Source organism: Phascolarctos cinereus, unplaced genomic scaffold (assembly GCF_003287225.1).
Source record: "Phascolarctos cinereus isolate Bilbo 61053 unplaced genomic scaffold, phaCin_HiC Scaffold_2;HRSCAF=192, whole genome shotgun sequence".
NCBI lineage: Eukaryota > Metazoa > Chordata > Mammalia > Diprotodontia > Phascolarctidae > Phascolarctos > Phascolarctos cinereus.
The window spans coordinates 371,107,009-371,683,724 of NW_027555625.1; the positions used below are offsets into that span (position 1 = coordinate 371,107,009).

At 39.5% G+C, this 576,716-nt stretch overlaps 3 protein-coding genes, 1 long non-coding RNA gene, 1 other non-coding gene and 1 pseudogene across 9 annotated transcripts; 4 read left to right on the plus strand and 2 right to left on the minus strand.

Annotated features, from left to right (window-relative positions):
- The first annotated feature begins 4,258 nt into the window (after positions 1–4,258).
- LOC110220833 (argininosuccinate synthase-like) lies at positions 4,259–5,245 on the plus strand (annotated as a pseudogene).
- Positions 5,246–18,657: 13,412 nt separating this feature from the next.
- On the plus strand, positions 18,658–172,912 carry CTNNA1 (catenin alpha 1). The gene is made up of 18 exons (XM_021005074.2): positions 18,658–18,818; positions 43,022–43,128; positions 45,461–45,656; positions 62,176–62,342; positions 62,871–62,990; positions 66,118–66,387; positions 72,584–72,787; positions 124,546–124,626; positions 126,372–126,524; positions 134,323–134,415; positions 155,014–155,170; positions 163,072–163,272; positions 163,566–163,717; positions 166,627–166,737; positions 168,118–168,299; positions 168,659–168,764; positions 169,399–169,533; positions 171,509–172,912. The coding sequence occupies exons 2-18, from the start codon at positions 43,024–43,026 to the stop codon at positions 171,794–171,796; spliced, it is 2,721 nt and encodes a 906-aa protein (XP_020860733.1). The 5' UTR covers positions 18,658–18,818; positions 43,022–43,023; the 3' UTR covers positions 171,797–172,912.
- On the minus strand, positions 102,796–105,826 carry LRRTM2 (leucine rich repeat transmembrane neuronal 2). The gene is made up of 2 exons (XM_021005075.2): positions 105,419–105,826; positions 102,796–105,095 (listed from the first exon to the last, which is right to left on the minus strand). The coding sequence occupies exons 1-2, from the start codon at positions 105,420–105,422 to the stop codon at positions 103,549–103,551; spliced, it is 1,551 nt and encodes a 516-aa protein (XP_020860734.1). The 5' UTR covers positions 105,423–105,826; the 3' UTR covers positions 102,796–103,548.
- Positions 172,913–179,557: 6,645 nt separating the features above from the next.
- On the minus strand, positions 179,558–444,154 carry SIL1 (SIL1 nucleotide exchange factor). Of its 5 annotated transcripts, XM_021005078.2 has the most exons (13): positions 444,042–444,154; positions 400,271–400,400; positions 396,075–396,232; positions 386,725–386,758; positions 364,097–364,211; positions 358,223–358,358; positions 274,672–274,792; positions 260,211–260,304; positions 256,603–256,794; positions 243,029–243,150; positions 183,025–183,121; positions 182,556–182,720; positions 179,558–180,051 (listed from the first exon to the last, which is right to left on the minus strand). In XM_021005078.2, the coding sequence occupies exons 5-13, from the start codon at positions 364,199–364,201 to the stop codon at positions 179,698–179,700; spliced, it is 1,386 nt and encodes a 461-aa protein (XP_020860737.1). In that variant the 5' UTR covers positions 364,202–364,211; positions 386,725–386,758; positions 396,075–396,232; positions 400,271–400,400; positions 444,042–444,154; the 3' UTR covers positions 179,558–179,697. The 5 variants fall into 5 exon arrangements, with proteins under 5 accessions (XP_020860737.1, XP_020860735.1, XP_020860736.1 ...); XM_021005076.2 differs by lacking the exon at positions 386,725–386,758 and having other exon boundaries at positions 444,042–444,153; XM_021005077.2 differs by lacking the exons at positions 386,725–386,758; positions 400,271–400,400 and having other exon boundaries at positions 444,042–444,153.
- Positions 444,155–554,830: 110,676 nt separating this feature from the next.
- LOC110220943 (uncharacterized) lies at positions 554,831–557,660 on the plus strand. The gene is made up of 3 exons (XR_002327988.2): positions 554,831–554,939; positions 556,303–556,354; positions 557,259–557,660. It is a non-coding gene; the product is annotated as an uncharacterized LOC110220943 (long non-coding RNA).
- Positions 556,520–556,722, plus strand: LOC144456043 (small nucleolar RNA SNORA74). Its single transcript, XR_013484949.1, has one exon. It is a non-coding gene; the product is annotated as a small nucleolar RNA SNORA74 (small nucleolar RNA).
- Positions 557,661–576,716: the final 19,056 nt, after the last annotated feature.

Here is a 576,716-nt window from a genome sequence, read left to right on the forward strand (position 1 = left end):
CTTGCCCAGGGTCACACAGCTAGTAAGTGTCAAGTGTGTGAGCTCACATCTGAACTCAGGTGCTCCTGACTTCAGGGCCAGTGCTCTACCTACTGTGCCACCTAGCTGCCCCCTAGTCCTCTTATTTTTTAAGCATGGGCATCAATCAAGACTTTGTTCTAAACTTTCTTCTCTAAGTTCTCTTCTTTGGTTATCTCGTCCATTGATATGTCCTTAATTTCCACTTTGATGTGAACCATTCTCTAATTCTATCTATTCAGCTATGCTCTCTTCTTTGAGTTCCAATCTTGCATTTTGAACTACATATAGGGCATTCCCCTGGGCAGCTAGGTGATAAAGTCAGGAAGACTCATCTTCATGCATTCAAATCTGGTCTCAGATACACATTAGCTGTTGTGTGACCCTGGGCAAGTCACCTAACCCCGTTTGCCTCAGTTCCTCATCTGTAAAATGAAACACTGGGGAGAGACTCTTAGAGAAGTACTCGGATTGGGACTTGGGGGTGGCGGTGGAGAGAATGGGAGGGGAACTTTTGGAGAAGCGTGTAAAGTGAGATGGGGTGAGGGAGGGGATGGGGGAAGTGTTGAGGGGTAGGTGAAATGGGAGGTGGAAGGGTGGGGGGGAAAAGATAAGGTAACAGGGATAGGATAAAAAGAAAGGCTGAGAAAGAAAATAGTAAGAATAAGATGGAGGGAAATTCACAAATAGTCGTTATAACTTTGAATGTGAATGGGATGTTTATAGAAGCTCTCTTTGTGGTGGCAAAGAACCGGAAATTGCAGGGATCCTCATCAACTGGGGAATGGCTGAATGGGTTGCGGTATATGATTGTGATAGAATACTATTGTGCTATAAGAAATGATGAACTCAATGATCTTAGAAAGGCATGGAAAGACTTGCACAAAATGATGAAGAGCAAAGTGAGTAAAACCAAGAGAACAATGCATACAGTAACAGCAATATTGTTTTAAGAATGATGAAGTCATTTTGACTATTATAAATACACAAATTAAAAATAAAGGACATATAAAGAGAGACACTATCTGCATCCAGAGAAAGAACTGATAAATAGAAGTATGTATAAAATAGTTTTACATATATATCTACATATCTACATATATATACCCATTTGTGTCTAATGGTAGCCATTTCTAGGGTGGGGGGGAGGGAAGAAAAAAAGGAAAAAAAATAAATTTACATGATAACTGCTGTATATTTGGAGGGAATAGCAAGTTGTATGTGGTAGATTTGCAGTTTCACATGCAATCATCTTTTTTTATTATACTGTGTTATGGAAATACTGTTTTGTTCCTTGAATTGAAAAATAAAATAATGTCTTTTGAAAAAGAAAAAAAATGGACGAGAGAAGGAAATGGGAAGCCTCTCCAGTATCTTGGCCAAGCAAACCCCAAATGGGGCCATGAAGAGGCAGGCAGGACTAAGCAACAACACAGGGCATCCCTGCCTCGCTGTCCTGCTGGCGCTTTGGGCTCCACAAACCCAGAAGGGAATTCCATCAGCCCTACAACACCTTCCTCTTCCCACCGCCTGCCCAGCCTCGTTACCTCAGAGTTGCTTTGGACTCTTTCCTCTCCCTCACCTTCTGCATTCAATCAAGTCCCATGTACTGCCAGTACTACCTCCAAAATATCTTTACCATCTGTCCTCCTTCTTCCCGTTACCTCTGCTACCTCCCTAGTTATGTCCCTTATTAATCTTTTTCCTGCACTTTTTAAATAGTTTCCTTCCTGGCCTCTCTGATTCCAGTCTTTCCTCTTTACAATACATCATTCACACCTATGCCAAATTAATCTTCCTGTGGCACGTGTCTGATCACATCATTTTCTTATTCAAAAAGTCCAGTATTAATCAGTAAGACAGACTAAGACTAGCAGCCTTGGTTTATCTTCTGAAAGTTCTGAGTTATTAAACCAGCTCTCTATACAATTTCACATCCTGTTGTTGTCCCAGCATATCTGCTTATTGCCTATAGGATAAAATAGAAACTTCTTACTGCCCCTTTGACTTGGGAGGAGAGTGGGGCTGATGACTTCGAGCAGCTCTGCCTCACTTACATCCAATTCACTGGCAAATCAAAACATCACCCTCGTGATATTATTGGTCCCCTTTTCAAATGAAGGTCCAACAATAGCGGTCCTCCACAATCTATAGCTAACTTGCTTTCAAGTCAATTCAATTCAATAAGCATTTGTTTTTTAAATGTTCTCATCGATATATTTTGTTTTTTAACATCAGCAGTTTCCATCCCATATAACACATAGTATTTTCTTTTTGTTAAAATTTTTAAAATATTTTAATTAATTAGTTTTTAGTTTTCAACATTCACTTCCATAAGATTTTGAATTCTAAATTTTCTCCCCTCCTTCCCCTCCCCCAGACTTCGATCTGATATAGGTTCTACATATACATTCATATTAAACATAACAAATGGTATTTTCTAAGATAAAAAATAAAAAGTGAAAAAAATTAGTATGACTGATTAATACGCAGAAAAAGTCTAAAAATATGTACAATGTACAACACTTGTGGATCTCCCACCCGCCTCTCCAAAGTGGTGGAATGGGAATGTCTTCTCATATTTCTTCTTTCTAGTTATGCTTTAACAAACATTTATTAAGCACACATTCCGTGCCAGGAACTTTGCTAAAAACTTAAATAGTTTCTGTCCTCAAGGAGCTTACATCCTATTTGACAGAAAACAATATATACACAGACAAGTAAATACAATGTAATTACAAGAGAGGCATTGCACATAAACAAGTGGGAATCACCTGCCAGGAAGGGGCCTTGGTCACATGTGTCCCATTAATAGGTATGGACAGTATGTGGCCCTTAAATTGCTATTTGAAGGGCAAGAAGTATTTTGAGAGGAAAGGGGGAAGAACGAGTACATTTCAACTATGGAAGACAACCTATCCAAAGACATAGAAGTAGAGTACAGAAAGCCACATATGGGGTATAGCCAGGCGGCCAGTTTGTCTACATTTCATCCATACCAACTAGTTTCCTCTTTTAAATGAAATTTACATCAGAGAAGACTGCAATAGACAACTCAGTTATCTGACTGATTTTGTTTCCCTTATATTATAGTTATTTATGTATGTGTCACATTCTCCTATTTTTTTTTAAGGCCAATAAAGTAGGAGCCTATCTTATTTATCCTTGTTTCCTGCCTTAGGATCCAGATCTAGGATCTCCAGATAGTAGGCGTTTAATGAGTGTCTATTAAATGACTCAGTTTTTAAGGAACTTCCAAATGCCATTCCTTGAGAAAACAGAAGCACAACATTTCTGCAACTAGTCAGCAGGCATTATCCATGAATTGGTCTAGAGAAATTTTGGGTGGGCAGACAGAGAAGAATATAGCTGGACATGTGCTAATCAAAGTACTATACCACATACATTCTATTTGCTTTAATACAATAAAGATAGGTATCAATTGGCTCAGCTTTAGAGAACACATAATGTGGATAGAATTGAGTCATTTCCAGGATTCTGTATACAGTATTTTAGAGGAAACATCACTACTATGGTGAATAAACTGGAGCCTTATTAATGACACCAAAATGGTCAAATCTATGAGATACAAATATTTTAATCAATCATATAAATAAGCTTTAAAAGGAAGAGATACATCTGCTGGGGAGGGAAGGGGGAGGGATATGTAAGAAATGGTGGTTATTAAAACAAAAGATATCAATCATTTTTTTTTTTGGCAATTGGGGTTAAGTGACTTGCCCAGGGTCACACAGGTAGTAAGTGTGAAGTGTTTGATCTGAGGCCAGATTTGAACTCAGGTTCTCCTGACTTCAGGGTTGGTGCTCTATCTACTGCACCACCTAGCTGCCCCTATAAAATTTTGGTTTTTGAAGCAATTGGGGTTAAGTGACTTGCCCAGAGCCACACAGCTAGTAAGTGTTATATGTCTGAGGCTGGATTTGAACTCAGGTCCTTCTGACTCCAAGGCCAGAGCTCTATATACTGAGCCACCTAGCTGCCCCAAAGCATTCATTTATTTATTTGTTTGTTTATCTATCCATCTATCTATCTATCTATCTATCTATCTATCTATCTATCTATTGGCTAGGCAATGGGGATAAGTCACTTGCCCAAGGTCACACAGCTAGTAAATGTAAAGTGTTTCAGGGTGGACCCTATAAAATTTTTTAAAGGAATAAGAGAACAAACACACAAAAAAAGAATACAGTTCAGCTTCTTCAACTTTATAGTCAGTCTGATGCCTCCAGCTTCACGAAGCATCAATAAGATGTCAAGTAAGGACACTGTGGTTCTTGCCTACAGTGGAGGTCTGGACATATCCTTTATCCTGTTGTGGCTGAAGGAGCAAGGCTATGAAGCAGATACCTGCCTAGCCAACACTGGACAGAAGGAGGACGTTGAAGAGGCCAGGAAGAAGGCACTGAAGCTTGGGGTCAAACAAGGTTTTTATTGAAGATATAAGTAAGGAATTATTTTTGGAGGCAATTGAAGTTAAGTGACTTGCTCAAGGTCACAAAGCTAGTAAGTGTCTGAGGCCAGATTTGAATTCAGGCCCACCCGACTCCTAGACTAGTGCTCTATCCATGTAGCTGTCCCATAAGTAAAGAATTTGTGGAAGAGTTCATCTGGCCAGCTATCCAGTCCAGTGCTCAGTAAGAGGATTGTTACCTCCTGTGCATCTCCCTTGCTAGATCCTGCGTTGCTCACAAACAAGTGGAAACTGCCTGCCAGAAAGGGGCCTTGAGTATGTGTCCCATGGAGCTACAGGAATGGGGAATGACTAGATTTGGTTTGAGCTTATCTACTACCCTTTGGCCTCTCAGGTTAAGGTCATTCCCTCCTGGAGGATGCCTAAATACTATAACAAGCTCAAAGGAGGTAATAACAATGGAGTATGCCAAGTAACATGGAATCTCAGTCCTAGTTACCCCAAGAGACCATGGAGTATGGATGAAAACCTTATGTTAACAGCTACAGTGGCTGGAATGCTAGAGAACTCCAAGAACTAGGCACTGTCTGGCCTTTACAAAAAGACACAAAGGTTCCCAGAAGCACAGATACCTCAGAGATTCAACTCCATAAAGGTGTACAAGGTCAAAGATAATAATTCCCACTCATGTCCTTGGACTTCTTTCTCTGCCTCAATAGAATTGTGAGCAAACATGAGGTCGGCTTGATTAACACTGGTGTCTATGAGATCTCAGCAGGAATGATCCTCTACTAGGCTCGTTTAGTCATTGAGGCTTCCACTATAGATGGGGAAGTATGTAAAAATCAAACAGAATTTAGGTTTGAAATTCTTTGAATTGGTGTACAAGTTCCTGGCACAGCCCAGAGTATGAGTTTATCCACCAGTATATTGTTAAATCTCAGTCTTTAGTATATTGTTATACTAATATATTATGTACTAATATAGTATATTGTTAAATCTAAATCTTTAAGGCCAGGAATACAAGAGTCAAGAGCCTTCCCAGTCACTGTACAATGAAGAGCTGGTGAGCATGAGCATGGAGAGAGATCACCAGCCTTCTGATACCACTGGCTTCATCAATATCAACTCCCTCAAGCTAAAGAAATATCATCGTCTGGAAATATAAAAAGGTCATTGCCAAATACACTAAGCAGCTGTCAATAGTGTGGTGCCTGATTTCCCTAAGTAACTGCACTGAATGTCATGGCATTTTGAGAATGTCCCTCGTTCTTCTGAGTTGCAGCTCAGCCAGGCATTGTTTTATAACCCTGTCACAAGCAGAAGTGGCCAGCAAAGGGAGTAGAAATTACTGCAGTTAGTCAGTAGACATCACCGATGAGTTGGTTCAGAGAAATTTTGGGTGGGCAGCAGAGAAGAATATAGTTGGACACATACCAATCAAGGTAGTATACCACATACATTCTATTTGCCTTAATAGAAAAAAGATAGTTATCAATTGGCTCAGAAATTATAGGAACAACAACAATAATAATTATGATAAAAGGCTACCTTGGAAATGGTGTATTGCCTGGGGGAAAATATAAAACATTTTTAAGGGACATATAATGTTCAGACTTCCATTCTGAGTCCCAAGTCACATATGAAATATGTGGATAAAAAACAGCTCCTAAGAGCACTTTGTGATCATAACTAATTCATCAGATAATGGACACATGGTCATCACATATCTAGTTGATGACAGCAGCAGAAAAAAAAAACCCTGGCTCTTCATTACAGACTTTATATTTTTAATTCATTCAACAAACATTTATAGAATGTTTATGTGCAAAGTGATGTGAAAGATATAATGACTAATACGATTCAGTCTTTACCCTTGAAGGGTTTACAATCTAACAGGGAAGATACATAACTATAACTATAATTCAGTAATAAATACTGTGAGTATATCATGGCCCTTGAGGGGCAGTAGAGATGATTTGCAAATCTGAGGCTCTCAGGGAAGACTTCATAGAGATAATGTGAACCTGAACTGTTCCCTGAATGATGAGGGGAAGGGGCAAGAGAGAATTCCAGACAGAGGGATCAACCAGAGTACAGAGGGTATTGGAAATAATAATAGCAGCAGCCCATACATTAATACAGACTTTTAAGGTTCACCAAGAACTTGCAATAACCACATAAGAGGCAATATGGTATAGTGAATAGACTGCAGAATTTGAAATCATGAAGATCTCAGGATCTTGCTTCAGCTGTGTGATCCTGGGCAATCTCTGTTAGCCTCAGTGTTCTCATTTGTAAAATGGGTATAATTACAGCATCTACTTCATAGGGTTGTTGTGAAGATTGAATGAAATAACCTATGTAAAGTACCTGGTACATAATAATTGCTTAATAAATGTTTATTGACTGACTGACTGATTGGTCATGACTCTCCTCTACTCAAATATAATTTATAGGTCCCCAGTACATATTCAGTGCAACAAGTCTAATATCTACCCAGCATTTTTCGATCACTTAGATTAGTCCCATCCCTCCTTTTTCCCTCCTTCTGCATGGATTAGCTTTCTTTAAAGGGAAACAAAGTAGTCCCAGGACTTGATTTTACCTGAGTTTCTTTCCTTATATCCCTACCATGAGGTATGGCCAGGCCTTTCCTCTTTCCCTCCTGTGACCTGGACTGGCTATCCCTAAAAGGCAACAAAGCTGTACACAGGACCTGATTGGCCCCACGTTTTCTTTTCTTTTCTTTTTTAAAATTTTATTAATTTATTTTGATTTATCGACAATCACTTCCATACACTTTTGAGTTTAAAATTTTTCTCCCCCTTCCTCCCCACTACCCTTCCCCAGATGGCACACAATCTGACATAGGCTATACATTTACATTGCTATTAAACATATTATCACATTAGTGAAGTTGTAAGTAAAAATTAAAACCAATAGGAGGAACCATCAGAAAGAGGAAACAAAACTCAATAGAAGAGAAAAAAAAAGATAGTGATTCAACTTTCACAGTTATGATTACTATCTGTGTCTTTTTCTCCATCCTTTCCCCTGTTTATGCTTTTCTTTCTCCTTTCTCCTTTCCCCCACTAGTGTTTTGCTTTTGACCACCCTCCTTCAGTCTCTCCTCCCTTCTATTATCCCTTTCCCTTTTCTTCCCCTTTGCACTTACTGCTTCTTCCCTCCCTTCTATCCTCCCTCCCTTTTCTTTCCCCTTTTCCCTCCTACTGCCTATAGGGCAAGTTAGATTTCCATACCTAACTGATTATGTTATTCCCTTCTTGAGCCAAATCTGATGAGAGCAAGGTTCAAACAATGCTCACCCCCTTCCTTCTTTCCCTCTGCTGTAATAGGATTTTCTGTCTTTTCCTGTAATGTAATTTACCCTTGTCTGCCTCCTCCTTTCTCAGTACATTTTCTAAGATCAGACTAATCCACTTACTTGGATCCATTTAACCCACTTGATTAGATTTTTTTTATCATTACATCAAAGTCAACTAATATCCACCCCCTTTATGTATACTCCTTTAACATGGTGTAATAACAATACAGTTCTCAAGAGTTGCAAGTGTCATCTTCCCTTGTAGGGATGTAAACAGTCCGCCCTTATTAACAACATTTTGTATCTTTCTGTCCCATTTACCTTTTTATATCTTTCTTGAATCTTGTACTTGAAGATCAAATTTTTTGTTGAGCTCTGGTCTTTTTATCAGGAAGGTTTGGAAGTCCCCTATTTCATTGAATATCCATCTCCTCCCTTGAAAAATCATGCTCATTTTTGCAGGGTAGTTGATCCTTGGCTGCAATCCAAGCTCCTTTGCCTTAGGAATATCATGTTCCATGCTGTGGTCTTTTAATGTAGAAGCTGCAAGGTCCTGTGTAATCCTGACTGTGGTTCCATGATATTTAAATTGTTTCTTTCTGGCTGCTTGCAGCACCTTCTCTTTCATCTGGTAATTTTGGAATTTTGCTATTATATTCCTTGGCATTGTCAATTTGGGATCTCTTTCAGGTGGTGAGTGGTATTCTTTCTATGGTTATTTTACCTTCTGGTTCTAGGACTTCAGGGCAGTTTTCCTTTATGATTTCCTGAAAGATACTGTCCAGGCTCTTTTTTTCATCATGATTTTCAGGTAGTCCAATGATTTTTAAATTGTCTCTCCTGGATCGATTTTCCAGGTCGGTTGTTTTACCGATGAGGTATTTTATGTTTTCATCTATTTTTTCATTTTTTTTTCTGTTTGACTGATTCTTGCTCTCTCATAGAGTCATTAGTTTCCATTTGTCCAATTCTAGTTTTTAACAGATTGTTTTCTTCTGTTAGTTTTTGTACTTCCTTCTTCAATTGGCCAATTGTATTTTTAAGGGATTTGTTTTCTTCAGTGTACTTTTTTTCCAATTGGCCAATTGTATTTTTAAAGGACTCTTCTACCTCTCTCATTAGACTTTTAAAATCCTTCTTGAGCTCTTCTAAGAAGGCTTTTTGGGCTTCAGACCAGTTCATATTCCTTTTGCATGTTGCAGATGTGGGTTTGTTGACATTGTTGTCCTCTTCAGAATTTCTGTCTTGATCTTCACTCTTCTCATAATATGAATCTATGGTACTTTCTTTTTACTCATGGTTTTCTTTATTCCCTGGCCTTTAAAGAGATTGAGCTCTCCTGCTGGGGAACAGAGGGCACTGACCCAAGCTTCTTGTGTTGGGAGCCTAGGTCTTGGTCACTGGCTTTGTGTGCTGGGGCCTCTTATGTTGGCAATTGGAGGCTGTAGGTTTTGGCAGCTTACCTTGTGTTGGGCTGGAATCAGCAAGGCTGGAACTTTCAGGCAATTCTAGGTTGCCTGCTTTTCCTTTCCTTTAGCTTTCTTCAGCTCCTTTTAGATGGGTGCTGCAGGGTGTTTATCTGCCTGGGGCCCTTGCAATGCTGCCTCCCTCGTTTCTGCTAATGCACTGGGAGATTCCTTTGCGGTAGAGTGCTGAGGCAGCTGGTGGTTTTCTGAGCTGGTTTCCACTGGTTCCCCCTGCCCTCACTGAGGCACTCGGAGGTCCACGTGTTGCTGTTTGCCTGCTCTACCACCTGGGCTTCAGGATCTCCTCCTGGTTGACAGTTGGAGGCTGTAGGGTTCTGACAGCTTACCTGGTGTTGGGTTGGAATCAGCAAGGCTGGGACTTTAGGAAGACTCTAGGTTGCTTTCTTCAGCTCCTTTCAGATGAATGCTGCAGGGTGCTTATCCGCCTGGGGCCCTTTGTAGTTCTGCTTCCCTTATTGTTGCTGAGGCACTGGGAGACCTGTTTGCTGGGCTGCTGCACTGCTGTTCCCCATCTTTCTTCTAGTTCAGCTGTTCCAGGGTTTTTTTTTTTCTGGGGTGATATTTTCTGGGTTTTCAGAGGTTGAACGGCTCCACGTTTTGATGCAGCTTCCTAGTCACCTACTACTTTAAAAAGTCCCAGACACGTGGAGTTGGATCCCTTCCAACTTGGTAAATTTTTTTTTTTGACTAGGCAATGTGGTTAAGTGACTTACCCAGGGTCACACAGCTAGTAAGTGTTATATGTCTGAGGCCAGATTTGAACTCAAGTCCTCCTGAATCCAGGGCTGGTGCTCTATCCACTGCGTCACCTAGCTGCCCCCCCAACTTAGTAGATTTTTGAAGGCCTGTGAGTCACCATGTCTTTCACACTCTCCTGCCCTGATAACCAGACTTGTTTCAATATAGAGAGGAGGGGGCCCGTCCAGAGATGTGAAATGCCACTGCGGCCTTGTTGCATTTCTTTGCTGTGCTAGGCAAAGTAAACCTCCTTCTGTTAACTCTTTAATGACTCGCAAATGCTTCATTTCATCCCAACATTGAACCTGAACCATGAGTTTTGGCATTTGAATCAACTTCAGTATTGGGTATGGTTCCAACTCCTTTGTCTCACATTGAAGAGCATTCATAGTCTGTTACCACCCTACCTTTCTAACTTTACCTCATATTACTCTCTCTTTTTTGTACAAAGTTGTAGACATTATTTACAGCTTGTATTTTTAAAAACTATGTAACAAATTCAATATATTATTTCCAAAGCTATCCTGCTTATTTGTCTTCATTCTGTTCTCTTCTGTATATTTTAAAAAATATTTCTGTAGGGTATATCTGTTATCCGTGTAAGTTATGTTTATATCGACATGTCTTTGAACTAAATGTGGCTTTCAGGGAGGTATGAATAGATATCCATGGAATCTTGCCCCCCCATCTCCAGGACAAACTTTGATTCCTGCCTGGATGGGAGCAAGACAAGGGGGCCACAAGGGTAGCCTCTCAGCTCTCCTCAGAGAGAGGGGTACCAGACTAGAATTATATATTTCTACCACCCACTCCCTAAATATTATTAGTCTAGGGCAGGGGTGGGGAACCTTTGGCCTTGAGGCCATATGTGGCCTTCTAGATCATCAAGTGCAGCCATTTGACCGAATCCAAATTTTACAGAACAAATTAAATTTGGATTCGGTCAGAAGGCTACACTTAAGGATCTAGAAGGCCACAGGCTCCCCACCCCTGGTCTAGGGATTTTTAGGTTGAAGTTTCCTATTGGAAGCAAGATATCTCAGTTCAATTGAGAGGGAGTCACAGATCTAATCCAAGAGGAAATTCCTCAAAGTCTCCAGGGAAGCAACTTGGAAACCAAAGACATGTTGGTGGGGAGGAATCCTTCCAAAATCTGTTCACTTTTTCTCTGAATGTCTTCCAGAAGAGGGTCTTGTGTCCCCTCTTGAAACAGGAAGAATATCTGTCATCCTCTCAAGCTTTCAACCCTACTTTACCCTTCACACATGCATACAACATTGAGTAATCATTCCCTCTACCAATAAGGATAGTTCTATGCAAATGCACCAGGGTTAAACCTCAAGTTACATTCCATTGACATTACTCTCTCTCTCTCTCTCTCTCTCTCTCTCTCTCTTTCCCTCTCTCTCTCTCCCTCCCCATTCTCTCTCAGTCTCTCTCTCACTCTCTCTCTCTCTCTCTCTCTCTCTCTCTCTCTCTCTCTCTCTCTCTCTCTTTTTAACCTTTTTAGGTATCACTATCACTACCTTCCTTTCTCCCAACCCCCAACCACAAGCTTTTGCTTGTCACAAATAAGCATAGTCAAGCAAAACAAAACTACAGATGGGCCGTGTCTGAAAATTTATTTAGTCCATCACTTCTCTTTCAAAAGGAGGGAAGCATGCTTCTTCATTAGTCCTATGGAGTGAATGGTCATTTAGAGTTCTTAAGTTTTTCCAAGTTGTTTTTCCTTACAATGTTGTAGTCACTGTATAAACTTTTCCTGGTTCTGCTCACTTCACTCAGCAGTAGTTTTTACAAGACTTATCAGGTTTCTCTAAATCCATCCCTTTTATCATTTATTAGAATAATATTAAATTACATTCACAGTGTACCAGTAAGTGCCCAGCCAGTCCACAATAGAGCAGCACCTTTTAGTGTCCAGTTTTCTGATATAGCAAAAAGTGTTTATACATATTTTTTATATGCATGAGACCCTTACTCCTTCCTTTGAACCATTGACTCTCTTGCTTTCTGGCTATCTCCACAACCTCAATAATTGCCTAGTCCCTAAAACGAGGCTTTAACCCTTTCACCTCTGGAACCTTTTCCTTGCCTCACCCTTTTCCCCCTTCCCTTTTGTTAACTGTTTCTCTCTTTCTACTATATCAAGAAAATACCAGCCATGCTTCATTTTACTCTCCACTTTCCAGTCATTCCACAGCCCTTTCCTCTTTTTCCAGGCCTGGAATCATGAGCAAATAAACTCTGTAATTGTTCTTGGATGATGTGGCAAGTAACTCCCCTATGACCGACTCACCATTGCTATAACTTTCAGAACTAAAATTCCCCTCCCAGGCCACCACTCCCATTATACACAGGTCATAAGTGCTTGTGGTCCTGTAATTGATCTTTCCCCTCTTAGCCTGCTGAAATACTGCCCAGACTTTAAAAGTGCGATTCAATTATCATGTTCTCCATGAAGCCTTCCCTAAAAACTTCTCAAAGATGACTCCCCCTCTTACTCCCTCGGACCTCAAATAACACTTTGCTTTGCATCCTTCACGATTTTGGGGGTATTGTAGTTGATACTAGTAACATATATGCATATATATTATATAATACATTCAATGAGACTGTAAACTCCTTGACATCTGAGACAGCATCTTATCCAAACTTTGTTTTTCCCGGCCCCTAATCCTGGTCTGCACACAGTGGGATATTAACCAATTTTTGTTGTGTTAAGTTGGAATATTTATGCCTCTCCAAGATATTCCTTATACCTTAGAAACTGGATTGGTCACCAGGAGTTTTCTTGTGCCTATCAAGAAAAACCATAGTATACTTATCCTTTTCATATTTTTGGGGGGAGGTCTTGTGCCTGCACACAGAGGTGTTAGGGGTATGGTGCCCCTGTGATCTGGAAAATTCCCATAAAATGTTTGGGCTTCCCTTTGAACCAGAGAAGTCCGAATTTTTTCTTTTTCTTCTATGGGGTGTTTACAGTACCTTACTGTAAAATTTGGGTTGATATTATATAGTCCTATACATATATTTTATATATTTCTGAGTTTTTAAACTTTTTCAATGTCATCTGTAGCTGCCACAAAACTCCCCCCCTAATTCCCAATTATTTCCATATCCCAACCCGTGATATAGTGAAACTGTGATGGTAAAAGTCGTGATGTGGAAGGAATAACTATATAATAGTAGGAAAAGTGGACTTGCAATCAGTAGAGGGGGGTTTCAGTGCTGTCTCTACTGATGAGTATGACCTTGGATAAATCTCTTAACCTCTCAGGGCTTCCACCCTTCATTTCCTCATTTATACTGTGAGAAGTTTGGACCAGATCAGGGTTTTAACCAGGGGTCCATGATTTTTTTGTGTTCTTTTTTTTTTTTAAGATAGGCAATAGGGTTAAGTGACTTGCCCAAGGTCACACAGCTAGTAAGTGTTATGTATCTGGGGCCGGATTTGAACTCAGGTACTCCTGAATCCAGGGCCGGTGCTCTATCCACTGTACCACCTAGCTGCCCCTGAGTGTTCTGATAACTGTATTTCAATATAATTTAAATGTTATAAATTCCTTTGTAATCCTATGTATTATATTTTATGCATTTAAAAGCATCATTGTGAGAAGGGGTCCATAGGTTTCACTAGACTGCCACAGGAGTCCATGAAACAAAAAAAGGTTAAAAAAAAAACCCTGGGCTAGATGAAACCCCTTTCAGTTTTAACTACTGTGAAAGATTCTCTTCTGTAAAGGGGGTTGGACAGTCTTGAGGGACATTTCATCTTGGTTGTGATAATCTAGATAATTGTCCTTGGTCCACCACAGAATGAACTTTTTCAGCCATCAGAATATTTATATCCACCAGATACAAATGTGTAGTCTCCCTTCTTTAGACAGTGCTGGAGACACACTGACACATTTCTATTCTTTGGATTTCTCTTTTTTAGACTCCAAGAAGACCATTAACTGCCTTCACCCTGCCACACACACCTTTTCAATAACAACATTACTTTGGACATGCTACACTACAGCTGAGTACGTTATAGCTTTCTTTATTCTCTGTTTCACTTCAGAAATGTATCTTCCTAAGGCCAAGACACAATCTGGTGGGATCAACATTATCCATTTACCTCTAGAGCTGATCAATCTAACTTTCAATGGGAAGAGGACTGGATCTGGACTCAGTGAACCTGAATTCCAGCCTTGCAACTTAATGGCTATGTGATCTGGACAAACCAGGTCATCTTTCTAGGCCTCAGTTTCCTTATCTTTAAAATGGTTAGTTCTTTGAGGTCCCTTTTAGCTCTAAAGAATTTAGGCAAAGTACTGAAAATTATAAGGCAGCAGAATAGAAGGTACTTTTGGTAGATAAATTTAACCTTAAGGGAAGAAAACACTTTAAAAAAAACTTTTATTGATGCCTTTAAAAAAAAATCAGTCATTTCTGGTATCCTCCCTCCAATATCTCATAAGCCCTCGCTTGTAACAAAGAAAAACCGTTACGAAAACAAATAGCCACGGTGGGTATATGTAATATTCTGCATCATTTCATAACTGTTGTCTCAGACCTCTTTACCCAAAGGAAGAGTATTCAGTACTTAATTTCTACTCTTCAAGGGAAAAAAAAAAAAAGATTTTCAGAATTTAAAGACCTTTTCAAATCAGTAGGGGTTCTTAGCATATTGTTTAATCTAAATGCAATAGGAAGTCAATTTGTAGCAGGAGACTCCATTGCTGGGGTCATTTTCAAGGAACATTTGCTTTAGATTATATTTCCAGCATGTCCCATGGTTCCAAGTGCATAGTAGGTGCTTAGTAAGTGCTTGTTAACTGACTGACTGAAATGATGGCATTTGATATTACAATATGGCAGTAGTACATTTATGGAAAGAATAATGGATTTGGAACCTGGGAAGAACTAGAATCAAATCCTTCCTCCAACAACTGCTCACTATGGGCAAGTCATTGGATTCCCCTGAGCCTCGGTTTCCTCATGTGTAAGGTGGGGTGAATGATATTAGTAGTTCCTACCTCATAGGGTTGTTTTAAGGATCAACTCTGAGAATATTTTGTCTTTAAGGTGCTGTCCTGAGCCTTCTCTCTCTTTCCTATTACACTTGGTGGTCTCATCAACTTTCATGGTTTCACTGATCACTTCTATGCTGATGACTCTCAAATCTACTTGTCTAGCCCTGACCTTCTCAGAATTCTAGACTACTTCCTTCAACTGCCTTTCAGATATCTCAAAATGGACGTCCCACAGACATTGTGAACTCAGATGTCCAAAACTGAATCCAAATGTCCAAATCTGAAAATTCACTCCCCCTACTCTCACTCCAATCTGCTCCTATTCCTATTTCCCTATTACTGTCCAGACCACCACCATCCTCACAGTCACTCAGGCTTGCAGCCAAGGTATCATCCACAATTCTTCTCTCTCACTCTTTGTATGCAATCATTTGTCACGCCCTGTCATTTCTACCTTTGCAACATCTCTCAAATATACACTGTTTTCTTGCCAGACACCACAACTGTCCTGACCCAGGCCATTATTACCTCACACCTGACAGCAGCCAGCTGGTTGGTCTCCCAGGCTGAAACCTCTCCTCTATTCAATCCATCTTCCACTCAGCTTTCAAATCAACCTTCTAGGTGTGACCACATCCTGATTTACTTTATCTCCTTTTTAATCAAACCAATGACTCCCTGTTACCTCCAGGATCAAAAATGAAATCCTATGTTTGGCTTTCAAAGCCCTTCGTAACCTGGTCCCCTTTTGCCTTTCAGTCTTCTTATACCTCATCCTCTTCCATTTATTGTAAGATCTAGTGGCATTAGTATCCTTGCTGTTTCTCCCACAAAACAACTCTGAAATCAGAGTTTTCACTGGCTATCTTGAATGTCCAGGACTCTTTCCCTCCTCATCTCCACTTCCTAACTTCCTTCAAATCTCAGCTAAAATCTCACCTTCTGCCAAGAAGGCCTTCCCGGTCCTTCTTAATATTTACGCCTTCCCTTGGAGATCACCCCCAACCTATACTGCTGTGGTACATAGTTTTTGGCATGTTGTCTTTCCCATTAGACTTAGCTCTTTGAGAGTAGCAACTGCTTGTTTATTTTGCTTTTCTTTGTTTACCAGTGCTTAGCATAGAGTCTGACACATAGAAGGCATTTAATAAATGTTAGTTGACTGATTGACTTTCTATGGGTTAGTGGAAAGAGTGCTAGATTTGATGTAAGAGAGGTTGTTTTTGTTTGGTTGTGTCCAACTCTTCGTGACTCCATATGGGGTTTTCTTGGCAAAGATAATGGAGTGGTTTGCCATTGCCATATCCAGTTCATTTTACAGATGAGGAAACTGAGGCCAACAGGGTTAAGTGACTTGTCCAGGGTCACATAGGTAGTAAGTGTCTGAGGCTGGATTTGAACTCAGGAAGATGAGTCTTCCTAACTCCAGGCCCAGCACTCTATCCATTTTGCCACCTAATTGCCCGTATAAGAGAGGACCTGGGTTCAAATCCTGATGAGATTTACTATCTGTTTGAGCTTGGACAAGTTATTTAACCTAACTTCTTGGGGCCCCAATTTTCTCATTTCTAAAGTGAGAGGGCTGCTCTACATCTATAATTCTAAAATAAACTCTAAGCTTACTTTGAGCCCTAAGTCTATGATCCTACCCCCTAATTTTTAGTTTGCAATGGGACAAACTTGCTGGCCAATATCATGCTTAATTTAAAAAGATAATTTTCATTGATTTTTATTTTATTTTATTTCATTGATCCCCCAGGATCCTTCCTTATTCAGATTCCCAGAGAGCCATCTCTTATTACAATACTTTTTTTAAAAGAGAAGAAAAATTCATTAAAACCAATGAACACATCAAACAAGATCTGTCATTATGTGCAATGTTCTACTTTATGTACCTCCTTTCACCCCAATCTCTACAAAAGAGGAGGGGAGATGAAGATATGTTCCCATATCTCATTTTTGGGATCATAATCATTCTTTATAATTTCACAACATTCAATTTCAGTTGTTTCATGGTGATCTTTCTTTACACTGACAATGTTGTAGTCCTAGATAATTATTTTACTGGCTCTGATTGTTTCACTTTGTATCAGCTCATTCACATCTTTCTATGTTTATGTTTATCATGTATGTCTTTTTTTTTTTAACATACATTGTTGTTCAGTTGTATCTGACTCTTTGTGACCCTATTTGGGGTTTTCTTGGCAAAGATACTAGAGTGATTCGCCATTTCCTTTTCCAGCTTATTTGACAGATGAGGAACTGAGGCAAACAGAGTTAAGTGACTTACCCAGGGTCACACAGCTAGTAAGTGTGTGAGCTCAAATTTGAACTCAGATCTTCCTGACTATGGTGCCATGTAGCTGTAATAAATTTATTTGGCCATTCCTGAACTGATGGCCATCTACTTTGTTTTCAGGTCTTTGCTACCATAAAGTGCTAATATAAATATTTCGGTGCATATGGAGATGTTTAACTCTCAGAGTTGTAGTGCATCATTATATAATGAGGTACCTTGCATTCAAGTGGTGGATCAAATAAGAGAAATGACGGGACTCCCACTACAACCCCTTCATACCTCCACAGAGGTAGCTAAAGCTAGGGCACACAGTAGGTTAAGCTCTCCTCCCACCAAACCTAAATTGGGAAGACCTTAGGCAAAATGCTAAGTGAAATACAGTTTTCTTCAAGGGAATCTTTTGTTATTACTTGGCAATAGACCAATAACACCAAACTCTCCCTGAATCTAAAAGACAATTCTGCCCAACTGTCGGTTATCTGATCAGTCTGGTAGGCTAGTACCAATCATTTTGGTTATTCTGAAACGCAGGAGGCAGAATTTCACATTTAGTGCTTAACATTTTAAGATCTGCTATCAGTTTTAGGGCATATCAAGAAGTGTGGGGCCACTGATTCCAGATTTGCCACTCCTTGCCCTGACCCATGCTGTGAGAGATTTTTTTTTTCTCTTAACTTACGGGGCAATATAAATGTGAGTTCTTACCTCAAGACTCAGCATTACTTTTCAGAAGGATTCACTTTGGGAACAGAATAAGCCTAAAGTGTCCCATGGAGGCATCTCTTCCAGCTGTTTAACACAGTGCCTGGAACATACTAGGCGCTTGATAAACTTGAATTGGGATAGTCTGGCTCAGTTGCAGGAAAGGAAGGTTATCTGGGCTCCAACCCTGTACCTGGCACAGAGCTCCTTAAGTCTCAGGCTAAGGGGCGGAGCCTGCGCAGAAGCCCCACCCTGAGACTCACCTGAGCCGGGGAGCCAGATGACTCACTTTCCCTACCTCCCATCCCCCTCTCTCAGCTCTTCCAGTGATTATCTTCTCCTCCCCTTTCCCCTTTAATCTTTTCCTCCCCACTCCCCCACTCCAGGGGACTTTTCCACCCAGGGACTGCGGTTCAGGGCTCGGGGAATTTATCTCAGGGGAGCACCCCACCGAGTCGCCCACGCCTCCCAGGGAAACGTGAATAGTTCTCTTGCTCCCAGGGAAAAGTCAGGGAGAGGGCGCGGGGCGGGAATGGCCGGGAGCGGCCGCGGGGGGAGGGGCCGGGAAGAGCTGCGAGGCGGGGCGGCCGCGGAGGGCGGTGCCGGGAAGAGCCCGGCGCGGGGCGGGGGGCCGGTGAGGGGCCAGGGCGGAGGCGCGGGCCACGGCCCATTTCCTCCTCGGGAGTCGGGACGGGAGACAAAGCGGCGGCGGCGGCGGCGGCGGCAGCGCTCGGCGTAGGGGCCTTGGGATCCTCCTCCTCTTCCTCCCGCGCTCGCACCCCTCTCACCGCAGGTAACTCCCGGCGCTCCCTCGGCTCCAGGCCGGGGTCCCTCCGAGCGACCCTCCTCCCCCGCCATCCCCTCCCGGCGCCCCACCCCGGCCCGCGCCCCTCCTGCGGCTTCCCCTGAACTTTCCGAGGCGCGCCGAGTGGCGCCCCCCCTGCCCGGGGAAGTGCGGGGACCTTAGCGGCGGGGCGCCCCTTGCCCCGCCACGCCCCGGGGGGGGGAGTTCGGCCGGGGAGCTGGGGGGGGCGGGGAGAGGGTACCGGGCCCGGCCCGGCCCAGCCGGGCACTTCTGTGGGCAAGTTTCGGGCACTGAGTCCCAGGGCTGCCCCCGCACGGGCCAAGTTTCCCAAGGTGTCCGAACTAACTTAGCTAAGTTGTTGGGCCCCCCCTGCGCCCTACCCCCGCGGAGGGGGAGGGGGCGCCGCTCCGGGCCTCCAGTCCAGTCACTTCCCTTGTGAATAATTCGCATTTTATTCCCGGGGCGGGGCGGTGGTCAGCTTGCATTGATTGGATTACTTTCCAAAGGGTTGGATTGTTCTATTTTTTTTTTCCGGTGGTTTCTCTTTCCTCTCTCCCTCCCCCACCCCGAAATATCTCACATCTCGGTGGCGGAACTCAGATTCCACTTCCCCGAGCCATTTCACCAGTGAAAGCGATTAATTAAAAAAAAAAAATTCCTGGCCCTCTTTAAAATTTGAGAGTCTGATCCATTCATGTTTTTTTTTTAATTACGTAGCCTTGTAAATAAAATGTACCACACCCATGTGGACTTTAACTTGGATTGTAAAAGTACTCCCAACTTTTTATGCTAATTAAGAGGACAGCGTTTAAATCTCTCTTTTTAATCTTGGTGTGGAGAGCCACTAATGGATAATTGATAATTTTGTAGTTGGATGATTAAAGTTTGCCTGTAGTCTTTCAGACAAAAATGAGTTTCTTCAGCTAAATACTTATATAAATTATGTTGTCCCCCAACTTTTAAACTTTTTTTTCTGTGTTGGATTTTCAACATTGCAGCTAAATAATCTGAGTTGAAAACTTTTGTCGAAATGGTCACATCCTATTGGGAAGCAGTTTTGATGGGGAGTGGGGAGGAATAGGGATTCCATTAAAAAAAATACAGTACTGATTTAAAAACCTGCCCATACAGGTTTGCCTCACTTTAAGAAAATTCCATATTAAAAAGTATATAAATGTAAGTTATTAAAATAGTGAATATTGAGCACCTATTATGTGCCAGTAATAATATTTGTTTATTGCTTTATGGTTTCCAAAGTGCTTTCTTCACAGTCCTATGAATTAGAAAGTGAAGGTGAATTATTCCTGTTTTACAGATGAGAAAAAAGGGAAAGTTACCTGCTTGTATCTGAGTCCCAATGAAAATCTAGGTCATCTGTCTCTAAGTCCAGTTTGCTAATCCAGTGTGCCGTGCTGCCCAGCACTTAGACTGAATGCTGTTGGGGATATAAAAGAAATATAAAATGTCATCTTTACCCTTGGAGATAGTCCTGTTATTGCCTCTGGACTAGTCTAAAACAAACCTTATCAAATCACTTCCTGTTCAGAAACTTTCATTGCCTATCATTGACTACAAAGTGAAGGAAAAATTCCCTAGGCTGGCATTCAGAATTCTCCATAATAGGACATACTTCCTCCTCCCTTTAAACCTTTTCTTTTTACGGGCCACTTGTACCATCTATTCCAACCATGTGGAATCCTTGTCATTCACAGTTCAGAGTTGTGGTGTATTTGAAAGAGAGGCTTAACAAGTAGAAAACCTGGGTTCAAGTTCTGACTCTGCTTAGCCTTGTGATAGGCAAGTTCCTTTGTCTTGGTGAGACTCACTTTAAAATGGGAATAATAATTGCAATACCTGATTTACCTGGTTATTCTGGAGAAGATTCTTAGTAAACCTTAAAGCTCATTATCAAAGTATGAACTACACCCTTTATACCTTTTTGGCTTTTCTCTGTGTAGAATGCCATTTTTTCTTATCTCTTTCTGCCTGATGAAACTCTGCCCATCTTTCAAGAGCTAACTCAAATGTAGACATTTATATGAAGTCTTCTTAACTTGAATTGGAAGTAGTCCCTGAAGTGCCAGGATACTTTACTCCTCATGGCATTTTTAAAAATGATAATTTGTGTACTTGTCTTATCTCCCATACATAAACTCCTTGAGGTCAAGGACTGTTCATGTCTGTCTTTGTCTCTGTCACATAGCTTTGCACATAGGCATTCTCTAAATATTTTAATGAAAAAATATAAAGTCTGTAACAAGGATGTTTTTGTTCCTGCTGCTGTCATTGACTGGACATGTGATGGGTTGTCTATTATCTGATGGATTGCTTATGATCATAAAGTTCTTTTAGAAATTGTTTTTATTACATGAGAAAACTTTTTCATGAACTTCACAAACACTGCTAGTAAAAAAGTGTCTGAGGCTGGATTTGACTTGGGGACTGGCTGACTTCTAGTTCAGTGCTTTTACCAGCTGTTGAGGTGCATTGTGGACATTCTTTTCCTTGTTTCGATCACTATCTCTCTTCCTTAGAACAAACAGGACTAGTTTAACAGAAATAGATTTGTATTTGTGTTGGTTGTTCACCTAAATGAAAACTTTGGGACTCAGATTGGGAGTCTGAACATTGTATTTTATTTTATAAGGTCATGCAATTGACGGTATCTATTCATACTTTTATTTTTAGGTGTGATGAATGAGCTCCAGTTCATTCCTCTTACTGTTGTCTCAGCCTCTGGACCATAGAGAATTCTTGCTAGGATACGTTTTGGTCCTCAGTATGCATTCATAAGATTGTGGATTTAGAGCTGTGAGGTGATCTTCAAGTCTGTTGAGTCCAATCTCTTCATTTTACAGATGACAAAATAGGCCCAGAGAAAGGGAAAGGTAGCCAGAGCTGAGAAACTCTAGTTGCTAGTCTAACACTCTTTTCTATAGCACCACTCTCTAAAGCAAAACCAGTGAACAACTTGAACATTTAACTACCTTTATGTAGTCTATTAAAACAGATAGAAATCTGGTATGGATTTTATATAGTACCTTTGTTAACTTATGTTCAGATATTTTCATTAATGTCCACAAACACCCGATAACACTGTACAAATTTACAGGTTATTTACCTAAACCAGTTGCAGAAATGCTATGCTGCTTCTCTTTTGTAAAAAGTTCCCTAAAACTGAAACATTTAATTCAGCATGTATTTATTAAACAACTTTTATTTGCAGAAATCTGTGCCAGGTTCTGGGGAAGATAACAATGATTAAATAAGATGGGTTACTACTTTATTGGACCTTAATAGCTACTAGGAGTATATAACACATGAATAATGAAAAAAAGAAAGTAGAACATGACATAAGTGGTAGAAAGAACTGGGAAGAGGCTTCATGGAGGAAGTGGCATGGGGCAGGTTAATTTTTAAAATTTTAAGAGGGAATGCTACTTGAGTACTTACTGGGGGGGAGGAAGAGATATATAAAATTTTTTTGTGCTTTCAGTGTTAGTTGAGAACTGTTATCTAAACTACTGACACTCAGAAAACAAAAAAAAAGATACTTGGTCACAAATAAAAACTAAGATGCTTTAAACTGTTTTTGTCAATTTGAGATTGATTTTAATGTTTTACTTTCTATAGTAATAAATTCTTCCATTTATATAATGCTTTATAAATTTCAAAGGATTTGAACGTGTCTTTTTTAAACTTTAAAACAGCTGTGTGTTGGAGGCACAGGGAAGGTACTGTTGTCCCTTTCCTACAGATTAAAAATGTTAGAACGTGATAGGGGAACCTGGTTTCCAGTCCCTGTTCTTCAGCTAATTAACCAGCTTTGTGACTTTGGCAAAGGAGGCTTGGGACATTAGTTTCCCTACCTGTAAAATAAGAAGATTGTACTAACTGATCTCTGATGCCTTTTCTGGGTCTAAAAAGTCTCGTCTGTGGCTCAACCAAGGTTATCAGGTAGTTATTTATTGCTAGAGCTGGGAATAGGCCCTTAACTCTTGGACCTGTGTTCTTTTCTTATCACATAAAATTGGAAAGAAAGTCAACTCAATTGTAAACCTCATGTGGGAGGGGGGTGTGGGTGACAAGGTTACTAGTCTCATGTATAAGCTTTGATATGGAATACTGAGAAGGGTGCACCATTCACTATGTATGTGTTAGGGTTGGTGGTTGTAGGATCTAATCTGCAGCTTAACTGCATCTGGTGTAGCCAAGCCTTTTACTTTAAAGATCTACACCTGTAATTATTTGCAACCATAGAGGCAGTGACAAAGGACTGAACATAAGGCAGAATTTAAAGGTGTATTACATATATACACACGTACGCACATAAACACACAGAGTCCCAAAAGTCTTAGTGCCTTTAATAGAAGTTTACTAACTGAAGTGTCATCCTTAAGTCTCCTGTGGCATTCTGTCTCCCAACTCTGTCAGACTTTGCCTCACAATCCATGAAAAAAATTAAACCAAGTGCTCGTGTAGCTCCCCTTTTCTTCATCTCATATCACTCAGATGTCTTCTCTGCTAGCTTCTCTTTCATCCTAAGATTCAACATGAAGAAGGGGGCCTTTTCTAGGCCAAGGCAAATGGCTTTACATTCACCTTTGATCCCTTTTCCTCTCATATTATCCAATAAATTGCCTGGTTTCAGTCCTAATCTTCATTAATCTTTAATGCCTCCTTGTCTTTTGGCTGTTCCTTGTTGCTCACAAACAAGCCCTTGTCTCAAAACTTTCACTTGGTCTGAGCATCTCTGCTAACTGTTGGCCTGTATCTCAACTCTTTTCTGGCTTAACTTGAGAAATCCATTTACATTTAGTGCTTTCACTTTCTCTCCTTTCACTTGATTCTAAACTCTGCAGTCTGGCATCCAACCTCATCATTTCAATGGACACTTTTCTCTCTAAAATTACTAGTATTCTCTTAATTGTTAAATCTAATGGCCTTTCCTCCATTATTATTCTTGATATTTCTGTAGCCCTTTTCCTTGATCCTTTCTAGGCTTTCAATGCCGTGTTCTCTCCTGTTTTGTATGCATTCCTACCTATCTGACTGCTCCTCATTCCCCTTTGCTAGATCTTCTTCCATGTCATAACCATTAAATTCCTGAACGGTCTGTCCAGGTGGATACAGCTAGGCCTGGAATCATGAAGAGCTGAGTTCAAATTCAGCTTCAGACAGTAGCTTAGTGATCCAGGGCAGTCACTTACCTCTGCTTCAGTTCCCTAGGCTGTAAAATGGAGATAACAATAGCACCTTCTTGACAGGGCTGTTTGTGAAGATCAGGTGATAGTATTTGTAACTTGTTTAGTAAAGCGCCTGGCACTTAGGAGGTAAATACATGTCTGCTCCCTGTCTTCTCCCTCTGTCTCAGTTGGTGATCTCATCAGCTCCCATGAGTTTGGTTATTTCTAATGCAGATACTTCCCAAAACTATATCCAGCTCTGATATATTTCCTGAGCTACAGTTTTGCATTACTAACTAACTCTTGGACTTAAAATCAATATAACCAAAACAACTTATTGTTTCTCCTCCCTCCCTTCTTCCCAGCCTTTCACTCCTCCTCCTAACCTTCTGTTACTGTTTAGGGTACCACCATCCTCCCAGCCCCCTAGACTCATAACCTTAGTTTCATCCTTGGCTTCTCACTCTCACTCAACCCACATATCTGATCTTCGCTAAATCTTGTCCTTTCTATTTTCACAGCATCTCATATATGTCCCCTTTTCTTCACTCACAGGGCCACCACCCTGGTGCAGGCACTCAAAATTTCATGCCTAGACTTCTGATGCTTTTTGGATGTCTCAAGTCTCTATTCACTTCAGTTCTTTTTCCATTCATTTGCCAAGTGTTCTTCCACAGGTCTGACCCCGTCACCTTCCCCTCCTCTAGTGGATCCCTGTTACCTCCAGGATCTAATATAAAATCCTCTGTTTAGCTTTTAAAGTATTTTATGACTGGACCCCTTCCTACCTTTCCAGTCTTTTTTTTTTTTAAGTAAATTTTTATTGACGCCTTTTGTTTCTTACACAAGCATAGTTGTTTTCGGTATCCCTTCACTTCCCCCTCTGGGAGAAGCCATCCAATATATAGGTTTGTGTTTTTTTTTTTTTTAAAGAAAAAAAATGTCAACACAACTGATTGATACATTGGAAAAAGTCCACAATGTGTAACACCTGTGGACCTCTCACCTCCACAGAGGGATAGATTGCAGATGTCTTGTCATAACTCTTCATTTGAGCCCTACTTGATCTACATAATTTTATTACATTCACTTTTGAGTTTTTCCATCTGTGGTTGTTCTTTCCATTTACATTGTTCTAGTTCTTGTGTATACTGTGTTCTTGGATCAGCTTGTTTAATTGTATAATTATGTGTATATAATGTATGTATATACAGTTGATATATCTTCAATATCAAACCCTTATCAGAGAAATCTGATACAAAATTTTCCCATTTGACCACTTCTCTTATCCTAGATGTAATGTATTAATGCATATTAATACAGTGCAGAAGCTTTTCAGTTGCATGTAATAATCAAAGTTATCAATTTTATTTTTTATAATTGCTTCTATTGGTTAAGAATTCATCTCCTTTCTAAAGCTGTGAGAAGTATATGATCTGCTTCTCTTCTAATTTTTTTATTGTGTTATCTTTAATGTTAAGGGTCTGAGTTTTTTTAGAATGAATTGTGGGATATAGTATAAAGTGTTGGTCTAAGCCTGATTTCTGCCAGACTGCTATCTAGTTTCCCAGTAGTTTTTAATCAGAGTTTTTTCCTAGGTATTTTGTTTTCCATTTTATCAGAGAATGGGTTATTCATTTCCACTGTTTCTGATTCTCCTTTGTCTAGTTTGCTCCATTGATCTATATTTTTTAACCAAGACCAGGTAGTTTTTGATTGACTGCTGATTTAAAATATAGTTTGAGGTCTGGAAGTATTGTTCCCCTTCCATTGCTGATCCTTCTCATCATTTCCTTGACATTCTAGTTTTTGTTTTTCCCGAATGAATTTTGTTAATTTATCGAGTTGGATAAAGTATCTTCTTGGTAATTTGATTGGTGTAGCATTAAAAGTGTAAATTAACTTTGGTAGTATTGTCATTTTTATTATATTGGCATGGCCTGCCCATGAGCACTGAATATTCTTTCAGCTATTTAAGTTATTCTTTATTTCTTTAAGGAGCACTTTGTAATTGAACTTACACAAATCTTTTTGTGCTCCTTTTGAGTCTTCTTACACTTTATTCCTCCCCATATGCTCTACAGTCCAGTGATAATTTTCTTTCTGGAACATGACACTCCATCCCCCCATTCCATGCCCCTTTATTGACTTTCCCCCATGCCTGGAATTCTCTCCCTCATCTCTGCCGCATGGCTTCCTTTAATAGTTATGTCATATTCCTTCTTCAGGAGGTCTTTCTTTTCCCTCCAGCTCCTCCCCCACAACTGCAAGTGGCTGCTTTCTGAGATTCTCTTCTATTTTTGTACATAGTTATTTGTGTATTATCTCCTCCATTAGAATGGTTTTTGTCTTTTTATGTATCCCCAGGGCTTAGTGTAATCCCCAAGCCCATTGTAAGAGATTAATAAAGGCTTGTTGATTGACTGATACCTTATTTTTGTCTTGGCCTTTCCTTCTCTGCTATAGAGGAATGAAATGCCACCATTCCCAATCTTATCTACTCTCCTAGTGTCAGTGAATTAACAAGTGTTTATAAGTATCTACTGTGGCCAGGCTGTGTGCTAAATAGACCCTCTTCTTCTGCAGCTCACTTTCTATCTGGGAAGAGAGAGACAATTTGTGCATAATTCAGTGTATACACAGTAAATGTGAGGTAATTTTGGAGGAAGATATGGCAGTTCAGGGCTGTTAGGAAAGACTTTCATACTGGAGGTGTTTCAATTAAGCTTTGAAGGAAGCTGGGAATTCTGACATGGAGGTGAGGAAAGAGTGCCATTCCAGGCATGGGGACAGATAGTTTTTGCTGTTACAGAGATAAGAGATGGAATGTCATGGGGGAGAAACAGCAAGGCGATCAGTTTGGCTGAACTGAAGAATGTGTGAAGGTGAGTAGTGTTGACTAAGCCTTGGAAAGCTAGGTTGGGGCCAGGTGGGCAGGGGTTTTAAATATCAAAGGAATTTGCATTTGATTCTAGGGGGAATTGGAAGCCATTGAGTTTCTTGAGCAGGAGAGTGATATGGTCAAACCTTTAGAAATATCAGTTGGACAGGTGTTGAGGATGAATTGGAGGGGGGAATATACTTGAGGCAGGGAACCCAATAAGGTGGTTGTTGGAGTTAGTGATAGTGTGAGCAGAAAGAAGGGACCAAATGCAAGGGATAATAGGGATGTAGAATCCATAAAACTTGGCAGTTGGTTGGGTATGTATGGTGATAGTGAGGAGTTGGTGATGCTTCCAAGGTTGTAAATCTCAGTCACTGGAAGCATGGTAGTGCCCTTCAAAGAAATAGGGAAGAGGGTTGGGTTATAAGGGAAAGTCAGACATCTAGTTTGAAATGTCCCATGAGGCCGCTGGATGTGTGTGTGTGTGTGTGTGTGTAATGTATAATGTTTCATGGTATCATGGAAAAAGCACTTGTTTTTGGACTCAGGATTGAAGTTCAAATCAAATCCATTCTGTCAGTTCAGATCTCATCTGTGCCACTCACTAAACATGCTACCTTGCACAAGTCACTTAATTTCTGTGGGCTTCAGTTTCCTCATTTGTAAAATTGATGGTGATATTGGGGTTGTTCCAGATGGCCTCTAAAGCTCCTTCCACTCCTAAATCTGTGATCCTGAGATCATGATAATTGAAACCAAGGGAACTGATAGGTCAACATCAAAGTGTAGAAAGAGGAGAAGGTCTAGGGCAGAGCTTTGTGGTCTGAATAAACCACTTTCTTTTAATGCATGGATATTATTTGTGAGGCTGTTTTTTGAAGTCATCAGCAAGGACTTTTAGTGAATATATAGTGGTAAATTTTAGGAAGATTATTAACAAGTTGGAAAAATGCAGAGGATGGTGACCCAAAATGGTAAAAGATGCCTTTGTGCTTTAGAAGAGTGAGTTGAAAGAACTGGGAATACTTGATCTGGAGAGAAGACTTAAGAGGGGAACAGATTATTTGAAGGGTTTAGGCTGGTTTTCTGCTTGGCCCCAGAAATAGAAATAACAGGTGGGGTGCAGAGAAAATATCCTGAAGTGGAATGGGCTGCCTCTTGAAGTCGTAGGTTTTCTCCCACAATGATTCTTCAGCTGAAGGGTAGATGGATGTTGGGACTTCTTTATGGTTCCCATTTGGACCAAATGACTTATAAGGTCCCTTCCAACTCTGAGATGGAATGGAGGGGTATAAAATAATTAAGTATATAGTACTTAGGATTGCCTTAAACAACCTTTTTTCAGTAGCATTGTTAATATACTATAGCTAAACCCTTTTACAGAGTAGGAAATTTCATTCATATTTTGCAGAATCAATTCATGACGTTAAGTGGGATATACTTGTGCATTTGGGAAAGTTTCCTTGAGGCATTAATTCAAGAAATATGTTGTGATATCACAGCATTTATTTTCAGTCTTAGATCTTGTAAAATGTGAAGCTTTTAGGTCTTCTGTATCCATAATGTTGCAGGCTAGGATTGATTGCGGCCCACTGACAGAACTGTTTGCAGAAAAGCTTGTGTAGTTCTGGTTTCTGCTATGCTTTCTGCTATGCTTGACTTGTTCTGTTGTATGCTATTCACTTAACGTGAGTTTTGAGCTCATTCCTAATCTGAAGTCTAAACTGTGCAGAAAAACTCACTACAAAACAAGTACTTAAGCATTGCTATTTCTCTTCAGGAACACTTAAATGTTCATTATTTTCTTTGTTTCTGCTTTTCACAAATATTGAGACATTTCCCCCTTTTGTGCAAATGGCTCCCTAACCCCATTTCTAATGGAGCTTGAAATTAACATGGTGTTTCTATTTACTTGTTGATGTACTATCATCTGTCAGAAGTGTTCAATTGGGATTTAATTTATGCTTATTCTGTGACTGCAAGTTACTTATACAATATGTAGTAAATACAATTGTACTGGACACAGTAGTTGTTATACACCAAGTTCCAATATAATTAATTTTAACAACCTGTTACAAAGGGTTTATGGATGGTTTTTGTTTTTAAGTTTGTCACCTTTTTTAGTCTTTCTGGTTTAATTAAATGTGGTTTGGGGAGGAGTGGATTTACTGATGGAGAAATTATTTTCACATCTAGACCTGAAACATTTTTTCCAGGTTTTGAAAAAGTATAAAGCTGTGTTAAGCTTTTTATCCTAAAATTTGGAGATGTGAAATTTTATCGAAGATAATATGTAGCTCAGAAATTCTATGTTTTGACCTTTTATTAAATACATGGTCTTGTTTAAATGTTAAATGAAAGGTGAATTCTCCGAGATTGTTTCAGAGTAGGATTAACAGGTTAGTTTTGGTTTTACAGGAAAAAATCCTATTATAATAAATATTAATGAACTGCTTGTTCTATTACTAAACTAGAATTCATCAAATACTTTACAAAATTGTTGTTTCTAGAGCTTGTAAATATTTTGTTGTGATGGTGTTTTTGTTGTGATTTAACCTATATAAACTGCAGACTTTGCTGGCTTCTTTATCCATAATAGTTTGCTGTCCTGAAGGTCTTCTACTTCACTATTAAAATTTTGACTGTAGTTTGTGCTTACACTTAAAAGTGCTACTATGGATAGAACTCTGAAAATACTTTGAATGTGGCCCGTTTAAAGTACCAGAAACTATTCATATGCATTGGTAATGAGTTGTTCCACCTCATTTCTAAAGAGAAGAGGTATAGTACTCCTGATATTTTTACATTTGGCATGTTGAATATTTAAATATTAATTATCTCTATTTTCTTCTTTTTCTTTTTTTTTGGGTAGGCAGTGGAGTTAAGTGACTTGCCCAGGGTCACACAGCTAGTAAGTGTTATTTGTCTGAGGCCGAATTTGAACTTAGGTCCTTCTGAATCCAGGGCCCGTGCTCTATCCACTGCCCCACCTCTCTGCCCCAATTATCTCTAATTATTAAACTTAAAAGAATGGTAGTATACAGTTAGGTAATGGGTGAAAATTGAAAAGTTGAAAATGTTGTTTAATTATTGGTATGCTTTTCCTGGAGTTCCCTGTTCATGGGACAGACTAGAATGTATTCCCACAAATGTTGATGACCTATTATAGTCATCATTTATGTTTAGTTAGGTCACTGTAGTTCCTAGACAAAAGGGACTATTTTTAGCTTAGAACCACATCATTTTGTAAATGTTCCTTTGAGGGGGGAGAAAATCTAAACTGGTTAACTAGAATGCTAGCTTGAGCACTAGAGTAGGGATGTTGCCTATTCATCATTGTTCCTTCAAAGTTATGTTAAATATTTGTATTTAAATGTTTGTTGAATTGAAGAAGGACATTAGAGGCAAAGTTTGAAAGAAATCGAAGTTCAGATGGAATCTTTAGAATGAGTAAAAAGAAATGTTCCTATGTTTTCTAGGTAACTGAATTTAAGTGTGGTATTTATATGGACTTCAGTACCCAGTTCTCTTTTGTTCTTTCTCTTCATTCCATTTTCTTTTGAGACAAGCATTTATGTTGATGAATATTAACATTATCATATCTCTTAATACTCAGTTCCTCAATCTGTTTTGTTGAAAGATTTTTTCCATCTTATTTCAGCTGTACATAGGTAAGGTCATACCTACAGTAGATACTTCACTATTTCAATATGTTTAAAAAGTGGAACCAAGAAAAGTTTGTATGTGAAACTGGAAATACCTGTTACATATAGTTTATTAGAAGTAATCTTTCCCCAGAATCTCATTTAAGCTATTTTCTTTGACTTGCTCTGTGCATTTAACAATTTTCTTCTTGCGTGACTTTTTTTGTGTACATGTCATTCAGTTTCCCCTATTCTCAAAACCTTGATGTTACCTTTGTCTCCCTTCCTCCTTTTTCGTAACTAGTTACCTTGAAAGAAACTAATCAAGACAATTAGCAAGCATTTATTAAGGATGTACTACTATATGCCACCCACTGTTCTCTGGGGATACAAAGATAGGCAAAAACCAGTCCCTGTTATTGCTTCAGTAAATATTAGTAGACAGAATAAATCCACAAAATAATCATTTCTTTATATTACTAACAAAAACAAGGAAAACATAGAGAAAATATGTTCAGAACAGCTTCAAAATATATAAGATATGAGCGGTAATCTACCAAGACACATAGAGGATTTATAATATAACTACAAAACAGACTTCAGAAATGTTAATGGTTGGGCAAAGCCTAATATAATGAAAATTGTGATGTTGCCTAAATTAGTCTAGAGATTTAGTGCTATAGTAAATTACCAAGGGGTTACTTTAGGCAGCAATTGTTAGGTAACAATAATAAAATTCATTTGGAAGCAGAACAGGTCAGGAAATGAGAAGTGAAAAGCAAAAAAAAAATTGAGAGCCTAGTATTATAAGACATCAAATTATATTATAAAGCAGTAATTATCAAACTTATTTGATGCTGTTTAAGTAGAAAGGTAGATTAAAGACTTGATAATCAATAATAGAAACAAATAGATGAAGCCACTAGGTGTTTGATAAACCTGAGAACTTAAATTACTGGGGAGGAATTCCTTATTGGGCAAGAATTCCCATGGAAACTAGAAAGCATTTTGGTAGAAAATAGGTTTAGAATAACATCATAAACCAAGGAAAACAGTTTCCAAAAGGAAAAACCACAGTTGGTTTTAGCCATTCTCAGGTAATGGGCATCTACTTTGTTTCCAGGTCTTTGCTATCACATTAAGTGCTGTTATAAGTACGTTGGTGTATATGGGGACTTTCTTCTTATCATCACCTCTTTGGGGTGCAAGCATAGTAGTGGAATCTCCAGGTCATAGGGTGTGGATGGGCAAATGGTTTTCTGAAATCATTACCAATTCATAACTCCGCCAGCAATGCACTACTGTGTCTGTCTTCTCACAGCCCCTCAAGCTATTCCCAATTTTTATCATCTTTGCCAGTTTGCCAAGTTTAGAATAAACCTTCAAGATTGTTTTGATTTGCATTTCTTTTATCAATGATTAGGAGTGTTCTGTCATGTGTTTTATTGTTTGCAATTCTTTTGAGAACTGAGTCATGCTGATATTTGACAGCTGATTGGATATGTGGTGTGAGTAAGGAGTAAAGGTTGCAAGCCTATGTGACTGGGAACATAATGTTGCCCAACAGTAAAATAAAAGTTGAGAAGAGGAGGGGTCTAGAAGGAGAAGAGGAATAAAAGATTCTGTTTTGGATTGGTTGAATTTGGGATGCCCTAAAACCACACCGGGTGAGAGAATCCAAAAGGTAGTTGGTAATGTGGGACTGGAGCTCAGGGTTGGATATACAGATGTGGGAATTATCTGCATAAAGATGATTATTGGATCCACAGGAAATCCCCAGGTAACATAATTAAGAAAGAAATGAAATAAGAACAGGGCCCAGGACTAACTTCAGATATAGATAGATGTAATAGTACAGGAGCAGAGAACCTGTTGGCTTCACTGCAGGTTCCTTACCCTTGTTAAATAGTACTTCACATTTACATGGACCTTTTAAGGTTTGAAAAGCACTTTACTTTAAATTCTTTGATTTCCCTGTGAGGTTGGTGAATGAAGAAACTGAGGCTCAAAGACCTTTCCCATCGCCCCTCTATTGTTAGTGCTGACCTTCTGAAATAATCTTCTGTTTATGCTGGAACCATTTATACTACGCGGAACCATGTTTTTGTTTTTCTTTGTGTCCACAGCACTTAGGATATATAGTAAGTACTTTAATAAATGCTTGTTGATTCATTGACTGACTCAGAGTTAGTGAATGTGACCTGTATAAAGATCCAGAAAAGGAAACTGAGAAGGAGTGGGAGTACGTGAGGTGGAGACAGGGACGGGGATGACAATGTCATGAGAAACCAAGGAATATCTAAAGCTGCAGGAGTCAAGAAGGATGGGTGGGGACTAAGAAAGAGGCCATTAAATTTGGCATTTAAGACACTTGATGTTTTTTAAAAGAGCAACATCATTTGAAGGCTAAGATGTCTTTGGGCCATTTGTCTATCATTCAGCACGAGCAGGGTTGAAAGAGCTTAATTTTAAAATACATGCCCATAAAAATAAAAGGCCTTGCCTTAGTATAAGTCATACCCTCTGATTTACAATTACATTGAACCCTTCTGGCATAACTAGGTAATTTTGAAAGCCTTCACTATTTTTAGTCAAACTGACTCCATAACCTAATGAGGTTATTGTCCAGCGTTAATTAATGAGTAATAGTAATCAAAGCATTCTGTAGGAGGAGGAGTCATACAGAAGTCTATTTCTGCCTTACTTACACAAATTAAAACGGGGCAATGCCAGGCAAGTATAAGTGTCCAGGGAAGTGGAAGAAGAGAAAAAGATTGTAGAAGGATAAAGGAATGGGGAGGGGCGGAAGTGTCAATTCACTGTATCAAAGGATCTGATTATGGCAAAGTATCTCAATTCATGCATCAAACTACATTCCTTCCTAAACACATTAAACATTAATTTACAAAGGAATAGTCACATCACTCTTAAAATGTCTGCTACTAAAACTTCATTCCACCTCTACTATGCTACTAAATTTTTTTTAAATCAAGGTTAAGTTAATGCAATGTTAATATTGTTCATTTAAATGCACATCAGGAAATTTAGAAATTAAAGTTTCCAAAGCAATGTTAACTGCTACATTGTACAAGATACACTATTTTGGAGTATTCTGAGCCATCATGAATACTAGATTACACGAACATTAAATGGAATTAACACAGCTGTGGGTTCATCCTTGAATCTAACTGCCAAAAACACAACTTAAATATTTTAAAGTATATGAATATGTATACGTACATATGCCTTAGAAGTCTTGCTTTTGATCAGTTCCTTTGTAGTTCCCCAAACTTGCCACTTTTTCAAACTCAGATCTCCAGGGACACAAAATGCTCCCCTACCCCCAAAGTGTAATTGACTTTGTTGACCAAAGCTACTGTTTCCTCTCCCACCCCCCAGCGCCCAAAGATTTGAATTAATAGCTTATGTTCAAAGGTTCAAACACTGATCAAAACTAATTTCAGAATAATAAACTTTCCACCTATTCAGGTATTTTCCTAGCTCATGCAAATATGAGACGTTTACATAGAATATGTGGTAGATGATCTCCTAATTGGTTCAATTGATAAGGTATCTTTTGTTATTATTGGTGCTGGGACATGGTACATTAAAAGAGAAAAGGAAATGGTTACATTTTTAAAACTTTAAATGAGGCTGTTTTGCTTTCTCCTATTTTTGATCACTCCTCATTTCTTGTTTCTTTTTGAGGGACAGCAGATGGAACAGAAATGCTGGAAATGGTTAACATCTGAAAAACGTATTGGTTACTGAAAGTACTAAGCAACAGACAGAAAATGGCTCAGAAAGGAGCATTTTCAGCCAACAAAGCTCCATAGTTTAGTGAATGGAAAAAATTCTGGACATGGAGCCAGAGAGCCTGTGCTCAAATTGGAGCTCTGTTAAGTCACAGCCTCTCTGGGTCAGTGTCTTCATCTATTAAGATAAGGGGAGGTCAGACCCCTTCCAGATCTATGGCTTTGATCTCATGAAATAAAAGACATGCTGATGTTATGAGATGAAACCACTTTCCCTTTGCATGTAGAGAGGAAAAAGGAAGTTGTATACAATTATATCTATTGCCTTCACTCATGCCTTTTATTTTTTCAGTGCAAGGGCCTAGCACAAGGTGAGACAATGGGGGAAAATGTAGGATTTGTAGTCTAAGGACCTAGGTTCATATCCCAGATTTACCATTTGCTGCATGTGTGACCTTGAGAACCATTTAGCACTCTGGAGCCTCAGTTTCTTTATTTGTTAAGTGAAGATATTTGAATGACTAGTAAGGTTTACCAGTTTTAGATTTATATTCCTATAATACCCGTTAGTTGGGAATGACTAAACCAATTGTGGTACATGAATATAAGGGAATATTACTGTGCCATAAGAACTGATGAATGTAATGAATAAAGAGAAGCATAGATAGGTTTACATGCAGAATGGAGGAGAGCCCAAGAAAACATACATGATTACTATAGATGCTGTAAATGGAAAGACTGACAACCACAGAAAAGTCAAAAGTGAGTGTTGCAAAATGACAAAAAACAAGCATGGCCCCAAAGAAGAGAGATGATAAGATACTCCCATGCCATTCCTTTGTCAGAAATAGGAGGGCCATGGATGTGGTGCATTGTATATATATTTTCAGACTTTTTCAATGCTGTTTTTTGTTTGTTTTTGTTTTAAAATATTATTTGTTACATGGAATAGCTCTGTGGGAGAGGGATGGACATTGGGAGAAATTCTGGTGGGGTAAAAAACCCTAAACATATTAAGAAAAATTTGCTTTAAAAAATCAATAGCCTAGAGAATATAGAATTCCTTGGATATGTAGAGGCAGGTTGTTGAATGAATAAATGGAGAATGGTGATTGGTTGTTGGAACACTGGGGGATAATGTTTTTGACACAAGCCTGGAAATTGTGGGACTGGAGAAGACTTTTGAGAGTTCCTTGAACATCAAGGAGATCAAGTCATTCAGTACTTAAAGAAATTAATTCATACTATTCATTGGAAGGAGAAATACCAAATCTGAAGCTTAAATACTTTGGCCCCATAAAGAGAAGATGGGACTCATTGAAAAAGACCCTGATGTTGGGAAAGATTGAAGGCAAAGGAGAAAGGGATGGCAGCGGATGGGATGAATAGATAGTGTCATGGAAGTAAGGAGCATGAGGTCAGATAGACTTGAGACAGTGGAGGATAGAAGTGGCTGGTGTGTTATATAGTCCATGGAGTCATGAAGAGTCAGACCCGACTGAACAATAATACACAAGCTTGGGACTTTTTTAGTGGCTATTGAATAGAATAAGCCGTTCTTGTCATAGGGGTAAATTTATGTAGTGGCTTTTTTTTGTTTTTTACCAGATAATTTACTTTACTATACTTGTGTAGAAATTTTTGGTCTGTTGCACAAACTGGTTTTTATCAGTGTTTGTTGGGAGTGTGAGAAGTTGGTTAAATGCTTACTGAAAAATTTACACAAGCAGCACAAAACGTGTAGGGTGTCAAGAAGCATAAGAAAGTTGTTGGTCTTAAAGAGTATTGGGGAAGCAAGAAACAAGTATGAGAAAAGCCGGTATCAGATCAGTACAGCAATTTAAGATGTCATAACTCTGAAAACATCCAAAATTAGAGGCTCTTAGGAATTGGTAGGCATCTTAGAAGTCCTAGGTCTAGTGTAGTGGATAGAGCACTTACTTTCAAATCAGAAGGCCTGTGTTTGAATCCCAGTTCTGGATCTTATGTGGGATTGGACAAATCACTTCACCGTTAATTAGTTTTCTTATTTGTAAAATGAGAGGGTTGTAGTAGACAATTTCTGAAGTTTCTCTGAACTCTAAAATTCTAGGATTTATGTTCTTTTAACCTAAACCAGTTCCCATATTTTAAAAGGTGGATAAACTGAGGTGAAGCATTTGTACAAGTTCACGTTGCTAGTGACCAGTTGAACTCAAACCCCAGGTCTCCTGACTCCCAGTCCCATCTTGTTTGCCATGCTGCCCCTAGGTTTAAAGTTATTATTATTGTAATCTTTTTTGGATTAGGGTCATGTCAAGCGTAACTCTTCTGTTTAGGTAAAATAATGTTGGGCTTTACTCCTAGCTGGGCTTTTGATTAAGGATTTGAGGTGAGGCAGTCTCCTTCAATCAAGAATATTGAAAGACTTGAAAGTAAATGGCCTCAATATTTTTAAGTGTCCAGCATATTAGCTTATATTCCCTTTCCCCATTTTCTGTAAATTTGATAAGTGTGTGCTCAGTCCCATGTCATGAAATGCATTTTGAATATCTTGAACAGGATCCTGTAAGCATCTCAAACTCAATTTGCCCCAAACTGGTTGTCATCTTCTGTCAATAGCATGAAGTCTCCAAATTAAGATTATTCATCAAATAATGTTATTTTTCAAGTCATGAAATCTATCAAATCATGGATCCATTTTCAGGAATTTCATCTGATTTTTTTTTTTCTCAGAAAAAGAAAGAAGTAGAAGAAAATGTCCAGTTGCTAGAAGACTGGGAACTCCTCTCTCTGATTGCCATATGCTTCTACTTTAAAAAAAATTGTAATTTTCTGTTCCTAGAGGGGAGGGTGAGAGAAGTCCCCTCCAAATATGCCTTGTGCACTAGGGTTCAGAAGACAAGGCAAGAGGAGTGCACATTAAAAGGGGTGAGCTATCTTTATATAACGACCATGTGGAAGGGAGAGCTCTTATACAGAGTTCCATCCCATCTGATTCTGTCACCAGTCATATTGGAAGTAGCCCAAATCACTGGGAACTAATGTGAGCAGTTACCTAATGTTCTCAGCCACATGTAGGGTTCATATACTTCTCTGGGAGGTGCCGTGCCCTGAAATCACAACTGACGAAGGCCTCATCAGTTTGATCAGCAGTACTCTTATAGATGTACTGGGTCCAAATACTTGTGAGGAAAGCACAGTAATTTGAGTTTTAAAATTTTGGGTCCTACATTATATATTTTAGCACTTATGCCTTTTAAAAATATTTATGTCTATTGTTTTTAGGTCACCTACCTTTTCCATCATATCTGCCTTCCCCACCCAGAAACCATCTCTTATAATAGTTAAAAAGAGGAAGAAGAAATTAGCTACCCAACATAGTGAAAAAGCCTGTGTTACACGTAGAGTTCTGCACTCATTGCATACAGCCTCTGCAAAGAAGCAGGGCAAATGTCTTCTCATATCTCTTCTTTGGGACCAGCCTTGGCCATTAAAATTTCACAGCATTTATTTTCATGTTTTTTTTTTCTTGCTAGTCTCTTCATTTACACTGCTGCAGTCAACGTATGTTGTTTTTCTGATTCTTTTTCACTTTGTCTTGGTTCATATAAGTGTTACATTGTTCCTGTTTCATCGTACTCATAATTTCTTACATAATTGTAATAATCTGTTCATGTGCTCCAATTTTGTTTAGCCATTCTCCAAAAGATAGCTAATTTGTTTCCAGTTCTTACTACATGCTGTATAATGGGGCCATTTTGCTATAGATTCCCTCTGAGGTATGTACTTAGCAGTGGACTCTCTTTGTCGAAGCATAGAGACATCTTCAAATAGTTCCAGATTGTTTTTGATAATAATTGGACCAACTCACAGCTCCACAAATAGTGCATTAATGTCTTTTCTTTCCACAATCCCTTCAACATTGGTTGTTCTCAGCTTTTGTTATCTTTGTCAGTTTATTGGGCATGAGGTGAAATTTCAGAGTTGTTTTGAATTGCATTCATTTTTAGTGATTGAGAGCATTCTTTCATATGGTTTGTTCCTGTACTTTTCACCATTGATTTTTAGGGAATGGCCTTCAGAGGCAGTGTGATGTATTGAATAGATGCCTGCCCTCAGACCCAGGAAGACCTGGGTTCAACTTTTGCTTCTGATACATACTGGTTGTTTAATCCTGAATAAGTCACTTAACCTCATTTTTTAAAAGGCAGCTCTTTTAAGACTGTAAATGGCAGACAAGGTGGTAACCTGCATTGATAGAAGGAGTTCTCTGGTTTAATGAAACCTCGTGTTTAGACACTTTACCTATCGTTCTATTTGTTGTCCACATATTTTAGATATTAGGCCGTAATCAGAAAGATTTCATGCAAAATTTTTTTCTTGGTTGACTACTTCCTTATTCCTAGTTGCATTAATTTTGCAAAAGCTTTTTTTTTCAATTTTATATGGTTAAAACCATCTATTTAGTTTTTTTGTGATCCTCCCTAACTCACCCTTTTTTGGTTAAGAAATTCGCAACCTAATCATACTGCAGAATATATTAGAAGTAAGTTTACCAATGTACTCTGTATAATACCTGTATAGATAGTTAAAAAATTCTTCTAAAAGAAATAAAGAACAATTTAGGTACTTGGAATGATATTCAGTGTTTTTGGAAGGGCTATGCCAATAGCATAAAAATGACAATGGTATGAAAATTAATTTACAGATCTTATGTAACAATCAGCCCACCAAAAGATACTTTGCAGAGCTGGAAAAAAATAATAAAATTAATTTTAAGGAAAAAAGATCCAAAATATCAAAGGAAATAATAAAAAAAGGTAGGAATGAAGGGAGAGTACCACCTGCAGATCTGAAATTATGTTATAAAGCAATAATTATCAAATGTATTTGGTACTAGTTAGAAAAAAATAGAATCAAAGGAGCAGACTAGATGAGGAAAAAACTAGAAATAATTGAATTCAACCCAATGTTCAGTAAACCCTCAAAGGAGCAGACTAGATGAGGAAAAAACTAGAAATAATTGAATTCAACCCAATGTTCAGTAAACCCCAAAACATAAATTACCGAAGAAAGAAGTCCCTATTTGACAAGAGTTGATGGGAAAATAGAAGAGTTGGCAGAAACTTAGACTTAACATTTTATAGCATATGCTAAAATAAGTTCAGAATGGATATGTGACCTGAATATTAAGATAAGAAGATCATACCATAAAAAATTAGACAAAGAGTAGATCATAATACCTTTTAATCACCTTTTAATTTTTTTTCCTTTTATGCCACAATCATTTCTCATTATATTCATCCTCCTACCCCCATACAGAATTCTGCCTATTAACAAAGAGGAATAGTTAAGCAAACTAACCAACAAAACACATGCATCTCCTGCTAAGCTTCCTGACAATTTGGTTCTAGATTTTTGCTCTTTTGTGAAGCATTACTACTTATGATCTTCTTCCATAATCCTCCACAGGTTTAATTTTTTTTTTTTTACATAAATTAGTTTGTATTCCAAAGTGGTGTTGACTTTGCCCACCCAGTCTCTCTGTGTTGAGTAGTGAAGTGGTTTCTAGGCTTCTTGGGCTTGGGGTTCTTTTGATTTAGTTGTGGCAAATGTATTTGGTAGTTTTTGTCTCTTTCTGCTTCCTAGTTTTTGGCATCAGTAGTTTGGTTAAATAGATCATGTTGAATCTTTGGAAATTTTTCACAGAAATTTTCATTTTTTATCATTTTTATCCTTCCAATTTAAAGATAATTTTGACTTTTGCTTTAACTAGTTAACTGTATCCAGACATCTTATTTTGACTTTCTTCTGGATGAAAGTATTAATAATTTATAACTGTGACACATCTGAGTAGTCAAATCATTTTTCCCTTCAAAACTGAGACCTACTATGTAACATTTTTTGCTATCCTTCCCTCTATCTATCTTTGCATGGAAGTGACCAAGTGTCAAACTATATATTGATTTGTTTTGTAGGGTTTTCACTTATCCTTCTTAGATTTTTCTCACCTTTTTAATCTTCTACAACAGATGTTAATACACATACCTCACTTATGTTTATGGTGATCTGTTTGCTTATACTTCTCATAAGTGTAGTAAAACAAGATGATCAATGTCCTATGAAATTTCTTTTTTTAAAAAAATTTTATTAATTTATTTTGATTTATCAACAATCACTTCCATATGCTTTTGAGTTGAAAGTTTTTGTTCCCCTTCCTCCCCCCCACCCTCCCCAGGACGGCACACAGGCTGATATAGGCTTTACATTTACATACCCATTAAACATATTTTCACATTAGTGAAGATGTAAGTAAAAATTAAAACCAATAGGAGGAACCATCAGAAAGATGAAACAAAACTCAACAGAAGGTAAAAATAAGTGATAGCGATTACTTCCATAGTTCTTTCTTTGGATGTGGACAGCATTTTCCATCCCGAGGCCTCTGGAGATGTCTTAGATCCTTGTAATGCTGAGAAGGGTTCAGTTTAACAATATTAGTCATCGCATAACGTGGCTGTTATTGTATACAAAGTCCTCTTGGTTCTGCTCACTTCACTCAGCATCAGACCATATAAGTCTTTCCAGGTTTTTCTGAAGTCAGCCTGTTCATCATTTCTTATAGCACAATAGTATTCCATTACATTCATATACCACAACTTGCTCAGCCATTCCCCAGTTGATGGGCATCCTCTCAATTTCCAATTCTTTGCCACCACAAAAAGAGCTGCTATGAATATTTTTGTACATGTGGGTCCTTTTCCCATTTGTTTGATCTCTTTGGGATATAGCCCTAGAAGTGCTATTGCTGGATCAAAGGGTATGCACATTTTTGTAGCCCTTTGGGCATAGTTCCAAATTGTTCTCCAAAATGGTTGGATCATTTCACAACTCCACCAACAATGTATTAGTGTTCCAATTTTCCCACATCTTCTCCAACATTTATCATTTTCCTGTTTTGTCATGTTGGCCAATGTGGTGGATTGTGTACCTCAGAGTTGTTTTGATTTGCATTTCTCTAATCAATAACATTTAGAGCATTTTTTCATATGACTATAGATGGCTTTAATTTCTTCATCTGAGAACTGTCTGTTCATATCCTTTGACCATTTATCAATTGGGAATGGCTTGTGTTCTTATAAATTTGTCTTAATTCTCTATATATTTTAGAAATGAGGCCTTTATCAGAGAGACTGGTTGTAAAAATTCTTTCCCAATTTTCTACCTTCCTTCTAATCTTAGTTGCATTGGCTTTGTTTGTGCAAAAACTTTTCAATTTAATGTAATCAAAATTATCCATTTTGCTTTTCATAATGTTCTCTATCTCCTGTTTGGTCATGAATTCTTCTGTTCTCCATAGATCTGATAGGTAAACTATTCCTTGTTCTCCCAGTTTACTTATGGTATCAGCCTTTATATCTAAGTCATGAACCCATTTTGACTTTATTTTGGTATATGGTGTGAGATTTGGGTCTATGCCTAGTTTCTGCCATACTCTTTTCCAGTTTTCCCAGCAGTTTTTTTCAAAGAGTGGGTTCTTATCCCAGAAGCTGGGGTCTTTGGGTTTATCAAATAATAGATTACTATAGTCATTGACTACTGTGTCTTGCATATTTAACCTATTCCACTGATCCACCTCCCTATTTCTTAGCCAGTACCAAGCAGTTTTGATGATTGCTGCTTTATAATACAATTTAAGATCTGGAATTGCTAGGCCACCTTCCCCTGCATTTCTTTTCATTAGTTCCTTTGATATTCTGGACCTTTTGTTTTTCCAAATGAATCTTGTTGTTATTTTTTCTAACTCTATAAAATAATTTTTTGGTAGTTTGATTGGTATGGCACTGAATAAGTAAATTAGCTTAGGTAGGATTGTCATTTTTATTATATTAGCTCGGCCTACCCACGAGCAACTGATGTTTTTCCAATTATTTAGATCTGATTTTATTTGTGTGAAAAGTGTTTTGTAATTGTGTTCATAGAGTTCCTGGGTTTGTTTCGGGAGGTAGACTCCTAAATATTTTATAATGTCTGCAGTAAGTTTAAATGGGATTTCTCTTTCTGTCTCTTGCTGTTGGGCTTTGTTTGTACTATATGGAAATGCTGATGATTTATGTGGGTTTATTTTATAGCCTGCATGTTTATGCTAAAGTTGTTTATTATTTCAAATAGTTTTTTACTTGATTCTCTAGGATTCTCTAAGTATATCATCATGTCATCTGCAAAGAGTGATAGCTTTGTTTCTTCTTTGCCTATTCTAATGCCTTCAATGTCTTTTTCTTCTCTTATTGCTAAAGCTAAGGTTTCCAGTACAATATTGAATAACAGTGGTGATAATGGACATCCTTGTTTCACCCCCTCCGCCATGAAATTTCTTAATGCCTTTGAATGTATTATGAAACCTGTCTCTGACTACTCCTTTGTTTGCCTTTGTAAGGTGAACTTGTGAGTCATCAAGCTGCAGCTGTCTTTATATCTTATGGTTTTGTTTATCATGAGAATATGAATGTTGAGATATTGATCTGGTTGGGAGAGAGACATATATTGTGGCCCAGTTTGCAGTCATAGAATTCTCTTCAGGTCTGCCTTGGATGGTTTTCATTTATGTAGTCTCTAGAAAAGTACTTAAAATGAGAGTTTATTTTGACATGAAACTTAGTGATGTTTTGTAAATTTGTGTCTACTATGCTTGCCAGACTTTGACTGTTGTGGGTTTTTGGGGGGTTTTTTTGGTTTCCAGAAATGACTGCTGTACATGCAGGTAACATAAACTTCAAATGGGACCCCAAAAGCCTGGAGATAAGGACTCTGGCAGTTGAAAGACTTTTGGAGCCTCTTGTTACTCAGGTAAGAATTTACACATCTGTCTTGCAGCTTTATAGTTAGTGTCATTTGAGAAGGTTTCCATGTTGAGTCATGTTTTTTGAAGACCCACAGAATTTTAGAATTAGAAGGACCTTTATAACTCATGTAAACCAACCTACTTTTTTCTGTAGATGAGGAAACATAAGCCATGTAGGGAAAAGGATTTACTACAGGTAGTAGCGGAACTAGGATCAGAAACTAGGTTTTTTTGCTTCATACTCCATTATTATAAATAGACTGATGGTTAGCTATTGTAAGTAATAATAGAAATTAAGAAGTGTCAGAGGTGGTACTTTTGTACCATTTATGAGAACCACTTTTACGATAACTTTATTCACTATCTTCAAGATGCCAGTACTGTTGTTTTCAGATTTATTTACAGGTAGTGGTATCTCCATTTGGTAAGTGAGACAGTTGTAACTTGTTCATGGCTACTCAGCTGAGAAATGTCAGGACCGGGATTTGACAGGTCAGGACCAGGTTTCATGACTGAGATCAGCATTCTTTTCACTAGAACACATTATGTCCCTTTTACACAAAGTTCTGAAAGGTTGACCACCACCTACGTAGCTTATGCCTTTTTTGTGTGTAAATATCAAATATTGGAAGGTACTTAACTCATTAGAAGTGGTAGTTTTGATAAGTCAGTCAGTAAGTAGTAAGTGCCAGGCATTGTGCTAAGCACTGGAGAAACAAAGAAAGGCAAAAGACAGTCCCTCTTGTCACAAGGACTGTAGCTCACTGCCTAATAGGGGAGACAGCATGGAAACAAGATAGAAACAGGTTAAATGGAGGTGATCAATAGAGGGAAGGCACCAGTATAAACGGGTATCAGGAAAGGTTTCTTGTTACAGCTAGGATTTAAAGGAAGCCAAGAGGTGGAGATAAAAGAGGGAGAGTATTCCAGGAATGGGGAATAGCCAGTGAAAATTCCAGGAGTCTAGCCATGGAGTATTTGTGTGAGAAATAGTAAGGGTCACAAATTATGTGGGGAAGTGGGAGTTGGGATGGGGAAGTAAGGTATAAGAGGTATAAGAAGCTTGGAAAGGTAGTAGGGGGTCAAGTTGTGTAGGACTTTGAATGCCAAACAGGATTTTGTATTTGGTTCTAGAAGTGATGGGGGCGTCTTGAATCAGGAGGTGGGTGACATGGTCAGACCTGAGCTGTAGGAAGATTACTTTGACAGCTGAGTGAAGGATGATGGACTGAAGCGGGGAGAGACTTGAGGCAGGAAGACCCATCAGTAGTCTGTTGTAAAAATCTAGGAGTGAGGTGGAAATGTTAGAGTAGAGCGTGTATGTGAGAAATGTTTCTTTCTAATTATAATTTGCATTTTCTGATTATCATAATTTGATTATTTTAATCTGTTACACTTATAGATACCATCATGAATGAAAGACATTTAACTGAGAATTAATAACTAACTAGCTTTGGTTAGATTATAAGGAATGCAGGCATAACTCCCTAGATTATGTTAATATGAGATTGAATAGCTTGGGCCATTTTTCCCCTCTCCAATTCCATCTCATTAATATAAATTAGTATTTATACATATGAATGTAGTAGGAATTGGGAAGGAGATTTATAGCCTATGAACCCATTTACTGCGGTACTCTAGTTCAGTTCTTTCCATTTTTAACTATAACAAGTCTTTAAGCATCTTATGCAAAAGATAAAATAGCTGTTCACTGTGTTACTCAGATGATTAGTATTCAGAGATTTAAAACTTAACATTTTTTATTTCTTTGGGCAGTAGTGTGTGTCTTTTTAAAGGACTCTTGACTAAAGAGTCGTTACTAAAGTAATTCATGTGAATAAACTATGAAAAGAAATTTGTCTTCAGAAGCAAATTTTTAAGGATTAAAAACAACCCCAAGTGCTTTTGAAAACTTGGCTCCATCATACCCTCATAAAGTCACATTCTGCTTTCTGGATCTTCTGCTTAATGATGCATGGGAGAGATGATGGATTTGACCCTTAAAACTTTTTTCTTGTCATAATGTAAACTTTTAAAACCTTTCCTGGAATGTGTCATTTCTGCTTCATCACTTCATCTGCTGTGTTTTTTGCCTAAACACTCAGTTAGCCTAGTTCCTGTGGAAACTACAGTTTATAACCACTTATTTGAATTAGGAATACCGCTTTTAAATAGGATTGTTTTCTTATTTTGTGTGAGTGACTAATGCCTGCCAGGAGTTCATAAATGTTAGGTTATGATGTTTTGCTGCTAGCTGACTATGACCTGGATGTTTGTCTTCCTAGAATTTTCATCTAAAAGTCTGCAATTTATTCTTTAAATGTAAAACTGTTTTAGGTTACAACTTTGGTAACCACCAGTAACAAAGGCCCCTCCAACAAGAAACGAGGTCGCTCTAAGAAGGCCCATGTTTTGGCTGCATCAGTTGAACAAGCAACTGAGAATTTCTTGGAGAAGGGAGACAAAATTGCCAAGGAGAGTCAGTTTCTTAAGGAGGAACTTGTGGCTGCTGTAGAAGATGTTCGCAAACAAGGTGAGTGATGTTAATCTTTGAAAGGTAGAGAAATAGACTTTTGGAAAACCTTTGGTTTGCCTTCCTTTCTGGGTTAGCTACTTGAAATTAATTTGCTTGAGTTTTTTAGAATTTTGAGCAGCAGAAATAACTTAAATGCTAATATCTGTTTTATAGATACTTGGATTCAGTTCTCTTTGGTCTTTGATGTAATAGATAAATGAAAATTATGTGACTTAGTAAAAATGGAGATTGAGTGTATCTGGGATTTACCTTTACCTTAATGTTTATGTTGTAGAACTTCCAACTGGTATTTTGTGGGATTGCTAGAATGGAGCAGCTGTCATAAGAGTGTAGAGATTATATGAGTGCATCTGCAGAGTTATGTGTTGATTTAGTCATACAAATGAACACTAGGTTAAGGTTTGACATAAATTAATTTGGGACTTAAATTATCCGTTGAGAGACAGAGAGTTTTACAAAAACTGAAATTTTGATTGACACACTAGTCCGATACAGATTCAGAAATCTTGATTGACTCTGCTAGCCAATTTATTAGCTCCATGGTAATATGAAGTATGGAAAGGAGGGCTGCCATAAATTTGGCGAGTTATGTTTTAGAAGCTGGAATTTTATGGTAAGTATTTGATAGTATAATCTTGCACACATTTTAGAAATGGTCTTAGGTTCTATCATCCTAAAGTAATTGAGGGAAGAGTGTATGATTGTCCTAACCCACAAAAGATTATATGGGTGGCACTGTCCAGAGAAGTAACCAAAAGATTAAATATGGAAAACATTTTTTTCCATTATTTTAACCTTTCCCTAAGTTTGAAAGCTCTTTTAAGTTAAAACTTTGATATAAAAATCTAAGAATTGTGGGACATTGTAAGCTGAGTTAATTACTATGTCTAGTATGTATAGTAACAAAAATACTTGTTGAGGATTTGAATGTTTATTTTAAACACTCTCAGAAGCATAGTTTAAATCTTCTGAGTCCTATGTGGGTGTTAGTCTTCATTTTGTTCACCTTTAAATGCTCTTCTAAGTTGCTTGCAGTGTGTTACTTGCTTTGTCGTTCCTGACTTAGGGGGGCTTGCAGGTCCAGGGCCTCATCTACCATAAGTCCTGAATACGCAAGCAGGAGAAGAATTGTAAACTTGGTTCTCAGAGCCTTCAGGGCTCTGGAGCTGAAGACATAACCCATGGGCCAGGTTATCTTTAATCAGAGTCTTGGGACCCAGTTACCAGGTATTGCTGACTCACATACCCAGACTGGTCTCTCTTTTTTCCCCTATTTTTTAAGAAAGAATGATCTGATAATTTTCTCCATCAGAAAACTCTTTTTTTAAAAATTAATTTATTTTGAATTATTAACAATCACTTATAAGCTTTTGAGTTTAAAATTTTTCTCCCCCTCCCTCCCTACCTCTCTTCCCCAAGAAGGCGTGCAATCTATACATATACATATAGGCTATACATATACATTCCTATTAAACATATTTCCACATTAGTGATGTTGTAAGGAAGAATTAGAACCAATAGGAGGAACCGCCAGAAAGACGAAACAAAATGCAAAAGAAGAAAAAAAAATAGCAAATAGTATGCTTCGATCTGCATTCAAACTCCATAGTTCTTTCTTTGGATGTGGATAGCATTTTCCATCATGAGGCCTTTGGAGATGTCTTAGATCCTTGTATTGCTGAGAAGGGTTAAGTCTATCAATATTAGTTATCGCACAACGTGGCTGTTACTGTGTACAGTGTTCTGCTGGTTCTGCTCACTTCACTCAGCATCAGACCATATGAATCTTTCCAGGTTTTTCTGAAGTCTGCCTGCTCATCATTTCTTATAGCATAATACTATTCCATTACGTTCATACACCACAGCTTGTTCAGCCATTCCCCAATTGATGGGTATCCTCTCAATTTCCAGTTCTTTGCCACCATAAAAAAAGCTGTTATAAATATTTTTTTTTACACGTGGATCCTTTTTCCATTTGTATGATCTCTCTGGGATATGGCCCAAAAGTGCTATTGCTGGGTCAAAGGGTATGCACATTTTAATAGCCCTTTGGGCATAGTTCCAAAATGGTTGAGTCAGAGGACTCTTGGGTATGGGAGCCTAAGGCAAATGCTGCTTTGTTATCCTATGGACAGCACACTCCTTTTTGCCCTTCTTGTGATTCAGGGGCACTGGCTGATGAGGCAGAAACTCATTTTTTCTGTTACCCTTTTTGAGCCCCTGTTCCTTCATCAAGTCCTCTGGGACTCCCACTGTATGGTTAAACTTTTCTTTAAATTTGTCTTAGACCTAATCCTTCAACTCTATGTCCATCTTATACTTGGTAGCTGGGTGGCTTCGGCTTGGAGTCAGGAAGAGCTGAATTCACATAATGTCTCAGATACTATCAGCATGACTTTGAGTAAACTACTTAACTCTTGTCTGCCTCAGTTTCCTCATCTGTAAATTGGGGATAATAATAACACCTGCCTCCTGGGGTTGTTGTGAAGATTGAAAGAGAAAATATTAGTAAAGTGCTTTTGCAAACCTTAGATCTCTGTAGGAATGCCATTGTTATCATTGTCATCACATCACCACCACCACCAAATCACTCACTGAACCCCACACACCTCCAGAAGTCACTATATCCCCTGGGTGACCCTTCTCTCAGTTTCCATGAGTTGAATGATTAAGTTACCACCTTTATGAAGATGAATTTCAAATCTGCTTCTCTAGCCCTAACCTCTCTGCTGACCTTCAGTCTCACATCTCCAACCGCCTATTGGGCATCTTGAACTGGTTGTTTTTTATATTGCTTAAATATCCTTATCCCCTAAAACAAGAATTTTTTTGAAGAAAAAACAAGATTCAATACATTAAAAAAACAAAAACACCTAACTATGCAGTTTTCCACACCTGTGGACCTCTTCTCTCTGCACTGGAGTTGGGGGGAGGTGTCTTCTCATGTCTCTTCTTTGGGACCATCTTGTTTTTTGTGATTTAGCAACATTAATTTTTTTATTTTGTTTTGGTTCTTTCACATTGTTATTGTCATTGTGTATATTGTTTTCTTGCTTCTACTTCATTTTGCATCAATTCATGTAAGTCTGTGCTTTCCTCTGAATTCGTTATGTTATTTTACTTCTTACAGCACAGTAAGATTCTATTACATTCACATACCATAATTTGTTTAGCCGTTCCTCGATTTTTCATGATCAGGTATTTTATTTCCAATTTCTGTCACAAAAAGTGGTGCTGTAAATATTTTGGTGAATATAGAGTCTTACTTTTTATCAATCCTGCGACTCAGACATTATCCCTTTCGTGTATTATGGCAGAAGTCATTCATTCTGAATAATGAACACTGGCAGCTAGGTGGTATAGTGGGTAGAGCATTGGACCAGGAGTTGGGAAAACCAGAGTTCAAATTTGGCCTCATACACTTATTAGCTGTGTGACCCAAGGCAAGTCACTTAACCTCTGTTTGCTTCAATTTCCTCAACTTTAAAATGGAAATAACAGTGGTACCTACCTCTCAGGGTTGTTGTAAGGCTCAGATGAGATAATATTTGTAAAGCACTTAGCCTACTGCTGGGCACCTAGTAGATTCTACATAAGTGCTTATTCCCTCCACTTTCTACTATGTATTCTGGTGCTGTGAACTATTGAATTTTGGCACTACTACATTGTTAGTAGCCACAAGGATTGTTGCATGAAATCACAGGGGTTTTGCTTTGTTGATGTCCTGTTGGGTTTTTGATAATTGAGCATGGGCTTTCCACTTTAGACCTGAGTTAATTATTAAATTTTCCTTCAGTAAGCTATTGACAAGACAGAGATGGCAACCATATGGGAACAGTCATTAAATTATAGGGCATGTACTTGTGTTTTGTTTTCTTTTTTTTATAATTTTTGACATCTTTTGTTTTTACATTGCCTATTTTTCTCCCTTGCTCCTATTTTCTCCGACAGCCATCTCATGTAAAATAATTTTTGAAAGAAAAAAGAGAAAGTGAAATAAAATAAACTTACTTTATTTTTAATGGTAGAACATGATTTCTAGTGGTTAGGGGAAAATTTCTGGAAAACAGAAGTCATAGTTTATCTCTAAAGATATTCTTCAAATAGACTGAAAAGCTTCATGAGAGCAGGGGCTCTATATTACCTAAATTTCCTCCAGTGCCTCCATATAGTGCCTCCACACACTGAGATTTAATGTTGGCTGAATTAAACAGAATTAGCTGTAGATTGTGGATGGGGAGCAGAGGACCAGGAGTCACTCCCACCCCATGGGCTAGGTGCATAGCCTATGTGCCTGACACACTAAAAAGCTATCTGGCTGCTAATCCAAAGGATGGTTGGTCACAGGAACATACATTTAGAATTGGAAGCAACATTAGTGACCATCTAGTCCAGTCTCTTCATTTTATAGATGAGGATACTGAGGCCATGGAGTTGCAATGACTTGCCCAAGCTGAAACATGTGGAAAGCATCTGAGGCAAAGGCAGAAGTTTGGCCTTGTGGGCCTCCCAGTTTGGAGCCTGGGAGAGCTTAGGTTTTTCTGTAGTATTGGAAAAATATCTTGTTACTGCCCTTTTTGGGTGTGTGGCTCAGTGGCAAGGCTGTAGCATGTCAGGGATGTCTGTCTCTGTGAAGGACGATGTTAGAATTTATTCTTTAAATTCTTTTCCGTAGACCAAATAACAGAAGAAGAAGTGTGAAATATTTTATTTTTCCCTCCTCTTTCAAAGCCATTGATACTCAGTTAAGTGAGTATCTTAAGATTTCTTTGGAGCTTTTCTGCTCCGCTATTTGAGCTTTCATATCATTGACTCACTCAAGGACAATGTTTCCAGTCAATCAAATTCTAAGTCCAAATCTTAGTTTCTTTATTTTTTTAAACTTACTGTGAGTAATTTGTTGATTCAGTATTGTAATACACCAAAACTTGTTAAAAAGTGTCTTATTACTATTTTTTTTATCTGGAGAGAGATGAGATAGGTGTGTGGGGGGGTACTTCTTAATCTTAAAGAATAGACTTTTAGTCTGTACCAGTTTTAGTTTATTAGCAACTGTGGTTGAATTAATTAGTTATAGTTGATCTAGTAACTGTTAATGTGTCTTCTGGCAGTATTCAAAATGCCTTTAAATATTTGGAGTACAAAATAATCTAGTAGGATGAAATTATAATCTCTTAAGATATTATCACAAAGTTGTGGGTGTGCCTGCTCTTTTACTAAGTTGTTTTTTGACTAAGAATCTTAAATTCTTTTGGTTATGCAAATCTTTTAATGGTGAGATTAAGAATCTAAACCCCAAGAATAGACTAAATGATTTATGTGGGAAGAGTTACTAAAATTTTCCCCTATTGGTAAATCTGGAGTAGGTAATTTAAAGAAATGTAGCAGGACACATCAGGGGGGAAAAAAAAGAGAATATATTGATCACATACTGTCAAGAGAAGAAGGTTTTGCCTCTGCATGCATTTTTTCCTGTAGTAACTGACTTGAGGACCAAGTCAAATCAAAGAGTGGAAAAGATGTGAAAATGAATGGCTTATCCAGTAGAGATATAGACAACACAAGACTGATACTACATGTAGTGTAGGCAGCCTGGAAGATGGGCTGTTGAAAAGAAACCATATTATATTCAAAATAACTGTTTGAGAGGTAGATACTGAAGGAGCTGGGCCTAGGTATGTGGAATTCTTGGAATGGGAGCTTTAAAAGAGAAAACAGGCTAGTGATCCTGTTTTAATGTCTTATTTAGTTATTTAAATTATGATGCCAGTGAGGTTGGGTTAAAAAGGTTGATCTCTTCCCACCCCTCAGCCCCCATGAGCCTGTAAGAGTTATACATTCATACAAAAGAAAGAGAGAAAGAAATGAATCATAGAACTTTTCTATAGCTTTCTGCCCCACCAACCTAGCAACAAACTGGGCTAACACTTATTTATCATTGCAAACTCAATATCAGTGCGGAGAAGAGGAATAACATAAAATCTAAAACTTGTTTCCTTAATTAGATTTCAACATTATAGCCTAATCATCTTCTGCATTATACCTAATGAGAAATCGGTTGATTTCTTCAAATTCATGTTCTTCCTTTGAGTTTTTTTTTTTTTATCAGTTTCTTTCCTCTTTGTATGACCTTTTTAGACAACTGTTTCAGTCTCTTTTCTGGTATATGTGGCACTTGTCTGATTCTCCTTAAACCTGCATCTGCCCTTGCGTGCTCTTTGACAATTTCCACCTCTCGCCTGGAACTCTTCTATTTCCTGATATTTCTTACCATTTCAAAGCACAGAAAGGATTTTTATTATTCTTATTCCCCCAACATTCCCCGGTTCTTTCTTTTTTTCTGGTAACTGTGTTCAGAGTGGGAGAATAGGAAAAGCAAAAAGTAAATTCCGAAGAAACATTAACAAGTTGTCAGTTGAATTTTTATGTCTTAGAGTTGTGTCTGTGACTTAAGACTCTAGAGTAGAGGCTGTATTTTTTTTGTCTTAAATTGTGCCAAGAATACTGTCTTCTTTCAAGTCACCAGGCTGTTATAAGCATATGCTGCTTTACAAAGCTTCATTTTTGAGGTGAGCAAATTGGAAATAGGGGAGGAAAAGGGAAATTATTAAATTCTGATGCCTCCTGTCATCTTGAAATTGCTTTAAATTTATCCTACACATCTTAAACTCACAAATGAATAATTGTAATTAGGATACTAACTTCATAAACTTAAATGAACCAGGTTACCTTGGTGATCTTAGCTGAACAGTGCCCCCTCTTAATATATAGATATACACTATACACACATACTTTTATTTATATATATGTGTGTGTGTGTGTGTGTGTGTGTGTGTGTGTATATATATATATATATATATATATGTATATATTCATTGTGACTGAAGAGTTCCCTTGGGAACCATAATTTTTACTTTGGCACGTAGAATTTCAACCATGACACTATTAACATAGTTTCCACTGGTTAATTTTCTTTAAAGGGTGATTGCAAATCAGAATACATGTTGTGCATGTATTTGAATGTAAAATCATTAAAGTATCTTTCTTTAGAATGTGTCTGAGTAGCAGCAGGGCACCCATGAATGAATAAGGAAAATGAGAACATGAATATATGTAGTATTGTATTTTCATTTTTTCTTCCACATTGCCTTGTCAACAAGAATGAACTGAAATGTCACTGGTGTCTTGCGGGTTGAGAGGTAGATTGTATGGTCCACTGTTTATTTACAGTGTCTACTCTAATTCATAAGGTCCTTTCAGAAATTTAAAAAAAATTTTTTGTAGGTTAGAGAATGTGTCAGACAGATTATGTGCAGGACTGTTTTAAAAACCAGGAATTCAGTGTGTTTTGTTGTGAAATCTACATTTGCTATAATACTTTTTCACATATGTAATTGCTTTTCATCTAGGGATCTGTGATTTGCAGGTGACAAGGATGTTTCTTTGGCAAATAAAAAGAATAAGGTAGAAAAAAATGTTGACCAGAATAAAGCATTTTAGTCAGATTCTTTATTTAGGAGACTCTCAAAATATAAGTTCTGAGGACTTTGAAGGATAAATATGCAGTCTTGCTTGCCCTGCCTGATGGAACTGATTATGTTGTTCTGGGCCTGAACAGTCTTGGAAATGCAATAAATTTAGCTTTGAAGTCATCGTGTTTGAAAATACGTCGTTTTCATGCTAAATTCTGTAAAATCAGTCTACGATACTTTCATGTGGAGTCAGTGTTAACTATATTTTTAAAGAGTTGTGAATTAAAAATCATTGCTCTGAGGCAGTATGCACAGTACAAACAGTGAAGAGGGATGCTTGGACTTGAAGTTAGGATCTTGGTTCAAACTGAGCTCTGCCACTCAGCCACTGTGTACCTCACTTTTGTCATTGTCAATCAACCAATGAACAAACACTTAGGAAGCACACCTACTATGTGCCAGGCAGCATTGATTTATATAAATAAATAAATATATGAGTAAATTATTGTAAAATGAATCTATTAAGCTTTAGTCATTTCTTCTCTTGGCTTTGCTCACCTTCAAAAATTGAAGTATTAGGATGGAGTAATTTTTCAGAATACTTTCATGTTATTATCATGTTAGTTTTTGTATAACTTGCTAGTAAGTAGATTCTTCACAGGTGATCAAGTTGTGATTTTTAAAAAAAAATAATGGAAATTCTTTTGTCCAGTTTCGGAGTATTTATCTAGAGCTGAGATATCCCCTCAAGAAAAAGCTTTCAGGAATCAGGAATTGTAGAATAAGGACGTTTTGGCCATCCTTTTCATGGAGCAAAAAGGTGCTCAGTTGTTCGGCCCAAGATTTTTTGCAAGAGGTTTGTTATACCTTGATGTTTGAGTGCTTTATTCCTTCCCTGTCTTTTAGTTTTAACAACTCTTTAGTCATTTTCTAAAGCAGCCTGATGTTAGGAAATAGAGAAGAAAGATTCATTGATTAAGAAGTTTTTCTTTTGGATACTAAAATTTAACATCTCTCTTATGCATTGATGATCTTTGCTTTATTCATCTTACCGGGGGTAGGGAGCCTGTGGCTTTGTAGGTCCTCAATGGTGGCCCTTTGACTGAATCCAAACTTCACAGAACAAATCCTCTTAATAAAAGGATTTGTTCTGTAAAACTTGGACTCAGTCAAAAGACCCTAGAGGGCACATGTGGCTTCTAGGCCGCAGGTTTCTTATCCCTGTTTTACAACCTGTAGTAATAAGTCAGTTTTCCAATTTTAGGTCTTGGGTTTAGAACTTCATCTACTGATGCATCGTAACAACTTCTGCCGTTATCCACGGACTAGAGTAAGACCATCTATTCGTTCATGTTCAATGCTGCCTGTTATCCTCATCACCACCCCTATGGCAGAGGCTGTGTGATCATAAGATATGTTCAGCTCCATGACCCTGAACAGGTCATTTAATTTCTCTTAATGGCTTTGTGATCTGGGCACTTCACTAAGCCTCTCAGGATTATAGGCAGTTTTCAAAGACTACATAATTTTCAAAGAAGGTGCTCACCAGCATTGGTAGAGGAGAGTTTTCTCATTTAGGAATTTCCTATGCCAGTGTCCACTCCCTGTCACTAAGAGCTCACATTTCTACATTTATGTAGTGCTTAAAGGTTTACAAAGCACTTTGCTCATAAGTAGCTTTGTGAAATAGGCAATATAGATATAATTCCCATTTCATGGATAAGGGAACTGAGATGCAGGGAAGAGAAATGAATTGCCCATGGCCATACAGCTGTCAGTAAATGCATTTATTCATTACAGACCATATGCCAGATCCTGTGCTAAGTGCTGGAGTTTAGGCCATCTGACTTGAAGATGTTGCTTTCTGACACTGTTTTTCCCACATCTATTTCATTGTGACTTGTTTACTACTTCCTATGTACTGTTGCTTTCCAGGCTTCAGAATTTCTATAGCAGTTTACCTTGACTTTCCTGTCCCCTTTCAGTTAAATGAGCCTAATGGTGAACTGTACAAGCTTTTCATTATGTTTACTTTATTTTGTCCTTTTTTGAATGTTGAATACATTTTATAACTATTGCCAGTCTTGAAGTCCTGATAGCTTAAGCAAGTTGTAAATACTTTTCATGTTCTTAGGCCTTGCTCTTGAGGAGCTGTCATGTTGACACACAGTTCTTATCTCCTAGCCTCCAAAAACTTAATCAGAAGGATGTCTTAATGTTTTCTTCAGTACATTAAATAAAACCAGTAAGGACCTACTAGATGAGAGTCGGCATAATATAGTGGATGGAAAGTTGGCCTTGGTTCAGTTTCTGCCTCTGACACATAACAGAGCTCTGTGACCTTGGGGCAAGTCAAGACACTTAACCTCTCAGTACCTTCAGTAAATCTCTAAAAGGATAGGTTGCATAGCTATTACCAACCCACATTGGAAAGGGAATTTCATCACCTGAAGTTGCCTATACTAATTATAACAGATTCAATTATTTTTAAAAAATGTGCAAGGCACTATGCTAGTTTTGGTAGTTAAACACATTCAGGATAGTTTTAAAAATACCAAATTTGGATGGTTTCTCTTTGAATTCTCAGTGTAACAAGTTTAAAAAAAACCCCAAAGACATTGAGCTTTTTGATTGTCCCCTTTTTAGTGCCTAGCTTAAGTCCATTTTACACAGTTTGAGAAGGAACTTAATTAACAAGATTCTCCTTTAGAGTTAGAGGTCTGTATTAATTTCTTTTAAAAATTTATTTATGGCTTTTGTTCTTATCACACGTAGATTTCTGAATATAACACCTCCTTTCATATTCAGCAAGCCATTTCTTGTAATAAAAGAGAAGGGAAAAAAGCATGTCAGCAAAATTAACCAACATATTACCGGAGTTTGACAGTATACAGTGTTCTACATCCATAGTCCCTGACCTCCAAAAAGAAGGTAGGGAGATAGAGTTTTCTTATCTTTTTGGAGGGCCAACTTGGCCATTATAATTTGAGAACAATTGGAGTTTCTTTTTCCATTCATTTATATTTCAGTATTCACTGTGTTTTTTGTCTGCCTGCTTCTGTTCTGCATCAGTTGGTATGTCTTCTAGGTTTCTTTGAAATCTTCATATTCATCTTTTCAGTAATATTCTGTTACATTTACATACCACCAAATTATCTTTGTGATAATGACATGATGTTTTACAGAGAATCATCAGAGAAACTAATTGAGACAACTAATAGTTCCAGTTATACTATTTCTCAGAAGTAGAACTTAGCATCTATTTTCTTGGTCTGTAGAGCCATCAGATTTTGAGACTTTGAAAAGTAAGTGATGTCTTACACTTTTAGGATATACTTCTCTTTGAAACCTTGAGATATAAATACAACATGAAAGAGAAGTATTTTTAAAAGTATTTCTTCAGTTTTTACAGTTAGGAAAAGCCAATTTTTCCATTTCCATGATTATAAAGACCCAGATGGTGTCATTAATGAGATTTGTTAAAATGGAGTTAAAAGCAGCAAAATAATTTTCATTGTTTATATTATTTTGGTTAGGAAACTTTGTTTTTACATATATTAGCAAATCACTTTGATGTTTTAAAAAAATATGTTAAAACTTCTTTATTTGTTTAGACTGGACAACCAGAGCTTGTGGAGAACTATTTTATTTCTCCCCACCCCATTGAGAGGGAAAAAGAAAAAACCCTTATAAGAAATGTGTCTAGTCAAGCAAAACAATTGCCCATGTTGGCTATGTCCAAAAAATTGTATGTCTCATTCTGCATCTTAGGTCCATTACCCCTTGTTTGGTGGTAGGTAGCAGTCTTCATCACTGGTCCTCCAGAATCATGACTGGTCATTTCATTGATCAGAATTCTTAAAGTTGTTTGTTCCGACAATTTTGTTGGTACTGTATAACTTTTTGGAGAGTGGTTTTGAAGAGCTTGGATCCTGAGTCCATCTAACATGTTTGCCACCCAGTCAGTCACCATAACTACATATACTACATAGTATAAATGACTGGGATATTGTAGTGTGGGCTTTCTCATCCCTAACAGAACTTTTGGGTGTGTTGTAGGGGAAACTCAGTTTCTAAGAGGTTTACAGACCAAGTGAGTGAGAATTTTAGGGCATGAAGAAATGTCAGAGCCTAATCCTTTTGGTTTTGTATGCAAAAAAAACCCAAACCCACCAAGGTCGAGATACAAGGCATGAAGCAAGTATTACAGAAAATTTTTGTTGCTTTGACTGGTCTTGAATACTCTTTTCTGTGAAAAGGTATGGTGAGCCTAGTTGAACACTCACCCATTGTATATAGTTTCCCATTAATGGCATTAAACTATCTGGTCTGTACCCTTTTATTTTGTCTAATCCCTTTCCTTAATCCTTTATGAAATAGGTCAAATGGTTCAGTCATTGGACAGGTAAGAAATAGTGTTGGAATGTGAGCGGTAGCTTTAAGGGTAAGAAGGGACAGCAGACAAGTAGCAAGTATACATTACTATGTGAAAGATTAATCTCTTGCATAAAAATGGGAAAAATTATTTTTTTTCCTGCTTCTCAGGCATGGTTTCTTTTATGCTTTATTTCTTCTATAATATGGTTTTTAAAAGGTTGAAATAGGGGTTTCAGCTAATGTCTCAGAAGAAATGTCATCTTTTTGCTTTAGTGGAAAAAGTGCTGGATTTGAAGCCAAGAGAACCTGGGCTCAAATCTTGGCTCTGCTAATTATTACGTGGGTGACTTTGGGCAGATCACTTAATTTCTGGTCTCATTTTCTTCTCTCTAAAATGAGGATGTTGGACTCAGTGACCTGTAAGGTCACTCTCAACTAGAATTATATGATCTGATGAGAATAATAGACTCCTCAAATCTTAAACTTCTTGGAAGGGACCTTGAAGATTGAGTAGAAACTCAGTGCTCATTTTAAAGATGAGAAAACATGAATAGTGCAGAGCAGAGTCAAGACTCCAACCCAAATCTTTCTGCTAAGCTCACAATAGTGCCCCCTTTAAGAAATCATTCATCCCCACTCTGATCTAAAGCCTGAATCTCTTCAACAGTGTCCTTGATGAATAAATGATCAGCCAGCCCAGCAATCTCCAGTGTAAAGAAACTTACTACTTCTTGAAGCAACTTATTTCCATTTTTGGATTTCATACTTTAGGAAGGTCTTCCTTAATGAGCTGAAATCTGCCTACTTATGGCTTATCCAGTACTACAACAGCTGTGAAGTGGTTTCCTCCCCCCCCATGTCTTTTACTGTTTTATCTTGTCCTTGATTTGAACTCCCAAAATTTTTAACTTTTAGTGAAGGGAAAGCCCTGAGGAAAGGGAGTGTTGACAGTTGTAATTTCACTGCAGGTACTGAAGCCCTGAGAGCTTTGTTATTTATTTGTTTGTTTGTTTGTTTCGTGCTTATTGTTCAAATGAAAGTAGATACAGAATAGAATTGGGCTACTTTTCAGTCCTTGCCACTGACTGTAATGTGGGCTGACTTGTGTGCCCTAGTTTTCCAAGTAATATGTATATAGGTTCATATTTTGACACTTTAGGAGGAAATGTATTTTATAAAAGAGGTGAGAGCCACCATCATCATTTCAGACTCTTCCCTGTATAATATCATAGAATTTTTTTTCTTAAACCATTGAATACCCCTAAAAATCAATTGTATTAATCTGTGTCAATAATCCTCTTATAATGGGGGAAGGTGTTAGGGACAAGCATTTATTAAGCATGTTTAATCCTAGCTTAGAGAATAGAGCAAATGATATGGGATTGTTTAACCCCTCATCCAATGGCTGTCTTTCTTTACTTTTTCTTTTTACTGCTAATATCATAAACCTGAGACATCAGGGGAGTGGGGTATTGTGGGAGCTGTCTTCAAAGTCAAGAAGACCTGGTTCAAGTTGTGCCTCTGATACATACAGGCTGTGTAGCTGTGGGCAAATGACTTAACCTCTCAGTATTCTAGGGACTCCCTAAAACTAAAGAAAATGCTTATCTACATTGGTAGAGGAAGTTTCCTTTCCTGGGAGTTCCATATACCAGTGAAATCACAGGACTGTCTCTGTACCTAATACCGTCTGTCAGCAATGAAAATAAAATACGAATTCCTGTTGTACCCAGGAGCTTAAGAAAATGAGAGCAAGACAAAATTTTCATTCATTCTGCTATGTTCTTCTATTCTCATTTGGACTCAGTTTCCATTAAAGGGTTAATTTGGAGGGTTAACAAGGGGAACAGGAGAAGCTAAAAGGGGGATTGAGGAGATGAAGCCAGTCAATTTTGGGGCGGAATGACTGCATCTGTAAAGTTTTCAAATAAATGCCCTTTTATAAGTTACTATGTGTGATCTCATTTCTCCCCCTTCCCTTTCCAGAGGACACTACCACCCTTAACCCAGGTTTGCAATCCTGAAATTATCCTTAGTTCTTCTTAACCTACCCCTCCTATGTAGTGGGTTGTTGAGTATTGTCAGTTCTATGTCAAAAACCTCTCTCATGTTGGTCCTTATCACCTCACACCCAGACTATCACAGTAGCCTCTCGTCTCCCTGCTTCTGCTACTTCTCTCCAGTGTTTCTTTTATGTCTCTGGAAATAATAATAAATAAATGGAAATAATAATAAAATTAATAAATAATAAAAACAAACTTTCTTAAACACAGACTTGACCATGTCAGTCCCTTACTCAAAAATCTTCAGTATCTATTATTTCTATAATTAAATAGGGACTTCTTAGCCTAGCATTTTAAAACCTGCACAATTTAGCTCCTAGCCATTATTCCAGATCTTTTTCATTTCCCTTCATACATTTTGTGTTCTAACTAAATTGGACTTCTCCCTGTGCCCTAAACTTGACATACCATGTGTGTACCTTTGCACAGGCTTTCCTTTACCTAGAATTCACTTTCTCCTCTACCCTTTCTTCTTTTAGGGCTTAACTCAACTCAACTGGTTACCTCATAAAGGGAGCCTTTCCTGATATCCATCTCCTTCCTGAAATTATTTTGTGTATTTTTTTGGGTGGGGTATACATGTTTCATTGTTCCCTTTCCCAACCCTAGTGGAATGTAAATCATGTAAGGATAAGGCCTTTACCATTTCCTTTTTGTCCGGTGTTCACAGCACCCAACACAATGTCTTGTACGTAATTTATTTTTGAATTGAATTGAATTGAATTACATTAGGTCCCAGGGAGGTTAAAAGCCTTGGCTAAGGTCATACAGCTAGTAGGTGGGATTCAACACAGGTCCTTTGATCCAAATCCATTCATTCCTACCACTATTTAGGCTTATTTCTTAACTACTAAACGTCCTTAGAAGAGAACTGATTGATTTGAAGCTAGTAAAGATGGTTTTTTCTTCCCTTTTTAAAAATCTTATTTATTTTGAACTTAAGAAATAAAATGAGAGTATTTCCATAACATAGTAGGATAGGAAGAAAAACGATTATATATGAAACTGCAAGTCTATTATGTACAACTTGCTGTTCCTTTTAAATATATAATAAAGTTAACATGTAACTTTTTTTCCTTCCCCGTCCCACCCATGGCTACCATTAGAGAGAGAGATGTGTATGTACACACACACACACACACACACACACACACACACACACACACACACACACAGAGATATAGATATAAAACCCCTCTATACATACTTTTATTTATCAGTTCTTTCTCTGGATGTGGATAGTATCTTCCTTCATATATAAATATGGGTATTTGTAATATTTTTTTCACCATCCCTAGTGCTACTCAGAATGCCAAGCAGATGTTGTCTTTGTGTACATCTACAGTAACATGGATGTGTTCAAATTGACCTTTATCCCAACCCTGATGTGAACCATGTTAACTTATGAATGAAGGAATGAATAAATGAAAGGCACTTATTAAGTTCCTGCTTTTGCCCTACAAATGAAGTAGATAAGAGTCCTTAGTGAAAGATAATCAGATTCTTTTATTAAAACTGAAATATTTTTGCACTTAAGGATACTGGGATAGGATTTGTTCTAACTGGAAAGCCTTTTGAGGTGAGTGTTGGGTAACTACAAAGCATTTATAAATGAGTTAATTTAATCCTAGCAAATAATAATTCTACAAAAAGTTAATATGTGAACCCAGAGGGGTAACATTTTGCTTTGTATGGATGTTGTACAACTGAATTTGATGGCCTGCATTAAAGTTTTCCTCCATTTAGCTCTGAACCTAAGAACTACCTAAGAACTCTTTCCTAAATTTGTGTTATTGCTGAGTTGAACAATAGGGATTCATTTGGAGGTAGCCAGAAAGGGAGAGGAAGAAGAGAAGGGGTAGTAAAACCATGGTTTTCCAAGTGTATGATATATGTGGTTCACCATCTAAGGTTACATTGTATCTACTCATTTATTCAGCAAGCATTTACTAAGCAGCTGCTTTGTGCTAAGCTTAGGAGAATTGTGTACAAAAACAAAACAGTACCTTGCCTAGAGGGTAGGGATTGGGAAAGTACAACAGGTACACGGTTCTTTGGGGGAAAGCCTCAGTAGGCTCTGGGGATTAGCAAAGGCTAAATATCTGTAGCCCTGGTTCTCCAACATTCTGGGATGAACTTTGTGAACTTGGGTTAGTTTTTTAACAGCCTACAGTTTGTTCCCTAGCCTGAAAAAAGCTTTGGATTATGTGAGAAAACCTACGTTCAAATCCCATTTTTGTGATTTGTGCCAGCTCTGTGGCCTTGGTCGAACCGTACCTGGGCTTTAATTTTCTTTTCTGTAGAGTGACAGGGTTAGACTAGATGACCATAGAGGCCCTTCTGATGCTAAATCAAATGCCAGTTTTGCTGGTGAGAATGACTTGATATAGGCCAACAAGAGGAAATGGATAGAGAGTAGATAGATGGAGAGATACAGTCAGCAGTCCTGAGCTGTAGGTTGCAGAGGCTGGACAACTCTAGAATCCTCATTCAAATATGCTAGCTTATTATGGAAATTTTTTATTTAGAATTGAAGTTTTAAAAAAGTTTTTGTTATCCAAATCTACTGTACTTAAATGTTTACTTTTCTGACTCTTACAATAGGTGACTTGATGAAGAGTGCCTCTGGAGAATTTGCAGATGACCCCTGTTCTTCAGTGAAGCGTGGCAACATGGTGCGAGCTGCCCGTTCCTTGCTCTCCGCTGTTACCCGGTTGCTTATTTTGGCCGACATGGCAGATGTCTACAAGTTACTTGTTCAGCTGAAAGTTGTAAGTGCAATGCAACTTTTTGTAGTGTAATATAGTATTAAAGCTGTCGGCTCAGCAGAGGAGGAGAAAAAGTGCATTTCATCATCTCTTACCCATTTGGTTAGTTCTTACCACATTCTAGCCTGGAATGGGTTTTCATTTCCAATTCATCCTGTACTCCAAATCTATCACTTTATGATTTTTCTGCTTTAGTATTTAACTCAGTAGTGTTATAGTACAAATGAAATGACCAACATAATATTTGAGGTTCTTCCTCTTTCACAGATAGGATTTCATTCACATCTTATTCCTGGAACTGAAAAATCTCAAAGTCAAATTTCATGTGTTTGGGTAGAGGGAAAATAAAGCATTTTCTCTGGGAAAAACCTAAAGTTTATTGTCTTGCACATAGTAGGTGCTTTATAAATATTGGATTGTAGCAGCAAAAACCTGGACTAGACTTTGTATAGCTGTTCATTTTGAGAGCTATTAAAAGCAATCTGAAAATTTTTTTCAACTGCTAACTGGAACTGTTTGCATGTTTTGAAGGTGGAAGATGGTATCTTGAAACTTAGAAATGCAGGCACAGAGCAAGATTTAGGCATACAGTATAAAGCCCTAAAACCTGAAGTGGACAAGTTGAACATTATGGCAGCCAAAAGGCAACAGGTAAAATGATTGTGTGTGTATTGAAAATTATTTTGTTATTAGCCAGTGGGAAGCAACAATTTTGCCTTGTTTTCTAAAGGTGTCATGACTAGTAAGCATATTTAGTGAATATTCTTTCAGTACTGTGTTAGTAGTAGAGCTGTAGTTAAGTCTAATTTGTTTTATGCTACTGTGATATAATTTATTTATTTAGGTCAATTTCACTTTAATGTCCCAACAATTTGAGACAAAGAATGTGACTAGAGGTGGAGCAATAGTAGGAATTGAGGCATACTCAATTAGTAATTCATCTGAATAGATATTGGGTTGTGATTGAAATTGGTCATATGGGGATATCAGCAAAATAATTGCTTGTTTCTGAGGGAAAATGTTTTGTTACTTTTGAAGTACACTTCTTGTCAATAGATCATTTGTGATGCACTGTAAGCAGAACATGAGCATATATTTCTATTTCTCAAACCAGGCCCTAAGGGCTTTATAGCATTTGGAGTTTTGCTTCTTTTTCTTTTCTGTGTCCTTACTGTCAGATGTTAGGCATTTGATATTTGTGTCTTATGGGGTGAATGTGCATAATACTCTCAACATGCATGAATCCTAGCTAATTTCTGGTTAGAGATTTTGTCAACTTGAATGGTTATAGTAATAGTATTTGCCCTTTCCCTTATTTCTTAGAGAAAGCAGCTGGTTATTTTAAATTTTTATGAGGCAGTAAGTTTGAGATTCTCTCTTCTCCCCACAGCAAATATAACTTAGTAGTATGTTTGTCAATGAGTAACAGACAAGTTACAGTGTTAACTTGTAGCATTTTTTAATGCTACAAAACAGGGTTACATCTGACCTGTACTGATCACATATCATGGAACCTGATTTATTTAGGTTCAACAAATTGCTCAGCTAATAGAGTTAAGGTCTATGTGCTTTATCTTGAGTTCCTCTGCTGTTCTTGCCTTAAAAATGTTAAGTACACTTTCTATTTGTTCAGTCTGGTTGATCCTCAGAAGAAATTTCATTTTAGTTATGTGATAAAGCCAGTGCATGTGTGCGACTGGTGGAGTTGTCATTTTAATCCTTTAAGTTAGGTGCTGAATCCTTTTGATGTCATGACTCATGAATAAGTGGGAGAAATGTCAATTACATTATAAAAGTAAAGATTGGTGGGGATAGTTTTACTATTGTAAAATATATGGTCTGGTCTTTTTGGTGAATTAGGAAGTCTTGCTACTGTTTGGTTAAAGAAAAAACTAGAATGTTACTTGCTATCATGCTTTTTATGAAATTGTATAATATATAAGTCACTTGAGGGAAAAATAAAAATGGCCAAATATCTTATGTTATTTGAAAACTTGAATGTAAAGTGTTTTGGTTTACTTAGAGTGGCCAACCTTGTACCAAGAAAAATTTCAACTTTTCCTATGTTAGAAAACATGGTGGCAAACTTCTCAGAAAGTCTTTTAATAGTATAAACTTTTAAAAAAAAATGTAAAACTCATTCAGTTACCTAAGGACCAGGCATAACCGCTTGTAATGATTTTTGACTTGAAATGATTACCAAATTCTATAAATCTTATTATTTACAAAAATCACGACATACTGTTAAGTATTTAAGCCATATATTTTCCTGTAGGGCATTTGGAATGCTTTAAGCTACTAAGTGCAAACTAAAATGCCAAATAAGTAAGGTGTTTTTGAGGGAAATACTAAGTTGATACACTGAATAAGCTAGGAGATCTGCACAAGTTCTTGAAATAGGGAAACAGTGTCATGTGATGACTTTCAGAAGAAGGATCTTATTTAGAGATATTAACCATTAATTAATCAGATTAGACTTATAATTGAATGGATTTGGCTTTGTAAAATCTGGCTTTTTTCTTTTCTTTTCCTCTTCCTTTTTTTTTCTTATTCTTTTTAACTATTTACTTGTATAAAGGTTATGATAAAAGCTTTAAATTTGTACCCTTGGAGTTACTTGGTGGATATTGACAATATATTTGAATCTTAGAAACTAATTCAACTTCCCATTCTTTTTGTTTCACCTGTGAATTATTATTCTTAGTAGGGGCCATATTTGTTACAAATTTTGTTTCATTAAGGAACTGTTGAAACATATAGGCATACAAAATTGCCTCCTTGGATATATTTTTAAAATTATTCTTACAGGTTTTTTTTTTTCCCTCAAGGCCCAGCTCATAGAACTTGTTGGTTGTAGAGAGATCTCAGAGGTCATCTTGTCCAGCCTTCTACAATAGCTGTAGTCAGTCAGTCACTAAACATTATTAAGTGCCTACTAGGTTCCAGGAACTGTCTTAAACAATGGGTATACAAAGAAAGGCCATTCCCTCCCCTCAATGAGCTCACAATCATAAAATGAAGCTTGAAGAAGGCTTTAGATAGGGTATGATGAAGTTCAGGAGTGCAGCCAGGTGGGGAATGATGAGGTGGGTTCTCTAGGCCCTCTCCTTAGAGAATTTGGGACTCTCTGTGCTCTTCTGTCAGGGGAAAGTTAGGTCCTTCTTTCTTAGTGCCAGTACTTTCTCTCTTGAACTCTTAGAATGCGCCATATACTTTTTCATGTAATTGTTTATCTTTATACTTACGTTCAATTAGATTATAAGATACCCAAGTACAGGGATTTGTAGTATCTTTTAAACTTTGCATTTACAGCACTTAATGTAGTTCTCTGCACATTGTAGTCACTTAGTATTAAGTGTTTTCAATGAAAGGGCAGTAATTTAAATCATTTAAACTCTTAACCACAATTGTAGAACGTGGGTAGTTGGAGAAAAAAAGTCAATTTGACTTTAGATACACCTAGAGTGTGTTGCTAAGTGTGTCTTTATGATGGGAAGTAGAATTTTGAGAAGGATCATTTTGGTGCATGAAAGTTTCAGTTGCATGTACTTAGTGACCATTTTTGTTTTTTTGCTAATTGAAGTACCAGTTTGGCTTGTTTGTGGAGTAAAAGTGGCTCCCCGAAGTGACTTATTGATTTAATCCATATGCCCCCTCATTTTCAAGCTCAGCTCACAATGAATACTGTTATTTTACATCAAATTAATAAATGGTGCTTAGGAACAAAATGTGTATAAATAGATAGTAACTGTCCATTTTAAAAAATCCACTCTTGCAGGAACTGAAAGATGTGGGCCATCGGGATCAAATGGCTGCAGCCAGAGGAATCCTACAGAAAAACATTCCAATATTGTATACAGCTGCCCAGGCTTGCCTTCAGCACCCCGATGTAGCTGCTTATAAAGCTAACAGGGACTTGATATACAAACAGTTGCAACAAGCTGTTACTGGAATCTCCAATGCAGCCCAGGCCACAGCTTCTGATGATGCCTCCCAGCAACAGGGTGGAGGAGGAGGAGAACTGGCGTATGCACTCAATAACTTTGATGTAAGTTTCATTATAAAAAGGGGAATTAGGATTGCTGCTGCTCAAATAAACTTTCTTTTCGATAGGGAAACTAGCAGGCATTCTAGGGTCATATGATAGAGATATTCATGAATGTAATTGTAATCTTAAATAGAAAGAAATGCTTATGAAAATCAGTTTACTTCATTCCGCCTTAGCCTGTTAGTTCAAAAATCTTTATTTTTTAAAATTCTTATGAATTAAAACTGATTCCATTTATCTAAGTTTGTATTTCCTGTGAGGTCAGCTCATATTTAGGAGAACAAGATGAGTTATTTGTAAGTTAATCTGCCTAGAAAAATTTATCCTCTTAGTGACAAGATCAGAATATCACATCATCTGACGTGTTAAACAAGTAGGAGCAGAAATCAGGGGTCAAAATACTCTTGGTGCAGTGTTTCAAAGCAGTATTTTTAAAATGCTGCTTCACATACCTTGTGGTAGGACACTTGAATAGGCGCCATTAGGGTTAGTTTTTTGTGCTCCTCTCCTACCATCTCTCTCTCCCTCTCTCTCTCTCTCTCTCTTCTCTCTCTCTTTCTCTCTCTCTCTCTCTCTCTCTCTCTCTCTCTCTCTCTCTCTCTCTCTCTCTGCTAGGCAATTGGGGTTAAGTGACTTGCCTAGGGTCACACAGCTAGTAAGTGTCAAGTGTCTGAGGCCAAATTTGAACTCAGGTCCTCCTGACTCCAGGGCTGGTGCTCTATCCATTGCTCCACCTAGCTGTCCCTTTCCTACCATCTCTTGAAGCAGCAGATAGGTTCCAAAAAAAATCTGTTACCATTTTCCCATCATATATATACCAAAGCATGAGCATTGGTGAATAATTATTTCTGTAGCACTTTCCTGACAGTGACCTTAAGAGGTAGACTGTGCAAATGTTATCTCCATTTTACACGTGAGGAGCCTGAGGCTCAGAAATCAAGGGAAGGATCAGACATCAGAATCACGCCAGAGTCCCCTGATTCTGTTAAGACACACCTGCCTGCCTGGTTTTGTTTCTATGACCGTTAGCTTGCCTTGAAGATGTATGGCCTTATGGGAGTCACTTTACTCATTTTTCTTTTTCTGGGTCTCATTTTTCTTGTTAGTTTTTTATGGGAACTGGGCTAAGATTATGTCTAAATTCCCTTTTAAGTCAGTTCAGTGCCAAAATCTGAGGAGTGGGGAGAATTTTTACTTTTTATTGGCATTTTTTTCTTCCCTGTAGCAGAGATTCTTTTTTTGTTTCAAATCCCCATCCCAGGGTTTGGGAGGAGGAAGATGGGTTCTTGCTAGTTTGCATGGGTGCTTGCTTACTTATTGTAAGTCACACACTGTAACCCTAAAATATTAAATAATTACTCTTGTGTTATTGCAAGAGGACCTTAAATATTAAATAACTTTAATCATTGAAAATTGTTACGATACATTCTGTGTGTCAGCTGACACTGTTGTCAGCTTCTCATAGGATCAAACATCATAGAAATTAGATTTAGAAGGAACCTTAATGGCCACTTACCTCAAATCCCTTATATTATCCAGGAGGAAACTGAGACCCAGAGGCGTTCAGTTACTTGGCCAGAGTCATGGAAGTACTGTGTAGCAGAAGCAGCATTTGAGGCCAGCACCCCTGACTCTGAATCCTTCATTCTTCCCACTGCACTAAATCAGCTCTCTTGATGTAATTGTAAGCTTGTATTCCACTTTAACATGAAAATATATCGTTCTTCTTTGCAGTAAAAATAGCCTGCTGCTTCAAGTAAATAATACCCATCAACAAGTTCTTCAGTGTTCTGGGCCTCAGTTTCCTTACCTATAAAATAACAGAGTTCTAATGATGTTGATCTGTAGTGCTGTAGCCGTGAGGCTATTAATTCTATTACTGCTTGAATTCCAGAGGCGTATCATATTGACTGCCACTTATCCTAATACAGTTTTGTTTGGACTGATTCCATAGTAACCTCATCTGTTAAGAAAAAAATGGCCAGATAAATTGTAGAGTTAAATAAACTATAAAGAGTCTGCCTTTCAGTTTTTAAATTGTAGAACCATTTGACTGAAGAGAAGTGGGAAAGGTGTCCATAATGGAAAACAGAAAAATGTTTTGAGCATTTTATCTGACTAAAACAATTGAAGTTGCCTGGGATAATTTTGTCAAAGGTCATGGCCCTTTCAGTTAAGAATTTAAGCAAATATTTGCATAATCATATAAGCATGTTTATATGTAATTATATAAACATTATGGGTGGAAAGGTATAGCTATTATTGTTTGCCCATCTGAAGATATTATTAGTAGGTGCTCTGTACCTGACTGTATGGTCCCCTGACTAGATCTCAGGAAGTCTCTTCTGACTTGCCATTAATCTTATTGCTGATGATTTGGTCCTTAGATTGTGCTACATTTACTTTGAGGAGGGCAAAGGGAATTTTGCTGCATGTGATTTATTATGACAAATGAAACAGTAATTATACTTCCCTGGACTGGTACATTGGCAAGATTTATTCCCTGATATTATGAATTGTCTGAGAAGTCCTACTCTGATTGCTACCTGTGATGTAGAGGTGATTTTGGGTTCATGACGGTTATGCCAGTGGACCATGAACTCTTGGAAGTATGGTCCCAGGAAAAAGCTGATTCTATTTTCTGAGGGTCAGCCTAGCTTAGGTACAGGGAAACTTCTCACCAGTAGGCTAGCCACTTGTTGATGAATTATTTGGTTGCTGCAACCCATAAAATACAAAATAAACCCCAGTTTTATGTAGCCTTCTTCTACTTTTGCAGTGATAGTAACTGAGTGGTGGAAAAGGGGGATGAAGGGCTCTAGAAATCAGTTTTTAGACCACCTATAAACTTTGAGTTGGTACTCTAAATGTGAGAACTGTGTTCAATGACCAGTAAGTGAAAATAACATTAAAGAGTTGTAACTTATCAATCTTGTCTATAAACAAAACAATCCTGTCTGTAAACAGCTAAATGGAAAGATAGCTCACAGGTATTCCTTGTAGAGGCAAAGGAAAGAACTGGAAGAATTTGTTTCATCCTACGCAGAAAGAGCCATAATTTTATGAGGTATTTTGTAGTTATTGCCATGCTCATAAGTATTTGCAAAAACACCTATGAAAATAAGTTAGAAGTTAAAATTCTCCATAATAAATTGACATCCACTTGACAACACTGGTTGACTTCATTGCAATAGTGAGAATAGCTAAGGATGGTAACAAGTGTCTGAACGCATGGGTCAGAGAAAAAGAGCAGCATAATGCTTAGGTCAGGATTCTAGAAATTTCATGTCTTTATGATATTATTAGATGCTGTAAATGGCAAGAATTGAATGACTTTTAAAAGTAAAGTTGATTATATTTTAACAGATAATAAAAGACTTGTTTTGATATTAGAGTCACTCTCAAATCATGTTTCTGTGTACAGACACACTACTACTTATTTAAGGAAACATCAGAATTAGTAAGCAGCTAGAATGTAAAATAATGAGAGAAAAAAATGGCATGTAATTATAGCATCTTAATCCTGAACTATTTTTGAACGGGTAATTAATAATGAAAAATGGATAACATACAATACGGCAGAAATAACATCAACACTGATTACAATACTTTTATACAAAAATTTAACTAATAAAAACCAAAAGCTCTTTGGGAAGGACTTGGCAAGCAGTGAGAGATGATGGCCAAAGTCAATATTGGTTTAAAGTAATTTATAAATCTTGTGAAGGAAGATGATTGATGTTTATGAACAATGTTGCTTTATAAAGAAGAGAGAAGCAGTAGAGGGTAAAAACAAATTTGTTTATTTGTTTTTGGGTGAGGCAGTTGGGGTTAAGTGACAGGCCTAGAGTCGTACAGCTAGTATTATGTGTCTGAGGCTGGATTTGAACTCAGGTCCTCCTGACTCCAGGGCCGGTGGTAAAAACAAATTTGAAAAAAGCTTGGTGAGAGACACAAATAAGTAAAGTAATCCTGAGGGGCATTTAAAGATTAAGATGGAAGTAGGGCAGCAAACAGAAGAAAAATGGAGATCTACAAAATTTTTTGTAAGAAACTGTTTTTGCCCTCTAGACTCTAAAATTAAAGTCTTGATAGACAAGGTAGAAATGACAGAGTTTGGGAAAGCAGGTACATTGGACCCAAGTCAACATAGAGGAGATCTCTGCTAGAGGTAATTAAATTTTGAGAGTATTAAAGGATCAATCTCAAGACTTTGGAAGAGAGGAAGATACCAAGGGCTTATTTACCCACTATTCCAACTGTGCAGAATCTTTCAGACTCATCTAGACATGAGTCATCTGCATACATGTCAAAGGACATTATTGTAAGGACAATATCTTTACCATGTCACAATTGACTGATAGATGTGGAGAATGTAACATCACACTGTGCTTATTGTTTGTTGTTATTGTGAAAAGGCGTTTGACAACAGTGGAGCAGTTTCTGTCTTAAACCACTCTTTCTACAAGGTGCCTTCTATCCATAGCTTCAGAATTCCTATAAAGATACAGTCTGGAATATTAGTCTCTTGGAAGAGATCTATAACCATTTGGAAGTTTGGCCCGACTATGCACACAGGAAAAATCAAATGTATGAAGTATCTCTTGCTCAGATTGGGACATGGAGATGTATGGATACCCTTTGCCATCAATATACATATGTTGTACAAACAGCAAGATGGACGGTGAATTGAGCCCACAGTTAAGCAGGAGGAAGAGAGAGGGCTGAATTGCCTCCAGAAAATTACAAAGCTCTTTTAATGATCCCAAAAGACTCATCTTTTTAAAAATGGTATTCTGTTAGTGGCGTAGTATGACTGTGAGGTATCAAATATAAATCTCTGAAGAATTGAAGATGAATATAACTTGAAAGGCAGTGGAGAAGTGTGTGATGAATGTGAGCATACTGCAACATATAATCAATGAAGACTTTCAAAGAACAAGAACAGATAATATCAGTGGGCTAATAAATAATAGGAAAAAGAAGCTGGGGTGGTCACGTAATGCATGATGACAGGAAGATAGCCTTCGTTTTCTCCTGGTTTCCACAATGTGCTTGTTGGATCCCGTGGCAGACTCACCAGAGTGCATGACTGGATTGTAATCTGCATTGTTGGAGGGAACATTCAGATTGATGAACTCACAGGATCATTTGAATAGTATTCAGTCAGCCAGTGCTGACTGTGTGCTAGGCACTGGGCTATGTTCTGAGGCCATGAAGAAATGCTTTTCAAGCAGATCAGATTGGAATGGAAGAAACAATATGTAAAACAAGTCTGTCCATGTAAGTAAGACATGTATAGGACAAATTACAGGTAATCTCAGCAAAGGCATTAGCATTAAGGGGAAAGGCTTTTCGTGAAGGGTGGGCTTTTAGCTGAGACTTGAACCTAGAGAGGAAATTCAGGTTAGCTGAAACTTGCAAGGTATTTTCCAAATTTTTTATAAACAGGTTTCCTGCCCTTGAAGTACTTAAAATATAATCATACAAAAGAACTACACTAGGAGCGGAAATTAAAAGCTAGAAGGAATTCTAAGGAGCAGGGAGATGTCTGGACTAGGATAGAGGTGGGACTGAGACCAAATTTGAGACGGGCTTCAAAGCTCTTTATTATTAAGCTATCAATACATTAACCATGAAGTAAATTAATTTTATTCTGAAACTGCCTGTTGAGTCAGTGAGATTTGGGGGAATGATTATTTGAAAAATAAGTTCATCTGATGTTGCATAGCCAAGCTTGCTATGTATAGTCTATACCATGGCACTTTGGCAGGTTCAAGAGAAAACCAACCCACTTCCCTTGTTTGCTTACGATGAGGTAATTACATTGGACAACTTTAATAGTTAGCATTGTACAGATGGACTTGTAGTTAACTCAAGAGTTCAGTAGTTTGAATTGGATTTAGGCTGACATATTTGCATCTGTTTTTTCTCTACCGTGCCTCATGGAGGCCAAGTTTTGCTAAGTTGTTGGTTTGCAGTACTTTGAAAAAATGAACTGCCAGTTGAACACAGCTCATCATTATGTGGGATTATCCCTGGAAATGTTACCTTCAATCTGTCACGAAGTATAAATTTCTTCCATATGTTTGACTATTTGTATGCTTATCGAATTGTAATCAAAGTTTTTCTTATTTTATCTTGGAAAAAATCAAGGTAATGGCATAGTTATAGATAATAGTGTTTTCTTTTCCAGAAACAAATAATCGTTGACCCTCTGAGCTTCAGTGAAGAGCGTTTCAGACCTTCTCTTGAGGAGCGCCTAGAGAGTATCATCAGTGGAGCAGCCCTGATGGCGGATTCGTCTTGTACTCGTGATGATCGGCGGGAACGTATTGTGGCAGAGTGCAATGCAGTTCGACAGGCCTTACAGGATCTACTTTCTGAATATATGGGGAATGTAAGTGTGAGGGTTTGAGTTGTTGTTATGGCTTTTTACTAATTTAAAAGATTCCTTTTATTAATCCCATTAATGATAGCAGGCTATTGGGTAATTTATGGAATTAACTTTTTTTTTTACTAAAATATTGATTACTTGAGTATTTTTCAGTATTTAGGGTGCTAACTTCAGGTGTTATTAGCTTAATTGCAAAATACAAATACTTTCTTTGGAGTCATATTGTTTTCATCATATTTCTCAACATTGAGAGGCTGTAGGCAAAAGACTTTTGAGAAGCTGCCACTTTTAATAATAAAATACAGTTTTAGATCTAATTGTGTGAGGATATGCATGCCATACAGATTTTTATCTCTTCATAATTGTCATTTCTAAATTGCTTTTCAACCAGATGGACAAAAATTAGAATAGGGCATTGATTCAAACATTTCCCTAATAGAAAATTATTGGGCTGAATTCAGAATATTTTTGAACTTAGAATTCTGCCACCACAGAGCTTGTGGTTGTGAATCTTTTTACTCAAGAGAATACTTATACTTATGTATTTTGTCCAAAGGTCATTTTCCCCCTCTACATTTTTATTTTAATTTTTAAAAAATATTTTCACCCTCATGATCAAAATATTGGGATAAGAAACAATCGATTAACATTTATTCAATGCCATCTATGTACTATGCATGGTGCTAAGCACTGGAAGTATAAGAGAAAGAGCTCACAGTCTAATCAGAGGGGACAATATGCAAACAAATATGTACAAAAAAGATACAGAGAGGCTAAATTGGGGGCCTAGTCTTAGAATGAAGACACCAAAATGAAGGAGAACTGGGAAAGGCTTTTTGTAGAAGGTAAGATTTTAGGTGGGACTTTATGAAGGTCAAAGAAACCAGGACAGGAAGGTGTTCCAGGCACGGGGTCATCCAGTGATAATGCACAGTGAGGAATCCGAGGCCAGCATTATTGGATAACAGACTACTTGGAGGGGAGTGAAGTGTAACAAGGTAGAAAGGGTCCAGATTATGAAGTTTAAAAGCCAGGCCAGATTTATATTTGATCCTGGAGGAAATAGGGAGTCATTGGACTTTTTTGAATTGGGGGGGGAGGAGGAGGAGGAGGGAGAGGTGTGATATTGTCAGATCTGGACTTTAGGAAGATCAGTTTGACGGCTGAGCAGATTATCAATTGGAGAGACTTGAAGCAGAGGAATGAACCAAAAGGCTTTTGTTACCAGCCAGGTGTTAGGTCATGAGAGCCTGAGCCAGGGTCACAGTACTGTCAGAGAAGAGAAGGCAGTTTATGGGAGAGTTTTTACAAAGGTAGAAATGGCAAGTCTTGACAACTTGGTTGGATATAGAGAGTGAGAGAGTAAGGAGAGTAAGGTTTCAAGACTGGGAGGATAGTGGTGTCCTCAACAATAATAGGGAAATTAGAAAGAAAGGAGCATTTTGGGGAAGATAATAATAATTCTGTTCTGAACGCACTGAGTTGGATATGTCTGTGGGACAACCAGAAGTTGAATATGGTGAAAGTAAAAGTTAGAAGAGAGGTTAGGACGGGACAAGTAAATCAGAGTTATCTGCATAGAGATGATCATTGAAACCATGGGAGCTGATGAGATCATCAAGTGAGATATATGTATTTCACTTATATATTGTTATACAATATTATATTTCTATATAAGTATAGATCTAGAGAGCCTAGAAGAGAGTGATATCTGTGGTTAGCAGATATGACCTGAATGAAGTTTATCAAAGGAGAGATAAGAAGATAGATAAGATAAGAAGACAGATAAGAGGAGAAATAGGAGAAAGCAATATCTCAAAATCTGAGAGAGCTCGAGAAGAGGGTGATCAACAGTGTTGGACAGTGCAGAGAGGTGAAGGATGGGGATTAAGAAAATGCCGTTAGATCACTTATAATTTTGGAGAGGCCAGTTTATGTCGAGTGATGAGGTCAGAAGCCAGACCCGAGAAAAGATTGAGGAAAGGAAATGTTGCTATCTTTTGTGGGACCACCTTCTGGAAGAGTTAAGCTACAAAAGATGGGAGTGAAGTAGGACAGTAGCTAATGGGGATGGACAGATCAAGTGAATGAATTGTCTAAAATCAGTTTGTTTTAAAAAAAAGATGAAAATTTGGATTGTCCCTAGAATATTAATATTCAACATTTTTTCATGAAAATTTTTTTTGTCCTTTCTCCGTATTCCTTCCTTGCTATGAAGCTTAATTTGTTCAGTTTGACATATGCAGTAAATGCTATTGGTGACTTATGAATGTAGATTATTTGAGTGAAGCTGAATGTATTCCCTTGTTTAGCTTGTTTTCTACCACATTGTAAAATTAGTAGAGCATATTGAATTTTTTAAAGCCATTGCTATGTTGTGATTGTAGCCAGTCTACCTCAGAAAAATGAGATTAGAGGCTCAGTTAAATCAAGTGGAAAAAACAGTTGATAAGCCACGGTGAAAATGTGGGACACATCTAAAAATCCTTATTTAAGCTTGAAGTTTTCAGAAGTGGTTAGGTTGAAGCATGAATTACACTGGTAGAGTCTTAAATAGGGAATCAAAAGATGGTGATACATAAATAGATCAAAGGTATGTGCTAAATTTGAGCTGAGGAGAGTAGTGCAAAAGTCCCTCAATATGGGTTATGCTAAAGAAAAGCCAAAAAATGCTTCAATACTTAAGTACATGGGGTAATGAATCAGCACCAAGTGCATTGTAGTGAGGACAGAGTGACTAAGGGATTAACAGTGGAATAACTTGTACTGCATAGGCAAACATTATGAGAGGTGAAAACTGTGGTGTAGATTAAATGCTAAATGGTATAGTTGAAAAGAGCACTAAAATTTGAATCCTGGCTCATTTACTTTCTACTAGTGTTCATTTCATCCCTCTGGGCCTCAGTTTCCTCAGTTGCAGAATGATAGGGTTCATCTTCAAAAAAGGCTTAAGCTAGGAATCTTGAATAGAAATTAGCATTTTACTTTATGTACATATATATGTATATATATGTATATATGTGTGTGTGTGTGTGTATATATATATATATATATATATATATATATATATATATATATATATATCTCTTTTGATAGATATTCTTTATGTTAGAAAAGTATTTTAGTCCTGTATGGAGCATAGAGGGGTAGGTATTTTGTGGCCTTTACTGTATTTTTCTTGGGGAAAAAGTTGAGAGTTGATTGTTTTGGGGTTAAAAGGTTCATCAATGAGAACAACCAGGCACAATGTTTCCTATTGCTTGTACACAAACTAACACATGCAGAACCTCTCATAGCTAGCCAAGGGCTAATCAGCCAATGCCCTCTGTTTATGAATTTCAGGCCTAGATCTGCCATAATGCAACTGTCAGTCTTTGACAATTTTCCTGGGAAATGAATGAGAATATATATATATGTTACATTGAAACTGTAGACAACTTGGACTAATAAAACGTGACCTATAGTGTGACATTTTATTAGCAAGACTTCATTATTCAGTTTTTGGGTTGCTAGGATTCCTATTCATTGTGAAACCAAATACTTTCATACCAGATGAAAATGCTTTAGTTTGTCATCCAGTGTTGTCACATAACGTGAAAAAAGATCAAGGAAACTCTTTAAATTCCTTGCCATGCACTATTTCTTGGTGCCCAAATATTACAGAAATTGTATATAATTGTGCATCGTCTATGCTATATAAGGGACTAAGTTTATTGTAAAATTTGCTGTAAATTTAAGCTTCATTAAAATCCTGGGGTGTCCTCCAGTATTTCTCAATCAAATTTCCATTCTGCGAATAGACAGGTGTATTTTCAGGTACTTTTATTGACTTTCCAGTTTGAGCTTTTATAAGAGAGTTCCCAAGGGACAGAGGCTATGTATTTATAGTTGGAGATGTTTAGATATTAATTTTGCACTCAGTGAAAATTTAAGTAAATACAGGATTAACTTTTTGATGTAATATGAGAACTGTAACTGTTGTCAGTGAAAAGACATTTTTATGGTCTAAACTAGTGGTGTCAGACTGAAATTTGAAATGGGGGCTGTGTGTTTGACACCTGTTCTAAAGTGATGGTCAAGTGTGGGCTTTTTCAAAAATTACCTTAATGTATCAAACCACAATTTAGCTTCAAAACAAACAGGTTTGAGAAGCATTTTGTGTATGTGGCTTGGCAGTTAGAAAGTACGTGATCTTTTATGGTCATAAAATGCCATGTTCATTTATTAAATAGAATGGTACATGCTTAATGAAGCAATAGTAAAGTTGCCTTTTGAAGGCAAGATGATAGATCAGAGATTTGGAAGCATGATCAATATCTTGGCCTGCAGGTGAGTAGGATTTTAGTATGTCAGAATTGATCTTAGACTGTTGTGGTATTTTTATCTTCTAACACATTAGAGAAACATAGGAGACTTTTGTAGAGCTAGAAACTCTTTACTGAGTTGTGAGGGTTGGTTGTTTTAAACAAATGAAAACCTTAATCCTTTTAGCTTCTTGAGGTTTTTTAGTTGAAATTTTAATGTCTCAGATCATTACACTTTATATTAATTTCTGACACACCATCAATCCAAATAATGAGCTTCTCGTTATAGGAAGAACTCCAAAGACAGTCTCAACTAAACATTATCTGTAAGGTTTCCATCTCTGTGTTGTTGCTTTACAGTAACTACAGTAAGCTACTTACCCAAATTATTTTGGTTACCCAAAGAAGCACAGATTGCCTTTGAGAATGGATAGTGAGGTCACACTTATGAAACCAAGTTTTTGGAAGTTATAAGGTAAATCATTATCTTTAAGGTTATTCTTTCAGGTCAAAAATTTTTTTAGTCCACTGTGATTTGGACTAATAAGTCAGATGTCTATAGAGTTTTATGGCTCCTGTTTTAAATGTGGCTGAAAAACAGAAGGGATTTCATAGATATTCAAAAGCATAATACTTCTTTATTGATATTTGAATGAGGTCTGTAGGTTTTTTCCATTTTAGAAATGTGTAAGTGCTCATTAATAGTAGTGTGAAGCTGGAAGTTTATTAGTCTTAGTTTGTATCAAACGACTTGCTATAGAGTTAGATATAATTAGACATTTAACCGTAAGTGTAGCTTCATTTTTTTTTAACTAATCCTTACATTTTATCACTTTTCATTTTACTTCTAAACTTTGGTATTTTTGTTGTTGTTGTTTTTTAGTGAGGCAATTGGGGTTAAGAGCCTTGCCCAGGGTCACACAGCTAGTAAGTGTCAAGTGTTTGGTCTAAGGCTGCATTTGAACTCAGGTCTTCCTGACTTCAGGGCCGGTGCTCTATCCACTGCACCACCTAGCTGCCCCCGAACTTTGGTATTTTCAGTTGAAATGTTGCTCCTAGTCAGCAAGCCAATTTCTGGCATAGTTATTTTATAAAATGTTGAATATTGAACTTCAGAACAACCTTTTGTCACAGGTGGGGAATCTTTCAGGGTCCCATTCTTTACTGGAGCAAAATGTTTTCTTCTTCCTCTGAAGTATTTCTTCCTTAGATGCTCCTCAGTCTTGTTTTACAGGAAGCTGTAACCTCAGCATCTCTCCTGGTCATAAAACAGACTTTGTGAGGAGATCCCACGAAACAAAACTTTCCCCTCTGAGTCAGTCTTTATTCAGGTTTCTGCTTATTTTATTTTAAATAAGGTGCTTGTGACTCTGTGTTGCAATGTTTTAGTCATCATCTCCAGTCAGCAAGTCTGCAAAATGGAATATTGGCTATTAACAGCCTAGTGTTTATATGGGAAAACAAGTTCTTTCGTCATGATAGTTTGCGTTAGGAGTGGATTGAAATTTAAGGAGGGAAAAGGGAATCTTCTCTCCCTTTTTCCTTATATTTTTGTATCTAAAAAGCTCAGGAAAACTGCTTTAGAAGTAAAGTTGTTAAGATCGTCAGAAATAGCAAAGTATTACAGTTTAATATTAGGTTTAGTTTAAAAAACCCTGTGTAGATTAACTTCTAGTTACCTTTGAGACCACTTGTTAATAATCATCTTCAAATTTAGCTCTGTAGGGCAGTTATCTGGGGAAATCCCTTTTCCCACTCTGAGAGGATGCATAGATTTGATTTGTAAAGCAAAAACTCATATTTTCTATTGTTTCCACCCCCCCAATCTGTTTAATTAAAGTAATATAATATGTCCAAAAGCCAAATGGACTGAAATAATTAGAAGTCATGCCACAAATATTTGAGTAATAATGTTAATTCAGCTAAACAGTTTTGAAAACTAATACATATAAACAGATATTGTTGACCATTGGGCTGCCGGGGAACTGAACACTGACCTATCTTGCAGATCCTTAAGAACACCTGTGTAAAGCCAATGCCACGTGCATTAGGAAAAATCAGTATTGTTTTTCTTCAAAGTAATGATGCAGTGTGATAAAATGCAATTTTATTCTGTCTATGAGATCAGTAAAATTCTATTATTAAGGGAACAGATTGAATTCATCAGTTCAACAGTTTTTTCTTTTTCTCCAAAGGAAGATTGTTATATTTTCAGAACTATTAGACTTTAAGAATAGGTAAAATTAAATTTCAATTTAACTTAAGTTGGATTCAAGTTGATAGCTAAGATTGCAGTAATTGCACAAGTTGTCGATTGCTGTCTATCTTGTTTAGATCAACTCTTGTCTTGTACAGTACAGTGTAATGAAGTGTATAGATTAATACAGTACTGTCTCTTTATGGTACTGTTTTAAAGCCAATTCAAAATGAGATAAACTGTTTTTCTAATCCTTTTGGTATTGATGTTATTTTTATTTCACTTACATATTGCATAAATGTTTGAGAATTAAAATTTACAGATTTGTAGGAATATAGGTATAAAACTGAAAAAGAAGCTTGGTTGGTTTCATACGACAGGGGCAGAGAATCTAAAGCTGTAAGGGACCTCACAGAATATCTAGTCCAATCCCTTTATTTTCCAGATGAATAAGATTGAGAGAATAAGTGGGTGAACTAGGATTTGAACCCGAGCCTCTTTCTACTATGCACTGATGAAAGCTTACTCTGATGGACATGGGTCTTGAGCTAGGCCTAAAACAACCTAGTTTCCTACTAATTCTCTTCTGTGCTTCATCCAAACTAAACTATTTGCTGTCTTCTTTAAACATCCGTTTTCTTCTTTTGTGTCATTGCTTATAAGCCTGGAGTGCCTCAGCTTCACAATCTACCTCCAGCCCCACAACATTATAGAGCTAGAACTGGAAAAAGATGAGTAATCATGTGACCCAGAGGGGTGAAGTGGTAGATGAGTAAGAAGTTGGATTTGAACCCAGGTCCTTTTGATTCTAGGGCCAGTATTCTTTTACTGCAAATCTTTGCTTCTCTTCTTTGATATTGTTGGTGAATGACACATGAGTTTACTGACTCCACCAGTACTCCCAAAATGCCTCAGATTTTGCATATATCTAGATAGAAGAAGACTAAAGGTCAGACAATCTGCCACCTTCTGCCTTTAAGTAAATGTTATTTCAGTATTTGTAAGATTGATAGAGATTATTATTGGGTAAAATCTTTTGAAAGAAGAGAGAGAAATGGCTTATTGAACTTGGTGTTCTGTGGTTAAGATAAATAGTCCTAAAGCATTAAGAGAATATTGAACAAACATTAAGCTCCTACTGGATGCAAGGCACTAGGCTAGGTCCTAAAAAAGTTATTTAGCTGTCATAAAGAAGCTTACAATGTATATACAGCCTTAAGATGTATTATACAAAATAGTGCTGTAGGAAAATATGAGGAGAAACCAAACATTGTCACCCAAAGGGAGTCAAGGTATGTGTCCCAGAGGAACATCTGAGCTGCACCTTAAAAGAAAATATCTCTAAAGTTTAGCTGGTTGATAGCAGGTCTGTCATCACTAGAAATAGAAAAGTTCTGAAAAGAGGTGATTTTATGGGAGAAGATAAATTTTGGATGTGGCAAATTTGATGTGCTTGCAACAGTTCATCCATTTGGAGAGATGTTTTTTTGCAGATGAAGCACTGGAATTCCAAGGACAGATTCTGGCAATATCTAGATTTGGAAATCATTTGTTTAGAAGTGATCATTGAACCTGTGTTCAGTGTTCAAAAGAGAAGATCGTGAGAGAGAGAGAGAGAGAGAGAGAGAGAGAGAGCGAGAGCGTGTGAGCGAGCGCACGGTCACGGAGTCTGATTTTTAAAGCACCATTGTGCTTTAGCCAACCACTTATTTTACTTCTGCTTATCTTCTACAATGTACCGTTTATCTTTTGGTGTCCTCAGCTTGTCTCTTCGGATAGATTTTTAACATTATGCTTCAATTCTGCACAATTTTATTGGGAACTTGTCTTCTGTAGGTTCCTGTTATTTGGGGTAGTTACTACATGTCAGATAGAATAAGGAATTGTGTTTTGGAGGGTCTCTGTCATTTAATCATCCTTGAGCTTAGTTGCCCATCTCTGGTTATGTACAGATAATGATTCACTTACCACAGGAAGATGGTTTTTTGGTTATAAGCCTATTTTAAAGAGACTTTCATCTCTTTCCTGATTTTGTATTTCCAAAATACAAATCATCCCTTCCATTCTTTAGACCATTTCTATTCAGTTTAAGCAAGTATTAGCAGGATTGCTGTGGGCATCTGTACTCCCACCACTTCAGAATGTTGTACTAGGCTTGCTTGGAGTATGCCTGGGAATTAGAAGATATAAATTTAACTTTAGAGATAAGCACACATATGAATTAATTTCAGAATAATTATAAATCAAGATGTTAATGGGTATAAAATAACATTTCTAATAATAACAACTTTAATACAGAATAGCTCATTGGACAGAAAGTAAAGGAAGAGTTTATGAAGATTGCATGATCTGGAGAAGTGTCTGTCCTCGAGGGGGAGGGAATATTTGGTACTAAATCTTTAAATGTAGCTCAGTATGTCTTGGCATTTTTCAGAAAGAAGAGGGAGAAAGTGATATGTGAAGGGGAAGGATTTAATAAGTAGCATGTACTGGATGACAAGCAGATTTGGCTTGATATAATCAAAAGCAAATCTTAACCATTATACAAAGTGAGGTCCTCAACACAAACTGCCCTCTTCCTTCTTCTTCCTAAACCTTCCAATTGTCATTGCCCTGAGCTTACTGAGTGAGAGGCCTGTATGTAACCTGAATAAATAGTCTCATAATAATAATTTGCTTTGAAGATCTGTGTTTTGATATCTTACAATTTAAAGCCTTAATGATGAGATTGGCAGCTTTCTAAGGGTGTTTAGCCTTTTAGTATATTTCCTTATGATTTAGAAAATGAATTTTAAAACAAAAATGAATGAAATCTGCTTTCTCTAGCCTCTAGACAGAGACACATTAAGGACTAATGGCTGTCAAAAGGAAATGTCAAATCTAAGCCATTCTGTTTCTGGCAGCTGAAGATCCAGTGAATCAACAGTGTTAGGATGTGTGTCTGTTTAGAGTAGGTAGAAGAAAGAGTACTTAAAATTCTCCATGTCCTAGACAGGTGTATCTTATTTGATCTGGAACCAATTTTTATACCTTTAAAAGCCTGAAATAGGAACGAAGTCAAAATAGGATTTTACTTGTAGTGATTCTTACTATATTTTATTTCTAGCAAAGCATGTTTTAGAAGTGAAATGTTTTAAAAAGTGTTTTAGAGATGTTTGGGACCCTTCCCTCCAAAAAAGATTTGTTTGGAATGTTGGAAGGATTTGATTGCCCTGTAGCTGAAAGGTATCAAACATGTGGTCCAACCAGATTAAAATGTAATTGGGAAATATTGAACAAAATAAATAAAAATACAATAAAGTGTAGACGCATTAGCCCTACTTCCAGCCTGGAGCCGGGCAGAGGTGATTGAAGTAGGAATGGGGACCAGAGCCTTGATCTGGTGTCCTGAGATGATTGGGCTTGGATTCCCTGGCTGTGCTCACAGCTGGAAAAGTTCATCTTCACCAAAAAGAAGAAAGAGAGTAAAGATCTAAACTTTATGGCTCAAAAAAACCGTAGATAACATCACATTTGAAAACTAAATGAGAGATCCTTGTGTATGTTTTATCAGTCCCTGTTTCTATTTGAGTTTGACACCTCTGCTGTATCTTAGTGTACAGGTAAGAGTAACTTAGAAATTTCTTTGAGAGTGAAATGGTAAAATGCATGAATTTTTTTTCCTCCTTTTAGGAAGAAGTTGTGTAAGAGTTACATTAAATTTAAAAATCGAGGAAGAAAAAAGTCTACATCTTGGTAGATAAGCTTTCCAGTGTGTGGAAAATTATGACCTTAGTGTTTATAGTTTAGAATTTTGTTTCAACTGGTTTATGGAGTGTTTAGAACAGATCGTTCGAGAAGAGCTTTTAACAGCAAACTTTAAAGCAGCTGCAGCTCATTTAGGATTTCTTCCTGACCATGTTGGACTGGCCTGTCAGAATATTTTTCTTGTCAGATTGAAACCTGTGATGTAGTAGGAACAGTCATCTTCAAGTGGCTCCTCTACAGAAGACTTTTGGAAACATCTTAAGGGTCGAGCGCATATCAGTGCACATCCGTGCGTTTCTCTGCTCTGTGCTGGTCTTTCCCCCTGCAGTGTGGCGCTTTCTTTCTGTTGATTATCTCCAGCTTACCCTGAGTGCGTTTTGTCTGCTCTTGCTTGTTTGGATGTTGTTCCCTCCTTGAGGGCAGGTTGGTCTTTAGGCTTTCTTTGTGTCCCTAGTGATTAGTGCAGATTATACACAGGAGGTATACAAGAAATGTGAATTGACTAACATACTGTTGTGTATTTTTATGGTTTGGGATATTCATGTGTGTTGGCCATTGATAATTAAATGGGGAATTTTGGAGATTTTTGGCATACTGTGGAAAATCACAGGAAATTTATTTATTTATGTTAAATTTTGTCAAACATTTCAGACTACACACCCCTCTTTGTTTCTGTACCATCCATACTCAGTCATGTGATTGTTTTTTCCCCAGTGAAATCTTTATATCTTACGCTTTTCATTGGAGAAGGAAACCTGTGAAATAGTTGCTACAGCTATACCATGGCCCTGAAGACTTGTAAAGTATGGGAGATACTAATCTGTCTTCAGTAGAAACTGCAACTTTTTTAAGGGTACAGTGTGTTGTTTGACTTGTTTTTTGTGTGTTAAATATGATTAGAATTATTAAAAATAAAGGTTTGAGGGGCAGTTAGGGATATAGTAGGTAGAGCACCAGCCCTGGATTCGGAGGACCTGAGTTAAAATGCCGCTTCAGATGCTTAATACTAGCATGTAACCCTGGGCAAGTCACTTAACTCGGATTGCCTCCCCCAGAAATAAACGAATAAAGGTTTGGGATGGAGCCTAGAGTTATTTGTAATTTTTCACATTCATGGGGGTCCTGTACCCCTAGCCCCCATGAATGTCAAAGGACTATCATTATAACTTGTTGGGTGATTTTTTAGATCGTGTTAACCTGTAGGTTATAATTTATCATCCATTTTGCTATGTTCCACATTGAATTGAAGCGTTGTTAATAAATTAAGATGACATGAGTATGTTAAAAGTTGTCCTCCAAGCTGATCCTTTTAGCCCCCTAGCTTTGTGTTTTGCTGACTAATGTTGAGTTTGAGTTTCTCTTTGAAAACTTCTTAAAACCCTCAACATAGAATTGAATAGTAGAGAAAATCTAGTAATTTTGCTCTTTCTTTATTTTTTATCATTTCCATAAAAAGGACCTCAGTTGGGGTGGGGAGATGGTAGATTGAGTACAAGAAATAATAAAAAAAAAGGTGAGTTTCTGGTCTTTATGCTATTTCCTATTTAAAGCACATAGACCTAGACCCTTGTTTGACTGTACAATGTTATCACTTCTGGCTTTGCTCCTGTCTTAACCTCTAGAACTACAGCACTGAAATCCCATATGGGTTTTCTTTTCTTCATAGCTGTGGGAGTTAGAGGAAGAGAAAAAAATCTAGAACAAGATGAATAATTTTTGTTGAAGTTATGGAGTTTGTCTATATGTGCTAGGTAATTCCTCTTTGTCACAACTACCTCACTTAATTCAAGCATTACATATTCTGTACTTATTTAAGCTTGTAAGATTGGCACAGAGTAAGCAATAACTGCTTGTTGACTAGTTGGTTCTAAGAGGTATTAGTTATTTTGTTTCAGTACAATAGATTTTACATTTGTTTTCATATGTAATAATTGAGGTGCCTCAAGCAAGTAGGTTTGTTATGAAGGGGGGTGTGTGTGTGTATGTATGGAACAAATTGGAGTGACTGTTGAAATACCTTGGAAAAGAGAATGTAGTTTACCCCTCCACGGAGGGAGGGAGGGAGAGTTGTTATTTCACAGCCCCTTAGTTACTGAATGGAATGGTTTATTGTTGCCCTGGAGTCAGAACCTGGTGGAAATGTATAGGATAGATTTCACAAAGTTGATTTTTGTATATTGAGGTTTGGTATGAAAGATGTGAATGGTAGGGGTGGCAGTGATTGTATAGGTGAGTATATCCCTAGGAAACTGTGAGTAACGTGGATGGGCAGTAGAACACACTTATTATTATCACCCCATAGTCATTGCAGCAAATGAAATTGCTGTTGTGTTCTTTCACAATTTCCATATGCCCACCTGGGATGAAAGTGATCTTGCTTCTTGGGTAATAAAACCTATTTCATTTGGGAGCTTAGTTACTTTGGAGACTTTTACTATGGCCTAAAAGTTGTCTGATAGTTCCAGTTTGTTTATATTTATATCATTCCCTAGTCACACAGTTTTCTTTCTCTTAGAAGACAATATTCCGTGACTTCTTTACACATGCCACCAGCTGTGCTCATCATGCATATTTGGGATGGTTCTGGGGTTATGAGGTCTTAGCTGTTTGTTACCTTGGGTGGTCAGCCATGTTTTGCTTTCCAGACTTTTAGAGCCTTTGGTAGCTCCATTTGCAGTTTTGCTGAGAGAAAGCAGTTCATTTTCCTCTCTCTCTCTCTACCTTCCTCCCCTTCAGCTATAGTCAAATTTGGAGAGTTGTGACTCTTTTTTTAATGTGCATTCTGGTAGTAATGAGTAAAGACTATATTAATTTCCTTTTGCTTAGCAAGTGTGTCCCTTCTGACTGTGTTGCAGGGGTTGTTTTATTACTATCCATTTGTCTGAGCTGTCTAGCCTGAAGTTGGTGGCCTTATTCCCAGATTCATAATATGTTCTCTTTATGACTAAAATACACATTTTGCTTGGGTCTGGCTCACTTCTTTTTAGTTAATTCCATGTGGCATGGGGGAGGGTATTCTCTGAGAGTCAATTCTAATTCTGCCAATTTAGTTCTTGGATTAGATAGCTCTGTAGTATATTTTTATTGCTTTTTTCCTCCTCAGTTTTAGACGTCTTTGATTATTGCTTTTGATGCCGGCTTTTTACTTGAGTCCTGTAACCAACAGTGTACTTTGTGATTTCTCATTTATTTTATGGAAGTCATATTTATTGCCTTCCCTTTTTCCTTGAAAATAGTAGGTATAGAAGACTATATTACAATGCTATGATATAGCCTATTTTTGGCCTTTCTTGTAAACATACAGGCTCATTGTATAGCAGAATATGTATACTATTTGCTAAAAATAGTAACTCTTCCATTACTTCTGTGGTATAAAAATGATAGTGTATGATGATAGTATTTACTCTAAAACATGGATTCTGAGCCTTTTTTGTGTTATTGACCTCTTTCACAGTCTGGTACAGCCTGGAGACCCCTTCTCAGAATAAGGTTTTTAAATATGTAAAACAAAATACATTGAATTACAAAAGAAACCAATTTGGAAAATAATTTGCAGAATATTAAAAAACAGGTTCAAGTTCTTTCAGCCTGACACGTTCTAATCAGTCTATCCCTTCAGATCATTAGTATGGTTGATATTGTGGTGGTGGACTGTCCTGTGGTGGTGTGGATTTTTAAATGTTAGTTAAATTAAATAGGGCAAGTATGCTAGCCAGTATCATCCACTGATGGAGATGCAAACAGTATTTACATATTATGAACCTGCTCTTTGCATTTATATGAGTTCACTAAACATTTGTTAAGTGCCTACTATGGCCCTAGGACACAAAGACAAAAATAAAAATACCTATCTTCAAGAAGCTTACACTCTTCTGAAGAGAAAACATTAGGTACTTATCTGTGTTGCTTAATGGTGAGTAGTGTCACCCTAATGTGAAAAAGCTCTAATTTGGTGACCACTCTCCACTCTTCGCTGTTTCAACAGCCTGTTTTTGAGAACACCTGAGGAGTTGAAATCTGACCCCAAAGATCAGGGAACATCAACTTTATTGAGTTTTAAGTGTTTTTATGTTAGTCCTAGGAGACAAGTGCATCTGCTGTCCATTGTTGGCCCTGCTTGATTATTAAATTTTGTCTTGATCATTGTCACTATTTACGGGGCATTTTGGATAAGTCCTTTCCCCAAGCCTTGTGTTTTTTATTGGTCCTTTGAATCTCATCTCACTATTTATTCCTTTCCACTTCTGCATTGTCTTGTGCACTCCTGAAAATTCTCTTACCATGGTGATTAATATCACGTCTCTTTGTTTTTCTGTATTTTTACCCCCAGACATTTAATAGTTGATGTCATTATTTTCACATCGCTGGAATCAGCTAATGATAGTTCTTTATTGCAGTAAAACCTGTATATCTCACAAGTCTGAAATATAATCATTATGTCTTGTCTTTTATGTTGAAATTGTTTTTTCTAACTGTCTTTGATAGGAAAGCCTTAGGCTAGGTCCTCTGTTAGAATCTGTTTTGTGTCATGGTAAGGACACTTTCATTCAAGAATTAATTAATTAGCATATGAGTGTTACACTGTGGCTATTAGATATTTGTTGTCTTTTCTTTTTCCAAACATTGTTCCTGTGAGCTTTTGGACCTCCCTTCATCGTCAACCACCATAAGGATTTCCTATTTAAGCTTTGTAAGCACTTTCCTTACAAACAGCCCAGTGCAATTGATAGTTAGAGTAGTAGTTTTCCCTCTAATCTTGAGTGGTTCAACTCAAATTCATTTTAACAACTTTGAGGGTTTTGTTATTGATTACTGTACAAGCATGTCCTTTCCTATGCAGCAACTCCTGTGGTCTGAACTCCTATTTCTCTGTATCTTTAGAAAGCCCAAATTTATTTTCTATGAACTGTCCAGGTACATGCTTTCTAGTTTTGGAGCCCTATTGAGATTTGCTAATGTAGGTTTACCATAAGGGCTTCCTGCTCAAAATAACTGCATAGCCAAACCTGTTTTGGTGGCAATGAGAGTGTATAGTTCATAAGTTTTAGACCACTTTGTATGCATAAATAAATAGATAAATAAATATATGTGTGTGTGTGTGTGTGTGTGTGTGTGTGTGTGTGTGTGTGTGTGTGTGTGTGTGTGTATGTCAGTGTCATTGTGAAGACCTCTAATTTTTTTTAGGTCTACTCTTAAAATAGATAAAAGAACAATAAATAAGCAGAAGGCTTTTGTTATAGTTTTCTCCTAGCTTTGATCCAAGAACATTGCCTCTAATTATAGAACTATAAATTTTTATGCCACCTGCAAAGCAGGTCCCAAAGTGTTTGGCAGATTTTGGTGAGGTTGGGTTTGGGGTCAGAGAGAATTTTCTCATCTGTGTTACTTTGGCCTTCCTTTTGTGGAATCTTTTTGCTTCTTCCCCCTACTGTTTCCCTTCCAACTGAGAATACTGGCCAGGAACAACAGCAGAACCACAGGAATATTATAAAATGTGGGGAAACCTAGAGGAATCAGTGCGGACAGCTCTGGCAAAGAAACTGAGAACAACTGTCACTTAGCTTGATTTCTTTACAGGATTCAGGAGACCTACTGACCCTGATGATGAAAACTTGAGTTAACTATGTTAGCTAAAGAACTGGGCCAGTTCTACTGTCTCAAAGGGACGTAAAGTGATGCAATGTTGAAAGAACTCTACTACTATTGATTTAAGGCACATGCATAATTTCAGTTGTCCCCTTTCTTCTCGCTTTAATCAATTCATTGAGGTAATCAGTGTCCAGACTGGAAGGTCAGGAGTAATGTTCTGCACTACAATTGGAGGCAGCTTAATGGTGCAGTGAGTAAGGTACCAGGCCTGGAATCAGGAAGACTCATCTGCCTGAATTCAAACCTGGCCTCAGACAGGTACTGACTGTGTGACCCTGGGCAAGTTACTTAACCCGGTTTGCCTCAGTTTCCTCACCTGTAAAATGAGCTAGAGAAGGAAATGGCAAACCACTCCAGTATCTTTGCCAAGAAAACCTTAAATGGAGTCATGAAGAGTCAGACCTGACTGAAATGACTTAACAACAACAGAAGATGGTGCAGTGGACAGAGTACAGGGCCAGGAGTCAGGAAGCCCTGAATTCAAATTCAGACTCAGACATTTACTAGCTGTGTGAGTTTGGGCAAGTTACTTAACACCGTGTTTGCCTCAGTTTCCACATGTATAAAATAGGGGTAATAATAGCACCTACCCTCTCCTTCCCCCTAAACACACACTTATTGTGAGAATAAAATGAGATATTTGTAATCCTCTTTTCAAATTTAGATAATGCTAACTGTTGTTCTTTTTTCTTTCTTCTTCAACTATCTTCTATGTATGTAAAGATTGTCATATTTGTTTTCCTCTTGCTATTTAAAGATTTTAAAGAACTGTGTAGGCCCCTTCCTATGGTCTCTTTTGTCTCCCTCTCTGTTATAAATTTAAGTAAGGCCTTGATATATTTAAAATTGCTTTCAACCTAGTTGAATTTCAGTACTATAGGATTTAGTTTTTCTTTTGATACTTGAGCTGGCTAATCATAAATAAGATGTAATTTCTTGCATTGGGTATCAAATTATATTAAACTAGTTATATAATAAGAAATTAACTGGAGCTAATAGTTGCTGCTTTGGGTCAGTAGAATGCTCTCTCTTTTTTTTTTTTTGTCTTTGTGTCTCCTGCTGCTTGCAGGTTTTAATCCATTTGCAAAATTGAATTGTCTAAATGATTCAGTAAGTACTTAGAAAGAATAAGCAATATACTGTATACAAAGAACTAAGCCGAACTTAAGCTAGTAAACTGCACTAGTGTTGTTGAGGTAGCCTAGGCACGAAGATCTTAGGAATCAGGAGACCAGAGTACTTAAAGGGGACAGTGTATGGAGCAGAAAAATGTGAGCAAGGTGCTAAACTTACTGGGGGGCAGGGAAGGAGAGGAGTGACTTGGAAGTCTGTAAATGACCATAATAAGGATTTAGACCTGATGGAATGAACCTTAACGGGAAGGTAGAGGCTTATTGCCTAATGCTGGAAAAAGAAGAGACTGAAAATTGCAGTGAAGGAGCAAGAAGGATGCCATGAAATGTGATGTCTTTAATAGAAAGGCACTTTCCCTTCAGTGAGAGAGAGAGGGAGAGAGAGGATGAAGGGGTGTGTGGTCACAGTAGAAGAAATTGCTGAAGGCACAGTTGGAAGGGAGGGTAGAAGAGAGTATAGAGTAGGTATAACTGAAAGACTCAGCTGCTGGATGGCAAAGGAGAGAGGGTAGACTCAAGGACAGGCTGTGTACTTGGGTGTCAAGAATGATGGTGGTACCCTCAGAAATGCAAAGATTTAGAGGAGGAGTGGATTTGATAGCAAAGATGGTGAATCACATATAGGTTGAGTTTTAATTGTGACATCCATTTGGCTCTATAGGTGTAGAGATCATCATCTGCAGAGAGATCATTGTTACACTCTGGGAGTAATAAGATCACCCAGACTGAGAACTAGTGAGATAACTAGAAGAGAACAGAGACAAGTGAGCATCGCGAAAATGCGTGGAGGAAAGGGGAGTCACGTTCAGACTGAAATAAAGAAAGCTCTTTAGATTTGGTCTCAGAAAGAACAGCCTCCGTGGAGCTGTTTGCTGGTTCACAAAGATTATAGTATAGCAGGGAACACAACACATACGAATAAAATAGAATGTAAAATAACACGCAGGAGAGATGCAGGCAAAGTGTTTTTGAGGTCTGTGGGGAAGTTCTGGAAACTTCCCATGTGGAAATAAGGAAGTTGGGAAGTGAGCCAGTTTTCAGGCCCCAGGCAGAGAATTGGAAAGTCATTTGCTAATTTATTAGGATGGACTACTACCCTGTCTCTCCATTCCTTTCCTCTCATGGGGATGGTCCCATCCTTTGCAGAGAACTTTGGAGGAACTTGTGGTTTCCAGAGATTGGGAAAAGGACAGCAGAAGTGTATGAAGGTGGGGGGGGGTGTTTAGATACTTGTTTCCTAAATTGTTACAAAGTAATTCATGTTTCAGGCCCCTACCTACGCTGACTGAATGTATGGGAAAATGATATGAAAAATGAGTTTGCAATTATTTTTCATTGTGAAGAAAACATGGAAATATTGGATGCATGTTGGGTATTTGTTTTTGTTTTTTTGGTTTTGTTTTATTTCCCTTTAAAGAGACTTTCTAATCGAAGATAAAGTATTACATTATGAGAGTGATTTATTCTAGGGCATGGAGTGTTTGTGATGTTTTGTGAAAGTCATCAAAATGTAACCTGTAAGATGCTATTTTTCATTCCTTCCACCTCCTATTATTAAAATATTAGGTAGTTGTAGCTTTTGGATTTCAATTAAAATTGTATTTGGCAGCCACGTTATGTAGCTTTTAACAGAAACACAGCAGTTCTACTCAAGTTTCAAACAGTGAAGCCATTAATTAATCTCTTACACAGAAAAGTAACAAATTAAACCTTGTAATAAGGTCCTTTTGTTGTATGTAAGTGAATAAAATTAACAGGCTGTCACTACTCTGTACTATTGCATCAAGGAGCCATAAATTATTAAAGTTGAAGAACTTTCCCCCCTAATATTTGGGGGGGCATATGTTTAAAGCAAAAAGATACAGTTGATCTTGAAAAGTTCATTATTGTATGCACCAATTATTTCATCTCTAGGAAGCCTATTGGATTGAATGGGAGCAAGAGCTTCCCTTTTTGGACTCTCCTCTTCAACCTTTTATATACCTCTTATATTTGATAAAAGTGAACTCAGCTTTCCTTAATGATGATTTTACATGCCATAGTAAATAAGATTAAATATTAGAGGGAACTTGGTTACTCTTCAAGTACCCAGGCACTTTGGAAAGTGATGGAAAATGCACATAGTAAGTACTTAAATCAAGCTTTTATTGGTTGATTTTATTGTTACTCAAACTGGAGATTTCTAATACTTTGTATCCATTTTTTTCTGGTGTGTTTATTCTCTGTCATTTCCTCTTCTTCTCCCCCTGTTGTGGGGTATGATTTTTCTCTGATGTTTTGTGAGAATCATCCAAGCGTAACTCTTAGGATGCTTTTTTCACCTTTCCTGCCTCCTGTTATTTTAAAATGCGAAGTAGTAACTCTTCTTATGAGCTATTTTCTCTTCCTAGTTCCCTCTTGTCATTAAAAGATTTGCTAGTTTTTGCTTCTTACTCTCCTCAAATTGCACTTCCCCCGAAAGCATTTTTCTGTTGGTGAGAATCAGTAGTAGTTATCTATTTTGTTATGTAAAACTCGGAAAGCTGCCAGACTAATCTTCCTAAAACTCAGCTTTCATACTACATCTTTTTTACCCATGTGTTACTCCTTGTTTTGAACGACATTGAAGGGAAACTTTTTTTTGATTTAGAAGACCTTTCACACTCTGACTCCTCTTTAGCCATCCTGCTTATTTCTTTCTTACTCCACAATAAGTTGTTCTTTCTTTCTTCCTCAGGTAGCTGGTGCTACAGTGGATAGAGCTCTACCTGGGGTCAGGAAGACCTGAGTTCAAATATAGTCTAAGACAGTTAATAGGTTTGTGACCTTAGGCAAGTCATTTAACCTCTGTAGGCTTCCTTTCCCTTATATGTAAAATCAGGGTAACAATAGTACCTACCCCTAGGATTGTTGGGAATAACCTGTTATGATGCTGGTAAAGTACTCAGCAAACCTTCTTTGTATTATCATTATCATTCTTGGTATGTTCTGTCTAAATCCTACCTATCTTTTTTTAAGGCAATTGGGGTTAAGTGACTTGTCCAGGGTCACACAGTTAGTAAGTGTCAAGTATTTGGTCTGAGGTCACATTTGAACTCGAGTCCTCCTGACTTCAGGGCTGGCTCTCTATCCACTGTGCCACCTAGCTGCCTCTCTACTTATCCTTTAAGAGCCACCCCAAATTCTTTGATCTATTGCTCTTCTCAAATTCAATAGCAATATTCAGTACCACACTGTTTAGTATTTCCTCATATGTGATTTTGTATTTGATAGTTGTTGCAGGTATATCAATTCCATCTCGTATTGTAATGTCCTTGGGAGCAGGGAACAAGTCTTCATTCCTTAAAAAAGTTTTTTTTCCTTAGCACCCAGGACAGTACTAAATACACAGTAGATCAACAGACCTTGTTGATTCATTGAAAAACATTGAAATTATAAATAATATTTGCATTGTACCTGAAAACCAATTTGTCTGATATTGGAAGTACAATGTACTTTTAGTGATTGTGGATTCTTTTTGCAGACCTGTTAGCTTTTTGTCCTAGCACATGGACAGCATGTTTTTCCTTTTCAGCTTAATCACCCTCTTCTCTGCCAGTTGCTAGTGTGGGTGGTATACTGATAATCACTTTGTAGCAGTTAGCATTATATTTCTTAAATCGGGGTGCGTATGGGAATACTTTTATTGTCACATTCTTTTAAATTGGTATTCAGACCCTTTTATTGGTAGTATCTCAATAAAGGAATGTTTTAAAATTAATCCTCAAATGCCTGATATGTCTAATTCTTACATTCTTAGTAGCAGTTTTGATAAGCCGTTTGATAAATATTGTTCATGGTATTTAAATCTGGTCCAGAAAAAAAATATATAGGGGCAGCTAGGTGGCGCAGTGGATAGAGCACTGACCATGGAGTCAGGAGGAGCAAATTCAGATGTGGCCTCAGACACATAACACTAGCTGTGTGACTCTGGGCAAGTCACTTAACCCCAGTTGCCTCACCAAGAAGACAAAGAGCCAGAAAAAAAAGTAATGTCTATCCAAGGGTGGCTGGGCGCCTCCCCCCCCCCCCGGGCAGTATTGTTGATGAGTCAGCAAAAATTTTAAATTGGATTTCAGTTAAATTTAAAGTGATTATGTTTTTCTTTAGAGCAGAACAGAATCTTATTTCAGATTATCAAAGTCAACAAGTTAGTACTCTATAAGATTACTAATTTCATGTGTTGGCTTTTTATATATTGGCAACCCAAAATTTGAAAAGGGGTTAAATGTTATATCCTTCCATGTGTAAGAACCTGGCAATAACCAGTCCTCTTGACTGTGTGTGTGTGTGTGTGTGTGTGTGTGTGTGTGTGTGTGTGAGAGAGAGAGAGAGAGAGAGAGAGAGAGAGAGAGAGAGAGAGTGAAGATTGAACATGCTGTAGGAAGAAAGATAAAAGGTCTAAGTGTTTGTGGTGGGGAAGTACAAGCTCTACTTTTGCATGTTTTTTTTTAAAACATGTTAGGATACTTAATTATTTGAAAGGGTAAAGTAGATCTTAGGCAATCCTTGAAATAATTTGTCTTGTTCTTTACAATCTATATATAGTATCATTCACATCTAAACCTGAGCATAAATTGTTTGTATGGTAGTTTTTATCATTCACTGTGATGTTTGCCAACTCTTAAGAATGCTACATCTACTGGAAAGAAGTTGGAACTATTTGCTATTAAACCTTTAGTTACAGTAATGTATAAATCTTAGGCTGGAAGTTTTAACATAATAAGAAAACAGGCCCTAGATGTCGGACCTTGGAGCGTGCTTTTGGGAAGCAGCGTGTGATGCATGTTGGCCTGGAGAGAATATCTATAAGGAAAAGTGGTGTTCTTTTACTTCACAAATTGGAGGAAAACCAAATTTGTTACTGCATTTTCCCTTTTTTTTTTAAATCAAGAGAAAATAAGCATGTTAATTAGAGGAAAAAAACAAAATTGCATTGTGACAAGGAACATTCATGGTACAATGGAAAGACTGAGCCAGGGGCTTTAAAGGCAGAGGACCAGGTTCCATTCCTGATAGCTCATACACTACCTGTGCCACCTCATTCAAGTCATTTAACATCTCTGGGCCTGTGTTTCTTTTTCTGTAATATGAGTTGGCTTGATTATATGACTTCTGAAATCTCTCTCTTCTTTGGATATATGATTCTGTGATCACTCCTGATTTGTTATTTGTTTTTCTGTTGCCTGAAACATAAGCAGCTCCCTGTCCCCACCCCCACGAATGGTTATTGTTCATGATGCATGTAGGTTCCTTTCATCAATTTGGGAACCAAATGAAGGTTAAATATAGTGTTATGTAAAAATCTAGCCTAGTTCTCTACAGATGTTTACTAAGACAAGGCCAAAGCATTTCAAGGTAGAGAATGGCCTACAAATAATTCTGGAAAGCTACATACCCTTGGCTGAATCCTCTGTGAATTAAGAACTAATCTTCTTGGGATATTCACTAATATGTATTTTTCATGTGATTGTAGTTTTCCCATTCTTTATGGGTTTGTGGGGTTCAGAGAAACTTGATTTCCTGTTCTTGGATTGTACCCTGGCATACAAGTTCTTACACAGGAGAACATTACAACAATTTGCTAATTATTTATTGTAGCCTTTTTGAGGAGTTGATAGCACAGTGCCTTTTATTTATTTTTTTTAATCTACAAAGAGGGTTGGCCAAAGAGTATCTGATTTTGCCGAAGTGATTCTACTTTGGTTGTGATGGAATGGATTAATTCCCATATGATCTGCATTTTCACCAGAAGTTTGGGAACATAATTTGTTTTAACTTGTATTTCTTTTGAAGGCGAGTGTTCATTGATCAAACTCCTTTAGTCTATTACCGAATTCTTCCACCAGTAATAATAGTTCTTATGTGTGACTTTAGGGCACATAAAGAGATAGGGAAAACAGGTGCCTAAGTAGGTTTTTTTTTGGGGGGGGGAGAATGCAAGAGTAGGAGATTTGATGTTTCCATGAAGCAGGAGGTAAAAAAAACCCAAAAGAACCCAAGCTTTTTTTTTGAGTGGTCCACAAAATAGCATGCCTAAAGATTTTCTTGCTTTAAGTTTTTCATATTCCAACCCCACCCTACCCTTCCTCCCTTGAAAAAAGTTTTCTGTTTTAGATGCTAGATAGAATGTATAATTTTATATGATTTATATTCGACAGGGAAAGCATATTTCCTAATTTTGAGTGAATCACTCTAGAGGATTTTAAGAGTAGTGATTCTGAACATCAAAAAATTTAGCCTGGACTCTTAGAATTGAACCAGAATAATGACACTTATTAAATAAAATACATTCTTTTAAAAGCAAATTACTTGACTGCCAGATAATATAGCGAGCATTATATGAGTAGTAGATGTAAAAAGTAAAGCCAGCCTGTCAAGGCCCACTTAGAGCTCTGGATAATGAAATCTGCATTATGGATACTACTGTGTTCACTTGGTTAGAGAAGAGCAACTAAAAAGTGGGGAACATACTTAGAAGCAACAAAGTGGCTTTTAGATGTTTATAGTGACTCACATTTACATCATGCTTAAAGGTTTGCAAAATACTTTCCTCACAACAGCCTTGTAAGGTACAGCTACTACAAGTGTTACTGTCTCTGTTTTGCTGATGAGAAAATGGCAGCTTTGAACAATTAAATGACTTGCCCATAATCACACAGCTAATAATTGTCTGAGGTGAAAATTGAAACCATGTCTCTTAAATCTAGGTATGATTCTCTTTTCTACTATGTTGCTATATCTCAGGTGAATAAGATTCTCAAATTCTAAAGATTATTAAAATTACATTACTTCATTTTTTCCACATCTTCCTTCAGTAGATGTTTGTGTATTTTTTTTCTAATTCTTTGTGTAATGAGGGATGTCATTTGATTTCACAACTTCAATCTCTGTCAGCAGTTTAAACCCAATGGCTAAATCAGTAATCATTTCCTTTGGGTGGTCTACACTAATGTACTCTTTCTTGAATTACCATAATTTTTTAGGTCCTGGTCAAATTTGTTAAAAATCATTTAGGAATAGTATGGGTATTGCTGGAGATGATGCCTAGGACACTTTAAAATTTGTCCATTAAGTAGTGAGAGACCTTTTAGAAATATAAATTATTTTCCATCTTGTTCTCCATATCCAAGGAGGACAAAACAAGAGGAAATTAGTCTTAAGATAAATCAGATTCTGATTGACCATAGAACGAGCTAAAGTGTTAACACGAGTTGCTTCAAGAAGAGACTAGGTAACCTCCTTCCTTGTTAAAATTGGAAGATGGGAGCCTGGGCCCTTTCATCTTTTCAAAGTCCTTAACAATTCACATAAAATAGAATCAAAGGATTGTATGGTAATATAATGCAGCCTGGACTGTTTGTGACATTTTTGAGGGCAGACATTGCCTTTTGACTTTCTTTATATGCCCAATGCTTAGGGCCTGGCACATAGAGTTACTTGGAAAGGATTGTGATTTTTTTATTTATGTATTTTCTGTGTTCTATAGTTCCACGAAGTTTGTCTCAATAGATGCTGTTGGATCTTAATAACATGAATTTCTAGTAAATTGGCAGACCTATGAAGAGTTTGTAGTAGAAATAAAATTTTAAAAACATTGACCTCTAAGAAGTTGTGCATGCGTGCGTGTGTGTGTGTGTGTGTGTGTGTGTGTGTGTGTGTGTGTATGTTTTCCAATTACATAGCTCGCTTTAGGGATAAAACATAACAATTCTCCATTTGTGAATAGGGTACAGAATACATTATTAGGACCAGGACATTTTCATTTTTCCATATGTTCTTGATGAATTTTCCTACTTGGTGCCATATCTGAGTGTAATCCTTAATTTTGTTTTGTTTGTTTTAAGTTGTAAAACCTGTAGTTTGGAGGGGAAAGCAAATAGGAAAACATTAGGTGTATGCTGGTAAAGATTTAGCAACTGGCCGTCCAGGGCAGGGGAGAACATAGGCATGATACATTACTCTGCATTAACATTTTCTCTATCACAATCAGCAAAATGCTAAATCAAGCCCTGATTTGTAGCCTTTGCTGATTTCTGAGAAGTAAATGCTCACAATGAAAATTTAACAACCAGATAGTTTGAGTTGGCTCTAGCACACACTTGGAAAACACTTAGGTGTAAGTTAGGTGTAAGTTTGAATTAGATTTTATGAGTGAGTGAGGGATGCAAGTTCTTGGGGGAGGGTACTGATTCAAGGTACTCACTGAAGACTGTGTCCTGTGAGTCCTCTTAGTCTGCCCTGCGCATCAAGGTGGGGGGGCAAGGAGGAAGCTGCAGAAATGTCATGAGTTGAGGGTTGGAGTCTTCTGTTCCCTGCACTGACGGGGACAGTTGGGGTGAGATTTTACAGTTATTTCCATTTATAGAGGGTGGTTCAGGCAATTAATTTGAGGCCCTTGCTCTTTTATTTCTTCTTTCCCTTTAGATGGTTTCACAGCTCTTTAACACCTACTTCAGGAAGGGGAAAGAATTATGAAATTTCAGTTAATCAATTACTGCTGCTATCCCTTAGCAGTGTTTATAGTGGATGGTCATGTGAAGCAGGAAGATGAAACCATTGCTTCAGAGACATTATAGGCCATCTGATTTTTCATTTATGGTTTTTTAAAATCTCTTTTATAAAGATAATTGTAGTACATTTTGTCTCTGTAAGGGAGGATTGAGTACCCAGCTGGTTAGATATATTTAAGGAAAGAAAGGAAAATCACTCTTAAGCAAGCCTGGTAGAGATTTTTTATAAATTTGAGTGGGAACCTGAGAATGCTGCAGTATCCTGGCAAATTAATTAAAGTAAGAGATAAAGAAGTCAGATGTAGTTATTACATAGGATTTTTCAAGATTAAACTGATTGTAGTAGATAAAATGAATTATTTTCTAATAAGCTTTAATATTAATTTTCTAAAGTGGAATGCTTTTGAGACTTTCTTCCCCTTTATGATTAACTTAAAAATAGAAAATAAATTAACATAGCCTGTTGTATGTCTTGTTGCTGTCTGCACCGATAGAGCTGTTGCTCCTGTCCCTGAAATGGAAACTCTATCTCATTATCATTAGCCTGTCAGTATCATCACCAGCTCAAAAAAGCCCCTTTATCTGGTCCTTAATGCTACTAAATGAAAAGCAAGCATGCCTTTTTTCTCTCTATTTGGCCAGTCCTAGCATGTGAGAACAGGGCATGTTGTATGACAGGCATAAGGTCACTTCAGTTTTAGGCTGAGTCTCTGCTGTTTTAAAAAGGTGTAATAAAAATAAACCACCAGTATATAACATATATAGCAACTAACCATTCATGAGAATCTTGCCTGGACTTTCTTGTCATTGTAACTTCCTGTGTTGGGTAAAGGCTGTTCAGCTCATGCCTTTTGCTACCACTCTTAGTCATCCACTTAATTGTCAAAGCTTGAATAGTCTATGAAGATTGGGCAAATTTTTGTTGTTCTTCTTGCCAGTTCAATTATAACAGCATAATGGTAATTTGCCCTCTTTCTCTATGTAGTCTTCTAGCTCTTAGTTCTAGAGGTGTTTAAAATTAGTGTAGCTACTTAATTTTTTTATCAAATGGACCCCTTATCAGGATCAAGAACATCACAAAACAACTCTTTATATTATGGTAACTCAAAACTTGTTCCTTAGGTCATGATTGATATATTGGAAAGGAAAGGTTAAAAAAAAAGAGGCGTTCACTCTTACAGTATACACAATTTTAATAGCAAAACTTTCCTGTACACTGTACTTTATTGTTCCCTTACTCCCCAAGCCCTCCCTTCCCCTGCTCCCTCACCCCAGGTTATGTCCCTCCTCTCCCACCCGTTTCCCCAAAATGGCTCTCAAAGGTGATTTGAACACAATGCATTTGGGCTGCACTTTTGAGTCTCCAGGTTCATTGTTGAAAAAAAAAATGACTATAGCATTCCTTACATGTGAATTTTTATCACTAAGGGAAAAAAGAGTAGTTGAAAAGGGTAGCAGATAGAGCTTTTTAGATGTTTGCATCTTCAATATGAAAGCTCAAACAGTCCTTTTTGTATTTGTTTTGGCCTTATTAGATCATGAATTTGCCTCAGGTTAGGTAGATGTGAATTATTGTTTGTCCAGCTTTCTATGCCTTACCTCTCAAGAAGTTGTTTAGTGAATTAAGATATGAAAACTAGCCCAAAGTAGATTCTCCAGAATGACCTTTAATTGTATTGCTATGTTAGGAAAATGATAATAGTAAGGAGCCTTACACTTTATATAGGTTCAGGGGTGTAGTAAAGCTTTTGTGATTACTATTCTTAGTCTCAGAAAGTAAGCGTTAAAAATTGTGTTCTCAGTAGTTTTAAATTTTAGGTTTAAGACCTCAGTGCTTCAGCAGGGAGGTCTTTTTATTGGAAAGATCAAGGAAAGATTCAAAAAGCCTAAGGCCTACATGGCCTTAGAGTAAGCAGATGGGTTTCCATAATTATTGAAATTGAGAGGTTTAATCAATTTTCTATTCATTAAACTGGCGCAAAAATTAACTTAGACACAGTAGGAAATTATGAATGTTAGTGTAGATTTCTGGCTTAAAAAACAAGTATCGTTGCTTTCAATTGTTGGCAGTGGGTGCTCTCTCTAGCTCAGCTTTATGAATTTATAAATTTACTGGCTTTTTTTCCTTTTCAATAAAGTGATTGAAATCCCATGCAAGCTCAAACTCTCACAAGCTTAAACAATGTATATAAATGATTGTAAACTAGCTCCTGTTATTAGGTGGGTATAACATCCTATCATGAATTTGATTCTGTTTTCAGTGACTATGTAGTAAAAATGATATAAAACTTTTTGTGTGGGAGAAATTAACATAAAAATTTTCATTTGACTTCAGTTAACGAAATACAGAGTTTTGTTGTTTGACAGTAGCCAGTTTGTGAAGAGAGAGAGAGAGAGAGAGAGAGAGCACAGATGAATAACAACCTAATCCTGGTGCTGAAGCATAAAGAGATCAAAATTAAATAGATTCATGCCTTCTGTGGGTCACAGGAAAAGAAAGGCGCCTCATTAGTGAAAAAGGAAAATAGGTATTTGGTTTGGTTATTCACATTCTCTCCATGCACTACAAAAGGCAAAGGAGATCAATAATTTTTATCTTTTTAAGATCCACTTGAAAAGTCTCTCTTGGTGGTCTTTGCAAATCCTATTCCTCAGAGGCCACAGAACCAGTTTTTCCTATTCAGTTCTCAGAATTTTACCTGTGGATAGCTCATTTGCTTTCTGTGTCTTGTGGGATGTCTACGCTGTTTCTTGAGAAAAAATCAGTTTAAACTAACTAATTTGTGATCAAAATTATTACAAATATTCCTGTTATTCATCGCCATACAAGAAACCTTCATTATGCCTAGAGCAACTCTTGTCATGATCAAAAACAACAAAACAACCATATTTGCCCCTTAGGTGTTATTTTATCAGTCAGGTTCTGATCCTGCTTTTTGGGACCAGTGTTTCCTTGTAAAATCAGTTTCTGCCCTTGCACACGCACAGTGTATAGTTTAGGAAGAAATGAGGGTGATGTCTGCCTGCTGCACATCAGTTGAGCAGGATGGAAGCTTAGGAGAGTAAAAAAAAATATGGCTTTACCATATTAATGTAACTTTCCAAAAGGCAATTGTATTGTACCGTAATTTATAATCTTCTTGTTCCTTTAGTGACTTAGAAAAAAATTGTAAGGGAGGGGGAAAAGGAGAGAGGTATACAAGCCTATCTTGCTCCAAAAGACTATAATGGTTAAACATACTACAATTGCATGGGATGGTATAGTCTGACATTCTATTTTCCTGATAGGATAGACCGTCCTTATTGAAGAATATTATGCCTATGGACAATTTAATTGAAGAATAAAAAGGAAAGTTTTGAGGGGGTTAGGGGGAGAGGATCTGGACATCTATGCATAAACCATTTCCCAGGCAGCAAATGCCAGTGGTTTAAAAAAAAAAAAACCCAAACAAACCACACTTTCAAATCAGGTCAGTGATTTGATCCTGCAGTTGCGTGTGATTATAGATACATCATATCTTGTTTACAAGAAAATGTTAAAATGTGAATTTGGAATTGGCCTCTGAAACCCAAATTTCCTACCAATTGTTTTTTTTTTAATCAAAACTGAAGTTAAAACAACAATAGTTAGGTAAGCCTTTTCTCTGTGAAAAGTTTGACACCATTAGCTCCCAGTAATCATTAAATTGTTTAAAACTATATTAACACTCTAAATTATTGGGTTATTCTTTTTAAAAACAATTTAGCTGTGTGTATGGCAACCTAATGTTCAGATACTATTGAATCTAACACACCAGTGTATGTTGGTACATATAACTGTCCATATCCACCTTACTTTTGCCTGTTTTTGTTAACTTTAATTAACCTGGTTTGTTTTGAGTCATTCAAATTCTGTAATGTTTGAATTTTCATTGCCTTGTACCATTGGTACCATGGTGTTACTGTGTGGACACATAGGCATATGTATTTTTCCTGACTGACAGGTTATTTTTAAGTAACACACTTGCCTTTATTTTCAGAATGCTTTGTTGTTAAATTAATATTTTTTTTTGGTTTTCATTCTTGAACATAAAACTCAGTATTTTAAAGAAGTGATTTTTGATAGTCGATTTGTATTCTAACACATCTTGCTAGCCAGTTATTTAAAATGTTCTTTAAAGACTGAAAAACAGACAAAAAGAAGGGTATAGAGTTTAAACCCCTCTCTTGGGACAAGTGGTCATTATGTGAATTAGCCTTCTGGCTAGATTAAGAATGTCATGGGATTATGGCATTGACTCATTTGTGGATTCCTCCTTGTTATACCTCCCTCCCCCTAGTTAACCTTGGTTTTTCATTTACACTTAAATGTAAGATTGAGTATATTAGTGTTGAAATGCCACTTTACCACTCCATTTTAAGTAACTGTCTAAATTTCACAAAAAGATTTGTAAAAGTAAAACCAGAGACCTTAATGATTTAATGTAATTATTTAGTATGGATTTAACTGTAATGAGACCATTTGGTCATCAGTTGAATTCTTTGTTTAAGCATCTGAACCAAGCCCATTCAAATGATATAAAGTGTTCTGAATTTGTAATGTGAGCTCTGGCATATACCCACTAACCTAGGCAATGACTGTGGATAGACTTGGGCAAAAAGGCTTTTAAATGGGCCATATCTCATTAGACGCAGAATTCCACTTACATGTGACTGTTGATTATATATCTGAGTCAATATCAAATTATAATCACATATGAAATCTTTCATTAAGTCTTCCTTTATAGTTAGTGAGCCAGCTGTAATCCATGAGATCAGATAGCCACAGTGGAACAGATTATGATCTGTATTCTTTCATGCTCACTTCTTTTCAGACCGTTTTCAGTAGAAAAAAGTAGCACATTGGAGACTTTAGTATAAATGTTTACACATGATGGTATGATTACATAACATGTAACATCTTACATTATTTTGAAGTGAGTATTTTTAGATTTCCAAATAGGAGTGCAAAGTAATGTAATCATTGCTTCTTTTAACACTTAAAATATGGTTCCATTTAAAAAATAAAAATAAAAAATACTTCACCACTTCAAAAACTATGTCTCCACTTGTTTTGGAAAATTAGGCTTAATGTCACCATTTGTAAAAATTAGTTATGTATTTAGCCCCCTACAATTTAAAATAGGTTACTTATCTGATGTAATTTTTGATGACTTGTAGGTTATTATACTTCACATTCTTTATATGGCAGCTGCTGACACTTGCACTGTCCATAACCATTAATGATGATGAAGGGTCCTTCATGGGTGGGTTCATATTCATTATATGGTCCTTGGTCTGACATATTTGACATATGGAGTCGTGTTTGGGATCGGAGTTGCCTGTGGTTCTGAATCATTGAGCACTGCCTAATTCTTCTTAAAGTAGGAGGGCAGCATTTCCTGGAGATGAACACTATAAAAATAATAAAAAAGAAAGAAAACAATAAAGCCATTGTTCCTGTAATTACTCGCTGAGTGAAGATGGCATTGTCTGGTTCAGGAAAGTGTTCATCAGTAGTAACTGCTATGCCTGCAGTAGTTGGGATTTCTTTGTCTCCCACATGGTAACTTGATGAGCTTATTCTTTTTGTGTATTCAGTGGTTGGATCTTTGTAACTTGTAGCCATGGCAGTGACAGTAGTTGATAAATTCCAGCAAAGCTGAAATCCATAAACTGCATCTAGAATATCCTCTCCCTGGGTGTGGTCTGGGCTGTGGCACAGTATTGAGTGCTCCCACCGACCTTGGAAACCACTCAGCCATGTGGCCAGTGCACAGATTTTGGGGCTGCATTCCCACAGATTGCCAGAGAGGCCAACTGTAGTTAAGGATCTGAGAGAATTTAAGATCTTGGAATCCAGGCTGTGGAGCTTGTTGTTATCCATTAGAAGTACTTTAAGATTAGGCATGGTCTCAAACACTGTAATGTCGATGGCTTTGATTTCATTTCCAGTCAAATCAAGCTTTTCTATGGTGCCCCAGGTCCACTCCATCCCACATGTCAAGTTGCTAATTTTATTCCACTGTAAGAAGAGCGTGTGCAGACTGCTTAGCCGTAGGAAATGAGCAAAATTAATCTTTGTCAGCTGGTTGTGCTCTAGGTGAAGCTCTCTCAGTTTGATTAATCCTGCAAATCCATTGCGTGCCAAACTTCGCAAACGATTTGTGCTCAAATCCAGAAACTCCAGACTACGACAGTCCCAGAAAAGGCGAACAGGGATGGTCCGCAGGGAATTGGAGCGCAAATGTAAGGTTTGCAGCTTCCGAAGGCCATAGAACAATTCTGGATGCAGAGATGATAACTGATTAAAAGACAGGTCCAAATTTTGCAGGTTAAGCAGTTGACTAAAAGTTGTGTTTGGCAAGTAAGATATTTTGTTGGAACTTAGGATTAATTCCTTAAGTTTATAGAGTCCTTGAAAAGAATCTTCTTTAACTGTTGAAATTTGATTATGGTCTAAGTGGAGCCAAGTAAGTTGACTGAAGCTTGCAAATTGATCCCTTTCAAGTTCAGAAATGTGATTGTGCCTCAGTGACAAACCTAGAGAGCCCTTGTCAGTGTTGTTTGGCACTGAGTGAAACCCCTGAGAGTCACAGTAAAAGAGCAGCTTCTCGCAGCGGCATTTTGGTGGACAAGCCATGCCCAAGGCAGGCAGCATTTTTAAAACCACACTCATTGCATATAGCGCTGCCAGCATAGGAGCCCCTAATGGCCACTTGAAATGTAAGCCTGCAGAATATAATTTAAGGAAACAACAAGATAGGATATTTTTTATCAGATCATATGGACCAAAAAAGATAAGCACAACATCATGGTGAAAGCATATAACTTACTGTTCATGCACTGCAGAACATCTAATCCTCATAGTCTAAAACGAAACTTATCCTTTTTAAAAAAATGGCTAAGGTAGCCCCTGTACTCACTCAGCCTTGCTATTTGAAAATAGCAAATCCAAAAATATATTCGAATGGTTTCATTTTTTAAATTTTAACTCCCTGGCTTTTTAAAAAAAGAATGCTCACTGCTTAAGATTTATAAATGCATAAACTTACCCATTCTTTTGAGCACATTGGAGGTTGCATTCAGTCGTAGACTCAAAGCAGTGAGTCTGAAAAAGGCTTGAACATTCAGTCGCCTTTGAATAATTTACTCTTTTTCAGTATCTTAGGATATCAGGGTAAAATTGAATCCACCAGGCTTTTTTTCCCCCTTAGGATATTCCTTTTGAATTCATTGGCTTGATTTTCTGTGACAGCTCTGTAATTCTTGAATCAGTACTGAATATAAGTTTTATTTTTCTCCTTCTGCGTCTGTTCGGCTGTTTAATTGAAGCTTTGGTCTTTCTTTTGCACAGCTGTTAGTTCTCTTAGTCTTAACTTGTTGATGGCAGATGGGTAGCTTATTGCAGCGAGAAGCTCCTGTAGTAGCATGAGTGCATTTACTGAAAAGCTTTTCCGAGAAACGGTACAAGAATGGATTTGCTTATGTGCTGCGACCACACAGAACTGTATATAGGCTGACGTCACATGGTGACGTCTCTTTTGTTTGGGTTTTCCAGAATCTTTACAGTTATAAAGCATTGTGCTGCATATTGTGATCGTGCAAGATCCCTAATAAATTTTTTTATTTTAAAGAAAGAATGGTTGGGGGGTAGGGTGGGATGGTGGTGGGGAATACCCCCAGCAGAAAAATATGTTGTATTCCTTTAGTATAGGAAATAGGAATGAGTCTTATGATAAAGGCAGCATTCATGAAGGCCACATAGCTGTGAGCTGGAATAACAAAGTGAGGATTTTTAATGCTTGCTAAAGCCAGTATTAGATAGCATCCTCTGCATAAAAAGATAGCTTTAATGGGAATGAGCCTACACAATTTGTGTAGTAATATGGAGAAATTCAGACCATTCAAGGTGGTAGCTGCTGTTTTATTCTTCTCAATCTCAATTCTGTTGTCATACTTTAAAATGAAAAGTATAAAAATAATTTGTCTTGATAGATACTGTTAGTAAGTTAAGTAGTCAGAGTCCTTCAAATCTTAAAAATCCTAATCTAAGAATAAAGGATAGCAAAAGCAGTTTGCTAAAAATGAGACATTTAATCACTTTGATACTTGAGATTTGGGAGATAACTTTTCCTTTAGCAAAGCATATTTTTCTGCTTCCCCCTCCATCCTTTCTAACAATAACATGCTGGGCTTTAATGAAAAATACTGCTAAATTTATCCTTTATTTGATGTGGTGGTGGGAGGAAAGGGGTGGGTTGACTCAGTAGTTTTAATACCATAGACCCTCACATTTTTAGAGCGGAACAGAACTGTTTAGGACAAATAAAAGGACTTAACTTAGTTTTATCTTAGTCATTTGTGTTTACCCCAGAATCTTACAAATTATTTAAAATGGTGATCTCAAGGGATGGGGGAGGAGGGGAGGGGGAATATAGCGCTGGAATAATAGGGCATTTGCACATTTAATAGCTCCCACTGGCAGAATTCTACAGATGGAAGAGCTTACAGAACTGTCTTTGTGCTTAATACTGGCTGTTGTTGGAATCTCTAATGAACATAAGGGAGTACCCACATTTAGAGAGAATTTTTTAATGTGGCAGTTTTTCCTTAATGTAAGCCATTTTGGCTTGTCCATTTGTTTCTCTCTATTATTGAATAATGATAATTATACATATTTATATGGCACTTTAATGTTGGGGTTCTTTTTCCATAATTAATGAGGTAGTCATGTATTATCCCCATTTTAGAGATAAGGAGACTGAGGCTGAGAGAGGTAAAGTGACTTGTTTGCTGTAGATGATAGAGCCAAGGCACAAACTCAGGTCTCTTGATTGAGTCCACTTTTTTCTCTCATGAACTGTATCTTTTCATTGGCTAGACCTTAGTTTTTTAAGAAGGCATAAATGCAAATACTATTTCAAGGACAAATAATGTGTTTCTTGCTCCACTTAATCCTCCCTGCTTGCTTCCCCTGTACCTCCGCTGTTTTTTAAAAAAGGATTAACAATGTTTTTTGTCTTGGCCCTGGAAAGGAAATTGTAAGTTTAGGATTTCAAAAACCAAACTATTTATATATGGGACTCTGATTTTATTCAACTGGAGTTAGTGGAAATGAATTTAGGAATCAAGGTACTTGGGTTCTGTCCCAAACAAGCTATATAACACTGGGCAAAGTCATTTTATCTCTTGGGGGATTAGAGCTGGTGATCTGTGTTATTCTGTGACTATAGGCAAACATAGCGATGATGCCTTCTGATGAGTGTTTTTCTAGGTAGTGTTAATACAAAATCCACCACTTTCTTTCTTTTTCTAATCTTATTTTTCTGGTAATTTTTTGTTTTTATGTCACTTTGATTTCTCAGTATATCCCTCCATGCAAAAGCTGTCCCTATAACAAAGATTAAACAATAAAATCAATTCCGTTTAACCAGCTAAAACTTCTCCTACAATGTATGCAGTCTTCTATATCCATAGTCCTGCATATCTAAAAAGATTGGGGAGGGAGATGCATTTTCTCAAGAGCTAAGCTTGGTAGTTATAATTAAACAATCAATGTTCGGTTTCTTTCTCCTTCCCTCTTTTCTTTCTACTTTGTTTTAGGTACTGTATATATTGCTTTCTTCTTTCTGTGTTGTTTTATATAAATCTTGCCGTGCTTCTCTCAGTTATCCATATTTACAATTTCATAATTTATAATTTATAGTTTTTTATGGTATAGTACTATTCTGTGGTACATCTGCATACCAGAATTTGTTTAGCCATTCCCCCAATTGATAGGCATCTACTTTTTTTCTTGTTTTTCCTGCCACAGAAGTATTTTTTGTGAGTGTTTCAATGCGTTTGCTTTTAATGAGACAACAAACATTTGATAAATATTGCTTATTGAAATTGAATCTATGAGTCCTTTCTCTGAACCATATAGAACCTTCTATCCAAAAGTCTAGATAGATTATACTTGGCTTTGCTCTTCATTCTCCAAGAACGGATAATTTTTCTAAAAGTTCCCTTCCTGCTTTAGGAAGCAGTTTTTCCTGTTTCTCTTGTCAGAAGACAGGAGAAACCTGCTTCTTTCTCTACCTTCTGAAGAATGAAGTTCTTAAAGCTAAGGCAAGATTTTATCAGCTATGCTGCTTTTTGGTAGAGTGAGCACTCCAATAGCTGTTCAGATAATGGAAGTCCTCAATTACTACTTTATCATCATGGTGCCAGGATTCTAGAATTTCTTATCTAATTACTCCTATGTAGGCTGTCTCTTTTTTATACTTTTATGACACTTCTACTTCTCTTTCCAATCATCCTCATACAAATTATTGTTTTCATGTTTTCCCTTTCTGATTTTTGGAGTCCCTCCCTCATCATGAGGGAATTCCCTTACCTTAATATATAGTATTTTACCACCCCCTTTTTTCTACATACCTTTCCAGAGCCATGAACTCCATTTTACAAAGCTTTAGTGATACTTGTTAACTTGAATGTTCCTCCTTGTATTAGGCTCTCTTAAGTTCACCCATACTGTGTGTCCTTGTGTTTAGACATCTGAGGTGGGGTTTTTTTGTTTTTGTTATTTGTCTTTTTATTTACTGGGCTTTTGAACTGATAATCTTCCTGGTTTGTACTTGTCATTTGTATGATGGCGAGTTAAATGATGGCTTCACATGTGCACTTACGCTCACGTGTGCAAACGCATATACACATACACACTTTATTGAGAGAAGTTGAAAGAGACTCATGGTGAATTTTCTCCCTGTCTCTTTTCAGTATAAAACGTACTTAGGTTCTCAGGACTGAGAAAACATTTCTTACCAACTCTTATTAATTTGTATTCCATCTTTGGGTAAATTAGTCCATCATTTCCCTATTTTAAGGATTGCACAGAGATCCAAATCCTGTTCTTAGATACTTTCTTACTGGAATGTTTTATTTTTCAGCTTCTCCTTTCCCTTCAGTAAATAGCAGTTATGAAAATATTCTCTGTGCCTCTGAAGATCTTTAGCTTCTTGTGCAGGACTTCATAATCCTGAGCATTGGTTTTAGATTTATCTATCTAGCTATCACTGGCCCTACATGGATCACCAGTTAGGGGTAGCATTTGTCAGGTTTGACAAGTCTTCTGAAGGTACCTGCCACTTCCTGTACATATGCCCTAGGAAGACAGCAGACCTCTCTTTTTCATGTATCTCAGTAATAAGTCACCAACCAACTACTACCACTCATCATTTCCATCCCCTGACCATTACTGGATAACCTTTTTCAGGGTGCTACCTGTGGAGCCATGCCACCTTTCATTGGATCCATCTTCTGAGCAGATCTAGAGACTGCCATCTAAAGCAGTAGTGCTCAGACTTCATTCAGAGTGTCTTTCTTTCTTCCCATCTGTGTCTTTCTTCTACTGTTTGACACTCTGACATCAGTTGGTATTCTCTTCCTTCATATGCTTTTTCTTATTCTCTCTCTCTCTCTCTCTCTCTCTCTCTCTCTCTCTCTCTCTCTCTCTCTCTCTCTCTCTCTCTCTCTCTCTCTCTCTCTCTCTCCCCCCCTCCTCCCTCCCCCCCCCTTGTGAGGCAATTTGGAGTTAAGTGACTTGCCCAGGGTCACACAACTAGTAAGTGTCATGTGTATGGTCAGAGGCCAGATTTGAACTCATGTTCTCCTGACTCTAGGCCGGGTGCTCTATCTACTGTGCCACCTAGCTGCCGCCTTATATTCTCTTAAAAGTATTTCTGCTCCTTCAAGGACCAGGTCATTCTTCCTTATCTCCAGAGAGTCTGGAGTGTAGGAGAGGCGGCTTCAGTTTCTGTACCAGGAAGGAGATCAACTTTGCACTTTGTACGTAGATAGTGGCTAATTGGCAGTGACAAATCACAGTGATAATAACTCTCTGCAAGTCACTGCAAAATTCTCTTGCCTACATAATTGATGGAAACAGAGGGTTATTTTTATTGGGGACAGCCTTCTCCAAGTTGGAGCCATTGAGTTAAAAATGCCAGCTTTGCCACTGAAGTACCTGTGGGACCTTGGGCAAGTCACTTAAACTTCAGATGTTTCAGTTACTTCATCTGTAAAATCAGAAGTTGGATGAAATGGTCAATAAGATCCCTTCTAACTCTAAATCTGTGAACTTTTTTCTGCTTTTTTGTTTGACTGGCAAGTAGCAGATTTCTGATGGGCCCTAGTGCAAACAGATGTTTTCCTCATTTGTACTCTGACAAGGTCTCAAGCAGTAATAAAAGCTATGTTATCAATATTGGACTTCTAGACACAAAAACTTGGATGCGAGTCCTGCCTTAGACACTTAGAAGCTTTCTGGCCATGGGCAAGTCTCTTAACCTCTCTGCACCCTAGTTTCCTCATTTGGAAAACAGGGATAATAATAGCATCCGCTTCACAGGGTTCTTGTAATGGTCAAATGAAATAAATCATATAAGGCACATTGCAGATTGTAAAGTGCTCCTTAAATGTTAGCTATAATGTTTATATTATTATTATTATTATTATCATTGCAATTATATTATAAAATTATCATATTATTAATTATATTATTAATATAATAGTAATAACACCAGTGTACCGAGAATAATGATTTGTTTACCTTGTTCACTGGAATAAAAATATTGGCATTTTTTATCTTTAATGATCTATGGACTAGTACATAGGTGAATTAGCTGATTTTGACAAAGCAGTATAAAGTCCTTTTTTGTAACTGGCAAAATGTGTTTCTAATTTTTGTATCATATGATACTGGAACATAGATATCCATGACTTCAATCTGTTTCGTTTAAATTTTGGCTTGCCTGCTTTAGTGGTCAGTGCCACCTGCATTTCCAGCAGTTAGGGTATGAATATTTCTGATTTGTTCCTCTATATCGTGCTTCTTTATGGTGCCAGGATACAATGGCGCACAATTTGCCCTGCTGTCTTCAATGTCAAGTTGGTCACCACAGTGGTTTCAGATAGGGTCAGCTTATAACCCTGTGCCACCTCATCTATTTCTTAGATTCATAGGAACTATTTCATCACACTGATTGGAGTGCTAACCCAATCAGTGGTATTGCCAGAACATAATTGGCAGCTATTTTGAGGTTCCTGCAAATCTGCATCATAACTACAATAGCAGCATCAAGTGCCATGAGTTGTTGTTGTGGTACATCCCTTTGCCTGGCTTTCCCTTACTTTGCTGTTGTTCCCACCCCCTATTTGATGCATTATATTATTGTCAGTAGGGAGAAGCAACATGGTATAGTGCAGAGGTACTTAACCTTTTCTGTCATGGACCAGACTTTGCCAGTCTGAAGCCAATGAGGATCTTTTCTCAGAATAATGCTTTTTTTAACATAAAACAAAATGTATAGGATTACAAAGGAAACCAGTTTTCCTGAAATAAGGTTATCAAAAATTTTTTTTACAAGTTTACAAACCCCAGGTTAAGAATCCTAGAGAGTCCATCTAAGGTGGAGTCCAAGTGACCTTCTGATTGCCCTGACACATGCTGGCTTTGTGGCCTGAGCAAATCACTTAGCTCTCAGTGCTTCCTGAAATTCTCTAAATCTAGGTTGCAGCACAGATACTGATCTGCATTGCTTAGAGGGAGTTTCTTTACCAGGAATTGCCAGTGAAGTGAAATCTTCACAAGTCTAGTGAACAAACATAACAGATACACATGGAATGGGTTAGAGAACAATAAATTATTGTTTTGCTAGAAGTTATATTTTATTATTGTTTCAATAGAAATAATAGTTTGGATTTTAAGGTTTCATTCAGTAACTTTCATGTTGTGTTCATATTTGTTGAGGCTGAAGTTGAAGCTTAAATACTTTGGCCACATAATGAGAGACAGGACTCATTAGAAAAGCACTGATGTTGAGAAAGATTGAAATAAAAAGAAAAGGGGCCGGCAGACAGTGAGATGGGTATAGTATTATGGAAACGATGAACGTGAGCTTGGACAGAGGACAAGAGATTCGTGGAGGATATAAGGGCCTAGTGTGCTGTGGTCCATGGGATCACCAAGGGTCAGATACAACTAACCAACAACAATAAAATTTGAGACATGTTGATGTGCGTAAGCTCGATCTTCTGCTCACTGAACCTGAGATAACTAGTTCCATATAGTGAAGATATGCTGAAGAGTAAATTGTTTTAAAGGCACTGGAAATAGATATGGGTTTGTGAAAACCTGGAAGGGTATGAGGTTCTTATTCTCTCCCTTTTTTCACTCCCTCCTGATTATCTCACTTCTTTTGTATTGGAATAAATTAAAACTATGTTAAGTTATATTGTCATAGTGCTATTTAAAATAATTTTTGTAGATAGGAGATACTGCCCAATACAGTTATTTTTTCACACATCCAGGGAAGTTTGTAGCACTCACAGTGGCATCACAGTATGCAAAGCTTCTCCTCTTTCAACCAGTAGTTACTTGGATAGCCTCACTTCTCTCGGTTTCAGATTGAAAACACATTTTGAACAACTTTGCTATTGGCTTCTCTTTCTCCTGTTGATGAGGATTATTTTAGTAGATAATTTCTAAGGTCCTTATTCATGAATTGTGAACTGAGTTCTGTCCTCATCAGAGTCAGCAGAATAAGATGTCATCTAAAGTTTAGGGGCAGTGGAGTAGATGGGGGCTCAGCTCAACTCTGCTTATATGCAACCATTGCTCAAAGTGATAACACTTTCAAATGATCATAATATGATGTTGTGGACACTAACAATATACTTATTCTAGAATTGCTTCCTGTTGAGGTAACATAAGCAAAATTTAGTTTTCAATTTCTAAAGAGACATGGAAGAGTTTAAAATGGTTACACAACTTGAAAGTAGAAAACTGTTGGTAACATAATTGTATAATACTCTGAATGATGGTATTTTCATAAAAAAGCAAAGAAACAGTTCAATAGTTTTACTTAATGTAAGAGTCTAATTCATTATAATAGTAGTACTACCATTAAGTAATGAAAAGCTTGCCACATTCCTTACTTAACCTACGAAATAAATACTGACCTACACCTGTGTCAGAAACTGCCTCAGGGAGTTTTTCCGTAGAGGAATACATTATCCCTGCTTCTGGTAGTGTTGGTCTTTAAGCAATCCTCTTGTGACAACTGCAGAACTTTTTCCCAAAAAATTTGCTATGTGGCAGCATTAGTTAGTAGAGTAGGGAGTGACCCTGGATCAGAGCAAGGAATTTACAAAGATACCCAGAACTGGCATCTATGTGTGATTCTCAGGGGCATGCTTAGTTTTCTTCAATGTTAGAACCTGTGTTACTGAGGAAAAGATACCATGGCAGCATCCAAAATCACTTCGTCTGACTTAACGTGTTCTGAAGAAAAGATGTCCCTCTTTGTTTCAGTATCTGATTATCTATTCAACAAGTTGGAAGTCACCTTAGTGATATAAGATGTTCAGTGTAGGTTACATGTTCTAAGTATGGACTATCTCCCTAACCTATCAGATGGGTGGCCTGCTCGTATTTTAAAAATGCACTTAGAAAAGATGAAAATGTTTTAAAAAAAATCAGAGTTCTTCAGTCTAGTCAGAGATGAATGTGTGAAAAAGGATGTAGGAGCTTTGACTTTGTTGTCTTCTTCTGGTTGTATATTTTGATCTTCTTTGTCACCAAAGTAAGATAACATAGTCTGACTCTTTTTGCGCTGCTTGCTCATGATCCTGGCCAATTACTTGAGTTTTAAACTCTTTGTTAAGGTAAGAGTCTGCTTCCAATGTGGAGAATGTACTGTCCCAAGCTTCAGGGGTTTGTACAGCTGTTTTCAGAGATACTTGTAGGGACCTGTAAATTTTCAGTTCTTGCAAGGTGGTATGATAAGGGGCGCGAGGTGTTTACTCCTTTCCTGGCCTGTGACCACTAGTACTCCTTTCTGTCCTGTAGCTGTGAGGAGGGTTTCCTCTCCACAGCCACTACAAACTCCTCCATGCCAGCGCTCTTCCTCACCCCAGTACCGCCACCCAGAACTGCGACCCAGATCCAAACACGGGCAAAGCAAGAGATTCCTGCCTCCACACTGGCAAAGAGATCCCTGCAATCCCTCTCTGATCAGCCACGGATTCCCCCTCAGTGTGTGGACCAGAAGCTTGGGGAGCAGCAGCCCCCCCTCTCCCCCCCTTGGGGAATGAAGCTGAGACCCCCTCCTTCCTGTCTCAGCACCGACAGAAACAGATTTTCCCCCTGACCTTTCAAGTTGTCTTTGGCATTAGTGGATTGAGGAGTCTGGAAACCTCCACAGCTGCCCGAGATTCAGTCCTCTGAGGCCTGCTCCAGGTTCGCTGTGCTGCGTTCCCAGCCCGGCGCGATACACCTTTCTGATCAATCATCCAGGTTGTCTTGGGCTGGAAATTTGTTTCACTCTGTCTTTTTGTGGGCTCTGCTGCTTCAGAATTTGTTTAGAGCCATTTTTTAAGAGTATTTAGAGGTGTTTGGAGGAGAGCTCAAGCAAGTCACTGCTTTCACTCTGCCATCTTGGCTCTGCCCCTCCTTACTATTACTTGTGGTTGACATTTGGTCTCCCAACTCCAGAGACCCTTCTCCTTTGTCATCTCTGCCCCCTGCCTTCGATGGCTTCCTTCATGTCTCAGCTAGTGTCACTTTATACAAGACACCTTTCGTAGTCTTTCTTTTCTTTTCTTTTCTTTTAATTTTTTAGTCATATTTTCTGTTTCTTACATCACCGTAGTTATTCCAATATTCCTCTCCCTTCCAGAGAGCCGTCCTATACAACATAGTGTTTTTTGTTAGAGGGAGAAAAAAAGTCAGCACAAGTGATTGATACATTGAAAAAGACTGAAAACATGCAATGTGTAACAATCTGAGGACCTCCAACCTTGAAGGCCTATGTGAAATCACAGCAAAACTGGAAGAAATAAAAAATAATAATCAGAACATATTATGTACAGTGATAGGCTAACAAAACCAAGAACACAAAAGATATAGAGGAATACTTTCAAAACTATAAAATAACCCTATATATAATAATCTCAAAATATTAAATGACCCAATCAAAGAAAAGGAAATAGATCTAGGTGTAAAGAAACTACCAAAGGAAAAAACTCTTGATCCTGACAGTTTCACAGGAGAATTCTACTGAACTTTTAAAGAGCAATAGTGTCTATAGTTCTCAAATTATTCTCAAAAATTGAGAAACAAAGAACCCTACCCCCATCCTTTTGTTAGACAGATATAGTTTTAAACCCTAAACCAGGGAAAGATAAAACACAGAAAGAAAGCTATAGGCCAATATCATTAATGAACATTTTAAAATTTTTAAACAAAATCCTATTAAACAGACTATAGCAGTTTATCTTTTTTTTTTTTAATAGTTTAAGAAATCATCCATTATGTTGAAGTGGAATTTATACTGGGGATGCAAGCATGGCTCAGGATTAAGAAAATGACATAATGAATCCCATTCAAAACCCAAACCGCAAGATCATTTCAGTAGACGCAGAAAGAGAGCCCTTGAGAAAAGAGCCTCACTTACACTGTGGTGGAAGAATAGGCGCGCCAGTACATTGTTAGTGGAGCTGTGAAATGGTACAGCCATTTGGAAAGCAAATAAAGCGAACAAAATGTCTGTGTCCTTTGAACCAGAAACTCCATTACTGGGCTCTATACACTATACTTTGTCTGTACTTTGTACATGGTTGTTTACATGCTGTTTTTCCCAGTAAACTGAGCTCTCCTGGAAGTATTTGCTTTTTTGGCATTCCCAGTATTTCACACCGTGCCTGGCACAAAGTGAGCATTTAATAAATACCTTTTGGGGGCTGAGGGGAGAGGATCATATGTAAGGAGCACCTTAAAGAGGAGTGCAGTCATTGAAATAAAGCAGTGCCCTTTCGGGGGTGGGGAGAGTGGGCCTGAAGCAGAAACTTCCTCTGGAACAGTGGCTAGCTCTCAATATGAAAAAACTTCTCCAGAAACATCTCTAAAAACCTCTTCAGAACAATTAGAAGAGGCAGAAAGGTGGTAATTATGGTCATTAAGCTGCATGGAATACTGTAGGCGCCGCCGCGCGCCCCCCCCCCGAATTATAATGGAGTTTGAGTTTCCCTCCTACCTGTCTTTTGGTACCTTTATACATGAGATCATGTTATAAGCTTTCAACTTTGTGGTGTTGCTTTAAGTATTTTAGTGTAATAAATGATTGTTAACCATTAAGGAATGTGAGAGATGATCTCTTAGAAGTGAAGCCTCCTCAGGGGATCAGTGGTTCTTGTTAATAGTTCTTGATTGTTGCTTTCAAAACCCTCCCCTGCTCAGACCCTGGTTTTTTTTTAAGCTTACTTTCTTCTCTTTCTTTCTTTCTTTTTTTTTTAATTTTTAGGCAATTGGGGTTAAGTGACTTGCCCAAGGTCACACAGCTAGTAAGTGTCAAGTGTTTGGTCTGAGGCCGGATTTGAACTCCTGTCCTCTTGACTTCAGGGCCAGTGCTTTATCCACTGCACCACCTAGCTTCCCCTCAGACACTGTTTTTAAGTACTTAGCAGAAAGAATAGCCCTACCTCAACTGCTTGCCCTTGAAAAGCTTCCTGCCTTTTCTTGTCTCTGGGCAAACTTGTGTCTCTGTGAATAGATTGTATCCCCTGAAAGCCCAGTCAGTGGGATAAGGGGAAGGGGGGGGGGTTAGGAAGGAGGAGCTTGGTTAGGGTATACATAAGCCTTTACTTCCATAAGGAACTCGTACTCTCCTGGCCCGCAGTAGTGACTAGGAGAGGTACCCTTGCTCATGAGAAAGCAATAAACTCCTTTCCATTTTCGAGGTATCTAAGTCTATGTTTTTGTTTTTGAGTAAGTGGTCTCCATCCCACACAGGAATGATACTGGTGCTGATACTTCTTAGACATTTGCTTGATATTAGTAATGGGTAAGTTAGTGGTGAATATGGTGTTTTATAATGCAGCCATCCCATAGTCTGGATTCTTTATAACTTGGTTAAACATGGCATTTATTCAGGATGTATGCCACTGTATCCTATAGCCACCATGTAATTAGGCTTTTTTGTTGTTGTTTTTGTTTTGGTTTGGTTTTTGGTGAGCCATTGGTGAAGGAGTACCAAAAAAGTAGGGAAGGGGTAGAAATGGTTTCTTAGTAGAGAAAATGGTGTCATGAAATTCCTTTCTGGGCGCTGTGGAACATTCGATTTATAGCCTGATTTGTGAGAAGAGAGCTCAGAAGATCATCAAGTAATACTTTTAAATGTCACTTTCTAAAACTGTAAAGGGGTAAGGGTGGTAGGAATAGTGTATATATGGCATTACTCACGTGTAGACTGGGATTTCTGAATTTTAAGGATACAGCCTGGTGATAGCAACGTTTTAACTTTAAGATTTACTGAGCCTACAGTATTCATGCAGCTTAATGACCATAATTACCACCTTTTTGCCTCTTCTAATTGTTCTGAAGAGGTTTTTAGAGATGTTTCTGGAGAAGTTTTTTCATATTGAGAGCTAGCCACTGTTCCAGAGGAAGTTTCTGCTTCAGGCCCACTCTCCCCACCCCGGAAAGGGCACTGCTTTATTTCAATGACTGCACTCCTCTTTAAGATGCTCCTTCCATGTGATCCTCTCCCCCCAGCCCCCAAAAGGTATTTATTAAATGCTCACTTTGTGCCAGGTACTGTGTGAAATACTGGGAATGCCAAGACAAAGGCAAAAGGGCTTCTTGCCCTCAGGAAGCTTAAATTCAAATAGGATACAAAATGTGCGAAATAGTTATATACCAGACAGATCAAATACAATTATTGACCTTGGGGAAGAGTGGGCCTTCGCTGTTGTCTTCTTCTTTTCCTCCCTCCCCCCTTTAAGTGTGAAGCTCAATGCCATCCACCTGTTTCACTGTAATTGGTGGCAGAAGATGCATCTAAATTGTCTCTGAAGCACTTTCTGACTCTTGAGCATAGCCAGGCTTTGTGTACTTAACTCTTTTATATTTATTTTCTTTTTAATGGCTGATGCAATGTGTTTAATTAGATTTTCCTGTTAAATTAATTAGAACTTGTATTTTCTTTTAATCAACCTCTTCCTTAACTAAAACAAGCTTATTTAAACACGGCTGTCCAGGGTCAAAACACTTCTCTTCTCCATTTTCCTTACTTTGGATACAAATTAACTTTCTATTCATTGAAATAAGAATTCTAAGAAGTATTTTAACATTTAGAAAAGTTCTTCATACCACTGATACAAGCGTGTGGATGAAAGTTTTAAGCGCTGGATATAAATCATATGCCCAGAACTTGTGTAGCTGATAGGCTATTAAGGACATATGGTACAGATATAACACAAGCTAGTATGATTGGGTAAAATAAAACGTTGTGAGTTGGGAGGGCCAGGGGAAGGTAGCTTCTTGATTTGGGAAAATTTCATCCCACTCATTGTAGTCAGTGGAAAGAGTGCTGGTTTGGGAGGATATGTATGTATTCAATTGAAATCCTCCTTCTGCTTACTAGCTATTTAGGCAGCTGGGTGACTTAGTGGATAGAGTACTGGGCCGGAAGTCAGTTCAGCCTCAGCTGTGTACTAGCTGTGTGACTCTGGGCAGGTCACTTAACCTCTGCCTCTCCATTCCCTATTCTTTAAAATGGGGATAAGAAAGCATCTACCTTTCATGTTTGTTGTGAGGATCAAAGGAGATAATTGTTAAATGCCTAGCCTGATGTCTGGGACATATTAAATGCTATATAAATGTTAGCTATTATCACCACCACCCATTTGACTTTTTATTAAGTTTTTAAACCTGTAAGTTTCCTCAGATGTTAAATTGAGGGAGTTAGATGACGTAAGTCTGTGATCCTGTGAAAGCAGAGATGGGCTAGGGACAGTAATTAATTCTGGGCCTGGTTTGAGACCCACCTCCCATCAGTAAGCTTTATGAGGAAAATGGGCTAGACTTGGTTATTAGGAGGCTTAGGTTCAAATCTCAACTCACAGACTCTCTCAACCTTCAGTTTATTCCTTTGTCAAATGAAGGGATAGATATTCTGTGATATCCCTTTCAACTTTAGATCTTTTGCCCTATTGTAACTCTCTTCTTTTCTCAGAATTTCCAAAGTTTTTTTGCCCTAAACTGACTATACAGTTCAAAAATGAATTATATGCTATTTTGTGTTTTCATTTGTCAGTGAAATCACTATAGCTAGTTTGTAAAAAAATCTTTGGAAGTAGCTGTGCCTTAGCTCTTTTCTTTCTTTTAAAAAATTCATTTTATTATAATATAAATCTAGATAAAATAGCAAATTTGCTTTGTCACCTCTTCTGGGCTCTTTTCCATCTGTATGCTTATAAAGTTTTTGTTTTTGCTCTTTGTTATGAGAGTTAAGTCAATGTATGTTTTCCTAATTATGCTAGTCCTACTTTGCATCATTTCCCTCCTGACCTTGACACACTATGCAGTGATAGATAGGTGTACTTAAAAAAAAAAATTCTAGGGGGCAGCTAGGTGGCGCAGTGGATAGAGCACCAGTCCTTGGATTCAGGAGGACCTGAGTTCAAATCTGCCCTCAGACGCATAACACCTACTAGCTGTGTGACCCTGGGCAAGTCATTTAACTTCCGCTGCCCAACACCCCCCCCATTCTATTTATCATCATCCCAGAATTTATGTAAATCTGTTTTGTATTAGTATTTTGTGTGAATTAATAAGAATGATTTTAGCCACTGCTTAATTTGGCGCACCCCCCCCCCCCAACTTGGCCCAAACTTCTCTCAGTAATCACAAAGTTTTGGAGGCTTAGCATTCTGAACTGAACATTGAACGTGATTTCTTGTTTCCCAGCCCAATTTGATTCCTGTGAAGAAGCTTGGTATTGATGTGCCAATAGTCAAGTTGTAGATAAGTCCTCTATAAAGAGAAATTTCTGAGCTTGTCTGCATTTGAAATATGCCTCATGCCTCCTTGATCAAAGGAATGGAACTTCCAATTGACTTAGAAAAGAGTGACCACTAAGTAAGATTGTACCTGAGCAAGAATTTGCTAACATGTGTAACAAGGAGGGATCCCTTCTTTGAAGGCCTTCAATAATGATAAGGTTATTACCTCCTAAAGTAGTCCCAGTCTACTTTTGAATAGCTTTTTTTTTTTTTCCAGATATCAAGTCAAAATCTGCCTTTCTTTAAAAAGATCACATTTGTGTGTTATAGAATGGGCCTTGCTACTTTGAATGCTAATTATTTGTTGCAGAACATCTCTAAAAAGTTACACATTCAGTAACTTGAATTTGGCCCATAAAACAAGTAAATAATAATAAAGAGATCACAGTTTTATGTTCGATCCATTCACAGAAGCCTTTATCCTCCTTTCCCCCCTTTGGGCTTTCATCTTAGATCAGTTTAAGTGGTATTGGTTGCAGGGTAATTTATTAAATGAATTGAAACCCCAAATTTGACATTTGGTCTTCATTTTTATAAGTGATGAGACTTCAATTTAAAAAGCAATCTGTCTGCTATAATATAAAAGTTTCAGTAAATAACTGCTACAGAATTGCCCCCCTCCTGATTAATGAGGCATAAACCTCTATTTCCCATGGTAACAAGAAAGACAAATTGATTTTTAGGGTGGTTTGAGTAAGACAGGAATTAACAGATTCGTGGTGTGGGTTGCATCTTGAAGTGTATCTTGTTATGTGACTGTAATTCACAGGAATATTGTTGTTAAAATGCCTAGGTTGTAGTTTCCTCATAGCTTGAATTTCTTGACAGAAATTTTCAGTTGGAAGAAATAACTTTATGAAATTTAGGAATATTACTGTCTAGAAATGCATGTAGTGAAATACTCATGCTTTAAATGATAACCTCTTTAGAAGGCAAGAGCATTGTCTCAATTTCCTATGTGGGTTCCCATGTGTGAAGTTTTTAGCACATAGAAGGCTCCTAATAGTCATTAACTTGATTTAGTAAATTTTTATAGTTATCTGAACAAGTTTCATTGTCCAGTTTACAAACCACAAAGTACATTCTTCACAACAACCATTTGGTGTAGACATACTGTGTAGAAGTTAAGCCCATTTTACAGAAGTAGAAACTTGGATATAAACATGGTAAATTTGATGGTCACACAGTAGGTGTATATGAAATCAGAGTCTCCTTTGAGAAAATAACATTTGAAGGGCTCCTCATGACCCCTTTAAAGATTGGCTCCTTTAGGAGCCGTTCAGATTTTAAAAAGCAAAAAACTGCTATTTTTGCCGATCTGCATGTCATGTAGCAAAACTTTAGGGTTATTTTCTTTTGCATTTCTCTTACTATTATTGGTTTGGAGTATTTTTTCCAGTGGTTGTGAATACTTTGCTCTGTTTGTTCATATCCTTTGACCGTTTATTAGTTGGAGAATGATTATTAATTGTAGATAGGTTGATAGACAGACACATGTATATATAATGTATGTGTATTTCTTTCTTGCTCCCTCTTTCCCCTCCTCTTGGATACCAAACCCTTATCAGAGAAATTGAAATGTGATAAAAAGATGATTTCCCAGTCAGCTACTTCCTTTCTTATCCTAGATGGATTAATGTTATCTGTGTAGAAGTTTTTGTTTCATGTAATAATCAAAATTATCTTTGTTATCTTTTGTAATTGCCTCTATCTCTTGTTTGGTTAAGAATGCATCTCTTATCCGTAGCTGAGAGAGGCATATAATCTATTTCTCTTCTAATTTTTTTTATAGTGTATTCTTTAGTATTAAGGTAGCAGTAATTTAGAATGTGCTGTAAAGTATAGTGTCTGGTGTTGGTCTAAGCCTAGTTTCTGCCAGAGTGCTTTCCAGTTTTCACAGCAGTTTTTATCCAATAGGGAGTTTTCTCCTAGGTAATTTATGTTATCTACCTTCTCAAACAGTGGGTTGTTGAGTTCTCTTGTTTCTGAATTTTGCTTGTCTAGTCTGTTTCATTGATCTATCTCTCTATTCTTTAACCAATACCAGCTGGGTTTTGATGACTCCTTATTTTATAATATAGTTTGAGCTCTGGAAGTGCTATTCTCCCTTTGTCCTTTTCATCATTTCCCTTGATATTCTAGATCTTCTGTTTTTCCATATGAATTTTGTTGTTTTATTAAGTTTTATAAAGTATCTCCTTGTTAATTTGATTAATATTGCATTACAAGTGTGATTTAATTTTGGTAGCATTGTCATTTATATTACATTGGCACAGCCTAGCCATGAGCACTGAATATTTCTTCTAGCTGTTTAGGTTACTCTTTATTTCTTTAAGCAGCACTTCGTAATTATATCTAGCCACATGTTCTCTATACTCCAGGTATTTTATGCACTGTGTACTTATTTGAAATGGAAGAACTAGATAAGAGTCTGGTAGAAATTTATCCTTCATACAACATACCAAATGTGTATGTGATATATATGTAAGTCACATCATTAGCAAATTATAGGAGGAAGAAAGAAATTATCTATTGGATTCATGGATAGGGAAAGATTTTATAATTTTAAAAAATGTTATAGAGTTATTACCCAAGATGAAATTGGCAATTTTGATTATGTAAAACTGCAACGTCTTTTCACAAACGAATGTAATCTAAAAATCAGAAGGGAAATGGATACTTGGGAGAATATTTGGTATAAAGCTGTCAACAGTCATATAAAAATAAGTTAATGCAAGTGTGAGGTTCTGCTTTGTACCTATCAATCAGACTGGCAAGGTGGATAAAAGAAGACAGTGTTGGAGGGGGTATATAGGTGCATTTTTGGTGGAGCTATGAATTGGTCCAGTCATCCTGTGATGCAGTTTGGGTCTATATGCAGTATATCTTGTGTATCTTTTGACCTAGCTATATCACTTCATGGCCTTTATCCTAAAGAAATTTAAAAAAAGAGATCTGCATGTAAAAAATATTTATAGCAGCTCGCAGTAACTAAAAATTGGAAATTAAGGGGTTATCCTATTGGGGAGTGGTTAAACAAATTGTGTTATATGAAAATAATGTAATATTATTATGCCATGAGAAATTATAAAATAGAAATTTTCAGAGGGAAGTTGGAGGACCTTTATAAGCTGATACATATCCAAGTTAGGAGAACATTTTATGTAATATGCATATAGAGAAAAACAAGTTTGAAAGAGCTCTGACCTGCACAATGTCGAACCACTAGTCCAAAAGAATTAAAATGAAACAAAAATATTGACTTCATGACAGAAGTGATGAAGTTTAATGCAGAAAGAGACATGTTTTCAGACATAACTAATGTGGGAATTGTTTTGCTGGACTGTGTAGATATGTATTGCAAAATTTGCCTTTTGTTTTTTTAATTTGATAAATTGGAAATTGGGTACTGATAATGACAAATTGATATTTGAAATATTCATTATGTGAAATTTTATTGTTAATTTTAAAAGGTAAGTAAAATTTCTAAACTGGGAAGCAATGGTATTTTATGGTAATGATATTTTTACTTCTTTGTTTTATTGACTAAGATATCTAATGTCTTAACTGATTTTTTTCCCTTCATAATTAACCAACATTAATGCCTTTTGTCCCATTCCTTCCATCTACATTTTGAAATCCAAGTCTTTATTCTGCTTGGAATGATACCTGGCCGAAGCTCAAATCAGCTTATCCTCTGGAGAAATAATGATTTACATACCTTCTATTTAATAGTGGCTAATGTGTTCTTCTCTCTGTAGTACAATTACATTAAGCTTAGTCTAGAACTTTAAAAACATGATCCAAGTGGTATTACAAAGCTTTTATATTCTAACTGCATACTATACACTATTAACGGCCTGACTGACTCATGGCACTCCTTATGTTTAAATTCATTGTTTCAGTGCCAAATGCCATCTGTCATATCTTGAAAAACTTAAGATCTTGGAGTTCATCAAAATTAGCTCTAACCTTTTTGTTATTTGTAGGATCAAGACAGTTGGTTCATTAATGATGGTAGTGTGACTGGACCTTTAAAGCCAAATCTTGAGCAAAATCTTTTGTCATTTCATATTTTCACAGAATTGCACAATATCCAATTATCAGCTGATGTTCTGTCTAAGGACATATCAGATCTAGATGTTTGTTATGAACTTTTCCCCCAATTTTTCCAGTTTTAATTTAGAAAACACTGTATTTCTTTAACTTTGTGTTTATGTCACCATTGGCTCTTTAATATCATTATTCTTTGTAAAATGCAAAAGTATGTAACAGGGTATTTTTTATTTTACAGGCTGGACGTAAAGAAAGAAGTGATGCCCTTAATTCTGCAATAGACAAAATGACAAAAAAGACCAGAGATTTACGAAGACAGGTATGCTAGAGAAAGATGTTACATTTTCTTCTGTGGGATCAAGCTAGTGTTAAATGATTAATTTTTTAAATGTTGAGTGTTATAATTTTACGGTGGGGAAGTATGGATTTTAATATAAAAAGTGGCTTCTGTTGATATCAACCAGGGACTGGTGGGTTAATAAATTTCTCTGAATTTGGTGTAGAAAATGTTACTGCAGAGGGGCAAAACATAAGTGCAAATGCCACCTGCTACCCTATCCCTGGGGTGATTGGTCTGCTTCTCGCATTCTGGTCCAGAAAATATCCTTGCCCTCACCTCTTCCCCCCAACCCCAATCCAGTATTTCAAAAAAAAGTATACCGTATTGTATATACTTTGTTTAAATCTTGCTTGGATCCCAGAATTGATAGAGATTGGACCCAAGCTGTTATGATGATTTTCCAAGCTGTTACCACAGATATCTGTGGGATATCTAAGTCACTTTGATCATGGGTCAGTTCATTTCTTCTCCACTGAAGGGGAAAGAGCAGCTGGCTTTCTTGCTAACCTATCCAGTTATGTGTAGACCTTGGTTTACATAAATGAGCCACACACACGCACACACACACGACATACACACATGCACACACACCCCAAAACTATTCGGTAATTTTCTAGTACCCTTTAGTCCTCTAACCATTTTTCACTAATGAGTTTCTAAGTGACTAATCAAACCCCATGAGGATCCAGGCTAATTCTGTCACACTGGGACTAACAGAAAATTAGCTACAACGTGAACAAGAACCAACCAAATGTAACAGAATTCATTTAAAGTAATTTAATAGCACGTGAGATGACCATGAAGAATCTCTTAAATGTAAATCCATTTATGGCAGAGAGATTAGTTGCTTACTTTTCCTTTAGCATTTGATCAAAAAGCTGGCTCTTTTATGTTGAAGATAACATAAATGTGATATGCTATTTTGGAATAATACATTTTGATAAAATTTAACTTGTTCGATTTTTTGGTGGTGGTCTCAGACTAGATTAGACTAGATACTACCTTCTAATGATTTTATGCCAAGTAATACAGATTGTCTCCATTGTGGAACAATAATAGTAATGACTTTGCATACTGATTGGAGTGCCATTCTATTGCATAAGACCCCAGAAAGCAAGTTTAAAAAGACAATCACTAAATCTTTTCCGTTTCCACCTAATGAAGCTGTGTCAGAGAATGTAATAAAAGGCAGCATTTCAGTATGGAAGTCCTGTTTGCATAAACTGGAAAAATTGCCAATTTTCATATGTTGTTCACTTTTGTTAACTGTCACTAAAGTTAAATAACACAGCCTTAGTTACCTTCTTCCTTTCTTAAGGATTATCTAAAAAACATTTATTAAAGCTTGCCCTCATGGGGCTCACAATCTAATGAATATTCATCCTTGTGTAACATTGTACTTATACTCTTTGACATTACCCCAGAAGTTTGGCACCATCAAAGGAAAAGATATGGCCTTGGGAAGCTAGAATGGCTTGTCAAATGTTATCGTTCAAATATAATATTTATATTTGTTCTAAAATGGATTTTTGCTGCTATAGTTGATTATACCATGTTAATTTTGAAATTCTGCCCTTAGTGATCTTGTTTTAACCCTGTTTAAAGGAGCAACCTCATTTTTCTTCAGTACAATCAAGCCTACCGTGTGTTCCCATTAGATGGAAACTTTAAGAAGTCTAGTTTCTGACAGAAATAAAATTAAATTTTTGAAATTTAATTATTAGCTCCGGAAAGCTGTCATGGACCATGTTTCAGATTCATTCTTGGAAACTAACGTACCACTTTTGGTATTGATCGAGGCCGCAAAGAATGGAAACGAGAAAGAAGTTAAAGAGTATGCTCAAGTTTTCCGAGAACATGCTAACAAACTAATTGAGGTAAGTAAGCCATGTTTTTCCCACATGCTATTTCATCAACGTGCTTTTTTTCCCAGGGGAAAGGAAAACTGCTGTGTTTTGAAATGGGACTGGTTACTTTGTGTGTAATTTTGTATAAGATGTAGAGCATCTTTAATCGTAATTTAATATTCATCATACATCACAAATGTTGTCAAATAGTGTTTATTGTTTGTACATGCGTAAATATAAATGGTTTCTGTCTTAGCATACAGCCTGAACTGAGCAGTGATGCACAAGAGTGCATAGAAATAACACTTTCAAAAATACGTAGTATAGTAACTAGTAGGTAAATATGTATCTTAACCTCAGTATTTCTTACCTACAAGCATTGGAGATCATATGGTATAATTTTGTTTTTGGGCCAATACTTTCTCCCATTTATCTGTCTATTAAATTAGACTATGGATTAGAAGACCATTGAGGTCCTTTCTAGTTATAAGTTGACCCTGTGATCATTGCTCTAATATTCTATAATTCTGTAATAATAGCAGTTTATATGAAGATATGAAAATAAAGGATGGATCCCTAATGGGAAATTAGGGGGAGAGAGCAAGAGAGAAAAATTTTTTGTATTTTAAGGAAATAGTTTTTTATACATGTTGTAATTTTGTAGTAGTAATAACATATTAAAAAAGGTTAAAACTGGCATTTTGTAGAACAATATATATGCATGGATAGCAAATGCTCTAGAATATGTATCTTGTACATTTAGATCTCTAACCATATTATTAGACTAAATAATAACATATTAAACTAGATTTAAAGTGTGAAAATATTTAGTGGGAAATATTAACAATGATTAATTTTAAACCTGGCTTCCAAGAACATTATCAGGCTGACCAGAATTCACTGTGTACTAAATACACAGGTCAATCCTCAATTCAGATGAATGATTTTGACAATTAATGTTAAATATCAATTAAACAACAAATTGTAAGTGTCCATTATGTATCCAGCCATTGCTCTGAAGAAGAGCCAAAACAGTCCACTGATGAAATTTCAAGTTCTTTTTGTACCTTCCTTAAGAATAGTTCAGTAATGCTTCTCTTATGTGGCAGTGGTCATGTGACACAGGGCTTTATAAAGCAGAAGTATACAAAGACTGATTGCACAACTGTAGTGCTCACTAATTCCTCATACACTGGAAATGCCTAAAGCAGTAGATAAAGCACTTTTAGTTCCATAATGTGTCATTAGGCAAAATGGCCTGGTGCTTGGATTAAGTTTCAGGGAGTAGCAGGTCTGCATTTGAGTAACGTAAACAGCGCTTTCTGTGCTTGTCACCCTCAGATAGTGGGGTTTGTTTTGCTTTGTGTCAGAGTTGATCAGATCAATGTATGTCACTTGGATATATTTTTCTGTGTTTGTGCTTATTTTTTCCATCCTAAATTTTACCACCAAATATTTTTGGTTATGACTAGTTTTGCTATCTTAAATTTCTTGTTTCCCATCACAGTTCATTTTGGCCCCTTTTCTCACCTCTCCCCTCCTCCACACTCTATTTGGTATGCCTTAAACATTGCCTTTTACTGTATGAGACAGAACCACAGGCTATGTCCTACCATTTTGCAAACAGTTAAATCATATCAGTGGTAATATAGATACTTGGGTATATAATTGCATTTGTGCATGAAAAGGGAATGACTTTTCAAAATGCTGTACAAGCCTTAATATCACATCTCTAGGCAATACCTTTTTCTTCTGGTTAAGTTACGTGATGCCTTTAACTAATAAGAAGTTTATCTTTAGTAAAGGTGAAATGTTTCACTGTTGTGCTGCTGGTCTGCCTTTGTCTACACTTACTTCCTTGAATCTTTTTGTCTCCTTCCTTTTTCATGTTAGTGTTATATTTATTAGAGCAGGTTTCCATTTCAGGGCCCTCAGTTACAACCTAGATTTCAAGGAAATAATGGGCAGTTCTCTACATGCTGTGCAAAATTCAAGGATGATAACTTTTAGTGAAGGCTGCAGTTCACATTTTTTTTTTTGTCCAGGGTATTCCCAGTAATGTAGAGGCATGGAATAGCTACACAAGATCCTACCCAATTGGATATAAAATCACAGTTGCACAGAGATAGAGACTTAGCATATTTCTGTTGAGCATACACTCATCCCCCTAATTACTCAGGTGTGCCCCCTTGTCCTGTTGTCCTCCGTTCCCTGTTTTGCCTTCCATCTAGTTGGAGCTACTTGTGTGTCTCCAAGTCTTGTGGAGTCTGCTTCACTTTCCTTTTCTTTATTATGATAGCCACTGTGCCAATTTAAATCTTCATCAACTCTTAGTGGTGCTATCATAGTAGTCTCCTATTTGCTCTCCCTATGTCCAGTCATTTCCCTCTCTGATCCATTCTTCACAGAGGTGACAAATTGGTATTTCTAGACCATGACCTAAACTTCTTAGTCTCCTGCTGAGGAATCTCTAGAGGCTCTGTGTGGCTTCTAGGATAAAATAGAAAGTCTTATGTTTGGCATTTAAAATTCTTCATACCTTATTCCCTTTTATGCACTCTCTACTCCAGCCAAGCTGGCTTATGTAATATTTTCTTTATGACATTTTGTCATCCACTTCCATCTTATTACATAAATTTCAATGACTCTCTGTTGCTTGTAATAAAATACAGATTTTTTGGCTTGGCCTTGAAAGAATCTGATTCCTCCTACCTGCTCTTAACTAGACTTACTTCTTAGTTGTCCCCTTCACATATTCTTTGTTCAAGCTTACTCACTCTTTACCAGACTCAGTGTTCCATCTCCTTCCTCCATGCCTTCCAAACAGGGTTGTACTCCATGTTTCAAATCACTCCCTTTTCCCACCAACCTCTTAGAAATCCCTAGCTTCCTTCAAGTCTTAGCTGCCGTCTCCTACCAGAAGTTTTCAGTACTCCTGAGTTTTCTGTATCTTCAAATTAGCTTGTTTTTACTTTGCTGTGTATATGTTGTATCTATCCAACAGAATGTTAGCTTCTAGAGAAAAGGAACAGGTTTTGTTTTGTTTTGTTTTAATGAGGCAATTTAATGAGACTTGCCCAGGGTCACACAGCTAGTAAGTGTCAAGTATCTGGTTTGAGACTGGATTTGAACTCAGCTCCTCCTGGCTCCAGGGCTGGTGCTCTATCCACTGTGTCACCTAGCTGCCCCGAAAAGGAACAGTTTTGATTTTTTCTTTGTGTTGGCAACCACTTGTACTTTCGAGGTTCTTACTAAATGGATGTGGAATTCAGTTGAAATGAAAGAAAAATAATAAAACAGAATCACTTCATTATCTGTTCGATGCTGGGCTTGGCCTTCATCCTTCCCTGAATGGGTGGGAAGAGAAGTGGAATTACCTTAGTCACTAGGACTCCAGGAAATTACCTTTTTCAGATAAATAAAATATAAAGAGAGAGAGAGAGTGTGTGTATATAGACAGGAGTGTCTCCCCTACAGAAACAAATCTTCTCTTTCTTTCCAATGAATTATGGCCATCCCCTCATACTTAGAAGGATTATATCCTTTTCCTCAAGTAGATTTTTTTTTCATATGTTCATTTTGAAAATCGGTGGCAAATTCACAGCATCCATAATGAAGTTTTGTTTAATAAGTCACCTTTGGGCTCTTACACCAATTTTGGGCATGCTGTTTTTGAAGTAAATATATAGGGGCTGACAAGATAATCTTGTAAACATGACATTTTACCCTGCTGTGTGTTTGACTCATTGAGAAGAATCTCCCCTACCTTCAAGTTTTCGTTAAGTAAGATTCTTATAATCAGACAATTCTGAAACGTTTTATTCTTACGTGCAATGGTGTAATTCATTGGCTATTAGAAAAACGTACTGTTGAGAACGAAAATGAAGCTAACCACTCAAGTCCTCTGATGCCAAGTCCCTCAGAATTTCTATTGTACCATACTGCCGTCCACCCAAAGGATTCAAAATGTGTGTCCACCGTGAAAAAAAGTTCTTGAAGCTGTAGAACTTTGTAATAGTTATCTGTGCCACCAACTTTTTTGAAATGAAAGCTGAGCAAAGAGCTAGCTATTCTTTCATAAACGTTTTGATGCATTACCAAAATAAAATCTGAGCAGATGTGTTGGCTCTTACCAACTTAGTTTTTGGAAGTCTTATGCATATCTTTAATTGAAAAAAAAACACCACTTTTTTCTTAGAACACATGAAATAGGGAAATCATCTGTTCTTTTATGTGTATTTATTTACATACTGTTTTGAAATTTAGATCTAAATTTAAGTAATTTCTATAGTAATCACCTTCTGATCCTGCCCCCATAGTGCCATCTATATGTGTGTGTGAGTGTATTATATATAGGTATACATATTGGTATTCATGTATATAATATATAACCAATAGTTAAGCAGAGCTATCCAATGACAATTACTTAACACAGTATATAACATCTACCACTTGTAGTCCACCACCTCAACTGAGAGAAAGGAAGTAGCTTCCAACATCAGCCATCTTGGAATCAATATTGGTCATTGCATTTTATTTGAATCCTGTTGACTTTTAGTGTCACATTCATTTACATTGTCATAGTTACTTACTATGTGATTCTTCACTCAACATCATTTCATACAAGTCTTGGACAAAATTTTCTGAATTTCTCATATTCAGTATCTTCTATTTTCCATAATAATATTCCAGTACATTTGTATATCATAGTTTTTCAACCATTTCCTCAGTTGAAGGCACTTACCTTATTTCTTTTTCTTTTTGGGGGCTATAAAATGTACTTTATTTTTCAGTTCCATATAAAGTTACTTTGGGCAGGTAGGTGGCTCAATGGATAGAATGCCAGGTCTGGAGTCAGGAAGACTTACCTTCTTGAATTCAAATCTGGCCCCAGAACCTTACTAGTTGTGTGACTCTGGGCAAGCCACTTAACCCTGTTTGCTTGTCTCAGTTTCCTCCTATGTCAAACAAACTGGAGAAGGAAATAGCAAACCACTCTAGTATTTTTGCCAAGAAAACCCCAAATGGGGTCATAAAGAGTCACACACAACTGAACAACAAAAAAGTTGTTTCAACCTTGCCTGTAGGCTGCAGAACTAACACCCTGACTTATGACCCTCGAATTAGAAATTGTTTCCTTGTTTCTCCCTCTTAAATGCAGCTCTGCTATATGGTGTACCTGAATTACTGTTAGTAAGTTTTTGTTTTTGTTTTGTTTTCACATCTTTTAAATTCACATCAAACAAAGAATTATTTACAGTGAAGTTTTTTTTCCTTTTCTTTTTTTGCTTTTTTGGTGAGGCAGTCAGGGGTAAGTGACTTGCACACAGCTAGTAAGTGTCAAGTGTCTGCAGCTGAATTTGAACTCTAGTACTCCTAACTCAGAGGCCGTAGCTCTATGTGCTGCACCACCTACCTGCCCCAGTGAGATGTCTTTTTCAGCTTGTATATCATTTATTTAGTCATTATTATAATATTTGCCCAAGGACTCAGAATTTTGACTACCTCATATGAGCAAAATGAACCAACTCCATATGAAAGAATGTACTGATCCAAAGATTTCAGAACTTTTTTTTCTTCCAATTTCGCTTGTTGGTAAGGTATTTTAAATGCCTGCTGAAGATTCCTTTTCAATAACAGTTCTCCATACTTCAGTGAAACACTTCAGGGCCTTTTGCTTACTGCTTTTATAAAATATTCTAATTGTATGGATTGTCTTCAACATAACAATAACACCTTTTACATGTTACTGTTTAATTCATATCAAGTTAATTTTTTAAGCTGAGCTTCAAATTCCATCAATATTAACTTCTTTATCAATAATACACCCATGTGTACTTTTCAGTCATCTAATTTTCTTTGGCCACCTTTGGCATTGAGCAGTTGAGTAACTAAAATATACTTGCTATCTCTAATTTTGCTGTCTGCAAAATCCTTTTAAAATGAGAATACAAAATAGGGAAATGGCGTTTATATAAGACCAGACTATTATTTAGTCTGGCCCTGAGAGCATTCTCCATTAAAATGCCTCCCTTATTCTAAAGAAAGAGATATTTCGTCTCTTTTTTTGTGAGTTTAAAAAAAAAACAGAGCCAAATGAAACTGGGTGTTTTTGGATTTTTTTTATCTGCCATTAAATTATCTCATCTAGACACGCCCCATGTTATACTGTTTAAGCTGTAAAATTTTAAACTACACTAAGATTATTGGGACACCATATATAATTTGAGAAATTAAGTGGCTTGCCTAAGATCACTCAGGGTAGCAAGCAGCAGAGCTGGGCTTCAACCCAGGTCCTCATATTCCAAATTAAATGTTCCTTCAACTATACATTAACATAATCTTTATTTTTTAATGTTTAATAACTATGATTGTTGTTTTGAAATATGTATCTGAACTGTTGGTTGCATCATCCTTATTATAACCTTCAGATTACATGCATTTGTAGTTTGTGAAAGTCAGAATGTGAATTAAACACTGACCTTCTCCAGACTACAATCATGATTTCTTAGTTATTCTTTAAGTGCCTCTACATGATACTTTAGGCAGGAAACTTTGCGGTTCGTAAAATTGAGCCTCTATTTTCTTGAGCTGCAGGGTAAAGAATTTCTGTTAAAGTAAATAAGTGTCCTTGGGGAAAGTTGAAGCCTTGCATTACAGTGCTTTTCTCTGTAAAACACATTGAGCTTGATTCTCTTCCATTTTCAAGCACCAGGTGTGTTGGGTCATAGAGAGCAAAAGTCATTTTCTTACATTTATACCTTTTCCATTCACAAAATTTGCCAGAGCTAATATAAAACCTATTTAGAATATAGGAGGATTGAACATAACTAATAATTGTTTTCCTGATCTTTATCTTCATAGTGATGTTGAAGTCTGTCATATTTTAAACAAAAAAAAATCGTAAGCAAAACAACCTAGTATTCAAAACAGAGAGGTGAATTGTTGTAGAATTTTAAGTGACATGTATTAGGAAACTTTTGCTTGGATTCCACAGCTATAAGATTCCATGAGGTTCCACAACTTATACAAGTATAAGATCATCTGACACTGCCCACTCTGAGAGTGTTTGAAGGGGAAATGGAAACGTCTTTCAAGTTAAATTCCCACATTGTGTTTTGTCTTACAGTTGTGCACACTGAACTGGGCAAAGATCTATTTTTCCCTCTTATGATATGCTTTCAAGATTTTGTTAAATAATAACTTCACATAAAAACAGATCAGAGAGTAACTAACTGCCTAAATAGAGCTGTCGGTTAACTATCAGTGGTTTTAAACATTTTAATAAATTGAGCATTAAAACCTCAAGCAACCAAGTATGTTAAATAATTACTACACTCTGTAGACATCTTGTCTTCTAGTCTTACAGGTACAGGCCATCTGATGTCTTATGGAGGAAAAAGATAGGTTTATTTTTATTTAGCTCCCCTTTCACCTAGAAGATCAGCAAAATTATTAAAAATGTTGTTTGAAAAAAAACTGGCTAAAGTTAAATGATATTGAGACATACTTTTAGCTCTGATCATTTTCAGTTAGTCTTCAAATAGTCAGGGAAATAGTTTAAAAATTATATGTAGGAATAGCATTTAATAATCAGCATTAAACAGAATTTTCTTTGCACTAGTCAGAAAGAATTTGTGTACCTATGTGTTGTCATGTTCGCAGCTAATGAAGGTTAAATCATGTTGGTGGAATGTTTCCTGAGGTCTAGACTATTCAGATTTTCTTAGCGAGCAATAATGCAGGCTTGGAAAATATTGTTGTTTTTTTCTCAGAGCAACAAAATAAGTATTTCTTTTTCTTTTTTTTTTTCCTTTTCCTCATTTAGGTGGCTAACTTAGCCTGTTCTATTTCAAACAATGAAGAAGGTGTGAAGCTGGTTCGAATGTCAGCAAGCCAACTGGAAGCCCTCTGTCCTCAGGTAAAGTACCAATTACAATAATTTAGGCATATTATTTCAAGAGATTATTTCCCAGTCCTATTGTAAATAGAAGTTGGTTGGTTTTATGTTTGTTCTGTGAAAAGAATTGGCATAGAGGAGTGGTCACTGGCTTTGATGGATTTTCAATTTGAGTGAACTAGCATGGTTCACACTCGACTTAGCTCAGATTTTTATCTCTTCTGAACAGAAAGTATTCTATCTTTATAACGTGTTGAAGTTGTACTTTGTGTCCCATTTGCTGGAAAATTATGTGAATGTGAGTGACAATATTACCGCATTTACAGCCCTCAATGAATGGCAGGACTTTTAAGGAGGACCACCAGTTAAATATCATTGATAACTGTGAAAGGCTTTGAATATTTGAAACCATAAGCAAAAATGAAGCTGCAAGTTTAAAAAGAACGATTTCCGACATCTTACAGTCTGTACAGCATAGGAGCCAACAAGAGTAACTTTTTCTGGGTCATTGAGAAAGAGACCAAATTAGAAAGCCTGTATATGGCTTCTCTCAGGTTATAACTTAGCTTCGTTTGCATTTTTAAACACCCTTATGATATAAATATCAATATCAGACTAGTGCTAGTGAATTCAAGATAATGCCAGCCTCAATTTGTGATGGCTTCTCAGACAATTAGACTGATTAATGTTGATTCAGAAGTCAGGACTCCCAGATAAAATAAACAGTGTACATAGATTTTGTGTTCTATTCTCTTTTATTGTAGTCTGTGACAAATTTTGGCATATGTGTGTTTGTCCCTTTCCAACCCCACAGTTGATTATTTTTATGTATGGATGAGAAGAAAGCAGCATTTTTAGGTCAGCAGGGAGAAAGGGGAAATCACGAGCAACGATTTCATGATTCAGAACTGAATTCAATTTGGAATGCATATTCTCCCAATGCTTTAGCCATAGCACATGTCATCCAGTATTACTGCTCCCTTATTTTCACAGGTCTGGTGAACTCAGTTGATATTGATAAAAAAATTTTGAACCCTACAATTATTGGATACTTCACAAGAAATTACAACTTGGAAGACAGTTTATATGAATTCCCTGCATTGCCATTGAACGTGGACCTAAAATTATAAAATACATAGCTTGTGTTTCCTGCTATTTGAGAAGAAACCGTATGTAACTCCTTCTATACCTGCTGCCAAATGGCAGAGCTGCCTGAGGAAGGGAAGAAGAAATGGAAGGCAGTTTTCATGCTTTGAGGTCACAGTCACTGAAAGAGAGTGTCTTATTAACTGTCTTTGGAGTAGAATTTGTGAGTCTCTTTGGCTGATTTATATGTCATGTTGTACACAGTTTTAGGTCATTAAGACAAGGAACTAAAATTGACCCATCTTGATTGTTAACCAATCATCTTCACTAAAATCAAAAGGCATTTTATTAGCAGCCCATTGTGTGCACAGCCCCTTCTCTATGGTACTTCCAGAAATCCATGGATTGAAGGAGGGATAAACCCTTGTCCTACGTGGAGTTTTCGCTCTGGGAGTTTATGTAAACATCAATAACTAAATAACATAAGATACATGCATAAGAGAAGAGCAAGGAAAATGCTATGTAAGATGCAGTCGTGCAGGGGCAGATATTGAGAGAGGCTTTATGAAGGAGATGGTATTTCAGCCAGAACTTGGCATAGAAGAGCAGTGGTTGTGTGTGGGAGAGCAGGGCATTCATTCTAGGAAGAAGGAATAAGATGAGAAAAAGCAAGATAGGTCCAAATGCACACAATAGTCCAGAATATGGAAAGGACAGAAAAATAGGGCAGCCCCAAGCTGGGGTGGCATTACAGGACAGGCTAACAGACCTAGAAGCTTATTGTACAATAGGAAAACTATTGAAGGATTCAAGTACAGCAATGAAAGTCTGTGCATAAGAAAGATCAATCACTATGAAGATGTTTTGGGGCAGCTTCTTTCAGAGCCCTGAGCCCCAAGGAAATTTACCAGCATCTCATCCTTCCCAAGAGGAGCACCAGGCCCTGCTGATGCTGCCCTCCCTGAGGGATGAAATTGGCTTTTCCCAAGTGGCACTGAGACCTGCTTCCAGATTAGACATCCTGTAACAATATAGCCTTGTGGGAGACTGGTGATTAGTGACCACAGAGGAGGTGGAGGTCTAAGAAATCAGAAGTTTGGTCAGCCTGTGACATCGTTAGCCATTGAACTGAAGAATAGAGAGAACTGGGGCAGGGTGCCAGTGTTTGGAGTGCTACACCAGGCCAGAAGTAAAGGAGACTAGAATCTAGCTGGAACCAGCTCTGTTCTCACTGAAGTCACTTGGTGTAGGCACTGAGGCTGGTGAAAAGTGATTTCTCCAGTGTGGTGTGGAAAGAGGCAGAGACACCTTTGGTTCTAACATTCAAGGGATCTGCCATCAAAAGAAAAGGAATCAGAAACTGAATGATAGGGGAATAAAAGAAAAAAAGACTGACGTTACCAAAGATTCCAGAAGAGAATTCTATTTAAAACTTGAGTGCAATCAGACAAATCAACAGGTTAGCTATTAGTAACAGAAGAGAAGATGGCCTCTAAACTAACCTAGAAATCTCTGAGTAAATACAAGACAAAGGAATATGAAGCATCACGTGATGAGGCAGCAAAAACTATGGATTCTCAAGAGAGTGTGGAGTCATTGCAGGATGTTCCCGAATGGTACAAGAGAGAAATAAGAACCTTCAAAGCAGAATGTGTGGCTCATAAAGGAGAAATAATTGACAGAATTGAAAAACTTGAATCTGCCTTAGCAAATCTTTCCAAAGAAGCAAAAGAGAAAAAGCTTTAATTCTATGAAGAACACAGACTAAAGAAGAAATATTTATAAGAACCATGAATGAAAGAATAAAAATTTAGAATAGACAGAAAAGAGAATTAATGAAGATAACAAAATAGAGAAATCCTTTTTAGAAAAAGACACAGATTATTTAAAAACCTAACAAGTTAAAGGAGAGAAGAGGAAGGGAGGATTTTAATCACCTAATGGAGAAAGAAAAAAGAGAAGGAGAATTAAATTATGTAAACTGGAAGAATGCAAAAAGAATAAGAACTCCAAAAAGTAGAGGAAAGGATGACAAGCAGAGGAGGTAGGAAGAATGGGGAAATATTTATTTATGCATAGCATTCCTTTTTTCTTTTTTTTTTTGAGTTCCACTCTTCCCCCCCCCCCCCATTGAGGAGGCAAGCAATATAATAACCATTATACCTGTAAAGTCATTCAAAACATTTCTGTATTAGCCATGTTGGGGATAGGGGGAGGCAAAAAATAATGAATATGAAAAACAATATTCTTCCACCTGCACTCAGTTTATTAATTTTCTCTCCAGAGGTGAATAGCATTTTTTTTTTATCATGAGTCTTTTGGAATTGTCTTGGATCGTTGTTTTGATCAGAGTCTGTCATAGTTGACCATCATTATAGTGTTGCTGGTTCTGTGTGCAGTGTTCTGATTCTGCTTACTTCACTTTGCATCAGTTTGCATATGTCTTCCCAGGTTTTTCTAAAAGAAAGACAGGAATTAAGGCTTACATTTAAGTGGTGGCAATGGAAAAAACAAAACTGATGTGAGAGATAATATGGAGGTAGAAGCAAAAGGGATTGTTTGAATGGATGGGATTGGTGAGGAAGAAGGAGACTGAGATAGACCACAACCCATTATTGAACTTGGGCATTTAGCTATATGGTGCTATTGCTCAAAGAAATAGGGAAATCAAAAGAAGGAAGAGGTTTGTGGGGAGCAGTCAAGAGTTTGAAGTGCTGGTGTGACACATAGGCACGACAGCCGTAGATAAGGCAGCTTTTGTACCAACTCCCTTCCCGCTAAAGTTCTGGGGAGTTTTTTTATTTTAATCTGAATCTAAACTAAAAGGGAAAATTTCCAATCACACAGCAGAACACAAAAAAGAATTCTCTATGAAACTGTAAAGCTCCATTCCACACTGCTTGCTTTTTACAAGTAGATAGTAAATGGCTACATTTTTTTTTCGAAACTGTTCTATTTTTCTCTACTTCGTTCTAAACTTCCTTGTGTTCTTTTCTGTGCCTTTAAAAAAAAATCTTCAGTGGCCCTCTTAACTTGAAAACCAAGACAAAGCGGGGTAGAGGGGAGGCGAAGTACCTATGTAACGAAAAAGCATAGTCAAATGAGATAGAGTTAGAGTTGCTATGTCTAGAAATTTAAGTTGTTTTCTGTTTCTCTCTTAGAGGGGTAAGTGGGAGACATTCTTGGTCACTACTTTGATCAGACTTTTCAAGTCTTACAAAAATTCTTTTTCTTTACACTGTGGCTGTCCTGTATAATTTGTTTTCCTGGTTCTGCTTCATTCTGCATCATGCTACCCATGATTCTTTGAAATTGTCTCCTTCTACATTTTTTAGGGCACAATAATTGTTTGTTACATTTGTTCATCTGCTCCTCAGTTAATGGACAGTCTCACACACACACACACACACACACACACACCCCAACAGCACCCGTACACGCGCCCCCCCCCCCATACCCCATCTTTTTTGTAGCAGCACCAGCATTTCCATAACTTCTTCTCCCCCATATGAAACATTGGGAAGTTTTACCTAAAAGCAGACAAAGCTAACCCTGGGATGTGATTGGCCTTAGCTTCCCTGATTTATGCAGCTTCTTTCCTGCACAGTACTGCTGTGCATGTATGTGTTTTGTTCTATCTTCCATCCATCTCAGAAAAGAATGAGGTTCGTGTGCTATACATTGCTCCCCACTGCTCCCTACATATTTTTGCATTCTCTTCTTCTCATGCTGCATTTATGAGAAATAGCAAGTTGATCTCCTTCCTTTCTGTGTGAATGTGTTCCTTTTGCCTTGCCTCTTTTAAGCTTTAAAACACAACTAATATACCTGGGGTCCTTTTTTTCTTCTTCTTATTTTATTTAATCCCCTTTGATGACATTAAAGTTCTGAAGGAATACCTGTTTCTTCTCTCCCATTGATATGTGTTACCATTCTATCAATTTGTTCAAGTAAATTTACCTTTCTGGTTTCTTAACTCTTATTTGAGCATTTCAGATTCCTACTCATCTCTGGTCTTTTCATCAGAAATACTTGATAGGCTTCTATTTTGTTAAATGTCTGCTTTTCCCCCCATAAGATTATACTCACCTTTGTATGGTAAGTTATTCTTGACTGTAAGCCTCTATCTTAGGCCTTTTGGAATACTGCATTCAAAGTTACCGTTGCCTTTTTGGTAGCAGCTGCCAGGTCTTGTGTGGTACGCTGACTTCAATTCCTTTGTACTTAAGTTGCTTCTTCCTAGATGCTTGCAATAGTTTTTCTTTGATGTGAGAACACTGGGTTTTGGCATTTCTGGTTTCTTACAGGAGGTGATCAATGGATAATACCTATCTTCACTTTGCCCTCTGGTTCTGATAGATCTGGGGAGTTTTCATTTATAATTTATAGAAATATTGTGTCCAAACTTTGTTTTAAAAAGTTGATGTTTTCAGGGAGTCCAATGATTCTTCAATTATCTCTCCATTACCTATTTCTAAGGTCACTTTTTTTATATCAGCTTACATTTTCCTTTATATTTTTCCTTATCTTGTTTGAATATTTTTTGCTGTCTCATAGAGTCATGATTCTGTTTGATCTGTTCCAGTGTTTTGGGAATCCATTGCTTGAGTCAGACTTTCTACTTTCTCTTCAAAGTTATTCCCATTGCACTTCTTTCCTACAGAGCTGTTGTTTCTGTCTTTATGTCTTGCTCCATTGCTTGTAGGTATTCATGTAGTCCTCGTAGAAAATCTGTTTTTTTTCCATTGAGTCTCTGGAAACTGTGGCTATGGAGGCGCTCTCTGCTTTTCAGGGATATGTTTTGGAGTGGGTTGTTTGGGGCCTTTTTTTTTTAATACAGGTAGATTCTTCCCCCCTCCCCCCCCGGATTTATTCATTTTTCCAACCTCAGTTCTTGAGTTCAGGCTTTGAGCCAGGGTCGTGCGCTTGTGAATGGGGTGTTTGTTCCTGCTTGGTCTCACCCTGGGTTCCTGAGCTGTCCTGTCCTTTCTAGAGTTTCCCTGGATCTTTGAAATTCAGAGATCTTTAGAACTTCTAGTATGTCAGCGCAGAGTGCTAGAGACCTCAAAGCACGTTCCCCCTTACTCCAGGGCCTTTTCAGTATATTGCTCTCTGCTCTGTAGACTACATTTGTCTCTATCCTGGGAGTAGAGGTGGGGGATGATTGGGAAGGGGCGGTGCTTTCCTTTTCACCTTCAGGTCTCTGACCTCTTATGTACTTCTGGGGTGGGAGAAGTCACTAACTGTAATTTCTAATGGGATTTCTTAATTACTATTTGATCTCACACAAATATAAGGATTTTCTTTAGCATGTATGTGGCAGCTGGGTTGTCGGCCTCCCAGTCAGGCAGCTACCTAATAGGAAATTTTCCCCTCCTACAAAAATCTAATCACTAATTTGTCAGTGAACAAACATTAAATAAATGCCATGTGCCAGGCACTGTACTAGGAACTGGGGATAAAAGACAGAAAAATGAAACAATCTTTGCTCTCTTGGAACTTAGGTTCAAGGGCTTCAATAAGTACATAGATAAGTATACACAGACTACATATAAAGGAGTGGGGCTGGTCATGGGAAGGGAAGAGGGTTAGGAAAGGCCTCATGGAGAAGGTAGTGCGTTAGCTGGGTTTAAAAAGGTTTGAGAGATTCTATGAAGTTAAGATGAGAAGGGAGTGCATCCCAGGCACCTGGAACAGTCAGTAAAAAGACCTTGAAATAGAAGAGAAGAGTGCCATGTGTGAGAAAGAAAGGGAAATGATATAAAATAAGACTGGAATGGTAGACTGGGGCCAGGTTAGCAAAGATTTTGTTTTATCCTATAGGTAATAAGGATACACTGGAGTTTATTGCGTAAGAGAGTGACATCATCAGCCCTAGGTTCAAGATGTAACAGTGTGAAGGATCAATTGCAGTAGGGATAGACGTGAGACTGAGACCATTTAGGTGGCCATTGCAGTAGCCCAGTGGAGAAAGGATGAAGGTCTGAACCAGAATGGTAGCTTTGTGAATAGAGGAAAAGGGGCAAGGGGTGTTGTAGAAGTAGAAAAGGTTAATTGGATACATGGTATCAATAGTCCAGATAGAGGCAGATGGCAGAGTCCAGGCTGGGACCCAGCTGAAGTCTCCCACCACTCCCCTCCAAATCAAATCAAATTTGGAGCAGCAGAGCCAAGAAAAGGTCAGAAGGAGACATTTATCCAGGCTGAAACAACTGAAGGGGTCCATTGGAGAGGTCTAGAACACCAGGTTGGTCACAGGCCCAGAGCACAGAAGGATCTCCAGAGGTGGGCCTCGGAAGCGGCCATAGGACAGCACCTGTGGCTTTGGGAGCTCTTTGCCCAGAGGTGTTAAGAGGGTAGGACCACTGGTCAGAAAGAGATTATAGGAGACCCTTTGCTGGCACTGGGCAGCTGGTGCTGATTGGCAACTCCGTTGCCCACGAACAGTTCTGGGTCACAGTTCCCAGGGGAAGAGAAGCACTTAAGCCTGGTCACAGTTCTAGGGCTAAGAGGAGCACTAGCACTTTGTAGCTGCTGTGAGAGCAGAGGAAACGGGGTACCTTAACTTGGAGAAGAGAATAGACGAGGAGAGCAGTGACCACAAGTCTCCCAGGATAACAACAGCTTGGAAGCACTGAAAATAGCTATTTAAAAAGCAGCATGAAAAAGCCAAATCTTGGAACCGTGCCTCTTGCACCTTCAGGTGAACAGAGCCCAACTTTAACATACAGTTCAAAGTGAAGAAATGGGCTGGGAAAATGAGTAAAGAACAAGAAAAGAATTTGACTGTAAAAGGTTCGTATGGTAGCAGGGAAAACCAAAACATAAATTTAGAAGAAGACAACAATATGAAAAAAGCTACAAGCAAAACTTCAGAGAAAAATGCTAATTGGACCCAAGGCCAGCAAGAATTCCTGAAAGACCTAAAGAAATGGATGGATGGTAGAGGAAAAACTGGGAAAAGAAATGAGAATGATGTAAGAAAATTATGAAAAGAGAATTAATAGCTTGGTAAAAAGAGGCACAAAAATTCACTGAAGAAAAGAACTCCTTGAAAAGCAGACTATACCAAATGGAAAAGGAGGTACAAAAATTCAAAGATAACTGGGAACACATTGCTAGCACTGGGTATAGTTTGTGCTGATGGGCAGCTATTGCCCTTAGGCTTTTCTGGGTTGCGGTTCCAGTTCAGAGAGGAGCCTTAGTGGTCACAGGGGAGCAGGGGCCCTGGTCACAGTACCAAAACAAATAGAAGTGATAATGTTTGCAGTTTTAGGGGACCAAGTACCCTTCCTGGGTAAAGACCAGAACACAGACCAGGAGAGCCATGACTATAACTCTCCCAGGATCACACTACCTTGGAAGCACTACAGATTTGCAGACCCCTTAAAGTAGCTCTGAAAACAGTAGGACAGTAAAGTCTGAAGCTTGTGACAATGCTTCCCCATCCCCAGATGAGGAGAGCCCAACTTTAACATAAGGTTAAAAGTCAAAAAATAGGCTAGAAAAACAAATAAACAACAACAAAAAGTAATTTGGCCACAAAAAAAACTACTGTGGTTGCAGGGAAGACCAAGACATAAACTCAACAGAAGACAACAATGTGAAAGCAGTTACACCTCTGCCCTTCCCCCCCCAAAAAAGGCCACAAAGAAAAATGCTAATTGGACCTAAACCCAAAAAGAATTCCTAGAAGAATTAAAGAAATGAGTGTAGGAGGAAAAATTGGGAAGAAAATTAAAGTGATGCAAGAAAATTATGAAAAAAGAATTAACAGCTTGGTAAAGGAGGCACAAGAAAAATACTGAAGAAAATAATACCTTAAAAAACAGAATTGGGCTGATGGTAGAAGCAGTATGAAAATTCACTGAGGAAAAGAATTCATTAAAAATTAGATTTGGGCAAATGGAAACTAATGACTGAGATTTCAAGAAACAAAAAGAAAAGAATGCAAAGTCGGATGAAAAAATGGAAGAAAATTTGAAATATCTCATTGGAAAAAGCAAAATGAAATTTCCTCCCAGGAATATTACACCCAAATTCCCAAGCTCCCAGGTCAAGGAGGAAATATTGCAAACAGCCAGAAAGAAAATTCAAATATCATGGAGCCTTAGTCAGGATCACACAAGATTTAGCATCTTTTTACATTAAAGTATCAGTGAGTTTGGAATATAATATTCCAGAAGGCAGAGGAGCTAGGATTACAACCAAGAATCATCTACCCAGCAAAACAGATTATAAACCTTTTGGGGTATGTGTGTTGTATTTAGTGAAATAGAGAATTCCAAACATTCCTGATGAAAAGATCAGAGCGGAATACAAAATTTGCCATTCAAATAGAAGATAATCATAAAAAGATAAACATGAAAGAGTAATCGTAAAGGAACTCAATAAAGTTAAACTATTTATATTCCTATACGAGAAGATGATTTCTTTTGCTTTGACTTATTGTTTTATTGATTGTCTAGATTTAACAAAATGTTAATCAACGCAGAATAAATTTAAAAAGGAGTTCTGCTCCCCACTGACTTATTGTTATTATTCAGCTGGGTCCATCTCTACATGACCCCATATTAGGGTTTTCTCGGCAACAATACTAGAGTGGTTTGACATTTCCTTCTCTAGGTCATTTCACAGATGTGGAAACTGAGGCAAACAGGGTCAAGTGACTTACCCAGGGTCATACAGCTAGTAAGTATCTGAGGCCAGATTTGAATTCATGAAGAGTCTTCCTGATTCCGAGCCCAGTGCTCTAGCCATTGTGCCACCTAACTGCCCCACCAACTATTCTTCTTCTCTCAAAAGTACAGGTGCAGCAAGAGATGGAAGGCTTGAGGTCCAGAGGGTCTCCATGTTTCTTCTAACCCTGTTTTTTTTCCCCCCTTAATAGCATTTTTGTTCCCAATTATATGTAAAGATAGTTTTCAGCATTCATTTTTGTAAAATTTTGAGTTCCAAATTTTTCTCCCTCTCTCCATTGCCTGATGATATGTGTAATTCCCAAGAACTTTTATCATTAAATCATTTTATCATCAGTTAGGAGGAGTCTTCATAGACAGAGGGCAGTTTTCAAATGCAAAATATATATTTGCCTAAAAGACTATTTTACAGAGAATTCACACAAGGCAGATGCTCACATGGGGGTCGGAAGAAGTGATACAGGGACACTGTAAGGGCTCTCTGAAGAACTTTGAGTGACATGGGAGATGCTGGTAAAGGACTGCCCAGTGTGGCATGCCTATAACAAAGAAGGTGCTGTGCTCTAGGAGCAAAGTAGAATTGTAGTAGCTGAAAAGAAATGTGGGATGTGCAAATTTAGAGACATCTTCACTCCAAATTTTCACATGGACTGTTCGTGATTGTTGTGTGGTATAGAGCTCATATTGTTCTGATCCACCATAGTCAAAACACACTGTACGTTGACTCCAACATAGTGATGTCATTTTGGTCCCCCTTGAGATTGGACAACAGCCAACCAACTAATTTCTAGCTCACGGAGAACTGGGGTAATTGTGCAATTAGGCTAACAGGTTTTTCTGAGCCTTCATTTTTAGATTATGCTCTGTACTTTCCCCCTACAGTTGTGAACTTTTAAAGCTTTGGATGTGTGTAGTTTGAACAAGTAGCATCTGTGCCATGCCAAGCAGTTGGTAGCTGCATCCTATAATTTATTGTATGTGGTCAGGGATAGCCTTTGAGAAACGTTGCAAATTCACTTGTTGCAAAATTTTATTAAATATCCCGGATGATAATTTAAAAAAAAGTTCAGAGTAGGAAGACCTGTATGCACATGCCCCATATCATTCTGGTGAGTGGTGCCATTTAGACTCTGTGGTGGGATGGGTATACTTGACAGAAGTATCCTGTTTCGTGTAGTGTAAAGATGCGAATGACTTTGAAATGAAATTTTGCCAAAAATCACTTTTTTACAACTTCAATAGAAAATATAAAATCTTGGTTGCTCTTGACTTTAGTCTGGGTGATTGGGTATCCATATGTGCATTGAACCTACCCCATACCCACAGCCATCCAACCAGTTTCTAGGTCTGTTTCCTATGAGCTCCTCCTCCATGGTAAGCTTTACTTGTGAACCTTTTATTTTATTTTATTTTTTTAAATTTTTATTTAAAAAAATTTTTTTTCAATATGCTTTTGAGTTGAAAATTTTTCTCCCTTTTTCTCCCCCCTACCCTCCCCAAGATGGCGCACAATCTGACATAGGCTTTTCATTTACATACCCATTAAACATATTTTCACATTAGTGAAGTTGTAAGTAAAAATTAAAACCAAAAGGAGGAACCATCAGAAAGATGAAACAAAACTCAACAGAAGGTAAAAATAAGTGATAGTGATTCGACTTCCATAGTTCTTTCTTTGGATGTGGACAGCATTTTCCTTCCCGAGGTCTCTGGAGATGTCTTAGATCCTCGTAATGCTGAGAAGGGTTCAGTTTAACATTCTTAGTCATGGCATAATGTGGCTGCTATTGTGTACAAAGTCCTCTTGGTTCTGCTCACTTCACTCAGCATCAGACCATATAAGTCTTCCCAGGTTTTTCTGAAGTCAGCCTGTTCATCATTTCTTATAGCACAATAGTATTCCATTACATTCATATACCACAACTTGCTCAGCCATTCCCCAATTGATGGGCATTCTCTCAATTTCCAATTCTTTGCCACCACAAAAAGAGCTGCTATGTATATTTTTGTACATGTGGGTCCTTTTCCCATTTGTTTGATCTCTTTGGGATATAGCCCTAGAAGTGCTATTGCTGGATCAAAGGGTATGCACATTTTTGTAGCCCTTTGGGCATAGTTCCAAATTGTTCTCCAAATGGTTGGATCATTTCACAATTCCATCAACAATGTATTAGCGTTCCAATTTTCCCACATCCTCTCCAACATTTATCATTTTCCTGTTTTGTCATGTTGGCCAATCTGATAGGTATGATGTGGTACCTCAGAGTTGTTTTGATTTGCATTTCTCTAATCAATAACGATTTAGAGCATTTTTTCATATGACTATAGATGGCTTTAATTTCTTCATCTGAGAACTGTCTGTTCATATCCTTTGACCATTTATCAGTTTTGGAATGGTTCATGTTCTTATAAATTTGTCTTAATTCTCTATATATTTTAGAAATGAGGCCTTTATCAGAGAGACTGGTTGTAAAAATTCTTTCCCAATTTTCTACCTTCCTTCTAATCTTAGTTGCATTGGCTTTGTTTGTGCAAAAACTTTTCAGTTTAATGTAATATGATTTCATTGTCTATGGTGCCTTTTAGCAGAATGTAGTTTCCTTCCTTATCTCTTTTGATTAGATCTATTTTTGCTTTTGCTTTACCAGAGATCAGGATTGCTACCCCTGCTTTTTTTACTTCAGCTGACACATAATATATTCTGCTCCAGCCTTTTACCTTTACCCTGTATGTGTCACTCTTTTTCAAATGTGTTTCCTGTAAACAACATATTGTAGGATTATGGTTTTTAATCCATTCTGCAATCCATTTCCGTTTTATGGGAGAGTTCATCCCATTCACATTCACAGTTATGATTACTATCTGTGTCTTTTTCTCCATCCTTTCCCCCCCCTGTTTATGCTTTTCCTTCTCCTTTTTCCTTTCTCCCCTTCACTAGTGTTTTGCTTTTGACCATGGCCTCCTTCAGTCCTTTCCCCCTTTTATTATCCCTTTCTCTTTTCTTCCCCTTTAGTCTTACTGCTGCTTCCCTCCCGTATTTCTCCCCCTCCTTTTTCTTTCCCCTCTCCCTTTTCTTTCCCCTTTTCCCTCCTACTGCCTTGCCTATAGGGCAAGTTAGATTTCTATACCTAACTGATTATATTGCCCTTCTTGAGCCTAATCTGATGAGAGTAAGGTTCAAACAATGCTTCCCCCCCCTCTTTCTGCTGTAATAGGATTTTGTGTCTTTTCCTGTAATGTAATTTACCCTTGTCTGCCTCCTCCTTTCTCAGTACCTTTTCTAAGATTAGATTGATCCACTTATTTGGATCCATTTAACCCACTTGATTAGATTTTTTTTTATCATTACATCAAAGTCAACTAATATCCACCCTCTTTATGTATACTCCTTTAACAAGGTGTAATAACAATACAGTTCTCAAGGGTTGCAAGTCTCATATTCCCTTGTAGGGGTTTAAACACCCCCCCCTTATTAACAACATATTGTATCCTTCTGTCCCATTTACCTTTTTAAGTCCTTCTTGAGTCCTGTACTTGAAGATCAAATTTTTTGTTGAGCTCTGGTCTTTTTATCAGGAAAGTTTGGAAGTCTCCTATTTTGTTGAATATCCACCTCCTCCCTTGAAAAATGATGCTCATTTTTGCTGGGTAATTGATCCTTGGCTGCATTCCAAGCTCCTTTGCCTTACGGAATATCATGTTCCATGCCCTGTGGTCTTTTAATGTAGAAGCTGCAAGGTCCTGTGTAATCCTGACTGTGGTTCCATGATATTTAAATTCTTTCTTTCTGGCTGCTTGCAGCACCTTCTTTTTCATCTGGTAATTTTGGAATTTTGCTATTATATTTCTTGGCGTTGTCAATTTGGGATCTCTTTCAGGTGGTGATCGGTGGATTCTTTCTATGGTTATTTTCCCTTCTGGTTCTAGGACTTCTGGGCAGTTTTCCTTTATGATTTCCTGAAAGATACTGTCCAGGCTCTTTTTTTCATCATGATTTTCAGGTAGTCCAATAATTTTTAAATTGTCTCTCCTGAGTCGATTTTCCAGGTCGGTTGTTTTACTGATGAGGTATTTTACATTTTCATCGATTTTTTCATTTTTTTGTTTCTGTTTGACTGATTCTTGCTCTCTCATAGAGACATTAGTTTCCATTTGTCCAATTCTAGTTTTTAACAGATTGTTTTCTTCTGTTAGTTTTTGTACTTCCTTCTTCAACTGGCCAATTGTGTTTTTTAGGGACTTGTTTTCTTCAGTGTATTTTTTTTCCAACTGGCCAATTGTATTTTTGAAGGACTCTTTTACCTCTCTCATTTGACTATTAAAATCCTTCTTGAGCTCTTCTAAGAAGGCTTTTTGGGCTTCAGACCAGTTCATAATCCCTTTTGTTGTTGCATATGTGGGTTTGTTGACAATGTTGTCCTCTTCAGAATTTCTGTCTTGATCTTCTCATAATATGAATCTGTGGTACTTTTCTTTTTACTCATGGTGTTTCTTTATTCCCTGGACTTTAAAGAGATTGAGCTCTCCTGCTGGGGCACAGAGGGTACTGACCCAAGCTTCTTGTGTTGGGAGCTAGGTCTTGGTCACTGGTTTTGCGTGCTGGGGCCTCTTATGCTGGCAATTGGAGGCTGTAGGTTTCTGGCAGCTTACCTTGTGTTGGGCTGGAATCAGCAAGGCTGGAACTTTCAGGCAATTCTAGGTTGCCTGCTTTTCCTTTCCTTTAGCTGCAGTGTTGTCTCCCTCATTTCTGCTAATGCACTGGGAGATTCCTTTGTGGTAGAGTGCTGAGGCAGCTGGTGGTTTTCTGAGCTGATTTCCACTGGTTCCCCTGCCCTCACTGAGGCACTCGGAGGTCCAGGTGTTGGTGTTTGCCTGCCCTACCACCTGGGCTTCAGGATCTCTTCACAATTGGGGGCTTCAGGGGTCCTACAGCTCACCTGGTGTTGGGTTGGAATCAGCAAGGCCAAGGCTTTAGGAAGCCTTTAGGTTGTTTTCTTCACCTCGTTCCAGATGAAAGCCGCAGGGTACTTATCCACCTGGGGCCCCTTGTTTTTGCTGAGGCACTGGGCGACCGTTTGCTGGGCTACTGCACTGCTACTCCTGTTCAGGTGTTCCAGGGTTTTGTTTTTTTTCTGGGGTGATATTTTCTGGATTTTCAGAGGTTGATAGGGGAGAGTGACAGCAACTACCTTTTCACTCCGCCATCTTGGCTCCCCTACTTGTGAACCTTTTAAAAAAACTAAAATGACTGCTATTGAACGATTGGTCTCTCCTTAAAGCAAGTCACCTGCCTTTTGGAAAATGTATTTTTTAGAAGCAGTCCTTTTGTTTTTTAACTGAGATCTACTAAATATTAGTATTTTTCCAATTTTCTAATTTTATCTTTTCCCAGTTACACATAAAAACAGCTTTTAACCTTCATATTTTACCATTTTGAGTTCCAAATTCTCTCCTACCTTCCGTCCCCTCCCCCATCATTGAGAAGGCAGGCAGTTTGATAAAGGTTATGCATGTGCAGTCATGCAAAACATATTTCCATATTAGTCATGTTGTGAAAGAAAATACAAAAAAATGTCAAGAAAAATAAAGTAAAAAAAAACACAACCCAGTATGCTTTCATCTGCATTCAGATTCCATCAGTTCTTTCTCTGGAGGTAGATAGCATTTTTCCTCATAGGTCCTTTACAGAAGCATTCTTAATCTTTTTTGTAGTGTAATGGCAATGCTAGAATTGTTTTATCCGATGGACATTTTTCAACCATCAGTTCAGTCTGTCTAGAATTGCACAGAAAGAGAAGTCTAGTCACCAAATCTAGAGTTTTTTAGACAATCACAGTGAATAGAAGCACTTTTAAGCAGATTTCTGGAGAACTGGCATTTCAAAAATTTACCATTTTACCATATCAGCACTTTATTTTTAATGTCTTTGGTTCCACATTTGGTTTAGAAATGCTTGAAAAGCGACAATGCTTTCACATATCGGCTGAAACAGATGGTAACATACGCTGATCACACCTACTGAGAGTATTTATATAAATGATCTTAAAGTCTGAAAAAGATTCACATGTACAGTCTAGTCAATCCTAATTAAAATGATAACTTCAGTACAGGACATGTAACGTTCAAACATGTTTCCCAGGTTTGAGGGTTGGGAAGCTAGATTCCTACTTCTTTTGTTCTGAGAACATATGTTCTCATTTAAGGCAGCGTCATGGAGTGTGAAGAATTAGGATCCAGAGTCCTGAGAGACCTGGGTTTGAACCCTGTCTCTCACACTCACTTTGTCACCTTGAGAAAAGCATTTCTCATCTTTAAGGCTCAGTTTCCTCATTTGTGATGTCATATCTCACCCAGGGGCAGCTAGGTGGCTCAGTGGATAGAGTACCAGCTGGAGTCAGGAGGACCTGAGTTCAAATCTGGACTCAGATACTTATGAGCTGTGTGACCCTGGGCAAGTTACTTAACCCTGTTTGCCTCAGTTTCTTCATCTGTAAAACTCCAAATGGGATCATGAAAAGTCAGACACAACTGAAAACAATTGAACAACAGTAACAGCCACGGTGGAAAGAATGATGCTTTTGGAGTCAGAAGGTTCAAATCCTAGTTCTGTCCCTTGCTACCTGTGTACCTTTCAACAGCAAAAATAACAAGAAAAGATAGAGATACAATGCAATACGATATTAATCACATACTATGAGTTCAGTGGGGCTGCTAGGTGGTGCAGTGGATAGAATGCCAGGGCTGGAGTCAGGAAGACTCATCTTGAGTGCTAATTCAGCCTCAGAAACTTACTGACTGTGTGACCTTGGGTAAGTCACTTACCTAGTTTCCTCTCTGCCAAATGAGCTGGAAAAGGAAATGGCAAACTACTCCAGTATCTCTGCTTAGACGATCCTAAATGGGATCTGAAAAGTCAGACATAATTGAAACAAAATATAATAGTAGTAACAGCAATGAGCTAAGTGCTGGAGATACAAATAAGAAAAAAGCAAGACAGCCCCTGCCCTAAAGGAATTTACAATCTAACAAGGGAAAACTACCCAAAAGGAAGCTCAGTATTGGGGGTGGGGTGGGGACCTGATGAAGATGATGGAGCTGAAGCTTTGGGAGGACTTGTTTGTTTTTGTCTAGTCCTACTGTCCCTGTAAGCAGAGGCAGAAGCAAGAAGGCTGAAGCCGTCTCCACCCTGATGAGTTTGTCCTGATAATGATCAGTTTATTCCTTGTTGGAGATTATGGTGGAGTTAAAAAACACAGCAAATGGAGAGGGAGCTGTTAGTCTGGCTGAGACACGGTGTGTGAAGCCTGAACGTGAAATAAAACTGGAAATTAGATGGGTACCAGAATACGAAAGGCTCTAAGTGCTAAATAGTGTGTTTTAGACAGAGATCATAAGGAGGTACTGAAGTTTGTTGAGCAGGGAAGTGATGAGATCGGATGTGTGCCTTAGGAATATTCACTTTTGATGTGGAAGACGGATGAGAGAATGGAAAAGCAGGAGGCATGGAAGCCAGTTAGGTTATTTCCACAATCTAGGTGAGAGGGGATGGGGCCTGAACTAGGTTTGCTGGTCATGTGATGGGAGAGAAAGGAACAGAGTTGAGAGATGTTGTAGAGACAGGAGACTTGGTAACTGGTGAAGAAATTAGGATGACTCCAAGAAAACCATGCAGTTTACATGTGACCAAATAATGATCAGAAAATTAAATGGGAAATTACAGTGACTTCTCTCACCACAGAACTGCACAAAAGGTCAGCCAAAAGTCAGTAGGAAAGCAGTTGCCACCCTTCCTCTTTCCCCTTCTCCTATAAAACTAACACCAACCCAACAGAGCCTCCCATTGAGACCAGAGGCAGCCCAGCTTTTGGGACACCACAGGTACCCAAGGGCTCTGAGGTCCCTCTGTGTCTCCTGGGAAACCAGGGAGGGCCCTGAAGATACAGAGGTCAAAGGAAGGCAGAAAGAATGAATATCCTAGTGTGCGGGGGCAAGGATAAGAAAACCTGGGGTGTGGGGGGTGGAATGGGAGGGGCGACAATGTCAAATAAGAAAATGGCTGAGAAAAAGCCATTGGAATTTGCAATTAAAAAACTATTGGTAACTTTGTCCATCACAGTTTTAGTTTAGTGTTGAGATCAGAAGCCACACTGAAAGACTGCAGAAGTGGAGATCTTACCAGCCTCAAATCTCTCCCCACTCCAAACCATTCTTTGTAAAGTCCACGTCTGACCACATCACACACTCCCCACCGCCATTCAATAAAACTTCAGTTCCTCTCTAATACTTTCAGGATCAAATATATAAAATCCTTTACCTCTTAAGTCCCTTTTCAACCTGGACCCTCCATTTCCCAGGCTCCTTATTTACTTCTCTTCATGTACTTTACAGTCCAGTGACACTAGCCTTCTGTTTTCTCTTCCTTGCACAGAACACGCCTTCGTTCAGCTCCATCCATACCTTTTCACTGGCTGTCCCTCCAGACTTGGACTGCTTTCCCTCCTTACCTCTACCTCTGGCTCCATTCAAGACTTAGCTCAAATCCCATCTTCTGCAAGAGTGCATTGCACATTTCAGTTAATACAAAAGTGGCTTTTAAATAATTCGTATTGCCTGGTTTTAATGCATGGCCTTTCCTATAGACTATGAGAGAGGTGAATTCTGTGCAGCCTCTATTTAACCACTTTTCTCTTCTTCCCTAGGCAAACTGAATGGAAAGCCAAGTTCTAGGAAGTTATCCATTCTTCCTTTTCCTCCATTTGTACCCTTTTAAACGTTGTTGCGGTATAGATTCATCCCTGTAGACTTGCAGGAGCCCTGATTCTGTTAGTTTGACTGACAGACTGGAAAGCAGCAAATAATCACAACTCCAGGCAGTCTGTTGGGACTTGAGACAGTAGAACCCTTTGAAGAACATCCATGGTAGATGGAAACATAGTTGTAGCTTTTATCCTTAACTAATCTTTAGCACGCTAGCCGGTGAACATTTTGCCTTTGGATGACAGTACTCTTTTCCATGTAACTTAGTTTCTTTAGAAAGCAGTTTTGAAGAATGACCCAGGAATCTAGTAGCTATTCTTCACTAAGTAACAACCCAGTTCATTCCTTTCCCCTCAAGAACTTATCAAATGAGGTAGTCTGATGCTCACACATTACAGATCCACAGAGGCCTCAGGTAATGCACAAGATCTTTGTATGATTGGGAGAGATTTTCTCGGGATTCCCCCCACCTGCCATATCCAGGATTTGTGCCATGATAGAGCAGTCCAAAGGCATCTTTTCATCAAATGAAGCCAGTTTTAAAACTTTTATCACTTTGGCTTTCAGTACCATAACATAGAATACTTGATAGAGTAGCTGTATCTAATGGTGAAGCATAAGGCAAAGCATGCTATATTTAAAAAAAAGAAAAGAAAACAAAAGATTTGAGAACAGCTGCCTTTTGTTTAACAGCATAAAATGATCTCAGTATGTTGATCAGGGCATATGAAAGCTTGGTTCTTTTTGTTGGGAGTTCATTTCTTGTTTGTTTTTTTTTTTCCTTATTGTACCTATTTTAGTGGGTTTTCATTTCTGCTTTTCAGGCAGGGACTAGGCAGCATCTCTTTTGGGTTCTGGGCATTATAGGGAATGTAGAAATGCTAGCAAAATGCACCTGGACATGATTAAACAGATCCATAAGACTTACTTTCCATCTCATCTCTGGTCAAACATATAGCTGTTATTGAGTTACCTTAATTTTAAATGGTGATTCTCACAAGTTACTTAAGAGTTTTTATTGGTGACCTTGGGGTCATTTAAAAAACTATAACTTCCGTAGGATCCATAAGATCCTATATTTAGTGACTAGGCAAATTATAAATCTGTTTTTCATAACCTTGAGTTAGTTTTGAAGTATCTCCTTTAAATTGTCCTCTTCATACTATCTTCCTTTCTTGGATGGGTTCGTTCATTCACGCCCTTTTACCATAAACCATGTTATTATTAAAGTTGAAGGTTAGGTTGGACAAACCTTTCTAAGCATTAGAGATTGTGTGACCGTCTTGGTATAAGGACCTCCGAGTGAGGCACTTCCTCTATCAATGTAGGTTACCATCTTCTCTACAACTTACATGAATCACCAAGAATTTAAGTGACATGCGTGACATAAATCAATGTTATTATTCTCTTTTTATGGATGATGAAATTGAGCCTTAGAGGAGCTTAATTATTTGCCTGTGGTTATAAAGTTAGTAACAGTAGGAGGCAGAATTTGAACCTGGATCTTCCAAGTCCATCCTGTATTGGAAGTCTTGGTGTATAGAGTCTCTTAGAGTATGCCCTGGATTGAGATTCAGTGGCTCTGCATTGGATTTTATTATACTGTTCTCAGTGTGACCATGGGCAAGTCACCTAAGCTATCTATCTTGGTCCCAGTTTCTTCACCTTTAACGTGGCAGGATTTGTCTAGATTATATCTAAGGGCCTTTCAAAGTAGGCCATTTGTAGAGGAAATTATATTTGTCATCATAAAGGAAGTATTGCTAACTTTTCATTATATGAAATATAAAGCTTTACTAACTGTTCTGTGCAACATTATAATTGAAAAGATAGATATTAAATTTCTCATTTTGCTAATAAAAGTTTTTCCATGAATGTTAGGGTTAAAGTAGAACATGGGGACAATTTTTGGTCCAGTGACCTCCATGGGTTTGCTCCAGCAGGGTATAACTCTGGAGGAATGCATTTGGGGGAAGACGGTAGCTATTAAGTTTTCTAACCAACTACAGCTTGTCTGATTTAATTGCATGCCACTGAAAATGAGATTAAATGTGCATGCTTTGACATCTTTTTTCAGGTTATTAATGCTGCATTGGCTTTGGCTGCAAAACCACAAAGTAAACTGGCCCAGGAAAACATGGACCTTTTTAAAGAACAGTGGGAAAAGCAAGTCCGGGTTCTGACAGACGCTGTGGATGACATAACTTCCATTGATGATTTCCTGGCTGTTTCAGGTAATAAGATCATTTACTTAGATTTACTTTAATCTAGGTTGTAACAAATAAGAAAAGCCTAGAATTCTAAGTGGTAAATTATTTTTCTACATTGCAACATCAGTATCTGTCATTTAAAAAAAATAATAAAGATAGAACAAATTGACCATAGATTTGAAATTGCTTGTTTCATCACTACTGGTTTGCACTGAGCAATTCCGTGTTCTTTCCCCTCTAACCAGTGTGCATTCTAGAAGCTGGCTGCTACTTGGAGTTGGGAATGTTTCCCTCTGACTCTGGGGATACAATCCATGACTCTTTAGCTCCATGTCTGATTGGCAAGCCTCACCAAAGCTTATTCAAGTTCTGCTGTCATATTTTGAAAATTAAATTGACTTATACACACCCAAAGCCACCAGCTTACAGGGAGCACTTTTTGCTTAAAGGAGAACTTTTGTGAGGAGATGGTAGCCCAGATGTTGGCCTTGTATTTATTTTTTCCAAAGGGAGGTCTTTCCTTTCCAAAAATATTTTCCATCACATGTAAAATGATTATTGAACTTCTTCTTTTTTTAAAAAAAAGCAACAGCAACTATTCTCTCTGTCTGATACACAAGAGAGAAAACAGGGAAGAAATTCTTAAGTGCCATTTAATTATGAAGTAGAAAATAATCTGGGTAATTTACCTTATAAAAATATTTGATTTCATTATGTAAACATAAAGCAGTAACATCATAGTAAATTGCATCTGTATAGAAAACGTTTATCAAATGAAATTCATAGTCTTTATTGCATTGAGATAAATTTCAATTCCATGTCCTCAGAGTTGAGTAAATATAAATGCATTCTCCATTTAGCAAATGCCTCCAGTGTTCTTTGAATGCATTAGAGCAGGATTCACAGAGCCATGTGGTTGCATGGAGGGGAGGAACAACCATTGTAGTCATTTTGTTGTCACAGATGTAAGGTAGAACTTAGGAAATTTTCAGTGGAAACAGTAGGCTTTAAATATGCCCAGGATACTCTGCTTTGGCAGTGACCTCTTTGAGGGTTAGAATGTATTCTGCTATATCAGTGTTGTAATGCCTCTTTGACTGCCTTCCTCAAGAATTATCCATTAGCTGTATGTATGAAAGCTTCAAGGTGCTAATTACCCAGAAGTGCCTAATCTGAGAAAAAGAGGAACTGTGAGGAAAATCCAGGTTAGACAACAGATATGAGTATTTGCTATTTAATCACCTGCAGACAGGTGCCAGAAATGCAGCTATGGCTTTTTTGGGAAATCTTGGCCTTCTGTTGTTTTTCCAGTGAAGTACAGAATTATTTCATAGGTCTAAACAAGATCCCTATCTTTCTTTATGTGCTTTAAAGCAAACAATTTTAAAAAAAAATTTGAAATTTAAATGAAAAGACTTCTCACTGGATGTTACATTCCTGAAGTTTCCTTCTTCTGATTAGGTTTTGTATGTCCTGAAATTTGTCTCCAAGCATTTTGCAAACCTCCTTGTAGACCTCCGAGGCAAACTACAACCTACCAGAAACAAATGTTCTGCAGCATTCTTCAAATCACTTAGAACAAAAGGAATTCTGCAGCAGCAGAATGGAATGTAGGCATTTACCTTTAGGGTGAGACACAGAAAACAAAAGTACATGAAAGAGAAATTGAATTCTTTAACAAATATGCAGGTTGTCTGGAGTGTATTTTTAAAAATTTATGCTAATATACATAGTTCTGTGCAAGAGTAGTTTGACTTAATGGAATGAAATGAAGGCATTTACCATTTCACAGGCAAAAAATAAATATACTATACTACATCACAAGATAGCTAGCCCTAAGTGCATAGAGGGAGATATTTTTTTTTTGTTACTTAGCTGTTCCCATTAAGTTCACTTAGAAACATTAGTTAGCAAATGAAAAAGAGTTGAGAGATTACAGTATATCACATTATGTCAAGAAGATGCTAGTGGTAGACTATGGGGTTACTGGTCAAGAAAATCACTGTAAGGTCATTGCAATATAGGAACCATTTTATTTTCTTCTGAGTAACCTTAAGCAGGTCAGGTGCCTTTGCAGTTTGGTTGTTAAACCATCCATTCTCCTACTTGATAACAATAATTTAAAGACATGGATAAAGAAGTTGTGATTCTCCCAGGGTGTTCAGAGTAACGTTTAAGTTTGCATGCTGCCATGCCTAACTCCTAATAGCCACAATAATGTTCCTAATAGCCACAAAAGTGTTCAGCCATTCCCCCAGTTTATGAGCACTGTTCAGACTTGCAGGTTTTTTCTGCTGTCTCAAAAAGAGCTATCGAAATTTTGTACATCTTTGGGTTTGTTTTGCTTAGGACTAACCCCTCCCTTAACTTCCCCTCCCTTTGATTTCCCCCCCCCCACCCCTTTCCCTCCTGTTTCACTGTTGAGTGAAATGTATTTATGTAACCAGTTGTATACGTATGTGTGTTTGTGTTTTTCCTTCTTTCGGCCAGTTCAGATGAGACTGAGCCCCTTCCCCCACCCCCTATAGATGTCTGTACAACCCAGATTATGAGAGATAATTTTCCCTGTCCTTCCTTTCCCACACCCCCAACCCTCCCTTCCAGTGTATTCCTCTTCCTTTCTCTTTCCATTCTTAAGATCATCAAAGTATAACTGAACCACTCCCAGAACTTCTCTAATTGGACTCCCTCTATGAACCCTATTCAGAATGTTGCCTGTAAGTATTAAAGAACACATAAGATGTTAGAAAGCATTCAACCAAGGCAGAATATATTTATATTATCTGCAATTTTAAATAAAAGTTTGAAATTTATCAGTGATAAAGACTTTAAAATTTCATTCCAGTTGAGCTTGTTATTAACTCTTTCCATATAAATGTACTTAACCCTTCTCATCTTTATGCTTATGTGGTAAATTTTTTGTGTATTTTTTTTTAATAAAGACTACATCAATGAAATTGATAGTATAATTACTCTTATGGCTAGGTAACTTAGAGCAGCAAATACCTTGGGATAATGTACCACCTTGCTAATTTTAAGCTGTCCTTCTTGAATTGGCATGTATCTAGAACAATAGGGCTACTCCTTTAAATTTATTAAATTGATCAGTTTCTGAAATTGATAGCACTACAGTAGGTAGTGGTGCCATTTATAGCAATGGAAATTTGATAGTTATGACTTCTAACATTGCTAAATAAAAAGATCTCTTTGCTTCTTAGTAGACTGTCTGTGAGTTGCTAAAGCATCAGTGATGAATTAGCACTCTTGTGGTTACCCCAGATTTTAGCTGAGAGGTCCTCAAGCAAAATACATATAATCTATTGCTGGGCCCATTGATTTGCCAAAGGAACATAATATAGTGCATAGGGTAGGGGGTTTGGAAGTAGTTGACCTGGCTCTGCCACTTGCTCCCTCTGTGACCATCTCTGGGCCTCAGTTTCCTTATCTGTAAAATGACCGAGTTGAAGTAGGTGATTTCATAGGTCCCTCCCACCTTTAAATCTGAGGCTCTATGAAGGGTGAAAATAGTTGGTGTCAGAGATGGGATTAGAAGCAATATATCCTGATTCAAAATCCAGTATATATTTTTTAGGTTTTATTGATCCTTTTGATTTTTACACCACTTATTTTCCTTGTAACACAAAAGAAGCCAAGCAAAATCAATCAGCACAATTATCTTTATAGTGTGTGCAACATTTCACTGCCATAATGGCTGACTTTTATATAGCACTTGAACGTTTGCAAGTTTTTACATACATTATCTTGTTTGAGCCTCACAAGCGACCCTGTAAGAGGTACTGCAAGTATCTGATACTATTTGATGGGAGAAAACTGATGGAAGAGCTTGTGGCTTATCTGTCCAGGAGCATCATATATAGCTACTAAGTGTCAGAAGCAGCATTTAAACTCGGGTCTCCCTTGACTCTCCTTAGAAGAGGGAAGTGTGTTTGTTTAACCATTCGGTCTCTGGGATTAAGGTTGTTCGTTTTAATCAGTTTCGCCACCTTTTAAGATTGTTTTCGTTTTCTTCATTATTTTATTTTCCAGGTCTGTTTGCTTTGTTCTGCGTTAGTTCTTAAGTTTTTTCATGTATCTTTGCATTCTTCAAATAGTTAATTTCTTACAATGTAATTGGATTCCTTTACATTTGCATTCCACAGAAAGGAGCTGCTAGTAATAGTTTGCTGCATTGTGGCTTCCTTGGTGTAAGTGCTCAGTGGTATGATTGCTGGGTCAAAGGTGATAGACAGTTTAATGACTTTTCTAATACAATTCCAACATGCTTTGTTAAATGGTTAGACTCATACTTAGCTCCACTGGCAGTGTAGTAGTGAGTCTACCTATAGCCCCTCAACGTTGGTACTTGTCAGTATTTTTTTTTTAATCTACCATCCTTCCTCTGATGTTGCCAAGAATCGAACTGAATGTTTATTGCCTTTATCATTTACTTGAAGATTTCAGTGATGTAATTGAAATTAATGGCACTTAGAATGAAGTTCCATGGAAATCTAGTTGGTACAATATTGATTTATAACTTTGAGTTGCTAGCTAAGCCCACTAAATTTTAATCCATATCACGTAGTTTATTCATCACAACTTGTTTCTTATTTTGTGCTCAATATTTATTCAGTATCTGTTATGTGTAAGGCACCACACCCTAAAAAGAAAGTATGGTAAACTTATCAGATTTTTACGATGATAGGTGTTTAGAAATTTAATGTTGACCCAAACTCAGTTTTGTTCTGTTTAAATAAGGAATCAGTTTATTTAGTCACATTAAATCTAAAACAGTTTCTGAGATGTCTTTTGTAAAAGAGTAAAACTGATAATGCAGTGACTTTACCTCAGAATGTATGCAGTATTTTTCACATCTGTATCTCACTTCTGTTTTTAAAAAACTTACAGAAATTTTTTCTCCCTCTCACCCTATTAAAGGGGGAAAAAGAAAAACAAATTTATTTTTCATTCAGTACTTTTAATTAATTTATTTTGATTAATCAGCAATCACTTCCATAAGCTCATGAGTTTTAAATTTTTCTCTCCATTCTTCCCCAGGATGTAGCGCAATCTGATATAGGCTGTACATATACATTCCTATTAAACATTTTCACATTAGTCATGTTGTAAGGAAGAATTAGAACCAATAGGAGAAACCACCAGAAAGAGGAAACAAAACAGAAGGAAAAAAATAGCAAATAGTCTGCTTCGATCCGCATTCACACTCCATAGTTCTTTCTTTGGATATGGATAGCATTTTCCATCACGAGGCCTTTGGAGATGTCTTAGATCCTTGTATTGCTGAGAAGGGTTAAGTCTGCCTATATCAGTCATCACACAACGTGGCTGTTACTGTGTACAACATTCTTCTGGTTCTGCTCACTTCACTCAGCATTGACCGTGCAAGTCTTTACATGGAAAAACAAATTTCTTGTAACAGTTATGCATAGTCAAGCAGAACAGATTCCCTGAATGGCCACTTACAAATATAAATGTGTGTGTGTGTGTGTGTGTGTGTGTGTGTGTGTGTGTGTGTTTGTGTGTGTGTATCACTGTGTACCCTAAACCTGTCATGTTTTTAATGGAGAACATGTCCCATCACCCTTCTTGCAGGATCATGGATGTTCGTTCTCTGTATTGATGGTGGTTCTTAAAGCTTTCAGGGTTTGTCTTTGCAGCGGTGTGGTTATTGTGCAAATGGTTCTCTTGGTTTCCCTTGTTTCATTAGTTTTTAAAACTCAGAATTTTTCGTTTTTATAACAGAAGTGTTACAGATTATCGCTCTGCTTACTTTACTCTGTCTCAGTCCACATTAAGTGTCTGTATCTCTTTTAAATTATCTGTTCCTCATTTCTTAAGGCACAATAGTATGCTATCACATTCATCTGTCCCAGTTTATTCAGCCATTTCTCAATTGATAGACATCTCCTTTAATTTCAGTTTTTATTTTGTTTTGCCGACACAAAGCAAAGTTGTTAATAAATATTTTGCTCTTTCTTTGATCTCTTTTGAGTATAGGCCTTGCAGTGGTAGTTGATTTTGTATATAGGTCCAGTTTGCTTTCCAGAGTGGTTGTACACCACCACCACATCCATGGTACTTTTTCCCCCTCAGCTCCTCCAACATTTATCATTTTTCCTTTTTTTTTTTTTAATCTTTGCCACTTCATTGGATATGAGTTGAAATCTCAGAATTACTTTAATTTGCATTTCTTTAATTAGTAGTGATTTGGAGCATTTTTCCATATTACAGATAGCCTGGGTTTCTTCCCTTGAGAACTGTCTGTTCATATCCTTAGACCATTTAACAATTGGAGAATGGCTCATTTTCAAACATTTCTCCTAAATTATTGCTAATATTGTTAATTTATCAAACTGATTCCAGGGGGGGGGGATTCATTAATTCTTAATTTGAATTATAGTTCAACTTATTTAATTGCTTTTTTTAAAAATTCACAAATTAAATGTGTTCCTTTTTCTTATTTAGCGAAAGTTCCTATCTTTCCTTTGTTTTAGGTTATTTGGAAAGCCCTTGTATCCTTTCATGTCTTTAGTTAATTTTCCCACATTGTTATACAGATTATTCTTCACTCTATCCTAAATTCTGTGAAAACATTTTTAATTTGATATTTTACTTTTGTAAAAACATTTTAATCTTTGAGTTCCAAATTCTCTCCCTCAGAACATCTCTTTATGGACATTTGATATCTCAAACTCATCGTGTCCAAAATGGAACCTTTCTCCCCCAACCTGCACTTCTCAATTTACTTATCTCTAAGAAAATCAGAATCGGTCTCAAAATAGTTTGGTTCTGCTTAAAAAATAAATAAATAAAAGAATAAAATAAAAGTAGAACAGTAGATCAGAATAGAGACCATAAAGATATCTTTCTGAAGGAACCAGATAGAATTGAACTCAGTAATCCAGTGTCCCACCATATTTCTTATTTCCAGTCCTGTGTTCATTCCATTCTGTTCCTACTGGTCCCTGAATTTGATGTTCTAGCTGAGATTTCTGTCTCTACATTGGTGAAGGATCTCACCTGTTCATAGATTGTTCCTCCTCCTCCTTCCTGAAGACCTTGGAGCCTCCCCAGCTGCCACTGCATTTTCTCTGTCTCTGTCTGTCTCTCTTTTTGTGTCATTTGGATATTCATCCTCAGATTTCTAGTAGACAGGCAGAGCTCCTTGTGATGGCTGTCCGTTCTCTGTCTCTTTACTGCCTGATGCAGTGCTTAGACAGGGTGGATTCTTCATCAGTGTTTGTTGAGTTGAATTGACTGGCACAGGAGGCAGCCTAGTGTGGCCAGACGTTGAGAGAGAGCCAGGCTGGGCAATCGCTTAAATTCAGAGGAAGAGCTGAAGCCATTCTTGTAGCCACACTAAACCTAGTACCCATCACTGTGAGGTCTAGTTGCCTAAGATGGGGCTGACTAGTCTAGGCTAAAGTTTCTGTGCCAAACATTTGGATTGGGCCCATGAACAGTTGCTGTACTTCTGGGGTCTTTGGGAACTCAGGCAATTCACTGAGGACAAATCTTGCTTTGACTTGCATACAGAAAGCACCACTGGTCTAATCCAGTCCTCCTGCCACTACTGGCTTCTTACAGAATAGGAAATTAAGGCAAGACAGGTGAAGGGACTTTGCCCATTGTCACACAGAGAGCAAGTTGCTGGGTTGGGTTTAAAATTTTCAGTGAAAATAGCACTTTTATAAGGGGAGTGAAATAATTTAGGTTTCTTAGATAGAGAAAAGTACTTGTGACTTGTATTTGTGCCCTAAGTTAATATTGAGCCTTATAGTTACAGGATTTTTATTCATATTTCCTAGTTACTTAAGTTTGTGTTTGCCACACCAATTGTTTGATTACTTTAAAGTTTCATATCTAGAAGATGTCCTCAAATATTTCTCTGATTTTTTTCTCACCAGAGAATCACATTTTGGAAGACGTAAACAAGTGTGTAATTGCTCTCCAAGAAAAAGATGTTGATGGTCTAGACCGCACTGCTGGTGCCATTCGGGGTCGGGCAGCCAGAGTCATTCATGTTGTCACTTCAGAGATGGATAACTATGAACCTGGAGTCTATACTGAAAAGGTTCTTGAGGCCACCAGACTGCTTTCGAATACAGGTGGGTCTGGGGGAATGTCTTTCTCGTTTCCTGGGGATCCAGGCAACTAGAATGTAGCAACCCATACTAAATTATTTTGCCACTCTATTGAAGAGGAATGGTTAATCTGGATGGAAAATAATTGCATTTTAGTTCTTCTGTAATAAATATCATTTACTTTTAAGGAATTCAGCCTCTTAGTCATAAACATAAGCACTTAAGGAATGGGGTATCGATTCTGTTATAAAAGCTAGTTGAAGAAGTTATAACATCAGATGGGCCACATGACCCATGGTACTGTCATTTTATTTCAGTTATGCCACGTTTTACTGAGCAAGTGGAAGCTGCCGTGGAAGCTCTCAGTTCTGATCCCGCCCAACCAATGGATGAAAATGAATTTATTGATGCCTCACGATTGGTGTATGATGGCATTCGGGACATCAGAAAAGCTGTGTTGATGATAAGGGTGAGGAACTGTATTTGAGACAGTTTAACTGTGCGTCATCATTTGCTCAGCTTCAGCAATGCAGCATTCTGGGGCTGAGCTGACTCAGTTACAGTATATCAACATCATGATTTTAAAAGCTGTTAAAACCAGGTATTTAATTATGTTGTCAAAAATGACTCTTGAATGCAACCTAAAACCAAAACTTTGTCAAAGCAGGGTAAGGCCAAATAGGTGTGATATGACAATTTAATTTGGGACAAAGATTCAATTCTAGGCTAAAAATTTTAGGTCTTAGATAGCTTAAAACTAAAATATCTTTTAAATGAATTTCAATTTATTTTACCAAAACAAGTAGTTCTTGAAACAAGTGTTAGCAATTCTTCTGGCACAGGTGATGAAGCACTGTACTTGGACTCAAGAAGACCTGGGTTTAAATCCTCCTTAAGACATTGTCTGTGTGACCCTGGGCAGATACCTCTCCCCAGCCCCTCACTGTGTGCTCCTTTGGCTGTGTCTAGTATGTCCTGATTTAAAAAAAAAAAAAAGGTGTATGTGGGCTGTCATCAAGATTAACAAAGCACGAGTGCTTATGCCGGGCACAGGTTAAGAAACGGAAGATTAGAGAAGGTAAACATCTGACCAACAGATGGAAGACAGGCCTTTGTTCAGGGCTCTTTCTACTACAACATGTTAACGTGTATCAGTGGTATATTTTATTTAAAATCTAATCAAATATCTAGTCAGAGGAAAGTCTGGTTATGGGTGCTTTAAACTTTGGCCTCTTGAATCAACTTCAAGACTCAGATGAAGAGTTATGAACCTGGAGTCAAGAAGACCTGAATTCAAATCCAGCCTCAGACATGTATTAGCTGTGTGACCCTGGGCAAGTCATTTAACCCAATTGTCCCTCCCCAACAGTCATATCTCTCAAGGTTAGTTCTTTCTCTTTAGGCAGAGGAAAACAAAATAAGGAGAAAATCTCAATTCCCCTTTCCCTTTTCATAAGGCCTCAAAGAGGAGGATTAATAGATTGCCTGTGGTCTGAGTTTACATGGGCTTCTAAAAGGCTCTCATGTATGAATGCAACAAAACAGGGCCCTTGCCTGTGAGCTCATTTAGATTCACTCATTAATGAAATGTGTTGTTCCTAGAGCTTCCAGAAAACACTGGGTCTTTTTATGGTTTTAGAACATGAGAAATGTTATCAGAAATACGTGAGATCTTGAGAATTACCTTCTGCTAGAGCTGTAGGAGGCCTGGTGAGATGTCCACCTTAGGTCCAGGGCAGGAAGGCTGGACCTACTTTGAGGACCGCTCACTGCAGGGAAAGATGGTGGCATTGGGCCAGTCATGTTTGCCCTTTCCGGAGGAGATCACATGAGGCAGTGAGCTCATAGAGCTTGCTAGAAAATCCCTTTCCTTTACTAGTTGACTCCTTATCATGATGGATAGCCTTTGTACCAGTTTTTGTTATCTATAAACCTTGTATGTGTGCCTGCCTTTTTACCACATCGTTATGAGTAATTACCCATTGTAAACGAACCAGTATGACAGTGTTCAGAGTTGCCAAGAAGATGGTGACCTTCACTGGTGGAAGTTTCCTCCCCTGGAAATCCTGATGTTCATGAACTCGTAGGCATAGGGCCTGTATAATATCTATAGAAAAGGTTCTTAACCGGCAGCAAATAATCTGTAGACTTTTGTTTGCAGAAACTATCAGATCCTATGAATGTTAACTCCCCTTTGCATTTAACATTACCACCAGTTCCTTTCCACTTCTTTGTTGCTATTATCATTTGCTTTGTCTTCCTGGAATAGCCAAAAAACTTATAGTCTGGAAATGTTGTCACCCTGAGATAGGGCATGATTTTTGTTAATTTTTCTCTTTTTTTGTATGGTGGGAAAGGTGTGAGACTTAATGCTACATAAGAAGCCTCCATTTTCAGTGCAGCAGCTTCTCTCCATAATAGGTTTCACCTTTGCCTTTATTTGGAAGTATCTAGGAAATCCATGGTGTCCTGCACACATACAGGGAAATGACTAGCCTTAACTCAGCAGTGAACATTTAAATACTGAGACTTAATCAGACTTATCCTAGCTCCTCCCCGCTGGGGCAACAAAACAGACCCTTCCCAAAGCTGTGCCTGGACTCTTTGGGTGGCAGAGGGATCAGCTGGTCACTTTGGTCAGTTTTCTTCCTTGTACAAAAAAGCTATAGCAGATTACGTGTGATTGTAATTCATACCTCTGGTATAATCAATTAGTCATATTTGGAAATAGTACATATGAAAAAATCTTTTGTTCTACATTTTCAGTTGCCTGGAGCTGTCAAAAACTAAACAGAACCCAAAGTTAGGCTGTTTGAGTTTAGTCTTCTGCACAGAAATTGAGCTAACTACAAGTCAGAAGCTCTCCACATGGACACTACAAATTAGTTTACTACCAATGTCATTAACCCTATGCAGGCTTTGTTTTCAGTTATATTCTAAACAAGAGCTTTGCGCTTTGTTAAAAGTTTATGAGCATGGATGATGGTGAAAACATGAATGAAGGTTTTGGAGACCCTGTTGCTGAAACCTACTAACTGTTCTTTAATATTGTCTTACGAATCTTGAGTGTGTTATATTGATCCTTTTTACAGTGTATTTAATAAATATGACATGGCCTCTGCATGGATTCATCTGTAAATGATTATCCTGAGCCGTCAAGTGTCTATCCCCAAGCAGTTATCCATGAATTAGAGGATGTTCCCACAAAACTTTGGTCCACACCACAGTGTACCAAGAGTAGTTTCTGTCCTGTCTTTTCCCTAATGTGACTTTCTGGCTAGAACGCGTGTGATTTATTTATCATTTGAAAGTGGCAGGCTGAATTTGGTTCATCTGAAATGTTAACAAGACTTCTGAAATTTTTTTTTTTGGTTTTAGACTCCTGAAGAGTTGGATGATTCTGACTTTGAGACTGAAGACTTTGATGTTAGAAGTAGAACAAGTATCCAGACTGAAGATGATCAACTTATTGCTGGTCAAAGTGCTCGAGTAAGGATATGTTTTCTTGGAGAAGATGGATGTTTAAACGGTTTAACCCCCTCTGAACTGTGTGGTCACACTCACATACACATACACAGCCACCTGAATCTGCTCTTTCTTGCAGAAGATATATTATCAGTGTTTTGACCTCCATTCTTTATTCTTTCATGCAGTAGAAATGAAGCAGAACATTAAGGCACAAATAAAACTACTGTATTGAGGCTGAGTAGGCTGCAGAGTTTTCCAGAGTATTTCTAACATTTAGTTCAGATAAAAAACCCAAGGAAGGAAAGCCTGCCCCTTTAGAATAGGGTTATGGCTCTTTCCCAGTGGAAATGAAACACAGATAATGAAGTCTTTGGTTCAAGAAAATGCATTAAGCCAAGAAATGACAATGGCTTTCATCCAAAGCCAATCCCTTCCCTTTGCAAACTATTGTTTAGGCCTCAAATGTTAGCGTAGATGGGGAAAAATTAATTTTTGATGGCTGAAATATTAGCAACGCTACATTTGAGGAAAATAGCCGATGCTATTGCATGTATTTGAAGTGTTGCATCTTCAATCACTACCATTTTGTCTTCTTGGGAGGATGCCATGAAAAACTACTAGAATAGGCTTTTTCATTCTTCTAAAATCACTTGAACAGTGGTTCCCTATTAGTCACATTTCTGACATTTAACTTTGGGAACTATACTTAGGAGAAACTATTCCAGAATTCCTTGGTCTATGGTCATTTCCTTGCACTCAGGATGAGGACTCTGCCTGTCTTGAGTTGTCAGAGACCTGTGGCCTTCTTGGACCATTGTGTACCTCCCTTTACCATCTGCTGCCTCATCCCAAAGGTTGTCATTGGACCTGTGGAAGTGCTTCTGAGCCCCAAGAAAACGAAATGGTGCTTTCATGAAACTTAAATGCAGGGTCACATGGTAGGGATTTCTATTCCCCAGTGGATTTCTCTTTCCTCCTTCAAAGCACGCACTCCAAACTACTTCTGAATCACCTTGAAAAAAAAGTCAGACGTAAAGCACTATGCTAAAGTGAAAAACATACGGTTTTTGGCATTCTGGGGAAGCCATTTCACAAGTTAGCTCCTTCCAGAGAAGGCGGAGTTTGAGAATGTGAACAGAGCTGCATCAGCCTTCTGCTGATCTCACTCGGTTTCCCTTTAAGAACTTGTTCCTGCAGGTTGGTAGGTAATTTAAGTTGTTATAAACTTCAGTTCCAGATGAAAAGAAATAACCCTTCAGGCACAGTGAAGCCTATCATGGTATTATCCTGTCTGTGGGTCACAGATTGCCTGTTGGAAACGTTCTTGGAAAAACCAATAGGAATGACTGACTGGATGATGTGCTTGGAGAACTGCATTCTCTTTTTATGACGTTATTTCAGGCTATCATGGCACAGCTTCCCCAAGAACAGAAAGCTAAAATTGCTGAGCAGGTGGCCAGCTTTCAGGAAGAGAAGAGCAAGCTGGATGCTGAGGTGTCCAAATGGGACGACAGTGGCAATGACATCATTGTGCTGGCCAAACAGATGTGCATGATCATGATGGAGATGACAGATTTCACCAGGTGAGCCCACGTGGCCACATTTCAGCAAGCAGTGGGAGAAGGGCGAGGGGTCTTGAATGCTTCCTGTACAAAGGAGCCAATGTATCCTTGAGATTTTTCTAGTAGCAAGTTAACACAGTACATCCCTTATAGGGTTTCATTTTCTGAGGGGTATTAGACCACCCTGGTCGCTGGGCGCGCGCCCCCCCCCTTTATCTTTCTGCCCCCTCCTAATGCTTATGACTAGATTCCCCTAAAGAGGTCCCTAGGAGGATATGGTGCTTGACACCCTCTGCCCAAGTGCCAGCCTTTCACTGCTTACTCATAAGGTCTAGTATTTCTGGCCTTGATTATGAGTGTTTTCTGATTGTTTTTTGCAGAGGCAAAGGACCACTTAAAAACACATCAGATGTAATTAGTGCAGCTAAGAAAATTGCTGAGGCAGGATCAAGGATGGATAAGTTGGGAAGAACCATCGCAGACCATGTGAGTATCAGGGCTATATCTGATATGAGTGATGGAAGCAATCCTTATTTCTTAGTTGTTACTCATTCTCATTTGCAAAGAATCCATGACCTCCTGGAGAAAGCCAAAGAACAGTTTGGGGACATCCAACTTTGGAGGTAGAGAACACAGCTGGAGGTATAGAATGCTGCTGAGGTTAAAAAAAAAAAACAACCACTGAGCCAGATTCCTCAGGAATTGTTATACTATTGTATATAATCTGAACCACCAGCATTTGCTTTTAGCAGAATTAACATAATATAGAAATTTTTTAAAAGCAATTTTCATGAATGTTAATTTTCTCATTTGGATTTCATCATCTGACTGGCTTTTATGTCTCCTTAATTTTCTTTTTTTTTCCCCCACATTACATTATGGATGTAATTAGGTAACTTGTGTTATCTTAGTTCATGAAGCTTGTTCCAGACACATCCCAGTTGCCTGCTTTCCCTCCCCCTAGAAGGGAGTCTGTGCTGCAAGTCCATCTCTGTGCTGCAGCCTTCGTGGGCAGGCCCAGGCGCCGATAGTAATAGCTGGCATTACACGGTGCTTTACAAAGGAGCTGTTATCTATCTTCAGAGGACTGTTAGGTTAAAAATACTGTTTTACCTTCCAGTGTCCAGACTCAGCCTGCAAACAGGACCTCCTTGCATATCTACAGCGCATCGCTCTCTACTGCCATCAGCTCAACATCTGCAGCAAAGTCAAGGCAGAGGTTCAGAACCTGGGTGGGGAGCTTGTTGTCTCTGGGGTGAGTTTTCCTAAAAAGTAAATTACTGAATGTGAATAAAGTTGCTTAGGTCTGAACAAACTCGGTTCATATTAGTTGGGGCCTGACACAGACATACTCTGAAATGGCCTTCAGTAAACACAGCCAGTAAGGTAGCTGTTTCACAGTGTAGACCCCAAAACACACTTTGCCCAAGGTTTTGATATCTGACCTAGGTCTTGGGGGAAAAGAAAACAAAGGTAAGTAGACCAGATATGGAACATACATTCCTTGGTGGCCCTAAGCCATGTAGCCATGTACTGTTGAAAGCAGCTGAGAGCAGTTGCCAAGAACATTATCACTAATTTGGAAAGAAATGTTTTTACCCTCCGAGTTTTCCATCTTAGTCATAAAGAAGATATGGTCACGTAAAGTGGGACACATGGGCCAGCAGCTTGGAGAACCTACTTATACACAGATGATCATATTCCAAATGGGACCTTAGAAACAATCAGTCCTCGTTTGAGTGAGAGCTGTGATTTTCAAAGTGTGGGTCCCTTTGGGCCCTGCCCCTAGCTCACCACAGCCTCGGCTGAATCAGGCATTTACACTTAGCACCACCATCGAGGTGGAATTTGGAAAATCGGGGGTTTCTGAAAGGAGTTATGGCATGACAAATGCATTAGAGCGAGTGCCTTTTAGGACCCTTGTTGCTTTTCAGAAGTACAAGTGAGGCAGGCGGTACAGACCCTGTCGAGTTAAACACTGGCATTCTAGAATGAGCCTTGCAGACCTGCTGCCTGGCACACCCATCTCGGTTATCTCAGTTCTGGCATTGCTGAATAGGGGGAGCCATGTAAGGTACAGGAAAACAGAAGGGAAAAAAAATCTTTGCTTATAAGTGCAAACTTATCTGGTTGTAATCGAAGTAATGGGCATTGATGTCAGCCAGAGATGATTAACCCAACTACCAGGCACCTGTTGGCTCTTGTTGGCAATACTGTTCAAAGCTGAAGTGCCCTCTTTATTTCCAGTGACTCCTCATCCTGGAGAGAATACGGTTTACAGGGGATTCCTCCTAACCTGTTTCATATAAGAGAGGTTTCTGAAATTTCCACTAGGTTGTAGGTGGAGGCTCTAATCTAACCCCCAGGCACCACATGACTATGCAGAAGTTGCCTCACTGACCCCCAGATCTCCCATAGTCTTAGCCAAAATTGTGTGGGCTTCTGAGGCCTTTCTCCTGGGTTTCTATCTCATTGGATTGAAATGAGGATCTGAACCACCCATGCTTTTTTTCTTCTTTGCCTCTGGTTATAGACACAAAATAATGTTAATCTCACAGTAATTTTTTTGGTCTACATTCCAAATAAAAGGAAATACTAAATTTCATTTATGGGTCAGGGGAAGTTAGAATATAATTTTTTTCCCTTCCATATTCATGTATTCACTGATATTTTAATCAAGAAGTACTATGTCAGCAGTATTGATTCTCTAGTCCCCTATGCCTACCATGAAGCAAAAGAGTTTAACATCTTTGCTATCTTTCCCATGGTTTCAGTGGTCTCCCTACCTGCCTCTAGTTGCATCTACACTTCCAGGACAACATCTTAACTCCTTACATGCACAGAGGTCTCGACCCCTGCCCACCACACACACCATCTGCCCAGGCCAGTCCTAAGATGGACCCATATACATATGCCCCTTTTTTTGTCCTCCTCTGGGACTCAGTGTGGATCAGAGATTCTTCATTTTCCCCTCCTTAGAACAGTGTTTTAAAAGGCACAGGATTACAAAAGAAACCAATGATTTTGGAATATAGATGTTTTTTAAAACGATTTCACAGATCCCAGAATGTATAATTCCATCACCCAACCAAAGAGTGCCGTTACAGATATAGTTGATGGAACTCTAGATATCGATTCCTGGAGGGGAAAAAGGCATTGAGTTTGATTTAAGTGCATAACCATCCTCCGTCCCAAGTCTCTAAGAGGCATGTTGTGTTTTGTGACCCCAGGTGGACAGTGCAATGTCCCTGATCCAGGCAGCCAAGAACCTGATGAATGCTGTGGTACAGACTGTGAAGGCTTCCTATGTGGCCTCCACCAAGTACCAGAAATCCCAGGGAATGGCTTCTCTCAACCTCCCTGCTGTGTCCTGGAAGATGAAGGCCCCAGAAAAGAAGCCCTTGGTGAAGAGAGAAAAACAGGATGAAACCCAGACGAAAATCAAGCGGGCGTCTCAGAAGAAGCATGTGAATCCTGTGCAGGCCCTCAGTGAGTTCAAGGCCATGGACAGTATCTAGAGCGGCTTCAGCCGGTCACACCTTCTGCCACTGTCTTCTCTAAACTAACTTTCCTTCAAATGGCTTCTGTGAATCATAGACATTTCCTGTTCATTCAAATGTATTTCCTTAATATAATGTTGATATTAGATGCTATGAGAATGTAGATTTTTTTTTTAAACCTGACCATGTGATACCAGTATGAGAACAAGCTTGTATTTCAGTGGAGGATGCCTTTAGATTCCAGAAGCATTATTTTTAGTTGCATTTTTTTAAAAATATAAGCTTGAAGAAAAACTATAACCAAAGAGATTGCTAACACTATTGTATCATGATGTGTCTGTCTCCATGATTGAAGGTTTGCATTGTGATCGAGAGGTTTGTGTCAGCAGTGAACAGAAAGGTGGGGACTGTTGCTTGTAGTATTCAGGAGGGAAATTGGTGAGAAAATATGTCACATCCTACAGCTTTCTAACTCAAACTTTTGGATTTGGAAGAGAGCACTTGGGTACATTGTGCTGTGGAGAAGGCTGTCGTCAGAGAAACCATTTTGGGCAGATAGATAGATAGGCTGTTATTAAATTAAAAGGTGCCCGTAAGCACCCAGGCCTGCCCACTCAGACGTCTTGGGGAGCCCAGTGTTTACCAAGGTCGGCAGTATCCCTTATGTGAGGGATTTCATGTATGTCTGCAAAATGACAATCTGTAAGAAATTCAGTAAAACAACATGCATCATGAAGAAAACGGATTACTCTCTTTAGGACACAGGATGAGAATTTTAATGCTTGGTTACAAATTACTAATGTACTTTGCTGCAGGACATTAATAAAATTGCTCTTTCCAGCGGGTGTGTTGTGGTGCTGCAATAGTAACATGTTTTTTGCTTTCTCCCAGTATTCAAATGCAAATTTGTCATTGTGCTCATTTCTAATAATTGCAGTGTTTTCTGCCTTGGGCTTGTAAAAGAAGCCTTGCAAAATAGTGTTTGTTCAGGCAATAATTTCAACTTTACATTATTTGTGGTTACTATAGCGATTACTATAGCTACAAGGTATAATTTTACTGTCTTATTTAAATTTTATGAATTTGAATATTTTTTACACAAACTTTTCCCAATAAAGTGCATGATGAAATCCAGCCAAGTGGGCCAAAGTTTCTCTCCCCTTTCCACTCAAACTATTTTCATCAGGTACAATTTTCAGATTAAGTGTCCTGCCTAAATCCCCTACCCCATCTAGGACCCAACCTTTTCTCTTTTCATAACTCCCACAGTCTCTTAAGAAAAACTATCCTATCTTACCCTTGCCTTCTGAGGGTGTGATCCTCCTATGTGGGAATGAAATAGGATTGGATGGCAAACCTAATCAAACAGGAAAGAGTATTGTATTGATTCTAACAGAACTTTTATATGTACTTTTTTAGAAGATCAATAGTTTAACCAAGGTAGTAACAAAATTATCATGCCCTCTTTTGTGTATTAACACATTCCCCACGATTCAAAGCCTTCACTTGTAATACATTCATGTAGTCGACTAAAACTAGTTAAACACTGGCAGCGTCTGGAGGCGTGCACCATCACACATGCAGCTCTTTAAAAAGCTTCTGTGAGCCAGCAGCTGCTCGTGACTGACCCTCTAGCTCACAAAGACTTGTAGCATTAAATCTCGTGAGGCTCTGGATCGAGAAGGCCTGGATTAAAATCTCTGCCTCTAAGAGAGTGTCCTATGAGGGGCCCCTGCTTAGCAAATGCACATCAGCCTCCTTATGGGCCTATCAGGAGTTCCAGATGAAATGGTTTAAAGTGTTTTATATAGAGTCAGTTAATAAACATTTATTAAGCACCTGCTACATGCCAAGCATTGTGCTAAGTACTGAGGATACAAAAAGGGGCCAAAGTCCATCCCTGCCCCCAAGGAGTTCACCATTTAACGACTGATGTATGTACACGCACATACTGTATTGTATGTAGATTTGAGCTGCTATTGGTCTGATCAGCCACGCTGACATGTAGCTTGACTCCAACACCATGATGTCATTTTGGTCCACTTTGAGAATGAAGGATAACCAGCTCTGTTTATAGTGTGTGAGCTGTCATCACAGAATTATAAAAATTGTACTTGGGCCAGCTCTAGTCCCGCAGAGGAAGAGTGATGGAAAGAGGAATAGTTTTGGTGTCAGAGAACCCGAGTTCAAACCCCAACTCCTGCTTACAACCCTAAATCTATGTGTGACCCCTTCCCCCAACCCCCTTTCCACCACTATGAAACTGGGCTGATTTGTAGTAGACAGATGAGATTGTGCCCTTCTCCTTTAATTAGCTGTGAACAGCTCCCTACAGAGGGCTAACGCGGAAAAAAAAACCATTTATACAACAGATGTAAGTTAAGGAGTAATTATTTGTTTTATAGAGGGATCCACAGTAGGATTTTTATTAAGAAAAGGCCAGCTCTTTTGCAGTCCACTTAAAAAGACTCGATTTGCAACATCTGTTGCAGAAAGTAGAGCATCCATTGTAGCATATAAGACACCTTCCTTCCTTCAGCTCTAATTGGGAATGGGCAGCAGGACAAAATCTGCAGGGAAAGTTTCTGCCTCTGGTTTCAAAAATCTTCCGGTAGCCTTTCACTGAACCTTCCTGCCAGGTATCTAAAGTGTACATTTCCCTTGTTTTCTCTCTCCCCTGCATCCCTTTCTCATTGGAGGATATTAAATGAAACAAATGAAGAGCTATGAATAAGTGGGAAACAATGAATGGTCAAAGACAAGTCCCAGAGGAATATACTACCCGCTCCCCCCCTAAACAGGCTCTAAAAATATTCTAGGTCATAAGACAGGCCAACAGGGAAGCAGCTAAGTGGTGCAGTGGATAGAGTACTGGCCCAGAAGTCAGGAGGACCCGAGTTCAAATCTGGCCTCAGACCGAACACTTTGACACTTACTAGCTGTGTGACCTTGGGCAAGTCCGGCTGCCTAAAAACAACAACAAAAAGACAGGCTAACAAAGCTACCAGTCCTAGATGATCCATCGTTCCTAGGTCTGGAAATTCTTCCCAGTAAGTTGCTCCTTGGCTCCCAGAAACTAACTGTCCTCCCACAGTGAGGTCTCAAGCTCCCACGTTCATCCCTTCATTTCCCCGTACAGGGGCCTGGCCCCAATCCACTGAACTTAACCCATTAGAATTTCTCCTGAGGCCTTGCATTCCCTGTCCTTTTCCTCCTTTCATCTCCGTTTTGTCAGCCTACAGGCCCTTCCATGAACAGGCCAATCACACTGCCATCATGTTGTAGCCACAAGTCCCTTATTTGTCCCTGGCTCTTAGGTAAGAACCCAGAGAAGATACTGCCTGTTGGCAGGGGTTGTAACGTCCACCGTATCTGTGCCATCCCTCCCTGTGCTCTGCTGAAAATCTGAGGCCCCTGACCTGGCTGGTACCACTCCCAGAGCATTGCAGGGGGAGAAGAGAATGCTATCTTCTTTCTAGCCCCTGGGCCACAGTTGTAGGGAATAATAAAGCTGGCTGGGGAGCTCTCCAGGCACAGCCTCCATTTAATCTCATCCAGGACTCGGAGCCCCCAGAGTAGCCACCTCTACATACCTTGTCACCAGTCTGCGTGGTCATCACGTTCCATACATTACAGTGCCAAACATGCTGAAAATAAAGACCCGTGGAGGGGAAGGAGAATGCAAAGAACCCTGTCTCTACTCCATGGAAATGGCAGTCTGGGAGCCTGGTCAGCTTCGTGCCAACCCACAGCAGAAATGGCTCCATTTGTTCTGCTAATACCATTTATCTCCCATATTAGAATGGGAGCTGTCCAACGTCAGAGACCATGTTCTCCAATGTGAATAGGGATGGATGGGCACATTGTGGACACTCGGTAGGTAAATGCTGGAGTGGCTTCAGACTAGAAGCTATATCTCAGGGGTCCCAAGGAAGGGCAACCACCCACAGAAAACAGTACACCTGGTTTCTATTCTGAAAACTCGCAAGGCAACAGCACACACATCCACATATCGTGCTTCCATTAGGGATGCCGAATGCCATACTGGATAGAGCAGGCAAGTTGTCCACCACCTCACCCCTACCCCACCCTCTCAGCCCCTGCCGGCCAACTACCTGGAAGGATTCAATGAGATCCTTACCCTGGTTCCCTGCATGCATGAGAGAAACTACCAACCACGAACTGCCATTCAGACTAGACAGATTTCCACTCTTGAAAGGCCTGGAGGCTCTGGCATGACCTGCCAGTGAAAAAGAATGGGGCGAAGGGATACGTGTGTTCTCCAACTCCCCGTCCCACCATCTCGGCACTTCATCCATTTTTTTTCCTTTGCCCTCAAATGGCAAATGAGAATACACTGGGATGAGTGAAACTGCCATTAAGAAAACAGAGTGAGTGTTCTGGTGATATTCTTAAAAGTATTTCCACTTTTCCATCTCTGGGAATGTCTCAGCCCAAATTAAATCAAACGTGAATGTGTTTATTCTTGTTCCACAGCCCCAGGTCCCCCAAACTTTGGGCACTGAAAACAAGCTAAGTGGCCTTCAGTTTGGGCAGAGGCCCAGAGTTAGAACATGGAGAAGAGCTGGGGGGAAGAAGAGGAAAAGCCGAAGGCAGAAACTCCCCAAATACCTCTCCATCGCTGGGTTGCCCTAGATTCCATTTGTTAACTCTCATTCAAGAACAGGAGCTCTCTCTCCAAGGTCATGTACCATGTTCTCCAATATCTCACACAATACACTGAAGAAAGCTGGAGGGGCAGGCCCATGGTGGGCACTCAGTAAATACTGGACTGGCTTGACACAAAGACAAAGTCCTGAAGGGGAAGAAGTCAAACAGCAATCATTAAGTGCCTCCTATATGCCAGGGAATATATGCTGGGAATACAAAGAAATAGTCCCTGCTCTCAAGAAACTCATACTCTAATGCAATATGAAAATGAATATGTGCAAATAAGATATATTCAGAATAAACTGGGAGGCAGTGTCAGAGGGAAGCGCTAGTAATAAGAGGAACCGAAAACGCTTCTTGCAGAAGGTGAGATGTGAGCTGAGACCTAAAGGTAGTCAGGAGAAGAAGATTAGGAATGAGGACAATGAACACAGCAGAAAAGCAAAGGGTGTCTGAGGAATCTGCCAACAGGACAGGTGAGGTGATGACAGTGTCACTCTCGCCTTGGAGCCAGCTCTGGCACCGCCATCAGTACGTGGGGGGGCAGGAAGAACAAAACCCAGGGCCCTGTTCCTTCCTGCCTTTTCCAGCGGTGCCTCTGAAAGGCCATAAATATCTATTGCTCTTCCTAGAGAAGAAAGAGAGCTGAAAGGTAAAAACTAGAGAGAAATTAGACCGGAACTGAAAGAAATGAGACCCTAGATGAGTACGTCTGATCACAGGACAGGACCTATCCTTTCTGACCTCAAGAGTCCAAGGTGGGTGGGATGTTGCTGGGAGCAGTAATGGAGCCCAGGAAATGGCACCACTCCAACCTTGCCCTCCCTCTGCCCACAGCTCCCCATCTATGTCCCTGGGGGCTCCTCTGACCTTCATCTTTCAGTTTTCTTCCTTGACGTCTCCATGCGGCAACTCTGATAGGTAGAGGTGGAGGGTCCAGGCAACAGTTATACCTCTGTTGTACTGGGTGCTGAACTACCCCCAACCTTCTCACGCCCTGGTTGGTACAGGCTAGAAAGGGCTGAGATCATGGGGAGAGAAATAATGAAATGGGGAGATCCTCACAGACAAAGTCCCCAAGCTCCCAGCCAGCTGCCATGAATTCCCATTTCTGCTCTGGGCAGGATAAGAAAAGCAAGTATGAAACTGTCACCTCAGGGCCATAATTCTGCCCTACCCACTCAAGGAAAGGTGGGGAGACTAGAAAATCTCATCCAAAGTGCTTTTCAAACTTTGCCTTTTCCAAGGAATAATCTGGAGCCTTTTAGGAAGGGTCAGGCAGAGTGACCTGGAGGAAAGCAGCAATCAGGCTACCCATCTGAGCATCCATATCCCACAACCCTCTCCACTCGGCCTCAACTTTAATCCCTGGGCCTGAGGAGCCAGTCTCTGTCCAGATTTAAGCTTTCTTGTGTTTTCTTCTCTGGAAAGGAAGGGAGGGAGCTAGCCCAGTCCGGCTGGTGCATTGGGAAAGGTAGAAAAACAAACATACAGGAATCCAAATCTGGAAACCCCAAAGCCAGAGTTGCCATAGCAACATGGATACAGCAGGCTCACAGCTGCCGTGCACAGTCTCTCCTCTGCACCTTGCTAGGCAGGGAGGGGGAGGTAATTGGGACTACCAGGCAGTCCACACAAGAGCCCTGGGCCTTCACCTCTCCCTGACCTCACATATGACCTCTTCTGGCTGGTCATCCAAAGTCCCAGGCCAGCCTGGTTGGGGGAGAGAGAAAATCTGATGGGTGGCAGCACACAGAAATGATATCTGCTGAAGTCAGAAAGAAAGGTGCTAGTTCTCAGAAAGCCTAAGATCCAGCTCTCCCCTCCAGCCCCATCCCTGGCCAGCATACCCGAGACATCACTCATTTCTGACGTCACTGGTCGTCTTCAGAAACGGAGGACCACCAGTAACAACCGCCACCACTACCACCAAGCAAAAATACTGCCCCTAAGACCCTCCGCGCTAAAGGAAGGTGTATCCGTCACGTCTGATGCCCCCTGCACTCGTGGCCTCGTCTCACATCTAGAACTTCACGATCGAAACCTCACCTCTGAAGTTTCCTCATCTGTAAAATGGGGATCACAATCCTTACCCTGAGTTCCTCAGGAGGACCAAATGTGGTAGCCACAAAAGCTCACATTACTACGCTAAATTATACTGAATCTAAGGTTTACAAAACACCTTGTCCACATTGACCAACTTCAGAAAAAGACAGCACAAGTCTAATCCAAACCACGTCCAAGTCACTCTGAACTCTTAAGACCACAGAATCTCTGAACCCGGTCTTCTCATCTGTAAAATGGTGATAATAAAACTGGCAAGTATATGTCCTATAGGATTACTGTCAAGAAAGATCTTTGTAAAGCTTAAAAGTGTCATAGAAATATAAGTGCTGAAAAATGCACAGAACTGAAACCCGAGGCCTAGAAAGAGTTTGGATTCGGGTCATCCGTGGGGCAAGGGGTCGGGGACAGATGCCGTATCCTACTGGTTAGCAGGCAGGACTGTAGTCTGGGGTGCTGGGAGGAGATTCCCGCATGCAAACTAGCCCACAGGGAAGTGAATCTCCTGACCTGGCCAAGCACGCAATACCATGTGCAAACCAATGTCCAGAAGGCCAGATAAGAGTCACTGTCCTCAATACTGGCGCCTCAGGTTCACTGACTTGGAATATCTGCTTGTTGAACCTAAGAGATATTCGCCTTTTAGGTGTCCTGGAACCTTGGACAGTCTGATGAAGTACATGGATACCTTCTCAAAATAATGTTTCTAAATGTGTAAAATAATTACAAAGGAAATCAATTATATCAAAATACAGTCATCTAAACATTTTTCCCTTTCAACTTCACAGACCGCCTTAAAATCTGTCCACAAACCCCTGAAGGAATCCCAACTTCAGAACTTCTGACTTACCCTAATTTAGCAGCACTGTAAATAAGGCCCCATTGCTCAGTTTTTTCTACTATTCATCCCAACCCTGCTACTTGGCTCCTGACCAGTTCTGAGAATTTCTATCCTGCACACTCTAGTGCAGATGTACCTCTACCACATAACGCTCTGCAGATCAGGCCTGTCAAGAAGATGAAAAGGACACACAAACAGCAAACTCTCAACACCTCCATTTAATGACCAATACAGGGTCAGCAGGGCACGTCAATGTCAGTGTGGGAAGTCTTCCCTCAATCCACAAGAGTTCCTTTGAATGCCGTGCCTCCCTCTCTGTCCACCAGTAGCCCGAGGGGTGACGTCATCGAAGCTCCTGGATGAAGCCATTGATGGTGCCCAGCATCTCCTGGAAGTAGCCATTCTCTTCCCCATCCTGCTGTTCCAGAGCAGCCAGCTCCTGGTACTCGTCCCGTAAACCTTGGAGGGTGCTGCTGAGTAGGATATCTTGGCGGTAGCGGTCCCGACAAGGGGTGAGGAGGGCACTCAGGGTCCGCAGCACTTTCTCCCGCATGTCATGCTCTGGCAGCCCCAGCAGACCCGAAACAATGCCACACCAGCCCTGCTCCTGCAGTCCTGGCATGAGCTCCACCTGGCGGTACTGCTGCACCTTCTCCTCTGGGGGATCCTGGCCACGCTCAGCGGTCTCTACCAACATCTGCAAAAGACAGGGAGGAGGAAAAGCAGAAAGGACACAGAGTCAGTACCAAGTCACCAGATATCCAGCTAGCCAAGGCATCAAAATCAAGGTGAGATACGGAGGAAATTTACATTTATAAGGCCAAGAGGGTAAAAAACTGAAAAAACAAACAAAAAAACTCCACTCATAAGCAAGACAGAATTGATTGTGAATCTGAATACTGTCAATTTTAAAATAATTTGCTGTTCTTCACATACAAAGATGTGCCACTGACTCCCATCTACCCTAAGTGATTTGTGCAAGAATGAAGACTAGTTTACATTGATGTACTCACATGGGCACATACTCATGTGTGAGCCAGCTAGCTGGGCCACAGAGAGAGTGAGCTCGGGCAGCAGGAGCAGAATGACTTCTGAATCCCTCGCCTGCCCTACGCTGCACAGGTCCATCCCATTCTCCCTGCCCTCTGCCCCCAGCCCTGGGTGAGAGAGCTCCAGATAAGGGGGTAGGAGGTGACTGACCTTGCTCTTCATGGCCAGAGGATTCTGACAATTGTCAGCTCAATGTAAGAGCCAGAAAAGGAGGCTGAGGAGGGGAGGGGTGTGGGAAGGGGGGGGGGCTGCCTTCAATAACCAATCCCTGGGCCCAGAGGGCCACCTCCTGTGATACTGACTATGTACACACTTTATTAATTAGATTTGAACACCACATGTCTTTTTGCTATTATGGAAGATTATAGCGTCTCCAGTTTCAGTTAAGAGCAATGCTACTAGGCAAGGGGCAAAGTAGGGAAGAGGACAAGGAAAGCCCAGAGGTACTTGTCCTCACTGACTGGGGAAAAGGAGGAGGAATGTGGCCTCTTGGCTGATTCAGTCGCACTCTTTTCTTATCTCCTGCTTGAGAACTACAGGGCCTGACTTACTCAAACACCCAGAAGAAAAGAGGGCCCTCACTGGGAAAGCCCCTGAGAGAACCACGTCCATTCTGTGGACAGCTTGAGTTCTGATCCACTGGCCCACTTCACTCTGTCATTTCTTACTATGTTTCTCAGACTTTAAAATGACAAATTAAGAATCACACCCAAGGCCTGGTTCTCCCCCCCCCCCCTTGATTAGCACTTCTGACTCTATAACTTACTCAGATACATCACAGGCTCAGCAAGTCAGAGATCTGGAACTGGATAGACCTTAGAAGCCAACAAGTCTCAGCAGAGGAGTGCAATGACATGCCCAGTGTCAGAGAGCTGGTGAGAATCCCACCCCTCTGGGGCCCTGGAGCTCCAGCACACAGACGGATTGCACGCTCAAATTCCCCCAGCCCCTGACAGAGCCCACATGAGCGCTCTCTGCGGGAGGAAACCGTGATATTCCTCAAACATGTTCTAATAGCCTTCAGTCTTTCACAAACCCCTCCTAAATATCCTCCTCAGGCCTCAGTGGGGCAGCATGGAGCACTGATAAGGTCCCTCCTATAGGGGAAATATAGAGACCAAAGAAGGAAAGTGAGGGGTGGGAATATTGGGGTCAGGGAGGGGTGGCTCAGAGTCCAAGGTCAGAGGAAGAAGGAATCCCGGTGGCTCTATTCCTGAAGTGGCCAGTAGAGGAACCCAGCAGAGAAGGCCCCATCTCACCCCTGAGGCTCATCAGTCTGCACATCTATTACCAAGGATGGCCCTAGCACCACAAACACGTAGGGTGGCGGATGTGGCGCCTGCCTCCCCAGCAAGCACTGATTCACCTATTTCAGACAAAGGACCACATACAGTTCCCAGGACTAGAAAAACAGACTGACCCCCCCAAAAGTTGACTCCTCCTAATTTTCCAGCAACTCATTTAATGACAGTTATAAGAAAATTCTTGCCTTGGAATATGCTTAAACTCTCTGGCAGCTACGGCCGTCTGGATGGGCCCCTGAAGCCTTGCCACTGAGCAGCTCCTGACATGGAGGAGGGTCCCTGTCTCCTCAAGGAACCTCCAAATGGACCCTGTAAAACCAACCAGTCACTTCCCCAGGTGTCCTCACCATCTCTCTCATAGAGCCCTTTCACACAAAAGCAAGAGAGGATAGACTGGCATTAAGCATCATATCACAGGCCCTTAGAGATCATCTAATCCCAACTCTTCATTGCACAAATAAGGAGGCAGAGGAGACAATGCAGGACACCATGTGCCAGGCCTGGAGTCAAAAAGAACTGAGCTCAGATGTGACCTTAGATACTTAACTGTGTGACCCTAGGTAAGTGACATAACCCCTGTCTGCCTCAGTTCTTCACCTGTAAAATGAGATAACAGCACCTCTCTCAGTGGTGTTGTGAGAATCAAACAAGAGAATCTGCATAAGGCACTTTGCACACCATAAAGTACCATATAAATGTGCACTGTTATAAGGAAACTGAGGCCCAGAGACAGGAGGTCACCTGCCCGAGACCCCATATCCTGGGACTCCCCTATCTCATGCTGCCTCAGTACCAAGTGGAAGGAGATCCAAGCTGGGGAAGAGGAGGGTCTGGGGACAACACTCACCTTCTCTGTGACCAGGTCATAGAGCAGGGTGACCACACGCACAGCCAGCATCTCCATGCCTTTCTCATGGACCAAGCTCCTCAGGACCTGCAAGCCTCCCAGCTTCAGGAACTGCTGCTGGGCATAGGGAAAGTGCCGAAGGAGCGAGGACAGAGCAAACAGCACCTGCGGGGCAGGGGGCAGGGTGAGGCTGGGGGGTGCAATGCCAGGGCTCCAGGGCTGGTGGGGGAGTGACGACAGATCTCCTGACTGTGAGATCCTGCTGGGAAGAACCACCCCAGCTCCTCAACGGGCCCAGAGCAGCACCCTCTGAGCATACACCGAAAATCAGAGCAGGCCCAGACCCCCCAGCCCAATACCCCCAGCCCCACATCCTAAGCACATGTTGCTTATGCCAGCTGCCAGACCTTCCCCTCCTCACCAGTGAGGACACTGAGGACAAAGCCAGAAGGAGATACGGAGGAGGTACCTTTTTCTTCACAGTCACAGGATGGTCAGTTGCCAAGATGACCAGCAGCTTCTGGAGGGCACCACCTTCTACGGCCTCGACCTGGACCTTCGGGTTACTGTAAGTAGAGAACAGAGGAGAGGATGACCTCTCCCCTTCTTCACGTGTTCCCAGAGCAGCCCTCCCATCCAACTGGCTGTCAAGTAAACAAGGATCTAGTCAATTCGGCGACGAGTATTTAAGCCTCTAGTACATTCCAGGCACTGTTAGACCCAGGGACGCATAAAAGATTGACACAACCACTACTCACAAGGAGCAGACATTCTAATATAGACATGTATGTAGTTAAATTACACATGTAGACAACACAGCACAAACGTAGAACAAACACATACACATCCATACACGGCAGTTTGTGAAGGGAGGCCTTGGCTGTTCCTGCAGATGATGCAGGCCAGACTCTGTGAAGCAGATGTAAGGAAGGAGGGACTTGGGGCCACGTGGGAGGGATGGAGCGTGCAAAGCTTGGAGATGAGCGATGGACTGAGGAAGAGAGAGGCCGGTCAGGCTACTGTCGAGGCAGCCCCTAGATGCTTCATACTGTAACTTATGGGCCAAGGTCTGAAGAGACCAGGGCCCGGATGTGCTGGTGCCCACCAGGGGAGGCGGAAGGGAGGATGGGCCAAGCCACCCCGGCTTCCCTCTACTCCAATGAATCAAAAAGACCATGTGTTTAATCAAAGCAAGAGCTAATTGGGGCCCTCTTAGCCACCCTGGGCCTGAAAAATGCTCACCCGACACAAGTCAAGTCAGAAGGAGAGCAACCAGGCTGAGTGATTTACACAGGCATCAAACGCTATGTTCCAAGGAAGGGGCAAACCAGACCTTTGGAAATGCTACCAAGGAGCCTCATCATTTATTGTCCTTAGCAATAGAGAGGCAAAGAGAAGGCACTGTAAGAGACAGCACACACGGCTCTGTCCCAGCCTATAAATCTGCTAAGAATGAAACTCAGGGCAGAGGATAGGAGTTCTCAGAGAAGGGAAAATTGGTGTGGCATATCCTGAAAATGGGATTAGAGGACAGAAAGGGAGCTACTAGGGATTTTCTGCTTGGTGGGGATGGGGAAGGTTAGAAACCTAGCCCTTCGACTACAGTTTGGGGTCTCACTATCACACACACACGTATCCTTTTGGATCTCTGCTGTAAAATCAGTGATAAAAACGTTTTACATACCTCTCTCACAGGGTTCTTTTTGGGAATAAAAGGAAATAATATGGGAAAACATTTTGAAAATTATAAAATATCTCACAAATATCTACGGATCGGTCAGAGAATTATGGGAGGAAGATGGAGAAGGAATGGCACAAGACTTGTAATTTCTCTGGTCTGTGGAATGGTTGCTCACCTCTGTCCAGGCTGATTTCACAACCCTGAATGCCCCTCCCTGACACTTCCCCAAATCCTGTTTATCATGTAAGACCCAGTTTAAAAACCACCTCCTCTACAACGCTGGCCCTCTCCATCAAGAATGGCTGCTCCCTCTGGGTTCCCAGTGCACTTTGGTTTTACTTCTCCTCCAGCACACATCACACAGTCTTGTCACATAATTATTTATGTGTGTACAGGATCATAAAACGTTAGAACTTAAGAAATAGAATAACAACACCTTGCACTGTGCTTTAAGGCTCAAAACACACGTGTGAAATAGGGGTGCAAACAGAGTTTACTCATTTGTTGGAAAGCTCTGAGATAGGTAACTTGCCCCTCGGGAGTGGGTGAGCACTGACCTTCACAGGCCCCTCCACAGAGATCACCTGTTCCAGTGGAGGCCCAGCGTCACAGGACTAGGCCCCCAGTGTAAGTCTGACCAGGTCACTCTCCAGCTTCCCTTCACTAATACCAGGCATGGGGGTCAGCTTGCTGCTCCCTGTATATGGTGCTCCGTATCTCACGCAGGAATACGAGTGGATCCCAGAGGTGACAACAGGACTCCCCTCCCCGCCCCCATTCGTGACACCATCTCCTCTCTCTACACCACATTGCCACAGCCCAGTTCACAGATAAGCTGCAGCTGCCTTTGCCCAGGCCTGGAATGAAGACTGCCCTTCCTGGAATCACCACTGCTGTGCAGGCCCCAGCTCAGAGGTCACCTCTCCAACAAAGCCTTTCCTGACCCCCGCAGCTGTGATTCCCTTCCCTGTCTGTGTGCCCACGCACACTCACACATGGACAGGTACAGACATATATATACATATGGCAACGTCTTTAGATTAACTTACCTGAGTTCTTGTTTTTTCTGAAGAGAAGCTCCTCCAGGGCAGGGCTACCTTTATTTCTGTTTTGTAATCCCAGACCCTGTCACTCACCCAGACCCATGACAAGCACCACTGCCATCCAATGCTCACACCTACGCCTATGCTGCCAGGCCAGTCGGATCCTAACTTAAGACACACAAAAAGACTCTCTGTTCTTTTTAGGTCCAGAACTGGAAAAGACGTAATCTTCCAACCAAACTGCAGAGGAGAGGCAGGATGCAACTGCCCTCTAAAGAAAGAAGAGAAAAGGAGGGAGAGCAGTCCCGAGGCCAAGTGGCACATGAACTGATGTTGCCACCTACTTTCTTCTAACTATCTCAGAAGGGAGGACCTCTTGCCAAGACAGCACAGCTCACTGATCCCAAAGGCCTTAGTGAGGAGATCCCTGACCGGGCCAGGCCACATCTTCCCACCCTAGAACTCCCTTTCAAATCTGGATTCCTCAGTCCCAGACAGAACCAGCACAGAAGAAATTCAGAGGGGACAAACGTAATTAAGGAATTAGAGAAAGACTTAGGAAGATGGAGCAGCCAATTAGATGTGGCTAAAGGAAAGGGTGTGGTGGAAAAAAGGGGAGAGAAGAAAAAATATTATTTGGCTCTACAGTAATTCAAAGACTATGTTAAGAGTGATTTCCTCAGGTAATCTGAAGGGGAAAAAAATGGAAGTAAATAAATGGGAGTATGGGATTTTTACAATATTATCAAAATTATTAGAGCATACAGCAAGGGCTTTTTTAGTGACTTATCCTGCTTGGGCCAAAGGACCCAGAAAAACTAGTTGTCTGTTGTTGCTGGGATGGGGCACAGAGGTGACAGTGATGTGCTGGTTGCCTCCCAATAAGAAAAGGGATTCTGTGGCAGGAGCCGGCACAACTACTCCAAGGCACCAGTTGTGTTGAGCATCCTTCAAACCGGCCTTTTTTTGAGGCTGAGGAAAAACTGCCCCAACTTCCCCGGATCTTAGGTGGCATTTCCCAGCCCTCCGACTCCTGAGAGTCTGCGACACATGCTCAGTCCCTGAACAAGCAAAGCCAATGCAATTCAACAGTCTATTTAGTTCTTGACACACAACTGCAGAAATGTTTATGAATGAGGCATCTCTTCAACAGCAAACGGAAAAGCAACGATCGTGGGAAGGTCTAAGGCTGAAAATGACAACACTGAAATACTTAGTTTAAAGGACTTGGAAGTCATATAGACGACAGAATTTTTCTGCTGTAGAACACACATAATAAGTCCCCAAAATATCCTTTGTTTGCTTGGGTTTTGCTCAGACATTTAAGGATTTTGACAGTTTAAATATGGTGAACAATATGGTGAACCATCCAAATACTTCTATCGTTAGTATTTGCCATGATCTTTGTGAACAATTAGTTCTGAAAGGCAGGCGCTAACATTAAAGACGCCCCTTTTCCAATGGGGAAAGAGCAAAACAGTGGTTGGCTGGCTAATACGGTTATCACAGACTGTCTCATGTTGAAACCATAAATTTTTTCTGCTACCACACACTGCTTCTGGACACCACACCTACTAGACAAGTGGCTGAAATGGCCACGCAGATTTATCACCTCTGCTTGATTACAGGAATCTCTATTTGTACATGTTCCAAAGGGGGAAACTGAGGGGAGAAAATTTTTTTCCTTTCCTTCAGTATTGAAACATGAAGGCCAGATCTTGCTTTGTGCCCCTTGACCCACCACATAGGACAAGCTGGTTGAACAAGAGGAGTTAATGATTCACTGAGATCTCTAAGAACCACCACCTACCAAGATTTAACAAAGAACCTGGTATGAAGAGGCAGGCAGACAGATATCCTCTTTTCAGTTCTGAGACTGAGCAACATATACCAATTCAGTACATATGCCTCCATAGTCAGGTACTAGGCACTAAGGCTTAAAAACGGAGAAGGGGAAAAGTCTCTGTACTGAAGACTTGAAATATCTTGGGTTGCTAAAGGAACGCTTGTCCTTCTTAGAAAATGAGTACAAAGCAAACAGAGGACTCTGATGACTTGACTTGAAGGAAGAAATATTCAGCATGCTAGCTCATTTTGGCAGTAACCTTTTTCATGATGCAATTTTCTTTGCAAAAGTGGTTAGCCCGGGGAAAGTATTTATGAAGGAGTTTCAGTCTGATGGAAATAATGGGAATATAAAGGGAAAACGGAGATTATGTTTGGTCACTTCTAGTGACCATGACCTTCTTCAATCTCTTACAGTACTTATTTGGGGAATGCTAAAAATAATTCTCTATCAGTACAGATACCATTTCCATAAGCAGTGGAAGAATAAAATTTACAATAGTCACACACATTTAGTAAAAGTTAAGTAAAAGTTATAACCCAAGTGATAGACAGAATCAGTCAATAAGTATTTATTGAGCCCAGGATACAAAGAAAGGAAAAAAACACCACCACATTCTAGTGGGGAGACAAAATGCAAACAGCTACAGACATACAATACAGAGAATACCAATGGTATGGACGTAACCTCAGTGGGAGAACATTAGCAGTGGGGAGGACCAGGAAAGTCTTCTTGAAGAAGACGGCATCTAAGTGGAGCCTTGAAAGAAGCTAGAAGACTAGAGTTAAGGAGGGAGGGCACATTCTAGGCATGGAAAATGGCCAGTGAAAAGGTACTGAGGGATGTTTGAGATTGGGAGATTTCAGTGTCTGAGGAATACCAAGATATGGAGAGGGCAGCAAAATGTAAGAACAGGAAGGGGATAGTCTGTGAAGGCCTTTAAAAGTCAAACAGAGGATTTGATATTTGATCTTGAGGTAACAGGAAGCCACAGGAGTTTTACTGAGTTGGGGGCAGTGACACTGTCACAGCCATGTTTTTGGAAAATCCTCTTAGCAGCTAAGTGGGATCAGAGCAGGAGAAGTCCAGGCCAGGAGACCAACTGTTGCCTACACATAAGGTGAATGCCTGAAACGTGTGACAGCTGGGTAAGCTATGGTGCAGGCAGAAATGGCCAGACTGGCAACAAGCAGGGGATGTAACTAAAGACAAGTGGATGGAGCAGGGCTGGGTGATGGGCAGGATGACAGTAACAGGAAAGACAGGAAGACAGGAGGATTTAGGGGAAGAAAGAATGAGTTCTGTTTGAAATGGTGATTTCAAGATGTATATATCCAATCTGAAACATGCAAAAGGCAATTGTTTGATGCAACTGGGGAAAGGTGAGAGCTGGATAAACAACAAGATTTGAGAATCGTCTGCAGAGATGATGACTGAACCCATGAGGGCAATGAGATTTCCAAGTGAGATAGCATAAAGGACTCCCTTTGCACTAGTCTTCCCTTATGCCTGAAATGTACTGCCCCTCCTCACTTTCTGCAGAGAATCCCTCTCTTCCTTCCCATCAGCTCAAGCAGCACCTTCGACATAAGGCCTTCCTGATTCCCAACAGCTTGTGCCCTTCTCAAAATGCTGTGGATTTAACAGTTTTTTTATTTGTACTTCTTCTTGTTATAAGATTAGGCCTGGTGGTCTTAAGACCACCATGACAGTTTTCCCTTAAAGTAGGCTATAAGCATACAGAATATATTCGTGGAAAAATACTGACGATAATCTTTTTTGAAGGTTAGTACAACTGTGTCCCCCAAATAATATTTTGTCTACTGTCAGTTTGTTTTCCTCCCTGATGACAACTCCCCCAAAATACTATTTTGCCTTGACTCCTAACACGCAACTCAGCCAACTAGCACGGTGTGGGGGGAAAGGACGGGTTCCCCAAAATCACAGTGTTAAGAACCTCACCCTCAGAAGGGACTTTGGAGCACCCCCTTTCTGCTGAATAAGCCTGTGCCTTTGTGCTTCCTGAGGCAGCACCACCCTTTATGTGAGTAAAGTCTAGGTCCTCTTTCCTGTTTCCCGCCCCCCTTCTTCCCAGTTGCTTGCAATAAAGCTTTGCACTGAACTGACTGCTGTTGTTTTGTATGTTATTTTCAGCACCCAAACTCATTAAGGGGATGTTTCCCCCAAGATCTCTGCTGGCCAGGGGACTTTACTTACACATAAACTGGGTACTCGGATAAGGACTTAACCTACTGAGAGCCACACCTGTGCTGGGGGAGGAGGGCACTGCGAGCCCAGTTGTAGAAAGCAAGGGTCACTGGGGAACCCTATGTCCTCCCAGGAGGAATCCCCTTGTGCCAAACGGTGGTCTCAAAACAATTCTTTATAGATTTATTCTGAATATATTTATGTATATATCTGTTGTGTTTACCATTAACAGAGGACAAGCTTCTAGAAAGAATGGCTGTTTCATATATGTTTTGCGTGTCCCCAGTACAATGCCTAGCACATAGCAGAAGTGCTTAATAAATGATTATTGATAGGCTGTTCTGGTAAAGAAGACAAATTAAGACAAAGCTGAGAAGACCTGCTCTTCTAGAAAACCGAACAGATCAGTGACCAAGAGTAGCATCAAACAGGGGATGCTGACGCCTGCTTTCCACCCACTCAGAGGGGGGTGGACCGCAGGTGGAGAATGAGGGACACAACTTCAGAGGCGGTCAACAGACTGATTCATTTTCATCTGATTGTCCGTACTCTGTTACAAGGGAGAGAATTCTATAACAGTGTGGAGAGGAGGGGAGACATGTCATTGTGAAGTGAGAGCTTTCAAGAGATCTCAATAAAGCATTTCCCCGGAAAAACAGATCAAGAGGGAGGGGCAGGCCAGAGATTTTTACATTAATGGCCTAGAGAAGAAGTATATATCACTGGGAAGGCACTTCTTCGAGAAAAGGGCCTTAATGAGATCCAAATGTATTAGGATGGTGTGAGAGAGAGAGAATGTTAAATTTTATGATATTTTCCCCCAATGGGAGGCAAATAAAAACTTGTCATTTTCAAATAAAATATTGAGAATCATACTCTGCAGAACACCTATCATGTTTCTGAGATGGCATATAAATGGCCCACTGCTGAAATTATTCTGACACCAAATAATTAAAAAGTTACAATAGTAAAATAGTTGATGGCAAAATGTAAATACTTTGTTTAAGATTCAGTGATTGTTGCTTTTTTCAAAAGAGAAATCTCTACAGCTTGAATAGAGGGCAACAAAAGATTAGACAATTTAGTGCCAGGTAAAACCTGCCTGCCTGAATTTAAGATTGCAACTTAAAAGGAAAAAACATTAAAACAGTTCAAGTGCAAAGTGACAAATGCACAGCAGTTTTTGGCTGCCTGCAAATGGGGCCCAGATACAAACTAAAATGTGGCTCGGGGGTGGAGCTGGCTGGGCCAAGCAGACTCCACTGGAAGTACTGGGGCAGAGCCTCTGGTCCTGGGGCTTCACAAGGGCGCAAATACATTGCCCTGGGGCAGGGGAAGGATCCCGTCCTGGAGTCAGAGGGCTTGGCTTGGAGGGTTTCCAGCTCTCTGACACAGTACGTTGTAGGACCTCCGGGTCTGTTTTCCACATCTACAAAATGAGGGGTTGGAAGATCTCTTGCAACATTGGAAGGTTGGAAGATTGCCGAGTTCCCTTCCTGGCCTAAATCTAAGGTCCAGTAATATCTAGGAAAGGAAAAGATTTCATTTACATAAGCCAGGTAGAGAACTAACAGCCCGGAGTAAAAGTTCCTTGTGACCTCCTCACACGGTGTGTTTTTTGTCATCTGCTGCCTGGGTTAAGTCTCTCTCGCCTCCACTTTAGGTACTGGGGGAAGTTGTATTCACTCTAGTTTCTCAGGAACCATCCCTTTGTAAAAACTAAGTGATAACTGGATGACTGACATTAGGGAGGAGCACACAGAAGGGGGGACCTATGAGCAAGGAGCCTATGGAAACTGAGGACGCTCCTGCCAGCACAAGGAGTGGAGGGACGAGGGCCAGAACAGGTGCAATAAAGGATGCTCATCTTTCTGTGGACGCAGAGGGCTTCTCTTTCAATTCTAACTACTGTACCTGAACAAAATAACCTCTACAAAATTCCCAATTTGGGCTTCTGCTCAAAAACCTTTCCTGAGTGGGAGCCCACCAACTGCTAGGAAATCTTTAAATAATTCTAAAAGGAAAACACTGCAACAACCTTCAATGCACTCTTCCTCAGTCTGTCCTCTGAGGCCAAGCAGAATATGCCTGAAGACTTTTGTGATATCCCTAAACTCAAAGAGCGGTTGTAAAGATAAATGTATTAAAGGCTTCCAGGTTTCAGATGAACACCATCTGTTACAGGAGGGACATTCCTAGTGTCCATGGCTGAGGAAACGGTAGTCTCACTACACACTGACCTGGGGAGGCCACAGCAAGAGTACGGGGGGGCAGTTCTGAGAACACTGGAGGAAGGACAGGAGTAAGCTGGAGAGAGTCCAGAGATGAGTCCTCAGGGTGGTGAAAAGATCATGTTATATGGGAATGGCTTGGAGATGAAGGCTATCTTTGGTGAAAACTAAAGAGCTATCATGGGGAGAGGGATGAAGCTTCTGCTTGGCCCTGGGGGGCAGAACGAGAAGCAAAGTGTGTGAAGGAGCAGATATAAGCTTGATTCGAAGAAGACGTTCCTAACAATTAAAATTATCCCAAAGTGGAGAGAAAGGGGATTACCCCTCACTGGAAGTCCCTAAGCAAAGGCTGGATGGGAATACTGGAAAGAGACTACAGACTGGACTAGATGGTTAATCAAACCTAAATTCCTCATGTTAATTTCCAAGACCCTCTAACTGCCCTCCTTTCTCTTCGATTACTTCCTGACTAGGCTGTCCATTCCTGCCAGTCACACCCAACTTAATGTTACCTGAACATAGCTTTCTTTGCCCATCCTGTTCCTGAGCTTTATATATTTACACACACATACAAATAACAATTTATTTCAGTTTACATTCATCTATATTGTATCCTATTCTTCTAAACAAGGATCTAGGCCTTTCGTAATTAACCATTTATTTTTCCCTCTCAAAGTGTCAGTTTCCTCATGTATAAAATGAGGAGGACACAGTAAATTAGATCTACAGCCCCCTCTTACACTAGAGCCTTTCAGGAAATAAAGTACATGAATTTGTACTGTTAAATGTTTCTTTTCATATACTATGATGTCTTTTTGCATGTATCATGTCTTCTCAAATTAGCCCTCAAATCCCTACTATTTCTTGTGTAGTCTCAAAGATCCTGCACGTAGCGGTTTAGATTCCTGGTGCTGAAGGAGCAGCTGGGACAGCAAAACAGAGTAAGAAGAAAGCCAATCCCCAAGGCATGAGCACACCTGGGAGCTAGCCTGGCTCACACAGACCTCATAATCTTGGTTTCCCCACACAGGCTAATAGTAAGGATCCCATGACGTAATGGATGTGATGTGAAAATATTTTGAAAAAGTACAAAATGCTGCTACACCTAAGGGATCAAAATAACCATCTTTTTTTTTTTTTAAAATAGGCTAGGAAGCCTTTTTGTACCTCGGAGAAGGGCATGGGATCTGGTTTCTCCTTTCTTCATTTCCTGATAAACTGAATAGACTGATGTAAGATTATTTCAGAATATCCATATGGTACATATCTAGCCAAAATTTCTTCTGTCCCATCCAGGAAAAGTCTATTGGCAGTGGCCCGAGTCAGAACCGAGCCTCTTTAGACCAAGGCCTTGAGAATCACTGCCAGGAAGATAAAAGACCTCCCAATAAATCTGAGCCCTACATGGGCATGCTGATCAAAATACAATAAAGAAAAAAGCAAGAAATCTGACAAAAGGAAAATGAGGATTCAGTGGGGGGACAAAATACAACAATCTTCTACAGAAGATGAGAAGCATAAAAGGGATGTTAGATGTTCAAAAGAGCCAAATGTCAGAGAGACATAAAAATAAGTGAAGAGAGACAAAGTGTGGACATCAATGCCACAATGCCCTCAGTCTAACGATGGCGATGGCAAGGAACAGTAATGCCCTAAAGACTAAAGCCCACTAACCCATGACATGGCAGGCTAAAAAGGATTAAATTGAGAAACTCGGGGAGACAGTCAGTCAATAAGCATTTATTGAGAAAGAAAAAGGAGAAGAGGGAAGAAGAAACAGAGAGACAGGAGAATGAAGGAGGGAGAGAGAGAAAGAGAGAGAATGAACACTTGCAGACAAAGGAAATAATTAAGAAAAAAGCTACCTAGAGATGCTTTCAAGGTGTTTTCAATACCTGTATGAAGTAAATCCACAGGGTTTATATATAAACTTTGGCTAATGGGGAAGAAGAAAAGAGATTTTTGCTGCATGGGGGATATCTGTGTATTACACACATCTGGAAGGAAAGAGGCAACTTGAAAAGATTTCTAGTTTAGGGATACCAGGATCAGAGGGTAATAGATCTTAAAAAAAAAAAAAGGAATCAACAAATGTGAACATTTTCTTACTCAAAGAAGGCCATTAGATGATTTTATGTGGAACAATGAATCTATTACATACAGCTTGTTTTATGTGCATATTTAATTTAATGTAGCAGTACCAGCGCTGCTCTACTGAGGTATGTTCCCTTCTAAATTTCCACTGATGCTCTTTTTTCTTTCTTTTCTTCTTTTTTTATACCACCATCATTACGCAACTCATAATCCCCCCAAAGCCCTACCTTGTAACAAATATGCATAGTCAAGCAAAACAAATTTATGTTGTATTGCTCAAGTCTGAAATGTATGCTCCATTGTGTACCTATAATCTATCATTTCTCTGCTAAGAGACAGTTGGGATGCTTCTTCATTAGTCTGGTGGAGTTCTAATTGGTCATAGCGTGGATAAGAGTTCTGAAGCTCTTAGAGTTCCTGAGCATTTTTCCTTTACAATGTTATGACCATTGTGTAAATCTGTGTTCTGATTTTGCTCACCTCAGGATGCATCAGTTCATACAAGCCTTCTGGAGTTTCTCTGCCTTTTATTCTTCTACAATCACTTATGACAAAATATTATTCCATTACATTTTTATGTTATGATTTCCAATTGACAGGCAACAGTTCCAGTTCTTTGGTGCTATAAATATTTTTGTACAGAAAGGTCTTTTCAAAGATGCACGTCCTTCACCTCTTTGGAGCATGACAGCTTAAGGAATTTTGGTGTTTTAATTTTTGGTGTTCAATTCCAAATTTCTTCCCAAAACGTTGAATCAAATCACAGTCCCACTATCAGCATATTAGAGAGCTTGTCGTGCTACCTCCCATCCAATAACTGTCATTATCCTTTTTTTTGGTCATCTTGGCCAATTTCATGAGTATAAGGTAAACATGACAATGGTTTTAATTTGTATTTCTTTTTTAACTGGTGATCTGGAACATTTTTTCATGCGGTGTGGATAATATGGATTTATTCCCTTTACAACTACTTGTTCATACTCTTTTGACCACAATTCTACAGGAAATGAGTTTTGTTCTTAGATATCAGACCTCTGTCAATGGAAATTTGTGATAATTTTAAATGCATTGCTTTTGTTTGTGTAAAGACTTTTGAATTTTACATATTCAAAATTGTTAATTTTATCTCCTGTGATCCTCTCTGTGATTTTACCAAGATCTCCTCTCCTCCCCATACCTGTGAAACGTCTCCTTCCATTCTCTTCTCATCTGTTTATGCTTCACCTCTTCCATCTAGTCACATATACACTTAGAGATTATTGTGCTAGATGGCGAGATGTTCTAGGCCTTACCTCTCCCAGTCACACCTCCAATGTTCTGAGCACTTTTCGTGTTAGTGCCTGGTGAGTCCTTACACCAGGAGGGTGTCACACTGGGTATAGAGAACACTACACTACTGTGATCGTTTGCTTCTGGATCTTATGTAACTAATCTATTTCACTGGTCAACTTCTCTATTTCAACCAGTACCAAACAGCTTTGATGATTACTGCTTTGTAGTATATTTTGAGATGTGGTACTTACTCAGCCCTTTTTCTTTCCCTTCTTTTATTCCATTATTTTCTTTAAGATTCTGGACCTTTTGTACCTCTAGAGAATTTTGTTATAATATCATCCCATTCTATAAGCTTATACTTTGGTAGTCTGATTGGTATGGTACTGAATCTGCAAATTAATTTAAGTACTACTGTCATTTTTAATCGTATGAGCACAACCCTGCCACGAACAATTAATTTCTCTGCTATTATTTAAGTCTGTCTTTATTTCTGTAAAGAATGTTTTGTGGCTGTATTTATATTATTCCTGTGAGAGTCTTGGTAAGTAATTTTGAATGGAATTTCTTTTTTTTTAGTCTCTCTGTTGGGAGGCTGATTAATGGCCATGGACTTCCAACCCCTTCTCCTTCTAGGCCTCTAAAGACCAGACATAAGATTATGGATAACAAAAAAGTAAACTGAAAGCACTTAAAGGGCAGGGCCTATTTTTCAGATTGTTTTTATAGCCTTTACAAAGCCCTCCACTGCAGGCACAGTAAAGACATTTAGTACATGCTTGTCAAATGGAACACAAGTATCTCTTTTTTTACCTCCACATTACTATATTCTAAGATGACTATTAAAGTCCACATGGATTTAATATGAAGACAAGGTGCCCCAAACTGCCCACTCTCTAGGAGGCTTCTCTCATGATTTCCTTCTCAGCTTGGTCTATGCCTTGATCAGGTTCTAATCTTCACAACAAAAGACAGTGGCTCCCTATTTGCTTTTAGAATCAAATACAGACCCTTCTGTTTGACATTTAAAACCCAGCCCCAACCCAAGCAAGTGGCTTAAATAACTATTTCTGCCTCTTTCTGCACTCCCTAGTCCAGTCTGTCACTTCCTGTGATTTCTCACACACCTCCATCTTCCACCTGGATCCCTTGCCTGAAAGGCACTCTGTCCTTCCCTCTGATTCACAGAATCCCTGGTAGCCTTCAAATCCTGGCTAAATGGTCACTTCCTGCAGGAGGCATATCTCAATCCCCCCAGTTATGGGGACATTCCCCGCTCAATTACCTTGCAAACTTTTGTGTATGTTCCTATGCATGAAAGTTACTTGTCTCCCCGGTAGGATGTAAACTCCTTGACAGCAAGGGGGTGTTTCTCTTTTTTTTTGCTCTGCATCACCAGCCCCTAGCAGCAAGTAGTAGCTGAATAAATGCTTGCTGATAGATTGACTGATGGAAAATTATTATAGTATTATTATAATTATACCTAGGTATCATGACTTGTCACCCTCCTATTCTGAGAGTTCAGAGGACCTGACAAAGGAATTGGTAATGGACATGATCTATTTAGGCTGGGCACCGTACTTATCCTCAGTGGGGCTTGCAATCTTTTCTAAATAGCTCTTATACATTCTAGCAGCACAGACACCAACAGCTCCACCATGACTGGCCCTTGCCAAAATGGTACAGCTGGTAAAATTACTATCACACTATTTCCCCCATCTAAGCCACAGCAATGGCTTTCACATTGTTCTGGGATTTTCAGATCCAGTTTTTCTTTAGAAAGACTGACATAACCACCTAATTTATAATGTGTTAGTGACCACATGCTATCCATGGCAAGGGTAATTATATTTTCAAATTAACCCATATAGATGGAACAATGTATCTCAAGGGGTAGAATTTCAGATATATGTGACAGATGTTGGGGGATATATTTTTGGACATTTGGGGAATCCTAGTGTAGTTCTAAGTGCTCCTAAAATCACACCATATAAATATCTACACCCTCTCCCTCACTATAAAGTAAGACCTTAATTAAATCAAATTGGCCAAGCTTGGAGAACAGTTTTGGAATGATCTATGTATGTATTTTAAAAAACAAAACCAAAAACATAAGTGTTATTGATTTGGCACTATAACATAGTGGGAAACCAAAGCTCATGCAGAAGTTGGGTGAGTGTTTGTTTACTCAGGCTGTATGTAAGTGGCTCTTCTCTTTATCTGCCAGAAAAAGGTGTCCCTTATTCACTACAGCTTTTCCTCCCTTCAAACCGAGAGAGAGTTTCAGAACTGACAGGGAGAGCACCCAGGCTAGGATCATCCCTTTGAACCTCACCAACCAAACTGCCTGGGCATGTTAAGTTCATATCATGTCAAAGATAACCCCTCGAGAAGCCATAAAACACGTCATATAAAATTGGTACCAAGGGCAGGGCAGTTAGGGAGAGATCATGGGAAAAGTGATTGAAGGTAAAGACTAGATAACCTTGTGGGAACAGTCATGAGCAGCTACAGTCAAAAATGGGCACAACTTTGGCAGTGACGGGAGAGATTTCTCTTGGTGGCACACAGCCATAGGAAAGGAGAGAATTGCAGAAGAGGGCAAGGTCAAGTTGACAAATATCATACAATGAGAAAGAATTAACACAAACCGCAGTGCCATAATGTAGCATAACAGATGGATAATTAGATTTATTCTAAGAGCTATAAAAGTAAGTAATTAAATAAAAATATGGAACAATGAATCTGCCACCGAAAGACACCTAACAGCCGTAGAGGGCCCTAAAGCTGGCGGAAAGCACCCTACGAGAAGAGCAGCAAGGAAGCCGTAGTGTCGGTCACAAGGAAATTCAGCACCAGCTTAAGCCAAGAGGAAGACTCATTTAAGAGGGAGATAATCACTCCCATGTCAGCAAAGAGTTTTGCTGAAAAAGAAATGCTATCGTCATCTAGACCTGGTAAATAACCACTATCTGGTAAGACACCTACAAAGTTAGGTTAATGTGTTATGATTGTCTGGTTAAGACGCAAAGAATGGGATTAAAGAAAAATAAATTGTGCCCAAAATGACAGCACCAGTGCTAACTGAGGGGAGCCAAAAACCAGCAGTTACAGTCCCATCTCTACTGTTTCCCAGAGCTCAGTGCAAATGGGGACAGTGATTTATAGGATGCTAACTTTTGCTTGAATCAACAAAAAAGTCCAGGGACATGGGGGTGGGGGGTGGGGGAGAAGCAGGGTGACCATGCAGAAGTCAATAGTGCCATGACCCTAGATAATTTAAAAGCACTGGATTCTCTTTTGAAAATTAATGGCAAAACCCAAGGACACCAAGCATTCGACCAAAATTTCTGGGTTCACTGGAATGGCAGCTTAGCACAATTTACAGTTAGACTAATATCTGCTATCATATACCACAACAACCTGCAAATAGATATATGACCTAAATAACAAAAAAAAAATCATAATACCACAAACAAATGAGGAGAAAGGATAGAGTTACCTTTTACACCTATGGCTAGAGAGAAAATTCTTAAGTAAACAGGCAACTGAAGTGATCATAGAATAGAAAAGGTATAATTTTGTTACAGAAAACTGAAAAGCTTTTACACAGGCAAAATAAATGCAGTTAAAACTAGATGGGAGTTAACTGCAGCAAATTTCTGCACAGAAATACATAAGAAAAAGTGCCATTACCCAATAAATGGTCAAAGAACAGAAAGTTTTCAAATTTAAAAAAAAGTAAGCCATCAAGATATATCTAAAAACAAAAAAGATTCCTCTCATTAACAAGAGAAATGTAAATTATTACAATTCTAGGGGTATACTTTACACCCACAAGATTGGAAAGAATGACAGAAGGAAAACATGGCAATTAGTGAAGAGAATGTGGAAGGACAGGAACACAAAAGCAGTAGAGGCAGAGTTGTGAATTGGTCTGGTCATTCTGGAAAGCAGCTTGGACCCACACCCAAAGTCACTGAGCCTTACACGTACCCTGTGCCACCAAGATAACACGACCTGGTGCATACCCCCCAAAGAGGTCAAAGACAGAGAAAGAACCCACATGCACAGAAATATGAGCAGCAACACTGTCTGCTGCAGCAATCATCGACCGAGAAGTTGGAGTATTATTGTACCACAAGAAATGGAGATTAAGTTAACTTCAAAAGAGTCAGACAAACTAATGCCGAGTTAAATGAACAAAACAAGGAGACTTCATACAGCAATGGAAAGGAAAACACCTTTGTAATACTTGAGAACTCTGATCACTGCAGTGATCAATCAAAACTTCAGATGAATCACGATGAAGCACACCTCCCACCACTGAGCTAGACTAAAAGTGCAGGAGACAGACATTTTTCAGATACACATAATGTGCTTCTTTGTTTTGCTTGATTATACTCATTTTTTTTTTTTACACAGGAAACCTCTTGATAGGGTCAGGGACATGGGGCTGGGTAAAAATAGAGAGAGAAGAAGCAAGGGAGGGAGAAAGAGAAACAAGCATTTATTAAGTGTCTACCCCTTTTGGAGTTGAACAAATTGAGGCAGACAAAGCAAGTGACTTGCCCAGAGTCACACAGATAGTAAGGGTATGAGGCCAGCTTTGAATGATGTCAATAAAACATTAGAAGAATACACTGGGGGCACCTAGATGGAGCATCAGCCCTGGAGTCAGGAGGACCTGAGTTCAAATCTGGCCTCAGACACATAATATTCCTTAGCTGTGTGACGCTGGGCAGGTCACTTAACCCAACTGCCCTCACCAAAATAAAAAAAAAATACACTGAAGAAAACATAGAGATCTGTAGGGAACACAAAGAGGGTGATTTTGGTACTGAAAATTACTATCAATACACTTAAAGTATGGAATATAAATTCATGGCTTCACATGCAATCTTTGTTGTTTTTTGTATTTTATGTTCAGGTTTGTTGTTGAGATTTGCTAAGTTAATAAAAAAGAAGGAAAATGTTTTAAAAACAATATTAATGGCACAGAATTAGGTGAATTGTCATTGGGGAGGGGGTGGAGCAGGGATGAAGAACTAAAGTTGCCATTTCCCTTCATTCATAGTTCCCACTGCTAGGGATATACCCCAGGGCAGTCAAAGGCAAAAAAGGAAGGTCCCATACACACCAAAATATTTATAAAGGCACCTTTTGGGGAACAAGAGAATTGGAAACAAAATCGATGGCCATAAACTGGGTGCTGGCTAAACAAATTGTGGTAAATGAATGGAATATTTCATCAGTGTAAAAAATTATTAATACAAGGATTTCAGAGAAGAATGAGAAGAGAGAAAATGAAGTAAACAACCATACCAACATACAACCAACATACAACAGTCCTCTCATACTCCAGGTAAAGGACAAAACATTTGGATAAATTAAACTCGGCTCCCATACAGGGCAGCTAGATTCTCTAAACACGCCTAATACACCTGAACCACATCTGAAGGTCTAGTTCAGAAAGCGTTCATGCTGAGCCCAGATGCCAGAACACTGAGACAAAATGAAAAGGAGACAACTGATGGGACCTTTGGAGAGGGGCTCTTTGAGCTACTGTAGTTCAAGTTTAATAGAGCTATTTTAATAGCAAGAGCTATTAAAAGCCGCAGAAAAATTCTGAAAGCTGCTATCTCCTACTTCTCTGTCCTGCAGAATCTGAATTGGGAGGCACCTGTGAAGTAATCTAGATCAACCCATGGCTGAATGACAGTCCCCTCAACAAGAGTCCCACAAGTGAAGATGTCAAGAGATCCCAGGGCAGCCGAGGAATCCTTAGGGGGGCTCTCTGAATCTGAGGACGATTTCTGCTACCCTCATAGACTGCAACTTCCACCCATTGCTCTGAGCTCTGTCCTCTGGGTAAAAGGAGAATAAATCGAATCTTTCTTCCACGTGACTACCCTTAAAACACTTCAAAGCAGCTGTCCACACCCCCCCATTTTCTCTTCTTCCCCATTCCATCATCTGATCCTCATACTGCCTGACAACCTTGAGGCCCCCCTTCCACTATCCAGGTCTCATCTTCTCAGGAAAATTTCTAGTTTTATTAAATTCCTTCCTAAAATGTGGGATTCATAACTAAACACAACATTCCAATCTTAAGGAATAGCCCCTCTACACGTAGGACAAGTCACATTAGTTTTTGGCTACTATATACATTTGCCCTTACTTACAAAACACGAAAATACCCAGGTCTCAGTCTAATTGAACCTCTCCTATCTTGTACTTTGGTTCAAAAATCAAATTTACAGGTTTACATTTATTTCTTTTAAATCCCTTTTTACTAAATTTTGCCTCAAATTCTAGCTTAAAATATTTGTTTTGGATTGATCTATTATCCAACATGTTAACTAGTGCTCCAAGTTTTATGTTAACTATAAAATTGAGCTTTGCACTCCTTGCCTTTATCCAAATCACTGAAAAAAAAAATTAAATAGCACCACGTCAGGCACAAATCCCTAGAGAGGATCACTCACTTAGGGAGGCACTCATCTTTCCTATCAACATTAAGCCACGAATGACTGTCTGGATTTGGTCATTCAACCAGTTCAAAATGCACCTAACTCTATAATCGCCAAACCCACATGACTTTAATAAACAGTAAATTTTATTTACAGCAGTCTCCTAATTTACCCATCTAAAAACCTTATTAAAAAGAAATGTGGTTATTCTACTGGATTGTTGTAATTAACATTTCCTTTAAAAAAATTCTAAATGTAACCTCAAGAAAAGAAATTTTTTTATGGAAAAGAAGAGTGAAGCTGTGACTCATGATTATATGCAACTTGCCTTTTAAAAAAATGACATAATAAATTCAGCATGTTTATGATACTTTGTCAATGTCTCCCTTTGAACCTTCTATTTTCCAAGTGCATCCATTTTCCTCTTTTTGTTTGTTTGGGGATAAGGGAGGGAGAGAGAGCACAACACTATCACCAGTACCACCTTCCCCACCAAATAAAAAGGACACCAAAATTCTAGTGACAAATATATAAAATCAAGCAAAAAAAAATCTACATATATCTAAAAATGTTTACATGAACCTCAAGCCCATTAACCCTGTGTCAGGAAGAATGTAGCAGGTTTCATTAGCAGCACTCTGGAGCCACTAAGTCTTTCCAAGTTGTTTGTCTTCATGATGTTGGTGTTGTTATATAATTTGTTCTGATTCTACTCACTTCACATAGTGTCAATTTATACAAGTTTTCCCAGGTTCTTGCCATTTCTTCTCTTCTCCTTCTATTAATATTGAGTGCAATTATGATCTCTATGCAGATGATTGCCAGCCTTGCATTACCAACTGCCCACTGGACATCTCAAACTCGACATCTCTTAACCATTGCCAACTCAACATGTCCAAAACAGAACTTATCATCTTTGCACCAAATCCTCCCCGCTTTCCAATGCCAAAGGCATCACCATCCTTGCAGTCACCCAACCTCGCAACACTGATGTCAATATCAAATTGTCTATCATACTCACTCCTTCCACCCAGTCTGCTGCCAAGCCAAGTCTTGTTGCTTCCTTCACAACATCTCTCATGCAGGTTTGCTTCTCTCTCCTCACACTGCAGATACTCTGGTGCAGACTCTTATCTCCTTTCACCTAGACTACTGCAATAGCTCTTGGGTAGTGCAGGAGACTGCCCACCACAAATGTCAACCAACAGAGTGACAAAGGTATATGTTTATGTCCAATAGAGTTATAGAGTAAAATGTCCTTGTGGGGTGCAAAACAGATGCTTCTGGCTCTCTTGAAGATAGAAAGACTACTTTATGTCTTCTAGTTCAATCCCCTGACCGCAAGCATGACTGTAAACGGGAGAGAGCTGGCTCAACCTCTCACTTAACATTCTGTAGCCTAAAAAGCACATACAAATTTACGATGTAAATTCCCTCTGTTCCAATGTCAGCACAATTTCTCTCACTCTGCCCGAGGGGAAACAGAAATTATCCTTTGTATAACATCCCTTCATACCCTTTAAGACTATTATGTGGCCATCCCTCAGTTCTTTCTCTTCCAGGCTAGATCTTCCCATTTCTTCTTATCATTTTCTCCACATACCTTTCAAATCATCTCTGTCCTGTCTCTAATCCTGTTCTAAATTTTTCACGGCCCTCTTAACTACAGCACTCAGAGCTGGATATAATACTCCAGGCAAAGTAAGAGGAGGACAGAATAAAACAGCAAGATGACAGTTTTTCATATATTGCCAGCACCCAATTATTTGTGCTAATGAATAACTGAAAAAAGCAGAAAAACCCATTCAGCTAATTTGGAGGATGCAGCAGGCATGTACAGATTATTCCTAAACAGATTAGTCATAATGTGGAAAACTGGAAGCAGTATTTCAATTTACATTTCTGGTATCATGAGGGGAGGCAACATGGTATAGTCTGGACAGAGATGCCAACCTTAAAGACCATATGACCATGGAAAAGCCACGTAATTTCACTGTGCTTTAGACAACCATATAAATTTCAGTGGTGTCATGATCAGCAGGAAGGGGGTGGGAAAAGTGGGGAGAGGGAGCAAATCTTCCCACCATGGGAATTCCACTAATGAAGTAACTATTCTGGACAAATGCTCTGTAGTAAAACTTTAGGATGAAAATTACAAAAACAAAAAAGTTTCAGGATGTGGTAGAAAAGGTATTCACTTCCAGGGAGATAGAGACTTGGGCTCTAGTTCTACCTCCGTGAATACTGGGTGGTCTTGAACAAGTCAATAACCTTAGAATTTCAATTCACTCTTCTGTCTGGAGAGGGATGTGAAAAATTCTTATTTTCTCCTGATATCACCAGGATACAGATAAACATATAAGACCTTAGATGAGAAGCACCATCCAGATACGAACATTGTATTTCTAATAATAATGCCCTCTTTGCTATCTTCCTCTGAGGAGAGGGAAAGGTGAACCTTACCTAGCCACAAATACATAAAATTCAGATTTACGGTGGCCTAAATCACTTCAACTCTGAGCTTCAACTTCCCTACTTTGAGCCTGCTGGTTTCTGGGTTTTGCCAGTGAGGAGAAAGGTGGGGGAGCTGGTGCAGAGAAACTGGGCTACCTGTGTTGGGCTCTGCTAAAGGGCTACCTGTGTAAAATGGGAGGTCAGGTGACAGGCTCCAAACTTCCCTCTCTCCCTAACCCCCATCTCTCTAATTAAGAAGCGAGGAGGGAGCCAAGAAAAGGCTGTCTGCTCTCAAGTCAGGGCTTGTGCCAGCTACAGTGAATATGGCAGAAGTATAACTTATGAAGGTACAAGCCTCTGGCAGACTTCCAAACAAGCACAGGGTTTCCACCACTTCCTTTGTCACCTTGGAAAATGGACTGAAAGAAATCCCAGTCTTTACTGGCTCCACCCAATGCCTAAACCTCCTTTCCTGACATGACACTACTTGGCAAGGGTCAAGTCCTCTCTAGCATTCTCCAGGCTTCAATGTGATGACATGTCCACACCCTGATGAGATGCCATGTCGGTTCCATTTCACTCATTCTCTACATTTCTATCTATCTTGTTTAACAGGAATACATCTCTTGTGACTGGGTGTCTGGTATCTATAACAGTATTAATGGCATCAAAATGGGATGTGGATGGGGGGCATGACATATGAAAAAGATATGTTTGGCTGTTGTTTTAATTTTCCCCACGCAACATAAAAAATTAGTCTGGACAGAACAGGGATTCCCTTTTAATAGTGAGATGCTGCAGATGTTCCTGTCAGCAGATGACACTGTCCTGACTTCCAGGTCTCATTACTGAGATTCAAAAGTAGCTTTTCAGGTCATGTGACTAATAAGATGGAGGACTAGACATTTTTCCCTGATCCTCATGACTTCTCAAATCTCTTGAAAAAAGGAATTAAACACAGGAAATAAAGCAATTTCAGGTGTACCCATAGTGACACAAAGAACTCTAATGAGGTAACAAGTCAAAGAACTAACAACAGAGAAGGCAATTCACTAACCCTGAATTCCATCACTCTTCACTGCCTCCCCACTCCCCAACTCTACCCTGCCCCTTCCTCCGAGTGCTTTGGAAAATCAAAAGGCAGAAACAGCAGACCCACAGCTACAACAGAGCTCAACTAGAGAACTGAGGGAAATGGGACACAACAGGTTGTGTGATTGTAAGGTCATTTCATTAAGCTCAAGGAAAAGAGTCTAGCATGCAGTTGGGGCCAGTGAAATATGAATTGCCCAGCTTGGGAAAAGCTGAGATGGTTTTGATGTAACCACCATCAAATGGGAAAGAATCAGAAAGTGAATGATAGGGAACATAAGGGGAAAAAATGATTTAAACTACCAATGATCTCAGAAAGAAGAAAACCCAATTCAAGACCTGGGCCATGAACAGATAAATCAACAGGGAAGGGGTTAATAACAAATTTGAATATGAACTCCAGACCAACTAAGCAAGTCCAAACTATGAATAACTATTGCAAGACAAAGGAAAATAAATCAACACCTGATAAGGCAAGGAACTCAGTGGAGTTCCAAGAAAGCAAACAGCCACAGCAGGATGTTGCCAAATGGTTTAAAGGAGAAATAGGAATCACGAAAGCAGAATTTATGACCTACACGGCAGAAACAATCGGTAGAATAGAAAAGCTTGACACCATAGTGGCAAGTCTCACCAATGAAACAAAAGTGAGAATAGCTGGTTGGAAATGCAAATGCATAGGAGTGAAGAACAATCTAGAAAAAGAGAAGCAAAAAGCATATTGACCTCAAAGATAGTATTCATAGAGACAACTTAAGGATCTTGGGTCACCCTGAAGAATACAAACCAAAAATCCTGAATGTAATAATGCAAAAAAAAAAAAATACAAGAAAACATCCCCACAATTTTTGAACAAGGAAAACAAATTGCCAGTTCAAAGAATCCAGATATTCAAAAGTGAACATTCACATTCACTTGAGACAATCTAGCTATCCAACATGGGAAAATCAAAGCAGAAGAAAAAAAAATGTTCAAACCTAATTACAGCACATAGTTGGAAAGGCAGCTCAGTGAGTTAAAAGGACAATAAATGGTGCCCTGAAGTGAATGAAAGGAATCGATCAGGCCTGGCCCACATTTGGGAAATGACATAGTACTACTTTTAATGATCTGGAGCTACATATTTCCTTCAAAAAATTCACTACTTTAATATCAATGTTCATTTGATGAGAATATATACTTGACAAACATGGCACAACATAGTCTCTGCAGAATAGTATTTGCAATGACCCAAAGAGCAATGACAAGATAAGCTCAGTGTAAGTAGGAGGCAGCATATTTTCCAACAACAACCAGAGCACCATACAGGCATCAAATTGGCAAACACAGAAAAGGTAAATGTTAAAGAAGCTATAGGGAAAAAAAGATACCAACAATTAGGGAATATTTTAACACACTGTGGTATACGAATATAATAGAATATTATTGTATATTAAGGAACAACAAATATGAATGCTATAAAGAAATACTGGAAGACCTATATGAATTTCAACAGAGTGAAGTAAGAGAAACCCAATCTCAAACATGACTAGAACTGATGGGGGTGTGGGCCCAAGCCAAGATCTTAGCCCCTTGACCCAAAGGGAATCTGACTCCCATTTGTCTATAGGCCCCAGCCCCTCATCTCCCTTTGAAAGCCTTAGCCTTACCGTTTAATCTTATTTAGATGTGCCTTTGCCCCCCACCCTAATAGAATTTCGCTCCCTTGTGTCTACGGGCCCCAGAAAGCCCTTACTCTGGTCTCCAAGGGTTCCTTATCAACTCCTCTTATCTCCCTTTGAAAGCCCTAGCCCCACCTTTTGATCTTATGCAGATGCCTTTCACACCTTTCAGTTCCCTTCATTATCTATTCCCATTGTCCATTCAGTCTCTCAGACCTTCCAATGGGAATTCTCACCTAGTCTCTTCCCAGCCCCCTTCTCTGGCCACCCAAAGTTACTTCAGTGTATAAAAAATCCACCCAGGCCCCCATGCACACGCTGAGAATCTCATACCCAAAAGGCTGAGACTTTCTCATGCCCGCTCATCCCCACGGGCGTTACTAATGTTCAGATTCCTTAAGAGTCTGGCCTGTATCTCTAATACACTGAGAATCTCTCATGCCCCAAAGGCTGACCTTTTTTCATGCCCGCTCACCTGGCATCACCTGGTGTCACCTGGCCTATATGTTTTATCTCTAATAAACTTTTTCTCTGGCTGGAAGAAAATCTGAGTTGAATTCATTCAAGCAGGATCCGGCGTCACAATCTCGGGGGTTCCCAGCAGCACCCCAAATCTCTAGACCTCTTCAGAACCATGGAATTAAAAACAAGTAAATTCAGAATAGGGAGAGGGTTTTAAATTATTAAAGTACAAAGCCTTCATTTCTATTTAACAGAATTTTTTTAAAATGGAAAGTATCAATCACTTTCACTGTCAATCACAATCACTATGTATTAAGCAGTTTTGCTATACTGATTACATTTTGGGGTTGTTTTTTTTGACAAGAAATGTTGGGGAAGCATTCTTTGTTAGGAAGTTACTAATGTCAAAACAATAAAATATATGTTAAAAGAAAAACCAAAAGATATAGGAAGACCTCCAGTACACAGTGAAACACCCTCTCTAGAGGATTTAGAGAGAAATACAGACAAAAATCACTCAAGTTATGACTGCAGGGAATAGTTTTAAGGGAGGGTGCATGAGTGGAAAGAGACCTTATCACTGATAAGACGACAAATTTACTTAAGGATTCATAAACTTATTTAATGGAGGAGTTTGGCCTCAGAGCTAGGCCACTGATACTGTTTAGAATCATAGGATTTTTCCTGAAACCATTTTGTCACATAATTTTTTAACCGATATGAGAGAATATTTGGGTAACTAATAAGAAAATGAATGACATGAAAGGACTTATTAGAACTCAGCTATCTATGCAGAATCTGTCTACCAAATAAGGTATCCACACCCACCACCCTGCTTCTGTCTGCTGTCACAGATCAATGTGCCTGGCCAGTGAGACTTTTGTCATTTAAATTACATAGGAAAAAAATGCAAAAAACTGTGTGCCTCTGAGGCTGGCAAGGAAGCTGTATGCTATAGAACTGGAGAGGGTGATGAAAAGGGAGGAGAGAGGGGGAAATGGTCTTTGTGGTCAGAAATGTCTGGGTCAGGAATATGCTTGAAATGTGAGAAAGTACAAAGCTATAAAACATTTTAAAACCCACATTAAAGGACAGGAAGATCAACTCCACTAACAGCTATAACTGAGAAGCCACCAAAGGCCTTACTATGGTAAGAGGAGGTGGGGGTAGACAGAAATGACCGGTAGAAATCACCTCTTAGTGTCAGAAGCTTAATTAATCTGGGGCCAAGGATGCTGGGGAGAGGACAAGGCAATAAAGGGCCTTGGGGGATTTATCTTGGGCACCTGAGTTCTGGGCTCAGCCTAACCACAACCTACCACACCCTTACTCATTATTAATCAGGCAGTTTTCGCCTGTGGGGAAATAGGCAATACAATCTGTCCATTTTCATTTCCTCAGATGAAAAACGATGATCTTCCACAACTCTGAAAAGTTGTAACAGCTACTCTTCAGTGCTCCTCAGGGCCGGCAAAGAGCAGTGGGCTATTAAAGCCGGATGGATTTGAGCCAGACACTAGGAAATAATCGCGAGACAATGTGCAGTATGTGACAGACACTGAAATGAGAAACTATGGAAGTTCCTTCAATCACAATGTTTAATGGGAGGAGAAACATCCATTTGTCTGGGCTCCAGAAGAGGCCTTCACACTTGGAAGCAGGAAAAGAGGCAGAATGATCTTTGGGGTCCTTTTAGAGTGATAATAACACTATCTTCCCTTAAGGAGGCCAAAGAAAGTGTCTGAAATGCCTTCAGATGAAACACGCTCGCATAGTGGAAATCTGTATTCATAATAATCTCATTGCAAATGCCCAGCCTGTCAGTCTCTCCCTTCAGTCATCACCTGATCTCCAGGCAGGTCGAGGGGCTTGGCCACAGAGAGAAAACCTGCTCTGGGGAGCACACAGCTCAGTGAACATCCTCGAGGCAGGCTCCGGGCTCCTGCACTTTTCAAAGCTGCCAGTGCTTTCTTGTCAATGCAGCTGACAAGCAAAGACTTTGACGGGAAGGAGAAGAATCCCGAGGCCTGCTAGCTCTCTACAGCCACTGCAGAGAACACAGAATAGATCTTGAGAGATGAGTGCCCAAAACAGGATCCCCAGTCTGACAGGCTACAAAATGCCAGGTTTGGTCCCCAGAAAAGAAGTGATTACAAGGAAAGATGTCCAGGTATGGTGGCAAATGTGCACAGCTCAGGTCAAGTTCTCAGATGCCGAGATTATACAGAGACAGCCAAACCAACAAAGCAGGAAGGAATACAACTGGACAGGCTAGGGATAGGGGGAGGCAGATACCAGACTGAGGAACTGTCTGGCTGCAGCATCAAAGTAAAGCCTTCTGAGACAAGGACCCCTACCTTGTCCCAGGCTCCAGGCAAGTCAGCTTCCAGGAGAGAGAGACACACACAGAGATGCCTCCCAGAGGGTAAATAAATATTCATGAACAATGGTTCCATGTGTGAAAGGCAAGGATGGAGGATGACAAATGGTGCCAATTAGGAAGAGAGGGTGGTATATATTTTTAGAGTGGCTGAACAAACGGGAAAGGGTCACATGCTAAAAATACCACACTGGACCCACTCCCTGAAGAGCCTGGGCTGCACATGCTGGCTTTTCTTCCAAGCACAATGATGAGTACAGCTACTCCTCAGGGCCGGATAAATCACGTTGTGCTGCATTCATGCGTGTAAGTTACTTCATTACTCAAGAAATCAGTTTCTTCATCTATAAAATGTGGGGATTTTGCATTGCCTTATCTGTAGTCTCTATTCCTAAATCTACAACCCTATGCCTGCATGGGCACGATTGTTCTTGGGCAGATCCATGATGGGGGTACCCATTTCTGGCAACTTTTTTTGGAGGTTTCTCTTCTTTTAGGCTCAAACTGAGGGAGACCTTTGTACAAGGAAGCTCCTTCACTCTGAAAAGAAGTGGAAATCAACTCAGACAGAATTAAAGTTAAGACAAGGAGAATTCTATCAAGGAGAAGCAGAATTCAATCTATCAAAAGAAGAAACTCCTTATTTAATCCTATACAAACATGAATCCCAACCCAAGCCACAGAGCAAAGGTTGCAAACTCAAATGGAAACACATCCCAGCAGATTTCACCTGACTGACTTTGAAAGCCACAAATTAACATCATCTACATTGTACTGTATTTTTATTTATTTTGTTAAACACTTCCCAATTACATTTTAATCTCATCTCACTCACAGAGTTTCACAACTCCGAGTCAGATGAGAGACAAATGCCTTTTGAAATAACTAAGAAACAGTTTATTTCTTAATAAGGAACCTGAATTCCTGGATGAACGTTTAGCACCAAATTCTCCAACCAGCTTCCTCTTGCCTCCACCTTTTTCCAACTTCCTTTCATGTACTGTCTTCCCCCATTAGACTGTAAACTCCTTGAGGGGAGAGATTGTCTATCTTTTTCTTATTTGCATTATCAGAACTTAGTACACTGTCTGATTCACTGAAGGCACTTAACAAATGTTTCCTGAACTGAAGGAAGGAGGGTTATTTTCAATCCTATTTTAAGACTTTCCTCCTTGGAAGAAAAATAAAAGCTTTTTTCTGTACTAAGAAATATGGCCTTTGGACTGGAAAGGGTAGGACAAAAATGGCTATTAGGGCACCGAGAGCCAATATTAAAAGCAAGACAGTTAAGACAGCATCTAACTTTCTTTGATGAATGTGAAGGTACCAAGTCCAGATGAATTACATCTTTAGACATTGAAAGAACTTTCTGATGAGACTGTTGGGCAATCCTGAACAACCACAAAAAACAGGTACTGTGGGATTAGAGAACAAATGTTGGGTTGGTTTGTTTGGGATACATCTGGCAAACCAGCATGCCACAGAACTGATTCTGGCAAAATTCTAGAACTTAATAAAGAAACGACTAATGAATTCCTTCATTACAATCAGATGATTCCAGGCTAGACTTATTTTCATTTTTTGACAGGGTTACTAAACTGGTAGTTCAGGAGAATGCAATAAACATATTTTATTGAGATTCTGGCAAAGTATCTGATAAAGTTATGTCATGCTACTCTTGTGGAATATAAGTCAACACAATTATATTTTCAAACCATTCAGAACTGTGGTCGCTGGAATGTTCTGAGTCTCCAAGGTCATTCATGATTCTTTCCTCTTATAATCATCCTCTCTTCCCCAACTCCTGCCCTTACACTAGAGGACTTGAATGTCGATGCAGTGCTTTTGCAAACTTGCCAATTTCTCTTTTTTTTCACCTTTCATAAGTTCCACAACCAACTTTTCACTTCACCTCAGTTATACAGAGAGACCCATGAATGTTCCACTTTGTTAATTAGAAACTCTGGTATTCTCCTAACCGACCCTAACTTCCTAACTTCCAGGCCCCTCAATACTTTTTTAGGCCACTCATTATCCTCCTGACTTTATCTCCTCTCTCTCCAAGTTCAACACAATAGATAGCTATTTCAACTTCAGCCTCATCCTATTACTCTTCCTCTCTTGCTAATTTCAGTCCTGAATTACAGTAGCGACCATCTGTCTCCTCAGCTCCTGGTCATGAGCTGCTGAACAGAGCTGGAGAAAACCCACAATGGAGCTACACCGTAATGGTACATTACAAATTCATGTTATCCAACCTCAACGGGGCTCTCAATAGAGCAAGACAGTCCTCTTCTCCCTCTATTTGATTCCCTATCTCAATCTCCAGAGTTGTTCCAAACCTTTTCTTTACTCATTCATATCCCTTCACGTCCCCTAGTAACTAGCCCCTCAATAAGTGCACTTAACCCTATCCCCTCTGATCTCTACCAGACAATATCCTTCTCAAATTTTCAGTTTCCCTCCAACTGCTTTCAAACATGCTCGCGTCTTCCCCATCCTTAAAAAACCTCATCTAGACCATTTCATTCACTCAAACTATCATTCTAGATCTCTCTCTCTTCCTATTCTCGACCAAAATATTTGAAAAAGTTGTCTATACTCACTGTCCTCATTTCCTCTCCTCTCACTGACTCTTCAACCAACCCTTTACAATCTGACTTTCGATCTTATCACTCAACTCTCTCCCAAAAACCTCTTCGTTGCCAGATATAGTGGTCTTTACTCAGTCCTAATCCTTCTCAACCTATCTGCTACATTTGACTATTAACTAGTGACTACCCTCTTCTCCTGGATAATATTTTCTCTTGAGGTTTTTGTGATACCACTGTCCTGATTTGCTTCCTACCCATCTGACTGCTCATTCTCAGTCTACTTGGCTGTCTCATCATCTAATCTCACCCCATGTGTGTTCCGCAAGGAATCTCCTCTTCTTCTTCTTCTCTCCCTCTCTCTCTCTTCATCAGCTCCCATTGGTTTGACTGTCATTCCTATGCTGATGACTCCCAAACCTATATAGGCTACCTTAGTCTTTCCCCTAAGCTCCAGTCCCAGACCAGGAATTGCCTACTGGACATTTCAAATTGAATGTCCCAGAGATATCTCAAACTCAACTCATTAGCTTTTCCATTAAAACTTCCTGTCTTCCAAACTTGCTATTACTGTCAAAGGCACTACCATCTTTCTAAGTGCCTCAGGTTTGTAATCTTGGCAGTATCCTCAACTCCTCATTGTCCCTCACCTCAAATATCCAATTAATTGCCATTTCCAAAGGTCTGGTTGTCCCTTCCTTGGAAAACAGTATTTGCTGTTTAAATCATTCAGCCTTGCTTGACTTCCCCCGGGTAAGGTGAGCATTTCTCAAGACACAGGGTCAATAAGAGCACCCTAATTAACTCTTGCTCTGATTAAGCAGATGGTCTTCTTGATTCTGTGGAGTAAGGTAAAGCTACTGTGCCTCAGCTCATATGGCAGCCTAAATTAAGGACCATCTCTTTCCAATGACTCCCCCCCTCCTGGATTTTTTTCAGACATTGCCTCATTAAGTTACAATATGAAACATCCAGGCTCTTGCCTCAGGATTTCTTTCTGTGAGAGGTGAGAAAAAAACTTTTTTTTTTAACAATCTGCTTGGAGTTTTTATGATGAGCACATGAAGAGCTAAGTGCTCATCTTGAAAAACTGACTTATGGCTTGTTGCCTCTTGTTGGTTCAGTTTGCTCTGTTCTCTTGCACTTTCTTTGTAGCTGGCTATGATGGGAGAAAGGACTGGTTCTTTCCTTTCTACATGGTGAAAATTCCTGGGTAACATCATGCTATCTATCACTTACTTTTATTTTCAAGCTTCCCCTTTATTATTGTCTTACTTATATTGCTATCTAATTGATTCATGTATTTTAGTACTGTGTCCTTGAACAGCTTGAAAACTCTTCAATCACAGGCAGAGATCTTGCATCACTTCAGTTAAGAACTGTTTTATTCTTTATATTTGTATCCCTGGAGCCTAGCGTAGTGTCATGTGTGTCAGTGTATGTATATATGTATACACCCATATGTTTGTGTGTAAACACGTATACATATATAGACATACAGTCTAGACAACAATAACAATTATATAGAGTCAGATTTGGATGAATGGCCAGATTCAAACAGTTGTCATTAATGGTGCCATATCAACTTAGAAGATGTCTCCAGTGGGGTGCCTCAAGAATTTGTGGCCCTATTTACCAACGTCTTAGATGAAAGCATGAATTGAATGCTTATCAAATCTGCAAATGACACAAATTTGGGAATGACAGCTAATACAGAGGTCCTGAAACAATCTTGACAGATCAGAATACTAGGATGAATTGAATAGGATAAAATGTAACAGGGATAAATGTGAAGTCTTACATGTATACAAAAGAGCCATTACACAAGAACAAAACAGGGGTTACATTGTTAGGAAGCAAGTAGTCTGAAAAAGATCAAGGGGGTTTAGGGTTGCAAAATCACAGAACACAGTATGATATGGAAGCTGAAGAACATAATGTGATCTTGGGCTGCTCTATGAAAAGTCTAACGTATGGGAATATGGAGGTGATAAGATCACTGCCCCTACCACAATCAGAACACTGGAATATCTAGAATTCTTGGTTCAAGTCTGGGCACTACAGTCAAGGAAAGACATCGTTACGTTAATAGTTAGAAAGCTTCCAAAGGATAGCAACCAAGATGGTGAAAGGACATGTAGTCTTAGACCATAAGAGGTTTTTTTTCCTAAAGGAACTGGGAATATTTAGAATGGAGAAGAGAAAACTCAGGGGGCACATGACAGCTGGCTTGAAATATTTCAAATGCTACTGTAGGTATGAAGGATTAAACCTTTTCTATATCTTCACAGAAGAAATAACTAGGTACAAAGTGTGGAAGCTACGAGAAGGGAGAGTTAGTTCGTGCTTTTCAAAAGTGTATTAGGCAGGCATTCCCAGGACACTGTGAGTTAAAGAACTCTCACTTGAGGTCTTTAAGCAGGTTAGATCATCACTTATTGAATAAGCTTAGCGGAATTCTTTTTCCCATATGCATAACCCTTGATGATTACTGAGGTTGCCTTCTAACTCACTGAAGTTAAACACTAAGACTAAAATACTAATTCTGTTCCTGTGAAAAGCATTTCTCACATGTGATTGTGAAGGTATACTACTGTGCTATAAGAAATGATGAGCTCATTGATTTTAGAAAGACACAGAAAGATTTGTATGAAATAATGAAGAGCAAAATGAACAGAACCAAGAGAACGTTGTATATAGTAACAGCAATTTTGTTTTAAGAGCAACTTTGAGCAACTAAGTAATTTTATACCCAAATTAACTACAAAGAGCCTATGAAGGAAGATGCTATCTGCCTCCAAAGAAAAAACTGAGAAAGAAAAGCATGTATAGTATGGTTTTACACACACACACACACACACACACACACACACACACACACACACATACACGGATTTGTTGCTGATGGTAGCCATCTCTAGGACAGGCAGGAAAGAAGTGGAACACCAGAGAATACAAGAAAATGTAGAAGGTGGCACAGAAAGCAGAGTAGCTTTGAAAATGAAGAGTAGTACTTACTATATGGTTTTTGGAAAAAAGTAAACAGTGTGAAATGTAAATTCATGGTTTTACAGTGAATCCTCTTTTTAGATGGTGCTGTGTACATACAAATGTTCTTTTTTTGTCTATATTTAAGTTCAAAATGAATGTTTTTTACATTTTGTATTAATTTATTTTGATTTATCAACAATCATTTCTATAAGCTTTTGAGTTTTAAATTTTTCTCCCCCTCCATTCCCACCTCCCTCCCCAAGACAGCACACAATCTGATATATGTTATACATATATATTCCTATTAAACATATTTTCACATTAGTGATGGTGTAAGTAAGAATTAGAACCAATAGGAGGAACCACAAGAAAGAGAAAACAAAACAGAAGAAAAAAAATAGCAATGAATTTTTTTTTTAAAAAGCAGTTCTCATTCAGCTGGCCTAATGGTAATATTACCTGCCAATGGGCATGAAAAACAATGTGTAAAGTGATCACAAAACCCCAGAAGAGGGAGCGAAATTCTGTTCCTAGCCTTGCCTTTAACTCACTTTGTGACTTTAGACAAGTCAGTCAATCTCTTTGGGTTTTTGGATTCCACATCTCTAAGAGTGATAATACCATCTACTCCTCATCAGGAGATAACAAGAACAAAATAAAAAGCAAAATGGGGTGAAGAAAGCATTCTGAGCTCCTGAGAATGATGCCCTATCTATTTTTTCACGTGTCACTATTAATAACAACTGCCACAGATATAATGTGTTTCTCCCAAGACAAAGTGTTTTATGAGGATAATCACATTAATCCTCCCCATAGCCCCTAAAGTTACAAAAACAACAGATACTATGCTATGATCTCTATCTTCCATGCAGCAGCGTCACAAGAAGGACAAATGATTTGGCCCCCTTCACAACAAACTGGTACTGCAGCTAGGACAAGAACTCATGGCTCCTGGTTTCAGCCTCTGCTTGTACCCAGTACAAAAACATTTCTGTGATTTGCCCGGGTTGGCTGTCTCACAATGCTTTAGGAGACAGAATTGCCTCCAAAGGCAAGACTAAACAAGCTAGAGATAAAAAGGGCAGAAGCCCCAGTCTAGGCCTGGGGAGCCATAGGCCTCCCACCAGTTTGTACAGGGACCTCTCTGACATCTGTCACTCTGGTAAGGAAGCATTTAGCCATGATTCTGGTATTTACAAGGCCTCCGGGAAAAGAAGGGTAGCATCATTTTGTTAACAGCTCTCCTATTCATCATCAAGAATTATTATCAGCTGGGTTGCCTCTGAGGCCAAGGTACTGAATTACGGAGTCCACTTCCCTCCCAAAAGACATAAGGGGGATGTGTAACCAGCAAGACTTCTGCTCCAAGTGGTGCTTGGCTGTGCTCCCTCGAGCTCCTCTCTTCTTCCTGATGGACCCCGCAGACCTCTGTGATGTGGAGCTTAGCTCCTCTATCTGCACATATTTTTCAATCAAAATAAAAGAATCCTGGTTGTGGATGGATAGTAGAGGTGGCAGAGGAGCCCCAGGAAGACTTTGTATGTTAATCATGATGCAATTACAGACTGAGTCAGACACAAGCCAAGCAGGAGTCCTGTCTCATGGAAAACAAGGACAATTATTGACCTCCTTTTTCTTTACTCTCCACTGCTCCCCCTTTCTTACACCCTCGGGCAGATCAGCTGCTTTCTCCCTCCTAAGAACTCAGCCCACAGCTCTGGACATTGGAAAAATAGATGGGATAGGCAGAGTAGCAGGCAGCTCGTTATCATCCTGACAACTCCACTCGAGAAGAAGCTTCCTGACCAGTCTAGACTGAGTCAGTGAAAGAGCCACAGCTGAGCAGAATTGGAGGGAGGAGATAACCTCCGAATGCCACTCAAAATGGAAGATTAAGCTACGGATCGCCAAAGCTTCCCTCCCCATCCCAACCACTGACTCTAGTCTGTTTCATCCCTTGTCACATGAAGAAATGGTATTCCTCCACACAGCAATGAAGGCAGACGACCAAATAGAGGAAGGGAGCCCAAGCAAGAATGAGAGATGAACAAACAAGTGGATTATAAGATTCTCTCTTCTCCCAAACTGGCCTCCAAGGGTTATCTGCCCTAGCAAAAAAACTGTTCAAAGTCATCACACATCAAGGACTTTTGTCCTCTTGGAGATAAGGCAGTAAGGCAAGGACCAAGTACAAGAAGCAGAACAGGCCCCCCTGGGTTCTGGGGATGATATCTGTCTCTTCCAAACAAGGGATACACTCAGGGTGCAGAATGAAGCACAATTTTCTTTTAATATGGTCAATATTATTTTGCTTGACTATGCATATTTGTTTCAAGAGTTTTATCATTCCTTTTTTTTTCCCAACAGGGGAGAGGAAAAATAATTTTTATTCATTGAAAAAATAAGAATTAATTTAAAAAACAAAACACAAGCTAAAATGTAAGCTCCTTGAGGGTGGGACTATTTTCTTTGTTCTAAATCCTTAGAGCCTAGAATAATGCCTTGTATACAACTGACACTTAATAAATCCTTGCTCAACAAATAAATGCCAGATTGCAGAGCTCAACCAACTATCGCCCCTTTCCCAGTATTCCTTTTAGGGTGCTGGACAGGAAAGTGGCCCAGGTGAGGCTAAGGGAATTGTAGAGGAGGAGGAAAGACTTCCTAAAAATAACAAAGGTTAGATAAAATGCAGGGGAAATTAAGACACTTCTCTGTTTCTATTCTTCAATCCATCTCAAAAGCGGACAAAACAAGTAATCAGCTACCTTTGTGCCTAACACAATGGCAACCTCAGGCAGTTAGCTAGCTGTCACTCTCAAAGGAAGGAGGGAGGCAGTGTGAAAGCAAAGGGACTTCGGAGAGAAGACTAAGTAGGTGAAAGTCACCTAGGTGAAGGGACTTGAGAGGGCCCAGCTCTCTAAGTCAGGAAGTCTGGCTGTATTCTTTTCCATCTGGAGGGTGAGTGGGATTCCTCCAGAGCATCACAGTTTAACCTGGCTGATGAGGAATCTAACAGAAAAAACACAGCCCACCAAAAAAAAACGTTAAGTAGAGTAGAAGTATCTTTCCCCCTGGCTAATTTTAACGTGAACGAGATGCTCGACATGTGAAGTAGCTCATGGGGGGCCCAGATCTAATCTATTTTACCCGTGCTAGTGTAGTCACTTAACTAGCTCTGTGACCTTACGCATGATACCTTGTCTGTGCCATAGTCAAACAGGGAGAAGTCGATGTGCCCTGACTACCTCACAGAGAGGTCTTCAAGGTTTAAATAAAATAATGTGAGATAGAAACACAAGTGTAAGGGCGTGGTCTCATTTGGAGAATGATGCTTGGATGTTCTTGATATACCCAGAACACATTCCCACAATACAGAAGACAAAGAAAGACCTTCAGGGTACTTGCTCCCTTTAAGGATGTGGAGGGAGAAGTATGGCAGAACAAAGGCTGTTGTACTAGAATGAACTCTAGAGACAGACCTGATTGACTCATGTCTCGTGTGACCACTAACGCAGTCTGATTCTCCTGCCTCCTTGAAAAAGATCATGGTCTGGGAAGGAGCTTCCCAAGCACTTCAATACATGGCAATGACATTCTGCACTAAGAGAAATGTACTGGCAAGGGGCCAAGTGGCCTTTAAGGGGCACTGCCATTTTAATGGACTTGGTGATTAACATCATTCCACCCCTGCTAGCTCTCAGACTCTCTTTGCTCTCTTTCCTGGACTGCAGGGTCACTGCAAGCAGTGGCTACCCCGAGTGACCGTTTGATCCAAACATTAAAAAATAGATCCATCTATTTACCGTAGAAAAGAGACAGCCATTATAAGCCTATATATTACGTATTCCTTCTGGGGGGAAAAAAAAGATTGAGAGAAACTGAATTAAAATAGTGACTTGAAGAGGCTTGTCTTACTCTTCTAAGATATGGAAAGGACAGGAAAACGTCTTTGTATCTCACTCTACTGCGCAGCACCAAACAGTTCTCTCACTTCATTCTCCCCCCAAGGCAGGCTAGCCCCAGATGTGCCTCTACGGATTTTGATGATTCACTTTAATGATAAGACCACCTCCAGAACAAATCCGGCATTCAGACTGATTCAGAAGGCAACTGGCACAAATACCTGTAATCTGGGTCTAATCTTGTTTGTTTCCATTCCAATTATACTGCATCGATGGTTTAAAAATGGGAACCGTCTGCTGCGTACATCCAATCCATTTTGATAAAGAATAAATCTGTGTTACTGTGGACCTTTCTTTCATACAAGCTCAGGGTAGCACCAGCTATCTGAAGCCGCTGATTGGACAGGAGCAGTTCTAACTCTATTCAACTCTTCAAGGATTCAATTAATCATAAAGCCAATTCCATTTTGGGCTCCATCTGTCTTGCCTCCTTCAGGGACTAATAATCACTCACTGTGTGTTTTTTTACACACTAGTTGAACTGAAATTAAGACTGATTTCAGCATGGAACACTCAAGAAGAAAATGCATTTCTTGGAGGAAAATTTTTGAGCCATTCGAATGTTCAGTTTGAGTAAAGATATCTTTAAATAAACAGCAACATTATAGCGATTCAGATATTCCTAAGACTGAAATAACTCTCACAACACAAATCCCAGGAACACAGTATTCTCATAAGAAAAGCACCGAAAACTCCACTACAGGCTTCCTGCTCCCTACATATCACCAGCAGAGGGAAGAAAAAAAGACTAGGATTTCTGCTCTCTCAACACAGCAAAATTGTTAGAGAAGGTACAAAACAGCTGCTGAGGTAAACAACAGAGACCTAGGCCAAGATGGCCTATTCCAAGGGACAAGGGCAGTGAAAGAGCTATGGTTGTAGTGGCCTGATTCAGGTGTGGTCAATATCCTCAACATGTCAATAATTCCCGAAGGTGACAGTACAAATAGACAAGTTTTCATTTTAATTATTTTTATATTATATATATTTTATGTGTATATATATATATATATTAATATTTTTTAGTTTATTTCCAAAATCAGTGACTATAACCTTTCATTCAACCTAGCAGAAATGCATATATATGACTGATTCAAATACATTTTTTTTATCATGAAAAAGAAAATGAAATCTAGAAAAGAATAATCAGCACAAGGTGCTAGATTCTTTTTTCTTTATTTTTTTTTAAGACAATGGGGTTAAGTGACTTGCCCAGGGTCACACAGCTAGTAAAAAGTGTCATGTGTCTGAGGCTGGATTTGAACTCAGGTCTTCCTGAGTCCAGAGCCAGTGCTCTATCCACTGTGCCACCTAGCTGCCCCTTAGATTCTTTCTCCGTTAAATTTCATAGCCTTGACATGACTGTCTTGGCGCATGAAACTAAAATAATGAATTAAACCAAAACACTAGAAGCAATTAAAACCTAATCAGAACTAATGGCACACTCATTTCAAACTTAAAATCTAAGACATTTTGTGAGTCACAGTATTTATAAAAAAAACCCTATCAGTAAACATTTTTATTCATCTCAACAGGCATGTATACTTTTCATTTAAACAAGAAAATTCACTTAGCAATTAATTAATTGGGGGGAGATTGTTTAAAAGAAGAGAGTTGATAGAGTTTTAAAAGAAACAGTTTATTGAGTAGGTACGATGTATGTATTTTACCAATAGCTTTTATTTGAGGCATTCTATATTTGTCACTGTACAAATGATGATCTGGAAGGCGGAACCAAGATGATGGAGCAAAGGCAGGGACTTGCCTGAGCTTTCCCCCCAATCCCTCCAAAAACCTTTAAAGAATGACTCTAAACAAATTCTAGAGCAGCAGAACCCACAAAAAGATGAAGTGAAACAAATTTCTAGCCTAAGACAATTTGGAAGATCAGCAGGAAAGGTCTACCACACCCGGGAGAGAGTGGAGCACAGGCCAGCGCAGGCCTGGCCCCAGAACACCAGGAGCAGGTCTTGGGAGCCACTGAGTTAGCAGCAGCAGCAGCAGTGGTAGCGGTTGCTTCCCAAGCTCTCAGCCCACAGAGAGTAAGGGGGTCAACAACTGGTCTGAAGGAGATAACAGGCGTCTTTTTGCTAGTACTGAGGCGGGACTCTGTTGCTTTGCCCATTCTCAGATCCAGGTTGCAGTACTGGGTGGCAGTCCCAGGGAGAGAAGGAGCACTAGCATAGCAGAGCTTGTGGCCACAGTGGATGGGAAACCCTCCTCATGGTTCCAGGGCAGAAAAGAGTGCTTGTGGTCACTTAAATACCAGAGCACAGGCCAGGAGAATAGTAAACACCTCTTCTTAGATCATACCAACTTGGAAGAACTCTGAAAAGAGCTGCCCCAAACCCCTGAAGCTTGGGACAGTGTGCCCTCCACCCTGGAAGCAGAGCCCTACTTTAACAAAGACCCAAAAGTCAAGTAATGGGCTGGGAAAATGAGCAAACAATGGAAAAAATTTGACCATAGAAAGTTACTATGGAGACAAGGAAGATCAAAACACACACTCAGAAGACAACAAAGTCAAAGCTCTTACATCTGAAGCCTCCAAGAAAAATATGAATTGTTCTCAGGCGATGAAAGAGCTCAAAAAGGATCTTAAAAATCAAGTAAGAGAGGTAGAAGAAAAATTGGGAAGAGAAATGAGAGCGATGCAAGAAAATCATGAAGAATGAGTCGATAGCTTAGTAAAGGAGGCACAAAAAAATACTGAAGAAAATAACACCTTAAAAAACAGACTAGGCCAAATGATAAAAGAGATTCAAATAGTCAATGAGGAGAAGAATGCCTTACAAAGGATGATCTGGTCATTTATCAGTACTTGAATCTATCCAACATGTTGCCACACCTTTCCTTTCTACTTTTATCCTATCTTTTCAGGTAAAGAATTCCAAAGAGATAAAGATCCATGTTTCCAAGTGAGGTCTAATAGCCTCTGAGAGGCAGCTATGCAGGCCAGAAGGCTGTAATAGAAAAGGACAGAAAGGGAAATCAAAACAGAAAAAGATACAATAACAGGTAACATTACAAAGTGTTTTAAGGTTCACACACAGCCCTTCACATCCATTATTTCATCTGACCCTCACATTAAGCCTATGAAATGTAAATAAAGAAAAACGAAATGAAATAGTACCTTATATGATTATCCCCATTTTACAGCTGAGGAAACTGAGGCTCAGGGAAGATCAGGTCTTGCAAGAGACCACATTTGCCAATGGTCACATAGAGAATCAAACTCGGGTTTTCTCTGACTCCAAGTCTGCTTTTTTAACTGAACGACTGAGATAAGAATGGAAGCCCAGGCATCCCAAAGGCCCCCACATCTGCTTAACACAAGCCTAGCCTCAATGGCATCTTCTGGGCTTTCCATTCAATTCAACAAGCTTTAAATCATCACCAGCTATATGCAGGGCAATGGAAATACAAAGATAAACATTAAGTAGTCCCTGACCACAAGGAGTTTACACTCTATTCTACTAGGGGATGGGGAGATACAACTTATACTCAGGTCAAGTTATTTACTTAACCTCCAGAAGGAGAAGTACTAAAATGGAGGAGCATCCAGAGGCTCTTCTTCCAAGAGATGGCCCTGGCGCTAAGCCTTAAGAAGCCCTGCAGGAATAAAGGATGAGCCTAATAAGGCATGAGGCATGGCAAGGTGAGCAACAGGGAGGCAAGATGGACTAGAACGCAGACTGTAGAATGTATACAGGGGTATGATACAAAGATCCGGGAGAGAAATTATAGTGGGCATTAAATGCCAGGCAGGGAGTGAGGGGGTAAGAAGAAGTCACTCAAGATGTCTGAGTAGGGGATTAACTGTGGGTTAAGAACATAAATGTGGAAGAAGTGTGGAGTGTGAGTTGGAGATCAGAGAGGCTGGAATCAGGGAGACCAATTAGTAAGACTGTACTTACATGTGACTCTAGAAGCAACAGGGAGCCACTGAAGTTTACTGAGTAGGGAGGTGACTTGGCCAGACTTCAACTCTGCAAAAATCACTTTGGTGGCTCTGTGGGGAATGAACTGGGATAGGGAGAGACCAAATACAAAGACATTTGCAATAATGGATTACTGCAAGAAGTGATAAGTGCTAAAGCTAAGATGGTAGATACCTGAGTGGAAAGAAGGGGCTGTTTGCAAGAAATGTTGTGGAGACAGAAATGACAAGCTGTAGCAGCTGATTAGATATGTGGCATGTGTGTGAGAAATCAAGGAAGACACCAAGGCTGCAAGCCTACATGACTGGAAAGACAGTGGGGCCCTCAAGAGTAATAGGAAAGAGCAAAGGAAGCTGTGTTCTCTCTCAAATACCAGAGAAGAAAGGTGGTTGTGTCAGGAATCTGGAGATAGGCCCCCAAGAGTAGGCCTAAACTCACATTCAGCAGAAATTCCTTTGCGTTTGCCTCCCACCAAACCCGTAATAGATAATGCACAGTGAGAAGATACTCCAATAAGGGAAACATGTACTTGGCTCTTTGCTGGGTCCTGGCATGGAGAGGCCTGTGGTCTGGGCATTCAAAGATTAGTTAGGTCTGAGGCCTTGTAGCTTCAATCTTACATTTCAGTGACAAAATGTAGAGTATGGCAGGGAGCATCTCCACAAATGGCAGGAGCTTCAGACTTTCCAATCTAGTCCCTGGGGGTAAGGAGGAGCTGAAGTGTTGCTGTCCTGATGTAAGGTAGAAAGCAGCAGCAGGCTGGAAGGCAACAGATTCCCCTAATGTGAAAAAGGCCTCCAAATCAAATCTCTCATGAGGAATAGGGCTGGAACACTTGTATCTGTCAAGAAAGTGAAAGTCTGCCCTGGCCCCCAACAATTTTACCTCTACCTAGAAGATCCCCGGATTTCTATTCCAATCCCCAACCTGTCCTCAGAGCTCTACTCTCAAATGTCCTGACACCAGCTGACTATCTTTAATTCAACGTCCAGCCAAGTTCTTCAACTCAGCTGTCTAAAAAAGAACCTGAATAGTGAGAAGATTGGAGAACACAGCATATGAGGGTCAGCTGAAGAATAGTTAGATTTAGTCTAAAGAGAAAATTTCAGGTGACAATAGTCTTCAAATATATAAAGAGCTATTATGTCAAAGAAGAATAAGACTTGCTGTTTGACCTAGAAGGCCAGACGGTGGGAGAAGCTGCAGACAGGTAATGCTAATTTTCATATAAGGAAAAAAACTTCCTGACAATTAAAGACTGCCCAAAGTAGAATGGCTTCCTCACTGGGAAGTGAGCTTGCTCGTATGTGCTAGTAGATCCTCAAGAGAGGTAGAAGGGATATCTGGTCAGGTAACTGTTGGATTAGATGGCCTCTGAGAATTCCTCAACACATGCCTCCTCTCCTTACTTGTCTAGGTCTATTGATCATAGCCTCATCTTCATAAACCTGAAGCATCATTTCTTTCTTGCTCTTCTTCATCCCACGCATCCCAATCAATTGTCAATTCCTGTAGATCCTACCTGGACAATATCCTGAATTCATCCCCTCCTTTCTGCTTCTTGCTATAACCTCTCTAGTTCAGGGCCTCATCCCTACTCACTTAGATAATTAGAGCCATCACATATCTCCCTTTAACACTGTTGCCCAGAGAGGCTTCAGCATGATAAGCCTTAGGATCACATCACTCTTCAGGAGTTCCCCAACTTCCTATGGAATAAGGTATAAACTCTGAACTCTGATGCACAAAGCTTGCCACAATCTGGCTCCAACTTAACTTCCCAGCCTTATCTCTTACCCTACACCTTTACAAACTGGATGTCCTAGGCAATCAGGGCTGCCCATCCCAAGACCTCTCTCCCATCTCTTTACCTCTTCTCAGCATGCTTTCCCCCATGCCTAGAATGCCCCAGCTACACACTCCAGCTATGAATTCCTTCTTTGTCAAGGTCCAGTTCAGGTCTTCTTCCATGATTCCTTCTCTGAAGCATCCCTAACTTGAAAGTTGAAAGTGTATAGCTCACACCTCAATTTTCTCATAGTACTTGCCTTCGGATTTATCACATTCTCCCTATACTACTTGACTACGTGGTCTTTTTCTTCAATCAGACTGTAAACTCCTGGAGATCAAAGGCTATCTCCCTAGCATCTGGTACAACACTTTACACAGGTAGTTGTTGTTCCATCATTTTAGCTGTGTCTGACTCTGTTATCCCCTTTGGGTTTTCTGGGCAAAGATACTGAATGGTTTGCCATTTACCTCTCTAGCTCATTTTATAGATGAGGGAACTGAGGCAAACAGGGTTAAATGACATGCACAAGGTCACACAGTTAGTACGTGTTAGGCCACGTTTGAACTCAGGTATTCCTGACTCTGGGTTCAGTGCTCTATCCACTGTGTCACCTAGCTGCCCCCTACTTTACATATAATCAGTGCTTAATATGATTTTTAAAATTGGATTAACCAGAGATAGAATGCTAAATTTCAGCCATTCTCTTCTTTTGTCTTCAGTGCATCTATCTGGTAGATGCACGGGCCCTGGCTGACTCCTTGGCTGGATTGTGGGAATGGAGGCTAGTAATGAGTTTCTGAATATAAATTCATGGAATGCTGTATGTTAGTCATATACTAAGCCCATTCCTTGGCTAGGGCCTGCTGCTTCTTTTTGTGTAGATAAACAAATGCCCTCCCAGCTTTTCTCAGTGTCCCAACCTCATCTTCCATGAGTCCCTCCCCACTTCCACTTCCACCTGGTGGTATCAGCTGGTTTCTCACCATACAGAGCTGCCTTGGCTATTCTGGGCACTTAAATTTCCCAACTTTGAAATAACAATGGCAAAAAGACAAAAGTCCTAGATTCCATATCAACCAATGACAGGGAATTTTACATCTTATTACATGCCATCAGAATTCATAGTCTGATTTCAAGCACTAATTTTGATGCTGCCCATGTCAAAGTTGAATTTAATTTCCATTTTCAAGCTCTCTTCAGTTGGATGCAAGTCGGTAAAGTGGAAATGCCACTTTGTAACTAAGGGTAAAACTCCTGAGGGTAACACTTCTATTTTTCACGCCACATTTTTCTAGCCGGATTCTTTAAAAAATATGCATTCAACCTCCTTAATCCTTTTCATTTCAGGGTCCTCTGCAAAGAAAGTAATGACAAGGCTTCTGTCAGGAAACTCACACAATCTAATCCACCCTGACTTTGCCATCAAGGGAGACCAAGAGGACCTCTGAAAAAAAGCCTCAACGTGCTGGTAAGACGATCAGACACTCCAGCCAGAAGGCCGGTAGCCTAACCAAAGCGGTAGTGGGACCAAGGCAAATGATTAAATGCAATATAAAAGCAGAAAGAGGAATGGAATATCAGGAAAAACAAATTAACTTTAAACCTCAAGGTTATATAAGCTAGGAAAATACAGTAGTTGAGAAAGGGGATTGGCAGACAGCCTGAGCAAGCAGCTGATTTCTGAGATCTTTCTGAAACAGAATTACACACCCTCCAGGATGAGGAACTCTTCTGTTCCATAGCACTCAAGAGGCTGTTCTTTATTCCACACAGGCCATCACACACAACATCACTTATCATCTACGTCTGACACAAGCTAAAATAATGAACTGACATCTCTAACACTGTCTTCATTTAATCCGAGAATGCCATCCTGAGGTAGGTATCAACGGGTATTATTATCCCCATTTTATAGATGAGGAAAACGAGACTCAGACTGCCAGGCCCTTCATCCACGCAAGCCCCTCCTGATGGGTTCTTCCCACCGACTCACTGCTGCCCAATCCAGAGAAGCAATCACAAAAGCCCCAGAGTCCTGTCCTTCACCAAGAATCCATGGGGCACCTGAAGAGAGCTTTCAGTGCAGTCCTTTGTGGGAGGCAGAGAAAGCTAATACTGCTACAGCCTTTTGATCTCTTGCCCTTTCTCCATCCCTTGCTGTAAGTAATAGAAGAATCCACTACAGATAGGGAAAAGAGCAAACAAAAAAATTCTGATTTACTGGAGTTCAGTGAGAGGAAGGGAGGTAAAAGGAAGAAGGATCTCTCTACCATAGACCCTTTAGCTTAAACTTTACATAGAAAAAAAGCTACCTGAATGTTGCTTGATTGAGCTCACTAAGATTTTCTGAGAAATGAATCAAAGAGGTCCAGTTTCAAGATAGGCTTGCTCCTATTTGTCCAATATCTATTTCTGGCAAGAAGGGCAAGAGTAGAAAGTTCATGAAAAAACTTTTTCACTGATGCTGAGTGAAATGAGCAGGACCAAGAGAACACTGCACACGTAACAGCCACACTGTGTGATGTTGACTTTGACAGACCTAGCTCTTCTCAGCAATGCAATGATCTAAGACAACTCCAAAAGACAAAGGATGGAAAATGCTATCCACATCCCGAGAAAGAACTATGGAGTCTGAATGCAGATGGAAGTATACTCTTTGATCTTCTTTTCTTTAGTTATTTATTTCTTCTTTCTCAGTAGCTCTCCCAGTAGTTCTAAATCTTCTACACATCATGAACTAATGTGAAATTATGTAATACGAATGTCTAAGTACAGACTGCATGCCATCTTGGGGAGGGTGGAGGAGAGGGAAGGGGAGAAAATTTAAAACTCAAAATCTTATGGAAATGAACGTTGAAAAATGAGGCTATTTTCTCTGTTTTCGAAGACAGGCTGTAGCTTCTGGCGATTAAATTCTATTCAATTGAAATTTCAATCCATCAAGTATTTGCTGAACATTGAAATAGCTACCAAAGCATACTAAAAGAAAAGGAGCAGAAAGCTACTTTTTTTTCCCTCCTAGTTCCAGCTGAGATCATCTTTTAAATTAAGGGGAACTCTTTATCCACATCATAGAAGAAAACCTAATAAAAGCTGTCATAATGTCCTTACTTAGAGACGGTACCTTCCAGCTCTGCTCCTAGGCAATAGAAGGAAGCCTTCAGATGATGCAGATTTTCCTATATCCAGACTATAACCTGGTATTAATCAACCCAGATCTACTAGGTTATACTTTATTCAACACTTACTTTCCAATAAATGTTCTAAGGCCCACCCAAATTCACAGATTAAGAAAATGAGACTTGCTACCACGTATGAAGAAAGGTGAAATGAGCTAGATGAAATCAGGGAAAGACTTCAAAATGACTGCAATCCTGTCTGCCAACTTCTACATGCTCAGAGAAATTAACGGTTCTTTCCCATTAACTCTGACCTCCAAATGTTTAATAAAAAAGCTGGCAGACCTCAGGGCACCTCCATTTATTCTCTGTCCAGGACAATGTTTGACATTCTCTCACGAGTCTGATAAAACAGGCAGTTTGACAATGCAAATGAGGAAAGAAAAGAATACAGGTGTGTGAGGAAAGTGTGAGAATCTCATGACTATGCCCCTGCCAGGGAAGGATAGTTTATAGAGTAAAGCTATGCCCAGAGAACTCAACTCAATAAACATTTATTACATATCTTCAGCAATCAAGGTTCTGGTACCACTCACTAGGGATAAGACGACCAAAAATGAAAAATAAAAAACCACAACAATGGCTACCCTCAAAAGACTTATATTCGATTGGAAGAACACAAAGAAAGGAGGAAGAGTTCTGAAACAAGGGCTTGCATTCCATTTAGGAAGAAGGGACCAGTCCAAGAGAGGCAAACAAGGACCAGAGAATCACAGGCTTAGAGTTGGAAGTACTTTAGAGGCAGATCCCCCACTTTTGACATAGGAGGCGACTTCTGCACCTGAGTCACATGGTCACATGATTCACACTCATGGCCTCTGACTCCAAATCCAGCATCACTTCCCTCAGCCCAGGCTGCTTCTCTAACTGTGAAGATACGCAGTTGGATATCACAGGGAAGGAGCTTGTGGCCCTGGAAAAGTAGAACTGGATTTGGACTAAATAAATACAGGTTCCAGGATCCGGAGAAGCTTCAGAAGCTCAAGGATATTTCTTTTTCAGAGACCTGTCATAATTCCACCTGATGCTATATTTTGTCAGTCACAGTATCCCCATGGTGGCCGTTTCCAATTTCAGGGAGTGAATTCACCATCCACTTGAAAAGGAGTGGCAATACAAAAACTGATGCTCCTAGACTCTCATTTGTACACATATTTCACACCCTTGGTTCTAGGGTGCCTAGAACCCTTCATATGCCCTTCCCCCTATCCAAAAAGGATAGTCAAGGCAAGCATTTATTAAGCACCCACCACATGTCAGGTACTGCACTAAACATCAGCGATACAAAGAAAGGCACAAAACAGTCCCTGTCCCAGTTCACTGTCTAAATCATGACGCTGCATTTGCCACCAACATATTTTTAACAGCAGTCCAAGTCATAAGACAGCGGGCAAACTTTATGAATGACAGGGTGTTACACATGTGCCAGCACGCACAACGTCAGAGACTTCCAGACAAGTACAGCAAACAGTCATTCTAAAGCGACGCTCCAGCCCGAGTCAGCAGAAAAAACAGTCTGCTGAACTGATCTAACTCACAGCAAAGGCTCTGGAGGCAGAATTGTTCCCCAACGTCACGAGGCAAAGACTGAAATCTGAAGAGGTGGATAGGAAAATCAGAAATCCAAAAGGTGAAGAGGAATGTGGCCAGGAGATGGAAAATTCCCCAATGTTTTAACAAAGTCCGGACTACAAACTGAATTTCACAAGTATTAACTCTACTACACCATGTACACTCCTTTGCCTGGCACTATGGGGATCGAAAAGAAAAAGACCTATAATTCAACAGACATTTACTGGGACTGTAAGTAGACTGAAGAGAATAGTCAAGATATTTAACACATTCAATAGAACACTTAAGAAAACTACAAAAACTACAAAAATGAAAATGAACTAAAATCTTAAAAAAATAAACAATAAAGTGTATTACTATAATTTTTAAATTATATTGAATCAACTAAGGTGGCAGAAGCACCAGAAATGGGTAAAAGAAACTACTCAAGATATCCTGAAAGATAAACTCTTATGTGGATAAATTATACACACAAAGAAATTTAAACAAATCTTGACAATGCTAAGTAAAGAACAAGAATAAAAGAAAGTAAAAATTCACATGAGGAAATCAAGCAAGAATTAAAAGATACATCTCCCCCTCCCTTCCTTCTTAAAAAAAAAGATGAAACAATGAAAACAATGACTAACATGGAGAGTAGAAAACCATGAAAATTCAGAGAAACAAGCAACCAATTATAGTGAATTATACACAATGAACACAGTGCAATGGAAATACAATGCAGAAACTGTATACAGTGAGCTGGAAATATAGGCTCAGAAAAACACACTGAAATATTTAAAGGTCAAATCTAGAAGACAAGCCCAGGAATCTCAGAATTATTGATATCCCAGAGAATTTAGAAAAATATATTAATATGAATATTGTTTCAAGAGATTCTCAAAGACAATGTCCCAGAACTAGAAAAAAATCATTAGACAATACACATGATCCCCACAAAGAAAACCAAGGGGTTTTTTTCTAATTAATTAATTTTAGTTTTCAACAATCACTTCCATAAGCTTTTGAGTTTTAAATTTTCTCCCCTCCCCAAGATGGTGCACAATCTGACACAGGCTCTATATATCCATTCCTTTCAAACATATTTTCACATTAGTGATGTTGTAAGTAAGAATTAGAACCAACAGAAGAACCACCAGAAAGAGGAAACAAAACACAACAGAAGAAATAAAAATAGCAAATAGTGTACGCTTTGATCTGCATTCAAACTCCATAGTTCTTTCTCTGGATATGGATATCATTTTCTATCATGAGACTTTTGGAGATGTCTTAGATCCTTGCATTGCTGAGAAGAGATAAGTCTATCAAAGTTAGTCATTGCACAATGTGGCTGTTACTGTGTACAGCGTTCTCCTAGCTCTGCTCACTTCACTCGGCATCAGTCCATACAAGCCTTTCCAGGTTTTTCTGAAGTCTGCCTGCTCATCATTTCTTATAGCACAATAGTATTCCATTACATTCATATACACAACTTGTTCATCCATTCCCCAACTGATGGGCATTTCCTCACTTTCCAATTCTTTGCCACCACAATAAGAACTGCTATAAATATTTGTGTACATGTGGGTCCTTTGCCCATTTTTATGATCTCTTTGGGATACAGCTATTGCTATTGCTGGGTCAAGTCCTTTAGGCACAGTTCCAATTGCTCTCCAAAATTTTTGGTTGGATCAGTTTGCAATGCCACCAACAATGCATTAGTGTTGCAATTTTCCCACATCTTCTCCAACATTTATCATTTTCCTGTTTTGTCATGTTGGCCAATCTGATAGGTCTGATGTGGTAACTCAGAGTTGTTTTGATTTGCATTTCGCTCATCAATACTGAATTAGAGCATCTTTTCATATGACTATAGATGGCTTAAATTTCTTTATCTGAAAACTGCCTGTTCATATCCTTTGACCATTTATCAATTGGGGAATGACTTGTATTCTTATAAATTTGACTTAATTCTCTATATTTTAGAAATGAGGCCCTTATCAGAGACACTGGTTGTAAAAATTCTTTCCCACTTTTCTGTTTTCCTCCCAATCTTGATTGCATTGTCTCTGTGCAAAAACTTTTCAATTTAATGTAATCAAAATTATACATCTTGCATTTCACAATGTTCTCTATCTCGTTTGGTCATAAATTCTTCTGTTCTCCATAAATCTGACAGGTACACTACTCCTTACTCTCCCAGTCTGCTTATTAAAATATCAGCCTTTACATCTAAATCCTGAACCCATTTTGACTTTATTTTGGTATATGGTGTAAGATTTTGATTTATGCCTAGTTTCTGCCATACTCCTTTCCAGTTTTCCCAGCAGTTTTTGGTCAAATAGTGAGTTCTTATCCCAAAAGCTACTACCAAATAGTAGATTACTATAGTCATTGACTACTGTGTCTTGCCTACTTAACCTATTCCACTGATCCACCACTCTATTTCTTAGCCAGTACTAATTCATTTTGATGACTGCTGCTTTATAATACAATTTAAGATCTGGAATGGCTAGGCCACCTTCCCTAGCAATTCTTTTCATTAGTTCCCTTGATATTCTGTACCTTTTGTTCTTCAAAAACCAAGTTTCAATAGACCTACAAGCAGAAGAAATAAAGCTGACCCTTCCTCAGACTCTTTTTCTAGATCTTCATTCCAGATCAAGCCCTTTAACCTTAAGTATCCTACAGAGTCACCTGTCCCAGGGCTTCTTTTCTCTCTAGATGATCCCATCAAGTCCCATGGATTTAATTACCATCTCTATGATAATGACTCTCAAATCTACCACTCCAGTCCTAATCTCTCTGCTGACCTCCAACCTCCCATCTCTAACTACCTTTCAGACATCACAAAAAAAACCCCAAAACTGAACACATTCTCTCTTTCCTTAAACGCTGTCCCCCTAACTTCCCTATTACGGAAGAAGACAACAGTTTCTCAAAAACCCAGTGTGATCCCCACTCCTTACAGTGAGCCCCCAATTCTACACCTATATACCAAGGTCTGTCAATTTTTCAACATCTCCCACATATGTCCTCTTCTCTCCTCTGACTCTTCCTCCACTCTAGTGTAGACCCTCATACCTCATACTGGACTACCACAATACCTGCTGGAGGGTCCGCCTGTCTCAAGTCTCTCTCTCATCCAATCTTTCCTCCATTCAGGCAACAAACTGATTTTTCTAACAACATGGCTCCCTGTCTCCTTCAGGATCAAGTACAAAATTCTGTTTGGTGTTCAAAGGTCTTCATAACCTAGCCTCCTCCTACCTTTCCAGGCCTCCCTACCATTTACTTTTCCATTCAGTGACACTCCATTTCTTGGCTCTGAGCATATTCTCTGGCTGTCTCCATGCCTAGAATATTCTCATTCCTCACCATAACCCACTAGCTTCCTTGGTTTCATTTAAGTCCCAACTAAGACCCCACCTTCTACAGAAAGCCTTTTCTAACCTCTCCATTCTAGAGCCTTTCCTTCTTATTTATTTCTTATTTAACCTATATATAGATTGGATATACAGATTGGTTTGTTTGTTTCTTCCCCATTAGGATTATAAGCTCCTTGAAGACAGGGACTGTCTTTTGCCTCTTTTTGTATCCCTAGCACTTAAACACATAGCAGGCCTTTAATAAATGTTTACTGACTGACTGATGAACCCACTTGCAATGATAAAGAGAAAAAAAGGTGTCCAATAATGTTCTTTGGCACAAAAAACAAAAAAACTTAGGATGAAGAACACAAGGATTAGGTGAAGCCTTGAGGAGTATGGCTTACATTTTTGCTCCACATTCCAGCTTTTATTATGAATACCTGTCACAAGTAAATAATTGCTAATTGTTTGGGGTAGAGGGGCAGTGGCTAACTTCCTAAATTAATATTATGCTTCACAGACTTAGTCTATGTTCTAAAACAATGTGTTCCCTCTCTCTTGACAGGAAGAGGCTTACTAGCCACAACACCCCTGGTGTTGCTAGGTGGGACAGTGGATAGAGCACCAGGCCTGGTGTCACAATGAAATGAGTTCAAATCCAGACTCAGGTACTTACTAGTTATATGACCCTGGTCACTTAACCTCTGTCTGCCTCAGTTTCCTCTACTATAATATGGGGATAATAGCACCTACCTCCCAGAGTTAGATGATCAAATGAGCCACTCCCAGAACCTAGACCTCCTGATTCCCATACATCTTTCTGCCCTTCCCCACTAATTGTGTGGTAATCAGTAAAAGCATACCACAATATTTTATATACATGGGAGAAAATCTGTTCCTGTCACTTAATTTGCCATGGTATCTAATTAAATGTTTTTTGCTTAAATACATGGCATTGTGATACATATATGGTGAATACTTGGCTACAATTTTGAGTGGATGCTGTCTGCTACAAGATATACCCTGAACCTGCAGTAGCTTTCTGTCCTTAAGGAATATATCTGAACACAATTTCCACTTCTCAAATGGACAAAAAACAGTTGCTAATACAATGCAAAGTAAGCATAAGAAAATAGTATGCAACAACAATGTGACAATGGAAATAGAAACAATGAAAAAATGGAAAGAATGTACTACTACGCAATGATAATTAATGTTATGTAACATAATAACCAAGTTTAGCTGCTAAAAGAGATGCGAAAAGCGCATCTCCCTGCTTTTTTCCCTTCCAGAGACCGGAGACTATGGGTGTGGAACATTGTACACACATCGTCAAAGAGCTGAACATTTTTACTGAACGTTTTTGTTTCTAGTCTTAGCAACAAGGGATACCTCTCAAGGAGAAGGCAGATACACACATTTAGAAACAAATACGATATAAAATCCAGGGGAACAAAATTTTGAAAAAGATTAACGTTCTTAACAAAATGTGAGAACACACCAAACCAAACTACTTACCCACCCAGTGGTTATACAACTGGTTATACAATACTCTAAGAGCACAAGCTACAGAGAAGGGACATAAAAACCAGCTACGCTGGTCCATAAAAACTTGCATTGGTAGAGGGTTTCCTCACATGGGAGGTTGCCAATTGACATCACAGCCCTCTCCTGAGGTAACACATCCATCCCTTTCCCTACTTACATCTGTTGGTAATTGAAGTATTTTTTTTTCTTTTTAAAACGAGACCCTGAACTTGGTTTTAAGTGCATTAGCTAACCAACAGCATGGGACAACCATAAAGAGGGGTTAATAAGTAAGTTAGCACGTACAAATTGTTCCACAACTTTTCTTTTTCACCTATAAACAATGTCTATCACCTTGCCTACACCAGCAAGACAGAAGACAAGGGGGTCACATGCTAATTTTTACTAAAATGCCAATTTCCCCAAAGGATGACTTCTTTAAAACTACTGATGTCTTCCAGGGCCTCAATGGGGCTGAGCTTACTCCTCACTGCCAAATAAGGTGCAAACATGGCTTTAAATTTTAAATAGTCACAGGCTCATAAGAGGTAGAAGAAGTCACAAAGGTCAGTCATCCCACTCAATCACTACATTTTATGGAGGAGGAAGCTAAGGTGCATAAAAGTAAAGTGACCTGCCCAGGGTCCCACAGCTAACTCCAGATGCAGTCCTCTTTGCAATTCCACAAACTAGTTTTTGAATGTGAGACTAGCTGATAAACTATAAAAATGAGGAGAGAAGCAAGATGGGGTATTAGAGTAAGAGGTGGTCTTGGAATTAGGAAGCCACAGATTTCTACCGGACACATTGGCTTGTGACCCAGCACAAGTCACTAACTTTTCTCAGTCCTGGAGCAATTCTCAGTAAAACTCTCCATTGCAGAGCTGATATTGATCTGTGTTGTTAGAGGGAATTCATCACTTGGAGGTCCTTTCCCTTAAAAGGGGGGAATAAGATGGCACGGAGAGAACGATCTTCCAATTCTTTCCTCAAATTTAATCAGTTGTTTTGTTTGTTTGTTTGAACAGGTATAGTAGAAGCTGTGGGATGCCAAGTTATAAGAAGGTTGAAAAATAAGACTGCCAAAGAAGGATGGAGAGGAAGGCAAAAGCAGATGCTATAGGAACTACAGAAGGGTAGACATATCTAAGAGCTCAATCAGTAGAGACAGAAATGCACATAGGATTTGTAAGAGCATGTTCAACCTCAGGGCAGATACCACAACAGAGAGAAGGAAAGGGGGTGGGGGGAAAGGTTGTTGATTTCAAGCTCTGGGAGAGCATCAGGGGTATGAGACAGCATCTGCAAAAAGACCAAGGAGAAAGACTAAGGAGAGAGGTGAACAGTCAAATCCCATGCCTGGGGATCAGTTGTGCTCAATGTTCACCATAGTCAGATGATTAAAAGAAAGATCAACTTGGAGGGATATGGAGACCTTATATACACAATTAATCCAACCGTGCAAATAAAAACCCAGTGTCACTAATATTTAGATAGAAATAAACATAAAAATGTTACAATATTGTGTTCTGGTGGCAAACTACCACATGCAAAATGACCTGGCATGGCTTTTGACTGACCACTGGAGAGACATGAGGTGGATAATGAACAAGGGGCAAGCAGGGTCCCAACAAACTCAAAGTAGATTCTACTGACATAGGAAAACATATAACTTAACATAAGCACCTTTATAAATGACATAACAAATGTAAGACAACCAATGTAGAAATCACGATTTTGATTAAACCTAAGTGTAACCATCATGACAGTAAGTACACACCAAAAAGAAGACAGGAGATAGAGAGAGAGAATACAAGAAAGAGAACATGTGATTTCAACACTGCAAACAAGATATTAAAACTGCCCACATCCTGTATACTATGGACAGTAGATGTTTTGAGCCTTTACTGTGTGTGACATGACTCTTTGGCATGAATGATGCACAATTATTTACAAAAATTAGGTTAAGAAGTATCCTCTAGTCATGTTCCCTTCATCAATAAAACTGATCAAAAGCATTTATTATCTACTATGTGCATGGCCCTGTGGTAGAAACACTAAGTTTTTTTAAAAAGGAAAGAGCAACTACTCAATGAGTTTACAATCCATCGGGTGGCGGGAGGAGATGCCATGCACATGCATAAGTTTACAAAGACTGAACATACAATAAACATGAGGTAGTTATGGAATGAAGGCACTAGCAACAGGGAAGATATGGAAAGTTTCACCTCAGGGTGAAGGAAACAAGGTAGAGGTGCAGAGGGATTGCCTTTCAGGCATAGGAGTCAGTCAAAGGCACAAAGATAGGAAAGGAATAGAGAGAAGAAAACAGTTTTCTGAGAAAAGTAGCAATGTAAGATGACGCTAGATAGAAAGGTTGGGGTCAGTCTGTATTAAGGGGCAGCTGCTTATGTTGCCTACCTCTAGGTCCAGGTTCTGAACAAAGAACTGTGTGAGTTCAGGTGTACATTGGTCTATGATTTTAAAAAGGGAGAGGGAAGGGAAGGGGTACTAAATAACCTCTAGAGGATTTTTCCAGCCCTGGGCTGCTAAAATTCCAATAACTGAGCTTTATCAGACTAAATGCTATTCAACTATCCTGAATTAGCCTTGAGTGACTGTGCAATTTTGACATTTCTTCAGCATCATAACTATTTCCAAACCTATATCATACACACACACACACACACACACACACACACACACACACACACACACAGATAGATACGCTGTACCATATTCTAGGAAATGGTGCCCTAGAATGCCATGGAACATCCAATTTCACCTCAAAGTGCAGGTGGCTGAGGAGTCAATACTTGAGAAGAAATGTGTATTTTAACAAGATTCATCTGGAATAATAAAAAGTCTAGAATATCAAGGGAACTAATGAAAAGAAATGCAGGGGAAGGTGACCCAGCCATTCCAGATCTTAAATTGTATTATAAAGCAGCAATCATCAAAACTGCTTGGTACTGGCTAAGAAGTAGAGTGGTGGATCAGTAGAATAGGTTAAGTATGCAAGACACAGTAGTCAATGACTATAGGAAACTATTATTTGATAAACCCAAAGACCCCAGCTTCTGGGATAAGAACTCATTATTTCACCAAAAACAGCTCAGAAAACTGGAAAGGAGTATGGCAGAAACTAGGCATAGACCAAAATCTCACACCATGAACCAAAACAAAGTCAAAATGGGTTCAGGATTTAGATATAAAGGCAGACTGGGAGAGCAAGGAATAGTGTACCTATCAGATCTATGGAGAACAGAAGAATTCATGACCAAACAGGAGACAGAGAACATTACGAAATGCAAAATGGGTAACTCTGATTACATTAAACCGAAAAGTTTTTGCACAAACAAAGCCAATGCAACCAAGATGAGAAGGAAAGTAGAAAATTGGGAAAGAATTTTTACAAACAGTATCTCTGATAAGGGCCTCATTTCTAAAATACAGAGAATTAAGTCAAATTTATAAGAATATTAGTCATTCCCCAACTGATAAATGGTCAAAGGATATGAACAGGCAGTTCTCAGATGAAGAAATTAAAGCCATATATAGTCATATGAAAAAATGCTCTAAATCACTATTGATGAGCGAAATGCAAATCAAAACAACTCTGAGGTACCACATCACACCTATCAGATTGGTCAACATGAGAAAACAGGAAAATGATAAATGTTGGAGAAGATGTGGAAAAACTGGAACACTAATGCACTGTTGGTGGAGTTGTGGAATGATCCAACCATTCTGGAGAGCAATCTGGAACTATGCCCAAAGGGCTATAAAAATGTGTATACCCTTTGACCCAGCAATAGCACCTCTAGGTATATCCCAAAGAGATTATACAAATGGGAAAAGGACCCACATGCACAAAAATATTTATAGCAGCTCTTTTTGTGGTGGCAAAGAATTGGAAATTGAGAGGATGCTCATTAATCAGGGAATGGCTGAACAAGTTGTGGTATATGAATGTAATGGAATACTATTGTGCTATAAGAAATGATGAACAGGCTGACTTCAGAAAAACCTGGAAAGACCTATATGGTCTGATGCTGAGTGAAGTGAGCAGAACCAGGAGAATGTTGTACAATGACTAATATTGATAGACTTAACCCTTCTCAGCAATACAAGGATCTAAGACATCTCCAAAGGCCTCATGATGGAAAATGCTATCCACATCCAAAGAAAGAACTATAGAGTTTGAATGCGGATCGAAGCATACTATTTGCTATTTTTTTCTTCTGTTGTGCTTTGTTTCCTCTTTCTGGTAGTTCCTCCTATTAGTTCTAATTCTTACTTACAATATCACTAATGTGAAATTATGTTTAATAGGAATGTATATGTGTAGCCTATATCAAACTGAGCGCTGTCTTGGGGAGGGAGGTGGGAAGCGAGGGGAAGAAAAATTAAAAACTCAAAAGCTTATGGAATTGTCATAATTCAAAATAAGTTAATTCTTAAAAATAAATAAATAAATAAGTGATATTTTAAAGAAGAAATGTGTATTTTAAAAGAGGGGGTGGGGCTTCTTACAAATCACAAAAGAGCACTGAAGGTTTCCTTCTCTAGAGGAAACATTCTTACCATTCCAAAAGTTCCTGTTTGCATAAAACACTGACATTTTCAGGATATTGGGGACTCTGCCACCAGTATTCTGATGGCTTTGATGATATTGTGCTATCACCCTAATGACCCTCCAGCGGGCCATCAAAAGCAGTGCCAAATCATTTTGCAAGCAGCAATCTGTTACCACCAAAACATGAAATTGTAATATTTTATATTTATCTCTATTTAAATTTTAGCAACACTGAATAAATGTTAACATGGTCTTATGCTAATGCAATCACAGAAAAGTCCTAATAACACTGTGTACTCGCATAGCCCCTTGGTGAGTTAGAGAGATCAAAAGGCCCCATCCAGCTGCTGGTGCCTCTATGGGTTAAGCCCCCTTAAATCCACCATAAGAACAAGATGCTAGATATTTTTCTGTAAGAAATGTATTTCCACAAACAGGAACTTCTATGTTTTGAAACTGATGGCCTATAATAAGGGGCTTGGACTTACTGAAAAGGTTCTCAAAGAAGACCTAGGAAGAGACTGATAATGTTAGGCTTGGTCACATTTTAGTTAATGCAATGGGAGAAGAAATAATTGAAAGAGTCCAGGACTTCAGAAAGTTTAATGACTTTTAAAAGCCCCAAGAATAAGTTCTTCATTTACCAGAGGCTGAAGTGAGGCACTAGAAATTCCTTTAATCTCTCTCTCTCTCTGTGTCACACACACACACACACACATACACACTCTCTCTCTCTCTTCTCTCTCTCTCTCTCTCTCTCACACACACACACACGCACACACACACACACACACACACACACTCATTTTCCTTTTGTTTCATCATAAGAAATGATGATCCTGGGGTTAATGTGAGGTTAGAGTTACTTCCTTTATTGTGAACTATAGCTACCTATAAACTACAGTTTACCAAGTAAACTAAGGAAGAAGGAGCTACAAAGGGTAGGGAGTAAGTAACCTACAATCCTGAAGTGTGTAGTTTCAGTTACCCTTGAGAAATCTATCAACACATTTCAGAAGTCAAGTTCTCAGTGGCAGCCTGGGGATCAGCATTTGAGAGGGCTTCTTACAGCACTTCCTTCCCCATAACACTCCTACCCAGGATGTTCCAACACTGTTGCCCCATCATTAATAAGAAGATTCAGACTCTTGGTGGTTTTAATCAGAATCAAATTCTAATTAATCAGATTAAAGATGAGAAGTAAACACAAAGAAAATATTTTCCTATAAAATTCCCAACTGGTCAGATATCCAGAGCAGTTTCGCACCCAAAATGTTACTGTTGTGGCAGATAAGGATGCTCTGCTTCTGCAAAGGGCCAAAAGAAATTTATTCCTTGCCGGTTTCACAGGTATGAAGAATATGGTCCTGAATAACCAACTGTGGTATAAAAATAAACTGATCTCCCTCATGGGAGGAATAGTGGGATAGTCCCACAATTCTCAACAGTTCTTCCTGAGAAACTGCCAAGAAACTCACACCATGGCTTTTCCACCCTTTGATAAAAAATGAGGGATATCACATTTGCTGGCTTGCTACTGATTAAAGGACATATTCTATCCACATCCAGAGAAAGATCTCTGGAGTCTGGATGCAGACAGAAGCATACTATTTGCTCTCCTTTTCCTTTGCTGTTTCGTTTTATTGCTTCATTCTTGTGGTTCCTCCCATTAGTTCTAATTGTTCTTTACATCATGACTAATGGGAAAATGTTTAATATGAACATATAAGTAGAGCCTATATCAGACTGCATGACTTCTTTTGGGGGAGGGGGAGAAGAGAGAGGGGGAGAAATTTTAAAACTCAAAATCTTATGGAGGTGAATGTTGAAAAATAAAAATAAATTCATTATTAAAAAAAAAAGAGAGATTCTATAACAGCCCTCCCTGACCAGATGCTGATTACCTATCAAAAGAGAAATTTCTAGGAATTCATGCCCTCTTTCAACTCCTCATACTGCTATTGTAAATGCCTTACTCACTTTATGCCTTAGAAATGTGGTATAAAGTATCTATTATCTGAGATATGGGCTAGGAAATAGTCATGATGCAGAAGAAATGTCAAAAAATTCACAGCCACTTGAGGTTAATATGATAGTTAAAGAGCAGTTGTTCTACTCTGAAGTACCACATCACACCTATCAGATTGGTTAATATGACAAAACAGGAAAATGATAAATGTTGGAGAAGATGGGGGAAAATTGGAACACTAATGCATTGTTGGTGGAGTTGTGAAATGATCCAGCCATTCTGGAAAGCAATTTGAAAGTATGCCCAAAAGGCTATAAAACTGTGCATCCCTTTGATCCAGCAATGCCACTTCTAGGTCTGTATCCCAAAGAGATCATAAAAAAGGAAAAATGACTACATGTACAAAAATATTTATAGCAGCTTTTTTTGTGGTGGCAAAGAACTGGAAATTGAGGAAATGCCCATCCAATGGGGAATGGCTAAACAAGCTGTGGTATAGGAATAGAATGGAACACTGCTGTGTTATAAGAAATGATGAACAGGCAGATTTCAGAAAAACCTGGAAAGACTTACATGAACTGATACAGAGTGAAGTGAGCAGAAGCAGGAGAACATTGTACACAGTGACAACAACACTGTACACTGAACACCTATGACAGACTTAACTCTTCTCAGCAATACAATGATCCAAGACAATTCCAAAAGACTCATGATGCAAAATGCTATCCACGTCCAAAGAACTGATGGGAGTCTGAATGCAGATGAAAGCATCCTATTTTCACTTTCTTTGTTGTTGTTTTTTTGTCTCTTTTCTTCTTTCTTCTTTCACAAAATGACTAAGGTAGAAATATATTTAATACTATTGCACATGTATAACCTATATCACATTGCTTGCCATCTGGGGGGGTGGGAGGGAGAAAGGGAGAAAAATTTGGAACTCAAAATCTTATAAAAAGTGAATGCTGAAAACTATCTTTACATGCAATTGGAAAAAAATAAAATACTATTTACATTAAAAAGGGAAGTTGTTCTGAAAAAGATCTGGAGGCTAAAGAGAACTGAAAACTCAATGTGCATCAGCTATGTGATGTAGCAGGCCAATAAGTCAATGCAATATTGGGCTACATGAATAAAGGAATAAATCCCTCTGTGCCATATTCCGGTCACAAGATACTCAAAGCTCTCATGCAGTTCTGAAAGTACAAGAGGGGACCTGAAGAACTGTCCAGTGTCCAGGAAGGGATTATTACATTGTTGTTTATCCGTAGAGGGTATAATCAAATCTAATGGGTGAAAATTACAAAGGCAAATTTAGGTTTGATGTCAGGGAAAACTTCCCATTAAGTGCCTACTATGTACAAGGTACATATTAGATGCTGCGGATACAAGTAGAAAAAATTAAAAATGCCTACTTGCCAGAAGTTCATCTTTTAATGAAGACAAGAATATAAAAGGGAGGAAGGCTAGGAAAGAGGGAAGAAAAGAGAGAAGGAGGAAGGGAGGATTTATTAAGTGCCTACTCTGTGTCAGACACTGTGTTAAGTGCTTTGCAAATATTATCTTATTTGATAGTCACAACAACCCTAGGAAATAGGTATCCCCACTTTACAATCAAGGAAACTAAGGCAGACAAAGGTTAAGTGACCTGCCCAAGATCATACAGCTAATTAAGTATATGAGGCTGGATTAGAAATCAGATCTTCCTAACTCAAGACCCAATGGTCTATCCACTGTGCTGCTTCTAGGGTACATCAATACAAAGTTAATAAATGTGAATCTATACAAGGTAGTTAAATATAAGGTCATTCGGGAGACAGACACTAGCAGTGAGGGAATCAGGAAATACTTCCTGCAGAAGATGGTGCTTGACCCGTCTTTTTCTCTTTTTGACCCACATCTTAAAGGAAGAGAGGGAATCGATATTCTGCACGATTATGTAACAAAGGAAGGAACAGTTCTTCATTACCTTTCCCACAGGAATACCCAAAACTGTAGTCTGAAATGTGCCAATAAGAGGACTAGAGGACCTTCCCACAGATCTCTCCATCTCCCAGTTTGACAGGCATTTCAAAGGTGTGATTTTCATCCTGACCATCTAAATGGCAGAACCCCTGGCTTACCTGGAGAAAGCAGCACCCAACACAAAAGCAGAATACTCCTTCACCAAGTTCTCAGTACTGTTGAGCCCACTGATCACCACCTGAAGACCTCCAAAGGAGAGCAGGTCCTGGGCATTATCCATCTGCAAATGAAGACAGTGTTTAATAGGGAATCTCAACCACTCAAACGAGAACAATCCTTCTCACACCCATTTTCTTCTATATGGCCAAAAGTTAAAAATAGGGGACATGTAAATAAAAGGAAATGCAAACAATGACCTTTGGATTTACCAGAAAAGAATATTTATGTAACACCACACAAGTAATACTCTGTACCTGTGGGGAATTGATTCGAAATGAAAGCTATTTACTACCCAATGACAAATAAATTCTAAGGAATTTCAACAGTATGATTAGGGTTTAAACTTTATTCCTCATATGAATGAATTCCTCACACATATGCTATTAACACAAGAACTACACAATGCCAGGAAAAAAACAACAACATGTCACCATGCTTCCTGCCTCTGCCTGGCTCTTCTGGGGCACTAGACAGCATATAATGTAAAAGGCAGCACTAACTCTAAAATAAATAACTCAGGCTGGGAAAGGACCCTACTGGAGTAAAAAAAAATGTAAGAGCTTGGCAGAATCCAGTAAAGGACAAAATATTCATATCCTCTGAGATTCCATCAATAGGTTTATACTCCAAGGAATTCACTGATAAGAAAGTCTCCATACACCAAAATATTTATAGCAGCACAAGAATTGGAAACAAAGCACATGTCCACTGAATGGTCAATAGCTAAACAAATTATGACATATGAATGCAATGGAATGTGTTGTAAGAATTTGTGTATGTGACAAATACAGAGAAGCATAGAAAGACCTACATGAACTGATACAGAGTGAAGGACACAGACCCAGAAAAACAATGTATAAGGAATACAACAATGTAAATGGAAAGAACCACACACCCAAAACAAATCAAAAGTGACTGTAACCAGAGAAGCATGGAGAGATCTACAGGAAGGAAACAAAGTCAAGAAAATAATATATACAGTATCTACAACAATATAAACAGAAGGAACAACTACACACCACAAAATCAAAAGTGAATATAAAGAACCCACTCTTTGACAAAAACTGCTGGGAAAACTGGAAAAGAGTATGGCAGAAACTAGGCATAGATCAAAATCTCACACCATATACCAAAACAAAGTCAAAATGGGTTCAGGATTTAGATATAAAGGCTGATACTGTAAGCAAACTGGGAGAGCAAGGAATAGATTTATGGAGAACAGAAGAATTCATGACCAAACAGGAGACAGAGAACATTACGAAATGCAAAATGGGTAACTCTGATTACCTTAAACTGAAAAGTTTTTGCACAAACAAAGCCAATGCAACCAAGATGAGAAGGAAAGTAGAAAATTGGGAAAGAATTTTTACAAACAGTATCTCTGATAAGGGCCTCATTTCTAAAATACAGAGAATTAAGTCAAATTTATAAGAATATTAGTCATTCCCCAATTGATAAATGGTCAAAGGATATGAACAGGCAGTTCTCAGATGAAGAAATTAAAGCCATCTATAGTCATATGAAAAAATGCTCTAAATCACTATTGATGAGAGAAATGCAAATCAAAACAACTCTGAGGTACCACATCACACCTATCAGAGTGGCCAACATGAGAAAACAGGGAAGTGATAAATGTTGGAGAAGATGTGGGAAAACTGGAACACTAATGCACTGTTGGTGGAGTTGTGGAATGATCCAACCATTCTGGAGAACAATGACCAAAGGGCTATAAAAATGTGTATACCCATTGACCCAGCAATAGCACCTCTAGGGCTATATCCCAAAAAGAACATACAAATGGGAAAATGACCCACATGTACAAAAATATTTATAGCAGCTCTTTTTGTGGTGGCAAAGAATTGGAAATTGAGAGGATGCTCATTAATCAGGGAATGGCTGAACAAGTTGTGGTATATGAATGTAATGGAATACTATTGTGCTATAAGAAATGATGAACAGGCAGACTTCAGAAAAACCTGGAAAGACCTGTATGGTCTGATGCTGAGTGAAGTGAGCAGAACCAGGAGAACATGTACACAATAACAACCACGTTGTGTGATGATTAATATTGATAAACTTAACCCTTTCCCTCAATACAAGGATCTAAGACATCTCCAAAAGTCTCATGATGGAAAATGCTATCCACATCCAAAGAAAGAACTATGGAGTTTGAATGCAGATCAAAGTATACTATTTACTATTTTTTTTTCTTCTGTTGACTTGTGTTTTGTCTTTCTGGTGGTTCTTCCTAATGGTTCTAATTCTTACTTACAACATCACTAATGTGAAAATATGTTTAATAGGAATGTATATGTACAGCCTATATCAGACTGTGCATCGTCTTAGGGAGAGTGGTGAGGAGAAAGGGGGAGAAAAATTTTAAACTCAAAAGTATATGGAAGTGATTGTTGATAAATCATAATAAATTAAAGGAAAAAAAGTGAATATAAAAAATAATAAAGATCAAACAGGATGTGAATGAAGAGATATGGGAAGATAACCCAACCTTTCAAGGAGGTGAAAAGTCCACAGGTGTGCATGTTTTGGGGCTTTTTCCACGTTATCAATCAGGTATGCTGAATTTTTTTTTGTCTCTAAAAAATACTATATTATATGGGATGGCTCTCTGGGAGGGAAAAGGAGAGTGATCCTTGGGATAACCACAACAGAATGCATCAATAAAAACTTATTTTTCAAAAAGTAAATATAATAAAATTATAAAGATTAAACATGTCTCAAATGAACAGATGTGAGAGGATACCCCCCACCCCCAATCCACCTCTTCATGGAGGTAGATCTATAAGTGTTACCTACTGCATATGTTTTCACACTTTTCCAATGAATAGAAAAGTTGTGCTAATTTTTTTCTCTTCTTTCTTTTTTTTGGGGGGGGGTAGTGGCCAAGGTCTTTAAAAAATACTATTTGTTATAAGGGGTATCTCTCTGGGAACTCAAGGGGGAGGGAAACTGGGTATAATTATAATGATGTAAAAAATAGAATACCAATAAAAATTTATGTATATTAAAAAAAAGAAAAGAAAAAGAAGGCAGACACCATTTTGTCTCCAGGAAAGAAATGCACACAATAACATGAAGCTAACTGACACTATTAGTGTTCCTGGAAAGCACACAAAAATTAAATTCTAATGAAACAAACAAAAATTATTTCAATGAGGAAGAAAAGGATAAACTATGTGAAAAAACCGATATCTGAGTGTAGAAGTAATTTAATGACCAGCTAAGATTTTTTTAAAATCTCAGAAGGAAACAAAGGTAAGTAAAAAGGGTGGCACAGTGGATAAAGTACCAGGCCTGCAATCAGGAAGACTCATCTTCCTGATTTCAGATATGGCCTCAGATACTTACTAGCTGTGTGACCCTGGGAAAGTCACTTAACCCTGTTTGTCTCAGTTTTCTCATACATAAAATGAGGTAGAAAAGGAAATGGCAAATCACTCCAGCATCTCGTCCCAAAAAAAAAAAACCCAAATGGGGTCACAAAGAGTCAGACACGACTGAAAATGACTAAAGAAGCAGATGGAAACAGGAGTGCCACACACCTATAAGAAAATATCAAATAATGAGCATAACTGTAGCTCAGGGTAGATAGAGCGATAACAATGCATAATGGAGGATAAAAACAAACTGCCACCTTACCTGGCTTCTTTTGTTCTCTGCCAAGGAGAAAGATCAGCCAGAGATGGGCAGGGAAAAAAAAAAAAGAATTAACAGGGAGGTAAAGTTAAAAAAAAGTGAGGCGGTGGTAGATTCATCCTAGTTGCATTCAATGAGTTCAAATCATCAGACCTAGATAGAGCACAGGGTAGAGAACAGAGAAAGAACTGGCAGAGGTGACAGCTGAGCTAAGACCTGATGTAATTTTTCGCCTAGAATGGGTCATGCCAGACTGACCTCGTTCCATTTTTTGAAAGAACTATTAGACTAGAGAAGTACAGATTCAGAAAGGTGGATTCTCAATTATTTGAATTAATCAGAATTGAAGAGAAGTCATTGTTGGATCAATGTCCTCTTGGAGGGAGCTTTCTAATGATGTGTCCCAGGATCTGTACTTAGCCTTTTGCTATTCAACACTTTTATCAATGATTTAAGAGTGGCAGTGGAGGATTGTGGAAAATATTTTCGACTCATAGCCAGGAGAAACATTTACTAGTTGTTTAAGCTAGTAAACTAGAAAAAAAAATTCATGCAAGTTTTTCTGATGAAAGGATATAAACAGGCAATTTCCAAAGAAACAGTCATATGACAAAAAAACTCCTCCAAATTACTAATAGAGAAATACAACTGAAACAACTCTGAAATTCTACCTCACGCCCATCAGATTGGCAAAAATTGCAATAAATTAAAATGACAAAGTTAGAGGGGGTGTAAGAAAACAGTCACATTAATTTACTGTTGGTGGAGCTGTGAAATGGTACATTTCTTCTGGAAGCAATTTGGAAATATGTCCAAAAAGTCACTAAATTGCACGGCCTTAGACCCATTAATATCACTACTAGGCCTATACCTAAAAGAAATCAAAGAAAAGAGAAAAAAGGACCAACATGTATAAAAGTATTTGTAGTAGTTCTTTCTATAGTGGCAAAGACCTGGAAACTCAAGGGGCTATCCCTCCATAATTAGCTAGATAAATTATGGTAAATGAATATAATGGAATTTTGTCATGATATAAGAAAAGACTAAAGGGACAATTTCAGAGAAATCTAGGAAGACAAGACCCAGAAATAATGCAGAGTGAAATGAGAGGAACCAGGAGAATAATTTATACAATAAACACAATACTGTAAAAATAAACAACTTTAATAGATTTAATAATAATAATTGACTTAATAACCATGGTTATTAATACTGACTTCATAACTATGGTTATTAATACTGACTTAATAACCATGATTCCAGAATGCAGATGAGGATGTATGCTATTCACCTCCTGACAGATGTGACAGATTCAAGTTACAGAATGAGACTATGCAGTAATTTGTTTTGTTAAACACACATTTTTGTTATAAGAGCTGTGTGTGTGTGTGTGTGTGTGTGTGTGTGTGTGTGTGTGTGTATTTCCATTTGCGAAGAGGATGGAGGAAATAAAATAAATGCTTGTTAATTGAAAAATTAAATTAATAAAGATTTTAGAATGTTGATCAATGCAATGAACAAGTAGAATTCCAAAGAATGCAATCCAACTCCTGACAGGAGGTACTGGACTCAAGATGCAAAATGCGACATACACAGCAAACAAAGGAATTCATTGCTGTTGATCATACATATGAGTTTCTTTTTTCAATGTGCAAAGGGAGATGGGAGAGCAAAAATGCTTGTTAGTTGGGAAAAAAAATGAACATTTTTAAAGAGCTAAGTATCTGGCCCAGGATAAGTCACTTAGCATTAATTTCCTCAACTACGACATGTGGTTACCAATACTTGCTTTAACAGCCCTCATGGGGTTGTTATGCTGAGGAAAATGCTTCAGGTGCTGCATCCAAGTAGGCTATCATTATGAAGGTATGGATAGCATGTTTATCAAAACTACAAGTGACATGAAGTTGGGGAAAAGAACTAAGAAAATGGAATAACAGAAATAGGGATCCAAAAGGTTCTAGATGCACAATGTACGAAATCTAACAAGAAAATATTTAACGTGAGAATGAACGGAAAGCCCTACACTTAGGTTCAAAAAAATCATATGTACAAGTAAAGGGTGGGACAAGTTTTATGTCTGTACAGTAATTCATGTGAAGATGATCTTGAGGTTTTAGCAGACCAAGTCCAGTCAATAGCAACCAAAAAAAAAAAGTGAATTTAGGTTGCATTAAAGGCTAGAATAAACAAAATTAAGGGTTAGTTGTCTAGTACTGCCCTGGTCAGACCATACAGGAATATCGTGCTCAGATCTGAATGCCACCAGGTTTGACATACCAAACCATAGCATGTCCAAAGAAAAGAGAACAGAATGAAAAGGGAAAAATATGATAACTCTGTTCACGTATCTGAAAGACATTTGTTATTTTCTGCCTGGTCTCACAGAGATAGGAGGAGAAACAACGGGTATAAATTGCAGAGAGGTCAATCTAAGTTTGATTTCAGGAAGAATCTCCTGAGAATTAGAGGTGCCCACAAGTAAAATGGACTACACTGGAATGAAGACATTCTCCTTCTGTGGAGATCTTCAAGCAGAGCAGAGTCTGGAACTTGTAAAGCAGATCCACGTTGAGGTCCAGGTTGGAATAGGTAACATCCAGGATTCTGAGTATCTCTCTGCTAATGCAGAACAACTGGAAGCTGACTCCAATCTAAACACAGGCTGCTTCTCAGCATAACTGAGGCCAGGCTCAAGTCTTTCGAACAGAGGCTTTTTAGTTTTCAGTGTTCACTTCCACAAGATTTTAAGTTCCAAGTTTTCTCCCCATCTCTTCCCTCCTCCTACCTCAAGAAGGAGTGCATTCTGAATACTCCTTCCCTAATCTGCCCTCCCTTCTATCACCCCCCTCCCTTCTCTTATCCCCTTCCCCTTCTATTTTCCTGCAGGGCAGGATAGATTTCTATACCCCACTGCCTGTATATCTTATTTCCCAGCTGCATTGTTTTTAATCGGCTGTACTGATTTTTTTCCTCTCTAAAAAATACTATTTGTTATATAGGATGGCTCTCTGGGAAGGGGACAGAGGGAAGAGAGAGGGAAACTTAGGATAACTAGGGTGATGTAATAAACAGAAAATAATCAATAAAAACTTATTATTAAGGAAGTACCTGGGGCCATCCATGGCTCACTTCTTTCCCTACTCTGTTTGTCACTCCTCAGCCTTTTGTACCTTGTCACCTTCTTCTTTCTTTGTCCCTTCCTCCCTCCAAGCTTTCCAGCTTCTTTATATGTGTCATAAATTAGTAAGTAAGCCCCTTGAGGATACAGACCATACTCCTTTTTTGCCTATATTTGTATATTTTATCATGCTTAGCAACATACCTGGTGCAGAACAGGTGTTTAATAAATGCCTATTGAATTGACTTGTGACAAAATCTAAACGGAAGCAACAACAGTAATAATAAGTAAGATTTATAGAGTGCTTTATGATTTGCAAAATGCTTCACGTGCTATTTCATTTGATCCTCATACCAGCCACATGAGCTAGGTACTCTTATTAATCCGAGGTATAAAAACACATGAGGAAGCTAAGGCTGAAACAAGTTAGGTGATTTGCCCAGAGTCACACAGGATCTGACAGGAGAATGAACTAGGAACCAAACTTCAGGTTCTCTATCACAGTTTTTTTTTTAATGCCTTTAGTCAAACAAGAAACCATGAGCCATGGAGGGAGTTTATCCATCCTTGAAGAATCTACTAACAAAATTCTGAATCCACAATCATCATTTTCATCAGCCCAAGCTGCTCTTTTCAACTGAGTTTAATTGCAGCTGTTTGACTTTCTGGGTCACCATGTCTCCTTTTGGTTAACAAAACTTCACAGTGTGGGTGGCAATGTCCTAGAATAGAAGCCCAGGGCCCCACTACCCTCCGGAACTCTTCCAGAACAGATGAGAAAATGGGCTTGCCCAAGGTCAGGAAGATTACAAGTGGCAGATGCAAACACTGCTCTCCTCATTCCAAATGCGGCAATCTCTGTACTACACCCCTGCTCCCTTCCTTCAGCATCATAGAGTGTTAACTTCCAGGCCTTTTAATCACTCTGGTCACTCTTCTCTAGACATGATTTGATTCATCAGGGTCTTTCAGGAATGAATACAGTATTCTGCATATGGTCTAACCAGGGCAGAGTATAATGAAATACACATCAATACAGTGTTAAACTTCCACCTGTAGGCTTAACGACAAGACTGACTTTCTAGTTTGCAGGGCTGCTAAAAGCAGTATTTTCTTAATCGAATTAACTGATCTGTGCTAGCTGAACAACGAGATCCAAACCGCTCCCCATACTGTCTGAAAATCTCTCCTCTTTTGGTGACTGACAATGAGTTACCTATTATCCTGTTTCTCTCCCTTGTGGTCAGTCTCTTTGGCTGACTCTTCTTTCCCTAGAGCGTAAATGCGAATACTAGCTAAATTTTGTTCCTCAGCTCTTTCCTCTCCCAGCATTTCCTCTTTCAGCAATCTGATTCTGCCTGAGACTTCCAATTCATCCATGGGACTCACCAACTACCTACCTAGCTCTAGTCACGGACTGTCCACTGCCTAGTGGACATCTCCACTCTGATTACAGGTTAAAGGCCCCTGGCTCCCTGTGGAACCTTGAAGGAATCCAAATCCTTCAAGATCTGGAAAGAATCTGTATTTGTCTGATTGCAAGGAGCTCCTCTGAAACCAGTTCTGCTGAGAGTCAAACCGACAGGTACCTTTGTGTCTGTCATTGACCTTTCAACTCCCCCTAGCCCATCCCACACAAAGCAGAGTACTAAAAGACTAACAAAATGGGGGACTATGATGAAACCCTTGTCAATCTATCCTCTTTCTAGATCTCCTATGCTTAGATTAAACACCACAAGCTTACTGGCCCCATTCTTCCTCTCACTGTTCTTTCTGATTTTCCTGACATAAAAGAAAGCTTACGTCCACAGGGTGACATCCTGGGGAAGACGGGTATTGTTGGGGGTAGTACATATGTGTAGAGTGCTTTAAGGTTTGCAGAAGTTCACTGACGTAATCTCATCTGGTCCTTATTACCTTCCCTAAACAGGTTTAAATTCTTGGCCATCTATCTGCAGGGCAGCTGCGACCTTTGTTTTAAACTAACAACAGCGAGACAACCACCACCCTCCAGGAGAGGGTCTACCTCAGAAAGGGTCATCAAATTCACTGCTGACTAAAATAAACTCAAGACTGTCAAAACTGCTCACATTTGTACACGGCTCATTTTTATCCTCAAACCAATGCTGTGAGAGAGGGTAGAGCAGGGATTATTCTGCTCCTGAATAATAACAATAATCCTGAATGTTGTGTTTTTCCCAAAGTTACATCTGGAAGAGGCAAAAGTAAATTCCACGTGGCTTGCTTCTACTCTTCTTTTATTAAAAAAAAATTAAGCAAAAAGAATTAAGGGCAGAGAGATACGAAACAAGCAAAGAGAGAACAACAGCCAGAGGAAAGGATAATAATTTCATCATTCAAGAGATAAAGGAAACAACCAGGTTCCTGCTAACCGGACCTGAGGCTGGGCAAGGAAAAAATGAATGCCAAAGTAGAAATTATGGTAACCTTGGTTTCAGTCAGTCGGACATGTATCCTCATTTTAAAGGGAGAGATTTTAAAGGGATCAAGCAATGATCTTTCTAGAAGAGAAGTCAGCAGAAGTATAGATAGCTCCCAAGAATCAAATTCTAAAGATAGAAACAGAAATGATTTTAGAGAGGGATGAAAATGCCTCAAGAAAGATAAGTGAACATAAAGAGAATCTCACAACCAGCTTAAAATTACAAGTATGTATAACCTTTGACCTGGGCAATACCATTACTAAGCCTGTATTCCAAGGAGGTAAAATGACAGACAGAAAGGTCTCATATACACCAAAATATCCATAGCAGTCTTCCTGGTAAAAGCCAAAAACCAAAAACAAGACAGTTTCCAAATAACTAGTAAACAACAGATCAAATCACAGTATATAAACATAATAGACTATTATTACACACACAAAAATGTGAAAATGAGGAATTCAGAGAAACATTGAAAGACTCATATTAAATAGTGGAAAATGTAGAAGGATGAAACGAGAACTGTATGTACAAGGATTATAATAACATCAAAAGAAACAGTAAAAAAAGAAATAAAATTCAGATTATTCACAGTGTCTAAACTTAGTTCCAGGAAAATGATGATTAAACACCCTCCCTCCTTTCCAATAGAGGGGTAGACTGTCCCATGTGCCATCAGTTTTCACTGCTATGTTAGTTTTGCTTGCTTTGTTATAAAAAAATGGTCTCTGAGGAGAGATGGTTATTGGAAAAGGACACAAATGTAAAACAAAATGAAACAAAACAAAAAGAATCAGTAAAACATTTTTCTTAAGAGAGAAATGGAAATATAAATTTTATAGCTAAATAAGATCATGTATTGAGATGGCAAATTACAATACGATAAAATAGTACTCTACTTAGCTTCCTACCCCTCACCCCCTAAAAAGGCAAGTATAAAAGACAAAATGGCAGCTAACTGAAAATTAATACAAAAGAACAGAAAGTGCTGCAAGAATATGAGGAAGAGCTATTCCACAATACTTAGATTGTCACAGACTAGAAAGTTTCAAAAGATGAAGTGCAAACAACTAAATGAAAAAACTACTCCAAATCACAATGATGTTGTTGTTGTTAAGTCATTTTTCAGTTGCGTATGACACTTCATGACCCCATTTGGGGTTTTCTTGGCAAGTGGTTTGCCATTTCCTTTCCCAGCTCATTTGACAAATGAGGAAACTGAGGCAGTGTTAAATGACTTGTCCAGGGTCACACAGCTAGTAAGTCTATGAGGCTAGATCTGAACTCAGGAGGATATGACTTCTTGACTCCAAGCCCGGCACTCTATCCACTACACCACCTAACTGTTCCAGCAGGTGTAATAACAAATAAAGGCAAATTTGAAGTTCTCACTTCACATTCATCAAACTGGCAAACATGAGAAAGGACAGAAATAGTCAATGTGGTAAGAAATCGGCACATTAAAACACTGTTGAAGGAAGAATTGGATTGATCTAACTTTTCTGGAAAACTATTTGAAATCATGTCAGAAAACACTCTAAATTCTTTATACCTTTTGCACCAATAATCCCATTAATTGGAAAATGCCCAAATAAATTCAATGACAGAAACAGAAGTTCCATGTATACCAAAATCTAAGAAGCAGTATTTTTTCCTGTGGTAGCCAAAAATTGTAAATAAGGTACCCACAGACTTGGGAATAGCTGAACAAATAGTGGTATAATATTCAGGTAAGATAATTGTCACACCAGCTTAATCCTGTTAAAGTCAAGCAGAAATACAACATCCTCTGAAATCCTTCTTAACCAAGGGCTTGAGGTTTTCCCAGCACACAGCCCAGTGTCCCTTGGGCCACAGATTTTTAGCCCTGATAGTAGGTTGAGTCATAGGGTACGCCTGCACAGGTTGGCAATGGATAGGGGCCAAAACTAAAATAGGCTAAACTTCTGCAGGCCACATACAGGTTTTTAGAGCCAGACTGACAATGGTTGATTTCCACAGGTCACATTACAAACAGGTGAGAGTGCACAGTGGCAACCCACCCCGCCAAGTTACATGACAGGCACAATAGTGACTAATAGAAGGCGGGTTAAGTGAGCACGGACAAAGCACTAGTTACATCTTTACTTCCTTTTATATCCTCTACATTTTCTGCGGTCCACCCAAAATCCTTTAGTAGGCCACAAGAGGCCCACGGGCCACATGTTGCACAGGCCTGTTATAGTTTCCCTTCAACTTCTGTTTAGCCTTCTTTGGGAAAATGGTCATTATTATATCAAATGAACAAGGAATTCAGAGAAACATGGCAAAGCAGAATTGCATACAATTAATAAATACTTATTAAATGTCTACTATATGCAAGGGACTATTATAGGTGCTAGGGATACAAAATGCAATCCCAACTTATGGGGAGTTTCCATTCTAGAAGGAAAGACAAGTAATATGTGTGTATTCAGACTAAATATACAGCAAATAAATATAAATGAATACAAAGTAGTAGAATACAAGGTTGAGGGGAAATGGTGCAGAAAGTAGTACTTGGGCTATGCCTTGAAGGGAAAGAAGGATTCTATGAGGAAGAAGTGAGAACAAAGTATATTACAGGTTTGGAGAACAGCCTATGCACAGACAAAAAGCTGGGAGTTAGAGAGAGAAGAGGGAGAGAGAGAAACAGAGTTTGGCTGGATACCCAGTGTGGAGTGGAAATAACATACAACGAAGCCATAAAGTCAGGTTGTGGAAAGGTTCTGAAGGATTTTAAAAGGTAAACAAAGTTTATACCCACTTAAACTTACTGAGGAGGGGAGTAAAATCATCATACTTGTGCTTAAGGAAAATCCCTTTGGTAGCTGTAGGGAGAATAGCACGACTCAGAAAGAGCCCTGCAGCAGGACACCAATGAGAAGGCTATTGTAATAATCAAGGCAGGAGCTGGTTTGAATCAAAGTGTCAACAGTGCGAGCAGAAAGAGGCCAAATGCAAGTGTTAATGTAGAAATGGAGAGAAATAGACATGTGAAGCAAGGAAGAATGAGGAATGAAGGAAAACAAGATTAGAAATCTGGGCAACTGGAACAAGCATGGTGCCTTCAATAGAGATACAGTTATCCCTTCCACATCATTACTTTCCCCATTGAGGTTCTGATATATTATGGGTGGACATAAGAAATTAAATGGGAATTTTTTTGGAGTTTTGTGGAAACCACAGACGACACAGAAAAAGTTTAGAAACTCAGAAATGCATAAAATATATGCACAGTATTGTACAATATTATCATATTTTATCTTTTAATACCATAATAATTCAGACTTCTTCTTTGGTACAAAGGGAGGGCTGAAGAGTTTTATGAGGACTTTCCAGATTGTGGTGGCACTGCGCCCCTAACACCCCATGATGTGGAAGGGAAAACTACAGTAAAGTTTGGAAGAAGAATGAGTTCTCTTTTGAACATTTTGGGCTTGGGATATATCTCTGGGCTATATATATCCAATGCCTATAAACACTAAAAGCCCACCAAACTCTGATTAAGTGCAATGACTAATCCAGTCTCCAAAAGAACAGATAATGAAACACACTCTCTTCTCTTCCTAGAGATGTGGGAGACTGCATGCACACAATATCACAGGAGTTGTCAGACAGTTGCATTGTCAGTCAGGGTGACAATTTTTTTTTCTACACGGAGTATTCAATGGTGGAGATGGAAGGTGGGTGTTGTAAAGGACAGACTGGAAAAAGGAGAGATTTGAAGACCAATTAAACAGGTGATAAGGACATGAACTAGGGTAGTGGCATTTAAGGGGAGAGAATAGCACTGATGTGCCAGATATTTCAAAGAGAGAGAACATTAAGCTTTGGCGATGGACCGGTTTTAGGGAAGGAGGTTAAAGAACAGTGGAAAACGCCTCCAAATTCTACTTCATTATTTCAAGCCAATCTTTTCTTTTTTTTTTTAAATATTTTTTTCTAATTACATGTAAAAATAACTTTTAAAAAAATGTTGAATTCTAAACGCTCTACCTCCCTTCTCTCCTCTCTGAGACAGCAAGCATTTTGATTCAGGTTATACATGTTCAAACAAATCTTTGATTGGGATCACATATCCTAAGTGTGACTTCTTCTTGGCCAGCTCTTCGCATACCCCATGACAGCCTGAGTAACAAGGAGGCCACACTTGTCTCTGACCTTTCTGACTAAAAACGTGCTACATATTTGGACAGTAGTAATGACACAGGCCTTTTCAGGAAAGACTGTGGAGTCTCCTTCAGAGGTTACCATTCAATACATTTTGCTTCTTCACCTGATGGACATAATATTCCAAATCGTAGAGAGCCATTATCTTCTCTTCCAGGGTGGTGCTGGAGCTATTGAACTGGCTGATCAGTCGAACCATAATCTGGAGGTCACTCTCAATGACTACATTCAAGGCTTCAAAGTCCTTCTTCAGATCCTCAATAGGGCGGAAACGTCGCCTGACCTCTTCCTGTCGGGCCTAGGGAAAAAAAATAAGGACAGAGACAAGCTGAAGGAGAATTAGTTCAAACTCATCAGTCCCCTTGGGGTCCTGCATGTTGGTGTGAGAGAGGGAACAAGAAAGTACGTGAGAGCATGAGGAAAGAAAGGCTGGGAGGGAAGATGGCAGAGGGCAGGTAGGGAAGGGGGTAAAACCGTAACAGACAATGGGAATCTAAGGGTATGTATCTGAGAGCTCCTGAACCTTTACTACTCGCAGTTAAGAAAGTAATTGCTTAGATAAAAGTAAAAAGTTAATGCTGTGTAAGTAAAATGACCAGACTTGGCCCTGGAGAAGAGTTAAGAAAATGTGCCCTTCTCCCTTCATTGCAGGATGGGGGACAACGGGCATGGAATACTACATATACTGTCTGCTACAATCACTGTGTTGGTTAAATTTACCAAACTGCTTTTTTTCTGCCTTCTTTTTCAATCTCTTACAAGGGATGGTTCTCTTGATAGGGGGAAGGAGGATATATTTGGAAACAGATGTGACATTTTTTAAAAGGTATAAATTATCTTGTCAAGTTTTCCTTCAAAACAACCCATGATGCCCACGAAGTTCAGGACCTGCCTGATTCTACACTTTCTAAAACTCTAAATCTTTCCACTATGTCCAGACAAGAGGACCCCGGGAACCAACCTCATATACTTAGACACTTATAATATATTTGGAAGAACTTCCAAAAAGGGCCTCTAATTTGTAGGCTCAAAAAGCAGCAACGATGTCCTTATGCAAGTCTTCTTGGGCAGAGAATGGAACCTTCCCATTCCTGCAGTTGCCAGCATATGATTTCCAAGTGTAAATGGTTCATCAGACCTGGGATTAGCACACTGGGCTCTTCCTGAGACATCTGGGATGCCAATGGTCAGCAAGTCTGAACTTCAGTCTCTGCTCCATAGCTGTGTACCTACCTGACACAAGAAGTTTTTAGGGGAGCCTGGGAAAGAAAAAAACTGTGGGCAGAGAGAGCTGTCAAGAGTGGGAACAATTTACGGATGAAAAATAAATCACTGTCATTACTGTCACAGGTGTACAATTTGTAGGACTGTTTGAAATGGTTAACTTACTGCATGTACTGTACCCAAATCCCTAATAATCTACACTCACCTCTCCCCATATATGCACACAAAATGTTTCCGAGATCAAGCTATGCTGTTATGTGGGGAAAGGCCTTTAATTGAATATTTCAAACTTCTGATAGTCCCTATTTTTCATTCCAATTGCAGAACATAGCATTCACAAATTCTGAAAGGACACAGGAGGTTTTGTCTCAAATAACAGGGTGTCTATGATCCAAGACAAATTAAAAGCCTTAGATATTTAGAAAATCAGGATGACGAGAAGCAATCAGCTACAAAATGCTCATCTATTACCTATGAGCTTTTCTCCCACCTACTACAAGCACCTTCTGGGAGCAGCATCCAAAGGGAATGAAAGAGCCCAAATGAAAAAAAGACCATGCTCTTTGCAGGAAAAAAAAAAAAGACTCTGCAGAGTTCCACATTTTTTCTTCTCCGAGCCCAAAAAGGGAGATACTGTCATAGCATCCAGTCTTAAGGATTGTCAATAACAATGCTGAGTCACAGGTGGACAGGTTGGATAGGGAACTGGACACCTCTCCTGGGTCATATGCCAAGCCATGAGCTGCAATTGCTTAGCTTTAAAAACTAAGGTCCTCATGACAGCAATCAACTCCCTTGGGGGGAAAAAACAGCTAACAACGATAAAATACTCCCAAAACATAAAGCCAACCAAATAACAGAGACAAAGATATTAAGAGTATAAAAGGTAAGACTTAATATTAACAATCCAGAATCCTCCTGGGAAGTGAGAATCTTTGGAAGGAAGGATAATTATTTTAGCATGTTAAAATTCTACAGAACGAAATTAAGCTCATGACTTTTCTCAAAATCATATTGAGAAGTAACCTCCTTTTTTTGGCAAGATGTTAACATAATCACAGTTAATGGCAAATACAAACTTGTATTTGACCATGTATGCTCCAAAAACTCTTTACACTGGGATAAGGACACGGTTCTATAACCCACTCAACCCATTTAGTTAATTAGCTATGTGACTTTGGGTAAACCACTTTCTCTTTCTGAGTCAGCTAGATAGCACAGCAGATTAGAGTATGCATTGGGTCTGGAGTCAAGAAGAACGGAGTTCAAATCCAGCCTCCTGTACTTACGAGTTGTGCGACACTGGACAAGTAATTTAAGTTCTGTCTGCCTCAGATTCATCTGTCAAATGGAGATAATAATAGTAGCTACTTCCCAGGGTTGTGAGATCAAGAGAGATAATATCTGCAAAGTACTTAGCACAGGGGATAGCACATAACAAGTACTTAATAAATGCTCTCTCTTTCCCCTTCTGTACCTCATTTTCTGTAAAGTAACATACTGTTCTCTAAGATATAAAGTTTTATGGTTCTATGAACCAGTTTTGAGAAAGTGAAAATAAAAGATTGGAGTTCAAATCCTGATGCCATAAGAATCCTGGGAATAGGCAGCATAACCTATCCCCAATAGAGATTACTGTTTTCTCACTCTCAGAGCCAAAGCAGACAAATTCTGATGTTCAATGATTAAGAAAAAGAGAAATGAGACCTGGCTCAGCACAAACCCTAGAAATACCTGGTCAGATGAAGTAAAATGTTGAAAAGAAACCAAGAGGAGTAGATCTTATTTTTAAGGAGGTCATCTTCAATTGGGAAAACAGCAACAGAAATGTTTAAGACTTTAAAAAAAAATGTGAACTTCTTGATAAATACTAAAACCTCCCAGCCATGAGTGGAATATATGAAGTAGGCAAGGGAGAAATCATTCCCAAGGAAGAAGATATTTGGATACCGGAAAGGATGCAACAGACGGCCAAGTTCTTGATTTATATGACAGGCCTAATTCAGGTATAATTCATTCATCTTCTCAACTGCGAGGGAGTGAAAGTATGGAGGCGGAAGAGAGTCTGAAGAGCAAGATCAAGCTCAGGCCTTTGGTTTGGGATCAACCTGCAGGTTCTCAGGATCTTATGCAGCCTTTCTCAGTACTGACAGCCTGTTTCCTTTAGCAGCTGCACAACCGGCCTGCTGAGGTTACTGCTACCAGGTGGAATTCACAGGCTCTCAATAAGAAGTCCACCTTAGAGAACTGTCCAGGATACTGACAGGTTAAGTGACTTATCCACAATGCCAGTGTGTCCTGAGGCCAACTGCCTCAAGAACACACTGACTCATTTCTTACTGTTGTTGCTCTTGTTAGCGATAGGGGTGGGAGCAGCGGTGGTAGTTGCAACCCATGGAGATTACAAAGGCTTGGGGAGAATCATGAGAACCCTGTTTCCAAAACAAAATCAGAATGAGCAACAATGGAATGTGTGGGAAAAATACGTACCTTATCTTCCTTTGCACCACCTGCTCCCTCCTTGAATTTTTCAAGAGCAATCTTGAGTTCCTGAGTTGTGAAACCATGTGTGTTGAGGTCCAACCTAATAAAATACAATTCCAAACTTAGTCAGAAGGGGCCATTTCCCTGTGCAAAGGAGGCCCACTGGGGAGCTGTGCCAGGCTTCATTTGCTACACATCATACCCAAGGGTTCAAAGGCAAGGAGGAGGGGAAGAGCCAAGAGACCAGTTCTGTCTGGGAGACACCCAGTGTACACTTCACATTACATGCTATTGCATTAGAGATGATCAGCCATAGTCAATGAGTACAAAATAGCTAACTGCACAAAGGGAGTTATGTGTACCCCCTTATGTTGGCATTAAGTACTACATAAATCAGTCCATAGTTATTGTTTACGAATAGCACAGACTAGTAACCCCTTAATGGCAAGTGCATATGTGGCAAATGTTAAACTGTCTAACAATGACCCTGATATCAACTTCCAAATGGTTTTATGACTTTTTGTTTCCCTTTTTATTTGTGAAGCACATATTCTCAATTGCTAAAAGGCCTACTCCCAAAAAATAAAGAGCTGACTGAAAACGTGACAAGCATTCATGTGCACAAGACTGGATCTTGATTACCAGAGTTCTGGGAATAAAAGGAAAGCAAATCTGATTCCAGGTTTAACCCGGAGGAATTTTTTCAAATATACTTTTTTCTTGACACTCTTCATTATTTTATAAGAAGATAACGTTCATTGATACATATTAAGTCAGATCCTTCTTTTTTTTTTTCTTAAGCGGCTTATATTCTAATGGGTGAGCCTATGTATACAAATCAATTACGTCAAATGTATTTCTAGTACATTCTACTAGCTAGAAATTTAGTTTAGAAGGTTCTTTAATTCCTTCACAAGCTACCAGAACCCCATCACTTTCACTCATGAACCCTGCCATGAAATAAGTGGGATGGGGTCATAGAAAAGGAGACATAAGGAAGAGTATATTTAATAAGGAAAGAAGAAAGGATGGAAACAGGTGAAAAATTACATTAGACACAGATGGATATAGTCTTAAACCGCTTCCTGCTATTACTTCCAGACATTCCTAAGTTCTATTTCTCCAAGGAAATGCTTCCAAGAACCTACGGTAAGACTACCCAGAGGGCAATGGGTCAAGATGGTGATCTATACAATTTACATTCCTCTAGGACAGAAGCAACAGACCAAGTCCTGACTCTGGCTCTCCCCAGTGATATGAAATCTTAGGGATACCCATGGCCTTCATTTGTGGGGAAGGAGATCACAAAAGTGAGATGGAGTCATTCAAGAAACAATAGCTATTACTGGACTATACCCCAAGCAATCTTCATATGCACCAAAATATTAATAGCAGCACTTTCTGTAAGAGCTAAGAATGGGAGACAAAGCAGATGCCTGTCAATTGGGAAATGGTTAAACAAGCTGTGGTACACACATGTAACAGAATATTACTGTACTACAAGAAATGAGAAAAAGCAGTAACTTGCTTGAGCTCTCCCCCCAAACCCCTCCAAATACCTGTAAAAAATGGCTCTTAACAAAATTCTAGAGCAGCAGAACACACAAAACAGAGTGAAACAAATTTCAGCCCAAGACAACCTCAAAGGTCGGCAGGAAAGGTCTACTGCACCAGGCTGGGAGAAGAGTGCAGTTCAACATGGGTCCTGCAGGCAAAGACTGGGCCTCAGCAATCCTAGAGCAGGTACAGAGGACTGAATCAAGGAGAGCTATGGTGGTTTCCAGACTTCTCAATCCACAAACGCCAAAGACAACTTAGAAGGTCAGTAGGAAAGGTCTGTCAGACCTCAGTGAGAGAGAAGAGCTTGGTCCAGCCCCAGTTCTGGCACAGCCCCAGGGTGGCAGCTGCTTCCAGAGCTCTAGGTTCACAGACAGAGGGGGGATCAAGCAGCTGATCAGAGGGGGACTGCAGGGATCTCTTTGCTGGCACTAAGGCAGGATTATCTTGATTTGCCCCTGCTTGGATCTGGGCACAGTCCTGGAGTGAACAGGAGCACTGGTGTGGTGCACCTGGTGGTGGTGGTAGAGAGGAAATACCCCTCACAGCTCCAAGGCAGAAAAGAGTGCTTGTGGTCACTCACAGACCAGGGTACAGGCCAGGAAGGAGTAAACACTTTGCCCTTAATCATACCACCTTGGAAGAACTGAAAATTTACAGGTCCCTAGAAGTATCTCTGAAAACAGCTGCACAAAACCCCAGAAGCCTGGGACAATACATTCTCCACATTGGAAGCAAACCTACCTTAAAAAAGTTTAATAGCCAAGTAATTAGCTGGGATCATAAGCAAACAGCACACAAAAAAGTCAGACCATAGAATTTTACCTTGGTGACAAAGAAGATCAAAACATGCAAGCAGAAGAAGACAATAAAGTCAAAGCTCCTACATGCAAAGCCTCCAAGAAAAATATGAATCAGTTCCAGACCATGGAACAGCTCAAAAAGGATTTTGAAAAGCAAGTAAGAGAAGTAGAGGGAAAACTGGGAAGAGAAATGAGAGTAATGAAGAAAATCATGAAAAACAAATTAATAGCTTGATAAAGCAGACCCAAAAAAATACCGAAGAAAATAATACCTTAAAAAATAGACTAACCCAAATGGCAAAAGAGGTCCAAAAAGCCAATCAGGAGAAGAGTGCTTACAAAAGCAGAACTGGCCAAATGGAAAAGGAAGTCCAAAAGCTCACCGAAGAAAAGACTTCCTTAAAAATTAGAAGGAGCAATGGAAGCTAGTGACTTTATGAAAATCAAGATATTGTAAAAAAAAAAAAAGAATGAAAAAATAGAAGACAATGTGAAATATCTCATTGGAAAAACAACTGACCTGGAAAATAGATCCAGGAGAGAAATTTAAAAATTATTGAACTATGGAAAGTCATGATCAAAAAAAGAGTCTAGACATCATCTATCAAGAAATTATCAAAGAAAACTGCCCTGATATTCTAGAACCAGAGGGTAAAATAGAAATGGAAAGAATCCACAGATCTCCTGAAAGAGATCTCCAAAGGAAAACACCTAGGAATATTGTAGCCAAATTCCAGAGTTCCATGGTCAAGGAGAAAATATTGCAAGCAGCCAGAAAGAAACAATTCAAGTACTGTGGAAACACAATCAGGATAACACAAGATTTAGCAGCTTCTACATTAAGGGACCAGAGGCTTGAATATGATATTCCAGAGGCAAAGGATTACAACCAAGAATCACCTACCCAGCAAAACTGAGTAATCCTTCAGGGGAAAAAATGGTATTCAGTGAAATAGAGGACTTTCAAGCATTCTTGATGAAAAGACCAGAGCTGAATAGAAAATTTGACTTTCAAATACAAGACTCAAGAGAAGCATGAAAAGGTAAAAAGGAAAGAGAAATCATAAGGGACTTATTAAAGTTGAACTATTTACATTTCTACATGGAAAGATGATATTTGTAATTCATGAGACCTTTGTCAGTACTAGGTAGTTGGAGGGAGAAAAAAATAGATAGATAGATAGATAGATAGATAGATAGATAGATAGATAGACAGACAGATAGATAGATAGATAGATAGAGGGCACAAGGTGAGTTGAAGATGAAGGGGTAATACCTAAAAAATAAAATTAATGGGTGAGAGAGGATTATACTGGGAGAGGGAGAAAGGGAGAGGCAGAATGGGGCAAATTATCTCACATAAAACAGACAAGAAAAAGCTTTTATAGTGGAGGGGAAGTGGGGGAAGGTGAGAGGGAATGAATGAATCTTATTCTCATTGGATTTGGCTTAAGGAGGTAGTAACATACAAACTCAGCTATGCATGGAAATCTATCTTATCCCACAAGAAAATAGGGAGAAAGGGGATGGGGGGGGGAAACGGTAGAAGAGAGGGAAGATTAGGGGACGGCGTAATCAGAAGCAAACACTTCTGAGGAGGGACAGGGTCAAAAGAGAGAATAGAATAAATGGGGGGTGGGATAGGATGAAGGGAAATATAATTAGTTTTTCACAACATGACTACTATGGAAGTGTTTTACATGACTACACATGTATAACCTGTATCAAGTTGCTTACCTTCTCAATGAGGGTAGGTGGGAAGGGAAGAAGGGAGAGATTTTAGAACCCAAAGTTTTAAAAACAAATGTTAAAAATCGTTTTTTATGTGCAACTGGGAAATAAGGTATACAGGCAATGGGGTACAGAAATCTATCCTGCCCTACAGGAAAACAGAAGGGGAAAGGAATAAGAAAAGGGGGGAGGGTGATACAAGGGAGGGCAGATTAGGGGAAAGGGTATTCAGAATGGACGCTGTCTTGGTGTGGGAGGAGTAGAGGCATGGGGAGAAAATTTGGAACTCAAAATCTTGTGGAAGTGAATGTTGAAAATTAAAAATAAATATTCAAATAAAAAAAGAAATGATGAATATGATGAATACAGAGAAGCATCAAAATGTCAATATGAACTGATGCAGAATGAAGCAAGCAGTGCCAAGAAAACAGCGTACAAAATAAGTATGACAATGGAGAGAAAAACAACACACACACAATCAAAAGTCAACACAGCTAGGGGTGCAGTGGATAGAGCACCGCCCCTGGAGTCAGGAGGACCTGAGTTCAAATCCGGCCTCAGACACATAACACTCACTAGCTGTGTGATTCTGGGCAAGTCACTTAACCCCAACTGCCTCACCAAAAACAAAAGTCAACATAGCAAAATTATAAAGATCAAGCATGACTCAAAAGAAAAGATATCCATTTGTAGAAGTGGGAGATCCACAGAGGTTACATGTGTTTTCAGACTTTTTCATTGTATTGATCAATTGTGCTGATTTTTTTTCTCTTCTTTATCTTTTTAAAAATCTTTTTAAAAATAATATTTATTATATGGGACAGCTCTGTAGGAGAAAAGGGAGAGATACTAGGGAAAACAATGATGACGTAAAAAAACAAATCAATAAAAACTTATTTAAAAGAAAGAAACAATGTTGGAAGAGACCCTATTAGACATCATGAAAAATACTCTCCACAGAAAAGTGCCCTGGAGCTGAGCCAAGCTATGACCATTCAACTCTGAAGGGAAGAGGCATCCATCAGAGAGGCAGAGACAATAGATTTGCCAAACAGTTCTCATTTGTGTTAAATGGACAGATGGCAGATTTGTCTAACGGAGGAATGAAGGAAAATTTAGCAACAAGGATAACATATTAGCTTGGGAAAGTCTGAAAACTACATCACAAGCTAATTCCCATTTAACAATTCTCAAAGGATGGGGAAGTAATCCACAGACTCACTGTCCTCATAATCCAATAATCTTGGCCACAGCTGATGACCGAGAGAAAGCCCCTCGTGATTGGCCGGAGCAGCAGGACTCTAATCTAGGCTCCAGTACTCACTCAATGTGCCACGCCTCAAATCCATTCCCTAGCAAAATGAGGAACATGCATGTGGTAATGGTCGATGTTCCTTCCAACTCCAAGATACCATGATTCCTCTCACTGCACTAAACTTGGAAATAAGAAAGCTGAATCCTGAAATCACACCAGTCTTGTCTTGCTTCCCATCTTTAAGAAGAATATTTAACCGTTATGGCTTTCATTTTCCTCTGCCTCCAATTTCCACGGGAATTTTCAGGGTCTAGGCAAGAAACAAACATCAGGAGCAAAGCCACAGAGTCAGGAAAATACACTGCTTTTACATGTGTGGGTTGATGATTCAGAAACACAGTCTTAGGTGAGGATGACTATGTCTAGTTTCATCTTAAATCTTTTCCTGTCACACTTCGTCCACCTTCTGGCTCCCTCCTGATGGCACCATTTCTTTGACTCCCCTTTACAACACTGGCTGCAATACCTCCCATCTCCCTGATGCTTCCTATCCATGGTGGAGGAGTTAGTGTATTCCTCACTCCCCGATGTCCTTCCAGACTCTCCCTCAACCACTATCACTCAGGAACCTCCCCTCCTTGAAGGCTTACTCAATCCAAGACTGGGTTTACCCAATGGAAATTCTAGTAGTAGATGGTCACTGACCTTCAGGATACTCTCCTCCTCTCCTCAGTGAGTTCAGTGCCTGGCTCACAGTCTTTCTCTCCTCCCCAACTCCTGTTCTCATGCTAGGGGACTTAAATATACAACCTACATACATGACCCTAACCTTCAACAACCTAATCTTCCAGCTCAATTTACTCATTTCCCATGATCTAGTCTTCCATCCTACCTTAGCTAGGGGATACTCTTGATCTGCTCATCTTTCACAAATGTACCACCATTTCCATGCTTATGGAAATGAACTCTAAAATTGGCTAGCCTAAGACAATTTGTTGTCATCTACCTCTATCTGCATTGCAAAGATGACCGATAATTCCTTAACCTCTAAGTTCCTTCTCAGGTCAACAAGTCCTACACTGACCATAATCTCCTCTTTAACTATCTTGAACCTTGGGTAAAACAGCTCAACTCTACACCACCCTCTCCTCTCAAGCCCTTTTACTCCTTTAAACTACCATCCATACTGCTCTAACAAGCCTCAGTTTCAGACTATTCTCACCACTGCCATCCTGCCCCGGCACATGCTGCTGAACGAAGATGGAGAAAATCAAATGCCACAGTAAGTGGCTCCACTACAAATGTTTATATTACATATCCTCAACTGGGTTCATACATGGTAAGGCAATCCTTAACACCTCTCCAGACCTCTCCTACTCAGCATGGTAGCTTTGCCAAATCTTTTCATCCTTCCTCAAGCCTCCCACAGCTGGCTCCCTCTCCATCTCAACTGAAAATCTTGGCACGTATTTCACTTAAAAATTCACTGAGGACGTTCACTAAGAGCTATCTCTTCTCTTCTTCATTTCACATCACTCTGATGCCTTTCACACTTTCTCCTCCTTCACTCCTGTAACACATGAAGAGATGGTCCTTCTCCTCTACATGCACATGATCCAATTCCATCCCATCTTCTCCAACAATATTTGTCCCTCTATCATCCAGACCCTTTCACTTATCTTCTATCTCTCCCAGTTTACTGGCTGCTTGCTGACTGCTTACAAACATGCCTATGTCTCACCCATCCTCAAAAAGCCCCCACCTAATCTATCAATCCTGGCTCATTATCATCCTATATCTCTTCACCCCTTTGTGGAAAAACTCTTTGAGAAGGCCATTCTATAGTGAGTACCTTCATTTCCTTTCTTCTCACTTTCTTATCTCCACAGTCTGAGTTTCAATCTTATCATGAGACCTAAACTTCTCTCAAAAGTTACCAGCAGTTATATCTTATTTGCCAAATCTAGTGGCCTCTTGTCAATCCTCATCCTTTTCAACTCCTCTCTGGCCTTTGATAATACTGACCACCCTCTATTCCTTGACATTCTCTTCTTTTTAGGCTTTTGGAACACTATTACCCTGGTTCTCCTCCACTCATTATTAGTCTCTTTGGCTAGATCTTTAAGTAGGCTGGGACTACTAAAGGTGGATCTGGCCTAACACTCTATCCTGGCCTCTCTTCTCTCTGACTTCTCTATTATTTTACTTGGAAATCACTTCAGTTCCCATGGATTCAATTCCAAGTAGGTGATTCTCAATTCTACTTATCTAGAACTAAACTCTCCAATCTCATATCTTCAACTGCCACTTATACATCTTAAATTAGACATCCTCAAAGATATCTTAAATTCAACACGTCCAAAACCGAACCTACTCTCTCTTCCCCAAACCCTCTCCCATCTTCCAAACTTCCCTATTTACTGTCAAGGGCACCACCATCCTCTCAGTCACCCAGGATCACAATTCAGATGTCAACCTCAACTCCTAACTCTCTCTTCTCACCACCACCCATTTAACAAATATGCCCCCTTCTCTCCTTTGACAATGCCATCACCATGTTACCTCATGCCTGAACTACTGCAATAGCCTTCTAGTTGGTCTCCCTGCCTCAAATCTCTCCCCTCTTTGATCTATCAGTTATCAATCTGATCCTCCTAAAACATAAGTCTGACCATAGATCACTCCCCTATTCAATAAACCCTAGTGATTCCTTATTATCTCCAGGAAACTCTCTGTTTGGCATTCAAAGCACTTCATAACCTGGCCCCTTCCTAACTTTCTGGTCTTCTTATATTCTACAATCCAGTAAGACTGGCCTCCTCACCATTTCTCCCAGGAGATACACTATCTCCTAACACTGGACATTTATTTTCATTGGCTGCCCCGTGCTCTCTCTTCATCTCCATCTCCAGGATTCTGTGGCTTGAAGTACCAGTTTAAATCCCATCTTCTACAAGAGACCTTTCTTGTTCATCTTTAATGTTAATGTGTTCCCTCTGTTGATTAACATCAATTTTTCCAGCATATGTATCATGCTTGTACATAGTTTTCACATTGTCCTTCCATAAGACTATGAACTTCTACAGAGCAGGGACTGTCTTTTGTCACACTTTGTATCCACAGGACTTAATACAATGCCTCCTACACAGTAGGCACTTACTATGCCTGCTGACTTAGAGGCTGATCTGTGCTTTGAATGGTAATTGTGAGTGTAATACCTTTTGGGCTGCTATAGAAAACTGATACCTATTCTGCTTTCTGAATACAACTACTATAAAATGTCAAAACTGGTAGATAAATGGAAAGCTTTTTTCATGTAAGATACATTTAACTGGATTAATGTTTTTTGACTGGCAGTAAGTGCTGTTGGTATTTCCTGTGATATTTCTATGATACTGGTTTTCGGTTAATCTTTATAGTGCCTTGCATTATAAATTTAGAAAATATTGCATGATACAATGATCCATGACAATTCCAAAGGACTTATGATGAAAAATGTTATCCACCTCCAGAGAAAGAACCAATGAAGTCTGAATGCAGATTAAAGTATACTTTTTTTAAAAAATCTTCTTTATTATTCTTGCTTTTTTATTTTTGGTCTGCGTTTTCTTTTGCAACATGGCTAATATGGAAATGTTTTGCATCACTGCACATGTATAACCTATATCAAATTGTTTGCCTTCTCAGGGACAGGGGAAGCCAAAGGGAAGAACGAGGGAGTGAAAGAATTTGGGACTGAAAATTTTTTAAAATGAATGTTTCAAAGGATATGAACAGGCAGTTTTTCAATGAAGAAATCAAAGTTATATATAGCCATATGAAAAATGCTCTAAATCATTATCGATTAAAGAAATGCAAATTAACACAACTTTCAGATATCATCTCACACCTATCAGATTGGCTAAAATGACAGAAGAAGAAAATGACAAATGTTGGAGGGGATATGGAAAAACTGGGACATTAATACAATGTTGGTGGAACTATGAACTGATCCAACTATTTTGGGGAGCAATCTGGAATTATGCCCAAAGAGTTTTATAAGTCTTATGACTGTATACCCGTTAGCTCAGCAATCCAACTATTGGGTCTGTCTCCCAAAGTGATTAGGGAAAAAGAAAAAGAACCTATATGTCCTAAAATATTTATAGCAGCTCTCCTTGTGGTGGCAAAGAAGTGAACATTGAGGGGATGCCCATCAATTGGGGAATGGCTAAACAACTTGTGGTAAATGATTGCAATGAAACACTACAGTGCTGTAAGAAATGATGAACAGGTTGATTTTAGAAAAACATGGAAAGACTTGCATGAAATAATGAAGAATAAAATGAGCAGAACGAAAAGAACATTGTATACAGTGACAGCAATACTGTTCAAAGAATAACTGTGAATGACTAACTATTCTAGGTATTACAAATACTTAAATGTAACTATAAAGGACCTATAAGGGAAGAGGCTATCTACCTCCAGAGAAAAAACTGATAAATAGATGTATAGTATGGATTTATATACATATACACATACACAGGTGTGCACATGTGTGTACATGCACATGGGTGTGTCAAATGGTGGCCTTCTCCACTGCAGGGTGAAGAGGGAGTGAGGGAAAGAATCTGGAGCTTAAAATATAACAAAAGAAAACTTAAATTTTAAAAATATGCTTAAAATGTTTGTTTACATGTAATTAAGGAAAAATACAATAAAAATTAACTGTAGAAAATACTGCATGGAAATACTGTTGATTTCTGGAATAATACCTATAATGTGATGCACTGTTTGTATAATTAAGTTAGCTCCTCTTTCGATCTGAATACTGTGATTTTATAAATGTGAGCCATTACTTCTTAGAGACTTTTGTCTGGAAACTTTCTAAAAGAGCTTTAAACAAAAGAATAACTTTGCATAAAGCAAAAGATACAACAATGTGGAGATGTTCAAAGAGCAGCTTTAACACAAGTATGGATGAAAAATCAGGAAAGAAAATACAGCCAGAATATTCAGGCAAGGCGCACTGAACCAAGAAGACGCCCACTGCAAAAGGCAGGCCAGAAAAATTCAAGGTCAAGGGTCTCAGCATTCTAGGTCCTCACATCACTCTCTTTCATTAAGGAGCTGCTGGTGGAGTAGCTTCTGTAGAAAAGGTAATAAGACCCATTGGGAAACCAATGGAAAGACAAGGATGAGTCTCGGTGGCCTCCACTTTATTCACAATCTATTTCCTCAGGCCACTTCTATGCTCTGGAGCCAACAAGTATTTATTTTTGTGTCTATGTGTCACTGTGCAAGATTCTGGGGATACAAGGAAGGGCAACCCTGCACAAGGTGAGGGGAAAAAAACATGCAAATATTTCTGTTCAAGAGATTAAAATTAAAGAGGACTAGGAAAGGCTTCCTGCAGACACTAGGACTTGAAGGAAGCCAGGAAACAGAGATGGAGAGCATTCCTGGAATGGGAAAGAGCCAGTGAAGAGATGGAGTGTTTCATTCAAGGAACTGCAAAGTCAGTGTCACAGAAAATTAGGTATAAGAAAACTGCAAAGGTAGGAAGGGGGTCGAATTATTTATTTATTCATTTATTTATTTATGCATTCATGCAATGGGGTGAAGTGACTCACCCAGGGTCACACAGCTAGTTAAGTGTCAAGTGTCTAAGGCCAGATCTGAAGTCAAGTCTTCCTGAATCCAGGGCCAGTGCTCTATCCACTGCACCATCTAGCTGCCCTGGAAAAGGTCAAGTTATGAAGGTCTTTAAAAAGCCAGAGTTATGAAAGTGCCAGAGAATGAACATGCAAGAAGCATGGAATTGCTGAGCTCCCTCAGGGAAGAATCAGGTGTCAAACAGGGCCATGACCACAGAGGTATCCCTCCAAAAATGAGATACTGCTCAAGTTCAAAACACTGGATACTAGCAACAGCCCTATAAATGGCACTGGGCTTCCAAAGGCTTAGGAGTATAGTGCCTATGAGGGGGCAGAAGCAGAGAGTAGAGTCTGCTGTGAAGAGTAAACTAAAGATGAGCTGGTGAAAGACTGTGGCAGGCTTTGGATGGCAAGTGGAGGAGGCTGAATTTTAATTCAAAGACAACTAGATGCCACTGAAGACGTCTGAACACACAGACTAGAAAAAAAGATCTTTGCATAAGACCATTGGTCTGGCAATGGTATGAATGGAGGAATGGAAAAAGAAAGAGAATGCAGACAGAGATATCTGTAAGGAGGAAAAAGCCCAGAGAAGGCAATGATGGCATCCTGTACTGGGCTGATGACAAGAGGAAAAGAGAAGAAGAGACAGATATGAGATGCTGCTGAGAACTCAACATCATCTGATATAACAGGTAAAGGAACACAGAGAATTACCAACAGATACACAGCTAGGAGATAGGGCAAATGGTGATGCCACAGGTAGAAATAACCAAGTCAAGAGAAGTAGATTTAGGGGAAGAGAAGCTCAGTTTCAGATAAAAGTTTGAGGCATCAATGAAACATGCAGGTACAAATGTCTTACAGGAAGATGCGGGTCTAGAGCTCAGAAGAAGATCAGGCCTAAAGACAGAGATTTAGTAGTCATCTGCTTAGAGATTTTAGTTGAAACTACAGTGACAAAACAAGACTGCTAAAGTGATAGGGCAAAAGCAGAACCCTCAAATGACACACCCACAACAAGGAGCTTAGGAGAAAAGGAGGTAGAAGTGGCTAGAGAAATACAAAGAAAATAAAGAAACTATGGCACCTCTGCCAAGAGAAAAAAAAGTATCTAGGAGGAGAGGATCATCAACAGTGGCAAAACTTCATAGAGTTTGAGGATAAAGGGTTGTTGTGTTTGTTTGTTTAATTTTTTTTTTTGGCTAGGCAATGGGATTAAGAGACTCGCCCAGGGTCACACAGCTAGTAAGTGTGTCTGAAGCCACATTTGAATTCAGGTCTTCCTGACTTCAGGGCTAGTGCTCCATCCACTGTGCCATCTAGCTGTCCCTAAATCTAGTAATTTCAAGAGGTCACTGGTTGACAAAGAAGTACAGACTGAATAGGATGCCTGTGGAGAGGAGGTGGGGGGTGGGGAAGAAATTAGATTAAACAGGATCAATTAGAAAGGAAATCTGAGGCATATATAAATTTTTTCAAGAAGTTAACAATGAGGGGGCAACTCGGTGGTAGTGGATAGAGCACAAGCCCTGGAATCAGGAGGACTCGAGTTCAAATCCAGCTTCAGACACATAACACTCACTAGCTGTGTGACTCTGGGCAAGTCATTTAACCCCAATAAGAGGAGGAGGAGGAGGAGGAGGAGGAGGAGGAGGAGGAAGAAGAAGAAGAAGAAGAAGAAGAAGAAGAAGAAGAAGAAGAAGAAGAAGAAGAAGAAGAAGAAGAAGAAGAAGTAGTTATCAATGAAAGGGAGGAAAGTTGTAGCTGGACCAGATAGAAGAAAGGTTTTTTAGGACTGGGAAAAATATTTCAATATTTTTTGGCTGATGGGAGGAGCTGGTGGAAGGAGAGAAAAGGAAAATGAACAAAAGAAAGATGAATACCAAGATCTGATGTAAAGAGACAGAAGACAATAGGATTACAATGGCACACAGTTAGAAGGATTAGGGTTAAAAAAAAAAAGCAGGGACACCTATTCTGTGACCAGAGGGAATTAAAAGAATGTTAATGAAAAATTAATTCCGATTATCTCAATCTAGTCAGTGAAACAGGAGACAAGGTTATCAGATATAGGTTATAAACAAGCTTACAAAGCCCAATCAATTATCCAACTGAAGAAAAGTGCCATGAATTTGTGGGAAATAACCCTGGAGTGCCACAGGAGCAACTGTGCCTGTAGGTGAGGGCTAAATAAAATTATTTTTTCCAGTTAATCAGTTCAGTTGTGTCCAACTCTTCATGACCCCATTTCAGGTTTTCTTGGCAAAGATACTGGAGTAGTTTGCCACTGTTTTTTTCTGTTTGTTTGTTTTTTGGTTTTTGGTGAGGCAACTGGGGGTAAGTGACTTGCCCAGAGTCATACAGCTACTAAGTATTATGTGTCTGAGGCCAGATTCGAACTCAGGTCCTCCTGACTCCAGGACAAGATACTCTATCTACTGCGCCACCTTGCTGCCCCAGTTTGCCATTTTCTTCCCGAGTTCATTTGACAGATGAGGAAACTGAGGCAAACAGGGTTAAGTGATTTGCCCAGGGTCACACAGCTAGTAAGTGTCTGAGGCTGGATTTGAACTAACAAAGATGGGTCGTCACTATGTTAAGCTCATCAGAGGTTTCCAACCAAAAACCTTGACTTCGCAAACTCAATCACACATCTATATTAGCTATTCAAAATGAAATCCACTCAGATACGAGAAACACACACACACAACACAAGAGAGACAGAGAGAGACACAGAGAGAGAGATACACTAAACCCCATACAAAGGGACACACTGTGGAAGGATAACGTATTCATTCAAAATACAAAGAACAGAGTACAAATGAATTATTTGGATTCAAGTTACCTAATATTATATAGCTCACATTTAAATATCGCTTTAAGGCTTTCCATACAACACTTTTGAGGTAGGCAGTACAAGTGTTCTTATTTCCACTGTCCAGATGTTCAACATTAAACAACAGGGTAAGCTAACCGCTAAAATAGTACTTTAATTTCTAGACTACATAAAGCTGCTGTAATTTAAACAAACTGGAGGTTTTGTGAATTAGTGAAAATTCTGAATTATAACTTTTTTTAATGCAGATTTTTTTGCTTTCTAAAAAAAGAGCACTGATTAAAAAAAATAGAAGGGCTGCTAGACCTGCTTTAATGAATAAATAAGGCTCATCTATAATCAGCTCATTAACTGTTGGGATGCAAATAGTTAGTTCATCTTTAAGTTCTTAGGAACAGCTGTGTTTTGTTAAAGGTTAAACCCTTCTAAAATCTTGCTCAAACTATTCATTTGCTTTGTGATGCTAGTACAAAGGTAAACTTCAGTCCATTCCTAGGTGCTTTAACACAAATTCTAAATCAGTGAGTATTGGATTCATGAGGCTTTTTATTGTACTTTGAATTAAGGAATATTACTGTAGTTAATGTCAGAAATATTACAGAAACCAACGCCATAAACCAGGTCCCCTTGGGTCTTATACTTTTACCTTTGGCCTTTTTTTTGCTCTTTCAAGTTATTCTGGTATTTTTCCCCATCTGGGAGCTTTACTTCTCTCTCTCCAGTCTGTAGATTCAGACGCACATGGGAACCAGCAGGGACAGCTTGACCTAAAAGCCAAAAGGAGGGACACTACATTAAACCTAGGGTAGAAAGTAGGGAATTCTGGGTTCAGACAAACCCTGAAAGAGTTTTATCTCACCCACACAAACTTGTGTGACATAAGACTGCTCCTGCTGGTGAGAAGCTCCAGCCTCTCACTCAGGGGAGAGTGACAAGTGCCAAAAAAGCTGAATTTAAGCACTAAAAATGCCAAACCCTTTAGATACATGTCTTCCAGATGCACCCTTAAATGGGCTCCTCCACTCTTGCCTACACACATACCTGTGGCCCCATGCCTATAGTAAGGAACAGGTGAATCCCTGCATCTGAAACAATCAATGTGATGCCAATAAGAACCTAAGCATTCACTCCTTGGGTGAACTAGTTATCAAACAATAGGATTTATTTCATGTTTTAATGCTTAGAAGCCCTGTACTAGAATCTTCTGTGGGTGAGCATAAAAGAAAGAGTCGTACCTGCTTTAAGAAGCTTATTATACAGTTAGGAAAACAAAATATACACAGCATACAAAATAACTCCAACACAATTACAAAGCAACAAGTCAGTAAATGAAAAATAAGACACTGTAAACTGAATGCTTAAGTGTTCCAGAGATGTACAGTACAGGTGTGATTGGTGTTAGGAGGTGTGTTGGCTCTAGGGAGGCTACGTGGAAAGAGGCCAGAGACACAAATTGGCAGAGTGGAGGCAAAGGACTACCCAGACAGAGGACAGAGTAAGTGCAAAAACAGAGAAACGGAAATCAACATGCTCAGGATAAGAGCTAGCCTGCAGAGCAGCTTAGGCAGGGAAATCCAGGGAAGGGTTCAATGCTGAGAAGACGGGGCTGGGCTGCAGCAAAGAGTCATTGCCAAAGATTATATAATAAAAAACAGCACCGGAATAAGATCTTCCCAAGCTGGTTTGACCCTAAGCATATACGGTGGGAACAAATGGACAAGCAGTGAACTGTGCCTTATTAGCTTCTCTCCAGTCTCTACCACCTTATCCTTTTGGCTCAGCCTCATTATCTATAAAAGGGAGACCAATTCCCTGCCTTCAACAGAAGACTAAAGAAGGACACGGACTCCATAACCTCTTTCCTAAGAAAATGTTTACCAATCACAAAGATGGAGGGGAGGACAGAATGGTGCACTTTGCAAAGTAATGAATGACAGATCCTTAAGACAACTTTCTCAAGTGACGATAACTGTTTTAACAGCTTTTTCAAAAATTAATTATTAATAATTAGTATTGTTTCATATATCATGGATTAGCCATCCTGCTGTCAGTTCATCCAGCAGCTAACTTATTAAGGTTCTTGCTGTCTTACAGAAGGATGCATTATATAAATGGAGATGTACTCTTAACCAAAGGATAAAGATAAAACTGAAAAGCTTTAGCAAAAGATAATTAATGCACCTAGGATAAGAATGGAAGAGTAGAATGCGAAAAAATCTTTATCAAATTTATCTAATAAAGGTTATCCAAGGTATAAAAACAATTAACAGACATATGATATACAATGCACCTAGGATAAAAAGGGAAGCACTAGACTGGGAAAAAAATCTTTAACAAATTTATCTGATAAAGGTTTCATATCCAATAGATAAGTGGTCAAAGGATATGAACAAATAGTTCTCAAAAGAACTGCAAAGAATTCACAACCATATGAAAGAATGCTCAAAATCACTAATAATAAGAGAAACGCAAATCAAAACAACTCTGAGGTTTCACCTAACATCCTGCAAACTGGCAACGTTAGCAAAATGTGGAAATAGTTAATGTTGGAGGGGCTGTGGGAAGTTAGGCACACTAGTAAAAAGTATTGTAGAGCTGTGAGTCAATAAAAAAAAATTCTGGAAAGTACTTGGAATTATGCAAATAAAATGACTAAAATTTCCATATACTTTGATCAGGAGATTATACTACTAGGCTTATACCCAAAGGAGGCCACTGCTAAGAAAAATGTTCCCATATACACCTATATATTTACAGCAACATTTTTGCATTAGCAAAAAAAAAAAATTAGAAACAAAGTAGATACCTATCAATTAGAGAAGAAACAAATTGTAGTACATGAATTTCCAAAATTATTCCTTTCACATGACTCCGCACAGAAGGTATGAACCAAATAATACTCATTTTAAAATACAGGATATGGTCATTTAAAACAAAACTAAAACATGAAAGAAAAAAAGACTTCATGGTAGTAGAGGTAAGAACGACTGCCACTGGTCATCTCCGGCCCTCACTCTGGCTCAGCTCACACACCTAATAAGGTGCGCATTGTATGTGTAGGCCCTATCCTAAGAGACAGGCACACAGACAGAAAAATCTGTACCTGCTCTCCAAAAACCCACATTTCACTGGGGCTTACAACACGTACAAAAATAAGTCATTATTACATAATCTGAGGAAGGCTTCTCAGAAGAAATGGCAAAGTTGCTGAACCTTAAGAGGAGGTAAGGATTTTGAGAGGAAGAGAAGACAATGGAGGTCATTACAGGAAGTCGGGATAGCTCTGGCAAATGCACAGTGGTGGGATAACCTGACATTACCTTCTATACCTAAGAACGTAAGAAAGAGCCAGAAGTTCAGTATGGCAGGAAACTGGAGTAAGCCAAAGGAAATAACATGAGGTAATAAGGGAAAGATAGTTTAGAGTAAGATTGTGGAGGGCCTTAAATGTCAGGTTAAGTAGTTTCTATTTTATCCCATACATAATAGGGACACCCTGTGGGCTTTTAGATAATGGAATGATGTGGAATATTTTAGGAGCCATGTGAAGGATGAATTAGAGAAGGGAGAGCCTGAAAACTGGCAGATCGATTAGAACACAGTCTGCACTTAAGCAAAAATGTGCTGCCGCTCCCTCTTGACTTTATTAATGTTATTGTAGTTGGGGGGTTTTTTTGCCCTCCCTTCTTCTTTCTGTATCATTTCATGAAAGCCTACATTTCATGGAGCTTCCCAAGTGAATTTTTCACATTTATATTTCTTATGGCAAAATAAGATTCCATTAATTGTTATACCATAATTTGCTCAACTACTCCCTTACTGTTGGGCACATATATTGATTCCAACTTTTTAATTATCATTAATAATGTTGCTGTGTACATTTTTGTACAAAGAGCTCTTTCCTTACTATCAATAACCTCACTGGGATAGTACCAGAGCTATAATTTTGGGGTGAAAAGGCATGAGCAATTTTGTAAGTGTTCCTGCATAATTCCAAGTTGTTTTCCAGAATTACTGAATCAATTCAAAGTTCAATCAGTATTGATCTGATACGCCTATCTTCTGACTGCCCCTCCAAAACTGATTACAGAACCACAGATTGAGATCTAGAAGGGATCTCAGAAGCCATTTAGTCCATTTGGTCTTTCTACCTGAGACTACCATCTTAATGCCAATATTTCCCATATTATTCAAATGGCGGCAACAAACATCTAAACCTAAGATAATGAAATTAATCATTCAATCAACAGGCATTTATTAAGAGCTTTACTATGTGCCTGATACTGTGGTATACACTGAGGATACAAAGCCAAAAATTAACTAGTCTTTGACCTCGAGAATCTTATATTTTATCTGGAAAGACAATATTTACACTATATAATTATGCATAAAATAAATATCAAACAATATAATCAATATCAAATATAATATATAATATACAATCAAAATCAACACAATAATTTATTAGGGGAGGACACTTAAAGCTGGGGGCAGAAGGGACAGAGTTTATATCTGACCCTAAATGCAACAGGATCTCCCTAGAGTTGGAGGGTAACATGGTCAAACCTACAATTTACCTAAGAAGATAAGAAGACAGGTTGGGATGCACACCATCCCAGGTGCCATATCAATGAGATCAAAAAATAACAGCAAACATACTCAAAAGATACCTACGCTGACCCACAAGGCTGACCTTGCAAGGGATGAGAAGATCAAAAGAAAGACACCAGGCACGAGAGCTAATTATGCCAATTTTCCAGCGAATCAAGGGGCTACAGTTTATTTTAGGGAAAAAGGATGGATTCCAGAGACTATCAGGAGCCCAGTATGTCAACCTTTGCCACAAAAGCATAATTTCATTAGCGGCTTGTTAGCAACAGTGGTGCAAACCATTTCTAGCTCCCACACTTTCATTATGTTTACCGATCAGTGAATTCTTTGAACATAGGTTGACTGAGAACCAAATAAAGCAATAAAAATTTCTCATTAGCCAAATCTGAAACCGAGATTGTATGCTAAAGGTACTCTTTTGTCCTTGTTATTTTTTTGTTATTTTTTTAGGCGACTGGGGTTAAGTGACTTGCCTAGGGTCACACAGCTAGTATGTCAAGTGTTTGGTTTGAAGCTGGATTTGAACTCAGGTCCTCCTGACTTCAGGGCTGCTGCTCTATCCACTGCGCCACCTAACTGTCCCCCTTGTTATTTTTTTCAAAACAATAGTCACAACTGAAGGGGGGGGCAAACAAAGGGGCAGACATTACTTAATTTCTCCCCCCCCCCAATCTTACAAATCCCTTGGGACCCTGCAATAACTGGCTATTTGTTCACTTTGATGAACACTTGTTACCTTCACAGCCAAGCAAGCAAAATGATATATAGGGTGTCCAAAAAGTCTCAGAGTAGTACTAAGCTATCAAAACTTAAAACTTCTGTGGTATATGAATGTAATGGAATACTATTGTGCTATAAGAAATGATGAGCAGGCAGACTTCAGAAAAACCTGGAAAGCCTCGTATGGACTGATGCTGAGTGAAGTGAGCAGAACCAGGAGAACACTGCACGATGACTAACTTTGATAGACTTAACCCTTCTTAGCAATGCAAGGATCTAAGACATCTCCAAAGGTCTCATGATGGAAAATGCTATCCACATCCAAAGAAAGAACTATGGAGTTTAAATGCAGATCGAAGCATAATATTTGCTATTTTTTTTCTCTTTTGCTTTGTTTTCTCTTTCTGGTGGTTCCTCCTATTGGTTCTAATTCTTCTTACAACATCACTAATATGAAAATGTTTAATAGGAATGTATATGTATAGCCTATATCAGATTGCGTGCTGTTTTGGGGAGGAAAGGGGAGCAAAATTTAAAACTCAAAGGCTTATGGAAGTGATTGTTGATAAATCAAAATAAACTAATAAAAAATTTAAAAAAACTTAAAACTTCACTAAGACTTTTAGGACACTGTGTATATGGTTTTATTTACAAAGCAATACTCCTGGTAGTTGGGACAGGACCTTTCCAAACTTCTCAAATTTCCTCCCCAAGGAGATCCTCCATTAAGCACAGAAAAAGGAGTGGAGGAACCCTTGGGTAGTTAAGGCTTATTTCACTTTCCTTCCTCCTACTCCCATGCAACCATAAAATAGCATTAAGTGCTTATATAAATGATACTCATTTGGTGGCATTTGACTCTGAGAATAAGTACTGGATTAGTACAAAGGAATAGCATACTTGGGTGACTTCCTCTTCAATAAGGGCTTCCCTCGAAGCAACAGCATTCAGTACAAATAGTACTGGACTGGTGAAGGCCTCAGTTCTTCATAACTATTCACACATACATAGTGCAAGATAATGTCAGCACATAACCTTTGTTGTTTTTCACAATAAATGAGGCAGATACTACAGCTATATTTTCCCTGTTTTACAGATGAGGAAACTGAGGCTCAGAAAAGTTAAGTGTCTCCCTAAAAAAATCACATAGCTACTAACTGGTAAAGTCAGGACCAAATCCTAAGCTTCTTATTCCAAGTCCAATGCTGCTCTTGTCCTGGTCCCCCATAGATCCCTTGAATTGCTTAGTTCTCCTGTCTAGAAAATATGAAACCAAAATTGCCTGCCTTATTTGTAGGGACATTATTTCCTAAGTATAAACAAAAATGAATAATGAGAAAACACTTTGGGGTGCTGAGTATATAGTAGGCACCAGAAAAATTTCTTTCATCCTTCTTCCCTGAAAAACTCAATCAAATGTTTTAAAGAATTATCACCTTCTGTTCCAATATAAAGATTGCTAAATTACGTCCTTTTAAAGCTCAGTGTGAACAAAGGCCGCAGGGAGTCCAATCTGAGAAGAGCAGAAAACATGCAAGTTAAGCTAGACTTGGGTCATATGAAAAACATCCATCCACCGCATCTATTATAAACTCCAACCTCCTGTAGGCTTTGACAGCACTCACTAACAAAACACATTTAAACATGGGACAGTATCTCTCTGGTTCCCTGAGATACCAGAATGCAAATCAATCATCCCAAATCCAGCAGGGCAGGCAATGCAAACCCAGAGTATTTAAATGAGAACAGCTTCCATCAGGCAACAAGGGAAAACAGCTTTGGGATTTTTTGATAAAAATTAGCTCAATCATGGGCTTAAGCCAATTTGTCAATAATGCACTAGAGAGCTAGCTTATAAAAGCGGCCACTAGGCTACAGGCTCCCCACTTCCACTGACATCAACCCAATGCCGACCTCCCCCATTCCCTACCTCCCACAATTAGGACCCTGGCTTCTTCCTCTGGGGCTATGGTGACAAATGCCTGCCCAAGCATTCAAAAAGGGGCTTGGGTAGGGATGCTAATTAAAAGATTGGTATTTCTGCAAAATTTGACATAACAGGTATACTTAAAGCAACCAACCTGATAATTCCAAGTGGGCAGTGAAGCTTTCTAGACTGTCTATACTGCTGTCTTCCTTCTGTGATCCTCTACATGTCTAGACTGCGTCAAATAATTTCACACTTGATTACAGACATAAAATCTCAGTAAGATTATAACCATGTTGTTGGAGGTAAATCATCCCTAATCAGATTATAAATCCCACAGTGTGTAACAAAGTCACAGTGTTAGACTTATAAAATAGCTGCTCAATAAAATCTGTTGAACTGATAAACAATTTTATCATGCCATCTCAACCCTGTTTTTCATCTTGCATTTCAACTTTCTAAGTCAGAGCGTAAACCCTAGACACTGACTTTTAGGTTAAAATAGGAGTGAGAGATTTCAGGAAAGGGGGAAGATTCATATGAACTAATAAAGAATGAAATCCACAGGTTAAAAATAAGAACAATGACCACAGTAACATAAAGGAAAACAAAAGTGAAAGTCTTCAGAATTCTGTTCAATGTTCAATCATGACTCTAGGAATCTAATTGTGAGGCGAACCTCCTGCCTCTCAAGCAGAGGGGGGCTGGACTAGAGGTGCAGAACGAAGAAGACATCTGCAGGTAGGGCCACTGTGTTCATCCATTTTACTTGACTGTATCTGATAGAAGTGAGAAGTGAGGACAGAATCAATAGGAAGTGACATTGATTTTTTTTATTTAAAAAACAAAGAAAAAGCATCAGGAAAATATGCTTTAAAATAAAGCAGGAGTAGGAAATGTTTCTTTCTATTAAGTCACTAACCTACCCAAAAACCATACAAGCATAGGGGGCAAGACATGGCCCAGAAAAATGAAAATACATCTAGCTATAGATTTATTGGGTTTATAAGAGAAGTCTTTTAAAAGTTCAAAGTCAAAAAACAAATGAGGGACAATATACACAAAACTTCATTCAAAAATATTAACAACTATGTCAAAATGTATTTCAATTTTGTAATACAGAGAATTAAAAGAGGTAAAGGGGACTGAGAGCAAAAAATGGAGGGAGAGAAGAGATCTGCCACTTAGCAGAAATAGAAGCAGGGGCCACTAGCTTGTAGGATCCCTCCAAGATCTCCAGGGCCTTCTTGAGGCTCATCTAAACTTCTAGGCTAGTTCTTATCATTAGTTCTACCTACCAAGTACAAAACTAGAACTGAAAGAGCAAATTTAAAAAGTAAGGAAGGCAGAGAAGAGGTGAATGGAATTCAATAACCCTAACTCTGCTCAAATTAAGGGTTAGAGACCTTCTACTGGAAAGCACAACTGGACTAGTCCTCTAGTATGTCAGATAGAGAAATTTTAACTAACAATAAAACCAAAAACGTGTTGACCAGCTCTGAATCGCATCTAATCTCAGTCTAAAAATATCATGAATACAGGGCAACAGAAGAATTAGCAGAAGTGAACAGCAGTATCATGGCCAGAGAAGCAGCAATGGAGACCTTAAGAATAATGGGTGGGGCTCTAGCAAATAGCAGGAAAAATTGTCCCAAGACAGGGCTTCGAGAGCTCAAGCAAGAATAGACTTTAAGAAGATGTAAGAGGGGGGCAGCTAAATGGTACAGTGGATAGAGCACTGGCCCTGGAGTCAGGAGGACCTGAGTTCAAATCTGGTCTCAGACCAGACACTTGACACTAGCTATGCTACCCTGGGGAAGTCATTTAACCCCAATTGCCTCATCAAAAAAAACAAAACACAACAACAACAAAGAAGATATAAGGAAAGGTTCAACCCATCCACCGTAATACTTTTTGGAAGGAGCAAAAAAAAAGTGGGAAACAAAAGGATTATTCCAATACATCAATGAACAAGTAATTTTTTAAAAAGAAATTCAAGCAAATAACAACTATACCAAAATGCCCCAAATCACAAATGACAGGAGAAATGCAAACTGAAACAACTCAGTGTTTTCATCTCACACTTATCTGATTGGCAAGAATAACAAAAAGGGAAAGCAACAATTGTTGTTAATGAACTTATTGGTAGAGCTGGCAAATGACTCAACCATTCTGAATGGGAATTTGAAATCATATCTCAAAGTCACTAAACTAGTGACCCAATGATACCCCCATGTACACAAGAATTTATAGTAGCACTTTTTATTATAACAAAAAAACTAGAAACAAAGTGTGTACACATTAATCAGCAAATGGTTGAACAAGCTACCACACGTTAATGAATAGTATTAAGGAATAAGTATTGTGCCATAAGAAATGATAAAAAGGACGGATACAGAGAAATAAAGGACAACGTGTATGAACTGATAATAAGTAAAATAGGAAGAACCAGGAGAAAATAGTATATAAAGACTACAATAATAAAAGCAGGAGAAATAAACAACTGGTAATAGTATTCTGGATATGACTCACTAACAAGGAGGAAATGATTGCTGGGGTAGAAATTATGAGAACTTTGGAAGAAAGCAACCACTCTAACCTACTAGTATGAAAAAAGAGAAGAAAACTGGACATAGAGTCCAACATGCAGCCCAGATAATGAGAAAACAGATTTAAATGAGTTCAGAAAGAAAACAGGATCACATTGACTAAAGTGCTTCAGGAGAAGTCAGCCCAGGAAAGATGAGAGATTCGCACACGGAAACAATTCCAAAAAGGAGAAAAAATCAGATGTCTTAAGAGACCAATGTGAATGTACACGAAATTCACCAATTTAAGTTTAAAAAACTAAATGTACAGAAGATGGAAGCAAGGCCAGGTAACTAGAGATGATTCTAAGAGTACGGCACGGCGCTACAAAAATAGCGCTGCCAATGAGCTATGGCTGGCAAGGCAATCTAAGGACAACAAACAGAGCATTTTCAGTTATGTTGGAAGAAAAAGGAGGTTCAAAGAAGGGATAAGACCCTTGCTCAAGCTGGATGGAAAGATGAAAACTAACAGCAGAGAGAAGGCAGAGGTACTAATGTTTCATCTTCTGTTTCTGTTTTCTCTACAATACATAATGGCTTTTATTTTGGAAACGACAAAATAAAAATGATTAGGAAAGAGGATACTCAAGAAAAGGGATGGTAAGAAAGTACTTAGCTGCTTCATCTTAGATGCACCAATAGTAGCAGGGGCCACTAGCTTGTAGGATCCCTCCAAGATCTCCAGGGCCTTCTTGAGGCTCATCTAAACTTCTAGGCTGGCTCTTAACATTAGTCCTACCTACCAAGTACATAACTAGAACTGAAAGAGCAAATTAAAAAGTAAGGAAGGCAGAGAAGAGGTGAATGGAATTCAATAACCCTAACTCTGCTCAAATTAAGGGTTAGAGACCTTCTACTGGAAAGGACAACTGGACTAGTCCTCTAGTATGTCAGATAGAGAAATTTTAACTAACAATAAAGCCGAAAACGTGTTGACCAGCTCTGAATCGCATCTAATCTCAGTCTAATAAAATCATAAATACAAGGCAACAGAATTAGCAGAAGTGAACAGCAGTATCATAGCCAGAGAAGCAGCAATGGGGACCTTAAGAATAGTGAGTGGGGTTATATGGAACTCAAGTCACTTAGCTCAGATGAACTACATTCTTGGTCCTGAAACTGGCAGATGGGATTGCTAAGCCACTGTCACTACCATCTGGAAAACAGGAGAGAGCCACAAGATCTTACTGGTTTTCAAAAGAGGGAGGAGAATAGTCTGCAAATAAAAGACCAGTGAGAATGACTTTGATTCTTGGGAAATTTCTAGAATGAATCATTAAAGAGATGGTTATGAACATCTAGAAGGGGAGGTACTAATTTAAAAGAACCAGCAAGGCTTCAAGAACTCAGGACAGACTAACCTCATTTTCTGTTGACAAGATTATTCTACTAGTAAATAAAGGGAATGCTGTGGATATGGTTTATCTACAGGTTAGCAAAGCTTTTGATAAAGCATCTCATACCATCTCTGGGAGAAGATGGAGAAACAGGAATTAGACGATAATATAATTCACAACTGGATGGATGGCTAAATTCAAAGAGTTAGTTGGTTCAGTATCAATGTGGTAGGAAGTCTCTCCAGTGGTTCTGTGCTTGGTCCTGTGCTGTTCAACATTTTGACCAATGAACTGGATAAGGACACTGACAGTATGCACATTGATTTTGCAAATAACACAAAACTGCAAGGGACAGTTAAGTGCATAAAGGCAGGATCCAAAAAGACTTTGACAGTCTATAGGAGCTAACCAAGATGAAATTCAATCGGGATAAATGCAAAGTCTTATAATATTTGCATACCAAAAACAAACAAACAAAAAAACCACTCCGCAATTGTAAGGAGAAGGTATGAGTTATATTTTCATTTGTTCTGAAAAGGATCTTCAGGGTTTTAGCGAACTGTAATATGAGCTGGCAAGATGGTACAGCACACTAAAAAGTTAATTCCATCTTGGGCTGCATTAAAAAAGAATACAACTTGCAAGAATAGGGACATGATAGTCTAATAGTATTCCACTCTTATAAGACCTCATCTAGAGCACTATGGTCAGTTGTGGTCATCATGGTTAAAAAAAAACACTGATAAGCTGAACAACTGTTCCAACGGGGGAAAACCAGGATGAATAAAGGGCTTTGAAAGCATGACTTAGGATCTTTGGTTGAAGGAACAGGCCTTATTTAGCCTGGAGAAAAGACAACTCATAGAGACATGATGGTAATGTTAAATATATCAAAGACCATCTTAGAAGAAGAATGACACTTATTTTATTTGTCCCCAGAGGGCCATACCAGGAGCAATTTGTGGAAGACTCAAAGAGGCAGCAAATATTTCCAAACAATTACATCTGTCCGAGAGAGAAATGGACTGCCTCAAAAGATGGCGATTTTCACCTGCTTGGAAGTCAAGCACTGGAAAATGATTTGTTCAGTCCATTATACTAGGGATTCCTTCATATGGGGGTTGGACCAGGTGGCCACTGGGCGCCCCTCAAGCTTTGTGATTTTTAAGAGAAGATAAAAATTAAACAACAAGAAAAGGCTTCAGAATTGTGTACCGTGTGTCAGCAATCAAACAGAACATGGTACAATGGAAAGTGCTGAATGTGATCTGTGCACAAATTCCATTTCTTGACATCCCTTATTTATTACCTAGGTGACCCTAAGGGACCTTTCTGTCCGTATCTGTAAAATGAAAGGGCTGGGCTGTTTACCAACTGCTGGACCAGAGATAGAGAATAAGACACACATTTTCAGACACAGCCAATCTGTTCCTTTGTTTAACAAAATACGATTTATGTTATAAGGATAGGTTTCTGTTGGGACCCAGGGAAGTTGATGGGCAACGATAGTAATGCATTGATGGAGAATGGATAAATAAACAGATGAATGGATGAACAATGAATGAGAAAAGAGCATCCGTGAACAATTTTTAAAATTCATATAAGAGAGCAGAAGGAAATTCAGAAGAGAACACAAGACAAGCTGGGCAGTTTTGATACTGTCCTGCTAAATATAATAAGTTAATGAAAAGGCATTTATTAAATATTCAGTATGTGCCAAGCACTGCATTAAGCACTGGGAATACATGAAGTCTCTACTCTCACATTCTAACTGAGGAGACAACACATAAAGAGAAGCCATGTCTATATAGAAGAGGGAGTAAAGAAACAGTCACAAATGCAAAGAGGAAAAAGGCAGAAAGAAAGAAACTCAGTAGATTCAACTACTGTCATGAATACACGTGGACTGAGTTTTAGGATACTATTCTTTGTTTTATTTTTTTAACTTTATTAATTTATTTTGATTTATCAACAATCACTTCCATAAGCTTTTGAGTTTTAAATTTTTCTCCTGCTCCCACTCCACCTCCCTCCCCAAGACAGCACACAATCTGATATAGGCTATGCATATACATTCCTATTAAATATATTTTCACATTAGTAATGTTGTAAGTAAGAATTAGAACCATTAGGAAGAACCACCAGAAAGAGTAAACAAAACACAACAGAAGGAAAAAAAAAGCAAATAGTATGTGTCGATCCTCATTCAAACTTCACAGTTCTTTCTTCGGATGTGGATAGCATTTTTCATCATGAGACTTTTGGAGAAGTCTTAGATCCTTGCATTGCTGAGAAGAGCTAAGTCTATCAACATTAGTCATCGCACAACATGGCTGTTACTATGTACAACGTTCTCCTGGTCCTACTCACTTCACTCAGCATCAGACCATATAAGTCCTTCCAGGTTTTTCTGAAGTCTGCTTGCCCATAATTTCTTATCGCACAATAGTATTCCATTACATTCAAATACCACAACTTGTTCAACCATTCCCCAAATGATGGGCATTCCTCTCAATTTCCAATTCTTTGCCACCACAAAAAGAGTTGCTATAAACATTCTTGTACATGTGGGTCCTTTTCCCATTTGTATGATCTCTTTGGGATACAGTCCTAGGGATACTATTCTTTAATGCATAAATGTAGTCAGGACACTCATTTCCCCCCTGAAAACCTTCAGTGGTTCCCCCTATTGTTGAGTAAACTATTAAAGGCCCCCAATAATATATCACTCTATCCTCCCAGTTTTGTCTCATATTTTTCCCCTCCACATACTCTACACTCCACCCAAATTAAACTACTCTCCCCTATACACATACCTGACACTAACCACAAACACACCAAGCACTTACTGGTTCTCTGCACCTGTCTCATGCTTTTCCTTATGCCTGAAATGTCCATCATCGAAGTACTTCTTGGCCAGTAGATTTCCTACTATCCTTTAAAATACAACTGAGCTGCTACCTCCTACACAAATCCTTCCACCACAATGATATTTTCTATCTTCTAGCACCACAAAGCACTCTCTAAATGACCTATCATATACTATGGAACAATTATTTGCACATTCATCTAATCTCTCTACCTTACCTAAACTATGTCACACACACTCATACACACACACACACACACACACACACACATATATACACAACAGAGCTCTATAAATGACAGTAAATAAATAAATAAATACCTTTTAAAAAAATTCTGTTGAATAAAGAAAGTCATGTGAAATACCAGCCTAATCACATTCAGCTCAACTGCATCAAAATAAGACATCAAAAAAAGTCAATTATCAACTTTACATTTTCAAATGTTAATTGCTGGGTTAAATGATTCCCAGCTCTTCAACTATTTTCTATGCTTAAACTCTGATACTCTCACCTTAATGAAATAGATATGGCAGAAATAATTCTCTGGACTTGAAGTGGAAGTGTGACCACAGCTTTCCAGAACACATTCATCTGTTCAGATGGAATCATCTTTAAGGTCATGTTTAGGCAAGGGGTCATAAACTCCACTCCTTCGTTTAAATCAGGAACAATGGAAAAAGAAACTGGCAAAACTCAGAACCTCATTCTAAATCAAGACTTTCAATCTCTTTTCTCCACCAAAACTTCAAACTATGCTACTCACAAACAGTTTGAAATTTCTCTTAAATGGAAGTCTTAAATTATGCCTTTTTAAAGCTGGTGCCCATTTGGAAGAGAATTTATATACATGTTTTCAAATAGACTTTATGACAGAAAGAGTATGTATGCCTCAGAGATTAGATTTCTAAGGAATATATAGGCAGTATATATCTGGGTTATTTCCTTTTCTACCACTACTACCCCAATAGTACTAAGCATGTCCCTTACCCAAGCTTAAGCCCATCCATTCATCAATTTCTTTGGGCTTAGGAGAGAAATGGGAGAAGAGCATTTCAGAAGGGTCTATACCCACCTGGAAAAGGAAGAGAGGAATTCAACTGGTCACAATAGGAACCATTTCCCTTCCTCCTTTTCCACTCCAAGCACAAAGCTCTCTCATCCCTGTAGTATTTCAGTGGGTCTCTGAAGAAGATACTAATTACATACAAAGCAACAGAATGAATGCTTGCTCACCATGTGCTAAGAAAGATACCAGCTCAGAAGAAGTAGTGCTGATAATCAATCTTTATAGGCTCCTTCAATAAAGACCTTTAAGAATTGGATCCTGGTATATGTATAGCCTATATCAGATTGCACGCCATCTTGGGGAGGGAGGCAGGGAGAAAGGGGGAGAAAAATTTAAAACTCAAAACCTTATGGAAGTGATTGTTGATAAATCAAAATAAATTAATTTTTAAAAAAAGGAAAAAAATTGGATTCTGCAACTACCCTGACCCAGATTCAGTACAGTTCTACCTAAAGGTAAGAAAATTCATACCATGGTTTGACCTGAAAAGTCTGAAATTTGGTAACAATTATCTTTTCCTATCTAGAACTTTATTTTCCTTGTAGACTGAAGAATCCCCAAACAAAGTGCCACCAACCCAAACTCTCTTCCATTTAAAAAAAGCAAAACAAAAAAAAAAAAAACAAAAAAAACACATAATGAGTTAGGCTAACAAGGAAATAAAATAAAATAAACACAGTCTCTCTTCTTTCCAAATCTCTCTGTATAGCATCCTAATGAAAGCTAAAACACAAAGCATTCCAAATTATTCAAAGAAATGCTCAATAAAGGAGGTGGTAGGAAGATCGCAACAAGGACTTAGGACCACCATAACAGATGGTAGTCACGAATGCCTTGTAGCCCATTAAGTCAATATATTTGGCCCCAAAATGAAATCCGTTCAGTAAAAACCAGTGAGTGCCCTAAAAATCCTGCCTGATGCCACTTGCTTCTCTGGTTCTGCAGACATCAATAATCAAGCACGTCACTGAGAATAAAACATGATCACAGAATAATGCTACATAAACGCTAGCGCATTTATGGGGAATAAATGTCAAGGTAAAGCAGGAATATTTATTTTCAACTCGGGAGATGGCGATCTTGTGACGATGCCCTATTATATTGGATTGATTTTTGTTTCACCAAATCACTAAAATATTTTGCAATCAGCATTTCAAACAGCTGCAGCTGCCATGGAAACAGCGTTTGTACTGACCTCCCCGCTAAGTCCATGGTACCAGACCTAATGTGTATAATGAACCCATCAGATGGACAAGAGGTACCATAAACAATGATGTACTTCCCAGGCTCTCTTGGGCACAGCACCTGATGGTGCTCCTTTACAACACAGATCTATGGGAGCAGTTAAGCAGATATTCAGCCATGAGACACAGATAAGATAGGGGATTATGATCTTCCACACCACCTCAAAAATGGTCCTTCCCAGGGCACAAGTATCCCGTTTGGTCTAGTCACTTCTAAAAACTTCTTTAAAGTAATATAAAAGAGACAGCTAATTTATAACCCCATTCTTTTAATCTTGGTCAGCCAGATTTTCTCAGACATCAGTTTATTTCTTCTTATAATATATTAGATGAAGTAACAGCACCAGAGTCAGCTCCAAGGCAGCAACTCACTCTCAGGGGTTCTGCTGACATTTATAAACTGATCCTATTTCTCTCTTGTGTTTTATGTTATCAGCTAAACCTGTCTACTTAAATTATTGCCTTGTAACCAAATCAGAGTTATCTATTATTCTGGTATGTGTACACTTCTGAAGCTTTGTACCTATATCAAGTTTTGCAAGGGTAGAAAACAAGACCATAAATAAACAAATGGAAAACAGAATATGTTACCATTACTTTAGAAACAGAAGCTAAAAGTCAGATGTATTACACTGGAAACTACTAAAATAGCTGAATACACAGACTTCAGAAAAACAGAAAAACCTCCTGTAGCCCCTTTACCTATCCTCCATAATCTCCAAGGTTCAGCGTCATAGGATACTGTTAGTCCGGCTATGTCAGATTCACAGGACGCTGAAAAGTAAACACTTAATTCTAGGGTGAAGTTAGCCTAAAACTAGGGGATATCAGAGTGAAGATAGTCACATTTTAAATCCACTCTACTGTTATGTGTCAGTATGATGCCAGGAGAGGCCAATTTCCACTCAACTAGCAACCCAAAAGTTTAATTTTATTCAATGATCAGATGGTAACAAGTAGAGATGTGAAACCTGAGAAAATCAAGAATAAAAATACACAAAAAAGTTCAGGGGGAAAAGTTCCCTCTCTTCCAAGCCATTTTTTGGTTTTCCTAAGAAATCAGAAGGGAAAAAGATGTTTTTTAAGGTGCTTTTTTCTTTTGAATTGTTCTGGGTTCTCCCCCCCCCATCTTTCACAGCTCAAAATAGACTAAACATTATAATTTTATGAGAAATTATACATAATACATTTTTATGTTCCAAAACCAACTGTGTCTTTAGAACTGTAGAACATGAAAAATTTTTTCTATCCATAGCTTTGAAATTTCGTATCTGTAGCCACAAAGACATTAGTATTGTGCTGTCTTTGACTTTTTAATATAAGTCCTCAAGGGACGAGTGTTCTGGTTTCCTAGCTTTGAATTTCTGGAGTCTCCATAGAATTACATCCCCAGGAAAAGAAAAAAATCTGTTGATTGTATCTAGGCTAAATAGAACAGAGGGAAAGTTCTGCTTTGGGAAGAGATTTTTAGGCTTAAAAAAAAATCCTTTTCAGAGAGTACATACTGAGTGAGACTGGTTTATCTCTGAGCTGTCATCAGTTTCCTCTATCAATCCCATTCCTCTGCACATGTGAAACCACAAGGCCAACTTGATGAGAAAGCAAGAATTCAAATCTAGGGCCAAGTTCACCTCTCCAAACTGGCTCCTATTCTAATCAACAATCTCTTCTTTTCTGAGGAATGTTTTTACACCACACCGGAGTTTCTTTAGTAAACCATGCTTCACCAAGTACAAACTACTAATTCTCAGTGCAGAGTCTTAAAAAAGCTTCAACTGTGAAAGTTCTGATAAACTTACAGTGAGAGAGTGCAATGGGTCTGCCCTTATGGGAGGATGTAGCTGAAAAGGCATCCTGTTTAGAGGTGTACACACACAAACATATACACACAAGGGTGAACCGATACACAGAGTGATGGGTAATTATTTATGTGGTGTTATGTGAGGAGTCCGAACAGTCCCTCCTCTCCAATCCAGCTCTCATGCAGTATTATTTAATGCTTATATGAGAGCTGGGTGAAGGGGAACACCAAAGGCAGAGAAGCGCCCTGAAAAGAGCTGGGCAAGCCACCATACCAGAGATGCTGGTCTTCCCTAAACACCCCACATACCTTCATCCAACTCTCACCTGTAGCTCCAAGAAGTCTGTAGCAGGCACAGTGGCCATCTTGGCAGACCATCTTGTCACAGAGCCTAAACCAGGTTGAGGGTAAACAACTGCCATCAAACTTCAGTGATTTAGGGGGATGTGAAGACTTTCCCCAGTGGAAAATGGGCAGATAAGAACAACTTGTTTTAAACATGGTGGATGCAGGCACTGTGGAACGCTTATCGAGTCTGGTCAGGCAGCAAAGATGCCAAGGTCATCCAGTGCATCTTGGGCCATCACCAGTTGTCTTGACTTTTGTCCTGCCTGACTCAGGAAAAGGGAGTGAAGTTGAAACTTTGTGAAACTCTGCCTCACTCAAATCCAGTTCACATGCAAGACATTACCCTGTGACAAAGGACCAACGACAACAATGTTTATATTGAAGATTCCCCATTAGGGAGGTGTTACACTTGGCATTAATTGTGCCAAGAAATTTTGCTCTTATGTTATTGAAGATCAAAGAAAATCTGGGGGTGGGGGAAGAAGAGGGAGAAAAAGGGGAAGGGGAAAAGGAAGAGAGGAAGCTTTACAAATATCCCACTTAAGCCCTTTACAAATATCTCATCTGATCCTCACAAAAACTCTAGGAGGTAGATGCTATTATTATTACCATTTTACAGTTGAAGAAATTGGGGAAAACAGGGGCTAAGTGACTTGCCCAGAGTAACAAAGCTAGTAAATAGCTGAGGTCCTCAGTCCAGGCTCTGTTCTCTATCCACTGAGCCACCTAGCTGCCTCAATACACTGTTGTTGTTGTTTTTTTAATTTTTTTTTTTTGGCTTTTAGGCAATTGGGGTTAAGTGACTTGCCCAGGGTCACACAGCTAGTGTCAAGTGTTTGGTCTGAGGCCGTATTTGAACTCAGGTCTGCCTGACTTCAGGGCCGGTGCTCTCTCCACTGCGCCACCTAGCTGCCCCTTCAATACACTGTTGACAATGACTTTCACTAACCTGAATACAACACCTTACACCTAAAGATTTCAAAGTTCTTAAACAAAGCAGCTAGGAAGAAGAAAGCCGGAGGCAGGTTCCAGGGACCTTTAGAACCAATCTCACAGGGCTATTGAAAGGATCAAATGAATATCAGATGCAAATGCACTTTACACATACAAAGCAGAATGATTCAATTCAAAACCTGGCAAACAGTAGCAAAGGCTCTCTCTGGGGGAACCCACACCCACAGCTGCCATAGTCCCAGCACTTCCTGCCAGCTCCAAGTCAGGAAACCTGAAGCCAACAAGCAAACACAAAATGCTGCTCTCCTGAGGAAGCCAAAGAGAGACTCGGGATCTATTAGCACTGCATCTCTTCTGAGAGCTAGAATTATTGGCAATTCCCCTCTCTCCAAAGGTAATTGTTATAACAGATACACACTCCCTGAGACAAAAAAATACTCAAGGGTCATCTCCATAATTGAAAGGAAGGCTAACTCTAATTGAATGCAAACATAAATTATGGATAAAAACCAGAAACAGAAGGCATTGCCCTCCCCCAAAACACTCTAGGTAACTCATTCTAAGCTCCAGTGGGCAGAGAACTTCTCTCTTTCATAAAATAACCTACCAAAAAGAAAAAAGGGATGGTGTCTACTGGGGATTTTCTTTAGCTCAACTATTTCAAACCAAAAAGTAAAACGAAATCAGGACACCATTTCAGTAAAGATGGTATTTGTGCACTTTATCTATTGTATCTAAATACTTTAACTGATTTCATCAACATAGAAAGCAACTGTTTTTGATGCCTCAAGAGGACAGTCTACATAAATTACTATGGCTGAAAAAATTCACCACTCAGTTACTACCAACCTTGTGCTGACTTGTCTCCAATTACAGATTTTCAGTGCAGCGTTGAGCCCTTTCTCCAAACATATCCTACTAGGCAGGACCCGCCAGCACTTGGGTTCAACGGCACAGCCTCAAACAACCTGGGATCACATTTGTACCATCAAGGGGCATGTGTGCAGGACATGAGGGAGATATTCAGATACCTCTTTTTGTACATAGTTCTCCCAAATCATAAAACTTAAAGAACTCTTTTTTTTTTTTTGGCTAGGTAATGGGGTTAAGTGACTTGCCCAGGGTCACACAGCTAGTAAATGTTACGTGTCTGAGGCTGGACTTGAACTCAGGCCCTGTGCTATATACACTGCACCACCTAGCTGTCCCTAAGAATTCTTATAATTCAGCCAAACCTTATGTTGGTTTGCTTCATGTTTTCCCATGTCACCTTTACTCTATTCCTCCTCCCAAGTCAACTATTCCTGGAACTTAAACCACACACTACCTCCACCTGCAACATAAAGAGCTGTCATCCCAGAAAAAGACCCAGGAAGCATCAGGAACTAACACCTAACTTTATTATCAAAATCAGCTGGAGAGATACGAAGAGAAAGGAAAAACCTGAGGGAGACCTCTACTGCTTCCCTATGGAACCCTGGCTAACATCCACCAACAGTTTGCAAACTGCCTTCCTGACAATTCTCTTCTCAACCTAAATGCTCAGTTATTTGCAAATGCCCCTTCAGCGGTGCTTAGCACATCAAAATAGTATTTTTCAGGCTTGGCAAAGTGATAATTTGTCCTTAGGTTTATACTTGCAAGGAAAGCCAAAAAATAAATACAAAGATTGTTGAATTTACATGATATTACTCTTTGAATATGCTAAATACCCCTAGGGAAGGTTGTTAAAACGATAGATTGAAACTCTAAATATCAACCAGTCTAATTTGCTAACTGCTTATGGATTAAGTCCTATTACATACACTACATACCCACAGATCATATTTACACAAATAAGGTAAGCTTTTCCAAACTGTACACATGTGGAAAATAGCGCTCAGTTCAGGAATTAGCTATTTGCTGAAACTGGTAATATGTTTGGACCATACATCTTTCTTTTTTTTAATTAATTTATTTTGATTTATCAGCAATCACTTCCATATGCTTTTGAGTTTAAAATTTTTCTCCTTCCTCCTCTCCACCCTCCCCAAGACGGAGCACAATCTGATATAGACTATACATATACATTCCTATTAATTCACATTAGTAAGTAAGAATTAGAACCAATAGGAGGAACCACCAGAAAAAGGAAACAAAACTCAAGAGAAGAGAAAAAAAATAGCAACTAGTCTGCTTCAATGTGCATTCAAACTCCATAGTTCTTTCTTTGGATGTGGATAGCATTTTCCATCATGAGGCCCTTGGAGATGTCTTAGATCCTCGTATTGCTGAGAAGGGTTAAGTCTATCAACGTTAGTCATCCCACAACGTGGCTGTTACTGGGTACAACGTTCTTTTGGTTCCATACATCTTTCTATATACTGTCACGACTGTTAAAGGCACACAAAGAACAGAGGCCCTTGCTTAGGAAAAGAGGTCTTTCCCCTTCCATCTTCTATATACCTGCCCCCTTCCACTCCTTCACATACCATAGACAGAAGAATAAGAAGTCATACTGTACAGGGGCAGCCAGGCAATAGGCAGTAATGTGGGGGTATCTGCCACAAGCTCATGCAGAAAAAAAACAAGATACACCTGGAGATTCTTCTCTACCCAAATTCAAATCTAGCCTTATCTGCATTTCTCAACTGTGCTTCTCAGTGGGAATGGTCCAAGCATTCTGGAGAACAATGTGGAACTATGTCCAAAGGGCTAAAAAACTGTACATACCCTTTGACCAAGCAATACCATTAACTAGATCTATAACCCAAAGAAATTTTTTTTTAAAGGGAGAGGGACCTACATGTATAGATGTATCTATAATAGCTTTCTTTTTTTGTGGAATTGGAAATTGAGGAGATGCACAGTTATTTGGGAATGGCTGAACAAATTGTGGTATGTGATTGGAATAGAAAACTATTGTGCTATAAAAAATGATGAGGGGGGTGGTTTCAGAAAAAAAGACTTATGTGAACTAATGCAAAGTGAAGTGAGTAGAACCAGGAGAACATTGTACAGATTATTATAACGATAATCAACTATGAAAGATTTATCTATTCTGATCAATAAAACAATCCACATGAATACCAAAGGACTCATAATGAAAAACATCATCCAACTCCAGAGAGAGAACTGATGAACTCTGAGTGTGGACTGAAGATCATTCTTTTCACTTTATTTTTCTGGTTTTTATTTTTTTTCAAACATGTAATATGGAAGTATGTTTTGTATGACTTCTCATGAATAATGAATTTCTTACTGCTTGCCTTCTCAACAGGTTAGGAAGGGGCTAGAAGGAGGGAGAGAATTATGGAACTCAAAATTGAAAAAGTAAATTAGAAAAGAATTAAGCATATATAATATAAAGTTACTGTTTCTTTTGAAGCTCTCTCCAAAAAGCTTCTCCTGATTCTTTGTTCCCATCAAACTGGACTTTGAGATGTTCCTCATACATGACATGCCATCTAATCTCCGTGCTTTCCATTCATAACTCCCCTCCACCTCTTAGAATCCAAATCCTTCTAACAACTAATGGTAAGTGAAATAAACAGAGCAAGAAAGTAATACACAAAATGACAAAAATATAAATAGAAAGGAAAAACCTAAATGTCGTGACCAAACCTGGCTCCAAAAAAATAGCTTTTTAAAATGTATCTCATTGCCCTTTTTGTAGACCCAAAGGATTATTATCCATATTTCTAAGTGTACCTATCCCCCAAGACTTAGGAACCAGATTGAAATGCAGTTGGGAAATGTTTAACAAGTAAATAAAGATACAATACAACCTAAATAGTGTAGATTCGTGGTTTTTTAAGTCAATATGTAGTGATAATACTGATCTACACTGTCAGACTAACCACTTAATTACTTCTTCTGGGTTTAATTATCATCTCTCTGCAGATAACCCCCAAATCTAAATATATTTGGCCCTGGTTTCTATCATAAATTCTAATAGCAGACACCATGAATTGCCTACTATCAATTCTGACCTCACTATCCCACAGACAACTTAAACTCAGCATATTCAGAATAGAACTTACATCTTTCCCCTTCCTATCTACCCTTCTTCTGTATTTCTCTATTTTTGTCAAGGGCACCAACATCCTTTGTTCCCAATCTCAATGTCATTCACTACTCCGCATTCTCCCTCATCTCACATATCTAATCTGTTGCCAAATACTATTATTTCTACATGTACAACAATGGTCACACTCATCAGCTATCACCTCCCACTTGGAATATTGAAAAATCCTCTTCACAGATTTCCCAGCCTCAAGTCTCTATCCTTTCCAATTGATCCTTCACTCAGCTGCCAAAGTGATTTTCCTAAAAGCATAGGTCTGACCATGTCATTCCCCTGATCAACTGAAACTGGAATTAGAGTTACTTCTGAGAGCTGGAAAGGACTTATCAGTTTGTTTAGTCCAACCCCTTTGTTTTACAGATGAGGAAACTCATTTCATAAGGCAAGTGACTTGCCCAAGGGGCACACGTAGGAAGCAGCAGCATTAGTGGGATTTTAATCCAAAGCCTGACTCCAAACTTAGCATCCTTTACAATGAATCACATTGATTCCCAAATCCCAGTTTAGCATCTGATGCCCTTTGCCACCTACAAGCCAACTTTCTAGCCTTATTCCCCTCTACACAGAAAAACCGGCCTTCCTGCTGCTCCTCAATACAGAACCCTCCATCTTTTCACATTTGTTGTTTTGTGACTCATTCCTAGAATGCACTCTTTCCTCCTCACTGCCTTGGTTTTTGTTTTTGTTGTTCAGTCGTTATCAGTCACGTCCAACTCTTCACGATCCTATTTGGAGTTTTCTTGACAAAGATACTGGAGTGGTTTTCCATTTACTTCTCCAGTTCATTTTACAGACGAGGAAACTGGGGCAAACAGAGTTGAGTGATTTGCCCAGTCACACAACTAGTAAGTATCTGAGGCCAGATTTGAATTCATGAAGATGAGTCTTCCCGACGGTCAGGCCCCGCACTCTATCCACTGTGCCACCAAGCTGCCCTCACACTTTCCTTCAAAATTCTGCTCAAACACAACTTTCTACAAAAAACCTTTACTGATCCTCTCAGTGAAAGTACTTTTCCCTTAAAACTATATTGTTCTAATTTTGTATGTGTAACTATATACGTATCTGTCCTCTCTTAAAACAGAATATAAGCTCCTGGAGGACAGGGCCAGTTTTTGTCTTGGGATCCCTGATTCCAGGTACACAGGCTCTCACTTGAGTCAAATAAGCACCCAACCCAACCTACCTTTTGTCTTCCTCCATTTCGTGCCCAAAAATAGCAGAAAGAAAACAAACTGTTAAAAAGGGACAAATGGGGCATTTCTGGGGTGTCTGCTCCAGACAATCTGAACAAAAAGAGGATGTCCTGGGTTGTGTACAGTACTACAGGCAGCACCCAATAGCTGCACAGCATCCACAACAGAATGGAGAGCTTAACCACAGCCACGACAATTTGATATACATATCCTGAATAAAAGAGTCTGAGAACTTTCTGAATGGGAAGGTCTATAGACCATGATGCATCCATACCATGAAAGTGAATATGGCATCAGCAGTGAGAGATTTCAGGAGATCCTGAAGATCACAGGCACCCTGAAGGAACACTGGGACAGAAAGAAAACACTCTTACAGAAAGGCAGGGTTGGCTATAGATCATGTTTTTCGGTTTGGGGTTTTGTTTTTTTTAATAGCTATAAAGAAATGGCCTAGCTAAGTATGTGAAATCAGCAGGGACAGACAAACAGGGAGCTGGAAAGAGTATCATATATATAAGTGGTATCAATCTCAAAGACAAATAGGGCCAGTAAACTGTACAATCTTTGTGGGCTGGTATATAGTGACTTAGAAAACTCCATATTAACATTTTCTTATTAAATATTTCCCAATTACATTTTAATCTGGTTCCAGCAGAACTCTCAGGAGCATTGCTGGCCAGCTACATGTCTGATACCTTTGAACCTTAAACCTGGTGATTCATATATGTGTAAAATGTCAGAATTGGAAGGTCCCTTAAAGATCTTTATTTATTCTCCACAATCACAACAGTAATGCAGCATATATGAAATATCTAGAAGATCTAAAGTATGTTACCCTGACAATCTGAAAGACAAGCACAGATTTGAAGTAGGCCTGAGTCACCTTAGCCTATTGGCAACCAGCCAATTAATCAATACTAGGTGCCTTGATATTCAAATGACAACAAAATAGGCAGACAAAGGTAGCTTTACACAGTACAAGTTTTTGTGGCCACATGGTATATGAACTAAAGGAAACAAGGAAGGACTCCATACCCATGATGCTTAATGAGACTTGTTTTAGAAAAAAAATATATAAATATAAATATTGTACTCTGTGTTTTTAGGCTCATCTACCAAGGAGAAAAAAATTGTTTATTCTAACATTAACCTAAAATACAAGCATTTCTAGCTTGGAGATACGTCCAAACTGGCATACCTGTCCATCTCCTTGGAGGTGATTCTGCCCCGAAGAGCATTTCACGTAATGACTATAGGAATCTTAAACAAAGAAGAAAAATCACAATATGTAAAAATACAGTTTAAGTCACATTTCATAACTTTTGAATAGCCAAGCTACCACCCCATTCCTTCTTTCCTAGATATAGCTAACTTTTCTCAAAGAAGAAGAGGTGGTGGTGGGACTCAATACTTTAGGAGGGTAGAAAAGCAAAGGTATCAAGGAGGTAAGGGTTCCTCTAGGTTAAAAGCTCAGGCACCGCCTGAATTCCATTCATTAAATAAAGCCTTTTTGCCCTTGACCTAGTGAACACCCACTTTTCCAAGGGACTTTTTTCCAAGAGTCTGGAAAGGGATGTGGAGGAAAATATTTTTAGTTTTACTAAAATATTTTAAGAATATGTTTCTACATACCTGAAATTAGACGACAAAGCTTTTCATTCCACAATGGAAGCTTAAAAAACAATTTTCCCAGGGAAAAGGAACAGAGGGGCTTCTGTTCACACTAAACTAAAGTTTAACTGATACTACCCATCTTGCTTAGTTAAGCCAAATAACCTTAGGATCTGCCCCATTGGTCCTGGTTAATCAGTGGCTTATCAAACTTGGTACAGTTACAATTCTAATCCAATCCAAAAAGCATCTGAGTGCCTACTATGCATAACAGCACGTGCTGAGCAGGAAAGAAATAAAGAGAAAATGAAAAAGAGTATTCAAAGACAAAAAGAAAGGTATAATATATCAAAATATTCCTGAGAGCCCTTTTTGTGATAGCAAAAACACTGGAAATAAAAGTGGATGCTCATCAAATGAGGAATGTCAAATAATTTGTTATATGAAAGTAAGGAAATATTGTTATGCTATAAGAAATGAAGACTATAAGGAATTCAGAGAAACAAGAGAAGACATGAATTGTAAAGTAGAAATGGAATGGATACAACTATGGTGCAATTAAAAAAAAAAACAGAAAAGGAAACTGGACCCAGCAGAAATGCAATGACCAGTTTATAATCCAGAGGCCTGATGACTACAAATGAAGAGGAAGACAAACAGTTGCTATATAGTGTTTTTTGCTTGACCATTTTTCTTTGCTGAAGGGAGGCCAAGGTATATAGGGAAATGATAGTTGTTCAAAAAAGAGAGAGACATTATTAAAACAAAAAATATTTTAGAAGAAATAAGTCCCTACCCTCAAGAAGCTTATAGTCCACTAGAGAGACATAATACACAAAGACACCCTGCTTCCCAAGTGTTCCCCAATACATCAGTCACAGCATCATATTCAACAGCAACAAGCAATAAGAAAGTAAGGCTGCAGCCAGGCTGTGAAGAACTTAAATGCCAAGCTGAGGAATATATATTTAATCCTAGAGATATTCTTCAACAGGGGACTGATGGGGTCAAACTTAGGTTTTAGGAATTTGAATTTGGCAGCTGTTGGGAGAATGGGTTATTAAAGAGGGGAGAAACTGGAAGCCAGGGTAGCAATTAGGGAGCAGTTGCAATACTACAAGTCAAAGATGGGAGTCAAACTAATTGTCAGGAGAAAAAAAGGGGATCCATGCAAAGCATATTGTAGAAGCAAAATCAAAAAGGCTTAGCAACTTATTCAACAGAATGGATGAAGGAAAGGGAAAAAGTGAGTATGCTTCTGAGGTTAACAAACCTGAATGAACTGAAAGAGAAATCTGTAGGAAAGTAGGGTTTTGGTAACAAGATAATGGGTTCTATTTTGGACATACTGAACTTAAGATGCATAGAGATATCCAAAAGGCAGTTGGTGATGAAAAACAGGATAATGGGGAACTGACATGGGCAAATATGCAGATCTGAGAATGGTCTCTAAAGAGATAACTGAGCCCAAAACATCTGCTGAGATCAGCAAGGGAGGGAGTGAAGGGAAAAGATAAGACAGCCTTGGGACAGCCAAGGTGATAAGGCAAGAAATGGAGGTCAGAAATCCAGCAAAGGAAACTAAGAAGCAGTGAAAGAAGTATTAAGAAAAACAGAAAAGAGAAGTCTCATGAAAAACCAAGGAGGAAAAAATTAAGACGAAAATGTGGTCACAAATGCCAAATACTACCGAAAAGTCAAGAAGTACAAAGACTGAAAAAATATAGGCAAGATAAAACTCACAATGGGACAAGGAGGCAAGAGATTTGATGGTAGAGAATGGTGTGCAGTTGAAATGGTTTAATTTTAGGATCATAGTACAAACAAATACTAGCTGATCACAGAAGGAGTGGGGCACTAGGAGAGATGGAAGGCAAACAGAGAAGCTAAGGAAGCCTGTTACAAACAGCAGACCTGTCTTAGAAGGAACTGTTATCTTTCAGGAGAGTATGCTGAGACAGGAAATACTGAAGTTCTGGAGTACAGAGGAAGAACATTTATGGGTGATAGTAAGGTCAAGGGCATGACACCCTTCTAAGTGTCACTGAGGTGGAATGAAAGTGTAGGTCATGAAAGCTGAGAAAGTGAATGAACTAAGAAGACAGAAAATTTGAAGAGACATTAACATGGTTACTAAATTCCCAGGTATTAGAGCAGAGGTTAATGTTGATATTAAGACTGTGAAGGTGCTAAACTATCTTTACCACAAGCCCAACAGGTCATCAATTCCTTGAGAAATGGTGATGGGGAGTCAAATGGAAAAGCTTCTTACTCTGTGATATTAAGTCTGTTGATCCAAGTGTCAGACTCTACACCAATGCAATTTCTTATTTTTGGCTTATAGATCAAGCACTGGAGACTGGGCCACTGTGTGGCAGGCATCTTTAGATTATTCTATTCTTCCATGCCTGACAGGGGCCAAATTTTAATTACTTTACTTGATAATAGGCAGTTGAATTAGATTTTCTAATTCTAGGTTACAGTCTAGACTACCACAAGTGGAAAAAATTCCTCCTGAGATTAGTAAAGAATACACACAAGCCTTCCAGAGAAAATCCTGATCAACTGTAAATCAATAAGATCCTAGTCAGGAAGCCAATTATGAATGAAAGGCCAATTACCAGGCTCATCATTCAGCTGAGGTCCTTGTCTGGAAGGAACTGTTATTTCCATCCTTTCAGAAAAATGGACACTCTGCTTCCTAAGTGTTCCCCAATACATCATTCACAGTATCAAGGCTCTGAAGTAAAACAGATTTTCTCCCATCATTTAAAAAAAAATCAATTGTGAAACTCCGGCAATGGACAAGCACTTCATAAATTACATGGATGATATCAGATCAACAGACTAAGAATCAGAAGACTTAGCTTTGCATTCTTATCTTCACAGTACCAGGTCAGCACATTCCAGAGCCTTGACCTTGACCCACCAATCTGCCTATTCACATAATCAACCAGGCAGCAGTTTAGTGGTCAGAAGTATATTTACTCACAGCATCACTCCACCATTCTAATTACTGTGAAAATAAGTATTTCCAATAACTAGAACTTTCCTGCCCACTATCTCTATCATGTCTTTCTAACTCATTTACTGAGGGCATTTAAGGATGAAACAGAAAAGACAACAAACATAAAAGGTGGATCAATCAAGATCTAGAAAGATTTTTATAACAAACTTTTCACCATCCAGTGACAGCAAGTTTACCACCGTTAGACTCTAACATCACAGTGCTGGATATGCCACTTTGCAGATGAAGAGCAGACAGATCAGACCTACTACATATAGGAGGTCTCTGATGGAGGCAACAATGCTGAAGGCATTGAAGGACTGATTCTCAAGATAATAGTCCTTGAAAGAAGTGAGGACAGCAAAGTTTGGGGGATGGCAAGGTAGATACAGACCTTATATTATTAACTAAAAGAAGGTACAGCTATGATAATGAGGAGGAGGACTACTATGTCTACTAGTAATATGCTTTTTCCAAAAGAATTTCTCTAGGTTTTAAACTTATTTACTACATGCTTAAAGACTTTCTATATCATGGCTAATATGGAAACGTTTTATATGATTTCACATGTATAACTGATATGCTGACTGTCTTTCAGTGGCAGAAAGAGAAGAAAATAATTTGGAACTCAATTTAAAAAGAAAAGAATGTTAAAAATAAATAACAAAAATTTTTAAAAGGAAAAAATTTCTATATAGATTCTCTTTCTGCAAGTTTCATCTTGCTAAAGTTGCCCACATCATGGTGGGCCCTGTGTTTTGTTAACATTGTACAGGGGCTTGTTTTGTTTTGTTTTTATTTTAATATTTTCCAAATCTGTAAGTGGTCCATGCACGGTTCAAAAAGGGCAGTTTAAGACTGACACAGCCTGGAGGCAGAGCCAAGATGGCGGAGTGAAAGCAGTGACTTGCTTGAGCTCTCCTCCAAACCCCTCCAAATACTCATAAAAAATGGCTTTAAACAAATTCTGAAGCAGCAGAACACACAAAAAGACGGAGTGAAACAAATTTCCAGCCCAAGACAACCTGGATGATTGATCAGAAAGGTGTATCGTGCCGGGCTGGGAGCGCAGCGCAGTGCGGCGTGGGTGCACAGTCCGCCGCATGGGGCGCGCAAGCTGCAGCAAACCTGGAGCAGACCTCAGAGGACTGAATGGCAGGCAGCTGTGGAGGTTTCCAGACTCCTCAATCCACAAATGCCAAAGACAATTTAGAAGGTCAGTGGGAAAAGTCTGTTTCTGTCGGTGCTGAGACAGGAAGGGGGGGTTTCAGCTCCATTCCCCAAGAGTGAGGCCCTGGGGGGGGGGCTCCAGCTGCTTCCCGAGCTTCCCGCCCACAGATTGAGGCAGAATCCAGTGGCTGATCAGAGAGGGATTGCAGCGATCTCTTTGCCAGTGTGGACGCAGAAATCTCTTGCTTTGCCTGTGTTTGGATCTGGGTCACAGTTCTGGGTGGCGGTGCTGGGGGGAGGAGGAGCGCTGGCGTGGTGGAGCTTGGAGTGGCTGTGGAGAGGAAGCCTTCCTCACAGTTAAAGGACAGAAAGGACTACTTGTGGTCAAAGGGAGTAAACACATTGCCCCTTATCATACCAGCTTGCAAGAACTGAAAATTTACAGGTCCCTACAAGTATCTCTGAAAACAGCTGTACAAACTCCTGAAGCTTGGGACAGTACATTCTCCACATTGGAAGCAGACTCTGGTAATTGGCCGGGATCATGAGCAAGCAGTGCAAAAAGAGTCAGACTATATTGTTACTTTGGTGACAAAGAAGATCAAAACACATACAACCAGAAGAAGACAACCAAGTCAAAGCTCCTACATCCAAAGCCTCCAAGAAAAACATGAATCAGTCCCAGGCCTTGGAAGGGCTCAAAAGGGATTTTAAGAAGCAAGTAAGAGAAGTAGAGGAAAAACTGGGAAGAGAAATGAGAGTGATGCAAGAAAATCATGAAAAACAAGTCAACAGCTTGCTAAAGGAGACCCAAAAAAATACTGAAGAAAATAACACCTTAAAAAATAGACTAACCAAAATGGCAAAAGAGGTCCAAAAAGCCAATGAGGAGAAAAATGCCCTAAAAAGCAAAATTGGCCAAATGGAAAAGGAAATCCAAAAGATTACTGAAGAAAATACTTCCTTAAAAATTAGAATAGAGCAATTGGAAGATAGTGACTTTATGAGAAATCAAGACACTGTAAAACAAATCCAAAAGAATGAAAAATAGAAACAATGTGAAATATCTCATTGGAAAAACAACTGACCTGGATAATAGATCCAGGAGAGAGAATTTAAAAATTATTGGACTATCTGAAAGCCATGATCAAAAAAAAGAGCCTAGACATCATCTTTCAAGAAATTATCAAGGAAAACTGCCCTGATATTTTAGAACCAGAGGGCAAAATAGAAATTGAAAGAATCCACAGATCTCCTCCTGAAAGAGATCCCCAAAGGAAAACTCCTAGGAATATTGTAGCCAAATTCCAGAGTTCCCAGGTCAAGGAGAAAATATTACAAGCTCCCAGAAAGAAATAATTCAATGTTGTGGAAACACAATCAGGATAACACAAGATTTAGCAGCTTCTACATTAAAGGACCGTAGGGCATGGAACATAATATTCCTGAGGACAAAGGAGATAGGATTACAGCCAAGAATCACCTACCCAGCAAAACTGAAAAATGGTCATTCAGTGAAATAGAGGATTTTCAAGCATTCTTGATGAAAAGACCATAGCTGAATAGAAAATCTGACTTTCAAATACAAGACTCAAGTGAAACATGAAGAGGTAAACAGGAAAGAGAAATCATAAGAGACTTATTAAGGTTGAACTGTTTACATTCCTGCATGGAAAGATGATATTTATAACTCATGAGACCTTTGTCAGTATTAGGGTAGTTGGAGGGGGAAAAATTACATGTATGTAGATAGATAGATAGATAGATAGATAGACAGACAGACAGATAGATAGATAGATAGATGGCACAGGGTGAGTTGAAGATTAAGGGGTCATATCTGGAGAATAAAATTAAGGGATAAGAGAGCATTATACTAGGAGAAAAAGGAAGGGAGAGGTAGAATGGGTAAATTATCTCACAAAAACAAAAAGAAAAGGCTCTTACAGTGGAGGGGCAATGGGGGAAGGTGAGAGGGAATGAGTGAATCTTATTCTCATAGGATTTGGCTTAAGGAGGGAATAACATACACATTCAATTGGGTATGGAAATCTGTCTTACCCTACAGGAAAATAGGGGAGAAGGGACAAGAGAGCAGGGGGATGATAGAGAGGAGGGCAGATTGGGAAAGGGAGTAATCAGAAGCAAATACTTCTGAGGAGGGACAGGGTCAAAAAAAAGAATAGAATAAATTGGGCAGGATAGGATTAAGGGAAATAGAGTTAGTTTTTCATAACATGTCTACTATGGAAGTGTTCTGCATAACTGCACATGTATAACCTATGTTGAGTTGCTTGCCTTTTCAGTAAGGGTGGGTGGGGAGGGAGGAAGGGAGAAAATTTGGAACCCAAAGTTTTAAAAACACATGTTTTAAAAAAATGTTTTCACATGCAACTGGGAAATAAGAAATACAGGAAATAGGGTACAGAAGTCTATCTTGCCCTACAGGAAAACAGAAGGGGAAGCGGATAAAAGAAGGGGGGGGAGATAGAAGAGAGGGCAGACTAGGGGAAGGGGTATTCAGAATGCAGGCCATCTTGGGGTGGGGGGAGGGGTGAGATAGGGTGAAAATTTGGAACTCAAAATCTTGTGGAAGTAAATGTTGAAAACTAAAAATAAATTTATATTTAAAAAAAGAAAAATTAAAATTAAAATATAGATATAGATATATATAAACCAAGACTCACAATGAAGGTGTCATCCTCAACTCCTCACTCTAACAACCATATCCAATCTAATTCAAATCCTGTCATCTTACCTGCATGGCATCTACTGTATGTCCCCTTCTTTCCACTGACACTGCCAGCACTCAGGTGCTGGCTCTGATCACCTCAAGTTTGGATTGCTGTACAACATGCTGGTTGGTCTCCTTGCCTTGGCTCTCCCCACTCCAATCTACCCTCCACTTAGCCACCAAAGTGATCTTCCTAAAGTCTAAGTCTGTCACCGCCCTCTTTGCGCAGCTCCCTATCACCTCCAGGATCAAGTGTAAAATCCCCTATTTGGCTTTTGAAATCTTGTATAAACTGACTTCTTCCTACTTTCCTTCCTTCTTACACTTGCCTCCCCTCATTGCTGCTGCTTACACCAGACACTCCATCCTCCCAACTCTAGTCATTTTCACCAGCGGGATGTGGAGCCCCTCCCTTTGTTCTTCATTGTGGCCTCTCTGGCTTCCTCCAAGTCTCAATTCAGATTTTACCTTCTATGGGAGGCCTTTCAGGTCACCTTTAATGCTAATATATTCTCCCCAAGATTATCTCCAATATATATTTATGAATAACTGTTTCCATGTTGTCTCCAGTATAATACGTGAACTACTTGAGGGAAGGGACTATTTTTTTCTTTCTTTATATCACAAATTGGCAAAAAGCAAGCACTTACTGTTTGTTGATTGACTACAGGTATTATTATTCATTGAGGTACAAGAGGTTAAATGACTAAGGGTCAGAGGCAGGGACTGAACCCATGGGTTTGGTATGTGGTTTTTTTTCCTTATGGCCTAGGACTTTATTCCAGGGAGTCAGCAAACTACAGCCAGAGAGCCAAATCTAGCTTGCTGCATGTTTTTAATCCCTTGAGCTAAGAATGGTTTTTACAATCTTAAGTATAATAAAAACTTAATTTAAAAATGTAAAAACCATTCTTAGCTGGGGACTACATAAAAACAGCTATTATTTGGGCTGCAGACTGTAGTTTGATCACCCCTACCTATTCACTGCAAACTACCCACCTGTGCCTACTTACTACTTCTGCATAATTGTCATATAAAAAATATTCTACACATTCATCAAGAACATCATCTTTTTAAAAGTTTCAATGATGTCATTTGTTTTTACATCACAGACACTTCCAGAAAAAGCAAGCATGTTACAACGAAGACCTACACAAGCTGTGTATAACATGCTATCAAGGGCATTCAAGAATGAAACATGGTTCACTCATATAACAGGAGCAAGCTAGAACTGAGAAAGTCTCTGGAATGTTGTCTATACCCCCTATGAAAGGTGAAATATTTATGGAAGACATGGACAGAACACATTGGGACCTATCAGCATGGTTCAAGTATTCATACAAATGCAATTACAGATATATTCAACTAATTTGTCTTCTACTTCTCATCTGTCATCTACAGTGATTGAAACCGGAACAGACACCTACCCTTCACCCTCTCCTTCTCAAAGTCTCAATTCCTTCTTGGAAATTGGTGCACTTCTTGACTCATGGGATTGTTGTAAGAAAAGTGCAACTCTAAAATTCCTACATAAATGTGAACTGTATCTTCCTTGTACTCATTCAATCATAACAACTCCATTTATTGGACTCTTCCATTGTGTCCTATCAAACGCCTATTTTATTCTAAGTAAACTCCCTACATTATTGATTTGGTTCACAATCACACCTTCTACCTCCTGGCTCCAAGTGAAACCTGGTTTTCTCCAAAGACATCTTTGCTTTTGCAATCCTCCCCCAAGAAAGAAACTCTTCACTTTCCCACTAGCACTAACTCATAAAATAAAAGGAAGATAAGACGATATAACAAATTGCCCTTCACTGATACTTCCAGACCAAAACTCCCATTACCATTCAAAAATCTGTTTTTAAAATCCTTTCATCTGATGACACCACCCTCTTGCAATCCTATAGACTATAATTTGAACTCTAAATTATATTTTATAAAATTGGATCAAAATACCAAGCAAAGAATAGTAGTAGTAAGAATCAACAGAAATGAAATCAACAAATTGCACATAGCCCCAGACCACCACAAAGCTGGCTAAGAAAAATAAGTGGCCTATGTGCAGGGAAAGATATCAAGTTTAATTAAGACCTAGTTAGGCCCTACCCTCAGGAAGCTTACTTTCTAGTACAGTGATGATGCCTATAGAGAGCTACAATTTAAAATATCACTTAAGTGTATTAGAGAATAACAAAACAAAGAACTCTGTGAGGTCTAAAGGAGGTTGTTACTGATGAACAATGTAAAAGAAATTATCCATAAATCACTCAAAAAATAAAGGGGATGAAATATATACTGACCTGCAATATAGAAGAGTACTTTAAGCCACCCTTATCTAAAATATATAGTGGATGAAAACCCATATTACCCTGAGGAGAAGTAGACCATGGAATTAATCCATCAACAGGTTTATCTTGGGGAAGTACTACAAATGTATATAATAAATCAAGTCTGAAATTGAGGAAGGGAGGGAAATAGAAATAAATTGGTGCAGTGTTTTCAAAAATACTCCTGAACTGCCCATTACAAATGTCCCTACTTGTTTTTTAATACTGAGATTTTCCTAGGCACGTCACACAGATCTGAAACATGGACACCACATTTTCAGAACAAGTAACAATTACAAATAACCCAAAAGGCAACTGAAGACAACAGGCTCTAGCATATTACCAATAACTATTTGGAACTAAGAAGGAGAATAATGTTATTGAAGATATATATCACCAGAAATAGATGTGGTCCCAGTCAAGTAGTAAAAAAATAAGCAACAAAAGATGGCCAATTCAAGTAATCCTTTGGTACTATTAAGATACTAGAAAATCAAAATGAAAACTTCCAGTAAGTTACATAGATTCTCTATGGGGAATTTACAGAAAATAAGATCAAGAATCACAGGTGGCAATTTACCTCCAAGTATTGATAAAATAAAAAAATAGCTTTCTTTACATAGCACTTTTTTTTTAACAAAAGCTCTTTATAGGCACTTTTCATCTATCTTCACCACAACCCTATGCAGTACATTACAAACATAACTGCTTCTTTTTTGAAGATGAAGAAACTGAGGCTCCATGAGATTAAGTGACTTGCCCAAAGTCACAAAGCTCCTGACTCAACCCAGTTTGTACAGGCTCCATTACGCCATGTTGCCCAACAGAAACTTGGATCAGATCCCACGGGTCAAGTCCCTTTTCAAAACTTAGGTTGAAAAGTTTACAGGACATATATGAGAAATTCAAGCAAAGGTTGGCATTTCTTATATATAAAAGATGTGAGATTTCCCTTCTGGATAAGAAGCTCTGTGGCAAACACAAACCATTATCCTTCAACTCAGCCAAAAAACCTACTGAATTGCCAATAATGAAAATTCCTTAAGAAATGACACCCTGGGTGACAACTTTACTGTGTATTATAGAGGGTTTCTTTTGATGCCATACTAAATAGATGATGAAGTCTTTTCCTATTCTCAAATTCTTTGATTCTGAGGCTTTTCCATGGTGTCCAAGATGGAAATGTGGCCTATCTCATTCACAAGCCTCTAAACTCATGTAACTGGCTTTAATAAACACTTGAATACAAAGTCTGAAGAAGAGAAGGATTAACTTCCACTTTAGTTAAGATACATGAAAAAACTTTAAATACTATCATAAATCTATAGTCCTACAAAAGTAATACAATACAGTACAAACTGCATAAAGACCTTTATTAACTGAAACTTTCAAATAACTGGAATCTCTACCCTCTCACTTTTAACAAAGTGCAGAAAATGACAACACCCTCTCCTTCACAAAAGTAAAACAAAAGTCATTCTACTAATCTCCTATACTACCTACATGGAAAGTTTGAGCCCTATGACAACTGACCTTCACAATAATTTTTTATAACTCTAAAGAAGATCCTAAAGAGCCTTCTGAATTGTTTTGGCTTTTTTAAAAAAACTGTATTTATTAAAGCAAAAATGTAGACTGAATCTTCAATAAGGATAGAAACAAAATGTTTCACCATTCACCAGAATATTAAGTTAATTGAAATGCTGCTGTTTCAAGTCACTTGAGGAAGCAAAGCCCAGAAGTAATCACTCAGGTGAAGTTGAGCAATGAAGATCTTGTGATAAAATTTTGGAAGGTCATAAGACATGAGATAAGTAAGAGAAATAAGGAGGTTATTATAGGGGTAGAAAAGAGCAGGGAGGTTGGGGTTAGAGGAGAGATGACAGATGCCCAGATGTGGACAGAAACAAGTTGTATATAGGAAAAAAATAAGCAGAATAGTGTAAATAGAATAGGATTAAAGCTGTGTTACAATGAATAATGTGGCTCCAAAGACTAGATTACATTGACTGGCTAACTTAGGGTCAAGAAGATTTGAGAAGAGGAAAGGGAGCAGCGAGGAGGCCATTTACTGGTTGCATTTCTGGTCAGGAGTACTGAAAATGAAGAAAAATGAGAAATCAGATTTACCTTCTATAAGTACTAAGGGTTTTTTCTTGCTTTTATTCTATTTCTTGGACACTGTGAGAGGGGTAACTTAACAAAAAGGTAACATGTTATTTGGTATGATTTTTCCCCTTTGTAAATTCTTCTTTCATATAAGTCTATTTCTGCAGATAATTGAGCCCAACTGTGATATCTGAATAGTCTGGGAAAGGACATTCTGTTCACCTTTCAAAAGAAAGGGACCCTTGGCCTCTTCACTGGGACAAGAAGAATAGAAAGGACGCAAAGAACCTTGTTTACCTGTACCCACAAAGAAATAAGAACCCCAGGCCCAACCTAAGTCCTATGCTTAACACAGAGCACATTTTTATTCAGTTAAGCTCACACAGTGTGATGAGCAACAAATGGAAATAGAAATTGCTGCTGCACTGGTCCAGGGGCCTCAAAAACATTTTAAGGTAAGACAAATATAACCTGAAGACAACGGAAAATAAGAAATGATATGCACATCAGGTTTCACAAAATTTCTGGACTGGCTTTCCTCTTGTAACTATGGTCAGACCCACTTCCTCTAAGGGAAACTCTCAAGAAGCCATACCGTAATAGTGAAAAAGAAAAGAATTGTGGAATAATTACGTTTAAACATTACACTTCAGGTACAACTGAACAAAAAGACCTGCCCTGTAGCCCTTCAGACCAAGCCAAGTCCATTTTGAGAAGGTCAGAACCTAGGGGATCAAGTGTCCTGGAGCTCTGAACACTAAAGTATCTTTACCACAGTATTCCTAGGAAAATACAAGAATATTTCAATTGCCAAAAATGCTCAAACTCTTATTCCATCTAATTCAATGTCTTTGAGAGGGCAAGAAAGACGGTATGTAGTGTGTACTACATAAGGATTAAAAAGGCCCTACAAACCTACAAAAACGCACGGCTGCCCTGTCCTATGCCACATGCACCTTTGTCACTTTTTTAATCAGAGAATTCAACAAATGATTATATATACCTAGAGCAATACATTTTAAGCCCCTTGAGTCGGTCTGTCAATAAACACTTATTAAGCACCTATATGTGCCAGGCACTGAACTAAGGGCTGGAGGTACAAAAAAAAAAAAAACAACCCAGTCCCTGCCCTGGAGGAGCCCACCGTCAGTTTTTTCATCCATAAAATAATCACTCCCTGCAAGTAAATAATATTACACTGAGTAGATACAACATGTACCCAAGTAAGGTGGATAAACATGCAAAACAATAAAGAGTAATTTCAAGAGGAATAGTGTGCTACAGAGAGAGAAACTCAGCTGGACGGTGGTTGGTTACCTCAGCTTTCTTCTGAAGGAAGCTGGGGATTCTTTGAGTTAGAGGTGAGGCCATAGGGATCAACAACAGATTTTTAAGTAGGAAGGTGGGTATGATCAGATCTGTGCTTTGAAATTAACAATCTGCTTTAGGAAAGATAGATTGGGGGCAGCTAGGTGTCGCAGTGGACAGAACACTGGCCCTGGAGTCAGGAGGACCTGAGTTCAAATCCAGCCTCAGACACTTGACACTAACTAGCTATGTGACCTTGGGTGAGTCACTTAACCCCACTGCCTACAAAAAAAAAAAGACAAATTGGTAAAGATAGGGTAGAATGAAGGTAATAGCAACACTGTGTGATGACCAACTTTGACAGACTTAGCTCTTCTCAGCATTATAATGATCTTAAACAATTCTAAAAGACTCAAAATGGAAAATGCTATCCACATCCAGAGAAAGAACTATGCAGTCTGAATGCAGATCAAAGTACACTATTTTTATTTTTTTTTCCTTCTCATGGTTTTTCTCCTTTTGTTCTGATTCTTCTTTCACGTGACTAATGTGGAAATATGTTTAATAAGATTGTACATGTATAATTTACATCAGAATGCTTGCCATCTTGGGTAGAAGGGAGGGAGAAAATGTGGAACTCAAAATCTTATAAAAGTGAATACTGAAAACAACAAAAAAAGTTTTTTTTTAATTTTAAAAAGAACCATATTTGTCTCACAGAAGGATTCTGGTAGGGTGCTTTCTTTCTTAGTGTTTGAGAATGATTTCTGTAGCATTAGTATTAAAAGTTTGACAGAATTCTCCTAGAAATACAGCAAGAAGAAGAGTTTATTTTTTTGGTAGTTCCTTTACAGATAGTTCTGTTTCTTCTTCTGAGATGGATTATTCAAGATCTCTATTTGAAGCTCTGTCAATCTGGTTATTTTATATTTGAAGATACTCCTTTATTTATTTTGTATTTTAGTTTTGTTAGCACATACCTATGCACTAGAAAATTCTGATATTTTTTAATCTGGTTTTGTTGTGATTTTACCTTAAATTATTTTGTTATCAATTTAGTTAGTCTCTTCTAAGAATAAACTTTCATGTTATTTCCTATAGTCATTTTGGTTTGCAGTTGATCTATTTCTCCTCTAATTTTGTTGTGTTCATTAAATTCACAATAAAAAAAATTTTTTTTAAAAGACCACACATAGAGAGGGGCTTTCTTTGACTTTGGAAAAGGTCAATCAAAGCAGCAGTAACAGCCTAAAAAAGGACTGAGGGGAGGTTCTCAAGAAGGATGAAGAATAGATTTAGGCAGGGTGAATCACCTCTCCCCTAGGAGGAGAGAAATGAAATGAGAGGTTATAGGATCTCCTAAATTTCTGAAACCCTAAGGATTGAGGAAGAATGAGTTGGTAATTTAAGTCCCTGTGTGCCGAACAGAATTTATATTCCCCACCAGTTCCAGAATCTCATGCCAAAATGGCAGGAAATGAGATACATCCAAGGGATAACCTATTTGTGACAAAGGCACTCAGCTCTAAATTTCTGAAAAATCAGAAAACCTCCACAGTCAATATATTAGGTACTCAGTGATCAGTATCTAGGAGAATCATGAGTACTCTTCAGAGCAAGCCACTTCCTTTCCCTATGCTTAGGGGATAAGGCCTGTGATGTTTGGAGTACTCTTTCAAATAAATGTTTTACTGCCCTCCATACCTAGATGCTAAGCCTTAAGATGGCTTAGAATCGCCTTCAAAGTAGGCCCTTTACCTAGATCAGGGTTCTTAACCTGGCATCCAAGAACTCAGTGGTTTTTATTTAATATTTTGGTAACTACGTTTCAATGTAAATGATTAGTTTCCTTGTAATCATATTTATTTTATGCATTTAAAAATTATATTCTGAAAAGAGGTCTACAGAATTCCCCAGACTCCATAATACAAAAAAGATCCATAATACAAAAAAAAAAAAAGTAAATCCCTCCCCGATCTAGATCAGAGCTTCTTAAACTGGGGGTCACAACCCCATATGGGATCGTGAAAAATTTGGCAATAATAAAAGCTTTCTGAACGCACAATGACCAAAAATTAATTAAAAATCAAACACATAATGCATCCGAGGTGCTTCTGGCAGTGCTTGCCCATGGTGCATTCTGCAACTTCACTGCAGCCTTGGTTCTGAATACAAAGCATGCACACTTTGCACTATGCGTGCCATCATGCCACGAAATGCTAACGAATTCTGCTGAAACACAAAAAAGGGGCCCTGAGTGGAAAAAGTTTAAGAAGCACTAATCTGGATGATCTCTAAGGTCCATTTCTGCTCTGTCATTCTATGTACTATGAATTTAGCACCCTACAACTTAATTAGGCATTTTTCCTACCACTCAGATGTGTTTATATGAAATGAGAGAAAATACTATGTACTTTTCATACCATATTCATTTCTGTTTCTAAGGTAATAATCCCATATCTAATGCCCTCCATTTCACTTAGGCTAAACTTACTCATCCAGTTCAAGTCCCAACTTCTTCACAAAGTCTACTCCAACCTCTCAATGACCTATCTCTTCCTTTTTTTTTTTTTAGGCAATTGGGGTTAAGTGACTTGCCCAGGGTCACACAGCTAGTAAGTGTCAAGTGTTTGGTCTGAGGCCGAATTTGAACTCAGGTCCTCCTGACTTCAGGGCCAGTGCTATATCCACTGTGCCACCTAGCTGCCCCTCCTATCTCTTCTCTTAACAGTTATTATTATAGTTTAGAACCAAGACATATCTAAATGAAACAATGAGATAACCTATTTTCAGTGTTCTGTCTCAAAATAATCTATTATCTCATCTGTGAGGAGGTTATAAGAAAAAGCCCAGAGAGGCTAGGATATACTGGGCTACAGATAGCCGTGGTAAGACAAACATAACATATGCTTGCTATAAAGCAAATAAACCAGAAAAAAGGACACCTTGGGCTAGCCTGGCCTAGAGAAACCAAACCCTGATTCTTCCTTAAAACACCATAGGCAGCAACTGAAATGGACCAGTTGGCAAGAATCAAGTTCTCACCATCCTCTGTTTCCATATGCTAGTGCGCTCTCCTACCACTAAATGTATGAGCACCTAATTTCCTGCCACAGAAACAGCGAGAAAAGTTGAATGTAATCTCCCTGAGAGTAGACACCATTACTTCATTATTTTGTATCCTCAACAGTAATTTGAGCCTAGTAGGTACATAATAAGAGTGTTAAATGAATAGGAACTAACAGATACGACCCTGGAAGTACCCAATCTATAATATAGACGCCACTTGACTGAAGTCAACGCTCTACGACATACTTCACACAGTCCTCTATTCTTCCTTTTCCACTTCTTCCTTATTTTCTTCCCTTTTTTCTTTCTCTTCCGCTTCTGCTTTCAGGCTATCAGTAACAATCCTTTCTTAGTTGACCCTCTTGGCACACAGGTCAAAGAAACTGCTGGTCCATCATATCACATCATTTCTCCTGTTCCCTTTTCTACCTTTCTCCTGTCTTAAAAATTGATCTTGGCTTTCAGCATCCAGACTAAAGCATTGTACTAAACCAGTGCGCCAGTCTGCTGCGAAATACTGAGATGATGAATTTGAATAATAAAAGACAGAAAAAGGTAATACCTCAGAGATAGACTTGGTATAGCATACCTTCAATTTAGAACCTCATTTGAGTAGCTAATGTAATGGTCAGAGACATTAGCCTAATTTTTGCCAAGAGAGCCTGGCAACACAAAGGTACTAAAAGATGGGCACTGAGGATTCAGCTCATTTCAGACAGAGAGTGCAAAGAATGAAATTAGCAAGTGCTACACTTATGGTGCAGAGAAAAGCAAATCCCCATCCCCCTAAAATTAATCACCAACCAAATTTCAAATGAATACTACATGAATGACTGAAGAATCTGACACGCACAGAGTTTACCCACTCTGCGGCCCCTAGGCCATAAGGACACACCCTACAAGGAGACATTTTTAGAATACAATAAAGTCTGTTTCAAAGGGCATCCATAAAATGCAGACCCCAGCGTGTCAGTTCAAGTGCCCTTTACACTGTAAGCCTGGGACACCTCTAGAAATAGCTTGAAGGTCAATCAGACAGTCAACAACAAAAAAAAAGCCACAGAGCCAAGCCCTGAGGAGGTAAAGATAAAGGCATCTACGGGGGATCAAAAGTACCCATGATGGTCCACCAATCTTGGAGGAGCGCTCTCTCACTCTCTCTCTCAAAAAAGGGTCACTGTCCATTGGGGTACTGTATTTTTTAAGGGCTAGGACACTCTGATTAGGTAGTTTGTTGTTTTCTCAGTAATAGCAAGATGCCTCTAAATGAGCCTTCTAAGTATACAGAACATTTTCCTACCCAGTCATTAGCATGGCTCTGCCTCAGGGTACAATTCAGCTAGGTAGGACAGTGGATAGTGCCCTGAGCCTGGAGTCAGGAAGACTCATCTTCCTGAGTTCAAATCTGGCCTCAGACATCTACTGGCTGTGTGACCCTGAACAAGTCACTTAACCCTGCTTGCCTCAGCTCCTCATCTGTAAAATGATCTGGAGAAGGAAATGGCAAACCACTCCAGCGTCTTTGCCAAGAAAACTCCAAATGAGGTCACAGCATGACTGAAAAAGACTGAACAATAATGTAAATCCTTATCCTAACACATCTGCACAACCCAAGAAGGCCCCAACCTATAAATATCAGCACTTTCTAAAGGAAATAACATTTTTTATGGGACATGGGTGTATTCTAATGACAAAGAGCTTAAAAAATCCTTTGGATTACAGAAAATCTATCTTAGGACTCTATTCATAAATGTATTTGCTCACATGTTCCAGCCCTTCTCTAACTCTGGTTAGATATAGAGATAGAGATAGAGATAGAAGTTAGACAGAGATAGAACTGGTTGGTAGAGGGCAGGAAAGGGATGAAGGGTAGGGGGTGAGGGATGGGGTACTGGGGAATGGTAGTAGGTAGTGGTAGGGGAATGAACTGCAATTGAAACAGAGATCACCATCTCAAAGTAGTATTTTTGAGAACTAATCCCAGAGAGGGTCAATGTCATGGGCAGCCATCATTGCACATCACTGTCTTGGACACTACCTGGATTAACAAAATTTAGGAAAAAATTCAATGACTACACCCAAAAGAAGGGTTGTCTCCAAAGGAAAACTAGGAAAAAATGGTCCCATGACGATGTTAGTTTAATGAAATTCTATCATGGAAGCTCATGAAATGCAAGGTGGAAGAGGTTGTTCTCTCTATAGTTATGTGCTAAAATGTCTCAGATAGCAAGAATCCTTAATTTGTGAGTGGAGACAGATCAAGTAACTTTACATGTCTCTGTTCTCTAACTCTTCTAGGAAACAAAACAACTTTGAGAGGGAAAAGGGCAAAGAAGAGAGGACAGAAGTTGTTGGTTTCTACTGTAGGACCAGATCTAGCTCAGATCCCCACACTTCCTCACCACATTACAAGAGGACTGAATCTCTAAGTGGCTGGCCTGGTTTAGGAGGCCATACTACTGCCTCAGTAAGAACAGGAACCTCAGCACTATGACACTGAATCATCCCTAAGTTGGTAACTTCCCACTCAGAAGCGTATCTTCCAAAATAATAAATCAGCTGTTCTCTGCAATTTAAAAAATCTATGCCCCTTCTCCACCCCCCCCCCAAAAGGCTGTTATCACATATCCTAAACGTTCTGCAATGAAAGTTGAGCTCTGGTATAATTAGGGCAGAATCTGAACTGTACCCTGAGGCAGAGCCATGCTAAGAACTGGGTAGAAAAAGTTCTGTATACTTAGAAGGCTCATTTAAGTGAATGTGAAAACTCAGCTGTGAATAATGCATACAAGAGCTGCAGTAGAGACACTTCCTTCCAGCCCAGCCAAGAGTCAGGCTCCAAAGGCAGATGGCCAAACCAGTGGCAGTTTTGTGCTCTAAGATGATTGCCTCCTTATGTCTATCCTCAAGCAGTATAGACTGACAAATACACCAACCTGGGAAGAAGAAAAACAGATAAGGTACGGGGGAAGGGGGGGATGTACACAAGCAGCATTACCTGAGACATTTCCAGTCCCCAGGCAAGGTAAACATTTCTGTTTAAAAAAAAGAAAAACAGCAGTGTAATTTCTCTCAGTGGAGGAAAAGAAGCCTCAAACATATAAAGTTGCTCATTCAGAAAAGACGGATGATATTTCTAAGTAGAATGATACCAAACCATCTGCAAAAGGTTTATACATCCATCAGCCCAAGTGGTTCCACACAGTACACAGCTGGGGAAAAGACAAGGAAAGGGAACCAGACCTATTTGCTCCCAGAATAGTCACCTAACCCTGCTTGCCTCAGCTCAGAGGCAAGATTTTTAATGACCAGAAGCTCAGAGAGGGGTAACCAGTCATGCCTCTAGCTGCTCTGCACAAATCAAGCCCAGGGAGCTTTTTCAGAGAGAATTCTCCAAAGCCCAGCCCAACTCAACATTAAGAGTTCTGTCAGAGCTCCACACAGATGGGTTTGCACAGCTGATATTCAGTTCCATTTTGAATGTACACACACAAATGCACACATGCACACACACTTTTAAGTCATAAGGAAGAAATGACAGCTCACTAGTCTTGTGTTTAAAGTAATCTCTGGAGAAATACAGTTCATGAACTCACTATAATACCATACATAATTCAGAGCCCAGCCATTTGTCACACTGAGTAATCCATATGCATCCTTAGAGCTTGACAATAAAATTTATAAATCAATAGCAAAAGCAGCATACCACAGCTACAGAGTTAAGATACAAAGAACACTTTTAGCATTGATTTTTTTTTATTTTGGGGGGAGAGAGGGGACTTAAAAAACAGCCTTGAGAGAGTAAACACTTGTAAGGGATTTAAGTGCTGGAACAGAAGAGACTTTAGGCTTCCTTTATATATTCCTTTCTGAGTAGTTTTCATTGTGAAGTTTCACATTGTCCCCATGATAATAATGGTTGTCTCCTGCAGACCCTGCTATTAGTGTAACAGGGATGTCCACATCAATCAAAAAAATAAATAAAGTACGTTTACCTTCTGAGCTCAAGGGGAGCCAGCAAAGCACCTGCTTTGTGCAAGAGAGGGTCTTAAAAGAGGAAAGAAAAAAAATTATTTCAAGATTGTGTTTGAACTTACTTTTCTTCCTCCTGGATGATCAAATAGTGAGCATAGGGGGAGGCATCACCATCCACAAACCTACTGCCATAGTGATTTATGTTAGATAGATGAAACAGGCAGGATTTTGTTTATGTTATAAGAAAACCAGACAGTAACCCTGACCACTCAGCATCTATTGTTGGACATAATGCCATATAAGACATTCCCTCCACTTTTCTTAAGCAGAGGAAACAGTCAAGTCCTGGAGTGTGAATCCACATTTTCATCTACCCCAATTATTTGGATGAAGAGGACTGCAGCTCCATACCATTAACACACAGGCAATTTTGCAGGTCCCTTAAATGGAGCAATATTTCTTTGGCACCGAAATACATGCATGAGACAGGTTAGAACCTGCTTCACATGGAGACTCTGCTCACTTCAGACCATGTCCCCAAGCATCTAAAATTCCACTGCGTAGTAACAACTGAACGCGCTAAACATGAAATGTAACTGACTAGGGCCCTATCCTTAAAAGACCAGCAAATAAATTCTGTTCTGTTTCCTTCTTTGCTGACAAAGACTGAACCATTTTCTATCTGCTAATTCTCTTTGTTTTCCTAATGACTAACAGAATATTATACTATCTATCTATACACACATATATTCATGGATACTGTATGTTACTATGTATCAAATACAATTTATATATACATACATATATGTACATACATGTGTATATATATACATATATATATATATTATAAAGATGTGATGCTAATATACAACCAGGACATTCATTTCTCTTACTGAAAGTTGCCTCCCCAGCCTGAGGGGACTTGACTGACTGCCTGGGATCTCACTTAGGGCTGAACCAAGCAAGCAACAAACGTGAAAGTAGAGTAAGCAAACCCCCAGGTCTTAGTTAAATGAGATAGCTTATACCCAGGGGGCACTGTCAGGAAATCCAAAACTGAGGAGCAGAGAGCATGATCTATATAAAGATCCCCTAGCAGTTCTTTTCCTTGTCACTTCCAAAAACATCCACAGAAAATCAACACAATCTTAAGACCTCCATCAGAATACAAAGGCTCATCCAGATGCTAATGACTATGCCAATCTATAAGCAGAGCTGAGACTCAACTGTTCATGCAACAGAACATGTATGTCGAGGGACAAGAAAGTGAGAGATTGGCTGACAAAAATGGTCATGCAGAAGAACTCCTCAATTCGTTTTTAATACTTCAGAGAGATCATTTAGTTTCAAAGACCTGATTTCCCCCAAATCCCCTCTCTAGTGATGCCAATGAGTTTTTCCTATTGCTCTAACTTGAACAACACAAAATGCAGCTGGAAGAACCAAGTTCTGGAAGTCATTTTTTTTGACGCTGGCAGAACTGAAAAAAATATTCCACCTAGCCACACACACAGGAATCATCCATCCTTGCCAAATGCCACTCTACTGCAGGTAAAAGATCATTTATTTCAACTGGAGCTAGCAAAGCAAGAAGAAAGAGCTTAAAGTCCATTATATTCTGATTACAACAATGGGCACTCATCCCCTAAGTCAGGGGTGGAGAACATGTGGCCTCGAGGCCACGTGTGGCCCTCTAGGTTCTCAAGTGTGGCCCCCTGACTGAATCCAAACCTCACAGAACAAACCCCCTTCATAAAAGGACTTGTTCTATAAAATTCGGACTCAGTCAAAAGGCCACACCTAGAAGGCCACGCGTGGCCTTGAGGCCGCAGGTTCCCCACCCCTGCCCTAAGTAATACCCATGACCATAGTCAGCCTAGAACAAAATTATGAAGTAAGTAAGGTTTGTCTTTGGTGTCCCCTCTTCAGTCAGTCTAACCCCATAGCATAAACAAATCTGAATGCTCATCCCGCTACGCTAAGCCAGCCACTTCCCACAAAAAAGACACAACCATAGAGCACCAGCCCTGAAGTCAGGAGGAACTGAGTTCAAGTCTGGCCTCAGACCAAACACTTGACACTTACTAGCTGTGTGACCCTGGGCAAGTCGCTTAACCCCAATTGCCTAAAAACAAAAACAAAACAAAAAAAAGGCACAACCTGATCCTTTCCTAATTCCTTCATGATCCAAGGAGTCAAAGAGCTAATAGGCAAAAGCACTAAAAAGAACTTGAGGGCTTCTGGACAGTGTTTAATTTTGTCATTCTTGTGAGAACAGATGATTGCAGTTTAACTTTCCAGTAAGTACCCTTAGTGCTTCTTTAGGCAATCACAGACCAGTGAAGTAAAAAAATGAGAGGAGACGGACTAGCCTTGGATTGCCCTCAACAAGGAACAATCCTTGCCCATAAGTTTGCGGACTAGGTGCCAAGAGACATAAAAGCCTTCAGAGTCATTCAAAATGAGCCTAAAAGAAACCCATCTTCCACTCCCATTTTGCTATCTTCTCTAATACACCTACAAAATGCAACTTACACTGCTCTACTGGGTGCACCTGAATGGTTTATGAGATGTGAACCCCAATATGTTTATTACAAACAAAACTGGGGTATATGTGTCCACGGTTTAATTTCTCTCAAGCTGGTTTGACATGCATTGCATGGGAGTTTAGTCCAAAACTGGGCTCCCTAAGGGGGCCCATTCAGAACTGGCTCCAAAGGGATTTTGAGGTACAGCATTACCTACCCTTTCAACAGGGGCTCATATCAACCTGCCATCATTCCAGACCACACCCAGCCTCGGTCTATCTGGGCAGTAGTATCTGTCTCCACCCAAGCCTGAGTAGGATAACATCAATTCAGGTTTGGAGTTTGACCAGGACAAGAAGATTCCACGCAATCTCATTATCAGTGATGTCCTTCTGAAGAACTTTGAAGCAGAAGACTGGCAGGGTGGAGCTCTGAGTCTCCAGGACACAGATTACCAAGAGAAATCATTTTTTACATTCCCCTATCTGATTCTAATGAGAGGCACAGCCTTCTTAATCACTAACATATGGTCAACACTTCCTCAACGAGTTTTGGGGACTTATAACAATATGGGAGAGGGAAGGGAGAAACTGATCGATGCACTGACAAATCAAAAGGGGGCAGTTCCCTTAGTAAGTACAGATACACAGACCCAAAGGGAAAAAGTAATGATAAATGGTCCATTTAAGGCTTCAGAAGTCTCCTCTCATACAGCTGTCTGTGTTCAGGACCTCATCTGGTGAAATTTCCTGGTTGGAGTGCTGCCAAGCAATCTCCAACAGACTGTCTTCTTAAAACTTCTTGTAGAGAAAGAGATCCTCGTTCTTTGTTAAAATCTCCTACAAAATTGATCTTAACAGAACTGTAAATTACCTTGCCAATAACCAGGTCAAATAATGAAAGGTAACTCAGCCCTTATGTCTCTATTATTATAAGATCAAAATTAGAACCTTGGTGAATTGACATGTTTAAGAAACTCAATTAGAAAAGTAACACAAAAATTAGAACCTAGTTTTTATACTTTGCGTTAATTCCAGTTTTTATATTTTATATTTTGCATTAATTCATTATTCATTCCCCCACAAGATTCCACTAAGGAATTGATAACAGACTACGATACATACATAAATACATTGAGTAATAAATTTTAAAACAGTACATATCAAGTCATAAAACAACTCCAAATTCTAGTCAGGTACAAATAAATAACCCTTAATTAAAGCGGATGCTTCTTTTACGGCATTTACAATATAGACCATAAGCCATTCTTCTTTTAACATTAACTAATTGTAACAAACTGAGACAGGTAAGATATTAACTAAGTAACAGAATAATAACCCTGGTTTCACAAGCCCTTGGCCTAATTATCCCCATACCATTACGAGGAATTAAAGGACCCTAACTTATACAGGACTATCCTAGTAACCGATGTCAAGGCTAAATACTTAATTCTAAAATTCTAGGCCAAATAGCTCAATCTTATACTTGCATCTCACTATAACAACCTCAGATGTCCTACCATCAATCTATTATTTAATAGATTTAATATTGTGCTTACAAAACTTTCGATCATAGAAATTTGCCATAAAAAAAAAATGGGAACATGGGGCAGCTAGGTGGCACAGTTGATAGAGCACTGGCCCTGGAGCCAGGAGGACCTGAGTTCAAATCCGGCCTCAGACACGCACTAACTGTGTGACCCTGGGCAAGTCACTTAACCCCACTGCCTAGCCAAAAAACAAAAACAAAAAAGAATAGGGACATAAGGGAACAACATTTCCCTAACTTCATGTCAATTCCAGGCAGAAGTTATGTAACATCCAACTGCAATGGGCCAGGCTTTAAGTTTGCCAGGTGTCACAGTGGGGAAATTGAGTCAGGAGAATCCTACTTCAGCTCATACAGAATACTTGTTCTCCTGACCTTCCTATGAGAACACCCTCTGTAGTTAACCCCTAACAGGGTTGCTGGGATCATGGATCACTGGCTTACCTTGATAACCACACCTGGAGTTAGACTCAGAATAAAGTCAGTTAGCAGTCCCATAAGGTCTTGAATAGCAAGTTCCAAAATCAGGGTGTCAGATGTGACTATGATCTCACATCAGTTAGGGAACATCTTTAAAGTGAGCTTTAAGCAATTTGCACACATTCCTACATACGTTTTAGTTCCTGATTAAATAACATCATAAGTAAAATCAAATTTAAGTTCAAACATAATTTTAACCCTTACTCAGCCATGGAATGAATTCCGATCAAAACAGCAAGATTCTTCCCACTTACAGCTCATTGCAGTAATTGCTTTAGTATTAATACCTCTGATGCTGCTCCCATTGAGCTGCTGACTCTGACTCTGTGTTTCAGAAAGCACCCATTAAGGCCAGTCCAAGGACACAACAAACCTAGGAAATTCAAACCTAAGAAAACAAACTCAAAATTCTCAGTAGGTTTGGACACAATTGTCATCAATATCAAATTATTACTATAACAAATTAGCTTGCAAATGGAAATTTAGTAGGCCTTCTAAAAATCACACAAAAGATTCTGCAAAACATTTTTTAATAAAAGTATTTCCCTTTCTTAAAAACAGCTTACAATTTATCCTGTTTCTATAACAAACTAAATTAATTACAAGAAGATTTTACAAGGTCCTTTCTTTGCATAATTACCAAGTTTCCTTTCACAAAAAGACTTTTGTGAATATTTGATTTAAACAATAACTCCAAATAGCTTCGTTAACAATCTTAATTTTTAAAAGTGAGAACCAAATAATTTTAACTGAAACGTCCTTTAAAATGTAGACAAAACTTAGAAGTTTATGATTTCTTAAACTACAGTACTTCAAAATGTTATAACACATGGCCAGAGAGAATAACCTAACAACTTGCTAACCCATCCATTTTTTTCCTCTGACTGTACAATTCTTAATCTGACAACATCTAGATTATAAGAGAAATGGCTTTTCTAACAACACAGGTGATACAATTATTTACCAAACTGCACAATTTAGAATGTAACAATACCCTACCATTATAATGTGTTTAAAACTTGAAACATCCCATTATCAATTTAGATAAATGCATTTCTAAATCACCTTGCACAGATAATCATCCATCTCTACAACCTGAAACCACCTTATATATTTTCATAGTAGCCAAGGTTTCAAATGAAAAATCTGTTCTCGTAGTAAATATGAGTATTATTATTACTTGTTTATAACCAAACATATTTTGTTAAATGTTAACAGTTTTCAAAAAAATTTTTTGTCACATCCTTTTTTTTTAAAAGGCCAAATTCATATGCAACAAAATCCAGATTAAAAATTGAGGAATACAGTACTAACACAAATAATAAACTTCAACTGATATCAATTGCATTTTCAGATTATCACATATAGAAATTATTGATCTTATTAGTTTTGGTATTTTAAAACTACTTCAAAGTTATCAGGTATGGAACAATTACATTAAATTAGAGAGATAATAACAATGTCATGTCTAGCATAAGTCATTCATTTTATAATCATGTGATCCTCACAATATTCCTGGGAAGCGGGTTCCACTTTTATCCCTTTACAGAACAGTAAACTGAGGTAAACAGACTTAAACAAAATCAAATCTGGATTTATAATCGCTAAGGATGAACAGTAAAAAAAAAATTTAATCCAATATGCTTGGCCCTTTAAAACGAAATATTATCCACAAATTCATATATTCCCTTAAGAAGACACATGGTGGTAATTCCCAGCTCTGAATAACTTTTTTTTCTCTCTACTTCCTTAAGAAAGCTGAAAAGTCTCCTTTTTGATGCTTATCAGATAAACACTATCCTAAGCATTTCATCTTCCTGGGAGCTTCAAGCTGATTTGTAAGAATCACCTGTAATCATTCAGGTTAGCTAAGAGTTTGGCTCAGACAAAGAGACCTGAGCAATTTGAATCAATGTTGACAGGTTGTGGTCAGCTCCCCCTAATCATAAAACCTCCAGAGCTCCAATAATTAATTGAACAGTACAAGGAAACATCTCAAAATTTTATGTAATAATTGCAAATCACAATATCTTTACCATAGCCAACATTTATATAAAGTTAGATTTAATAAGGCCTTTCTATAGGTTTATCCTGAAAAGCAGGTAGACAAATTTCTTCTATAACTTCATTGTTTTCAAATCAAGCTACTAAATTTTATTTTCAATCCTACTTAAAACAAAATCAAACTTCCTCACACCTTCTCAACATGCTTAAACCATCTGAAGATGGCACAAAGGCACCCAGAACAACTATCCAAGGATGGGAGGTGCTTAGAGCATACAGGCTTGCTTTGGACCCCTCACCCCTATCTGTTCCCAAACCATTTTTTTTTCTACTCATCGTATTTTCACTCAAACCTTTATTCCTCTTTCCTAATCTTTCAAACTCATTACTCAGACACACTAGCTCTACTTTTCTGTTACATTTCAAATAAATTTAAAAAGCATGCTTACCCCACTTTTTGTCCTGCTTCTCTTCACCCTGTTAGAATCTGGAGGAAATTAACGCCTAACAGCTTACAAATCAAGAGAGCTGTATTCCTTCCACGCCTTTCACAAACAGCTTTTATAATGTTAATGTCTAAAAGGCAGGAAAACCCTTATTTTAGCAGTTTTAGACACACTGCTGTGATATCAGATATACTGGCAGGAAGGGGTACAAAGATAGCTTTCTATCTTAACCTACAAACTTTAGCTTTGGGATCCTATTAAACCTGAATTCAAATCCTTAGCTTTTTCCTCTCTCAGCCTTTGCTGTCTTGGCTGTATATTCTAGATCCTTATCAGTAAAGGCTGCTTGCTGCTCTGATTTCACCTTCCGCTAACTTCTGGGAGAGTCTCTCCCTGCTTTTTTATTCCATTACTCATTATAAAACTTTATTCTGCTATCCCAACTTGGCCAGTGTTGGGATCCCCCCCTCAAAAAAAAAAAAGAATCTTAATCTCCCACTAAAAGCCTACAGTGGGAGTATTTTCCCAATGTTCTCCCTCTAATCACAGACCTTCATTTTAAATCTTTCACCACAAGCATGAAACATTTTACAAACACACACAGAGACAGAAACAGCTTGACAACACAAAGTGAGCACAAACCTTATTTTCTTGTTGGCTTTTTAGGCTTATTTTAAGATAAACTAATTTAGCCTTCAACCAATTCAAATTACAACACAATTTATCAGTCAAAACTCAGAGTTATCATATGCCAATTTATTCTGACTGACTTCTAGCCAGTTACAGAAGATATCCATCAGAGGAGATTTTTCTTTTTTAGGTCCCCGACCCCAAAGCCAGGTGGAGAAAAAAGAAAACAGACTACAACCTAAAAAAGAGAGGACTAATAGATAAGGAACAGGTTTTTGGGATAGGACTTACCCACCCTTCAGAGCTGGGACTTCAGGAAAAAGTCCTGTGGGCACCCAGACACCAGCACTATTGGGGTGAAAAAGAGCCTACTCCAAGAATCTAAGTCCAAATCCAAGTCACAGCACCAATAATGTGAACCCCAATTTATCTATTACAAACAAAACTGGGGTACATGTGTCCACAGTATAATTTCTCTCAAACTGGCTTGACATGTATTACATGGGAGTTCAGTCTAAAACTGGGCCCCCCCAAGGGGGCCAGTTTAGAACTAGCTCAAAAGGGATTTTAGGGTACAGCATTATATACTCTTCCAACAGGGTCTCATATCAACCTGCCATCATTCTAAACCACTCCCAGCCTCTGTTTATCTGGGCAGTAGTATCTATCTCCACCCAAAACTGAGTAGGATAAAATAAATTCAAGTTTGGGTAGAGTTTGACCAGGATAAGAAGATTCCATGCAGTCTCATTATCAGTGAAGAACTTTGAAGCAGAAGGCTGGCAGGGTGGAGCTCTGAGCCTCCAAGACACAGATTACTAAGAGAAATAATTTTTCACAGAGATAACACTTTAGATGCTTTAGGCACCCTTCATCTCTAGGTGGATAAAGAATTACATTATTAATTCAGTCACATTCTGCTGGTTTCCCTTAAATTCCCCAGCATTCTCCACCTAAGCAATTGAAAGTTATATAAAGAAGGATCTGACCCAAGGATACTTTACTTCCTCTCAGAGTGGCTAATACTGGACTGGGAGCCAATCCTACTGGGGCCTATTCCATGACCATTCATTTTTCTTGCTTTGTGGCAACTAAGCAAGATCCGAACCCACTTTATGCCAACAGTTTGACTATGTAAAAGGAGGATGTTGGTATAGAAATTAATGAGATAGGGTCTGCATTGCATTTAGAGTTTTATTCAGGCCAAAGGCCCTCTATAAATATGGCATATTATTATTCCATTAAAAAAAAAAAACCTACTTCTGCCTACATAAACTAATTATGGCCAAAGATAATCAAATCTTCAAACTTTTTAATTTAGAAAAATGGTTCCCTTAGTTCACAAACAATTGAAAAATACAAACAATAAAGAGACTGCTCTGTAGACTAAGGAAATTAAAATACAATTGGATTCTTATTTGCCAAAATCAACATATAAGACAAGACTAACAACCTATTAGTTTATGAACAATAACAAAATACCAATTTGAACAAAAGAAAGACAATCAGTTTGATTACAACTCAAAAGACAAAAGGTTCTTACAAACCACTACACAATTCAAATGTTTTGTAGGATTTTGTTCTCCTAAGCCTTTACCTACATTGACCTTCTTTAGGTTAATGCTATCTGGGTGCCAAGTTTACTCTGGTCATCTTTATCCACCAGCCTCGAGAGCCCCATTTTCAGAGAATAGGAGAAAATTGAAGGAATTTCCAAAACAGCCTCCCTGACCTCTAATAATCCCATCATCACAAACCCCTGCCCAGACAGAATAAAGGAGACTGCTTTCACTAATACCCAAGACTCCCATTGGAAGGACTAGGCCAATGTTGCACAGTCCCTTGCTAATCCTTTGATGATCTTTAGCAGATTCCCTAACATCATTCTACAGTGACTCAAAGTCATCTCCATTTTCAAATTCCCTAATCCCTCACCACAGATAAGAAAGATAATTAAAGGCAACTTGATGGTACAGAGGCAATTAGCAGGAGCAGTGGATAGAGCACTGGGTCTGAAGTCAAGATGACCTGAGATCAAATCCTGCATCAGACACTAAGCAGCTGTGTGATCATTTAACCTCTTATCTGACTTAGTTTCCTCAACTGTAAAATGGGAACAATAACAACACCTGTCTCACAGAGTTGCTGTAAGGATCCAATGAGCTAATACTTGTAAAGAACTCAGCACAACGCCTGGCAAATAGGAAGTGCGTAATAAAAGCTTTGTTCCCTTTGCCTCTCCCCTCCCTCACCTAGACAATTACCTGCCCAAGAACACATATGAGGAGGAGAATCACTTGGCCTCTCTGGGCATCCGTTATGTTATCTGAGTGATGGACGGCTTGGTCTAGATATCCATGGGGTCTCTTCCGATCATATTATTCTCTATTACTTGAGGCTATGACCACCTAGGCTCTACAGGTTATATCCCAGTACAGAATAAGTGAACTAACTAATCCCTGTCTTGGGCAGGTAGCACCATATTCAGCTTCCCTAAACTGCCTGTTTAGATGGCAATGTGGTATAGTAGAAAATAGTCAAGAGACCTGGTTTCTAAAACCTGCTCTACACTGACTTGCCATGGCTCTCTGGGCCTCAGTTAATGAAGAGTTTGCAACAGACAAATGGTCAAAGGATATGAATACATGAATGAATGGGGAAAAGGCATTTATTAAGCGACATGCTCATCACTACAGAAACAAATGGAAAAAGCAAGACAGTGCTGGCTTTTAAGAAGTTCATATTCTAATAAGGAGAGACAACTTGTAGATTTCAACTGCAAGCCAGATGGAAAGGCTCCATGGTCCTTAGGGTGCATAAGATAACAATAGATGATAGGAATACATTTTATGTCATTGGTTTTTAATTGACATGAACAGCTTTCAAAAGAAGAAATACAAACTATCAACAACCATCTTGAAGATTATTCAAAATCTAAATCAAAATAACCATGAGGTCCTATCTTATATCCAATCTAGCCAAGTTGAGAAGTGGAGGAAAAAACTTATGTTGGAAGACCTGAAGACAGGTCCCACAATTCACCACTGGTATCACGAAAGAAAAGTTACTAAATTATTCATACCCTGTGACCCAGTGATCCCACTACTAGACTTAAACCCTAAGGGAAGTTACTAACAGTGACAAAATGCCCATATATAACAACATTCAAAGAATAATTTTTTGTCTAGCAACCATAAGCCAGATACAAAATATCTGCCTGATTTAATTCAATAAGCATTTTTAAGAACCTATGCCTCTGCATTTCCCAACTGATACATGGTCAAAGGATATAAATAGGCAGTTTTCAGAGGAAGAAATTAAAGCCATCTATAATCATTTGAAAAAAATGTTCTAAATCACTACTGACTAGAGAAATGCAAATTAAAAAACCTCACACCTATCAGATTGGCTAATATGACAAAAAAGGAAAACGATAAAGGCTGGAGAAGATGTGGGGAAATTGGAACACTAATGCATTGTTGGTGGAGTTGTGAACTGATCCAACCATTCTGGAGAGCAATATAGAAGTATGCCAAAAGGCAACCAAACCCTGCACACCCTTTCACCCAGAAATACCACTACTAGGTCTGTATCCCAAAGAGATCATAGAAAAGAGAAAAGACTCCACATTTACAAAAATACTTAGAGCAACGATTTTTGTAGTGACAAAGAATTGGAAAGTGAGGGGACACCCATCAATTGAGAAATGGCTGAACAAGTTGTGATATATGAATGTAACAGAATACTACTGTGCTATAAGAAATGATAAGTGGATTTCAGAAAAACCTGGAAAGCATCACAAAATGATGCTGAGCGAAGTGAGCAGACCCAGGGGAACACTGTACACAGCAGCAGCAACATTGTGTGATGACTAATCTAAGACAATTCCAAAAGACTCATGACGGAAAATGCTAACCACATCCAGAGAAAGAACTATGGAGTCTGAATGCAGATCGAAGCAGACTATTTGCTCTTTTTTTTGCTTCTGTTTTGTTTCCTCTTTCTGGTGGTTCCTCCTATTGGTTCTAATTCTTCCTTACAACATGACTAATGCGAAAATATGTTTAACAGGAATGTATATGTAGAGCTTCTATCGGATTACATACTATCTTGGAGAGGAAGATGGGGAGGTAGGGAAAGAAAAATTTAAAACTCAAAAGCTTATGGAAGTGATTGTTGGAAACTAAAAATAAATTATTACTAAAAAAAAGAACTATGGAGTCTGAATGCAGATCAAAGCATACTATTTTCACTTTTTTGGTTTGGTTTTTCTTTCTTGAGATTTTTCCTTTTTGTTCTAATTCTTCTTTCACAACATGACTATTGTGGAAATATGTTTAACATGATTGTACACGTATAACCTTTATCATATTGCTTGCTGTCTTGGAGGGGGGGAAAGGGAGCAAAATTTGGAAATCAAAAGTTTACAAAAATGAATGTGGAAAACCATCTTCATATGTAATTGGAAAAAAATAAAATACTATTAAGGAAAAAGTTTTTTAAAAAAAGAACCTATGACTGTGCTCAGCGCTGGGGATAGGATAGGGAAGGTGGGAAGGTGGATACAAAGACAAAAAATGAAACAGTCCTTGCCCTCAAGGACCACATGTACAAAAATAATAAAAAAACATATAAAGAAATTTTTTTATATTGAGGGAAGGGAATGTTAACTAAGGAAGTAATAGGGGAAAAAAAACTTAAAGGAAAACTATGAGTGAAATCTTAAAGGGAAGTAGAGGTCATAAAAGACAGACATAAGAAGGGAGGACTTCACACATGTCAACAGCAAAGGAAAGTACAGGAATACAGACTTAAGGACTAAAAAAGACCACAGAACTTAGCAAGTCCAATCAACTGATTCTACAGATAAGGAAACTGAGGCCCAAGGGCTGCTGAATGAAACACAGCTAGTATATATTTGAGAAAGGATTCAAATCCAAATCCTATATTCTACCCACTATACCACAATGCCTCTGTAAGAGAAGCAAGAAATGGAATGTAGTACATGAGGAACAGCAAGTAGGTAGGAGTTTGGCTGGAATATGGATTATATGAGGGTTAATACAGACCATTTTTGCTCTACATAAATAAGCATTACACAAATTTGACTTTAGGTAAAGCAGTCTGAAAAAAATCCACATGCCAAAAAAAACCAATCTGTTAACTTTACTGTACAGTACTGTGATCTCTCTCTCTACTCCTGCCCCTCAGCTTGGTGCTCTGCAGCCTTTCACACTTCCACCAAAACAAAAAGAAAAACTTAAGGAAAAAAATCCCTCCAAGTAAAAGCAGAACAGACATGTGGAGAAACCACTATCACTACTACCACCATCACTGAACGGCAGAGAGCTTGGCTTGAGACCTCCAGCTCTGAGAAAGGAAACCTTTGACTTTTTCTCCACTTCACCCACCTACCCCTGTGTCCAGCCCTCTGGTTGTCTGCCTTCCGTCCATCTGTGCTTGGGTACCGAATGTCTGTCCCTGGCCCCTTGCGTGTCAACCATCCTCTCCTGTCTATTGTGTTCTTCCTCTCAATTCCAGCCAGGCACCAATGACTAGCCCTGGCTTCTGTTCTAGCTTCTCTGTCCCCAGCCCCCTACATGTCCCTGAACCAAGTGTCAACCCTCCGCCACTGGTCCATGGCCCCCTTCCTGTTTCTCTCCTTCCTCAGGGCCATGGACAAATTCCAATTACATAAAAATCACTTGACATAGAAGTCTACAGAGCATTTAATTGACATAAAAAAAGAATTGTCTGTAATATGAAATGAGTCAGGAAAGGTGAGTTCAATCTAACCTGTGAAGGGCTTTCAGTGCCAAACAGAGGAATTTATATTTTATTTCAGAAGCAATATGGAGCCACTAGAACTTCTAGAATTAGGGAGTGACATGGATAGACCTGTACTTGAAGAATACCAATTTGGGTACTTTATATTATTATTATTATTATTATTATTATTATTATTATTATTATTATTATTATTATATTATTATTATTATTTTGGTGAGGCAATTGGGGTTAAGTGACTTGCCCAGAGTCACACAGCTAGTGAGTGTTATATGTCTGAGGCCAGATTTGAACTCAGGTTCTCCTAACTCCAGGGCCAGTGCTCTATCCACTGTACCATCTAGCTGCCCCTACTTGAGTACTTTATAGAAGATGGAATGGAAATAAGAGACTGGAAGCAAAAAGATCAATTAGACAGAAGAATCAGATAGCCCAGTCAACAAAGGTATAGTATTTAAGAGGTGGTCATGTAAAAACACTGTTAACTAGAGATACCTGAGGGAAAAGGAAGCAAAGGCAATACCATAAGGGTAATAGGACAACATTCACCACACACGGCCCCGCCCCAAAAAACCCCCAAAAAACTAAAGCCATAGAAGCAAATACTTTCCAAATTAGGGCAGCCTGGCAACCCCCTCCCCATCAACACATACACTTGAGCCACAACCAATACCACCAAAGCAGGGAAAGACAAAGACATGACACAACCAGATAGATCAAGAGTGTCTTAGGCACAATAACCTCCAGACCATGAAAGGAGAGATCACTGAAAAGTGAAGGGAATGGGAAGAGAACAAGCATTTATTAACCCCCTACACAAGCCACACACTGTGCTAACGGCATGACTGATATAATCTGTTACTGGAAAGAGCTACTCCCAAGACTTCGTACATTGTAAAAATGAAACTCTCCCAGATAAATTCTTGCTCTAGCTACTCGGATACCTCTGGCATCAGGGATTAGATCAATTCAGGACAACTGAAAAAAAGCCAGGTGTTTTACAGGGAGAGGTGGAGTATGGCTCTGATGCCTATGGCTGGTATTTTGCCACCTTGGAGATTATAGGCAAGGGGGTGGTGCCAGCTAGCTGGACTGCTGGAACTACCTAGTCTGTAAGGTTCCAAGCACTGCAGAGTCAAGATATGGAGGAGTTAGCAGAGCCTAAAAAAGAGTAGGAGGCAGTATCAGACAGAAAGAGAAAGAGCATGGTATGAAAAGTGACAGCCTGTAAGATGAATCAATCAATTAATCAACAAGAATTTATTCAGCACCAAAAAAGAATTTATTTAGCACCTACTAAATAGGCCATTAAGACTAGGTTCACTGCTATAGAGATTTTTCTAGATTACAACATTCAAGCACACAAATAATTGCTATAAGACAGTATCAGAGAAACGCAAAGGAGAAGATCATTCTTGTATAGCTATTTTGTTAAGTTAAATGTGGGGTTTTAGATTTATTCCCATAAAATTCTATCTTACTAGATTTAGTGATAGCCTATTAAGATCTTTTTGTGTTTATTTTGTTTAAAACTTTTCCTTTATCAAAAAATCCAGGCTCTCCATAAGATTTCCATTCTGTTGAGCTCTTTTAGGGATCCTGACTGTCAGATACTGTAATACAAACTACAAGTAGGTCTACTTGCTGGGACTGGATTGACACTTGGCAAGTATGTATGTCACAGGTGAGGATACCTTTTTTTAAGAGTTGTGGGTTGGACTCCGATATTAGCTCATATTCTAAAATTCTGTGATCCTGTATCATCACTATCCCTCACCACTCTGAATCATTTGCAGACTTAAAAACCATGCCATTTTTTACTACATCCAAGGTTGAGCAGAATAAGTCCAACAGTGAAGGTTGGAGAAATTGTGCCATATAACTAAGTAGCCCTGATTGCCTTAAGAGAAAAGGCTAAAGGAAATTGGATAAGCAAGACTAGAAAGGGACCTCCTGACTTTAAGCACATATGCCACAGAAATAAAAATGTTTCATTATTAGAAAGAGGATGGTAAACAGCTGCTCTCCATTTCCACCAAAGTTTCCAGCTTACAAACTGGAGCATGGCCCACCCCATTAGGACAAATGGTGAATAAAAACCTGGGTAGGTGTATTCCAGTGCCAAATGACAATAGGCTGCTGTTCACTCTGAGAACCACAGCCAGACAGTCTCAAATCAGAATTGGCTTTGGCTCCCAACACAATCATAGGGGTCCTTGCCTTCCTGAGCTGGTCACTGCCAGCCTGGATTTGTTCCCCTTTAGGACTACTGAGTGGACTTAACAGTAGAATGTTGAGTGGCTAACTATGCTTAAAAATTGGCAACAGGTTGGGGGCAGCTAGGTGGCACAGTGGATAGAGCACCGGCCCTGAATTCAGAAGGGACCTGAGGTCAAATCCAGCCGCAGACACATAACACTTACTAGCTATGTGACCCTGGGCAAGTCACTTAACCCCATTGCCTAGCCAAAAAAATTTTTTAAAAAATTGGCAACAGGCACTCAACATGAATGTAGCGTCTGATTTTTTGAGGGTGAACAAGGACATGTGGGCTGATAGACAGATACACTACCCAATGGTTAGTATAAATTCTGTCCCCTCTTTTTTCAGGCTATCACACATTTAGTACCACATAACCCTCTTCTCTCCCAGAGCAGCCAAAGCAAAAATTGTATAATTACAATAATTATAACCATCACCACCTCACCTTTATCGAAAGTTTTGTGGTTTACCAAGCTCTTCTCTCACAAGAACAAGAGAGAAGGAGGAGGAAGAGACTGGAGGGAGAGGAAGTGGGAAGAGAAAGTGGACCTGGGAGGGGAAGGAGGACTTATAGGAAGAAGAGGAAGAGGAGAAGGAGAGTTGATATCCATATGCTCTATAAGACTTAAAGACTTATCATGTGATCATTTGCTCATTTCAATAATCTGTGAGATAGACATGATTATACCTATCTTCCAAATGAGGACATTGAAGGTCAAAGAAGTTAAGTGACTTGCTCATGGTCACCTCCTCATAAAAGACAAGTTTCAACCCAGGTTTCTCTTGTCTCCTCATCCAACGCCACTGCCACTGCACCACTACCTGTCAAGTCCCCAGGAAGAAACCAAGGCTCAAAGAGAGAAGTGATTCGGTAAGGGTCAAGCAGTTCAAAAGTATTAGAGCCAGGGCTCAGAAGCTTACGATCTGGCCACAGCTCACTAACATTCAGACTCCTTGAGAGTCTGCCCAATATGGCAGATGTTCTAATAAACCTTGTCTTTGGCTGAAAGACTGCTGGCGTTGAATTCTTTTGGGGTCCCAGCACCTCTAAACCCCTAAACCTCAACATTTTGGTGGCCCGTACAGGGAAACTGCCTAACCCCAACTTCTTTTTGAGCCAAGACTGGAAGGTATGTACGCCTCCCCCCCCCCCCCTCACCCTTCTTGCTCTGCAGTTAGGGCTGCTCTCCAAGCACCAAGGCTTAGAGGTGCTTTTAGGGCAGACAGTTATGGGACTGTCTCAAATTTGGCCTGATGCTTTCAGGCTCTCGGTCCACTGGGCCAGTTCAAGGCCATGGACCTGGGTATGCCTTCCGCAGCATAGAGGACAAGGAAGGATGCCCTATCTGGAAGTGTATGGCCAATTCTGTCAATTCTCTCAGCGCTAGGGAATTGGAGAAAACTGCAGTTGCCTTTTGGTCCCCTGAGGCTTCCTTCCTCCCTTCCCTCTACACTCCTCAATCCTCCTTCCTGGAGGTTACAGGGAGAAGTCAGAACAGCTAAAAATATCTTGGCAGATTCTGGAGGTTTTGTGATTGATCATTAAGCAGTTTTGAAACTCCTCCTTACAACCCTGGTCACTCCTTTCTCCCACTCCCTTCCTTTAAGTCAAGAGGGTATCCATTAATACCTCTCAGAGGAGAAGAGAGTTTCACCCTTTCCTCCTCACCTTTGATTTTGCCCTCCCCCACCTGGGGAAAGGAAGGAGAGGGAGGGGCAGTAAAAACAGCACTGGCCCCACTGGCAACCTTTGCCTGGAAGCATCACCAGGTTCAGCACATCCTACTCGAGGTAAAGAAGCTAGCCTCCAAACTTGGGTAAGCAGACTCTTTTAAAAATTGTAGTTTTAACTGTTAATAATGAGATGCTGATTCTCTGTGTAAAATAATTTGGAAATAAATTTAACAAAACTGAAGTCACCTGATTAGTAACGGGTTTGTTTCAAGTTTCAAATTCGTGAACTTTTTCTATCAGTTATGTCAAGCAACTTTTCATAATTTAGTTCCTGCTAAAATAATTTGACTATTGTTGGTTATTGTTTTAATGTATAAACTAGCCAAAAAGCTTGTTTGGGTTATGGCTTGCTGAGAATTTGAAAGTGTATAGAAATCTCTAAAGATGGGCTTTTTACACCAGGACAAATTTAAGTTTGAGATGTAAACCTGGAAAAGTTTTTCCTAAGCTGTGATTAGTGAAACTTGCTGTTTGAGGTAAAAGCTCATAGAATTTTATTTTGAGTTGTCTAATGGGTCATAATCCATTAATAATCAATCCACCATCTGAGAGAAATGCTATAAGCTACTCAGAGAATGTGGGAAATCAGCATCGGGAAAAGCTGAGGACAATTTTAGCCTCAGTCTAAGAATGGGAGCCTCCTGGCTCAGTTTCCCCATTATGTTCCTTTGAAAAGGAATGTTACCCACCTGGCTATTCCTGAGTCTGGCTATGAGGTGGATTTGATACGCATGGTTGGAAAACTGAATTATCTGAATCCAAACAGAGATAAGGATATTTTATCCTGTCATATCTGGGCCCTGTAGCCTTTTCTGACAGATTTGTGTTTTCCAGACTATAGGCCATTACATACAGACTACCAACCTACAGTTGATAGCAAACAGTGGGTACCAGCCAATGTCCCCCCATCATTCCCTGGATGCAGCCTGTGCTCAGCTCCAGTCAACCTCCTCTTTGGGACCCCCTCGAGGTAGGGACAGCTCTACCGAGGGGACAGCTCTACTTCCCTTGCCAGCAGGAAGCAGTTTCAGAAGCCAAGACCTTCACCTATTACCTCAAAAGAATTTGGGTCCCATCTGTTTGAGGGAAGAATGATGAGGATGGGAGCTAGACCCCCAAAAGAAACCACCCTGGACTTTCCCAGGAGGCCAAATTCTCTGGTGTTTGCCTGAGGCTATAATCCCATCAACTGGCCTTTCACTGTGGCTACATCCAATCTCCCAACTCTCACCAGTTTACTGGCCATTCCCATCCAGATCCTCCTTAGACCCCTCCTCCAGTCACCCCAAACTACATCTAGTAGATCTAGGCACTCCTAGATCCCTCCCACAGTCTTTCTGTATATACGGTCCACCTTGTCTCCATTAAGGTGCTCAGATTCTTACAATCTGGCCACAGCTTAGATTCTTATAATCTAGCCAATAGCTCACTAACATTCAGACTCCTTAAGAGCCTGCCCAATATGGCAGATGTTCTAATAAACCTTGTCTTTGGCTGGGGAAAAAAAAAAATTAGAACCAGGATGCAAACCCAAATGTCTTGACTCCAACTCCAGGGCTACAGCCCCAGAGATCACGCTCATTCCCCCACGTTGCACTAGCTTCCAAAGTCCTAAGCCCTAAAGTATCAAGGATGAAAAAGTCTCTGCAGACAATATCTAACAAATGTTTGGAAGCTGAGGAATGAACAATAAAACCAAAAATGCCAGAATGCAGAAATAATGTTTTTAATTCCTTTTTTTTTCATTTTGAGCTCTAAATTCTCTCCTTCCCTCCCAGCCCCTCCCCTACACACTTAGAAGACAATATGATATCCATTATACATGTGAATTCATTTAAAACACATTTCTGTATCAGCCCTGTTGAAAAAAAAAGGAAGAAAAATAAAGAAAGGGGGGGAAACATACTTCAGTCTACACAGGGTGCAGATTTATTAAAGGATTTACTTGTTCTCCCTAGTCCACTACAGAGAACAAAACAGTCTGGCTGAGGTCAGAGAAGAGCATTAGGACAGAATGAAAGACTGATAGGAGTTTTTTCCTACCTGCTTTCCCAGGGTTCACCTGAAATGCAGATTGGAATATAGAATTACCTAAAATTATACAATGTTAGTATTGGAAGAGACCTTAAAAGTTATCCATCCTACATAGTCTAATTTCAAAAATGCTAAGAAGGCTTCCTTTCCTCCACTCAATTACTAGCCAACTTGTTTCAAGATACCTGAGAGTTCTTGAACAAAGCCTAAGGTCTTTCATTACAGACAAGACAAGGTTTAAGATGGAATTCTGAAAGGTAACAGTGACAAATTCATACAAAGGAAATATATAAATAACACATTATTTCTTGAGGACAGAGTTTATAATCAAGAGACTATTACAGTACTAGATAACAGGAAAAAAGAATGGTAGCACTACAAGGTGGGGAAAATTGGTGCCAAAGACTAATTCTACTGATCTTACCAAACTTTCCCAGAAGGGATCCCACTTCAACACCATAAGCAATGTGCCTATCAAGGACAATGACTGTGTCTAAATAAGGAACTAGGCCTTCTTGGTTATAGAAACAGATACAAGGACATCCCTATGACCTCTGGATAAATGGAAAGGAGATTCCTGGGGGTAGAAGTAAGGAAAAACACTGCAGCACTTCCCTATTACTATCAAGGACACCACCATCCTCCCAACTTGCTCACCACCCATACCTGAGCAGCTGCTAAGCCCTATCAATTATCCAGAGGTGGGGAACCTGTGGCCTTGGGGCCACATGTGGCTCTCTAGGTCCTCAAGTGCAGCCCTTTGATTGAATTCAAATTTCACAGCACAAATCCTCTTACAAGAATTTGTTCTGTAAAAATTGTACTCAGTCAAAAGGCCACACCCAAGGACCAAGAAGGTCCTCTAGGACTACATATAGGAGCTTGATCGATCCCTGTGAGTGGGTCATAAAAGCTGATCTGAATGGCCAAATCAGACTATGGAGTGGAGAAGCTATGGGAAGACTCCATCTTGGGGAGCTGGCAAAAGACCAAGGTACATCATATGACTGACGAAGTATCAATAAAGTCAGGTTCATAAAAATCTTTGTGGCACCCTTCACACCTAAATAGTCAAATGTCTTTAACAAATAAAAATTCCCTCTGGCCTTGTACATATAGCCTCTGTCTGCAGTTTGAGAAATCTGAACCAAGCAAACAAACAAGAAATAAAACAAAACAAAAAACTCATCATGGTCATTTGCCTCAAAGCCACAGGTGAACCAGAAGCAACACTGTGGATTACAATATCTAAGTTTCATCTTACTTCCTCTCTTTGTTATTGTTCAGTCATTTTCAGTCATGTCTGACTTTTTGTGACCCAATTTGGGGTTTTCTTGGCAGAGATACTAAAGTGGTTTGCCATTTCCTTCTCTAGCTCATTTTACGGGTGAGGAAAATTGAGGCAAATAGCATTAGGTCACAGGGTTACCAGAGTGTCACAGCCAGTAAGTGTCTGAGGGCCAGATCTGAACTCAGGAAGGTGATGAATATTCCTGAATCCAGGCCTGACACTCTAGCTGCCTACTTCCTATCTACCTTATTCTCTACCCGCTCAGGCTCAGAAACCCCCCAGTTATCACCAGGCCCCTTTTTCACAATATTTAAAATTTTTTCCCTTGACCCTTCCATCCTCTCAAGCTATGATCCTCTAACTCCCTCCCCCTCCCCCATTCATTGAGAAGCTCTTAGGAAGTCATTTACTTTCAGTGTCTCATAATCTCCTCCCTTAGAACCTGGCTTGCAAACCTAATCACTCAACTGAAACTGCCCTCTCCAGTTTACTATCAATCTCTTAACTACTAAACATAACGACCTCCCTCAGTCCCATTCTCTTTAGTCTCTCTATATCAGGGGCTCTTCACCTGGGCTCTGTGAACTTGTCTCTTTAAAATATTTTGATACTTGTATTTCAATATAATTGCTTTTCTTTACAAATTTATATATTTTATTCTATGCATTTAAAAATATTCTGAGAAATCCAGTCTTCATCAGACTGCCAAACGGATCCATGACACAAAAAATGTTTCAAATCCTTCACTATTCCTCCTGAAACTAACCACCAGTCCCTACCTTTACTTCCCTGACCCTTCGGCTTCTCCTCTGACCCATCTGACTACTCCTCCTCACTCTTCTCTGCTGAATTATCAACCTATCATCTAAGTGTAAATAATCCCTCATCAATCTACCCTGGGCCTCCTTCTATCCTATTCTATGACGACAATCTTATCAGTTCATCTGAACTGTGATAATCTGTAGACAAATGAGTAAAAAAAACCCCTATAAATCCAACACTAATCTCTCTCCTGAACACAGTCTCTCATAGCCAACTGCCTGTTGCAGCTCTACCTGAATGTCCAGTTGGCACACCAAAGTCAACAAGTCTACAACTGAGTTCTTAAATCTGAAGCTTTTCAAACTTCCCAATTTCTGGCAAGGTCACTACCATCCTCCTAGTCACCCAAATTTAGAACCTTGGCGTCATCCACAACTCTCCCCTTTCCCCAATTCTCTATATCCAATCAGGTGCCAAATCTTGTCAATTTTACTTCCAAATTACCTGTCTGTACCTTTCTCAGCAAGCACACAGCCACTAGCACACTACTGGGTCTTATCAATTCTCACTTGGATTACTTCAAGTTTTCTAACTGGCTTTCCTGCTTCCATCCTCTCCAGCTCTCCAATCACTTTGTCCTGCATGAAAGATACTCTGTTGCTAAAGTCACAACCTGTTAAAAACCTTCTTCAAAACCCTACTGGCCTTAGGATACAACACAAACTTCTTATCCTGGCATTTAAAGGCCTCCACACTAGATCCAAACCCTGTCTTTTCAGCCTTATTTCTTAGTAGTCTCCCCTAGACACTGAAAAATACTAACCCAAGTGAATCAATGAATTGTTCCCCCATGCTGACATTCCAAATACTGCCGCTGCACATTTTTATATGTCATTTGCCTGAACTCAAACCCTTTATATCATTTATCTTCTTTCAAGGGTCAGCTCAGGCTGCCACCACTTCTGCAAAAACTTTCCCTGATCTCCCTAGTTATTAAAGTTATCTCCCTTCTCAAATTACCCTGCATTTAATTATCTATGTATACATACACTGTATCTGAGAAATAGAACGCATGCTCCTGGAGAAGAGGAACTGTTGTTCTTGTCTTTGCATCTCCAGTGCCTTGTCTATAGTAAGCAAGAGACTGATTTATAAATACTGCTATATATGTAGCATACCATAATCATCCTCAATGTCTGGCGAATTGAATTGAATGGCAGCCCATTAGTTAAGAGACTTATAGATGAATGCCTCCACCCATAATTGCTCCCCTTAAAAGGTTGCCTAGGGCCTACATGCAGAAGTCTCTTATCCTAAATACTTGAAATTAGTGTAGTTCCTTTAATATAAATGATGTTTTTAAACTTCGGTTTCCTCCTCATTCCCATGCAAATCTGCAATGATCTGACCAGATGGCTAGAGCTCTATAATTCTTGGATTGCTCACATCAGTTGTTGGTGATTTGGGTTTGTTTTTTTTTTTTTAATTTTATTTCAAATGAACATGTTCCTCCAAGGGCTGAGTGCTTCTATCTTGCTGGTTCTTTCTGCTAAAGTCAATATTTCACAAGTTCTCTCAGTCACTTTGAAATGATATGGGTCAATAAGAAAAGCCAGGCCTGCGCCCATCAATAATTTCCATAAATAAATAAATGCTAGGAAACATTGCTAATCTCCTTTCAGCCAACACAGTAGCAGTAGCAGATATGGCTAAATGGTATAGAGAAGTGCCTCATTTTATGCTAACCCCTAGGCATTTCACAAGCAAAGAAAACTGGTTCATTAAAAGGGTAGACCTTAAAGTAGGATAAGGGACATATTCAGCCTAAAGAAAGGAAGCAAGAGGAGATTCTGGAGGGTATCTACCACCATGAGACCAATTTATAAAATGAGCTACAGGGGAAGAAATAGACAGAATCATCTTTGACCAAAAATCTTAATTCCTTCTTAAATCTTTTGGTGCTTTCTAGTTCTAGACCTGATGATAGCATAATGGGGACCTTACCTGAAAGAGGAAGGGGAGCCAAGATGTTTTTCCACCCTCCAAGCAATTTTGTGTAGTAGAAAACACCCTGGATTTGGAATAAGAAGCCCTCCGATCAAATCCTAGCTGTTTTATTGACATGACCTATGTGACCCTGACCAAAGGACTTAGCTTCTCTGGACCTCAGTAGCCTCATCAGTAAAATAAGGTGCTTGGACAAAATGACAGTTGGACTTAGGTAACTTCTAACCCTAGAGCAGAAGTTCTTAACCTTTTAAATCACAGACTCCTTTGGCAGTCTGGTGAAGCCAATGGACCCCTTCTCAGAAAGTTTTAAAATGCTTTTATATAAGACAAAATACATATGATTACAAGGGAGACTAATTTAATTAAAGATATTTTTTCCCGTCAAAATCATAGACACCTTGAAATTTATCTAGAGACCCTTGGGGGTCCACAGACCTGCATAACCAAGCAGGTTAAGAACTTCTATTTTGGAGGTTATGATTTTATGAAACCTCATCGTTCAAATCCACCTACACAGCAAACACATACACAACGTATGGCATCATATTTTATGATAGCAAAGAACTGGATACAAAATAGATGCCTGCTGATTGGAGAACTGTTAATGGCTAAACAAACTGTGATATATGAATGTGATCAAATATTACTCTATCATAAGAAATAACGAATACAAAAAGCATGGAAAGTTCTACATGAATTGATTATAGAATAAAGTAAGTAGAGACAACAAAAACAATATATGCATAAGCACTACAACAATACGAATAGGAAGAATAACCACCAAAAATATCCAAAGTGAATGTAGCAAAGTTACGAGCACAAGCATGGGAGGCTTCAAAGGAGAGTTCAGAGTCCAAAAGAGATTTCCCCACTGTGCCCACCCCTCTGCAGAAGCAGGAGGCCCACAGTCAGGGAACATGGCACATATTATACATTTTCAGTATGCTGATAAGTTTGGTTGCTGGGTTTTTTCCACTTTTTTTTTCTCTTATGGCTCCAAAAATATTATTTGTTACACAGGATGGCTATCTGGAAGGAAAAGGGAAGAGAAATACTGCAGGAAATTTTGGCAATGTGGAAAACAAAAGCTAACAAAAAATTTATTAAAAAAAAAAATAAATGGAAGGAACCTTAGATATCCCCCTAGTCCAATCTCTCATATTATAAAGAGGAAATGTAGGCAAGAATGGTTAGGAGATCTGCCCAAGGTCATACAGGTCATAAACAAACAAGTGAAAGAATGTGAGGTAGGGGATCAAGGAAAGAAATCCTGAATTCTGAAACAGAGCTTAGAAGGGGTGGGTGGGTGTGTGTGTGTCAGAGACAATAATGGTCAGAGGAAATAGAGATTAGAAGCAGAGTACTCAGAGTACCTCTGAAGGGTACTGAGCTATTTGTAGACTTCACATTAACAACAAAGAGGTCTAACATCTCACACTATGCATTACAAGCACAAAATGGATGTGACTCAAATTCTGAAGGCTAGTCTAAAAATTAGAAGTGCCTTTCACAGTTACAGAGAAAGAGGAAGGGAATAAGCATTTATTAAGCACCTACTAAGTGCCAGGCACTATGCTAAGTACTGTAACAAATATTATCTCATTTGATCCTCGTAACAACCTAAGGAGGTAGATAATATTATAATCTCCATTTTACAATAAAAGAAACCAAGGCAGACAGAGGGTTAAGTGACTTGAGGCTCAGCACTCTCTCTGTTGAACCTAGACAGCTGCCCCTTGCTTCAGTGTTGGGATGAATTCTTAATCAAACAAGGCCTAAAGGTGGTCACAAAAGATAAAGCAGATAAATTGGACTACTGTGACATTCAAAAAGGTTCCAGAGACATGGTTTCTGGGTAATTTAATCATTTTATTAACAAGGCCAGCAGGTTACTAATAAAAGGATGGTCATCTGGGTGTCTCTTAGACCAAAGACAATCCTGGGCTGGGGCTCAGGGTTTATATACCCTTGGAACAGTGGGTGTTCCATCAAACAGCAACCAAATCTAATTGATTAATCTGGAGGTGGGCTATATTAAAATGAAGGGCTAAGTATCTCTTGAATGGGGAAAGCATCTCTATACCAGACCACCCATAACTTTAGACTATCAATTCAAAGAATATTTACCCTACCCAAGCCTGAGCAGAACACAGTATCTTCCTCCAGGGTGGGACTTTGAACCGAAAATAAGCCCAATCTCATCATCAGCAATGTTCTTAAAAACTGAACTTAAAATCAGGACTTTGAAAGAAGGGGGGAAAGCTCTGATTCTCACTGAGATGCTGGTTATTAATAATCATTTCTCACACTACATGAAATTGAAAATTTTGGCAAGAACAAAATTAAGACAACTCAGATAAAAAGAGTAGCAGTAGATTCATACCAAATCTCTGATAAGAGTATGATAATCAAAATAAATAGGCAACTAACACAAACACACACAATACATAAGTGGTCCAAGGAGATAGATAGATAGATAGATAGATAGATAGATAGATAGAAAACAGTTCTCAAAAGAATTAGAAATTACTAAACACATAAAACACTATTCCCAATCACTAATAATAAAAGAAATGCCAACCAAAGCAACTCTTGAGGTTTTACCTCATACCCAGCAAATTGGTAAAGACAGGAATAAGCAATGTTGTAGGAGCTGTGAAAGACAAGAACACCAATGAACTGTTGCCAGAGCTACGAAATGGCTTATCCATTCTGGAAAGCAATTTGGAATTATTCTTTGAAAAGTGACTAACGTGTTAATGTCCCTCAAGCCAGAGAGCCCAGTGCTAAACATATTTCCCAAAGATTGTTGTTGTTGTTTGTCCTTCATTCAAAGAGGACCAAATGACATCAGGAGGGTGATGTCTTGACTTGCAAGTGAACTGGATTTAAGTGAGGCAGGGTTGTACAATGTCGTCAGCCTCACTCTCTTCCCTAGCCATCTGGGCCAGGGGCAGTCTTCCTGATCTATATTCCAAAGAGGTCAATGATGAAAGCAAAGGTCCCATGTGGCCCCAAAAAAGGGACGGAAAACAAAATAGAGAAGTCCACTGCCTGAGGGAATGGCAAACCAATACATAAATGTAATGAATACTGATGAGTATAAGATGATTTATATGAATTGATCAAACTGGAGTAAGCAGAACCAGGAAAACAATATAAAGACTGCAGAAACAAAAGTGAAGAGATAGCACTTATATATGGCTCTGATGTTTGTAAAGCAACATAAATGTTATTTTATCCTCACAATAACCCTGTAAGATGGAGGCTAAGAGGTTAAACTAAACACTAGCCACACAGCTATTAACTGTCAGAAGAGGAGAGCAGAGCCAAGATGGCAGAGTAAAAGCAGTGACTTGCTTGAGCTCTCCCCCAAACCCCTCCAAATACCTGTAAAAAATGGCTCTAAATAAATTCTAGAGCAGCAGAACCAACAAAAAGACAGAGTGAGACAAATTTCCAGTCTGAGACAACCTGGATGGCTGATTGGAAAGGTCTGTTGCTCCAGGCTGGGAGAGGAGCATAGTTCAGTGTGGACCACGCCCTCTACTACCAGGCCTCAGCTAACCAGGAGCAGGTCCCAGGGCATCACAGGCAGCTCTTTCGATTTCCAGACTTCTCAACCCACAAACGCCAAGACAGCTTACAAGGTCAGTAGGAAAGGTCTGTCAGACCTCAGGGAGGGAGGACCTTGGTCCAGCCCCAGTCCCAGTGCAGCCCCAGGGCAGCCGCTACTTCCAGAGCTCTCGGCCCAAACACGGAGGGGGGGATGAAGCAGCTGATCAGAGGGGGACTGCAGGGATCTCTCTCCTGGAACTGAGGCAGAATTCTCTTGATTTGCCCCTGCTTGGATCTGGGGCAAGGAGGAGTATTGGTGTGGTGGAGCTTGTGGTGGCAGTGGAGAGAGACTCCCGCTCACAGTTCCAAGGGAGAAAAGAGTGATTGTGGTCACTCATAGATGAGAGCCCAGGTCAGGAAAGGAGAAAACACGTCGCCCTTGATCATACTACTTTGGAAGAACTGAAAATTTACAGTTCCTTAGAATTATCTCTGAAAACAGCTGCACAAAACCCCAGAAGCTTGAGATAGTACATTCTCCACATTGGAAGCAAACCTACCTTAACAAAGAGTTTAAAAGACAAATAATTGGCTGGAATCATGAGCAAGCAGTGCAAAAAAAGTCGGACCACAGAATCTTACTTTGGTGACAAAGAAGAGCAAAACATAAAACCAGAAGATGACAACAAAGTCTAACCTCCTACATCCAAAGCCTCCAAGAAAAATATGAATTAGTCCCAGGCAATGGAGTAGCTCAAAAAGGATTCTGAGAAGCAAGTAAAAGAAGTAGAGGAAAAACTGAGAAAAAGAAATGAGAGTGATGCAAGAAAATCAAGAAAAACAAGTCAACAGCTTGACAAAGCAGACCCAAAAAAATACTGAAGAAAATAACACCTTAAAAAATAGACTAACCCAAATGGCAAAAGAGGTCCAAAAAGTCAATCAGAAGAATGCCCTAAAAAGAAAAACTGGCCAAATGGAAAAGAAAGTCCAAAATCTCACCGAAGAAAAGACTTCCTTAAAAATTAGAACGGAGCACATGGAAGCTAATGTGACTTCACGAAAAATCAAGATATTGTAAAACAAAAGAAAAAGAATGAAAAAATAGAAGACAATGTGAAATATCTCACTGGAAAAACAACCGACCTGGAAAATAGATCCAGGAGAGATAATTTTAAAATTATTGAACTATGGAAAGTCATGATCAAAAAAAGAGTCTAGACATCATCTATCAAGAAATTATCAAAGAAAACTGCCCTGATATTCTAGAACCAGAGGGTAAAATAGAAATGGAAAGAATCCACAGATCTCCTCCTGAAAGAGATCTCCAAAGGAAAACACCTAGGAATATTATAGCCAAATTCCAGAGTTCCTAGGTCAAGGAGAAAATACTGCATGCAGCCAGAAAGAAACAATTCAAGTACTGTGGAAACACAATCAGGATAACACAAGATTTAGCAGCTTCTACATTAAGGGACCAGAGGCTTTGAATATGATATTCCAGAGGTCAAAGGATTACAACCAAGAATCACCTACCCAGCAAAACTGAGTGTAATCCTTCAGGGGAAAAAAATGGATATTCAGTGAAATAGAGGACTTTCAAGCATTCTTGATGAAAAGACCAGAGCTGAATAGAAAATTTGACTTTCAAATACAAGACTCAAGAGAAGCATGAAAAAAAGTAAAAAGGAAAGAGAAATCATAAGGAACTTATTAAAGTTGAACTGTTTACATTCTTACATGGAAAGATGATATTAGTAACTCATGAGACCTTTGTCAGTATTAGGGCAGTTGGAAGGAAAAAAATATATATATGGATAGATAGACAGATGGATGGATAGACAGATAGAGGGCACAGGGCGAGTTGAAGAGGAAGGGATGATGTCTAAAAAATAAAATTAAGGGGTGAAAAAGGATTATGCTGGGAGAAGGAGAAAGGGAGAGGTAGAATGGGGTAAATTATCTCACATAAAACAGACAAGAGAAAGCTTTTACAATGGAATGGAAGTGGGAGAAAGTGAGAGGGAATGAGTGAATCTTATTCTCACTGGATTTGGCTTAAGGAGGGAATAACACACACACTCAATTGGGTACGGAAATCTATCTTGTCCTACAGGAAAATAGGGGGAAAGAGGATAAGAAAAGGGGGAGGGATGATAGATGGGAGGATAGATTGGGGGAGGAGGTAATCAGAAATAAACACTTCTGAGGAGAGACAGGGTCAAAAGAGAGAATAGAATAAATGGGGGGGGATAGGATGAAGGGAAATATAGTTAGTTTTTCACAACATGACTATCATGAAAGTGTTTTGCGTGACTACACATGTATAAACTGTATCGGGTTGCTTGATTTCTCAATGAGGGTGGGGAGGGAGAAAGGGAGAGAATTTGTAACCCAAAGTTTTAAAAACAAATGTTAAAAATTATTTTTACATGCAACTGGGAAATAAGATATACAGGCAATGTGATATAGAAATCTATCCTACCCTACAGGTAAACAGAAGGGGAAGGAGATAAGAGAAGGGGGCGGGGGGAGGTGATAGAAGGGAGGACAGATTACGGGAAGAGTACACACCGTCCATCTTGGGGTGGGGGAAGGGGTGAGAAGGGGAGAAAATTTGTAACTCAAAATCTTGTGGAAGTAAATGTTGAAAATGAAAAATAAATATTTAAATAAATTGTAAAAAAATAACAATCTATAAAAAAAATCAAAAATTAAAAAAAAACTTTAAAAAAGTATCAGAAGCAAGACTGGAACTGAGGTCTTCCTGACTCCAAGTCCAACACACTAGGTGTTGGAATGCCAGCACCTAAAATCTTTGAAACAAAATCCAAAACAAGCAAAGTGAATGCTGTGAAATTATAAAGACCAAGGTTGGCTTAGGAAGAGCTATAAAAATGCACTTCTTCCCACCCACTCCCTTTCTCTGAAGAAGTAGGAGGACTATGGGTCCAGGAACAATATACCTACTGTCAATTTGGTCGATGTGTTGGTTAGTTTTGCTGAGCTCTTTTATCATTCTTTGTTACTTAGCTCTCTGGGATTGGGAGAGGTCATTTTGAAAAATGTAAGTGATATTTTTTTTAAAAGACGTCAATAAAAATTTTTTTGTTTTTTTTTAAATTTTTTTATTAATTTATTTTGATTTATCAACAATCACTTCCATAAGCTTTTGAGTTATACATTTTTCTCCCCCTCCCTTCCCACCTCCCTCCCCAAGACGGTGCACAATCTGATATAGGCTATACCTATACATTCCTATTAAACATATTTTCAGTGATGTTGTAAGGAAAAGTTAGAACCAATAGGACAAATCACCAGAAAGAGGAAGAAACAAAACAACAGAAGAAAAAAAGTAGCAAACAGTATGCTTCAATCTGCATTCAAACTCCACAGTTCTTTCTTTGGATGTGGATAGCATTTTCCATCACGAAGCTTTTATAGATGTCTTAGATCCTTGCATTGCTGAGAAGAGCTAAATCTACCAATATTAGTCTTCGCACAACATGGCTGTTACTGTGTACAACGTTCTCCTGGTTCTGCTCACTTCACTCAGCATCAGACCATACAAGTCTTTCCAGGTTTTTCTGAAGTCAGCCTGTTCATCATTTCTTACAGCACAATAGTATTCCATTACATTCATATACCACAACTTGTTCAGCCATTCCCTGATTAATGAGCGTCCTCTCAATTTCCAATTCTTTGCCACCACAAAAAGAGCTGCTATAAATATTTTTGTACATGTGGGTCCTTTTCCCATTTGTATGTTCTTTTGGGGGATATAGCCCTAGAGGTGCTATTGCTGGGTCAATGGGTATGCACATTTTTATAGCCCTTTGGGCATAGTTCCAAATTGTTCTCCAGAATGGTTGGATCATTCCACAACTCCACCAACAGTGCATTAGTGTTCCAGTTTTCCCACATCTTCTCCAACATTTATCATTTTCCTGTTTTGTCATGTTGGCCACTCTGATAGGTGTGATGTGGTACCTCAGAGTTGTTTTGATTTGCATTTCTCTAATCAATAGTGATTTAGAGCATTTTTTCATATGGCTTTAATTTCTTCTTTTAATTTCAGATGGCTTTATTTTCTTCATCTGAGAACTGCCTGTCCATATCCTTTGACCATTTATCAACTGGGGAATCATTTGTATTCTTATAAATTTGACTTAATTCTCTAAATATTTTAGAAATGAAGAGCTTATCAGAAACACTGGTTGCAAAAATTCTTTCCCAGTTTTCTACTTCCCTCCTACTCTTGGTTGCATTGGCTTTGTTTGTGCAAAAAGTTTTCAATGTAATGTAATCAAAACTATCCATTTTACATTTTGTAATGTTCTCTATCTCCTGTTTGGTCATGAATTCTTCTGTTCTCCATAAATCTGACAGGTAATCTATTCCTTGCTCTTCCAGTTTGCTTATAGTATCAGCCTTTATATCTAAATCATGAACTCATTTTGACTTGAAGTGAGAGGTCTGCTGTTTTTCCAAGTCATTTATGTGGAACAAGATAAACAACATCCCAAACAAATCAACAAATCAATAAGCATTTTTAAAATACTTACTGTGTTCCTGACACTGTGCTAACTGCAAAAGATACAAAGAAAAAACTGTAACAGGGCCTACCTGCAAGGAGCTTATATCCTAATGCAGGAAACAACATGTACATAAATTAGTGCACATAAGATACCTACATAAAAGACATGAGGTAGCCTTACAGGGGAAGGCACCAGAAACTTGAAAGCCTAGGAAAGGCCTCCAGTAGAAGGTTTTGCTGAAGTTGTCTTAAAGGAAGCCACGTCTTCTAAGAGGTGAGGATAGAAGGGAGAGCCTTCTGAGTTTGACAAAAAGCTAGTCCCAAAAAACACAGACAGAGGGCCTGAGCTAACAGGTGCGGAGCACCAAGTATGCCAGTATAGCTGGAACACAACCTGCATGAAGGAGAGTTATGTATAACATGACTGAAAAAAGAAGGGGCCAAGAAGTTTAAGAGTTTCAAGTGACAAAGGAGCTCCTATTTAAAGGTGCTAAGGAACCACTGAAGTTCGGGGGGGGGGGGGGGAGAGACACAATATGGCCTGACCTATATTCTAGGAAATTCATAATGGCAGCTATCATGGAAGACAGACTGTCATGGACAGAAATTTGAGGTTGGGAGTTGAATAAGAAGACAAATGCAAAATGGTACAGGCAAAAGGGAGTGAGGGTTTAAACTAGGGCAGTGATGAAGGAAATGGAAAGAAGGGGATGTTGTGAAGAAGGAAATCACAAGATCTGTGCACTGATGGGATTTGTGGCAGCAGAAGTTAGTATAGCAAGGCTGCAATTAGGGAGTGGGAGGAGGAGTTTAAGGTGAGATCCTCAGGGAGGGATGTTGTTGAATTGGATAGGGAATCAAATAGGAAGAAGTTGCAGGACTGCCTTTTATTGTGAGGGCCCAATTGTGATTAGACCGCATAAATCTATAGTGGGTTCTTATGGGCAGTAGAGATGAAAAATACCACTTACGTCACTAATATTTTCACTCTCTTGCCCAGTAGCTCATAATCTCTAAGACTGCTTTTGAAATTCCTCAGGGCAATATGATTTGTAAGCATGCAAACTGCCAAAAGGACAGTAGGAGTTATCAGGACTGACAAGTCTTGCTAAAAGACCAGCAGGCTTTACTAGTGCTCACCCAAGGCTGAGCTGAGGGACAAAGCAGCTGCTGCCCCTGACCATGAACTTACCACATCACGCTTGTGCCTGCAAAGAGGCTTTGAATACAAAATGCGGCCAATACTCTGTGTAAGATAATGCTAGAAATACTAAATCTCAGGTTGAACTGAAGCTTGCAAAATATGCTAAGGCAACAACAAAAACAAGGGCTTTTAATAGCTATGTTGGAAATTATTGATAGATACATATATATAGGGGTGTATATATGCATGTATATATATATATATTTTTGTTTTTTGTTTTTTAAAACAAGGATAATCAAAGAGACAAGACCACTACTCAGGACATATGGGACAATGATAATGAATGATTGTTTCTGTTTTCTCTAAGAAGAATCATCTTTTGACTGTAAAGGACAGAAGAAAAATAGCTAATAGGAAGTTAAAACCCAATACATAAGAAGATAAAAGAATTAATTGCCCTTGATGAATTCAAGTCATCAGACCCAGATGAAATACATCCTAAAGTACTAACTGCTAAGTCTCTGTTAGTAGGCTTTAAAAGGATTTTTTAATAACTTTTTTATAACATCAGCTCACTTCCCAATGATACCCCCTCACTCCTCAATAGAACTCTCCCTAGCAAAAAGGAGAGTTAATCAAAATAAATCAACACATTACAGCAAGCACTTATTCATCATTTTTCAAAGATGATGAAGAATAGTATAGGAGCCACTAGAATATGGATACGGGCAAGTGTTCCATTTTTTCCAAAGAGGGAAGTCAAACAAACATTTATTAAGCACCTACTATGTGTCAGGCACTGCACTAAGTTCTATGGACACAAAGAAATGCAAAAAAGCAGCCCCTGCTCTCAATGAGTTCATATTCTAATAGGAAGAGTGAAATGTGCAAAATCGAAGCCAGTTAGTGTGAATCTGATTTTTGGTAAAAATTTTAGAATATATTATTAAAGGGATAATTAGTGAACAGCTAGAAAAGAAAGCAGTGAAAACAAAGAACCACCATGGCTTCGTCAAGAAGAAGACAAGACAGAAGACTAATTTGATTACATTTCTGGACAGGTAATTAGACTGATAGATCAGGAAATGCTGTAAATATGTACAGTAGCTTATCTAGATCTGAGTAAAGCATTTGACAAAATCTCTCGAGCTACCCTTGTGGACAAGATGGATATATATGGGCTAGAAGTACAGTGAGAAAAATTCAAAATCTGGTGAATGACTAGATCCAAACAGTAGTTGTTAATGGCTCAATGTCAGCATGTAAGGAAGTCTCTCTAGTTGAATGCACCCAAAGATCTGTCCTTGGCTCGGAGCTGTTTAATACTTTTATCCATGACTTAAGATGATAAAGGCATGCTTATCAAATCTGCAAAAGACAAACCACTGAGAGGAAAAGCTAACCCAAAGGATGAACATATGGATCCAAAAAAGACCAAGAGGCTAGAATGTTGGACTAAATATATTTAGATGGATTTAACAGGAATAAATGTAAAACCCATGTTCAAAACAAAATTAATGTCAAAGTACAAGACAGGAAGGACCACCAAACAGAAAGCAGTTCATCTGAAAAAAAAAACTGTGTTTTTTAGAGGACAGCAAGACTCAGTGAGCCAACTATGTAATTCGGCAACCAAAAACAAAAAAACCCGCAAATTTAGGCTTCATTGAAAGGTACGGTAACTAATAATCCCATTATACTCTACACCATGGTAAGACCCCAGCTGGCATGTCAAGTCTTGGGACAAATGTCATTCAGGCTGCTACTCTATACTCAGCACCCCTTGAAAGTAAGCACTACACAGTCCTTCCTCATGACTGTGAATGTCTCACACTCTATCTACACTCAAACACTTTCTGTTAGGTGAGACAGCTCCCAAAATAAACCAGAAAAGTAAGGAAAATCACTTCCAGGAACAAGAAAAAACAGGAGGAGGCTGCTTACTTGAATGTCAGAAATTGTTTTTCAGAAGTGTTCTGGTGATACAATGACAAGGGGAATGGATGGGGGAAGATTTCCAGGTATACCCTCTGAAGGGTGATGCTGCAGGTTGTTGGAGTCTCTGAGGTTTGGGGCCACAGGAAGTATGGTGAGGTTCTTCCCCATGAACATAACACTGACCACAGCCTACCTCTATTTCTCATATCTAGTCTTTATTTTCCAGGGAAATCAGCTTTCTTAGACTGTGGCATAGTAGGAGCAACTATTTGCTTCAGTATGTCCTCAGGCTATTATAATAGGCTTAGAGATACAAAGTTAGAACTAAATTCATGGAATAATAGAACTGACAGAAACCTCAGGAGGTCATCCAGTTGAATCCCTAGCCTTCTGGCAATACTACACACCAGTCATTTACTCTTTTAAAAATCATTTAATAAGACTCCTTCAACAACAGACTCAGTAACCTGAGTCTCACAACCACTGCAAGAAGAGTCCTTTGTAGAATCTAAAAACAGCCTGAATTTTTCCTGCTTACATTTAACCCTATTCTTTCATTCTCCCCTCAGGGAAAGAAAGAATAACTGATGACCACCACACACGTTTTTACCTCTATGCCACAGAACTCACTGACCCTCATGTTTCCTTGAAAGTTTCAGATCACATGACCATCTTCTGGGATCCCTAAATTGAGAGTGAAGCCTGAGGATTAAGCAGGAGAAAATTTCCCTACTTAGTCCATCAAGCATGGAGTTTACAGTGGTCTCCAGTGGGATGAGCTATTCTCCTTCACTTGAGTCAGTTCCACTTCCCCAGAGGAAGACAGTTCTGTTGATCGCTGCCAAGAAGATTTCTGAATGTAAAGTTCATAATTACATTTTGATTACAGAGAAGGGGGGGGCCACATAGAGTGAATGCACATATAAGAGGTTCCAATTTACTGCAAATTTATGTCCCCAATGGACCTCACAGCTTGTTACCCACCTCAAATATGCTCTTACTTAAAAGGACCTTTCTTTATTAGCACGCTTCCATCTGTAAACACTGAGACCCTCCCAAGGTAACACAGACACTGAGAGTGTCCCAAGGCTATGCGCTCTCCAGCTTCATCCACTGCCTCTACTTTTCTCCGTACAGCTAAAGAACTCTTCAGGATGGGCAGACAGCAAGGTAAGATCACGCCAGGCATGACAGGAATAGGAAGACACAAAATGAAGAGTGCTTCACCTCTGTGATTCTAGAGTTCATACTTCAATCCCTAACTTCTGAGGATCCCGGTAAAAATAAAGGCCTGTAGCCTATTAGAAAGCTGTAAAGAAAACCACAGAAAGGAAAAGTTGTTAAGGACTTCTGAGAAATTAGAACACAAGAGTGTAGGGTCAAGGTGGCACAAAGCTCCAGACTAAATGAAAAACAGGGTTTGGATCAACTTTTTATAAGACTGAAGGAAATAGATAGACCCCAGATGTTAAAGCTGACATGTTATAAGGGCACAATGAGGCTGTTTCCTATTTCTCTGTTATAAAGCCACCTTGTATTCCTGAGGGGCAGAGAAGAGATATTCATTTCTATTTCTTCAAGGTATTCAACTCTTTGGACAAAATATGACCTTGTCATTTGCATTTGCAGGAACATCACGCTGTTGTCCAGCTATGATCCAAGAGTCCCCTTCATTCCCCTCCTGCCCCCAACTGAAAATCAGCACCACAAAAAGCAGGGAATATAAAGTCAGAGGAGCTCCAGGATCCAACATGTTAGTTCCTGAAACATGACCTCACCCAGCATTAGCTCTGTCCTCAATTGTCTGGGCTTGCTGCTTCATCATTGCTCCATTATAAGAATTGCCTGTAGGCTCAGCATGAGCTATATTCTTACAAATGTAACAAGATGGCAAAGTAAACACTGATGACTGCTATGGCACAGAGAATTATAGTAAGCAAGGACTCAACAAGAACCAGGGACAATGGACCACTGGCTAGACTACATTGTTGCCACCATAAGGGCTCTCAACTCAACCTCGCTCCAGCTGAGAGGAAGAGTCTACACAGGACACTGAGAATTATAGCAAAGTATCAACCATAGGGGTGAAAAATGAGAGCCGAAGAGGGATCCTTCTACAATACTGCAACTGCCCCTTATTACCTGCAGAATATAATTTCCATGGCTGAATCAACAGTTCCTACATATAGTGTTCTCATTCCCGTTTCAAAAGAGCATACAAAGGGAAACTCGGGACAAAGAGGAAAATTAAATCGGCACTAATAAATAATGTTTACACAGATTCTCATATACTACTTACTACAAGTGCCAGTGAGAAAGAGCTCAAAGTCACACACACACAAAGGCACGCACACACCTGCATCACACTTAATGGATAAGTACAACCCTTCTCTACAGAACTACAAAAAAGCTACCATCTATCCAACTGGGCCCAACCACGACACTTCCCCATCCAACAGATAACGATATAGCAGACCAGACACACCACCAGTTCCAGATGAGAAATGGCAACTTACTTTTTCCTCTTCCTCCTCAAAGTCCAACTATTCACACTAAATTGGAAGTAGGGGGAAAAAAACCAATTCTTTTTCTCTGGGTAAATATTCTATACAATGAAAAAAAGACAAAAAAAAGATTGAGTTGTCATCCTAGGGGGTCGCTTACCCCTAAGTGCGGGGATGATCCCTAAACCCATTTCCTGAAGATTAAAGGGAACTTGAGGGTGCTTCCCTCCCCCTAGATCCACAGTCCTGTTAAAAGGTAAAAAGAGCTAGAAGAGACAGAAGTTGAACTTTTTAGTTTCAGTCTCACTATGTGATTTTCTCTGGGCCCTGGGCACAGGCCAGGTTGAAGGTCGAGGCCTCCTCTACCTCAGGGGATGCCTTCCAACTAAAAACAATGTCCACCTCAAAGGTGGAATCCGCCTTTTCACCTAAAACAGGTGAAAGACACAGGTCCCTTTAACCGCAGAACAATCCTGCCCTGCACCAATGCTCAGGACTCTCCAGTGAACAATATTTCGGCAGCAAAGAGCTGAACAGCAGAGACCAAAATAGCATTTGCGAAGAGAGGCACATGTCCTTGCCTCTCCTGTGCTTTAGAACTGCAAGGAAAGAAAGTTTTCAATCACTTGCTCAGAAAGCATAGCCCACCCACCACCTGCCTGCCAGGGCACTTAAACACTGGAATTTCTGTTCTGCTGGATAACGAACCTCCCCTCAACCTCCCCTGAACCTCCCCCCTGCCACGCCCCCCCTCACCAGCACCCGCCTCACACCCAGCATCATTCCCCTCCTGCAGGCCAAAGAGAAACTGTTCCTTTCAAAACTGGACTCTCAAGATCAAAAAGAATACACAGGCTCAATTCGAAGTATATTTTTAGGGTTTGGTTTTTTGGGGGTTTGGGTTTTTTTTTTGTGTGTGAGATCTCTTTGCCTAGGCCTGGAATTAAGCCCATTACCTGGCTGAAGGGTCTGCCATTGGTTTGTGGGATAAAACACATTCAGGTCTTCACTGTCAAGTTCTTCCTCTGACACTGCCTCTTTCTTTTCTTCCTGGATATTGCTCTTCTCTGGACTGGACAGTGAGAAATGTTTCTGTATTTAAAAAAAATATATAATTTGTGACCCACTATAATTGGGTGGCAGAGAGAACATGACTCTAGGGTTCTACTGGATCATGTTTTCCATACCGGCGATGAAACATGTCGAGGATGAGTAGAAAGAATATGGTTGAGTGGCTGAGACGTGGTGTGAATTCAAACACCCAGTGCCTCCAGTAAGGAATACAGTCATAAAAGGTATATCCAGAACCAAAGAGAGATGTTTGTTCAAAAGCCATGTCACCTTTCGAGGTGACGCTCCCCCTGCTTATGCCCTCTCTCATAAGGAGACACTGGCCTCCTGGCTGTTCCCTCCACAAGACATCAACATCTCAGCTCTAGGCATGTCCTCTGGCTAGCCTCCATTCCTCTCTCTCCCTCCTCACTGCCACCTCTCGGTTTCCCTGGCTTCCTTCAAGTTCGAACTAAAATCCCATCTTCTTCTTCTTCCAAACCTTTCCAAATCCTTCTTAATTCTAGTGCCTTCCCTCTCTTAGTCATTTTCTATTTATCATAAATCTACAGTTTCTATGTATACTTGTTTGCTTATTGTCTTCGCCACTGGATTGTGAACTCCTGGAGGGTATCCTCAGTGCCTACCAGAGGCCTGGCACATGGTAGGTATTAATAAACTGACTGACTATAAGGAGGGTAGGAGGCTAATCACATTGAAGAGGAAAAAACAGCCAGGTTAAAATCAGTTTTGTGACACTTTATTCCTTTTCTCCCCTGGAAAGTTAGAAAAGATTAATGAGAAAGGATCAGCAGCACTTCTGAGTTAGAGACAGAGATTTGAAATAAAAAATACTATTTTTTTTCCTCTTTTCAAGCCTTCTCCCTCCCCCCATAGAATTTTTTTCCTGTCCTAATCTGAGGCTTGCAGCAAAGAGGCAGAAAGAGATTGGATTCAGTGATTTTCAGTCCAAACCTGGGGGAGCAAGTTATTGTGAATGGGCTCACAAGTATATCTCTAAGTTGGTTTACTTGAGGAAAAACCAGCCCGCCTCAAACACAAGTAACTGAAACTGACCACTCTATGAAGCACCACTCATGGTGCCCCGGACACAAAACTAGATCTGGAGTTCTAAGCTTTGGGGTCAGATCCCAGCTCTGTCATTTACTATAATCAGTGTGACCTGGATCAGCCACTTTGATGTCTGTGGGCTTTCAATCTCCTCTACTGACAAAGAAGAGGGAGAGAGGGGTTGAACTAGATGAATCACCTCCAAGGTCTCTTCCATCTCACCAACTATGACCCTGCAGTCACAGCGTAGTTAGTATAACAGACCAGCTCTAGAGCCAGGAGGTCCTACCAAGGACTCCCAACTCTGTCACAAACCAGCATGAGCCTGCAGAAAGTAACCTTTCTGAGACTGTCTCCTCCTCTATAAAACTAGGGTACAATTCGCACTAACCACTTCACAGGATTATCATGGGACTCTGACAAGGTAATGTAAGTAAAAGCACTTTGTAAATAACCTAGTACTCATAAGCAAACAAGGGGAACACAGAAAAATTACCTGCCAGATCTATAAGGAAGAATTCTTGACCAAACATGAGACAGAGAATATCACGGGAGGTAAAATGGATAATTTTGATTACATTAAATTAAAAGGTTTTTGCACAAACAAAACCAATGTGGCCCAAAAAAAGAGCAAGAAACGGGGAAATTTTTATAGCAAATTTCTCTGATAAAGATCTCATTTCTCAAACATTTAGGGAATTGAGTTAAATTTATAAAAATAAGAGCCATTCCCCAATTGAAAAATGTTCAAAGGATATGAACAGGCAGTTTTCAGAAGAAGAAATCATATGAAAAATACTATCTACCTCCAGAGAAAGAACTGATAGAGTTTCAATGCAAATTGAAGCAAATTTTTTTCACATTATTTTTCTTGTTTTTGTTTTTGATTTTTTTTTTGTTACAACATGGCTAACCTGGAAATATGTTTTGCACAATTTCATATGTATAACTGATACCACATTTTTTCCTTCACAATGGGTGGAACAGGGGTGAGGAGAAAATTCAAAACTAAAAAAATTTTTAATTAATGTTAAAAATGAATAAATGATAAATTTTTAGAACTCACAGCTATCAATAGTCATATGAAAAACTGCACTATATCTCTAATTAGAGAAATGCAAATTAAAAGAACTCTGAGGTACTCTGCAGTGAACAGAATCAAGAGAACATTGTACACAATAATAGCCATGTTGTGAGATGACTAATATTGGTAAACTTAACCCTTCCCAGCAATACAAGGATCTAAGACATCTCCAAAGGCCTCATGATAGAAAACGCTATCCACATCCAAAGAAAGAACTATGGAGTTTGAATGCAGATCGAAGCATACTATTTGCTATTTTTTTTCTTCTGCTGAGCTTTGTTTCCTTTTCTAGTGGTTCCTCCTATTAGTTCTAATTCTTACTTACAACATCACTAATGTGAAAGTATGTTTAATAAAAATACGTATAGCCTATATCAGATTGTATGCCGTCTTGGGGAGAGTGGTGGGGAGGAAGGCAGAGAGAAATTTGAAACTCAAAAGCATATGGAAGTGATTTTGATAAATCAAAATTAATTAAAAAAGAAAGAAAGAAAGAAAGAAAGAAAGAAAGAAAGAAAGAAAGAAAGAAAGAAAGAAAGAAAGAAAGAAAGAAAGAAAGAAAGAAAGAAAGAAAGAAATGATGAACAGGCTGACTTCAGAAAAACCTGGGGAGACTTGTAATGGATTGATGCAAAGTGAACAGAACCAGGAGAACATCGTACACAATAATAGCAATACTATAATGATAATCAATTGCAAAAGACTTAGCTACTCAGATCAATACAATGATCCATGATCGATCCAAAGGACTCACAATGAAAAATGCTATCCACCTCCAGAAAGAAAACTCATGGACTCAAAATGCAAAATGAAATAAATGTATTTATTTTTCTTGCCATTTTTTCCCCACAATGCACTAACGTGGGGATGTTTTGCATGACTTCATATGTATTAAAGATATCATATTTCTTGCTTTTTCAATGGGTTGGGAGAGGGACAGAGGATTTGGAACTGAAAATAAACACACACACACACACACACACACACACACTCCAGTACTATTTCCTCATCTATAAGATTTGATGGCTAGAACAGATTATCTCTACTGTCCTTTCTAACACAGAATGTATGTTCTATGTGAATGTAAGTTCTATGTGAATGTAATGATAACCCTCTATCCCCTCTACTGACTATCTGGTTTCCAAAATCCCCCCACTCAGACATGCCCTCTCGCCTGTTTCTTATACTCTCCAGGCCCAGCTTTCAACTAGCAGTGAGAAGAAAAGTAATCAGATAAACTACTCTTTATGAAGTTAAGGGATGATAATGGCTTAATACTTTCCAGACCTCCAAGGACATTCACATTTTAACAGGGGACCAAGCTTTCATTTAAAGGAATAAATCTCTCCTGGTGGAATAATAGGCCAAATATGAAACCAATCAAAGAGATACTTAAGTATGGAAACCTCTTAGATTACAATATTCAGGCAGCTGCCAATTTATAAACCTGAACTTTGTATCAGTGGGCAGTCCCTTCACCATGGATGACAACATTCAGACACAATTGTATTCTCACTGGGCTAACTCTCCACTTTCCATCAGCAGTTCTACTTGGTCTGAACTCCAGAAGATGATGCCCTCTTCCCCCCCACCCCATTGGGTATCTCTCCCCTCAGGCCCCACCCTCCCCACACACCCCCACCTCATTTTCCATTCCTTTTGTGTGTGTTGTCTTCCTACATTAGACCCCAAGCTCCTGGAGGACAGAAACAGTCTTTTTTCTTACTTATATCCCCAGGGCTTATTATCCCAGTGCCTGGCACAAAGCAGGCACTTAAATATATATTTTATTATATTGTATTCTACACTCCTCTATACTACCTGACCATCCTTCAAGGATCAGATTTGTAGGATTTCACCCAGCCCCCAGAAGGTGTGAGAAAGGGAGGCTAGGGCCATTGAGGAACAAGAAGCAGAAGCCTTCCTTAATCTGCACACTCAGCCTTTCTGAAAGGTTTTCAACGGTTTGCACAAATGCCTTTGGGAAAGTGCAATTTCAGGTTGTTGGTACTGTTAGCCTGGGCTCTGGGCACCCATGAATATATCATTAACAATCCATTTTTACTGTTGTGAAGGTGGCTGACTGCATAATTTGGATTTTAAATGCCACCAGGACAGCAATTTTTATGGTATGAGAGAAAAGACACTTCAACTCCTACTTGTGCTTAGCACATGATGAAAGATTATGACAAATGGATACAGCTTAGGAACAGCCATAAGGATAAAAGCAGCTTCTGTTGATGAAAGTCAGTATTAACATTTTTTCTGAGACTAGACTCAATAGAGCTAATATAAATGGGCCAGAATAATTATTGCTCTGAGAGCTCATCTATTTGGTTGGACTATTATCCAAAAGGGACTTAATAACACGAAGTCCTTAAGTAAATTCATCAGCACGCCTTTGTTAATTGTGCATCTGTTAAAGCTCAGAGAGGAGGGAGGGAATCCTCACAAACCTGGGAAACATAAAACTAACTCATTTTCAAGAGGGCAAGAACAGGGAAACAACCCCATCTCCGTCCTTCAATATCCTTCCCGTGGGCATCCAAAGGCCAGCTAGGCCAGGCACTCCATAGCTAGGACTCCTATCCTATGACCACACACACACACACACACACACACACAAAATCACACTGCATAGACAATTCTCAGAACAGGGACACTGTAATCCCATTTCTATTCCCCTTTAAGGATGATAATGAAAATGACTCTGAAAGGATCTTCATGAGACAGCATTCAAAGTTCAAAGGGACAAATGAGTCTGGAGAACACATTTTCTCTCTAGCTTAACTACAAAGCAGGGGTGAGAGACAAAGGAGAAAACAAATGATTTCAGAAGCAAGGAGAAAATCTGCCATGAGCCAAAGGTGAACCTTGGCAGCACTAAAGATTTTTATTACTTTGATCACAATTGTCATTTGTACTTTAAGGGCCTCTCACTGGAAAGCCTGGAAGCACTTTACCCAGTGCTTAGAAGATGGAGCCTCAGGAGGACTCCATGTGGGTGGACCCAAGTTGGCAAGGGAGGGTGAGACTATCAGAGAAATAACAATAAAGGCTTCACTCTAAGGCAGTGGCATGGTCAAGGGCAGAAAGTAAATTGTAAAGGAAAAGTAAGCCCAAGAGAATACTGTGTTTCGTGTGCTATTTCCCAGGGTAATGGGATGCCAGCTGTGGTGGAAGCTACGTCAGTGAAGAAAGGACAGAAGAAAGGGAGAGAAAACAGAAGGAAAAAAAGAGACAAAAAGAAAGGGACAGAAGAGAAATAGAGTCTTTCCTTGAATTTGAAGGACCTCTATCTGCAGTCTTTCACCTCCATTAGAATCATGAGCTTCCTCATCTTTGGATTTTAAGATACAACTTTCAGAAACTTCTCATCAGACAAAAGCTATATATACATTTACATACACAAATATATACATATATATTTGTATATGTATATGTGTGTATGTGTGTGTGCACATGCCACAGGCAAGCAGCAACGAACTGTACCCACCCAATGTTGTCTCAACCATTTAAGTTAGTAGAAATAAAGGTAATTCTCTCCTCTAGCAGCCCCAAGAAATGCCAGTGATTTCTCTAGCCCAGTTCTAGGTTTCTTCTTGTTCATAAATCAAACACTTACCTGGACCTGATTATTATGGCATGAAGAGATGTACGCAGATGCCAGCAGCCAAAGCACTATGCCCAGTAGGAATACCTTTGATGGGAGGAGGACCTGGTATGCCATGGTCACCAGCCTAGTGACACAGAAAAGAGAAGGTTAGCATGGATTTAATGACATCTCTGTTTCATTTAACTGCACGCCAACCAACCCCATTATTCCCAGTATCCCTGCCATACATGGATCAGCAGCTCACACTTAGAACTAGCTTGGGGGCTAATGAGGAGGAAGGGGGAGGGGAGCTAATGTCAACTCTGGTGTCACTTCTGGCTTTTCAGACATGCTGCAGCTGTTCAAACTATAGTAAGTACCCCTCCGCTGCCCAGCTCTCCAATATGTTTTACTTGCTTTGCCATCCAGGTAAAAATTAGCTCCAGAACTTTCCAGTCTTATATCTTCTTAGACAAAATGGGCAAATCAAGAACAAAAGGCCTTTAGAAAGTAAAAGACTAATATCATGGCTTTCTCTTCCTCTTTCTCCTCAGCCTGGTGATTGGGTTATTGAGACACCTAAGGAAGTCCCCTAACAACAATAATTGCCCCCAGGATATAGAACAATCCACTTGATACCATTCACAAAGGATTAAGATATTGATCTAGAACCTCAGAAACTCAGTAGTTCTAGTTGAAGAGTAAGTGACTACAATTCTGGAACGTTTAATCCCAAACTGTAATTTACTATAACCTTTTCCTGGTTAAAAATTCCTATAAAAGTTACCTCAAATGGTCTTGGGATAGAGATGTAGAGGATGGGATGTAGCTGGCATGAGAATTATGCCAATTTTGATATTTCTCTATTCTAGAAATGCTTCATATAGAATGTTCAGTTAATCATTGTCTATGGCAAATTTGCACTAAAATACAGAGTACAGAACTAATATTTTTCTTCCAACAAGAGGAAAAGCTACTTGGCTGTTCACACTACTTGTATAAATTAGGAGTCACAAGACTTCCAGTGAGATGGAGGATCACCAGGACTTAGCATTCTGGCCTGACCCTAAGTCATCCAGGACTTACTATATGGTCCATCCCTATCTCCTACATACCCCTGGACACTATTTATCTGACCTTCTGGTGACCCTAAAGATTCCTGAGCCTTACCATCTCATAGCACAAAGTTTCAAAATGTTGTCTTCTCAACTGGAATCTGAGTTCCTGGGAAGTAGAAACTAACTCATTTTTTTCTATTTGTGTTCCCAGAGTTTAGCACAGTGTTTAGGACATAGTAAGAGCTCGTTTTTAAATTCATTCATATAATTCACTAAGGTGATACAAAGATGAATTCAACAAATTAAACTTTCCAGCCATTAAGGCCCTCACTTCACTCACCACAATAGCTTTTCCCAAAGTTTTCAACCCTCCTCAAACCTCTCACAGCTTCCCTTCCCCATACCCTAGGCTGAGAATCTGGCCTCATATTTTACAGAAAAAAATTACTACAATTTCCTAAGACTTCCCTCTCCTCGTGTCACATAACTCAGATATCTTCCCCCACCATCTCTTCCTTCAACCAAGTTCCACAAGAAGCAGCTCTTTTCCTTGACAAGGAAAACCATCTATGCCCACAGGTGATCCTATTCCATCCCACCAGACTATGCACCGTAAATCTTCCATCTCTCCCTATATATGGGCTACTACCATGCAGCCTACTAACATAACCATGTCTCCCCATCTTTAAAAAAAAAATACTCTCAATCGATCCAACCATCCCTGCTAGCATCCTATATCTCTTTACTCTTCTGTAGCAAAACTGATTGAGAAAGCTTTCTATAATAGATGCCTTTTCTTCCTATCTTTTTACTCATCTTAGGTACCTGCTATTTATTTCAGTCACTTAACCTCTGTTTGCCTCAGTTTCCTAATCTGTAAAATGGGAATAATAACAGCACCTACCTTACGGGGTTGTTGTGAGATAATATTTGCAAAGCCCTTAGCACAGTGCATACACAGCAGACTATATAGTATACACTATACAAATGCTATTATTAAATCTCCCTTCTAAGCCCTCTATAGTTCATTATTCAACTAAAATTGCTGCCTCCAAAGTTACCAGATTCTCTTAATATGACAAATCGAATTGCTTTTTCTTAATACTTCTCTTTCAAGACCTCTCTGCAGCCTTTCACACTATCAATCACCCTCTACTCCATTATATTTTGCTTCCACATATTTGTTTTCATTTTCCCTCCCTTGCTTGTCCTCTTACCCCCAAGGCTTGGCGGAACCTCAATAAAAGATTCATTTGGTGTTCTAATCAATTCTTGGATTAAATTATTTCTATGTAGATGATTCTCAGACCTGCTTATCTCTCCTGACTTCCAGTCTGGTAACTGCCTTAGTGACCATCTGGACCTAGATGTTCTGACAAAGTAAGTGTCATTCTAAACTCACTACATCCAAAACTGAACTTCTTTTCCCCTTCAAAACCCCTTCCTCTTCAAATGTTCCTATTATTTGTCTGGAGGAACCACCATCTTCCTGGCCACCCAAGCTCCCAACCTGGGTGTCGTCCTTGACTCCTCACTCTCTCTCACTCTCCATGTGCAAGCCATTGCCAAGGCGATTCTACATTCCAAAGGTCTGTCTATATATGCCCCGCCATTCTTTTCTGACACTGCTACTACCCTGGTATAGGTCTTCATTGTCTCACACCTGGATTATTGCAATAACCTGCAGGCTGGACTCCTTTGCCTCAAGTCTCTCCCCACTCTGGTCCATACTTCACTCATCTAAGTGATCATCCTAAAGCACAAGTCTGACCTTGTTATCTCTCCCCTCCCCCCCAACTCCCCCATTACTTCCAGAATCAAATACAAAAACCTATTTGGCTTTTTAAGCCCTTCATCCCCTGGTCCCTTCCTACCTTTCCAATTTTTTTATACTTTACTCCCCTCTATGAGCTCCATGAGACACACACACAGATTAGATATAGCTATAGATACAGAATCTTATTTTAACAGTTGTTTTCTTTTTCTCTCCTCTCTTAGAATGCAAACTCCTTGAGGACAGGGACAGCATTTTTGCCTTTCTTTGTGTCCCCCAGAGCTTGGCAGAATGCCTGCAACATAGTAAGCCCTTAATCAGATATCTGACTGAACTTGAAAAAGCACTAAACTGGTAGGCAGTGAACCTAAAATGTGTCATTCCCTAGCTGTGTGATTTTGAACATGTCTTTTTACTTCTGTGGGCCTCAGTTTGCCCAGGCCCATCTGTAAAATTACAGGGTTGGATTGGATAATACTTGAGGTTCTTCCAGTTCTATTGCAGAGTATAAATTCCAAATGGCCAGCAGCAATTTAGCTACAACCAGACTCTGGGTTATAGACTGATAACCATTCTCAAGTAGTAGGTTACTTCCACAATGGCCATAGTCATGACCTAATTACTGATGAGCCCTGCTAAGTTAGCTAGCCCAGAGAAGGAACAGCAAACCAAAATGAAACTAAAATCCTTATATACGAGGAAACCAAGCTTACAATTCTTCTATACTGTACATCCTTTATTATGAATCACACATGCAGAAATTATTCCATTCATATCCCAGTATCATCACATCCCCAAAAGCCTTCTGTCTGCCAGCAGGCCATAAGGACACTAGCACAATACTTCCCACTTAACTTTACCTGCACATTAGCCTTAAAATCCCTACAAGACCTTTTGCCAAGCAGTTTCCCTGCTTGCCTATGAGAGCCTAACCTCCACCTTTATCTCTTAACAGTAAAACCACACCTTCCTCATTATCCTTCTAAAGAATTATGTAGCATCAAGTAACAGAAATCCTCCCTCCCATAAGATCAAAGACTGCCCTATTCTCAACCTTATGGCACCAAAGGGGCCAGCTAGGTGATACAGCAGATGGAGTGCTAGGCCTGAAGTCAGGGAGACTCATCTTCCCAAGTTCAAATCTGGCCTCAGACACTTACTAGCTGTGTCACTTAACCCTGTTTGCTTCAGTTTCCTCATCTCTAAAATGAGCTAGAGAAGCAAATAGCAAACCACTTCAGTATTTTTGCCAAGAAAACCTCAAATGAGGGCACAAAGAGTCAGGCAGAAAAACATGGCACAAGAGGCTGAAAATTCCCTAGATAACATGAGGTTAAGGCAGAGCTGGAGTTAAGGTTGGGGGAGGAAGTGAATGAAATAGCACTCAAAAAATGAAATTTATGTCAACGAACCCAAGAAAATTATTAGCCAGGCCCATAGTTTAGAACCTTGGCCACTATTAACAATAACATTCTGTGATTATGGATTTGATCCTGCAACCTGGTGATGTCCCAACAGTTCTTTGTTTCAAGGTTTTTGTTCCCTTTCCTATCCAGAGCACTACAGGTTTTTCTCAAGGCAAAAGATCTTTAAGCTCTCTTTGAGGCACTGACAGGAGTAGGGATCATAAAACCACAATCCAAATTTGCAAATGATCCAACGAAAAAGAACCTGGAAAAATCCAGAATATGTCAGTAGCTCTGGGATTCGTTCTAATTGTAGCCTACACTGATCATGCACGAGTAGCGGGGCAGGTAAGTGGCACCTTACCTGCAGGCCTGAAGTCAGGAGGATCTGAATTCAAAGTGTCAAAATAAGATACTCATTAGCTGTGTGACCCCGGGCAAGTCACTTAAACTCTGTTTGCCTCAGTTTCCTCATCTCTAAAATGGAGATAATAGCACCCACCCTCCCAGGGCTGTTGTGAGATTCAAATAAGAATATTTGTAGTGAACACTACATAAATATTAGTTGTTACTGTTATTATGAGTTGTCTATTATCCCCTCCCCCTGCCATAATACATAGAATTACAATAGCTTAATTCCTAGGTTTATTTATATTAATTCAAATAGCCCTGCTGAATCTCATCCCCACACCTTCCTATTCCTCCTTCCTACAATTTCCCAAGGAATGAAAACATGAAATTGTTAGGTTGTGATTATCACAGTTCCCAAAGCCAATTCTGGGGGTGGGGTGGGGAAGACAGCCCTTCCCAAGAAGCCTTTCCCTACCCCTCTTAATCTAGTGCCTTCCTTTCATGGATTATTTCCTATTTATACTGTATATGGCTTGATTGTATATATTTGATCACATGTTGTCTCCCCCCCACTAGATGATGAGCTCCTTCAGGGCAGGAACTGTCTTCTGCCTCCTTTTTTTGCATCCCCAGCCCTTAGCACAACACCTAGCACATCAGCAGGCACTTAGTAAACGTTTATTGACTGACTGACTTCCCAAAGGACATCTGGAACAGGGAAAGAAAACATTCCCGCTGGCCTAGTGTTGCGCTAAAAAAGCCTAACCGAATGGAAAAGTACAGGCTCAGACACTAAAAATAGCTGCTGCACTTTTACAGCAGAAAAAGCCCTTGGTTCTTGCCGGGTTTTTTCTCCTTTTTTTCTTTTAACAAAACAGGAAGGCTGAGTGCCATACAAACCTTCCTATGGCCAGGCTCTCAAGGGGCACCGTTTCTAGCATTCCTAGAGACAAGGAGTTCACAAAACCTTGTTCTTCTCCAGGGTAACTCGTGACATGTCTATGCAGAGGAGGCCACAAAAAGTGAGGACAAAAGGCCACAGGCTATGACAGTTGATGGAAGGTGGCTTCCCTCCCTGAAGCCCCTGCTACCAAGGAGAGAAACAAATCCTGGGTCTCCTGCTGACTAATGGAGAAGAGGTGGGCGGAAGAGATGAAGAAGCAAGCTTAAGAACCACACGTACGAGGGAAGAAAGGAGCCAGATCAACCCACCCTTTGCATCCAGTCACACTGGTTTTCATTTCTCCAAGTAGTACCTGTTCATGTAATACATAGTACCGAGGAGAAGTAGATCCCCTTCGTCATGGCCACTGCTAAGCAACAAAACAGGTATTGGGGAACAGGAAGAAAAGGAAGAACAGCAGAAATAGAGACAGCACAAGGGGAAGGCGATTAAGAAAACAAGGACAAAGAGGAAGAAGGGGGGAAAAAGGAGGTAAGCTGAAGAAAGGTCAGAGGCAGCTGACTGATAAAGCTCACTTCCAAAGGGGCAGGCTGATTCGCTGCCAGGTGCAGTTGGTACAGCAAGAATGGTAACTTCCACATGACTGCCAGCAGGCACACGCATGCATAAAGAGAATAACACCTCCAGCAGCCTCCTCTAGTCAGAGAAAAGGAGCAAAGATTGATCGATTCACCACCTGGATCCTTCACCTTCCCAACAAACCCAACTAGACAGCTGAGCTAGTTATCCCCTTCAATTTATTCCCCCTCATAAAACATAAGCCAAGGGCAAAAGAAGACAGCTAAAGGGGCTACAGAGCAATGAGGTCAGGACTCTTCCCCCTTCCCTCCCTCCTCGTCTCAAGACGGGAAGCCCTGGAATGAACCTCAACTAAGAGGAGTGAAGTTGGCTATTCTTTCCACTAAACCAAGGAGAGCTTGCACATAACCTAGCCTTCACCTAAAGCAAGACAGATGGAGGGAGAACCCAGTTTTCTCTGGGAAAATGTTTTTTTTTTTTTGGCTTTACCCAGAACACAGAGCAAGGTAAATGCTTCACAGCCGTAATCAACAAGGCTACCCAGGGTCTATCTAGGCAGCATTAGAAGGAGCAAGACACTTGAAGCCTTTAAAAGATCTCCTGGTGCTAAGCAGAACAAAGTCTACTCCCTAGGTATAGGGCCAGATGAGCATGAAGATTTGGTAAACACTTGGGGAGAGTTTTCCCTGATATCCTCTTTCCTATTCTCCTCCTCCTTCAGGTCCAAAGCCCAAAACTGCCTGGGATACATCTGTGCTGGGATACATCTGAGACAAGTTCTTTCACCATTACCCTTGGACCTATCCTACTGACAGACCTGCATCTTTTATTTTATTTTCTTCACCTGACTTAAAAGATCATAGCTCAGCCTCTGAAATAGAAGCTTATTTCAATGTTCCACCAATAAGTCTTCCCCTAAGTATCCTTAGGCTTCAGGACAAAAGAGATAATAAGGTACTTGAGTTGCCCATTTTTCTATCAAAATCGGCCATTTATAGGCTGTGCTACTACTTAAATAAAGGTTGGATGTTCTCAGCAATCTGTAATGCCAGCTTACGGCAGCTTAGAGCAGATGCTCTGGGGGAAGAGTGTGGGCAGGGGGCTGGGCGGGAGGAACAGGGACTCACCAGCCCTCGCCTACCACTCATTCCCACTCCATTCAGAAAGAGCAGGAAGAGGGGATGCCAGGACCTGCGGGAAGGGGGGGTGGGGAGAGAAGGCGTGAATCACAGATCAGACAAGATGTTTTCTTATAACTTGTCTCAAGGCACAGATACAAAAGGAAGACAATATACATTGGAAAAAAACAAAGAAGAAGGTACTGAGAGCTCAATTTGGCTCCTAGACATAGAAGTATAGCTCTGTTCCAAAGCCATAGTTCAATGGACCCTCTAGGGACCAGATATCTCAGAACTGCTAACTACAGAAGCCCCTACTGAAACCCTTCCGAAGCCACACTAGAATCTGGCTGATTATCACACAGACTCTCCCTGAATCCTTGAGAGGAGGGAAGGGGAAGGGCATCACAAATTCCAAGCTATAAGAAAGAATCGGATTTTTTTCCCCTCAGATTACATGTGAAGTCCAAAACAGAATTCTAATACGGTAACCTGCCCTACAGTTTAGGGTTCTCTCTACTAGTCCTCTCTGCGCCTCCCAAAGAGCATCTGTATACCAAGTAGTTCAACCACACAATTTAAACTTGAGACAAAAGAAATTTATTGTGTTGCAATTCACACATGAAAGAAAGCGATTTTAAACAAAGACTCCAACAGCTGAAGATCAGAAAGAAAGACTGGAAAGCAAACAAAGCCCATTCACCATATTTCCAATACCATCAATCTAATGAGTCTGTGGCTACTGCCAAAAAGAACAGCCAATACCGAGGGACAGCTGTAAGAACAGCTGGAAGACGATACACTATTTTGCAAACTGAAGGTTAAAGAGTGAGTTCTTCCCTGAGACACACATTCATCATTATTATTTATGGGCTGCACTAGTGCACATACACATGTACAAACAGTCACTCACCTCTTTACAAACAAGAATCTGCCATCTAAATTGAATAGGCAAATGTAAAGCCGGAAAACAATCTGAAGAAAGAGCAGAGAAAACCACTGACAACAGAAAACAACATATAGACTTTGGGAAAGAAATGAATCATAGAGAACAATTTGAAGGAGGAAAAAGGCGTGGAGGGCCAAGCACACAAGCCCTTTTTTGTCAGAAATGTGAACTATGGAGAAAGGTCAAGAGGTAGACAGCAAGCTAGAAGAACCCTGACCTGAGAAACAAAAACTATGGGTTCTGACTTCATGACAGTCACTAATTCACTGTGAGACAAAAAGCAAATGATGAGGTTTTGAGGTCTGACCACTTACAGAATCAGAACAGTACCTGTTCCATAAAGCTAAGAGACTGAATGAAATGAGCTATACACATACCAAATGCTTGCTGTGATCACACCAGGATAGATTCAAGGGAAAAAAAGGAGAACAGTTAAGAAAGAAAGCTCTAAAAAGCTGTGTGATTTGGGGTATGTCCTTTCATGTCTCTGAACTTCAGTTTCCTTATCTGTATAATGAAGGGACTGGACTAGATGACTCTTAGTCTATGATGTCTAAGCTAGAAAAAAGAGAAGGAACAAGATGAGCCCTAGGACTATGGCTGGATAAAGAGCTAAAAAGCAAAGAAAGGCCAGAGGAGCCAAAAATAAATAAACTACGAATATAATATAGGCTTTCCTAAAGAGGCATGACCTACCCTAATAAGTCTCTTCACTAGTCCAACTGAAAACAGAGTCCCCACTGTACCAACAGGCAGCAAACAACACAGGATAGAATGGAACAACTTACTTTTGATGCCTGATATAGAGACCAGGAAGTTAACAACAGGTGCTGAGTTTCTAAGGAGGTAAGGACATCGAATACTGTTTTAGCTGTCTTGAGTTTGGTGAGGTTAACAGGATATAAAAAAAAAATGACTATTATGAGCATTTGGGGTTGGAACTTGAGTGAAAGGTCAGAACTACAGATTTAGAAATCATCACTAAAATGGTGAATTGAAACTCTAAAAATGGATGAGCTTTTCAAAAGAAAAAATATAAAGAGAAGAGCAGAAGGTCAAGACCTGAGCCTAAAATAAGACAGAAGAAGGAAGAGAAGCCAACAAAGAAATAAAGAGCTGTCAGAGAAGTAGGAGAACCAAGATACTGGAGTGTCATAAACAGTTAGTAAACAAGAATTTAAGCGCTTCCTTACTATTTAGTACTAAGGATACAACGAAAGGCACAAATGTGGTCCTGACCCTCAAGGAGCACATTCTAAAAAATGTAAATAACTATGTACAAGCAAGATAAATAGATACAGAGATAGAACATGAATACACAGATAGCTAGATGACAGAGAGATAGATAGATGCATAAGGGAAGAACATCTAAAAGGAAAAGAGGAGGGGAAGAAGAGAGAGAGGGAATGAACCAGGAAATGCCTCCTGTAGAAGGTGGGACTTTAAATGAGTCTTGAAAAAAGTCAGGAAAGATAGGAAGGAGGTAGAGGTGAGGAGCATTCCAAGCACCGGGAGTGGCAGGGAGAGGGAGCAACTTTTGGGGGACTTTTGTGTGGAAGACGGGTTGGGGTGGAGAGAGGGCTGAGGTAAAGAAACCAATTAGAAGGCGATTATAATAGTCCAAAAGAAATGTAATCAGGGCCTATACCAAGGTGTCCTCTACTAGGCTGGTTGCCATTTGAGTATAGATAAGGGGCAATATGGAAAAGGAGGGAATGATAGTAAAAAATGTCAAATGTTGAAGAAGTCAGAACAGAATTATGAGGAAGACCACTCCATCTGGCCAGCACCATACTACCTAAGGCAAGAATATAAAATGTGTCTCTGTTCCCTTCCCCTGGCCACATACACCAATCTAATGTCATGACAGCTAGTAAATGGATTTTTTTTTTATATTTTTCTGCACTCCTCAATTTTATGTGCCAGAAGTAAATGCCTCACTTGCCTTGTCTTTGCTATGGCTCTGGATCTGCCAATAAGCTAAGAGTATAGTTTCAATAAAGTGGTGGAGACACAAAGTAAAACAGAATGTGATTGAGCCACAGGCCTCCACAATTGGGCACTATAATCTCTCCAAACTTACCTCATATTACTCCCCATACGCACTCTATATTCCCATCAAACTGGACTATTCTCTGTCTCCTAAATGTTTCCCATCTATGCTTTCCTGCCCCCACACCATTGCTTAATACATTATTTCCCAGGCTTCGAATTTCCTCCACCTCCCATCTTAGTTGCTAGATTACTACCTAAACTTTTTAAAAAACCGACTCAAATGCCAGGTTTTCAATAAAGCTTTCCCTGGACCACCCAACCACCAGTCAATTTTAACCACTGAACCTCATATGTGGCATTTTTACACCTCTTGAATGCACTTGCGTATTACTATGTATTACAGTTATTTATGTCTGTGTTATACCCCCACTACACTATCAGCTCCATGAAGTGATTGTGTATTAATGAAATTTCATATCTCCTGTAAGGCCCAATACAGTGCCTGCACAAATTTAACTGAATTATGTATCAACAGAAATAGAGTACCTAGATCAAGAGAGGTAATTGTCTCACTATACTCCGAACTGATCAGGCCACATCTGGAGCACATTGTTCAAATTCTGAGAAATATAACTGACATTTCATATGAAGAACAATTAAGAAACTGGGGATGTTTAGCCAAGACAGGCTTTAGGGGGCGCAAAAACCATCTTCAAATACTTGAAAGGATATCAAGTAGAAGAAGTATTAGATTAGGTCTGTGTAGTTTTAGAGGACAGAACTAAGCAGATCAATAGTGTACATCAAAAGGAGGCAGATGATGGATCAATAAACAGAAAAACTTCCTAATAATTAGCATTGTTCAAAAAAGTGGAATGAGTAGCATTCAGAGACAGTGAAACTTAGCAGACACAGACTCAATGGATACAGTAATATTCAAGCAGAAACTAACCATTTAAGGGATTCTATAGAGGGAACTTAGAAGTAGCATGGTGCAATGGATAGGTATTTCGGCTTGGATCCAGGAAGAGCAGGTTCAAATCCCACTTCAATCACTCCCTAGTGACTCTGGTCAAATCACTAAATTTCTCTGTGCCTCAAAACAAAAACTTAAGTACTAAGTCAAAGGTGACTTAAAATCTATCCCACACAAGAAGTTCTCCACATGGACAAAATCTCTTTTTTTTCACATTTGAATAGAATTCTTCTTGTCCTAGCTGGAGGTTTGAATGACATAATTGCTAAGATCTCTTCTATGATCCTCACAACACCTCTGTGAAGTATGCCAAGAGGAAGGGTCTTGCCAAAGGTAATTCTACATGTTAATGGCAAACAGAGAATTGGAATCCAGGTCCCCTGACTTATAACCAAGTTCTTTTTCTAGTAGGTAAAAAGGGAGGCTCTCTAGATTGGAAACTCCTAGGGGCAGCTAGATGGCCTGATGAATACATCACCGGCCTTGAAGTCAGGGGGACCTGAGTTCAAATTCAGCCTCAGACCAAACACCTGACACTTATTAGCTGTGTGACCTTGCTTAAAAAAAAATTAAAATAGATTGGAAACTCCTGGAAGGGAAAGGGTGACAGGGGCTTCATCTTCTTTTTCACACCCCTGCCTCCTGCTATACATGTACCTAACACACAATAGCATAATGAAGCCACAGCTAGAAGTAACTGCATGTTTTATATTAAAAAAAATATCTCTCTGGGATAAAAGAAATGAGAGAGGAGTTACCCCCCAGCACCACCCCATGAAGGTGCTTTCCATCCTGGGCAACTGTTCTGCTGAGCCACGTGACTGTCTACAAGCCGAGTCTCTGCTCTTGCTACAAGTTAGGCTTGAGAATGTCTTCAGACCTCATTTGTATTGGTGACAACAGGAATGAAGCTTCCATTAAGGCTCTTCTTAATGGGAGGCATCTGACTTTTGCTTGCTGGCTCTGCAACAGCGCCGCTGCAGCCACTACAGATCCCACTTCACAACTCAAAAGAATCTGAAGACTCAAGTATATTTCATCAATTCCACTGCCGTATCTTCTTCCTTTAGTAGTTTAACTCTAAAGACGGACTCTGGAAGATTCGTGAGGATACAGGAAACCTAGTGCATCTACAACCTGAAATCTAAAGCATCCTCAGAGAAGGGCAGTAAACACTCGGGAGCTGGGAAACAAGCGTGGGGTAAGAAGCAGGAAGTTAGTGCTTCTAGCTTCTTTTCTGAACTAAGCCTTCAAATTCCCTTTATGTCAAGGGCAAATTCCTCTATCTGCCTCTCCAGTTTCTCAGGGTCTAAACTAAGGCTCAACCTTCCACCTCCACATTACCGCACAGCCTGACAATCCTCAGCAGCAGAAACAATGAGATTTTTCTAGTATCTTTCCCTACAAAAGCTCCAAGTACTTACTTCTATGTGATCTCACCCATCTGATAAAATATGCCTTGGGACTACAGAAGAGCTAAGACAAGGTTTATCCACCTGCACTCTGAAAACAACATAAATAAGGTCTAGAAATGATCTGTGCTTCATCAACTGCCCAGCACTCAGCACATCTGTGGCTGAGCTGGGACCATCAAGCAAAGCTTAGGACTCTCAAACTTGTGCTGGTGAACAAAACAAATAAATCAGTATTTATTCTGCCACAAAAGCTCTGACCTTTTAGGTGATAGAGTTCCACAATCTCCCTGGGCTCCAGAGACAAGTTCCAATAAGAGGTTATTAGCATCATCACTGGTCCCCATATGACAAAAATAAACATAGCTCTCCTTGCCTTCAAGGTTCCTGCTTCCAAACAGCTAGTGGCCATGGCTAAGAGCACTGAAGAGAAAACCTAATAAGGACTAGCCAACACCTTAATGGTTATTATTCTGGGCAATCTGAAACACTAATCATCACTCAGTAATGACAAGGTGGGCAACAATTACAGCTATAAAATAAACTAATTCAGAAACCCCAAGAAAACAGCATTTACTCACTGAAAGTACTTAGCATGCAGGCCAGGTCACATAGTGAAGAACTTGTTACTACTATGTTGGTACCAAATGCGCCTTCCAGGTACATCAGCAACTAAACCAATATTCTAATTTTATTTTTAACACGTACAAGAGCCCAGGGCTATTTATAATCTTGGATGCTTTAAAACTTGAAAGGGAGATGAATTTTAAAGTGTACACATTTACATACGTGGGTGGAAACACAAAAACCAGACGCCTTGCATGCAGCTTGGAGAATCATAACTCAAGGTTTTCATGATCCTACCTAATGCCCTGAGAAAAATCAGGCAAGTTCTCCAGGGGAGGTAGGAGGCTGGGTGGGTAGCCAAGAAACAAACTTGGTACTGGCAAGGCAATTAAGGAGAAGATATTTTTAAATGCACTGTTTTTTACGTTAAATACATATACATTTATTAATGGTTTGGGATCATAAGCCACACTTAATTCCAGGCCCCAGCAGGTCTGTCATACAACAGACATTTAATAAATGTTTATCAAATGGAATTGCTATAGAGAACCACAATTTCCAATGTAATCATTTTTTTCCATGTTCCATATACTATATATGGAAATGATCTTTTTCAGTGCTTATTAAATTCATGGTAAAAAATGTTTAAATTGAATTGTTAAAGAAATGCTCTGAAAATACAGGGTCTAGCATGGCTCTCAATCCTTTTGTGGGACCATCTCTTCCATTTCCCTAAAAAGACGATGTTCTGAAAATAATGATGTCAGCAAGGACTTTTTTTGACCCAACCAAAAGTTCACTTGTTGGTTTAGAAGGCAATAGCACAGATTTGCCCCCCTTTTCTCTGGGCTTAATGCAGTGAAAGGGAATGGTGGTATAAAATCAGAATAATGCCCTAGAAGAGGATTAGGCCATCTGATCTTAGGCAAGGCCCTCCTCTAAAAATTCAAAAGTCCCTGCCCTCAACAAACTTATACTCTAGTGAGAGAGACAATATGCAAACAAATATACATAATATGTACAAATATACTATATATACAAATATGCTACATACAGGATAAATAGGAAATAATTAAAAGAGGGAAAGCACTGGAATTAAGAAGGATTAGGGAAGGCTTCAAGTAGAAGGTGGAATTTTAGTTGGGATTTAAAGGAAGCCAGGGAGCCAGTCAGAGCATAGGATGGAGACCACTGCAGTCATGGGGGACAGCCAGAGAGAAGGCCCAGAGCTGCAAGATGGAGCATCTTGTTTGTGGAACAGCCAGAAGGCTGATGTCATTGGATTAAAGAATATGTGTCAGAGAGCAAAATGATAGAGCTGAACCAAAAATCACTGAACCTAAAACTAGAACAGGAATTCAAAAGCAAGTTCTTTAACTTAAATCTAATGTTCATGATCTCTAAGGTCCCTTTTAACTCTAAATTCCATGATCTGAACCCAAACTAACTTTTTCAAAAAAATTTTATTTACTAACAGAAACTGTTCACTTACTCAACTGGTTCAATTCCCACCTCAATCATTGGACTGGGCTCCATAGGGCTGGCCAGCATACCAAAGACTAAACTGTCCATTAATGCCATGTGTCAGGAAGACAGACGAGAGCTATCTGGGTTTGGGTCTTGAGTTCTGCATCCTCACTTCAGTCCTATCCATCTGCACTGCCTGAAGCCCACAGGAAGCCCAGACTTGCAGCTGGCACTCAGCTGACTAGGGTGGGAATGGGGGAGTGAGAACCCGAAAATGCCAATTCCCTGAGACTGATTTTTTACCATCCTTCTTATTCCCTCCATGCCCCTCCTCCAGCTCACCAGATATACAACCATCAGACACACAAACACACAGAAACCTCTTCTTGCCCTTCATAGCTAGGACTGCAGACAGACCACCCTGCCCCAAAACACAAAGCTGACCATGGAAAGGTCCCTAAAAAGCAGTCAAATTCCCTGTTACAAAGGGCCCTACTAAGCTACAGACTGGGATCTGAACAACAGGACATTTCGCTTGTGAGTCTTTTCCATACGAGCATTCAGCACCTCTGTGCTGGGAAAAGCTTTTCACAAGAAGGCTCTTGGCCAGCCAGTCTTGCCCTTGGTAATACCTCTCTCTCACACCAGGCCTTTCTCCCCTTATGCTAAAATTTGCAATTTTAACAAGATGCTTTTTACAGAGAGCTCTCTAATCCAAAAGACTGACTCTAATGGTAGAACTCTCTGGCACCTTAGTGGGTAGGAAAATTATTTTCGAGGTCAGGAACGTCTGTCAATGCCCTTCACAAAATATAACATACTCACCTGTCTATCCTGCTTATTGAGACACTAAAAATTTAGCTTCAGCAGGACAACCATTAGGCCAACTGACCTTCAGTTAATATCATACCAAACAGTATTCTTGCTTCAGTTTCCCCCTTGCCTCCCCCTGACTCCATGTCAACAACTTACCCACTCAACCTCAGCGAGTCCTGTCACACACAACAGAATCAGAGGAACATAAAAAATACTGATTCCAACAGTCATGAAAATGGGACCAGGAATACCTCTCCTCTCCCTAACCTCACCCACCAGTAGCATCTATCCTAAACCCAGCTAGTCCCCAGTGACCTCAGAATTTATACTGGAAAACCAAAATGTGATCATCCCAAATCCCAGATGGCAGGGTGAATATCCCATTCCAATAACAGCTCACTAAATCAGCAGTGAAGAGAATAACCAGGAAAAGAAACAGCTGAAATATTTTAGCAGCGGTAAATTATTTTTCTCTCCTCACAGGCCAAGCTCCCATCCAAATGTTTTCTGACATATATATGTGAATACTGATAACTAAATTCTGGTTCAAAAAGCAATATTAAAATTCCAATTAACTGATATTTAAATAACTGTTTAATGTCAACAAATTCACAGTTTAACTTTAAACATACTTCAGTTTATTAGTAGCTTAATTAAATTTCTTAAGAACTCTGGACATTGGCATAGAATGTGTTGTCCATAGGGAGTCACTCCCAGCTCCCTCTCCTTGGTAATCTGAGGCCAGAAAATTGTGAGTACCACTAACAAAGGCTAAAGGGAGCCCTGTACTCCCCCACATAGGCTCCTAATGAGGTAGTTTCTCACCATGGCTTGGCTGGGATCATTAAAGGAGTTCAAATTGCCTAAATAGGGAGCAAACAAACTCTGCATATGGAAAGTAGCCAAATTGGGCTACAATTATTTTTGAAAGTGCATTTAAAAAAAAGAAGAAGAAAAGAAAAACTTTTCATTTGCCTGCAGGCACACAAACACACACACATGCAAGTGCGCATGCATGAGCACATGGCACGCGCGCTGAGAGAGAGAGAGAGAGAGAGAGAGAGAGAGAGAGAGAGAGAGAGAGAGAGAGACTTTGCCCATCTGTTATCAGTTCCTCTACAGAGTGGTATATCACGAAACGGGCACACTTACTAAGAGGACACAACAGGAGTTAGTACAGCAGGTAGGGTTACAAGTTGACTTGTCAGCAGGCACATCAACAAAATCTCTGGTCTGGCCCTGCCCCTGAGTCTCCATCCTACAACTGACTGGATTTCACGGCACAACCAATGAAATCCCCCTCAATCTGAAACCCAGGAAACTGACTCTGAGTTCTAACTGTCTAGAATGTGATGGTGACACCTCTGGTGAGCCCAGGGAATTCACAGGGAACACAGGGACACTCCAAGGAAGGCCTCCTGCATTTGACCTCTCTCATTACATAACTACATGTCAAATACCAGATACTTGCCTAAGTAAACACATCCAGGAAACAATCTGTTATGCTGCCAATTTATAAGCAAGATACATTTAGCTCAGAAGCAAATGGCATACACGTAGTGTTTATTTCAGTTGGCAGGAATGACGTCCCTAATCCTAGCCAGCCTCAAAAAAGAGATCTGTCATTTCAGGAGTGGAAAGGGGGAAGGAAGCAACTTGCCTCACACTCAATTTTTAGCACCTCTTCCTTGAAGTGGCTGCCCCATTCCACCCCAATTTCTTTAGACACTCTACTAGCCCCTGCAAGCTTCCAAGTTCCCCTTGCTCCTTGTCTGGGCTGCTTACCTTCCCCCACTTCCTACTCACCTAAAACTGAAGTAGCTTGCCATTCCCCTCCACAGGAGGCATTTCCATTCATTTATTCCATTCTATTTCACTTCTTGGTGATTTTACTCTGTGTGACTGTCCTTAAAACTGCTACTGCAGCCTCTGGTTCATTATGCCATACAGGAAAGCACTTTGTAAAATCAATATCACAAACCTTCCTCCCTAAAAAGCAATCATTCTGATAAACAAGTAGGCAAAATACAATTGTTTCAAATAAACCAGATGTCCGGGTTGTGGCTCACAGAAAGGTGATGGGCAACAAGGAAAATACAGAGGCAATCTGAGCCCGTACATACTAATCACTGGCTAGCTGTGTCTCCATATCCACACCAAAGCCATTGAAAATGAGAAGCATGGCTGGACCAACCCAGAGACAGATTTGTGCGAAGAACTTGGTAGCTTCCCAATCTAGATAACCTGCTGAGCAAGCAGGAGGGAAAAAAAAGAATTCACAAAAAGATCAGGACCCTTCTGGCAGCATGCTGGGGAGAACAAGCAACCCAACATCTAAATCAGTCATCAAGATTCGCTAGGAAAGTTAGCCAAGATTCAGCTCACTGCACCTGTCTAGAACACCTGAGACCATTCTCATTTCTAGGGCCACTTCAATTCAGAGGATGTCTTCTGCTTGCCTGAGCACCTAACACCTGACTAAAGAGACCAGTGTGCTTTACTTTGGTGTGGCTTCTGGAGGTGGTTTCAGGTTCTTAATAACGCAAACAAATGTGGCAAGCAAGTGACAAGCACCTAAAGAAGTAACTAGGGACATCCCAACCTCAAACCACAACTGGCTACCTGGGACCCAAAGTATGTGGGGATGGGGGGAGGGGGCAGGCCTAGTAGACGGCAATAAGAGCCTAAGCCTAGCCCAACACCATTCAGCACTGTTAGCTCCCTATTTCTATCTCTCTCTTTCCTTCCTCTTCTATGACAAAGAGGAGTGTTTTCATACCATTACATCAAGGGGTAGAATTTAAGGAGTTGGAGAGGAAGGATTTACCTTTGCTAGAGCAGGGATCATGCCCACAACCACTGCAAAGGAACAGAGAATGATAATGGAATGTCATTTGTGAGAAAAAGCAAGTAGACCAGTATGGCAGAACTACAAAGAAAGAAATTAATACTAACACCATACTCTGTGATTAAGGCTCAAATCTATAAGAAAATTTTTATTTAATATGGCATCAATCAATATCTACGTCATTTCTAGCTTGGAGAGCAAGATGTCTAAACTGGCATAGTCTCTAAAACCTTCCTGACAGGACTGCTTCCCCAAGAAATTTCAAGTAACATTTATAGGAATCTTGAATCAGGAAAAGATGCAGTCTGGATTAACTAATACTGAGCAACTATATCTCTATTCCTTCTTCTTCACCATTCTCCTCCAGGAATTCTCCCAAAGATCTATATTCAAATCTAGAATCCAAACTGAATAAAAGTCAACTGAGTACCTCTCTTTGAATAGAAGAGGGTTCTTCCGAAGAACTGGACCTTGGCCTAATTCCTTTAGGAGAGGGGGAGGACATTGCCCCTAGAAGGGTCGTGATAAATTTCTGGTTATCATCTTTAATCTATTCCATACAGGAATATGTAAAAAGACTGGAAAGGTAGAAAGGGAACAGTGCATACACTATCAGTTGAAGTTAATGTGTCAGCTATTTTTTAAAAATTGTTTTTCTTTGATAAAAGGAATGACTCATTTTTGTCCCCTCTAAGCAGATAGTTCTCAGATCTATTTATTCATCCCTAACCTCTCCCTTGATCTCCAATCTTTTTTTTTTTAAAGCAACTGGGGTTAAGTGACTTGCCCAGGGTCACACTGCTAGTGTCAAGTGTTTGGTCTGAGGCCGGATTTGAACTCAGGTCCTCCTGACTTCAGGGCCAGTGCTCTATCCACTGCACCACCTAGCTTTCCCCTCCTGACCTCCAATCCTGAATAACCAACTGCCTATCAGACATCTCAAACTAAAGTCTCATACACAGATGTCTCAAACTCAACATGTACAAAACAGAACTCATCTTTCCCCCCCAAAACTCTTCCCTTTTAAAACCTCCCTATTACTCTCCAGGGCAATGGTATCAAACTCAAATAGGAAAGGGGCCACTACACTATACATAAGGATCCCTGAGGGCTGCATACTAAGAAAACCACACATTAACATTGTCTATGTTCTACCGTATTTTTATTTATTTTGTTAAATATTTCCCAATTACATTTCAGTCTGGTTCTGGATATACTCATGAGTGTTGCTGGCTATGTCTGACACCTTTGGTCTAGGACACCAGGGAGGAGAGAACACCAGGAAGGGATGTGACAAGTGAGGAGGAACAATGCAGCAAAGGTGGGGAAGAAAGACAAGGCCACTTCCCACATGGAAGAACAAGGTGATGGCAAAAGCCTCATTCTTTTCCCCTTCAAACTGCTAGTTTATGAAGGCAGTAGGGCCTGCTAATCTGCAAAAAGACCCCAGCTGCACAAGCATTATCCCAGCTAGGCACAGACTGACGGGCACCTTATCTTGCTTCCCAAGGACACACATGGAGACCAGCTTGGGGTGCAACAACAAATTATGTCAGCTCAGGGGGAACTTCATCCTTGACACATTCAGGGCCTCCTGCATGCTCTAGGTTCAGTGTTTCTGGAAAATGTGGCAACTCAAAAAGACAAGTTCAAGCAACCGCTTAACAGCCTTTGTGAGTGGAGAGAAGGGGTCAGACAAAGGTTTAGAAAAGGCAAGATCTGGCAACTAACTGGGTATGTACGGCTCAGGAGAATGAGAAGCTGAAGAAAATACGGAGGTTACAAACGTGGGAGACTGGAAAAACAGTGATTCCTTCAACAGAAAAAGAGAAAATAGGGGCAGCTAGGTGGCATAGTGGATAGAGCACCCGGCTCTGGAGAAGACGGTCTTCTACCTAACTTGCTTGGTCCATGGCTCCCTAAATACCAACTATCTCAGGATACTGAGTCTTTAAGAATATTCTAGTTAAATGTACTTTGATCACAAGATTAGGAAAAAGTCCCATCCAAATGCTACACAAAGGAAACCTGAGTTTGAGCTCTTTGTGAGTTCGCTAAAGATGTCTACTCTCTGGCAGCTCAAAGCCAGACCTATAATTATGGTAATCAAGTAACAGGCAAGGAAAACATGACTTCCCCACCCCATATACATTAACCATGAAAGGTTGCTGAGCTTAAGTGTCAAGCATCTATCTTCATTTCTACTCCCTCTCTTTTCCCATCCAAAGTGGGAGAGATTATGTTGAACAGCAGTAATTTGACCCCTGGAAGGTCAAACACACTGCCACTCTGGAGGGAAAGAATGGAAAACAAGATTAAAGCTATGTTTCCTAAGCCTAACTGTACTGTGGACCACTATACTTCAAAGCATTTGTGATCCAGTGATATGACTGGTGTTTTCTCCAACAAGGCAGATCATAATTCAGCCATTTTTCCGTAACTCAGTAAAATACCTCAATCACTGCCCTCCACAGCCTGGGACTTAGGCTTGAAACAGCTCAAGGAATTAGGGGGGAGAGGGGATGGACAGAGAGCCAAGAGAATAAAGTGGCAGGGAAGGAGAATAAAGAAGGGACAATGGCAGAACACAGGGAGAAATCAGGTGGGTTTTTCTAACTTTACAGATTTAAACAAGTAAAAATTATGCAGATGTATTTTATCACATGAAGGCACAATGAATACTAGCTGACTGTCTTTGAAGACTTTTCTTTTCCCCAAAACAAATGACAAAGCAGGAACTGGGGTCTAGAAGTGAGGTTATCAATGCCTATCTAAGCCTCCCCCAGCCACTATTGTTGTCTGCCCCAGCAGACACCTTTAACTGGACTTTATTTTCCTCTAAACAGCCAAGACTCTTCCTTTCATTAAACCTTTAGAAGTATTTTTTCTCTAATACCTCAGGTGAAGATACAAGGGGGAAAGAGAAACTTAGTCAAACTCCATCTCTTAAACCTGGAACCAGAAAAAAAGGCAGAGTGTGAGGGGGTGTAGATTCTTCCTCCATATTTTCTGACTTGGCCTAATTTCAAAAGGACCACTGTCCCTAGTTTATCGGTACCCTTAAAAAAAAATTAAGTTATGCCTAATAGGAACAGGATTTTTTTTTTGAGGAGAAAAAATATCATTCATCTACTTGATTAAAAATCAAATTTGGCTTTCATTAGACAGGTACAAGGAGAAAACACAGAGATTCACAAAGATAACTCAGTCAGTAACAGGGTTCAGATGAGCTCAGACTCATCTGTCAGCTCTCCAACACACCACTGACGAAAAGAAAATCAAAAAGCTCATAACATGGAGCTCGAGCTCCCGCCAGACAGAATTATCTTCCCAAAGTGTCTCTGTTGGATTTGGGTTACTAGGGAGACTTTCAAAAGAGCAGGAAAGGAAACCCTAAGGATACTGTAACATATATAATTTTTAAAATTCCCTGGTTGGGGAGAAGGGTAGAGAAAGGGGTTCCTTATTTCTTACTCTTTTTTTTTTTGCCAAGCTTTCCTATTGATTTCACATTATCATGAAAAATTTCCATTTCTTGCTGAAATGGGGAAGGCAAGGAGATGGAATGGTAGGAGGTGAGGAATTTTAAAAAGATGTGAAAGGGTTATGAGGTGTAAAAAGTGGAGCTGGAGGCAAGACTCTCTGTGTTGAATACCAGATGCTCAAAGTTTCCCTTAAGTCTGGGGGTCTCAAAAGAAACACCAGAGGCTTTCTCTGACAAATGCTGAGAACTCCAGAGAAATTTTTTATAGCTTTTCTTCTCAGTTCCTACATCATGCTACCCTCAAGGTGCTGAGGCCCTCTCCTACACTCCTCTACATCTCAGTCCTCAAGAAAATAAGGTCTTTTACGGCAGGTCATCCAGGCACAAGCCCAGGTTCATGCTAAAAATATTCTATACATACCCTAAACCTCCCTTCTATAAACCCAGATATACTACCTCCTTTCTCTCTCCTTGACTAACTAGAAATTCTTTCCAACTCCCTTCTTCCATTCAGCTTCTTTTAAACTATTCTCTCCTTCCAAATCCCAATAAATTCACATAATTTCTAGTTTTCTCTCTCTCTCTCTGTCTTACACCCACACCCCTCTGTCTGCACATCAATTTGCTACCATCATGTCTGACTTGGCCCACTATTTCCAGGATGATTACATAACCAGAAGGAATATATTTACAAATTATCCCAAATAAATGAAGGTTGGCTAGCCTGGGTCCCTCCTCAAAATAGAAGCCCAAGATAGAACTCACCAACGGGAGAAGGGGACTAGCATGACGAAGGGATGTTTCAGGGTGAGAAGGCCCCAGGTGCTGGAGGAGGTTCGAGGGGAGAGCTATAGCTGAGGCCTCGTGCTAAAGTTTGGAAAGCCAGAAACACAGACACTAAGGGTACGGATAAGGAAAGTGAAGGCTGGAATACGACTTATATCCTTTGCCTACCTTTCTATCCAGAATGTTCTCCAGATGATATTTCCTAAGGACACAAGAAATGTTTGTAATATCACATATTAACATTTTAACATCAACATCAACATTTACTTTTTGGCAAGAAAGAATATAACAGTCCACTGCTAAGGAGAACAATCTCTGCCTCAAACTTTCTGCTCACCATAACTGGATCCAACTTTTCTGACCAGCCAGTGGCCTGACTGAACAAAACCAAGGTAGCCCTCTAATTTGAGTTTAGTCCCAGATAGCCAACTGCTTAATTGGATATTTCAAAAAGGATGTCCTGGAAATATCTCAAACTCAACATGTCTAAAACAGAATTTATTACTTTTATCTCCTCTTCTAAACTTCCCTATTTCCGACAAAGTCAACCACCATACTTCCAGTATCTTTGGTTTGTAATCCTAGCTTTATTCTCAACTTTTCACTCTACCTTACCCCATATATTCAATTAATTATCAAATCTTACCATTTCTACCTTCAAAACATCTCTTGCATCTAAACCCTTCCTTCCATTCACACAACTGCCAATTTAAATGAGGCCCACCTCTTGCCTAGATCACTTCAACAACCCTCCAAGTTCTCTCTGCCCCAAGTCCATCCTACACACTGCTGCCAAAGTCATTTTATTTAAGTGAAGATCTGACCGTGCATGTCATTCCCCAACTCCATTCCAGTACGTCCTTATTGCCTCTAGATAAAAACATAAATTCTTTTATTTAGTTTTTTATTTTTTAAAATAAGCTTTTGTTGATATTTTCTGTTTTTTTCCATCACCATAGCATCCTCTGCATCCCTTCCCCAATCGTTCTTGGAAAGTCAGAACTGATCAATAAATATAAGTAGTCTGAAAACATATACAATGTGTAACACCTGTGGACCTCCCACCCCCACAAAGGCATAGGCTGGGGGTGTCTTCTAATACCGCTTCGTTCAAGTCCCACCTGATCTTTATAATTTTGTTATAATTAGTTTTTAATTTTGGGTGTGTCTTTTTTTTCCATTTACACTGAAGTAGTATAGTTATTGTATATATTGTCTTGGATCTGTTTACTTCACTCTGCAGAGGTTCACATAGATCTTTCCATGCTTCTCTGTATTTGTCACACATCATCTTTTACAGCAAAGTAATATTCAATTATATTTATATACCACAATTTGTTTAGCCATTCCACAGTTGATGGGCACATACTTTGTTTTCAATTCGTACCTATAAATATTTTGGAATATAGAGGGACATTTTTCTTACTGAGGGCTTCCTTGGGGTATAAGCTCAATAATGGGAGTCTCTCAATCAAAAGGTATAGATATTTTAGTCATTGTATTTGAAAATTCCAAACTGCTTTCCAAAATGGTCATACCATTCCATAGATCCACCAATAATGTATTAGTGTGCCTGTCTCTTTCTATACAACCCCTCCAACATCACTTGTTGCCACTTTTTTGTGAATTTTACCAATTTACAGGTATGAAGTGAAACCTCACGGTTGTTCTCATTTGCATTTCTCTTTTTGTTAGTGATTCGGAGCACTTTTTCATGTGGTTCCTCTTTTGAGAACTGTTCATATACTTTGACCATGTATCTAAATGGCTATTAGTCACATATTTGTGTGTGTGTATGTGTAAACTGTTTATGTATCTTAGATACCAAAACTTTATTAACGAAATCTGATATAAAGATTATTTTTTCTCATTCAACCACTTCCCTTCTTATGCTAGACACATTAATGTTGTCTGTGTAGAAGCTTTTCAATTTCAAGTTTCCTCTCCTATTATAATCACATATTAAGTTCAGTTACTTTAACTTTTTTTCTAAGGTAGCCCTATTCCCACTGACTCTCTTCCCCTCACCCTGACCTTCTCTTCTCATTTGACACTGCCCTCCCCTTTAGCTAGTTCTGTTCTAAAGTCCTGTCCAGGTTCTTAAAAACTAGGGTTTTTACATTTTTTTTTCTGTACCTCTTTCCAAAAAGAATTTCTTTTGGGGTTCCGATTCTGGGAGCCAAGATGGTGGAGTAAGAAGTAAGTCGTTCTCACCCTCCCTTACGGACCTCTGAAAGCCCAGAAAATCTCAATCCAGGAAAAACTTTGGAACACCTGAGCCAGTGGAAAGATGGGACGCAGCAGTCTTGTAGCCCAAGCAGCTTAGGAGATTAACAGGAAAGGCCCCACTCATTCTGGGGAAGGGGTAGCAGTATAGGACAGGAGGCACCCCAGCAAGCCAGCAGCAAGCCCCACCTCAACATACCAGGGGGAGATACTGAGCCCCAGGGTGATGGAGAAGGCAAGTTCCAACACCACGACCCCCCAAGAGTCTCAGTACAGGTAGGGGAACAGGTAGACACCAGTTTGAAAAACCACCATGGGCAACATCTACAGCGTTCTCCAGCAGCCAAATCACTTGGTACCTCAGCACAAATCTGGGAAGCACAACTTCAGGAGGCAAAGCTCCAGGCTGACAAAACATTCTCCAGCAGCAAAACATCCCTGTGCAAGGCCCAGGTGAGCAGAAGCCAAACATTGGAGGGCAAGGCCCAGGTGAGCAGAAGAAAAAGCTTGGGTAAGTGCCCCCTGCACTCCTACAGGAGAGATCACCTGTTTTTTGAAAAAGTCAGGAAACAGGGGCAGAGCCAAGATGGCAGAGTAAAAGCAGTGACCTGCTTGAGCTCTCCACCAAAACCCCTCCAAATACCCGTAAAAAATGGCTCTAAACAAATTCTAAAGTAGCAGAACCCACAAAAAGACAAAGTGAAACAAATTTCCAGACCAAGACAACCTGGATGGTTGAGTGGAAAGGCATATTGCACTGGGCTGGGAGAGGAGCGCAGTTTGGCGTGGCTGCACAGGCCACAGCGAACCTGAAGCAGGCCTCAGAGGACTGAATCGGGCAGCTGTAGCGGTTTCCAGACTTCTCAACCCACAAATGCCAAAGACAACTTAGAAGGTCAGTGGGAAAAACCTGTTTCTGGGGTGAGAGAGAAGCGTGGGGTCCCAGCCCCATTCCCCAAGCTTAGCCCCAGGACGGTGGCGGCTTCCTGAGCTTTTGGCCCACACACTGAGGGGAAATCGAGTGGCTGATCAGAGGGGGATTGAAGGGATCTCTTTGCCCTTGCTTGGTTCTGGGTCACAGTTCTAGGTGGCAGTCCTGGGGAGAGGAGGAGTGCTGGCGTGGTGGAGCTTGTAGTGGCAGTGAGGAGAAAATCCTCCTCACAGTTCCAACACAGGAAAGAGTGCTTGTGGTCACTCATAGAGCAGAGCTCAGGCCAGGGAAGGAGTAAACATCTCACCCTTGATAATAGCACCTTGGAAGAACTGAAAATTTACAGGTACCTAGAAGTATCTCTGAAAACAGCTGCACAAAACCCCTAAAGCTTGGAACAGTACATTCTCCACACCAGAAACAGACTCCTACCTTAACAAAGAGTTTATAACTCTAGTAATTGGCTGAGATCATGAGCAAGCAGCGCAAAAAGAGTCAAACTATTATTATCTTACTTTGGTGACAAAGAAGATCAAAACATACAGCCAGAAGAAGGCAATGAAGCCAAAGCACCTACATCCAAAGCCTCCAAGAAAAATACGAATTGGGCCCAGGCCATGGAAGAGCTCAAAAAGGATTCTGAGAAGCAAGTAAAAGAAGCAGAGGAAAAACTGAGAGTGATGCTAAAGGAGACCCAAAAAATACTGAAGAAAATAACACCTTAAAAAATAGCCTGACCAAAATGGCAAAAGAGGTCCAAAAAGCCAATGAGGAAAAGAATGCCCTAAAAAGCAAAACTGGCCAAATGGAAAAGGAAGTCCAAAAGCTTACTGAAGAAAACACTTCCTTAAAAATTAGAATGGAGCAATTGGAAGCTAGGGACTATATGAGAAATCAAGGCACTGTAAAACTAAACCAAAAGAATCAAAAAATAGAAGACAATGTGAAATATCTCATTAGAAAAACAACTGACCTGGAAAATAGATTCAGGAGAGAGAACTTAAAAATTATTGGACTATCTGAAAGCCATGGTCAAAAAAAGAGTCTAGACATCACCTTTCAAGAAATTATCAAGGAAAACTGCCCCAATATTTTAGAACCAGGGGGCAAAACAGAAATTGAAAGAATCCACCAATCATCTCCTAAAAGAGATCCCCAAAGGAAAATTCCTAGGAATATTGCAGCCAAATTCCAGAATTCCCAGGTCAAGGAGAAAATATTGCAGGCAGCCAGAAAGAAACAACTCAAGTATCGTGGAAATATAATCAGGACAACACAAGATTTAGCAGCTTCTACATTAAAAGACCGGAGGCCATGGAGTATGATATTCTGGAAGGCAAAAGAGACAGGATTATGGGGGCAGCTAGGTGGCAAAGTGGATGGAGCATCAGCCCTGAAGTCAGGAGGACCTGAGCTCAAACCCAGCCTCAGACCAAACACTTAACAATTACTAGCTGTGTGACCCTGGGCAAGTCACTTAAGCCCAACTACCTAAAAATAACCAAAGAAAAAAAAAAAAGAAAAAGAAAACTCCTTAAAAAGTAAAAATGGCCAAATGGAAAAGGAGGCACAAAAACCCATTGAAGAGAAGAACTCTTTAAAAAGTAAAGTGGGTCAAATTGAAAAGAAGGTACAAATCTTTTTTTTTTTAAGGCAGTTGGGGGTAAGTGACTTGCCCAGGGTCACACAGCTAGTAAGTGTCAAGTGTTTGGTCTGAGGCTGGGTTTGAGCTCAGGTCCTCCTGACTTCAGGGCCGGTGCTCTATCCACTGCGCCACCTAGCTGCCCCAGAAGGTACAAATCTAATAGAAGAAAAACCATTTGTTAAAAATTAAATGTGGCAAGTGGAAGCTAATGACTCTAAGAGAGATCAAGAAGCAGTCAAACAGAAACAAAAGAATGAAAAAATAGAAGAAAACGTAAAATACCTCACTGGTAAAACAACTGACCTGGAAAACAGATCCAGGAGAGACAAATTAAAAATTATTGGTCTACCTGAAAACCATGATGAAAAAAAGAGCCAGGACAACATCCTTCAGCAAATCATCAAAGAAAACTGCCCTGAGGCCCCAGAACCAGAGGGAAAAAAAATAATCTACGGATCACCTCCTGAAGAGACCCCAAATTGAAAATGCCAAGGAATATTATAGCCAAATTCCAAAATTACCAGATCAAAGAAAAAATACTGCAAGCAAGCAACCAGAAAGAAACAATTTAAATATCATGGAACCACAGTCAGGATTACACAGGACCTTGCAGCTTCTACATTAAAAGATTGGAGGGTATGGAATACAATATTCCACATAACTCACTTCCTGACTCCCCCTCCTCAGATTGTGTTTTCCTTAGAAGATGGATCTCAAAGCATCTCAGCCTCCTCCCACACAGGGCAATTCATTACCCAAACTGACTTTTGAGGGGTCAGTGGCCCCAACTAGATGCTGTGCTCTCTTCCTCACGTGTGGTGGAAAACTGCATAGCTTGCCAAAGGCAGGGTCACCTGTCCTGGTGACCTGTTCCACTCCCTCTGCTCCTTAGTTCTCTGGCCTGACAGTTCAGAGGTAGTTTTCCCCAGCACTGGCAATTCTGAGCTTTGCAGCACCAGTGCTTCCAGGTTTTTGCTCCTTAAGGGCTATGGTGAAGCCTGCTATCCAGGCCAACTTCTGCAACCTACAATCAGCTTCTCCACAGCACCAGAAAGAGGGAAGGGGGACCAGAGCACAAGAGTAGGTTTTGCTGTAAGTTAGAATCATGTCCTTGGCTCTGCAAGGGCAGCCTTGCTGCAAAGTGGAGGAGGAGTACTGAGTGAGCTTAGGGTCAATGAACAGCAGTTCCTGGGGGTTTTGTTTTTTATTTGTTTGGGGTTTTTTTTTTGTTTCTGGGTGTCCCAGACCATGGAGAGAACTGAAGCTGTTTTATCTTTGGCACATAATTTCTGTTTTGATGAGGTTTTCAGAGATTGTGGGGATCCCAGAAAGTGCCCAGTCCACCATCCTGTGGCTCATGTGATCCAGCAGCCTTTTATTTAATTTTTAAAGCTCTATACAACCTGGCCCCATCCTATCTTTCCTGGATGTTGCTCCTACTACTCCTCTCTGCAATCCAAACAAATGGCCTTGTCTGTTCCTCACACACAACACCTCATTCCTCACCTTATGCTTCCGTATTGCCCATCTTCAATCCTGGAAAGCACTCCTTTCTTACATCTCCACCTCAAAGTCCCTCTCTTCCTTTAAGATGTGGCTAAGCCACCATTTTCTACATGAAGCCTCTCTACTTAGCAGTCTCTGGCACATACCAGGCACTTAATAAATGCCTGTTCCCTCCCCTTTCCTCCAATTGTCATGCCTTTTTCTCAAACTACCTTGTATTTAACTACTTTGTATATATTGTTATTTATTAACTTTATATTTATGCTGTATTTATTTTTATGTGTGCTTGTCTCCCTCATTAGAATTGCAAGTAGGGATTATTTCATTCTTTGTACTTCTATCCCCAGAGCCTAGCACAGTGCATAATAAATACTTGCTGATTGATTATCCTTGCTTGCAGGAGCAGCCAGAACCATAAATGACCACTCAGTTCACGGAGGGGAGCAAAATAGTGGTGGGAAGACAGAGACCCTATTTATATATATATATATATATATATATATATATATATATATATATATATACTTGAGGCCTTTGATGGTGAGGGATGGGGAGAGGCTTTGACCTAGCTTCTATTTGGTACCTTCCTATTTTAACCAAGGATTCTTGCTAAATTGGGGGGGGCGGTTTAAGCAGAGTTTGTGGGGGGTATACATATATACAGATATATATGTATATGTACATACACATACACACACACACACACAGAGCTGAAGGACTGCAGTTCTCTCACTGTCCTTGCACAAAGCCCTAGCTGACCTGCCCCAGTTATAGCTCTAAGAGCAGTTGCAGCCACATATCATCAGTCAGGACCCAGGAGAACTTGTCTCTCTTGTTACAGTCCTGAGAGAGAGATAAAATGCTTCCTTTTAATCAAGTGACTTATCTCCTACTAGTGTAGATTTAGGGAAAGATTTTCTCAAGGAAGCAGTAATAAATGGAGGGGAAGGAAAGAGCAGAAATTAATGAATGTGGTAATTATCCCCCAAAGTTGCAAATCAGAACAATCCCTCTCTTGGAGACAAGTATGAAAAACAAGATTAAAATGCTTTAGGGACACATTCACAAAACAGCAGGTAATAGCACAGATAAAATGTATTTACAGTACCTCACTAGGGACGTGTACCTTTTGGCTAATAGCTATCAGATACTAAACACTACCGTAAAAATAATATTCTTCCATCCTTCATTACTGAGTTACAATTATCCATAGGAAAAGTAGCAACAAAACAAACTGTCTCCAACAGCAAATGGTAAAGGTTTCAGAGAGTTAGGGCCTCTTGACAACAGTCCACGGACATGATGCAGGATGGAGAATACAAAATGACACCACCAACAACTGCCATCTAGTTAGAACTCTGAAGCTGGAAAAGGGCTTTACATAAAGTATTTCATTTGGGACTACCAATGACTCTGTGGGGTATATGTTAAAGATACTGTTATTTCCACATCTGGGATGAGGAAACTAAGGCTCAAACATACCATATAAACCATCCAGAGTCATCCAGCCTCAGAGATGCCAGAGACAGGCTTTGAATACAGAGAGTCCTCACTGTAAGGAAGGCTCCCTCTTCACTATGTCACACAGAGAACAATGTGGAAGTTGGAAGTATCCACACCAGGAACCACCACGGTATAATAAAAGGACAGCCACAGAGCACAAGTCCAAAGCCTACTTAACAGACTGCAGTGCTGGCTGAGAGCAGTGATTTTCTGAGGGTCCAATCTCAATAAATCACTGCCTTCCGAAAGCCAAAGGAAAATCATCAGGAATGTCATGGCCAACAGTAAAGCCCCCTGCTTACAACAGATCGCAGCCTCCCCACAAACCCCACAAAAAGCAAAGAAATTAACGGAGCCAGCCTCTCCCCTGTGGTGCTCCAATGAGCCCTCTCTGGTCTTATTCAAAGATGACAGTTAGGGACCAGACCAACATGCTACTATTTTGATTATCAGGTATAAAGAGAAAACACCTAGAATCCAACATCTGCATGTTCTTCAAATACACACACACACACCACACACACACACACACACACACACACACACACACATACACACCCCTTCTCCACAAAATATGCCACAGCTTGTTTTCATCCAATTAGTTATTTGTTTGCATTTAACTGCTTGAGCTCAAATCTGGCCTCAGACACTTAATAGCTATGTGACCCTAGGCAAGTCTTACTCAACCCCATTTGCCTCAGTTTCTTTTTCTGTAAAATGAGCTGGAGAAGGAAATGGCAAACCATCCCAGCATCTTGGCGGAGAAAACTCCAAATGGGGTTTTCATGAAGAGTCAGACAGGACTCGACAACAGCCACCACCTGCTAGTGTCCTGGGAAGACTAGGAAAACAGCCAGAAGACCTGACTGAAAGCACCTTCCCTCAAACACCATGAGGAGAAAAGGAGTCTATATAAGTCATAAGTCAATGACAGAGGAGTTGCTTGAAGTTACCAAATGCTATGAATTAAGCAGCAAGATATATTTATTATAGGTCCAGAATTTTTTTAAAAGGCTGTGTGCATGCACTTTGACAAATATAGCTTCAGCTTTATTTATTACACTTTATAATGCTGTAAACAACAGAGAGTAGAGTTATCTTGTAAAAAATGATGAAGCTTCAGTAATAGGGGACCTTACAGTAACTTTAATATTTAATCTTTGCCAAGAAGTCAGTAGAACCAACTTGGGGGCCCAAGAAGACTCACTGAAGTAGTAAAGGGGGAGGAAGACCCGGAACTTAACAATGTGGTTAAGTATAAAAATGTCAAGCACTCATCTAAATGCCTGTGTACCTTTCATAGTTCTCATTTTGCTGGGGGGGGGGTTTTTCCCTTCAGCCTTCACCTTAGGCTCTGTATTCCTTTGGGGGTTCCCCCTTCAATTTTTCACAATTTTCTCTTACCAAGGAAGAACAAATGAGTTGTTCAGCTGAGCCCCAAATTACTTGTTTTGACCTTCCCAGTTGCACTGGAGAATAAAAAAAAGAGCCTATGTATTTTCAGACTGGCCACTAAAGACCCTACTCCACACTTTCCTAGGCCAGGAAAACTGCAAAATCGATTTAATTCACCAAAATAATTATTAATTCCTTTTATGTTGAGCCCCAATTAGTTACTATTCCCTCTCTCTCACCTGGTACGATGGCCTAGGCAAATCCTTAAGAATCCTATGGGATGCAAATGGACACAGAAATGAAAACTCTTACCTCTGCTTCAGCTGAGTTGGCCCGTTTCTTGTTCTGGCAGCACCAGATGGCCCACATACACACTTTGTCCTGAATCACCTGGCCTGGCTTTCTGCTGGCTGCAAATAGCCAGAACCTCATCCCACGAAGTCAAACATCCAAGACCATGGGGAAAGAATCTAGAAGGCAATCAGAAGGAAACAAAAAAAGAAGGGATGAGACCAGGATCCCACAAAGACCAGAAATGACGACACTCTAGTTATTACATATCTGTGGGTTAGGATTTTTGAGCTGCTTATTAAAATATTCTGACTCCAAATTCGTTTTCCTTGCTTAGTACCGTTGATCAGTTCAACAATCTTCACAGTCCCTCAGGATGTTTTTGAAATGTATTTGAAAGGTCATTTTGTTCAGTGGGAATCACAAGACTACCATGGAGGTCACTGTGCTTAGCAGTGCTATACAGGGTGTCCCAAAAGTCTCAGTGCAGTTTTAAGCCCCGACCTCTTAAAACTGCATTACAACTTTTGGCACGCCTTATGTTGTAATTTCACAAAGTTCTACCCTAGATATAATCACGGCAAATAGCCCTCTGCTTGCTCCCTGCCAATTCCCACCGAGACAAAGAGTATAATGCGTGTATCAGGGACAGAAAGTGAAGAGGAGCTGAAGGGAAAAGCACACGCAGATCACTGAGAAAAGAGAACGTAGATCTATAACTATGATAGAGAGACCAGTGCACCGACATGGAAGCACCTCCTCTCCATGCCAGTCCTAACTAGTCTCCAGCAGTCAGCATCCTGCTCACCTACAGCATATGTAGATAAATCCCTGTTTCTTCATTCAGCCCCTGATTGCCATCCCCAGAGTCTCATAACTAAAGCTCCCTTCTTTCAGGCTCTTTTTCTCACATAACTCCATCTCCTCCCCAGGTAGCGGAGGGATCAAGAATCAATGGCTGTGCTATGAAGCCATAGACTGAACTCTCTGAGGGATAACTTTTCTTCTCATACAAATTCAGCAAGAGCAGAGTTCTCCTGTATCAGCACTCCTTCCATCCTCTTATTACATTTCCCCTTCACCCAGTCTGCAAAAAAAAAAAAAGACCCATTGGCTCAAGAACTTCTGCTTATAGCTTTGAGAGAATGTCTAATCTAAACGTACAAGCCCAAAATAGTTCCAAATCACCACTGTCCCAGACATGTCTCTAAAGCTACTTGCCACAGTGGCTCATACTCTACATTGTGATTGGGAGACAGGGACAGTTTGGAGAGATGGGGGGGGGCGGCAGGTGGTTAGAGGGAGCAAAGAAAGGAAAGACAGAAGAAAAATAAAGTAAATTAGGTCCAGCAACCCTGCTGATTTTCATGCCAGGAGCTAGTAAGGAAGCCTGAATTAACTTTTTAGAAAGGCAAGACCATGAAAGGGGGATGTTAAAATAAATTGAAAGAGAAAATGGAAAGAGATCAGAGGAAAGGAGGAAAGCCTTACTGTATGTAGCAGATTTGGAATTTATCTGCTTCTAGAACTGGGCTCAGAGGACCAGTTTTTTCAGCTTATTTTAAGACCTTTGAAAATTCTTGAAAAACATTCCACTAATTCTATTCCTCTTTCAGTCTTCCAAATTTCCCAAAGGAGGGAATTTGTACATAAATAAGATGTTTCAGAAGTGTCCAATTGTTACTGTGGTTCATATCCTCCTCAGGTTAGATGGAATGTTGTACAGAACATGACAGCTGTTTCCATGACAGCAGTCTATTGTTTGATCAGATGCACAGGTGAAAGACAGGAGACATAGGAGCTATAGTTGACCTTTTAGACCCTTATCAACCAATATGAGGGCTAGCAGCTGCTTCTGAAGCAGTTCTCTGGCTTAGTATTTCATGAAAGATAAAGGAAGTCAAATAAAATGCATGCATGTTTTTATGAAAACGTATGACATCCCGTCCCTTTGCCCCCCCCAAAAAAAAAAAAGAAAAGAAAAAGAAAAAGAAAGAATGGCAACTTAGTCCTTCAAGCCCCTGTGAATGGGGACCATATCTGCTATATCTAGCATGCCATCTTTTTGGAAGGCTAACAGCAGGTATTGTGAATGGAGTACTGGCCTCCTTTCATTAGTAAAATGACCAAGACATTTCCAGTACCACCACTCACTACTAACAACATGACCTTGGTCTGATAAGGGCCTCATTTCTAAAATACATAGAGAATTACGTCAAATTTATAAGAATATTAGTCATTCCCCAATTAACAAATGGTCAAAGGACATGAACAAGCAGTTCTCAGATGAAGAAATTAAAGTCATCTATAGTCATATGAAAAAATGCTCTAAATCACTATTGATTAGAGAAATGCAAATCAAAACAACTCTGAGGTACCACATCACACTTATCAGATTGGCCAACATGACAAAACAGGAAGATGATAAATGTTGGAGAAGATGTGGGAAAATTGGAACACTAATGCATCGTTGGTGGAGTTATGAAGTGATCCAACCATTTTGGAGAACAATTTGGAACTATGCCCAAAGGGCTATAAAAATGTGCATACCCTTTGACCCAGCAATAGCACTTCTAGGGCTATATCCAAAAGAGATCATACAAATGGGAAAAGGACTTACATGTACAAAAATATTTATAACAGCTCTTTTTGTGGTGGCAAAGAATTGGAAATTGAGAGAATGCCCATCAATTGGGGAATGGCTGAACAAGTTGAGGTATATGAATCTAATGGAATACTATTGTGCTATAAGAAATGATGAACAGGCAGACTTCAGAAAAACCTGGAAAGACTTGTATGGACTGATGCTGAGTGAAGTGAGCTGAACCAGTAGAATGTTGTACACACTAACAGCCACACTGTGCAATGACTAATATTGATAGTCTTAGCCCTCCTCAGCAATGCAAGGATCTAAGACATCTCCAAAGGTCTCATGATGGAAAATGCTATCCACATCCAAAGAAAGAACTATGGAGTTTGAATGCAGATTGAAGCATACTATTTACTATTTTTTTTTCCTCTTCTGTTGAGTTTTGTTTCTTTTCTGGTGGTTCCTCCTATTGGTTCCAATTCTCACTTACAACATCACTAATGTGAAAATATGTTTAATAGGAATGTATATGTATAGCCTTTATTAGATTGCATGCCGTCTTGGGGAGGGAGGCAGGAAGGGAGGGGGAGAAAAATTTAAAACTCAAAAACTTATGGAAGTGATTGATGATAAAATAAATTAATAAAAAAAAAATATGAACTTGGGCAAGCCACTTAACCTCAACCCCAATTTTCTCAACTATAAAGAAAACTGGTATGTTACTATCACCATAGAAGGTTGTAAAGATTAAATGGCATAATGGATGTTGAAACATTTTGAAATTTTAAACCACAGTTTATAATACATATCTAAATATCATATATTATTAAATTAATATATTATACTGTTATGATAGTTATGATGGGTATAATAATGCAGTTAATGAATTTAGATTATAAATTTTAATTAGTATTATTACTAATAAGATGTTCCATGACCCACTCTTCCTATACCATGATACGTGATTAATAGTAGTCACAAACGACATCATAAACAGCAAAGAAAACACGTAAAGACTTGAAAATGAAGGAGAGGGATGTACATTACATACATATCTAGCACTAGTTACAGACACTACATTTGTGTTCCCTGAGTTTAACACAGTGCCAGGGCAGAGCGATCGATAAATTCTTTATGAATCTATCTAGTTCGGGAAATGCTGGAGATAAGTTCATGACCATCTAGAAAAGTAAGCAGGGTATAAAAAACAAGCATGGATCCATCTGATCATGCCAGAAACCAAGCCAAAAGGCAGAGCAGAAGGAAGTCGATCAGCTCAGCCTCCCCCACGCCCCCTACACACATACACCATGACATGACCTATTCCCTTTGCACATAACTCTTCATTTGAATCCCTGAAGAAGGGAGCACCTCCTCCCCGGGCAAAGAGAAGAACTTCAGGCTCCAGCCAACTCCAAAGAAAAGAACGCGAGAGCAGTTTTTAGCCCAGTTGTTACATTAAAAAAAAAAAAAGACCTAAACTGTAATAGTTTGATCCCCGCAGAAGAGGGAGATCTCAGACCCAGATACAAGGCAAAAAGAAGGATCGCTGGGCTGACAGAAGGGGCCTCAACTCAGTTCAAATGGAGCAGGGGGGAAAGGAGTGCAAAATAAGACAAGATTTCACCTCTGTCTGATCCAAGGAGGATGGTGGTCAGTGCAGTCTGGAGTGAAGGAAGAGACTTAGGTTGCCAAGGAAGGGGCTTTCACTGGGTTGATCCTTGGAGGAAGGGGCAGTCCAGATGACAGAAAGGTACCTGGGATAAAAGAAAAACCTCAGCATAATCTATAGAAAACAAGGGACCTGGGACTCCCCAAGTCAAAGAAAGTCCCCCTCTCTCACAGAAGTCTTCAGTACAGTCCCTGGAGGCTGCAAGAAAAAGTGGGAACAAAGACTCTGCACCATCACTACCACTCCCAAAGAAAGGTTCTCAAATAAGGCGGGAGTGGATCCCTTGCAATCTGAAAACCACACCAAAAATTAGTTTAAAAAAAAAAAAGAACTATTATGATTCCGGGGACGTCCAAGAAATAAACCTAGAGAAAAGAGAATAATTTGAAAATGTCCACAGGAAAAGCCTCAAAGAAAAGCAGTTTGCCCACAAGATCAATTAGAATTCCTGGAAGAAATTATGTAAGAGTTTTAAAATGGCACTGTAATTAAAATGATAGTGAGAGAGGAAAGAATTAGTAAAGAAACTAGAGCTGCAAGAAATTAGGAACATGAAAAAAGAATTAATACTTAACATAGGAGACACAAAACCTTACAACCAAGTAAAAGATCCTCTAAAAATTTGAATGAATCAAACAGAAGTTAATGATTCCAGGAAACAACAAAAAATATTAAAATAAAGTCAAAAGATTGAAAAAATAGAAGAAAATGTAATATATCTCATAATAAAACCAACTGACCTGGAAAACAGATCAAGGAGAGAGAATTTAAAAATCATTTGACTATCTGAAAGCCATCACACACACACACACACACACACACACACACACACACACACACACACACACCACTCTCACTCACGTACGTCCTAGAATAGCGTATTTCAAGAAATCATGAAAGAAAACTGCCCAGACATATAAGAACAAGACAAAGTGATAATAGAAAGAATCCACTGATCATTTCCTGCAAAAAATCTCAAAATAAAAACTCCAGGAACAACATTAACAAAATTGAGAGCTTCCAAATCAAAGACAAACAATCTGGCTCTCTGGCTGCAAATAGCTAGAGAGAAAAAATTCATGTACCAAGAAACCATAGTCAGAATCACCCAAGATTTAGCAACAACCACTCTAAAGAAGTAGAGAAAATGGAATGCAAGATTCCAAAAGGCAAAGATACTACAACCAAAAATAACCTACCCAGCAAAATACAGTATAATCCTACAAGGGAAAACATAAACCTCCCATGAAATAGAGGACTTCTAAACATTCCTAATGAAAAGACTAGAGCTGTATATAAAGTGTGAAATACAAACACAGGAGATAAGAGCAACATAACGTAAATATAAATGGTGATCAGAAAAGACTTTTAGAAGGATGAACTATTTACATTCTGATGAAAGAGGTAACAAATGATATGAGTCCCTCCTGAACCTTAATGTCATCAGGGGTCACAGAAAAATTCAAATGAGACAGAGGGCCTAGGAGTGATTTTGTTATGTTTTGATGATATCAAATGACATTGGGGGGGGATTTTTTTAGGGGAGGAAAATGGAGGAAGAATTAGGAAATTATCTCACATAATCAAGAAACACAAGTGGGAGCAGTTTGCTTGACTATGCTTTTATAACACAAGGATTTTATATTTCTTTTTTTCTTGCCCCTCATGGGGAGGGGGGAATGCTCCATCATTGAAAAAAAAAAATAAAAGATACAGAGAGATTGAAAAAGAAATAATAGGTCATGCCAAACTGATCCTAATTTATTTTTTGACAGGATTACTAAACTAATAGATACGGGTGGAGCAGGAATGATGCGGATTAAGCTTACTTAAATTTTAGCAAAGCATTCATTCCATAAAGACTCTCATTTTATTCCTTTGGAAAAACAGAATAGATATATGTAATAGCCATAATTACACGCTCTCCAAACTAGTTAAATGGGTGGATCCAAAGAACAGTTATCAGTGGTTCCACAGCTACTTGAGAGATCTCTAGCGAAGTGCTTCAGAGATTTGCGCTTGGTCCTTTGCTGTTTTGTGTTTTTATCAATAACTGGGATAAAGTCACGCTTATAAAATTTGCAAATGTTTCAGAGTTAGGAGGATAGCTAACACCCTTCAATGCCAGGATTAAGATCAAAAAGGATCCTGAAAGGATAGAATGCTGGGCCAAATAGAGTAAGAAACAGAATAGAGATTTTATAAATATAAATTATTCTTGGGTTAAAAAAACAGGCTTTGCAAGTTCTCAAAAAAGCATGGTCAGATGGCACTTAAAAAAAATCTGAGGGGTTTAATAGGACACAGTAGTTGAAAAAGCTAATTCAGTCTTGGGATACTCATCAAGAGAAGTACAGTTTCAAGGAATAGGGGAAAGGACAGGCCTGGTATACTCTGTGCTGGTCACAGGACATCTAGAGTTGTATCAATTTCAAGGCAGCAAGGTTTAAGGACATTGATAAGCTAGGGAACTAATAACTCTAGGGAAAGGCAACTGGAATGTGATGGGCCTTGAGCTCATGACATGCAATAATTTAAAGAAACTAGGATATTAAGCATGGAGAAGCATACAGTTGGGGTGGAGGGAGCAGATGGTAGCTTTCTTTAAGTATATAAGGAGTTGTCATGTGGAAGAGGGATAAGACTCATTCTATGTGGCCAGAAAAGGGAAAAAACTAGGGGTAAATGCTATTACTTTCAATTAGGCAAGTTTAACCTTGATGTCCAGAAATCCAAATACATTTCTTTTTTTTTCTTTTTTTTCTTTTTGGCAATTGGGATTAAGTGACTTGCCCAAAGTCACACAGCTAGTAAGTGTCAAGTGTTTGGTCTGAGGCCCCATTTGAACTCAGGTCCTCCTGACTTCAGGGCCGGTGCTCTATTCACTGTGCCACCTAGCTGCCCCCAAATCCATTTCTTAAACAAACTGTTCACCTCCCAAATGCGCCTCTTCTTTCCTGAAGCCCTGCTCTTTCAGCAGCAGCAAAGATGAAAACACTATTATGTGCCTTAGGTCTTCAATTTCTTTCCCTAGGCTTCATTTATTTACACTTCCCCCTTCCCTAGAGGTGGACTTTTGGATAGGTAAGGAGAATGAGAAATGTGATGTGAAAACAAAAGGCATCAATTAAAAAAAATAACAAGATCTGAAAATTAATACCATTAAAAAGTATTATGTGCAATCTAAGAAATAAAGAAAAAAGTCATTCACTTCAGTGAGCGAATGACAAAGACGCTGAAATTTATTCTTTTCCCTTCCACTCACTCATCTACCAACAAAAAAAATTAGGAATAGGGAAGATGAATATCTTTGAGGGCTAGTTTAGGCCATGTCTAATCTGGTTTAAAAAAAATATGGATGAGAAAACTTCTAGTAAGGAAAAAAATTCTGTAGAAGAGTTATCCTGGTTTTCTCTCTTTGTGGATACAGAATATCAACAGCTGTCTAGGCTAGCTAACCCCATATTGAAACACTACTTTCTTCTACAAATTCTTGTAGGTTTATTTCCTGGCCACAGAACCCATACTTTCGGTTTTGATGGCTTGTAGGACTCCAGTATTTAACCAGGAAGCAGGTGTAAGAACACCAGGAAGTTTAAAATCTTCTTTACCAGAGCAACAAACACAAAAAAAACACTGAAGTCTGCTTACCAAGGTGATATTCAATCCCAGCCCACTCCCAACAGATTGCCACCCCTCAGTTTAACTACAAAGACTCCACTGGGGGAAGGTTCCTCAAGCCAGGACTCTAAACTCTACCAGGATCAGCCATTAAAACATATATAGCAACCACCCCTCTCTTACGCCAGCCATATCCAGTTTTAAAATACATTATTAGTGTTTAAGTTGTTCTCAATTCTTATCTAATTCCTTGTGTCAACACTGAGGCAACACTACAGAATTATAGAAAAGAAGAGTGAGATGAATTTGATGTATCCTAATGGTCTTTTGTGTTCATTTTCATTTCAGGCAAATGCACCAATTCTACTTCCTTATAATAGAAAACCCAAAAATCAATGCCCAGGGCCCAACAGCCACAATTCTATCCCTTACTCCACATTTTGGCTCCAATAACCATATGCTAAGAAGACAGTCACATAAAGCAACTCGGGGAAAAAACAAGTTCTCCTTAGATGACTCAAACAGCGCAGGGGAGAAAACAAATTTAACAAATTATTAAAAGCAAAAAAAGTCAACTGTCTGTTTAAGAAATAAAGACCCAGGGGCAGCTAGGTGGTGAAGTGGCTAGAGCACCAGCCCTGGAGTCAGGAGGACCTGAGTTCAAAGCCAGCTTCAGACACTTGACACGAGCTGTGTGACCCTGGGCAAGTCACTTAACCCCAACTGCCTCACCAAAAAAATAAAGACCTACTCCAATTATAAATAAATGCTGAGTACAGCATTACGTAAACAGAGAAGAGGATATAGGACCTAATGAATTTTATATAGACTATTTCTTAAGGAGATGTTTCTTCCTTGAAAACTTAACATGAGAGGTTAAAAAAGTCAAAGTTTAAAAAAAAACTTAGATTCACATAGTGCTTTGAGATTTTTGAAGCGCTTTCCTCCCAATAATCCTGGAAAATAGATAAAAATATAACCTATGACTTAGAACTACAATTCTGAGTTTATATGAATTGGGTTCAATTTGGAGGTTCTCTTCACAAATCACTGCTTTGGCTTATGCCCTCACCAAGAATTTATCCCAAACAGCATAGCTCTTGTCTTTGTCTCTACCACAAAATTAGCTCCTTAAGCTAATTACATTAAATTCAGACTTTAACTTGACAATAAAAATTTAAAACAGAAAAAACTGAAAACTAGGTAGAGTCCTTTGCTTTTTAGTGAGCTCCACCTTCCCCAGGGGGACACAACTGGGATTGCTACTAAGTCAAGCAGCTTACCTGCAGTGAGGCTCACCTCCTCACAAAAAACTTACACAGTATACAGCTGTCCAGACTTAAAATCGGGTGCTCCCATCCTCATCAAGGAAAACAACTTGAAGTCATTAAAGAACTGATTCCCTTCACCTCAACATGCAGTCCACCTAACTCACAGCGCTAATGAAGGGCAAGGTCCAGGACAGTTTCTCCACACTGTCTTAGTTCAGGTTCCTGCTGGGTCCAGAACCTCTCCAAGCATCTAGGAAGCAACTTACTCTTCAGCTCCTGGGACTCTGCAGGCCCCTGCTGCTACAGGTTAAGTCTCCTCCGCTAGCTAGGGCACCACCACCCGGTCTTTTTTGTCCTCTGCTTTCTCAAGGGCCACGTGGCTCCCTCAACACCCTGTTTCCCTGAGAGATTCCAGTGCCCTTCAAGGCTTTCCCCTCCAGTGAATCAATCCTTGCATGTCTGTCTCACCAATTTTTCTATGATTCTCCCCTTTCACAGATCTCCCTTTTAAAGGCCAAGAACAAAGGCAAAACTCAGTAATCCCCAAATGTATTCTACATAAAAATGTTTTCACCTTGTATAGAGAGATGTTTTCCATGCCAGAAGAAAAGCCTCAATCCCTGAGTGGCAACAAATTCTTTTATACTTCATATAGGGAAGTGTATATATATACACACACACACATACACACACACACACACACACACACACACACACACACACACACACTCTTCCATATAGGGAAGCTAGAATAAGATCTACAACAGGGAACTGATACTAAAGACACAAGATAATGCACAGATGCACAAACCCTTGCACAGGTATTACCCTCATTTTACAGCTGAGGAAAATTGAGGCTCAGAAAGTAAAATCACTGCATCTTTCTGAAGGTGTGTCTGGGCCAAAATTTGAATCCAGGACTCCTGACCACATATCCAGGTTTCTTTCCTTTACACCAATGGTATCAAATTCAATAGAAATGGTGGCTGAATATTGACTTAGAAAATCACAAATTAACATTAACTAATTTTTATTGCATTTTGTTTTGTTAAGTATTTCCCAATTACATTTATTCTGATTCTGCCTCAAACAGTTGCTGCCTGCATGGCTCTTTGGACACTTTTGCTCTTTACTTCTCTTGATTTTTCCTAAGTAATTCCAAAACAGAGAATTGCCATGTTCTGTTCTACTTTTTTTCTTTTTACATAAGGTCATACAAGTCTTCTAATTTTCTCTAAATTCCACAAGGACTTTATTCTTTCAGCCACAAAATTCAGGACAGTTCAGCTTTCCAGGACAGACGCTGAAAAAGCAATGGTTTGAGAGTCCCTAAACCTAGTTAAAATCCCAGCTCTGAACCTGTGTGACCTCAGCCAATTCAGGAAGCCTTTCTAGGTCTGTTTCCACATCTGTACAACAAAGGATTTGGACTAAATTATCTCTAAGATTTCTTTCCGCTTTAAATCTATGATTCTGTACAAGACTCATAGATGCTATGACCTTGCAGAATGGACAAAGGTCAGAGAAAGAAGAAATGATTCTCCCTTCCCACTGCACCATCCTATTCTCTCTGCTTACAATACCCTCCTACCTCCACCAGCCTGGTCCTATCACAGCCTGAGACTCACCTTTTTCTAAGAAGCCTGCCCTCACTAACCTCACCCCAAATTACTGCAATTACTCTTTTTTGTGTTCCTCCTCATTCTGAATTTATAGTTAGGCAGGTTACCTTTCATATGCATGTTCAAGGTGCTCCTTCTAAGTCCGTCTCACCATCTAAAAATAAGATGTGAGTTCCTCAAAAACAGCCTATTTTACTAGGGAAACGGAAACCATTCAATCAGGGCTCCTCCAATCTCCTCTTCAGGTTGTCTTGTCCTCGTCTCATCACCCTCCTTTATTCTCTCCTCCATGTCTTTTTGTCTCAGATGAAAAAAGTCCTCACCCAACCTAACTCTCTCACCAGTGCCTTGGATCGCATCACCTCCAAAAGAGTTTTGTTATTATAATTGTGCATCTTATATCTCTCCCTGTGCTGTGGCTCCTACCTGGAGGACCAGGGCTTCTCAATAAAATCTCCCTTGCCCCACTCTCCTCCCCAAAGTCTCCTCCCTCCTTCACTGACAAATTTCTCAGAGGTCTCATTAGCAAAGATGATAAAAGAAAAAGTCCAAGTTATAGAGGCTACAAGCAGACAGCTAACACACTATTGGGGGGATCTGTGAATTGATCTAATCATTCTGGGAAACAATTTGGAATTTTTCAAGAAAAATCACTAACTGTTCATACCCTCTAACATAGGGATCCCAGGAAGGTCAAAGACAAAAAGGTCCAATATATTGCAAAATAGTCCCAGGAACACTTTCTGCCATAAGAAAAACTACCAACTAAATAGGTATCCATGAATATAACGGAGTATTATGCTGTAAGAAATCATGAATATGAGGAATTTAGAGAAAAAATTAGAACTTGTATGAACTTACCCAGAAAGAAGAAAGCAGAACCAACAGAACAGTAGAGATAATGGCTAATGTAATGTGAATGAAAATAACATTAAAAGGCAGCATATCCAAACTGAAAATGCAATGATCAATCTTAGTTTAGGAGGGCAAATGACAAAAGAGATGGGGGCTGGGGGGGGTGGAATGTCACATATACTTTCAGTAAATTTTGTTTAACTGTTTTTTGTTGATGTTGTTGCAAGAGAAGGTTCTGCCAAGGATTTAGAGGCACTTCAGAAAAATAATGTATGATATTTTAAAAAACCCATTATCAATAAAACTTTTTTAAAAGTTATCTACAGGTACTTTTGGGAAGATGTCAGATCCATCACAAGCCAGAAAACCAGGGCTCTAACCTTTTTACTTCAATCCCTTCTCCTCATCCAAAAAAAAAAAAAGAATAAAATTTGAGGGCAGGAACGGGAAGACAAAAAATAAAACTTTTAAGTAATTTTTACAAAAGGCATCAGACCACTGCAATTAACCCTCCTTCAAGAACACTTCTGGTCACTGACCTATGCCAGTGGGAGGAGGGAGGAGGGGAGAAGGAAGAAGGAAAGAAAAATGTTCCAAAAGCAAAGGGCCTTCCCTAGAGAGGACACTTCCATGGGAGATGTGAGGGAATGGAGGGACCTCTAAATGCCATTCTTAATTCAGCACTAGAATGGACAGATAGATCAACAGACAGATAAGACAATAGAAGGACAGATACATAGATAAGTAGATAGATATAGATGAGAGAAAAAGAGACAGAAAGAGAGAGAGAATGTATTAAGAGTTTACTATGTGCCAGACATTGTACTAGGCAAATAAGACTGCCCTCAAAGAACTTGCATTCTAATAGAGGAAATACAGGAGTAAATAGGAGCTGGAAAGCAAGAAGAAGACAGGAGTGATAGCCAACGGTGGCCTGAAAGCTGGGGAGACTTGGTTCTCAGAAAGATACAAGACATGGAGAAAATAATATCACCTAAGCCCAGGTATTCACCCCAGAGGAGTCCAAGTTTCAGGTGGGGAGGACGTGAGAAGTCCAGCCAAAATGGAGGTGACATATTTTGGATTGGTGGGTCAGAAAGTAGAGAAAGAAGGTCAAAGTAGAAATGGAACTGCCTCTGTCACATACTGTCCAGGATTAAGTAAAGGTGAAGAAGACAGGTAGGACAGCAGACAGTAGCTCCTTCAGCATTCTCCTCCAGGACCTGAATGTTAAGAGAATAGTTAGGGAGAAACCATCCTGAGTAATCTCTGCTACTACTATACTGTCCTTTCCCCCACCAGCATAATCCCCCCAAAACTAAGAGTAGAAAGGAAAAAGGAGAGAGCCCAATGCTGACTGTCAAATCCCTTATGTCATAGTCACCGAGAGCGGACCCACAGGAGGAAAAAGTTACTGAAACTACATGGGGTCCCCTCCTAACACAACCGACTCTCCCACACCAACCCCAGCAAAAAAAAAAAAAGGTAGGGGGAGAGGTATAAAAAGTCAGGACTAGGAGTAGAAATACTGTTTCCTTGTATTGTGTCAGGATGTGGAGAGAAAACAAGTAGGAAAGAGTTGGCAAGCCTTTAAGCAACAGTAGGGAGATGACTACAGAGTACCTGGCCTTAAATGTCTGGTAGTGGGTAACTAGAAATAATTCACAATGCCCCCTACCACCTTCAACTCTGAGGATAAGACAAGAAAATACTGCTATCTCCATTGCATCTAGGGGAGGAAATCTCATCTTAAATCCAATGTTAGATAAATAAGAGAGAAAAAATTTCCATAGAAGCAACAAGGGGAGTAGATGTAGAAAAAAGAAAAGGCTCACTGACAAATAGTGAACAAGTCAAAGAAAAAGTATAACTCAAAGGAGGTGTGCAACATAAAAGAATCAAGTGACAAAACTAACAGAAAGGCAAGGTGAATCTGCAAAAGAAAAGATGGCAGAAATTCCAAAAGAAAAAATAAGTTGGGAAATAAAGGAATAAAAACGCAAAGCAACACGTTTTAAAGAAAAATAAACATTAAAGTCAAAAACAGTGGCCAGTAAGGGGAAAATCAAAGAAAAAGCCCAAGTTACCACAGAACTCAACACCAGCTTAGGAAATCCTCAGAAGACAGATCTAAAAGTTCAAATATTAAATTAACTGGAATCCCAAAGTTAACAGGGAATTTCAACCAGGCAGTAGGGGAAATAATTAGAGAAAGTTTCCCCAGAACAAAAGCCATCCAGCATTCCCCAGTGGAAAAAAGGTCATAGGACCTCTACATGAAGAAACTCAAAATTCAAGTGTCTGAGACATTCAATGTTATAAAGACAAATTCTTAGAGTCCAGAGAAAAAAAGAAATTACATTACCCTGTACACATTATAATATCCCCAGGTTTGTCTGTAATTATGAGAGAAAGAAGGCAATTAGTTAAAAAAAAAGATGATATTTTAAGTTGATTCAAATATACACACACTCTACAAATTTGAATATTTTATTTAAAGGCAAAAAGAGGACATCTAAAAATCAAGAACTCGAAGAATTTACTCAAAGAAGTCCACAATTTAAAAGATTCCTAGAAACAGCTGTAAAGAATTTTGAGTGGGGCAGCTAGGTGGCGCAGTGGATACAGCACCAGCCCTGGATTCAGGAGGACCTGAGTTCAAATAAGACCTCAGACACATAACACTTAATTAGCTGTGTGACCCTGAGCAAGTCACTTAACCCCATTGCCTAGCCCCCCCCAAAAAAAAGAAGAAGAATTTTGAGTGGGTGAAACAAGATGTTATCAATGAAAATAATAAGATGTAAGAATATTAAGATAAGCTTTTGAAAGAAAAATATCCCAGATTCTAAATAGTTTCTAAAATCGGATATAATTAAAAGAAAGAAGTTTAAATAAATTTAGGGTTACAAAGTGTTTTAAATTGTTTAAATATTTTTTTAAAGAAAGAGAGAGAGTTGGCAAGTCAGTAAGCAAAACTTTAACCAAAGGGAGTCAAGCTGCAGTTTCTAACTTAAAAGATAAGAACTTATTAAACTTTATTGTTTAGTTTTGATAGGAAAAAAGTTATGAGAAAAATAAGATACATATCCTTTCCTCTACACATAAGACAAACACAATTTAATTCCTATTACATTAAATGTAATTCATCTAAGTACCTTATTAAAAGAAAAAAGTTACAGAATGGACTATTAAAAATCTATCAATACATTCTGTACAGGAAAAAAACATTCAACACAAAAATATCTAAATTAGGATATGATCTAAATTATATCATTTACATCTAAGAAAGGCAAAGATGATAAAAGAAAAAAAATAGACTATGTTGGAGGGGCTACAGAAAACAGGCTATAAATTGATTCAATGATTCTGTGAAAGAATTTGGAATTCTACAAGAGTCACTCAGCTGTTTATTCCCATTGACCCATCAACCCCAGACTTGGGGAAAATATCTCAAAGAAGTCAGACAGAAAGTCAAACCCTGCACATGTCAAAATATTCACAGCAGCATTTTTTTGCAGCAGTAAAAAAATTGGAAACAAAGCAAATGTCCATAGATTGGGGGAAGAAGGAAGACAGAAGGGAATAGTTTAACAAATTGTGTGGTATAGACATGGACATATGGATCATTGTACTATAAAAAAAATTGACAAAGGTACAAATTCAGAAAAGTATTGGAAGACCTATGAACTGATGCTGAGTAGGAGCCAGGAGCTATGAAAACAATGTCCACAATGGCTACATAAAAACAATAACAATTTATACAAAGTGATTTTATGAGCAATCTTGGCCTTAAAAGAAAAGACAATAAAATACACTTACCCTCTCTCAGTAGAGGTGGGGAGCTATAGGTGCAAAATGTTACCTTTGCTGTCAGATAAAGGGACTATTCTGATTAAATGTGCTACCCTGTTTTGTTTTTTCTATTTTGCGAGAAACGATTCAATAGCAGAGAAGAGAAAGGTATATAGGAAAAGGATCATTGAACTGACTGTAGTTCCAGAACTCCCCAGAGGGGTAGCAGGAGAGGAGGAAGGGGACAGAACAGATGTACAAGGAGAGGGCTGGGGAGTGAAGGGTGGCATGGCTAAATTCAAACCTAAATGCAGTGATAAACCAATGCCACGGCAAAGAATAAAATCCTCCAGGGTTGGATTTCTGGTCCCTGAGTACTACTATATGAAGTCAGTCAATAAACATTTATAAAGCCTTACAGGGTGCAGCTAGGTGGTGCAGTAGAAAGAGCACCAGACTTGGGAGTCCCGAATGAGTTCAAATCTGATCTCAGACAACTTACTAGCTGTGTGACTTAAGCTGCCTTCCTCAGTTTCCTCATTTATAAAATGAGCGGGAAAAGGAAATGGCAAACCACTCCAGTACTGCTGCCAAGAAAACCCCACTGAAATGACTGAATTAAAAAAAAAAACAAAAAACAAAAAATACTATGAGCTTGGCACTATGCTAAGTGCTGGAGATATAAAGAAGGCAAGAGATAGTCCCTGCCCTCCAGGAGTTTACAGTCTAACAAAGGAGGCACCTGAAAACAACTATTAAAACAAGATAAACTGGAGGCACTCAACAGAAAGAAGGCACTGTAATTTAGAGGGTTTGGGAGAGGCTTCCTGTAGAAGGTGAAATTTTAGCTGGCACTTGAAGGATGCCAGGGAAGCCAGGAGGCACAGAAGCCAGTGCCTGGATCCCAGCACAGGAGGGGATGGGAGGATTCTGGAGACTGGTATCAGAAACTGCCTCTAACACAGCATATGACAATTTTGCTACAACTCCTATTCCTCAAGAGTTGCCTGGCAGACCAATGCTCTGTAGGTTGAGATGTGAACTGGAAAGCAATTTAAATTTGTACCCTCCCAAAAAAATCACTAAATTTTAAATACCCAGCAATACCGAGGGCAGCTAAATGGTGCAGTACACAGAGGGCTAGGCCTAAAGTGAACAAGAATCGAGTTCAAATACTGCCTCAGACACTTACTAGCTGTGTGACCTAGGGCAAGGCACTTAACCTGTTTGCCTCAGTTTCCCCATCTTTAAAATGGGGATATGTAAAATGGGGATAACAACACCTACCTCCCAAAGTTGTTGTGAGGTCAAATGAGATAATAACTGTAAAGTGCTTAGTACTGTGCCTGGCACATAGTAGGCGCTATATAAATGTTAGCTATATTATTATTATTATTATTATTATAATACCCCAAAGAGTTGAAAGACAAAAACTGAACACCTGTGTATACAAAAATACTGATAGCAGCCCTTATAACGTAGCAAAGTACTGAAAACAAAGTGGATATACATCAATTTGGGAATGGCTGAAGAAATTATGACATATAAAGATATATTATTATACCATAAGAAATGATAAATAGGATGGATTCAGAGAAACCAGTAAAGACATGCATAACTGCTGCAGAGTGAAATGATTATAACCAGGAAAACAATTTATATGACTATAATAAAGGAACTTGAAAAGACTCCAGAACTCTGATCAATGCAAACATCAACCATGACACCAGGGACTTGAGTATAAAGTATGCTGCTCACCTCTTGACAGACAGGTAAGGGATTAAAGGCGCAAAATGAGATAGCCAATGTGTGGCTCTGATTTGACTCTATTTGTTAACAGCAGCTAGTTGGCGCAGTGGATAAGCACTGGGCTTGGAATCAAAAAGACCCTCTTTCTGAATTCAAATCTGACCTCAGACACTTACTAGCTGTGTGACCCTGGGCAAGTCACTTGGCCATGTTTGCCTCAGTTTCCTCATCTGTAAAATTAGCTGGAGAAGGAAATGGCAAACCACTCCAAGATCTCTCCAAGATCACAAAGAGTTGGAAAATGACCGAACAACATTTATTTGTTACAAAGGAGGATGGGAAGGGGGGAGGGAGTTGGTGGGTAATGATAGTACATAAGAGTATAAATGAAACATAAAATTACACAGATGACAGCAGAGAAGGGAACATAGAAGGGGCATCTTCTTACTATCACGTTATATATGATATACACTTTTAAAAAGTATACTTAATAGTTCAGTTTCATATACAATCCTCTTTTCTGCTTTGTATATTGAAATGTTCATGTTTGTTAAGTTCATAATAAAAAAAAGAAAAAATATTAGGAGTAACTTGGACCACTGAGAGGTTAACTAACTTGCCCAGCATCACGCAAGCTAATACATCTCAGAGTAGAAATTCAAACCTTCAAGATCTTTCTGGTTGGAAGGACAGCTCTCTATACACTATGCCATGCTGTCTTTGCACTAAATGCCACTGAAAATCCCAGAAATAACGAATATATAGAAATTTGGAAAGGCACGAAGTAACTTGAAGCAAACACAGCAGAGCCAGAAGAAAACAGTATATATATTTACTATGACTCTGTAAAAAGAAAGACGAATATGCAAATATAGAGATTAAAGAACAAGGACAGGAAAGAGATAAAAAAGAGTAACTAATCAGCATTGTGTACACAAAATTTTTTAGCACAGTTGCAAATGACTTATTTGTTTTTGCTGTTGTTTAAAGTCACACCAAGTAATACATTTTTTAAGTGAAACTGTCACCCAAGGAAAAAAACCGTTATCAATACCCAATGCCTCTACTGCCTCATCACAACTCTACAATGCCATGCAATGGTGCTTTGTTAACGACCAGGATAGAAACTTTTCTCAAAAGTTACCAATGGAAAAATACCAAATTGCCAAATATAAAATAGGCTTTTTGTCAGTCTTCTCCTATGACAATTCTTTAGTATTTTACACTATTGAACACACCCTCCTTAATTCACTCCATTGATTTTCTTTTGACCACACAAACCACTCTCCTTTGTTAGCTCATCTTCCTTCCAAACCACTTAAGATGAGTGATCTTTTTCCTCCTCTCTCACCTCTTTTTCTCCTCTCTCACCACCCTCCCCCACTTCCACTCACTCCTGAAATCTCTTTCAAACCCACAGCTTCAAACATCACCTTTATAAACAGGATTCCCAAGTTTTTATCTCTAGCCCTCCTGTGGGCGCTCTCTCGCTTCCCTCTCTCTCTTGCTCTCTCACTCTCTTTCCCTCCCTCTCTCTCTCTCTCTCTCTCTCTCTCTCTCTCTCTCTCTTCTCTCTCTCTCTCTCTAGCTCTCCTCCTTTCCCGCCCTGCCCCAAGCTCTGAAATCCACATTTTTAAATACTTTTAGTACACACTCAACCTGGATAACCTACTAAGCACCTCAAACTCAAGACAACAGGGCTACTACCATTTTCCCTAAAAATCTACTCCTCCTTTTGACTTAAGAATTTCTATCAGCTGCTCCACAATTCACCTAGTATTTCACATAAGAAACTTTGTCGTTACTTATCTTGGAGTCCCTCACCCTTCCTTCACCTCTTACAACCAATTACTTGCCAAGTTCTGTCAAATCTATTTCTCAAACCATCTGCCTCCTCTCTACTTTGGTTGCCATCATCCTTATACATGCCCTTACACACTATCTGCCTGGACAACAGCCTCTTAACAGGTCTTCCTGCCTTTATTCTCTGGCCTTCAGTCAACCCACCACACTGCTACTAGATTTAATTTCCTTATCCAAAGATCAAGTCATGTCACTCCTTCACCCAGAATGTTTCAATGTCATATATGGCACATCAACTACTATTTAAAATCTATAGCTTGGTATTCAAGGCCCTTCACAATCTTGTATCCCCTACTGTTTCAGCATTATCTCTGAATATTCCTTTCCATAGTCTCAACCCTATAAAACCACACATTTCCCTGCCCTCCTAACCTTTATGCTGTTTCCTATGCCTAGCATGCCCTCACACCATTTCAGAAAAACCTGGAAAGACTTAAAACATGAACTGATGCTGAGTGAAGTGAGCAAAACCAGGAGTACATTATACACAGTAACAGCAACATTTCATAATGTTCTCTATCTCTTGTTTGGTCATAAATGCTTCTCTTCTTCATAAATCTGACTCCAATTATTCTTTAAAGTACAATCCAAGCTTTTCATGAGCCCCTTAGTCAGTAAGGAACCCTTCCCCCTACCCCAAACTTCACATAGCTCTGTAGTTCTCCCATGAACTTTCCATGGATTATAAATTATCTGTACATGTGACTGTAAAGCCCATAAGACAGAAGCTCTCTATCTTAATCTAAAAAACCCTAGTATCATGGTTAGAGTGGCAGATTTGGAATCAGGCAGACAAGGGTTCTAATCCTGCCTCTAACACTCTACTAAATCCCTTGGAACCATAGTTTAGCCTAAGTCTTAGTTTCCTCATCTGGAAAATGGGGATAATAATATCTGGGCATAGCTACTACACAGAATGGCTTTGTCTATGCCAAGTACACATGAAAGACTAAAAATAGCACAGGGGTTGCAGATCTGCCTTGGTAGAAGAATTTTCCTGACAGGGAGCTCCATGCATCAACGAAATCACAGTCTAGTCAAAAAAAAAAACCCACTAAGATTACAGACAATGTGACTGCAGAATTCAACATGGAAAGGAGGGAGACAATCCCGAAAATGGCTAAAAAATTAATTCAAAGCACAACAGTCTTAGTCTCATAGAAAATGAGATGAGTTGTTTTGTAAGGTGAAGGAAACTACTGTAATGCTAAGACTAACTTGCTAGAGAGAATGTAATCCCACAAAACTACAACAAAACCAAGAGGACATTTAGCTAATCACTCTCCAGAATTTAACTGTAACCCTTGGAGCCTTTTATTATCATTCTCTTTAAAGACACAAGGACCCAAGTATATAATTACAGTAAATGAAATAATAGTTTGCTTTTCCTACTCACCTCTATTCTAATATAGTCCACCTTATTTGGTTAGGAAGGAAAAAAAGAAAGAGATGGCTTAAAGCAACAAGCAAGTGAGACCAAGGATGGCCCCAGACAGAAATGGAGAATCAACACCACAGCAAAATGCAGGAGGTTATTCCAGATGGCACGATCCTGCCATGCCAAGAAATAAGCTCTGACATATCAAGTGCCGCCACCACATGGAGAAACAGACAATTCCTGGGTGCTAGACAACATGGGGCTGGAGGAGGAACATTGAACTTGAGCGAGAAGCTAGAAGGAGCCTATAAAAGGTCTGGAATCAATAGAATGAACAATTCCAATATGCATCTTCAAGGATCACAGAAAAAGCTGCATAGTTAATGGAAGAACCTGTACTCTGTCAGCGGCAGTGTGACTTGAAGCAAAGAAGGCAGAATCAAAGAACAGTGTGTGGGGGGGGGTACACCATGACTATAAAAAGATGCACAAATAGATTAATGAATGTGGACTAGAAGAAGATAAAGAATAATTAATAAGCACTATCTACACACACACACACACACACACACAATGTTTAGCATAAAGTGCTGCAAATGGTTTTTCTGGTGTTTTGTTTTGTTTTGTTGTGCAAGGCCAGATTGTTGATTCCAAGGCCTCATGGAAAAACTGGGAATTATGAGACATGTACTTACCACACAAAATGTGACGACACTTGGTTCTAATGTTGTTTCTGCTGTTAATCATGACCTTGGCCAAGTCATCGCATCTAGTCAGCCTCCTCAAACTCCTGTCCCTCCCTACCTTCCACATAGTGGCCACCACTAAGAGGCAGAATGTGCACTCCAACATCCATGAGAGTCAGAGTGCTTTGTATCCATACACAATTCACAGGATCACAGATGTAGAACTAGAAAGTCTCCTAGAGGCCTTCAGGTTCACACAGCTATTAAAGACCTAAGGCAGAACTGAAACTCAGGTTTTTCCAACTCCAAAGCTACCTCCAGTGTTTGAATGGAATCGACAGAAAAGATGACCTGTAAGCAGTCCAGACTAATGGAGTTACTAGGTGGTCACTCAGAATCATAATTGTTACAAGGTCTCTCCAGTTGACTGCTAAAACAATCCAGGTTAAAAGGTCTGGTCAGCAGCATGGCGGGCCCCAGCAAGTGCCAACCAAAATCGGACCAGGGGAGATCACGTGTTAAAAAAAAAAAAGTCTTCATAAGCTAACTGACACAAACACCTTCCATGCCTGAAACTTCCAGGCTTCATCCTGGGCAGATGGGCAGATTCCAAACCCCAGCATCTCCTGCAAGAGAATATGCCTCAAGGTGAAACAGTTACAGCAATGCACTGAATATGGTTTAAGGGAGAAAATACTTATTCTTTGGAGTGAAAGCAATAGAAGACAGTAAGTTAAATCTCAAAATTACTAGGTTAGCTAACGCAAGAGAAACTTGGGAAACTCACTAGAATAGCCCCTTTCTCTATCTCCATCTTCCCCTCTAAAACTTCAGCAATAAAGTTAACATAGTTCAATTTTGATTCTGAAGAGAACTAAAATTTGAATTTGCCTTAGACCTTATGATCCAAAGCACCAGACCCTGAGTATCATTTGCCTCCTTTGAAAAATTGCTCTTCTTAGATAATGGTAATAAGCTAAACTGTCCCTTTTCCCCATTTTTTCACCTTCTCCCCTAAAGTAAGTGTCTTGCAAAAGTTACTTTCTTATTACAATTCTTATATACAATTCTTATTCAGCAATTTATTATACTCAGGTCTTTTCCATCCTTGAATAAATGAAAAAAAAAATGAGACAGAGCTTTGCTTACAGCGCAACTCTACTAAACGTGACCTGAAGCAACAGTGAGGAAGCCTATGGTAATTCAAACAAAACTCCAGGTCCAGTGTTTCCCCAACTCAATAAAGGAAATCACATGATAAACAGAACTAACTATAGCCCAACTCCAAACCTAGCCACAATAGCCCCAAACACTTTCATGGCTTATTAGGAATCCAACCCATGGGAGGCATCCTAGCATGTTGGAAACACAACAGGCAGATTATATACCAACATCTGGGTACTGACTATGGTCCACTGATGAGAACTGCCTCCTGCCTTTGGGAGGATCAGAGCTCATCCTCAGCAGCCAGAGGGATAAAGTGGGATTTTCTGAAGTTTCAAAGGCATTTTAAATCTCAATGCACTGTTGTTCTGCAGCACTAATGAGTTATCACATAGCTAAAACACCTTAAACCAAGCTAAGGGCTTATTTATTTTATATGATCAGGAAGATGACAACACTCAACAACTCAACACTATTCATCAATGAAACACTAGGTACATGGAATACCCACAAATAAACCTCATTTCTAGGTAGGTTAAGTATCTAGTCATTTTTCCACTGAAGGTTAATCCTTCCCCCTACATTAGTTTCAGGATCTACCTCTTATCAAAAGCTATGCCAACTGATTATTATAATGACAACTATCATCCCATTATAATAACATTATTGCACTTTCTTTAGCACTTGACATCTGTTGGCTGATCGCTTTAACTAGTACATAAGCAACAATTATGTAGCATTCTCCTTTCCTACCAATGCTCCAATGTGACTCCTAATGCTAAATCCAACTGTAGCAAATTGATGACTCCTCATTCACCTGCAATTTCTACACTAGTCACACTGCCAGAAAGGGTGGCTATTCTTGTTCCCAAGGTGTGGAACTGGGACAAAACAAAATGAGAAAGCAAGCTATTTATTGCTGAAAACCTCAATGCAGCATGAGGAGTCACACACAGGTCCCTGCTGAGGAACAAACCAAGTCAAATCACAGTGCCACATATCACAACACAAGAAGAAGATGGGAGGTAGGAAAATACATTTCTCCACAGAGATTTCTCAAATAAATGGTTTAAAGAAAGCCATTTTGCTAGCTCTCTCTCAAACACTTTTAAACACTGTAAAAGATGGGACTGACAGCAGTTGGGGGAAAGGAGAAATGACCATTTAAAAGACTGTATTGTGAGGAAGAGACATCACCTGGAGCACTGAATCTCAGGCAGAGGCCACCTGAGGCAAAGAAAGAGGCATAAGACAAGAGGCCAGACCCACTGCCCATGACCAAAAGCCACTAGAATATATCCACCACACTTTTACAGAAAACAAGGTAGAGCAGGCTGTTGGATTTTATGACTGTGGAATATCAATGTGCCCAAATTATACACTAGTTCCATTAAAGTAAAGGTAATACCATGGTGAAGCTATAATATAAACACATTCACATGCCATTAAAAAAACCACCCTGTTTGGAGATGGGCTGGCTTGCTTTGTTCTTCAACCTGTAATACTGTATGCCTTTTTTTTTTCCCAAAGAGAGAAGCAAGGGAAGCAGGTTAACTGTATTTAAAATTGCTAGAGAATGTTGTAACCTTTGTGAAGCAAAAAAAAAAAAACAGCAAAGAAAAGAATTGGGCCTAGAAAAATTAAATAAGGCCAAATGATGTGCTAGAGCACTCAGCAGGCACTGGGTCCAGGTGCAGTCTGGGTAACAGTAGTGGTTCTAGAGATGCCTATATGGACTTCACTCGTTATGGCATCTAGAATTAAGCTTGCATAATCAGAATTATAGTTAGGTTAGAAGTCAAAAAATAAGAACTCTGCCTGCTTACTCAACGAGCTCCCCCATAAACCAAAACAAACAATTGCAGAATCTGCAGAAAAATAGTCCAGGAGCCTCCCCACTATCAGGTTGCTGCATTAATCTGCAGGATTCACCTAGCACATCAAGTATCCCCCTCTTTTTTCTTATCCCACTAAGAGAAAAGATATGACAAGGTTGAAAAGGTAGGCATTTAGATGGAAAGTAAGCAATATGTAACCAGGTCCTCTGGGCCTGTACTATTCATTAAGAGGAGGAAGTGAGAAAAAAAGAAAAGGAAAAAAAAGCGTGAACAGTAGACCAAGCAATCAATCTACAAGCACTGGAAAAGCTCCTATCATGTGCCAGGAACTGTACTAAGCACTGGAGAGACAAAGAAAGAAAATAATGCTTTCAGTTGACACTATCTCTCAAGGAAAAACAACATGAACATATATAAGAATATACAGAATAAATTCAATGTCATTAGGGAGGGAAAGCACACATTGGGAGATCAAGAAAGGCTTTATTCACATAGATGCTTGTTCCTGAGCTGAACCATGAAGGAAGACAGGTCCTCTCTGAGGAGGAGCTGAGGAAGTCATGTACCTTCCTGGGAGGCATGGGAGGCTGCCAGCATAAAAGCATGGAGACAGAAGGTGGAAGGACATGTGTGAGACCCAGAGAGAAGACCAACTTTCCTAGAACATACAGTATGAGAAAGGGGAATAATGTAGAATGAGGCTAGTAAGGTAGGTGGGGGCCAGGTTGTGAAATGTAGTAAGAGCTAAAAAGAAAAGACTAGGTTTTACCTTAGACACAATAGAGAGCCACTGAGGTTTATTAGAGTGGCATGGTCAGACATACACTCAAGGAAAATGACTCTGACAGTTACATGTAAGATAGTTTTTGAGTGGTGAGAGACTTGAGGCCAATTAAGGAGATCAATTAAGAAGTCACTGCAATAATCTGGGAGAGGCAGAATGAAGTTCTGAAGTAAAGTAGCTAGTTCTGTAAGTAAAGGGGGTCTAATATGGAAGACAGGAATGCAGAAACATCAAGATTTGGCAACTGACTGGAGGAAGAGCAAGGTAAGGAGTCAAGAACAACAGGGATGTATAAACCTGTAAGACTGTAAGAATGGTGGTTCCTTTGATAGAAAGAGGAAAGTTTGGAAGAGGGGCGTGCTGGGGCTGAAGAATGGGAAATAATAACTTCTATTTTAAATACGCTGAGTTTAAAATGTTACAGAAGGAGCTAGTGTTGCAGGCCTGGAGCTCAGGGAAGAAACTGGGCTGGACATATAGATCCAGCAATTATTTGCATAGAGTTAATAGTTAATTAAACCCATGGGAGCTGATGAGGTCACCATGAGAGAGAATGCAGTGAGAGAAGTCCCTGGACAGGGAACATCCATAGTTACGGGGCATAAAATTGGATGACGAACCAGTAAAGGAGATTGAAAAGGAGTTGTCGGGGCAGCTAGGTGGCGCAGTGAATAGAGCATCAGCCCTGGAGTCAGGATGACCTGAGTTCAAATCCAGCCTCAGACATATAACACTCACTAGCTGTGTGACCCTGGGCAAGTCACTTAACCCCAACTGCCTCACCAAAAAAAAAAAGAGTTGTCAGACAGGTTGGAGGTAAACCAGGAAAAAAGTAATGTCAAAAAAACCCAAAGAGAAGGCATTCAGAAGAAGTCACTAGTATTTTTAAAGGTAGCAAAGTGGTCAAGAAGGATAAGAACCAAGAAGTAAAAAAAAAAAGAAAAAAAATTCAAATTTGGTAAATAAGAAACTGTTGGCAACTTTGAGGGAGCAGTTTTAGATGACTGATAAGATCAGAAGCAAGACTGTAAAGGGTTAAGGAGAGAGGAGGAAAATAAAAAAACTTTTTTATTGAAGTTTAGCTGAGAAACAGGTGAAGGATATAGGATGATAACTGAGGTGATAACAGAATCAAGTGAATAAAGATGGAGGGAGGCATGTGAATATTTGAAGGCAATAAAGAAGGTACCAATAGATAATGAGAGAATAAACAGTAAAGGAGGAAGATGACTGAAAAGACTGGAGAAGAGGAGATCATGGGCATAAGCCTGTAATGTGACCATCATAGTTAAATACAGTTCAACAAGTGTTTTCACATCCATCATTTTATCTGATCCTGGAAACAACTGTCTGAGGCTGGCAAGGGAAGTATTATTATTCCCATTTTACAGATGAGGAAAGTGTGATGCTTATTTTAGAGAAACTGTCCTGCCCAAGAGGAGTCATGCTTACTTCAGAAGGGGAGCTGATAAGATAAATGATCAGGCTTCCTGGTTTGATCTTTACTGGCAAGATGCCCACCCTGCAGTTTCTTTCCATTCAGCTAGAACGTAGTCCTCAACCTCCTAGAGACATTTCCAAATATGGGAGGGTAAGATGCAGTAGCATCGGAAGTGCAAAATGATGGTTAAGGTAATGAATGAAGCCAGTGACAGCTAAAACACTCTGCATCCTGGGTCTATCTGTTCATCCCTTCTAAGGTGTGAGCACTTTCATCAGTCTGAAATCTAAGTTTTATGCTCAAAGATTGTAAGAAAGCCATGGATCCACTCAGGTAGCAGATAGATACCTTTGAGATTGTGCCACCAAGCAAAGGTTTGTATGTGGCAGGGAAGGTCTCTGAGGAATCCCCTACATTCCAAGGCACAGGCTTTCAGGATATTAATCCATGACCATTGTGAGCACTTTACAATATTTACTCAATGTGGATAAAAGACATTAAATTACAGTCAAGAACTCTGAGAGCCTTTCCAATTCTATTCCCCACTTACCTCTTTGTTAAAAAGATTTGTAACCTGAAGACAATGCCAGCTGACTAAAAGTATGAATAATGCTGAGCAGAGGATGGGTAGCTGAACCACACTTGCCAACAGAAACTCCTTTATAAGGTCTTCTCCAGCCTGGACCTCAATTTACCCCATTTGTAAAGAAAGGAACCCACTTCTAGAAAAGACCATACGGGAGAAAAGGATAAATGAACAGCTTTAGTCAGTAAAGTGTAAGAATGCTGGCCAAACCAAAGACCTAAAGGGCATGGATTGAGTAGCTTAACTTCTACAAATGGGACAGGGAAAGCCAAAGCTGAAACACTATAATGCTTCTCTTCTGCCCCACATATGATACTGAGAACAGCTCTGGAACTCAAATCAGAAAATCAGGCTCAAATCCCTACTCTGGCATCTGCCACCTATGCCAAAGCTTCTTCAGCTCTCTAGGTCACAGCTTGCTGATCTATAAAATCAAAGTGCTAGAGTATGGTATTGTGGACATAAACCAGCTGAACTTGGGAGTCCAAAAGAACAGGGTATGAATGCCACCCATGACATTTATTAGCTGTGTGATCCTGGGCAAATCACCTAACAGTCTCCTCATCTGCAGAAAGAGAAGGTCGTCTCCAATGACCTCCATGTTCCATTCTAGCTCTTGATCCTATGATACAAAGAATCCAATGGCTGTTGTGCCATTGTGAAGAAAAGTGATCCCAGAGAAAACTTATATGAACTGATATGAAGTGAGCAGAACACAATAACAGTAATATTGTACAACGATCAATTGTGAATGACTTATTCTCAGTAACATAATGAAATGATCCAAGACAATTCTAAAGGACTTATGATGAAAAATGCTATCCACCTCCAGAGAAAGAACTGATGGAATCTGAATGCAGAGCAAAGCATAATTTTTTAAACTTTATTTTTCTTGTTTTTCATTGGTCTGTGTTTTCTTTCACATGACTGATGTGGAAATATATTTTATATGACTGCTCATGTATAATCTATATCAAATTACTTGCCTTCTTAAGCAAGGGGGAGGAAAGGGAAGAAGGGAAGGAATCTGGAACTCAAAAATTACAAAAAATGAATATTAAAAATTGTTTTTACAATAAAAACATTCTTTGAATGTTTAAAAAATACAAAAAAAAATCTTTAGGATTAAATTATTTAGTATCCATTCATTTTTAGTCTTTACTTCAAAAGTCCTTTTTCCAATGTAATTTTATTGTATTACGATCAGTAAAAGATGAATTTTTTTTTAAAAAAACTGATCCCAGAGTCTAGACAAGAGCGTCTTAGCCACCCAGGGAAACTATGGAAAGACTATATAAACAGCAGCTTCCTCTACAATGATCAATGATTGGAATCTAGTTAACAATCTGTCTTTTCTGGGTCTTGCCATTTGTAGAAAAAGTCCCACATGATGAAGGGTGAAAGGATTTTTTTTTTTTGAGAGTAGGGTATGGTTAGACATTGGTCTGTTCATCTACATTTTGATACTTAATATTCCTAGCAAACATCCTCAATACTGAAACAATGAAAAGCAAGCGAATGCTGCAAGGGAACATTTGTGAGCTGTGAGAGGGAAAAAGAAAAAAGGATAGTCAGGATAGGAGATATTACCCTGCTAAAGTTTCGCTGAAATGCAGATTTCCCTCTAGATACTATATTACTTTGCCCCTTGGCTGACCATATTTAAGTAATAATTTTATTCAATATATTTTCCTTTCATTTTTGTTTGTTCACCTGAAGTTCCCCTACACAAAAGTCATTAATGCAAAAGGTCTATAGGGCCAAACTGATCCCTAAATCCTCATGGCTACAACCAACTGGCTACACAGGAACATTTGAAGCAGTTACTCTGCAGGGAGAAAACATCGAATCTGCTCTGCTATCCTGCCCTGGACCTATGCAGAAAATGCTAAAGTCAAAGCAGTTTCTAAAACCCACCATTTTGCTTGTAATGAAGCTTGACAGTCCTAGGAAATTAGAATACTAAAAAGTTTAGTATATAATCAATCAAAAGCACATATTAAGCACCTACTTATAGGCTAGGCAAACGAGGATACAAGGGCAAAGAATGACACAAAAGAACCTATAGCAACAAAGATCAGTAAACTTGTGAGCTAGGCTTTCTCCAAAGCCATCATAACATCTTTTTTTAAGTACCTAATACATGCAAGAGAGTATGCTGGATCCTATGGGGAACACAAAGATAAGTAAAGCAAAGTCCTTGTCCTCGAGAAGCTTATAAGCAGTCTACAATGACTGGGCTTTATGCTGCATGCAAATAGGAGAACTGAACATAAATGGAAAAAAAACCCCACAAAACATTAAAGGCCTCATATGCGCAAGGCACATATAAAAACAAAAAAGAAACAGCCCCTGATCTCAAGAGACTTACATCAGATTGAGGTGATACCACCTATAAGTATATACAAATAACACAAAAATAATCCAAGAAAAAAAGTGCCAATCACAAAGGAATCAGGAAATAAAGAGGTACTTGAGCTAAGGATTCTAGGAAGAGGTAAGGAGGGAACTCCTGACACAACGAATCACTTGGGCAGAGGCAAGGAGGTAGAGGACAAGATGTCTTATTCAAGGAATAGCTATCTGAGAAAGACTGTGAAGGGGAATAACATGAACTAAGGCTGGAAAAGCTAAATGGGAGCCAGTCTGAAGGGGGCTTTAATTGCCACACTAAGGAGTATCTTATCTAAAAAGAAGACAAAGCCAGTGTAGATTTTTGAATAGAGTGAAGTAACATGATCAAGAGTGGCAAAGTGGATGGAGTACTGGGCCTGGACTCAGAAAGATCTGAGTTCAAATCAGCCTCAGAAACGTAATACCTGTGTGACCTTGGGCAAGTCACTTCAATTTCTGTTTGACTTAGTTTCCACACCTGTAAAAAGGGGATGATAATAGCACCTACCTCCCAGAGTTGTTTTAAGGATCAAAGGAGATAATGACTGTAAAGCACTCAGCACAGTTCCTAGCACATAGTAGGTGCTAGATAAAGGCTAGCTATTATTATCATTATCATTATTACAGTTTTTATTATCTGTGTTTTAGATATAAATGTGGAAGGTTCTGTGAAAGAGAGATTGGAGGAGAGACCAGAGGCAAGAATACCAATTAGGAGGCTACTGCAAAGTCCACACAAGAAGTAATAAATGACTAAACTAGGCAGAGGTTGTATGAGTCTAGAGAAGGGGACAGACACAGTAGACGCTGTGGAGGTCGATTCAATAAGATTTGGCAAGTGATCGGGCATGGGAATCGAAAGCGAGAGAAAAGTCAAGGATGACTCCAAGGTTATGAACCTCAGTTACTGCTAAGATGGTGAGACCACTTTCCCAACTACCACAGAGAGCAACACCATCTCCCCAGGCCCTCCTCAGGCTCACAACCTAGGGGTCATCCTGGATTCCTCACTATCTCTCACCCTCCAAATCCAAGCTGTTACCGAGGCCTGTCGATTTCCCCTTTGCAACATCTCTCCAATAAGCCCCCTTCTCTCCTCTGACGCTGCCAACACCCCATGCAGGTCCTCTCCACCTCATGCCTTGATCACAATAACCTACAGGTGGGTCTCCCTGCCTCAAGTCTCTCCCCACTCCAACCTAGTCTTCACTCAGCCACTCAAGTGATTTTCCTAAAACACAGATCTGATCATGTCACACTCCCTTATTCAACAAACTCCAGAGGCTTCCTTTTACCTCCAGGAGTGAATACAGAATGCTCTGTGTGGCATCCAAAGCTCTTCCCTCCTACCCTACCAGTTTTCTTACACCTTGCTCCCCAACACATACTCTGAACTAGTGACAATGGCCTTCCTGGCTTTTCTGTGAACAAGACACTCTATTTCTTGGGTTCAGGCATTTTCTCCAGCTGTCCCCTAGGTCCAAAATGTTCCTCCTCCCACCCTGGGCTTCCTTTAAATGTCAATGAAAATCCCACCTTCTACAGGAAGATTTTCCTAATTCCTCTTAATTCCAGTGCCTACCTGAAGTTAAGTATTTCCTATTTATCCTGTAAGTAGCTTGCTTTGTATATATTTGTTTGCATTCCCACCCAGGAGATAGTAAGCTCCTTGAGGACAGAGAAGATCTTTGGCCTCTTTTATAATGGTCTATAACAGCTGCATGCAAAGATAAAACAGACCAATAGGAGAATGGTATTTAAATGAAAAAATATTAAAGGCCTATCATATGCAAGGCACTGAGTATATAAAAACAAAAATTTAAAAATCCCTGGTCTCAAGAGAATTATATTAGCACTTAGCACAGTACCTAGCACACAGTAGGTGCTTAACAAATGTTTATTGAGTTGAAGTTTTGTTGTAGAGTTCTGCTTCTGGGAGCCAAGATGGCAGAGTAAAAAGATAGTCACTCTCACTCTCCCCTATCAACCTCTGAAAACCCAGAAAATATCACCCCAGAAAAAAAAAACCCTGGAACACCTGAACTAGAAGAAAGACGAGGAGCAGCAGTGCAGCAGCCCAGCAAACAGGTCTCCCAGTGCCTCAGCAAAAATAAGGGAGGCAGAACTACAAGGGGTCCCAGGCAGATAAGTACCCTGCGGCATTCATCTGAAAGGAGGTGAAGAAAACAACCTAAAGGCTTCCTAAAGCCCTGGCCTTGCTGATTCCAACCCAACACCAGGTGAGCTGACGGAGCCCTGCAGCCTCCAATTGTGAAGAAATCCTGAAGCCCAGGTGGTAGAGCAGGCAAACACCAACACCTGGACCTCCGAGTGCCTCAGTGAGGGCAGGGGGAACCGGTGGAAACCAGCTCAGAAAACCACCAGGTGCCTCGGCACTCTACACAAAGGAATCTCCCAGTGCATTAGCAGAAATGAGGGAGACAACACTGCAGGGGGCCCCAGGCAGATAAACACCTGCAGCACCCATCTAAAAGGAGCTGAAGAAAGCTAAAGGAAAGGAAAAGCAGGCAACCTAGAATTGCCTGAAAGTTCCAGCCTTGCTGATTCCAGCCCAACACGAGGTAAGCTGCCAGAAACCTACAGCCTCCAATTGCCAGCATAAGAGGCCCCAGCACGCAAAGCCAGTGACCAAGACCTAGGCTCCCAACACAAGAAGCTTGGGTCAGTACCCTCTGTTCCCCAGCAGGAGAGCTCAATCTCTTTAAAGGCCAGGGAATAAAGAAACACCATGAGTAAAAAGAAATGTACCATAGATTCATATTATGAGAAGAGTGAAGATCAAGACAGAAATTCTGAAGAGGACAACATTGTCAACAAACCCACATCTGCAACAACAAAAGGGAATATGAACTGGTCTGAAGCCCAAAAAGCCTTCTTAGAAGAGCTTAAGAAGGATTTTAATAGTCAAATGAGAAAGGTAGAAGAGTCCTTCAAAAATACAATTGGCCAACTGGAAAAAAAATACACTGAAGAAAACAAATCCCTAAAAACCACAATTGGCCAATTGAAGAAGGAAGGACAAAAACTAACAGAAGAGTACACTGAAGAAAACAAGTCCATAAAAAACACAATTGGCCAGTTGAAGAAGGAAGTACAAAAACTAACAGAAGAAAACAATCTGTTAAAAATAGAATTGGACAAATGGAAACTAATGTCTCTATGAGACAGCAAGAATCAGCCAAACAGAAACAAAAAAATGAAAAAATAGATGAAAATGTAAAATACCTCATCAGGAAAACAACCGACCTGGAAAACAGACTCAAGAGAGACAATTTAAAAAAAGAGCCTGGACAGTATCTTTCAGGAAATCATAAAGGAAAACTTCCCGGAAGTCCTAGAACCAGAAGGGAAAATAACCATAGAAAGAATATACCACTCACCACCTGAAAGAGATCCCAAATTGACAATGCCAAAGAATATAATAGCAAAATTCCAAAATTACCAGATGAAAGAGAAGGTGCTGCAAGCAGCCAGAAAGAAAGAATTTAAATATCATGGAACCACAGTCAGGATTACACAGGACCTTGCAGCTTCTACATTAAAAGACCGCAGGGCATGGAACTTGATGTTGTGTAAGGCAAAGGAACTTGGATGACAGCCAAGGATCAACTACCCTGCAAAAATGAGCATGATTTTTCAAGGGAGGAGATGGATATTCAATGAAATAGGGGACTTCCAAACCTTCCTGATAAAAAGACCAGAGCTCAACATGATCTTCAAGTACAAGATTCAAGAAAGATATAAAAAGGTAAATGGGACAGAAAGATGCAAAATGTTGCTCATGAGGGCGGACTGTTTACATCACTACAAGGGAAGATGGCACTTACAACTCTTGAGAACTGCACTGTTATTACACCTTGTTAAAGGAGTTTACATAAAGAGGGTGGATATTAGTTGACTTTGACGTAATGATAAAAAAAAATCTAATCAAGTGGGTTAAATGGATCCAAAGAAGTGTTTCAATTTGATCTTAGAAAATGTACTGAGTTGAACTGAAATATAAAGAGTTCTATTTTGGGCCAGGTAAGTGGTTTAAGATACCCAGGAAATATTTAAGTGAAGATGTACGGTAGAAAGTTGGTAATATGGGACCAAAATTCAAGGGAAAGTTTAGGACTAGTTATTTAGATTTTGGATAAAATAAAGATAACTGAACCCAAGAAAGCTGATAACAGCAAGCGAGAGAGTGTGGAGAGAAGGGAGGAGGGCCCAGGTCAAAACCTTGGGGGATTGCTCTTATTTACTGAGTGAGAGGAGGATGATCCAGTAAAAGATTGAGAAAGGTTTTCAGACAAACAGAAAGCAAACTTTGTAAACCAAAGAGAAAAAGCTCGTAAAGCAAAATTATAGAAAGTTCACTTGTTCCCTGACTAGTCACAAAACAGAGGCAGAAGGCCTGGCCCTCCCCAAAAGAAAAATCCAATCACCAGGGAGTAGCTGCTATATACTTTCCTGAATGTTAGCAATGTGCAGGCTGCTGACCAGCACCTGGTAGGATTCATCAAATGATCTCTTTTGAGAAATTCTATAAGATTTTAAAAGCAAAATTCCACTAATTTATGCTCTATCCAGAATTTGTAACCTAATTTTCCCAAATACTTTTTTCATAAGGTAATTACATCTTTAAAATCTTCAATGGCTCCAAATTTCCTACCTTATCAAGTCTAAATATCTCTGCTTGATTTTTCAAGTCCTTCTGTACCATGATCCCAGTCTACTTGATTTTCTTTCACATTACTCCTAACCTGCTATGTTCTTCGGCCAAAATCTGCCTTCTCACTGTCCCACGGTCCCCTCCTCGACCTTGCTCATTCCTAACGCAGTAACTTCATTCAAGCTGGTCTCTTAAACTACCCAAATCCTACCCGGTCCTTCAAGTCCCAGTTCAAGCACTAACTCCATAACTACTACAGCCCACCATCATCTCCCTCTTCTTTGGATTTCTACAGCACTTCAGCTTGCTGGAGAATGCCACGTACTTCTCCCACCATCGGCCTTGTTTCCTCTAAAAGACTAAGAATTCCTAAGGGACTAATACTGGGCTGAACACATAGTAAACACTAATAAGTACTTGTTGGTTGGACGACTGGTGAGCATTCCAGGATGAGCTAAAGTTCATTTTTTTTAAGTTACAAAGAAGTTTATGAAAGAAACAAAAAGAGCAAACAAGAATGTGGGGGCTACACTGGTTTTCTGTACATTTACTGGAACCTATTAACGTGCAAACAACACGTACTATTTTGAATCCTCCTTTTCCATTCATTAAAGCAGATCCCCAAGGATAATTTTTTGCTAACAAGGGTAACCTAGTCAGTGTTACTTAAAATATACTGAGTACATAGTTAAAACTAATAACTGAATTTCTTTCATTTTCTACCAATTCATATTGGCCTTCCTCTAAATTAGCAAGGTTTTATTTTATTTGCTTTGTTTAGAGAACTGTCTGCCTTATGGGAAGAGTACTAAGATTTTTTTGTTTTTAAACACTCAATTTGGGGTCTCTGGCCCCCGTAGCACATGGAACTACTTCCACATCTTAAAAGGAAATCATGAGACTATTTCAGGGACAAAATCAGGGTCAGCATATTTAACTTCACCTTCTTGACTTTGTACAGGGACTAGATATGGGTACAAAAAATTAGAAAGAGGGCATGACAGAGTTCAGAGTTCCCTTAACAAGCTAATTGCTTTGAATTTGGCTGAAGAGAGGAAGGCAAATCACATGGGCAATGCCTGTGATCACAGTGCCACAAGGAAGTGTCTGTACCATTATGCTTCTAAAATCCTAAAGATCTATACCATCCCCCAAAAAATAGGGTTCGGGAATTCTTCTCACTTATCTAACTAGAGAAAAACCTGTAAAAGTAGCAACAAAACCATACGGGAAAGAAGAGATTAAGGAATCACAGGGGATTCTTGAAACCTGACCCTTTCTTCCTCTCATTTCCCTAGGAGTCATGTTTTACTCTGTTGATACACACCAAATGAGAAAAATCACATGGCGGGCACCAGTCCAGTGTGGGTGGTACCAAACTCAGTCTCAGATAAGGGGTTCCAAGTCAGATCAATTATACGTACTTCTCTTGCTGATTTTTTGTGTGTGCAACAGTAAATATTTGCTTTTAGGGCATCCGATGACGACCACTGCTCTATCCAATCAGGTATTCTACTTAAAGCATGGTCTAGGGTTTGGGGCTTAAGAAAGTAAGAGGAGAAAAACTGAGGCAATGAAGGTTCTTACTTTTTTATGTACTGAGAGGGGATTTCAGGCCATCTCCCCTGAGTTTAGAAGAATAGGCTTTCAATTTCAACAGGAGTAATATAAGCTAGATAACAAGAATTTCTCCCAGTGAGAGCTATGAAACAGTGGATAAAAGACCAAGGGTGTTGGTGACTTCTTCCCTAAAGATCTCGAGTTACAGTAACACCAATCACACCCCCTTCTATCTGTAGAGTGCTTTTAAGCTATCAAAGTGCTTTCACAACCACATCTCATTTTAGTTTCACAGCTTGTTTTCCTTGGAGGCAGGAAAGACAAGATCCAGAGAGATCAAGTAATTTGTTCCAGATCAGACAGCCAGTCAGTCCATGTGAGAGCTGAGGGCTCGAACCCAGTTCTCCTGACGCCTGGGTCCAGTGGTTCTTCTGGTGTACCTGAGACTGCCATCCTCCTCGTCTATGTGGAGGTGGTCCTGCCAGAATGAGACTTGTGTGATCCTTCTTAGTCTAAGGATTTTATAGTTTCAGAGTTCAGTGGAGGAACCAAGGATCCAAATGGTCCCTTACACACTCAACTGGGGAGAGGGGGAAGAGTAGGGTTTGCTGTTCAGAATATCTAAGGTACTTAAAAACTCCTTAAGCTTTTATTGGTTTCTATCTATGGCTGTATTTAAACTGTAAACTATCAATGTTTTCTTCTATTTTGATTATCCCCAGGTACATTGTTTCAACTGAACAGAAACTTGCTCTTATTTTGGAACTCTGGGGACTACAGAGTCCCCACAGGAGTTTCCTGGAAATAAAATATATATGCCTCTTAGGCTAAACAAATTCAGAGATAAACAAATTCTACAGAGGTACATTTAAAAAAAAGACTAAACTTAGATATCCAGCTTGCACAATGGAACCTCCCAGGTCCTCCTCCCTAGGTTTCCAGCTTGCACAAAGGAACCTCCCAGGCCCTCCTCCCTAGGTTTCCAGGGCTCCTCCCCCAGCTTCAAGCTTCCTGCAGAGGCAGCTTTGCAGACAGTCTACTTCCAGAAGAAGAGGTGGATAGGTGGGAGGTGAATTCACTGATGAAAAAAATTTGCTGGGAAAGATGATGTTTCATTGCATTCAATGATAAGAAGTACCATAAAAATGCATAATCAGAGACTCCAACTGTGCCAGGATCCACAACAGTGACATAGCCAGGGGCCTCTTTAACCTGCTCACAGAGCAGCATACAGAATTACTAACCCTCCTGGTTTCTCTGTGGGTGGAAAATGCAGAGTGGGCTAAGCAATAGATTCAATACCCAGAGATATAAAAGTCTGAACTGCAGGATACCAGGCCTTACCTAGTTGATTCGGTTATGAAATGAGAAACCCAAAAGGCCTGGGAGGCAAGTGATACATCAGAAAGCAAAGGATAAACAATTCCAGCTTTTCCTGGGCCCATACGGGTAGTCACCATTCATTCATTCACTCATTCATTAAGCAAGTATTAAGCACCTGCTAAAAGAAAAAGATACTATACACGTGATCTCTATCTCCCTATACAACTCCTTTACTTATTTTCCCAACATCGTTAAGAGTCCAAAGATGTCAAATTCATTTTAAAAGGACATCAAAGAAAAAATATTAACACTATATTCTGTTTTAGGCAAAAGTTGCCAAAGACAATTTTGTTTATTTTAACACTAACCTAACATTTAAGCATTTCTATCTTGGAAAGATGTCCCAATTGATTTAGATTATCCCTATGCCTTCCAACATGTCTTCCCCAATCAGAAACAACTTGAAGTCATATTTACTGGAACACTGAACAATGAAAAATATCATATTTTGTTTTGGTGGGGTTTTTTTGGCTAGGCAATAGGGTTAAGTGATTTGCCCAGGGTCACACAGCTAGTAAGTGTTTTGTGTCTAAGACCGGATTTGAACTCAGGTCCTCCTGAATCCAGGGCCAGTGCTCTATCCACTGCGCCACCTAGCTGCCCCCGAAAAATATTACATTAAAAGTAACTTTGGGGTTAACATTCTAAAACAATAGTCACAATTCTGTTCCTTTCTTAATCAGTCCCCCACATCTGACTGATGAGGGACTTCTCCCAGTGATCTAAAGATATCTCAATTACTTCTCAATGAAGAAGAGTGGTTCATAGTATCAAGGACTTTAGGTAATGGACAAAAAGGAGAGTGCCCTAAATTGGGTCAATATCTCAATCTCTTTAGGGTGGAGAAGGCAAAAATCTAAAATGACAAAGAATTCTTAGTTCAAAGTTTAGGTAATTCATTTGCCTAAAGAAGGTCCTTTGACCTACCTCACCTCCAGAGTTTTATTTAAAAGTTTTTAAATATTTTCCAAAAGGGGAACACAAATTGTTCGATACATTATCAGAAACACTATATCAATAGCTCTAATTAGAAACACAAATAAAACACATTACTCCTAAAAAACTTGAAGTACGCCATTTTTAGTTTCGAATTGTCTGAGTATAACAATAGTCAGTCAACTAGCATTCACTAAGAGCCTAGTATGCACCTACTACATACTGAGAATGCAAAGAAAGGCATACACACAAAAAACCAGCCCCTGCTCTCAAGGAGCTCACAGTCTAATGGAGCACACAACATACAAAAAACTATGCACAAATTACATAAATGTAGGACAAACTGGGGAAAATCTCAGAGAGAAGATTAAGGAGGGCTAGTAAAGGCTTCTTGAAGAAGGTGAGATTTTGAGAGACTATAAGGAAGCCCCCTAAGGAAGCCAGGAGACACAGGTGACAAGAGGGAATGTGCCAGGCAAAAGTACTAGCCAGTGAGAGAGCCCTGGAGACGGGCAGTCAGGAAATGGGAGAGTTGTGTCCATGGGAACAACAAAGAGGCCAGGGTCATTGGACTGGCAGTGTAAATGGAGAAGAGTGAAAAGGTAGAAAAGGGGCCAGGTTATGAAGGGCTATGAAAATCAACCAGAGGGCTTTGTACTTGATCCTGGAGGTAAGAGGGAGCCACTGGAATTTATTAACTAGGGGAGTGATATGGTCACACCTACATTTTAGGAAGTGCAGGATGAATGGGAGCAGGGAAATGCCTGAGCCAAGGACACCAACCAGAACGCACCAAGGCGGTTGCACTGTCAGAGGAGAGAAGGGTTTATGCATGAGAGTATATACGTAAGATGTTATGAAGGTATAAATGACAGGACTTGACAAATTATTAGATACAGAGGTAAAAAGTGAGGAGTCCAAGATGACACTAAGGTTGACAATCCGAGTAACTACAAGTACTCAGGAACATACTCTACAGTACAGGGAAGTTTGGAAGAGGAGAGGGTTTGTAGGAAAAAAATAATGAGTTGTGTTTTTTGGGGTTTTTTGTGAGGCAATTGGGGTTAAGTGACTCGCCCAGAGTCACACAGCTAGTGACTGTTATGTGTCTGAGGCCGAATTTGAACTCTGTTCCTCCTCATTCCAGGGCCTGTGCTCTATCCATGGCACCACCTAGCTACCCCATGAGTTGTGTTTTGAATACACTGAGTTTTTAATATGTCTACGGACAGTGGCTAAGAATTGGAAATTGAGGGGATGCCCAACAATTGGGGAATGGCTGAACAAGTTATGGTATATGAATATAATGGAATACTATTATGCTTTAAGAAATGATGAGCAAGCAGACTTCAGAAAAACCTGGAAAGACTTGTATGGACTGATGCTGAGTGAAGTGAGTAGAACCAAGAGAACATTGTACACAGTAATAGCCACACTGTGCAATGACTAACTAATTTTGATAGACTTAGCTCTTCTCAGCAATGTAAGACATCCCCAAAAGTCTCATGAAGAACTATGGAGTCTGAATGCAGATGGAAGCATACTATTTGCTCTTTTTTTTTTCCTTCTGTTTTGTTTTGTTTCTTCTTTCTTGTGGCTCCTCCTATTGGTTCTAATTCTTCTTTACAACATGACTAATGAGAAAATGTTTAATAGGAATGTATATGTATGCATGCCATCTTGGGGAGGGAGGTGGAGAGGAGGGGGGAAAATTTAAAACTCAAAAACTTACAGAAGTAAATGTTGAAAACAAAATAAATTAATAAAAAATTTAAATATATATATATATATGGACATCCAGTCTGAGATATCTAAAATGCAGTTGGAGATACAAGACTGGAAAAGGGAGAGAGGTTATCTGAGAGTCATCTACAAGGGGAAGATCATTTGAAATCTTAGGATTACTGAGCACTAGCAAGTGAAACAGTATAGAGGTAGGAAAGAAGAGGGCCCAGGACGGAGCCTTGGGAAATCCCCAAGATTAGTGGGCAAGATCTGGATGAAGAGTTAGCAAAGAAGACCTAGAAGGAGTAGTCAGACAAGTAGGAGGAGAATCAAGAGAGAAAAGTGTCACAATATACTATGGAGAAGAGAGAAGGTGACTGACAAAGCCAAAGGCTGCAGAGAGGTCAACAAAGATGAGGATTGAGAATGCCATTAGATTTGGTTATTAAAAAGAGCATTAGTAACTTTGAGAATCATTTCAGTTGAATAGCTGAGGTTGAAGGCTAGACAGCAAAGAATTTAGAAGCTGTTAATAAACAGCTAACAAGTAGTTAATAAGCATTTATTAAGTACCTACTATGTGCCAGATACTGTGCTGAGAGCTGGGGATATAAAAAAAGGTAAAAGCCAGTCCCTGCTCAGAACTCACAGCCTAAGAGGAGAGACTCCACACAAGCAAGACATACACAAAAAAATTTGGAAACAATCAAGAGAGAAGCCATTAAAATTAAGGCGGTTCAAAAAAGGCTTCCAGTAGAAGAAATATTTTAGAAGGAAGCCAGGGAAGTAGGGAGGCACTGATCAGAGGGAGAGCATTCTAGTTATAGGGAACAGCCAACAAAAATGCCCAGAAATGGAGTGCCTTGCTTGAGGAAAGAAACAGCTAGGAAACCAGTATCACTGGTTCTCATAGTACTAGAAGGTACTAGGGGCAGCTAGGTGGCGCAGGGGATAGAATGCTGGGCCTAGAGTCAGGAAAACTCATCTCCCTGAGTTCAAATCCGGCCTCAAGACACTTACTAGTCGTGTGACCCTGGGCAAGTCACTTAATCATGTTCGCCTCAGTTTCGTCATCAATAAAATGAACTAGAGAAGGAAATGGCAAACCACTCCAGTATTTTTGCCAAGAAAACCCCAATTGGGTTCATAAAGAGTCAAACATGACTGAAATTAACAACTGTATGAAGACTAGAAGGGGAGTGGCAAGTTATAAAAAGCTTTGAACACCAAAGAGTGGATTTCATATTGTGACAGAGATAACTGGAAGTTTATTAAGCCAGGGATGGGGAAGAGGGAGGAAGGTCAGGAAACAGAGTCAGAACTATATTTTACAAAGATCACTTTAACAGGTGAGTAGGACATGGCTTAGAATGGGGAGGCATTTGTAGCTGGGAAACAAACCAGTTGGCTATTGCATAGTAGTCCAAAGGTGATGTGATGAGGGCCTACATCAGGGTAGTAGCAGCATCAAAAAAGGGCTAAGAAGGGTTAGATGAAGTTAAATCCACAGGTATGTCAACAGATTGGCTATGGGGGGGGGGTGAAAGTAAAGCACAGAGGATAATACTTAAGTTGTGAGCCTGAGAGACTGGGAAGATGGTGATGCCCTCAATAATAACAGTTAAATTTGAAAGTAGAGAGATTTGGAAGGAAAGATAATGAGTTCAGTTTTAGACATGTTGAGCTTAAGGTGTCTATAGGACACCAATTTGAGATGTTCAATAGGCAGCTGGTGATACAAGACTGGAAGTAGGCAAGGAGGTTATAGCTGGATGAATAAATCTGAAAATCATCAGCACAGAGACAATAATTCAATCTATGGGAGCTGATAAAATCACCAAGTGAAACAGCATATAGAGAAGTCTCAGGACAGAGCTCTGTGGGATACCCATGGTTAGCAAGCATGACGTGAAGATGTAACAATGAGATTGAGAATGAACAGTCAAATACTTAGGAGAACCAGAAAAAACCGTACCATGAAAATTTAAAGAGAAAAGAGTATCAAGGAAAAGAGGGTGATCAAAGGCTGCAGGGAAGTCAAGAAGAATGAGGACTGAGAAAAGGCCATTAGATTTGGCAAAGCGTAGGCACATAAAAGGGAGGAGAAATATAAGACAATAGTTAGCACAGGGAGATGAATTGAGTAAGGGTTTTCTGAAGATGGGGAGACATGGGCATCTTTCTATACAGAAGGGAAATAGCCAATAGACAGGTAACAATTGAAAATTAGAAAAAGAGTAGGGATGATAGAGGGGGTAATCTGTTGGGATGGAATAGGATCACCTAAGCATGTAAAGGGGTTAGACTTGGCAAGGAAAAAGAGCACTTCTTCATGTGAAATGGGTGGAGGAGATAGTAGGGGAAGATATCTGAATGATGGGAGATGAGGAAAAGGGGAGAGGAAGGAGTTCTCAGTGAATGGTTTCCATTCTCAGCTTACTTAGATTGCTTGGAAGTTAGAGAAAATGAAAAGATTTGGAAAACCTACTGCACTGAAGGGGCTTGTAAATCATTTAGAGAGCTATAAAAAGACTGTTTTGCCTCAGTTGAGGGTCCAGTTAAGATTATGTAACATAAACTTGTAGTTGTCCTAGTCATCACTGTTTCATGATTTTCTCCAGCTTTGTTCAATAGTAAATGAGTAGGGGCAAAGGAAGGGGGATGGTAGGGATAATCCAAGATGGGTTTTTGGAAAGGCAAGATCTTTTTTTACTGGATAATGTAGCAAGGGGCTGGAGGAAAGAGAATAGTATAAACTGGTTACCAGTAAGTCAAGATGAGGATGAGAATGTAACTTGTGCAAGGGTGATGGCCTAGGAAAGAATTGAAATTGGAGGTCTCAATGAAGAAGAAAGTGGGTTGAAGTTGAAAGGCAGAAGAAGAGGTGAAATGACAACAGCTAATGATAAGATAAAGCAATATTAGAGTTCATGACCACGGATGTGGAACTCTTGTGAGTGATAGCAAGATTAAGGGTAAGTCCATCTCTATGTGAAGCTGTGGTAAGGGTAGGGGACTAAGTGATGGGGAAATGAGTGTGCTAAGGAACTGAGGGACTAAGGAATTTGAGGAAGTATCAATATGTATGTTAAAGACTGTGAGGGAGGCATTGAATTCATCAAAGAAAGAGAATGTCCTGGAAGTCAGCAGACAAGTTATCAGAATCTTGACTGGGTGATAAATATGGACTAAATGAACCTCAAAGAACAAGTTACTGGGTGATGGAGAGAGAGAGAGAGAGAGAGAGAGAGAGAGAGAGAGAGCCTGGCACCAGCTAGGTGGTGCAGTGGATACAGCTTTGGAGTCAGGAAGACCCAAGTTCAAATCAAACACATACCACTTACTAGTCACTTAACCCCAACTGCCTCACCCCTCATCCCACCCCCCCAAAAGAGAGAGAGAGCATGCACTAGTGCACTTGGAAGTGGCAATGGGATGAAAGAAGTATTTCAACTCCTTACTAGGTCCCTCACCAGGACCAAGGAATCTGAGAGAGAAAAAAGGAAATAAGCACTTATTAAGCACCTAGTATTTGCCGATACTGTGCTAAACACTGTACAAACAATCTCATTTGATCCTCCTAACAATCCTGGGAGGTAAGTGACTATTATTATCCCCATTTTTACATAGGAGGAATAAGGCAAACAGAGGTTAACTTGCCCAGGGTCACACAACAAGTATCTGAAGTGAGGGCTTCCCGGCTCCAGGTCGAAGGCCTATCCATTGTGCCACCTACTGCCTCTAGTGTAGTAAGCCTGTTTCTAGACACACAGACCTTGGAGTTCCTGTAATGTTCTTTTTTCCTTTTTCCTGGCCCCAGTGACTGAAGGATTTTTTCCCTTCTGGCCCCAATTCATTCTATGGAGTGCAGTCATCCCTCCCTCCAATAGTTTGGAGGCTTATCTTTGTGAGGTAATATTAATCTCTTGGACTAAGGATAATTAACCCCTCCCCTTAGTCTGTTGTAAAATGGGGAAGGGGAGAAAGTAGAGGCACACTGAAGGGGCTCACAGATTCCATCAGCAGTGAGCTATGCAGTTTAACTTTATAGACTAAAGCAATGTTTCTTAAACTATGCTGCAAGGAACCCTGAAACATCTCAAGTTTGTTTTAAATTAACCTTATGCTTTTGTGAACAGGAATGAAAAATTACTGTAGAGGATTTTACTATAAGGATTCTGACAGTTCTGTTTAAAATGAAGGGTTCTACCATTATGGAAAAGCATAGAAACCACTGCTCTAAAGCAATTGTTCTTAACCTGGGATCTCCTAGGCAGTCCAACCAAACTGGCCTTCTCTCTGTTCCTCCATCTCATCTACTATTTCCATGCCTTTGCACGGCCTGTCCCTCATGTCTGGAACTGACTCCTTCCTATGACATATAATCCCTCTCTTCTCTTACGATGCAGCTTAAGTACCATCTTCAACTCAAAGTCTTTTCTAATCCCAATAGATGGTGCTTCCCTCTCAAATTATCTTGGTGATGTCATCTCCTTCCATGGATTTAATTATCATCTCTCTGCTAGTGATTCTCAAAACTACTTATCCTGTCCACTCCCATCTCTCTCCCAACTTTTCTCAATTCTAGTGCCCAGCCTCTTAATTACTCCCTATTTATCCTGTACTGTATATAGCTTCTCTGTACGTATTTTTGTTTGCTGTCTCCCCCATTAGACTGTGCTTAGGTGTTCAATGTTTATTGACTACTGAACTAACTTGTACAAACTTGCATTTATTTTCTATTTCTTCTGCATGTATTGTATATGTACTTGTCTCCTCTGATTATTAGTTCACTGAATATAGGGACTGGTTTGTTTTATGTACTTCTATCCCTAGCACCTAGCACAGTGCCTGGCACACAGCAGGAACTTAATATTTGCTGAGTGACTGACTGAACTACGTTCAAACATTATGTAACATCCTTTTTAATACCTCCAGTGGAAGCAAATCCTCATCCTTTGAGAGTGAATTTGATCTCTGGAAACAGTGAAAAGTCAATCTCAGAATTATGCCCAACTACTTCCTCTCCCTCACCCCCTCATCTCAGTTCTAAGTTTGTTCAATCTAGTTACGCATCTTGAGTCTTTCCCCTTCTTCCATTCACAAGGCTACCACCCTTGCTCAGATTCTCATCACCTTTAACTTGGACTACTGCAAAAACCTCCTAATTGGACTACTGGCAGCTAGTCTTTCTCCTCTCCAATCTAAACCTCCACAGAGCTGCCAAATTAAAATCATCTTTCTAAAGCACAATTCCAATCACATCACTCCTCTGCTCAAAAGTCTTCAGTGACTCCCTATTGTATTTAGGAGAAAATACAAACTCCTCATTTTGTAATTTAAAGCCCTTCATGATCTGGTTCTAACCTACCTTTCCAGGTTTATTTCATATTATCCTTAATGCACTCTCCATTCCAAAGAGACTTACTTGCCATTTCCCACAACTCAGCCCTCCATCTCAAGGCTCCTTGCTTTTAACACCATCCTTAACATATGGAATGTACTCTTCTCAACCTCTCAGAATTCCAATACCTCACCTCCTTCAGGAAGCCTTTCTTGATACCCTCACTTGTTAGTGCTCTAGCCTGCCTCAGATAATTGTTGGTCCTCACATGTTGCATCCTCTTCCCCAAAACAAGTTCCTTGAGGAAGATAGGAGAATTCTGTGTCATTTTTTGACTTTTTATCTCCAGTGCCTGTAGGATCAATTAAGGTGGGTGAATCTGGCAAATACCCTCCTTGGTCAAAAACTAGGTATAACTGAATAAAATAGAACTATTTTTATTTTGTTGCTCAAACTGTCCCCAAAGGCAATTCTGAAAGAATACAAAAAGTATTTTAAACAGCATTTCTGGAATAGAACGCAGTCTTCAAAAGTGGCTATGAAGGATAATAATTATTTGGAGATACTTAATGCATTTGTTAAAAATTTATCTCATTTTTTTTTTAATAACACCTCTTCCTCTTTCTTCCCTGATCCAAGAAAAAAACTAACAAAGCTTTCTATCACTGAGAAATCTACAAGGAGACTTAGGAAAGGTTGGAGACTAAGCATCACACAGTTGGGTTTTGCTGATATTTGTGCTTGCCTTTATCACATATTCATTCATCTACCCTCCTTAAAACAGGGAAATGATTCTTTTCCCTTAACCCTATGCTTCTCAAACTTTTTGATCTCAGGACCCCTTTATACCCTGAAAAATTGAGGACTCCAAAGAGCTTCTGTTTACATGGGTTATATCTACTAATATTTACCATATTAGAAATTAAAACTAGTAAATTTTAAAATGTTTATTCATTTTGAAATAACAATAAATCCACCACATAATCATATGAATAACATTTCAATGAAAAAATCATATTTTCTGAAACAAAAATTAGAAGGCTGTCATCGTTTTACATGGTTTTGCAAATCTCTTTAAAATCTGGCCTAGGGGGCAGCCAAGTGGTGCAGTGGATAGAGTACTGGCCCTGAAGTCAGGAGGACCTGAGTTCAGATCCGGCCTTAGCCCAAACATCTGACACTAGCTGTGTGACCCTGGGCAAGTCACTTAACCCCAACTGCCTAAAAAAAAAATCGCGAATAAAATCTGTCCTAATAGAAAACAGCTGGATTATCATATCTGCTTCTGCATTCAATGTGTTACAATATGTTGTTTTAGCTGAAGTATATAAAGAAAATGCAACCTCATGCAATTAGAAAAGGGAAGAGTACTTTAATAGCCCTTTCAGATAATCATGGACATTCTCTGATACACCAAAACTGGACAAGTGGTAATTTCTTAAAGGATGATTGCAATGTGGGACCTGGAAAACTCCATTTATACTCAAGAGAATAGGAATAAAAAGTTAAATAACAACTTGGTATTATCATGAAAATAATTTTGACCTGTCAAGTCACCTGAAAGGTCTCATGAACCCCCCGAGGTCCAAAGACCACACTTTAGGACTGATGTTTTAACCTATATGACAAGAACAGCATGAAAGTAGAAAAGTCTTTACAGGTCATCTGGTGGAACCTCTTCATTTACTAAGGCCCAAAAAAGATAAATGGCTTGCCTAAAAAGACATAGCTTATTAAGTTACAGAGGCAAGATGTTAAAACAGATCCTCTGACTTCAAATTCTTAAGAGAAAGCCCATGGTTAAAACCGTCAGTCATCTCCAGAAACTGAGGGGCCATTGTCTCATTGAAGCCAAAATCAGATACATAGTAGCATTTACTATGTGTCCCCCAAAAGTGACTTAAACATCTCAGATCCTCATCTATAAAATGAGGCCAATAACAACAGAGTTCATACAGGTAAAGCACTTGGCAAACTATAAAGAACTACATAAATCCTAACCAGTAGCAGTAGTAGGCCTCTTATCAAGAGAGTTCTAAAAGACCTCAACATCCTGCTAATATTTTAGAGACACCGAAGTGGTGCAGTAGACCGAACGGATAGTGGATTGAATCTGAATCCACATCTGGCCTTAGAGACTTCCCTGCTGTGTGACCCAGGGCAAATCACTTAACCTTTCTGTGCCTTAGCTTCCTTCTCTGTAAAACTAATAATAATAATAATAACTGCCCCCCAGGGTTGTTGTAAGGAAAACCTATGATATAATATTGGTTAAATGCTTTGCAAACTTTAATGAGACATACAAATGCTATCGTTTTGAGAGAAAAGGGGAGCTAATATTTAAATGGGAGATAATCCAAAGCACCCTTTTCACCTTCGGAATTACCACTTGCATTTACATACAAGAAAGAATAACAAAGTTATGCCCCAGCTAAGAGTCTGCCTTCTCTTGCCCACACTAAGAGGTCATTTCGTCTCAAGGTCTGACCTGCTCCCTGCTCCAGAGAGCGCTTGTGCTTTGTTACTGGATTTGGTTTGTTCGCACTGAGGCAGGAAAATCCACTAAAAAAGAAAACAGGTCCAGAAACTTACAAATATCCCACTCCCTCCCCCCCCCAAAAATGGATACAGAAGTGGATGCCCAAGAGATAGAGAAGTGCAGCCAACAGCCTCAGCTTCCCGGTGGTCCTGGTCCTCACTTGCATTCCCTTCCCCCCACACGTGGACCAAGCTCCACAACGTCCTCCCCCCGCCCCGCTCCAGGGAAGCCCTCCCCCGGGGCCAGCCTGGGGTGAGCCGGCAAGGAGAGGGAAGTAAAGAGGAGACGGCCAAGTCCCAAGGGTCAGTACGTTGGACAAAACTACTGCGGGGGAGTGGTCAGGGGAGGGGGAAGGGAGAGGCGGGGCCTCGTAAGGAAGTGCGGTGGGCGAGATGACCACCCTCTACGAGGAAGGCGCAGGGGACCGGGGGCAATGATGGAGAAGCCGCCGGTGGCAGGGCCGACACGGCCCCTTGAGCCACAGCTGGAGCCCCGCTCCGAAACCCAACGCCCCTACCTTCGATTTCCCTCCCAGTAGCAAACAGAGGAGACCTGCGCAGCCCCCAGAATTCCCGGCGCCCGGGGCAGCCACCACCGTCCCTTCCCGTGCGCAGGCGCAGACCTAACAAGCCGCTCCCCCTCCCGCGCCTTAATAATGCGTCACCCACCGAACTCCCCAATCACAAGCTGCCGGGTCCTGGCAGGGGTAGCTCCGCCCCCCAACAGAGTTTCCCCTAGACCGGAGCTGGCGGGATTACGTCCTCCATCACTGAGGCCCCGCCCCTTGTCGTGCGTCTCCCTCCGCTAACGATAAATTCCAATTTCGGTATCCTCCGCCAAGACACAAGTAAGTCATAAGGTGTTCTGCACTTAAACCAAGGCACTGAGCAAGTGGATACGTTCCTTCTGTGTGTCAGTAAGCTGGGGATACAAGAAAAGCAGGTTTGGAATGAAAGAAAGGAATTCCTCTCTCCCCATCTCCTGCTGAAAACCTGTATAATGATAGTCAACAAGCATTTGTTAATCGTGTACTATGTTCCAGGCACTGTCATAATGGTAATAGCATTTAGCGCTCTAAAGTTTGAAAAGACCTTTACACATATTATCTCATTTGAGCCACACAACAACCCTGGAAGATAGATGTTGTTATCGTTATTATTATCATTATTTCCATTTCAAATATGAGGGAAAGTGTCATATTTCTAGGAAGTGTCTGAGGCTGGATTTGAACTCAGTTCTTCCAGATTCCCTGTTCAGCTCTCCATGGATGGGCCTGCTAAACTGAGGATTAAAAAAAAAAAAATCCTCTCTCCCTTCCCCCTTTGAAAATGTAATTATAGCTGGCATTTATATGTTTTGTGTTTGCCATTTTGCGTATATCATCATGTGTAAAATATGATTACTTTTTCTACTGTTGGAAGGTTGGATAATTTAAAGTATATAATCCCCAAATGACATTCAAATATAACTAAGGAAGATTTTTGCTTTGTAATTTTTTTTTTGGTTTGTAATGATTTTTAAAGGTGTTATCAAGAAATATACAGAGGTTGGGCATATGGCTTCTGGAGTCAGGAATACTAGGATTTGACTCTTGCCTTTGACACAAAGTTTCTGAAGCTTTGTTTTCCACATACATAAAAAGGGGGCTTAATGATAACTGTAGTGCTTTTTTTTCCTTTTGCAAACTTTAAAGCACTATGTAAATGTCAGTTATTATAAATGAATTTGCAAATTCTGAGGGTAAAAGGTTGGAGTGGAAGGAGACAAGGATAACTGATTATAACTCATTCCAGGAGCATAGAGGTTGGACATAGGGTATAGATACAATCCATCTCTGTTGAAGGCATAACCATACAATGGGGAAGGTATCTCTCCATCTGACTGAGGGAAGTGGGGGTGGGGGGGAAGAAAGCAAACATTTATTAAATACCTACTATGTGCCAGGGGGTTATGAGTTGTTCAAGGAAGACTAGCACCTCTGGTGTGAGGGCTTGCTGAGCATCCACCTTTGGTATCTACCTGTCACTCAGCTCTCACCTGTGGCTCCAAGAAGCTGTAACATGCACAGTGGCCACGCCCTGGTAAATCTTCTTGGCAAAAGAGCTAAACCAGGTTGAGGGTAATGCACAGGCTTCAAACCTGTCAATTAATTGGAGGAGGAGGGTTGTCTACCCCAAGCATGTGAAGACCTCTCCCAGTGGATTTGACGAATAAGAACAGTTTTTTCCAATGACCGTGAAGGTGGCTGAAGCAGGCATTGGTGAGCACTTAGAGTTTGGTCAGACGTAAAAGACTCCAAGGTCATGCATTGCGTCCTGGGCCATCACCAGTCATCCTGACTTTTGTCTTGCCACTGGACTTCTATGACTCTGGAAGAGAGAGTGAGGCTGAAGTCTTTGTGCACTTCTGCCTCACTGAAATCCAATTCACATGCAAGTCAAGACATCACCCTGTGATGTCATAGGTCCTTTTCAAAAATGAAGGGCAAACAACAACCACAACCATGTGCCTCGCACTATGCTAAACACTTTACAAAATTACTCATTCCGTCCTCACAACTCTGTTTTGACATTGAGACCATAAAAAATATGAGGAAGGAGCAGCTAGGTGGCGCAGTGGATAGAGTACTGGCGTTGAAGTCAGGAGGACCTGAGTTCAAATTTGACCTCAGACCAAACAGTTAACACTTACTAGCTGTGTGACCCTGGGCAAGTCAACCCCAATTGCAAAAAAAAAAAAAATAAGCTAACAGTTTTGGAAGCAGACTGTGTATTAATCTAGCCCAGAAACAGGGCTAGGCTCAGGCATAAAAATGGGTATATGGGCTAGCTAGCAGGGGCAAGGGCTGGAAAGCTTCAATTTGGTCCAAAGAAAACTAGCAAAGATGCTAAAAGATTGAAAATTTTGTTTGAGGGACAGTGAGTGGGAAGACAATCTCTTATTTACCACTGGTATAGTTGAGAACTGGTTCAACCATTTTGGAAAACACTTGGAAATATTCAAGAAAAATTAAAAGACATATCTCCTTGTCAGCAACAGCATTAACTGTTTGGGGGGAATATACGTTAAAGGGGCATTTATTGGGAGGTTTCTATTGTTTCTGTAGCATCTGGAGGCATACTACAACTTAGGCAGAGAGCCCAAAGACAAAATTACCACAAGTTAAAGGTACCCTGGGGACTATATTTACTTGACACCCACCACTGTATTCCCTTTAATGGTCAGAGGATATAATTAGGTCAAAGAAACAGTCTTTAATGAAACAGTATAAGTAAATAAATCTGAGGCCTACTCCAATTCAACGCATGGAACTTTGGAGAGATGGCTTCCAGCCACAAGTAAAATGTGACAATGAAACTCTTCTAACTGGCTGTAGAATTAGAAGAACCCAGAAGCCCAGAGACACAGAACTGTGGCTGAGTTTGAATATTAAAAGGACAATGGTAATCTCTCAGCCTTCTTTCCTTCCAAGTGCTGAGGAAGCATGAGCCCCTGCGAGCTGGCAGGTGAGGGAGTGGCAACAATCTATATTCACTTCCTGGCCTCCAAGTGAACCTGTGCACCAAATTCTTTTTCTTTTTTGTTAATTCTTTTTTGGTGTTCCCAAAAGAGGACCAATATGGCATCACTGTGCTTGAGTTAAGTTACAGTGTGTCTGACTGTGGCTGAGCAGACCAAAGCTCAGGATGCTGTACCACAGGTTGGGCACAAATAGTCTACGTGAACATTTGAGCTGGATTCTCCAAATTTGCGCATCTCATGTTTCTTTTGAGCTACTTCAATTCTGCTTTGCTTATAGAGCACAGCAGCTTCCCTGACCGCCATGCCGAGGGGGCCTATGCTGGTGTCTCCCATGTCATACAATCAATTCCAAAGTTCTTAAGAGTAACCTTGAGAGTGTCCTTGTATGGCTTCTTTCAACCACCACGTGAACACTTGCCCTGGGTGAGTTTTCCATAAAATAGTCTTTTTGGCAAATATACGTTTGGCATTCAGACTCCATGGCGAGCCCATCAAAAGAATGGAAGAGCCTTCCAAGGTTCGCACACCCCTGCCCCAGGCCACTAGAGGAGGTAGACCACTCCACTGGTGCTGGTGACAATGGCTGACTCTAAAGGAAGTATCTGAAAATGGAAGTGGAATGCCAGTTACCTAAGGATGTCAATGGCTTGGGCCATCTGTGAACTAGAGAAAGGCATCAGTTCTAAGAGCCCAAGAGAGAGCTGCACCTAAGAGGAATTTCATGAGGATTCTATGAAAGGAGAAAAGGATTCCCAGGGTCAGAAGCTGTGAGGAACCTCTTAGCCCCATATATTTTTTCACTTGTGTGCCTGCGTACTACCTTTGTATGGATTGAGTCTACTCTCCCCCAAATGATTAGGGAAACTTTTTTATACTAATTGTTCTTATGATATCTTCTCAGTAAATCCCAAGTATAAATGGGTTTTTTTTGTTGTTGTTGTTTTTTAGGCAGTTGGGGTTAAGTGACTTGCCCAGGGTCACACAGCTAGTAAGTGTCAAGTATTTGGTCTGAGGTCGGATTTGAACTCAGGTACTCCTGACTTCAAGGCTGGTGCTCTATCCACTGTGCCACCTAGCTGTCCCCCAAGTATAAATGTTAATAGAGTTCATCTGGTTCTTTTATAATGGGAACCTACTGGATGGGAGTTCAGGAGCTACAGTGTTAGAAATTCTTGCCACTCCGTGTTATCCCTAGAACTTTGAGGTGAGTAGTAGTTAGACATCCTCTAGGAACCCCAAATCTTGAGTGTGATTTCCCCAGTGAGTCCAGAGCTGGTATTACATTTTCTCTAGAAGCTCAGAGAGTGAAAGGAATTTGCTCAGGGTTGTATAACTAGTTGATGGCGTGGTCAGTGGTGGAATCCAAGTTTCCCAACAGAGATCTTTTCCCTGAATTATAAAGTAGCTGTGATAAATTCTGACTCTTTGGCTATCCTGTTCCTAAGACTTCACTGAGTACATCCTACCACTCTGCCTTGACCACATTATTTTTTTTCAGCCAAAGACAATGTTTATTAAAGATCCACTATGTTGGCCAGACTCTTAAGGAATCTAAACATTTGTGACACACATAATGACAAGCAGGCTTGAGCAAGTCTCAGCCATTGGCTAGATTGTAAGAATCTGAGCACCTTAATGGAGACAAGATGGACCTTATATACAGAAAGACTGTGGGAAAGATCTAGAGGTGGCCAAGTAGTTTGGGGTAACTGGAAAAGTCTGGGAGAAAGGGTATGTTGATGGGAGTAGCCAGTAAGCTGGGGTAGCCGTGACCACATTTTAAAAAAATTCTTTTTTATTATAAACTTAACAAACATGAATGTTTTGACATACAAAAAAAAAACAGAAAAGAGGACTTTACATGAAACTGTGAACCTCTGCTATGTACATTTTGTTTTTTTAAAGCATATGTTAATTTTAACATGATGGTAATAAAAGAGCTCTACCTGGGACCCTTCTGAACTTCCTCCTGCTGCTTTCTATGTGTTTTTGAAACTTCACTACTGTTTTTTTCTTTCTTTTTTTCTTTTTTTTTTGTCACTATCACTACTCATTAACTCCCTCCACCCTCAGCCCTTCCTTGTAACAAATAAATATACAAAAGCAAAACAAATCAACACATTGGTTACATATGAAAATATAGGTCTCATTTTGCTCCTCTAATTCACCATATGTCTGGCAAGACTTATCATGACTTCAGTATCTTAGGTACATTCTAATATAATAATGTAAAATAAAGTTTTTGGTGTTTTTTTTATAACTGTCTTCTGTGTGTAGCACCCTGTGTAAGGTACTACATAGCAAAATATAAAATTAGATAGTGGCTACCCCAATAACATAATAATAGGGTTTGGGACAAGTTCAAGAGCATTCCTCCTATCCCTGAGCAACAATTCCCCTGTTCAATGAGCAAGACACTCACTTAGTCCAGGGAAGAATCTCCCCTGTTAGCTCTCTCCTAGGGTACAGAGGAGCACAGGTACAAAGCAGTGGCCAGGAGCCCTGTGACGCTCTGCTCCATGACCTTGCCTCTTGGCTAGAGGCATGCACTGATACATCCTGTTCCCCACTTTCCTAATCTGCAGTCATAACTGAGAGCTACCTTCTCTATTGGCCCTCCATCTCCTGGTAAAGCCCCAAGTCAGCAGATGTATATGTAGGGAAGAGGGAGATGTCTTTATGGTCCATTACCCCTGTAGGGGCTGAGGAGAAGCCATAAAGCCTGGAAGCCCGGAGGGATTAAACAAACTGCAAGGGGATGAGAAGAGAGGAGCTCCTGATACTACCTGCTATCAAAGCCAACCACTAAAACCAAATTAAAATAAGCTCCCTGCTCCAAAGCCCTCATCAGGCAAGTAGATTTATTTGAACAATACAGCCTTCAATTAAAAGTGGGATTGGGTTTCTTCTTCCTTCTCCCTCAAGGATGAAATTGCTTTGTATGAATTAATTTCTACATCAGAAATTGGCTGTCTGTTTAAAGTAACCCAACATCTATTAAATGCCTACTGGATGCAAGGCACATTAGGTGGTGGTGGGGATACAAAGACAAGTTTTTCAAGGCTTGCTGTAACAGAAAGAGCCCTGGATTTGGAGTCTGAGGAACTGGTTCCAGTCTTGTTTCTGGCATTTTAAACCTGTGTAACCTTGAACAAGGCACTTGACCTGGTTTCCTCATGTGTATTTAAGAAAAAAAAAAGATGGTCTAGATGACCTCTACAATCCCTTCCAGCTCAGAACCTATGGTTTTAAGAAGCTAACCTCCTGTGATCCTAAGGAACTTACATGCTAGAAACATGTAAACTCATGTTTTCAGGTTTATAACATGAAGGCAGGTTAAAAGCCTGAAAACATAAGTATATGCGTGCTTATTCTAAAAATGAGAGATGAACTAACAGCTAAGAGCATCCAGAAAGGCGTTCTGAAGGAGGTGCTACATGGGCTGAGCCTTGAAGGGAGCTAAGGGTTGTTTTAAGAGGTAAAGATAAGAGGGAGCACGTTCTAGGCACAGTAGAGAGCCAGCATGTCCAAGAAGGATCGAGGTGGGAGAAGGAACACAGCTCAGGGAACAGCAATTTGGCCAAAGAGTGCATGAAGGGAAATAACATGCAACGAGTCAGGATTATAGTATGGGAAATAACATGCAACGAGTCAGGATTATAGTATGGAGCAAGACTGTGAAGTGCTTTAAATACCAAGTGAGCCAGGAAATATTAAATTATCCTGATGGCAATATGAAGCCATTGAAGGTTATGGGACAGAGGAGCAGCATGGTCAGACCTGGGCTTTAGGAAGATTGTTTTGGTAGCTGTGTAGAAGATTAATTAGAGAAGGAAGCCAGTGGGAGCTGGGGTGTCTTTGCAAGAGTCCAGGTGAGGCTTACCTTAAGCTGTAGGCACACTGATTTCTCTTTTTTATGAAGTCTTGTGGTAAATTGTAACGTTCATTTGGTAGATAATCATATGTTCTTTTGAATTATAGCTAGCTAATTTCTCATATATACATGTGTAAATGTGTGTGTGTGTGTGTGTGTGTATATATATTTGTTGTGATTGTTCAGTCATGTCTGACTCTTCCTGACCCCATTTTTAGGGTTTTCTTGGCAAAGATTCTAGATGAGTTTGCCGTTTCTTTTTACAGATAAGGAAACTGAAGCAAACTGGGTTAAGTGATTTGCCCAGGGTCACACAGCTAGTAAGTGTCTGAGGCTGGATTTGAACTCAGGTCTTCCTGGCTCCAAGCCCTATACTCTGTCCACTGCACCACCTAGTTGCCCTCTGCGGGAGGTAAAGTGGTAGTCATACGAGTAGAGACAAAGGGATGGAGAAGGCAAAGCAATATTGTGTAGGTAAAATCAATCAGACTTGGCAACATGTCAGATGTGAAGAATAAGGAACAGTGAAGAGTCAAAGGAAATTCTAGGACGTAAATCTGGGTGGCTAGAAGACAGTTAATGCCTTTAAGAGAAGTTAAGCAAGTTTGGAGGAGGGATGGGTCTGCGGGAAAAGATAACTTCTGTTTTAGATATATTGAGTCTGAGACTCGTATAGGGAATCCTGATGGAGATGGGCCCCTAAATACTAAATAAAAGAAACAATAACCACATTTGTCATTGTTTCCTCCAGTTTTGGCTCATATCATTCCCCCTTCCCCCTTCTCTCTATCTATACAAGCTTACCTTAAATTACAGGCACACTGACTTCTCTTTTCTGCGAAATCTTGTAGCGAACTGTAACATTCATTTGGTAGCTAATCATACATTCTTTTGCATTGAAGTTAGCTAATTTCTCCTATATTCATATATTAGTTGTTGTTCAGTTGTTTCAGTCGTGTCCAACTCTTCCTGATCCCATTTTGGGGTTTTCTTGGCAAAGATCCTGGAATAGTTTGCCATTTCCTTCTCCAGCTCTTTTTATAGATGGGGAAACTGAGGCAAACAGGGATATGTGACCTGCCCAGGCATCTGAGACTGGATTAGAACTCAGATCTGCCTGACTCCGGGCCTAGCATTCTGTCCACTGCACCACTTCGCTGTTCCATATACATATTATTTCCTCAAATAGATTATAAGCTTCTTGAAGTCATAAAAGTCCTGTATTTCCAGCCACCTGGATAGTACTACCTGCATATCCTGACAGCATCTCTCAAATTCAACATGTTTTGAACATGAACTACCTTCATTATTATGCAAAATAATTGACAAACTGAAAACATATGGAACAAGAAATTCAAAAGCTGAGAAGAAATAGGGGGAGTTCATCTGTGAAGCAAGCAAAGGGACAGACAGACTGCAGAAGCACGGCTACAAATAAAAGAGTAGGCAGAGAAAAAAAGGAATATGATTCATAAGGGAAATAATGCCTCACATCTGTATGTTCCTTTACAGTTTTTAAAGCACTTTCACGTACACTTTTTTTCATTGGATTTCCAAAATTACTTGTCAGGGTATCTCTCCCAACTCACACTGACACAGCCAGTTTGGGGCTGCTGTTAACCTTGGGTTCTAGGGGTGGCCCTGCAGGTGGCCAGCTCTCTTCCTAACTCTGACACTATAGTATACCAGCCTGCATTGTTGCACTTCCCACTAACAATCAGAAAGTACACTCAATTAGCTTTTTAGAAAAGGTACTTATTTAAATGGAATTGCAACAACAGCAGTTATAAAGCATCTCTCCCCCCGAAAAAAAACAACAACCTGGCACGTACTTTCCCAGGGCTTTGCATGGCGCCTGGCACATAGCATTTGCTTAATTCGTACTCGTTGATACAATGCTTCCCACGGAGTCTATGGGGGAAAGTGTGGGCACAGACTTAAAGAACAAGGGTGGTGAGCAAAGGCAACTTGTAACTTTTCAGCTGCAGAGTCTCAATGTCCTTTCCATCTCCAGAGAGTCCTCACAACTCACTGCAGGTCAGGAATCACTACCGGTGACGGATTAATTCCTCTGTTGCTTGTCAGGGCTGATCCTTGCAGGACACGGACGTCATGTCTCTTCTGGATGGTTCAGTTTGTTGCTGGGCTGAATCAGGCAGGTTGTTCAGCCACACAGATGATGCCACCAGACTTGGGGGTGGGGTGGGGTGGAGGGCAGAGCAAGAGGAAGAAAATAAGTATTTAGATAGCATTTACTATGTGCCAGGTGCTTTAGAAATATCACAATAACCTGGTGAGGTGAGTGCTGTTAACATCCCCATTTTAGGGTTGCAGCAAATAGAGGTTAAGTGAATTGCCCAAGGTCACACAGCTAGTTAAGTGTCTGACATTGGATTTGAACTCAGGTCAGTCTGACTCCAGACCCAGCGGCTTAGTGAGCCACCTACCTGCTTCTAGTAAGATACTCATTATTCACTACTTGTGGTGGTCTTTTGACTCCTAAATGTCTGCAGTTTCCAAAATCTTTCTCTGCTCCATAGAGTCGGGCCTGAAGGGAGTCTAATCACATGCATGTCTCTCTCCCAAGCAGCTCTGCTCCTCCAGAAGGCAGTCAGCATCTCCATCAGCATTCTAGCCACCATATGGATGATACATCCTTCTGCATACACAGTACATGTAAGACACTCCAGGCTTGAAAACCTTGGTTACATAAATGTGAATTCCCTTCCTCCTTCTGGGAAAAGAGCCTTTTCTAAGCCGCCTTCAACATGTAGCCAAGAAAAAGCATTATTATCATGATTTTACAGATGAAGAAGCTGAGATCCACAGACATAAAATGACTTGCCGCAGAAGCCCAAGGTCAGGAATTGTTACCTAACTAGTGAGTGCCAGGGCTAGGGTCAGAACCTCACCTCTTCTCACTTTTGGTCCTCACAAACAGGGATGAAGCCTCCCTTCTTAAAGGCTTAGAGATAAATACATGAAATTATGACAGAAAAGCCCTGCAGCTGTCACTGCAATCAAATCCCCCAGTGACAGATGAGAAGCTTCTGATCTAACCCAAACTTTTCTGTCTTCCTTCTGGCCTTCTTAGACATTGGTCAGTGTCTAGACAAACAGAGACATTTTCCGGGATGCTGAGGCAGTGTGAGGTCAAGCAAAGCGCAAATTACCATGTGAATGAATCTCATATCAGTGACCCAGAAACCAGCCTATGAAGTCAAAGTCTGACCTTGACTGACAGGTCTGAATTTATGACCCCTATTTCAAGCATCTTATAACTTTACTGTTGCCCAAATGGATAAGCAGGGAAGAAGGATTGTAGAACAGAAGAGTAAAAAATTCTGGCCATCCTCAGAACAGAATCAAAGAATCATGGGAGTTGTAAGGCACCTTGGGTGGCCATGGTAGCCCTATGCACACCACAAAGGAATGCCCATTGTAGCATAAATGACAAGTGGCCAGCCTCTACTTGAAGAATTCCAATGAGGAAGAAGCCATTACCTTATAACATAGCCTGTTCCCCTTTTTTTGTTGTTTTTTGGGGGGGTTTTTTGGTTTTTCTTTCCCCCTGAAATCAAGCCTAAATTGGCTCGTTTGCAATTTCAATCACTGCTCCTGGTTTTATCCTCTGGAGTCAAACTGAACAAGTCTAATCTCTCTTCCCTGTAATAACTCTTTAAATACTTGAAGGTAATGATCAAGTCACCCCGAAGCTTCTCTAGGTTAAATACCACCAGTCCCTTCAGCTCATCTTGCTGTGACATGTAATCAAGTTCCTTCACCATCTTGATTGCCCCTCTCTAGACACTCTCCAACTTATTAATGTCCTTCTTAGACCACGGCACCCAGACCTGAACACAATAATCTAGACATGGTCTGATGAGGACAGAATACAAAGGAACTATCACCTACACATTCCTAGAAACCTTGCCCCTATTTTGTTGTTCAGTCGTTTCAGGTTCTTCATGATCCCATTTGGGGTTTTCTTGGCAAAGATACTGAAGTGGTTTGCAATTTCTTTCTCCAGTTCATTTTACAGATGAGGAAATTGAGTCAAACAGGGTTAAATGATTTGCCCAAGGTCACACAGCTAGTAAGTATCTGAGGCTAGATTGGAACTTAGGAAGACTCATCTCCCTGACTCTAGGCCTGGCACTCTATCTACGGCCTCACCTAGCTGCCTATGCTTCTCTCTCTCTCTCTCTCTCTCTCTCTCTCTCTCTCTCTCTCTCTCTCTCTCTCTCTCTCTCTCTCTCTCTTTCTCTCTCTCTCTCTCTCTCTCTCTATATATATATATATATATGTATATGTATATATGTATGTATAATATGTATGTTTGTATGTATGTTTTTAATTTTCAACATTCACTTTTATAAGATTTTGAGTTCTAAATTTTCTCCCCCTCTTTCCCCAAAATGGTGTGCAATCCAATACAGGGTATACATGTACAATCATATTAAACGTATTTCCACACTAGTCAAGTTATAAAGAAGTATTAGAAACAAAGGGAAAAACCACGAGAAAGAAGAAACAAAAAAAAGTATGTTTTGAGCTGCATTCAGACTCCATAGTTCTTTCTCTGGACATGGACAGCACCTTCCATCATGAGTCTTTTGAAATTCTCTTAGATCCTTACATTGCTGAGAAGAGGCAAGTCTATCAAAGTTGGTCATTGCACAATGTTATTGTTACCATGTACAATGTTCTCCTGGTTCTGCTCACTTCTCTCAGCATCAGTTCATGCAAATTTTTCCAGATTTTTCTGAAGTCTGCTTGCTCATCATTTCTTATAGGACAATTGTATTCCATTGCATTCATATACCACAACTTTTTCAGCCATTTTCAATTGATGCCCACGTCTCTCTTAAAGATGCAGCTCAAGACTGCATCTGTTTTTTTCACTGACAGATCTTACAACTAACTACTGAAGAGTTCTCCTCATCCCAACTTATCCTAAGTATTGTATGTTGAAAAAAAAGATAATCCTTCCCAGATTCAGAGGGCTAGACAGAATGGCCTCTGTCCCAGGGACCCTGTCATTCCTTGGTTTTGTATCACCCCTCTTTTTTAATGTCAGTGAAAAATTCAGTCAAGAAACATGAATACTGATAATCTCTCCTTCCCTCTAAGAAGCCCATGGGGGAGCTTGTAGTATCTGGGGCAGGAGGTCTAGATTCTGATTACTAAGAAACTAATAGACTCAGAGCTATGCTATGTAGGGCACTGTATTTCACAGCCAAGAAACTAAGCCCAGGCAGGCTGGTAAGAAGGAGGCAATATTTCTGTGATGGGGACAAAGCCCCCCAGGACAGAGATGAGATAGTTCAGAATGGCAACTTCCTTCAGGCTGAGAAGCCTGTGGAGCTGCTGGGTATAGGCCAGGAGCTAAGAAGCAGCATGTATGGATTTAAGCATCATTTGCTCTCACTTAAATTAGCCTTTCTGGTTCAAAGAAAAAGCACTTAGAAGAAAAGGCCCAGGAGACAGGCAGGACATCAAAGGACTCTTGCCAAACAGCATCATGGGGAGCCCATCTAGGCCAAGGCAGAGACATTCCCATTATTGCAAATACACAGCCTTCTGCACATGAACTTACACTCTAATGAAAACACACACACACACACACACACACACACACATACACTCACAAAGACAAATGCACACCAATTCACAAAGATAGCAATATCCATGCATGCATGCACACATATGCTCACACAGACATATTCTTGCATAGAAGCAAGGGAAAGATGGATTTATTAAGTGCCTCCTATGTGCCAGGTACTATGCTAAGCACTTTATGAATAATTTGCTTGATCTTCTCAACAACATGAAGAGGTAGGTGCTATTATAATCCTCATTTTGCAGTTGAAGAACTGAGGCAGACAGAGGTTAAGTAACCCATCCAGAGTTAGTCATACAGCTATTGTTGTTTGTTCTTTGTTTTCAAAGAAGACTATGACATCAGGAAGGTGGTGCCATGACTTCCAAGTGAATTGGATTTAAGTGAGGAAGGGCTATGCAAAGTCACCAGCCTCACTTTTTCCTCCAGAGCCATCTAGGTCCAGTGGCAAGATATGGATCAGAATGACTGGAGATGGCCCCATACACAGCTAGTAAGTATCTGAGGCCAAATCTGAACTCAGATCTTCCTGACTCCAGGCCCAGGACTCTAAGCACTGTACCGTTCAGCCACATGGAAACAAACATGTGAACATAGACATACTCAAAACACTATTATAATGACACACTAATAGAAAATACACATGTATTCTTATACAGGCATGCACATACAAATCACAAGATGGCAATTTATAGAGACACATGCATGCAGTTGCAGGACAACTCTGCACATTAGACCAAAAAGCAGGCTATTGCCTAAATATTAATCAGTACACTAAGTATCATGGAATCACAGACTCGCAATCTCAGAGTTGGAGGAGATGTCTGACACCCTCTACAACATAACTGACAAGGAGTCCTCCAAGATAGACCAGTCATGTAGCAACAATAAGGGATGACTGGTAGCCAACCCCTGTGCTCCACAGGTACCTATGTATTAGCATGAGATCTAAAGGAAAATCTCCCCATGTGGAGAACCCACTAGTCCCAAGGCACCTCATTTCACCCTCAGGTAGTTGTAACTGTTTTGAATACAACCATGCGTTGCCATGGAAATAAAAGAGGCTCAAGCAGACCTTAACTCAGAGTCCACCAGTTGATGAGAATTTTGGACCTTGAATTTCTGGGAGCGTTTTTGGAGATTTCTGGGAGAGAGGAATCAGAAAGAGGTAGTTCTGACTGAGAGTTCAAGTCTGGAGTCTGCACTGGGCGAGCTTATCTTTGATATTGGAACCCAGTAGACATGCCATGGTCAAGCACAGAGCCAGGTTCCCTGGTTTGTGCTCCCCAGTTCATTCCTAAGGAGACTCCCATCAGCCCTGACTTATTGCCACTACTGCTGTTGTGTCCAGTGACAATGCTGCTTTGCTGGGCAGACCGGACAAGGACTAAAAAATTAACATGAACTGAGGGTGGTGGCTGGTGAGCTAATCCAAATGCCCTCAGAGTAAATTCTCGCCTTATCCATTATCCCCTATCCCTTGCTCCCAGGAAAGGAAACCACTCATTAACTGACCGACTCCTCCATAGTTTTTTCTTTCCCTGCTTCCCATAAAAAGGAAGGAGTCAAAAGCAGAAACAGCCAATGTCTGTTTCTGCAAATGTCCAATGAACTTTATCCTCCTCCTTCACTCTCTGTTCATTTAAGTGTTTCATTCATCCTTTTTATATAAAAGAAAACCTGATGGCTGTTAATCCTTATTGTATCATTAATGTTAGCTGCACACGTATAGGTTTGGGAAAGATTTGGTCTAGAATGAGGCAGAAAGAGGCATCCCACTTCAGGGTAAGGTAGCAGTGGGGTGGAGTCGATGCTAATTCTCTCTGGCAGTCACAAATGCATTGGAGGCACATTGAGAGAGTACTCCTAAGCTAGCTCGTTCATGTTTCATAAACACAGAGAGATTAATAACCTAAAGTGACTTAAAACCCCTAAACATAAGGGAGATAAGCTCTTGAAGTAAGGGTAAGCCTAAAGAGATGGGAAAGGGGGTTCATTTACTGGGCACATCTTACAGGTAGGTCACCTTCAGACTGGCAATCCTTCAGCCATACTCAACCAACTTTTCCCTGAGAGTAGGGCTTTGTAGGAAAGCCATCCTATCTGAGTGAATCACTTTGACCTGTAATAATCTTTATTTACCCTAGCCCCCTGTGGGCTCAGCAGAGAGACAGGTCAAGCAAAATATATTTATTATATGTGGGAGCCTCATCCCCATGTACTTGTAACCTGTAGAATAATCCCATATAAATTTATGTGATAATCTCCCCTCCCCCTTATCCAACTTACATGAAGTTTTTCAAGATTTATTTGTATGTTTGGATATATATATTTGGAAGGATAGATAATGTTACAGATATAGATAACTCCTAAGATATAGACTCTCTATCCTGTATGATTCTTGTTCATGTTCTCCCATGCATCCTGTCATGGAGACATGAACCAATGTCCTGGAGACCTCCCTCTGAATATCATAGAAATACATAGATACCAGTGAAGCACATGAGTTCTCCATTGGTCATGCCATTCTATCTCTACATGATCAGCTCATCTTCTTTCCCAATCATTTATCTCTCTGATGACATGTTCTTTTAGGATACTTCTCTTGTGTAATTCTTGATTAGTAATTCGTTGAAGATTACTCACACCCACAAAGTACTTCTCCATTGCTCTCTGAGTAACCCTCCACTTTAATTCCTTGGAGACCATGGTGCTTCTTAACTTACAGACAAACTGCATAACCAGAATAATGATGTTTAAAACCTTTAAAGCCTTTGTAATACTTATGGTCAATGGTGGAGAGATTATGGAACACCTTGTGCCGTTTGGTCTGAAGGCAGAATCAGAAGCAAAAGTGGGAGTTGCAAAGAAGCAAATGTAGGTTTGATGTCATGAAAAATTTATTAACAATTAGAGTTACCTAAAAGTAGAATGGATTACCTAGATGGGTTAAGGGCTCCTTCTCCTTTGAGGTCTTTAAGCAGCAGCTATTCCACTCACCAGTTATGATATAGTAAGTATTCCTTTCATGTGTGGGTTGGATTAAATGGCTGCTGAAGTCCCTTCCAATTCTCAAATTCTGTAATTTTGTGAAATACTAGATGTAGAAAAGCATGGAAAGACTTATATGAACTGATACAAAATGAAGTAAGCAGAATCAGGAAAATAATATGCACAATAATTGCAGCAATGTAAATAGAAAGAACATCAGCAATAACAGCACTTGAAACGAAATGCACCAAAATTATAATTTCCGAGCGTGGCTCCAAAGAAGACTTTTCCCCCAGCTTCTTTGCAGAGGTGGAAGGCCGTGTGGGAAGGGCCACGCAGTGGAATACCACATATAACATCAAACTTTTTTTGATAAATTGGTTAGTTTTTCTGACCTTTTTTCTCCTTCCTCTTTTAAAAATTCTTTGTTATAAAGAATGGCTCTCTGGAAGGTATAGGGGAAGAATACAGTAGGAAATATAGGCAAGATGAGAAAAGGCTATCAATAAAATTTTATTGTTAAAAAGGGATAGACCCCTATTTTAGGGAGAGCTATTGGATCATTAAAAAGCATTTTAGTTTCTGAAATACAATGCAGTCCACTCTATTCTTCTTGTTCAATTCATCCACCTGTACTATATGTACATATATATGCACACATGTGTGTAGATGTGCACATGTATATACATGCATGCATATGTGCATATATTTACATATGTGTGTGTATATATCTATAAACCAGCTATATGCAATATCTATCCAACTGCATATCATTAGAATCTGTGTGATTTCATTGGTAAGGGAACATTCAGGTGAGAAAACTCTCTACTAGTGCAGGTTGGAACCTTCTCTGCAACTTAGAGTCTTAGAGATTTTTCCTGGAAAACTGAGAGGTTCAGTGACTTGCCCAGGGTCATATAGCTAGTGCATGTCAGAGGCAGGGCTTCAACCCATGGCCTTCCTAACTCCAAGGCCAGTTTGTCATCCACTATAGTATGTTGCCTCTCCAATGATCTGTTTGAATATTATTGTCCAGACAATAGGCAGTCTTTGCTTGGTTTTTCCTGAGTAGATAGTTAAGCAGAATTCTTAAGTTAAGTTAAGCAGAATGATTATAGTCCTCATGTAGGAGGCTTTGCAGTTTTCTGGGGATTAATACAATCAATACAATATCACCGACAAACAGAAGCATCTCCTTTTATTAAACCTAAATTTGCCTCTTTGCAACTCAGTCCATTACTCACACTTCTGTTTTTATTGATGCTTAAGAGCAAGGTCTGCCTTTTCCCTTTCTTTGTATTTCCAGCACTTAGGAGAGTGCCTAGCACATAGTAGGAGCTTAATAAATTCTTCTTGACTTGATTTAGGTCAAACAGAATAAGTCTATTCCCTTGTCCATACCAAAGCCCTTCAAATCCTTGAAGAAAATTGTCACGTTTGTTCTGTGTCTCAACAGTGAGGGGTGGAGCCATGAATTTGAGTAAACAATAACCATAAACCATCCCAAGAACCTGAGTATAATTGAAAGGAGGCTACAGCATAATAGAGACTTAGCTAAAATTCAGGTTTAGGAAGGAAACAAACTTGTATTAAGCTCCTACCCTGTACCAAGCACTTGACAAATATTATCTCACTCAATCCTCATGTGAGAGATGATCTCTCAGAAGTGAAGCCTCCTCAAAGGGTCATCAGGTCTTGTTAATGGTTCTGGTATTGTTGCTTTTGAGTGGTACATGTGTACTAACACTAAGTGAAGACCCCTCAGAATGCAAGACCCCCTCCCGTACTCTTAGATGGTGTTAGCAGAAATTCCTGAGCCATAAGAGCATCCTGTCTATCTCATCCTCTAGCTAGTTATATGCTCTCCTTTTTGCAAACTTCTGCCAAGACTTTGGTTTTTAACTGAGTAAAACAATGTAAACAACGAGAGGTCTCTCAGATGGTCTGAGTGTAGCAATGTCTTAGACTGTTGCAAACTCGAGGTTGGTTACACTAACCTGAATAGGCCTAAGTTTCAGGTTCCTAGAAATCACATGATTTGTATTGTTACATCAGCATTAGGTAATGGCTAATTACTAAATAAGAATAAATAGCTAGGATTGGTAGTATTATAATGTGGTTTCTTGTTTCTGGGGTAGATTTTCGTGTTTTAGATTGTAAAGCTGAAATTCCTGTCCAATGGGAATTCAAAGCCAGTGGTGGGTGGGTATTTCTGCATTAGGGCTATATAACCTTTGTCCTGGCCTCTGCGCCTTGCCTCGCTTCTCTCGGACTGCCAGAGGAAGCAGACACCCGCTTCTCGTGAGAACGCAATAAATCTTTCACTTTATACCTAGAAAATCTCTGAGGGTTATTTTTGGGCAGCTGTACCACACACTCATAAGTCTTATTATCCTCATTTTGCAGATGAGGAAACGGAGTCAGACAGAGGTGAAATGACTTATTCAGCATCACGCAGCTAGTAAGTGTCTGAGGCCAACTTTGAAGTCGGGACTTCCTGATCCCACGCTCGATGCTCTATCCTCTACCAGCACTTCTTAAACTGTAGGTTGTGACTCCATATGGGGTCACAAAAAAATTGGCAATAGTAAAAGATTTCTGAACATACAATGACCAAAAATTAATTAAAAATCAAACATGAATCCAAGGCACTTGCCCAAGTTGCCTTGCTCAACTAAACAGCAGCCTTGGTTCTGAACACAAAGCATGCACACTTTGCACTGTGCATGCCCTCAGGCTGTGCAACACCAATGCTTGCTACTGAAATGGGAAAGGGGTTCAAGAGCAGTGGGAAAAGTTTAAAAAGCCCTGCACTATACCACCTAGCTGCCTAATAGCCTAAGGTACCTTAGAGGTCATCTACTCTAACCCCTTCATTTTACGGATGAGGAAACCAAAGCCCAAAGCCCAAAGAGCTTGGTAAGTGGCAAAATGGGATTTGAACTCAAATCTTTCTCTCTCCCAACTTTGATCAACTCTACTACCTAGCTGTAGTGATCTATTGAGCTAGTGACCCTATCAAAAGAAAAGGGGGGAGGGGAGTTCTGCCATAACTTATTACTTCTTTAAAAATAAAAAAACCTAAAAAAAACCCTTTTCCAATGCCTTTGTTTTTAATACTACTGTGATCACATTCCAAAATTCACCCTCCCCTCTACTGCACCCCCACATTGAACCCATCCTTATGAAAAATAAAAAACAGTTAAGAAAAACCAATTACCCAGAGACCAGGTCTGAAAATAGAGGTATGCAACATTCTGCACTCATAGTTCTCACCTTCTTATCAAGGAAAAAAAAAAGTGTGTCTTGACAGGTGTTCTCAGGGTCCTGGATTGTTCATTACCATTAATCAGAATGCATTCTTGCTCTTGACTAAGTCATCCTTTTTCTTTGTGATAGAAAACAGGTAACATTTTGGCTTCGAGTTCCCAGGACTCATAGATGGTATTTTTTTCCCATCAGATATTTCCTAGAATAATGAAACCTAGGGATTCTCAGAGCCCATCTGCAATCAAAGAGTAGGATACTAATAAGCCTGTGCTAAGTGCCAACATACATCTCTTTGTCCCAAATAAATAGCTAAATAAATAATAGCTTTCCTCCACTAGAGCTTTCCTTGGTAATAAGTTTTTCAGAAGCTAGCATTGTAGAAAACCATTTTTTGAGGCCAGGAATGCTGCAAGGGAGGGCTCATGTGTCACAAAGCTACTTCAGCACAACCTTTAGCAGAAAGTTCGAAGTCAGGACCTGTCGACTGTGGATTCAAAGCACCTTTGCCATCCACAACACAAGTCACATTCAGACATCCCCCCATACATCTATCCACCTGTGAAATGTAAAGGCTCAGGCTTGGGGGCAGGGGTAGTAAGCCCTTTTTGAGGTGGCTTGGAAGCTCTCCCGAATCTTTTTAGGGGAATGTACAGCCGGGTGTCTCCCAGTGTTTTCTGGGGGCTCAATAATATGACAAATATCAAGCAGGAAACCACAACCAAGTAGGGCTAAGAGGTGAAAGCCATTTTTTCCTTTCTAAATAGGACTTGTTAGAGAAGAGACTCAAACTGACTGAAACCTTCCTGTGCTAGGCCTTGCCAGAGGATGCTCTTGACCTAACAGGTGCAGGTACCCTGTTTATGCAAAGGCAAGATTGGGGTAGAGATTTTCTTTCTAAGCCTAGAAGACCAACCACTTAGAAACCTTAGGCAAACTCCCCCTAATTCAAGCTCCTTGAGGATTGGACTGTCTTTAGCGTTTTTTCGTTTTCTTTTGTCTTTCAATCCCCAGTGCCTAGGGCACATGAAAGTCAATAAGTGCTTGTCGAAGTAAATTTGTTGAATTACCCAAAATATAAAAGAGACTGTGACTCTGGGCAAGTCACTTTTCAGGGCTTTAGGCATCTAGCTAAGATTGTACATTGCAGAAACTGTAGGTCACCTGAACTGGTAGGAGGTCTCCTTACCTGGGAGTTCCCTATACCAATGAAATCACAGATCCAGTCTGTGTCCTTATCCCTATGAAACACTTAGAATCTCTCCTTATGGTGATCAAGCAATAGGTACCACTTGGGGTAAGGGAAGGAGGGACGGAGGTCCCTGCGTGATGCTGCTGCCAGGAGCTGGAAGGGACAGGGAACAGGGAGGGAGCTGAGGCTTTGTTAGGGAAAGGAACAATGCTAGAGCAGAGCTTCCACAGGATGACAAATGGAATGTTGTTTTGCTCAGCAGCGTCTTTATTACTCCATATGTTAGAATACACAATAGACCAGCCTGGGCGACAAGAGGCTAGCTGCTTACAACTAATCATTCTTATTTGTGTAGCTCGTGGGCTGGCTTCTCTGCAGCCTCTGCAAACAAGCCCAAGATGGGAAGCATTGGCACCACAATCATTATGGAATTATGAGACCCACTGAACTGTCATTACAGCCATTGTATGGAAATAAATCTTCCCGGGCTCAGCCTGAGTCACATGTCCAGAGGGCCAGCCACACCTTCCCTCCCTCACTCCCCCAGGCATATGCACATGTCCGGAGGGCCAACCACCCTCCCCTACCCTCACCTCCACACCAGGCATACACACACTTCCAGAGGGAAAGCCACACCTCTTCTACCCTCACCTCCACCCCACCCTCACACATATACACATTGTGCTCAGCCTGAATGTTGCCCCCTCTCCACCTCCACCCCTACCCAAGGCTGGGGCTGAAAGGGAAGGGAAGAGCTCTCACATCTAGTTTCAATCTTATTTCCTATTACTGCCCTTTCCTCACTTTAGGTACCAGTCAGCCTGAACTTGGCATTCCGCCTCCTTGCCTTTGCTCAGGACACCTTCATGGAATGCGCTCCTCACCTGTGTCTCTGAGAATCTCTAGCATCCTTCAAAGGCTCTACTCAGGCAGTGCCTGCTACAAGGGGAAACCTTTCCTGGCCTTTTGTTGTTAGCATTCTCTTCCTACTCTGTCATCTAGAATTTACTTTTCTATTTACATATCCTATCTTCTGGTAGGATGTAAGCTCATAGAGGGCAAGAGTGTTTTGTCTTATCCAAACGGCATTTAATAAATGTTTGTTGAATTAAATTGAATAATGTTAGGCTTAGTGATTGGGGCTCTGGCCCTGGCAGTTTTCTCCTGTTCAAGAAGGATAAATTGGGCAGTGCTTACCCCATCTTCAGGATAGGAGGCATGTCATTCCTCATTGTTGTTCATTTGTTCAGTCGTGTCCAACTCTTCATGACCCCCATGAACCATAGCACACCAGACCCTTCTATACGCTATTATCTATTGAAGTCTGTCCAAGTTTATGTTTGTTGTTTCCATGACACTATCATCTCATCCTTTGCTGTCCTCTTCTTTTGCTTTGGCCTTCAATCTTTCCCAGCATCAGGGTCTTTTCCAATAAGCCCTGTCTTCTCATTATGTGGCCAAAATATTTAAGCTTCAGCTTCAGTATTTGACCTTCCAGGGAGTAGCCTGAATTAATTTCTTTAAGTATTCACTGTTTTGATCTCCTTGCCATCTAAGGAACTTCCAAAACTCTTCTCCACCTCCACCATTCAAAAGCATCAATTCTGAGGCGCTCAGTTTTCCTTATAATCCAACTCTCACAGCCATACATTATGCCTAGCTTTGGGAGTTAATGCTTTATTCATTGAGGGTTAATCCCTAAATCAACAAGGTACTTTAAGCAAGCCTGGTGACAAGGGGACAATGCTTGAGATGACCTCTTAATAATATTGTAACCTGTATATAGTCTTTTTGTTTTTGTTTGGCTAGGCAATGAGGTTAAGTGACTTGCCCAGGGTCGCATAGCTAATAGGTGTCAAGTATCTGAAGCCAGATTTGAACTCAGGTACTCCTGACTCCAGGGCTGGTGCTCTATTCACTGCACCGTCTAGCTGCCCCATATATAGTCCTTTTAAAAACATTTTATATTATACCAGGTACCCTGGGAGGTAGGTACAAGCATTATCATCCTCATTTTTAATAATAGTAGCTAGCATTTATAAATAACTTTGAGATTTGCCAAGGGCCTTATAAATATTATCTCATTTGATCTTTACAACAACCCTGGGAGGTAGGTGCTATTATTATACCCATTTTGCAGATGAGGAAACTGAGGAAGGCAGAGATTAAGTGACTTGCTATTAATCACACTGCTAGTGTCTCATGCAGGATTTGAATTTGGGTCTCAGGTCTTCCTGACTCCAGGTTCAGCACACTATCCATTGCCTCACATTTTACACATGAGGAAGTTGATGCTCCAAGATGAAATGCCTTGCCCAGGGTCACACAGCAAGTAAATGCTAAAGTTGGGATCTGAATTAAGTTTTTTTAACCCCAAGACTAGCTTTCTATCCATTGTACCATGCTGCCTCTTAGTTCAATTCAATTCAATAAACCTTTATTAAGTATCTACTATGTGTGCCAAGCACTGTGCTAAGCCTTGGGGATTTTGTTGTTGTTCTGCAGTTTTTCTGTCATTTTTCAGTCGCTCTTTGTGACTCCATTTGGGGTTTTCTTGGCAAAGATACTAGAGTAGTTTATAATTTCCTTCTCCAGCTCATTTGACCGATGAAGAAACTGAGGTAAACAGGGCTAAATGACTTGCTCAGAGTCACATAGCTAGTAACTTTCTGAGGCCGGGTTTGAACTCAGGAAGGCGAGTCTTCCTGACTCCAGGCCTGACACTCTCTCCACTGCGCCACCTAGCTGCCATGCACTGGGAGTACAAATCAGAAAAATAAAGGTAGTCCCTTCCCCAAGAGCTTCTAATATAATGGAGGAAAACAACACACAAAGGAAGCTAGAAGTAGAGGGGTTCCCAGCAGGGGCATCGTGTTCCCTGGGTTTGCAACCAAGCAGAGGTGCAGATGGAAAGTGGAGAGTTAAATGGAAAGTCTAGATGTCAGCTCTCTATAAAGGAAAGCTTTGAGAGGAGTTTAGTGTTCTGCTCTCTAGCCCTCTAAGCAGAGGGGAGAAGAGGCTGACGGAGTTCGAAAGGTGTTTAGTACCCAAAGCAGAGTGAAGTGAACTGCGTGATGATGAGATTTCAGATGATCAGCTTATTCTGGGTGGGGGCATCATTGTCCCCAAGAGTTCAAACTCAACAACTGGAAAGTAGACTATAATTTTCTGACTGGCTAATGAGAGGGAAAGCCCTTCGTAAGCTCTCTGGTCCTTTTTGTTAGGTGATGGCATCACTGACTCTGACCTACACTCTGAGCCCCTGTATGGTGTTAGGCAAAGAAAGAAGCAGGGCCCCTGATTTGCTAGCTGAAATGGGCAGAGAGATAGGAAAAGAACAGTGATATACCTGGAGAGAAACAGGAAGCTCTGATTAGGACAGACACAAAGAACCAATGGAAAAATAGCTGCCTAAACTGGCAAGGGGCTTCCATCATTACTCTTACTCATCTTCTAAAATTCAAGACATAGGGCATCAATATCCTTTGCCTCCATATACATATAAATATAAGAACTGTTGTTGGGGAAGCAGGGAAATGGAGCAGCCCTCTCTCTTTCCCTCTCAAATAAAGATACCTCTCAGCTCCTGACACACATGTACACCCCAGGTTCAAACCTCCAAAGAAAAGGTAAATCTCTCTTGTATAATGTCTCTGGTTCTTGCTCCTCATAGCTGTGTGAGAAATAACTTAAAACCAAGATTTGGTTAAGATTAAATCTGAGAGTCTCCCTCAAAAGGGGAGAAAGTAGAAAGGTACTCAATGTACAATGTAAGGAAGGTATAGGATGGCTATTTATTTCTGTCACACTTAAAAGAAAGCTTAAAAATAAAAGACTCACAAGCATACATTGGCATAAAATTTTAAACAATAATAACATATTAGTATTATATTGCTTTAGGTGAATAGATGAAGAAGATGAAGCAGTTTTTGTGGGACTGCTGAATCAGTCTTTCACATTTTGCCTCACCACTGCATTGTCGAAACAATTCCTTCCAGTCCATGGTTCTGCCCTTTCACTTGCTGATCATCATCCTCTCTGATTCAGCATCTCTTACTGCCAGTCAGCTGAGGGACCCAGGAGCTCCAACCTCTAAAACTTATAAAGCTGATTCCAAAGCTAGAAACTTCTGTCTCAGGATTACTTTTCAGTTAGCTATGCTCAAGAAAGAAACTCAAAGCAGAAAAGGCATCCAAGAGCCCAAGACGCAAGCTTAGTTTTCCTTGACAACCTTCTGCTTCAGCTGCCATGTATTCAAAGATGTCATACTGCCAAGTTGGGGGAAGGGTGCCCATTTTCAAATCTCATGGGAAGTTTAGAGAGGGAGAGGTATTTGACATACATTCTAGTAGCTACAAGGAAGAGACTAAACTGGAAGGAGTGTATATATATATATATATATTTTTTTTTTTTTTTTTTTAGCTGCCATTTTATTACTTATTTTAGATGAAATTCAATTTCGTTTTCACCCACCTTGACTGTAAGCTTTTAAAAGTGGTGACCGGGGGAAGTCAAGATGGCTGAGAAAAGGCAGGGACTCACCTGAGCTCTCCCCAAAACCCCTCCAAACACTTTACAGTGGAGGGGAAAATGGGGGAGGTGGCAGGGAACATTTGAACCTTACTGTCATTGGAATTGGCTCTAAGAGGGAATAACATACACGCTCAGTCGGGTATAGAAATCTGTCTCACCCTCTGGGAAAGCAGGAGGGGAAGGGGATAAAAGAAGATAAAAGAAGAGGTGGTGCTTGTATGAGGGAGGGCAGATTGGAGGAGGTGGTAATCAGGAGCAAAACACTTTTGAGGAGGGACAGGGTGAAAGGGGAGAGAGAGAGAGAGACAGAGAGAGAGAGAGAGAGAGAGAGAGAGAGAGACAGAGAGAGAGAGAGAGAGAGAGAATAAAATAACCAGGGGTGAAATAGAATGGAGGGAAGTAACAGTTAACAATCATAACTGTGAAAAAATTTTTGAAACAAGTTTCTCTGATAAAGGCCTCATCTTTCAAATATATAGGGAAATGTGTCAAAGTGATAAAAATGCAAGCCTTTCCTCAATCGATAAATGATCAAAAATTGTGAACAGTCAGTCTTCAGATGAAGAAATAAACACTATCTAAAGCCATATGAAAAAAAATGTTCTAAATCATTATTGACTGGAAAAATGCAAATTAAAACAATTCTGAGGTATTACTTCACACCTATTAGATTGGCTAATATAATGGAAAAGGAAAATGACAAATGTTGGAGGGAACGTGGGAACATTGAGACCCTAATGCACTGTTGGGGGAGTTTTGAACTCATTCAACTATTATGTAGAGCAATTTGGAACTATGTTCAAAGGCCTATAAAACCATGCGTACATATACCCTTTGACCTAGCCATACCACTACTTGGTCTTTATCCCAAAAGAGATTTAAAAAAAAAAGACCTATATGCATAAAAACATTTATTGCAGCTCTTTTTGTGGTGGCAAAGAAATGGAAATTGAGGGGATGTCCAACTGTAGAATGGTTGAACAAGTTGTGGTGTATGATTGTGATGCAATACTATTGTATCATAAGAAATGATGAGCTGGTTGCTCTCAGAAAAACCTGGAAAGACTTACGTGAACTGATGCAAAGTGAAATGAGTAAAACCAGAAGGAAATTGTGCATAGTAACAGCAATATTGTAAGATGATTAACTAACTGTGAATGTCTTAGCTGTTCTCAGTAATACAATGATCCAAGACAACTCTGAAGGACTTATGATGAAAAGTGTTATCCATCCGAGAGGAAGAACTGATGGAGTCTGAATGCAGATTGAAGCATACTTTTCTTGGGTTTTTAATTTTGATCTTTGTTTTCTTTTACAACATGACTAATATGGAAATATGTTTTGTTTGTCTACACATGTATAACATATATCAAATTGCTTGCCTTCTCAATGAAGAGGGTGGGGAAGAAGAGAAAAAAATTTGGAACTCAATTTTAAAAATGAATATTGAAAATTGTTTTTACATATAATTGGGGAAAAATAAATACTAGATAAATAAGAGGCATAAAAAGAAAGGAAGTGGTGATGGGTATACAGCTAACTAATGTAGATAGCTTGTTTGGTGAATTTTTATCCTCATTCCATTTGCTGGACAAACACACCCAGATATAGTACGAAACATTCCTTGTTTCTTTGGGCCCAGCAGCTTTGTTAGGTATAGAGTCAATGAGTACATCCGGAGTTCCTATTTCTTTCATGGCACAATTATGGGTTTCCTTCAAAGCCCCAGGAGCATGCTTTTTGAAGCTTATTCCATGGATCTGCTTGTATATTTGTTTGTTTTTGTTTGGTTTTGTTTTGGCTAGGCAGTGGGGTTAAGTAATTTGTTCAGGGTCACATAGCTAGTAAGTGTCAAGTATTTGAGGCTGGATTTGAATTCAGGTCCTCCTGACTCCAGGGCCAGTGCTTTATCCACTTCACTACCTAGCTGGCCCCCCCATCTGCTTGTATGTTGATTATATGTTCCCATGTTACTACCTAGTGGATGATAGAACAGCCCTCCTTTTCTCCACTCTTTTTTTGAGGAGCCAAACCACCCAGGAACAGGCCCCTCTGCCCCTCTCCATTGCTATCACGGAGTCAGAAGAGCAACAAGGTACCACTCATCACTTGCTAAGTCCTACCCAACTGTGAAGTCCTTTATATAGTTCCCCAGAAGCAGCTAGGGCTCCAGCTATAGAGTACTCCATGAGGTATGCTCTAATCAGAGAGGACCAGGGTAGCCATGAAGTTGATCCCTTAATACAAACGTACACTTTCTCCTTTAAGTCAGTCTCATTGATCTCAGACCATCAGATAGATTTGTTATCAGACCTCTAGACATAATGGCAGCAGACTGGCTGCCCCAGTGGTTAATTCTCATTTGCATTCAGCTTTGCATATAATTGTATGCTAGTCATTCATGTCAAAATGCACAGAAATTCTCTCCCCACATTGCTCTATTATTCCCCCAAAGAATAATAGCAACTCACATTTGTAAGTCCTTTAAAGTTTTCAAAATGATATCTTCATGACACTTCTGTAATATTCATAGTGCAAGAATTATTATCTGCATTTTACATATGAGGAAACTGAGGCTCACTCAGAGAGGTTAAGTGAACTACCCATACGCACACAGCTAGTTCTAAGTGTCAGCTGGAATTTGGTTCTAGGGCTCTCAAGTCCAAGTTCATCACTCTTTAAATCTCCAAGTATGCAAAAAACAATCAGCTGGGTTTTTCAAGGGTGTGCTGGAGCCAGCTTGTACTAGTAGGGAACAGATTGTTAAATTTTCAGTGTGAGCATTTATACCTCAGAAATCAGTGAATAATACAAATCAGGGCTCGAGTTGCTGTTTGGTTGAGTGTCTGGACTTAAGAAAGTGTTGGAGAAAATGTTTGTGCAGAAAGAGTCCCAGGTATGGCATGGACTCAGCATGTAGTTGAGGGCTATTCATACTCCCCCGCCATGAGTAGCGTGGGGGTGTCGTTGTGTGGTTTGAAGGGAGATAGAATAGACATCTCTAGCCTCTTCTCTCTCTGATTCTTTTTCAAGGGAGACTATAGTTCCTTCCAGTAAAGGAAGCAGGATGTTAGGGCTGGAAGCCACTCTATTCTTCCCAGAGAGGGTACTGGGCTAGAATTAAATCTGTCTGCTCCCTTAGATATTATTAGATTAGGGGATAAGATCAAATCCAATCTAAATTATGATTTCTATGTTGTTATTGGGGGGAAGAGGACCCCAAATTTTATATCCAAGGCTTGACCCCCTTCCCACCAAATACCAGTTCCACAATGAACACACATCGTGAATAGCAAAGAAACCCATTTATCAAAATCACAGCAAAACAGAAATCAGAGAAGGTGTATGTAGGAGAATATATACCACACAACATGGAGGAGCTCTCCCACTAAGAGCAAGGTGACTCAGTTCCTCTCATGTCAACTTCTTAGAATCTTTCTTCAGCCACCTGAATTGGGTCAGTCCCTTCTATCTTCCCTCTCAAAGCTGGAAGCCACGAGTGACTAGAAGCTTAAAGAGACCCCCCCCAACCCCCAACAATAAACTGAGGAAGGTTAGAGCTTTCATGTTCTCACCAACTCCACCCCACCCCTCAGGAAGAGCAGAGCATTCATCCCCAGCAATAAGGAGAGAGTCCCACAACAATGGACTTTGGGATTGCATTTGAGTTCATAATGCAGAGTAAACTTAATAGTGTGTTAAGCATACTTTTTTGGGGGGGGAGCTGGTTGTTAAATGTTTACTAGCATACCACTAGCTTTCCCCAACTGGTAGTTTATCTAGCCCCAGACACAGCCCTTTCATTGTGAAGAGAATCCTATCCATCCTTCAATGCTAGGCTCAAACTCTAGCAGCTAACAGGAAAATGTCTCTGGCCACCTTTGTCTCTCTCTTGCTTTTCTGAACTTCTCCAGTACCACAGCACTGTTGCATTGTTCTCTAATTGTTTCATGTGTATTTTGTCTCATCTCTAATTTTAGCATCAACAAATATTTATTAGGCACTTACTATGTATAAGACAGGAGCAGCTTGGTGGCAAAGTGGATAGAGCACCAGGCTTAGAATCAGAAAGATTCATCTTCATAAGTTCAAATCTGCCCTCAGATACTTATGGCTGTGTGACCCTGGGCAAGTCACTTAACCCCCATTGCTTAAGAAAGAAAGAGAAGGAATATAATAAATGCAAATGAGTAGGTACAGACCCATGGCGTTTGTGAATAGTGAAGTCAGAAGACAGAGCTTAGGAAACTCAACTTGGAATTTAGAATGCCTAAAAGGAAGTAATATGAAATAAAGTTGAAAAGATAGGTTGGAGCCCAGCCGTGCAGGGCTTTAAATGCTAAGCCGAGTTTGTATCTTTTCTTAGAGTCAGCAGGGAGCCACTGAATGTTTTTTGAGTAGGCAGCTGTGTCAAAGGATGGTCACATAGAAAGGTCAAGTCAACAGGCAATTCTTAAGTACCTACTATGTACTAACACTGCTATGTGCTGGGGATAAAAGAGAAGCAAAAAACAGGCTCGGCTCTCAAGGAGCTCAGAGTCCAATGGAGGAGACAACATACAAACAGCTACATATAGATATATATATATATATATATATACCAACAGGATATAAGCAGAGTAAATTGGAGACTAGTGGAGGCACTAGTTAAGACTTGAAGGAAGCCAGGGGAGTCAGGCAGCAGAGATGAGGAGGGAGAAAGCTCTGATGATGAGAGATAGCTCATCCCTGGAAGATTTAATGAGTTGGGAAAATGGGATTTTTTGTCCAGGGAACTTCAAGGAAGCCAGTGTTACTAAATTGTAGATTACATGGAAGAGAGCAAGGTTGATTGTGAGTCCTTTGTTTCTGAAGAGGACCAATGCCAATCACAAGTGATATCTTCATTTGTATGTGAATTGGATTTAAGTGAGGCAGAGTTGCACAAAGCCATCATCTTCACTCTCTGTAGTAGAATCATTGAAGTCTAGTGGCAGGACAAAAGTCAGGACCACTGGTGTGGTCCAGGATGCAGTGGGTGACCTTGGTGTCTTCAATGTGTAACTAAGGTCCAAGCGCTCCACAGTACCTGCTTCAACTGTCTTCATGGCCATTGGAACAGATTGTTCTCATCGGCCCATTCAACTGGAGGAAGTCTTCACATACTTGGGGTAGACATCCCCTAACTCACTGATGTACCCAACAGGGTACTCTCAATCTGGTTTAGACTTTCTGCTGAGACAGTTTTACCAGGGTGTGGCCAAGAAGGTTAAGGACTGTGGCTGCTGGTCATGCTACAGCTTCTTGGAGCCACAGGTGAGATTGAATGCCAGGCAGACACCAAAGGTAGATGAATAGCCCTAAAAAGGACTCAGCAAGCCCTCACACCAAAGATGTTAGTCCTTAAGAAAAGTGTAAATGTAGGAAGCAGCCAGGCTATGAAAGGCTTTGAAAGACAAATAGATGATTTTATATTTGATCCTAGAGGCAATAACACTAGAGTTGATCAAATTAGAAGAGGGGGAAGCAAGAGAAGGTGTTTTGGTCACACCTGTGCTTTGGAAAGATCAGTTGGAGGGGCAGCTAGGTGGCACAGTGGATAGAGCACCGGCCCTGAAGTCAGGAATACCTGAGTTCAAATCCGGTCTCAGACCAAACACTTGACATTTACCAGCTGTGTGACCCTGGGCAAGTCACTTAACCCCAACTGCCTTAAAAAAGAAAAAAAAAGAAAAGAAAGATCAGTATGATAGATGAATGGAAGATAGACAGGAGTGGGGAGAGACTTGAGGCAGGCAATGAGGTAATGGGGGGTGTACCACAGTGGTGGTCTCTTCTCTTAGAAGAGAGAAATGAGCTTATAGGAGAGATGTTTCTAAGGTAGAGGCTGTTGTCAGAGAGATGAGGCCATTATAATAGTCGATAGCAGAAGTAATGAGAGCCTGAATTAGGCTTGTAAGCAGAAAGGAGAGAAACACAGGAGATATTGTAGAGACAGAAGCAACAGGATTTGGCAACTGATTAAGAGGGTGAAGAGTCGAAGATGGCTCCAGGGGTTAAGATTTATGCAACTGGGAAGATGCTAGTTAGAGCCAACAGAAGGAATAACTGCCATAGGCCCAGTACATTAGAGTTTGCAATGTATTTTACATATATTACCTTGTTCAATCCTCGACAGTCCTGTGAGAAAGGAATTCAGGGATGTTTGTCTTCAATGTGTAGATAAGGAAATTGAGGCTTGTGCTCACACAGCTATCATAGGAGGTAGGATCAGAGAGCCTTCTCTGACTCCAAGTCAAGCACTCCTTCAGTATTGGGATTTGGAGAGGAGCCGTAGGTCTTGGACAAGAAAGACAATGGCTTCCATTTTGGACATACTGAGTCTGAAGCACACTCTTTGGACACTTTGTCTCGGTGGTTCTTTCTGACTCATTCATTGGGGATGTCTGGTGAGAGAGAGCAGGCCTCTCCCCACCAAAACTACCATGTGGTCCTGTGAATACAGGCCTGGGTTCTCTGTCTACCTTGGGGTCTGATATTTTCTGCTCTAGGTGGAAGGACTGTGCCTTTGAAAAGGTCAGGAGGATGTTGAAGTGTCCAGGTTTATAGCCAGATAAACAGTAACACAGTCTGAAGAAAAAATGGGCAAAGGCACTAGACTGAGGCTGACTCAGCCTTGTTGAAGACACCCCCAGTTCCAGCTACCCAGGCAACCAGAAAAGGATCTTCCTAGTCTTCATCTCATGCTTAGCAGACTAGAACCATTTAGAGAATGGAACCACTTCCATTTCAAATCATCACACCTCTCCCCAGATGCTGAATCCCCAGCATCCCTACGAGAACATGCATTCGGCAAACTCCTGTGACATTAGATTCTCTCAATTTCTCTGAGCCTCGTTTTGAAGAGGAAGTGAAAAGGAAACGAGTAGGAGCAAATTTACCAATTATTTACTCATTGACATGTGCCAGGTGCTGTACTAGTAACTGAGGATACAAATCCAACAAAATGAAACAATGCCTACTCTCATGAAGCTTGCATTTGAAACCAATTCAGCCATCTCCCACGAAGTAAAGCTACGCTATTAAGACAAAAGAGAAGAAGAACCCAGGTGATCTTCTAGCCTAGCTGACCTGACTCTGCTCAGAAGAGCAGGGAAGGGCAATAGGAATGTTAATAGGGGCTGCCCAAAGACAGTTCTTAGGTGCTGAGCTGGTGAGCTGGGAAGGAAGGGAAAACTGGAGGCAGGAAGAGGCAAGACAGCTTGAGGGGAACTGTTTGGACACAGAACAATAAGCTTCTGTTTGCAGTGTAGCCCTAAAGAGCTGTCACCCATGGGAGGTGGTGACTAGTGGCCTGAAAAATTAATTGGGCTATTCCAGATGGGAGATGAAAAAGAAATTCTGTCCAAGCAGATGTCATGAAAAGGCAGCAAGAGGCTGGGTGCTGATTTACATATCCCACTGTCTTCTCCTTCAGTCCAGCCTCATTTCAATCTGCTCTCCAGAGAGTGGAATGACAGAGACAAAAAACCATGTGGGTACAGAAAAGGAGATGCTTTCTAGACAAAAGGAAATAGAAATATAATAGCTCCCATTTATCAGCTTAATATTGGCAAAATGCTTTACATTCATCATCTAATTCAATCCTATGGGCTACCCTGAGGTAGTTGCTATTATTATCCCCATTTTACAGATAGGGAAACTGAGGCTCAGAAAGGTACATTATTTGTCCAATGTTGCACAGCTAATGAATATAGGATTTGAACAGGGGCCAGGTCTTTCTAACTCCAAGTACAGCGGACTATCTTCTACACAACAATACCTCTATAGAAAGAGGGAGCAGGTTTGGATACAGCAGAGAAGGCTCTGGAACCAAAGGTCACATCTTGTCTCCTTTTCAACTTATTTAGACTCTGTCATACTCTTGGGTGAGTTCCCTCTTCTCTCTGGGCCTCCCATAACCCAATGACCATTCCCTTTAATCAGCACCCAGATTCGGGACTAGAATGCTGGCTAACTTAGGGGTTCAGTCTTAGTTTGCCCAGGGATAGGATCCCTAGCAATTGTTGAATCACTCACCCATTCAACAAGTTTTTACTGAGAGTCTACTATATATAAGGCCCTATACTAGCTTCTGTGTGAGATACAAAGAGGAATTAAATTAATAGCCCTTGCTTTCAAGGATCCTACAACCTAAGAAGGGAGATAGCATGTCAAGAGAGAGAGGTGGCCAGCTGGACTGTTGTAGCAGAAAAGCATGAAGGAGCATTGTCCTTGGCCAGACTCTTCCAAAGAAAAGTTCAAATGACATGGCATCCTCCAAGGTACCAAACCCAAGGTGTCTTTTTTAGGGTCAGCAGCCTAAACTAGGCAACCTCTGAATCCTTTGGCAGGAAGGGTCATCTTCATCTGTCTCTGCTTCCACATGTGGGGTCCAAAATTGTCCAAACTACAATAAAAGAAACTGAGGCAGAGCTCTGAGCCCATGACACTTTATTAAGAGGACCCTGGCCCCCTCTGATGAAGTGGACCTCAGATCTTTCTCATGATCTAATATGCCTCCTTATTCCTGGGCCTTAGTTTTATAGAGCTTGATACCCAGACAATGCAGATGAAGCAAACTAAAAGTATAGAATCTCATTGGTTGATAGACCTTGCCCTTGACCCTTCAGGACTGTCTGCACAAAATACAGAATCCTGTTGGTTGACAAACGGGCCTATCTTGACCTTTGAGGAGGTCCTACCCAGCCGATGAGCAGACCCATGGGCTGGGCTGATAAACATATGTCAAAACACCTACATGATGTGTCAATAGACAGGCAGGCCACAGCCCAGCAAACAGGGTCACTTATTAGCCAAATGTTCATGGCCATCTCCCCATGTTGGGTAGTAGAGGGATGACAAGGGATGGAGGAGCAACAAAAATAGCTGGGGGACTTTCCAAGTAATTAAGTCACCTCTGCCATCTTGGGTTTGGTCACCATAACAAGGCAAAACAAGGGTGGAGGTCTTCTAGTTAACTTCCTATGATTAAGCAAGTGAACTTACAATATGCAGTTCACAAGTCCAGGGCCTAATATACAGAACTTATCATCACTACTGCTATGGAATCATATTAAACAGATTAATACTGATCGAATAAAATACGAATCCAATTACTCATCTATCACACTCCACACATTGCCATCTGTCCTTCTGTCTCTAGAAAAGACCATCCCCAAACCATATAGTATTCTTAGGCAAGTTGTTTTAGTATCTTTAGGTCTCAATTTTCTCATCCATAAAATTAAAGGACTAGATGACCTCAAATATTCCTTCCTGCTCTAAATCTGTGACCTGATTGAATCATCATAGTCAGGAAGAAGTGTTGAGTCTGGCAAAAAGAAAGGCTTACAGTCAGGGGACTGTGCATCAGTGTCTTTTACTCGCCTTAACTGTGCTCAGATCTAAGTCATATGAGACTGCAGATAGCTCTCACCTATCACTTTCCAGGTATGGAGAGCCCACATTAGGCTCCCCATTCTCCTTCTAAATCTCTCCCAAAAAAGTACCAAAGGAAGCAAGCCAGGCCCATTGGGTAGGTGGTGATTTTTCATCAGGACCAGCCCTCAAGCTTAGGGCAGAAGGCTCTCATTTAGAGTCATTGCAATTAGCTTATATGTCATAGCAATTATCCCCCTCCAAACAAAGACAGAGTCAGAATAGGGGGCTGGGATTTTAAATCACGACTTTCCCAGTATTTCATTAGGTAATTGTTGCTGATCCCATCATTTAATAGGGACTTATAAAGTGCTTGCTATTTATATTTTAAAGGGCTGAGGAAAGGCTTAACTAACTAGATAATTAATGAATCAGGAGGGAGACTGGGAGCTGGGGGCGGAGGTACTGAGAGTATGGCAAAAAACAACAACAACAACAACCTCACAATGTCTGTTTTCAGGGACTTATTGGTGGTTATTGTTTGACAAGATTCAGAAGGGAATGTGTTTGGCAGGGTCTCCATAAGTCTCAGAGCTGCGGAGTCAGACCAAGATAAGAATTGTCATTTAAAAAGATTTTCTACAGTTGGCAAAGCATTTGCTAAATGAGCAATTTCTATCATCCTTTCCCCTCCATTTTCTTAAAGGATCCTCTTAAGCTTACTTCCATTTTAGCCTGTGCTCTCTCTTGATCTCAAACTTTCCATACTACCTGGCAGAAGATATGAACAGGTGATAGATTAGATAGAGTGGTTGCTATCTCAGATTGTAGGAAGTGTACTGTAATTAAGCTCAAGAGCCTCCACCTTTGTGTTCCCCTTGACAGTCAGCCAGTAGACGTAATTATATCTTAGCAAAGGCATGGCTTGGTAAGAGTAGCGGCTACAAAACATTCCCCCCAAATTTGGAGCATTCTCCACTACTCACATTCTCCCACTACTACACAAAATATTCATGTTAAGAGTAGGCATAAACCTAGAGCTATATCCCAAAGAGATCAAACAAATGGGAAAAGGACCCACATGTACAAAAATATACATAGCAGCTCTTTTTGTGGTGGCAAAGAATTGGAAATTGAGAGGATGCCCATCAATTGGGGAATGGCTGAGCAAGTTGTGGTATATGAATGTAATGGGATACTGTTGTGCTATAAGAAACGGTGAACAGGTTGACTTCAGAAAAAACTGGAAAGACTTATATGGTCTGATACTGTGTGAAGTGAGCAGAACCAAGAGGACTTTGTATACAATAACAGCCACGTTATACGATGACTAATATTGTTAAACTGAACCCTTCTCAGCATTACAAGGATCTAAGACATCTCCAGAGGCCTCGGGATGGAAAATGCTGTCCACATCCAAAGAAAGAACTATGGAAGTTGAATTGCTATCACTTATTTTTCCCTTCTGCTGAGTTTCGTTTCATCTTTCTGATGGTTCCTTCTATTGGTTTTAATTTTTGCTTACAACTCCACTAATGTGAAAATATGTTTAATAGGAATGTAAATGTAAAGCCTATATCAGATTGTGTGCCACCTTGGGGAGGGTGGGGGGAGGAAGGGGGAGAAAAATTTTCAACTCAAAAGCATATGGAAGTGATTGTTGATAAATCAAAATACATTAATAAAATTTTTTTTAAAAGAGTAGGCATAAACTTAGAACATGATAGTCATGAAGCAGACATGTAGGGAACGCATGTGACCAAGGCTACTCACTCCTTTGGTATTCAAGGGCCTTGAAATCCTTTCCATCCTAGTGGATTTTCACAAAGCTCTACCTTGGCCACAGTATCTCTGTTGGGTTGATTGGTTTCTCAGCTGGGATCCCAAGATCTGCACCCCTCTGCAATTCAACTATCAATTTCCAGGGCTAGCTCTCTCTGGAGTCCATGGCTGGCTTTCTTTGCTGCTCTTGGAAGCGGCTTCCAGCCTCAAGTTATGGACTCTCTGTATCTGTGCCTTTCTGAAGTAGGGGTCTCTCCCTCAGCCTTGCCTTGAACTCTCTCAGACTGATTCTCCACCTGCTAGATGAGAATCTCCTTTTGGGTCATAGTTCAACTGCTAGAGGCCAATGCTGATAGGAGGGAAGGGGGAGAGATAGAAAAGTCCCTCCTTCCCCCACCGAGAGATGAAAAACTGAGCTCTTCCTGTACTCCTGACTCTATATTCAGCTGACTCAAACTGACTGGACTGTGTCTTCTAAGGCTCACAAGGGCATGGCTCATTATTTATCCAATAATGGATAAATCCCTTTTGATTCAATAAGGGAGAGATGTTCATATTTCTTAATGGGATAAGTGGGTGGTAATATCTTGATATCTTATCATCCTGTGATTTCATCAACTGAGTTTTGGGGGGTGGTGTTACAAGTAGGGGGAAACCACCTCTTACTCTAAAGGAGTTGTGTAATTTCTTGAAGATAATCCAGCCTGTTTTCCTCTTTTGTATAATTCTGTATCCAATTTGCTGGAAAGTAAATTATTCTTATTCTCTGTCCAAGATGTTGTAACATTAGGTTCATAACCACCAAAGGCCAACAAGAAAGAGTTAAAGAATTAAAGAGTACTCAAGAGTGTGTGTGCCTCTGCTTTGAGTCCTTCCAGTTCTTGTTGAGAAGAGAGGAACAGAGGAGCCGACTGAACAGCCAGTGAGAAGTCCAAACCACCAGGAGTCCAGATACTGAAAGAAGAGGCTCACTGCTTGGAGTCCTGGGGCAGGACGCATAAGTCAGAAAAAGCTAGGCACCAGAGCAGACCTAGAATGCTAATGATCAAAACAGAGCAGAGTAAGAAAGTGACCAGGTGTAAGATAGAGGAACCAAGGCAGTGTCTTGCAGACTCTGTGGAGCAGTAGGAAGTACCAGTCCAGTTCACAACACTATTCTTCCCATCCATACACACCAGGTCCATTGGGAAAACTGTATTTTCTGTTCGCCAGTCAAAGCAGAAAGCATTTGAAAGCTTGATTTCCCTAATGGCTTACTTTCGGTTTCCGGGTTATTTTAAAAAAAAAAAAAAGGCAGCTAGACGACCGGCAACCAGAATCTGGTTGATTATTGAATGTGCAGAGGCGGGGTTTAGGGGGGAGGGGAACCCAAACCTAAACCCAATAAGAAGAGATTGTTTTTGTTAGCCTTCCGCTGAAGTAGGGGTGAGCCAATTAGGGAGAGAATTATGTAAATAATTAGAAATATGTTAAAGTTAGTCATACAAAAGACATTTCTTTTAGAACCTGGTGTGAGAAAAACAGAGAGAAACCTAAAAGCTGAGCATTGAGGAAAAAGCTGCCATTTTTTTCACCTGACAGTACTTTGAGGTTGTGTGCTGTGGAACTAGATGGGCTAGCATGGGGAGAAGTGAATCAATAGCTGTGAGCTCCTGTGAACCTTCTGTTGACTACCTCTCCTTGTTCTGGCACGAGATAATTCATCCTTGCTCATGCACTCCCACCAAATTGTCAAAATACATATTTGTGTATATGTATAAAATATATACACACGTATCAATTTCTAGATCTCTCTGTCAAGCTCTGTTGGTTGTCCATCTAACTGCAAGTCATAATTTGGACAATAGATATTCTTTATCCAATAAGCTTTTTCTAGGTGATTAATCTAAACTCTTATTTTTTAAAATAAATTTTTATTGATATCATTTTTTACATTACATGACAGCCAAAATTTTTCCCACTATCCCTCTTCCTCCTCTTTCCTAGGGAGTCATCCTATATAACAAATAATATTTAAAAAAAAAAGAAAAGAAAAAATCAGTAACACCAATCAATACATTGAAAAATTGTGAAAATATGTGCAGTGTTCCACACTGATAAACCTTTTATCTCTGCAAAGGAATGAGGTGGTTATATCTTCTTGTATGTCTCTATACTTGCTCTTTGTAATTTTACAACATTCACTTTTATTGTGTGCTTGTTCTTTCCATTTACATTACCATAGTCATTGTATATATTGCTTTCTTGGCTCTGCTTACTTCATTCTACATCAGGTCATTTACTTGTTTCTCTATATTCATTATATTTGTTGCTACTTATGGTGCAGTGATATTTCATTGCATTTGTGTACCACAACTAATTTAGCTCTTTCCTATTGGATGGGCATCTACTTCGTTTCTACTTCTTTGCTCCTACAAAAAGTGTTGCTCTAAATATCTTAGTATATCTGGGGACATTCTTCTTATCAATGACTTCTTTGGGGTGTATACCTACTAGTGAAATCTCTGGGTCAAAGGGTATTGACTTTTTTAGTTATCTTATTTGCATGATTCCAAATTGCCTTCCAAAGTGGTTGTTCTGATTCACAGTACCACCTGCAATGCACTAGTGTGCTTATCTTCCCCACAATGCCTCCAACGTAGACTATTTCCATCTTTTTTAGTCTTTGCCAACTTGGTGGATATGAGATGAAACTTTATGGTTGTTTCAGTTTCTGTTTTTCTTATTACTCATGATTTGGAACATTCTTTTGTCTGATTATTACTAGTTTGAAATTCTTCCTTTTGAGAAACTGTTTGATCATATCTTTTGGCTAAGCTCTGTTAAATGATTACAGATCTTTTCCAGGCATCTCTGCAGTGTTGCTTGATAAAACCAGCTGTGTCATGCGAAAAAAGGAGGATTTGAAGGACCTTACCATCCATAGAAACTCCCTCTGTAAATCGGATTCTGTGCTGGATCTCTTCTGCAACAGTGGTAAAAACCTTTGGTGAGAATACATTTCCTGTTTTGTGCTTCATCTGATATTTATGATCAGTATATTATCGAACTAGCTTATTTCTGTTATTTCCTCTTTCAAGAGATAATAAATAATTTTGATGTATGGATGGGAGCTAGGTGGCACAGTGCCAGAGTGCCAGACCTGGAGTCAGGAGGAGTTCTCTTCCTGAGCTCAAATCTAACCTCAGATACTTACTAACTTTGTGACCCTGGGCAAAGGCAACCCCTCTTGCCTCAGTTTCCACATCTGTTGAATGAGCTGGAAAAGGAAATGGAAAACCACTCCAGTATCTTTGCCAAGAAAACCCCAAATGGGGTCACAAAGAGTCAGACACAACTGAAATGACTGAACAACAACAGCGAATGAATGGGAAAGAATCTTGTTGGAAAACAATACCTTTAAGGTAATTTCTTCCATGGACCAAATGCTTTTTGAATTATTGACCAACAATAAATTAAGTGGAATCTCATATTCTCTATCTCTTTCAGTCAATTGTGCAAGTTAAGGTCTACCATTCAGCAACCACTTGTGAAAGAAAGCCTGTTTCCTACCAATACTGTCTTTACTGCATGCCTAGATAGTTCTCATAAAAATTCTATGTAGATTGAAAAGTAAGCATGTAGGTTGGTAGTTGTTGCTGTTCTCTTGTTCACTTTTTTTTTTCCAGGCAATTGGGGTTAAGTGACTTGCCCTGGGTCACACAGCTAGTAAGTGTCAAGTGTTTGGTCTGACCTTGTTCACGTTTTTAAATATATTAATAAATGCTAAGGTCCCCCTCCGCCACAACTTTAATATCTTACCTTCCTTCAGCCACCTTGTGAATCAATCACTTAATGTCCTCACAATTATATCACCTTTAGCACATGCCTCCTCTGTGTATGCTTGGTCTAATACACTTGCTTCTTCCAACTTTGTTCTCTTCAGCATCATTTCAACTTAGTCTATAAGCAATTCAGGTTTATAATGTTAGAATCCAAGTATGATGACTCTACTGTCCTTGATGGTAAAAAACAATTGTTATAAAAATCTTCGCATATCTTTCCTGCTTTGTTTTTTAAACTATTTGTTATCCTTCTTCTATTTTCATTCTTAAATGCTCTCAAAATGACTTTGCCTAGTTGGGTCTCTTGACAAGCTTTCTTTTTTTAAAAATAAGTTTCTATTGAGGGGGTGGAGCCAAGATGGCAGAGAAAAGACAGAGACTTTTCTGAATTCTTCCCAAAACCCCTCCACATACCTTTAAATAATGCCTCAATGCAAATTTTGAAGCAGCAAATCCCACAAAAGGATGGAGTAAAGCAATTTTCAAGCCCAAGACAATTTAGAAGGTTGGCAGAAAAAGGTCTGTTGCACCAGGGTGAGAGTGACACACAGTCCAGTTCAGGGCCTGGCCAGCAAACCAACAGTAAACCTTGAAGGGTGGTGAAGCAGTGGTGGCAGTGGGGGTTTCGAGATCTCTCAACCCACAGAACACAATGGTGTCAGACAACTGGTCAGAAGGAGATTATAGAGGTCCCTTCGTTGGCAACAGGGGCAGGACTCTGATGCGTTGCCCATCTATGGATCCACATTATAGTCCCAGAGCAAGGAGAAGGACTGACACACCAGAACTTGCAGCCTCATGGGAGCTGGGACCCAGAGCAGAAAAGAGTGCTTGTGGTTGCTCACAGACAAGAGTCCAGGCCAGGAGAATGGTAAAAACACCTCTCCCTAGATCATACCTTGGAAGAACGGAAAACTTACAGGTCTCCAGAATTATCTCTGAAACAGCAACACAAAAAACTGAAGCTTGAGGCAGTGCCTCCTCCACTCTAGAAGCAGAGCCCCACTTTAGCATGGAGTTAAAAGTTAAGAAATAAGCTGGAAAAATGAGCAAACAGCAGAAAAAGATCATGATAATAGAAAGTTACTATGGTAACAGAGAAGATCAAAGCACAAACTCAGAAGAAGACAGCAAAGTCAAAACTGTTATAACCAAAGCCTCAAAGAAGAATATATGATTGGTCTTAGGCCATGGAAGAATTCAAAAAGAACAGTAATGCATTGTTGGTGAAGTGGTATACTGATTCAACCATTGTATAAAACAATTTGGAACTATGCCTAAAGGGCTATAAAACTATGCATACCCTTTGACCAATCAATACTACTACTAGGTCTTTATCCCGAAGAGATAAAAAAGAAAAGGGAAAGGACCTATGTGTACAAAAATGTTTATAGGAGCTCTTTTTGTGGTGGCAAGGAATTGAAAATTGAAGGGACGCCCATCAATTGGGGAATGCCTGAACATGTTGTGGTATATGAATGTAATGGAATACTATTGTTCCATGAGAAATGGTGAGCAGGCAGACTTCAGAAAAACCTGGAAAGGCTTGCATGAACTGATGTTGAGTGAAGTGAGCAGAACCAGAAGAGCACTGTACATGGCAACAGCAACATTGTGCAATGACTGACTTTGTTAGACTTAGCTCTTCTGAGCAATGCAATGATCTAAGGCAATTCCAAAAGACTTGTGATGGAAAATGCTATCCACATCCAGAGAAAGAACTATAAGATCTGAATGCAGATCAAAGCATACAATTTTCTCTTTCTTTTGTTGTTTTGTGTTTTTTTCTTTCTTATGGTTTTTCCCTTTTGATTCTTCTTTTACAACATGACTAATGTGGAGATATGTTTAATATGATCATGCAAGTATAGCCTGTATCAGACTGCATGCCATCTTGGGGAGGGGGAAGGAAAAGGAGGGGAGAAATTTTAGAACTCAAAATCTTATAAAAGCAAGTATTGAAAACTAAAAATTAATTAATTAATTTTTTAAAAAATTTTTGAGTTCCAAATTCTCTCCCTCCCTCCTCTCCCTTCATTGAGAAAGCAAACAACTTGGTATAGATTATACACATGTAGTCATGCAAAACATATTTCCGTGTTAGTCATGTTGTGAAAGAAGACACAGATTAAAAAAAAAAGCCAAGAAAAATAAAGAAAAAAGTATGCTTCCATCTGCATTCAGACACTATCAGTTCTTTCTTTGGAGATGGATAGCATTTTTTTTATCATAAGTTCTTCAGTATTGTCTTGGATCATTGTATTGCTAAGAATAACTAAATCATTTATAGTTGGTCATCATACAATATTGCTGTTACTATATGCAATGCTCTCCTATGCTCATTTTACTTTGCATCAATTCCTGTAAGTCTTTCCAGGTTTTTCTGAGAGCATCCTGCTCATCATTTCTCATAGCACAATAGTATTCCATCACAATCATACACCACAACTTGTTCAGCCATTCCCCAGCTGATGGGCATCTCCTCAATTTCCAGTTCCTTGCCATCACAAAAAAGCTGCTATAATTTAAAATTAAAATTTTACTTTTTAAAAATGAATGTTAAATATGTTTTATATGTAATTGGGGGAAAATAAAATATTAAATTCAAATAAATAAGTTTCTGGTGATGTCTTTTTAGGTCAGATTTGAACTCAGATCCTCCTGACTTCAGGGCTGGTACTGTATCCACTAAGCCACCTAGCTGCCCCCTAACAATTACTATTTTTTAAGGACAGAAAGAGAAAAAAAAAAGAGGAAAAAATCAGCATGATTGAGCAATGCATTAAAAAACCTGAAAATATGTGCAATGTGCAACACTTGTGGACCTCTGTCTTCTGAAATCTTTTCTTTGGAGTCATATTTGTTCTCTTTAATTTCACAATATTTACATTTGATTTAATGCTTCTTCTTTCCTTTATAGTCATGTATAATTTTGTTTACTTGGCTCTGCACCAAACTTTCTTTAAACTAGTTTTATTGTCCACTGCTTCTCTCGATTTTATGAGGCAATACTGCTCATAATCTTAGATCATTCTTCTCTGTAAGCTTGTATAATTGAGTTTATAGTCTAAATTTATATTGCATTTGGCTGCCATATCTCTCCACTTGGTGAGTAAGTCAAATCAAGTTTTTTGGGTTTTTTTTTACTAAGTTGACTTTTAGGTTCTTTTTTATCTCCTCATGATAGCTATTTATTTATAGCAGTTAAATTTCCATATGAAACTGTTGTAGTCTGTATTTGCAGATAGGCAGGTAAGTGATGCAGTGGATAGAGAGCTGGACCTGGAGTCAGGAAGGCCTGAGTTCAAATCCTGCCTCAAATACTACTAGCTGGGTGACCCTGGGCAAGTCACCAAAGTACTTTACAAATCTTAAATATATAAATATTTATATAAATGCTATATAAATGCCAACTGTTATTATTCCATACATCTTAACCCACTTCATTTAGGAGAGGTAGCATGGGCTAGAGCACAGAAATTGGATTCAGGAAGACCTAGGCCCTGCTTCAGTAGCTTATTAATTGTGTAATCCAGTTGTATGAGCAGATTACCTATCAGTTGTGTAATTCTGGGCAAGCCTTTTGACTTCTTTGAATCTGTTTCTTCATCTGTAAAATGGGTAAATTAATAACAGCTATTTCAAAGGATCGTTTTGAACATCAAAGGAGATAATGTTCATAAAATGCTTTACAAACCTTAAAGCCTTATATAAATATAAATGTGAGCTTTTATTCTTAACCAGTTCTCATTCCACACGCATTCTCTGCTCCTGACAAGGTAGTCTCCTCTCTATAATCCAAATATAATAATTGTCTGGGCCAATTAGTTTATTTTATATGTGAGACCAGGCAAGTGAAGAGAGTTTTCCAATATCACTTAGGTAATAAATAGTAGAGCCAGGAAAAAAAAAATCTAGATTCTTTGTTTCCAAATTCAGTATTCTTGCTACCATATCACAGTTCTTCCCCTCCTCCTTTCCACCTAACCAAATCCTTCAAAGCTCAGCATGAATCTCTCCTCTTCTGTGAAGTCCATGCTTCTCTGTCTCATAACAATTGTCCCCACCATTCTCCTATACTCAGAATATATACCGCGCAATTTAATTATATTCTATCTTATTATTGCTAGTGTTGTTTTATGTTAAGACATGTCTATCTTCCTAACGGTACTGAAAGCATCTTGAGAGCAGGGTTTGGGTATTTTGATTGTGCAGCCCCAACCTGGAGGATAGGAGCGGAGAGAGTTAACTTTAGCTTCAGTCTGGTCAGTGGAGTAAGGAACTACTAGCACATGACTGAATACGAATACAAAAAGCGTTTCTTAAGCCTACTATGTGCAGAGAACAGTGCTGGGTACTGGGGGAGATATGAAGTTCAGATAAAACACTATCCTTTTTTGTGATGGAAAAGAATTGGAAATTGAGCAGATGCCCATCAACTGTGGAATGGCTGAACAAGTAGTATATGATATGTATGATGAAACACCATTGTGCTATAAGAAATGATGAGCAGGATGCTTTCAGAAAAACCCGGGAAGGCTTACATGAACTGATGCAAAGTGAAATGAACAGAACCAAGAGAACATTGTACACAGTAACAGCCATAGAATATGATAATCAACTGTGAATTACTTAGCTCTTTCTCAGCAATACAATGATCCAAGATAATTCTGAAGAATTTATGATGAAAAATATTGCCCACCTCCAGAGAAAGAACTGATGGAATTTGAATGCAGATTGAAGCACATTTTTCAAAAACTTCATTATTCTTGGTTTTTTGGTCTGTATTTTCTTTTGCAACATGGCTAATATGGAAATGTTTTGTATGACTACACATGTATAATCTATATTAAACTTTTTGCTTTTTTAATGTGGGGGAGTGGATGTAGGGAGAGAGAGAATTTGGAACTCAAAATCAAAAAAAACAAATGTTAAAAATATTTGTTTACATGCAATTAAGAAAAAATAAAAATTGTATGTAAAAATGTGCCAACAAAAATGATAATAATAATAATAATAATAATAATAATAATAATAATAATAAAAATAAAAAGACTATCCTTGACCTTGTGAAACTTATAGCAAGGCCACAATCCAGATAATATTTTTTCCTTTCTTTTTTCTCAACCTTGATTTCATCACAGTGGTAAATTGCATAGAGAAGCTACTCCCACTGGTACAGAGGCAGCTTCTTTGTGTAACCTGTGTTGCCATGGTGATGAGACACTCCAACAGATATCTCCCCAGAATTCACCAGCTAGTGACGTTTTAGAATTGGGAATTCTGGGGCAGCTTTGTGAAGATTTCTGGGTAGGAAGATGCCAGAAGGAGTAGAGCTGAGTCAAGAATTAAAGTTAGAGAATCATCTTCCATTTTTGGACCACGTGGACAGGAACCAGGGTGGTCCTCAGCCTTCCTCCAGTGACCACTGTTGCTATTTCTGCGTGATGTGGACCATGTTTGGTAAGATAATCCAAGCACCCCTTTCTCCTGTGACTCCAAGTAAGGGAAGGAAGGTACTCCCATCAACAGGGTAACTCTTGTGAGTTCTCCATGAAGGAAAGGTATTAAAGCAGAATAAGTTAATTTCTGCTGCAAACAGCAGCAAAGAGGGATGGCTACATGTGTACATATATATATGCATATATATATATATATATATATGCATATATATATATATATATATATACACACACACACACACACACACACACACACACACATCTATGAACTGTACCTTTCCCCCTTTGCTCTCTGTATTTCATTGCTATTATTTATTTCCCTTTTTGTAAAAAGAAAACTAGTGGCTACTAATACTTGTTTCATGGTTAATGCTCACTCTGATTGATAAGCATCTTGGTGGAAAGGACAGACAAATCACATCTCAGCATGAGGCAAAGGAAGGTGGCAGTGTAGGAAGGGCAATATTGGAGGCAATTGGCAACCATATTCTCAAGCCAGCTCAAGCTGATAAGCAGGAGCAATTTTCAGCAGAGAGATTTATAACCCAAAGTGAATAAAAAGCCCTGAGACAGTCTTTCCAGTTGTCTCAACCTTACTCCCTTCCATGTACTCTGCGATTCAGTGACACTGACCTCCCTGCTCTTCTTTGCATAAAATGCTCCATCTCCTAACTTTGGGGATTTTCTCTGGCTGTCCCCCATGTCTGGAAAGCTCCCCCTCCTTATTTCTGCCTCTTGGCTTCCCTGTCTTCTTTCAAGTCTCAGCTATAGTCTCACTTCTTTAAAAAAGCCTTTTCCTCCCTAATCTTAGTGCCTGCGTTCTGAGATTATCTCCATTTTATCCTATATTATATATATATATATATATATATATATATATATTTTATTTGTTAGTAGTTGTTTATATGTTATCTCCTTAATTAGACTGTGAGCTCCTTGAGAACAGAGACTGGTTTTTTAAAAATTTGCTTTTTTCTTTTTTTGCCTTTCTTTGTATCCCCTGAACTTAGCACAGTGCTCGGCATATAGTAAGTGCTTAATAAATGCTTGTTGATGACATAGTAGAAAGCAATCAGAATCAGGGAAGTGAGGTCCTTTGCCAGTAACCACATTGTTCTCCCTGGTGATGGGTTTCTTGTCCCCCTACCTCTGTTACAGGAAGTTGATAAGTGAGGCAACAACTACCACTATCATCACATACTGTGATTTCCCTACCCAGTCCTTCTGATATAAACTTCAGTGCTTTACCCACCAGCCCATAATAAAGTGCTATGTGAGACCTTAAGGGGAAGGTTGTTTTCAACCTTAAGGACCAAAGAAGGTTATCTGGAAGGGGTAGCGTTTGAATTGGACTTTAAGGAGGGTGAGGGGGAGAAGGGGTAGGTAACACAATAGATATTATGAGCAAAAGCACAGTGATGTAAGAACATAGTATTAGCTTTGGACGAAGAGTCTGGATCCAGTTTAGCTGGAATTTAGAATCAGTAGAGTGATATAATATGAAATAAGCCCAGAAAAGTAGAAAGATATCCAATTATGCCAGGCTTTGAATGCCAGGTAGAGGAGTCTGAATTTGGTTCAAAAGGCATTGAAGGGTTGCTAAAGATTTTTTGAGTAGAGGAGTAATGTGACCAGATCTATGCGCAAGAAAGATGTTCTGGAAAATGTATGAAGAATGGATTGGCCAGGTAGAAAGCAAAGGTGGGAATATCTGTGAGGTAGCAGTTCTGATAGTACAAATGGGCAGTTATGAGATTCTTTTACTTATTTATTTTGAATTTTTTTTTATTTTTTACTTTTTGGTGAGGCGATTAAGGTTAAGTGACTTGCCCACGGTCACACAGCTAGTAAATGTTAAGTATCTGAGGCTATATTTGAACTCAGGTCCTCCTAACTCCAAGGCCAGAGTTCTATTTACTGAGCCACCTAGCTGCCCCAAGTTATGAGGTTCTTTACTGCATTAAGACTACAATGATGGGATAGTTAGGAAAGGATAGATGAGTGATGTTGTGGCTATGAAATTAGCAGGACTTGGTAGTTGATTGGATCTGAGACATGCAAAAGAAGGAAGACCTAAATAATAACAAGGGGATGAACAATGGAAACAGGGTGAATGGTGGTGACCCAGACAGAGAAAACAAACACAAAAGAAGGACCAAGTTCAGGGGAAAAGGTAATAAACTCAATTTTGGAAAAAGAGCTTGAAGTGCCAGTGGGGCGTCAATGTAGAGATGTCCAGTCAGGGGGCAATTAGGTGGTGCAGTGAATAGAGCTCTGGCCTCAGAGTCAAGAGGACCTGAGTTCAAATCCAGCCTCAGACACTTGACACTTACTAGCTGTGTGACCCTGGCCAAGTCACTTAACCCCATTGCCTAGCAAAACAAAAGAAAAACAAAAAAAGATATCCAGTCAGTAGTTAGAGAGGAAACTCTGAAGCTCAGAAAACCAGTGAAAACTTAGAGATATAGGTTTGGGAATCATCTGCATGATAATAATTTAAGCCACATAAGTATACTACATTAGTTTATTCAACAAGTGTTTAGTGACATCTATGTGATAGCACTGTGCTAGGCACAGAAGATATAAAGATAAAAATGAAATAGTCCCTTACCTTAAGGAGATTACATTCTATTGAGTTGGGGTAAACAACATGAAGACAGATAATTAAATAATTTATGTAGATATTTAAATAAAAATTCTGGGAGGAAAACATCTAACAACTGGGATAATTAGGGTAGACTTCCTTTAGGAGATAGCACTTGAAATGAGATTTAAAGGAGTCTGTATATTCTGTTGAAGTAGAGATTAAGAGGGTGTGCATTCCAGGCATGGATGATAGCCTAAACAAATGATCAGAGACAGGAGATGGAAAGTCATGTATGAAGGACAGCAAGCAGGCCAGTTTTGCTGAAATGCAAGATACATAAAAGCAAGTATTATACAGTAAGCCTGGAAATGTAGTCTGCAACTAGATTGTGAAGGGCTTTAAGAAACAAGTTGTATTTTAACCCAAAGGGAAGAGGAAACCACTGAAGTTCCTTAAACAGGAGATTGACATGATTAGAACTGTGCTTTGAAAATATCTATTAGTCAGCCATGTGAAGGATGGATAAAGAAGAGTCAGGAAGACTATTGCAATAGTCCAGGTGAGAGGTGGTGAGGACATGAACTCAGATGGTAGCCATATAAGTAGAGAGGAGGTATTTTTGCGATATGTTTTAGATATAGAATTGACAAGATAAGGCATCTGAGTGGATTCAAAGAATCAAGGATGACTCTAAAATTGGGAGCCTGTGTGACAGGAGAAGTAGTGGATGGTGGTGTATCAAAGAGAAAACAGGAAGAAATGAGGATTTTGGGGAAATGATTCTGTTTTTGACATGTTGGATTTGAAATGTTTATGAGAGCTAATTTGAATGTATAATAGGAAATTGGTGATGTGAGATTGGTGCTTAAGAGCAAGACTGAGGTGTACATATTGATCTGAGCTTCATCTGCATAGAAGTGATAGTTGAAATCTTGGCAACTGATGTGACTAACAAGGGAGCATTGGGTAAGAAGGGAAAAGGCCCAGGACAAAGGCCTGAGGGCATATCCACAGGCTCAGGAAAAGTATGATGTCTTGCAAGTGAATGAAGAGAGACCAGTATGATACAAACCCAGTAATAAGTGTGTGACTGGCTCTGTTCTAGAAGGGAGTAATCAACAATACTACAGAAAGGTCCGCAATGATAAAGACTGAGAAAAAGCCATCAGATAGAGCTATTAGGGAATTTTCAATAACTTACTTAAGTGATATGATCAGAAGCCAGATTATAAAGGACTGAGAAATGAGTATGAGGTGAAAAATGGAGGCAATGAATGTAGACAGAATTTTCTAGGAGTCTGTCTGTAAAAGGAAAGAGAGATACCTGCTGAGGGGAGTAGTAGGATCAAGTGAAGTTGATTTTGTTTTTTAGAGAAGGGGGAGGCTTGTTTAATATCAGCAGCAGAAGAATAACCAGAAACAGAGATATTGACAATTAGAAAAGAAATTGTTGGATTCATATACAGCTATGCAATCTTTGATACATTTCTTTACTCTGAATTCCCGAATTCTCTGCCATCCACCGATTCAAAGCAGCCAAGAGCAGTTGAGATCAGCCTTGTGGTCTCCCTGAGACCTGTAATATGCACATTGAGAGAACAACCCATGTGTCTATCCCACTGTTGCTTCCCACTCCCAGCTCGGTACCAGTCTACCTCTTCGGCTGACCATGATATAATCACCCTGCCTGCTGGCTCTGGCAAGTACTCCAGTATCTAGTGCTGTGAAGTGTCCTGAATTGCAATTCCTTCACTTTGAATAAAGCTCTTTTATTCTCTACTTTATGAGAGGTTATTGCAGGTTGACAAGATGAACCAAGGGGCAATGTTCTGGGGAGAGGGGAAGGTGGGAGCAGGAATGAGATCAGTGGCACAAGTAGAAGAGATAATGTTTTCAAGGTTAAGAGCTACCTCATCCTTCGAGCCTGCAGCAAAGAAGAGAGGAAATGATTTTGAGGTGATACGGAGTGTAGAGCTGGAGAGAAGGGGGCAGATAGCTTCAGTGTTTTCAGTGAAGCTTTTGGCAAGATTATCTGATAAAAGAGAAGGTAGAAGGGCTGGGGTAGGTGACCTAAGGAGAGAAGAGAAGGTTTGGAACAGATGCTCAAGGGAATGGTATACAGCTAGTCAAGGAAGAGTAAAGGATTTGTGAGAAGCAATGAGGGGCTAGTTGAGATGACATAACAAATTTACAGTGGACTTAGTCACCATGACTGTATAATTTATTCCATCTACTTTCAACAGTATAGGGGTAGGAATAGAGAAAGCAGATGGGTTGGGAATTGAAATGGTGTAAGCAGTGACAAAGAAGTGGACGGGACATTCAAAGGGTAAAAGACCGTGTAAAGTTGAACTGGTTCACTATCAGGCCAAGATTTTAAAGAGAAGAAAGTAAAAACGTATGAGGCATAATGGCCTGAAAAAGTAAATATGGATGGAATGACTAAAGATTGAAATGAGAACAGAGAATATATTTAAGAGGGGTGAAGCATGGAGAGAGCTGGGAGGATAGAAAGTCATGGTTAGATAGAAGGATATCAGAATTATAACTAATGAAGGCAGAACACTTGTGAGTGATGACCACATCAATGTTATGACCATCACTGAGTGTGACTGCAGTGCAGTGAAAGTGCAGCTAAAAAGTTAAGGAGGTTGATGAACTGGGATAAGGGGAGAATCAACTCGTAAATTGAAGTTGCACTTTTTCTTTTGTTCCACCGTTGTGGTAAAGACATGGCAGTGACCTCTTCACTAAGTCTCTTCACAAAACTTTCAGGATCAAGAGGGTTTTAACAAAGCAACAGAAGCAAAATTGTCTCATTTTTTCAGAGGATTTGCGTGAAAACTGGCAATGAAATGAAGCCCAATTCAAAGAGGGACACTGTAAGAGAACCAAAAAACCCAGGGTTTTGTAAAGAATTGCCAGTACAGTGACATAAATGTTTATTCTGTTGTCGTTCAGTTGTGCTTTGCTCTTTGTGACCCCATTTGGGGTTTTCTTGGCAAAGATGCTAGAGTGGTTTGCCATTTCCTTCTCCAGCTCATTTTACAGATGAGAAAACTGAGGTAAACAGGGTTAAGTGACTAGCCCAGGGTCATACAAGTACTAAGCGTCTGAGGCCAGATTTGAATTTAGGAAGATGGAGTCTTCCTGACTCCAGGTCAGGTGCTCTATCCACTGTACCACCTAGCCACCCAAGCTGCTTTATAGTCTGTACCAGGCTCAGACATCTTACTATGCTACCACTCTTGAGAAGAAATAAATGCTAGTACCTTGACATTTTGGAAGCTATCTGAGAAGGCACAGACATTAAAAAAAAAAAAACAATCCCAACCTTATTTTTGAATAGAATATTCATGCCCTTTGTTTTTATATATCAAATTTGATGATTCAATAATATTTATGTACAGGATATTTTAAACTGCTTTCCTCTAGATGCCTGTTTGTATAATTATATATTTAGGTAAGAGGCAGTGTCCATAACAAATAAAAGGTTAGACTTTTTTTTAACCCTGGGTTCAAATCCTTTCTCAAACACTAGCTTTATGACCCTGAGCCAGTCACTTAATTTCTTTAAATCTGCTTCCTCCTATATAAAACTAAGATAATGATAACATCTACCTGTGTGGAAATCAAATGAGATAATGCATGATGAGATTTACAAACCTTCAGGATTACATAAAAATGATCTATCTCAACTACATTATGTGTGGCTAGTTCTGTGCTAATCAAAGAAACAGTTAGAAGTTACCTGTTGACTCACAGTTTATTTTACTGAAGAGAAACATGGCCTTGTCCCGTTTTGTTGGGACCTTTTGGATTCATGAATAGTATGGGCACATCAGAAGAGCCCAGCCATTGTAAGAACTAGACTGGGTGCAGGTGACTGGGTTATCAAATTGTTTGCTGATAGTGACATTCTGGTAATAAAGGGCTTCTCTGGGGGGGGGGAACAACAGATAAGTCATAGCCCCCAAATATTAGAGAGTAGAGGGGCTGAGGAAAGGAGAAATATAAGGTACTAAACACTTTGAAGAAGGAGAAAGAATAGAAAATAACCAAGAAGACTTGCATAGGATACTATATCCAGATGGAGTGAACCTCAAAGGAGGTAATTGAAGAGTAATAGTGGTATGGGAATATTACTTCTCCCCCTGGCCCAAGATATTTTGGGAGTTGGAGGAGGGGGCAAGGTTTGAGAGAAGATGATCTATCCGGAAGGGTGGCCAAAGATGCTGTGGTTTTTGAGGGGTTTTGATTGCAAGAAAATGAAAGGCAGACAAGAGAAAGAAGCATGATATCAAGGGCAGTTTCGTTTTTTAGGTAGATTTTAATGATATATTTTGTTTTTATATTACCTAGATTTTCTCTCATATTTCACCCTTTCACCTCTCCCAGAGAAACGTCCTTTATAACATAAAAAAAAAAGAGGAGGAAGAGGGGAAAAGACATCAAAGACAGTCAACCCATCAAAAAGATCTGACATTATATACCATGTTCCACATAGATAGACCCAGGCATCTTTAAAGGAAAAGAGAGAAATGTATCTCCTCGTATCTCTTCCTTGAGGCCAAGCTTGTTCTTTATGTAAGATGGATATGTTTGTGAGTCTTCCTAAAAATATGTGTGTGTATAAAAATATATAGCCCAGGGATCACATGGCTAGATATTATGTGATATCTAGCCCACCTTTGCAAGCTATACCAGTAGCCCAGCTGGAGAGATGGGCAGTCAAGATGCAGGACCACTGAAGCTGTGTGTTCTCATTTCCAGATTCCAAGAGGAGTATGGATTTTGACACACACATAACTTCTACTCCTTAAATATCTCTAGTCTAGGGGTGTGAGTCTGGGTTAAGAATTAAAGCCGCTTCTGTGATCACTCTCAAAGGAGGAGAGTAGTCCTTAACTTATACTGGTCAACTTAGCCCTTTCCCACCAAATGTTGATTACACAAAAGACCATTCTGAACAGTTAGCAAGCACTGTTTATCAAAGAAAGCAGCAAACAGATGTCAGCAAAGTCACACAGATCAGCATATACTAACGAAGACACAAGAGTGAATGAGATCTTTAGTCGGGAGTGATATAGATCAAACCAGGCGAGTAAATGGAGAGTCTACCCTCAGCAATCTCAGGGCTGCAGGTGCCAAAAGTCAATTTGTTATTTTTGTTTGTCCTTAGTTCTCAAAGAGTAGCAACGACATCACAAGAGCGATGTCTTGACTTGCACATGAATTAGATTAGTGAGGCAGAGCTGTGTAAAGTCATCAGCCATGCTCTCTCCTCCAGAATCATCAAAGTCCAGGGCTAGAAGACAAGAAATGTGCCAGGGAGGCAGCTCAACCTACATGTCAGCAGCTCCAAGGGCTCCCTATAGCCCAGGAGTCAGCAAGCCCCAGTCCAGACTGTTGCCTGTTTCTGTAGAGCCCATGAGTTAAGAATGGTTTTTACAATTTCAAATACAATAAAACTTTAAAAATATTAAAGCCATCCTTCTAACCATATTGGCTATACAAAACAATGGGCTGCAGGTTGAACTGAGCCTAGGGCCATAGTTTGCTGACCCCTGCTGTAGCCATCCAAAAGTTTGTACTTTGCCTCTAAGGACTCATTTCTCTCTAGATCCTCTCTCAAAGTGTTTTCAGCAAACTAAAGTACTTTCCTCTTTCACATAGAATTGTGTCTCATCGTTCTCTCAGCTCATCAGGAGTCACATCGCCTTACATACATTCAGCTTAGCATTTTTTTTTTTGCTTTTTGGTGAGGCAATTGGGGTTAAGTGACTTGCTCAGGGTCACACAGCTAGTAAGTGTTAAGTGTCTGAGGGTAGATTTGAATTCAGGTCCTCCTGACTCCAAGGCCAGAGCTCTATTCACTGTGCCACCTAGCTGCCCACAGCTTAGCACTTTCAAAGCACTCTCAGACAACTATTCCAGGCTTGTTCAGATGAGGGGTTACATTTATTAACTGGAAACATTTAGTTTCAATTTTTTGCAATGGTTGTTCTTTCTATTTACATTGTTGTGGTCATTGTATATATTGTTTTCCTGACTCTACTTATTTTACCCTGCTTCAGCTCTTTCCACGCTTCTCTGAATTCATTGTGTTTGTCATTTCTTATAGCACAGTAATTTTCCATTACATTCATGTACCACAATTGGGCTAGCTGTTTCCTAATCAATGTCCATATATTTCACTTCCAGTTCTTTGCTACCGTGAAAAGTGCTTCTATAAATATTTTGTTTATATGGAATCTTTTTTTTTTAAGCCAACGATCTCTTAGGGAATGAAATCTCTGAGTCAAAGAAAATGGACATTTTAGTCACTTTGCATAATTCCAAATTACTTTCCAGAATGTTGTGCCGCTTCACAGCTCCACCAGCAATGCATATACCTGTCTTTCCAGAAGCTCTCCAACATTAACTATTCCTGCCTCTTGTCATCTTTGCCAATCTGCTGGATATGAAAGTAAAACCTGAGGGTTCTTCTGATTTGCATTTCTCTCATTATTGGTGTTTTGGATCTCTCTTTCTGATGGTTACTAACATTACTTGTGATTCTTCTTTTGAGAACTAATGATTCAGCATATCTGAAGAGCAGTCTATTAACCACAGAATGGAGTTTCCAGGGGAAAAGACAAAAAAAAAAAAGGAGGGTAAAGTGGGATAAGGATACTGGAAGGATGGGGCTGACATGGGTGGCTATGAGGGAGTGGGAAGTGGTCCAGGCAGCCTGAGAGTCTGAATCCCCAGGATTCTTAGTGGAACCATGGAGGGAGTGTGTGTGTGTGTGTAGTATATTGTCCCTCTTTTCACAGTAGCAGTGGTATTTTTGATTTGATTATCAATCCATGAGCTGTAAGTAAAAGGAAAGGATGAAGAGGGAAGGGTAAGCACATAGCACACAGCAGCAAGATGGAATATGGGTACCTAACTATTTCTGTGTGGGGATTATAATTGCCCAACCTACAAGAAAAACCACTGAGGCAGAGCTCTGAGCCAGTGGCACTTTATTAAAGGGTCCGTGGTCCCCTCTAATGAAGTGGACCTCAGATCTTCCTCCTGATCCAAGATGCCCCCTTCTTCCAGGATCTTGTTTTTATAGGGGCATGACAAAATACAGAATCTCATTGGTTGATAAACCTTGCTCTTGAGGGCCAAAAATGACATATCAAGGAGGTCGCAAGTTGGATAGAGCATGGGGCATCTCCACTGACTAGGTGGTCACAAGATGGTCACTTGCTCATGTTAGACAAGAGAGAAAGGTCTGGAGGTACAAAAATAATTTGGAGGACTGTCCGTGCAATTGAGTCACCTCTACTACATTGGGCTTGGTCACCATGACAAGGAAAAACAAGAGTAGAGGGCCTCTAGTTGGCTTCCTATGAATATGCAAGTAAATTTACAACCTGTAGCTCATAGCTCTGGGGCCTAATATATAGAAGTTATAATCACTACCCCTATGGAATCATATCAGATGGATTAACACTGATTGGAATAGAGTAGGGATCCAAATGGATTATTTCTCACATTCCCCTCTTTGAACCACCAAAAGACTTCAGTCTTTCTTTGAATCATCATAATCTAAATGCATGGAGGACAGTCTTCCATGGGTGACACAAAACCAGAGTGGGCAGTCACTTTGCTGAGGTTCAAAGATGACATTAGAGAAGAGAGAAATTGGCACAACTTTTATACTGATTATGTTCCATTTGATTGAATATTAATTTATAATATACTAAATATACAATAAATGTCTGAGATGACTCTCTCACTAACCAAGAACTAGGGAGAAGTACCTCCTAACAAAACATGCCCTACAAGATATGTAAATTGGGGGACCATAGGACATTTGTTCAAGTGCAGCAGCACAAGCATCGTTTGCCCTACATACAGGCTCTGGAAATCTTTTGAGTTCATGAAAATGATTCAAGCAATTTTGACAAACAGCCATCCCATTATGGTGATGAGAGCAACATCCCTGCAGACAACACAAACAGATCTAGATGGCTGTAGCATAGGGAGTGGAGGAAAATAAGGAATAGGTTGAGGTCCATGAACAAAAGAATTATCAGTCATTGCTGTCAGTGGTGGAGCAAAAGCTGAAGTAGGAGACTGAAAAGGAGGACTCAAGGTTCCAGTCACTGCATGCTCAGGAACAGGTGGATTAGAAATCATTTGTGGAGGGGATAATAATGATGAAGGTGTCATGCTTACTCATCCCATCTCATACAGTTGTCCAGTCTCTGAAATATCCTCTAATGCAGTCCTGTGATCCTCTGGAAATCTCTCCTCTCAGGAATATTGGAGTGAGGAGAGCTTCAGAGCAGCTTCTAGTGGATTTGTTTCTCCAGTTCAGGTTACTTGCAGAGATCCCCTTCTCTGTTAAAAATCTCTGACAAAATGGATCTTAATACAATTCTAGTTTGCTATGACAATAACCAGGTCAGGTAGTGAGAGTTAGCTCAAACCTTAATAGCATTAATATGAATATCACTAGACCAGAGAATTTACATTTTTAGGTTGGCAAATTCAAATAAGAACTGAAAAATTAAAAAAAATTCTCAACTCAAATTTTACATATTTTATATGTAATTACCTAATCTGATTACAACTATTTATTAAAACCAACCAAAAAATGTTCACTCTAGCTATTTTCTTTTAGTTGCTCACCCGTCCCCCTCTTTCCTCCCTTAGGAGGATGAGATTCCGCTAGGGATCTATTAACAGAATATACTTTTTGTCTTTTTAGGTTCTACATATACATTCACATTAAACATTTTTTCACATTAGTCATGTTGTAAAGAAAAATTAGAACCAATAGGAGGAACCACAAGAAAGAAGAAACAAACAAAAAGAGAGAAAGAGAGAGAGAGAGAGCAAATAGTATGTTTCCATTTGCATTCAGACTCCATTGTTCTTTTTCTGGATGTGGATAGCATTTACAAAACATCATGAGTCTTTTGGAGGTGTCTTAGATCCTCCCATTGCTGAGAAGAGCAAAGTCTACCAAAGTTAGTCATCACACAATGTTACTGTTACTGTGTACAGTGTTCTCCTTGTTCTTCTCACTTCACTTAGCATCAGTTCATATGAGTCTTTCCAGGTTTTTCTGAAGTCTGCTTGCTCACCATTTCTTATGGAACAATAGTATTCCATTTACATTCATATACCACAACTTGTTCAGCCGTTCCTCAACTGATGGGCATCCTCTCAATTTCCAATTCTTTGCCACCACAAAAAGAACTGCTATAAATATTTTGATACATGTGGGTCCTTTTCCCTTTTTTATGATTTCTTTGGATTTAATATTATATTTATACTGATAACCTGCAATGATTATAGAAATTTGCCATAGAAAGAAAATAGGGACATTATACAGTAAGGGAAAGATGCTTCCCTAACTTCATGTCAATTCTCGGCTACAGTCATACAGATAATCAATTTTACTGAGCAGGGTTTAGAAGGTAAGATTTTTCCATTTAAGAGGAAATTTTATACTGGGTAAATGGAGTCAACAGCTCAGCCCATGCCAAGAGTCATTCTCCCAGCCTTCCCTATGAGAACTCCACTTGTAATTCATAGATGTCAACCCCATAGGGTTACTGGCATCATGGATCATTGGCCTACTAGGATTTCTTGATGATCATACCTGGAATCAGACTCAGAATAATATCAATTACAGTCCCATGAGGTCTAACAGCAAGTTCCAATAATCATAGCTTTATAGCTTTAAGTGGATTCAGTTATTAAGGATCGCATATCCTTGATGTAGATTTTTAAAAAGTTTGAAGTCTGTAATTTTATATTTCTAAAACATAGGTCAGCTCTGAATGGGCTTCTTCCTTGTAGATCTATGTCTCAGGTGCCAAGACTTAACACAAACTCAATATAAATAGAACTATAAGAAGAATCATTATATTAGGAATATACAATTCACCTGAAACTCAAGAGAATTTCAGTTGTTGCATCATGGGGGCCTGAAATGCAAAATAAGCCTTTATCTCTCTTAGTATTATTAGATACATGTTTCAAACAGTTTTTATATGTAAAATTCTTAATCTGATTTTGAAAATTGTGTCACATTTTCACGAAGTAACATCTCCCACTAATCATATTATTGCATATTATAGAATGCTATAGCGTAATTTCTTGTAAAACTAAATAACCCACTAGTTATAAAGCTTCATGATCTCTATTATTTTTGCTTTAAATGACAATTCAAAATGATCCCTCACCATATTAGCATGTATAACTTAATCAAAAATTACCAATAGGGGGCAGCTAGGTGATGCAGTGGATAGAGCACCGGCCCTGGAGTCAGGAGGACCTGAGTTCAAATCTGGCCTCAGACCAAACACTTGACACTTATTAGCTGTGTAACCCTGGGCAAGTCACTTAACCCCATTGCCTAGCCAAAAAAACAAATTACCAGTAGGGTTCATCTTCTTTTACACTTGTTCTTATCAATGGAATTGCTATGTGAGGAAAAAGGTAGGGACATAGAAGCATTAGTTCTGCTTGATTTCAGGTATGAGTCATAGGCAGCCAGGATGCCATGGCCAGGCTTAGAATTAACCAGGTGGGAAAATGTCTTATTTACCAAGATGGGGATAGGTCAAGAGAATTCGACCTTCACCTTCACAAGACTGTTCTCTTGATTTTCCCAGGGATAGACATCCACCTGTGGCAGTCCTCAGACTTCAGGGGCAGATGGTATTTCCCTTGAATGATGAACCAGCAGCCTTGTGCAGGATCAAACACTTATACCTAGATTCAACACTTAGAATGGAGCAAATTAAAGTCCCAAGAGACTCTTTCTCAATAGCAAAATTTCACTAATTACAGCTCAAGGCTAGATAATTGTTATTTTTCTCATATATTAGCCTCAAATTTTCATCTAAAATTTCATCTATTCATAAATCCCATCTATTTACAACTATCATTCACAAATTTCATCTGTTTACAACCATCACACACACACACACACACACACACACACACACACACACGCCCCTAGTCTGCAGATAAAGCCAAAGGAAGAACATCAGAACATTTCTAGAATATGATGAAATGAGACCCCCATCAGAGTCCATGTAGACAAGTGGGTCATACCTGGGCACAATTTCTTTGGTGAAGGCTATATCAGAGAGAGCTGTGGCCTTACAAGTAAGGAATAGTTCAACCTAGTTCAACTACTGACTTGAGCACAATAATAATCTTTTTCTGTAAGTGCTCAAAGAGGGGTGCAAGGTAGCAGCAGATGGCTACTAGTGGATATATCTTGACACACAAACTAATTAAAAGTTACACAAGTTGGACAAGTAGTTGTTATGCAAGTTGCCACTGGAGTGGTATCTGGAGTAACCCAACCTTGCTTAATTGAATCTATTGTCTACTGTATGCCACACTGACCTCCCTTATGAACTAAAAAGGTATACCTGAGGAGGACTGGCTTACCTTCCTCAGTCACCCAGACCCAAGAGACCTATTTAACTTTGTACTGCTGTTTCCACAGTGAATAGTCGGTTCAAAATAATAGCATTAAAAGATACAGTTACAAGAATTTCCAAATGATCCCAAATGACATCCACTTATTCAGAACTTTCATATCTCCACTTTTGATGGGAGAGGCCCTAGTGCCTCAAATAATGCTGTAGAGTTTCACAATACCCTGTCAGTGGGGCTCATCCCAAGGAGCCTCACAGACGAAGATCTTCTAAGAGGATCTTACTATGCTTTTCTCCCAACAGTAGGTCATTTACCATTATTATTATTATTATTATTATTTTCTAGTTAAGAAAAATATATTCTAATAATCATATAACAGATATATTTATAATGTAACTGTATTCAGATTGAAAAGAAGAAGAAACTTGCTTCTCTTAGGCTTCTTGTATTGAAAACATCACCAGTCAGGTGATAATGGTTTAGTTAATATCTTTCAAAGTTATCACTTCATAGAAAGTCATTTATCTTATGACACCTGGCATTTTCATGCTAATTGTAGTAATTTATGTAGTGCCAACTATGTGTCAGGCCTTTTCCATGTCTTGAAAGCTGCTTAAATCTTGTGGTTTGTTTGGGTTTTTTTTAACGCTTTAAAATGTTTAGTCTACAATTTCTCAATTTTGTTAACATTCCATACTAATTAGAAAAAGTACCTATAAATGGGATAGCATTTTGTTCAATTGTATTCCTACAAGGTCTGAACACTACAGTGTTCATCCTTTAACAAGCCAGGCACTGCGTTAAGCATTTCACAACTGTGGGTTTCTCCCAACAACCCTAAGAGATAGGTGTAAATATTTTTTCCCCTTTGTACATACAAGGACTGATTAGATTCTTTAATTTATTACCATTACAGTATTTTCAATCCAATCAATTTTGGTTTATAATGATTAGTGGCAATAACTGGATTTCATTTTGTACAAGATTACATTATATATTTTTTTGCCTTCTTATTTTTTTTTTTTGGTGAGGCAATCAGTGTTAAGTGACTCGCCCAGGGTCATGCAGATAGTAAGTATCAAGTGTCTGAGGTCGGATTTGAACTCAGGTCCTCCTGACTCCAAGGCCAGAGCTCTATGCACTGTGCCACCTAGCTGCCCCTGGTTGCATTAATTTAAGTTGGTTTATATTTTTAAAAAAAATTCATGGTGTCACTCTCAACTTCTTATTACTGTTTCTTTTTTCCTTAGAGTCAAACCAATTCCTTCAGATTTTCTAAATTACTAATCCTTTAGCATAATGATTTAAACCAGAGCAAAGAGATTGTACTTTCTCTACCAATTAATTAATGTGAATTTTATGAAACTTCTTTTGTAGTCTTATATTGATTGGGGAAGGAAGACAAGCAGCAACTATCAAAAGGCATTGTTTTAAAAAAAATTCCTAAATCTTTTTAATTTCAGTGGGATTAAGACCCTCTCTGAAATCTCCTTTTTTTTTTTCCCTAGCAACTGGGGTTAAGTAACTTGCCCATGGTGGCACAGCTAACAAGTTTAAAGTGTTTGGTATGAGGTCAAATTTGAACTCAGGGCCTCCTGACTTCAGAGCCAGTGCCACCTAGCTGCCCCTCTGAAATCTCCTTTTCAAAACTCTAAAACCCTTTACTTTCAAAGCCTGAATTTACACTGTTGTCAGTGCAGATTCCAACTTTCTTTATCCCTCTACTCATTCTTAACTTTTCTTATTTCTTTATGCAACACTACTCTTTCTTTCTTCTACTTGCTTAATTCCTCTGGTAAGCCCTTTTTGGTTTTTTAGTGGTTATAATGCACAGTCCATACCAACTTCTTTTAGGGCTTTTGGGCAATTAGAAGTAGTTACAATCACGTATTTTTTTTGTAAGTGATAGGCAAATAGATTCAAGAACAACTCGCTCAGCACCAGTTCTTCGTTGTAGGGTGTCACAGATTTCAGTAAACAGGATGACTTTGGAGAAGAAACCATCTATCTTCTCAAAGTTCGTTTATGCCAGAAAAGCATTCATACAGTCATTTTGGCAATGCTCAAGGGGACTGGCCAAAGCCCAGTTATGGCACAAGAATCCACAGATACTGGTACCCTAAAAGGTTCTCTGCTATTCTTCTCACAATAATAAGTTACTATTATTACTCTCCTCTCTTCTTTATTAGTCACTCTTTTTTTTTTTTAATTTTTAGGCAATTGGGGTTACACAGCTAGTAAGTGTCCACTGCGCCACCTAGCTGCCCCTATCATTCACCCCTAATGAAATGTTGAACAGTTTTCTCAAAGGCAACTTCCGTTTTAGTGCTTGTTGGCTGTGAATGATCCTGATTCCTAATTGCCTCTTTCTTTTACAAAGTTTTGTTAGTTTCTAAAACTATAGCTTCTATGTTAGGAATTGTATATTTGCCTCTCCTCAAAGAAGGAGCTAATTTCCTAATACTTATAAATTAGCAGAACTCCTTGTTACACTAATTAAAATTTGAATTCACCTAAATGAAATATAGTTCAATAATTTAAAAATCTCCACAAAGGCCATTAACTGCCAAGAGTTCAAATTTGAGGGCCCAGTATCATCAGTATGCTCGTGCTTTAATATTTGACAATGATTTGAATTGGAAAGATGCGTTTATTTATAGTATAATAATTTCTCAATTTAAAGTTTCTATTTTTATTAAAACACAATTTTAATTTCATACAGAGTTAACAGGAATCATACTACTTAAAACTACCTAATGGATTTTATACTCTTCTGAAGGACTCAGGATATAACTTTTTCTTTGTTTCCTTTCAATTAACTCAAAAATTAAGTCCATTTATTTTTTTAACCTAACCTATTATAAGGTATCATTTAGTAGAAATTCCAAACCACTGTTTTATTACTTTGCAAGCTTCCAAATGATAAGAATTTTTTCATAAATTTCCTTATTTCATCTTATAAAATGTTTATTTGTTCTAAAATAATTTGCAAGTTCTGCTTTTCTCTCTCAGAATTTCAGTATTTTATACTTTTATAAGTCATATGCTCATTTTAATTTGATCTTTTGCAATCTGAGCACCTTCTATTAGATGTTCATGCACTTAATTTCTTCCTATATTTATCTTTTTAAAAATATTTAATTCTTTCTTCAATAATTCTTTCCCTAACTTACTATAACATTATATGATTTGAACTTATTTTCACTAAACAATTGATTTCAACACAAGTTTTACTGTGTTTCTAATTTACCTAAGCAATTGATTTAAACTGCAGCAGTATCATTAAAGTTCACTTACCTTTGGTTGCTTTCTGGTTTCAAAACAAGTGTCCATATTCTGGGAGCACTTTGGAATTCACTTCAACTGGAAGTCCCAAACAGTATTTACTTGGTGCCCTCAATTGGTTGTTTAAAAGCAATAAACAACAGAAGGGTAAATGAATTCCAATTCTACTCACTTTTGTTCTTTTCTGAAGATGGTCTAAAACTTCCTTATTCTGCCTTCTAATAATAAATATCCCTTCCAAGATAAACTTATCCCAACTTTAAGTATAGTTTTTCAAGTATACCTTTATTCTTCATTAAAATTAAAACTAATTTCACAGATTGATATTCCAAAATTGGAACTTCTCAGGCTTAGCAAATCTTTTTCCTTTTTAAATTGTGAGTTGTGAAATTATTTTTTCCCACTTAATAGTATTTTATTTTTTCCAATTACATATAAAGATAGTTTTCAACATTTACTTTTATAAAATTTTGAGTTCCAAATTTTTTCTCCCTCTTTCTCTGCCCTCCCCCCTCCCCAAGATGGCAAGCAATCTGATAGAGGTTATACATATATAATCTTATCAAACATGTTTCCACATCAGCCGTGTTGTAAAAGAGGCATCAGAACAAAAGGGAAAAACCATCAGAAAGAAAAAAAAAAAGAAAATAGTTTGTTCCGATCTGCATTCAGACTCCATAGTTCTTTCTCTGACTGTGGATAGCATTTTCCTTCATGAGTCTTTTGGAATTGTCTTGTATCATTGTATTGCTGAGAAGAGCTAAGTCTATCATAGTTAATCATCACACAATGTTGCTGTTGCTGTGTACAGTGTTCTCCTGACTCTTCTCACTTTACTCAGCATCAGTTCATGTAAGTTTTTCCAGGTTTTACTAAAATCTGCCTGCTCATCATTTCTTATAGCAAATAGTAATCCATTCCATTCATATACCACAGCTTGTTCAGCCATTCCCCAGTTGATGGGCCTGGCTGCAATTTCCCATTCTTGGCCACCACAATAAGAGCTACTATAAATATTTTTTTATATGTCAGTCCTTTTCCCCTTTTTTATTATCTCTTTGTGATACAGACCTAGTAGTGGCATTGCTGGATGAAAGGGTATGCAGTTTTATAGCCCTTTGGGCATAGTTCCAAATTGCTATTCAGAATGGTTGGATCAGTTCACAAGTTGTGAAAATATTTAAGCTCACAAGAGTTTTATTCTAAATTCACCTATACTATGCCCTAAGCTTTTCTTCTTTTAACATTTCTCTGAATTCCTGTTTCACTGAATCTCTCCTGAACATATCTCATGACTGATAAGACAGTTCTTAAAACGCAAACTTCAGCTTTAAATCAATCCCTAATCGTTTAAAAATTTTAAAATTCCTTTTAATGAATAACTGACCTGTGAATTTTGTTGTTGTTGTTTTCATTAAACTCTACAGAGTTTGCTAGCACCCCCATGAGCTCATCAAAATACTTTATAAAGATAGCCAGATTAAAATTTAGAAATGAAAAAATTGACTTATTTTTTCACAAATTTGGTTCCCTATCATTTTTTTTATCTTAGTTTTCAATTAATTTCTGTATGTGTCTTGCATCTCAGCAATTTCCAACATGGCCAGTGTTGGAAACAAGAGAAAAAGAGAGATATGTCCTCTTTTAAGCCTTTTTTTGGGAAAGTTTTTCTTTTTTTTTACACCCTGTTAAAGGCATCTGTTAGCTATGGGTTAGCACAAAGCATAGACAAAATAGACAGTTATTTGCCATTCCCTTAAAGATTTTCCTAGCTGTATAGGGTCCCTTTCTATCTGAAGTAAAGAACCCACTATTCCTAAACTTAGTTTCATCATTTACAAGATGAACACACACAGAACATACAACCAGATACAGCATTAAATCAGGCCTGAGCTTCTCCTAAGTTTTTCTTTAGGACATTTTGAATTCAAGATCTTAGCTGTCTCCTCTATTAAGTATAAAACTTGCGACCATCTTGTAGCTGGGGTCCTGCTGTCAGCGTAGATAATTTTTCTGTTTCCTAATTATGTTAATGCTTTTAGAATCTTATCAATAAAAATGTAAGTTAGTAACAATATAAAATTGCTTTAGTCTAATTTGCCAATTGAGTTCACCCATTTTAAGTGCACTTTATATGTAGAAAAAGTCTCTAATAGAAGAGCTGGCTGGTTAAAGTTCCATTCCTCTAGACTTTTTGCCAAAGTATAATCACAGGAAGAAAAACTGAGAATGATGAAGAATTTAGCAATATCGATAGTTCATTTGTTCTAAGCTGATTTGGGGAGATTGTTCAAAAGAATTATATAACTTTCTAAGTAATCAAAAGTTCCATGCTTTGGCCAAAACAATCCCATAAACCCTTTGCATTCTCAAACAAAACTTTACGCAGCTGAATAGCTTTTTCTTTAGTCATCCCCAAACAGGAAGTTCACCTTTGTCCCAATAGGGATCCTGTAGGACGCATTTTTCCTCTTACAGCCTGACCCCATCTCTCCTGGGGGTATCCCCAACCAGGAGTGGCACTCCTCAGAGGAACTTCTCCTGAGAATTGGACTAGATTTCCGAGGTACCAGAATGCCTCCTAGCCATGTGCATGTATAATCCTGTCTTAAGTTCCCAGTTTCCATGAAAATACAATGCCAAGGAAAGTGTTGAGAGTAGTCATGTGATTGGGGCAGAGTGAAGAGGAGAAAGAGTCTGGAATAGTTTGGCAGTTCCACTAAGATTCTACATGATTTCCTGACTTTTTCCAGTGATACTTAGCAGCTCTAGACCAAAAATACAGAAATTAGATGGTAAGGGCTAGCCGGGGATGAGAATCTATTGGTCAGGAAAATTGGTGTGTTAGGCGAATGAAAATGTTAAAGCAACAGACCATGAGATCAAAGCTGGGTATGAAGGCAAGTGAAGGCAGAGTGTGGGACAGTAGGTCTGGGTCATAATATCATAAATTTATGCCTACAAGGATTAGGATCACAAGTCAAGAACAGAAAGGGGCCTCATGGACCTAGTCCAACTCTGTCATTTTACATACGGAGAAACTAACACTCAGGAGGTTAAATAAATTGTGCGAGACAACATAGGTAGCAAGCATAGAAGGGCATATTTAAACCTGACTCCAGAGCCAGGATTAGAATCTCCACTATATAATTAATTACTAAGCATTTTAAAATATTCAAACCTGGTATTTCCATTGTCTCTTCTGCAACAACAGCTTCCCTGCCAAACACTTCATTATTTCTAATTCTATTTCAGATATGGTCATCTTTCAATTATCTAAGTTAACAAATTAGAGAAATGCAGATAATACAAAAAGTCTCTTGGGTTTGGTTTGACAATTCACATGCATGCATACAAACATATGCAGAGGTCTGGAACTAGGAGATTTATAGAATCACAGATTCAAAGCTCAACGGAACATTGGATTCAATTCCCTTGTTTTGCAGATAAGGACATTTAGGTCTTGTTAAGCCTAAGCTATCTTTCCTCCGAGTTCTTTCTTTGTGCCTTTCTTGTTGCCCTTCCACACTCTATCTTACAAATGGTATATGGTGATTTGTACCCTATTTTAGTTCCCCGCTAGATTGGAAACTAGCTCTTTGAAGACAGGAACTGTGTTGTACTCATCTTTGTGTCACTTATAACTCTTAGGATGGTGTTTATACATATAATGGGGTCAAGGGAGGTCATGATAAGAGTAAAGAGAATGTTATCAAGGTAGAAGAATAAGAAGTAGTGATCGGAGAACTAAATGTCAAAGTTTGGGACCTTGAAGTTTGTGTGATTCTAACAGGCAGCTGGGTAGTGCAATAGAGAGAACTGGAGTAAAAATGATCTGAATTCATATGCTTCCTCAGATACTTACCACCTGTTTGATCCTGAGTAAGTCTCTTAATCTCCATCTGCCTCAGTTTCCTCTTCAGTATAAAGGGAATAATAATAGTACCTTCCTCCCAGGGTTGTTGTGAGGATCAAGTGATTTAAGAGCTATAAAGCACTTTGTAAACCTTAAAGCGTTATATAAATGCTAGCTTATTATTATTATTAATAGATGTCATGGGTGCATCTATGGTGGTATAAGGCTAAAAAAGGTAAAAGAAGGAGATTGTTGGCATTCATGAGATTGAAGAATTGTATAGGCAGGTTGACAGTGAGGTTCTCAACATAATAACAATATTGATGACCCCAAGAGTGATGATAAAAAATGACATGGAAAGAAAGAGATGAGCCAGGTACTTTAAAGCTACTGAAAAGATTGGGAGAATGACCTAGAGGTAGGTGAATGACAGTAGCAACGATAGAAGAGGAGGGTAAAGTAGGTTACATGTGCCTTGAAATAGAAAAAAAAATAACTGTGGGGTGGTGGTAATGGTGTGGTCTGAAAGCAGCAGTGGGAAAAAAGGATTGTGCCCACTCCTCCTCCCAGCCCCGTGAGTAAAAGGGTAGAGGGAAAGGAGTGGTCACCAGTAGAAAGCCTTCCATGAAACTTTCTTCGATCATCCCTGGTTGATCTTCTCCCTTGGACCTCACATACCATGTTACTTTGTAATTCTCTAATGCACTTTATATGCAATATTACACATCATTTTTATCAGTGCCTAGGACTTCCTCTTGCTAAAGTACATGCATCATGGGAGCAGGAAACACATATCTAATCTTTGTAGCTTTTCCCAGTGCTTTGCACTGTGTTCAACACACAACAAGTACTTAATAATGTTTATTGAATGAATGGTGATAGGAAAGAAGGCAATCAGGGTTGAAACGGATGTGATATACCCTAGGGGGCATCAAGCTGAGGTAAAGGAAGGTTGATTGAAAAATTCAAGACGAGAGTGGAATTTGTTGAGTGGGCCCCCAAAGGACACAGTGTAACGTGCTAGGCAACGGGCGAACTGGGGTTAAAGTGGGACTGGAAGGAGTAGAAGGAATTATAACAGGAGTGGATTTGGGTAGAGGCAGCATGGGCATATCAATTTTGCCTAAGGTAATGACTGGGCTAAAGTAGGTGTTTAATAAATAACTGACAGTCATAAATATAGAACAAATCATGGTATCTGACACTTAAGTTGTGCTTTAAGATATACAAAGCACTTTATATACTCACTGTTGTTCAGTCATTTCAGTCATGTCCAGCTCTTTGTGACCCCTTTTTGGGGGTTTTCTTGGCAAAGATATTGGAGTGGTTTGCCATTTCCTTCTTCAGTTCATTTTACAGATGAGGAAACCAAGGCAAACAGGGGTCAGGGACTTGCCCAGGGTATCACAGTTAGTAAGTATCTGAAGCCAGTTGAACTCAAGAAGATGAGTCTTCCTGACTTCAGGTCCAGCACTCTATCCACTGTGCTATCTAGCTGCCAAATATGATCTTTTTTTCCCCCAATAAAGTCTTAAAATACTCAAATGAACCTGTGATCTCATCATCCATATTTGCCTGTGCTGTCAATTGAATCTTCTTCAGCATGGCTCCCCACTAAATATACTGAGTTTCATCTGGCTTCTGTTTTCATTTTTGTTCTCTTTAATCCCGTTTCTATCTCCCCTGTAAGCACATTTATGACTGTAATGTGAAGGTCCAAAGTGGTACTTCTGCTGTCCTTGTTGGTGAAGACAGTTTCTTATAGTAGTAATCTTTACACATCTCCATTTTTCTTCTACGTATTGTCCTTCTATTTTCATCCTTAAATGCCCTTGAGATGACTTTGCTTACTTGGATCTCTTACGGAGTTTTCTTTAAGCTAGTTTTGCTACCACTGCTTATCTCTGATTTAAAAGACAGATGATTAATAGGACTGATTAATATACTGCTCATCATCACCTATAATGCTCCTGTATAAGATTTTACAAAAGTTTATATTCTATACTAGTGTTCACTTTGACTTCCATCTCTCTTAATTTGACAAATAAGTCAAATGTTTGCTGACTAAGGTATTTTCTGGCCTTTTTTCAGTCTTCTTGCTATAGCCATAGATTTTCAGTAGTTAAACTTCTGCACTAAATGTTTGTAATTGGTGTCATCATTTCTGATGTTCATTTCCGTTGCCGACTATTTATCTAAAGAGTTCATAATTCAGTTGTTTGAATTATACAGCATATCTTTTTCTTATCATTATTTTTTTCTTATTTTTCACTAATTCTGATCTTTGACCTGACTAATTGGTCTCCTGAATATATACAAATAGCTTATTCAGGGATAACTACCACATCAATAATAAGTATTTTCCTGTTTATTAAAATATATTTCATTTTTATGATATTATTTAGTATCCATCATATCTAATACCTACCAATTCTTTTCTCTTAAAAGGTATTCATGATATAAAATCATTAGACTTCTACAAGTCTTTGGCATCCTTAATTCTTTTCCTTAAACCCTGCTTTCCCATATGTTTCTTACCATCCTCACCTTTTTCCCTCTTTCCATTGATGTCACCACGTATCAGATTATTCCCTGATTTGATATGGAGGGTCCTATTAAGCTCTTAATAGAATTTCTCTACCTCTTCCTCCTCAGGGTCTTCTGACTTTAAGTACAACACCCTATCAATATTGCAGAAGTAAAGAAGAGTTGCAGAGGACTGAGGGTCGTTTGTAATTTTCTTTGTTTTATGAGTTGCCATGGCAGAAAAATTCATCACCACATGTTCAGAGCACTGATGATGAGTCTCTCTCTGTACCTTTTTTTTGGTGGGGAGGGAGTTTAAATGCATTTTATTTTAGACAACTTACACACATGTTTTTAAAACCAAACAAATCAAGGTAAAAAATAAATGAATAAAGCTCAGAATGATAGTCCAAGTTTGTCCAAATCCTGATGTTGTATAGATAACAAAAAGCAGCATCCAGGTATGATGACAGGTAATTCAAAGTAATCAGCGGAATTTGTTAACATTTCTCCATTTCTAAACCATCCTTAAGGAAAATCACGTATGGGGTCACACATCCCCACAGAAGTCCAGCAGAGCCACCGTTCCATCTGGATTCATGTTTTCAACTGTGAAGAACTGATAGTTTTTAAAATTAACAAGGATATGTTTGTTTTGTTCTGTAGTTCTCTGTACTTAACTAGGCTGGTCCTCAGTAAACAGATTCAGTTAATTGCTGGGGCCATATTCAAAGCCTTTCCAGCATGGTAGAATTTGACAGGACTTAGATTTTACTTGAATAGCCTTAAATAGGACCTAGGATCACCTCTCTGTCCTGGTGAGGCATCTGAGTAGGATTTTGTAGAGGACTTTACACAATGTTATTTCATTTGAGCTTCGCAACAGCTCTCTGAGATGGATCCTGCAGAGATACTCCTAGCCTAATTTTGCAGATGAGGCTCAGAAAGGTTCAGTTTGCTCAGAAAGGTTATGCTTGCTCATAAGAGTTGGAGTCTGTATTCAAACCCAGAGTCTTCTGACTAAATCCAACACTTTATCTAGTACACTATATTGTCTCTCTACTAGTGTAGCATATTACTAACATTCAGCAGCAATGAAAGGTTGGGATGAGGGTAGGATTAGGGAGATTCATAGATATAAAAATGGAATGGACCTTTAATTCTCTGACCACCACTCCTTCTTATTCTTCTACTTTATTCTTATCATGACCTCCCTTGACTTTGTTATGTGTATGAAACACTTTCCTGAGAGTTATGAGTGACACAGAGATGAATAAAACACAGCTCCTATCTTCAAAGAGCTAGTTTCCAACCTAGTGGGGAACTAAAATAGGGTACAAATCACCATATACCATTTGTAAGATAGAGTGTGGAAGGGCAACAAGAAAAGTACAAAGAAAGAACTCAGAGGAGAGAAAGATTACTTAGGCTTAACAAGACCTAAATACCCTTACCTGCAAAAAGAGGGAATTGGATCAGACATCCCTTTTAGCTTTGAATCTGTGATTCTGAGTCTCCTAGTTCCAGATCTCTGTGTATGTTTGTGTGCATGCATGTGAATTGTCAAACCAAACCCAAGAGACTTTTTGTATTATCTGCACTTCTCTCATTTGTTAACTTAGATAATTGAAAGATGATCATATTTGAAATAGAATTAGAAATAATGAAGTGTTTGGCAGGGAAGCTGTTGTTGCAGAAGAGACAATGGAAATATCAGGTCTGAATATTTTAAAATGGAATGGACCTCAGAGATCATCCAGTCCAAGGCTATTGTTTTACAGATAGGAAGATGGAGGCTGAGAGAGGCTAAGGGAGTTTTCTCAAGGTCACCAGAATAAACAGCTGGGCCAGGATTCAAACCCAGGTCCTTTGACTCCAAAGCCCAGATTTTTCCCACTGTGCAGGCAGCAGAGGAAGGGGTGGGGTTGGTGCTTAAAATAAGTCTGAACTTGCCTACATAGTAAGGATCCACTGAGGATTTCTGAACAAAGAACTGAATCTTTTGTCTCCTTTCTGCTTTTTTCTCTGCCTTTTTCTCTGGGTGCTTCCCAGCATATCCCAAAAAGAGACTAGGGTTCCAATTCCAGTTCTGTCAGTTACTAACTGTATAATCTTGGGTTGGTCTAGATCAGTGGTGTCAAACTCAAATAGAAATGGGGGCCACTAATCTGTACACCACATATTGACTTAGTTTTAAAATGCAATATTATCTCTGTTTCATTGTATTTTTATTTACTTTATTAAACATTTCCCAAATACATTTTAATCTGATTCAGGCCGTACTCAGGAGTGCTGTACTCTGTATATTTGATACCTCTGGTCAAGATGGCCTGTGAGGTCACTTCCAACTTTAGATCAATAAGCCTGGTGATCCTAAGTCAATTAACCCTTCAAGGTCCTTTCCACTCCTCTGACTATGAATGTTCTAGGAGAGAGGCAAAAACAGCAGTTATTAAATGCTGTACTTGCTAGTGACATGAAGGCATCCCTTAGGGGCTTTAGGCTAGGATAGGGGTGGAGAACCCTATATGGCCTCCAGGCCACATGTGCCCCCTTATTAAAAGAATTTGTTCTGTGAAGTTTGGATTCAGTCAAAAGGCCACACTTGAGGACCTAGAGGGCCACATGTGGCCTGCCCTGGGCTAGGAGCAACAATAGGAAAATGGGATAGGTCACTTGAGAGTTAACCAATACAGAGCCTCAGTGGAAAATTGATCATCTTTTCATGGTTACTTTTTTCTCAGACTCCTTGAATAAAATATTTTCACTAGATTTCTACATTTACATAATAATGCAGGGTGAGAGACCTGGTCAATCTTCCCAGAGAGGGATGAATCCAGCGGAAATGCATGTTTGTCTATGGTAATTTGTTTGATTTCCTTGCCGCCCTTCATTTTAGGGAGGAAAGAGGATGAATACTTCTTTGCTGAATAAGAGGTTGGGAAGACTTGGAAGAAGGGAGGGACAGAAGGAGGCAAAGAAGGTAGTCACCTGCCAGTTAATAATTGTTTGCTGCTGAGAAGGAAAGGGAATTATTCAGCAGGAAATGGCGGTGGCTGCTGATAGAATCTTTATTTAGCAGGGCACTCCTTAGCTAGGAGGTATGAGGTAATTCCAAAGTCTCCGGGTTGGACGTTTCATGCCTCTAAATCATACTATCTCCTTCCAACCTGACAGGATAGAACTAGAAAAGATGTTGGAGGTGCCGAACACTGGAAATATTTAGATGCCCATTTTTCTGAGGACAAGAAAAGCTTCTTTGGGAATTTCCCTTATTCCACCCCCGGCTTTAAGTCCAAATGTGTAAGAGGGTCATGTAATTCATCAGGAATGAATTCTAGGAGGTGTTCAGGGGGCCTAGACTTTGGTATGAAGCCTTTCTAAGGCCTACTGGCATTAGGTGACATTTATTTAAAGAAAACGAATACATTCCCTCCTTTCCACTCCATCTGTTTTTTTTTCCTCCACTTAGTCTCACCTTGTTTCATGCTTAGTATTTCTCTATCTATGTCTGTCTCATTCTCATGTTCTACCTCACTGTATCTTTGTGTATTAAATTGAAAGAATTGAAAGAATATTATATTTGGAGTCAGAAGCCTCAGCCCCGAATCCCAGCTCTGTGACTCTGGGCAACTTAACCTCCTTCTCTCAGTTTCCTCCATCTGTGGGGCCCTAAAATCCCTCAGAGGGTTGAAATGAGGATCAAGTGAGATAATATATGTAAAGTACTTTATAAAAAAACTCATAAATAGCAAATATTATTATTTGTCTTAATATCATTATTTATACTATTGAAATAATTGAACTGAATCTCAGATGATCCCATAAATTTGCTTAAAATGGTCATTTCAATGGTCAGGTATAATATGCCCAGATCCGTACCACATCCTTCTTTCCAGTGCTTGGGCCATACCTGGACTTTACTTTTCCATATCTGCAAAATGGGCAAAACCATCACTGCCCTTTCTCCCTTCAGGAAAAGTAAAAAGGACCTGAAATAAGGTAAATGTGGCTAGATGTCTTGAGCTCCCTGGAGAAGAAAGCCAGAGATGACTGGCTCTCTCTGAGCTTTGAGAGACAAGATGAGCTGTAATGAACATGGGGCAAACAAGATCCCAATCCCTGACCTTCAAAACTCCCTTTTGAATGAGTCAGTCCATTCAGGCTTCAATGATGCCTTGATTCCCTGACACTCCCTTCTTTATGTGCTATTTAACATAACTTACAGTAAACATAAATTAGGGGAAATGTGACAGAGGGGAAATTACTTTCTGGATTTCACAATCTCAGCTTTCTCTTCTGGAATATCAGAAACTTCTTATTCCATTGAACAAGCCAAAGCTGAGAGCATGTCCAGTATCACCATAAGCCTGGACAAAGTATAAGGGACAAGCAAGTGCCCCCTCCCCCCCATCAAAATACTACCTAGTCAAGGTTGGGAATTGGATGAGAATTTTGTGAGTCCTCAATGGAGAATATTGAAAAAAATCCCCAGTGACTGGGGTGGGCACCTCCCTATGTTATGTATTTTGTAAACCATGGCTATGTAAATGTCTTTTCATTACTATTATCTCACTGAGCCCATAGTAATTGCCTCATAAATGTCTGTTGACTTGAAATGAAATTAATAGAGCTCCCCTCCCCCCAGTGACCTCTATATCATTTCCTCTAGCTGAAGGAGCTTAGGGACCAAAGGACCTTAAGGAGGCAGAAGAGAAAGAAAAGGGGGAAAGCCAAGCACGATCAGCTTCATGTTCCCTGAAGCTCACGTCTGCTCCTTCCGTCCCTCTTTTCACCACCTCTGTCTGCTTTTCCCTAGTCAGGGAAGAATGCCTTCTTGTTCTTTACGAAGCACTCCACCTGTGGGCTATAATTCCTTGAAAAGTGATTTGTTTGATGTTATACTAATTTTCTCCTTCTAGCTCAGCAATACTCTCGACAGCTAGAACTAGCATAGGGCAAAAAGGGCTCTGGCTCAGTGCACCAACAAAGGGGCAATATACTTTCTCTCCAAGAGGGCATAGTTCTCAGAACCAACCAGCATCCCCCCCACTTTCCCTCAACCCTCACTAGGGTGCCCCCCCCTTCAAGCCCATCTTTTCTCACAACCTAATAATAGCTACCTTTAAGGTTTGCAAAACACTTTACAAACATTATCTCATATCATCTTCACAATGGGCAGTAGGTACTATTATTATCCCCAATTAATGATGAAGAAATGGGCAGACTTGCCCAGAGCCACACAGCTAGGAAAGTGCTAGAGGTTTGTTTTGATCTCTGGGCTTCTTGATTTCAGGTCTCTAACTCTATCCATTGAGTCACCTACCCGCCTGGGGGTCAGACCTAAAGGGCCACTTCTCCCAATGCACCCTCAGTCAGACTGTCTGAAGCCCCACTCCCTCTCCCCCAAACTCCTGTCGCTGTTGAAAGAAAATCTCTAGCTACAGCTCAAACGTTTCCTTTCCCACCCTACTATCCCATTCTTTCTACCTGCTGCAGATGTCAGCCAGAGACACACCTGGAGGCTGGTATGAAGATAAATTTTCAAAGCCATATTCTTTTACCCATTCTCAGAATGGGGCTGGCCTCAGTCCCTCTCAGCCCAGGATCATGCTATGGGAAGGAGATGGTTGGTATGGACAACACTAAAAGAGGCTGTGGCTTCTCCTTATCTGGGAATTCTAAGGGTCAGTAATTGGTTGGAGAGGTGTCTAGAGGGAGGTGAGATGTGAAATGAAAATCCACTGAGCAGGAAAAGGAGGAAAAGGAAGAGGTTAAAAGGATGCAAGGGTGAGAAGGGAAGGGAAGGGGAGGAAGGGAATTGTAAGAAGAAGGCCTGCAGAGGTAGCTACTCCTCATCTCATTCAGTCACAGGGAGCTGAAGATGAACAGATTCTTAGCTGCTGGTGTGGAAGGTCTAGAGCATCACGAGTACTTCTGACAAACCTGTCCAGTGCTTCAGCCCTTAACCCACCTGTGAATTACAGGGCCAGGCATAGGAGAACAATTTTCTAATAATGAGTTTGTGAAAAGAATGGAAAACTCTAAAACATTTAAGGGCAGTTTCCTTGAAGAAAGGAAAGCAGGGAGCATGATAGGGAACAGGGTCTAGGGCAAACTCTGCTGGGTGAGATGCCCCTGACTGGCCCTGGCAAAGAGTAAAAATCAGAAAAATACAGCCTCCTCTAGCATGACCTGGTCTCCAAGGGGACCATTTAGAGCTGTAGGGTTGCTTGGTTACAACAAGCTTCCTCCACCAATGCCTTCACTAGCTGACCTCCAACCACTTTGCAGAAACAAGATGAAAGGGAAGATGGGCGTTGTTCTAGAAGGAGGTAGAAATGGAGCTTTGCATCTGCAATGCTGTTGGCCACTTGAGGGGAGGAGTTTGGCTAAAATGCTTTCCTCCCTCTTCACCAATAGGAAAAGGAGTGGATAGGATGGTGAAAGATAGAGACGGAAACAAAGAAGACTAAGGTTAGCTCAATAATAAGGTATCCACCGTGTCTTGACCTTTTTCTTTGCCATTCTCAGGGGCTAGGATAGGGTAGTTTTTTGTTTTGTTTTATTTTGTTTTAGGGTGAGTCCTTTGCCAAGAGCCTGCTCTACTAGACCACTGAGAGAGCCTTACATTTCCCCTACCCCAGAAACACCTGGAGCCGACTGAGGTCCTAGATCATAAGGCCCTGGCCATGGGAGGGGGTGCAGGGGAGGAGGGATATGGAGATGGGGGAAGCTGTATTCTAGCTTGGGGAAAACTGACTTTATTCTTCCCTTTCCAATACATAACCTAATCTATGTGCATTGCCTTCAGTCTATGCTCAGACTAAGTTGGTCCCTAGGAATAAGGAAACACTCATCTGGGACAGGAAAATAGACTTATTTTAGCATTATTTATTCTAAGATCTCCTATTCCTTGGTTCATTATCCTGCTCAGTACCTATTCCTCAGCCGGAGGTCTCCATCCAGGTTTGGCTCTTTGACACGTGCACCTATCCTACTGATGAAGCCTGGCGCCTGACCTGAAGGTCTCTGAGGCAGGGAGCTCAGTCAGGTTCCAGTGTCCTTCCTGATGCCAAGCCAGGGTAGACCACCTTTCAAGTGCCATTTGTCATAGCTGATTCACAGCCTCAGTGGTTCCGCTCCTGAGCCTGTAATGCCATCTGCTGCTCAGCTTAGGGAAGGAGAATTCCATATCAACAAGCAAGTCAGGAGCCTGGTAGGGCTCAACAGGGGACCTAGTTCCTGGAGATGGACTGTCCAACCCAGAAGGGAGAGAGTTGCCCACTCATCTCCTAAAGACCTCGCTCCTGACCTGGAATATAGATGAGTGTTCTGTTCCCAAATGCCCTTTTTCTCATGACTCTCAGCAGGTCAGTGGTCTAGGGGTGGTCCCTTGAGAAGATCTTAAGAAGTTGTGATGAGTGGGAAAGGGGTGAATATATAAAAGGCCAAGGATGAAGATATCCCTTGGAGAAGGCCCATCTTACTGCAGGGATCAGCTGCCCAGAAGGATTCACACCTCCATGTTGAAGCCACTCTGAAAGGCTTTTTTCTCCCTCATACATTCATTCATTTATTTAACAAGCATTGTGCTGGGTGCTGGGGTGACAAAGACAAAAAATGAAACAATCCCTGCCTTGATGAGCCCTTTACATTCTACCAGAGAAACAACAGGCTCAAATATGAGTAAATATAAGATTTCTGTTGTTTTTCAACAGTGTCTAACTCTTTGTGACCCCATTTGGGGTTTTCTTGACGAAGATACTAGAATAGTTTTCCATTTCCTTTTCCAGCTCATTTTACAGATGAGGAAACTGAGGCAAACGGGGTTAAGTGACTTGCCCAAGGTCACACAGTGTGTGCCTAAGGTCAGATTTGAACTCATGACCATCAGTCTTCCTATCTCCAGGCCTGGCACTCTATCCACTGCGCCACCTAGCTGCCCAAATATAAGCTACATACAAAGTAATTTTAATATGGGAAAGGTATCAATAATTGGGGAAACTGGGATAGGTCTCCTGCAGGAGGGGTACGTGGGCTGAAACTAGGTATTTTGCAGGCATAGGTGAAAAGGGTATGCATGGAGGGTGCTGAGGGAGAACAGCCTTTACAAAGAGGTGAAGATTAAACTTCTGAGGTTTCATTATAGATATATAAGTGAGCAAAAGTAACTGAAAGAAATTAAACCAGGGTAAAAGGAAATCAGGGCAGGAGTGTGGTAGAGCTAGCTCATACTAACTGGCTTATGAGAACTAATTGTTTAATTTTCAGTGTGAGTATTCACACCTAGGAATTCAGTAAACTCTACAGGTCAGCTCCATTCATTGTGTTGTTGATTTGTGGAGACTTGGGGAAATGATGAAGAAAGTGTTAATAACTAAAATTAAACTTAAAAGTGTGTCTCAGGCAAACATTTTTTCCCTTGAGAGTCAGATATTAACCATTTAGTAACACACCCCTGAATCAAGGTGTGAACTGGTGAGGATTTTCAAAAAAGATTATAATATGACCTATACTTTGTCTTCTAGACTTTGGGAGCTTTTTAAAAAAAAAATTGTGGCGTTCAATGATTATTAACAAAATCCAAAAGGGTATCATATGTAATGCCTGTATGCCCCATCCTAGCTACCTCACATAGAGGGCTCTCAAACATTTGTTAAATGAATGATTGACTGGGAGGCAATTTCTGCTTTTCTGTTTTTATTATGAATTATTTCATTCATTACGAATCTTGTATTACTCTAATATCTTTCCCATATTGTATTTCCTAGGCATCATATACACCACATCCCAGCTCACATATCATGCAATGGATGCTATAAATATGAGTCAATTACTTCAAAAATCTATAATTTTGTTGGTATGGAAACTCCCTCCTCCAAAAAAGGACTACTCTGTTAAAACTTACAATTGCCTAGGGCTAACAGTTTGTCTATGTTCATATAGTTAATAAGTGTCAGAGAGAGGATTTGAACCCAGTCTTCGTGACTCAAAGTTCATCACTCTACCCATCACAGGATGCTGTTTTTTCCTGTTATAGTATTAAGTGTAACAATCCAAATAACCACTGCTGAATCCAGAGGAATTGGAGAACTGTCCCTGTCTGGTAAGAGGCCCCTCTCAGCACTGGACCCATACTCAGACACTAGGTTTAATTCTGGGGGATCATGGCCTTTAAAGAGAGAGATCAGGCTTCCCCCCCAAAAAAACTATCTGGCTCTTTACACTACCAACACCACTTCCCTTGGAACCCCCAAAAAATATAACAAAGCTTAGGTTCAGCTCAAGTCTAGGGTCCATTCAAACAAGTGAGGGAGGAAGAGTAGAAAGGTACTCCATACACAATGTTAATCAGGTAAAGGACAGCTACTTTTTTTCCTCCATACAAAAGAAATGTTTAGGACAAGAGATTCAAAAGTGTGTATGAAGAAAGACTTAAACAAGAAGCAGTAATGTAAATTACTGCTATACTCTCTCCAGAGGTTGAGACAAACACCAAAACATGAAAAGTTTTGTGGGACAGCTAAACCGGCATTTTACAGTTCAACTCAGCTCTGTACTGTCTCTGACCAGCTCCCAAAAGGGTTACTCTCCCTATCAGTGATCATCTTCTCCAAGGCTGTAGTTGAAGAAAATTCCTCATGCTACCCTAAGCTCCAAGTGGCAAACCCAAGAGTTCCTGACCTCTCTGACTCACAAGTTGTCCTCCAAAGTTAGACACACCCATCTCAGGGTTGCTGATTAATTACCTATGCTTAGAGAAGTAACAGAGAACAGAAGAAGCATCCAGGGACCTAAGGTCCAAGGCCGAGTTTTACCTAAGCCAGCCTATGTGCTTTAGATGCCATGTGTTTGCACTTGCCATGCTACTAGAGCAAAGGAATAGAGGTCCCACGACTACTCTTCATAGTAATGAGGTCTGGAGGTTTAGGGGTGCTTAGACCCCAAGATCATGACACATGTGTCCTACCTGAAAGAATTCAACTCAAGCCTTCTTTCATCCAAAGACAAGGTTTAGTAAGAATTGGTCATGTTGATGCGGTTTAGAGGTTCAGGGGTCCTAAAATAACAACGCCCGGGTCTTGTCTGTAAGAATTCAACCGAAGCCTTCAGCCTAAGACAAGATTTATTAGAACATTCCATCAGCTGGGCAGACTCTTAAGGAACCTGAACATTAGTAAGCTATTGGCTAGATTATAAGAATCTGACCAGTGACTAGATTTTAGGAATCTGAGCATCTTAGTGGAGACAAGAGGGACCTTATATAAAGAAAGACTATGGGAAGGATCTAGGAGTGGCCAAGTAGTCTATGAGGTAATAGAACTCCAGGTGTGGCTAAGGGACAATGGAGCCTAGATAGGATTAAGGGTGGACAGTGGCCTGGGGCCATAGGGAGGTGTGGAATTATAGCCTCAGGAGAACGCCAGAGATTTGGCCATGTGGGAAAGTCCAGGATTTTTCCTTTTTGGGGTCTAGATCCCATCCTCATCAATATTTAGCCAGACTCTTAAGGAATCTGATTATCTGTGAGGTATTAGCTAGATTGTAAGAATCTGAGCACCTTAATGGAGAAAAGATGGGCCTTATATACAGAAAGACTGGGAGAAATCTAGGAAGGATCTTGATGGGAATGACTGGGAGGTCTTGAATGGGATCTAGATAGGGTCAAGGGTGGGAAGTAGCCAGGAGCCATAGGGAGGTAAGACAATGGAGGGCTAGGCTAGGTTAAGGATAACAGAATTGGGAGATCGGGTGTGGGCTATAACAAAAGGCCAGTTGATGAGACCATAGGCTCAGGGGAACACCAGAGACCTTCTTGATCAAGTGGAAGAATTCAAGAAGAATCCCTTAGACAAATGGGACCCAAATTCTTTTTGGTGTAAGGAGTAAAGGTCTCAGCTTGGGCCCATACTCCATCAATAGGAAGCCAAAGGAAGGAGACCTGAGAGAGAGAGAGAGAGAGAGAGAAACATTGTCTCTTTTTCAATTCACCTCCTGCCTTGCCCCACTGCCACTATCTTTGGGAGATGAAAGGAGAACCAAAGGACCACCCAGAGTTTGTTTCTCATCCATTCCATTCAGTATTGTGCCACACATATCCATGGAAGGTGTTAAGGGATCTCCAGCAGTGTTGCATGGGACAGGCCTTGCAGGCTCATCACTGATGGGGTTGGGATCTGGACCTCAGAAAGGAAAAACCCTGGACTTTCCCACTTAGCCAAATTTCTGCCATTCACCTGAGGCTATAATCCCATCAACTGGCCTTTCATAGTGCCTATACCCAATCTCCCAATTCTCTGTTACCCATAACCTAGCCTAGCCTTCCATTGTCTTACCTCCCCCACCCTTAATCCTAGCTAGGCTCCATTCTCCCTTGGCCACATGGTCCAGATCCCTGGTGCTCTATTACCTCACAGTCCCAGCTGACTGCTTGGCCACTCCCAGATCCCTCCCATAGTCTTTCTGTATATAAGGTCCACCTTGTCTCCATTAAGGTGCTCAGATTCTTACAATCTAGCCAGATTCCTTAAGAGTCTGGCCAACATAATGGATGTTCTAATAAACCTTGTCCTTGGCTGAAAGAAGGCTTGGGTTGAATTCTTTTGGACAGAACCCGTGTATTGTAATTTTGGGGTCCCAGCACCCCTAAACCTCAACAATCACCATTTATATATGTGTTCCATGGAGTGTGTTCCAAAGTAATTTCCCTTACACTAGTCTTTTTGTATAATATCATGAAACAGTTGACCAGCTATCCTAACAAATAATAGTGTTTTGTAATGGGAAGAGCACTGGAATAAGGGTCAGAATAGTCTGAACTCCACTCTGTACTAGATGTACACACCTGAAAAATCTTTTTAAATCTCAATTTACAAGGATAACTGCCTTATACACCTCATGGGTCTGAAGGTTTTTTCCTCTGATTGGCTCTGATGGTCTCTCTCTCTCTCTCTCTCTCTCTCTCTCTCTCTGTTTCCTCTGATTGGCTGCCAAAAACCTTTAAGGGAGGAAACCAGAATATTCTTGTCTTCATTCCTCTCCAGGCAGCATTCCTGACTCTAGGGATTTTCTCTGCCATTCATCCTCAAAGGCACGCCTTTACCCGCCTTTCCAGCTTCCTTTTATGTGCCATCTTCTCCTTGAGGCAGGGATTATCTATATTTCTGCTGCATTCGTAATCCTCATGTTTAAAAAGTGCTTGTTCATTTGACTTGTGAAGATCATATGAAATAATAGATGTGAAAACACTACAAAAACTATGAAGTGCAGTATAAATGTAAATTGTTGTTAGAATGGCAGTGTTATAAATAGATGCTTATTGATTGGGGTATGGCTATACAAGTTGTATCATATGAATGTAATGGAATATCACTGTGCTATAAGAAATGATGAATGGGACAAATATGAAGAAGCAGAGGAAGATTTATATGAACTGATCCGAAGTGAAGTAAGCAAAACCAAGAAAATAACATACATATTTACTACAAAAACGCAAATGCAAAAATAGATCAGGACCAGGAAAGGGAAAGGGACTGGACCTGTGATTTCATTGATATAAAGAACTTCCTGATGAGGAAACTTCCTTCACCAAGGCAAGTTAGCTCTTTCTTTGCACTCTTTAATCAGGGAGTTGCTAGGGCACTGAGGAGCCAAATTACTTGCCCTGCATCACAAAGTCAGAGTTAGGATTTGAATTCAGGTTTTAAACAGAATTTGTTGAAATTATAATGACCAGGCTCAGGCCCCAAAAGAAGAGAGTGGAGAAGAGACTTTCTCCCACCTTCTTTGCTGAGATGGAAGATTATTGGGAGTGGAATATTATATATGATGTGAGACTTTTTCCATGTGTTGATTAATTTTGCTGATACTTTTTCATTCTCTGTTATAAGGGATGAAGGAAGAGGAGGGAAAGGAATTGTGAAATGTAGGTAATGTAAAAACAAAAGATATCAAGAAAAATTTATATTTAAAATCCATAATGAAAAGTAATTTCACAGTTAGACCACAAGGCCCAATGGGCTAAGCTAACTGCTGAAATGGAGATTGGGAGGGAGGTAGAGGGGAAAGAGAGAAAGAATAAGAGAAGATAAGAAAGCAGGAGGGGGGAGTAGAAGAAAGAATAGAAGAGGAAAATTAGGATGAAGAAGAGAGGAGATAGGGAGAAAAGAGAATTAAGTTCTTTGAAAAGATTTTGAAAAGGATTTTGGAAAAGGATTCATCAAAATGGAGGAGTGAAAAATGGAGCCCTGCAATTTTAAAACAGAAAGGAAAAATCCTAAAATGGCCAAAGTCAGCACTTTAGTCCCACCAGAGGAAAATGGAAATACCATCCCTCCTGTGCCCTTTGAATGAAGCTGGCATGCTTCTGAGAAGCCACTGCCTCAGATTCCACTTCTGAGATTCTTGAGGTATACACTGAATTTTCTCTATTTGTTACTGCCCATCAAGACCCAGTTCGCCAGAAGGGTAGAGATAAACAAATGTGGTGGCTACTTAATTATGTTTATTGAGTACTTAAGTTAGATTATTTTCATTTCTTTTTCTACTCAAATGGTTTTTTGAACAATAAAACTCCACACTGCCCTCCTACCCCGCCTCCAAGAACATGCCTGGAAGAAAAAAGGAAAAGGAAAAGAAAAGGAAAGAAAGAAATAAGGAACCCTTAGGTTCAATCACATATTCTTTAGGCAAGATAATAACAGCAACAACTCAGTTATTGATCATGTAAAGATTTACAAAGCACCATCCCCATCAACAGCCCTGAGTCAGTTAGCACTATTTCTACCATGACTAAGAAGTCATCAATCAATCAATAAGCATTTATTAAGCACTTATTATGTGCCAGGGCTGTTGCTAGGAGCAGAGGATCCAGAGACAAAAAAACAAAACCATTACCTACCTTTAAGGAACTTATGGGGAGAAAATATGTACACATATAAATCTAATATTCAGGAACTGCAGCTGGGCCTGATGGGGTAATGGGACCTGGACCCCTAAATGTTCTAGAATCAGGAAACTGTCCTGACCAGATTCAATTCTGGTGGATCTGGTATCTAATAAGGGTTAGGTTCTCTTTTTTTTTTTAAGATGTACTCTACTCCTATAATGCAAATTATTCTTTTCTTTTTTTCCCCAATTTTATTAATTTATTGATTTATTAACAATCACTTCCATATGCTTTTGAGTTGAAAATTTTTCTCCCCCTTCCTCCCCCCCACTTTCCCCAAGACAGCGCACAATCTGATATAGGTTTTACATTCACAATCTTATGAAACATATTTTCATATTAGTGAAGTTGTAAGTAAAAATTAAAACCAATAGGAACCATCAGAAAGATGAAACAAAACTCAACAGAAGGTAAAAATAAGTGATAGCAATTCGACTTCCATAGTTCTTTCTTTGGATGTGGACAGTATTTTCCATCCCGAGGCTTCTGGAGACGTTTTAGATCCTTGTAATGCTGAGAAGGGTTTAGTTTAACAATATTAGTGGTCACATAACGTGGCTGTTATTTAGGTTCTCTTTTCTCCCACTCTTTGACTCCTTAAACCCCAACCCTCAAAGAAAAACTTGTTTAAAAGTTAATTTTTGGCTTATGTTTAGAAGTAAAGTAGTACTCAGTGTATAATAATGTTATCATCGACCTCCAGGACCGGCAGGATTGGGGATTTAGGTCCCAGGATCTGGGACAAGCTGCCACTGCCCACTGCTTCCCCAGGTGCAAGCCAGCCGAGAGTCGAAATAACAGGATGCAGCTCTTTTAGAGTAAAGGAAGAAATTCCTTTATTCAGGTCTCAAGAGAATTGGGTGCACTCCTTCCCAAGAAGGAAACACACTGAGCACAGAAGTGAGAGCAAGCTTTGTACTGTTAGTCTGGACCCCTTACCCCTCCCTCCAAGATTGGTCCGAGTTACAATCAAAAGTTTCACAATTGGTTAGGTTCACAATTCCATATTGTAATTAAAGAAACCTCATTCTGAGTTACAATTGGTGGAAATCCTGATCCTTTAGTTAGCATATGCATGAGGTTCACTGAGACTGAGTAGTAGCAGATTCTTGCGCTGGACATTGACCCCCAACCAGCTTGGACTGGTTTGGGCCTTTGGCTGCAAAAACAGGAACCCTGCTGTTAAGCTTAGTTTAACTGGCCAGAGAAATGTCACTCTCCCCTTAATTAGTTAGCCATTAGCACCTTTCCTGATTTTTTGCAACTTATGTGGGAACCTAATAATTCAGCATTTCTCACAATAGGAATCAGGTATGGGATAGGTATTTATTTTCTACACTTAGAACAAATACTAAAAGACAAGCCACAAGTCCCTACCCTTTGTGGGAAGCCACTTGAAACAATTCTGATAGGATCCAGAAGCCAGAAAGGAAAGAGAGCACTGAAAGTAGGATCATACCTTTTTAAATACCCACCGGTATTTGCTGTTCTTGTTCAGTGGCCAATAAGGAAAGTCCCTTCAGTGCCAAGTCCGCTCAGCTCTAAATGGCATCCGTGTAGCCAGCTGGAAGTAGAAAAGACAGTTTTGCAATACCCACACATGCCTAGAGTCAGGAAGATCTAAGTTCAAATCCAACCTCAAACACTTACTAGCTGCTTGATCCTGGGCAAGTCACTTAATGTCCGTCTGCTCAGTTTGCTCATCTGTAAAATGGGAATAATAATAATAGCACCTACCTTCCAGGATTGTTGTGAAGATCACATGAAATAATAATTGTAAAATGCTTAGCACAGTACCTGATACATAGTAAGCACCGTATAAAAGTTAGTTATTATTATTATTATTATTAGGTAGCCCTGGTTACATACCCAAATTTAAAAAGTATACAAGTTTCACAGGGATGATCAGAGGGACTCCACTGCTGAATTCCTTAAAGAGAGCTATTTTTAAAGAAGAGGTCCCTTAATCACCTTCATAATGTTAAAAGTTGGCTAAGGGACAGCCAGTTAGCTGAGTCCTCTCAACTCTAGATTAAATTATAATATGTTAAGGGAAGGTAACAGTTAATGAAAATATAAGAATTCATCTCTCTCAGACTTTGAAGTGGCACATTTTTACTTCTAAAGGGTCCTTTTCAGACTTTGATTGGCTACTCTAAGGGAAGAGAAATGTAGTCTTTTAGGAGGTTCGAAATTCCTTAGTCAACGGGATGGAATTATATGGTGGCTAGTCCCTGGTTGGCTAAAGTAACAAATTTAAGAAATGCTAAAAAAAAAAAAATTCTACAAGACACAAAAGATTCCTAGCACACATTGATAAGACTTAAGCAATCAGTACCTTGTAGTTTTTTGGGTTTGGTTTTTTTTTAATGGAAAGCTAATAATTTATTTAAATACATTTCCTTTATCATTTGTTTTTAAATTTTAAACTAAATTTCGTTTCCATTGGATAGAGAAAGTAAAATAAATGGTTTCTTCTATTCAAACAAACCATATCTACTAAATGAATGACAATGGGGCCTTGGCAATCTAAAGGCAATGGAATGATGTCAAATAAACAACAGAGATACTTTCAGGTAGTAATAATGTTAGAAATATCTGTAACAAAAATCTGCTACAGAAGTGAGTGAAGGAAAGCCTTTATTACGCTTCTTGAGAGAAGTGGGCACACCGTACCCTAGTAGTATGTGCACGCTGGGCAGTGGTAGAAGCGACTTTTAAATGGACCCATATTCCATTCACCTGAGCCCAGGATTGGACCAGCTCACCTGAGTTACAGTCTTCCTGAACCACCCATCCCATGTTCCTCTTTGTCATGTTAGTTCATGCGTCCCATGTCCAAAAATGGCAGCTATCTCTGCCCTCAGAGTGTGTCAGTTAATATTCAATAAGCTTATGAAGCAAGCGCAGTGGAGAAAAGCCTTTGCCCTATGGAGGCCCTGTCCTTGACCCTAGGGTTGCAACCCATTTAGCCTCCAGGGCCCTTTCTTCAGGAACTACTTGTTTGCAGAATGTTTGGGGCACTTTCTGATTGGTTGAGGGACTATCTGCAAGAACTTGGAAGTCCTCCTCAGAATTCCCTTGTTGTGGAAGCCTGACTTCTAATCCTTTCTCACAATTCTTCCCTTTTCTTTTTTAGTAAAGATTTGGCTTCCACACATTCCCAGTTTCCTTATCCTCTAATCTCTTTAACATGATTTCCCATTCTCCATCACTGGGTGAAGTCTCATTGAGTACATTGTAGTTTTTAACTACTAGTATACTCTACTAGGAGGTTGGGTTATAAACATCAGAACACGAAGCCCTTTGCAGGGGTGCTGGTTAGGCATTTACACCTTGGCTCTGTACTGTTCATGTCTTCCGACAAGTCAGGGAGGGGTTGAACTCCTTCCCCTGTCCCCGGTGATGTCTTCTCTGATGCAGGAACATATCCCATACCCCAGTTCCATCAGTGGTCAGCTCCAATCAAAGGAACCTAGGACCTCTGGACCTCTTAAACCCATAAGGTTGTTTGCACGCCTGAACATATCCATCTACTGATAGGTACTATGTGCCAAGCACTGTGCCTGGCACATAGTAGGAAGTTAACAAATGTTTGTTGATTTGACTTATTCAATCAAAAGAGGCAGCCCCAAAGCCAGGCTCAGGCTCGCCTAGGCAGGACATGTGCTTTACATATGAGCTCTGAGAAAGGAGTCACTTTCAGCAGTTAAAAAGAAAGCCAGCCACTGAGGAAGAAATGAGCTTCTGAGGTCACTTCTCTTCATCTTTTCAAGGGATTCCAGCTGCAGAATCAAGTTGGAAAAGAAGACCAGAACAGTGTTGTAGGCCAGGATTTCAGTGGATCCAGAGTCTGGAGTCAATAGTAGAGGGAGCAATTGGAGGCTATCAGCAGCCCTGCAGCATGGGAAACGTAAGTTGCTGTTTATCACATGTGCTTTGTCCTCATGCCTTCCCTATCCTTGCACATGCTTCTCTTACTTGTGAGTTCTGGAGGCATCCATTCTTCCCACTAATGAGAGGTTTGGGGGAAGATGTGTTGTTATTATTGTCCTTACTGTGTGATCTCAGTCAAAGTCTTTCCTTTGAAGTAATAGTGTGAACTGGCTGACTATTGAAAGTGAGAAGAATGAAAAGCCTTGAGAGACGGTTTCTGGATAACTAATAATCAATTTATTAACTAGGCTAGCAAATGATCAATAAATTGGTGATCTCAGTTTCTCTCAGTAAACAAAGACAAAAGACCGTGGAGATCATCACGTGCTTAAATACCTTTGGAAAAGTGGGTGTCCCTGACAGGCAGAGATCAACCCAGATTGGTGAACAATCAAGGAAGGGGTGGATGATGAGGTGGGCTGAAAGTCTTCAGCTCCTTCCTCCTGAGGACTTGACTTGATGAGAGTCTATTGCCACCGGCTATCTGTACAAAGGACAACTTACGTTGAACCGTGGGCAAGAATTCTAGAATAGATTCCCTTTACCACTTAATCAGAGATAAGCTCTTGGGCATCCACCCAAGATTGAGTTTGCTTGCTGTTTGCGCCTCCCTCTTGAAGAAGACTATGGTATCAGAAAGGTGATTCTGTGACATGCAAGTGAATTGGATTTAAGTGAGGGAGAGCTGTGCAAAGTTACCAGCTTCACTTTCACCTCAGGAGCCATCTGGATCTATTGACTAGATATCAATCAGTACAACTCCCAAGAAAGTGGAGAAAGTTCTTGGAGGGTTAGGCCAATCTCCTCAGCCCAGTCCTTCAGAGACTGATTGACCTAGAAGGATGTAGAGTCCTGATTGGTGAAAGCCATAACAAGGACACAGTGACCAGCATACAACCTTGAGTGCCTAGACATTTACCCGACAGTGCTGGTCTGACACCTGGATGTCTGGAAACTGGACTCAGTACTGAGTATAAACTAAATATTAGTCAAAACATTAGCTAAACCTTGATGACATGTGTAATGATGTTCTATCTCTCCTCTTCCCTTTGTTTGATTTCTATAATTACCACAGGGCTTTTTTGGGGGGTCTTTTTGGGAATCCAACATTTTGTCTGGCTGCTGCTCCAGATTGCCCCTGTGTGTGTGCGTGTGTGTGTGTCTAAGTATCCACATGATTATTAAACTTCATACATGGGGCATTGAGGTGGCCCAGTGGATACAGCACTGACCCTGAAGTCAGGAGTACCTGAGTTCAAATCGGCCTCAGACCAAACACTTGACACTTACTAGCTATGTGACCCTGGGCAAGTCACTTAACCCCAATTGCCAAAAAACAAAACAAAACAAAAACTTCATATATAATCATTCTGGAGCTCCCATCTTCTTTCTTCAGTATTAAATTCACCTCACTGTTTTGGAGAAGTACAGAGTTTCCTAGCCAGGAGGATTCTAGACATTACAAAGGACTAGCCTTTAAATAAAGAAGTAAAAAGAAAGAAAAACTTTGGACCCTGATATTAATAATTGGTTATTAATAGAAAAATAATAATTTCCCTCAAAAGTAAACTCATTGGTGGGGACTTTCAAGCTACGTTTTTATGAGTGTTGACGCATAGACTATACTGAATCCTGGGTAATCTCCAGAGAATCCAACCTGTGAGTGGGAATGGGCAGTTGCTCAGAAGAGGCTACGTTGAAAAAAACAGAGTAAGCTGGAGATGTAGAAATAAGTAGCTAGAGAGTCAGGAACGGCTTATGTAGGTGGCACGTGAGCTGAGCTTTGAAATAAGCAAGGGATTCTTGAGGGCAGAAGTGAGGGAGGAATGCATTCTAGGAATCAGGTGCAGCCTCTGCAAAGGCACACAGATGAGACGTAGAATTTTTTTTGTTGTTGTTTTTAAGGGAACAGTAAGAAAGCCAAGTTGGTAGGAATGAAGTGTAGGTTAAATATGCAATAATCCTGAAAAAGTAGGCTAAAGCCAGATTGTAAAGGACTTTTAAATGCCAAACTGAGATTATATCATATCCATTAAGTAGGATTAACCCTTTAAAGAGAGACATTTTAAAAGAAAAGGATTCTGTTAAGACATGTAGAAAAAATAACAGTATCTGTCCTGAATCTGGAGATTACCCAAGATTCAGTATAGTCTATGAGTCAACGCTCAGAAAAGTATAAGAAAGAAGGGAAAGGATACAATGTGTATACAAATATGCAAAATTAAATAAATTAAGGAAGGAGAGAACACAGTAAAGAAATAGGGGGATGAAGAAAGACTCCTTTAAAAGCTGACACCTGTGAACAGCTATGAAGGAAGAAAAATTTAAGAGTGTGCCTCATTTACTCTTCAACAAAGTCAAGAATTATAAAGAGCTGACATTGAAAGGGTAAAAAGAAAAGGTACAAAGGAAACATTTCACCACTTAGGAAAAGTATGAGACATGAATAGATCATTTGCCTAGGAAAAAGCCGGTAAGATAATGAACTTGCTCCATCATGGACTGCTTTATCACCTTCGTCTCTATCATAAAACCCAAAAGGACTCTGGGAAATGTAACTGAGCAGAGCACCATAACTAAACTAAACCAGGAAGGACTGTTGAATGGGAGAAGCTAGACCCCTCCCACCTCCTGCCTGGAGGTAACAAACGTCAGAGGTCCAGTACTGAGGACACCAAAGAGGAAAGGCTTCTGCTAAACCTAGGCTAAAGGTCAGTGCCGGGATTGAAAGAGCACTGTAGCCCTCCAACTGAAGAGGGTACAGTACTACCCACCAAAGCAAGTGAGTGAAGGTAGTTAAAGACTACCCATAGAAGTCTAAGTCCAGGGACTCTACGTGTATTTGTGAGAGTTAGGGACAGTTAGGTGGCACAGTGGATAGAGCACAGTCTTGGGGTCAGAAGGATCTAAGTTCAAATATGACCTTAGATACTAGCTGTGTGATGCCGATCAAGTCACTTAACCCTGATTGCCTCAAAAAAAAAAAGAGTGAGCTAGTCCCAGGGCATAATAATAATAGCTAACATTTATTTCTATAGCACTTATTTTGTGCCAGGCACATACTAAGTGCTTTACAATTATTATTTCATTTGAATCTCACAATAACTCTGGGAGATGGTGCTATTATGATTCCCATTTTACAAGTAAGAAAACTGAGGCAAAGATGTTAAGTAACTTTTCCAGGGTCACATAGCTAAGAAGCATCTGTGGCCAGATTTGAACTCAAGTCTATCCTGATACCCTACCTACTGTACCACCATTACTGTTCTGGTTAATTCACTTGAGTAAATGCCTTTTCTAAGAATTGCGTCTGTTTATGACTGTCAAGGGTGGACTTGTAAGCTGTAGTGCTAGGAGGCTAGCTACAGAGTTATCCTTAGAACCCTGAGAGTACCGGCAGCCACCCTCTGTTGACCTAATTTGCCAGTACCAGTGAGTGCTGAAAGAGTAAAGCCAGAGAGTGTTATATAAGGATTCAGAGGAGCAGAGTTAAAACCAGATTGTATTCCAGGCAGAGACATTACTAGGAATTTTAATGAAATTCAGCTGGGGGAGAGAGGGAATGGTGCGGTTGGTTCTGGGGGCAGGCAATAGTAAAAGGCTTGATTCCAGAGAGAAAATTAAAATAGGAAGAACAGTTAGACTAACAAACAAAGAGTACACGTATAAATAGAGCAGAGCCATACTGGAGGATAAAAAGTTCAGAGGGGAGAATACTAAAGACTTGGAAAAGAAATCTAACATTATTGTTATCCAGAAAAAGACAACTGAGAAACTATCATGCAATATATGCCTAATTTTCTATCATTACAGAATCTTCATAGGACTAATCTACATATGTATATTCAGGGTATCCTAGAAAAGTTTTGAGAAGGGAACAGATGGGTTTTCACAAATTATATTATATAGCAGAACACATCTTTACAATCACATATAATTGAGTGAAAGGTACAGAAAATAACAGGCCCTACTGTGTGCTGAATATTAAAAAATTAGATTAAATAGAGCAAAATGCCTCCTTAAAGGCACTCTTCCCAATAAGGTGTCTCCTATGAATGTAAAAGTTAGGGAGAACTTTGATGGTTAAAGCTCTGGGTCTGGAGTCAAGAAAACTTGAGTTCAAATCTAGCCTTAGACACTTACTAGCAGTGGGACCCTGGACAAAGTCATTTAACTACTATCTGCCTCAGTTTCCTCATCAATAAAATGGGTATCACAATAGCACTTATTTCCTAGCATTGTTGTGAGGATCAGATGAAACAATATTTGTGAAGCACTGAGTATAGGGCCTGGCACTTAATAGGTGCTTAACAAATGCTAGTGCCCTTCCTCTTATCATTTTATATCATATTATAAAGCTGTAATCATCAAAACTATTTAGTACTGGGTTAAAAAAAATTTTAAAACTAGACCAGTAGAACAGCCTAGATAAGCAAGAATAAAAACCAGACATTAGTCCAGCATTCAACAAACCCAAGGATATAAACTAGTAGAGCTTGGGGAAAAAAACCCAAAAAACTGGAATGGAGTTTCACATAAAATAAGTTTAGATCAGCATCTTATGCCTTTTCCCAAAAATAAATTCCAACAGGATATATCACCTATTATTAAAGGTTACATCATAAAAAAACTAGAGGAAAATTCAAGGAGGTTCCTTCACAACTATGGCTATAAATAGAATTATTAGTCAAGCAAGAGACAGAGGTAATCATAAAAGATAAAATAAACTATCACAATGACATAAAATTTAAAGGTTTTACCCAAACAAAATAAGCTATGCAACCATGAGAAGGGAAACTATGGGAAAGGGGAAAGCAGAGAGAGTCTTTGCGTCAAATATCTATGATATACATCTGATATCAATCCAAGATATTTTGGGAATTATCAGTCAATCAACATTTATTAAGGGCCCATTAAAACAGTACCAGGCACTGTGCTAAGCTATCAAAACTATTGATTTAAGAGCCATTCCCCAATAAAGTGGTCAGGAGATATAAACAAACAGCTCTTAAGAGAAGAAATGCAAAACAGCAATAACCAGATGGAAGATTGTCTAAATTAATACGATGAATGAAAATTAAAACAACTAGGACATTTTACCTCTTATCAAGCAAAATGGAAAAGACAACAAAAGATAGACATAGGCAACGTTGGAGAGGGTGCAGGAAGACAGGCACAGTAATATGCTGTTGGTGGGGCAGTGAATTAGTCCAACTGTTCTGGAAACAATTTGGCACTAGGCAAGAAAAGTCACTCTGTTCATGCCCTTTGACCTAAAATCTCAATATTGAGCAGTATAGGGATTAAAACTGTCCAACCTACGATAAAAGAGACTGAGGAAGAGCTCTGAGCCAATGGTACTTCATTAAAGGGTCCATGGTTCCCACCAATGAAGTGGAGCTCAGATATTCCTCATGATCTGAGATGCGTCCTCCTTTGGGAGCCCTATTTTTATAGGATTAGATATCTAGATATTCAAGAAGAGCTATACTAAGTACAAAATAATTCCATTGGTTGACATATGATGCATAAGCAAAAATTATCTGTCAGCAGGGTCACAAGTTGGGTGAAACAAAGACTATCTCTACTGACTAGGTGATCATAAGATGGTCATAAGATGGTTATAAGCTGGTCACCTGCTTGTATTGGACAAGAAAAAATGGTCCAGAAGTACAAAAATAAATTGGAGGACTTTCCATATAGTTGAGTCCCCTCCATCACACTGGGCTTGGTCACCATGACAAGGAAAAATAAGGGTGGAGGGCCTCTAGTGAACTTCCTATAATTAACCAAGTGAATTTACAATGTGCAGCTCACAGCTCTGAGGCTAAATACACAGAACTTATAACCAGTACCCCTATGGAATCATATCATCCTCAGATCTCTGGTACTGACTGTGCTCAGAAAGAGCAAAAGATGGCAGAAACTTTTCCTTTAAGGCCCAATGGGTAAGCACATGTAGTTCCCAGTTTCTTCTGTCCCAAGGCCTTCATTAATTGCTCTGGCTCCTAGGGTAGGAAGAGAAACTGCCCCATCCCCAGCTTAGGCAGAAAGAAAAAGGGGAAATGTCCCAAAGGGCTGAATGTGACCTGTTTTTTGTGATCACTTTTTTCTGTGTGTACGTGTGTGTGAAAGAAAGCTTTTATTATGCTTATCCCAAGAAGCAGGCACACTGCGCCTTGGCAGCATGTGCACCCCGGGACAGAAGTAGAGTCAACTTTCAAATGGTTAGTAAAACCCATACTCCTCCCATTTGAGCCCAGATTGGACCAGCTCATTTGGATTACACTCTTCCTGAATGGCCCATCCCATGTTCCTCCTTGTCATGTTAACTCCTCCCAGTTCATGCATCCCATGTTCAAAATGGCAGCTATTTCTGCCCTCAGGGTGTGTCTGTTAATATTCAATAAGCTTATTAAGCAAGCGCAATGGAGAATAGCCTTTACCCAGTCCTTGACCCCTACAGGCTGCAACCGGTTTAGCCTCCAGGGCTCTGTCTTAAAGAACTAGTTGTTTTGCAGAATATTTGGGGCACTTTCTAATTGGTTGAGGAATTATCAGCAAGATCTTGGAAGTCCTCTGCAGAATTCCCGTGTCCTGCTGTGGAAGCCTAACTTCTAAAACCTTTCCCACAATTTCCCCCTTTTTCTCTTCTAGTAAAGATTTGGCTTCCACACGTTCCCAATTTCCTCGTCCTCTAATCTCTTTAACATGATTTCGCATTCTTCTTCACTGGGGGAAGTCTCATTGGTACTTTCAAATCATCATCCTCATATTGCCAGAGCCTGCCATCTGAACTCCCACGTGCTTGACTCACTTTTATATTGTTGTTACTGTTCAGTTGTGTCTGACTCTCGGTGACCCCATTTGGGGTTTTCTTGGCAAAGATAGTGGAATGGTTCACCATTTCCTTCTCCAACTCATTTTACAGATAAGGAAACAGAGGCAAATAGTGTTAAGTGACTTGCCCAGGGTCACACATCTAGTAAGCATCTGAGGCCAAATTTGAACTTAGGAAAATGATTCTTCTTACCTCCAGGCCTGGCACTGTATCCATTATGCCACCTAGCTCAGCATAAAAGTGACTGCTCCCAATAGAGCTCATCCTTCTAAGAGTCCAAGACATGCCATACCAGTAACAGTTAACTCAGGTTTCAAACAAAGGCTCACAAGCACATCCAATTTATTGGGTGAAATCCCTTGAGCAGCCCTTCCAGAAATACTGAAGTGCAGTTGATTATAGACATGGATAGTCTTGAAAGTGGGGTGACCTATAGGAGGCTACTAACAAATAGTCTAGGCAAGAAATAAATCAGATAAAGAGAAGGGAAGGATCTTCAAGCTGTTGAAAGTACCTTACAAATAATTGAATATTAGGAAGTAGGCTTGAAGCATGAGCAAACATCAAAAGAATCCCACCATAAAGAGTTATTATGGTGACGAGGATGTTCAAGAGACAAATCCAGAAGAAGAAAATTACTCTGAAACGTCTACAAGCAAAGGCTCAAACAAAAATACAGCTTAGGCATAAATTCAACTAGAATGTCTGGCAGAAATGAAGCAAAAGATTTTTGTTTGTTTTTAAGTTTAAGATGTTTTTATCAATAAAATGAAAATACTAGAGGCAAAAAAATAGAAAATAAGAGCTATGGAAGAAAGAATTGGAAAAAGAATTAACAGCTTGGAACAAGAAGTACAAAATCTTGGGCAAGCAACAGACTCCCTAAAAATGAGAATGGACCAAATAGAAGCTACTGTTTCTTGAGACAACAAAGTAAAAACAAACAACTAAAAAAAAAACTAAAAAAAATAGAAGACAAGGTAAAATATCTCATAGCAAAACCTACTGATCTGTAAAACAGAGGAGAGAAAAGTTAAAAATCATGAACTACTTAAATATTATGACCAAAAAAAAAGTCTAGACATCATATTCTAAGAAGTCTTAAAAGAAAAACACTCATATCTCTTAGAACTAGAGGGCAAAGTAGAAATAGAAAGAATTATTAAGGTTAAGAAATTATTTTCCAGCCTGGTCTCCCTGATGAATTTATTTATTCCCTTACCTCCAATGACTTCTAATAGCTGTCATTGCATAGCATACCTGCCATTTAGGCAAACGTTAATAAATATCTATAGTGGCAATCAGTTAGCCAGGTCTCCTTATGATCCCCTGGACGTTCTCTAAATCACTAAGCCTTCCCTCTCAACTCTGTCTGAATTGTAAGAAGACAACCAAGGGATGACAATGGAAAAGAAAGGTGAGAAAATAGTTTTGAGGGTGAGTTGAGGAGAATCTAGGGGCAAGGCCTGAGAGAACTAACAGAAGTAGGAAGAAGAGACAAAGATGGCCAGCAGAGAGCTGGTAATATAACAAGCAAAAGAAAACTTAGCACAAACAAGCAATTTAAAAATAGCTGCTGGATGTTGTCCTTTTAAAATTACTTTCTATATTTGAGGCTAAGTGACAAGTGAAATCTCCTCTGTAATTTCCCAAGTGTTCAGTTTAATGAATTTCTGGCAAATGGCTCCTCTGTCAGTGGACCAATTTGAACTTTGGGGGTTGGGGGGGAGGGTTGGTGATCAAATCCAGGATGTGGACATCAGCAAATAAGTTGGGTCTAGAAATTAAATGAGCAGGAAAAACACAGCTGCACAATGAGATTCTCTGCCCTCAAGATGATGGAAAAATGTAGGTAATTGAGGCAGTAGGAAAGTAGATCATCCTCCTGTGACATTACAGTGGCTTGTCATGTCTGGGTGTCACAGAGGCTGGACAAGGGGACAGGGAAGGAAAACTGCACATCAAACGTAGCAGATTGTAAGGGGTAGGGGAAGGGAAAGAAAACCGAAGGAAAGAGAGGAGGGGCTGGAATCAGAGATATCCCCAAATAGGTCACTTTACAGTTTGCTTGAATAAGCTTTAAAAATGGATAAGAGTGCAGATATTCCTAGACCCATAGAATGTTAGATCTTGAAGAGAAGGATGTTCTAATGCTAACCAACTGTTTTTACAAACGAGGAAATTATGGCCCCAGACATTAAGTGACTAGGCAGGTGATACAGTGGCAGTGCTGTGAGTACAGCCCCAGGTATCTTCTGAGTCCTACTAGTACAAGGGCTCTTTCCAGTGCACAACATGCTTGTGAGGACTGGAGGAGAATTATTTGTTATTTACTTATTCATACCTCCTACCAAAATTATTTGCTTTCTTATATCATAGAACTGTTGAGAGCAAAGTACTTTGTAAACCTTTAAATGCTATATAAATGTGAGCTATTATTCCAAGCATTAAAATGGATAAGGAGAAATTACATTCAATTCAGTGAACATTTTATGAAGTGTCTACTTCTATGCGAGGCACTATATTCAGGGCAAGGGTGCTTACTTATTCACAATTCCATTAAGGCCATGTTACCAGAGCCCCAAATGTGGTATCAATGGAGATGTTCACACTGAATGTAAAATGTGGTATTGCCCATATTAAGATGTGCATATCCACATGGGATGTCTAAATAGACTGGCAACTCAGGGAGAGGGCATTGATAAATATTGAGGACCTAAGAGCTCCCATCATCTGGAACCTACAAGATTATTTCCAAGGCTGGATAGGTCCACTTCAGGATTGCTGCTCAGTCACCTAAACTCAGCAAAGAAACAAAAAGCATACAAGGTGGTTAGGGCTTTGAAAACCAGTCTTATGTTCACCAAGGCCAGTGTATGTATTGGTTGCCACATGAAAGCTATTTTGTCATGCCAGCTGATCTGGGGGAGAGTGAGTTGTCCCTCCCCCACTCCTTCACAGAGAAAGAGTTCTGATATACTAGGGAGGAAGGAGAGTGCCAGAGGAAGAAGAATCTCCCTTCAAGGTCCCTGGCTTAGCTCTCAAGGTACATACGCCCTTGCAAACAGACCATCAAGGGAGCAAGGGGACAACATCCAGAAAAGCTCCCATCCTTCAGTGAATTGCTGGCCACAGGCAGACAGAACAGATGATCACATGCTCCACAGGATGGCCCCTGAGGCCTCATTCCCCAACATTCCCCAACATACTTAATGATGTGTACTCAAATCCAACACCTCTTACATGTGTAGAATTTTTAAAATGACTTATTTAATTTTATCTTCTCTTTAATGATATGTTTTGTTTTTACACTACCTTCTTTTCCAAATACTTCCTCTCCCCTCTCCTGTCCAGTTAGTCATCCATTGTGACAAAGACTAAAAATGAAAGAGAAAAAAATAGTTCATCAGAACTAATAAGTCAAATCTGACAACATATGGAATATTACATGTCCATAGTCCCAACAATAAAATTGGGATAATAATAGCACCAACCCTCTCAGGGTTGTTGTGAGGATCAAATGAGAAAATATTTGTCAAGCACTTAGAGCGGTGCCTGGCACATAGTACACAATTAATAAATGTTTATTTCCTTCCTTCTCATTCTCTTCAACAAAAGAGATGCAGTTTCTCAGTGCTTCTCTTCCTGTACCGCATTTGGTCATTTTAATTACGCAACATAATCTTGGCACATAGTAAGGACTTAATACATGCTTCTTTCATTCATTTAAGTTTTGTTTAAATTGCTTTAGTCATTGTATTATTTTCCTGGTTATGTTTACTTTGCTCTGGATTAGTTCATATAAATCTTTTTGTATTTCTCTGAATTCTTCATATTTGTTGTTTTTGTGGTTCAATAATATCTACTACACTCATATCATATCATAATTCATTTAGTCATTCCCCGACAGATATATACCCACTTTGTTTTCAATTCTTTGCTGCCATAAAAAGAGTTACTAAGAATATTTTGATGTATATAGAGTTATACATTACTGAAGCCATGTAAATAAGTGAGATCACCAAGGGAGAGGGTATAGAAAGTGAAGAGAAAAAGGCCAAGGAGAGAACCTTGAGAAATACCCTTTTTTTTTTTTGCTTTTGTTAGGCAGTGGGGTAAAGTGACTTGCCCAGGGTCACACAGCTAGTTAAGTGTTATGTGTCTGAGGCCAGCTTTGAACTCAGGTCCTCCTGACTCCAGGGCTGGTGCTCTATCCACTGTGCCACCTACCTGCCCCCGAGAAATACCCATTTTTAAAAAATTCTAAACTTAACAAACACACACACACACACACACACACGGAGGAGTATTTCCATATATATTGTAGAACAGAAGGAGAGGATTATACATGAAACCGTGAATCTCTGTTACATAAATCAATGGAACCTGGGGTCTATGTACTTGGTTTTTTATGTATATATTTTGCAATATAACTTATATCCTTTGTAATCCTATAAATACATATTTTATACATTTAAAAGCATTCTAAGAAGAGATCCAGAGGATCTCCCTCCCCATCAGACTATCATACTGCCAAAAAGGTTCACAACACAAAAAAGATTAAGAATTCCTAATATAAAGATTGCTTTCCTTTTTAAGTATGCAGTAATTTCAACATGTGGGTAATGGCTGAACAAATTACAGTATCTGAAAATTATTAAATAGAATTGAATCTAAGAAATAATAGAAGGGATGGAATCAGAGAAACCAGGGAAGAATTGTATGATCTGATGCAGAGTAAAGTGAGTAGAACCAGGATATAACAATATAGTTAGGAAAATGACCCACCATCGGGGGTGGGGAGGGAGAGAGAGACAGAAAGAGAGAGAGAGAGAGAGAGAGACAGAGACAGAGACAGAAATAGAGACACAGACAGAGAGAGATTGAGCAAGTATTTATTAAGGCTTACTAAGTGATAGGCACTTACTGTGCTGTATGCTAGGAATACAAATCTAAGCAAAAAGAAAGTCAGTCCCTAACCTCAAACAGTTTACAATCTGATGGAGAAAAACATGCAGCAAGAGGGGTGGAGGTGGAGAGGCAAGATAGAAAGTATTCTGGAGAGTCAGAGGGTGAACTAAGTTAGGTATGAGCATAGTTAATGTGAGTCTTGAAGAAGTCTTCAAGTGGAGGTTCTAAAAAAACCAGTAAGAATGGCAAAAGTCAACTCTACTTTTTTTTGGAGGGTGGGGTCACACCTCTAGATATGTACTAGGAATGTAGCTCTTTTGCCAGGGTAAAACCTACTTTTCCTGGTTTATCGTTCCTTCCCAATTGTCTGCATTTCCACCTATTCCCCACTCCCTTTTTTCCCACCCCTTCACTGGTGGGTGAGTTGCCAGGCATTGATTATCCCAGGTTTTATAAAGGATTTCTCTTTTCTCCCCTCCCCACCTAAAGCGTTATGATAACAAGGTGTGAAATTCCCTGGAGAAGGTTATTTCTTTGATAAGGAAAGAATTCCTTGCCTTGTCCTAAGTGCTCATGGTGCCAGTAATAGCACATTGATAATGACTGAGTCGCTGCATTAAAGTAGACTGGAAACTGGAGAGAAATGAAGAGAGGAAAGGGGGTACCAGAAGCTCTGGAGTTCACATCTGTGGAGATGCTCTAGAGGGAACTACTTTCCTCCAAACGGAAGAGCCATGTGACCCCTCCAAAGAACCACTCACCCTTGGGAAGTATGTGACCTCAGCGATGGCAGTGGGCAAAAGTAGCGGCCAAATATCAAGGCGCTCCTAGGCCAAAGTAGGCACTGCGGGAATGTGAGTTGAGGAACTTTAATGGCAGAGTGTCAGTGGAATTCCAGGATCAAGCCTCCTGAGTAGTAAGGAATAAAGCTGTGATGCAGAGGAACAAATCTAGGTCTCTTCCTTCACTGGTACAGTGAGTCACGTGAGCTGCCAACGGGTAAACCCTCTATTGGCCCCAAATATATGCTTCTAACCAGGAATTCCATATGAAGTAGTACCGTAAGTATGGAAGACTGCGTAGGTCCCTGGGAAGCGAGATTCCTTGAAGGAATCACTTGCTTGACTGCCTAGCAACCCCAAGTTCTTTCCGTCTTGGAGTGGGCTTTATCTGTTTATTTACTGGCTAAATCTGGAGAACTTATGGGTCCCTGGAAAAGGCAAAAGTTCATTAAGGAGGGAAGAGCAGGTACCTCAAATGCTTATGGACTAAGGTATAATAAATACTTGACATTTCTAGTGGTTGGCTAATAAAGTCTGTTTTTAATTTCATTTGCTATCTATTTGATTACTTACACAGGAAGTAAGAGTCCTTTACATTTTTTGTTGTGAAGACCCAGATAGGAGTCAAATTCTGGTGTTTCTAGAGCAAACCATGGATAAGGGTTCATTCCAAAAAGAACCACTGAGAAATCTCCCCCAAGACTGAACTCAGTCCATATAAACACAGACTTTATTTCTGGGCCGTAATTTATATATACAAAAAACAATTCATCCTATTCCCCCTACAACTTCTCCAGGCAATTTTGCACTCTCAACTGTGTCTTACTTGGAAGGGAAAGAAAGCAAAACATATCTGATGCCAAAGCAATGTCTGCTAAACAGAGCACTGCAGGACAATTACTCACCCAATCTGCCCTGTTTTATAGCTCTCATAACCCTTCTTTATGAACACATGGTGCCAGCCGGATGCAAGCATCAATTACAGCAGCAGTCCCTCAGCCCCGTCCCTATTTATCTGCAAAACAGAGCTTACACCTACTAGGCCAGCATTGGTCATGTGGCTGTTTTAATTACTGTATTTATGCAAGCTACTTTCCAACTGGAGCATGTGGCTCCACAAAATGGGAAGTGATCTATGATTACTTCTTCCTCATGGGGACTCCTCCTAGCCCCCCAACTCTTTTGGTTTTTCTGTATGATGACTTCAGGGGTCTTGGGTTGTTTGAAGGGGAAGTAAGGAAAGAACTGGGAGCCAGTAGAAGGTTTCTGTTTTTCATTTTGAAAGTAGCAAAATGTTTGATCATAAAATATGCTGACAGATGCCATGGGCAGCAGCTGATACCCAGGAAGTGGCTGGTGAATAGATGAGTTGAGCTGACCTCAACCTGACCTGAGGGGAGGGGTATCCAGGTCTCAGAGAATTATAGAAGTGGACCTAAGAATGTCCATACCAGACTCTTTCTCTGACTTTCAGTTTACCCATCTGTCCAGTCAACACAGCAAGTCATACTTTTTCTTTGCTGTGGAGTCCTAGATGCTGGCCAATTTTTGATATTCCTGCCTAGGGCAACAACAGATGAAGGGGGGGACGACTGAGCTAGATAGTATCCAGTCCATGAAAATGCAGATCTTTATTTCTGGGCCATGTTTTAAGACATAAAACATTCATTTCACACACACACAAAATCTCAGGACAGTTCTGTACTCTGATCTATGTCTTAGTGAAAAGGAAAGAAAGTAAAACATATCTGATGCCAATGCAATTTCTCCTTAAAAAGGATAATGCGCTTGTGGGCAGTGAGTCTAGCTAGCCATCATTCAGAGATTAAGAGGTAGCCTATCAATAAATCAACTGGCAATAAGCATTTATTAAGCGCCCACTATGTTGTGTTAGACATTGAGATTGCAAAGACAAACATGAGATAGTCCTTGCCATTAAGGAGCCTACATTCTACTGGGGTGATACAGAATGTTCACAAATAAGGAAATATAGGATAACTATTTTCGGTTGTATCTGAGTCTTCATGATTCCATTTGGGGTTTGCTTGGCAAAGATACTGGAATAGTTTGCCATTTCCTTCTCCAGCTATTTTACAGATGAGGAAACTGAGACCAAAGGGTTAAGTGACTTGCCCTGGGTCACACAGAGACTGGATTTGAACTCATAAAAATGAGTCTTCCTGATTCTAATTCTAGTGCTCCATCCACTGAGCCATCTAGCTACTCTTTAGGATAGCTATACAAGATACATAATTTGAAGTGATTGGGGGTAGGGGGAAAAGGCACTAACAATTGGTAGAATCAGGAAAAACTTCTTCTTGAATGAGGTAGCACTTGAACACAGAACTCTGACCATATTGACCAATTCGGTGTTGGTTAAAAAAAATAAAAAAGTCAATCAGTGGAACAAATTAAATATGCAATATGTAGCAGCAAAAGAACCTAGTAACCCAGTGTTTGATAAATCCCCAAACCTCAACTATTGGGGTAAGGACTCACAATTCAACAAAAACTTGTGGGAAAACTGGAAAGCAGTCTGGTAAAAATTGGATTTAGACCAAGCTGTTATACCATATTCCCTAATAAGTTACAAATAGACATAGGGATATAGACTAGACCTGTGATTTCATTGGTGCAAGGAAGTAGCAGATGAGGAAATTTCCTCCACCAACATAGAGAGGCACTTTCTCTGCAATTTATCAGTTTAGAGAATCGCCTGTAATCTCTTACTGGGATTACAGTTTACCCAGGGTCACATGACCAGTAGATGTCAGGTGCCAGACTTAAATCTGGGTCTTTCTTATTCTAATGCTGGCTTTTTTATCCACTGTGCCATGCTGCCTCTGAATTGATAAATGACCTAGATATGAAAGGTCATATCATAAACAAATCAGAGGAGCAAGGCAGTAGATCCCTTTCACAGACACAGATGGGGGAAAGGATAGAGGGGATCACAAGAGATAAAAATGAAAAGCTTCCATGCAAACAAAATCAGTCCAGTTAACATCAGAAGAAGAAGAGTTAACTGAGGTTAAAAAAAAAAGAATCTGTGCAGCAAGTTTCTCTGATAAAGGTCTGATACTGAGGTGACTTTTTTGGGTATTGTTCCAAATAACTTTTCAGAATGACTAGACCAATTCTGGTCAATTCAACCAATAACAGATTACAGTCCCTGTCCTCTCAAAGCTCCTCCAAAAATTATTGTTTTCCATTTTTATCATTTTTGCCAAGGTGTATGGAAACTCAGAGTCATTTGAATTTGGATTTCTTATACATATAAAATTAGTGATTTGGAGCTGACCAGGAGAACAATTTATACTGTCACTACCCATTGTAAAGTAAAATAACCTTGAAAAGCTTAAGAACTATGATCAATGAAATGAGAAATCTTAATTTCAAAAGACTGGTGATGGAGATTCATTCCACCTCTTGACAGAGAGATGATAGACGAGAAGGGCAAAGGGACATGTGTTTTCAGAAAGGGCCAATATGTTGATTTGTTTTCATTCCCTTAATTAGTAAGTCTCCTTTCCTTTGGTATGGTTCAGACAGCTCATTCATTTTGGTCTTGGGAGACCAACATATGGAGTTATTAAGAAGTACTTTGCTTTCTAATAATATGGGAGCAATTAAATTATCTTTCCTTACCCATGGGGAATGTGAATTCCCATAAAAGGGGATGTTTCAGCTAATTTGATTTAGCAGAATTCCCACTGCCCTTAACAAGGATGCCTTTCTGATCTAGCATTGCCATTGTCATGGTGAATAAGGTAGAGGAAGAGAATAGAATATTATCTGAATCAAGAACTAGCAATTGTAGACTTTTAACCTTACTCTAAATAAAGATGTTTTTATTGCTTTTCATTACCTTCAGGGTTTGCTCTGAATCCTCATCCTGAACTTGAATCATTGACTTTGGCCTAAGCTAGGTCCCGCTTAGACTAATTGTCTGTCTTTGTATTTCCAGCACACTGCTTTGCATATCATAAAACACAGTACAATGTGGACAGAGGACTGACTTTGTAGTTGGAGATTTAAGTCTTGCTTTATCACCCCTTTGGATCTCAGCTTCCTCATAAGTAAAGTGAGATGGCTAAATCTCTCACACCCTCAAGCTCTAAATCTAGGGTTGTATAATTAATAAATATTTAATTCATCTTAGACTGGATGTATTGTAGGCATCTCAAAGTCCTCATGTCAATAACAGCACTCACTCTCTTTTCTCCCAAACACAACCCTCTTTCAAGTCTCCCCACTGCTGTCAAGGACACTACAATCATACAAGTCACACAGGTTCACCATCTCAGTGTCATTCCAGACTCCTCACTCTCACTCGCCCAATGACTCAAACTTTCCATAAATCTTGTTTCTGTCTTCACTCTATCTCTCATCTAGGTTCCTTTTTCTCCACTTTCACAACCATCATTCTAGTTCAGGTCTTCATCACCTATAGCTGGAGCTATTTTAATGGGTTGCCCTGCCTCAGGTTTCTCCCTCACTCTAATTCACTCCTCTGCTTGACTACCAAGTGGACACATAGGTCATCCTGCCCTCTCCCTGCCAAATAAATAAATTTCAGTGGCTCCATATTACTCTCAGTATTAAATGTAAAGACTTTTCTTTGGCATGGAAAGCTCTTCAAATAAGATCAAATGAGATACTATTTATAAAACACTTAGCACGGTGCCTACCACTTATTAAATTCTTATTCCCTTTCTCCTTCCACTTCTTCACAACCTGTCCCCTGCCTACCTGTCCAGCCCTCTCACATCTTACTCCATGCCTGAATTCTATGATATAGCTTCTCTGGCCTATTTGCTATTCCTCAATCAGTCAAAGAATGGTACCTGGCACACAAAGAAAGGCAAAAACATAGTCCCTAACCTCAAGGAATTTACATTCTAATGGGGGCGATCAACATATAAATAACTATTTATATACAAGATATAAATAGAAGGTAATCTTACAGAGAAGGTATTAGCACTGGTTTGAGAGGATGGTCCTTGTTCAGTTATTTTCAGTCACATCTCACTCTTCATGATCCCATTTGGGGTTTTCTTGGCAAAGATACTGAAGTGATTTGCCATTTCGTTCTCCAGCTCATTTTACAGATGAGCAAACTGAGGCAAACAGAGTTGAGGGACTTGCCCAGGGTCACATAGCTATTAAGTATCTGAGGCCGAATTTTAACTCAGGAAAATAAGTCTTCCAGACTCCAGGCCTGGCACTCTATGCACTGCACCACCTAGATACCCAGTAGAATAATAGCTAACATTTATATGGTCCCTAAATACTTTACAAATATTATCTCATTTGAGCTTTACAACAACCCTTGCTGTTTAGTCGTTTTTCGATCATATCCTATTCTCTGTGACTCTGTAGGGGTTTTCTTAACAAAGATACTGCAGTGGTTTGCCATTTCTTTCTGCAGCTCATTTTACAGATGAGAAAATTGAGGCAGAGTTAAGTGACTTGCCCAGGGTCACACAGCTAGTCAGCGTCTGAGGCCAGATGAGTCTTCCTGACTCCCAGCCTGGCACTCGATCCACTGAGAGGGTGAAAGGGAATAGAAAAAGGCTTTTTGTAAAATGTGAGATTTGAGCTGAATTTTGAAGGCAGTGTGGGAAGCCAGGAGGCAAAAGATGACTAAGGAGAGCATTCCAGGAGTGGAAGACAACCAGGGAAAAGGCATCTGGGAGATGGAGTGTCACGTCAAGAGTACAGGAGGCCAAGGTAGCTGAATTTTAGAATATAGAGAAGGGAGTTAAAGTAGAGGAAGACTGGAAATGTAGGAAGGGACCAAGTTGTAAAAGCCTTTAAGGGGCAAACAGAAGATTTTATATTTGACCCCAGAAGTAATAGGGAACCACTATAGCTTATTGGGTAGTTTGAGGAGAGGGGGTGTGCTTTAAGGAAGATCGCTTTGGCAGCTCAGTGAGGATGGATAAGAGCAGGAGACAGGAGGCAGAGAGACCAGTGAGGAGCCTACTGTGATAGACAAGGGGAAAGGGATAGGGTATGCGCCAGGGTGATGGCTGTATGAGTAGACAGGAGGGGACAAAGAGGAGAGATGTTGTAATGGTGGAAACAAGACTTGACAATAGATGGAATGTAATAGACTAATGATAAGTTAAGAGCCTACACCAAGGGGAAGCTAGGTGGTACATACTTACTGGATTCACTCTGAGTGAATCACTTGACCCCAAGGACCTAAAAAAAAAAGATCAACACCAAGTATGACAAAAGCTTGTCAGCCTAAGTGACTGGGCAAATGATAGTGCCCTTGACAGTAATAGGTAAGTTTGTAAGAAGGTAGGGTTTACCTACCTATTGGGAATGAATAGCTAAACATATTGTAGCATATGAATGTAATGGAATATTATTGTGCTGTGAGAAATAATTAAATGGACAATTTCAGAGGAAAGTAGGAAAATTTAAGAACTGACACAGAATAAAGTGAGCAGAAGTAGGAGGACATTTTATACAGTGATAATATTATAAAGAAAAACCTTTAAATCTCTTTTTTTTGTGGGGGGGGCTAGGCAATGGGGGTAAGTGACTTGCCTGAGGTCACATAGCTAGTGAGTATTTTGTGTCGGAGCCAGATTTGAACTCAGGTCTTCCTGAATCCAGGACCAGTGCTTTATCTACTGCACCACCTAGCTGGCCTTCAAGTTCTTAAGGAAGAAAAAACTTTTTAAAGACTTTAGCATTCTGATTAACCTGATGATAAACCATCAATACCAAAAGAATGAAGATGAAACAAGGCCATTCACCTCCTGCCAGAGAGGTGAGGAACTTAAAAGGTAGAAAGCCATAATTAATGTTCAGATATAGCTAATGTGGGAATTTGTTTTACTGAACTTTATAGAGAGCGATTTGTTTTCTGTTTGTTTTTAAAAATTTGCTTAACTGGGGATACTGGGAGGGACAGGTGAATAAAAGCACACTTATTACTTGAAAACCTTAAAAAAAATAAAAAGAGGGGAGGGTATGATGAAAAGATAACTGGTTCTTTGTAAGATATGTTGCGTTCAGGACACTTATAGGATATATAATTTGAGATGTCCAAAAGGCAGGTGGTGATGATACAGGACTGGAGTTCAGGAGAGAGACTGTGGTGGATGCATAGATCTGAAAATTGAGAGATTAAAACGGAACCCAAAGGAGCTGATTACAAATTGAGATAATTCCTGGCCCAAGATACTGTACATCAGGGATATATCCTGGTAAATGTTGAACAACCAGATCTGGAAAAAAACGTTCACACGACATACTTTTACATTTAATCTACGTTATTTTCTCAATCATTTTCTTAAGTCTAGACAATTAACAAAACAATAGCCAAGTGCTGATTTGTAGCGTTTGCTGATTTCTGAGGTGTAAATGTAAGTTTAACAATCAGCTCCCACAAGCCAATCCAAGCCAGCTCCAGCACAGCATAGCTCCATCCCTCATCTCTGAATCTTTGTCCTAGCTGTCTTTGCCTGCCTGAAATGCTCTCACCTCTTTAGTCTCACCTCTTCCATGTGGTAACCCTGATTTCCTTTCAAGGTTCAGTGTAAAAGCCACCAGCTGCAGGAACCTTCCTTGTTTTCCCTCCCCTTCCCTACCTCCCAGATTCTGGAGACTTCTCTAAGACAGCATTCCAGTTACTTTGCCCGTATCTTGTATGTACCTAATTATTTAGGCTGTTTCCTCCTTAGATTGTGAACTCCCTGAGGATGTAGACTGTTGGGGTTTTTTTGCCTTTCTTTGTACTTAGCGTAGTGGCTAGCATACAGTAATCATTTAATAAATGTTTGACTGGCTGAATTGAATTAGTGCCACAACTGTCATTGTGACTTGAAAGTTAATTTTTTTTAAGCCTCGGTTTCCTCAACTGTAAAATAGGGATAATCATAGCATCTACTTCACAGGGTTGTTGTAAAGACGAAATGAGAAAATGTATGTGAAGAACTTTGCAAATCTAATTATTATCTGTGTCGACCTTGGACAAATCTCTTAATTTCTCTGAACCTATTTCCTGGTCTGTAAAATGAGAGGGTTGAACTTAAACATGGGTTCTTAATTGTGTGAGTGTGTGTGTGTGTGTGTGTGTGTGTGTGTGTGTGTGTGTGTGTGTGATGGACTCCTCTGACAGTCTGGTAGGACTATGGAACTCTTCTCAGAATAATGTTTTTAAACAAGTGGAGAGAATGCTAAATTTCAGTTAGAATTAGTCAGTCTGTAAACATTTATTAGGTATCTACTATGTGCAAGGCACTATGCTGATCATTGGTTATAAAGGAACGCAAAAGACAGTCCCTATTCCCAAGAAGCTCACAGTCTAATGGGGGAGACATCATGTGAACAACCACATATAAATAAGGTATATACTGGATAGAGACAGGATACATTGAAAATAATCAACAGAGAAAAACATTAGCATTAAGGAAGGTCAGGAAAGGCTTCTTGTACAAGGTAGGATTTTAACTGAAATTTGAAGGAAACTCAGAAGGGAAGCTAGGCAGCATGTATGAAGGAGAGCCAGAAAAAATGCATGGAGTCAGGACATAGATTGTCTTGTTCGAGGAACAGCAGAGAGTGTCACATCACTGGCTCCAGAGTATGTGGAGGGAGTAGGGGAGCCAAGGTATAAGAATATTGGAAAGGTATGGAGGTGGAGGAACACAGGCTTTGAATTCCAGAGGATTTTTATTTGATACTGTGGGTGATAAAGAACCACTGGAATTTATTGGGGAGGGAGGTTTGACATGGTCAGACCTGCACTTTGGGAAAATCACTTTGGCTCTGAATGGAGGATGAACTAGAGAGGGGAGAGACTTGGGGCAGGGGTACAAGCAAGCAGGCTATTGCAGTGAAGTGGGAGTGATATAATGAGAGCCTGTACCAAAGGGATGGTGATAGTGTCAGAGGAGAGAAGAGGGCATATGTGAGATGTTATGAGGCAAAATGATAGGCCTGGCAACAGATTAGTTATGGGAGGTCAGAGAGTGAGGAGGTGAGGATAACTCCTAGATTGTAAGCCTGAGAGAGTGGGAGGATGGTGGTGCCCTCAGCAATAACAGGAAATTTAGGGAGAGGTGAGGGTTTGGGGGTAAAGGGAGAAAGAATGAGTTTAGTTTTGGACATGTTGATTTTAAGATGTATACCAGTCACACAATTTGAGACATTCAATGGGCAATTGCAGATAAAAGCCTAGAACACGGGTGGGCTATCTGTGCCCTTGAGGTCCCACCTCTCCCACCCCTAGCCTAGAAGTTAAGAGAGAGGTTAGGGCTGGATAAGTAGAACTGAAAATCATCAGCATAGAGACGATAATTGAATCCATGGGAGCTGATGAGATCACCAAGTAAAGTAATATAGAGGGAGGAGAGAAGAGAGTTCTATACAATACTTATGGTGACAGATCAAAATACAGCAAAGGAGACTGAGAAGGGCTTAGGTATGTGAGAAATAACTCATTCGGACTCAGGAGGGAAGAAGTTAGAAGCCCAGTTTATTACACAGTTGCAACTGCGGGTGTCCTGTGGACCAGGACAATTTATCACTAATCCTGGCCACAAAGTCCCTCCTCTGTTTCATCATTGGCTGAGTACTCCAAAGTGTACAACTTTCCAGTGTGCCTATTACACATTACTCCTTGACACGTCATCCCTCCTTCTTCATACATCCCATGTTCAGAAAATGTCATCTTAGCCCCTCTTGGAGGTGGAGAAATTAATATTTATGAGCCTATTAAGCATGCGTACTCTAAGCAAAGCTTCATCTTTGTACTACTTACTAACAAAACAAGAGAAGACCTGTTGTATCCCATTTCACTTAGTTACTTCTCTAGATGTTTGCTCCAAATTTATGGGAACAAACATTTTCATTATATCTCTCAGGTAAGAGGACCAAAGGATAGTAGTGTTATGAAAACCTGGAGAGAGAATCAATCAATCAATAAACATTTATTAAGTGGCTATTCTGTGCTAGGTACTGTGCTAATTGGTGGGGATTCAGAAAGAGGCAAAAGACAGACCCTGCCCTCAAGATTTACAATGTAGTGGAGGAGACACGGTGCAAACAAATACAAATACAAAGCAAGCTAATGAAGGATGACTAGGAAATAATTAAAAGAGGGAAAGCACTGGAATTAAGAGGTATTAGGGGAAGGCTTGTTGTTAGTTTGAACTTAAAGGAAGCCAGCAAGATCAGTAGTTTGAGGGGAAGAGGGAGAGTGTTTCAGATATGGGGGACATCCAGAGAAAATTATTAGAGCCAAGAGATGGAGTGTCTGGTGTTTGTGGAATAGCTAGGAAGCCAATGTCACTAGATTGAAGAGTATGTGGTTGAGGAGTAAGGTGAAGAAGACTGGAAAGGTAGGATGGGGCTAGGTTATGAAGCGGTTTGAATGTCAAACAGAATTTCCTATTTGCTCCTGGATGTAATAGGAAACCACTGGAGTTTATAGAGTATCAAGGAGAAGAGGGTGATAGGCAGTGTCAAAGGTTACAGTGAGGTCAAGAAAGATGACGATTTAGAAAAATAACAATAAAAATGTATTTTTTTCCCATCCAACTTCATGGGCACTCTGAAATCCATCCACAGACCCCGTGGTCAAGAAGCCCTGACTGCCTAAGGTTCTTTCCTTCCAGGTCTCTATTTGCACAACTTGCCTCTTGTGAGAAAAGCAGCTTATACAAATGTCATTATGACTAGGAAAGAAAAGAGGCTCACTTTGAGTTGGTGCAGGATGGTCCCTCAAGGTAACTAGACCAGATACAAGGACAAAGGAACAAGATAATTGAGTTCAGAGAAAGAAAATAGAGTGATGAGGAGGGACTCTCCCAAAGAAATCTCAGAAGTCCACATTAATCCACCGCTGAGAGACAATGACACTTAGCCTGGAAGAAGAAAGGAGGGGAAAGAGGGAAAGGGAGAAGAAGGAGATGAAAATGCCTAGGCGAGGGCTAAGGATGGACTCAAGGACAGAGATAAGGTGTGTCCTTTGACTGGATAGGGTGACGTACCAGTGGAGGGGGGAGGGAGGAGCAAATAGTAAGACTGGATCTGTGCTTTCACAGCTTTCACAGGGGAACTCTTATAACAAGCGGAAACGCCCTCTGTCCACTGCAGGTCTACACCTTCTCTGTAGCTTTATAGTTTTAGAAAGTTGTCCACAACCCTAGAGTTTAAGTGACTTGCCCAACATCATGCAGCTGGTATATATCAGAAGTGAAACCTGAGCCTAGATATCCCTGGCTTTGGGGCCGATCTCTGCTCACTAGTCAGGGCTGTCACTAAATGACTTCTAGCACACTAGATCTCGTCTTTTTCTTGCAGTAAGAAAGTAAAGCTGAAAGGCTCTGTGTAATTTGAGATTTCCTTTAACATACACAAGTCTTTGGCTTTTTTTCAATGTTCTTTTCTAGTCTGGGGTGTGGGGAACCTGATCCAGGTTTTTGCTGCCTTCCCTCTATCACGACCAAGGCACACGCATTCACGCCCGCATGCATGTATGCCCACCTCCACCAGGGCCAAGACTCGCCCCCAGCATTTTTACTCTCTTCTCTACCCTGGGGACGAGCAAGCTTTCCTGGGTTGAGCCTTAGGCCCCACCCCTCTGCAGAGGCCGGCTCGGCCCCGCCCCTCTGCAGAGCAGGACTCCTCGGCCCCGCCCCTCTGCAGAACCCTACGCAGGGTCCTCCCTCTGTTGGCTCCGCCCTTTGCGGTAGAACCCGGGGCGGAGCTCCCCAGCCCTCACTGCGGTCTTTCTTTCCAGTGGCCTCGGACGGTGAGGTCATGTCTTTTCGAGCTCCGCTACACGTGGGGGTAAGTGATGGCTCCTTTACGGGGAGCCAGAAGCCTGCCTAAGGTTAAAGGGAGGAAGGACTGAGAGGCAGAGGAGGAGGGTGCAGCGGGGAAAGTAGGGGCTCCTTCTTGCATGGCCCGGGCTCTGCAGACCGAGGGGATCGGGGGCTCCACAGTCTCCGGGCTTGCTCCCTTTTCCCTCACATTCTCCCCCACACCACCCCCCGCCGTTTTTTACATAAAGCAGAGCTATGTTTCTTATTAAGCGCTGAAGAGAACGGGTGGAAACAAACCCCGATTCTAGGGTCCTCCCCACCCCCAAATCTTAGGAGCCTTTACATTAGAGCCACGTGGTAAGTCCTCATCAGCTGCTAGAGCCTTTCCATCCCCCCTCGTTCTCATTTTCCACATAATGAATTTTGGGGGTGTATTGATAATCCTCTGTCATTCCCCCCCCCAAAAGATCAAAGAACCTTCAGGGCAAGAATTTTGCCTTCTTTGAACTGTCTTCGATATCCATTGAAACCAACGCTTCTAAAAACGGGTGCTTAATAAATACAGATTTTAACTTTCAGGTTCTGAGGTTCGTGATAATTAAATCAGATCCTCAGCTGTCTGTCCCTAGGCTCCCTCCTCCCTTTTCTGTGCAAATGAACCCGACTGTACATGAAGCCGAAGTTAAGGAGAGGAGGAGTTAGTCTCTCCATCTAGATTGGGGACACAAACTGAAGGCCTGTGAGGATCAGTGCATAACCTGGGACCGGAGGCTGGGATCTCTGTTATGCCCTGATCCTCATACTTATGGGAGCCAGCAGCTGCAATGTTCTTCGTTATAGAAGAAACACTTGATGGTGGTCCTTGGTCCTTTGGGCAAGTGCACCAGGCAGCACACAACCCCATGGGTGTCTTTCTGCCTACTGTGATTCAAGAATCACAACTAGTGTGCGACCCTCTTTTGCCCACATCTGTTCCAGCAGTAAGGCAGCTTCCCAGTTGGTCTGTATCTGGGTTAGTGTTACACTGCTGGGAGAGCAGTGGCCCAAGGCTAGATGGTACACTGGACCTGGTTCATACCATGCTAATTTGAATAACCTCACCAGTCTGCCATCACATTGCCTTCATTGCCCAGTAACAAGATTTAGATCTGCAAGAGCATCAGTTTTAGAGAGTGCTTCAAGCCACACCTGTTCCCCATGAGTCAGCAGTAGTATTGTAAGAATTGGAACTAGAAAGAAACCTTAGTGATGATTGAATCCATCCAGAGGACTCATTCAGTCTCAGTATCCTCAAGTAGAAGCAGGTCGGTGGGTATAGTGTTTAAAGGGATAGAGTGAGGAAGACCTGAGGTTAAATTAATGATTTCCTTTCCTGTGTTCATTCTTAGGGTGATCAAGCCAGCTGGTGGCCCCCTTAAGAAGTATGATGAGGGATTTCAGGTAAATGCCCGTGTGTATAGGAATGGGTGTTGGGGTAATTATGCTAGGTAAAAATATCATTAAACCTTCCATTTGGAAGGCTAGCCTTCTGAAAGAAATCTGACACAGGAAGGACACAGGTAAGAGTGGTACCCAAGAGTCTCAACTAAAGCTCCATAGGCTTTGCCCAGTAACTGTCAGCTGTCCAGGCCAACACCATGCCTGTGACGGTGTTACATTTCTGGGAGAGAAATGCACTGTCGTCACCGAGGTCTTGTCACATGGCACTGTTCTAGTGCCAAGGCTGACTGCCTTTAGATAGTGCTTTGCACCACTGAGAGTGGATTAACTTCCTTTATGAAGTTAGTCCTAGTCTAGGTGCACACATGTATATTTATTTTCCCCACTCTTTGGTGTTCTGTGTCCCTGTCCCCTGACATTATAAAGTGAGTGGTTTGGACTGGATGACCTCTAAGGGCCCTTCCAGCTGTAAATCTGTGATCCTTATGATCCAGTCACTCTCTTCTTTCAGGTGATTTGTGGTAGTCCTCCTGGGGGGTTACTAAGGTAGGTATTTTACGTTATTGCATTTTGGAGCCCTAAAGTCAAAGATAAGATAAACAAAATTGAAAACAAAGTCATGTGCCCTCAAAAGGTAACTAAGAAGGAAAGCAATCCATTTAGTCCCAACAAGGGTTTGCCTTAGGTTTGTGGCCCTTCTTTAACATTGTGATAATGGTATCTAAATAGAATTGTTTTCCTTTGTTATATTATGGATTTTATTTTATTTGTCTGTCTCTTCAGTGCCGAGCATAACATCTGACACAGAGAAGCCACTGAATCAAATGCTTGGATTGAATTTGAAGTGTAATGTTTTACTAAATTGGCCTAAGTCAAGTTTGTCTCTCTTCACTTTCTTCTGCAGCTTACAAAGAGGTCAGAAGTACAAAAGGCCTTGGCCCCAGTGGAAGAACAGAGATGAAAAGCCCAGAAACCTGTCCCCATGAAACTCCTGGCGGGGGAGAAGGATTCAAAATGGGTATAAGGTGGCGCTACCAGCACAGGGAGGAACTTTCCATTGCTGGCTGAAGAATAATTACTCCCTGTTGTTGGGTTCCCTGAGTCAGTATACATTCCCTAAGGGGTTTGGGTGGCTTAATCATGCAAATTAAAATGATCTAATAGGATTTGCTACTTGATAAGTGAACGTAATTACTCGGCTTCTCCCTGTTGACTTGATCATTGTTATTTTAAACAGAATTCCCTTTCTGGTATAATGAGTGACTGAAACGACATGGAAATGTTAAATAAAACCTTATATATAAAACTGGTTTTGTGGTTTGGGTGATTTATAATATGGAACATGTGAAGACATGTGAAGAAACACATGGTCCCTTTTCTTGGGCATTTTAAGGTGAATTCTGTTCGTTTGATTTCACTTGATTCATGCACAGCAGTGGTTTTGGTTTAGAAAACCCCAGTTCCCAAGTTAAAAACTCAAACCTGGGAGAATGGCCCAAAGTAGAAAGCTTTTGTATCCAAGGGGTTACCAAAAAAGATGGTCAAATGCCTGAGGATTCCTACAAAGGAAAACAACCTCTTAAGAGCAGCTAATTAAGGGCTTGAAGGGGAGAGTCTTGCATAATAGCAACTCCGGTTAGTAGCTTGCCAGTAATGTCTTAAAAAGTAAATCAGTGAGTTCACAAATAAACCAGCCCTGTTTCTCTCCTGACCCCTCCCTCTTTCTAATTATTTTGAAGTTTTATACCAGCTCTGCTGGTTCAATAATTAAGTTGTCTTCTTGAGTCAACTTGCTTGGGCCCTGTTCAGACACCATTAAAAAAATGCCCTTTTCTTTAAGAGAAACAGACAATACAAGTGATGAAAATAATAAAAGTATTAAGCACTTTGTCCAAAGTACTGTGCTAGGCACTAGGTATAGAAATAGAAAAATAGGACTCCCTGTCTTACCTGTACAATAAGAAAGAATGAAGGAGGGTATTTCTGGCTGCCTTGTTTCCCAACCAGTTTGCCATGGAGCAGCAAAGAGGAGTGGGAACATCTAGGGTGGCTAGGGTCCAATTCATTGGATCTTTGGAGTAGTCAAGCCCTGTCTTGTGGTTTGAAGGGTGAGCGTTTCCTCTCATCTAATAGGTTGTGTTGAGTAGCAAAGTTTTTTTTAGCATGGAAATAAGTATGCCCTAGTTTCCTCTTTCAAGGTCACATGTTCCACAGGCAGTCCAGGGTAAGTTATGGTGGTCTTTGATTCTCCCCTGCACTGCTCCTAAGGTTGTCTCCCTGCCATTTAAACCCTTCATAGCCAGGCTGTAGTCTACTTTTCTAGATTTATTGCACATGACTGGATCAGTTTTGACCAAACCAGTATTCTTGCTGTTCTTTTGGGACAATTCTACCTCCTCTGTATCCTGGTTTTTGCACAGATTGTCCTCCATTCCTAGAGTAGACACCTTGGAATTCCTACTTTCAAAGTAAAGTTCAAGTGCTACTTTTTGCAAGGCTTTTTTCCTGTTCTTTTCCTCTCCCCCCCACCCAAAATATATACATACATACATATATATATATATATATATATACACATACATATATATGTATGTGTATGTGTGTGTATGTGTGTATACATATATATATGTCAGTGCCTCCTCCTGCCCCTCAATCAGTTTTCCTGTCTTGAGTATTGACTTCCTGTGTTATATCCCCAAATAAAAACCTAAGTTCCTTGAGGGAAGGGACTTGGTTTTGTCTTTGTATCCTCTAGGGCCTAGCTATGCCTGGAATAGTTAATATACTCAGACGGTTACTAATTGAGATACTTAGAGGTAGCTAGGTGGTACAGTGCATAGCCTGAGGTCAGGGGTTCAAATCTAGCCTCAGATACTAGCTAGTGACCATGGGCAGGTCACCTAACCTCTGTCTACCTCAGTTTCCTCATCCTCAAAATGGCGACAATAATGGCACCTGATTTATAGGGTTGTTGAGGATAGAATGAGACAAATTTGCAAATGACGCCACAGTGACTGCCACCTACTAGGCACTTCATAATAAATGTTTCCTTCCTCCCTGGATATTCCCTACAAAGATCAAAATCCATCCATGCCTGCCCATTCTGTGTTACTCTTTTTAAGTTTGCAACAAGAGGTACCTTCAACAGGCCTTTTCCTAGATTTGACATTGTCAGGGAACCATTTCAGCAGACTAATTCCACCTTGTCATTTCATAAACTGTGTTATTGCAGAAAGCCATTAATGTATTTTTCCCCTCGGGTCAATAGATGTCAGAGTTCTGTTATATAATATGTACTCTGGAATATCATTAAATATTCATGTCTTAATTTTTGAAAAAAAAAAGTTCCTCACTGTATATTATCCCTCCAGACAGACTACCATTTATGAAACCCTTACTATGTTGTAGGCACTGGATTACAAATGCAAGCAAAAAGAAAGATAGCCCCTCCCCCAGGAGTTTATATTTTAATGGCAGATGACAGATAAGAAGGAGCAAAACTGGGAGGAGAATGAAGCACAGCTTGGCCTGACCTTCCTCAAAATGGAGTCTCCCTCTCCCAAGAAATTCACCAATGGGAAAAGAGTGATGAGGATGGGATCTAGACCCCAAAAAGGAAAAACCCTGGACTTTCCCACATGGCCACATCTGTGGCCTTCTCCTGAGGCTATAATCCCATACTTCCCCATGGCCCCAGGCCACTTCCCACCCTTAATCCTATCTAGGCTCCATTCTCCCTTGGCCGCACCTGGAGCTCTATTACCTCATAGACCACTTGGCCACCCCCTAGATCCCTCCCATAGCCTTTCTGTATATAAGGTCCATTTTGTTCTATCAAGAGGCTTGGATTCTTAAAATCTAGCCACTGGTCAGATTCTTATAATCTAACTGATAGCTTACTAATATTAGTTCAGACCCCTTAAGAGTCTACGCAATATGACAGAGGTTCTAATAAACCTTGTCTTTGGCTGAAAGAAGGGTTGGGTTGAATTGTTAAAGACAGGACCCGTGTGTTGTGATATTGGGGTCCCAGAACCCCTGAACTCCTAAACCGAATCAAGAGGACTGACATGATGGAAGGATATTCTAGGGGTGAGAAGGCCCCAGATAATGAGGGGAGTTCCAGCCCATCTTCTCTCCATTGCATCTATGTCCTTCATTAAAGAACCTACTAGAAGCCCTTAAATGATTTTGATGTATTGATTTGGGTCTTCCACAGGATACTGCAGCCCTGTGTCTAAGGATAGAGATTTCACCCTCTTATTGTTCATTTCTTCCTTTTATGTTCCCTTCAGGGCTCTAATGCCTTTCTTTGCATTTCCATCTTGACTTTCGCCTTCTCTGTGAGAAGACCAGCTATCTTTGTACTCTGCTTCTGGATATCCACTGTGTTATCTCTTCGCCTTTTAATTAGTCATGAGTTTCCTTGTGGGATGTTCCCTTGGTATATAGCCTAGGTCTATGTGATCTTGGTAAATCTTAGAGGGCAGCCCTTTCAGAAATAGGTCAGAAATATGGCCAAACAAATGGAAAGCTTACAAATATCACTCATGCCTCCTTTGGGGGTGAGATCTCCAAAAGTGAGGGTTCAGTTGAACAGGTGTCCATTATTGCCTATGTCCCAGGCAATGCTAGGTACTATGAGTAGGAAGAAAAATGGAAACAGTCCCTCCCTGCCCTCAAGTAGCTTATTATATTTCCCTAGTGGGGTAGGAGAATGAATGGATAAGAACAACATATACACAAGTGAGTTTAAAATACAAGCAAAGCAATTTCAGAGGTCAGAGAAGCACTAACAACTTGGGGGAAGATAATATCTCTTGAGATTGAGATTGAGAACATGAAATGATTCTCTAAGATAGGAAAGCAAAGAAGGAGAGCATGCTAAACATAGGGGACAGAGTTTTCTGTACAATGAACAGTTAAGTACCCTTGTTTAACTGAAATTGTAGAGAGTCTCAAGGGGAGTAAGGTAAAATCTGCCTAGAGAGGTCAAAGCCAGATTGTGAAGCACTTTGGGTTTTTTTGGGCAAGGTACTTGGGGTTTAGTGGCTTGCCCAGGGTCACATAGCTAGTAAGTGTGAAGTGTCTGGTCTAGAGACTGGATTTGAACTCAGGTCCTTCTGACTTCAGGGCTGGTGTTCTCTCTACTGTGCCACCTAGTTGTCCCATGAAGCACTTTAAATGTCAAACAGGAGTTTGTATTTTATACTGGAAGACATAGAGAATCATGAAACTGAGAGAAATTATTTCTCTCATGTTAATAATAATCAATTATTGAATTAGGACCAGGATTTTTTCAGAAACCTGTAGGTTGTTCAGTTTCTGAAGCACATTGTGGGTAGATGTGATTACCCAAATCTTGGGGCACATGCTTTTCCATCCTGGGTAGCAGACCCCACCCAACTAGAAAACCTTACAAAGAATTTAATGTAAGGTGAAATCTGGCACATGTTTTAATTAGCCGGTCTGAGTAGAGATGGACCCTCTTTTGTCTAGATTGCCCTAGGCAAGGTAGTCTGGATAAGAGATGTCTCTCTGTCTAAGACTGAGTCATCAGTCATCTCCCCCAGTACCTCATTACATTAAGTCTACCTCTCATTATAATATTCATTCTTCTCATTAATTGTTAACCAATTCGAGTTGATCACTACCCTCAGAAAGACCTATTCTTCCAAGGCCATATAAGCTCTTGAGTGAGTTCTGTGAGGGGTCTTTGGCATTTGAGAATGCAAGTGAACCCCTTTTATTAATTATCTGCTAGCATGATTAATAAAATGATTAATTACCCAGAAACTATTTCTCTCAAACTTTTTATACATCACAAAGCTTCTTGAACAAGGGAGTGACAAAGAGATCTACCCTCCAGGAAAATGAATTTGGCAATTGTGTGCAGTAGCAATTGAAAAGGAAAGACACTGGCTCAAGTGGGCTGCTAGGTGGCGCAGTGGATGGAGCACCAGCCCTGGAGTCAGGAGGATCTGAGTTCAAATCTGATCTCAGACCAGACACTTGATACTTATTAGCTATGTGACCCTGCACAAATCACTTAACCCCAATTACCTCGCGAAGGAAAGAAAGAAAGAAGAAAGAAAGAAAGAAAGAAAGAAAGAAAGAAAGAAAGAAAGAAAGAAAGAAAGAAAGAAAGAAAGAAAGAAAAAAAGAAAGAAGAAAGAAAGAAAGAAAAAGAAAGAAAGAAAGAAAGGAAGAAAGAAAGGAAGAAAGAAAGAAAGAAAGAAAGGAAGAAAGAAAGGAAGAAAGAAAGAAAGAAAGAAAGAAAGGTACTGGCTTGAATCAAGGAGACAAATTTGGAGGCTGTATAAGCAATAGTCTAGATAGATACAGTAAGGGACTGAAAGAAGAAGACTGTCAACAAATGTAGAGGTAGAATTGGAAAAAAAGCATAGCAAGAATGGGAGGGGGCAGAGATAAAGGAAAAGTGTGAAGGGTCTCCAGTGAAACTCTGTGAACCGGTCTGCTTATTGCAAGCATGCTCAACTCTCCCTTATCCTCAAAAAACCTTTGCTTGGTCTGACAGTTCTTGCTAGCCATCAACGTACAGCTCTTCTCACCTTCTCAGGCATATTCCTTGAGAAAGATGTCTACGTTAAGTGCCCTAGTTTCTCTCCCTCTCTTCTAAAGCCTCTATACTACCCAATGTACAGTTCCCACAGATGACACTCCATCTTCCTGGATTTAGGGGGTTTTGTACTGGCTGCCCTTTATGTCTAGAATGTTCTGTTCTATCTTGTCACCTTTGCCTCAGTTTTGCTGGCTTGCTCTAAGATTTAGTTCAAATGCAATCTTTTGCAGGGGGTCTTTTCTCCTAAGATTATCCCCCATCTATTCAATATATACCTAGTTTTTTTACGTGTTATCTCTCACATTACGATGTGAACTCCTTGAAGGTAGGGATTATTTTTATCCAATCTGTTGCCAAGGCCTGTTAATTTCACTTTTGCAACATCCCTTGAATATGCCCCCTTCTCTCCTCTGACATTACCACAACTCTAGGGCAGGACCTCATCATCTCACTCCCAGGCAACTATAATAGCCTGCTAGTGGGTGGGCCTGCCTCAAGTCTCTCCCCACTCCAATCCATTCTCCATTCAGCCACTAAAGTGATTTTCCTAAAGCACAGTTCTGACCATGTCACCCCCTTATTCAACAAGCCCCAGTAGCTCCCTAACACTTCCAGGATTATCCTCCCTTCTGCATTCAAAGCCCTTCCTAACCTAGCCTCCTCTCCCTTTCCAGTCTTCTTAAACCTTACTTTTTGATCCAGTGATACTGGCCTCCTGTCTGTTCCACAGACAAGATGCCCCATCTCTGGAGTGTCTTTTCTCTGTCATCTCCCATGCCTCCCATGAACACTCTTCCTCAATTCTGCCTTGACTTTCCTGGCTTTAAGTCCCAACTAAAATCCTAAATTTTGGATTTAGGAAACTTTTCCCAACCCTTCTTAATTCTAGTACTGTCAGTTATTTCCTATTGATCCTGTATATAGCTTTTTTGTATTATTGTCTCCACCATCAGATTGTGAACTTCTTGAAGACTGTCTTTGGCTTCTTTATGTAACCCCCAGTGCTTAGCAATGGGCTTGGCACACAGTAGATGCTTAATAAATGTTTATTGATTGGTTGATTTTTGCCTTTCCTCATATCCACGATACTTATCATAATACTTGGCATCTTAAACGTTTAATTTAAGTGTTTGTTAACTGAAAGAAGAGTGGCATATTTTATAGAATAAAGAAGTTAGGATGAAGAGTAGGCTAAGGGGAGGGGGAAGGTAATGAGTTTCTCTAGTCTAGGGTCACGTCTGCAAAGAATGTTAAGTGTATTTTGAAAATGTAAAAGCCTTTCTTAGCTAACAATAAATAGTTTGCCTACTTTTGTATGACTGACACAATTTAAAAAGACTCATGATGAAGCATGCTACCCACCTCATTGCAGAGACGTGATAGACTCAAGATGCAAAATGAGACATTCATTTTCAGGCAAGGCCAATGTGTAAATTTTCTTTGCTTTTTATATGTGCTTTGCATGTGAATTTGTTACAAGGCTGTAGTTTTTTTTCCTTCAGTTTTTTTAGGAAGGTCAGGGGAGAGTAGGGATAGGGTTGCCAAAAAACAAAAAGAAAAATAAAAGGGTCATTGAAGTATTTTTATTTTTTCTCTCTTTTTTTTTATTAATTTATTTGGATTTATCAACAATCACTTTCATAAGCTTTTGAGTTTTAAATTTTTCTCCCCCTCCCTCCCCACCTGCCTCCCCAAGACAGTGTACAATCTGATATAGGCTATACATATACATTCTTATTAAACATATTTTCACATTAGTGATGTTGTAAGGAAGAATTAGAACCAATAGGAGGAACCACAAGAAAGAGAAAACAAAACAAAACAGAAAGAAAAAAATAGCAAATAGCATGCTTCGATCTGCATTCAAACTCCATAGTTCTTTCTTTGGATGTGGATAGCATCTTCCGTCATGAGACCTTTGGAGATGTCTTAGATCCTTGCATTGCCAAAAAAGGCTAAGTCTGTCAACTTTGTTCATCGCACAACGTGGTTGTTGCTGTGTACAGCGTTCTACTGGTTCTGCTCACTTCACTGAAGTGTTTTTAACAGAAGAGAACAGAAAAAAGATCAGAAGGAACAAGATAAGCAAGACAGCTTAGAAAGTGACATGTTAATTTATTATATGCATTAAAGGAAAAGTAAGCTGTACATCATAGGTGTTCAGTTCCATGTACAATCCTTTTTTTTATTCTAATTTCTATATGGAAATGCTCACTTTATTTGGTATTTGTTAAGTTTGTAATAAAAAAAGAAATGTAATTTTAAAAATAAAGATAATGAGCTCCACTTTGGGTATACCATTTTGAATTTTAGGTTCCTAAAGCACATCACCAGGCAGCCAGTGATAGAGGACTAGAACTCTGGAGAGAGATGAGGGCTAGGCATATAGATCTGGGAATCATCTACCTAAAGATGACAATGGATATTGATGGAATCCTGATAAAGCTGCTCCTAGTCCCAATATTCTAACTTCCTTATGGGCCCCACTGAACACCAGGCATGTCCTGATTTAATCACACATTCTGGCTTTAACTATAAGCCCCCAGACCCAGTCATATGCCTCGCTGAATAGCAGATCCACTACCCCTAGACTCAGTATAGCCACTGCCCCTAGCTAGCCAGTGCCCTCAGATCTAATTCACATATTTGAACAAGTGTTTGCTTATACTCAACCACAATCACATCATCCATTTAGCCCAAGACAGGACCACAATACCTAACTATCCATCTTGACCAGTGGGACCACAATAGCTGGCCAATCAGAAAGCAGCATGACCAGGACATTTGACCACTGAACCATAGAAAGAACACCCCAACTACCTAATCCCTTAAAAATCCCTTCTGCTTTTTTAATATTCATAATTTCTGTTGCATAATCAGCATCATTATACTATAAAATTGCCTGTCTTGTCTTACTAAGTTGCTGGTTCTTCTTGGAACCTAGCCCACTTCTGAGTGGCATCAATCGTCAATAAATGCCTACACTTGGATTAGAGGTGCTATGACTCTGAATTCTTTGAGATGATGCCATCATAACACATCATGAAACCACAACAAATATGGTGCCATAAGAAATAATGAAAGGGACAGAATCAGAGAAACTTGGGTAGATTTGTATGAACTGGTACAAAGTGAAGTAAGGAGAACCAGGAGAACAAGCTATACAGTACAACAACTAGAACATTGTAAAGAAAAATAACTGTGAAAAACTTAAGAATTACGATCAATCCACTGACCAATTTAAACTCCAGAAGACTAACAATGAACTATGCTTCCCACCTCTTAGCACAGAAGAACTAGAGGTATAGGATAAGTCATACATTTTAAGACAGCTAATGAGTGAATTTGTTTTGCACCAATCTATGACCCAGTTTATCTGGGGCAAGGTGGTTTATCACCACAATAATGATTATGTCTGATAACAATAGTGGTGGTAAAATTTGGGCACTATGAGCCAGAGACAAGAGAAATCTTTAGGTACAGGGGAATCGGAATAGTATCTTTCTGGAAGAATTATCTGCTCAAGGGACTATGAAAATCAGTTCTGCAAACAACACTGTTAGGAACTAAGAAAATTTTAGAAATTTGCAAAATGTTTAGAGGTATGCTCTTTATACCCTTTCCCCTTTTCCCCCCCATTATCATGGACTCCCAGGGAATGTTGTTGTTTTTCCTTCATTTTTGAAGAGGACCAATGATATCATGGGGTGATGTCTTGACTCATTTATAAACCGGATTTAAGCGAGGCAGAGTTGCACAAAGTGTTCAGCCTCTCTCTTCCAGAGTCATCAAGATCCAGGGGTAAGACCAAAGCCAAAACAACTGTTGATAGCCCAGGATGCAGTGGATGACTTTGGCATCATCAACGACTTTGACGTCTGACCAAGCTCTAATGCATTAATATGCCTGCTTTATGGCCTTTGGAACAAATGGTTCTCAGCTGCCCATCTGCTGGGGAGGTCTTCCCCAGGAAATGAATGAATGTGTGAGTGAATGAATGAAAAAGCATTTATCAAGGGCTTAGTCTGTGCAATGCACCATTCTAAACAATAGAGATACACATGAAAAAGCAAAGATGGTCCCTAATCTAAAGGGAGAAACAAAACATATAGGAGTTTTTGACTGCAGGTCAAATAGAAAAGTCTTGTCGATTTTAGGATCTAACGGCCAAGTGCATGATAAAGCTTTACTTTAATGTCATTTCCACTGATTTAAAAAAAACCAAAACATATCACTTTCATGCTGATTTGATAGTGCCAAGGACTTTGGTGAAGAGAACTTAACTATGGCTACTAAGGAGGTAGAGGTTGCAGAGAAAATGATGTTCGAACTGTTGGTAATAGTGTGATTCTCCTGGCACATGCTGCCTCTGGTCTCTTCCTCCCTCATTCCTTACTAGGCTGGATTGCCTTCTGGCAGGAAGAGGTACTCTTTGTTATACCATCTCTCTCTCTCATTCATCCTAGCTTTGCAGATCCTTCTGTCATCTCCACAGACCCAAGTTATATTGTTACTTAAAGATCAGAAGGACTTTGAGGAGGGCACTTTTGTGATGACATTAGTCTTGTTCTGCTTTGTCTAATCTGTTTTAACCCTATTCAGATTTTGAGTAGTTTGGGTTCAGAATAGTCAGTTCCTGCAATATGACTTCACACTAGCCAGGGGAATATTCAGCCCCACAGGCTGAGAATGACTCCTTCCAAGGAAGGGAAACAAGGGACTACTGGATATTCAAAAAGGCTCCATAATCATTTTTGTGAGGCTACATATCCAATTCAGTAGGGCTGATCTAAAGACATCTTTTGGACCTGGAAGATCCCTCTACCATGATGGCTTTCTTATCCTAAAAAATGGCCCACTTCTCCCATTGGTGAGTTCCTCTCAAAATTTCCATTTTGAGAAAGGGCCAGACCATCCATCCTTCATTTCTTCCTGGTTCTGTTTTTGACTCTCTGGACTTTACTCTGGTGACTTCACAATAGCTGTATTGAAGCAGAGAGAGGCAGCGTGACCTGTTGGAGAGAGAAATGATCTCAAAGTCAGGGAAACATGGATTCAAGTCCTGCTTCTGACACATAATGTCGCTGTCAAATACCCTGGGCAAGTCATTTAACCTCTTAGGATTCTAGGCAATTCTCCAAGACTAAGTTTCAGCAGATGTCCTGACTTGTACTGGTAGAATGAGTTTCCTCATCTGGTAGTTCCCCAAGCCAATGAAATCATAAATCCAGTCCCTATCCCCTCCTGATGAGGTTCCAGATAAAAATATCCATTCACGTGTTTTTGAAATACCACTTTCCATTCTCCCTCTGTGTCCGATGTCAGGCCTTTATTTTACTAATGGACTATTGCAATAATGTTCTCATTGATCTCTTTGCCTCCAATCTTCTACTTCTCCTTTATTCAATCCATTTTGCTTAAGCCAACCACAGATTAATCTATCCAAAATAAAATAATATTTCCACACCAGATGAGTCTCCATTTCCTAGCCTAGCATCCCACAATCCGGCCATAACTTACCTTTAATGTTTGTTTGTTTGTTTGCTTGTTTGTTTTGACTAGGCAATCAGGGTTAAGTGACTTGCCCAGTATCACACAGCTAGTGAGGCTGGATTTGAACTCAGGTCCTCCTGACACAAAGACCAGTGCTCTATCTAGTACACCACCTAGCTGCCCTTCCTATCTCACCTTTGTAGCCTGATCTTTCATCACTTCCCTAAAAAGACATTCTACTGACGCTATACTGGCCTGTCTACACCTACACTTTCTTTAAAAAAAAATTTTTTTTTCACATTAGAAGCTATACACACACACACACACACACACACACACACACACACACGCACACACATTCATTTTCCAAATAGGCAAAAGGAAGTTTTGGACTCCTATCAGATCCATTTTAGTCATTTCCTGCTCCCTGAAATGCCTAAGACCTATCATACCTGTATTTTTCCACTTTCCACCTAGTCACATCCTAGGCAGCTCAATTACTCCAGGCCACGCCAGCTTCTCTGAACATGTGGTCATTATCTTTCTTGTTATCTTCACTTCAGGCCTCTGTCATCTTGTGGTAGATGATGGGTTTCAGATGGTAAAAATCAGAAGACATCAAATTTCTTAACATTTTCATTTACTAATATCCAATGAAGCCATCAAAAGTAGAACTTAAACCTACAATGAACTTTGAAAAAAAAAGAATTTGTTCATTTTTCTTTGATGTTCATATTAGTTGTTATCTCTTTAGTTTGAGGCATTTGTGGACTGAGATATGTGGAGAATTTTTGATACCTGTTATCTGTAAATATCATTAATAAAAATCTGTGGAATTTACTTCTGAAAGTCATGACTAAGAAATTTTTCCCTATAGGCGTGGCAGTGACAAATGGTTGGCAGAGTTAAAAAATGGTTAGTTTCAGGGCAACTGGGTCATGCAGTGAATAGAGTACCAGCCCTGGAGTCATAGAGAACCTGAGTTCGAATACAACCTCAGACTTACTAGCTATGTGGGCCTGGACAAGTCACTTAATCCCAATTGCCTCCTAGCCCCCCCCCCCCCAATGGTTAGTTTTTGGATCTAAGTATACTAAATGTGACAAACTTGGTTCAGGCCGAATGTTACTTGTTTTAGCAATGCAGCCCACACTCAGTTCTGTACTGCATTTGAACTGCCTAGGAGAAAGCACATTGTCACATATTGATTAAGTAACCAGTAAGAAAGACTCTCCTTATGTGCTGATGAGATCTTCCTTGTAGCCTGCACCAGCTGTCCACATATCAATAGCACCTCTTTAGAATGCTGAGCTACAAAGAAACCCTCACTGACCTTGGTTCAGTATCAATCGAGGCCAATCAATCAGTCACATAGTAGGTGCTTTGTAAGTGTTTATTGATTGATTTTGTGATCACGTGGTTTATTGAACTTAGTGAATAATGCCAGAAAACTAGCCATAATAGTGGAGGTCTTCATTCAGTCGTCTCCAAATTTCCTGTAACTACCCATGCTCCCTAATCCTTTGGTAATGTCAGTAACAGAGAGGGAAGGAAAAAACGTGGAAAGACTTACTAAGGAAAATGCTATCTACCTTCAGAGAAACAGATGATAGGAGGAAATAAGCATAGTACAGTCTTACATATATGTGTATGAGTGCATATGTGTATATATGTATGTTTATAAATAGCTATGTATATGTGTGTATATATGTATGTGTGTGTGTGTGTATTTATATATCTATATCCACACTTAATTGTAGCCTTCTTTAGGGTGGTAGAGGGAGGAAGAGGAAAAAAACAAAGTAAAAACTGCACAGCAGAGAACAAAAAAGAACCAACAAGGAAGCAAAGAAAAGCTGGGCAGCTTTGAAAACAATGTGTAGTATTTATTATATAGGTTTTCTTGAAATGGATACTTATTGTTTTCTGTCGAATCCTCTGTTATGGTCCACTGTGTACATGGCAATGTGTTTTTTTGTTTTCTTTTCTCATTTTGTATTTAAGTTTAAAATTTAAAAAAAATTTACAAAAAAAAATTAGAGAGGGAAGAAGGGGGAAAGGAATGTTGTGTGTAGAGCTGGGGGAGACTGGGGATAGGGACTTAGCACAAGGAAAGCTTGAAAAGAGGATGCCTGGGAAGTGCTAGGGGATTGGAATAATCTCCTACCTCTTTACCAATTGCTTAGATTTTCTAAAGCTGCCCTTACTCTACAGAATCTGGACTCTGTTTTCTGTATTCTGGTTCCTGATGGTTGTTCCAGGATCATTCAAAGCATCCCTAAATAGGATTTCTGTTTAGGGTCCCACTTGTGGGGCTGAGTGCTCCTATCCTGACAGCTGCAGCTTTCCTGTCCCTATGTCTGAATGGCTGCTAGAAAGTCCTCCCTCTGCAGCTGCAGCACCTGATCGGATTCCACCATCTGATTCCCTAAACTTAATTGCTGTTAATCAGCCTGGCAGTCAGCTGGCCTGGCTTCATTTAGCAGCACCCAAGGACCTCAATCTCCAGCCTCACACCCCCATGGCAAGGAGTAAGGTGCAATGGACAAAGGGGAGAAAGGAGAGCATCCAGTCCTACAAGCCCACGTACAGGTTCATCTTAACTCTGCTCAAGGAGTCACCCACTCCTAGAGACTGAAGGAAAAAAATGGAAGTCAGAGACTAGATTCCTCATCACTTGTTCTCTTTAAATTATGTGGTTTCTGTTGTTGTTGTTTTGGCTAAGCAACGGGGTTAAGTGACTTGCCCAGAGTCACACAGCTAGTAAATGTTATGTGTCTGAGGCCGGATTTGAACTCAGGTCTTCCTGAATCCAGGGCCAGTGCTCTATCCACTGCACCGCCTAGCTGCCCCTATGTGTTTTTTTTTAATTTTGTGTTCAACAGGAAAATAATAATGCATATAGGGTATAAATCATGCATGTTCTGTGTATGCAAATTTTTTAAATAAAATATTAGCAAATAGATTGGTAATAATTGAAGTATCATAAAAGAAAGTTATATATATTTTAAAGATGTTTTTCTTTATCTACTTGGAGTTTGTTTTGGTAAATGATATAAGACTTTGGTCTAAATATAATTTCTGCCAAACTTTCTGGTGTTTCATTGAATTACATTTCTATTTCACAACCAGAGCCAAAAAATTTTGGTGATTACATCTTTAATAGTACAATCTGAGATCTGGCAATGGTACTCCCATCCCGCCCCTGTCATTTTTCCTCACTGAGCAGCAAGGAACAGCTAGGCCACCTTCCTCTGCATTTCTTTTCATTAGTTCCCTTGATATTCTGGACCTTTTGTTATTCCAAATGAATCTTGTCTAGCTCTATAAAATAATTTTGTGGTAGTTTGATTGGTATGGCACTGAATAAGTAAATTAGCTTAGGTAGAATTGTCATTTTTATTATATTAGCTCGGCTTACCCATGAGCAACTGATGTTTTTCCAGTTATTTAGATCTGACTTTGTGTGGAAAGCGTTTTGTAATTGTGTTCATAGAGTTCCTGGGTTTGTTTCGGAGGTAGACTCCTAAATATTTTATAATGTCTACAGTAAGTTTAAATGGATTTCTCTTTCTATCTCTTGCTGTTGGGCTTTGTTGGTAATATACAGAAATGCTGATGATTTAGGTGGGTTTATTTTATAGCCTGTAACTTTGCTAAAGTTGTTTATTATTTTTTACTTGATTCTCTAGTATTCTCTAAGTATATCATCATATCATCTGCAAAGAGTGATAGCTTTGTTTCTTCTTTGCCTATTCTAATACCTTCAATTTCTTTTTCTTCTCTTATTGCTAAAGCTAAGTTTCCAGTACAATATTGAATAACAGTGGTGATAATGGACATCCTTGTTTCACCCCATCTTATTGGAAATGCTTCTAGCTGTCCCCATTATATGCTTGCTGAAGGTTTTAGATAGATGCTATTTATTATTTTAAGGAAGACTCCATTTATACCTATGCTTTCTAGTGTTTTTAATAGGAATGGGTGTTGTATTTTCAAAAGCTTTTTCTGCATCTATTGAGATGATCATGTGGTTTCTGTTGGTTTTGTTGGATATGATCAATTATGCTGATAGTTTTCCTAATATTGAACCAACCCTGCATTCCTGGTATAAATCCTACCTGGTCATAGTGTATTATTCTTGTGATAAGTTGCTGTAATCTATTGCTAATATTTTTTTAAAATTTTTGCATCTATATTCATTAGAGAAATTGGTCTATAATTTTCTTTCTCTGTTTTGACTCTTCCTGGTTTAGGTATCAGCACCATATTTGTATCATAAAAAGAATTTGGTAAGACTCCTTCTTCTATTTTCCCAAATAGTCTATATAGTATTGGAATTAATTGTTCTTTAAATGTTTGATAGAATTCATGTAAATCCATCTGGCCCTGGAGATTTTTTCCTAGGGAGTTCATCAATGGCTTGTTCAATTTCTTTTTCTGAGATGGGGTTATTTAAGTATTTTACTTCCTCTTCTGTTAATCTGGGCAATTTATATTTTTGTAAATATGTATCCATTTCACTAAGATTGTCGAATTTTTGGCATATAGTTGGGCTAATTTCCTAATTATTGTTTTAATTTCCTCTTCCTTGGTGGTGTTCACCTTTTCATTCTTGATACTAGTAATTTGGTTTTCTTCTTTCTTTTTTTAATTAAATTAACCAAAGGTTTATCTATTTTATTGGTTTTTTCATAAAACCAGCTCTTAGTTTTATTTATTAGTTCAATAGTTTTCTTAATTTCAATTTTATTAATTTTTCCTTTGGTTTTCAATATTTCTAATTTGGTGTTTAGTTGAGGATTTTTAATTTGTTCTTTTTCTAGTTTTTTTAGTTGTATGCCCAATTCATTGATCTCCTCTTTTTCTATTTTATTTATGTAAGCATTTAGAGATATAAAACTTCCCCTAAGAACTGCTTTTGCTGCATCCCATAAGTTTTGGTATGTTGTCTCATTATTGTCATTCTCTTGAATGAAATTATTGATTGTTTCTATGATTTGTTGTTTGACCCAATCATTTTTAGGATTAGATTATTTAGTTTCCAATTATTTTTTAGTCTATCTTTCCATGGCCCTTTATTACATATAATTTTTATTGCATCATGATCTGAAAAGGATGCATTTAATATTTCTGCCTTTCTGCATTGGATTGTGAGGTTTTTATGCCCTAGTACATGGTCAATTTTTGTGTATGTGCCATGTACCAAGAAAAAAGTATATTCCTTTCTATCCCCATTCAGTTTTCTCCAGAGGTCTATCATACCTAACTTTTCTAATGTTCTATTCACCTCCTTAACTTCTTTCTTGTTTATTTTGTGGTTAGATTTATCTAGTTCAGAGAGGGGGAGGTTCAGGTCCCCACTAGTATAGTTTTGCTGTCTATTTCTTCCTGTAACTCCCTGAACTTCTCCTCTAAGAATTTGGATGCTATACCATTTGGTGCATATATGTTTAGTAATGATATTACTTCATTGTCTATGGTGCCTTTTAGCAGGATGTAGTTTCCTTCCTTATCTCTTTTGATTAGATCTATTTTTGCTTTTGCTTTGTCTGAGATCAGGATTGCTACCCCTGCTTTTTTTACTTCAGCTGAAGCATAATATATTCTGCTCCAGCCTTTTACCTTTACCCTGTATGTGTGTCACTCTTTTTCAAATGTGTTTCCTGTAAACAACATATTGTAGGATTATGGTTTTTAATCCATTCTGCTATCTGTTTCCATTTTATGGGAGAGTTCATCCCATTCACATTCACAGTTATGATTACTATCTGTGTCTTTTTCCATCCTTTTCCCCCTTTTGTGCTTTTCTTTCTTCTTTCTCCTCTCCCCCCAATTACTAGTGTTTTGCTTTTGACCACTGCCTCCTTCAGTCCCCCTCCCTTCTATTATCCCTTTCCTTTTCTTCCCTTTACCTTACTGCTTCTTCCTCCCTTCTTTCCCCTCCCTTTTCTTTCCCTTTTCCCTCCTACTGCCTATAGGGCAAGTTAGATTTCTATACCTAACTGATTATGTTATTCCCTTCTTGAGCCAAATCTGATGAGAGTAAGGTTCAAACAATGCTCCCTCCCCCCTTCTTTCCCTCTGCTGTAATAGGTTTTTGTCTTTTCCTGTAATGTAATTTACCCTTGTCTGCCTCCTCCTTTCCTTTCAGTACATTCTAGTTAATCAGATTAATCCACTTACTTGATCCATTTAACCCACTTGATTAGATTTTTTTTATCATTACATCAAAGTCAACTTATACCACCCTCTATGTATATCCTTTAACATGGTAATAACAATACAGTTCTCAAGAGTTACAAGTGTCATCTTCCCTTGTAGGGATGTAAACAGTTGCCCTTATTAACAACATATTGTTTTTCTGTCCCATTTACCTTTTTATGTCTTCTTGAGTCTTGTATTTGAAGATCAAATTTTTGTTGAGCTCTGGTCTTTTTATCAGGAAGTTTGGAAGTCCCTATTTTGTTGAATATCCATCTCCTCCCAAAGAATTGCTCATTTTTTGGTGGGTAGTTGATCCTTGGTTGTAATCCAAGCTCCTTTGCATTATGGAATATCATATTCCATGCCCTGTGATCTTTTAATGTAAAAGCTACAAGGTCCTGTGTAATCCTGACTGTGGTTCCATGATATTTAAATTGTTTCTTTCTGGCTGCTTGTGATTTTTCTTTGACTGGTAATTTTGGAATTTGGCTATATATTCCTTGGCATTTTCAATTTGGGATCTCTTTCAGGAGTGATTGGTGATTCTTTCTATGGTATTTTACCCTCTGGTTCTAGGACTCAGGGCAGTTTTCCTTTATGATTTCCTGAAAGATGCTGTCCGGGCTCTTTTTTTCATCATGATTTTCAGATAGACCAATAATTTTTAAATTGTCTCTCCTGGATTGTTCTTCCAGGTCAGTTGTTTTACCAATGAGATATTTTACATTTTCATCTATTTTTTCATTCTTTTGTTTCTGTTTGACTGATTCTTGCTCTCTCCTAGAGTCATTAGCTTCCATGTGCCCAATTCTAATTTTTAACAAATTGTTTTCTTCTATTAGATTTTGTACCTTCTTTTCCATTTGGCCCATTTTATTTTTTAAGGAATTCTTCTCCTCAGTGAGTTTTTGTGTCTCCTTTTCTGTTTGGCCAATTCTGCTTTTTAAGGAGTTGTTTTCTTCAGCTAATTTTTGTCCTTCCTTTTCCAAGCTTTTGACTCTCTCTTTCACACATCTCAGTTCTTTTCCCAATTTTTCTTCTACCTCTCTTATTTGACTTTTAAAGTCCTTCTTGAGCTCTTCCAAGAAGGCTTTTTGGGCTTAACACCAATTCATATTCCCTTTTGAGATTCCAGATGTGAGTTTGTTGACAGTGTTGTCTTCTTCAGAATTTCTGCCTTGATCTCCACTGTTCCATAATAAGAATCTATAGTACGTTTCTTTTTGCTCATAGTATTTGCTTATTTCCTGGCCTTTAAAAAGATTGAGCTCTCCTGCTGGGGAGCAGGGAGCACTAACCCCAAGCTCCTTGTGTTGGCAGCCTCAGGCCTGGCTTTGTATGCTGGGGCCTCAACTGCTGGCAGTTGGAAGCTATAGGGTTCTAGCAGATTACCTGGTGTTGGGCAGGAATCAGCCACACTGGAGCTCTAGGGGTAGGGGTCGGTAGTCTGGCCCCTGGAGGTTGCCTGCTCATCTAGGCCTTTCCTTCCTTTGGCTTTCTTGGGCTCCTTTCAGATGGATGTTTCACTGCTGTGGGATGTTTCTCTGCCTGGGGCTTTCCCCCTTGGAGAGCTTCCCAGAGTTTTGCTGAGGCACTAGAGAGTTGGCTGCCGTAGAACACAGTGGCACATGGTGGTTTTCTGAGCCGGTTTCCACTGATTCCCCTGCCCATACTGAAGCACTCAGGGTCCTGGTGTTGGTGCTTGCCTGCTCCACCACCTGGGGTTCAGGATCTCCCCTTGGTATGCTGAGGTAGGGCTTGCTGTTGCTTGCTGGGACGAGATGCCTCTAGTTCTGTACTGTTCCCCCTTCCCCAGGGCAAGATGGGCCTTTTCTGTTAATCCCTCCAGCTACCGGACTGCTGCACCTCATCTTTCTGCTGGTTCAGCTGTTCCAGGGTTTTTCCTGGGGTGATATTTTCTGGGATTTCAGAGGTTAATAAGGAAGGGTGAGAACAACTTCTTATTCTACCATCTTGGCTCCCTAAAGCGGTAATCGCATTTATCATCTTAAGAAAAGATCATTATTCCTGTGATTTTTTAGTGTTTTTAAGATAAATGAATGCTGTATTTTGTCAGAG

Bases quoted from the DNA above. Each gene is read 5' to 3' on its own strand.
- SIL1 (XM_021005078.2), bottom strand. From the start codon at position 364,201: ATGGCATACCAGGTCCTCCTCCCATCAAAGGTATTCCTACTGGGCATA. The intron at 358,359-364,096 runs GTAAGTGTTTGA...TTTTAAATACAG, and splicing joins GCCATAATAATCAGGTCCAG to AAACATTTCTCACTGTCCAG. The intron at 182,721-183,024 runs GTACCTCCTCCG...CCTGCCCCGCAG, and splicing joins CTGTGACTGTGAAGAAAAAG to GTGCTGTTTGCTCTGTCCTC.
- CTNNA1 (XM_021005074.2), top strand. From the start codon at position 43,024: ATGACTGCTGTACATGCAGGTAACATAAACTTCAAATGGGACCCCAAA. The intron at 66,388-72,583 runs GTAAGTTTCATT...TTTCTTTTCCAG, and splicing joins ATGCACTCAATAACTTTGAT to AAACAAATAATCGTTGACCC. The intron at 155,171-163,071 runs GTAATAAGATCA...TTTTCTCACCAG, and splicing joins TGATTTCCTGGCTGTTTCAG to AGAATCACATTTTGGAAGAC.